The 487,103-nt window shown below is 42.7% G+C and overlaps 8 protein-coding genes, 3 long non-coding RNA genes and 1 pseudogene across 20 annotated transcripts; 5 read left to right on the forward strand and 7 right to left on the reverse strand.

Moving 5' to 3' along the window:
- Positions 1–256: 256 nt before the first annotated feature.
- ELF2 (E74 like ETS transcription factor 2) lies at positions 257–41,188 on the reverse strand. Of its 2 annotated transcripts, XM_081926073.1 has the most exons (9): positions 41,035–41,188; positions 26,669–26,900; positions 25,704–25,869; positions 7,679–7,792; positions 6,624–6,797; positions 6,147–6,236; positions 3,501–3,693; positions 2,696–3,034; positions 257–1,971 (listed from the first exon to the last, which is right to left on the reverse strand). In XM_081926073.1, exons 2-9 carry the CDS (start codon positions 26,741–26,743, stop codon positions 1,344–1,346), a joined length of 1,779 nt encoding a protein of 592 aa, XP_081782199.1. In that variant the 5' UTR covers positions 26,744–26,900; positions 41,035–41,188; the 3' UTR covers positions 257–1,343. The 2 variants fall into 2 exon arrangements, with proteins under 2 accessions (XP_081782199.1, XP_081782200.1); XM_081926074.1 differs by lacking the exons at positions 25,704–25,869; positions 26,669–26,900; positions 41,035–41,188 and adding an exon at positions 16,435–16,579.
- A 218-nt stretch (positions 41,189–41,406) lies between these two features.
- On the forward strand, positions 41,407–44,062 carry LOC309378267. The gene is made up of 2 exons (XR_014171974.1): positions 41,407–42,562; positions 42,733–44,062. It is a non-coding gene; the product is annotated as an uncharacterized lncRNA (long non-coding RNA).
- Positions 44,063–54,313: 10,251 nt separating this feature from the next.
- MGARP (mitochondria localized glutamic acid rich protein) lies at positions 54,314–67,784 on the reverse strand. Its single transcript, XM_081926254.1, has 4 exons — positions 67,380–67,784; positions 65,155–65,258; positions 60,988–61,093; positions 54,314–56,891 (listed from the first exon to the last, which is right to left on the reverse strand). The coding sequence occupies exons 1-4, from the start codon at positions 67,456–67,458 to the stop codon at positions 56,650–56,652; spliced, it is 531 nt and encodes a 176-aa protein (XP_081782380.1). The 5' UTR covers positions 67,459–67,784; the 3' UTR covers positions 54,314–56,649.
- A 1,809-nt stretch (positions 67,785–69,593) lies between these two features.
- Positions 69,594–78,454, reverse strand: NDUFC1 (NADH:ubiquinone oxidoreductase subunit C1). Of its 2 annotated transcripts, none has more exons than XM_081926274.1 (5): positions 78,348–78,454; positions 75,557–75,651; positions 73,045–73,148; positions 72,116–72,200; positions 69,594–70,534 (listed from the first exon to the last, which is right to left on the reverse strand). In XM_081926274.1, the coding sequence occupies exons 1-4, from the start codon at positions 78,437–78,439 to the stop codon at positions 72,135–72,137; spliced, it is 357 nt and encodes a 118-aa protein (XP_081782400.1). In that variant the 5' UTR covers positions 78,440–78,454; the 3' UTR covers positions 69,594–70,534; positions 72,116–72,134. The 2 variants fall into 2 exon arrangements, with proteins under 2 accessions (XP_081782400.1, XP_081782401.1); XM_081926275.1 differs by having other exon boundaries at positions 75,557–75,794.
- Positions 78,455–78,610: 156 nt separating this feature from the next.
- NAA15 (N-alpha-acetyltransferase 15, NatA auxiliary subunit) lies at positions 78,611–112,717 on the forward strand. Its single transcript, XM_081926019.1, has 20 exons — positions 78,611–78,895; positions 86,958–87,042; positions 89,062–89,166; positions 89,658–89,815; positions 91,195–91,329; positions 91,889–92,042; positions 95,257–95,376; positions 97,588–97,683; positions 98,495–98,601; positions 99,818–99,890; positions 100,620–100,789; positions 101,999–102,151; positions 102,992–103,120; positions 103,927–104,140; positions 105,016–105,209; positions 106,257–106,365; positions 107,636–107,734; positions 109,154–109,297; positions 110,896–110,993; positions 111,300–112,717. Exons 1-20 carry the CDS (start codon positions 78,842–78,844, stop codon positions 111,498–111,500), a joined length of 2,598 nt encoding a protein of 865 aa, XP_081782145.1. The 5' UTR covers positions 78,611–78,841; the 3' UTR covers positions 111,501–112,717.
- A 2,243-nt stretch (positions 112,718–114,960) lies between these two features.
- Positions 114,961–120,596, forward strand: RAB33B (RAB33B, member RAS oncogene family). Its single transcript, XM_081926226.1, has 2 exons — positions 114,961–115,419; positions 116,712–120,596. Exons 1-2 carry the CDS (start codon positions 115,174–115,176, stop codon positions 117,150–117,152), a joined length of 687 nt encoding a protein of 228 aa, XP_081782352.1. The 5' UTR covers positions 114,961–115,173; the 3' UTR covers positions 117,153–120,596.
- A 596-nt stretch (positions 120,597–121,192) lies between these two features.
- Positions 121,193–134,305, reverse strand: LOC309378196 (uncharacterized protein). 3 transcript variants are annotated; one of them, XM_081926230.1, is made up of 7 exons: positions 134,208–134,305; positions 130,503–130,754; positions 126,051–126,110; positions 124,103–124,240; positions 123,392–123,538; positions 122,392–122,452; positions 121,193–121,483 (listed from the first exon to the last, which is right to left on the reverse strand). In XM_081926230.1, the coding sequence occupies exons 2-7, from the start codon at positions 130,665–130,667 to the stop codon at positions 121,380–121,382; spliced, it is 675 nt and encodes a 224-aa protein (XP_081782356.1). In that variant the 5' UTR covers positions 130,668–130,754; positions 134,208–134,305; the 3' UTR covers positions 121,193–121,379. The 3 variants fall into 3 exon arrangements, with proteins under 3 accessions (XP_081782356.1, XP_081782354.1, XP_081782355.1); XM_081926228.1 differs by lacking the exon at positions 134,208–134,305 and adding an exon at positions 133,308–133,464; XM_081926229.1 differs by lacking the exon at positions 134,208–134,305 and adding an exon at positions 133,304–133,450.
- A 374-nt stretch (positions 134,306–134,679) lies between these two features.
- LOC309378324 lies at positions 134,680–144,856 on the forward strand. The gene is made up of 2 exons (XR_014172017.1): positions 134,680–137,722; positions 143,264–144,856. It is a non-coding gene; the product is annotated as an uncharacterized lncRNA (long non-coding RNA).
- Positions 144,857–152,705: 7,849 nt separating this feature from the next.
- On the reverse strand, positions 152,706–168,417 carry SETD7 (SET domain containing 7, histone lysine methyltransferase; the record flags this gene model as incomplete). Its single annotated transcript, XM_081926180.1, has 8 exons — positions 168,072–168,417; positions 160,124–160,253; positions 158,497–158,698; positions 156,720–156,909; positions 155,821–155,902; positions 154,992–155,109; positions 154,006–154,163; positions 152,706–152,886 (listed from the first exon to the last, which is right to left on the reverse strand). Exons 1-8 carry the CDS (start codon positions 168,109–168,111, stop codon positions 152,706–152,708), a joined length of 1,101 nt encoding a protein of 366 aa, XP_081782306.1. The 5' UTR covers positions 168,112–168,417.
- A 249-nt stretch (positions 168,418–168,666) lies between these two features.
- Positions 168,667–201,749, forward strand: LOC309378221. Of its 2 annotated transcripts, none has more exons than XR_014171880.1 (4): positions 168,667–168,759; positions 194,122–194,250; positions 198,783–198,833; positions 201,612–201,749. It is a non-coding gene; the product is annotated as an uncharacterized lncRNA (long non-coding RNA). The 2 variants fall into 2 exon arrangements; XR_014171881.1 differs by lacking the exon at positions 168,667–168,759 and adding an exon at positions 168,925–169,085.
- Positions 198,865–478,121, reverse strand: MAML3 (mastermind like transcriptional coactivator 3). 4 transcript variants are annotated; one of them, XM_081925954.1, is made up of 6 exons: positions 444,359–445,044; positions 439,805–439,888; positions 324,377–325,903; positions 210,404–210,640; positions 206,468–206,576; positions 198,865–203,019 (listed from the first exon to the last, which is right to left on the reverse strand). In XM_081925954.1, exons 1-6 carry the CDS (start codon positions 444,395–444,397, stop codon positions 202,028–202,030), a joined length of 2,988 nt encoding a protein of 995 aa, XP_081782080.1. In that variant the 5' UTR covers positions 444,398–445,044; the 3' UTR covers positions 198,865–202,027. The 4 variants fall into 4 exon arrangements, with proteins under 4 accessions (XP_081782080.1, XP_081782079.1, XP_081782081.1 ...); XM_081925953.1 differs by lacking the exons at positions 439,805–439,888; positions 444,359–445,044 and adding an exon at positions 477,407–478,121; XM_081925955.1 differs by lacking the exon at positions 439,805–439,888 and having other exon boundaries at positions 444,359–445,042.
- On the reverse strand, positions 424,091–425,351 carry LOC309377243 (enhancer of rudimentary homolog pseudogene; annotated as a pseudogene). Its single transcript has 2 exons — positions 425,312–425,351; positions 424,091–424,621 (listed from the first exon to the last, which is right to left on the reverse strand). The product of its transcript is annotated as an enhancer of rudimentary homolog pseudogene (transcript).
- Positions 478,122–487,103: the final 8,982 nt, after the last annotated feature.

Genomic DNA, 487,103 nt, shown 5'->3' on the forward strand with positions numbered 1-487,103 from the left:
CACCACCACCACATAATCCCTACTAATATGAAACCAAGCCAGTAAACACATAGGCCACAATTCACATCTCAGAAGCAAGACTGTGGAACCTGTTATCTCTTGCTACATTTTTCATAGCACAATAAGCTAAGCTACTCCACTGCTTGACACTTCTTCAAATTATGAATTTATAGTTTCAGAATAATGGAAGAATGAAACTGCTGTACTGTGTTATCTGCATGAACACCAGAGACTTTTTAAAAAAGAGAGACTAAACTTAAATTTCATGTTTGTATTTCAGTAAAACCTACTTGAATACACTTTGAAACAAGAGTACAACAAAATAGAATATACTTTAAATGTTGAATATACAAACTATTATAGTTCATTCTGAACACTGGTACTTCCCTCTAACTTTTAACTAAAAAAAATGTACAGGCTCTTTTAACTACCTGACAAGAGTTCATGCCAAGCGTGACCTTTCAAGTGACAGAGTAGAAGCTGAAATTGAAATGTATGCACAGATGTCGAGGCTAAGTGGGTGACCCAGGCCTGCGGCAGCAAAAGGCCACCACAATCCTATGGCCACTTTGTCCACAATTAAGAAACTGACAGACTTAACTACCATACAAAATATGTTACATGTAATCCTATAACAATACTGTGCTAGGTATAAGATCTTTAAAAAATTGTTTTAATAAAAAATGCTTTACACAAACAAGCCATTAGCTTATTTCAAGAAAGAGAACTGAAAATCAGTCTAAGGCTTTCGTTTTAAATCTGCTTAAGCTGTATGATACAAAAATCCCTCTAGATCTTCGTCTTCTTTTAGAAGCTTTTTAATCCTCTCCTTTAATTCACATTCTAAAATACCTAGTAGCAGAGTTATTCACATAGCACCAGTTGAATTCTGTGAAGACACAGTAATAATTGCTGGTATGCACATTAGAATGCATCAGATTTGTCATGTAACAGTGAGACTCTTTCCCGCCGCCCTTCCCAGAGACATAAACCAGGAACCCTTCACAGAACCAGCTTAGTGTTCCATGCCTTAGTGTAACTTGATAATGCAGTGAGCCTCGAGCCCCACTCGACCCCTGAATTTTTCCTTATCAGCTTAGCAGTTTCCCACTTTGCAAGAGGCAATTGTGTCAGCGTGAGGATGTGGTTCCATTCCCACTGAAACATGGGACATCAATTCATTTCCAGTAAGCTTCAAACGTATGCATAACTATTAACAATTTTTTAAAATCAGTTTGTTTTGTTAACTTCTTGATTGTGTCCATTTCCCTGCCTCCCTAAATATGTCAGTTTACTTAATTCCACAATGGTCTATGTAATTCGTGTCCATAGCTGCCTTTTCTTCATTTCTCGCATGTTACCATCCCCTCCGTTTTCACAGTTACAGGGAGGGCAATAGCCGATGGCGTACTGACCACAACCACGTGCGTAACCGTCTTGGTTCCATCTGCAGGCTTTTCTTCCTGAACAAGCTGCAGCGTTTTAACCTCCCGCTCCTGCTTCAAAGCCATTGCTTCAGATTTGACCTCTGGACCTTTTATGACTGCGCTAATAACTCTGGGAGAGGTATGGCTACCTGCCTGCTGGGCCGGCATAGATAGTCTCATGACGGGTGTCCCATGGGCTATGGACACAGGAGTAAGTGCTCTCACGGCTAGTGGCGTTCCAACTATGTTAATGCTTCCTGTCCCGGGCAAACCAGTTTTTGTTTGCAACTGGCACTGCGCGAGCTGCGTAGCAGGGATGGTAATTATTTTCGTAGGCTGCATTGTGATTTTCTCTCCATTTTCAGCAGATGCTGGCATCACTGTAGGGATTGTCTGGATTACGACCTTTGGGGTTGCTGCTGTGGTTGGGCTTGTGCTGGTAATCAACGGTGACCCTGCATTTACTGACTGCACTGCAACAGTCGATATTTTCTGTCCCAGAGACGTCATTACGACAGGCACTTGCATGGCCACACGAACAGTTCTGTCAAATAGATGAGGACAAAACATTGCATTAAGATCAAGCAAGCCGCATGGACAAATCTGCTAAATAAACTACTTGCCACAAATCTAGGCCTGTTTACCTATATACAGTGGTACCTTGGGTTAAGTTCTTAATTAGTTCCAGAGGTCCATTCTTAACCTGAAACTGTTCTTAACCTGAAGCACCACTTTAGCTAATGGGGCCTCCTGCTGCCGCTGTGCCGCCGCTGCACGATTTCTGTTCTCATCCTGCAGCAAAGTTCTTAACCTGAAGCACTATTTCTGGGTTAGCGGAATCTGTAACCTGAAGCATATGTAACCTGAAGCATATGTAACCTAAGGTACCACTGTACAAAGAAAAATGTTGTTATACCTATAAATAAGAATTGAAAACTGAAGACTTCCCCAGGCCAAATTTCATGCTTAAAATGTGAGGGCTGCTTGTGTTTCTACTCATTCTACTGCTTGAGATTCACAAGAGAAATACCAAAAAGGTTTGTTTTAAACTGTAGGACTAGACTAGATTAACAGTTCACCTTTAACAGATCCCGTTTCAAACTCCTGTGTTTGAGTAATCTGTATTATGGATGTTGTACTGAGAACATCTGTCTGTCTATATTCAAACTGAGAATGTTTCCAGAAAGACAGGTACAATGTCATTCAATGACACTGTACTAATTCCTCAAGCTTTGGCCTCACCAACAGGCAAATCATGCAGCACTAACCTGGGAGCGGTTGTTGCTGGAACGGTGGTTGTGGAACAAGATGTCATTTCATGCCCAGGTGAGGAGATATTCACCACTCTGGTAATGGGCTTCTCTGCTCTTGTGCAGTTCAACTGAGAAGCGTTTTTTCCTGCACGAGCAGAGGCTGCTGCTTTCAAGAGGCTTTCTGCAGAAAGTGACACTCGCTCCAATGACTTCTCATCGGTGGTGATTGATAAATCTTCATTGCCACATTCACTTTTGTCATCAATTACCACAATGTTTTTGGGCATTTCCTTGAACTGATATACAAGTCTTTGTCCTTCAACTTTTGCCAGAATTCCTCTTTGATAGTAGTATCTGAAGGGGGGGGGGAGTACAAGAAAGGTTTATATGACGTTCATATGAAGCACCTTTTAAGTTTATAACCATCAAGAAACCCTTGTTGGGATGACCAGAGTCTTGTTTTCCCCATCATAAATTACCTATCTTTTTGTAATCAGCTTTGAGGTGGGGATTGTTAAAAAAAACCCTATCAAGCAGTATATATATTTAAAAAATAAATAAATACCCCTACTTATGGGATTATAAAAAGCATGCAAGGTAAAAAACAGAATATTGTTTTAATATTTAATGCTGTTGCCACAAATAATAAAAAACTAGAAACAAACTGGCTTAAAAAGTGAAATGCCATTTTATCAAATAAAATTCTCTAAAAAAAAAAAGGCTGAAGCAAAGTTTCAAATCAGATATAACACAGTGATTTGTTTAAAACAAAAAACTTCAACATTCTTCATCCCCCCACCACCATTTTCTTTCTTTTTACCTCAGAGCCCTTCCCATTGTTTCGTAGTTCATATCAGGCTTGTTTTTGTGTTTTCCCCATAGTTTGGAGACTGCTTTAGAATCTACAAGCTTAAATATGCCCTTCTCCCGCTGAGTCCACTTGATATATCGAGGACAAGTATTTTTGTCCTGAAGAAGGTCTAGAAGGAATTCCCACAAGTAGGTTGTATTTCCTATGATAAAAATATAAGTAACAGGCAATTAATCTCTTTAAAGATCTCTAAAACTGAAGAAGAGCATTATATTCTTACACAACTAGCTATTACATTGGCCTATGGTATGTGAGCACTTGTTTCTGAAACTTGTAGAATGGGTTCAGCCCATATGTAAGGGAGACAGCTGTGGAAGCACAATTAAACTAAATTCTGGTAGAAAAGAAAGCAAAGAGTGGGGTTGGTTGCCAAAAATATCTACATGATGCTAAATCAAGTTCTTTGCAGACACTAATGTCTCTACCCTCCTGTCTGTGGTTTTTGGTACTGGAACTTCTGAGCTTCTGGGCATTTATTTTTTCAATGGGTCTCAAACAAACTCTGTTCCTCCCCCAATAGCCAATCCTAAGGATCTTATCAGGAGTTTTTGGTGATAATGAAGCAGGATTACTGGCAATGGTGTGCTCCTCAAGAACAAACTAATCTGGCTCAGCTCTGAAATGTTTCTTAAAGGATTTTTATTAGAAAGTCTGAAGAATATAGTTTATTTTAAAAACTTTGTGAATGTATTAGAAATCACCATTATATATTTTTTCTGAAATCAATATATAATTCAATCTTCTTCTAATCTAATTTTTTTTAATCTTGTTTTACATCTTCCAACTTTAACTAAGACTCCTAAGCAGCAAGAAGTTGTCAAGGAAAGATGAATATTAACCACCTTGCAGTTCTAGACACTTCTACATACTTACTAGGAAAAATATTTAAAACAACTATACACTTGAATTTTACATAAATTTCTCTTTTAAGTCCCTAAAATATCAGAATTCAGAGTTCCTGTGTAGCTACCGATTATTTTGTGGAAGAGTGTCCCTGTTGAGGTACCAGTGCTCACGCTTTGTACTTTCCAGAAACAATTGAGAACATTTTTGTTCAGACAAGTTTTTCTAGCTGGAAGCAAGTTTCTGCCTTGCATATTAAGTCTGTATTGTTTTTAAATCTAGTTAGTTAGCTGTTTGTGTTTATGGTATAGTTGTAAATCACTTTGAGATACATGTAAATAAGAACATCATCTTTTTACTGGAAGTTCAGTAGGGGGCAATCTACCACTAGAGTCCGTCTCTGAATACACAAGAGTTCTGCTTCCATGAGCTGAACATACTGTGCAAGGTCACCTCAAATAAATTGAGGGCACACACACATATTATATACTTTTACACACACTACTAGGGAGATGGTAGGAAAATGTGATTTCAGAACCACTTCGGTTCAGCTAACAAAGAGAAGTTGTTGTTGAATTTCTGAATGTTCATTCTGGTCCACACTCACTCTTACTCCCTCAAACCTCTCCAGCACAAAGAGGATATTCAAAACATGACAAAATTAACTTCATCTGGGCATTGAGAATCACCAAGTAGCAACTCAAGCAACCTTACAGAGGAAAATAATCAGGCATTAGCTAAAGTGAGCAATGACAAGTCATCAAGTGAGATTGACACACCATCATAGGTCAACACTAATATCGCCTGATAAAATGTTATTCCATCCCTAAAAAGCTTTTTAAAAACAACCACCACCACCTTTGGCCAGTGGCAAGAAAGCTGTAGCCACCCATATGTCACTGAACTCCAATTCTTGGGGTTTGGGGGGGGGTTACTATTATTGATACTAAATTTTTGTATCTTTATTTTAGCTCTCATGATTTATGTGGAAATTGTTCGATTTGGTTGTGTACTTTTCAATGTTTTACTTATTGTTTGCCCTAATGGTCAGGGGTCCCTTTACCTTTACCTACTTATTGTTTATAAGTGCTTTTGTTATGTTTGCAATTATGTAATTTTGAAATGCCTCGAGCGTGGCTTTAACTTTGGGAAGCCAGCATACAAATAAAATGACTGATTGAGATAACTCTCATCAGTCCCAGTCAGCGTGGTCAATGCTCAAAGATGATGGGGTGACTGGACCACAAGTCCTCCCACTTGCACAGCGTCAGGCTTCTGGAATATCACTCTGCCACAACAGAATGGTATCTTATAAGAAAAGTAGTCCTGTGCCTTGCATATCTGAAGAAACTCTCCCAAACTTAAGACAGGACCTGCTGAGAAGTTTTAAGCCACATATTTTCCCTAGGCACAGCTATTCAACCCACTATGACTGAACAGGAACACAAATACTCTGCATGTCTCTGGCTGCAGTGGCAAATCTGAAGTGAGCGGCACACCTTCCAGCATGTTTGAATGAGTGTATGTTCAATTCTTACTAATAGAAGGTACCTAGTGCACCAGAAATCAGCAAATAAACAGTTTCAAGAGCTTGCATGAGACACATCAACACATTTACATTCAAAAGAAAGGTTGCGACCATTCTTAATAGAGCATTAAGGTATTGTTGCTATGTAATCACAAACAATGAAAATATTAATACACAAATAATATAAACAATATAAAATGTTTTTTAAAAAATAACTGAATTACCTTTGCCTTCTCTTGGCTTCTTCTTTATACTCAGGTCTGGAGACGCACTGGAAATGGCTGGTGGCACTTGGGTTTTTGGCTTACGGCCAGCTGCAAAAACAGTTGGAAAGACTGAAATATGCATGGAGAAATGTTTCACAGCTTGAGTCCTCTTACAGCTTAGGTTTTCATTCAAATCTAAATAATGGGCCATTATCTGGTGCTACACTGAGATGCTGGCAACATGTCTCACATATCACAATTTTATCTGATGTTGAGTTAAGCAGAATCTCCTTCACACTTGCATGTTCTAAAAGAATTCCAACAATTAAACTAACATGATAATCATTCCCCTTGTGTAAATGAATTATATGACAATGATCCATCCAGGAACATCATTGTTATTTCTATGGTATAAACCCCCTTCCACAAAATTTCTAAGACTTTTATAGATCTGTTGCGAGGCTGGATGAGATCAATTACGTACTACATATGTACCTTTCTTTTTCTTCATTGGCTCATGGATCTCTGGAGATGTTGGAATAGGAGATGTATCCATTGGTTCAGACTCCTCAGTTGATACCTCCACTACTGTTTCTGTAATGACATCTGGCCTCATAGCAGCATGAATGAACTCTGGAGTTGACACACAAGGTGGGACAAAAACTTCCACTAAGAAAACAAATAAATAAATAAGATTAGGCTTTGGCTTAAATCCAACAAAGAAACTGTCTTATCATTTGAAGAACAAAAACAAACTAGTTTCCCACATGTATCACAATACAGGATAAGATATAATACAGTAAGTAACAGAACTGGAGGGGTTTTTTTCTTTTCTTTTTAGGTATTACCAAACACTTGCTTCCCAGAAATGTTCATTTATAAATTCAACTTTCGAAATGACTGAACCCTGTACTTTTCTACATTGCTTCCATTATACTTTGCATTTGATTTGTAAATTGAGAAAAAGCAAGTAGTTGATTTTCTTTTCAGAATGAAACCCAGTTCATGATTACATGGGTCAGGTCTCAGTCTCAAATAACCATTGTAAAGTACAATTCTTTAATAAGTCACTTCCCATCTTTTTTGAGTTTTGTCATGTGAATATGAAATTATAGATCCACAGAAAATGTTGCAGTATGACAGGCCAGAGGACAATTATAATATTTCCAAATTCAGTTTAAACCTGCCTGTTCAAAATCTCTTCAGTAAATGAAAGAAACCCAAAACACCTGAAAACATGCTATTCCACCATCAACCTCAACAGGTTTTATGGACCGATTGATTAGTCTGGGGGAGGGGACAATTTTAATGCCCTGTCATTCTGTGGAACCAAATTAAATTTACAAATCATCATCATAATAAAACCATGAGTACCAGTTAGCCATACAGTACAAATCACTAAGATAGTTTGGAAGTGACCTACATGACTTTCCTTCCCAGGTCACTTAGTATTGGAAAGTACTCTACCTGGATCAGGCTCAGAGTGGTGGCTGCTTCAAACAGATTTAAGTAATTATTTATACAGAGAAGCACTTTTGTCATTGAAATACCTGGAGTTCTAGCATCTCTTAAGCAGGTTGGAGATTCCATATGAAGCAAGGCCTCTGCTGCTTCAATTGTCTTATCCGAACAGTGCACATTGCTGCCATGTACAGATGCTTCCACTGTGCAAAAAACAACAACAATCCATCACACAAGTAGATTTGGTTCATTGCTTTTTCTTTTCTGGCCTTAAGATTTGTTGAAACCTTACAGTCCTATCAATAGGAGCTTGGGCACAAGTTACAGTTGTGCTTTTCAATCTGGCTAGTAAACCATCTGCATTAAGACTGAATACCTTTGCATTCTCACCAATTCACTTGTGTGTTCGTTCAATTACGGTATTGATAGTCAAAATATTAACAAGAAATCAGTGCTTTGTGAAAGTTAGCCCATAATGGTGAGGAAAGATAAGAATCTGTCCCACTGCCTCAAAAAGGTTTCCAACCCCGGAGTCTTCAATCAGCTGGCATCACTATTAGTTACAGCTTCATCTAACATCAACTCCAGAGAAAGCTTTTTTTTCTTTTCTGTGCAGCCAATTATTAACCCCTATAAGCCACTTATACAGGGGGTCACCAACATTTGAGGACCCTGGACCCATTTGAAAATCTGAAAAATTATCATGGCACACAACTACAAAATGGTTCATAGTGTGATTGCCACCAACCTGGGTGGCTTTAGAAGAGGATTAGACAATGTCATAAAGGATGGGGCTATCAGTGATAGTTCTGATCCAGCACAGCTTTTCTTATGTTCACCTCCTTCCCTTCCTCTGGATGCCTCTTGGCCCTTGTGTGGCTCAGAGGCATTCTAGGGCAAGGAAGGGAAGAGGCTGGAGTGGCTGGAGGTCTGGGCTAGTCCAAAGGAGACTCTGCGCTCTCCTTCCTTGGATGCTTTTAAGCAGAGGTTTGATGGCCATCTGTCATGGATGCTTTAGTTGAGATTCCAGCATTGCGGGGATTTGGATTAGATGACCCTTGGGGTCCCTTCCAACTCTGCAATTCTATGGTTCTATGCTTCTAAGTGCAAAAGAAGCAGGGGGTGAGAACACCGCTACATTGCTATTTTGCATGCTAGTTCTACTTCCCAGCAAAGTCTGGTAAAGTATTATTATTATTATTATTATTATTATTATTATTATTATTATTATTTGTTGTTGTTGTTGTTGTTGTTGTTGTTGTTGTTGTTGCTAAATCTGTATCCCACCTTCCCACTAGCTGGTCCTCCAGGATTGTGCTTCATACATGATATGTTTCTTATTTTTTTCCATAAAGGGCAAGAAAAGAATGATTGTTGACATGAGTTTGGTATTTCTCATTCAAATTGATATTGCAACCTTATAAATTCCGCAATAAAAGAAGTCTTAAAGTGATTGCATAGATGTATGTAATAGGATCTTGCCCGGAAAACACAAGAGGGGGAAATGCTAGATTTTTAAGTAGTGATTGTGATTTTATAAAAAGGCATTTTCTCTTTTCCTCATGAAGATTTTATAAACCAGCAATACGTAGCCACCTGTTGAGTATCATCCACACATATTAAGGTATACACACACACTCTCTCTCTCCAGTTGCTTTTTCCATTTATGGAAATCTACTCAAAGCTAAACCATTCCAGCTCTGCTGCCAGCGTCTAATCTATCTTTAGAATAACTACAGTCACCTATCTGCAGTGCCAGTAAGCTAATGAGGATTCAAACCACGGTTTCTTCACTGGAAGTTCCTGAAGGCTATCCAGTTACTTCTATATTCAAAATTAAATTAGGGAAGAGGAAGAACTTTTTTTAAAAATGCTTCAGTCACCAAGACGCAATTCACACATATGGGTGGCTGCTTGACATTGCAAAAATAGCAGCAACCTTTTTTTCAAAAGAGCTCACCACATGACCCAGCAGCCACTAATAAGGAAAACTGGCTGTGTGAATCAGGCCGTAGCACTACCAACAGGAAAGGCTTGGAAAAACACAAAACAATAATAAAGGGGTTTTTTTGGGGGGGGAATACATGTCTAAGCCATCAGATAAATGCCACAGCCTGACTGTGGCACCTGAAAACGTAACTCCAGCACAGCTATTAAGCTTTCTGGTAGCAAGGGACATGGCACTGCTTGAGTCCCCATCTTTAAAACCGGACGCTTGCAAAGGTTATAAAGTATTTTTGTAAGTACCAGAGTAATTACTAATGAATTACCCTGTGCATCCAGAGCTAATTAGCAAGAAATGGGAAAGCAAAAGATCTCTCAAGTACAGTGCCCTTAGTCCCAGACAAAGACATCCATTAGCCTGTACACTGAAATGCTTCATACAACCTGCCATTTCTGCTGTAGAGTTTGTGAACGAGATACGGCTTTAGGCACATGCTATGGGATACTTCTCAGATACTGCACTAAGAAAGAAGTTAATTGCCATCAAATTTAGCACATGCACAATTCCATTCCCTCCCGCTCCTTTCTAAAGCATCTTCAAGAAGAGAGAACAGGAAGACTTAACATTATAAACCATTCTAAACTAAACAATAGGACAAATTCTCCAATATACACATCCTCAAACTATACTGACCCAGGCAGTTTGAAGCACTGGCAAACAATTTGTGTAAAAATTGAAAATCAGGTGTAGTACACCCAACCACAATAAAAACAGACAAACTGCACCAACAAAGCCAAATTCTGCACACAATCTGGAAACTTGCAGAAATTTATCTGCAGAATCTAACAGAGAGTGAGAAGGGTGACAACATAGACTGGAAGTCGTGGAAAGGGAACATAACACCTTTGTGCTCTTTCTCTTAAAATGGGAGAACTACTCAAAAGCCTATTTCTGGGGTCTAATACTTAAGCAGAATTTCAAGCAAGTTGGGGGGGGGCTTAACTGATGAGCATATCTTCTCCTGATAGCCACCGGCAGCAGCAATTTCCCCCACTCTCCCATCACATCCTCAACAGAAAAAAGTACTGCATCTCTTGGCATGCTTTAGAACAGAAAAATAGTGCCCCCTCCATCAGAGCTCTGGGAAGCAGCAAGTTTCGGACCACTCCCCAAATTGTCCAAAATGACCTACCCATTTTGCTCACTAGGTAGCATTAGGCAAGAACACAAAACCTGAACAATAAACTTCCTTGTTTACAGTTCAGGCTCTCAGCTACTATCTGACCCTCACTCTTATAGATTACACCTTAAAGCAAGGGAGGAGAACCTGTGGCCCTCCATATATTGTTACCAACTCCCAGAATGAGTATTGTAGTCCACCAACAATTGGAGAACCAAAAGTGCTCCACCTTCCTATTAAAAGTTCCCCAGCAATGAAGTAATTATGAACTACTGTACTTGTGAAAAGCTAGTGAATACCTCACCTGGCAAGAACATGTTTTATAGAATTAGTAACAGAGTATCACAACTGAAGCAGACATAGAAGAGCTGTGAGAATATAGACTTGTTTTCTGAAAACAAAGCCTAAGCCCTAAACTGACCCTTCCTGTAGAGAACTTGTTCAGATAATGTTTTATTTTTACTTTTTTTTAAAAGGTGGGTGTTATTCAGAAGGCATCTCCAAAGTCCCAAAAACTTTTTTTTTAAATTAAGTTGATAACTTGCTCTTAGGTTCAACTCAAGTTAAATGTCTTTAAGAAATTATTTTTCCAAATCAGTGCAATGTTTCAAATCTCCAATACTTGTTATTTTAGTTTATTTTAGTTGATTTAGTTGAATGAAGCTCCAGGACTTCATTCAAACATGGAATAAACCACAACTGTTAAGAACAACCTGGTGAGCCGCCACCACCCGGCTTCTCAGTGGTGTCCCTCCTCCTCCAACTGTCACTGGAAGAGATTCTGAAGGACCATTTTGCCCAGAGGGGAGTAAAGAAGCAGCAGTTACAGCTTATTCTAATCTAAACAAACAGTTGTCGTTCCCGTTTTATTGTAACTTTTGTTTAAAAATTGATGCTTGTTGGTGTAATGCTCTTACGTAAACTGCTTTGAAAGACGTACCTGAAAAATGGTATGTAACTACCATAAATAAATAAAAATCCTAAAAAATGCAGTTTTTTGTGCAATTAAATTGCTCGATAGGCCGTGGTCTACTGCTCATCCACCCACCACACCCTGCCTTTGGATCACTCCTGGTACAGTCATCAATCATTCTTGCTGCCAGCCAGTAGTATTATACCATGCTCTCCAATGATAACGTACAAAACACACATCTGCACAGCATCACTGTGATATAATCAAACTGACGTCCATAAATATTCCAAGTGTTCCACCGGTGCCACATACGTCCAGATATGGTGGTAATATTTTTTCATATTTATCTAGAAACATGGTAAGCACTAAAAGCTGGACAAAAACATAATAGAACAGTGGAACATTTGAAAAGGAAAAGCAAGGAGGGATATGCACAGATATTGTTTGCCCAGCTGGACCTGCAGGTGTTATTTCTGACATGATACAAGTATTCAATAGAAAAGCATAGACCTGTAGTTCCTGTCTTATGATAGCTTTTCCACATACAGCAAAAATACTCAAGTTTTTTAAAAAAAATCTACAGCTTTATCTTAAAATTGAGTATGAGCTTATTCTATTAAACTTTTCAGTATTCATAGCATTTTTACTCTTGATTTTGATATCTCAGAGAGTATGCAGCAGTATCACTTTGTTACACTGGCATTCATATCTTCTTGACATGCCAAAGCAACCTTACTTAGTAGAAACTCATTATCATGGATGGAATTCAACTAAGTTTTACTCATGAAGCTCATTAATTTCTATGAGTATCATTCAAGGAAATATTAGTTGAAACATTCCCCAGGGTTACATGCAATGGGAAATACATCTTCTAAATCCACAGCAATTACATAAATCCCCAAATAATCATGGCATCACATCAACTATGGACAATATGTATAGGCAATGTATATAGCAGTAATGTGGATTTTCAAGGGGTGTGTGTGAATTTTCTTATCCAAATTAGGGTCATTTGCATTGCACTGGAAAATTTTCTGCTGCGGGGCTAGGATACCAGGCCTCTACCAGGGCTTCCCATTAGACCTGCAAGGGCATTTCAGCAAAGCCACACCTGCTGTACAGAAGGCACCAGTTACTAGCAAAGGCAGTGCAACAATTATGTCTACAAATGTTCAACCAACTCCTCTTCCTTCTCCTAACCATAACCTGTCAGGTTGGTAAGTATAAAGAGCAGCTACTTCTTCATGACACTTAGCCCCATGCTTCAGCTCCACGGATATTGCATTAGGAACTGGGAGACTTGTTCAAATCCTGCTCCCCAGTAGATGGCACCATTCCCTATTCTGAGCTTTATCATCTGTCCAAAGACAATGTTTCTGTACAATTCACAATTGATCTGCATAGGCTCTTGTTACAGTAGTAACTATTTTGCAATAGGAGGGACTGGAGGCAGGAAGTGACATGGTGGTAACTGAAAACATAAACGGGCATGTGCAGAATGAAGAAACTCTGCTCTATGGGGTGGCTCATGGTCAAGGGTGCTGCATTCAGGGACGCGGGTGGCGCTGTGGGTAAAAGCCTCAGCGCCTAGGGCTTGCCGATCGAAAGGTCGGCGGTTCAAATCCCCGCGGCGGGGTGCGCTCCTGTTGCTCGGTCCCAGCGCCTGCCAACCTAGCAGTTCGAAAGCACCCTCGGGTGCAAGTAGATAAATAGGGACCGCTTACCAGCGGGAAGGTAAACGGCGTTTCCGTGTGCAGCTCTGGCTCGCCAGAGCAGCGATGTCACGCTGGCCACGTGATCCGGAAGTGTCTTCGGACAGCGCTGGCCCCTGGCCTCTTGAGTGAGATGGGCGCAAAACCCCAGAGTCTGGCAAGACTGGCCCGTACGGGCAGGGGTACCTTTACCTTTACCTTTAACACTAGTTCAATTTCTGCTCCTGGGTGCAGCTATAGTCCAAGTCCCTCACTTGAGCTCCAAACCTGTGAACATGTACTCCCAAGTTATAGGTAACCAGCAGACACACCAGATCAAACTGATCGATTCAGTAAGCAGTAGAATTAGAGCCCACATCGGAAAAAAGACACAGCACAAATTCACAAATTCTATACAAATCATTCAACAGCCATAAACTTACTAGGTGGCACAAGAGCATTTGAGTGCAGGCTTGTCCAATTCTTGGCTTTTCCAGGAGCTTGGATTCTGCTATTAAACTACTGCCAGTGTTGTTCTTAACACAAATTTAGTGTGTTCTGGTGTATTTGGGGATAGGCAGCACATAGGTCAGTAATATCTAGTCCATATTACATCATACACCAGATGCATTTTAAGCTGTGAACGAAGTTTAGTGAAATAAAATCTCTTCACTAATATTTATGGCCAGAATTTCAACTTCCTAAGAGCCACACATGTTTATAAAGCAGGTAGAACACAATATCTTCAACTGACTGCTTTAGAAAGCCATATTACTAGGTTATAGAGCCCTGAAGCCACTATTTGGCTGATTATTTCAAATATAGAAAATAAAACCCTACTCCACTCCTGGGTCTTTGTTCCCTAGCTTGCTTCACAACCCCCATCCATAGGCAAGTATCCCTGTACCATTCTATGCAAAGATTCCACCCCCAGGCTACCTTTCTTCAAGAGTTCTCATTCCCTCTATTCCCTGCCTCCTCCTCCTCTCTCTCTCCACCTCCCTCCCTCCCTCTCTCACTTTCCTTCCAAGAGATTGCAGCTCTTTCATTATAACAGCACACAACTCCTTTATATCTAAATCTAGCATAAGATTTCTCCAGTCCAAGTAACCAGTCATTTCCATTGTGGAAGCTACATCATTCTGTACACTGAATTTTCCCCGTTAGTGTTCAAAATATTTATAAATGTTCTGTAACATCATAGTAGAAGTAGCTTATCTGCAGCAAAAAGCAAAGTGAAACAGCAGGCAAGTAACTATATAACTCTCTGTAGTAGCAACTAGGTATGCAGCATGAGGATACACTTGGAAACCAAACCAGGGGGAGGGCATTGAAAAGACCACGTCTACCTTTGATTAAAAAAAATAAAAGTTTACATGTACGGTACCCTCATGCTACAAAGGAACCATAGAAGCAAACAGCAGTGCACAGATATAAACCCCCAGCCAGCCAGAACAGAAAACTACTGCTACTGAACACCAATGTTGTTGGTGTCCTCAACACTAGTATGCACATGAAAAAGGAGACAAGCATATCCGCACTGCCTCACAGAGTCTCCTGACTAAATAAGAGACACAAAAAGTAGCTGAAGGCAGCAAACGAAAAAAATGGCCTGTACCTAAACTTCACTCTTTTTAATCTCATTCCAATGAAATGGATCCATAAAACAATATAGCTAAAAAAGTATTAATAACCACAGCTTTGAGGTTACAGTATTTGGAAGACCATGGTGTTTGAATAATAAATTTTTGTGTTGGGATAACAAAACCTTTACACCCAACATTGAAATTATGACTGATATCTTTATGACACTCCAAATGAAGTTTACCATTAATGTAAAAATGTTTACACTTGTCCTTCGCACAACAGTATGAAATTTTGTGGTGTTATTGCTAGAAGCTCAATTAAAACTTGTGCGAAAAGCAGTGGTTAGTGGAAATGCAGTCACAAAAGCTACTTCGGGGTGCTGCTGAAGCTCTCTCTGTATCATCAACGACGGGTAATTAATTAAGAGGCAAGAACGTTCTGGTCCTAGATGTGCAAAAAAATCCCCGTTACCTGTTATCAGATCCAGGAAGAGCAGTGCTTCCTGCGCAGGACATTTATGAACGCTGTAAACCCCACTGCGACTCTCCTCTGCTCCTCCTCCCCCCTCCGCGCTCACACCAGCCCCGCCCTCGCTTCCGTATTTACAATCCTTCCTCTTCCCTCCAATTCCGTGCTCGCATTGTCAGAGCCAGAAAGCGCTGCCACTCAACCTCTCCCTCGCTGCTACTGGCTTGAAGGAGCCTAGCCCCGCCCATGAAAGACGGTAGCATTCTGATTTCGAACATTCTTGACAGTTGATTGGCCGGCCAGGCCCGTCACTCCCTCCCCCCCACCCCGCGCACAGGGGCTCCTGAGGGAGCTCGGCGCTTCCGCTATGGTGGTTGAGGGGGGGGGGGAGAAAATGAGCTAAATATCCTCGCTGGAGGCGGCACATGCCGTTCGCCCCGGGAACAGCAGCAGCAGTACCGGTGCCCCCGTCTCCCCCCGGCCCCGGCTGCTCCCACACCCTTCCCAGCGCAAAGCAAAGTTTAGAGGGCAAGAAGCGCCTCCCCAAAAAATGAGGACCTTGAGCCCGTCGTGGCTCCTGCACCCGCCAGAGGCACCTCGGCGCAAGGGAACAATTGTTGGGGACCAGGAAGGAAAGGCGCTGCAAGAGGAGCCGCCTCTCCCTGCTCGGGAAGCGCGGCGTGGCTCGCTGCTTGGCGGGAGGACAAGCGCAACAATCGCCACACGCTCTTCCTGGTCCCGGGCTGCAAAAAGAAGCGCGGCGGCGGCGCCGCAACAGCAGCGCCCAAAGCACGCCGCCCGCAACCGCTGCCCGCTCGCCCCGGGCGCAGCGCAGTCATGTTGCTAACGCGCCCAGCACGCCAAGGTGATCACTTCCTGGATTCGCCTCCTCCATTACTCCGGCGCCAGTGCCGCCCCCGGGAAGAGCGAGCGAGCGGCGTGCGCGCCTCCCTCCGCATCACCCGCCCTTCGCTTCTCTCCCCCCCCCCCCACCCCCAGCGCCTCCCTTCTCTTCTACCAAGCACCCCGCTCCCGCCCCGCCATTTCGCGGCGCCGCTTACCGGCGCGGATGAGCAGGTCGAGCTGGTTCGTGGGCCCCTCATGCAGGGAAGTCGCCATGTTTATGCCGCTGGAGCGAGCGGCGGCGGCGGCGGCTTCGCATTGACCCGCAGGGGCTCCCTGGCGCTCGGCCGCGCGCGCGCGCGGGCCCCCGCGGCTGGTCGGCGCGCGCCTGCGTGCGCGCTCCCGCCCGCCCCGAACGCGTTAAGAGCCGAGCCAACCCGACGGGCGCCTCGGCCGGATCTATCTCCGCGCGCTCGTTCCCGCGCCCGGCCAGCCAGCCACGCAAAAGGTTCCGCTCGGCTTCCTTCCTTCCCTCCCTCCCCCCGCGCGTGTAGCGGCAACAACGGCGGCGGCGGCGGCGAAGCAGCAGCAGCAGCGCTTCCTCCTCAAGCGGGGCGCACACGATCCTTCCGCCGCCAGCCTCGCAGACAGGAAGTGCCGGGCGGGCGGGCGCTCGCTCGCTCGCTCTCCCTCTCGCCCTCCTCCCTCTTCTGCTCTCCCATTCTATAGCAGGGACAGGAGTCGGTCGCCGCAGTCACGACGAGATGCCGTTCTTCTTGGGTCGGAGGGATCCTACTTCAGTAGGTCCAGCTGGAGGAAGGCAAAATCTCTCGCCTCTTCCGTTATCTTCCATGCAACTAGGTGTCAGGGATGCCAACAGAAAGGAGGTGCCCGCGGCTCAAGGCAATCGACGCCGCCTCCAGAGCCGCTTTTCCTTCTGCCGCTTCTTCGCCAGCCTCCCGCGCGTCCCCCTCCGGGCTGAACGACGGCCTCTCTCTCTTTCTCCAAGGTGCCGCTTGAGGAATGGAGATAGCGCCCCGTGTTCTCTCCGGTGAGATCAGCAGCCTTGCATTGGTTCCTGCGGAGTCCCGAAAAGGCCGCCTTAAAAGGACTTCTGAAATTAGAGGGCAAAGGCACCCGAAGTCTTTTTGGACAACCCGACCGGATTTGCTTGAAATGCATTCGGTCCTGTCAACGGAGCAACTGCTGCCCGGATCTCAACCATATTGTGTAGTTTTCCTTAAGGTCAAAGTTTATTCATAAGCAGAGCTGCCAAAGAGGAGGAATATCATTTCCGCACCCCCTTCCATTTCAGAGGCCTTGTCAAACTGCCCTTGATGAATCCCACCTTGTCCATTAGGATGCAAGTAATTGTCTTGCAAATGGCAAACTTCTCTGTGATCCAGTTTCAACCAGCAATATGCAGGCAGAAATGGAAGTGATTGGTTATCCCACAATTTATTTTCTTTAAACTATGTTCTTATAAGCATATACTGTACTATAAACAATGTGCCATAAGCACATCACAACCAAATTAGAGGGCAAACTATTATAACTAATAGACATTCTATAAACAAAACCACTTCTCAAAATTCGGCAACAAGTAGAACTCAAGAGCAGATGATAGCTGCGATCCAAATCACATTTATCTGAAAGATACTGAAATCAGTATGACATTTCAGAGGAAACATAGGCTATGAGGTTATATACACACTGCTATTATCAGTACTGCTGCCTGCTTCTATTTATTAGGATTAAATCAGGGGTAAAAAGGTAAAGGTACCCCTGACTGTTAGGTCCAGTCGCAGACTCGGGGGTTGCGCGCTCATCTTGCTCTATAGGTCGAGGGAGCCGCCGTTTGTCCGCAGACAGGATGCAATACCCACAGATCTATACCAACAAAACCTGGGAAGATGCTACATTCCCTTATGGTCCCATTCCATTTGGTTCTACACTTTTAAGTGTTCAATAACAGGCAGAAGGACTGTTGCAGTTAAGCTGCACAAATTTGGTGCTAATGTGGCTTGGTAGAGCTGAGGCCAGAATTGGAGACATGAACTCCAGCTTCCTGAAAATTTTTCAGTCATCAAGATAGAATCCAGTGTCTTTATTTCTTTATTGTTTGCAGCCCTGGACCCATCTGAGAGAAAGGGCAGCATATAGATTTAATAAATAATAAACTAATTCACTTGCATCAGCACACTCAGGTGTGCTATTCACACATAAAGCTAAGCCAAACTATGGTTTAGTGAGAACATGTGCTCTTCCAGGGAGGAAGGAGCAGTTACTTTGTCCTCCCTGGTCCTTGTAACTTAGCACAGCATGACAACTAACCTAGGTTTGGGTTAGTGTGTTGTCAAACCTAGGTTTTGTTACTGAAGAAACCTTGGCTACAGCTCCTGATTAAGGAGACAGGTTAACCACTAGTCTGACTTTGAAGAACACTTTAAGCCAAACCTTGGTTTACCATGGTACAGAAACAAGAAGAGGCAGAGAGAACTGATGCAGCAGTGAGCTCTCCAAGGATCAAGGGTACAAAAATATTTCTGTAATGCTATTTTAAAAATCTTGACTGTGAAGAAACAAAATTGGCATGAAGAGCAAAATTTCCAGATTAAAGGGTTTAAATCACATATTTCACCAGCAGTCCAAAAATTAACTTGAAGGATTCTTTAGAGTAGGATCCTGATACATAAACATAATACAGTAAACTGTCCACTACTACAAGGTTTGATTTGATGTTGCAGATGGCAACCAATTATTTACATCAGCCATAAAATCATTATTATTTTTAAACAGGAAGTTGAAAAATCCAGAGGAAGATATTTGAAATTTGTGTTTATGTAAGTGGCAAACAAATGAAAGTCTGAAGTAGTTATAAAATTAGCTTTCCATAATAGTGGTATAAGTAGTAATCTGAAAAAGAAAGAAGCTTCTTTTAGAATATACAAGTTAACACTTTTTACTAAAAGGGATTAAGGGCTTTTCTAGAGCTATACCACCCCTGATTTAAAAATGCATTATTCATTTATGTAAAATATTACCAAAAAGCTATACATACCAACACTGTTCTGGATCAATTTTATTCCCCCATCATGAGGTAACTAAAAGAGGTGCTCCTGCTTTAGATCTCCATTATTCATGCAGGTCTTCTACCTCCCTGTGGCAATAATATTCATTTAAAAAGGTAAAAATTTGTTTATGCCACAGGGAGGATTTCTGATGCAGTGTGAAAAACACAGAAGAAGAATGGCATCCCAAAAATAAGTCACCACTCCCATCTCAATGTTCTGAAAATATCAAATTGACACCAATTCTGGCACAATTAATGAGAAAGCAGAGAGTTGCATTCCATATGAACTCCTCCCCAAATAGGAAGCCAAATGCTATAATATCCTTAAGACATGTTCCAAGAAGCTGCAAACTACATTTACTTCACTTTAGGAAGAATGTTTCCCTATTCGGATAACAGCAAAAACTGCCATCCCACCACCACTTTCTTCCAGTGGAAGAATTTCATGAGCTGAGTTCAGCTCACATGATCACTGGATCACAGTCACTGAATTCTTTAAGAGAAATATGTACACCCTCTTATTAGTGATGACAACAAAGGAATTTAAAATAACAGTTTGCCCTCAGCACAAAATACTAATAGAATTGGAATTTATATTTATTATGCAACAACTCAAGCATCAAGTGTGCTCATTTACACTCAGACCAACAAATGTTCCAATAATAAGTTCCATGTTCAAATTAAATTAACCAAATAACAGAAGTTAAAAACATGCTTGACTACTTGTCCTGAACTTACGACTTTCTTTGCTAGGACTTGTAAATGAAAGAGGGAGTCAGAGAAGAGGACAGGAGCAATTATATCAATGGCAAAAAAGTAAAGGGCCTAAGTTTTGTATGTCAGAAAAATATTTGCCTTCTGAGCCTCTAAATAAGCTCTACTCACAATTATTTCAAATTATCCAGAAAAGCTTTGAATGCAAAAGAATAAATCAAGACAAATCATAATCAGAAATGAAATAGTAAAAAACCAGTGGTGGAACACTTCAGTTTCACAGGAAAGTTAATAACTAATTTTTAAGGAGACCATACTGGAGTAAAACAGCAGCATGAATCTGATTAATTGCAATTCATCATGAAGTTCATTGCTGAATCAGGACAATGGATTTTTATCACACTAAAAGTGTTAATTGGCATATTATTGTTAGAATGTCTGTGTCAATGTATTATCAATGATACATGCCAATTTTCACCATCTGCTTTCTGCATTTCATTTCCCTCTGTCCTCAATGTTTACAATCCCCTGCATCCAAACCATACCTGTAACTCACAAAAGCGCTTCATTCTTCCCTGATTAAGATTTCCATGAAAGCTTCAACTCATCTTTTAGTCTTAAGGTGCCAGCCTGTTTGTGAACATGATTCTCAGTTCTATGTAAGCCCACAGCTTCAAGTAGGCAGGTATGTTTCACTGCATCAAGCCATTACTTTGATTATGTTCAGTATTCAAAAAGGAAAACACTAATATAATTTTTAAAGATTGTTTCTCAAACCTTAAAAGCAGATTGTGTTTTAATGTCTCACATTTTTTTTACTGTCTATGTTCTAATATGAACATGTCTTTTGGGCGTGTGCTACAGAATACTCCTTTATTGCCCCCAGTGGCACAGTGGATCAGCGCATCTGGCTGTTAACCAGAAGGTTGGTAGTTCAAGCCCACCTAGGTAGGGATGGCTGTGGGCAGGATTCCTGCACTACAGAGGATTGGAATAGATGACCCTTGGGATCCCTTCCAACTCCGTTATTCTATGATTCTATACAATAAAACAGTACGTTCAAATACATTTTTAACTTTTGGAAGAACTTTTATAAACCCACTTAAGGTTCAAACATAATTATTTTTAGAAAGCCTACTATAGAAAAAAAAGAAATCCCAAGCATACCATTTGTACACACCTAGTGGAATGCATTCCTTTGAAAAAGAGCCACCCACTCCATGCCAAATCACAAACTACTTTTGATATTTCCCTCTGAGTTTCATAATAAATTTGCAATACAGCATGCAGAAGTGCTGCTTGAGAAGCTCAAAGGCTCTCTTGGGTGTGCAGTTCTTTAAACGCTGGCCACAGTTATGTCAGAACCTATAACCTTGCTTCATGCAGAAGAAATCTACTCTGAGAAATTGGTGACACCATTTGACCTAAGTGAAGCACAATAGTAGCTACTATAGATAGAAGGAAGTATTTTCCTTCAAGCGTGTTTTTCAGGATTCTTACTAGCTTACCTCAAAGCAGGAACTAAAGTGATGGAACTTTAGGGACGGGAAGAGAGAGATTTTAAAGGCCAACCCTGTTGTATCAGACCAAAGACCTATCTAGTCTAGCATCCTGTTTCCCACACTAGCCAACCAGATACCTATGGGAATGAGACAAGCGCCACAGCCCTTTCCCACTGCTGTTCCCTAATGACTAGTATTCAAAAGTGTGCTGCCTCTGTCTTCCAGTCCAAGGGCACAATCTAGAGTTGTGCATGGCTAGTTCATATAGCCATTTTTCTCTCTACCTCATTTCTAGCAGCATCCTCTCCATACCATATCACAAGCTCCTCTTTATGTCTCGAGAATTTTTGAAATAAGTATGGCATGTTGCATGATGGGACGAGGAGAGTGTTGGCTGGGACCAGGCTTGCTGGCAGGGGTGGATTTAGGGCTGTGTGAGTGGTGCGCACACACCGGGAGCTGAGCCAAGGGGACGCCAGCTCAAATCCTGGTAAGCAAGGCGCTGGACTTTGGGAAGGAGGTGTGAGGCTGTGACTTGATCCTTCTTCTCAAAGCTGGGTGCCTCTTTACCCGCCTTTGTGAGTGGGATTTTGGCCTTGCACAAGACACCATAATACCCAAAGTCCGCCACTGTCACTGGATCTTGAGTAAATTACAAATCTCACCTAATTGTGGAATCTGGAGTATGCCATTTTGGTGAAGATCCACAAGCAATGCTTCTGAATGCCAGATGCTGGAAACCACAGGAGGCAAGAGTGCTCTTCTGCTTGTTTCCTGCTTGCTGGTTTCCCACAAGCATCTGGTTGGCCACTGTGAGAACTGAATGCTGGACCAGATGGGCCATTGGCCTGATCCAGCAAGCAATTCTCGTGTTTTTATTCTATCAAGAGACCATAACTAATCACACGGCTAAGTGAAAGGAATTAAACAGATATTAAATTTTTGGTACTTTGTTGAACTAGAACAAATCCAAATCTTACTAATGGCAATACATTTCCAAGCTAAGCTCAAGGTATTACTGTTAGTTTACAAATCCCTAAACAACCTAGATCCAAGTTACCTGAAAAAGCACCTTGTACCTTACACACCACTCAGATTACAGAAGTCACTTGGAGACTCCTTCCTGACTGTTCCAGTTATCACTAATTAACCTAAACATTTCATTTCTACAAAAAGTTTTAGCATAGTGGCATCAGTACTATAAAACACTGTTCTAATTGAAATCAGACAGGTACCTATATTCTTGATATTTCATTACACCTGCATTTCTTTGGTTAAGCATTTATAAATAATTTGATTCAGTGTTGGTCATTTGTTTTGTATTTTATGATGTTATAAGAATTTTATTGTACATTGTTACACAATTTTTTAAATGCTGGCAATTTATAAATTCACTCATGAATAAATAAATGCAGATTTATTTACTCATTGTACTAAGTCAAAATAGATTTATAAGCCAGCTATACTTTCTATGAGTACACTAGTCTTTTAGCACATTTAAAACAGAAGCATAATATAGAAATAAAGCCACAAATGCCAGTGGAACTTTCGTCTCCATAAAGTATATTTACAGTGCTAAAAATCTATCAGAGAGCAATGAAGATTAAAAATATCTTGTTACAATTTAGTTTATAGTCCTAATAAATTCACTGCCTTGCTTTTAACCAATACATTGCGTTATTAATTTAAGTCTTGCTTACACATTGAAAAGCATAAATGAAGGTGTATTGAAGATACCAAAGGAAACAGCATTTTAGCACTTACTTTATAAAAGTGCAAATCTCCACTCATAGTTAAGAGTTAATATTTGACATTTTCATTTCGTGTCATAAGGGAATGTGAAGTAGTTCCTACCATAGTAACACCAACTAGTTTTCCACTTCCCCTTCCCTTGCCCTCCTCCAAAAGCAGGTTGAACCATATTGACACTGATTAAATGAGAACTGTTGGCTAGATAGCCATTGTTTCCATGTTTCCATTATTAAAAGGGAAACCTCATAATCTTACCCTAAGAGACAAGCTATCTACTGGACTGGTATACAAACTGTAAAGAAAAGCATATCCTAAGCTTATTCAGATTTTATACAGGAAAGATAAGTTAGCACATTTGTGCAATATGCAGAGCAACAAGCCTAAAGCCAGAATATTTTCTACTAAATGTATTATTATTGAATTATTTCAAAGGTATACCGTATTTTTCGTACCATAGGGCGCACCGGACCATAGGGCGCACCCAGGTTTTTTGGGGGGGAAATAAAGGGGAAAAAATTATTTCCCCCCCAGGCGCAGGGCTGGGACGGGGGAAGCTCGAGCTTCCCCCGACCCCAGCCCCCAAACAGGCAAGTCTCCGCAAGCCGTGGGAGCGCTCCCGCTGCTTGCGGAGAGGTCCGCGAAGCCTGGACGCGCTGAGCTCAGCGCGCGCAGGCTTCAGCATGCAGGCAACTCTCCGCAAGCAGCGGGAGCCCAGCGCTGTCCCCGAGTTTGCGGGGCTGGCGACGGGGAGGAGCAGGCTTCTCCCCCCCGCCAGCCTTCTAGCCAAGTCAGGGGACAGCAGGAAGGGCGTGCTGCGCCTCTCCCGCTCTCCCCCGAGTTTGCGGGGCTGGCGACGGGGAGGAGCCAGCTTCTCCCCACCGCCAGCCTTCTAGCCAAGTTGGGAGACAGCGGGAAGAGCGCGCTGCACCTCTCCCGCTGTCCCCCGAGTTTGCGGGGCTGGCGACGGGGAGGAGCAGGCTTCTCCCCCCGCCAGCCTTCTAACCAAGTTGGGGGACAGCGGGATGGCGGCGTTCCGTCTCCCCGCTGTCCCCCGAGCTTGTGGTGCTGGCGGTGGGGCTCTCCTGAAGCCTGGAGAGCGAGAGGGGTCGGTGCGCACTGACCCCTCTCGCTCTCCAGGCTTCAGCGAAAGCCTGCATTCGCACCATAGGACGCACACACATTTCCCCTTCATTTTTGGAGGGGAAAAAGTGCGTCCTATGGTGCGAAAAATACGGTAGTTCCTGAATCAGATTTGGAAATGGCAGTTGATCTACTAATTGCAGCAGAAATGGTAACTGGCAAAGGAGGGAGAGTATAGTACTGCCAAACTCAGATTGCTTTGAAAAAGCTGGAACCCCATCACATTAATGAATATTACATATTCCATTTTGGCTATCATTTGGAATGATACCCTGTATCCATATAATTTACTTGCACTGTAAAATGATATAATAATGATGTTACTTGATTGAGCATATACAGTGGTGCCTCGCAAGACGAAATTAATTCGTTCCGCAAGTCTTTTCGTCTTGCGAGTTTTTCGTCTTGCGAAGCACGGTTTCCCATAGGAATGCATTAAAAATCAATTAATGCGTTCCTATGGAAACCGAACCACCTTCAGACCAGGTCTGGGGACAGTCTGTCCCCCGACCTCTGCTGAAGGCTGGCGGGGGCGAAAGTCTTTGCTTCCCCCCCCCCCCCGCCTGCCTTCCCGGGACAGTCCTGGGGGCTTTTAAAATGCTGGCGGGCAGCAGCGAAGCCTTCGCTGCCGCCCGCCAGCATTTTAAGATCGCCCAGGGACAGCGAAGGACTTTTCCGCTGTCCCTGGGCGATCTTAAAATGCTGGCGGGCGGCAGCGCTGCCGCCCGCCAGCATTTTAAAATCGCCCCGGAACAGCGGAGGAATTCTCAGCTGTCCCGGGGCGATTTAAAAGCCCCCGGAAAGGCAGGCAGGGGGGAGCAAAGACTTTTGCCCCCCGCCCGCCTTGGGAAGAGGTCCAGGACCTCTTCCCAAGGTGGGCGGGGGGCAAAAGTCTTTGCTCCCCCCCGCCTGCCTTCAAAAGCCGTCCGGGGGCTTTTAAATCGCCCCGGACAGTCCCGGGGCGATTTAAAAGCCCCCGGTTAGGCAGGCAGGGGGGGCAAAGATGCAAGCCCATAGGGAAAATTGTCTAGCGAAGCATCGCAAAAACCGAAAAACCCTTTCGTCTTGCGGGTTTTTCGTCTTGCGAGGCATTCGTCTTGCGGGGCACCACTGTGTGTATATATATATATATATATATATATATATATTCCCCTTCAACAGACCTGCCTCCTCCCCATCTCCTTTTCATTAGCTGTTCCCATTAAATGGAAGGGGGAATCATCATGTGCAATTAAAACAGTAGTGATGCATACCAGCTGATTAATGTTTGCATCCTTAGGGAGTGGAAGTAAGAAAAGAGGTTTACCTGTTTTCACAGTTTCTGTCTCGATTTCCTGTTCTTCTGCAACATCTTGAAGAAGGTAAGTTTCATCATCATAAACAAAGATCTGTGCAGCATATCCTTGTTCGACTCTGGCACTTGGTACTGGCTCTACAATCACTGCTGGATATTCAGAGACTGGCTCATTCTCCTGTAGAGCACAGTAAGAGAGTGTGTTGCCATCCTAATCCAAATAATCCCTTCCATTTTCCCTTTACTGACTTGATGTCTTTCATAGAATATTAAATAAAAAGTATGTATTTAAAGGATTACAAATAAATTTAGGTATATCTGTAGGCAGAATGGGGTGGAGAGAGGGATACAATGTAGAGACAGATACAATGTATCAACCACTAAAGCAAAGCTCATCAGAAACACACCATGAGCCACAGTATGCAAACATTGTTGCATTTAATTAACAAGCAGCCTATCATTTCCATGAACTTTGGCACTTACCAAGATATATTATTACAGAAATAACTAGAAATGACATTAAGGGTTTAGTCCAAAGTTGCACAATTTAAAGTCCTATCAGTTTCAATGTGATAAACATGTAGCTCAGATCTGGGCTTTTCATCACTGCTCATTCCTTTACCTTGCCCACGTATTTGAATGTTTTTAACAGATGTGTGTAATTACCAACTTATCTTGGAAGCAAGGTAGGCAAGTTCTTGTTTTTCAAAAACTGCAGCAATTCTCATAGCCCGCATATGGCTTCAGAAACTGTTCTAAATACCAAGTTATTTTAATGAATCTAGCACTTACATTCAAATAAATCCTCTGAGGCACATTCCCCCAAGTCAAAACCTGTAATCTATCTGACACAACAGTTCTCTTTTCTCCCTGAGCATGAACTAGGGCATGATCCTCTCCCATTACATGTTTCATTTGTATCCACAATTAGCATTTACAAAGATCACATGAAGAAAGGTTGTACATCATTTTCTGACCTGGCCTTGAATTTGTACTCCATTGCTGTCAAACTCAAGACCTGAGCCTCCACTGTCAACTGCTGCTGATGTCATGGTGCATTCCCTGGGAAGATTAGAAGGCTAGTAGCAAAATATGTAAATCTTCTCAATGATGTTAACTGGTAACACAGAAAGCTTGAGATACAGGAACTTCGTAAACCGAGTAGAATCTTTGCAAAATCAACCTTCTTCCCTTCTGGTGCCACAAATCCTGCAAGAGGGAGCATAAAAAACATTGGTATATGCAACTATTTTTAATGCTATTGCTTATAGAAATGTGTTACAACTGTACATAAAAATAGGGCATTGGTTGACACTAATATGATCAAATAATACAGCTGTCATTTGTAAAACGTAGCCTTCCCTAATCTGGTGGCCTCCATATGTTTTGGACAAGAAGTCCCATCAGCCACAGCCAGCATGGCCAAAGGTCAGGGATGATGGGAGTTGAACCTGGAGGGCACAAGGATGCGGAAGCCTGCATCTGTTTGCCATCACATGACAGTTCCAAAGTTCATACTTATGTGGAGAACTCATTCCCTTGCAATAAGTTTAACTATACAAGAATTACTTCAATTTTCAGCTACCCTTGTTTAGCTTACGTTTTTCATGCTTTGTTATTATTTCAGGAGCTACATATTCATAAATTGTTGCTTTTATTAAAGTCATACAGTAGCTGCAACCTGACCTACAGACTTTTCAATAAATAAATGCCAAATTATTCATATCCTGTGCACATGAAACCAAGCAATCTTATCTAGCTACTGCTCAGTGTAGAGCGCTGAGCTGGATCTACTACTGATATACTTCATAAGGTTTCCCCTATATTCTTACATATTTTTAAAATACTTTAATACCAACCACACTGTCTTCAATGAAATTCTAGTTACAAAGATTGTCATTTACAAAAGGGAAGGATAAAGGACTCCCAACACAAATCCCCGCCACCCCCATTGCAACTGCGTCAGCAGCAAAGAGAGGCTGTCTCCTCTGTATTAAAAAGGAACAGGGAAAGCAAACCTGGGCTCAGAAAGAGCAGGTGAAATAGGAATTTATTCTGAACCCAATTCTCCTCACCTACTTGCTTCAGGAGCAGAAGCTAGTTGTTTCTTGCTGCTGAAGCAATTAAAGGTGATGACCAAGAGGCTCCCAGGAAGCCTGTTAGCACATCCTTCCCACTGTTGTCCAATCTGACAGTTTACTGTGTTGACTAGAGGAGAAGCATGCTGTGCAAGACAATTTCCTGTCACAGCAGGCCCAGGGCTAGTGTCTGTGCACTACCCTTTACTGCCAGGCATATTCCTTGGTAGCATGCATGAAGTTGTACTGTGGTACCTCAGGTTAAGAACTCAATTCATTCCGGAGGTCTGTTCTTTACCTGAAACTGTTCTTAACCTGAAGTACCACTTTAGCTAATAGGGCCTCCCGCTGCCGCAGCGCTGCTGGCACACGATTTCTGTTCTCATCCGGAAGCAAAGTTCTTAACACGAGGTACTATTTCTGGGTTAGCAGAGTCTGTAACCTGAAGCGTCTGTAACCTGAGGTACCACTGTATATGTACACTCCTTGCTTAAGGGAATTCAGGGTTATAAAACATACTACAATTAGTAAAGACTATCACCTATCCTGCTTCTCCTCCATATGGACACCCTCAATGTCCCCACAGCAGACACCTACTTTACAAAACAAAATAATAATGATGATGATGATGTCTGTGTGGAAACATTATTTTACAACTATGTTTCAGTTGATTAGATAAGTATACAGATTTCACTAATTTTAAGAATACTGTATTATACAATTCCACAAGTATACATTAATCAGAATGAACTATTTCAGTTCAGTTCCCCAACTCCCAAATAACATGTATCTATATTTCTCTTTTCTATCTCACTTTCACATAGTCACTTTCTTCCTATACAATTAAGATCCAGATTTTGAACTTATAGTGTACTGTTGCAATTGTTGATTCCATATCTGACAAATTAATAAAAGCATATAGTTAATGGGGGTGACTGCCCTTCTACAAAATTCAACAACAAGAATTGTATTAAATCTGGATATAATGAATTATTTGGGAAGTCCTCAACATTGCTATATAATGACCAGTTAGTTTACACATCCCAAAATGTTTTCTAGTTTACAAACACATCTTGTGAATAAAGTAGCTCCTCTGTGATACATTTTAGAGGGTATGTATGAGAAGACACATAGTTTGAGAAGCACTGGACTACCTGATGTGGTGGACTGGCATTTCCCCCAACCCCAATATGCCAGGGACTAGTATCATATTTGGTCCCTGAAGTGTCCCATCCAGCCAGGGCGGCAGCGGAGTTGTTGTGGACCAGCAACCAATGCCTCGTGAACCATCACTGGTCCATGGACCACCACTTTGAGTAGCAATGACATAGCCTATTGCTTTGCACAAGTAATCTTGCACAATTCTTTGGTTACTAAACTTTTTTGAAAAAGCACCTTGGGCTCACTACAAATCAGAATGTTGAGATCTTAACTTCAATATTTTTAAACTGAAAATCAAAAGCACTTAAGGAGAACGGCTGAAAGGAGCCTTTTAGCTAAGAGCTGGAAAGAGTGAATTTGGTGTGTATCGTCCCTCACCAGACCAGAAACAAAAAAGCGTAACACCTTGCAAGGTTCTTGTCCTGCTTTGAGATTAGAATGGTACACAAGGAAAGTGACAAGTTGCAAGGATCAGAAGTTGCATGAGAAGTCAAAGGCATTGCTAGGCAAGAGCTAAGACATCGAACCAGCAAGCAACAAGCTCCCTACACCTTCCTTTTAAATAAAGGAATGCCTGCTGCACATCATTTATCGTGGCAAGCAAATGGGCATTCCTCCTCTTGGGCTGGCTAGCTGAGGTTTGTGAACACTGATGCCCCTGTGTTCTACGTGACAGAGATGAGGAAGGTGCCAGCTTGGCACCATATTTATTCCTAGCTCCCTTCCCTGAAGGGGGAGGCACTGGAAGGCGCTTCTCAGCAGCAAAAGCTAAGGAGGTGCATGTCCCAGTGGTAACAGGAGGGACTTCTGAGAGTTTCCATGAGCAACTCTCAAAGTGCAGCTCTCAACCCCCATACCAATTGGGACCCTCTGCTGGATCAGATGTCTCTTGGGATTCAGAATCCATGACCACCACCCTATTTGGACCCTCTCCAGCGTCCTCTAGCTTTCACTCCTCAAGCTCCTCCCACTCTTCAGGGTCAGACCACACTCTCCATCATACCTCCACAAACTCCTGACAAACTCACGACAGCTGTGTACTTCTGGAAGCAATGAAGGGGTTACTGATAAACAACTCTAATGACCAAACATTTAGCATCAAATTTCAATGACAATTTCCTGCATAAGTTTGAATCCTAAGTACAGTGCAGAATTGTGTATGTAAAACTCTGAACAGAAAACTGCCCAGAATTAAACAATAGTGGGATTGACTGAATCTTGCATTTTGTGACAGCCTCTGAGTCACTGCTTTCAAAAGGGTGTGGGGAATGATTTCTGTTTTCCTCTGACGTCACTGTTTACGATCTCCATCCAGAAAATCTCACAGAGATGTGTGTATGCGTGTGTGTACACACACACTCACACACCCTACCTGTAACTCAGGATAAAACTTCATAAAGTCAGTGCTTTTTTTCTAAAAGAAAATGTTTAGGGGTACTCTCATTTTGACTCAAGAAAATCCCCATTTTATAGTTCAAATTTGGAAAAATAAATACAGTAAATGGACAAAAGTCCAAAGATTTACAAAATGTTTAGGGGTATGCGTACCCCTGCGTCGTTGTCCCCCCCTGCAGAAAAAAGCACTGCATAAAGTACATATGAAGTCCACAAAAGTCTTTAAGTTTCTACAAGGCTTTGTTGTCTTGTTTTGTTTGAATAAACCACAATTTAAACTAATTGCAGGTCTATGTAGCAAGTGGTGGTTAGTTTAAACCTGGAAGCTGATAGTTTTGATCTCTTCCTCTGACACATGCTGTAAGGTAGTGGGAGTACAACTTACCGGTAAGTATCTTTGTTCATATCAGCAGGTACCTTCTATGCCAACTTTTAAACACCTGCTGAAAACTTTTCTATTTTGCCAGGAATAGCTTAGTCAGGCAATTAAGGGTACATCCCCAAAAATGGTCTACTGATGCTTGTTGTTTATTTCTTTTTGCTTTTTATTTGCTTTTAACTTTTTATGATGTTAATGTTCGATTTTGTTTTTATACTGTTGTAAACTGCTGTGATATATTTTTACAATACTCCAGTATATAAATATTTTTATAAATAAATAATAACACAACTTTTCCCTCTACTAAAAACATAGTAAGATGGGAGGGGGGAAAAGAGATAAAATTCACACATTTCCTGATATTCCAATAGCTTTCTCACTCTTAAAAAATACATACTACTTTAAAATAGATCAAATTTCCAAACCAACAACAAGCACAACAAAAAACCAGATTACGGTACTTGCTATCTCAGCAACAGAAGTTGACAAAATGCCACACACACAAAAACCAGCAGATAATTTGTTCTCAACAGTTTTGCCATTTGGGTACGTACATATCTTCTTAATCAGGTGTCTAAAGATGACCTATTCTCTGGGAAGTATGTTTGAAGTCAAGAGAGAGATGCTTACAGCTAGCATATGTTCACATTACTGTTTTTTCCACATGCATCTTTTAATGTAAGTCACTTTCCGTTACTTTGAAAGAGAAACAACTAAACATAAAATAAATCTGATAGTATATGTTATAATATATTATAATAATACAGTGCATTCGAACTGCTAGTTTTTGAAGCTGCATTCTCACATTCGCCACAATTTATATCAATCCTGTAGCTTATTAACAAATAATGTTGTTTGATATGTTTTATCTCAAACCAGCTTTAATCCAGCTAGAAAACTGAATGAGAAGCAAGCAGTAATGTGAAATACTCTAGCAGCCATAGCTATCAACGTTTCCCTTTTTTAAAGAGAAATGCCCTTATTCCGGATAGGATTCCTCGCAAGAAAAGGGAAAAGTTGACAGCTATGCTAGCAGCTGTCACACATGCACAAGTGACAGCTTAATGTGAGTTCTGAGGAAGTTGCAACAGCTAGGGAACCCAAATCATCATCCATGTTGGGTGAAAACATATCTGCCCCATCTCTGATGTGACCACCACCACCACCACCATGCAAATGTGGCCTGAAATGTAGTGTGGGGGAAATTACCTCACTGTGTTCTAAGCTCCTAATGTGAACATACAGTAATGTATTTTGAGGTAACCTTTTGGCCCCAGTTTGAGTGTCAATTACTCAGTTTGGTGGCAGCACAAAATGTAGGATTGGCAGCACAAAACTAGCACAAAACTTTGGCATCAGTTTGGAAAGGACCCAAAATTTTGGGGTCACATGTTAATGAAGCTCTAGTTATCTATAGCATGACTGGAGTTGTAAGGCCAGGAAGACTGAAGCAACAAAGGATGATTCTTTGAAGGCATGCTTAACTTTTTAATGGACTGCTTAATAGTTTGCATGGATAATTAGCTGAGGAGATAGTTATGGCTACACTTTATTTGTGCAAAATCTGCTCCTAAAGAGGAAATAGCAATTTTAAAAACATGTGCTTCCAAACGCTACTCAGAAAGAAACTTGGAGAAGGTGGCTTCTATGCTGGAATCTTAGCATGTGATATGCACAGAGTAAGCCCCATTGAACTCAAACTGACTTTTTTTTTAGTATACTTGAATACGATCAGACTATCAGTAGGTAGGTAAAGATCTGAATACAAGAGCCTATTGGATTCCTTAGCCTGAGGGACAACTTCATATACTGCTGGGAAAGCATGCTGTTCCTTTTTCTTCCTCTACAGTTAGTCTCAGTCTTAGCAAGGAAGGATCCCTGCAGCTGGGACTCAGAGTGGTTATTAACCCATATCCTGGATTCTTCTGAAGTGTGACTGAGCGATCGAATTTTGTCAATATATCATACAAGACGTTTTCCTCTCTGCCTTTCCTGAGCAACACCCTCAAAGGGAAAAGAACTGAAGTTATCAAGCTCCATACTGTTTACACTACACAAGATCTGTTGAAGCAGAAGAGATACAAATCAGATGCCTTTTATGGCTTCCGGTTGCCCCAAGTGATGTAAAGCCCAAGGTGAGTCCCTCAAGGTCAGACACAACTGTTCTCTCAGTAAGTGTAATTAGCATTTGTGGGAACAACATCAAATTATTCATGACTAGTTTTTGAAGACTAAATTCCTTTTTGTAACTCGCATAGGCTTGTTTGCATAAGCCATTAAATTCCACTAAGAAATCACACACTCTATAGGGGAAATAGAGTAAAAGTAATATTAACGTTTGCTTGGAAATACAGGCAACTTTTCGTTTATGCATGGGTTGCGTTTAGAAGCACCATGCACATCAGCGGGACACACACAAGTGCCCTTGCTGTGCAGAAAATGGCACACATGTCAGCAGTCACACAAATACTGAATGTGCACAAATAAGGAATTGCCTGTATATAAAAACTAGGCACAGATCAAAAACTCCTGCCAGACTCCAAGGCTGTACCCATGGAAAAATTACAACCCGGAAGTCATCATAGGAAAAGCTACTCCCTCCAAAGACATACTATCACTATCGCCACCTCTGAGTTATCTGGTTTAAATTTCATACTATGTACCCTCCTCCACCTGACCCACTATGCACTGCTTCCAGACATTGATTCTGAACAGACATAGAAACACCTAGGTGTTCAGTGACTAAAACATAGTGTTAGATGTCAGCCTGTTGATGATGCATCATTCCAACACTGCAAATTATCTCACCCAATAGTTTCATATGGATGTCAAACAAAATCAGAACCAACACCAATCCACTTGGGACTGAGCAACAAAATGTCTAGAGGGCTGAGGTAGCATCCCTAGTAACCACATTCTGCATTTAACAGACACAAAAGATTTGAACCACTGGAGAAAAAGACTCATTACCCCATTTAAGAACTGAAGCCATTGCAAAACAGCATAATTAGCAGCATCTGCAACACCAAAAGCTGCTGAGCATTTGACTACTATCAACACTCCTGCATTGCCTCAAGATGAAGATACTCTCCTACTGCAATCACATACACCCAGTGCTTCTCCAGGAAAAGGGAAGCTAGATGCAGACAAGTCTAAAGGTAGTTAAATCACCACTGCATACTTCTATATTTATTATTTTACTTCCTGTGTTTATGAGATGCCTTGTAAATTAAATTATCTAGGCCAGTGGTTCCAAATTGATGGTCCATGTAACCCACCTAGGGGATCTGTGGCACCATTTATATAACAAAAACTACCATAGAAATTTCAAAATTTTCAAAAATATGGGGTCCATGGCTTGGCTTTTTAAAAACAGGGCATCCACAGTACTTAGCTATTTGGGAACCACTTATCTAGACATTATTCATAATAAACATAAACAGTTAAACTGTACTGCTTGAGACACAAACCTACATAGAAAACCAAATACAAATAATGATGACTTCTTGAGAAAGTGACAAACCACTACCTTCTTAAGGACTAATAGCTCACTATCCTGCTCTCTAGGGAGACATTACACAATCTATTGGTTGTTCCTAACTGACTTTAATATCCATGGGAGTCAAGTTATGTGGGGTGGCCTTCACAGTATCAGGCAACCAGTACCCTTAACAGAATTGTTGTATTCAAGTCACAGCATAGAACTAAGAAAGGACAGAGATCATCACTGGCTCACCTTTTGGTAGAGAACATTATTGGCATAGAAGACCCTTCCCTAACCAGAAGAAACCCACTGGATGTGATTCAGGGGATATAATTGTGGCCAAAAAGGTAGATTTCATTGCTGACATCACTCAACTCTTGGGCCTGCAAACAGACTCCACTGCATGCTTCATCAGATTCAGCCAGTCTTTCAACAGCAATGCTCAGGAAGTTTAATTTTACACTACTCCTCACTAAACCAAACAGCCAAGTTGACCCAAGTGGGTCAGTCTCCAATGGTGGACCATCTCCATAAGTCCCCCATCAATCTGAAGATGTGGAAGCCTGTTTTACACAGGAAGACAGTAATCACCAGAACCAATAATGACAATGTGTTGCTATCAATATATGCATAATATTTTAGGTTTAACTTTTCATCTGCATTGGTAGAGGAAGATACTAAAAACAAGACAGGGATGAGAAAAGTTAGAACACACATTTTTCCTTATGGTCCAACTGTGTGAGGCAGCGGGTACAAAGAACACTGAAATATTTTTTCTTTCAGAATGAAGGTATAGCTATTTTCAGAGGGGTGGCTTTGTTACTGTGCTAAAGCAAAAGAATAACAAAGCCATGAGCTTCTGTAGGAGAGAGCCCTTTTTTCATCATTACTGATGATTTATAGTAAAATTTCAAAGAGTCTTGTGGTACCCTAAAGACTAACAAATGTGTGGATTAAAGTCCACTTCATCAGATGCATGTTATACCAGCTTGGAAGGTACATAGCTGTAGGGGGGGCGGAAATAATATAATTACATAAATGCATTATGTGGATGTTCCATTTTTGTTTTTCTCTTTGAAAAAAGAGGGTTTTTTTTCATTTCTGCTCAACAGTCTGAGCCAAAAAAAATGTGACCTTCCTTTTTGTTTACCACAGTAATGAGTGTGTCTATTTGCACATTTTATTTTTTCCTATTTGTCAGCTGGCAAAAGACATGCATTTTTGCTCTGAAGTAACTACCACCATGCTCAACTGAACTTACTCTCATGTAAATGTGCAGAGATTACAGACCAAGCAGGGCTTATTGCTGGATAAATATACATAGGCTTGGGGCTGTTAGGAGGCATCCTTGTGCAGGTCTATTTCAAACACTGGGTATATTTCAAACACTGGGTATATTTGTAACTAGGTGTTCAAATAAAACAAACGTTTTATACATGGAATATTTAAATGATTTTATGTCCCTCTGAAACAACTGGGATTTAAAGGGGCTAAACTGGATTGCACTGTACCACCAAAAAAATTATACTTTATTCCATAAATACAACAAACGAGATATTTCAAGGTAGTATTATGTAGCAACTACTACATAAAATATGAACAATGAATTTCATATCCTTGAAATAAGAAACAGAGGGTTTGATACTACCACATAGAAAGTTTTTTCTACAAAAAACACAAGTTTGTTCACTCATTCAAAATCTCCAGAAATTTCACATCTCTGACAAAGACAATGTAAATGAAATAACAAAGAGTAAATTAAAATTAAGTCCATAGTCCATATACACATCATTATGACTTCTCAAGAATGACCAGCTGACAAACTGGCTACAATTATCATGCAAAAAAACAAAGAAAATGACATTGAGGTTTATATAAAACCAATAGAAATAACATTGCCTCCCCTTGCTTTAGATTCATCTTCCGCAAAAGACAGTTAAGTACAGTAGCTTGTTTTTTGAAGACAGTGGGACTTTAGCTCTTTTGTTAAGTCGAATCATTATTAGCTATATACCGGTACCTTATCTTTGGTAAAAACTTGAAAGCAGCATGTACCCTGCACGTACAAGGTCAAACTTAACCACACAGAAACTTTAAAGACACACACACACAGAGAGAGAGAGAGAGAGAGAGAGAGAGAGAGAGAGAGAGAGTGTACTGCCTGTTGACTATAGATATTTGGATTTGGTTTTATATAAAAAAATTAAGGCCCACTGCAGTCTTCTGTTTTTCATTTCTAAATGCAGGGTATTCAAATTAATAGCTATTGTTTTCATTCCTACAGATGATTGGTGGTTCGGGAATCAAAGGCAGCTTGTACCAGTGGCACCTGTACTGTTGCCTTTTTGTTGTTGTTTAGTTTTTAACAAATATAAGAGTTATCAGACTCCTGTACCACCAACAGCTGCAGAGCAGAGATAATTTCAGCAGTGCAGCATCTCTGATCCCTGCAAGTTACCGTACATCTGCTGGAATCTCCCCCTTCTACACAGCTGTTAAAGTTGCAGGAGCCCTGCTATTCTCATTTGCACCTGATCATCCTAGAGAAAAAGAAAGACATATGCAATAAATAATGTAAACTGGGTCTCATATTACAGGTTGGGATTAAAGGTCGGTCTTGGGTATGCTAAGACTGAAGAATACTGCCACAATGATATACCAATGTAATAAAGATGTATTTCAAGACAATTGCAAAACTGTATGGATATAACACAAGGAGAATTGCATTTCAGTGTCAGACACTGTCTGATTATTACTTTAATATTCAGAAAATTGTACAGTATCTATAGACACACTGCTTGATTTTTTTATTTTAAAAAACCCTCCAAGAGGTTCACAAAAACATTAAATTTGTTTGCAAAAAAAGTTACAAACAAGTATATAAAACATTCAAAAGATGAATTAAAATCAACAATGGCTAAATAGATAAAATGTGTATAATTTCCACATGTCTGATTAGGCTTCCCTAAACAAATATGTTTTAAGCAGGTGCCAAAAAGAGTATAACAAAGGCACCTGATGTCCATAAGCAAAGAGTTCCAAATGTAGGTGCGGTCACACTAAAATATCCAAGTGTGGAACAGGTATTGCATGGCACCTTTAACATTGTCAGTTCTGCATATCATAGTGGTTCAGTGAGCATATATAGAGTAAGGCAACCCTAATAGTAACCCTTGAACTTAGCAACAGGTAACCAGCACAGATTTATATGCTGTCAGGGTCTCACTCCTGTCCACAAAAAATGCTGTAGCACTTTGCACTAACTGCAGATCAAGCACAAGGGAAGCTCCAATAGCCTGCATTGTAGTAATCCAATCCAATCCAACTACTGTGGTCAAGCTCTCCCAGAGTCCAGTTGCACCAGTTGCAACTGGTAAAGGGTGTTTCTAACCACGGAGGCTACCTATGCCTCCAGTGACAAAACTGGATCCAGAAACACCCCCAAACCTTATCTGCTCCCTCAGGAAGAGTGCAACCCTCCAGTCAAGTGTCCAATTTCTCAGCCACAGGAGCCACTCAACCAATACCTCTGCCTTGCTAGGATTCAAGCTCTATTTATTTCCCCTCATCCTTCCCACCACTGCATCCAGGCACCAGTCCAGGGCCCACACAGCCTTTCTTGATTCAGGTGTTATAGAGAAACAGAGATTAGTATTATCAACATACCGATGGTATCTTGGCCAAAAACTCCAAAGACCACTTGCAGCAGGTTCATGCAGACATTAAGCAGTGCTGGAGACAGAATACTGTAGTGTCCTGTGGCACCTCAGAGTGTAACTTTCAAGTGATTGAAAAGCACTCTCCCAGTACGTTGTCCCGAAGGTTGGACCAGAATCACTGTTAATACAGTGTCGCTGCCAACCTCCCCACCCCCCAATTCCCTGCCACAGAGCCAGTCTAGCAGGGTAACCATGGCCAATGGTATCAAAAGCCACAGAGATCAGGAAGCAGAAGAAAGATAGAACTCTTGTCCTACTCTCTGTTTAAGGTCATCATATGTACATGCACACCAGTTGTGTACATGCTACTACCAGTTGTGGTTGGGATGAAAAAGTTATCATTTTAGCTGGTATCTACGGAAGCAAGAGTGGGGTTCTTTTCCCTGTGGGCAAACTTGCATGGGTGGGGGTGGGGAATGGGTAGCATAACAGATGCAACCCTTACACTAAGCTGCATTCAAGCTGCACAAAAGTCAGTGGTTTCTATGAACTTTTCTCTCCAACCCCGTCTAAACAAGTACGGTAAGCTTCCTCGCAGTTCAAGGACACATTCCAATCAAGTAAAGCAATTGGGGAGGTTGAATAGCAGGGCCAGTCAGAGGCATGACCTAGGGAGAGTCCCAAGGACTGGAGAGAGATGGCTCCCCCAGACAGAAGGGTCCCACTCCTGTACCAAAAGCTGGGCTGCATTCAAGTTCCATTGATTTCAATAAGAATTATACCATGACTAAATGCTTTTGTTGGGACCCAAGTGTAAATCTGGATCCAACACTCAATTTATGGTTCATTTCTGCTCAAGGTATACAGATAATGTGCATAATGGTTTGTTTTAACTAATAATATTTTTTTAAAAAAAGAACAGCATATACTGATACAAACACAAGAGCGACAGAAAAAGATGCAAACAAGTGAATCACATGAACAATGACAAGAAAATTGGACTTAAAGTTTCTTTTAAAATTGCTGTAATTGCTTGATAAATCAGCCTCAGCAATACAATTTTATACACATGCTGACACATGATTTTGCAGAATATCCTTTTTTTTAAGTGACAGATGCATTTTCTTCCATCCAAATATTCCAGTAGCACTTGAAAAATTAAAATAGAGATCAATGTCATTGATCTCTATTGTCAACACCACAATTACAACTCTCATGAAATTTAACACTATTTGTATGTCTATATGCTATAGCTGATACTGTACATCTCTTGCACAGCCTGCATGCTGAACTACTAATAATTACTTTGAAATTCAAGTCTCTTGTCATCTTACATCTATTTCAAAAAAATTCTTTCAATCCTTTAAAATATAATTTAAATGTACAATAAGGAGGTCCACTTTCATTATGATTTCTTCGCCTCAATCCTTTACAATTCACTTCAGCAACATGTGGATATGAGCAAGTACTTCCACGAAACAAGTCCCACACAATAATGACAGCTGAAAAGAGTTGCAACCATATGAGGTGCAAATCTCCCACCTCCTTCCAGAAACTATGGACTACAGGTTCCTTTTAGTTACCAGTAGTACTAGGTCGTTTAGAAGAAGTGAGATTTCCCTCTCAGGTCCCATGACCACCACCAGCAACAAAGGCAAGCCATCGCTTCATCGAACTACTCGACTAATAAAGAACCTCTATCAAACAGCTAAGAGAACATGTCAGGACATATTTACAACAGCTCCTCCCTTAAAATACCGTCACGTGCAGAGGTCAGTGCTCCACATCCGTTCTTCGTAGACGTGGAAAATATTTGTAAGCCACGCGGGTACAAGGTTGTTTTTGTTTTGTTTAACGGGGGGGGGGGGAATCTATCTTTCACAGCCACGAAGGAAAGCGCTCTGATAACAGAAGCAGCCTTAACCGACGCTCCACCAAGGATGTGCATATGCAAGTCTTATCCGGGAAAGGGAGGCAACCTCGACACCAGAAACTGAAAGTAAAGGCTTGCGGGGGAGGGCGGAGAGGCCAGCAGAGCCATCCCAACTGACAGGGGACGCGCGGATGGAGCTGCCTCCCTTCCAGGCAGCGGCGGCGACGATGGCCTCGCTTACCCCACACATCCCCTCCCTTCCTAGAACCATCAACAAAGCCGAGCCAGCACGGATGGCGGGGGGTGGGGGGAGGTGGGGAGGGGAGGGGACGACTTTCTAGTACTGTACAGTGTTTTTCAGATACCCTTTTTGCGCTTTGTAGGCAATTCCTTCCGATGTCTCCCCCCAGCACCACCACGACTCATGTATCCCGCAAATATTCAAATGGATTATTTGGGGGGGGGGTGAGGGGAGAGAAGATGACACTGTTTCTGCACTCCAGCCCCAGACAGACCCAAAAAAACCAAAAACCTGACAGACCAGCTTTCCCTTGGTTTAATCGCACATCCCTCAGAGGATTTCCTTTCCCCGTTGCCATTCCCCTCCACTTGCACGCAGCATACACAATTGCACAATCGCTCGGCGAGGAAAGGGAGGGGTCCCGCAAGGACTCCGAGGGGACTTTCCAGGGCCCGTCTATGCCCAGCCTCCCTCCCCTGACCCGGGAAGACTTCCATTTACACACACACACACTTATATAAGCCGATGGAGGGGTGGCACTGACAAGAGCAGGGTCTCCCCCTCCCCCCGCCCCACGCAACTGAAGGGGGTCCCTTCGGGGATTTTCCAGCCTGAGCCCGGCGTCCCTTTGCCCGCCTTGCGCTGTTCGTGCTTCCAGGTCACAAACGTGAAGAGGAGGAAAGACACGGGGGCGAGGACAAGAGACCAATTATCTCCCCTCCCCCCCCCACCAAAAAAACTCCGGTTTTCCCGATGAGGTGGACCCTAATGATGGGGCGGGGGGGGCAGAGAGACCTCCGTCCCTCGACTTCCCATCTACGGGCCCATCCGCTCTTCAAGCGGGGCGGGCGAAGCGACGGGTCTGTGCCCCTCAGCCGCCACCGAGGCCGGGTTTCAGCCCCGGAGCTCCCGCTGCCATTTCTCCGCGGGCCGAAAGAGCTCCGCAACGTCGCCTCCGACGGACAGGAGCGCGTCGGGGACCGAGGAAGAGCCGAGTGACCCCCGGGACTCAGCCCTTCGCTTTCCTACCGCCGCCTCCCCCCCCCCCCGCCAGTGCTTCCCTCCCGCCTTACCTTGTTTATGTGTCAAAGGGAAACGTCACGTCGCCGCCGCCGCTCTCCCCTCTCTCAGGCCGAAACAGCGGCGGGAGGAAAACAGCCGGCAGCAGCGGCGGCGGCAGCAGCAACAGCCAGGAGAAAACCAGCTCGCGAGGAGGCGGAGGGAGAGACGGAGAGGGAGGGCAGCTCGCTCGAAGCAGCAGCAGCAGCAGCCGCCCAACGCCGGGGGAGGAGACACGAGGAGCGGGAGGAGGGACGGAGGGAGGGATCTGCGCCCGAGAGATACAGCCTCGGCTGCCCGCCCTCCTCCTCTCCGGAGCCGCGCGCGAGGGCGGCCCTCGGCCTCCCCTTCTGCACATGCTCGCGCACCTGAGGCGCCTCCGCCGAAGGGGCGTGGGCGCGAGGGGAGCTCGCGCCCGCCCCGTGGCCTGGCTGGCGGCGACCGCCGCTCCTGTTGTTCTTTTCGCCCAGCAGCAGCAGCAGCAAACTGGCCCGGCTTGGTAGGCTTTTATCATCCTTCTCTCTGTCTCGCACAAACTGACTGACTGACTGACTAGCTTGCTGCATCCTGAGGAAATGCAGGTTCCATTTAGGGTGGCCCCCTGTGTGCCCCGTCTAAAATTGCCCAACTGCCCCCCACCCACAAGGCAGCCTTAAGGGAGAAGATGGCTCTGAGGAACCCGCTTGTTTGCAGGGGGGGGGGGGGATTTAGCGCACGCATGCTTGGGATTATTATGTATTGAAATTACATACCGCCTTTCATCCAAAGATGCCAGGGCGGTTTACTGCAATGAGAACACAAAATAACAATAACCAATACGTCTCATTAAACTTGTATGGGACTTAGGTCTGAGTGGGCAGGTTTAGGATCCTACTGCATAGCTGAAATCCATGGGAAACCTCAGGGCTAGGGTCTGGATGCAGTCCTCCAGGACTTTATATTTGTCTAGTTCTGGAGACTTTCTGCAGGAAGCAGCCCGCCCTCAGAGCTTGATCCCTGCCCTCCTTGAGTGCTTTTGCTTGGATGGAATGTGTCCTTAAGTTGTAATGGGTGTATAGAAATATCTGCCTGTTACATGGCTGGGCTGTGAGACCTACTGTTCAAATGTAAGAGTCACATATGTTGGCTCCACCATCTCTTGTCTGGCCCTACCCATAAGTAGGCATCTGATTCCCAGAAAGTTACCCACAAGACCGTGCTTTACCCACCCTCAGGGTAAAAAAAGGCTCTGGTTATATGCTGTTACTTGGAAGTAGCACCATTGGTCCCAGCAGAACACATTTCTGTATAAACATGAATAGGCTTTGGCTGCACAGCTGTGTAGAGAATTTGGACTTTGGGCAGGTACTAGAGGCATTTAACAGTTGCTACTTTCCCTTCGTTTTAATCATAAGTGCTTCATCTGTTTGAGGTCAATATGCTAGTCATCCATTAAGCAGAGGACCTACTCCCAACTGTGTTGGCCATCCACCTGTGGAATGATGCCAAATCCTCGCTGGCATCAGCCTGCAGAAAGCCCCCAAATGGGAGGGCAGTGGCGTAGTGTGGGGGGTGCAGGGGGGGCCAGCCGCACCGGGCGCAACATCTGGGGTTAGAGGGCGCAAATCCATGGGTTAGGGGGCACAAATCCACGGGTTAGGGGGCGCAAATTACTTGCCTTGCCCCGGGTGCTGACAACCCACGCTACGCCACTGTGGGAGGGGGTGGGCAAGGAAGGGCTGAGACAGCCCTGGATCCCAAACTAGCCCCACTATCATCTCCTGATGGCATCAGGCCTGGTGATTTGCCTGTCCCAGCTGGCATGAGCTGTATATTGTAGATGTCCTGACACACTTTAAAGTCCTGCAGTTCCCCAATTGGGGTTTGAATTGCAGTCAGCCCTATGCGGTAACCATTTCCATTGCCTACTGAGGACTGTCTCATACAATTCTACACCTGCCTATTCAGGAATTAAAAAAGAGGCATACTCCTAAGTAAGGGGGTGTATCAGAAAATAAGTCTTGTTGAACTCAGTGGCACATAAGAAGATCACACATCAGTAAAAGTATTTTTATTCATCTATAAAAAGAAGCTTGTTTGAAAAATGATGAGTGACCCATTGTGACTGAGAGATTGGGTGGCCAAGTGAATGAGGATGGGACTCTTGCACGTTCAATAGTTATACAGAAGAGGAAGCTTCAATTGATGAAGTTTGTTACTCAAGCTAAATCTGCTGAAATCCCCTCTTCTGCACAGCTGTTAAAGGGGCAGGAGCCCTGTCTTTAAAGCTCTTAAAGGGGCAGGAGCCCTCTCTCCAGATTGTATCGCATTACAAGATTCAGATCCCAGATCCCGCACTGCAAGTTGCAGCCTTGCTTAGTGCCTAGGCACCTTGAAAGGCGTTTATATGTTCAGGTGCTGTTCCAGGGCAATGACCTTGAAGCTCTGACTACGAGTTCAGTTTCTTCCTGTGCCCTTGCCATCTGCTTTCTGATCTACCCACATCCTATCTACAGAACAATATTTCATCAGTCTCTTTGTTTAAGGATTAGGCCAACTGATAAGGTGTCAAGGACATTGACCTTAAACCAGGAAATCTGCAGAGAATTGGAACCTTTCAGAGATTTGAGTGTCATCTCTGTGTGCAAAATCGTTTTTAAATAGTCTCTTAGGAGGTTTGATGTAGTTGTTAGACGCAGCCTTTCCGAACCTTGTGTCCCCAGATGTTGCTGGACTACAAGACCCATCATCCCTTACCTGGTCCTGATAGCCAGGCACGATGGACGTTGTAGTCCAACAACATCTGGGCACCTAAAGATGAGAAAGGCTGTATAGTGTGTTGAACTAGGACCAGGGAGACCTCACTTTATGTAAAAACTATCTCTCAGCCTACAGCACCTCACAAAATTGTTGTGAAGATAAAACAAATGGGCCAAACTATGCCATTCCTGCTACATATCAAACAGCTGCCATCTCTGTTATCTGTTTGATAATATCTGTTACCCTGTTGAAGGCCTTTCTTTTCTAGCGAGACCTTTAAGTAGAGATTTCTTTCCCAGTCTGTATTTGTGTTGGACTTGTTTTTAATTCGCTTTCATTATTGATGTTTTCATTATTAAATTGCTTTGAGGTGTTTTATGGGGAGCAGTTCATAAATACTAGAAATAATAATGATGATTATAACACACTGCCTTCAACTCCTTGGAGGAAAGATAAGATATATATTTAGTAAATAATTAAGTTCCCATTGCAGTTGAGATTACTGTTTCCACCCCCCCCCCCCGAAATAGTACCTAAACTCAAGACAGTCATTTCCCCCCCACTACCTCTCTCCTATGCTTCTTACAGCAGGTTGATTTGCAGACAATGGTACTTATCATTATAGCAGGAAAAGAATTATTTGCTGGAACTGGAGATATAGTTGATTTTAGACAGACAACATCCTGATCATCACATACCGTAGTTATCTAGTAGACTTCTCTCAGTCTGGTTGACTCTGATTATGCAAGACTTCCTAGATCCCAGCCTCAGGCGTGAAATCAAAGGCCCTTTGTTACATTTTCCGCACCTGACTTTCTCTGTCATGTCATCAACACACCTCTTTGCTTGCCAGAGTCCAGATGACAAGATGAGGGTTACAGATGTTCTGTGTATCAGTTACTAACCTGGTGGGAATTATTGCCGGGGTGATCACTTCCAAAAGAAGGCTCTTGTGCCTTTAATGGTTGTGCAGAGTTCATAGAAAATTTTGGCAAAGGCAACTTGTCTTGCAAGGTCGAAAAGCTACACTGCAGTCCCTTGTCTGTACAGCTGTTAAAAGAGACAGGAACCCTTTTCCGTTTTGCTCCCAGTCTATCCTCAGAGGGGGAGAGATTCACTTCTTTTCATCATGTTATCCCTGTTTTCCCTCATTCTTCAGTACGAGATTCATTGTTGATGTACAGGTAATCCTAAAACTTCCTAATTCAGATTACTTTGGCAATTCTCAGGAGGAATTGGCAGGGAAAGAGCTGCATAGTTATGTGATGCTGCTATATAAAGTGCCTTTCATTTAATTGGGAACATGCAACCTTTTGTTAGTTTTTAGCCTTATTTGTTTAAGGTAAAAGGAAAAGAAAACTGAACAAGGAAGAGCTGAGCTGTGTTTCATGGGGTATGTATGTTAGGATAGGGATGGGGAATCTGTGGCTGTCCAGATTATCGTGGACTCTAATTCCCATCATCGCTAACTATTGGTCATGCTGACTAGGGCAGATGGGAGCTGGAGTACAAGGAGATATCTGGATATGGACTTCCACAAACAATACATGTTGTGATGTGGGTTATGGGTTTGTTTTAAATATGCAGAACTTTTCTATGAACAAAATGATCTAAGCACCAAGGAATAATGAGCTGTTCATCATAACAGTTCTACAAAGATTTTTCCTTATTTGTAAACTATAGGAATTCAACACTTCACAAGGCATATGAGGTTTAATCTCGTTAAACAAACACTTTTTATATCTATGACAAGTGGAAACAGCATTAGAAACTGAGATATGAAAGCTAGGAGCTAAATGGCACCTTAAACCTAGGTTATGGCGCAACAACAGAATGTCTAGGCATGATTTTTTTAATAGAAAGAATACAAAGCTGAAAATGAATGAACTTCAGCTAAAATATTATGTTCATTTTTCACATGGTCTAGTCTTTCCCCTGCCTTCCCCCCTAATATTCTTAAGAGGGCCTCTTCTCCAGTCTTCAGAGAGTAGCTGGAAGTGGGGAGGCAGAAAAAGATCCTTCTTTCCTTCCACGCTGCAGTTTTAATTTGAAATCTTAGGCGCATTACTGCACCCAGAGCTCAGAAACTGCTCGCGCTAATGAAATTCCTTGTCGCAAAATGTGCAAAGAACAATGGGAGTTTCGAACACTTGAGTGGAAAAGTTTACAACTGTGGTGATTTGTGCCTGGGGGGACATCAGAACACTTATTATCCAGGTGTTGGATTATTATCTGAATTGTAAATGGGTTTTTGAAGGTAAAGTTGCCCCCGTTTGGACTCTTGCCCAATAAAACAGAACAAAATTATGACCAACCAGTTACGCTGCACATCATTCCAGTTCACTGTTCGGAAGAACTGTGCTTCCTTTAAAATATATTTAATAAAGCCACTATTTTCCATTGAAAGAAAAGTACATTAAGTGATCCCGTATATGTTGTTCTTTAATGTTAGATCTGTTGCTAGTTGTATGTTTGTTTGTTTTAGTTCAAGAGCTTCCAGCAACCTTACAGATTTTGACTTAGTGCCCTCTTCTGTTTGACACATGTCACTACACTCAAAGCAACTGGCTGCCAGTTAGTCACCAAGCCAATTTTTAGTTTCTGCTACTTACATACAAAACTCTAGATAAAAGGCACAATGATCAGCTAACAGAATCCAGTTCAGATTATTGGTTTGCGAGGCTTTTTTTCTGGTGGCAAGGGATGTAGCTCAGTGGTAGAATATCTGCCTGCATGCAGAAGGTCTCTGTTTCAATCCTTGGCACTCCCAGAAAAGACTGGAAGAGAATCCTGGCTGAGCTGATTCAGTATAAGGCAGCTGTATATGCTCCTTTACTGGTTTGGAATGTCCCCCCTGCTGAAATAGGAAAAGCCCCATCATGGTTGCCATTCTTCCAGCTTCTGAAGTTACTCCTGTTTAAGTAAGCATTCCCCTGAGGTAAGCTTCTGCTTTTATTTTAAAGGTATGTTTTTTATTTATTGTTTTATTATATGTTTTAATGCCCAGTGGATTTGTGTTTTAATTATGTAATAATTTTACAGTTGTTAACCGCTGAAGAAGCCATTTTGACACATAAGCGGTATATAAATTATTAAAAAATAGTGCACTTGGTCAATCGTCTAAAACATTGCAACAGAATGCTTCAGAAACGTCTGTACTGGGTCCCAAGGTTGAACTCTGAAGGCATCTGAGGCTACTACCTTGCTGAAATGAAGCAGGTCTGGATCTAATCGGTGTTTGGATGGGAGATTTCCTGGGAACCACATGAATGTCACCTTAGGTCCCATACAGAAGAAAAGTGAGTGAGACAGAAAACTAAGGGAATAAATAAAGCAAGTAGGAAGAAATGTGTATGCTGTGTTATAGGGGGAAAGAGGTATAAAAAAACATATAACTAGAAACCAGAAATGGAAATTTTGACTCTTTTGAGTGCTCTACAGCATCAACACCATAAAGCCCTTCAGTTCCTAGACTGCACCTTCACACTCACAGCATACCATTGAAGTACATTTGAAGCACATTCTTTCCCTCAAAGAATTCTGGGTACCATGGTTTGCTATGAATTGCTGGGAATTGTAAGTCTGTGAATCCACTGTAGTGCCCACAATTCTTTGAGGATGTGTTACAGATCACACAGCCTGGTTTCCTCTCTTCCTGTCCTCTTCACTCCCTGGTCTGTATGTTCCTGCCTCCCCATGCTCTTCACAGCCCTTTCTTCTCTTAGGCCTTGTGTAAGTTTCCCCTTCCCAAGTATAACCGTTCAACCAGTGAGCGGAGAGTGAATTTGCAGAGGTGTGGAATCCAATCTGTTGGGTAAATATATCAACCTAATTTGAAGTGATCTCGCTCCTTTAGTTGTGTATGTATGTTTTTAAAAGAGTGTTTCTTTAGTAGAAAACTACCTTCTTAATGCCAATACAGTGGTACCTCTAGATACGAACGGGATCCGTTCCGGAGCCCCTTTCGCATCTAGAAGCAAATGTAACTAGCGATGGCACGTCTGTAACGTCATTTTGAGCGTATGTGCAAGCGGCGAAACCCGGAAGTAACGCGCTCCATTACTTCTGGGTTGCCACAGAGCGCAACTCGAACGCAATCAACTCGAAGCATATTCAACCCAAGGTATGACTGTACAGTGGTACCTCGGGTTACATACGCTTCAGGTTACAGACTCCGCTAACCCAGAAATAGTACGTCTGGTTAAGAATTTCGCTCCAGGATGAGAACAGAAATCGTGCTCCGGCGACGCGGCAGCAGCAGGAGGCCCCATTAGCTAAAGTGGTGCTTCAGGTTAAGAACAGTTTCAGGTTAAGAACAGACCTCCAGAACGAATTAAGTACTTAACCCAAGGTACCACTGTACAGGCTTTACTTCAAGCTAGTTCAGATTCTGGGGGGGGAATAAGATTTGAGATATCTCTCTTCAGCACATTCTGAACCTTAACAATGTGTTCATGGTCCTGAATAAGGCCATAATCCCAATGGCAATTAATGAAAAAAAGGCTTACTCCGTCCGAAAGGTGAAACTATATGGATGTTAACAGCTTGATGCAAACTGACAATAGTACGTAGTTCTGAACTGAAGTAATAATCTACACAAATCATGTTTGCCACTAGTGCCAAGGTCGGTATACTCCTCTACTGGAATTTTTATCAGCGATTTCCAAAAGAAATTAACGCTTCATTTAATATATGAATTGTTAAATTGTTCACTGATGAATCTTTGTGATTATTACAAGGATACAAAATTCTACTGCCTACTTAAAGCTGTTATTCATGGAAATCACAGTACCTTTGCTTTGTGATACAACCACACAGATCCAAGGCATAGAGGCACCTCCAGTCCATCAGGAAACCACCCTTCATATTCATGAATAGCATTTTAAAGATCCCAGATGCACTACTGGGTTGTACAAAACAGGGATCTGAAGCACAAATTCTTTCAGACCATCTCCAAAAATCATGACATGACAGATGCGAACACAACATCGGAATAACATTAAGTGTGTTGGCCAACATGCACTGTCAAACTAATAAAGAACCAGGAAAATGAGATATGTCAGCAAAACACTGATAAAGACGACAGTGGGCTAGCTGCAGTATGATCACATTATTCTGTTCTGAGTTAGTAACAGGTTATCTACAGGATATTACATTTGAAAGCAAAAGGAAATAGTAAATTGCCATGAATGTGCCCTAAGGGAGGTACTGTAATCTTTCCAAGAGTGTATTCCTTGTAGACTGAACATTATATATTCCTTTTAAAGCCTAGCTATGTTTTGATAAATGGCTCTGCTATAGGTAACCAGAGCAAAAACTGTCATTCTCAGCACCTTTACTTAAAAATCAATTATGTTAAAGCCAATAGGACTTACTGCAGAGATCTTTTCTGCATTCAAGAAAACACTTGGTCAGAATAATCTTGCCTCTATTGAGAGATCTGCTTTTACTGTCTTATATTGGAACAAGGCATGTAGTTGTATCAGGGAGGAAAAGATAATTTCCCAGTAAATTATAATGTGCCATCCTATTCACAAGAAATATTTGTAATTACAGTGGTACCTCAGGTCACATATGCTTCAGGTTACAGACTCTGCTAACCTAGAAATATTACCTCAGGTTAAGAACTTTGCTTCAGGATGAGAACAGAAATTGTGCTCCGGTGGCAGCAGGAGGCCCCATTAGCTAAAGTGGTGCTTCAGGTTAAGTACAGTTTCAGGTTAAGAACGGATCCAGAACGAATTAAGTACTTAACCTGAGGTACCACTATACTGTTGTGAGGTCATAATGGAGGCATGTTCAGCATCAGCCCATAGGCCCCTCCCTGCTTATTTGCAGTCCTTTGTAGGAATTCCAAATGACTATTTGTGGTGGTCCTTTCCAGTCTTTCAGGCCCATGTTAAGCCCAATCAATAGTGGGAGTGAAGACAGGAAAATGCCCATATTGTGTTCCTCTTCTCCCTGGATCCAGAGTAGTATGGTGGAACAAGCATCCATTTTTCAAGCCTGTTACAGCCAATCAATCACTGCTTACTCAAGGCCAAACTAGGCAAGATATAGAACACAGGGATGCTCTCTCACCTTTTTTTTTGTTTGTTTGTTTATTTTTATTAAAATGCAGTCACTGAATAGGGGCTTGGACACACAGCAACAAGGATCTGGGTAGAATGATAGGACAAATGCCATGGCTGAGAAGTAGAACCAGTTTGTGTACATATTACTGTACTGAAATGCAGCAAGGTTGTTCCTTATCTCAATTGGGATCAAAGCTGTTTTGGGGAAAATGGCATCCAAACACAGTATTCCATAAGAAACAAGAGGATAGATGTGGATTGTGGCTAATGGGTGCATACCACTTACAAAACTAGCAGTAGGAGCACACTGGATGGAATAAATGGGAGTGTGTACACATCCTTTACTTTCTTCATAAAAAAATTAATTCTTTGTACTGTCTTTCTCTTCTTATGCTACCTCCTCTGCTTTCTCTTATTGTCTCATTCCAACACTGACATTGGGCTCAAATGCCGAGGCAAATAATGGGTGGTGGAGCCTAACCAGGCTGCATCTCAAGTACACTTACTGGGGAGTAAGCCACATTGCGTTAAGTGGGACTTCCTTTTGATTAAAGTATTATTAGTATTGCATTGCATTATAAACATAATATGTAGGACTGTATAGTGTCTCCCCTGCTCATATAATGGGATAGAGCAAAAATATGTAAAAACGAGAGGGCTGTGAGCCTTCTTGCAAGTTCTAAAGATTCCAGTTGCGCCATGGCTCATGACCTGTCAAATCAGTCTGGATCATGGACCAGTTGAAGCATGAAATGGGAGGTAGAGAGACAAGCAACTGTTGGAAGAGGGTCAGTGAATGGCAAGAGAAATCAGACTTTTTCAGCAGAGCAACCCTGCAACAGGGTTTTAGATGCAGTGGCCAGACTACAACAAAACAACGTCTGAAGGAAAGAGTCCTCTTTTCACACCACCCCAGTCACTCTCAGATATGTTCCAGCAACTAACTTGGTTATATGTCTTTCATTCTGACTCAGTTACAGCATACTATTGTAAAAGTTTGCTCAAAAGTAATTTCCAAGTCCATAGTTATTCCCATGCACTGGGTGGCTTACCCAGACTTGCCTCCCACCAGCATGAAAAGGGTATTTGGGGGGACAGGTCATTGAAAATTCTTATGAAGAACAGCATGGGAATAATAAATATTTATTTTTTATGCTTATGTTAGAAATAGGTTGTTGCATTTACGTGAGGAAGAACTTGTTCCCCAGAAACATGTACAATGAACTATTTACACTGCCTAAGTCTCTTGAACTGTGTTAAGAAAACAAAGTAATCTCTGTGAATGAGACTTGTTTAGTTCTCTATGAACTTCATCTTTCATTTAATGAACTATTCTATTAGCTAACCCAGCCATCAAGACATTGTTCGCTCTAATGCAGAATGTCACATTCAAATACTTCTGAAGATACTTCTTTCTAAAAACTATGGAGCTAAAAGAATAGCAGATGGCTAGCATAACACAACTTGGAATTTGCCTGGAGCTGTGGACCAGCATGATCAAAAGCTGGAGTCCACTGCAATTTAATTCATCTCTTAAATTGTGCATGTTAAATCAGTGGTACTGAGTAACGCACAGTAATTTTAACATATAAGCACACAAGCTGTTGCATTGCCATTGTCAAGTATGACATTTAGGGTCTTGCTTGTATTTAAAAGACTATTTTCAAATTTGAACTTTCTGCATAGTTTACATTATTTTAATAAAGTCATATTCAAGGGAATAATATTTCCATATGTTGCCAGGGGCGGAAAGCTGTGACTAGTGGCATACAATGTCTAAAGTTATTCAAGATCAGCACCAACAGAGCCCTCCATGTCTACTTAGAAGTGTGACTGAATTAAATTAAGCTTACTCACAGGTAGGGGTGTATGGGGTTTTAGGGGAGGGGTAGTACCTCTGGTGAGGGACATGTCATGCTCCTTCTGGGGTGGTTTCTCCAGCTTTGGTCCCTACCCTGCACTCAGCTCTCACCTGTGGCTCCTAAAAGCTATCAGCATGTGACAGTAGCCACACCCCAAGAAATGGCTTCGACTGGCCAGTTAAACCAGGTGAGAGTAGCCAATGGATCTCAAACACTCAGTGAGTTAGGAACTTCCTATGCATGCAAAGACAGGTTCCAGCAGATTGAGCGGATGAGACCAATAGGAGGTCCAATGGTCAAGTAGGGTTTCTGCATGTGCTGTGAGGGAAGTGAAGGGCAGATGGGGCTCATCAACTTGGGAAGGTAGCCCATCTAAGAGAAGGAAAGCTCTGATCCAAAACCTGCTGCCTTGTGGGACATCTTCAGGAGAAGAAAAAGGCTAAGGAGTAAACCCTACAGGAAGCCAAAGTGGAGTCCCTAACATGGTTGGATGACGCCTTGTATGCCTCCTTCAGGCAACTCCTGCAGTCAAGCTGGTTCCGAACCTATTGCTCTGCTTTCCTTTGGATCGCATCAGTGAGGCCTGAGGAGCTGGATCCTGAGAACCCATTACCTTCAAGATGTTGAGGGATTCCAACTTCCATCAGCCCCAGCCAGTATGTCTAAATATCACCACAGTCCAACATAATCTGGACAGTGCCGTTGCACTCTGCTTGTGGATTTCCCATGGGCATCTGGTTGACTACTTTGAGAAGAGGATGCTGGACTAGATAGATCCAACAGGCTCTTACATTCTTAATAGAGAGCCACAGGTTCTTGACTTCATCTTTAAAACTCCTATAAACCATGTTGGATTTTATTATAAACAAGTCCCCCTGCAAATACACACACAGACACAAATTCTCAGGTCAATATTTCCAACGTAACTCTTAATCTACAGGTTTCAGTATCTATTCAGTTAAGATCTGCAGAAGAGCCTCTTCTCTGGGTGCCCCCACCTTCAAAAGTGAGGCATGTAGCAACTGGAGATACCTCATTTGTTAAGCAAGGAAGGTCCCTACTTTGGAGGGTTGTCTTGTGGATTTTTTAATTGTGAGAATTGATTTGGGAACTGTGAAGTTCAAAAATGGCATATCAATAATTAGAGAAGGAAGGGTTGGTATGGGACAGTTGGAGCACGTGTGTACAAGACGTCTGTAGTTTTATTTCCTTATGACAAAAAGCCGTAATATTTATCTTCAGTAGATTGTTAGTTAACTTTAACATCCATGGCACACGTTTATTTAAAATGCCACAGTTATGACTAAAACTAAAACCCACTGAATGCTCTGACAAATGGTATTTTAAAACTAATAGCAGGACCTTTGTACTGTCAACAGTTGTGTTGCAAAGCATAGCCGCTCTGCCTGCATTTGACATTGAGCCCTACTCTGCAAATAATCTGAAGAAAGTAGAAGTGCCAAAGTCTAAAATACATAGTAACTAATTGATGTTTGGGATTAGCAAAAGACATTTCTGTCCATTACAATTAAGTCTGAGTGGGGATAAAAGTTCAGTTTGCGAAATCCTTTTAAATATCTCAATTAAAGACATGAATCTTCGAGTAAATGGCAATATCAATGCATGCATTTTTCTTTTACTATATTAATGGAAGCGAATTATTAATGCTCCATGAACATTTAAATGTGAGTTAAAAGAAAAAAGGAAGAGCAAACAATTAGCAAAGGCATATGGGCTGCTTATCAGTCATTACCAAAATGAAATAAGATAACCTTAATTCTCAAGGCAAATGTAGCATGAAAGAAACAATAGCATCTCTGGTGCATTAGACTAACTTAAGAAGGATGCATGTTAAACACATTTAAATTAAGTGTTGCTCTAGAATTCTGAACTGGTTGCTTTTTCTCTGCCTTTGTGTGCCATCCTCCATTTGCAATGGAATCCTACAAAACTGCCTGCTTATATTAAATAGAATGTACCATGGCAGGCTCTAAGGTTTTGTTGTCATCTCCACATACCCCATACACATTACACACAGGCAAACATTGAAAACGGGACTTAATACGAAACTTTGACTAGTTTCTGGACCAAATTCACTAACACTGTTGAGCTCAACAAATCGGGACCACAAATCACAGCTCAAGGTTGGCTTGTGAATCTTGGGGTACTTTCGTTGCAGTTTGCTGTTAGTCAAACTTGATAATAGCTTCAATTATAAAAACTCAACTATTATAAAAAAAAAACTTTCTGAGTGGCAGGATGTCACATGAGTCCAACAGATGCCCAGTTCTGACAACCTCTGATGCTAGACTTGGGTCAGAACCATGTTTGTAGCAGAGGTATCTGCAATTTCTATACTATTCAACAGGCAAGCCAATTTCAAACTGAAAGCGGTTAGCCTATTAAAGCTGTGTCGAAGACTGCAATAGATACTGCAAAGTTTCCTCGGGTACCCATATGCATACATTTACAGAACTGACCCTTTCACTGTGTGACACCATACTAAATATTATCCTGTTACAAAAATAGTTCATTTTTAGCAGATACTGGTATCTGTAGAAACATAATAAACATAATTCAAGGAAGCACTACAGGTTTCACAAGAATGCAAACAAAAATTGTAAAACAAAATCCTTTATTAAGAGGTAGGCAAGACACCGATTTCAGCATTCTGTTTCCCTGTATCATTATTCCATGTGAAAATGACCATAATTAGGAATTCAAATCTTCAATTCTGTTAATACAAAATATTTCAGTGCAATACTACATTACAACTGTGCTTACTAATTGTTGTTCCAACTATATGTGTGGGGAAAGGTGCTTCCACCTCAAAAGTTGAAGTGATGTAAGGAAAATTTGAGAACCCCTTTATTTTGCAGCTGAAATAAAGCAGCTATATTTCTATCTGATCTCCTAATGTTCTTAAATGAATTTAGCAGTTCCATTTGGAGATACAATAATGGAAATCACCCATGTTAAAAAACAAAATTAACTTAAGTTTATTGTGCCAACTTGAGTACTTTTACACATTAAAACTGGAATTTCTCCAACTCTGCTTGTGGTTTTCATTTGTATTGCTTATATTTAATTGTACTGCATCTCATTATATCAGTGTTTTTATCCCATTCTCTTCAGCATCAGAAATAGCAGTGTGTGCACATTATGCACACAGAGCTATTTCTGGGAAGCCAAATTGGCATTCTCATGAAGCCAGGGGAAAGCCGCAATACAGTAGCAGACAATTATTTCCATCTATAAGGTCTGGAGTTCAGTTGGCTTGCCCCGTTCACAGCATTTCAAGCTTCAGGGCTGTGGAAAACTTGACATCCCAGTTAGTTATTGATAAACAAAACTAAGCTAGCTAGATAAATATAATGCAGTTATTTACATAAAACAGATATTGCAAGAATGTAAAAAGTCCCAAACAGACTTGGAAGTTTGGTTGGGAATTTCTACCGCAGGAAGGTTGTGGGGTTGTTGTTTTTTTAATAAAAAATTGTAATTTATGTATTGCATTTATATCCCACCCTTTTCTCCAAGGCGCTCTAGGTGGCATACATGGTTCTCCCCCTCCCCATTTAATCCCCCGAACAACAACCTTGTGAAGTAGGTTAGGCTGGGAGACAGTAGCTGGCCCAAGGTCACCCAGTGTGCTTCATAGCCAAGTGGGGATTTAAATCCTTCTCTAAGTTCCACCCATTCTAATTCTTTCTGCGGTCTCCCAAGCCAATTTCCATACCCTTCCAGAGGACCCCTAAAAACTTCCAAAACAGATTTTGGGAAGGTACAGAATGCTTTGGGTCTTTGCAAAAATCACCTCCCCACCCCCTTCCCTCTGGCAAGAGTGACTTGTCCAAATAAGGCTTGCTTCTATAAATCATTTAAGATCAGGTCTTTTTAACTGCAACATCACCAGCAATGACAAAAGTGAACTCACATTACAAATTACTTAATGATGGATACAAATCAGATGACTAAGGGGTGTGTTGGTACTATAGAGCCCTTCCTAATAAAGGCCTATGTTTTATTCATCTAGTTTTTACCAGTTTAATGCTGAAGGCATTATCTGTGATTAAGAGAATGCTGAACAGTGTCAGGTTCTACTGTTCACTACATAAGACAAAGAGTTGCAAGGAAATATATTTCCATGGCCAGCAATGAAACAGAGCCTAGAATGCATTAATGTTACTCACTTCCTGGATCGCAGCCATCAAAATTATTTTGGAATGGTCTTATTTGGTCATTGTTTTTAGGGCTAATCAGAAATCACATTCTCATTCTTTGCATAATGAAGTCTGAAAAGCACTCAAAATTATAGGTGGTATTCTCTGCTTGTCTCTACTCAGAGTAGAAACATTGATGTTAATGGACATGTTTAACTTGGGTTCATTCGTTTCAAAGTATCTACCCTGAGTGAGAGAAGCATTGAATACAACCCTCCAAATAATGGATGGTTTTGGAAACACGCCAAAAATAATAATAATATTGTTTTTTTAAAAAAAAATATTCAGAAAGGCAATGGATTTGGCAGCAGAAGAAAACCACACAAGATTTTGCAATAGTAAATATATTTCTAATGGGCCAAAATGCCTCTCTACACATCTTACAGCTTGTGCATTTAGGAGAGAAAGAGCACACTGAACTGCACTCAATTCTATTTATAACACACTCTCTAGGCATGTTCAGCTATTTCTTCTGGACAAAATCAGGAGCCTTCTACCACAACTGGCAAATTAGGGCTCCTTCTTCCAGAAATATTTTGCAACAAACTACCTAAAATAAGTTGTATGAATTAAACTTGGAAACTGCAGCTGAAATCATATCTCATTTATATTAAAATTCAATTAAGGTTTTAAAATACAAGTTTATTCTGTGTGGAATACTATGTTAACGCGAGCAAAGCAGTGCTTCCTGTGATACAAGGTAAAATGCCTACAGATTTCCATTTGTAATGTTAACCTTGCGTTTGGGCTGCCTCTGAGCTGGAAGGAGCATCTTGCTCTTCTTGCACACCAGAGGATGCCTCTTCAACAGGCGATTCGTCTTCTCTCTGTGCTTCTGCAGATTCAGTGTGCTTTTCATTTTGCACTTCCGATTCACCAGTAGTTACTGCTGCAGTCTCTTCTTCAACTGCATCCTTTACTTCCTCGCTTGCATCAGCAGTTTCGTTTGCTTCTGTTTCATCGTTTTCTAAGGCTTCATTTAACATAACAGAGAAATCATGAAGCACAAACATGCAATGTGAAACAGGTTAGCCTGTTACCTTGTTAATATGTGGAAAGAATATATAGCATGAAGCAAAGGATTACTATGAAGTACATAACAAAACAAACAGAAACATGCTACGATAACAGAGAATTATTTATAAATGTACAGCAGTTAAAGACTGCAGCCATCGGGAGGGAAATGGCAAGGATGCCATTGAAAAGAGGCTCAGTTCATGTTCATATTATATGTTTAATATATGAATGATATTATTAAAGCCAACCTTAATAGGCTGCTATGTTTAGAAGCTGCTGTGGAGCATAGCATCATGCTATAGAGCTGCAAATTAAGAAACAGCAAAAACAAATCTGCTCAGGCCACAGGTCAAACTATACTATCACCTGGATGAAAGAGCAGTTTGTGTATGCAGGAACAGTATTGTCATACTTGAAGTTCCTGAAATGCAATAAATTCTCTGTCCTTTTCACCTGGAGGAAACGGCTCTGCACATTCCTTCTACTGAAGTAGATCACGAGCCAACCACTTTGAGGGTTTTTTGTTTTTTTACAAGCAAGCAGTATAGAAATAAGAAATAAATTGTACGTTTGATGTGACTGTTTAAACTGCTGCAAAGGTCAAAAATACCAAAATGCAGGAATAAGACAAGTGCTATTTGTGAGCCCAGCTTTCCCCCGTTCATGAACTGCGATTCCATTATTATCCGTCTTTTTGCAATAAATGCTGAAGTCCACTGAAACAGAAATGCACACCCCAGCCTAGAAACCCAAGGACATGTTTTCAAACAGGGATTGTAACATTCTAGGTAAGAAGGCGTGGAAATGAAGATGTAATTGAACAGGCACCAGCACCACACAGATGAGAACAGTGACCCACAAGCTTTGTTAGCTGACAGCAGCCCAACTGGCAAACAAAGCTGAGGAGAAATTAACAGACAGTGACATGCAAAGATAGGTATGTGAACAAAGGGAGAGAGACACGGTCAGGTTTAATAATGATTGGCTACAAAGAACATAATTAATTATTTGATGTGATCAAAACATCCAAATATTATCTAAGTTTGTACTGAGAAGTAGGTATTTCGTTTAACTTTGATAGTAACATGAATAGGGACAATTATTTTAAGTTTTTTGTTTATGTCACATCATTCTCTTATGTATTGGTACAACAGTGTGTCTTTAAGACTTGAATAAATTGACTTTTAAACAGATCCAGCTCCTCTTTTTCCTGCTAAAACAGAGACCATACTACCCAACTGTGTCGCTCTATGGGATATAACAAATTTCTAGAAAACTAACCTGTTCACACAAAACACAGATTGACAAGCAAGATAAGTGTTCAGGACCCTTTATTGGACAGTCAATTACAAGTGTATTAATTCAAAACAGCCAGTGTCTTAAGAGTGCCAAGTTATCTTCTATAGGATGTATTTAAGTTGTGTTTTATCTTGGCCTTGAAAAGATATAATTATTGGGGAGTATTCTCACAAAAATGGAGTTCTATAAGAGATGGTTTTCTCAAGTTTGGCTGCGAGGTATACAACGATGGACTGTCCTTAAAAAAATTAATTCCTCGGTTTTGGAAAGATTTCCTTTGTATTTTATTCTGAAAGTGTAAAAGCAGAGGAACAATTAGAAAGATTTAAATACAACCTTTCTAGTGAAAGAAAGATTAATACAGAAAAGGAGATCAGAAACAAGATTAAGAGAAGGAAACAGAAATTGGAACAAGAAATTGCATGAACACACTCAGAAAATTGCAAAAACTGGAACGTTAGCATACACTATAAACACCATTTTGGAATTTTGCAGGTTATTTCTATTAACATTTCCCTATTCAGTTCAATGTCAAAGAGCTGGTTCATGACAAAAAATCATGGGTTTGCCTTTGAGTGCACACCTAACAAGAAGCTTCGGCATGCAGTATTTTTTCTGTGGTACCCATGTTTGTCACATACATTTTACAATTTTGAGTGTACACTTAACACATTATAGGTGTACAGCTGAAAATATATTACGTGTGAAGTAGCCTAAAGTCTTCTGCTGAGAGGTTAGAGGTTTTGTCTATTTTTTTAGTAAAGTATAGAACAAGTTATGGGTTTTCCAAATCATAGGTGAATTTGAAAGGCATCGCAATATTTAAAAACTTGAGGGAAATATAATACTTGCTTTTCTGAATGTTTCATTTGTTAAGATAATTTAAGCATACAATTTAGATGGAGGTAAGGTCATTTATGAAAGGCAATAAAGGGCCAGGGAAGGAGGAATATCAAATACCCTGCATTCTTCTCATGAGAAGGCACATGAAAAGAAGGCAGAAAGACAGGAAGAGAGGAAAAATAGCATGTAACATATGAATTAATGGTTTTCAAAACCCAAACGTATTATTCAATATAAATGTTAAAAGGGGGGCGGGAGAAAAACCAGGTCAGGTAAATGCAATTTGATTGCATTCATTGCGTCCAGGTAGGGAAAAGAAGAGCAGCTACATGTGTTGGGTGAGATCCAACAGTGCACATTTTTCAGAGAACAGAAGCAGTTGGGGGAACAGGTACTCCCTGGAGGGTTTTAGGGGACCCTTCAGAAAAGATTTGAGGTTCACAGGGGGCTGGAGAGAGGAGGAAAGGAAAAAGAAGCGTGCTCATGTAACAGTGGATAGTGCCCAGGTATTCTGAGGATGTGTTCAGTGGCTGAGCTGATAGCTATTTGTCATGTCTAGCCCTGTAACTGCAATCTTAGGCATCAATCCTTTGCGTACTTCCCTGGGAATAAGTCTCACTATACACACAAAAAACTTATTTCTGAATAAATATGCACAGTAGCAAACTGTTTAGAATTTAACTGTGTTGGAAGTACTATTGCATTAACTTACTAGGCAATCCTATACATGCCTACTTTAAAAAACATCCTATGTAGAGCTTACTCTCAGGAAACTGGGTATAGGGTCACAGCCTTCTAAACATTCCTTCATCCCTAAGATGAAACAGCTTCCATCAAAGAAACAGATCCTAACTCACGGACTATTCAGTGAGATTAATTAATAGAATTTCACATTTCTATATACTCAGCAGCACTATCTTAATGATCATTCAGTATGAACTGTATGAGTGAAAACATGTTGGTTCATTCCTGAGTTAAGCCACAGTTCAAACTGAGTTCCCTCTAGATACCTTCTTAGTTATTTCATACTGAAATATTTTCATTTATTTAAAATATTAAGCAAATTATAGACATAAAAATGGTCATTTCAGGAAGCAATTTGGCAGTGCTCATTTAGTTTTAATAAGCAGTACTAGAGAACAATTCCCTGGGTTTTGTGAATAGAATTTCCCCCATCAATGACTTAGCTGAGCACTATATTCAGAGTTTTCTGAAATTCCTGAGCCATCAATCTGCTGACTGACTGGAATTATGATGTCAAACAAAACCACTTTTGTAATTTTAGTTATATGAGTTCTGTAATTAGTTATCTTTCACTAAACGTTCAACCTTCAGCGCTTTATATTTTTTCTCTGTGATGCTTAATGAAATCTTTTAAAAAAACAAAAACCAATCCCAGACTATGTGTTACATGAACTGAATCACTTTCAGGAATGTCTTTGTATTTTAGTTGCAACAAAATGATCAAAAGTATCTGAGCAAACTAACAATCATGGGTGTAGCCAAGTGGGGCAGCTGCCCCCCCATCATGTAAATCAATAAAAATACTTAACTAACTCAAGTTCTTGGGCCCCCAACATAAAGTCTGCCCCCCTAACATAAATCCTGGTTTGGCCCATGGTAACAGTAGCAATGTATGCATACGTAGCATATAAACCTTGCAACCAATAATATTCTAGGACCTAGGAGCCATTAAATCAGAACCATTGTAGTCCTGTCAAAAATAATTAAATTAAACAGAACTCTGATACATAGCCATGTAAAGTCTAACGTAAAGTTCAACAGATTAGCAGCTTCTATATTTCCACCCCCCTACTCTTGTCTTTGCTGTTTTAAAAAAACAAAACAAAATGCCCTTAAGACAATTAACATTGAAGTATCATTTGTAAATGCATAAATTCTCAACTTACACTGAGGAGGCCACGGTTTTGGCTTCCATTCTGCTACAGTTCTTTGCTGCATATCAGTGATACGTTCGTTGTATCTGGATTTGTCAGAAGTAACCGTTCTGTAGGCCTAAAAATAATAATTGCACTTATCTCCATATGCCAAGACTGTGTTCTTTGCTTTTCCTATTAATTTTTATAGTTAGCAAAAATAATACATATCATCAAGGGGAAAAATGAACCAAATCCCACATAATCTGTAGCTCCACCCACTTCCACTTCTTGTAGTGTCAGAACATGGGATACAAAAAAACAAACCAATAATCCATACAAAACTGTTCACATAAAGTTCAGGTTGGAAAAAAACAATTGTGACATCATTGACCAAGGGACAAGTGGGGGAAATGACTAAATAGCATTCCAGATTATAATGTGGAGGTGGACTTTCTTTGTACTTATAAATATAATAAAGTTGCACCAATCAATGAAGAATGTGTCTTTCTTATATTCCATGTAAGACTCTCAGCTTTTACTAACTCTTCCATAAATGCAATAAATGCAAAACAAAAACACTGCGCTATAAATAATCCACCATGTCACCTTTGAGATCTTTCTAGTGCGTACTTCAAGGCTAGTTTCTAAAGGGCCTCTTAGGCACATGGAAACACTGTTCTGCGTATATTTAGTTTTGGCATGAATGGGCAGTCTCCAAATAACTCATACTCTAATTTGCTGCTCTCTACTAGATAAAGTGTCCTTTTTCTTTTTTCTTTTTTTACTAGTTGGCTTCTTGCACTGCGTTAAAGTCACTTTCCAAGGTTTCCCAAATTCCAGGATTTGCTTTTCGGCCAACATGATATTGGGGGGGTTGAGTAAAATGTATAAAGATCACAGTGAGTATTTTTATATATAGGCTAGCCTTTTTAATGAAGAGGGTCAGATTAAACATTAACGATCAAACGTAAATGCTTATAGCCAAAAGCCACTGCAAACCAGGAATAAAATAAGAACAAACACGGATCATAAAGATTAATAAAACATATAAACTCTGTCACCAAAATACAGTATATGAATATATGTATACAAATACAGGAATGTTAATAAATTTCCTTTAATAGGTTAAAATGAGAGATAAAAAAATATAAATTAAACTGTAACACCCTATTCTAGCTTTATAAAAATTATATTGAAGTATTTAAGGTTTGATTAAAACCCTCTTCAGAATATTAAAATCAGATGAAATGGTCTATTAATTAGAGTCAGATTCAAAGTTCTGTTAAGAGCGACAACACATTGACCTGGCTTGCATATCACGCTAAGCCAAGCCATGGCTTAGCAAAAATGTATAAGCTCTCAGGCAGCAGCTGCTTGTTTTGCTGCTGCTCTCAGCTAAGTGATGGTTTCGTATGTTATATGAACCTGGGGCCTCTTGGGCACCTGGGGCGGCGCGCCCAGGAGCGGGGTGAACTGCCCATGGGGGTGGGATGGGGGGCACAGTGCCCATAGGCAGGGATGGGATGGGCAGCACACATAGGGACAGGACGGGGCGCGTGGCACCCATAGAGAAGGGACTGGGCACGTGGCGCCCATAGGAACAGGGGGGGTGCCGCGGGGCCTCAGCTGGGGGGGAGGCAGTGGGCAGACGGCGTGGAGTCTGCGGGCGCCAGAGACCCCACGGTGAGTGCTGCCTGCCATTTTGTCACCCCCCCCCTCAGTGGCGACACCCGAGGTGCATTTACCGCACCCCCTGGCTACACCCCTGAACCTGGGCTCATGAGTTAGCTTTGCTGGACAAACCATGAACTAGTAGACAATCCTTGCTTTCAGTTCATGGTTAATCTAGAGACAGCTAACCCATGGGCCTGAGCTCATGGCATACTAAACTGAGTCTAACTCCTTTTGTCTCTGAGTTTTATTGGTGTAACTCAGAAGATAAGCCATTTTTGGCTTACAACAAGTGCAGCACAACAGCAGAATGATGGGCGAGGATCTCCTCCCCGAAAGTTTGCACATTTGCACTAAGCCGTGGTTACTACATTAAAGGTAAGGTTAAGGCAATGTAAGACTGTTGTTTGTATTTTATGTTTGCTTAAACAGGTATAAATGCTATAGTATAACCTTACAAAAAGTTTAATGGCATATCTTCTACTATTTATTTAGCCAATGTTTGCGATAACATTTTGACGCCTAGTGTTATTTTTGTAATAAAACTTATGATAGCAATAAACAATAGTTAAACAAGCACTGCTTTTCAAACATATATTACTTAGAATTAAGCTCTATTGATATCATTTCCAAGTTCTGAAAATCAAAGCCGAAATGTGTAGCAACTAATGAATATTAGACAAAGAAAACTGAATGCTCAATTCAGCTGGTTAATCTCATAGGTACTAGTTAGAAGAGATGAATAACATATTTACTGTGTGTGTGTGTGTGTGTAAATATTAAAATATTGCATTCCTGAGTGGTGGGAAATAGTACAAAGCTCATTTCCTTTAGTTGGAAGAATGTTTTGGTGTCCATTTACTACATTTACATATTGAGAAGGTAGAACAGGTAGGATCAGTCAATAGGAACAATCAGTCTAAGCATCAAACTATACATGACAATGAGTTCATGCAGCCTTTTCTCCATGATTTTTTATGTAGGTTTGTTTTGTTACACAATCCATAGCTATGGATGATACAATCTTAAGTTAAATAGCTGCATGGGACTGGGGAGCATAACTATCCCCAGCATCAACACACATACTTGAGACTGCAGGCTCTTTGAATTCATCATATTGATCAAACAAACTTTACAGTTGTTATTATTATTTCTAATGCCCATCTTTGACACGAAGACTATACTAGAACTGCCACCATAGGCGCCGACTCCATGGGGCCTGAGGGGGCCCGAGCCCCCTCAAAAATTTGTTTGGGGGGGCTCCGCCCCCCCAATAATTTAAGAAAATTATTAGTTATATTATGCTTTGTAAAATCACAAAATTATGTTGGTATTTTTTATTTTCCTTGTTTGACGATAGTTACCTTTTAAAATACATTCAGTAATGAGTTAAAACAAAGCCACTCCCGATCTAGAGAGGGGGTGGGGTTGCGGGCTCTCGACCCATCAACAATCTCCAACAATCTCGCGGGGCTGGCGTCGCGGGGATTCCCCCTAGCTCATTAATATTCACCGCCCACGGCGGCAGCCAATCGGCTGCCGCAAAGGGCGGGCCCTCACAGGTTCACTTAAGGTCGGGACAGCCCGGGGGCTCGCCCCTTTCGTTCCCCCAGCAGCAGCGGTTTGGAGGTCTTGGGCCCCCCAATATTTTTTATAAGTCGGTATGGGCCCCCGCCCCCCCAATATTTTTTATAAGTCGGCGCCCCTGACTGCCACTGACATTTGCTTCCAATTTCCAAGAAAACCTTTATTGGAAAACTATCCTAAAACTCATCTATTGCTATGTATAATCACCTTGACATTTAGGATATGTCTAATATTAACTTTAAGTTGTCATCATTGAAGTAAGAAGGATTTACTTCTAGTAAATGTGCATAGCCTTGGCCTGTAGTTCTAGTATTTTCTTCCTGGGTAAATCTAGTTTTGCAGTCTGCTTTGACAGGAAAATGTGCATTAATATTACTGCATTATAGCAATAAGCAGAAACAAGTCACCCAACCCCAGTAAAGACTCCAGCTTTAGTGGTTTATCATCAAAAAGTTATTTTGGAATGGAGCACTCTCACAATCATTACTTATTTTTCCCCTTAAAATTTAGACATAAATTTAGTCCATAAAATAAGAGGTGAGAGACTTGTTGCCTCTCCCCATTTGTTGTTGAACTCCAGTTCCCATCAATTCCAGCCATCATGGTCAGTGATCAGGTATGATGGGAGTTATAGTTCAGCAATATCTGGAAGGCTGTAAATTCCCACCTCTGCTGTAAAATGTTGGATTAAACACTTGACTTTTGCAACACAACCCATTGCACGTCTACCCAAATCCCATTAGTTCAATGGGGATTATTTCTAGGTAAGCAGGTATGTATAGGATTTTGGTCTCAAAATCAGCAGCTTGCTACCAGAAAAACATTGTAAGCAAAGTTCCAACTTAAATTTTGGTTTGACTACATTATCATTTCTCTATCCTGTTGAGAAGATTGAGAGTTTTTGGACAGTGTAAACAGATGTGTAAAGAAAGCACTCACTAAGAAACCTCCTGCTGCAGCAGCACCAGCAACGAGCAGATAATAAATAAAGTTCTCCCCAGAAGATCCAGGAACGCTTCCAGATGACATCTGGCGGAAAGGTGCTTCAAAAACAAAAGCTATAATATTAGTGATAATACTAAAACACAAAACAAAACAGTAAGCTCAATATGCTGTAATTGAGATAATCTAGACCTTCTAGAGATCTTTTAAAAGAAATGTATCAGCTACAAATCTCATCATGTAAGATAAAGACAGGATCAGTAGTTCTTTTGATCATACAAATCTACTGTTGCACTTAGCATTTTCATAAGTTATTGGTAATAGATCAAACCGACCTATTAACAGGAGAAGCAGTTGTTAACGCTGTCCAGAGCCTTTCTTAATCCTACCTGGAGACACTGAGGTCTTCAGCATGCAAAACATGTACTCTATCACTGAGCTAGTCTTTTCCCATAACAACAACATGATGCCCTTTCACATGAGAAGGTGAATCCCAGGAAAAGATTCTGCACCTGATGAATGGCACAGAGTAACCAGGTAATACAAAGTGGAAATATAATTTTAAGACATTCTTAATGTGGACTTGAATATGCTGACCAGAATGAAGTTTAAGCCAGGTGTTCATTTGTTTTTGGAATGGGGCATGATAAATCAGTTGGTTAGAGCACGGTGCTGAGAACACCAAGGTTGCAGGTTTGATCCCCGTATGGGATAGCTGCATATTCCTGTGCCGCAGAGCGTTGAACTAGATGATCCTCAGGTTCTCTTCCAACTCTACAATTCTATGATTATGCAAATGTTTTAAAAAGGATAGACATGGATTTTTCTCCCTTGCTCCAAAGAGTTTCTCTAGTCTAACCATCATGTCTTGAAATTAATAATGTAAGATACCTGAGGGCCTCATCACACAGTCCCTACCGCAATGCCCCATATAAGCACTCCTGTAGCGTTTTTTCAATCAATAAATGGTGCAGATGTAAACTACATTGTTTTGGGAGAATTGTGGCATCTTCTTTCAAGACAGAACTTCTGCTATTGCATTCCTACATTACACAAGTCACACTATTATATAACTAGGAAAAATGCACAGTCATGTGGAATATGGCCATACACTCCTATTTGATGTCAGTAATGGGGCTACAACCTTCCCCTATCCCACTGCCCAGGCCATTTCTTAACATGTGTATAGCATTTTAAGTATATGCTTGTCAAACCTAATAACAAACAAACAATGGAAGCACCAATCTGACTCTTGCCAATTTACAAAACTTTCAGGGAAGAAATCATAGTGCTTGGACAAAATATCCTCAAACACAGTCATCTGTCCCACTGACACCCTCGGTATTAAAGAGCAGTGTGGCTACCTCACCTGCAGCACCGCTAATCCGAATCCATCCCCTGAGGGCAAAACAGACTACTAGACATAGATATGGGCTAGTATAACCAGTGTACAGTGCTTAACTAGCAGGATCCATCTTTCTAACCTAGAAAGGCCCAGATCGATCCTCGCGGATAAGGACGTACACTGTGCAGCTAGAGGACGGATTATTTTATGAGCAGAATCAGCAAGTTCTCGCCAGTCTGTGCTACCTCAGCCACATTCACATGCCCAATAAGAAGGGAAATCACCAGCCCTTTATTAAATTTTTTTCGGACTCTCCCTCCCCAACACCCTGCGCCGTTTTCTCTCCCTTTAGCCTGAATTTCTGTCAGCTGCTTACACACTGGCCAGGGGTGGGGGGAGTGATTCTGGTTGTCATCTTTTCCCCTCCGGTAAACAGTCCCACCCTGTTCTCCACTAGTCAAAATAACTTCGGAGGGGAAACAGTAAAACACAAGAGGCTCTGGTGGCTTTCTTTTCCCCCCACCCCGGGCTTAAGATGCATCTGCTGCTCCGCCGCCGCCGCCAGGAAGAGCCTCCTGGGTCTCGCCGGCGCCGAGGGGCTGGGCGAACGCGAAGCGGCTCTCCTGCGCGCCAGGAGCCGCGTCCTCCCGGCTCCCCTCCATTGCCTCAGCGCCGTGACCTTCGCGTCTCCTTTCCCAGGCAGCCAACGCAAACACCGGCGCCCTCAACCTCTGCGCGCCCTCCTCGCCCAGCAGAGCCACGCGGCTCCTCACCAGCCCCCGCTCCTCGCCTCGGCGTGCTTCGGGGGGGCTTTTTCGACGGCGCAGCCACGCGCGCGACCCCTCCGCCCCTTTCCCCCCCCCAAAAAAAACCTCACCGTGTCCGCGGACGAAGGGGGCAGCCCCTTGCGTGAGGCGGCGGACCAGAGGGCGCCACGCGAAGCTGCAGAGGTGCATGGTGGTGGTGGCGGCAGCAGCGCAGAGTGGGCTGCCGCGCAAGGGTTCGCCTCGTCGCCTGGAGAGCTTCTCCTGTTCGGGCAAGAGTGACAGGCGGAGACGCGGGAGAGACGGGGAAGAGCGAGGCGGCGACGAAAGGCGAGACTTCGTCCAATCCAAGCGCCGCGGCTCCGCCCTGCCTGCGTGCGTGCGTGCGCTCAGCTTGCCCTGCGGCTCTCTTCAAAGCGGTAGCCTTTTCGTGCCGGCCTGGCCCCCAGGGCGGTGGGGACCTGCGAGGGGGCGGGAGTCTTCCCCGCTGCCCCCTCACCTTCAGCGGAACAGCCTCGACTAGGACGACGAGAAGCGCCTGCAGAACTGGGGAAGTGGGAGGTGCTGGAATGTGTCTGCAGCAGGAGGCTTTTGCCCAACGGAACGCACACATGCATGCAAACCGCGCCCCAGGACGCCAGTGGCTTGACAGTATTTACAGAATTGGAGCTTAGCTGTGTTTTGTATGTAACCTGGGGGGCATTTAAGACGGATGGGTAAGTGCGGTTTCCCACGCCCACCCCCAAACTGGCTGGAAAATGGGGCTCTTTCTGCCTGAACAAAGGTGCAGCCCCAGAATTCCTTCCCCTTTCCTTATTACAAGGAAGTAGCTGCAGGCGCTCACACACCAATATTGGCACCTCAATAAACTGGCAAGACAGGCCAGTGCTGTTTAGCTAGGATCATGGTAATATAGGTTAATTTGAGGCAGGACCCAGCTCTAACCCACTTGCAAAGCTGAGTGTTGTAAAGGATTAATAAACGGTGTCTCCGAGCACCATGTTTTCGTTGCCCCCGAATGACCAATTAGAGCTGCTCCCCCATCTTGGCATTACAAGGGTGGGCCAAGCTAATATACCACTTTTCTTGTCACTAAAAATAGGGGGAAGCTTGCAACCTTGCTGCAAAGTCCTCTGTGTGACCAGAGTACCTCTGTTGTTTTTAAAATGGCAATGGCTTATAACAGAATTTCATAGTAAATGAGATTCTTTGTCTCAGGGTCATGGATTCAAGCCCCAGGGTTGGGCAAAATATCCCTGCATTGCAGTGGCTTGGATGAGATGATACTATGAAATGCCCCTTATTTGCATGGCCTTAAATTCCAAGCCAACTTTCCCAGGTACACGTGTCTGCCTGCAGCAGCTTTCCTGGACCCCTTCCCCCACTGAAAATAGGCTTGAATGTGTTCTGTTGTTGCCAGTCAGTAGAATGGTGAGTGTAGAACCCACAACCATTTATCCAGTTTCCAGATGAGCTATAAAAGAAACACATTTCACATAATGACATTTTTCATTTAGTTGGCTTTCGTTCCCTCCACTTCTTCAGAGGCTAGTTGTTTTATCTATGTTTTCAGTGGTTCTTATTTTTATCTAAGTGGCCTCAAGTCCCATCAGGGGAAAAAATTGGAGTATAAATAAATTATTTATTTATTATTATTTATAATAATTCTCTTACTTTAATATATGAAAGCATCTCTTATTTATGATTTTTTCACACTCAAAAATATAGAATTTGAACTGTCATACTACAAGAAGTAGGAAATGGGAAGAGAACAAAAAACATTGCAAAAAATTCTGCTAAATGCCTGTAAAATAACATGTGCCTATAAACCTTCTAGGAAACCTTCAAATGAATCAAAATAGATTCTTAAAAGTATTGAGTGCTTGCATTAAGTTGCCATCCTATGTATGGTAATCTGGGCCTCAATTAACTGAGGATTTAATTTTGCATAAACATGCATAAGATTGTTTTGCATAGCTTCTACAGGATGGCATGACATGTACAAGAAGCCACACACAATGCTGCAGATTAATGAATATAAATGAAGTTACGACTGAATAATGTGACTAAGGCTGCAATCTTATGGTCTCTGGGGAGGTTCTGGTGGACACAGAATGCTGTGGATCCCCCGTCTGCTAGAACTGACATGCCTTCAGAACAGAGGGAGTGGGAAAGTATTCCTACCCTAGAGCTGGAATACTTATTTTCTCTCCCCTTGGGATCAATGGGAAGCAAAATATTTTTAAAAATAACCTAACAAAGGACAAATAAAGAAAAGGAAGCATCACATTAGGAAGGGCTGTTAAATAAATTTGGAAATACACAAGTGAAATCTAGCCAATTTATTTTAAATTACAAGGCCAGTTTGCCTTGCAGTCTTTGAAAATATAGTAGTGTGTCACAGCCAATTATCTTCAGCTTGAAAAGAAGAGGCGCAGAAATGTGCTGTAGGTGAATCAACCTTGAAATATAACTTAATTCAAGAATCCACTCTAATTCTAGAAACAACTCTTGAGAATATGAAAGAGTAGTGTGGATGATCCATAAGGGAAATGAATCATACACTTGCTGTGAAAGTATTACATGTTGAGGAAATATTTAGGAATACCATCATAAGATTCTTATACATTTTTTAAAGAGGAACAGAGGAGTCCCACTGCGGTTGACAAGAAATGAACAGGGAAACTGTTAAATAATGCAAAGCTGAAGAGTTGAACCAAATTCCAATATATCCCATATATTCTCCTTATGCTCTTTATTACTGCACTGTTACTCAAAGTAAACAATGTAAACACAGCAGCAGCATCTTCTCATATGATCTGCAATTAAGCCATAGCTACAGTGGCAGTAGCCTCAAAGTTTTGATAGTAAATAAATAATAATTAGAGTTGCTGTTAATGAACAAAAATGCTGAGAAGAAATACAAATGCTAATATGCGCACGTGAAGTCAGTAAATCATGTTGCAATCCTACACACCTGTGAGACAGAGTCCTACTGAGTTCAACATAGAAGACTGCACTGACATACGTTATTTTTCTATACAAAATAGGGTCAGAAACTTTTTTTCTGATGGGATATATTTTATTTAGAAGCAACCATGTGAAGCATAGAGATTTCAACCACCTTCCATGCTTTCTTTGCTTTATTTCAGGAAAATTAGAATTAGTTTGGAGTTAATCCAACAACCAATGGGTTATCTACTAACACAAAAATATCCTTGTAGACTATGCATTGGCTGTAACAGTTTCTATGGAGACCATCTTCAACCTAGAAAAGAGAGGAGGTAATTAAGCCATACTATGTACAGGTGCAGTCTTTACATGGCCCACAGGGTATTTTCAAAGTCAGGAAACATGACAGTCTTATGGATTTTGATGCAAAATTAACAATGGGGAAAGTGATTGCCTAACCCCGCCTGAGTACTCTTTGTACTCTTGGTCTGTCTCTTTTGTCACAGAAAACTAATAACTAAGTGCCTAATGTGACTAAGTGACTGATGATAGTTAATCAGATAAACAGTATTTTAATCAATAATTAGTCTGTTAAATAATCACAAGCTGCTAAAGTAGAATGTGATTACTCCAGTTTAAAAGCCAGGAACATACTAATAGGGAAACAATGGACAAAATACCAGGATTAATGAGTTTGCTATAGAAACAGTGTAATGCTGAACTGAGCAGCATGCTATGCCTCCATCCATTCCATGCTGTCAGCAGAGTACTGCGCAGGGACTGTGTAATGTGAATGTCCAGTAGGCAATCTTTAATGAAAATAGCAGTGTGTTTGAGAATTTGCAGAATGCAAACTGTATCACAAAATCAATCATTTGCATCTCTCAAAGGTGCAGCAATCATCATAGCTGTCCTGCTTTCCGCTCTTTAGTGGGAGATGACAGAAGACAAGGCAAAGAATACATATTTACACATCTATATTTAGCAGCTGCATGGCTGCTAATAATACAATGAAGAAGAGACTCACTTTCTGTCTTCTACTGTCCTGTTATTTAAAACAATGGGGAACAGGAGCTCTGAGCAACAATTGAGAATATAATGTAGCCTACATTTGGATATAATGATACACAATTACTTTTTATTGTAAGAATGAGCACAGATGAGCCTCAGGCTCATGTGTTCTCCCACAGGCACAGTTGGCAAAATCTAGCTTCGACTTATAATTTTGACTAATCATAGGTTAGAAAATCCTGAAACATGGTTAATCTTAACTCTGGTTAATTGAATCAAGCCAGGTTCATACCCCATGGTTTAAAACTGGTCTGCTTCAACTAACCACAATTTGCCATGGTTTAGACATATCACTAAGTGTGATTAACCAAAATCAGAAGTGAAAGCTTCCAAACTCCTCCATCTCATATGACAAAGAAGGGTGAAAGGAAGAGTAGAGGAGCCTGAGGCTTCCCTAGGTTCATTTTCATAATTATAAACCATTAGCATGGTTTACCATTATGTTGGAATGCAGTCATTATATTTTACTGTAAGGACAAAGTCTTGGATGTGGAACTGAAGAGTGCAGGGCAGATGGGAAAGTCAGCCATTAGTTGGCACCATAAGAAGTAACTTGGACAGATCACTTAACTTAAAAACAGCAACACAATAAGCAGACCAAGGCACTTATTTTGAAATATAGCAGAAATGTAATACTTTTAAAGAAACAAGTCAACTAGGACATTAAAAAACTGAAGAAAACAGCAAGAGTATTAATGACAAAACTGCAACATTTGTGATCTCTGCTGTTCATTACAGGCAACAATCTTACAAGTTGGATTATTATATAAACAAGAGCAACCACATCCAGAAAAAAGTGAGGTTTATGGCTTTATTCAAATCTCACCATAATTTCAGCACCTCCATTATGAACCTCTCTCTGCTTTTCGCCTTTCATATTCTGCTTGATGTTCATTATGCTGCTTTAGGAGCTAAAAAATAAATACACATGGTTTAAGAGCATGAGACACACAGAGTCAAAATGATTATTTTAGGGTGGACAGGCATTAAGTGATCAGGGTTAAGGGCTGATCTGAAACCATTTGGTTAATTATACATTCAAAATTAAATATTTATTATTGCAGGGGTAGGCAACCTTTTTCAGCTGGAAGAATACATTCCTTTGTGGGGAACCTTCTGGAGGCTGAGTGGGAACAGAGTGGGTCTAAATTTTAGTTTCCAATTTGTAAAGCTGTAGTAAGAACAGTTTACTCATTCTTATACTTTGAAATGCTGCTAAATAATGTATTTCCACTCATATAAACACTTAGTGGTCTAATTTGCACATCATAAAGCTAAACCACACTTTATTAAACTATGGCTTATGATTACTGTGCAAACCTTGCCCAGGTTTAACTATAGTTTGCCAAGAAAACAAGATCTGAAGACATGATTTATTGGTTTATAACTCTCATCTTGTTTTAATTATGGCTTGAGATTTCAGCATTATGGTTTGCCTAGCCACTCACCAAACAAGAATAGCTGGAAAACAAACCAAACTTTAGAAGAAAAAAGTAATGGCTTGACTGATCATTCATGGAACAACTTGTGGTTAACTTGTGATTTGTTAAACAAACAATGACTTGGTATATGTGCAAACCAAGCCAATCAACAATGTGCCTTGAATGTGGAACTGTAATTTTTCAAATGATTAGTAATTAGTGGACCCAAACTAAGCATAACGTATTATCACATTTCCTTTATTGACAAAAGTAACTAACTAAGGAAGAGTTACTTTGAAAACACTGCCAATCACATCCACAGTGTAATTCTTACCAGCACCCATATTGCTACTGAGGCACCAAAAGTCAGGCCAACTTTAATCCAGTTCGGTCTGCTTATATCATCAGGCTGTGCTCTGAACGCAGAACGAGATGGTTCTGAAATAAAGGAGTTTAGAAACATGTTAGTTCTGAGACAAAATTTTGGAGGAGAGAGCGGGCAGTTTACTTATGAAAAGGGGCTTTCACTGCATTCTGTTGCAATAATTCTTCAGTCAGTCATTGATCACCTTGACATATAAGAACAATGGCAGAAACTGTACAAATTGGAAATGTTCATTCCATATGCTGAATTGACACAGCAGTTACTATATGAATTTATATTTGTAAAGAATAGCACAGCAATGTGGTAATATTTTGTGTTAAAGGAAAGAATACATAACAGGGTTTTTAGAATGGATTTTGTCTAATGGGGATGGAACAGATAATAGGAAAGGGTTCTTTTAGCAATATCAGGGCAAACGAAAGAGACAGTATTAAGCGCTGATATTTAAATATTCTGTATTTCAGGAGACAACTCTAGTTGTTCCCTAATGTCTCTGTTTCAGTCAATATAGACCAAGTCACTGTTCTTTTTGACTCCTTCGTTGTGGCTTGCTTGCGAAAATTATTTTTCATTCTAACCTAGGCTATGTTTTCAAAACCAATCTACTGCTATTCTTACAGTTTGAGTACAGTGGTACCTCGGGTTACATACGCTTCAGGTTACAGACTCTGTTAACTCAGAAATAGTACCTCGGGTTAAGAACTTTGCTTCAGGATGAGAACAGAAATCCTGCTCTGGCGGCACGGCGGCAGCAGGAGGCCCCATTAGCTAAAGTGGTGCTTCAGGTTAAGAACAGTTTCAGGTTAAGAACAGACCTCTGGAACGAATTAAGTACTTAACCCGAGGTACCACTGTATTATGCTACTTTGTTCCCACTTAATTCACCCAAACCCTGAAAAGATTTTTTTAAAAGCTTTAAGTTCTTTTATAGACAAAGCACCAATACGTGCTTTCTTTCACTTCTTATCTCCACACAAATCATAATCTAGAGGAAAAGTAAACATGGCAAGGAAGAAGAATCCATGGAGAGGATTAGGGAAGATGAGAGTAAAAATGGTCCATGGTATTTGGGAGCAGGTGCAGGGAAGATGTGACTAAGATAGTTTATTGTATTTTTAAATGGCTGTCTAATTATCAGAGAAGAGAGGCAAAGAACTGAGTTCATTTTGATACGAAGAAATAGCACATGCAAATGCAACACACAAGAACTGCTTTTTAGCATCAGACCATCTAGCCCAGCCTTCTCCAACCTGGTGCTTTCCAGCTGTTTTGGACAACACTCCCAACAGCCTCTGCTACTGCTGTATCATTAGTTACTTCAGGGATCAGAAGATTTCAGACAGGTCAGATACACTTTCTTTGTTTACTGGAACCCAAATACAGCCAGAAACAAATGATGTATCTATAGAGTTACAAAAGAGTGCCACTTGAGCACATTACGAGGTTAGGAATTTGTTTTCAGTAAGTGAACTAAACTGAGCTAAGAGTCCTTTCACACAGAAGTCTGCTCCTGGTTAGCTGCCTTAATTTTAGCCGCCTAGTTTAGATGCAAAAAGTGTTTTGCTATTACTATTTTTAAGACAGTTGACAGGTAGAAAGCCTTGTCAAATACTGCAGGTCCCCCAGACATCTACCAGTAGATACCAATCTACCCACTCTGCCCTATGCCGACTCTCTAGGACCATGGTTCCCAAAGTGGGGCACATGCCCCACAGAGAGGCATTTTGATTTTTAAGGGGGGGGCAATTCGAGAATGGGTTATAAACACTTAATGGCCTTTTAGGCTTCCTTCACGTGAATAGGAGTTCGTTTTTTGAATAAGAAAAATTATATTGGGGGGATCAGGATTTTAGAGATGCTTAGATGGGGCATGGCCAAAAAAAAAAAAAAAGTGGGAACCACTGCTCTAGGATCTCTGACATATATCTTTTTCAGTTCTACTCTTCAAATGAGACTTTCCGGAGTCAGAAAAAAGAGTACTGTAAAATGAAACAATGCGTGCATTGAACCAGCTACTAAAGAAATAACATACAAGCTTCTTACAAGGAGCTTTTAAGAAACGGAAAATTGGGCAGGGTGTGAAAGTTTACGGAAGGAAAAGGGTAACTGATGTCCATTCTGCTCATCCACAGCAGCCCCACAACCCTTCTCATTCCCGCATAGCGATATCGCCGATGACGCAAGGCGATGCTAGCCCGCCGCTATGGGGCGCCGCTAGCAGTTTGGGCACGAAAGGCCCAGGCCATCCAAACTCACAGCAAAGAATGGAGAGTGGGAAACAGATGGGGCAGGAAAAACCAGCAGACCCTGAAGGTTACACGTAGGAGACTCGGATGAAGCGTTCCCACGTTCATTCAACGAGGGTGCTACTGAGGAAGGGCAGGTGGGGAAATAGCTCATTCCTCTGTCCCGCCCATGTTAGGAAAAGAGAGGGAGGTCCACTGGGGCCCCCGTGACTCACCTCGGATTGGGTTTCCTGATAACCGCAAAAACCTCCGCGCAACCTGCAAGGGCGCCGCCATGTTGTTTTGCTTCCTCCTCCTCCACGTAGGTTCCCTGAGCGACAGTGCGAACACGCCAATCAAACAGCGCCAGGGGCGGGGCTTCTTAACTGATCCGGAAGGAGAGGACTCAGGCAGGGAGGGCGCCCCCTCCTGGTCACATGGCCGTAGGTAGTGGCTGCTTCAGAACGCTCTCCCCTATACAGTATTAAGCCAGACGCTGGCTCAGCAGCTACGAAACTGCCTTTACATCAATCAGTCATGAGAGTTGTGAGGAGATAGTAGAGCATAAAACAAAAACTCCGTGGTTTTGTGTTTCCGTGACTTTAGAACACACACTGCGGAAGCAGCATGCTCACGTTAGAATTTTCATAAATAAAAGTAGATATTATTCTGCCTTTATCATGGCATTTCTTATGTAGGATATTGTAATTAACAGCAGGAAGGCTGTACCAATCGGCCACTTGTGAGAATTTCGACAGAAGCAAAATTGTACAATAGGTTATGAACTTTAATAGGTGATTGTTTCAGAACAAGTGATGTAGACTATGCAGACAAGTAGTCCATATCTCAAATATACAATACTTCCACTGAAACCCGCTAAAGATGAATGTTTCTGTCAGAAGTTTTGGAAAGTACTGCAACTGACATGAGGGTACTCAACAGCCCACTTTCAGTATTACTGTCTTAGATCTTACTGTTGTGCTTCATACCTTAAGAGTGTAATCCATACAGGTCTACTTAGAAGTGTTATGTTCCATTGAGTTCAATGGGACTTACTCTCAGGTAAGCACGTACAGGATTGCAGTCTGAGACAGTCCAATTGCCTGGAGTGCTATTGCTATTTATGCTGTATTATGCACACTTGCCTGGAAATAAGCCCCCATTGAACTCAGTGGGAACTCTGACTGAACATGCACAGGGTTGCGCTGCAAGGCTACATGCAATTATATGCACATTTATCCTTGGAAAAAGCCCCACAATAGCACTTACATTGAATAACATTGGCCACACTTAATTTCTAATTAAACAGCAAAGATGGAAAAGCCATTTGTCAGCGTTACATGCAAAGTTTCATGTCTATGAAAAGGCAGTTCCTTGCAATCTGAAAATTGTCTGTCATCCTCAGACCAATTTACTGTTTCTTAATAATTGCAATAATGTGCCAAAGGCTAATGAGACATTGCCACTGTTGCAGGAAGGCAATATCACAAACTGGTTCTTCCAGTGTGTTGAGTTTAACATTGCAAGAGGTCCATCAAGAAGCGTGTGCAGGTGTGGAAACAGAACTTGGCTCTTGCAGGGATGACAAAAGAGGAAGTAAGCAGACAGAGGTGAGAAAGAAAAGAAGTGTACAGCAACACATAATTAAGTTACGGAATTCACTGCCACAGGATGTGAAGATGGCTTCAAAAGGGGATTAAACATCAAACGGCTTTTAACATTGATAGCTACACAAAATCTTCAAGTCTTTATACCTCTAAGGGTCTACAGCTATGGACCTTCCTTGTATTTAGCAACTTGGGACAACTTTTCTCCAGGATGCAGAACTCATTACTATATTTTCAAAAAATATAAGAGGAGGAGGAATCTGAGGATCTCCAGATGTTGCTGAACTACAATACCCATTACCTCTGACCACTAGTGGGCGGAGTTGGAGTCCGGTAACATCTGAAGGGCCACTGATACATCATCCTTGATTATAATGTCTTAAATAATATTCTAGAAGTGTTTACAGTAGAAGTACAGTTCCTTGTGTTCAAAGCTTTTGATGTACCATAAGTTTTCAGGACTTCCCAGAAGCATCTGGGCTGGCTACTGGTGGAAACAGGGCAGTGGGCTCTATGGGACTTTGTTCTCCTTGTGTTAAGCATAATTTAATCCTAACATTAAGCTTGCCATTGTGGTTTTCATTTGTGTAGCATATCCTGGATGAACATGAAAACTGGCACTTAGTGCAGAAACAAATATAATTATATAGAGTATAGATCATGAATGATATTTATTTCATAGAATCATAGAACCATAGAGTTGTAGAAACAGAAGGGATCCCGAGGGCCATCTAGTCCAACTCAGGAATCTCAATCATAGTGCGATGATGTCAACAACATTACAACCCTTGTGACTATTTTGATTTTAATGGGCTGATACAAAAAGCCAAGTTACAAGGCACAGCTTTTTGGATACAATATTTCCAAACCACTTCCAAACGTACTTAAAGTTGACACAAACAAAATAAATGTACAGTACAGTTGTTTATAAGAATAAATGTAGTCTTTTGTTTATAAAGAAACCCCCTTGGGTTACAAGCACCACCATGTAACCACCAAAGTAAAACAAGTGATAAAAGTTTAGATGACTATACAATTACTGCCACTGTGGATTTTTGGACTAATACTATGCCAGCAGGTACAGTATTCGGATTTCTGTAGTGGTGCCCAGAAATCTGCCTCGCGCCACTCTAGAGACCATTCCCTTCGCCCCTGTTGAACAATTCACTACTACCCATGTCTATGGAGAAGCTCATGGGGGACGTACTCTGACAGTAAGTTCTGCCGAGTTCTCAGCTAAGTGGCTGCAGGACACCAGCCCCGGGGTGCTGCGCTCTTGCGCTCACCTACCTGCTGAGCTGCACGCGACTGGCAAGCTTAGTAAGCATCCCGCTCACGCGCCCGCACCCCCCCCCCAGCCCGCGCAGGCGCACTCCTCCAACAGTTCCCAGCGGGAGAGTGCTCTCATTTCTCAACTTACCTTGTAGGGGCTATTAAGCCTACATAGAGAAAAGAGGGCGAAGACGTGAGGCAGAGGAGGAGGTGGTGGCGGCGGACGGGGTCGTGGCGCATGCGCGCGGGGCTCGGTGACCCGGCTGGGGAAGCCCTCGGCGGCGGCCATTTTGGCGGCGCCTCCTCTCTCCGGCCTGTTCAGTTAACCACGTGAACCGCCCGCCGCCTCGGGCTCGCTGCGGGGCCAGGGGTAAAGTGGGCGCGGGCACGGCGGCTGCGGAGGCCGCTTGGGGAGGAAGCGCCAGGAGGAGGAGGAGCAGCAGCAGCAACAGGCGACGGCGGTGCTGCTGCTGCTGGTAGCCGCGGCGGCCTGGCGGGCAGTCCCTCCCGGGAGGTGGCGGCGGCGGCGGCGGAAGCAGCGGCAGCAGCGCTCAAGCCTCGGCAGGAGGAGGGAGCTGGTTCACCGGCCCGGTAGCAGCAAGAAGGGCGGCGGTGGTGGTGGCGGCAGCAGCGGCGGAGACGATGCCGTCCGTGAGCCTCCCGCCGAAGGAGAACGCGCTGTTCAAGCGCATCTTGGTGAGTCGGGGTGGGGGGGACAGGCGGAGAAAGGCCGCCCTGCTCCTTCCCTCACGGGCTTGGGAGACGGCGGCGGCGCCTCGCTCGCTGCCCCTCGGAAGCGGGCCCCGGCGGCGTTGCCCCAGGCCGCCTGCCTGCCCGCCTCTGGCTCGGCCCCCTTGCAAGAGGCCGGGCCCCGGTGCCCCCCGCGCCGGGCGCCGCTGACAGGTGCCCCCTGGAGCTCGAGGGATTCCTCGTTCCAGAGCCGCCCGTGGAACGCGCCGGGCATCCCCCGCTCCAGGCGCGGCCGGGAAGAGATTCTTGCCTGGCGGGGGCTGGGGGGCGGCGGGGTCGGGGGTCTCGTGCGCCAGCAGGGTGTCCTAAAAATAGCATTGGGCGCCGTGGTGGGTGGGGGAGGAAAGGCGCGCGGCTGGGAAGGGGCCTTTATCCAGAGGATTTGCGGGGAAGCTGGAAAGGCAGCGTTTATCATTTAAGTTGGGGAGAGTTTCTCCAACTTGGGACGCGTGCTAAGGTTTTGTTCTGCCCTTGCCCTCCTGAGCGCGCGGTGCTTCTGAAAAGTGATCCGCGCAGCGTCTCTCGGCGATCGACTTCAGATTCCCGGGAACTGCACGCTCCTTTAAGAGGGTTGAGAATAGACCGGTGACGAACAGGGAGGGAGCAGCAGCTCGTGCGCGCCCTGCTAGTTCATGCCTCCTAATGTAGAATAGGCTTAGGGGACTCAGTTGTGCCACACTCCACTGAAAATAATCCTATGTGTTTGTGTACTTTAAAAAGTGCAGAGTTAGAATGTGCATGCAACGAAGTAGTAGTAGGCAGAAACAATCCTACTAAGGGCTACTTTGAAGTAAGTCTCATTGTATTCATTTAAGGATACATAGGATGCTAAGCCAAGTTGTCATAATAATGTAGTAACATACTACAATTCTAAAATAAAATAAAGCTGATTTGTATAGTTCTTTTAGTCTGTTTAATCCTTTTATTAAATCAGTAAGTAAAGGGGGGGATACCTCCACCAATCTTTTACAGATCAGTTACTTTACAGTGCAATACTAATGTCTGTTCAGATATAAATTCTATTAAATTCATTGGGGCTTACTCCAAGGCAAGTGAGATTAGGATTATACTCTTAATTGAAACAACTGGTGAAGTGGGCAACTGAAAACATTGTTTATTAAGAAACTGTAGTTAAGGGTGCCCTACATTTTATCTATTAAAACTTGGAAGCAAATGGATTTCTTTCTTGAGAATGTTAATCAATGTGTTGGTTGGTTATCTGGTATGCTTTGCATTCATAAATTATTTGATTGTCTATTAATAATACCCTTACAAACGTGTTTCTGTGGAACAATCTGTGCTCAAGAAACAACTTAGGAAAAAGAAATATTGAATTGTTCCAAAGTAGTTATAAGGCCTTGATATTAAAATAATAATTGTAAATAATACAAGGTGCAATCTAGCCATTGATTAAAGTGTTTTAAGTCCCATTGACTAGGGCAGAATACAGTTGAACATGTGCTAGATTGTGTCCAGAGTATTGTAGTGTTCAAATTCTGTGGTTGCTGAGCCTGCGGACTTGCATGAGTAGCACACTATAGCCTCACTGAAAGTAATTGGGCTACAATTATATTATGGACAACATGAAAACTGATAAGGAAAAGGTTTGTGTTATCTATGTGATCTCATAAGTTATGCAGGTGAAAACTTTTATGGAATACCTCTGGTTGCGAATGGGATCCGTTCCGGAGCCCCGCTCGCAACATGAGCAGAATGCAATGCGCGTCTGCATGGGTCGTGATTCGCCGCTTCTGCACCTGTGTGTGACGTCATTTTGAGCGTCTACGCATGTGTGAGTGACGAAATCCAGAAGGAACCCTTTCCAGTACTTCTGGATCACTGCAGGATGCAACCTGAAAAGACGTATCCTGAACCAAAAGTAACAAGAGCTATGACAGTACTTAATATGTTATACGTATACAAAGTAGCAATTTTATTTATTTGTTTTTATCCTACTCTTCTCTGAATTGTTTAGAGTGGCTTAGTTTGAGTGCTTCCAGTGGTTTCTTTTCAGATCCGCACCTGCTTAATTTCAGTAATGAGGTCAAGTACTCCTGAAGTGTAGAACCTAGACATTACCATGACTAACATGGGGCTTTGAGCCATAGTAAAGCATGGAGTGATTATTGCTTCATTGTTGCAATTGGACGCATGCTTTTGGAACAACCAGTTCAGCATAAGATGAGGAATTTAATTCAATGTTCCTTGCTTGCCCCAGCTTGCTTGTGTACATTTTAACACTGTTATGCAAATGAACAGGTCTGTAAAATGCTTTTATCAAGCACATTTAAGGGACTCACCCAGATTAGTTGTTATCCTCAGAAAGTGCTAAACTTGTCTAGTTTCTTATGCTGAGGTTTTCAGATGCATGGCAAATCAAATAAGTGCAGCTATGCAGCTACATCTTTAGAACAGTTGCCACCATTCCAGTTTACAGCCAGCTAATGCCAGTTGCTTTTTCCCATCTAGATTACTGAACCTGTAGCTTTGCTTTCTAGGACTTTCTTTTATCAGTGCAATGTGTAGTTAACAACTGGGATGAAAATGCATGTGTGCTCAGCTTCAAGAAACTGATGTTAGCCAATCCAAGTGGTCTGCTAGAAAGTGGAGCATGCTGTGCTTATGGGATGTGTGGCATAGTATGCTTACCCCACCTCCAAACCTTTGGCATACCTAAATATGATCAGCACACACCCCATAGCATGTATGCTTGGTATGTGTAATCTTTACCACTTCATATTTTCATAAGGTAAGCACTGCATATTTCACATGCATGCGTGTTGAGATGCACTTGCTATTGCCACGAGTAGGCATTAAAGCAAAGGTAAAGTGGTTTAGCGGGGCCCACTGCAGATTACTAATGAAGGTTTAAATGGGTTTTGAAAAGTATGCAGGCTATTTACAAAATAAAAAGGGCCGTGTTAGCTTTGGAAATTTTATACATGTCCCCATTTGCGTGTCACAGTAAGCCATAGTTAGAAATAAACTATGACTTACTGTAAATGTGCAGTGTGTTTAAACAAGTTTCTTAAATTGCACCTGCCCAACTCTGCCTTTTGCCAGTTGGGGGGAAGGAAGGCATAGCACTACTTCTGTTTCTCAAAACACTCCATGAGAAGAAGCCATGGTTTGGTCTTGGCTTCCTTTGGTAGTTTATTTGAGGAAAAATAAATCACAAGCTCTTGTTTGCACATAAACCTAAAACAGAGCTGTGGTTTATTGCCTTTCAGCTCAGCAAAGGGAGGAGTGAGGCATATGCCAATGGCTCATTCACAGTAAACCAAAGTTTGTTTCAGACTGTGGCTTACCATGATGTGTGAACCAGGCCAATGGTAGAAACATAAGGCAGGTGGGTGACCTTTAATAGGAAAGGCAAATATCCCCGGAGTGTCCTCATAATTTTCTTTTGGTAGGCATATTTTCAATTTTTTAAATCTTAAATGAAAACTCTGGTATTTGGGGTCTCTCTAAACTTACCTGCTTGAATGGTGATAAGTTAATTAGATACTAACTATTCATTTCCCATAGATAAGTAAGGATTATATAGGAATTTCACCTTTGGGTCATCTGTCGTTTAAGAAGCCTTATTGCTTTTAGAGCTGTGTATCATACCATTTATGTATCATTAATTAAACCAAGGCTCAAATCTCAGTTATAATTCCTTGCCATCAGATATCACTTCTAAAGTAGTATAAGACCAGTTAGCATCCTCTGGAGAATTTCCAGTGTAAGAAGAGGCTGTGTGGGCATTGGTAGGGTTGCCTTACACATTCAGAAGCTGAAGAGGCTGTTCTGCTGCTTACAAACTGATTAATAATCTTTAGCAACTTCCGTCTGCCTCCCTAGAGGAGGTGGAAGACTCCTGCTTTCTTTCTGCTCTGTTTCCACAAACCATAGTTGAGATTAGCTTTGGTTAAGAGATAAACTAAACTGTGGTTAGTCTAAAGCAGAAGCTTCTAATATCCTTGAAGCTGTTCTGAAGAAAGGGTGGTGGATATGATTTTAAGGTTTCATTGTTAAACTGAACTGTGATTTAGCATTACATGTGAACTTGGCCAATGAAAACTTATTGTGATTGGAAAACTTTGGAAAGAATGATTGAGACATTTGGCCTTCAGAATACAGTATCTCTCTTTTCAGTTTTTCTCTAAAAACTTTGTCATCAAGATACAAAACTACACAAATAAACTCCTGCATAGCTTTCCACTGAATTTGCATAAATCCTTTATCGGTGTCACTGTGGATGCATGATTATATGCCTACTGCAAGAAACGTATTGTGTGTCACTATAGATCATGAATTTGCCAATAGGTTCATGGTTAGCATTCTCTATAACTGATCATCTGCATTAACTTTTCATTTTTATTGCAAGGAATTATATCTGTACTTTATTACTTGTTTATCCTGTACCCCTTACGCCAGTAGTCTTCGGTTTTTCAGACCCAACATGCAACATATGTTCTGCTTCTCATTTTTCTGATAGATGTCCATCTTTCTCTTGGATTTTCTCCTTCTTTTCTTGTTCTCCCCACTTCTCCATGCTCCCCGTTCTCTTCTTTCTCCTTCTGAGAAAATAGCATGCAAAACAAAAAAGGTTGTAGTGCTGCAACTGGTACAACCCATTTCAACTTGGATGTAACCAAATCCTCAAGCCACCAGTTGGTAGATTAATGCTTTAAATAAGTTTAGATTAGCTAGAATCAAACTGGTAAGCAACCAGTATAGTGAGCCTATGCACTGTGGAATTTTGCACTAATTACTAAGTAAACTTTGAATGTCTTGTTTTCAAATATTGCCTGTAGCATCCTTCCTTTCATAATAGCGCTGATAACTTAAACAATTTAGCAGAAATAAGCTACAGTCACTTGGTCAGTGCATGAAAAAATGTAGAATTTAAAACATGCTTCCCAGTGCATATATGTAAAAGGGAGTGTGGCACAGTGTTGTGTGATGTAGTGGTTAGAGTGTAAAACTATGACACTACCTTGAGCTCCTTGGAGGAAAGGTGAAATACGGTAAAAATGCAATAATTAAATAAATTAAAATGTTTACTCGCATTCAGAGGTAACAATAACCATAGGGAGAATCGGCACTATTTGTATATTTAGTAGTTTGTTTATTTGCAGAATGGTTTTGAACCCTGGAGTTAGAAGTAAAATGCCCTACATACAATATATATATATATATATATATATGTATGAGCTAGCCATAGACTATGCTGCATAAACCTGGTTGTGCAACATTGTGCTAGTACATTAAATGCCTGGTGGTCTGAATGACTTTTGGAGTTAATTATTGAATTGAAGGGCTATTTATATATATGGAGAGCAAATTAAGTTGATGACCACAGTTATCACTAGCTCAAATAAAGGTGACTGTTCCCTTCTCAGTGTTCATATTGCTCCTTGGTATATCTGAAGTGAGTTAAAAAGACAGTAGTCTCAATGTGGTTGTTATCTTGTGTAGACATTTGGAAACATGGGGCTGTTTTTCCAGCTCAGCATGACACTTTAGGACACACCCTGGAGAGTCACTGATAGAATCTGTAGGATAGCTCCCTATTCAACAGAGTAATGAAGCATCTTAACTAGATTCAAGTTATTGCTGTTTTGGCAAAGCAAGATCAGTCATAGGCAAGACATTAAATGTTTATGGATATAATTATTATATAGGTCAAACTTCAATAGGAGTGAAAGTACATGGAATTCAGCCACAGAGTATGTGTATATGCAACCTAAACTGCAGGTTTGGCTTCAGCTGCAGCATCAGTTCACTATTGCGTTGATAATAGCCCAGATGACTTGCGCTGCTGCAGCCAGAAGTTCTTAATAAGGATGCAGAGAGGTGGTTCAAAGGGTACTCTCTTGGGAAAGTGACCTTCTGAATTCTGATTGTGTAAACAAGTTTATAGCTAAGCTACAGGAGCAGCTAATGGGCTGTTCTTAATTTAGCAATGTGAAGAATAAATGACCTCCCCCAGCAATAAATTCCTTATTAATGACAGCTTATTAGAGAGATGATGCTCCATGGGGTGTTATTTCTTTTTCTTTTTCTGCCCTTATATCTAAAAAGACAAAATTGAGTATGGGAGAAAAATCACAACACACCATTCCCCAAATTTCAAAGGCAGCTTGTGATGGAAGAAACCTATTGTGTCAAACTGTTGAGCATTGAGCACTGTAGATCTTTTATACATTAATTCTAATTAAATTTTATAATACATAGACAATAATGTTCCTTTTGGGCTGAACAACTATTGATAGTGCCACAGATGGACTTCGATTGATTCAGAAAATGTGGAGCTTCAGAATGATTTTGAAATTACTTATGGGTCTCTTAATCTAGTCAGAAATGTATGTTAACGAACATACTTTCCCAAGCATGTGTATGTAGAATAACCTAAGTTCTTTAGTAGCATCCTCCCCAAGAGTAAATTAGTTTTGAGGGTTGTTGTTTAAAAAAAGAAAGTTGGTTCTTAAGATAAGTTAGTTAACATTCAATATGGCTGCATACTACTTAGCATGCAGCATTTATGGCTGTTTTATCACTCTTATGTGGACAGTTTTATTTTTACTGTGAAACTTATACAATTGGGATGAGCCATAACTCAGGTCTTGTGCTTTGCCATATATAAGTCCCAGTTTTCCCCATGCCATCTCCAGAGACTGGCTGAGTTCACACTTTAAACCATAATTTGATGTGATGTGAATTTCAGGCTCACTTGCTTCTACCCTACCCTCCTGTTATATAGCTGGGAGGATAAGCTCAGAAGCTTCATTTCTGCGGAAATGCTGTTTGTCATTCCACCTGAACTGACAAACTGTTGTTAATAGTAACAATGCTTTGTCTGAAACACACTAACTTCAAACTCTGATTTTCTGTGATGTACAAATGTGGCCAAAGAATCTTGAGTACCTGACACTTTGGACTGACATGGGCTCTTCAATTAAATGTTGCTGTGCTGGATGCACTGACCAGTGGTCTCGCTTAAAATGAGATGGCTTCTTATCTGTAAATCAACAGATAGAAATTTTAAATGCGAAAATACATGATTTCTTTGCATAATTTGCATTTCAATAGCAATAGGGAATTTATTTCAACAAGAAATGATTTTTCACTTGACTATATTGTGAACAATGAACAAAAATTTGTATGGAAGGGGTTAAAACTTGCAAAAAGTTGGGGGCCAGGAGGGCAATTAACAACATGAAGTTAGGATTCTGGCGGTGACTCATTCCCGCCCCCCACATTCCCAGGTTTCTGATTTGGACTTTAAATGGTGAACACTAATGCTCTAGAAGATACTTTGCTTATTTTGATTCTCCTTAGTTTTTAGAAAAATGAAATCTTCAATCACATTCTGCGATGAAAGCAAAACTTGTGATGTAACTGTCAATAACTTTATGATATACTACCTGTGTAATAAATCATTGGGCTTTTAACAGTGAATTGCAATGGGGCAAGTCATTTTCAGGAATAGACTAGGAATAACTTTCTTCTTACTAATATCTATTTATCATTTTGCTGAAGTGTTTGGAAGAATCATGTTCTTTACTCCTGAAATTTGTTTCTCCCAACCTTTAATTGTATACAGAACACAATAAGAGCAGAAATACTTGTGCTAGAAACTGTTAACACATGCGACTAATGGGATCCCTCATGTTTAAACCTGCCACCCACGTATCCCTTCAACACTAAGTTATAGCCAACAAAATATTTGCATGAGTGAACAATTTTAGCTCACACAAAGCCACTTCCCTCCCTCTCCTGTCCCTGTGAACACCCCCAAATCTGGTTTTCTCAACCCACTCCCCAAGAGCAAATTGGCTGGATGTAGCGGTGCACAGGGGATGGAGGGGAACTTCTGCCGCGTGAGCAAAAATTGCTCTGCTCATGTAATGACTTGGTTGGATTCATTCTTGCTTAACATGGTTAAGGGTTTATGAGTGTAGCTTATTTCTATCACATTTGTTACAGTTGCTTTGGATTTATTTTTTTGTCTTTACAGAGGTGTTATGAACATAAACAGTACAGAAATGGTTTGAAATTTTGCAAACAAATTCTTTCCAATCCAAAGTTTGCAGAACATGGAGGTGAGTCTTCAGACTTCTACATAAACAAGTACTGGTTCTGAACATGTTAAGTTTTAAAATTGGCTTATATTTATAGTTTGCCTCATCCTTATGGTTTGGATTGGGTAGCAATATATGTTTACAATTCAATTTGAATTATGAAATTGAATTTTAAAAAAACTTCAGCCTCATTCCAGTCATGAAAACAAAGCCTAAATCGAAAGACCTTTTGAAAAATGGCCAAAATGATTTTGGCAAGTATACAAAGGTCTGTAATTGAAGGGCAATTATTCTCCTGTGTATCCACATTCATGATATGTTGGAACATTTCTTAGACTTGTAAACTGCTAAGAAAAACTGAAAGTGGTAGTAGATGTGATGGTGACAGAACTGCCTTGAAACAGCATTCGGCACTGAAATACAGAAAGTGGAGTGGGTGATTGCATATGGAGAAGAGACAGGCCCTGAACCCTTCTTCAGTCTTGCCTACATCCCCACAATCCCTTCTCCCTGGCTGCTACTCTAACCGAACTCATTTCTGTTTTCAAGGCTTGTGGGGTTGGGGAGGGTGACTTTGGGAAGAGGCGGTATGCTAAGGTAGAACATCCTACTTTCCTAGCTTAGAGGAACATAGGAAGCTGCCTTATACTGAGTCAGAGACCATTAGTCCATTATGCTCAGTATTGTCAACACTGACTGGTAGTGGCTTTCCAGTAGTTTGGGCAGGGGTCTCTTCTGGCCCTAACTGAAGATTCCAGGGATTGAACCTGAGGCCTTCTGCATGCAACAGGTCATGGTGTACCACTGTGCTTAAAGCCCTTCTGGCTTGAGATTGCCCCACACAATCTTTGTGTGTGTTTGAACACACACAAAGCCAGGAGGGAGGCAGAAGAAACAAAAAGAATGCAGAAATTATCAGTGCCAGCTTGGAATGTTTATTGTAGCGCAACGAGGTTTGGAATAAGTTCCTTCTTCAGGAGTTATCTTAAACTTATTGAATCAGCTTATACAGATGCTGTTGCCTATCTGGCACTACCTGAAGGATGAGTCCTCTCCCCCACTCCCCATCCCTAATGTCAGTTCCATGATACAAATTGACCCTTTGCCCCAAGTTGTTATTAGCTGCAGAGAAGAAAATGGGCACTAACTAATTAAGCACAGCAGGTTTAGGGATGGAGGGAATTGTATTGGGAATCTATGCCAAGGAGCACTAACTTTATTTATTAACTGAATTTACCATCTCATGAAATAAGTTCTCTTGGTGGCTTACAAAACAGATACAACAATTAAAATGCAGTATAGAACAATAAAAGCAATTTAAAATTAAAAGCACAATTAAAATACAGATTTAAAAACCTGTGGGTGATATCCAGAGTCGCACAAATAGACTCTGATCAGGCATAGGAATTCTCCTTTCTCTATTACCCACTGTTTTCCCAACATCTGCTCTAGATAGTCTCCCAACCTTTCAAAGCCGACTTTGGGGTGTGTGGTTCTGCCTGCGGATGGACACTTTGTTGTTTTCATCCTAAAAAGATTGGACCGTAAATAATTTTATCCCATTCTTCTCTTCCACACAAAACATGCCCCATCCCATATCCCACTGCTTTTAATAAAAGAAAGGTATGGCACGACATCCAGTCACAGATCTTTTGCGGAGAGATAAATTGGTCCTGAGATCCTGCACATTTGAAACAATTAAGATCCACTGAAACCTGCCAGTCATAGCACATACAGTTACCCTTCTGGGAATCTACTACAATTAAATGTTCAATCGGTAAGGAATTATTTGTTTGAACAAAAATTAAGGGCATCTTCCAACAGAAAAGGGATTTGCTCTTAAAGTTGCAGAAGCACTTCTGTGTAATAGGCATATCCCTGCTTTCAGATTTATAGAAATGCTGCTTGGAATTTAAAACAAAATCTACTGATAGAAGTCTCTGCTACCAGTTTCTCTGTTCATAAAACTTCAAAATATGTATTACTATTACTATGGCTTGGCACAGCTGGTAATGATTTTTTTTTTCTTTTTCTTTTTAGAAACCCTGGCTATGAAAGGACTAACGCTAAACTGCCTAGGTAAAAAAGAAGAGGCATATGAATTGGTGCGAAGGGGCCTACGAAATGACTTGAAGAGTCATGTCTGTATCCTTTTCAACGTGCACATTAGATCGGCAGACAAAGAAAATGATAAGCAATAAAAAATAAATAGAAAACATATATAAACTAGAACATAAAATGTAGCCTCTCCCTTTGTATTATGTACCTTCTAAAAGGCATTTCTTGAAACTTTTTGAACAGTTATATTACAGCCTTTGGAGCAACCATCCTAGCTTTTATTCTGTAATGTACCTTACTAATTCTATTTACAGACCAGATTCAAGTGAGTGCCTGAACAGCATAGTCTTAGAAATATTTGGGCCGCATAATTAACTGTATTTAAGTGCTGACTTCTAATACTCCGAGGAGCTTTACACATATTTCATTGTAAGTATTATGCTAGTTTGTATTGGTATACTAGTTATAGGTTTCTCTAGCTGAGGGGGGAAAGGCATTTACAGACGTGGAAATAGTTGAATGAGTTGTTTCTCATTTTCAATTGTTGCAAAACGGATGACCTTAACTGAGGTTTCCAGGTTGGCATGTCTATGGCCTCCTCCAGCGATCAGACAAGAAATATGATGAAGCCATCAAATGTTATAGAAATGCACTGAAATGGGATAAGGACAATCTCCAAATTTTGAGGGACCTTTCTCTGCTACAAATTCAAATGAGGGATCTTGAAGGCTACAGGGTAAGTCAAGAACAAGCCTCAGGAAGGTTTTACAAGCGCAGTAACTCTAAATAGTTCATAAACTATGAAAAGTATGAGAGAGCAAAACCCTTTTGCCTTGTTTTCTACCCTAATAATTTGGTAGGGATTTTGTTGTCGTTTAGTCGTTTCTGACTCTTCGTGATCCCGTGGACCAAAGTATGTGGTACGGATTTAGTTGAGAACAAAATGATTTCATCTAGTGCTTTCTTAAGTGCTTAGAATAATGCACATTTCTGCCTGCTGACTTGTAGAAGAACTAGGTTCAGATGATCAAAGACAGAATCATAAAATTGTAGAGTTGGAAGATATACAGAGGGTCATTCCATGCAATGCAGGAATGTCAGCTGCAGCATCCATGACAGATGGCCATCTAACTTCTGCTTTAAAAAACCATCCAAAGTAGGAGAGTTTACCACCTCTTGTGGGAGTCTGTTCCACTGTCAGAAAGTTCTTCCTGATGTTTAGTCGGAATCTCCTTTCTTGTAACTTGAAGCCATTGGTTCATGTCCTACCCTCCAGAGCAGGAGAAAACAAGCTTGCTCCATCTTCATGTGGCAGCCCTTTAGATATTTGAAGATGACTATCACATTTCCCCTCAGTCTTCTCTTACCCAGGCTAAACATATCCAACTTTGTCAACCATTCCTCATAAGGCTTGGTTTCTAGACCCTGGATCATCTTTGTTGCCCTCCTCTGCACACGTTCCAGCTTCTCAATATCCTTCTGAAATTGTGTCAGCCAGAACTGGGCACAGTACTCCAGCTATGGTCTGGCCAAGGCAGAATAGAGTAATACTATTACATCTCTTGATCTGGAAGATCAAGATAGGTACACTGGTTCTGCAGAAGGAATTGTCCACCTTTTCCCTTTATAATGCAATCCTAAAATGTGATGGCCTTATTTTGTCTGCATTGTTTTTATTTCTAAAATGGTTTCTGAGTTACATTTCTGTGTCGTAGTTCAACAGCTGTTCTTCCTAGTGTCTTAGAAACCTGAGATATTAGTGAAGTTGTCAAGTATTAGTATTTTGTACAAGTTGCAATTAACTCATCTCATTGCTGAGTTCCACACAGATTTAGTCATTATTATCCTTAGCTGTGTTGATGCCATAGTTGATAGTGCTCAGGATTTACTACCAAAAATATACTAGTTCTATCATCAGCACCGTTCAGGTCTGGAATAGTCACATTGATCAAACTGTTTTTCACAGGTTCTGTACGAAATGTATATAAAGGTTTTTATATGTTGAAACCTTAAATTTTGAACTCTTGTCATTGATTTATTGATTAATACTTTTGATTTAGTTCTGAATCCAGAAGGCTGGAATGTGAAAGCTACCATTTTATTACATTTATGCAGGAAACTAGATATCAGTTACTTCAACTTAGACCTGCACAGCGAGCATCATGGATTGGCTATGCGATTGCTTATCATCTTCTGGAAGACTATGAAATGGCAGCAAAGATTTTGGAGGAATTTAGGAAGACTCAACAGGTATCATTAAAAAAAACAAACCAAGTTTGTATATAGCTAAAATAATCAGAATCGAAAATGAAGAATAAAATATAATATTTTGTGTGTCTAAGGGCTAGGTAAAAACATTTACCTATCAGACTCTCCCTATGGAGCTGATGGTTGATGTCATCTATCATCCAAAAGTAGAAAACATGCATGGATTGAGTATTCCCATCCTCCCATAAGTGATTGTGTCTTTCAGAACTACCAATGCCAACCATCTTTAGTAAAAGGCGAAAGATTTATACGATCTGAGGTGAAACCAGAGTTTACCAATGCCAACCATGTGTTTGGCTGGTACATGTGCTATCTTGATTCAGCAAAGGACAATGTTTGGGAGATTGAAGAGCCACATACAGGTGGCATTACCAGTTCAAAATCTCCCTCTTTTTTCCTGTACATATATGGGTCACATCTGACAATCCAGATGGTCAGCCCTTTTTCCTCATACAGGTCACCCTGATCAGTTTATGTGGGGTTTTGGTTGCAATGCTAACATTAAAAGGATGAATACTGAAGTGTTTTCTTACCTATGCAGACATCTCCTGATAAAGTAGACTACGAGTATAGTGAGCTACTCTTGTATCAAAATCAAGTCCTCCGGGAAGCAGGACTATACAAGGAAGCTTTGGACCATCTTAGTACCTATGAAAAGCAAATCTGTGACAAATTAGCAGTTGAAGAAACTAAAGGTAAATGAGCCAATAGGATTCTCTTGTTTCTAAGCCTGTTCTCAACGAGAAATATTAAATGAATACGAAATAAGTTGCCTTACAATTACTACATAATTGGCAAGTTCAAAGCGTGCTATATATTAATTTGGTACTGCTATATATTTTTCTACATGTTAAATTAATAATAGAGTTGATTCTTTTAAAGGCTGTCAACAATCTGGTAAGTGGGTGTGACTTTGTATTGTAACCAGGAAGCAAGAAAAATTGGAGGCTAGCTGGCCTTAAGTCTGAACTTAATTGAATATATTATACATTAATTTCCTTGAAACCTAAACAATGTTTTTTCTGGGTATTCTTGGAATAAATTGTTTCACTTATGTTGTGTGTGGCTGGAATGCTGTTTGTGTCAAAATAGTGTTGTGCTCCTCAGCACACTTTGAGGCAAGAAAAATACACTGTCTTTGATAAAAGAGTTCCGCTGTCACTGTCATTGGTTCTGGCCCTAGAAAAATGAAATATTTAACTTTCGACAGGCAGAAAAATAATCTATTAGAGTGTGCATTATGTCCATGGCAAATGCTATCTCAGCATACTCTCTAGTATATTTTTCATACAAATACGGATTTGAATAATGTACAATTCTAAAAGTTTAGGAAGAATTCTTAACAGTCTGTGGTAGTGCCCATGGCTAATTCTTCCTAAACTTTCAACATTGTCCACTATTCAAATCCATATTTGAATAGAGATTACTGGCTTGATGGTGGATATATGAAGACACATTCAGCTGAATGCATTTAGAGAAATCTTTACAAAATGCTTTAGTTGTCACAGTGTGATATAAAATTTGTTCCTCGTGTTTTCACAAAAATAGAATAGCAATACGACATAGGGTGGGAATTAATTAACGAGCCCCACCAGTAGAAGCCCACATAAGGACTTCCACTAGCTTAATGGGGCCTCTTCCCCTTCTCACCCCCCATTAGCTCTGGGGAGAGGTTGGCAGAACCCCAGAACATCACCTTGGAGGGACAGGGGTGAAAAGAGAACAGAAATGCTTTCACTGGTGGAATGATTTGCTAACTCTATGTTGAATATCTTCGGTAGAATTCTTGATGAAAGAGCTGAGTCCCAACAACAAAGGGCAGATGTTCTCATACAAGTGCACTTCTTCTCACAGATAACATACACAAACAATAGCTATATTTTGCAGCAGAGGTCATCCTGCAGATAACCATCTTATCAGGAGGTCCATTCCACATGCTATAGCCATTGGGACTTTCAGTGTGGCAGTGCCTGCTCTCCTATTTGCATATCAGACAGGCATCTTATCTGTTTATTTTTTGGTGCCTGCTAAAAACATTGCTCTTTCAACAAGTTTTCTAAAATCTTTATCCCAGCTGGTACCTGTCCTGAATGTGAATTGATTTTCCATATGTGGTGGTGATTTAAACTTTCTATATTTTTTAATGTTTTGCTTTTAACTGGTTTTATATATGTAATGTGTCATTTTATTGTAATATGCTTTGAGATGGCCCAATGGAAATGATTCATAAATGAAATTTAATAATAATTGGCTTAAACCTTAGCAGGACTATATTATACAGTGGTGCCCCGCAAGACGAACGCCTCGCAAGACGAAAAACCCGCTAGACGAAAGGGTTTTCCGTTTTGGAGGCGCTTCGCAAAACGAATTTCCCTATGGGCTTGCTTCGCAAGAAGAAAGCCCATAGGGAAATCTCCAGGGACCTCTTTTAAATGCAAGCGGTGGGGAGCAAAGCCTTTTCCCCCCCTCCGGCCTTCAGAAGAGGTCCAGGAAGACCGGCGGGGGCGAAAGGCTTTGCTCCCCACCGCCAGCATTTTAAAAGCAGTCCGGGATAGCAGGGAAGCGCTTCTCGCTATCCCGGAGGGCTTTTGAAGACAGGCGGGGGGGCAAAAGTCTTTGTCCCCCCTGCCTGCCTTCCCGGGGGTTTTTTAATCGCCCCGGGACTGTCCCAGGGCGATTTAAAAGCCCCCGGACGCCTTTTGAAGGCGGGCGGGGGGCAAAAGTCTTTGCTCCCCCCTGCCTGCCTTCCCGGGAGAGCAGAGAAACGCCAGCATTTTAAGATCGCCCCGGACAGCGGAGAAGTCCTCCGCTGTCCCGGGGGCTTTTAAAATGCTGGGGACGGCAGCGAAGCCTTCGCTGCCGCCCACCAGCATTTTAAGATCGCCCCGGACAGCGGAGAATTCCTCCGCTGTCCCGGGGTTTTTAAAATGCTGGCGGGCGGCAGCAAAGCCTTCGCTGCCGCCCGCCAGCATTTAAAATCGCCCCGGGACAGTGGAGAAGTCTCCGCTGTCCCGGGGGCTTTTAAAATGCTGGGGGACGGCAGCGAAGCGTTCGCTGCCGCCCGCCAGCATTTTAAGATCGCCCCGGGACAGCGGAGAAGTCTCTGCTGTCCCGGGAAGGCAGGCGGGGGGGAAGCAAAGACATTCGCCCCCCGCCAGCCTTCAGAAGAGGTCGGGGGACAGACTGTCCCCGGACCTGGTCTGAAGGCGGTTTCTATAGGAACGCATTAATTGATTTTTAATGCATTCCTATGGGAAACCGTGCTTCGCAAGACAAAAAACTCGCAAGACGAAAAGACTTGCGGAACGAATTAATTTCGTCTTGCGAGGCACCACTGTACATTGTTGCTGTGACTTTCATCTCCTCCAGTCCTCAAAAGTACAGAATTCAGCATCTTCATATTTCTTGGTTAGATTTATTATTTTTTTAAAGCGTATTTCAGGCCCTTCTTACTTTGAATAAAAATTTGGAGCATATTGGTAGTCTGTGTGCCCTTCACACAAAAGTATATTAGGTTACATTGGTGCAAAATACGATAGCAAATATTGGGGGCATGCAGGGGGTGAGGGGGGAAAGGTCTATTCTGTTTGGACAATCAGAAGTCTGTTAGATATTATCCAGCAACTTTGTGAAGACTCTATTTTTATTTTTTTTGTTAGTGACAACTGTTGTATCTTAACAATGCATATGCTCTGTAGTAGCTTCAGACAAGTAAATCCCTTGCCTGTGGCAGTATATAGGCTTTGCTTGATAGAAAAGGGCTCTACACAAGTAGGAAATGTAGCATGTTGAAGGTTAGCTCCATGATACTTAGAAAAACATTGTTTCATTGGCACAATATACCGTATATAGATATGTATATATTAAATACCCTCTCACGGTTGATTTATAACTCTGCATTTTTAACAGGCGAACTTCTGTTACAACTCTGCAGGCTGGAAGAAGCCACTGAGATATATAGAGGATTGCAAGAAAGAAATCCTGAAAACTGGGCTTATTACAAAGGTTTAGAAAAGGCACTCAAACCAGGTAACAATATAGCCTGCACCAAGTTAGGTGCGAACCTGTAAATAACAAAGCCCTTATTTGATTTTTATATGTGATAGGAGCATATATTTTGTCATAATCCTCAGTTACTTTTCATAGCAAGCTGAATTGCGGTGAATTTACTTTCCTTTTGGAAGAAAACGTGTGTATGATGGCTGAGAAGTGCTCTATGTGTAAGCGTACACACAAATTAGTGATGGGAGAGGAATTCATTTTACGTAGGCTATGCTTCAAGAATTGCAGTGTATTTTGAATTTCATTAAAAGTGAGTTAATGTACATTTCTTTCTTTATCCATTTATGTCTCACTTTTCTAAGAAGTTCATAGTAGTATAAAACTGAGGTCAACACAACTTTTTCAACATTGCATATTTGAGTTCTTCAGGTGTGATCAGGTTGGGTCTTGTCTATGTCGATGATGAGGGGGAACACTTGGAACAATTCAGTCTATGCACTATGTGCTGATTGTATTCATAGAATTGTAGAGTTGGAAGGGACTATGAGGGTCATCCAGTCCAACGCCCTGCAATGCAGGAATCTTTTGCCCAGTGTGGGGCTAGAACCCATGACCATGAGATTAAGAGTCTCATGTTTTACCAACTGAGCTATCCCAGACTCAAAATCCAACACTGCATTTTAAGCTCATAGATTTGTCATTCTTTGGAAGGGGGTATTCATATGCTGGTGTGTTTCGAATTTAAGATCTTTTTCTAAAATTTGCAGTAGCAGAGATAGTGGAGGGCAGAGTTACTGGAGCGGATGGTGAACAAGACAGTTCTGCACTTGCTCCCCGTCTTGCCCACCCTCCAATCTTGGTAATCGGGAAGGTTTACCTGCTTTACCCTCAAGCATGCCATTGCTGAATGCCAGCTCAGTCAAGACAAGGAGTCAGTTGTTACTGGCCCCCTTGTGCAAGAATAGATCAATCACGCTTGTGCCACTGAAACCTGGTTGGATGAAGTGGGGTGTAAGTTACTTTTCCCAAATATATTATCCACGTTTCAGGACATGACACCAGTGTACACTTGAGGGACAGCAAGGTTGTTTGAGCCTTAATGATTCTGAGTGTAGTATAAAGGACCCCAAGGCTGATTATTTTCAGAGACTTTAGCATTCACACTGAAGATACATTATTAGGTGGTAGCTCAGGATTTGATGGCCTCCATGACAACTTTGGGCCTCTTCCAGTTGTATTTGGACCAGCACACATAGCAAGACACACACTGGACTAGTTTTCTTCATTGGACTGGAAAAGGGTGATCTGTGGGGTAAGGCCTACCTTTTGTCTGGATCCCTGCCCATCCTGGCTGTTGAACTCTGTCAGAATGGAGCTGTCCATGTGGGCCTTGGAGGTTGTGAATGCCTCATTGAGGGATGCAGTTGTCTCTACTGCCCTTAAAGCGGGACTTGTTGAGAAGCCTAATTTAGATCTTTTGGCGTGAGAGATTATTGTATTCTTCGGCAAGGTGGCAGAGCAAGTGGTGATGGAATAACTCCAGTCGGTGTTGGAAAATCCTATTCAGATCATTTCCAGTCAAACTTCAGACCTGCCTTTGGAACAGAAGCAGCCTTTCCCCATTGGAAATGTAGGGAGAGAGTGTGATCCTATCGGTTCTTCTGTAACTCTTAAGCATCTTTCAATACCATGGGGGGGGGGTCCATGCGTGCAGATGGACGCTGTTTGTGTCAAGGGATGTTATTCCTGAGAATAAGGTGGCACTGTTAATGTACTGCTGATGTACCATTTGTGTCAGAGGAATAACTTGAAGGCAGCACAATCCGCAATCCTTGCAATCCTGGCATGCAAGCCAAAAATTATTTTGGTTTCTTCTTTTCAGTATGCCATCTGTCACTTGTACAATATGTAGTAATGGCTGCCAACATGGACTGCTTTAAAAGGGGGGTTAAGACAAATTCATGTGAGAATTCCCCCCCCCCCCAATACAGTCAGGCAGTGTAGGAACCTGTTTTTTAAATATAGGGAAATTGCAAGAGCGGTTTACAATCCGGCATGTGAAACCTGTGTAAAGGGGGGGAGGGGGAATGGTACTGCTCAAGCACCAGGAGTATGAAAAGGGACACTCTGGATTTTGTCCATGGAAGTTACTCAAGTGAATGTAGTTTCAGTTACGTTTGGAATCATGAAAATTACTGGCCACCTTAAATACCAAATGACATGGTTTTTTTCTTCTAGCCAACATGTTAGAACGGTTCAAGATCTACGAAGAAGCCTGGACTAAGTACCCAAGGGGACTAGTTCCAAGAAGACTGCCATTGAACTTTTTGTCCGGTGAGTTTCATTTTGGCAATTAGGAGAATGAGTTACAAGATTAGAGTGCCTCCTTTTCTTGCTGCATCACCTTGTTATTAGCCACCTAGAAATTGCATCAAAATTTTGCTTTCTTTTAGCCAGCTTTAAACATTAGAAAGCATAGTTCCTAATTCCTGATTACTTTTCATATCCTGTCTCTATACTGCAGCTTTTCCCAACCTGTTGCCCTTTAGCTGTGTTGGATTCTCAACTCCCATTAGCCTGAGCCAGCACTGCCATAAGTCAGGGTGATTTGATCATTTAATTTCTATACCACTTAATATATTTAAAAATATCTCTTAAGCGGTGTACAAAAAGAAGCAACAACATATAACCCAAACAAAATATTACAAAAATACACAGTTACAAAATGTTTACATATAAAAATGTTACATTAATACAGAGTTACCAATATTTAGAAATCAATGCCAGCTCATTTTCCTTCTTACACACCATCCTTCTCGGCCTCTGGGTTCTCACCCAGGGTCTAGCATGATAGGAGTTGTAGTCCAAAACCTCTGGAGCATACCAGGTTGGAGAAGACTGATCTGTTGTTAGAGTCACAGGTGCTTCAATCGGGGCATTGTTGAAGTGATTGGCAGAGTTGTGTTCCGGTTCTCCACCCCATAGAAATGTAGAGACAAAGAGGGAAGTCCATGCACTGCAGGAGATATTAATCTTCACCTTAATTTAGCCTAAGAAAGAGAGTGATTAATGTAGCACTTCATTTGACTTAAACTTTTTTTATTTGCCAGCATACAAAGTAACATTTGTGACATTTTTCTTGTAGGTGAAAAATTTACGGAATGTTTGGATAAATTTCTGAGGATGAATTTCAGCAAAGGCTGCCCACCGGTCTTCAATACTTTGAGATCACTATACAAAGATAAAGAAAAGGTCATTATAACATCTGTGTGCTTTGCTTTTTAATGTTCTCTTAGAAAAGTCCATCAGACACTAATGTTTTCTTATGCTGAACAGGCCTATCTGGAACCTAAAAACTTCTGTAGAGATTCACAATAATGTCCTTTATGAATGTTAATTTTCATAGAACCAGGTTAAGGATGTAAATTTGTTGGGGATGGAAAGACTCTGGGTAAGGCAAGAACAGATACAACAATTTCGTTCCAGGATCCCTACAATATTCATGGGCCAAAATCTCTTTACTGCCAGTGTGTTTGCAGCTTCCCCAGAGGGCCCTGAATGCATTCCCAGTCTGGGATGTAATCAAGCAGTATATGTGTGCATCTGAAATATGAGTACTTGTGAACTGACTGAGCCCCTGTGTATAGGGAAATAGAATATAAGCTATAAAACAGACCTCTTACATGCTGAAACTTAAATGATGATCATGATGGGCTAGTTTCGCAAAGCTATGATACGTGTTTTGTAGGACTAGGTAATTTATTCTTGGATTACAAGTTAGGCTTCTGTTGAGGGTCTGTGGTAAACTACTGATTAATGTCATACCTTGAAAAATGCAGTGTAAAGTAACTGGTGTTAACCTATCGGCTGCAATTAAACCGTGAAGTATTTTCTAGAAATAGGTTCAAGATCTGGAAGCTCCTTTGTCAAATATGGGGCCCTAGTTGTTAGCCTAGTGGCAAGAGAACGATTTAGAAGGATTTAGTCCACTTTGTGGGATGTTTGGCTGCGGCCTAGCCCATCACTTCTTGCGTAGGAAGTAAAGCAACCCTCCTGGAAAAGTAGTTACTGACCAAACTCTTATGTGGACAGAACACTTCATTCTTCCAATTCTGATTTATACTTCTACAGTCATACCTCGAGTTGAAGTAACTTCGGGATAAGTATTTTCGGGTTGCGCGCTGCGGTGACCCGGAAGTAACAGAGTGTGTTACTTCTGGGTTTTGCCGCTTGCGCATGCGCAGACGGTCAAAATGACGTCATGTGCAGAAGCGGCGACCCGTGCGGACGCGGGTTGCGTTCGCTTCTGGATGCGAACAGGGCTCCGGAACGGATTCTGTTCGCATCCAGAGGTACCACTGTATTTATGAAGTAGGACTTTATGGAGATGGGTTTGACTCTGAATTTGCAGTCTGCTGAATTAAACTACTAATAGGTACTTTATTTATTTGTTGTCTTGTGTCTATAGGTGGCAATCATAGAAGAGCTAGTGGTAGGTTATGAAACCTCTCTGAAAAGCTGCAGATTATTTAACCCAAATGGTGAGTGCCACATGTTATATTACTATTCTGTAGCTAGGAATAAGCTCCTAAAGAAAGCGGATGGGGTGGAGAATAGGCATCAAACAATCCATGTAGCCTGGTTTGCACCTGCACCTGCACCTCCCATACCTGTTCCTGCCCATAGTTTCCTCTATCACAGGCTTATCTAGTCTTAGGATCATTTGAACTCAGGGTGTGCCATAGCCGATAGCCTTACATCATATGGGTAGAGCCATGTTTGGGCAGCCAAGCTCATTCTGCTCCATGCTTAAATGGCAGTGGCTTAAATGAAGGGTTGTATCACTCACATATACTCACATTCAGCACCCTTTCTCCATGCGGCCATGATGCAGCTGAGCGGTGGAGCTGCACCTGGTGACTTGGGCCTGCCCTTCATTCCTATGTTAGAGCTGCAGCTTCAACACAGAGTCCTCAGCCCAGCTCACATTAAGATGTGAAGTGTACTTTGTAGAATACCTGGGTACTTTGTAGAACACCTCTAGTTAAGTTATATAACCTGGTATATAAAGGGGAAAATGAGAGTATGAGCATGAAATGGAATAGTTTAAACCATCTGTATCTTAATAAGCTTCACAGACCAGTCCACCCCCTTTCTATATAATATCTTCTCAGCAGTCAGTAGCAAATAGCATGCCATTGGGTTTTTCCTTGTGCAGCTTACTATAAAATGGAAAGGGAAAAAAACCCTGTGAAATTTCCTCCAAATAGATGACGGTAAAGAAGAACCTCCAACGACTTTACTCTGGGTCCAGTACTACTTGGCACAACACTATGACAAAATTGGGCAGCCATCCATAGCTCTGGAATATATAAATGCTGCAATAGAAAGCACACCCACCTTGATAGAACTCTTCCTTGTGAAAGCTAAAATCTATAAGGTAACTCTTTTTATTATTGCAGCAGGCTTTTGCCATGTAGCACTACCCTTCTTGATTCTTTTTCTTCCTTGTATTTGGAGAAGGAACAGATGATTTGGCTGTTGGTCAGGGCTCATAAGAGCATAAAGAACCCTGCTGGATCAGCCCCAAAGCCTCTCTAGTCCAGCTTTTTGTTTCCCAACCTGATGCCTCTGGGAAGCCCACAAGCTGGACATTTGGGCAAAATTCCTCTCCTGATACTGTTTCTCAGCACTTGAAAATCAGGGGCATGTTACCTCTGCTCCTGGAGGTAGTATATAATCATCATAGCAGTGTCTGGCACAGAACTTCAGTATCTGGGTTGTTGTTGTTGTTTTCTTTTTTAAAAATCCAATCTCTGCTACCATCCATACAGCTGTTGCTAGCACCAGTTGTTCTACTCATCATGGTTGTAGAGAAGAACTTGGAAATGTGCCTGACAGGGATTGCAAGTCAGAAGAGAACTTGGCTGCTCTTTGTTATAGAGTGGGACTTCAGTGTATCATACAGCATGCTATCTATTACTTTTTTGCTCTATTGGCCAATGATACCTGGTCTCCTGGTACTTAAGCCATGCATTCAGATACCAATTTTAGAGGATCTGGATGCATTTCCCAAAAAAGAAAAAAAAGAAGGATAACTGGTTACTAAATAAGAAAGGATGGCTTAGATGATCTAGACCAGGGTTCCCCAAACTTGGGTCTCCAGTTGTTGTTGACTACAATTCCCATCATCCCTGACCACTGGTCCTGCTAGCTAGGGATGGTGAGAGTTGTAGTCCAAAAATAGCTGGAGACCAAAGTTTGGGAAGCCCTGATCTCAACCAAGGGTAGCCAGTGTGGTGCCCTCCAGATATTTTAGAATACAACTGCTGTCGGATGATAATGGTTGTGCATGATAATGGTTGAAGTCCAGAGCATCTGGAGGACACCATGTTGGCTAACCCTGATTTAAGTTATAATCCTATGCACAGTTACTTGGGAGTAAACTCCCTAGAGCATTTTGACCTTTGTTTCAGAGTAAACATAATTGTATTGTTAGGGTTGGGAATGGTTTTCGGCCTGTTTTAATGAGGAGCAGTACCGAGTATATTACTTGCACCTTTCTTACTTTTATCTTTTCATTGAGTTGAATCTGGCAAACTGCAGTTTACTGCATTTATCCAGCTTACTTTTGTCTTGTCTTTTCAAGCATGCTGGAAACATAAAAGAAGCTGCAAGATGGATGGATGAGGCTCAAGCTCTGGACACAGCGGACAGGTTTATTAACTCCAAATGTGCAAAGTACATGTTGAAAGCCAACTTGATAAAAGAAGCAGAAGAAATGTGTTCCAAATTTACAAGGGTTTGTTTGGCTTACTGTACTTTTTAGCTTACTGTGCTCTTTGTAGGCCATTGCTTTGAACAGCCCTGCATATTCAGTTACAGATAGATAGCCGTGTTGGTCTGCCATAGTCAAAACAAAAAAAATTCTTTCCAGTAGCACCTTAAAGACCAACTAAGTTAGTTCTTGGTATGAGCTTTCGTGTGCATGCACACTTCTTCAGATACCTGACCCTGCATATTCAGTTATTAAAAAGAGTTTTAGGGGTTACTTGGATGCCAAAGCATGGGATAAAAGTATGTAAGTAAATCAGTGTCTGAATTGGGGGTAACTAGCCCCTCCAGGTGGTTCAGACTGCAACTCCCATCAGCCCAAGTTATCATGGCCAACAGTCAAGGCTGATGGGAGTTGTAGTTCACAGCATCCAGAGGTCACCACAGTTGACTACTCCTGGCCTGAAGGAAATTGTTATTGTCATTAAAGTAAAGCATTTCAGTTTCTAAATGAGGTTTTCCCTTTTATAAACGTTGACTTTCCTACCTGTCCCCCAGTCACAGCAACAAAGCAGTTCAGCGTGTACTAGAATGCCACTTTTGACCTTCTTGCACATTCAAATTTTTGAAATTCACATTTGGACACAATATTGATGTGTTGTTTCTTGTCTGTTGCACTTGACTACAATGTTGGCCATACTATGTAAGCATGTTTTTCTTGCTGTAAGAAAGACGAAAACGTTTTTTAGAAATACCTTTCAGAGTCAAAATATTGCATATCCTTTTTAGTTAACTGTATATTTATAAGCTGAATATTTGTAGCAGCTTGCCTTGTATTTATTTATTTTTTCTAATTTTTCCTTTCTAGGAAGGGACTTCAGCAGTGGAAAACTTGAATGAAATGCAGTGCATGTGGTTCCAGACAGAATGTGCCCAAGCTTATAAAGCAATGAATAAATTTGGAGAAGCACTTAAAAAATGCCATGAAATTGAGAGAGTATGTACCTGATGACCAATTTAATATTTCTTAGTGGTCCATTCTCGGGATTCAAGTATGACGAAGCTCTTAAGTGTATTGTTCTGAACCTCAAGAGTATCTAAACATGGGCTGTGCTTTATCTCTCATTATACTGCTTAAGGCCATAATTTATAATGCATTCAATTCAGACATAACACCAAAATATAGTTTGATGATGGAGAAGAATCTGTGGGACCGTACGTTCCATTTCCCTATTCCCCTGTCACATTCAGGTTTCCTTCCCCATGTTTTTGGTTTCGCTAACCCGAGCTTACCATGACATTTGAATTAGCAAAGTACGGTTACCACAGTTTGCAGACCCACTTCAAACCTTCTTTGGAATCAAAGACATCATTTAGATAGCATGAAAAACTACAGAAAAGAGGAGGGAGAGCACATGAGCCTATAGGAAATACTCCTCATTTGCCAAACTGTTTTTTGGAATTGCCTCTGATTTAACACTAGTTTTTGAAATACGTTCCAATGTAAGACTGCTGTATGCAGTGCTTGCATAATGCCGTATCTAATTTGGCCTTCAGAGTCGCAGAGGTTCAGTCCTGGCTTGCTATGAGAGAGCCTTTTGAACTAGAGATACCAGGGACTGAATCATGACTTTCTGTCTGGGTTGTGCATGATTTATCACTGAATTATGGCCTCTTTATGCTAAATTTTGGGTTCTGCTCAATTGTGTTATCAGTGATTCTGTTTATAGTTCTGAAGTTTAGTTTTGGAACTTTTCTCATTGTACTTCCCCATGCTTACTAAATAACATGATATTTTGTTAGCATTTTGTAGAAATCACAGATGACCAATTTGACTTCCACACATACTGTATGAGGAAAATCACGCTTCGATCATATGTGGACTTGTTGAAGCTAGAAGATGTACTTCGACAGCACCCATTTTATTTTAAGGCAGCAAGAATTGCCATAGAAATATACTTGAAGCTTCATGATAACCCTCTGACAGATGAGAACAAAGAGCATGAGGCTGACACAGGTAGAAGTTGCTTCTAGTATTTTATGGCTCATTTCTCATGCAATGTTAAACCGCACTTTAAAATAAACTATGGTTTAACACACTCAAGCTCCTTGCTCCTTCCCTGCTCCTCACTGTGCCATGTGGGAAAGGAAACAAGCCAGAATCTGGCCGGTCGTAATGATTGTGGTTTGTTTGGAGGAACAGAGATTGGCCTTTGCTCATGGTTTGTTGGAGAGAAACAAACCATGAGACCAAGTTTGCACATCACAAAGCAGTCTTGTTTCCCAGCTTGTTTCCTCCACAGAGCAGCATAGCCAGGAGCAAATGAGGAGTTTCTAAACAAATGAGGAGATTCTAAACTATGCTTTTGTATATTGTCCTTTTGTGTCATTTCCATTGCCATGAGACACAAAATTGGTGGGGGGAGTTGTGATGCTGTAAAAGGTGCATGCTGTGCTATGCTTGCTTGTTTTTTTGTATTTTTTTAATAAAAAAACCAGGTCAAAAATTTAAATATATAGCTTACAGTTTAAGGAGTTGCAGTGTTATATATTGGCCATCCAATAACTTTTTTTAAACATCCTAACTATACATTCACATGGACTTCATGTTCTGAAAATGTACAAATTAAGGGTTCTGCATATTCTCTTGATCTTCTGGGATAAGTTACAAAATGTATATTGTGGCAATCCAAGTAGTTCTGGGTGAAGCTGCATTATAGATAAGCCACTATGCCTTTTCTAATGGAAGTCATCCAGGTTTGGGCCATGATTTGGAATTTTAGAAGACTTGTTTAAAAAATGGTATTAATAACCTGAGCTGCAAGAATCTAGGGTTTGTTATTTTTAAGGAATCGTTCTATTCATAATCAACAAAGTATTTTTTCTGTACAGCAAATATGTCAGATAAGGAGCTAAAGAAGCTACGTAATAAGCAGAGGAGGGCTCAGAAAAAGGCTCAGTTGGAGGAGGAGAAAAAGAACGCTGAAAAAGAGAAGCAGCAACGAAACCAGAAAAAGAAGAAAGATGACGACGATGAGGAAATTGGAGGACCAAAGGAAGAGCTTATTCCTGAAAAACTAGCAAAGGTATTGAAACATGGGAATGTAAATTGTGTTTGAGCAACCATTTACACAGAACTATTTGAAGAGACTCCCACACAAAAGCATATCACTCTAAAAGTGACTCTTGCATGCTGACTCAATCACAAGTAGCAGCTTCTGTCAGGGCATTTTCACAGTTGTTTTGTTGCACTGAAGAATGAAACCAGAAACAGCTGAATCATTTGTGCTTCTTCAAGTGCTTTGAATATGAACTGCTTCTTGGGGCAGATGAGATTCTCTATTTTTTAAATACAGCATTATTTTCTTTCTTTTTTTAAAAAAGCAGTTTGTATTTGAAGTACTGGAGGAAGTGCTTTGACAAAACCCAAATCACTTTATTCAGGCCCTTCAACTGCATTAGGGAGTTCCCAAAGGGAACTGATGTTGGGACTTTGGCTGTGCATGGTGCGCTCCAAGCAGCAGGACTTCAAAGCATCTTGCAAAGGGTATTGCAGACAGCAGCTGTCAGCTGATTGGTGTTGTCTGTAAACTCCTTTTTGGCTCAGCTTCAACTTTACCTGCCTCATATATAGCATCATGTAAGTGGGCATGCCTCTGTGAAGATGAGTTTGAGGGCCAAATGTTGTGGTTTATCAGCATTTGAATTGGGTCCATATAAGAACACATACACCTGTTTTATCTGGGATGTATGAATGAAGGCCTTATATATTGTAAGGAACCCAGTATAGAGATAATGCACATTTGCTCCACCTGTGTAGCCCAGGCCTTAGTGACAGGGATATCTAGTACCAGGAGGCCAGATTTTGCTTAAAACCACAAGATTTGTGTGCAATGCTTTACTTTTGCCTGTAGAAATGAATAGCAGCCATTTACAAGGGATATGGACTGTATTTGTGGCCAGGAGTAAATCTGCTCCTTTCCTCTACTGACATTGGGCACTAAGAATGAAGTTCTAGTTTCTTCATTGGTGTTTGTCAGGAAAAGCAGTGTTTCTGTCTGACAAGTGTTCTTCTGAAAATTCCTCTTGCAACTTTTTCCTGTTTTGTCACCAAAAAAAATATGCATGTTTAGGTTGAAGCTCCTTTGGAGGAAGCTATTAAGTTTTTAACTCCGTTGAAGAACTTGGTGAAGAACAAAATAGAAACCCATCTTTTTGCCTTTGAAATTTACTTCAGGAAAGGTAAGTGGAAGGTAGAATGAAGTGGAAACACACCAGTGTACAAAAGCAAGAGTCATGCAGATGTTAGAAGGAGCAGGAGTCAAGTCTTCCTGTTTTCTTCCATACCAGACTGGGCCTTCAGATGGAGTGTTCAGACACCTTCCCCACTTGGGTATCAGTTGTAATGAGTTGCCGTTATTTTCTTAGGAGTTCTTTTTATAAACAAAGAATCCTCTTGTAAGTTGAGAACCCTGCACAAAAGGAAACCATGTTTCAGAAGATTACAGATTTTTTCTCTTGCAGAATTGTTTTATGCATTGTTTGTGATTGCCAAGAGCTTGAGGACTCCATTGGCCCTAAGGTGGTCTATATCAACAAATTTTGATTGTCAGAACTGACAGTCTGGAAGAAATGTTGACGTCCGGTATTTAGATTACATTTTGAAAAAAATCTAACTCTCTCACTGCTTGGCATTTGGTATGCAAGCTAAAAGGCATTGCTGCCTCTTGTAGTATGTCAGGTTTATGAGAAAAAAATAGTAATCTTTATAAAGCCAATAACTTTCCAGTATTAGCCATATAAATAAAAAAAAGAATTTCCTAAACATACCGTATCATAGTTAAACTATTTCACGAAGCTAAGTCTTGATCCAAAGGCCCTGTACACATGGGGACACCCAGCCAGATGAGTGGGGTATTATTATTATTAATAATAATAATAATAATAATAATAATAATAATGCAGTCATAATAATAATGGAGCGTTTCCCCCCCTACATAGCTTTCCAGTCCAGCAGCTTGTCACAGTCACTAAACAAATGCCTTTGGGAAGCCTCCAAGCAGGATCTAAGTGCAACAGCACTATCTGTGTTATCAGACACTGTTTATAATGGTTCCCCAACTTCTAGGAGAAGCCTTTAGAAGGCAGGACTGCTGTGCTAGAAAAGCTTCAGCTCACTAGCAGAAATGTTTTCCATTTGCACGAGAGGCTCTTTAGGTCCAAGCCAGCTTATTTGGTTTCATAGTTCCCAGAACTCACTGCATTTAAGTTGAATAAAACTTCTTAAATTGGTATATAGGTTGCATGACCACAACATACCCCTCTGCTGAAAATGTAGAACCTATAAACATAATGACCTTCATCTCATTTATTCTAAGCATTATAATTTCAAATGTAATTATCTTGATCATAACATCTAAAGTATAATGAGCCTTTCTGTTGTATTTATTTTCTGAGTCTAATTCCCTAGTACATTAGAACATCTTGTGCTAATTTATTTTGTCTCCTGCAGAAAAATTCCTCCTTATGCTGCAGTCTGTGAAGAGAGCATTTGCTATTGACCCTAGTCATCCATGGCTCCATGAGTGTATGATTCACCTCTTCAGCAGTGGTATGAACCTAGCAATCATAATTCCAGACGCTATTATAATCATACCTTATACCTGATAAAGACTCTGAGCAGTTTACTCAAATACAAACAGCAAAATTGATTACATTTTCTGATTTGTTTTGATATTTCTTTAAAAGGAGTGCATGGATCTGTCCAGTTTCTCTCTCTCCTCCCTCAGTTTATCTTTCAGTTACTGCATAATACTTGCAAGTTTAAAATGCCTGGTTCAGTATGCTACCTTTTATCATTATGGGCCTCTTCAGAGAAGGGAGGAAATTGCACAATACTAGGGTGTTGTTGTTTTTTTAGAATCAATATGTTGACGAAATACATGAGCAGTAAAGAAAAGAATGGCTGGGATTGGGGTGGGGCAGTGTTCTTGGAGATAGACAAAATGCAGGAAAGCTCTGCCCACAACTCTGTTTGGTTTCTCATTGTAAAGCAGGGCTTATCTACTTCCAAGTAATTATCAAATTTCACCCTGGAGAACCAAAACTTGTCAGAATAAACAGCACTGAACTAGACAGACCATTTCTGTCACTCAGTATAAAGTACAGTGGTACCTTGGTTTAAGAACAGCTTAGTTTATGAACAACTTGGATTAAGAACGCTGCAAACCCAGAAGTAGGTGTTTTGGTTTGCGAACTTTGCCTTGGAAGCAGAACATGTTTCGCTTCCTGTTTAGTGTGTTCCATTTGTAAATTGAGTCCCCCGCTGCTATGGGAAAGCGCGCCTTGGTTTAAGAACCTTTGTTTTAACAACGGACTTCTGGAACGGATTAAGTTTCCGAGCACAATTCAAAGTGTTGGTTCTGACCTTTAAATCCCTAAAGGCCTCAGTATACCTGAAGGAGCATCTCCACCCCCATCGTTCAGCCCGGACACTGAGATCCAGCACCGAGGGCCTTCTGGCAGTTCCCTTATTGCGAGAAGTGAGGTTACAGGGAACCAAACAGAGAGCCTTCTCGGTAGTGGTGCCTGCCATGTGGAACGCCCTCCCTTCAGATGTGAAGGAAATAAGCAGTTAGCTTCTTTTTAAAAGACATCTGAAGGCAGCCCTGTTTAGGGAAATTTTTAATATTTAATGCTGTATTGTTTTAGCCGCCCAGAGTGGCTGGGGAAACTCAGCCAGATGGGTGGGGTATTAATACTACTACTACTAATAATAATAATAATTAGTTCATAAACCAAGGTACCACTGTAGTTCATGAGTTTAAATGATTGATTTTTAAAAAAATAAAATAAAGCAAGCATATTGAATTAAGTGTCTCCCATTCTGCTATAAATTCAAAACTACTATTCACTTAACTCTGACAGGCCCATCTTGGGGCTTTAATAGAAGAAGCAACTACAATCTTTAATAAGTGTATTAAAGCATAACGTATTCTGCAGCAGTTAACTGTGTTTTCTAACATTACAGTTTCTGAAAGCAAAGATCTACCAGAAACAGTTAGAACAGTGTTGAATCAAGAAATGAATCGGCTTTTTGGTGCAACTAATCCAAAGAACTTCAATGAAACTTTCCTTAAACAGAACTATGATTCACTACCACACAGATTATCTGGTATGTAATTTGTTGCATATTCCAAGTTTATCTTGTCAGTTTTTAATTTTGCTGCCTAGTAATGTACCACTCTTGGTCCTACATGTGAGATCTTGTCTACCTACCATACCAATTGCATTCATGCCAGTTTATGGCAAGACGGCTTTCATCAATCCAGAAACATTAGAATGTATTTCTTTCAAAAGTCAAGAGTCAGGATACTAGAGAAAAGGTACATGTTCAGTTTTATGTGAGGGATCAAATGTTTGAATGCTCTCTCATATTAAAAATAAACATCCCTGTGCAAATTTTTTCTTTTTAATCAAGTTTAGTGACTTGAAACCCAGTATTACACTGCTGCTTATTTCCATCTTAGAGCTGGGATGTCTTGACTGTTCCATTGCATAACAGATATACAGACTCATAATATTATAATTCTAGTGTTTCAGATTTTTTGAACTAATTCTTCATAATGAGGTGGTTGAGCAAAGGAGGTGGCATAAACAAATGACTTTCACAGTTGCTGTCACAGGTTCAGCAAAAGTAGCACAAAGACGAGCTAGACCTTAAAGTAATGCAATTAAAATCCTACCTTTAGCAGTTAAGCATAACTAGTTAATGAGAGGAGTGTTTTGTAGTAGGCAGTTATCAAAGTAATGGGATATTGGTATTATGATACTAGTTTTAGTAAGATAAGTTATATAGTCTTACCCAGTAGCAGGTTGATGATTCTTTCATAACATATGTAAAGGAGGCTTTGAAAGCATTGTACATGGTAGATTCTTAGACTGTGTAATGGTAACAGTTTACCATTTTTTTAAAAGGCTGCCTGAATCTTTTCTATTACTTGACATTAAGCCCTGGGTAGCAATCTGTGTTTGATGTTATTGCAGTTAGTCCCATTTATAAATTTTCCAAACAACAATAAGGCAAAATTAGCAACTTTGCTTTTGTTTCTTTGATTAGGTTATCTCTTACTGTCAAGTAAGAAATTGCAGTTAAAATGTAACCTTTTTAGGTTGTGATCTCTCAGTGCTGCATGCACATTTCCATATTTACAAATAGAGGCTTGGATCCTGAATTTCTCTAAACGGACAAATCCAGTTGGTGGAAATGCACCCCAGCCCATGGTGTCCCTTGTGCTACGAAGACTTCGTGCAAAGTTAGGACCTAGAAAACTGTCATATACTTTTGGTCCATTTAAGCAGTTGCTATGCCATTGAGTTAAAACCCTTCACCTTCGGGATCCTCCAGAACTTCTGCCACTTCAGTCAGTGGGAGCTCCTGCTCAATTGAAAGCCATTCCATTCATAGAACACTTTAGAGACAAGTAATAGGGTTTATAGAGCAAAGTGGAGGGAGAGTTAGTAAGCACTTCATTTCCCATTCCATACACCAGACCAGGGTATAAGATTCCTATCTTGATCCTAAACTCATTGGCTTTGCTGCAATTACCCACATACTCAGGCCTTATTCTACCCAAAGGGCACATCAAGTTTACAAAATGGAAATGCCCACTTGCAAAAAACAGATTGGCCGCATCTGAAAGTAACTTTAAGAGATCACAGCCTTTTTGTTTCAGTTTTATGATTAACTGAATGACTTCCCCTCTCTCCTAGCTGCCAAAATGGTGTATTATTTGGATTCTACTAGCCAGAAAAGAGCTGTGGAGCTGGCAACTTGCCTTGATGAATCCCTCACAAACAGAAATCTTCAGGTAAATATGTCTGATATACAGAATGATTTATTATCTTAGCATCAGATGTACCTTTTCCAAATGATACAACAAACCCTTGGTTAAAAGAGCTCTGCAGTTAGTGGAACTTGTAATATTTAATAAAATCTCTAGGGAGCAGAAAAAGCATCCTTTTCATAGTATTCTAATGTAAGGTAAGAAACATGTAAATATTAAACATTCAAGCAAGAAAATAATCTTTTAAAATAATGAAAACAGAACTAGCAGTAATGTGAATTGATACACAGGATCTGTTAAAAGGATTAACATTGTGTTTTCACATTTTAGACTTGTATCGAGGTATTGGAAGCATTGAATGATGGTAGCCTTGGAGACTGTAAAGAAGCAGCTGAAATGTACAGAGCAAATTGTCATAAGCTTTTCCCTTATGCTTTGGCTTTTATGCCCCCTGGATATGAAGAGGATATGAAGATCACAATTAATGGAGATATATCTGCAGAAACTGAAGAACTGGCCAATGAAATATGAACTTTTTTAAAGGAGTGGAATGATTTTGGACCGTATCTGGTGTATAATATTTTTGTCACGCACCTGCTGAATTGTTCTAACCTACACAGAATGGAAGGAGTAAAAATGGTTGCCTTCAAAGTTTTACTTTTTTTATCCTGCTGACGAGTATATAATATAAAGTAACGTATTACTGGATATAGGTGGCTCAGTTAAAAGAAAAACTAAGCACTGCTAAAATTGAAAAGTATCCTTTATCTACATACCCCATTTTAAACTAATTTATATGGAATCTGAAGGCTTAACACCCACTGGAGCAGGTGTGTGGCAGAAATATTACTTTAAATTTGTCTTGTTGAGATGACTATCTCAGACAGCAAAAATGCTGTTTTAGCACTGGATCCTTTTCACTGAGCACAAAGAGTTGTTGGGGCTTTAACATCTGACTGATTTTGATACAGAGATGATTCTACCCTTTGGAAGTATGCAATGTGAATCACTATTTGCAGACAAACCTGCAATACATATATAATGCTGTTGTAGAGACTGGGACTTAAAATATGAAGCAAAATAACGAAACATAAGGTGTTCAATTAGCTTGTTGTGTCTCCGAAATTCACTGCACGTGATCAGTTTGGTGTTCTTGCACCACAGTTTTTAAATGAAGGAACCAGTTAGAACATACTTTGTTTTTATTAAAATTTGAAAAGAAATCAACACTGCTGTTCAGGAGATGAGCATGATGACAGCATCATTTGGCTGTACATGTTAAAACTGTAATGCAAGAACCAAATGAAATTATGCACTGTGATGTGGCACCAACTCATTAAAAAGACAGCATGTATTTTTCACGTACAGTGAAAATATAAATGAACATAACTATGGCTTGAAAATTCAAAGAGGGGAACTCCTGACTTCCAATTTGTGACTGATCGAGAGACTAATTGTTTAAAACCTCAGCAGGCCTTGTTCATGTTATGCAGAAAAAAGTGCTGCAGTTTAGATACCTCTGGAACTTTTCCACAGTGTCACAGGTTTGTAATACTTGAAGCCCTACATTTCTAAGAATATATTTCTTGCTCAGTTGTTTCAGGCAAGCCCATGACTTTGTAACTTTTAACGGGCCCGAGATTTTTTTTCAATAACAGACAAGCTTCTTATTCCTGCAGTTACAGATGTAATTTCCTTTGTCAAACATAAGGTACCAAATATAATGCAATAAAATGTTTTGAAAAAGAGCTGTGTGGCTATAGAATTTGCAAACTGCTGTCGGAAGAGATGTAGTGTAACATGAATTACTTATAATAGCTTTTTGTTAGTGTTGGTGAAATCCCACAATGCATAATGCAGCAGTGCTTGGAGACACTATTTCCCCTTCCTGCCCCTCTTCTCCAATAAAGCTAACCCACAATGGCTGCTGTTGTGAACAGTAATTTGCAACTTGGCAGTAATGATTCCGTTCCTAGAGTTAATAGTAAATATCTGCAAAATACAACATCTTTATGAAGACTACAAATTTAAATGAGAACTTTTATAAGCTATGAAGTTTGGGATAAGAAATCTAAGGCACAGTGTAGAAAATGGTAAAAATAATTTGCAGTCTGAGAAACCTGACAGTTGACACTTCATGGTTTTCACTGTTGTACATCTCTTTAGAGAGATCATTACTCTTTCTGTGATAAGAAAAAAATGTTAAAGGAAAGTATTGACTTGTAATTCATCCAGAGCCTTGCCCTTTGGCATATATACATCTCTGAACAAAAGAAGTTTGTCATAACTTTGTGTTAACTGTACTACAATATTTTCATGGACTAATATTTCCAAGAAAATAATTTTGCTGTCTACTACTGAGACACTCTGCTACATTACATTCAAACCATGAGCTGAATATCATGCCTAGTCTGCAAATATTCAGTGTTACCTATCTGGAAACCTTAGTATCCTATGTGCTTGTTTTTCTTCCCCTTAACTTAGCCACTTTATTATCCAGCAACCCTTCAGGAAATACTTGCTGTAGTCATGATATTCCATGGAAACTACTCTAGAATTATCCCTATTGTCTTTCAGGATGCCACATTATTTCTAAAGTGCTCTGCTAAGTGGAGATGGGCTTGGGTTAATAATTTACGCCTTTGTATTTCCTCTTCCAGTGATAGTTGGTCAACTAAAACTCTCTTAATGCTGAGATCCTACAACATAGATCACTCATTTGTGGCTTTTGTTTTTAGCAAGGATAGTATGTTTCATTATAGTTACAACTGTGTGATCTTTCAGTGACATAAATTCTGGAGGTAGGTATATAGTGGGCATCATATACACATAAAAAGTCACAGTAATCTGGTCATTACTATTTAAGCAGCATGCATGCACACCTTTTGTAGTGGGTCATTAAAAAATGATCAGTGCAACCTATAGGAAGGCAAAACCAAGGCAGCCCAGAGGCATAATAATCATATGCTGGTCGACTTGGAAACGTATTTCACTGATTTTGGTGGTACTTGCTCTGTTGTAAGCAAGTATAGGGTTGTGTTAGGTTTTTTAAAATATATTGTCCACTTAAGCAGGCAGAGGAGCTGAGCAAGGGGTGGTGCTCCATTGCACTTTGCACCCCCTGAGAAGCAAAATTAATTATGCAAAACAAGTGAAGATGGACAAAGTTGCTGGGTTTTTAGAAAAAGGAATATGAGGAGCTTGGAGGAGGGTTTCTGCTGAAAAGCACTGGCTCCAGCAGGAAAGTAGAGAACAATATGTAAATAGAAGCTACTGCTGAAAGGCTCATGTATTGCCCAGGATAGCTGATCTTTGCCATGAGCTGAAACTACAGGTAAAAAATAAGACAATGTTCCTGCATCTTTTCTAACTGTAGAAGGGCGATTCAGCAGTTCGACCTGAAGTTTCCTTTTTGGCAGCTTCCTACCAGTACCGAAATTCACTCTTCTATCTACCCAGCTGTTTAAAGGCGCAAGAGCGTGGTCTACTTTTTCACCCTTTTCCATCAGTTGTGGGAGCAACAGATCTTGGCTAGGAAGAGCCCTGTTGGTCCAGTGCCCAGCCGGAAGCTGATGTTCATGGCTTTCCCCACAGCTAATGCCAGAGGCGCTGCAAGTTTTAAAGCTTGGGGGGGGGATTGGCTTTTCTGGGAACTTTCTGCCCATCAGTCTCGCCGGGTGACTCCCGCTTGTATATCTGGGGACGAGAGAAAGAGACAGCCAGGGGTGTGAAGCGCTCTTGTACTGAGGAGACTGGCACGAGCTTAGCGCTGGCCAACAATCACAGCCAGATGGCCACTGCCGCCCCCAACCCGCCATTTAAAGCCGCGGCCATAACATCCCACTTCTCGCGAGCTTTCGTGTTCCCGTCGTCCCTGTTTTCCCCCGCTGAGGCGACCGGAAACGCCCCTTTCCACGGCCTTGCCTTTCTTCGCCTATCAGGCCCGGCCTATGCCGCGAAAGGGGCGGAGCTGTTCCTCCTACGTGGCTTAACACGCGTGAAGCGGCAGCCGCCGCCCTCAGGTGCGGAAGCGAAGCGGCTTGTCAGGGAGGGGGGAAATGGGCACGCGCGAGCGAGCGACGGGGGCGCGCGGGCCTTTTTCGTCTCTCCGCCGCGACGCGAATCCCTCCGCCAGGTTGGGCCTGAGCGACTAAGCCGCGAGTGACTCGGAGCAGCGGAAGGCGCCTTCGCGGGCCCGGAGGCGATGGCGGCGGCGGCCGAGGTGGAGTCGTCGCTGGAGCTGAGCCTGTCGAGCAGCTACGCGGGGCCGGGGACGTTGCCCCCCGCGCGCTCCCGCATCTTCAAGATCATCGTCATCGGGGACTCGAACGTGGGCAAAACGTGCCTCACTTTCCGCTTTTGCGCGGGCCGCTTCCCGGAGCGCACCGAGGCCACCATCGGGGTGGATTTCCGAGAACGCGCCGTCGACATCGACGGGGAGCGCATCAAGGTGCGGAAAGCCGAAGTCGCCTCCTCGGGCTGCTTTTCCTCTGCCAGGCTCAGAGGCTGTTCTGCCGGCTGCCTTGCAGCTGGCGCGTAGTAGATGCAAAGGGGCAGGGAGTCCAGGGCTGCTGCTGCTGCTCCTTTAACAGGTGTGTGCAGAAAAGGCAGGTGCTTTGCCTCGGCAAGCGACGTCTGCTGAGATTTCCTCTGCTGCAATACTGTTATAGGTGCAGGTGGTGAAAGATGTCTGCATTGCCACGGGTTGGACTAGATGACCCTCGTGGTCCTTTCCGACTCTATGGTCTATGACCTTTTACAACAGGCCATCTGGCAGGACAGGAGTGGGCAACTCTAGTCCTGTTGCTCATCCATGCTGTGTGGAGCTGACACACGGCCAAAAATATGGAGGTCATTTGTTATTCTTGTATCTCAGCTGCTTCCCCTGAATCAAGATTTGTGTTTGCAACAATCTGAGTAAGGTAACTTGAGGAAGCCCCCCCTGAGCTTCATCGCTGAGCCCTATAGTTGCACCTGTAAACATTCTGTTAGTTGCACCTCTGAGCCCCTTGGTCTAACTAACTGTTGTTCATGTGCTGAGTGCTGAACATGTATTAACATCACTCAGTTTTGAAGATGTGCTCATATTTAGTCAAACCTGTGGCCTATTGCATCTCTTTATCGCAGTGTTTAAATAAGCTCACAAAAGTTTGCAAACACATAACGCTAGTTTGCTAGGGCCTTGCAGAATTCTCCATCCCACCTCTAGCAACATGTGGTTTCTATGCTGGGTGCAGAGAGGTAGAGCTTCCATGCAACCAGCTGCATGGAATTCCTGGTTACCAGCTACTGCTTAAATAGAAAGTTGTGTCATCCTTATACATGTACAGTATGTTAAGCAATGACACCTCTGCTTTTTAATTGAAATGTAAGCATGCTGATTTTTAAATCACATAGATCCTAATTAAACTTAATTCTCATCTCACAATGTGAATTTCTTGGCAAGCTCTTAATTCCTGCAATACCTTCATCTACAGTAAAAGACACACAATTACTAATATTTAGTATAACTGTTTTTGAAAAGCTGATGTATAAAAAGGTGTTTGCAGGAAGCTTCACAGCAAAAGTTTTCATTTATGTTTTGTTGCTGAGATATAAAACCACTGACCTCAAAGACCCTCATGAACAGAAATCATAGCAATATAAAAGTACTGTTGAGTTAAAGTTGAAATTATGCCTTTCCACCAGCATGAGTGAAATCATTTTTTTTTCTTGTTTCTCTCCCCTTCTTGGTACATCTAGATTCAGCTCTGGGATACAGCAGGGCAGGAGCGATTCAGGAAGAGCATGGTACAGCACTATTACAGGAATGTACATGCAGTCGTTTTTGTATATGATATGACAAATATTGCCAGTTTCCATAGTTTGCCACTGTGGATCGAGGAATGCAAACAACACTTGCTCACCAATGATATACCCCGGATTTTGGTTGGAAATAAATGTGATCTGAGAAGTGCAATTCAGGTCCCTACGGACATGGCTCAGAAATTTGCTGACACTCATAGCATGCCACTGTTTGAAACATCTGCTAAAAACCCTAATGACAATGATCATGTGGAAGCCATATTTATGACCCTGGCTCATAAGCTCAAGAGTCACAAGCCACTCATGCTTAGTCAGCTACCCGATAACACAATTCACCTAGAACCTGCAGTAAAACCTGCCATGCCATGTTGGTGTTAGCTCACAGTATTTTTGTAGTCATCACTTTGGTCTGTTTGCCAGTGCTTTGAGAGTATGGTGTTGGTAATGTTCCAGTTTAGTAGAAATTACATTGAATCTGCTGGGCACTTTATTGTATGTCCTCACATCTGGATGTGTGCCACTCTTTGCACTTTGTTAACTGTATCATCTAAATTACTGAAGATTTATGGAAGTTAGATTTGTGAAGCTTGACTCTGGTCCCATTGAAGTAGCTTAGTTCTGAGATCTTTTCTCCACTAAAATAGAAATGTGTAGGTTAGGTCAAATCACTGATGCCTTTAGCATTCAATTTGAGCAGATCACGGTTCTATAGAAACCCAAAGAGTAGTATGACTTGATAATTTTAAGTGAATTACTTTTAGATAATGTTGTAAATTGATTTGTGAATTGTACTTCTATCATATGTCTTAATCATGCAATGGAATGAAGACTCGACTTGAGCACAAGTGTTAAGTCACCTCTTGCCTTCATCTCATTACTTTACCTAAACTCTAGGTTAGTTAATTATGAAAGCAAGTGAAGCTCTACGGAGTTTACTTTCTGTGTAAAGTTATGTTTGATGGCCCTCATAGTTTTGTATTCTTTATATGAGACAGAAATGACATTGGAAAAATATCCAGGGTTATCTTTTGCACAATAAAATGAAATCATGTGAATCTCATGGAACATTGGAAATTGCATTGAAAACTGAAGCTGTAGTGGATTGTTTATTTCTGATGTAACCACAAGAGATCAGAAAGTATCCACTCAATTGTGGCATTGCTCTGGAGGCGAATCCATCAATAGGAACGCCAGATCTTGTAGTTCAGATTCTCCCTAAATACTGGTAACTTTTTAAAAAGCTCTAACAAAATTCTAAAAATGTATCATTTATATTCATAACATTATGATGTAACTTAAGGTGTATTGTTTGACTTTCATTATTAGCAGTGGTTATAACCTACACAACATACAAAATGCCAAAACGTGAGAGTTGATTGGGGTGTTTTTACTACCCCAATGGAATACTATGAAGCAAATGGCCAAGGTAAAAGTCTTAGGAATGCATGGTTTATCCTACTAAAAACAAACAGTGAAATCAAATGTAGACTGCAAATAATATAGGGAAAATCATATGCTATTTTGTGTGGTTGACTCACTATGTTTTGCTTTTGAAATAGCATAAAGTAGGAGCAACTGAACTTCAGAATCTACAATTTGTAAAAAAAATAACTACTTGTGTGCCTTAGCTATGAACATATGGAAGGGGCGGTCTATATCATCTCATAGTATCAAAAATAAATACATAAAATATGAATGAAAGTGGCTGTTTTCCATAAGTAGTATTAGCAGCTTGTTTTTAGTAACAGTTAAGAGGTATCTTCAAATCTATTTGCAGCACAGAGTGTCTATCTCTAAAGTGTTTAGAGCTGAACTTACAAGATTTCTTGCTTGATGATTTTGCGTAGACATTTCTGCTATAACAACTGCCCTCCACCTCTGGGCAGCTCAAGCTAAAGGTGTAAGGGATAGGTGGGCTTTCCTGTGTTCATTGTGTAACATGCACTACTGGCACAAGCCTTCCAGTACTGAGTAATTGGCAAGTGGAGAAATCCTGGTGCCTTTCTTCATCTCCTTGCACAAATATAGCTCCAGCCTTGTATATCTATTGTTGCTAATTAGGACCATCACCCATTAAAGAAAGGAATTTGAGCTTTTATTGACTAATAAAATATTAAAGCTGCAAATATTGAGGAAGGGATAAAACAGTTCTGTAGAAAATGGCATACATTATTTGTGTGAATGACAGATAATGGGGATTGATTTTAATTACATTTAATCTTTGTACTCTTGCTCTTCCCTCCACTTGGAAAGCTCAAGTTGCTAACAGTAACATGTTATTAGAATTCTGCTAGCAGTGGCTGCTACCTGGTGTTTTTTAAGTATTAAAAACAAATATTTTACAAATCAATCAATGTTAATCAACTAGGACAGCAGGAGACAACATGGTGCCCTCTAGATGTTGTGGATTACAACTGCCATCATTCCCAGTCAGCTTGACCAGTGAACAGGGATGGTGGTACTTGTAGTCCGAAACATTTGGAGGCTACCACAATGGCTGTTTCGGAAGTAAGCATTACAAACCTTAGTATGAGTGAACCTTGTGTAGGAGTTAATCTTAACTCTGTTGTTCAGTACCATATTGTAACCTTTTTGATCCTCATTCTTCATTTATTTCACATGTGTCCTACATTTCACATTTTGTGGTAGCTTACGCATAACTTTTGGTTACATAAAAAGGGAAAGCAATGAAATTCAAGATACCGTTACATATTATTCTAAGAGAATGGAGTATCAGTATTATAGGCTAACACTTAAAGAACAATTTACTTAATATTCCAAATCCAATTTGCTTGTATCTACTGTGTGCTGCTTATTAAATGTCTTACTAAGTTTTAACCTTTACTGTAATGTTATTGAAGGCAGACATATTAGTACAATTACTGTAATTGTAATTGCCAAATACTAGGTGCTATTCTGTTGTACATTAACATAGTGAAGTATATAACACTAGCTTTTATGTTTAGGAAAATCTATTGATTGCACCTTAATCAGTAAAATGCAAGGAACACAATCCACTTGCATTGTGGGCCAAATGTGTGAGAGGATTGTGTCCAAGTTTATATAGGATTATTATTATTTTGCTTATAACCAGAAGTGACAGGGTTTTTCTTGTTTAGTTCTTCTACAACACTTGAAAAAGGGAAGTTCTTTTTACTCTGTCTTGTGTCTTTACTTTTGGTTTACGCACTTTCTAGAAACCATTTATTTAATACGAAGACTCTTCAGTGATTTTTAATGAAAAAATGTACATAAAAGTATATTTCTAAAATATTTCTCAAATATAGTTTACACTCCTCTTTAGAGGACTCACCTGTTTACTTCATTTTCTTAATCCATTTAAGTAAAAGATAGCTTTTAATGTAATTATGATGTGTGCATTAAATCATATCCTAAAGAAAGTAAAAAATATAAACCAGGGTTCTATAATCAGAAGGAAGAGGGTGTTGAAGAATAAATCATGTGGACACAACATATAGGACAACATCCCTGTATTTCTCCCAGGATAGGTCTGGTAACTAATGTTGGATTTCACCCATAAATACTGATGAAATGGTTATTTTGAAACTGTTTAAACTGCTATAGTATGGTATAGAATTGTTCTATCTTATTATTGCAAAATAACATTGAGCATTGTCATCTTATCAGCACCGGTTACGTTGATAGTATCTTAAACAGAGTGTTGTCAATCCAAAATGCTTCCCCATTTAATAATGCTTTACCTACAAAATGTCAATTGTTCTTTCTAAAAGCAAAAGGAAAGATTTATTTAAATTACCACAAGTACGTGCCACTGTCTTTAATAAATGCTAGCAAGTAAAATTCTGCTTTTGTCTCATTTTTCCCCACTGTAATTGCCTGTCAGTTAGAAACATTCACATTGTTATGAGTGTTGTGAAGCTTCCATGTCCTGAAAGATTCTTTGCTTGCCTCAGGCAGCTACACCTATGGCTATTTAAAAAGTGTTTTATTTCTGGAGTTATATGTGTATTTGTCTTTAAAAAATGAATCTGTGGAAGAGAACCAATGGGCAAGATGGGATATGTTCAAATTGATTTCTTTAGTTTAGGCCAGATGGAGCATATGATATGAAAGCTGATGCCTCTTTAATGAAATACTAATTCCATACAAAACACAATCCATAAATTCTAACAGGGGGCATTGGTGAAATCATTGGAGTAGAGTGCATTGGCTAATATTCACAGTATTTAGCTGCCCACTCTTTGCTTTCTGTGCTAGCAGTGAAACCAGTTACCACACGGAATCTTATGATTTCTGCACACCATTCTCATTTGAACAAGCAAATTTGCATTTGGAAGACTCATTTGCCCATGACAATTTTTCTGGTTCAAAGGATGCTTGCTATTATTGAAGATTCTGTTGCACAGCAGGAGTCAAATAAACACCATGGGGCGAAATTAAAATTTATGAAAATAGAATTAAGTTTATTAACTGTACAGAAAATAGGTCACCAGTCTTGAAATTCTGAGGATCTCTTCAGAGTGGTCAGTCATTTCTTAACTTTTAAGAATTGTACAAACGTCTCAGTAACGTTCTTAAGTTATAAAGAGCTTTTAAAAAACCTTATTCTCCTAGAATTTATATTTAAGTCATCCTGATATACGGAGGTGGTTTGGGCACATCATCATCAGCTTCCATATCTAAATCTGAAAGTTTTACAGGAGAATTAAAAATTGTATCCACTTGACCTAGAATAGAAAACACACACAGTGAGCATATGTAGCTGCAGAAAGCAAACTTTGCCTTGATTACATGTGCTAGTTACATGCAGACTAGACCAGTGTTTCCCAACCTTGTGCCTCCAGATGTTTTTGGCCTACAACTCCCATCATCCCTAGCTAGCAAGACCAGTGGTCAGGGATGATGGGAATTGTAGTTCAAAAACAGCTGGAGGCCCAAGGTTGGGAAACACTGGACTAGACTATTGTAATACACTGGTTGTACATGGGGCTGCCTTTGAAAATGGTTTAGAAACTTGCACTGGTGCAGAAGGTAGCTGCCCAGATTCTTGCAGGGATCAGGCATTGGAAACACCTAATACCCGTATTTTACCAATTGCATTATCTGCCAATTCGTTTCTGGGCCCCATTTAAAGGACTGGTTTTGACACTTAACCTAGCCCTAGACAATGTAGGGCTTTGTTTGAAGGACAGCCTACTCTCTCAGAAATCTGCCCAGGACGGAACATTGGCTTCAGAGGCCTGGCCTATCTATTATTGTGGGCACCAATGAGACATATTTTTCTGTCTTCCTCCCAAAGAATATTACCAGGGCTTTATTATCTTTTAATTTTTTCTGTTCTACCCCACTATTGATTAAAAGAGCTATGTTGGGTTTTACAGTTCAAAATTAATAAGAACAAATTAAACTAAAACCAGCAGTAAAGTAATGTGCTGGATTTTATTTTTAACCACTACTGCCTAGTTTTTGTAATTGTAGTTAGATTGCTTTTATGGAAATGGCTTTTAATTATTACGATGATTTTAAATAATATTTATATAGCCCAAATGTCTTCCTTACATATTCATTATTTGACTTACATATTTAGTAAATCCGAAATTAATTTTCAAGTAAAACAGTGAGAACACCTACATACCAGATGGAATGCAAACTAATTCCGCAATTTGTAGCTGGTCTTCATTAGATTCTAGCCGTTCCTAAGAATGAAAGCATGAGATTGCTAAATAGGTTCACCTGAGAATAGTACTGATCTTAGAATGTGCAGTCTTCGAGACAAACACGGTTTCATTTTGTAATTTGGTTACCAAAAGTAATTGCAATGGTATAATAATGAACAAGACTAAAAATAAAAAGTTCTGCAGTTCAAGAAAAAGAAGCTATTCATCATATAATGCCCAAGACAGTTTACTGTATTTTCCTTTACAAAAGTATTTCTTAATTTTTTTGCAGCTACCATCATCATAATTAAGATATTTATTTCAAACCATTTACATTTAATAAACCTGATAACAAGCTGAACAAACATATCTAAGAGATGCATAAATATGGCAGTTATCAAAAAATGAGAGGTCATCCTTAGAAGTGGTATATGCTACATAATTGGCAAATCTTAAACACAATGGGTGGTATTCACTCAGGGTACACTGACTGAAATTAATGGAACTTACTTAGTCAAGCTCATTAATTTCAAAGGATCTACTCTGAATTAAACTTAGCTGAATACCACCCATAGAACTTTGAACCTAGTAAAAAACATTTCATGCACACACCTGTCAAGAAAAACATGCAGAAGGGGCAGTTATATACAATTTATACCCCACTCTTTAGGAAGTGCACAGAAGCTTATATAAGGATGGCAGTTATTTACCATCAAAGCACTGATGAGGTTCATAGCTGTTTAGTGTATACAGTGCTATAATATGAGGTGTCCACAAATCATTTTTTTCCAAATGACAATTCAAAAAATTAGTTTTGTGTGCATTTTGGGCTTAACTAGTTGAAGGGGGGCGGGTTAAGGAAATACGGCAATGTCATATCAAACTGTCCAAAAATGTTTTTACAGAATCCCAAAAGGCTTTCCTTCCCAGTACAAGACAAGTAAACCCACCATTTTTAATGGCAATGTTGCTACTTACAAGTCCAGTGACACTGTCATAGCATGAACAACATGGAAGACTTCGGCAACTCAAATAAGCAATAATCAGCACAATAAAAGCGCTGAAAAGCGATGCAATCAGTAGTGTGATGTTGGCTCCTTCTACAAGTTTACCAAGCACAAATGCCTGCAACACAGAAAATGAGCACACACACCCTTTATCCAACCTTAGGAGTGGTGTGGGTATTGTTTTTTAAAACACCTGGAAATTCTCTTTTTTATATTTTAATTATTTTACATGAAAAGGAATGACAAGTGAAAACCAACAATAAATAGTAACTGATAAATAGTTGAGGAATATATGATTTATACATATATACAAACTGATGGTGTCAATTAATATCCTCAAATTGCATGTATAAAATTAAAGTAATATATAAAAGGCAGGCCAAACCCTGATCTGCCCCCAGTGCCTGTGGGAGGCATCCTTTACTATGGAACTCCCAACAATACCTGCCATAAAAGGCATTTCAGGACCAAGAAGGGGGCAGTTGAGCAATCCAATGATTTTGCCTCTGCTGTGCCAGCCTGGACCTTGTTCAGTAAAGAAACACACAGAGAGATTTTCCTGCACCATCTTCTGCCCTAACTGATGTGAGTGACAGGCCTTTGGGTGTGCTAGTTACTCTGTTGCTCCTAAAGTGTGTGCAATGTATTCAAAAGGGCAGGAACTGGATAGTTTGATACTTACAACGGCTGGGTGATGATAAGAGGACACATCGTCAAACCCTTCATATTTTTCACCATACTCTAATGTTATAGATGTATAGATGATTACAAGTAGAGTGACGAAGCAGGAAAATACAGAAGCAATTATCATTGCATTCACCTGTACAAAAGGTATGGGGATAGAGAAGACCAGAGTTAAATTTGGGCTTCAAGTCAAAGGATGAAAAATAGTTCCCCGTATGCCTCTTATGCAATCTTTGTACACTACAGTAATTTATTTTCCAGAGTCTTTGGGGGAACATGCATTCACAATACAATTTCCGAAATGTGGGTATGAATCAGTGAAAATCAAACCTTTCCTTTCCTAATTAAATACTGTAAATGGAAATCAACATACTTAACTGTGTTATATTTCATCCTGTGTTTTTAGGGAGTGTGTGCAGGTGTTTGCTGTTTTAAGCCCATTTCCACACATGCCTTTCTTGGAAGCCAGATCCATTTAAATGTATGAGACTTTCTTAGAAGCAATAAAGCGGCCAGAAAGAATACATTTGAACAAAAAGTACTGAGCAAAGATACCTGTGGATTTGGGCAACCAACAGAAGGGATGTTACCAAGGCAGCCAAGAAACCAGATAGGTAGAAACCATTCAGATTTTCTAGGAAAGCAGCATAGTGTATCAAAATAAGTTAAGTGGGGAATGTTGTGCTGCATTCATTAGAAAGAGATTGGCTGACCCGGCTGCTGGTCTGTTCTGGTCCGCTTCTGAGTGAGCAAAGGACCCCTCCAGGAATCACACAAAATCACACAATTTGACATTACCATCTAGTCTAGATTTGAGAAGGTGATGGTGACCAGTTGCAGCAGAAAAAAGATGGTCAGCTGCTGTGTTTTTCCAGCAGGTTTTAGGCTTAACTAAGACCCATTTCTACTTCAGCCATTACACTCATCACCCAAGGTCAGTTAATGCTCATGTATGGATGATGTGCATGGATCTTTTAAACAACCATGTCTGGGAACTCCAATTATGGGTGTTTAAAAACATGCCCCCAAACAACCATTGTGCTTGCTATGTAAAGGGTATTGAAGGCCAAAGGTGGAAAAGGTAGTTAGGAATTTTATTCCCTCCCCTTTAACATAAATAAAAATTTTACATATGTATAGATAAAAGTTGTGCCGTGTATTCTAAAACATGCATATTCTTACCTTTCAACTGTAATGTGTTACTGCAATCCAGCCATTTGGAGCAACACAGAGAGAATGATTGATGAATTTAGAGACAGACTGAAGAAATTTTGAACTGCTGTTGAAGTGGTCCTCCTTGAGACCTTTAATCTGTTGTGGATTTTAAACTCTAAACCCCAAAATCTTACATGTATGATCACTTTAATTGTAGCCTATGATGTATAGCTCCAAACACTTCAGGGCAGAGATTGGAGTTTGTTGTTGCTTTTTGTTGGCATCCATCTGTCTCGGACAATGGAGTGTGCCTTCGGGGGGTGAAATCAAACCACCGTGCAGCACCAAAGTGACCTCCCAGGGGTGCAAGCCTGGGCAGTGTGTATGGGGGTCCTGGGCTACCCATATGATAAGAACCTCCATCTCGGCCTTGTTGACGTGGTCCCAAAGGAAAGTAGAGCAATATGTTTGGCACCAGCTTGGCTGCAGGAGTTGCTGGAAGGAGGCATACAATGCCATCCAACCATCTTAGGGACTTCACTCCAGATTTTTGTAGGGTTTACTCTTTAGCCTTTTCTTTTCCCAAATATACCCTGCAAGGCAGCGGACATTTAGGATCAGAGTTTTTCTTCTCCTAGATGGGCTACCTTCCCACGTTGACGAGCCCCATCTGCCCCTCAGACGTGAAGTAAAAGTTATGTAAATAAAAGGTGTATGTATTTATTACTTATAGAAAGCCGGCTGTATGATTTGTCCCCATCCACTTTAAACAAAATACAATAGAAACATACCAAAACAGGATTCTTTCTCAGTGAAGAAAACAAAGCCATAATTCCAGGAATAGCCATAAACTACAAAACAAAAGGTAAAGGGGATTAAGTTGGGGTGGAATACCCAACTTTAGCATATAAAAAGAAGTGAAAAAACATTAACTTCAGGAAGATGAAAACAAACTAGATTTTTTATTTTATAGTTTAAACTGATTATTACTTGTTACATCCTTGTAAACCATTTATATATGATTGTAGTTAAGCAGTGTATAAATATAAATACACTGGTTGGCAAGTGGTTTCTAAGACACCAGCTCCCGATCAACAACCAGCAGATCTATGAAGCACAAAGGCTGAACGTGGTTTATTCCATAATAAGTAAACATCTTTCCTTTAGGCACGATTTCAGAGAAGGTCATTTTGACACCAGAGGGGGAACGTAATTGTTCAGCTGGCTGTTAAACGTGGGCTCAAGATTCTTGGTCAATTTCACCAGATGCTTTTTCTTATACAGGTGAAAATGTGATTGACACATGAGGATAGTAATGTAATCGACGGCTATCAGATCACTAGGCAAGGGCAAGGAGTTGGGTATGTGAAACACTCGAAGTGTAAATCATACATTCACCCATTGCATTTCTAACATTAGCTTGGGACCCAAGAAAAGAAAAAGTAAAAAAAAAATTCTTACAGCAAAGTGATTGTACCGTAGTAAAATGCTTCCACTAAATTATTCAAAGTCACTACTAACAGTCCCAACTGCTTCTTGCTTGTAGCATCACCACCACAGCTCCCATGTACCACCCCCAAATAGTGTTTGTAATTACTACAATCAGCTAGTAGAATCAGAACAGTTCAGCTTCTGCAGTGCAATTTTCTCCCAGAAATCATTCACTTTTCTCAGTCCTATTCTCTCCTGAAGTAAAGTAGGGGTCCTACAAGTATCATCTGTGAGAGTTCAGAACTTAACTGGTTAAGTTGTTCTGAGTGTGCGTCACATTCCGACGTCAGTTTTAGAAGCTGAGGAGGAGCTTGTTTCCTGTACGTTCAGTTCTCTCTGTGTGTCTGAGAGAGAGAGACATGTTTGCAATGGCTGCCAGCAGTGATGGACTTTGTTGCTGAAATGTTTCAATAAAGAGCTGTAAATAGACGGAGCTGTCTGTGTATGCTTGCTTGAAGGAAGTAAGACTGCTTTACACCGCTGTGTGCACTACTCTGCTAAAGCCGTGGCTGAGAAGACAGCAGAGTTGCGCAGCTAGAAGGAAGCGGCTGGACGCCGGAAGGCCACGGTTCATCGATCAAGCTTGGCAGATCGATATCGCACAGGTTATGGAGGGGCAGAATGATCTTTTCATTCTTAAAACGTCTCTTGGGGGTGAGGAGAAGGCTGAGAAAGCACAAGCGTTGCGTGCTACAGTTCCCAATCAGCGTACTATAATTCCCGCTCATGCCACATGTGCATGCGTATGGCATCAGAGAACAATTCATGGGTCGGTAGAGGACTTGCAGACTCTGCCTGAGGTTGCCAAGGGGTGTAGAATTAAAAATTGTGGAAGTGCCATTAATTGTGACACTTGCAGACAGGCAAAGGTAAGAGGGTGCAGTTACCCAAAGGTGGAAAGGGTAACCACTAAACCCTTTGAGCTGGTACACATAGATTTGTTCAGTCCTGTTGAGGAAAAGAGTCTGGGAGGAGCCAGGTTTCTGCTAACGGTTCAAGACAGTTTTTCGCAGAATTCCTGGAGTTTTGGTCTCAAATCCAAGGAGGATGCAGCACAGCTGATCAGGAGCTGGATTGAGGAGGTAGAACAGAGGTTCTCCACCAGGGTGAGAGCAGTCACTAGTGACAGAAATGCTAGGTACACTGGTTCTGCTTTGCAGAAGTTCTTTCACAAGAAAGGGATACGTCACACAGTTACAGATCCCCAGCAAAGGGGGGGGGTGGCAGAGCTGAGGAGTGAAGCTCTGGTTCAGGTTGCACAGGTGATGCTAACAGAAGCTAGGTTACCTCCAAAGTTTTGGCTGGAGGCAATTAGGTGTGTGTGTTTCACCTGGAATCGTGTCTACAACTCACTGGTAGGTGACACACCGTACTCTCTGTTGAATGGCAGAAAACCCCAGGTTCACTTTCTGCGCAAGTTTGGTTCATCTGCGGTTGTCCCTGTGCCTAAGGCTTTGCAAGGGCCAGATGGAGCCAAGTTCCAGAAAATGATCTTCTGTGGGTATGAGCCAGAGGCTTGTGCATGGCAGTTTGCTTACCCATCAGGTGATCAGAGTAAGGTGCTGATCAGTAAACACGCTGAGTTCTTTGAGCAGGATGAGAGGCCAAAGATTGTTGTCCAGCGTGATCTTCTCTCAGAATGTCTCTCTGATCCAGAGGACAGTTCTGATGAGGAGGAAGGAGGGGCTGAGGCTGCTGATGACGACCAGGTCACTGACCAGGGTCAAGAGCAGGATGGAGCATCTCCACAAGTTGCTAAGAGAGTGCCCAAAAGTGAGCCTAGTTCTCCTGTGAGTGTGATGGAAAGGATTCGAAGACGCTTTAAGTCAGAGGGGGAATCCCGTGATGCAGAGGACACACCTGCTGCTGATCAAAGTGAGTCAGGGGAAACTCCTGAGTTTGTACCCAGGCGGTCCAGTCGCACAACAAAGGGTATTCCACCTGAGAGGTACCAGGCCACAGGTGCATGGGTAAGTTTCGCACAGTGCGATTCTGAGAGTTGTGAGGTGGTTCCACAGTTGCCTGACAGGGACGCCAAGAGAGGGCGCAAGGCATTGGGGAAGGGATTGATCTCACAGAGTTTTGCTGAGGATGTTCCACAGGTGCAGTCGGAATCCAACGCAAGAGGGGGTGTGAGAGTTCAGAACTTAACTGGTTAAGTTGTTCTGAGTGTGCGTCACATTCCGACGTCAGTTTTAGAAGCTGAGGAGGAGCTTGTTTCCTGTACGTTCAGTTCTCTCTGTGTGTCTGAGAGAGAGAGACATGTTTGCAATGGCTGCCAGCAGTGATGGACTTTGTTGCTGAAATGTTTCAATAAAGAGCTGTAAATAGACGGAGCTGTCTGTGTATGCTTGCTTGAAGGAAGTAAGACTGCTTTACACCGCTGTGTGCACTACTCTGCTAAAGCCGTGGCTGAGAAGACAGCAGAGTTGCGCAGCTAGAAGGAAGCGGCTGGACGCCGGAAGGCCACGGTTCATCGATCAAGCTTGGCAGATCGATATCGCACATCATCCACTCTCCCAATTAGCCCCACCCACTAAAAACACCAGCTTCACCTATGGATGCCCCCTTCTTTAAACTTTACTAGATAAATGATATCTCCATGTTCAAAAGCAATATATTTCTGAATATCAAATGTGGAAAACAAACATGTCGCCCTCATAAGTTCCTGCAGGCAACAATGTAAGACAGGGCCTTCTTGTTAGCAGCCCCACAATTATGGAATTTCTTCTAACTCACAATTTGAGTTTTCAACCCCAGGTGAAAAATCACTTATTTGTCCAGAGTTTTGGAGGCATCTACCGTACTACACTGTTGATTTGGATTTCTCTTGGTTTTAATGTAACCTGCTTAGGGATTGCCTTGGCATTGAAGAACAGGTAAAAGTAGTTTAAATACATAAACAGAAAAAACTTCCCATTGGCATTTGACTGGCCGCAGCTGGACATGGAGCGCTGGAGAAGATGGAGATAAGCAACTAGCCTAAGACCACAAGCCATATGAAGTGCAAACACCATAAATCAATTCCCCCTTCCAGTTAATTTACCTCCAAAAAACATTAAATTCTCCTATGTTTCCCAAGAGAAATAAAAGTCCTCATTCCTCTCTCACCCAGACTAGTCCAGAGCATTCCTTCTGTGAACCTGATCCTCAGCTCCCCCACTTCCAAATTAAGGAGATGCAAGTCAGAAATCAAAGGCAGCTGCAGTCACACTTGCCCTCTAGGCTAGGCTTCCTCAACCTCAGCCTTCCAGGTGTTTTTTGCCTACAACTCCCATGATCCCTAACTAGCAGGACCAGTGGTCGGGGATGATGGGACTTGTAGTCTCAAAACATCTGAAGCTTGCTCTAGGCTCTTACCACAAACTAGGCCAGCACTCAGGGACGGCCCAAGGTGTTTCAGCACCTGAGACGAAATGCCCTGCTGTCACCCCTGCAATGGGGGAAGGACTCTTTAAGGGCTTCTTCTCAGCAACAGGGGTCTCCCAGCAGCTGGGCAAAGCCCCACCACACTGTCCAGCAGAGCAGGGAGATCTGCTGGCTTGTGGAATATAGAACCACAAGTTCTCTAGAACAGTGAACAAATTCCCTGTATTATACCAAATTGTACAACCCTCCCTGCTGTACTTCCGACATCTACTGAATACTTCTTTTTATTGCAGCAGGCATTTCAATTGAAGTTTGATTTTATAGCTTTATAGTTTATACATTGTTAATAAAAAGGGGTGGGGGGTAGAATTTATATAGCTTACCACTCCAGCCCAGATGGGTATCCTAGATTTGCTCAGTGCCGAGTCCCTTCTGAAAGCACCATCGATTAATCCACCGATGATACAAACTGTAGCACAAGCTATCTGGAGGAGCCCCAACAGAACCATACTTTTCTGATTGAAGATGAAATATCTGTAGCGATCCATTTCAGCTAATCCACCAATTGCCACGTCTGTTCAAACTGGGAAGAAGCACGGAGGGTGTTCAAGAGAATGCTGCCCTTGTGGCTTTTCCTGAACAGAAGATGCAAGAAAACTCATAAGCACTTCAACAAGCATCATCTGACAAATTGTTCACATGCCATTCCATTAATAGTATGGACAATCTTCCAATATCCAGACACATTAAGCTTCGGATTCTCTGCATATGGAGAGCGCTGGACAACTTTATCCAGTAAATATGTATTTAGAAAACAAAACAAAAAAAAACTTAAATGGGCTGGGATGGTGGCATTTTTTTAAAAAACAAAGACATATTTATATCTTTAGGAGATCCCTATATTTGATATCACTATAGAAAACATGGAACTTTCAGGTTTAAAATATACTGATGCAAATTTCAAATCGTTCATTTGTGCCCATGTTTCCAAATAACAAAAGACACAAGCAAACAAAATTCCAAATAATACAGATTTCTTCCTTATCTTCACACTTCCATTATATGCAATAGATATCACCAGGAAAATACATTAGAGCTTTCAAAAATGAGAGAATCTGCAGACACAAGACTGTCAAGAAGAAATAGTTCTGTGCTTGCTGTGTGTTTGAGCCTTCCACCAGAGTTTTGTTCTAGAGAATGGCTGGAAACAGATTTGCAGCTGAAAGGTCAGAGAGCACTGTGAGTTGGCTGAAGAATCTTGAAGTACAGACTCTCTTGGGAGATTTGGTGTAAGATAATGGATAATGCTATGAAAGAGCACCTGTTTGCCTTCATTTCTGCTTTGCTTTTCGCTTGTAAATAAGCTAAATATTATGAGGACACCCTCCAGAGCTCTTCTGTCCCAACAAACCCAGACACTGTAGCCATATCTTTGATACTTTTTTGTGGGATAACCAATCTCATATAACCGACATGCTTAAGTCTAATTAATGCATGGAGGGCTTAGCTCACCTTAGAAGCGACTAGGTAATCAAACTTTTGTTTCCCTGCAGTCTACTTGAGAAACTCACTATGTGAAGAGCTTGTGCTGGTCTCGCTCAGCCGCATGGCTCTTTCAAGACACTCATATTCACATATTAATAATTTAGGAACTTTCACCACTGCAACTAAGCCAGGTTTTACTGCCTGTGCAACCTTTTCTAAATGCTGTATGGAAAAGCACATGAATCTGACCTTTGGAGAGTTTGTAAGTAAACCATTTTAACTTACCAAACATGTGGTAGTTTTCTATGCTAGGAGAAGAGGGGCGTTTTAGAACTCCCAATCGCCTATTTTAAAGGTTTAACAGTCTATATTTCCACGTTTTACTTAGCAGCATATTTTGTTATTTTAAATCTGCTGGGGTTCTCTCACCAAAGAGTATCTGCCCTAAACTTTATCTTGGCATCCAGCAATTCTCCATTCACATATATGTATTTTTTCCTTGCACCAACACTTCTCACCACACAGCAGTGGTGCAGTTAGATAAAGTCTTGTCCCAAGGGCACCACTGCCACTCTGGGAAGTGCAGTGCCATTATCAATTTTGAGGAATAGTCATTGATCTAAGGAAAGTAAAGCAGCTGTACTTCTCTTCCTGCTCCCGCCCCATACAAGTGAGCTACTGGCAATGGAAATATCTCTGTTAGTCTGTTGCAGGAAACACAAGAGCCTTCTGGCACCTTGAGTATTACCTAATTGACCAAGAAGTCCAATTTCCCCACATGTGGCTTGAATTGAAATAATGGGCTTTTATTCTTCTTCAAGTGTCAATTAAAGCAAACATTATAGCACAACTAACTTGTCATAAGGACTACTTTGTATCTAACCATTTTATATACTGTATGTTTCCAGCATTAATCTTGTCATAGTGTGTATTTTTTGCCATTTCATTTCCCATTTAACCTGTCTTACAGTTTTCCCTCCTCCACCATACACGTATATAAAAATTATACCTATTCCTGCCAATTTAGGAGAACATGCATCTGATGAAGTGGACTCAGGTCTGCAAAAGCTTGGACCATAATATATCCATTAGTCTCCAAGTTGCCACAAGACTGTTGTTTTGGCACTGGCATGTGAAACTTGCCACGAGAAAGGGCAGCTCCAAGCTCCACACTCGAAGGATGAATTGTGTGTTGCATAATAGGAGGCACTGTTATTGCTGATCTCTCTTACAGAAGTCCCCACCACCACTATCGAAAGCTAAGTTTGTGAGCAATCCTTCTATTTTTTTTTTTTTTTGTTTTTAAAGTGATTAGATATTTCAGAGTCTACAGCCGCAGAGTTATTTGTTATGGAACATGGGAAGTGGAATACTCTAAGAGTTCTGTGTGTGATTGCAAAAGGAGGGGGGAAAGTCAGTGGACTTTAAACACTTCATGCAGGAGAAGCAGATGAGAAGAGGGAAGGAGCAGTTCAATTTCAGGTGCACAGGAAGGGCAATTTATCAAAGCGGAATTCAACTCGTTTGCTCTCTTTGGAAAGTACCTGGCTGCCTAACCTCAGCTCGCTCGCTCACTCCCTCGGGCAATGAAGAGGAAGTTGGAGAAAGAGGAGACTTGAGCAGTTTGCACCTCAGGGCAACCACAGAGGAAGGAAAGCAAAACATACGCAATCCCAGAGTAGAAGAGAAAGGCACTTACTTACCTCAGCCAGCTTTACCTCTTCCTCTTTATGAGAGACCCCTAGACAGGTGCGCTGGGGTGGGGATGAGTCACCCAGGGGCTGGCTCTGCCTTGAAAGCCCCATGCAGCTCTCACTGCAGCCTGCCCCACCCCTCTGTTGTTTCAACCAGCCCAACCCTCTGCAGGTGACAACCTTCCTTGTTGCCTCCCCGCTGCATGCTTTAACTCCTCATGTGCCGCCCTGTGGAAGTACTGGCTCCTCAAACAACCTAGGTTGATGGAGGGCACTTGGGAAGTTCCCCAAAGATGGCTTTTAACCGCTGTGTGTGTGTGTGTGTGCGTGCGTGCACGCGCGTTGTGTTAAGCAGGGCTTACCCTGCTGGATAGTAAATTCTTATATTCTTACAATTTTGTGTCAGTTTATATAGACCTAGGTTACCATAGCCACACCCTTTTGCTTCATATTTCAGACTCATCTCTAACTATTGAAGATAAATGAAAGTGAGATGGGATGGATTAATAATAATAATAATAATTTATTAATACCCCACCCATCTGGCTGGGTTTCCCCAGCCACTCTGGGCAGCTTCCAACAAAATATTAAAATACTGTAATGCATCAAACATTAAAAGCTTCCCTAAACAGGGCTGCCTTCAGATGTCTTCTAAAAGTCTGGTAGTTGTTGTTCTCTTTGACATCTAGTGGGAGGGCGTTCCACAGGGCGGGCGCCACTACCGTGAAGGCCCTCTGCCTGGTTCCCTGTAACTTGGCCTCTCGCAGTGAGGGAACCACCAGAAGGCCCTCGGCACTGGACCTCAGTGTCCGGGTAGAATGATGGGGGTGGAGATGCTCCTTCAAATATACTGTATGGTCCATATAAGTATAATTGGTAAAGAGAGAAGAGCCTGTTTATCTCTGTTACCTGAGAGATTTCTTCAGTAAACAGTTACGTTACTCATGTGCATGCCTTATGGGTTAAGATGAACCAGGAGAGAGGTTTGCTTAACTGTTTCTGTCTCAGTCAATTTGTCTGTTCAAAATCAACCAGAAATAACCAAGTGCTATTTTGCATGGATTTAAATGAAAGGGTGGGCTGGGGGGAGGGTAGGAGAGAGATTATAATGGCCACTCACCCTTCTCAGGTGGGTGGCGGTTGCAGACCTTTGCCCCACCCACCATCCCCAGCAACAGAAGCCCACTTGTGGCTGGCTATTAAGGAATGCTCTGGCCACCAGAAAGTCAAGATAAAATGGGCCAATTAGAGGCCCTGCTAGAGAGGCAAAATAACACAATTGTGTACTTCTGCCCTTATGGCCAAACACAGAAAAAAAAAACCTACGAAAACCCCCCAAAAGGGCAAAAACCAACCATGCTGGCCCATTAAGAAGATCTCCAAAATCCATGAGTCAAAAAGGAGCAGCTTATTTGCAACTGCCTTATTTGCAACTAAGTGACTTCACATCAATGGCAATGTTTGTTCTGGTGCATTGAATAAGGATGCTAGTTCAGTATTTAAATATTAAAGACTACTTTTAAAGGAGAAAAAATGGTTCAGAGGCAAATAGCTTCATTCATGTAATGCTTTATTTTCATAACGCAGTTTAAAGCAAGTACATTTTTTGCACCAGAAACATTATCCCTACTTCCTTGTACATGCATTCATCATATTCATAAAAAACCTCATTCATAACACAGAAAGTGCAACTTTCATTCATGTAAACTTTTCTTTACAGTTATCCATAGCTTTAGAAGTCATTTGTAAAATCTATGGATGTCAATAAGGCTCATCGTTCTAGTAACTTATTTTATGTCATCAAGTACTCAGTACGGCATACATGTTAAAATAGTACGGAATTGCCTGTCAATTATATGCAGGTCTCTTACCACACCACAAAATGTGGTCTCATCTGAGGAGTAAAGAGCTACCACACCAGGCCACATAGAAACATCTGGATCCATAGTTTCAAATAAACCAGGAGTGTTTCTTTTTGCAAGAAGCTTAAAGTGAGTAGCAGCTATTTTGAAAACAACATTTAGTTATAATACAATACAAAAATTTCACACATCATACAGGAATATAGAGAGAATAATTTTTGAAACACATTTCATAAAGCAAAACAGATCCTAATTGAAAACTGTGAGAAGGTAGTCCTCTTTTGCAGGACTGTAGAAATTAATGTTCTATTGCAGGTGTGGATCCATCTTGGAAAATGCATATTTCAATATGACAGCTATGCCAAAATAGCAGCTCTCTCATTTCTGTATATAAATATCTATATATCATATATGGGAATTTCTGTAGCTGAGGTCAATATATTAGTATGGAAACGTTAAATGCACAACAATAAACAGAAGTGGATCTACATATTGTACTGTAATGTGTACTATTTCAATATAAAGAAGCTACACACTAGCAGAGTTTATATGCACCACTAAGCTGTAATTTGTTTAGCTTAATTGTACTTTGTACCTCTAAACACACCCCAGTCAATAAACCTGAATATGAAATCATGGTTTAGCAAATCTCATCTTGTGCTGACTGATTTTACATGACATCAAAACCCACTATCCTGGTTTAATTATGGTTTGTTTTGGCACATCACCCCAAACACTTGCCTTGCCACAAAAGCACAAGGCAAGGTCAGCACCAGCAGCCAGCTTCTCATCAGCAAGACACAGCTGGATCTGTTGAACAAACCATGGTTAAAATAGACAATGGCTTAACATTATGTGCAAGAACAACCTAAGTTACCGTTGGCTTCAGTTTACTAAAATGGAAATTTAAAAACTGACAGAGAACAGAGTAATCCAAACCCCCAATCTGTCCTTGCACCTAGCCCTGCCCCACCAGCCTCTATCAGTGGGGGACATTTGCCATAGACAGTAAGGAGTGCTCTAGTGTGCCTGTCCAAGTGGTTGGCAGGCAGTAACTACCTTGAGTGTTATTGCTGTTGACAGTAGACAGAACTCCCCCAAATGGGATGTCTCTGGCAGGGCTGGGCCAGCATAGGATCTGCTGGCTCTGGCCTGGACCCTTCTGCCTTCATATGATGGTGACAGGCCCAGTCCAGGTATCTTCAGCGCAACATGGGAGCAAAAGGGCATTTTTCTCCCTCCTCCCTCCCCACCATACCTTTTCAACTTTTCAGTTCAAGTGCTGTTAAAGGCGGCATTGGCTGCACTGCTGCATCAAGCCCTGACTAGTGGGGCAGGATCGCACCCTAAATCATTTAAAGCTGTAACTGGTTGGCAGGTGGGTGTGGTTTTTGAAAATGGCCTCACAGGACAAACCTGGCCTGTTGGCATGAACTTTCCTACCCCTGCTGTAACAGAACTAGGCAAGCAAAGGCACTGAAGCACTTAAAAGTTCAATTCTAGTTACGACATACTGTACAGAAATACAGCAGGTGCTCTTTTAATATATACATTGAAGAGTTCAAGAATTCTACATTATGAAATATTCACCAGGTGTTAGGCTTGTGTTTACAAGACAGAAAACAGTATCAAATTCAGTCATTTCCTTTGCAGTTTTCATATTTCAGTCTGGATTGCTTGCAATAGGTTTTCATTGTGCGTTTTTTTCCCTGGCAAGCACAGTTCAACAGCTTGAGACATGGGTCTCATTTCTAAAAATTGTGACTTCAGCCCTGATAATAGGTATCAAATATTACCCCTATTCACTAGCAGAGAGAAGACGCAGACTGCAGCTATGTCCTTGCCTCCAAATAAGGCCATCTCATTAGCAGGTCAGCATGCAGTGATTAAAACATCCTCCCAAATGGAAGAATTTGGGAGTAAACATCTGGATAAATAGTGCTGCCTCATCCACAAAATGACTTGCAGATTATAAAACAAACTGTACTGCAAACTGAAACCTTGTTGGTACTAAAGTTATGTGAATGCCTTATCAATGTCCATACTTTTTCCATAAGAATTTTCTTTCTACTGACAACTGTAACACCAATCACATCTTACAAGTGCATGGGATCTTCTTAGAGCATCACATGTATCCCTTCTGATGACTTCAATAATAGTGTGTTACAGCTATAGGACAGCTACATTGGCATTCACTGTACATATAGCAAAATGTTTAAACCGTTTGCTACTAATGTCCCTCAGCTAAAGAACTCTTGCTGCTGAATTTGCCTGCTCTTTCATCACCTATGCAAGTTGCTCCACAGCGAAGGCTGTGCATTCTTGCTACCTGAACACCACCGTCCACAGTAGTTATTACCTGAACATGTACAACACAATATACATTCCAAGTAGCTGAAATAACTCCTCTTTGTGGAAGTCCTCAAATTCTGCAAGTTCTTTGGCACAACAAACTGGAAGGACCAACATGCTAAGTTCAGCACCAATTTGCTCCTTTTGCAGCTAAGTAAACCCTTTTGTCTAGATAAAAAAATTGTTAAACTGAACAATTTAAACTGAAATGTGGATTTAAATTGTTAAACTGAACTGTGGATTTTTTTTTAGGTGAGTGTGGCTGTGATGGGACGATGAGCTGCTTGTGCGTAAAATGCAAGTCCCTCAGAGTTTGATCAGGTTTTCAAACCTCTGCCTGTGACGGAGCCCCTCCAGCATGGCTGCGTCAATCACTAGTAGTATCCGAAAGTGGCTGCTTTCGGAAACGTTTCCAACATAAAAGCTCCTTAACGGAAACACGTCGTCTGGCCTCTCGGCGTGACAGTTTCCGTCGAGGTGTGGGTGTCCCTATAGGAGGTCCTGAGACCTCCCCACTGGTTTCGCTTGAAGCGTCTCTGAGCCATCCCTCCGACTCACTTTCCCTTGGAGTTCTTGCTCGCCCTCTACTGGTTCCCTCTTCCGCTGCTACTGCTCTCTCAACCTCAGGGAGCCTTTGCACCTGCGGCGCTTTAGATGTCAGTTCCCTGACATCCACCTCCCCTCCAGGGCCCCCTTCACCCCCTCCCGTCTCCTCTCCTACTGGCGGTGAGGAGGTAAAACCCCTGAAAGAACCTCCCTCATCTTCCGACGTCGCGAACACTTCCTTCCACTTGTTGCTGTTCCTACTCTCTAGGTACTCTTCGTCATCAGAGTCCACTCCATCTTCCAACTCCGACTCCGCGAACCCTTCCATTTCCTCTTCCTCATCGGTGGTGCCGAAATACTCCCTCCTAAACCTTGCTATAGGCTGAGGTTTCCTCGGGAACCTTTGGTGGAACGTTTCTGTTAAAACCTCGTCATTGACTTCCTCTGCACTTACCCAGGTGTTTTCTGACTCCGGTTCCCCTTCCCACGCCACCAAATACTCCACCTGATTACCCTTCCACCTGGAATCGAGGATTTCCGCTACATGGTTGCGGCGTTCCCTCTCTTCCAAGGCTGGTCCCCTGACGTGCTCCCCTTCACGTCCCCCCCTGTATGGTGACAGTAACGACCTGTGGAACACTGGGTGCAATTTCATGTGGTTGGGTAATCGGAGTTTGAAAGCTACCGGGTTGACCTGCTGAATCACCTCAAAGGGTCCCAATCTTCTGGGCCTCAGTTTCTTACAACCCCCTTTGAACGGCAACCCTTGGGTTGACAACCACACTTGATCCCCCACCCTTATGGTTTCACCTTCCCTTCTGTTCTTGTCTGCCTGCTTCTTATATTGTGCCTTGGCCCTTTCTAAGTTGAGCTGGAGCTGCTGATGGATGGCTTCCATCTCTTCTACAAAATGTTCAGCCGCTGGAACGCTCCATCTCTCCCCTCCTTCCCCTGGAAATGCCCTGGGATGACACCCGTAATTAGCCAAAAAGGGACTCATCCCTGTGGACACATTCTCCGCATTATTGTAGGCAAATTCTGCCAACGCCAACTTTTCGACCCAATCGTTCTCTCTGTCATTGACATAACACCTAAGATATTGTTGAAGAATGCCATTTGCCCTTTCCGCCTGCCCGTTGGTTTCAGGGTGCCGGGCAGTTGAAAAATTAACTTCCACTTGTAGCAAGCTCATGAGCTTCCTCCAGAACCTGGAAGTAAATTGTTTGCCTCGATCTGAGATCACCCTCGAGGGAGCCCCGTGCAACCTAAATATATGTTCCACAAACAACTTCGCCGTTTCTTCCGCTGTGACTGCATGTGAGCATGCTACAAAATGGCACATCTTAGTTAACAGGTCTACTACTACCATGATGGCTGTTTTCCCCTTGGACCTTGGCAGATCCGTCATAAAATCTATTGATATCGCTTCCCAAGGCCGTTCTGGTGTGGGTAAAGGTTCTAATAACCCTGCCGGCGCCCTTCTTTCCCCTTTGGCTCGCTGACATTGGTCACACCCTCTTACATACTCCCTTACATCTTCCCTCACCTTAGGCCACCAAAATTCCCTGGTAACCAACCACATGGTTTTGTGTTGCCCAAAATGTCCCGCCGTGGGGCTATCATGCAACTGCTTGAGTACTCTCCCCCTCAATTCACCTTCGGGTATATACAGTGCCCCTTTGTAATACAATGCCCCATTTCTTTCCTCAAAACCTCCGGGGCTCTCGCCCTCCCCCCTGAGACCTCTGAGCTTATCCTGGGCATATTCATCATTTTCCGTTTCCTCCACCAGTTCCCGTTGCCCCACCAGCGCCGCCCCACACACCCAGCGGTCCTCCGGGATGACATGTCTCTCTTCGATCACCTCCTCCCCTTCCCAATATTCTGGTTTGCGTGAGAGCGCATCCGCCCTGACGTTTTCTGGGCCTGGCACATAACAAATCTCAAAGTTAAATTTGGAGAATTCCTGTGCCCATCTCACTTGTCGTTGGTTGAGCACTCGAGCTGTTCTCCAATACTCTAAATTTTTGTGGTCGGTGCACACTTGCACCTTGTGTTGTGCCCCAATTAATAAATGTCTCCACCTCCGGAATGCTTCGTGAATGGCAAGTAGTTCCCTGTCATACACCGTGTAATTCCTCTCGGACTTATTCAGTTTCCGCGAGAAGAATGCACACGGTCTCCACTCCGACGCACTCCTCCCCGGTTGAAGAAGGACCGCCCCTATAGCCCGGTCGGATGCATCTGTTTCCACTCTCATGGGTTTTTGTAAATCCACATGCAGAAGTTGTTCTTCCGAGGCGAAAGCCCTTTTCAGTTCTTCAAAGGCTCGATCCGCCTCCACCGTCCAAACAAATTTCTTCTTGCTGCTGAGGCAGTCGGTGATGGGCGCCGTCAAGTGGGCAAAGTTCTTGATGAACTTCCGATAAAAGTTCCCAAACCCCAAGAATCTTTGCACGTCCTTCTTGGTCTTCGGTGTCTTCCATTCCAGTACCGCTTGAACCTTGCCTGGATCCATGGCCAATCCCTTGTCTGACAAGCGGTACCCCAGGAATTCCACCTCCTTGGTATGAAACTGGCACTTCTCCAGTTTCACCCACAGCTGGTTGGCTTGCAGCCTGCCCAACACTTCTCGAACGTCCCTCACATGCTGTTCCTCATCTTCCGAATACACCAACACGTCGTCTAAAAAGGCCACACAGTTCTTGTAGAGCAAAGGTCCCAGAACGTGGTTTATAAAAGCTTGAAAACAGGCGGAGCCCCCTTGTAGACCGAAGGGCATAACGAGGTATTCAAAGGCTCCCAAAGGGGTAAACATGGTGGTCTTCCATTCATCTCCCTTCCTTATGCGTATCAGATTGTACGCCCCCCGCAGGTCCAGTTTTGTAAAAATCTTTCCCTTCCTTACTCTGGTCAAAATGTCATCAATTCGGGGCATAGGGAAAGCCAGGGGCTCCGACACTGCATTGAGGGCCCTGAAATCACACACCAGTCTCGGTTTGTCTGTGTTCTTTTTGTCCACAAAGAACACTGGGCTGCCCCCCACCGCTCGGGACTCTCTGATGAAACCTCGCTTCAAGTTTTTGTCAATGAACTCCCTCAGCTCCTGCATCTCCCTGTCTGACATGGCGTACAGCTTGCCTACTGGGAGTTGGGCCCCTGGGAGTAGGTTGATTTGACAGTCAAAGGGTCTATGCGGTGGCAGTTTGTCTGCTTCCCTTTCGCTGAATACGTTGCTCAGATCTGCGTATTGCGGGGGCACCTTCCCTTTGCCCATCACTTCCATCCCCGCTAGGGTGACTCTGTCTCCTCCCGAGACCTTCCCCTCCTTGCAGTGTTCTAGGCAATGCGCTGACCCAAAGGAGACCACCCTCTGATGCCAGCCCACTAGCGGATCGTGTAGCGCCAGCCAGCTCATCCCCAAAATGATGGGCGCTCCTCCCAGGATGGCCACATTAAACGCTATCTGTTCGGTGTGCCTTGCCACTCTCATTATCATCGGGACAGTCTGTTGGCTAACTTCTCCCCCCAACAGCTCTCTGCCGTCAATCGTAGTCACCTGCAAGGGGTTACTTAAAGGGATGGTCTGTATCTGGTGCTCAGCTGCAAACTCCTTACTCATGAAATTACAGGAGCTGCCTGAATCCAAAAGCGCCTTGACCTTTAGTGGGTGTCCGTTTGGCAGTTCTAGTAACACCTCTATCACTAAAGCAGGTCTGGGAGGTTCTGGCATGGGCACTTTCATTGCTCTTTGGCCTGGCTGCTGTGCCCCGACGGTGGCAGCCAGGCGTTGGCTTTTACTTGCTCCTTGCTTTCCTCTTCCTTTCCCCCAACAGCTCCTGCCATCCCTTGCCATTCCTTTCTTTGTGGGCAGACTCTGGCAAAGTGCCCTGGCTGTTGGCAGAGATAACATCTCTTGGCGCTCTTTCCCTCCTTCTTCCGCCCTTCACTGGGATTTGAAACTGCGCGCGCCCGCGCTGTTCCAACTTCCATCGGCTCTGCCGGCGGGAAAGATGGCTCTGGAATGTCTGGAATGCGGAACTCCCTCCAACGGTCTCCTTTCCCTTCCCGCCTTTCCAAAGCCCTCGCCTCCTGGCGCGCTCCTATGGCCAGCGCAGATTTGGTTAATTGGTCCATAGACTCCGCCCTGGGCCCCCGGGAAAGCTCATCTTTGACGGTTGAAGAAAGCCCCTCTTCGAAAAGCATTTGGATGGGCTCCGCCGATAGGTCCCACCCCAATTTATGAATCAGCATAGTAAATTCAGTCCAGTACTCACGGACAGATCTGCTTCCTTGCTGGCAAGCCATTAACTGCCTTCGCACCACCCCCTGCTCAATATCGCTGGAAAACATCAGGTCCATGGCACGAAAAAACTTCCTCGTGTCCTTTAAGATCTCATTATTCGCTGCCATCAGGGGTCTAACCCAATCTTTCGCCCCGGATTCGAGATGGCCAATCACATACGCCACTCGCGATTCCTCGTCGGGGAAGTCATCAAACTGCAAGTTTAGAGCGTATTGCATCTCTGTTCTAAAGGCATGATAGTTCCTGGGATCCCCCCCGAATTTCTGCACCAATCCTGGTACCTTTCTGGCGAGCGGGGTGGTTTTCTCCTTTCCCTTTTCTGCATCCTGAGCCCTCCTCTCCTCAAGCCTCGCCGTTTGCAGCGCCAACTGGATCTCCAACGCTCTGTACCTTTCTTCCAGGCTTGGACCCCCTCCAGCTGCTCCTGCACCCCCGGTTCCGGCTGGGTTGCTCATGATGCTTCTCTCTGCACAAGCTGGCTTTCGGTGACTTTCGGATTGCTGTGATGGGACGATGAGCTGCTTGTGCGTAAAATGCAAGTCCCTCAGAGTTTGATCAGGTTTTCAAACCTCTGCCTGTGACGGAGCCCCTCCAGCATGGCTGCGTCAATCACTAGTAGTATCCGAAAGTGGCTGCTTTCGGAAACGTTTCCAACATAAAAGCTCCTTAACGGAAACACGTCGTCTGGCCTCTCGGCGTGACAGTTTCCGTCGAGGTGTGGGTGTCCCTATAGGAGGTCCTGAGACCTCCCCACTGGTTTCGCTTGAAGCGTCTCTGAGCCATCCCTCCGACTCACTTTCCCTTGGAGTTCTTGCTCGCCCTCTACTGGTTCCCTCTTCCGCTGCTACTGCTCTCTCAACCTCAGGGAGCCTTTGCACCTGCGGCGCTTTAGATGTCAGTTCCCTGACAGTGGCGTTGACTCTCATGAGAGTTTGCCAAAATTGATTGCTGCTCATTAACTTCCTTTTGTGTCCAAGTTCCTTTAACTTGTTCCTTCCAGCTTACCGTTTTACTTCAATGCATATTTGTGCTCCAGACTTCTTTGAAGAATTTCCCCCACTCCACCATGATTTTTGCAAGTTTTGCCAATAAATGTCTCAAGATGGCACATCAGCATTTTCAAATTCTGAGCTATAATATAACCCAAATTATAAGATGTATTATTAGCATTATTTGTAAGGAAGCACAAACTGCCATCATTTGGATCCTGACATAGGATATACAATCATAATATATGGGAATCTACTACTGAAGTGTTAGCAAAAATATCTAAATCACCCCATAACTTTGACATTAAAAACTCACTTTTATGGGAAGAATGAACATACATTTTAACAACAAGAAGAATCTATAGTCTGGTGTCTGCACAGCATTTGAATACCCATAAAACACTGGGAAACTGTAACAAAACTGTCATTCAACATTTAACCCTATGGCAGCTAACATTGCTAATATTCCAGAGAAATCTCCTGTTCATATACAGGGAGTACAAAGTCGAAAATCCCTTTAAAACTAGGTTCTGAAACTTACATACTTCTGTCCCTGCATTAAGATTGCATTGAATTTGTACAGAAAAATCTCAAATTCCAAGCCATATGACTGACTTCCAGCAAGACATATCTCAAGAGAACAAACTAAAATCATGTAATACCACCAAGGAAATATACAATGGCCTATTACAAGCTTCCCCAAATGTTTTCCACTATAATGGCTGTGCTGGCTGAGGCAGATTTATTTTTTTAACAAAATTTATACACCACTTACCCAAATAAAATTTCTAAGCGATTTATGAAGAGCAATTAAAAAGTAACTATTAGAAAGAAACATTAGAAACAAATTGAAATTAATGGAAGTTTTATTCCAAAACAACTAAAAGGCACCAAGCTGAGAAGGCTGGCTTATTAAAATGAGCAATTACCTTTTTAATAGTCATAATCATACAAATTACAAACACTGGAAAAGTTAAAGATTTTATCTAAGTTACTGTGTATAATAGTGATTATCACTACCCACATATTCTATACTTGATCCCAGTTTTCCAAATAGCTTCCAAAAGAAATGGGAATCATTTTAGGGTTCTCATAATTATTCAGTAATGACTTTTTATTGGTTCCTGTTTCTGAGGCACGGTAAATCCCCACCTTCTTACTCCTAATGTGGTCTATCTAAGTCTTCATCACACTTGAGTCCCCAGATTATTGGTCTACAGCTTCCATATCACTTACCATTGGCTAAGCTGCCTGGGTATGATGGGAGCTGTTGCCCAATAGCATCCAAGGACTGACCGTTGAAGAACTCTGGTCTGTATAAGTTGTTTCTTATGACAATTTCCAGAATAAATTAATTTGGTGTCTTTTGCATTATGTTCCTTGGAGGATTATGTAATCAACAAGTATATTAAACACCAGTAATAAAATATGTTAAAACTGCTCACAAATGAACCTCATGAACCTCAAAATCAAAAGCCAATATACTTTCTCATATGCAATACTGTTTTGAATCAAAACAGAAGAAAAGACTAGGAGGTTTGCAAGTCTGCCATCTTAGAATCCATGCATTTTCCAAAATGGCTGCATACCTGAAGCCGGCTATAACACTGTCTACAATCCTGCAGAAGTTGACCTTTTTATTTGCCTTCTCTTTGCCTTCTGGCACCCCAACAAATATTGTTTCACTTATTGTTGACATTGGATGTTAAATAATAGGAAGCAGAGTTTATAAGAGTCAGGGGTGTCTCTTATATGTTAATGTTAATAAATGTTAATAAAGTATACGAACATTTGATGATAAAAATGCAAAAGCTTTATATATGTTCCTTATCACCCTGATGCCTCCTTTATTGTAAGATAAATTCTGCTTAAATTTAAATGTATTTTAAAATGTTCCATCTGCTTGTTTAAACTTCTACACTGTGCTTTTTAAAAAATAAAGTTACTAGTGTAAGTCTTCACTGCCATAAAAATAATGTGCATACAGCTATTATATATATACTTGTACAGTTAAAAAACAACACAAAAACACAAAAAACAAACCCAACTTCCTGCACATGATTTTATCGCTTGGATATTTCATTGCTTTTAAACTGATAATATCACAGCCCACCCACACCTCCGCATAGCAGTTTTAAAAATTACTGTATGCTCATTTTGGTTTTTGATTAAAAATTATAATGCTGCAGAAATTCTAATGTTCAAAATCTTTAATTTATGCAAGCATCCTCTTCAGATAGTAAGTTAGCTTTTCCAAACAACAGTACTATTGCTTTTAACATACCTAGGGCCAATTTACCATGGACATAAAGATTAAAATATTATTGCACAATTCTACCTTCCTGGTGATAATGACACCCAGTTTTCAATGCTCTACTGCAAGTGGCTTGAGCACATTTTAGTTTTTGGGAGGAGGGGGAGAAAGTTTGCAAAGAAGCATGTAATACTATAATCAGTAAAAGGGGAAAACTTAGTTATTAACCCATTACCAAAGACTGATTTCACCAGATCAGTGACAGGCAATGAAGAATGCACAGACTAAGTTTAGCTTGCCTGGGTATTTCCATTAAAGACTACTTTCCCATCTTATTCGTAATAATCAACACTTTGTACAGTTGCCATATGGTACTAGCTTGGGACCGGGTGACCGAAGACGAAGTTGGCAAAACATGGACTTTGTACCTAGCTATATGTGCAATAAAAATATAAGAATGTTGTCGCACTGCAGTTTGATTGGTTACAGCCAGGGGCCACTGCAAACCACAGCACGATAGCCATTGCAGCTGCATCAGAGGGTGAGAGGGAGGGAAGCAGAAGTGGAAGCAGGCCAACCAGCAGATGGGCTAGCAGGTGGCAAGGCTAGGGGGGCAGGAAACAGGCTTCTTTCTCACGCTTCCCACAGCAGACTGGAAGCAGTGAAGGGGACAAAGAAGTGCCTTTCTCTCCTCCCCGCTGCCAGCCAATGGAGGGAGGTTGTTGAGGGAAGTGAGTGAGTGGTCCAGGTGAGTTGGGGTGTTTTGGCAAGTTGTGATTTGGGGAAGGTCTAGGGGGAAGCAGTGGGTGGCTTTGGTGAGAAGCATAGGAGCCAACTCAATTATTTACTGCACACTGCCATTCAAATGGTGTGCGTGCACCATGTCATGTGATTGATTACGTGGGGCAGAAGAGGAGTTTGGATTTGATATCCCGCTTTATCATACCCGAAGGAGTCTCAAAGCGGTTAACATTCTCCTTTCCCTTCCTCCCCCACAACAAACACTCTGTGAGGTGAGTGGGGCTGAGAGACTTCAGAAAAGTGTGACTAGCCCAAGGTCACCCAGCAGCTGCATGTGGAGGAGCAGAGACGCGAATCCGGTTCACCAGATTACGAGTCTACCGCTCTTAACCACACCACCACACTGGCAAGGCTTATGTGGGCCTCCCAATATTTTATTCAAGTTGACACCCCTGGTGAGGGGGTTTGATGGGGATGTAGGTGGGTTTGGTGAACAAAGCAAGCTTGGCTGCAGTCCCTAGCTGTCTACGTAAGAACGTAAACAGAGAGTTGCTCTGTTCCAACATCCTGTTCTCATAGTGGCCAATCAGATGCCTTTGAGATCACATACATGGGAAGAAGCACGTTGCCTCTGACAGGAAAGGCAGAACACAGCCATTGTGACTAGCAGCCGTTGATAGCCTTATCCTTCATGAATTTGTCTAATCCTCTTTTAATGCCATAGAAGTTAATGGCCACCTCTACATCTTGTGCGAGGCAATTCCATAGTTTAACTATATGCTCTGTGAAGAAGTCCTGTCTGTATTGAATCTTCAAAGTTCCAGCTTCATTGGAAGGCCCCTGGTTCTAGGATTACAAGAAATAAAAACTCCCTATCCACTTTCTCTAAGCCATGCATAATCTAATACACCTCTGCTTTGCTCTTCCCCGTTATTGGCCTGTTCTCTAAACTAAAAAAAGCCCCAAAGGGTGTAATCTTTCCTCAGAGGGGAGGTTCCCTTTTTTGAAACCTCTTCCACCTCTACAGTGTTCCTTTTCAGGCAACACAGCCAGAAATGTACACGGTATTTCAAGTGTGTTCACACCACAAATATGTAGAACAGCATTATGATATTAGCAGTTTTATTTTAACTCCTTTCTCTTATTATCCCTACCATGGAACTCACTTTCCCCCCACAGCTGCTGTCCACTGGATCACTACTGTTACTGAGCTATCAGCTTTGACCCCAAAGTCTTGTTCCTGGTTAGTTCACTGCCAGGTAGGAATACTTCTAAACTAGATTAAGTTCAGAAGCCTCTGTGTCAGGAGACAAAAGCAGAAGATAATCATGGTTATTGGGAAGCAAAGATGATGTTTCCATCTTGTACGTTAATAATATGTTTGAAACGGACAACAGCAGCCGTTAAAAAATGATTATTGGTGCTTGCTACAGGACTTTTTATGGGTATAACAAAATATTCTGTACTCTAAGATCCTAAAATAGACACACACACTATTCCATTAGGAGCAGTAGGAACTATCTTCTGAATGCAGTAGATGGTGTGCATAGAAATTTATTGGTAGAAGTCACAGGAGATACCAAGTCACAGTCTGTAAAGCAAAGGGTAGAGTTCACTCAAGTGCTCTCTTCCCCCAATCAATATGTGAAAAATAATTTAAAAACCTATAGCAGCTGCTACCCTCAAGCACACATAAGGACATAAGTTATCAAGTGACTGTGAGAAAAATGACCATGTTTAACTTCGTTCATGTGAAGCATCACAACATTTAGATTACCGGTAATTCTATGCCCACTCACTTTGAACTGACTTTCCTCAACATGCAGGTAGCTCCCTGTACATATTACATACACAATTTCTGATCACTTGCAGGAGAAAAGTCTGCAGGCAAGAAGAAGATGATTGTGTTCTATATTGAAACCCAGTAAGTTGCCTTGGACTTGGTTTTCCAAACCTAGTTCTAGCATATTTTCTCAGTTTTACTTCTGTAGGCTAACTTAAAGGTAAAGGTACCCCTGCCTGTACGGGCCAGTCGTGTCCGACTCTAGGGTTGTGCGCCCATCTCACTTAAGAGGCCAGGGGCTAGCGCTGTCCGCAGACACTTCCGGGTCACGTGGCCAGCGTGACAAGCTGCATCTGGCGAGCCAGCACAGCACACAGAAACGGCGTTTACCTTCCCGCTAGTAAGCGGTCCCTATTTATCTACTTGCACCCGGGGGTGCTTTCGAACTGCTAGGTGGGCAGGCGCTGGGACTGAACGACGGGAGCGCACCCCGCCGCGGGGATTCGAACCGCCGACCTGACGATCGGCAAGTCCTAGGCGCTGAGGTTTTACACGCAGCGCCACCCGCGTCCCTCGTAGGCTAACTTCCCACCCCCTAATTCATAAGGTTGATAGAATATGATGCACTTACAAGACAGTAGTTGATATTTCTCTCCCTCTGTTTTAAAAAAGTGAAGAACATGATTCATTGCAGGGGTCTAACAGATGCCCCTCCCAATCCACAACCCTGGACGTTCTGTGCTACCTTTTTGCAATTTGGTGCATTCACAAAAACAGTCCACCCAGAAACAAACACACACACATGCACTTTGCTGGCTACATTTTTCTCCTGTGCAGCAGCAGCAGCAGCAGCCGCCTCACCATTGTGATTGGCAAAGGCACAAGGCAGGATTCTTTGAGGGCAGGAGGTCTGAAAAATGATAAACTAGCCATCTCCCCCCCTGCTCCTTGCTCCGTTTACTGCAAAACACAAACAATGAAGATAAAAATGGATGCTACCATTTTCTTCAACAGTTATTGTAAGTACAAGTCAGTATATGTGCAAGAATCTATTTTTTGTGATTGGATATTGACAAATACCATCAAACTTCACACCTCCAACATACACAACTATAGTCTAGTTTGGCCACTGTTAAGAGAACACAATGCTGGATGAGACAGCAAAGCAATTCTTATTAGAAAGTCACCACAACTACAGGAAGATCAGCAAAACAAACAACTTCCGTGTGTCCTGTTTTGGAAAAGTATTGTGCCAATTCCAATACAACAGAGTAAGAATCCAAGCCACATGAAGCTCCAGAGAGTAAACACTTGTCTTGCTCTTCAAATTTAAAAAGGCAAGCATTAATTCAAATAATTATTTTTGTCCTTTCTTTTGTCCTTTCTCTAAGTGCTATTATTGCCAATATTGTCAAACCATGTGTTTTGTGGGGTGGGTTTTCCCTAGAAGTAACATTAATAAATTCGTCATTTTTCTGAATGCAAAGTCAGACTGCGCACAAACCACAGAAAGGGCAAGACATCTCTGATTAGGATTCTCATATGTATGCATCAATGTATGACTAAGCCTTGCATTAAGACAAAAGGTTAAAGCCAGCGGAGAAGGAAGCTGAACAACAGTTGTCAAGTATCCAAAAGGCTGCCATAAAGCAGAAAAATAACAATTTCACACAAAAATATGTGGGGTTCAACTTGCCGCAGAGCAGTTTCAGCTTGACTTATCAGCCAATCTTTCCTATTTCTCAAAACAGGCAATGGAGCTGGCAAGACAGCTGCAGAATTTACTTCCCTATATGGGTTTTTAAATGCAATGATGAGTATTAGTCAAATGTGGTTTATGTCTACAGAGTCACATTGATTCAACAAGTATCAGCAGAGTTTTCCAAGGTACTGTAACTCTTTTCACAACTTTGTTGCTGCTTTTTAAAATGAAACGTGAACCAAATGGAGCTTTCCAGAATTATCCCCATCCCTCACCTTAAGAGACCATGCAGATTCTTTAGCAGAGCTTTCAACAAACTGGTAACCTCAGATGTTGTTGGACCACAACTCCCTTCAGCCCCAGCCAGTTTGGCTAATGGTCAGAAATGATGGAAGTTACATTCAAAACCATCTGAAGAGCACAGGGCTGGGAAAGGCTGTTCTAGCTCAATATTCACATCTCCTAGAAAGGAACTCTCTCTTTACCAGTAAGAAAGTGCTCGGCTTAAGTGTTAGCACTTCGCATGAACAGCAAACTGCTTCTGAAGAAGAATTAAAATAAAAATCACAAGCAATACCAAAAATCATGAAGTGAAAATTAGCCAGAGCACATCCCTATCTAAATAGACCACAGAGTGCATTGTAGTCATGCAGAGTTCAGGAGCACATAACAGAAAACATTTCTTCACTACTAGAATAGTAAATCAGTAAGAATATCCAGTAGGAATCTTTCTAGCATTTCTGCATCTTAACAGACAGCATATGCACTGTGCTCCTAAGCATGTTTATTCAGAAGCGAGTGAGCTCAATGGGGCTCTCTCAAAGTAGTATTTCAAAAGAAACTCCATGCAGGCAAACTCAGGAAGGATATTACAAGTAGACCACGCTTCCTCTCAGATGGAGTAATTTCACTGAAACAATACCCAAATAGTGGTCTATCAACTTGAATAGTATTTCTCTACTAACAGCAATTAGTGTTGTGCTTAAGTGCTTGTGCATTTGCAAAACAGGCTTTTCCTCTTCTGTTTGCACCAATTTGTAGAAGCAGCATTATAACATTTCAGCCTTTTTTCAGTTCACTTCTATAAGTGAGGATCAGTTCAGCCTCAAAAAGCCCAGCTGAGCCAATCAAACCTCATCTGTGTTAGCTATTTGCTATAATTGAGGGAGCTAAAAAATACATTCTATAGAGTAAAAAGCTGGGAGTGCCACCAAAGCTTCCATTCACTGCTCTTTTGCTATGAAATCGCATAAACTGCTTTTGATTTACTCATTTAGAAAACAAATCTAAAAAACAGTCAAACTTAGTAAATTGCCCAAAACATTTTGGAGGAAACCATCCTTGGTTAGTTTGGGAAGGAAAAACTTACTAGACCCTCTGAGAAAGGTTTCTACCAATGTGCAATTTACTATTTTATTTTATAGATTTCATTGCAATTTTGAGGCTTGCCTTTTCTTCTCTTGTATTTGGTGCTTCCTGTTCCTTTTTCCCTCTCTCTATAAGAGGATGTTCAGTGTGCAAGTAACAAACATACACAAGGGAATTTTCCCATAGGAGAAACTAAAAGTGTAATCCAATATATGTCTACTCAAAAGTAAGCTGTACAACAAGGATTACTCCCAGATAAATAGCCACAAGACTGCAGCCTGAGAGCCATTTCCCCCCATAGGATTATGTGCACATTTTTCTAGTTACAAGCATTTTTAAGCAAGTGATCCACTAACACTGCAGATACTGATAAATCTGTTTTAAAAGGTAAGTGTCAGTACTGCAGCTGACCTGCAGAGCCTTGAAAGCTCTTTTCTTTCATTATAATATTGTGTCACCGATCACAGTTAAATGCTAGTTAAGAACTATAAAATGTATTTATTTTCTAATTTCCAAAAAGCTATTTGACATGACATGTTCTACAGCAGAAATTGGAGTTTTTGCTATTAACCTTTAAATTACTCGTTTTCTTCCAGTTATTTGTTTACCTATGTATCAAAATAAATCTACCCTGATGGATTCCCACCCAACCATTTAGAGACAGGAAAGGGGGTGAAAAAGAAAAGGAAAAAAGTTTAGCAAGCAAAAAAACCTCATGGTACAACCTTGATTCACTTATTTTTATGCTGATTATAATCATCAGCATATCTTTATAAATTACTCTTTCACATTTCAACTTTATATTTAAAAAAGTCATCTAGAAATTACCCAGGTGCAAACATCATAATTAAAATCATACTAGCTCTGGTTTTCATAGGCACATTTCTTAAAACAGTTTGTCCGCAGAGCCATAAAAACCCACATTGCTGTTTAAACCTCTGTGCAGTCTCCTAAAAGTGTTTGTCTTTTAGCGAAATGACAGTGTTAAGAGAGAGGGAATCTACAAAGGACAGCCTTCTGTGCACCAAAGATAGAAATTGTTCTAAAGCAATATTCTCAAAGGTTTTTTGAGAGCAAAAATTATGCTCCTTTTCTAGAATATTAAAAACAGCACAGTTCTATTACCATCACAAAATGGCATGTGTACAAAATGCAGCTGCACAATAACTACTAGGTATTTTTTGGGGGGGGAGGGGAGGACTCCAAACACCCTATTCCCCCCCCCTTCCTAGAATTTGGCAACTTTGCATATGATACAGAATGGTTGCCAAATAATCACACTGCTTTGTATGGCATATTGAATAGTTTTTTACAACACTAGCTAAGTTTTTAAAAAATGCTTGAACTTAAAGGTTAAAACTTGTTATTAGGGAAAATAAACCCTCTCTGGCACGGAGTGAAGGGTTGCAGGACAGCCATAGACAAACCCTGGCTGTCCTGGTTTTCAGTATCAGTATCAAGGGTACTGCATAGATCCATTGTGAGGAGGGAAACTGTACGTTTGTCACTTCTTCTGAGTAGCCTGGAAGGCTTTCAGTTCCACCTGATACCAGCCTGGAGCTTCCGGCCCATTTTGTCCAATGGGATTGTGGTCGTATCCATAAGCCACTGTTAATTCTTCATCCTTCTCAACAGCCCTAATAGTGCGGATACATTTAATCAACCCAAAACGAGGATGAACAAACCTAGAAAGGAAGGAAGCATACACAGTCAGAAAAAGGAAACTCAGCAAGCCCAAACAATGTATTCATTTTCTTGAAAGCTTTACATATATCCTGTGTGTTTTTTAGATATAGGTGATGCAGCACTACCAGAGAACACTATAGGAGTCACGCTGACCACTTTTTTTCTGCAGTAAAATATTCATATCATAAAACTTTCATTGGCATCACATACAACATCCAAAACAAATCAATAGAGAATTGCCACTTCCCCAGTGGCACAAAACATTTGCTAAAAGAAAGGAGGCAGAGCAGTCTATTGTCACATCTCTTGGTCTCCAGGGAGATCAGACGTCTGCAGTGTATTTCAACGACAAAAAACCAAATAGAGATATTTAGCCAGCAGCAAAATATTGTTAAATAGCAACAACAAAAGTTTTGGAAAAAGTTAGGCAGTCCGTCCACTGTGGATAACACAGGAGAGTGGATGGGACTAAGAACAGAGGGCAGCGGAAACAGCTCTCTTGACTCATAGTAGGGCCACTGCTGAACGCAGAGGCAAAACTATGAAGATACACCTCAGCATCTTCAACAAAAGATCCTGCCACCTACCTCCGAGCAAAATGTTTGTGGCTCATGCAGGATTTTCCACTTAGATAAGGGGTGCCTAACCTTTTCTGAACAGAGGGTTGTATTCACCTATTATCAACCCTTGGGAGTCACATGTTAACGTGGGCACGAACAAAGCACACAACTGGGCACAGTTAATGAGTCTGCCTTCCAAAAGGGTCTCCCAAAAGCAATTCTACACCATTTAAAATAATTTATCTTCATTCATTAAATTCGGTTAAAAACCATTTAATTAAAAAAAATGGTAGGGTTTTTTTAGGAGGAGGGCCCCAAAAAATCTTCAGGAGTGGGTGGTCAGGGCTAGCCACCCCTGACTCAGAGCATGATGCATAAGTGCCATTTTCCAGGAATGCTTCCCTTGCTTTCAACTGTATTTTTCATCAGTTTTTCCCACCTGCTTGATATAGTGCTGTGGTTGCAGTGATCCTTTGATATCATTTGCTATCGCATTGGCAGATACAGTTCTGACACCTGAAAAGCAGCACCTTCATAAAGCACAAGTTTAATACTTACGAGTCATAGACACTATTTGGTGTGAAAGAATGATTTGCCTTGTGCCCCAATGAGGCACAGTATTTGGCTGCGTGGTTGTAGGGTTCCGGTACATCTATGACTGTTTCATCATCAAGGGATATTGTGTTTCCATTCAGAGCCCAGTCCCTGCCATCCACCTAAAACAGACATTGTTGCAGTGTCAACTTTGTGTTTTTGTCAGACTGAAGATACAATGCAGATTTTTCTTGTGTTATATGCTTTAAAGGAGAGAGACCAGTGGTATTCAATTACGCTTGCAAGTACAGTCATACCTCAGGTTAAAGACGCTTCGGGTTAAATCTTTTCAGGTTGCATCCTACAGCAACCCAGAAGTACCAGAAAGCGTTACTTCTGGGTTTCGCCACTTGCACAGACGCGCAAAATGACGTCATGTGCATACGCAGAAGCTGTGAATTGCGACCTGCGCGTGCGCAAATGCAGGTTGCGTCCCTTTCAGGTTGCGAATGGGCCTCTGGAACGGATCCTGTTCGCAACCAGAGGTACCACTGTACTCTATTAGGAAACAAATTTAAGAGAAGGAAAGCATGCCACTCCAATAGTCCTGACCATAGTAAGTTGCCTTAACTTCTTGCCCTTTCTGCTTCATTACCTCTACACAATAAAAATGAGTTTTACAGCAGACTTGTGGCATACCTACTGAAATCTGTAATCGAGTAAACAAAATCATTCTTAATTTTCTAAGGCTTGCTGGACTGATATTAAAGAAACTGAGAAGCAAGATACACTTTTAACAAGACAATTCTCTGTAGAGAACCTTTGGATGTTCAAATACTTGTGAGATCCCATAATGACTACAGGATCCTTGACCATGCATCATATGACACTTTTTTTACCTAATCCTGATGAATACTGAAGATTTTTGAAATAACAAGGTGAACAAGCAACAAAAATGTTTCCAAAAAGTGTTTCAGAAGTAGCAATGAAAAGTTCTCACTTCACTTTACCTCCTGGTGTGTAATTCGTACGCCATTGTAAAAGGACATAACTGTGCCAGCCTCAGCAGATACTTTAGTAAATAACCCTTCTCCTGCGCTGGAAATGAGAGATGCATCTACATATACCCTGATGAAAGGAAAGAGTAAAAAGAAGGTACAGTGTCATTATTACTACTCTGTAATACACTAATATTTTTAGAAAACTATTTTATTAGTTTATGTAAATTTAAGATAATTAATTTTGGGCCATGGGAAGAAATACTAGCACAGGTGTCAAATGTGACAAAGCCTCTGTGTTTAGAAAAATGGAAAAGTGTATCAGCGCTTTGTCCAACAAAATGCAGAGTCCCATCAAGTTTCTGTCCCTGCCAAATCCTGATTATGTATATTGAAGATCATCTTCTGAACAGCCAAAGAAAAGTACTGCAATGTTTTTTGAGGCGGGGGGTGGGTGGAGAAACAGTTATTTGTAGCCACTGAGAGATATATTAAACAAAGAAATACTTTAGTACAGTATCACAGTTTTTCACTACTGTACTTAAAAATTCATTTAAAAATCACTTTTAGAAGAAATATAAAAGTTTCCTCCTAATAGTTACAGATTTTTCATACCAATTCATGTTTTTAGGAAAACATTTAAATTCAATTAAGCTCATGCAAGATAACCATCAAATTAATGAGCTAATATGATGTCATTTGCACACAAGTAATTCTGTTTGCAATTCAAAGGAATAAAGTGTTGCTGAATGCTGTCTTAAAATGCAAAGCAGAACAACTAAATTGTTTCTTTGCAAATATTTAAGAAAGGAGGCAAAACGATACACATAAATTATTCTACCTCTCCGATTCATAAGGATCAGGAAGAAGTGCATTTGTAGAAATGCAAGATGAAGTAGATTTATCAAAACTGTATACTGGGCCTAAAAACAAAGCAAAACAAAACAAAAAAAGTACACAAATTAACGGACAATCAAGATGAAGATGCAGGTCTCTCTCTTATTAAAGTGTTATGCATTCAACACACCATAAGGAAATTAAGTTTTTAAAACAAGACAGCAAAGATATTGTATTTAGGTCTGTCTACTATATAATAAAACAGTGCTCTGCATAATTTTTTTTCACCATTTTCATTTCTCCTCAAAACTGCAAGCAGTATTCAGTCACCTTTGTAACAAATATGAGTTCAGGTTTATACATGCTAGAAATAACGTTTCCCAACAGTGCTTTAACATTATATTTCCCCCCTGAAAATGTAAAGCCAAGTTAAAAATGCATGCACCCCACATCAACGATGTGTGGTCAGTGCATATTATCACCAACACTTTTCCTTAACAAAATCAAAAGCAGCAGCAATTGATATAGACCTGGGACCCAATTTCATTACCTTTTACCAAAGGAAGTGGAAAGTAAAATGTGTCTCAACTGATATATGGTATTTATACTTTGCATACCAGGTCCAAATTCAAAATGTAATGTGAAGCAACCCTAAACTACCATCCCTTATATTTCTTCTGGCTCGGAGTGTACAACCCGCTCCAATCCATTTTGTCAACACACCATGGCAGCTCTAATTTTAGTAATTCTATCTTGCAGAGTGGAGGGCATTGGCACAAGAACAAAATTGGAGCAATGTGAAAAAAGAAAAAACTGAAAGCATTGTTTGCTCAAAGTTATCTTCAAAATGGTGTGTGGAAGCCATGCTACACAACACCATTTTGCACATCAAGGAGAACTTACTGCCTGGCAGCACTTCAAATTGTGGCTTCCCCTCTTCTACGGATACAAGAGTTGCCAGCTTTGCTTCCAACATTTCACCATCTATGAAGTGTCCATAATAGGCCATCTTCCCATCAGGGTACACATAGGCTATCTTCTCGCCAGTCATCTCTCCCTCTTCATTAACTTCTCCAACCAGATGACCACCATCCTGAATGAGAAGCATTAATATTGGTACAATAAATGCCGCACCTTTTTAAGAGGGAAATGTTTATGTGTGCACACACATTTTTGAAACCTTTCAATAGCAACACAGATATTGCACTGCATCCAACTAACTTTTTCTCAGAGAAGACCCATTGAAATTAATGGACCAAAGCTAATCATGTCAATGAGTCTACTCCGGGTGTAATTTAGATGGATACCACCCAAAAGTAACAATATTTTTGTTTCATAGGTACCAGCTGCAGCTTAGGTTCTTTACACCTCACTTCCTGCTGCCTCTTATCTTTTGCTACCCTGTACAGATCTCAGTGAGTTGTGTTTATTCCAGCAATCCAGTTCTGCTATAACAAAGCCCTGTATAAATCCAGGGTATTTCTACAAAAAAGGGGGTGAGGACTCTTCCAAACAAATTGCAGCCAAATTAACCATAAACCAAATGTTCAGTAAAATAACTGAACAGTATTCTTCAATCCATAAACAGATAGATGGATGGATGGATGGATGGATGGATGGATGGATGGATGGATAGATAGATGATAGATAGATAGATAGATAGATAGATGATAGATAGATAGATAACTTGCAGAGGAAATGTTTTTTTGGGGTTTTGTGAACCAAAGATAAAAATCCTAAGAGCCTTGTTGGAGATCCATTACAGCTTCATCTCCAAGATTGTGACAGCCTGTTCACTATTTTATTGAAAAGCACAGAACAGACACTTCTCTAAACAGGTTCTTTGCATCTCTAGTCATGTCTAGTAAGTTATATATATATTTTTAACTTCCCAAGATTATCCAGTTAAATGCTGATATTTATAAACACACATTTTACACAGAAGTCACCTTGACCTCCCTCCTTTGGGGGGCTGGGGGCTGGGGAGGACAGCAAAATTATAGATGTTTAAAAGCACACTGAATCCTTTTTTCTGGCTTCCGAGTTCAGAACATTTTGTTACAGCAGACTGATGTCTAAAGCATGTACATAGTTACTATTCAGTATTTATTTAGGCAAAGTGTCACTAGCTTGAGTGGCCTGAATAGAGCTATTCATTTGTGAAAGCCAGAAGCAACCCTGCTATAATGGTTCTAAATTAAAGACAGTAGAGAACTATGTTCAGCAAAGTATTTATGAAGAAAAGCACCTCTCTTAGAATGGAAAGTAAAACCCACAAAGCCCCCCACAGGTTTGACTTAAATCTTTTAAAAGATGCACATGGCTGAGAAAGGCACATGGTGTGTTTTACTCTCATGTACACAGTTTGCACACAGCAGCAACTTGTGGAAGCCAAATGTATCTTACCATGCTGCACCAGCATCCAAATTATGAGAAGCCACAACCACCACAAGTGTGAAAAGGATTGCTAGGATTCTGGCAGGCTGACAAATCACAACCCTTTGCTCTCCTTTGCAGGTGGAAGTTATGCAGCCCAGCTGCCTCTCTCAGCAACGCAACAGGATTTGTCTTCCCCATTTGTCAGATATCACTTCATCCCCTACTTGGCTGCCACACCTCCCCATTTAGGTTTATAACTCATTTCCCACCTTGCGTATTTGAAAATGTCCAACGTACTTACAGGGTAGTATATCCAACAAATCCCACATCGAATATTATCTTTGTATTGCCCTTTGAATATCAGTCGCCCATCAGCATCATATTCCTGGGCTGGCCCATTTAGTTCTCCATCTACGTAAGTGCCATGAAGAGCCCCTCCATCTTCATATGTATATACACCCTGGCCTTGCAGAGCATCATCCACATAATAGCCTTCTAATGTGCTGGTAACGAGAAAAGGGTAGGGCACAGGGATCAAGAGTATCTAGGTTATTTTGCAAAATGTTCTCAAAGTAAAAATGTCTCATTACCTTAAGGACACTCTCCCCACAATGCAGAACTGCTTGGGCTTCAACATCAGCCTCAGCCACTTTGCCTTCTGTACCATCATCTCAGGTAAGTGAACAACAGGACCTTCTTGGTAGTGGCCCAGTGACTCTAGCATTCTGTACCCATGGAGATCTGTCAGGCTTCCTCTCTAGTTCATTTTCATCACAAGTTGAAAACATTTCTTTTCTGGGCAGCCTTTAACATCTCGAGTTTTACTGTCACTGGCTTTATATACTTGCAGATCACTGCTCATAATCTCTTTATGGAAGTGTTTAAAATGTGTGTTGCCTTTTAATTTGATTTTTAAAAAATGTTTTACAGGAGGCTAAACCCCTGCTTGCTCTGCTTACCAACCCACCTGCCATTCCCCCCACATTAACACTTTAGCGCTTCCCCCTTCCCACCCCATGCAACTATTAAGCTTGATTTTCCCTCTCCCCAACCCCCTTTCTGATACCACTTCTCTCTTCTATAGTGCAATCCCACTTTGTCCCCCTGCTTTCACCTTCACCTCCATGCTTATGCCTCCCCCACCTTTTGTGCAACCTCCCTTGCACACAACCCCCCCATAACCTCATATTATACATCTCCCATACATTGTATTGCTAAGTGCCCTTTTTAGCTTCTGCCCAATTATGAAGTCACTGTCCCCTGCATTCTTCAGACTCTTTCATGTCAGTTTTCATATTCAACCCCATTCCGATGCCACCTGCTTCCTCCTTTCTTGCACCCCCATTTTCACCATCACTCCCTTTCTACCTCCATCGCCTCCTTACTTTTCTGAACTGTCCCTTGCACACGGATTACCCCCATTTCCAGATTTCATCCTCTCTCCTGTTTACAGTCTCCCTTGTGTGCACACCCCATGCTATTACTGTATGTTTAAGGTGACTAGAACCTTAAGAGCAAGCCTGTCAGTTATCTTGCTCAGTGAGAGAAGGTTACATCCGTTGATGGATGTTGTACATATAATTACTATACTGGACATGGAGCTTTGTGTTGAAGACAACACATGGTACCAGGAGTGAAATACATTGCGGGAAGCTACTATGGAATGTTTCAGGGCTCTAATGAGGCAGCTGAGGAATGGAAGAGGGAGAAGTTTAGAACAGCTTTTTTCCCTCCCTTTCAGTGTCTCTCCCTTCTTGCTCTACTCAAACAGCATTAGCAGAGTGAACTGCAAAGGTAAGGTATGGTAGGAGACGTATTAACTTTGTCTTATTTTCACAATCATAGTCTGGGGGGGGGGAAACAAAGTTATAAAAATATTTGAAGTATTAAGCAAACAAACAAAAAGCTATACCCAAAGGAATGCCTACCTTCCATCAAAGAAGAAGAACTTTCCACGGCCATTCTTCTCTCCATGCACAAAGTTTCCCTCAAATCTGTCTGTGGAGGAGTATGTGACCGTACAGAACCCGTGCGGCATCCCATCATCATCGAGTGCACCTAATAAAAATTGAAAAGAGGCCAGTGAGACCAAGATAATGATACTGCAAGAGTTCATTCAGATGTACCTTCATGTGGATTGGATGTGGGGTTTTCTGCTTTAGCACAAGCTCCGACTCCTAACTCAGCCTCTGTTCCTCTACTGCTGCACAATCCTGGCTCAGACATCAGCATGGATTACTGCCCTTACCCTCCATGCTTTGGCCAAACTACTCACTTTTAAGAAACCTTGTTTTCAGATAGCCAGCATATTTATTAACTTAATTGTTTCTTTGTCCTTCCCCTTCTTAACTTAAAACACTATTCTGGATGTGGGGGCTGAAGAAGAGTTGTGCAATTGTCCTAAGAACTAGCCAGCCAGTGTTCTGCGTAGCTGGGAAGCTTCAAGAACTTATTCACACACCGACACACCAAGTACAGTACAATAGAACCATGTCAAATTCACAAAACAAAATACATGAAGAATGTACATATACAGAAACATAATGCAGTATAAAAATAAGTAAGATCAGAGTGCTACAAAGTAGTATAATGCAAAATTCCAAACACCACGATGCATATACAATCATTTGTCCAAGTTCACTCACCTTCATTTCACACAAAATTCACTACCTCAAACATTACCATGTATACAAAAACCACTCATACCCAACAATATCACAACTCACATACAAAGGGTCACTGCCAAGCATATATATAAAATACACTCCTAATGTCTGAAGCACTCATGAACTCATGCCCCACTCCCATGGGACAATCTAATTCTCTTCTCCCACCTCTCACCTGAGAAGGGTCCAGATCTATACCAGAGCAGGTTTTCACCCTGAAGGGTATAGAATCATAACACATGTCTTCTGTTTTGATTTTATATTTGTTGTATCATTGAAAACAAACAAATAAATATTTAAAGAATAACATGTGTGGTACTGCACAACCTCAACATCTGATAAAGAACCATCAGCACTGGTAGCATCACCCTCACACTCAAGGTGCCCCTTAACGTCACCATCACCTCATAGAACCATAGAATTCTAGAGCTGGAAGGGACCCTGAGGATCATCTAGTCCAACGCTCTACAATGCAACTGTCCCATATGGGGATCGAATCTGCAATCTTGGCATTATCAGCACCATGCTCTAACCCACTGAGCTAAGCCACTAGTCCCCAAATTGTTGCAGCCAGCCAGATGCTAGGCTCTCTTCCTCTGCACCAGCAACTTGGCCTGGTTATAGGTGATGAGTCAACTCCCATCATTATTTAGCGTCAGCTATAACTCAGAGTCATGCCTGACATAGCTTCCTTGACTACAGGAAATTCCATAGCCTGTATGGGCCATGCCATCAGTCTGCAGCAGAAGGAAGGGATGTAGGGCTGCTCTGTCGCCCTGGTGAGGGGCCAAATCCATTGCATCTCCCTTCTCTCATCTGGCAACAGCTGTTTCGTGAAGCCGTAGCAGGAGACTCCATCAGTTCTGCTTAGAGACCTGCTGTCATCCTTTGCACTAGCAAATGCACTACAGTGAGGAGAACTACAGCTAGTTTTGCTAAGGAGCTGCTGCAGTGTTTATTAGTTGTCCTTCCCTGGTGCACAGCTTGGTCATACAAAACCAGAAACCCTAACCCCAACCTGCAGCACCACAAAACTTGGGATACATGTGTTTTGATCCACATATAACCTATATGCTTCTCATACTTGAGACAACTGTTCCCTCATGAAATGGTTAACGTTCTTGAGGAGAAGAAATAAGAACCAATTAAGCTTCAAGCATTTTTACATGCGTTCAAATATCTGTCTTCACAGTTTGTGACAGACAGCAAAAGCACAGGCTGTTTTAGAAGACTCTTACAGGGACTCCAGTACTGGTACTTGGCTGATCTGTAGGAATGGGTCGCACAAGCCATCCAAGAAAGCATAAATTGTGTAACTGTCAGTCCTCAGGCAAAGCTCACTTGTAACTTTATATCAGTCTGCAGTGGCTGAACCGAACTTGACATTTGTTCCACACAGTCTCGTTCAGACCACTGAATTATTTTTCCATTTTGCTTTTTAGCAGGCTTGGAATCAGCCTCTTAGGCTGTGCACACATTATCGTTTACTCTGGAACCACTGTGATCTGACCACTGGTGTCTGAACCCATGTGCAGATGGCCACAATCAGTCTCCATCCTATAGTTTATTGAGAAATACTGCTGTATGCTTTATTAATGCTGCAGCTAAGCTGGTGTGTACATCTGAGAAGGAAGATTGCACAGCAAAAGTGGCCATGGCATGGGAGCAAGAAGGGAGAGAGATTGAGAGGGAGGAAAGGAGTGATTCAAAACTTTTAAGTTAATGTGTATATAGCCTTAGTTAAGGAGCAAATTCGAAACCTTGATCAGATTTTGCTTAAAGCCTCTGGAACTCAAGATCATAACAAATACAAGATAGCAACAAGCAGGGTGGGTGAGAACGAAGGGGCCTGCAGGCAATCAAATGACACTTCCATGTCAAGGTGTAGAGATTGACGCAAGCTGCACTGATAAACTAGGAATGAGTGAGCCCAAACAGCCATGTCTGTCATTCTGCTGTTTTAATCTCATCTCTGCAAATAATGATACTCACTGTTGAACTATACACACACCAGAATGTATTTCCTACCCGAGAAGGAAATAACTGAATTCTGTGTTTGCAGCAAGAGGAAAGTGTGGTGAATTGAACATTCAGAAACAACATTATTATTTTCTTCTTATTACAGCCAATGAAAGTCAGTTAATTATGTTTGTTCTCAAAACACACACACACTCCTAAAGTCTTCTGCAGTAGCAGAAGAATCAGAGTACTTAGGACACACTTTGTCATTAATTACACTAGTGTAATGTCCTAAAACCTGTTGCACACCAGCACTACTGCAATGCCATGCCACCACCATAGGCAGATATACTGCTATTCATGTTTAAGGCTGGGGCTCTACAATAGCTCAAAATGGTTTTGAATCATTAGCAATTAAGAAGCTCACTTACACACATAAATACATATATAAATTCTCACAAATGGAAGCTTCCCTTTCCCAGCTTAAAACTGCAGCTGCAAAAAAAGAGTGTTTTGAGAGGTGAAATGATGGGGTAGGGTGGGTGGAATAGCAATCTTTAAGAGCTGGATAGGGTCATAGAAAAACAAATTTCTGATATGGGCAACTTAGGGCCACTTGATTTCTGAACTAAAAAGACACAACTGATTTTAAGAGTCTTGGTGATGTGACAAAGGCATCATTTCCCATGACTTGCATAATTATTTTATTTTGGCCTACTATTTAGATTTTTTAAAAATGAACAGAGATTGCATAAGTGTCTATTATACCACTTTTTGGGGGGTGGGGTGGGGGTGGGGAGCCTGAATCCAGCTTGAATAAGCCAACACTGCATTGACTTGCAGACATAGATATTGTGTGTTTGGGGTAGGGGGATGCACAGGCATGCACACATTTGAAATAATTTATTCTTCTGCCCCACCTGTTGTAAGGCCAGTATCAGGCTTCTCACCAGGACAATTTCAATACACCCAACTGCCCATCAACCCTTCCATATTTCCAACTCTGCTGTCACTTCTGCAGTTTTGTTGCACTTCTGAATCAAACCCTGTTGACTAATAAAGCTCTCCTGGCAAGAATAGGAGTCAAAGGGGAGCTGCCAGGGTCCAAACCAAATGGAAATATTAAGGATTCCCAATTTAGTCAATGACCCCAAGGTTCAGATCTACACTACAGAAAGAATGCTCAAAACATATATATATTATGACATATTTTATAGGGGACGCAGGTGGCGCTGTGGGTTAAAGCCTCAGCACCTAGGACTTGCCAATCGAAAGGTCGGCGGTTTGAATCCCTGCGGCGGGGTGCGCTCCCGCTGCTCGGTCCCAGCGCCTGCCAACCTAGCAGTTCGAAAGCACCTCCGGGTGCAAGTAGATAAATAGGGACCGCTTACCAGCGGGAAGGTAAACGGCGTTTCCGTGTGCAGCTCTGGCTCGCCAGAGCAGCGATGTCACACTGGCCATGTGACCCGGAAGTGTCTCCGGACAGCGCTGGCCCCTGGCCTCTTAAGTGAGATGGGCGCACAACCCCAGAGTCTGTCAAGACTGGCCCGTACGGGCAGGGGTACCTTTACCTTTACCTATTTTATATGTAAGTTGTTGAAGCAAGCTACATATTACTATAATACTTGAAATTACAAAATTCCTGTTAGGGAGAAATAATTAAAAAGCCAACTGAAATGTCATCATACTCATAAAAGTATTGTCCTAATAGGGCTTTAGGGATTTTTCTAATGGGCCAATATGGTTACGGTACCTTTACTTTCGGTATTCATGTGTAAGCGCTTGAAACACACATAATTAAATATTTACAAAAGACAACATCTTTCCACAGCTCCAATCACTATGTTTTTAGATTACCAGCACTCAATACAATATCTCACAATTTCTATCCTAAAGTTTGCCACAAGGATCTGGAGTGGAAAAAAAATTTCAAATTGGTAAATATTATAAATCAAAATTGAGTTTCAGCTTCAGTGTTGCTAATTTTGCTTTCTGGCCCCTATTTCTTCTACCAAATCCCTCCTATAGGCAGGACCTCTGCCTTAGCTTGCACAGTTGACTGTAACCCAAGTACAATTGTTCAAGCAGCTCTGTTCTGCTTTTATTTGTTAGAGAACAATAGAGCGCATTTTTACAGCGTTTATTTTTTTCATAGGAAAAAAAATGCTTCAAAATACAGCTGCAGTCCCACCCACAAACTGTGCACAGGCAACCCCCACATAGGTTTCAATGGAATTTACACATAACTAGGGGCAGAATTCAATAATGAATTGAGTTACTCCTTGGAATTTAAGTGATCATTTAAATGTAGTCAACATAGGAATTAAGTCAGCGGCAGCCAAGCATACTTCACGCTGGACTAAAGAGAAAATCTCTGGCCGCCAACACCATTATAATTTCCAAATTTAATAGTGCCAGGTTTACAACATAGCTGCTCATTTGCATGCCACAAATGAAGCAGCCCATACAATACACTGCATTGATTCTACATGCCACACTAGAACTACATGGATCCTTTCAGGACCAAAATCTATGGACACAACACAATATAGCATCTAGATCAAGGGAAGTAATAGTGCCACTGTATTCTGCTCTGGTCAGACCTCACCTGGAGTACTGTGTCCAGTTCTGGGCACCACAGTTCAAGAAGGACACTGACAAACTGGAACGTGTCCAGAGGAGGGCAACCAAAATGGTCAAAGGCCTGGAAACGATGCCTTATGAGGAACGGCTAAGGGAGCTGCGCATGTTTAGCCTGGAGAAGAGGAGGTTAAGGGGTGATATGATAGCCATGTTCAAATATATAAAAGGATGTCACATAGAGGAGGCAGAAAGGTTGTTTTCTGCTGCTCCAGAGAAGCGGACACGGAGCAATGGATCCAAACTACAAGAAAGAAGATTCCACCTAAACATTAGGAAGAACTTCCTGACAGTAAGAGCTGTTCGACAGTGGAATTTGCTGCCAAAGAAGTGTGATGGAGTCTCCTTCTTTGGAGGTTTTTAAGCAGAGGCTTGACAACCATATGTCAGGAGTGCTCTGATGGTGTTTCCTGCTTGGCAGGGGGTTGGACTTGATGGCCCTTGTGGTCTCTTCCAACTCTATGATTCTATGATTCTACAATACTATTTCCAGTGTTCAAAGACGAATATACAAAGTTGAAAAACTATGCCACTGTCCAGAAAGATTAAAGGGAAAAAAACCCCGAACATCTATCTACCCTTTCTAACAATTTCCAAGGGATACACATTTTAATATTTTCCATGGATGTGGATCTATAATATTATTGAATGGCCCAAAAGCAGGAAATTAAGAAACCAGGGCACTAAAGCTAGTCAAGCTTTGCCATTTTAGCCATGCATCTTTTCACATTTCATAAAGCCCCAGATCAATAAATCAAGCAATGATAGCATCATGAAAAGGCTCAACTTTCATTAAGCCTTTGTGGTTGCTGAAAACATTTTTGACAATGCAAATTGTAATTACATTGCTAGAATGCATTATAGGTGGGCCTGACTTTGAAAGACAGTTTCAGCTGGTGCAGAAAATGCTGCTAGATTATTAATAGGAACCAAACATATATAACATTGGTTCTGGCATGACTGCACTGGCTTCTGGGCTGAATTCAAGGCTCAGGACCTTGCAGAACATATCTACCCATATGAGTCTGTCTGGAGGCCTTTCTGCAAGTGTCCCCTTGCAGGAATACAGAAACTGTTAGAGGGTCTTCTCAGTAGTGACTCCCCTGTTTATGCAATGCTCTCCCTAGGAAGGCCCACTTGGAACTAAAATGGTCATATTATCAGAGACAGGCAAAAACTATTATTTACTCCCAGGCATTTTATTGTTGATGTTTTCTCATCTCCTGCAGGGGTGGGGTTGTTTTTCACCCAGTGTGTTGTTTTTAATATTATAGTGGTAAAAAGGTAAAGGTAAAGGTACCCCTGCCCGTACGGGCCAGTCTTGACAGATTCTGGGGTTGTGCGCCCATCTCACTCAAGAGGCCAGGGGCCAGCGCTGTCCGGAGACACTTCCGGGTCACGTGGCCAGCGTGACAAAGCTGCATCTGGCGAGCCAGAGCCGCACACGGAACGCCGTTTACCTTCCCGCTGGTAAGCGGTCCCTATTTATCTACTTGCACCCAGAGGTGCTTTTGAACTGCTAGGTTGGCAGGCGCTGGGACCGAGCTGCGGGAGCGCACCCCGCCGCAGGGATTCGAACCGCCGACCTTTCGATCGGCAAGTCCTAGGCGCTGAGGCTTTAACCCACAGCGCCACCTGCGTCCCATTATAGTGGTACAAGTGGCTGAATATCTTAACTTTTTAGATACTTATGTGTCTTTAGAGTAGGCTTGGATTTTATTGCATGTACGTTTCTGTATCCTTTTGTTGCATGGATGCAAGTGGCCTTAAGACCCTTGTGGTGAAACACAATTAATGAATGATTAAAATTATTATCCTTAGAACAGAGAAAGATTGTGCAAGCATTCACATATTTTCAACACTCGGTCAAATTGTGGAAAGACCCCCACTGGCCCCTCAATCACACATTTACCTAGGAGTGGGGAACCTGTAGCCTTCCAAATGTTGAACTACAACTCCCATCATTCCTGTGGGCTGCTGCTTAGGGGAGCTGTTGCCCCACAACATCTGGAAGACCACAGGTCTCCTCCCCATCTCAGAATAAAGAGTCCCAGTGATTCTAATCAAACTTGGTAACAACATGAAGACCTGACATGCTCTCTCCGCACCTATCACGCATCTCCTGGAGGAAGAGGAAGAGCACAAGCGCTTGCAGACCGGGATGGGGCAGCTATTTCTGTCTGAGCTTATTTGGGAGGGCAGCTCGCTCCGCGCTTCTTCGCGCGATTGGCTTCCCTCAAAGCTGCAGCCGAGGCCGAGCCACGCGCCTCCGGCCAACTTCCCAGCTCCGGGCTCGCGGCAGCCTGCCTCGCGCGCTTGCTCTCCTCCTCCCGAGGTCTCCCCGCTCCCTCGTGTCCCACGAAGGAGAACAGCAACCAGCCCGCCAAGCCACCGCAACAAAAGCGGGAGAAAGGCGGCGGCGAGAAAGGCACCATATTTGCCCCCACGAAAGGCGGCGGCGGCGGAAAGGGCTCCTCGGAACCGTCACGACGCGGAGATGCGCGAAGCCCCGGCGCAAAAAGGCGCCTCGGAGACCCCCGTCCCTGCTCCCCCTCGCCCCCGCCCCGAGACGCTGTGCCCGCCTCCCCTCAGGCCTAAGGGACGCAGTTACCCTCGACGGTCTCTTCCAGCGTCTCCTCGTCACTGTCCATGGCTCAGCGCGGAGAGACGACTTCCTTGGCTCGGCTGGCCCTGCTCGGGAGCGCGCCCGCCGCGCTCTCGTCTGCGTCCCGGCACTCGGCCGAAGAGGGCGGCGGGCTGCCGCTGTGTCCCCCCGAGAGCCCACGAAGGCGAGCGAGGGGCCGCCACCCCGCAGCAGAGTGCCTGCGTCGCCGCCCGCTTGCTCGTCTCCCCACGCTCGGCGCTCGGCGCTTTGTTATAGAGCAGCTGATCCGCTGACATCACCCTGGGCTGGGGCTGCTCCCTGACTGACAGCTCCCCGCGCAGCCCCAAAAGCAGGGCCCGCCGCCGGCGCAGCAGCTGGGGGAACAGGCGAGGCGGGCGCCCGACGCAGCCGGCCCTCCGCGGCAGCGCGCGCAACCAAACGCTCGCGGAGCACGAGGGTCCAGTCTCGCCGCCGCTGCTTAGAGTCTCCCTGGTATCCACGCGCGGGAAGGAAACTCGGGGCGGGAAAGAAGGGCTTCACTAAGGACTAGGTTGCGCCACGCAGCGCAGCGTGCGCGGAAAGGCGTGCGCACACTCCAGCTGCAGAAACACGCCGGAGAGGAGCCGGAAGGAAGCGCCTCATGGGCCGAGGCGCCCATTCTTAGAGCCGCTTTCCTGGGACTAAGCCCCACTGGGTAAGCACTCAGTGGTGTTGTCTTCTGAGTATTTTATTTTATCAAATTTGCATACCGCCTTTCTTCAGCTGGTCTCAGGGCGGTTCACAACACAAAAACACCACATGGTAAAATACATGATAAAAAAAGAACACACACCCCCACACCCCCACACACCCCCAGCATGTCTAGGATTGCACGGTAACTGGCGAAGCAAACGAGCGAATTTGGAGGTATATAAATCAATAGCCACGTAGATTCAACCTTGAAGTGAGAAAGAAGTAATAAACTGGAGCCCGGTTTTCATAGGGTGCTTCTGAATGGAGCCTTGTATCGCAAGCATAAAGGTCAGATCTGCACATTCATTATACTATATAAGGCTGTTCATTATATTGTATAAACTGATGGAAGTACATTTATGATGTATCTGGTACCAGTGTCACTGGGTCTGTCTGTCTCTCTCTCTCTGTGTATAAACACACACACACACACATATATAAACACAAGCTAGGATATAAACATACCAAGAAACAAAATATTGAATGCGATTTGTTTGCATGTCCCCCTTCTTGGAGGTCTTCAAGCACAGGCCAGACTAGGTGTCCTCTAAAAAAAATAACTGGCCAACTACATGAGAAGCTTCTGGCTTTTCACGTTGTTTCTGGCTGCGAGCAAAAGGTCTTTAAAGATGTCTTTCTAGGTCATTCCAGCTCTCCTCCTAGCACAGTACTTTGTCTCTTATTGTGGCAAACATTTGATGTTACAGAGGAAATGTATAGCCATTGGATCAATGTGTACAGCAAAATCAGTTCATATCTACTTAGAATAAATCCAACTGTGCTCTAGTTAAGTGTGTATAAGATCGTAATCTGAAAGGTTACTTTTCCATTCTCCAGCACTTTGAACCTGAGGTTTTGCACACTTGAACCCAATGCTCTAGTCTAGTCATTGCCCATTGGGTAAGGAGAAGCAATTTGATAGGAAACTGAGGTTTGGACCAAAGTCATTAACCAAACAAAAGCATGTTTATCTGGGTTTTAAACAATACACAACAAAATATGTTCATGAACCACCACCACCCCCTTCCCCTTCTATACTGTTGCAAATAGTTTCTATTTTTTAACTGAAGTATACTCATTCATCTGTTTAGTTACACTTTATCCAGCAGCCAATATATGACACATGCTTTAAGGAGAATCCCTCTCCTGTGCCAGTTAGAAATATTACTTCACTTTCCCTTAAGTGGTGCTTTTCCTGGTAGACCTAGTTCCCATCAAAAATAAAACTGAGCAGCAAAGTTGAAGAAGAGCTTAAGCTTCCTAGCTTTATCTGTCCTTGTACAATGCACCATTGTACCATTGTTGTCAACTACCACAGGATAGGAAGGGCACTTCAGTTCCTAAAAGCAGATATATTCATTACCTACCTCGTTTCTGGGAATTAACATGAGCCACATAAAGGCTGCTGAGAAACACCTCTGTGGCTTACAGCATGTTTATACATCTTCCTGATAACCATCCATTCCCACACTTTTCAGTGCTTTTCCTTTTCACTTTCCAAATTGCAAAAAGTCTCATTCTTTTTTAAAGCTACTTTGTTGCACTCAGACTGGGGTGGGGAACCTCCAACCCACAGGCTGGTTTGGGCCTTACATGGGTCCCAGTTTGTCCCACAAGGCCATTTCCTGCAAACTACATATACCTTTTCCATACCTAAAGTCATTTATGATGTATGGTGTGGACACAACTGGCATGCAACCAACCCCAGCAGAAAGCAGAGCAGAAGTCACTGCCTGTCAGCTAATGAGCAGTGACTTTGCAACTGCTGGATCAGCTGAGCAACCAAGTTCCCCATGGGAAACTCAATTGCACAGCTGATCCTTGCAGGAAAACAGCTTTGCCTGCCCTTGGGCTCAGCACTTCCCAAGCTGCTGTTCCCAAGTGTCCAAAAGCCAGTTGGGCCTTTCACAGGTGGGTGGGACAACCCACTTGTCAGTCATCAGCTGGGTTGTCCACCCACCTGTCAAAGGTGCCTTGGGGGGTGGGGTGAGGACAGGTGAGGCCAAAAGGTGCCCCACCTCTGCTCTGGGGCAACAGGCCATTTTAATTCACTTTAGTTATGCAGACCTACATTTATGGTATGTGCTTGAATCCCTTCCATAAAGTAGTGACAGTCTGGAGACTGCCTGTGTGGCAGCGGCTCAATGCAGAGATTTGTTATGTCCATTGGTCCTACTGTGTGCGGAGAGTTTTCTTGCCAACTTTGTGCAGAACTGCAAAGTAGACTTTCCACATGGGGAATTTCCCAATTTGGATGATTTATCAGTACCCTAATCATTGCTTTTCTGCTTTAGGCTAGAAGTGAAAAAGAAGCTCCAATTGCAGATTTCTAAGGGCAGTTGCATTCCTCACAGCTTCAGAGAAGGGGGGTGTGTGATTTGCAGTGAGACCATTGTGTGTGAAAAAAGCGTTAAATACCCCCTCACTGTACTGTGGATAATGATTGCCCAAGCTGCAGGGAGGGGCGGCGGGGAGGGAGAAAGATATACAGGCAATACATTTTGGGAAGGGAAGGGTAGAAGTAGTAGAGTTTACTAGTCCTAGAAAGGAGAGATTATAGAGAAGGAAATGGCTAGAGCACAATAGTGGTTGAGCAATTTATACAGATGATGGATTATCTACACCTGGGAAAATTACACAGCTGTTCCATTAGGTTTTTCAAAAAAAGCTATGGAGAAGATTGGAAGCAGGATGGGGAAGAAGAGGGAGACATTTTGTTTATTAACTCTCTTCATGTAAGCATAACTACTTCCTCTACAGATATTATACTCATGGGTTAGAGGGCTTTCTCTGCTGATTGCAACTTTGCCAACTCCTGGTTAGAATCCTAAATCTCTGGGCCAGATAGTCTTCATTTCCAGCACACTCTGGAGCAGCTGCCTCTCTGGGATGGGTAAGTGATTCTTTTAGAGGTTGAGGCTGTGGAAAGTAGGTTAGAGCATGGTGCCGATAATGCCAGGGTTGCAGGTTTGATCCCCATTTGGGACAGCTACATATTCCTGCTTTGCAGGGGGGTTGGACTAGATGATCCCCAGGGCCTCTTCCATCTCTACAATTACATAATTCTATGAAAGGGGGAACAAAATTTATTTTGGCTTCTCTTCCAGGCATATTCCTCCCTCTAGGTCTAAGCTCCAGTACAGAGGTTTCAAGAGCAGCACAGAGATGTTTGCAAAAGAGCTTTCAAACAGGCTTACCCTAAGCTTTGGCTGTGTGTGCACCTGTTACCCTCAGGAGAAGTGGTCACACAGCCAGTGCTGAATAAAACCCTGCCCCGGCTATCAGCTAACATCACCCCCCATGACATTGGCTGAGTGGCAGGTGGGTGTGGTGGGTTTTTTTTAAGGCATTACAGACCTGTCCAGCCAAGATTGTTTCACAGGCTGGTGGTGTCCAACCCGTGCAGTACAGAATACATCTGCTGTGAAGATTATATGGGTGAAATGGGAAAAGGCAAGAGATTTAGAAATGAGGTGAAGTGTAGGGCATAGAGGAGAGGCGAGTCAGAAGGCAAAAGAGAGATGGACAAACTTCTCCCACCATAACAATGAGTTGGCAGGTGCTATTTCTTCATAATACTATGGAGAAATGGCACCTGCCAATGCAGTGAATTTGGAGAGAAAAGGAACATGGGAGATAACTGGTACAGATGAATAGAGAGTGATGGCAAACTCAGTGTGCCGAAAGCACAGTTTAAGCTCCCACCCTAGCAGCAGACTGTGAGACTTCCCAGGAGCTCACCAGAGCCCATTTACTAGGCTTCTTTTATTCTCATGCTCTATGTCTGGAAAGAAAGTCATAATAGAAAAGCATCCCTATAAACAATGGCAGCAATGGGTTAGGACCTTTATATACGCCTCTTCTCTTCCCTTACTTTTCATACTTTGCCAATGCTAAGTTACCTTAAACCTTTAAATAGTTTTAAAAGAGAATGTGTAGCCACCCTGGAAAAGTGGTGATGGCACAGACATTGTCCTAGGCCACCTTTCCCAAAATGAGAATGAGGAGGCAGAGAGGGAGGTGGAGGTTTGCTGCCATTGTGTTAGCAGTAGCATAGCACTGGGTTAGAGGGTGGGGAGAGCTGAGGTGTAAGGAAACCAAGTGGAGTCCAGGAAATGCTAAATTGCTGCCCTACTTTAGAGAAACTATTGCATCAGTTTCTCTAACAGGTGGGCTAGTATTGCCTACATTGAAATAGTACCTGTTGTTTGTGCTCCTGTATCCACAACCTGAACCTTCTGTTGCAGTTTCCGTCTTTAAAGAATGTGGCCATTATCTCAGTTCCTAGCAAGTACTTTTAAAAGCCAAACCAATTAATTTTGAAGTCCTGGCAGTTGCTGGGACCCCATTCCTTTTGAAATTAATTAAACTCCTCTTTTAGCAGCTGCAGGTCATTTCTAATTCTGCTGCTTCTTTTTGATCAGCCCCTGTTTGTAATAATCCAGTCTATCTCGCAGTCTTTGTCTAAATAACCTCACACTTGAGAGAAAAATCTAGATCCCAGTCTGGGCTTTGAGCAGCTATGCTCAGCTGCTCAATGGGGGGCATCTGGCAAATTGATGAGTGTGGCTCAGCCACTTCAGTGTGTCATCCATCAAACATTCCTGGAAAAACTGTGACCAGCTACAATGGCTGTTTATGGGCAGAGAGTCACTTCTGAGAGATGAACTCTCATTGCTGCTTGGGGAGTTAATAAGCCTCCAACATTCCCATCACACTGATTAACTGCTCACTTTGGGGAGTGGACAGGTCCTTCCATGATGGAAGTTTAGGCGGAAGGTAAGGAAGGTGGTAAGATTTGAGATGGGCTTATCTCCGTTCCTCTTAGTGCTCAGGAAGATTCAGAATTTCAGTTGCATTTCAGGGTAAAGAGAACCACAAAAACCCTCTAAGAGATTCGGGTTGCAACCATGTACCCTCTTACTGGGAAAAAGCCCTACTGAACCCCATTGAGTAGACATGTCCATGATTGCACTGTCAGTTACATTTGACTCTTGGTGCAACATTCACTCTGGTGTGGCCAGATGTAACAAAGGACTGGATTATCCAACCATTAATTCCTATGGTAACAAACCAACTGTACTTTGCCAACTCTTTAGTATTGCAGAAGCCTTTCTTTCCTGCCTGCTTGCTCCCCATAGGCATCTGACGGGGCATTGTGAGGACAGGATACTGGACTGGATGAGTCTGGTCTGATTCAGCAGGGCTCTTCTTATGTTCAGATCTGGCAGGCTAAGCTTGTCCTGCAGACATGACTTTTTAGACATCTTTTTATTACTATTATTACAATTGGATTCATTGATTCAGAGTGTCTTCCTCAAAATCCCATTGAGTATAACCCTAGTCTCATGACAATATATTTTATATAAGTTAGTTTCAGAGGTGCCTTTTGGTTCAAAGTTAGCCAGTGTGCTTCTTGGCCAAACATGGGTTTGGATTCGAACCATGTCCATGTCTGTACAGTCCCTTCAGTGCATTGCTTGACCTGCTATGCTAATTAGAACTATGATAGACCCACAGTGAAGTTAAATATTGCATGTTCCTCCAAGAGGACTCATAAAATCCAGTGAATTTAATAAAATCTTTAAAAAGGAAATTATAAAATAAAAAAGCATTTGATTTAACAGAATAGTTAAACCATTTGCAGGTTAACACAAACGGAAGAAGCATGGGAATTCCAAGTTAAGGCATGTTTGCACCATATATACAGTAAACATGTTCTACACTATATATTTTTTGTATATTGTGCTATTCTACAACTTGTATGCATATTGCTATTTATTGTATTGATTATTATATTTCATTGATACTGCCCTGGTTTGTATGCCACAATGAACCAAAGTTCTTTAATACAAGAATCATAGAATTGTAGAGCAGGAAGGGATTCCAACCCCCTGAAATGCAGGAATCTCAATTAAAGCATCCAAACATAGATCTATAAAGAGAAAATATATTTGACATGTGAGCATAACATTTGATACCATATTGCCTGAAAAGAATTCTTTCGGTGCTTGGACATATTGAGGGGGATGCTACTTTGATGTGAAAGCTGTTTGACTTCAGGTTGTTGGGGGGCAAAGTTCACAAACGGTTTTTGTGTACTGTATTTAGAAAGAAATCAGCATGGGAGCATCATGCTTGAAAGTACCCTACAGAAAGGAAGGTTGGCACTGTGCACAGTACTAGGAGTGCCAGGACAGTCTTCTCTTGTTAGGGTTATAGGACTTATTTCAGGGTGCAAAACCCACAAAACATTGGGGGCAGTTTTCAGAAATGCTTTGAGTCTCCATGAATCCAAAGAATAACCACTGCCAACTGTGTGCTATAACTAGATGTTTTAACACATGCTGATCCAAGGCATGTGGCATAGAATGAGGAGAAAGGGAGTATAAGTTCTGAGGAGGCTGATTTGATTGTAGATCTCATGATTTGCTAGGCTTGTGACTAAAATGGAAGGAATTATAAACAACTACAGTGGTACCTCGGTTTAAGAACAGTCCGGTTTAAGAATGATTTGGTTTACAAACTCCACAAAACCAAAATAGTGTCTTGGTTTGAGTACTTTACCTCGGTCTAAGAATGGAATCCAAATGGTAGAAGGGCACCAGCGGCGGGAGGCCTCATTAGGGAAAGCGTGCCTCGGTTTAAGAACGGTTTTGGTTTAAGAACAGACTTCCAGAAAGGATTAAGTTCGTAAACCAAGGTACCACTGTATTGCAAACAATAGAACATCTCAATAAATACTATCAGCTTTACAGGAAGCATGAAAGAGTTGAAGTTTCTTACTGGAACTATAAAGAGGAATTAAAAGTATGTGCCATGGTTTGTTTTTTAATGACAGAATTGTACTATGAGACCTAAGGAAAGAAATACCTAAGTACATAAGTTGTTTGGGAACTGAGCTATGTAAAAGAAGAGCTGGGAAAGCTGTTTATTGACCAGGCATTTGTGCTAAACAAGATACAGTCATGTACCAGATGTCATAACTTCAGGGATAAGAAAATCAATTATGTACAAAGTAATGTTCTGTAAAGAGGGAGAGATGAAATAATAGCAGGAACCATTTCTTGATCGGGTGCAAGGAGCAGAAGCAGTTCTGGACATTGTTTATTCTAACTAGACACATTTTGTTTGAAGAAATTGTGCAGTGTGAAATAAGTTTTTGTGTAATTGGGATATGTGGTTTAATAAGCAGCCAGGCTGTTTCTTAAAAAGAGGCAAACAGCATTCAGACAAACTGAAGCACAGTCAGATACAGTATAATGGTAAGATTAAGTTTGTGCCCTGGACAGTGTTGTAAATAATGCATTAATTCCTTATTACAGGCAATAACCACACAGTTTTGAGCAGTTATTTTGTGATGATCCTCCATTAAACCCTAGTATACCATAGCAGGAAATATAAACAGAACCTTGACTGTATTTTACAAGGACCATAATCATTCTGGGCAAATCCTAGTCACCACAGTTATAATGGGGTGGGGTGGGTGGTGGCTTAGCAACTTCTCAGTTATACTTTTGGGGGAGAGGGCATATTGGTGTCTAACTATGGGGACAGAAAATATTCTTGACCCTAAAGAATTATAGGGAGGGGGGCCCTATTAGTTCTTCTGTGTTTTTCTTAGTTCTTCTGTGTTTTCCCTTAGTTCCTCTGTGCTTTTCTTTATAAATTTCCCCAATTTCAACTTTCTATTGCTATTTTTCTTTCCCCCTCTCCTTTCCTGTTCTCTTTTGGTTGTAAAAAGGTTTTGGGGCGCAGAGGAGGAGTCATGCACAGGTAGCTTCCATAGTGGGGGGGGGGGGAGAGCTGAGAATATATCCTGGTTCTGGGGAACACCTGCAGAGAATGGAATTCTTAGAGCAGCAGCTCTTTTGAATAATAAAAGTTGCACGTTCACTAAAGTGTGTTCCACACTTCGGGCTCTTGTGGCATCACTTTTTAAAGTTTTCAGCTGTAAATACTATGATTTCCTTTCCCCAATCCTTAAACAATGATGTGTGATGGCTCCACCTAGTGGCAGCAACTACAGAATAGCTTCCCATATCACTTGAGCCATTCTTGCCATGATGATGCTCTTAATTGCTCTTTAAGCAGTCTCATTTAAGGGATGTTTCACATTGCACAATTTACTTTATATAAATCAGCCTCCATTTAGAATAAAAACCCAGCTCACTCAAAATAATTCAGGCGTGATCAAATGTTTTGTGGCTTGGTTTGGTTTTTTACCAGGAGACACTGATAAACAGCTGAGATAAATTTATGTACTAACTTTAAATTTATATCCCACCTACCTTCCATCACAGAACCCACATAACAGAAAAGTGATTGGAAGAATGTTGAAAGGCACAGGAATGTGATGGAATTTTGGATGGAGTTAGAGTGAATGACTGTGGAGAATCATAGTTGAAGAGTGGCCAGAGAATGAGAATGAGATGTGAGGTTGTTGGCATCTGTCGAGAGACAATGGAGTGCACCTCTAGGGGTGAAAAATGGCTGCATTTTCAGCACTGAAGTGACCTCCCCAGTGTGCAGTCCTGGGCAGTGTGTCTGGGGGTCCTGGGCTGCCCTGACAACAAGATCCCCTTCTTAGCCCCACTGAAGTGGTAGGAAGGAAATCAGAGCAATATGTTTGGCACCAGCTTGGCTGTAGGGATTGCCTACATCTAACCATCTTAGGGACTCCACTCTGGATTTCTGTTTATTCCTTAGTCTTCTCTCGAAGTTCCCCCACAAGGCAGTGGAAGTTTAGGATCAGAGTGTTCCTTCTCTTAGGTAGGCTACCGTCCCAAATTGACAAGCCCCAGCTGCTCCTCACTTCCCTCTACATCCGCCATAGCATGTCTTCGCTCACTGAGGCTACCCTCACTTGGTTTAACTGGCAAGTTGAAGCCTTTTCCTGGGGTGTGGCCACTGTTGCATGCTGACATCTTCTAGGAGCCACAGGTGAGAGCTGAGTGTAGGAGAGGGAATGAAAACATGGCTAGGGGGCATATCTGGAATTTTGAGAAACTCCTGTGGATTCCAGTCACAAAACAGCAGCTGTTAGGGTGTGGAATTACACAATATGGGTGCTGTGGAGAGCATGGGATAATGGCTGCCACAGTTGAAAGAGCAGAACAAGAGACAGGACCACAAAATGGTGGGGGTATATCCCCCTGCATCAGCTGCCCATCAGTGGGGGACAGCCACCTACATTATTCACTGCCACACTCACTGAGAAAAGATCTTCGTACCCCTCATCTGTTCAGAATAGATGGGAGGCTGGGTGTCCAATTGTGGCATGAAGTGAACAGTGGGCAGGGTATGTGATTAAGAGGCTGAGCTGAACCAGTGCAAACAGGAACTGAGCAGGAAGAGCTAAAAGTCTCCTGTCCATTGAAATTTTAGGGGATGTTTACTGAGACCTTTAGCAGGTGTCACAGGAGCTGCAGGAGGGCACACTGAGGCCCATGCATGTCACATTAGTGAACTCTGCATTAGGATAGTGGAACTCTTTATTTTAGTAATCAATATAAATTGATTACTTGTTCTGAGTGTTACATTCCCTCAACAAATGTATGTTTATGTTTTAACTGTGTTCTGGTATGGGTAGCTTCTAGGGCCAGTATATCTCACCTCCCATGTCTTGTGTGGATGTATTCACGCAAGCATGTAGAGGGAGAGTCCTACTGCTCTCTGGAGCTCAGTAGGTGGCGGCAGCAATACATTGAGAAGTTTTTCCCTTAGTGGCGCGGTTTCTGTCTCTTTGCCAGATCTGAAAGGCCTTCCTTTTCTTGTCAATAATGAATTCAGTCTCACTGTCATTCTCATCAAACCAGTCCTGGTGTTTCTTTTAGGGGTGAGCAGAGGGGATCCTAAATACGACTGCTCAGTCATGGATACAGCTGCTGAGCTGCTGAGCTGCTCAACTGCCTCATTCCTTGAGTCAGAACAACTGACTCTGTATCCACCGCCCATGTGCCGGTTAATGACTAGGGGCTTCCAGATTTCATGGTCCTGCCCCCATTACCATTTGCCGATCGCTGTGAGACTTTTGGGGGTTTGGGATGGGTTTTTGGAAGATGCCTGTGCGTGAATTTGTTTTATGTGTGTAGATCAGTACACACTGACCAATGCAGAGTCTTCGCAGAAAGGCTCTCTTCCAATGGCATGAGTATCACAACAACCAGTAGATTTTTATCTGCTGCAGCCTTCATTCACCTTCACAACCATTGTAACATGCCACTTGTTATCTTCCTCCTGTTCTGCCATTGAGGACTTCTTAGATCATTCCTTCTCTAGCTCCTCCCCTTTGACCTTACCACCTTGGGTGACCCTGCTGGGAGTCGGAGACTCCCAACGGCTTTGCTCACAAGGGTCATAGGAATGTACAAGCCCACCCACAATGATGAGGTGCTGATCCAGCGAGTGAGATCCTGATAACAAGGAGTGCCTGGCACAATATTATTGAAATAGTCTCAATGCTGTAGCATGTGGCACTTTTGAGGGTTAGAAAAATGAAAACAAAAGCAAGAGCCAAATTGGGCTAACCTGATTTTTTAAATCAGGGGAGTTGAATGGGAGGCAGTGGAAATACCATATTTTTCGCCCTATAGGATGCACTTTTCCCCTCCAAAAATGAAGGGGAAATGTGTGTGTGTCCTATGGGGCGAATGCAGGCTTTTGCTGAAGCCTGGAGAGCAAGAGGGGTCGTGTGCACCAACCCCTCTTGCTCTCCAGGCTTCAGGAAGCTATCCGGAAGCCTTGGGAGCCCGCGGGAGTTCCCACCGGGCTCCCAAGGCTTGCGGACAGCAGCCTGCAGCTCGAAACTCGGGGAGCGCAGCGGAGCGTGCCCCGGGCTTTGGGCAGCTCTCCGCAAGTCTTGGGAGCCCGGCGCGACCTCCCGCCAGGCTCCCTAGGCTTGCAGATAGTACCCTGCATCTCGAAGCCTGGGGCGCGCTGAGTAGCGCGCCCCGGGCTTCGGGCAGATATCTGCAAGCCTGGGGAGACCGACGGGAAGTCGCGCCGGTCTCCCCAGGCTTGTGGATAGTGGTCTGTTCTGGGGGCTGGGTTTGGGGGAAGCTCGGGATTCCCCTGCCCCAGCCCCGCGCCTGGAGGGAAAAATAATTTTTTCCCTTTATTTCCCCCCCAAAAAACTAGGTGTGCCCTATGGGGCGAAAAATACGGTGCATTTTACAGGCCACAGTTAACATGGATAGCAGGGAACAGCTCAGGGACTTCCTGTCAGAGGCTGATAATCTCACCTTAACTATTTACAGAGCTCCACATGAGGTAGATGATGCACTGCTAATGACAGAAAAAGTTTCACGTGCCTAAAAATAAATGCCACACGAGGGTGTTACTTGCTTCATTCTTGTCTTTGAATCTGCATGAACAAAACACACAGAGAAACTTTTGGAATGGGGCTACAGGGAAGTATTTCTGAAGTCTGAATATCTTTTCCCTTTCATGCTCTGGCAATTATATCCCTCCAGAAACTATTTCTTCACACATCAGGGAAAGAAATGAATTTAGTTCACAAGGGGGCACAGCCAATTAAGGTAGAACATCTAGGGTAGGTTCACTGTGATTAATTATAATGTGTAAAGACATAAAATTATGCAAGTCCTGCACTCTTGATTTTTATGCTGTGCCATGCTACAATGAAAGACTGGCTAAGATGCTTGAAAATTAATACAGAGCAAAATGAAGTAGTAATGGTGTATCAAAGTGACTTTAAGGGCATATATCACTGATAGTGCATAATATCCACCCTCTATGTGCTCCTCAGCTGTGGGTTGTACCATTGGGCTATAGAAGTAGCTTATTTATTTTCAATTTGAGGACAGGTTCCAACTTTTGTGTCTTCTTTGGGCCTGGCAGCTGTCTGTCATATTTAGAAGTCATTTCCCAATACAGCTTTTGCTTTCCTTATGCTCATATTATAGTAGAGAGAGAAAAAGATCTATATTCCACTGCAATAGGTCTTACAGGAAAAAGCAAGGGGTGAGAAGGTGAAAAATGGCTTTGTCATGTATAATGAGATAAGAATCCAATGTCTTTGTTCAGACCAGGTCTTTCCATGGTTTTAAGTTTGGTGATAAGTTGCAATTCAGCAGCTTCAGAACAAAGACATTGGATTGCAGTCGTTAAGAGTCGTCAACAGGCTCATCACAGCTATCTGCCAATCACCCATTCCCACCACCCTTCTGAGTAATACCCCTCCCCACCTTCTCACTATATAGAAGGGTCTGGAAACTTCTGTTTCAGTGTATCTGAAGAAGTGTGCATGCACACGAAAGCTCATACCAAGAACTAACTTAGTTGGTCTTTAAGGTGCTACTGGAAGGAATTTTTTTTTGTTTTGACTATGGCAGACCAACCTATCTGTAACCTTCACACAGAGTAAGAACATATAGGATTTCATCTAAAGGCCATAAACCAAAGACATTTAGTGTGGGTAATCCCTGCTGAACTAAACTGGTCTTGCTTAAAAGGAGATGGTTGGTGGAGAAGGACAGAGGAAAACAGCCTGCAAATTCCACTAGAGGGCCTAGCAGATACATGTACTTCTAAATTGCCTTTTGCTTCGCCACTGTTTGCTCTTAAATAGCATGGGAGTAGGAAGCAAAGGGAAATAGCTTATTGTAATTCAATATTATTGCTGACCTTTCATATGTTATTGTAAATACTTGGTTTTTTTTAAAAAAATCTTTAGGAAAAAAGGAAAAAAGAACCCAACTGAATGAAATATATAAATTATATATTGAAGCCAATAATGTTTTGCCAGACAAACAGAGCGGCAGGAAGACAAAATAATAATCACAGTCAGAACTGACCCTCTCATCAGACAGAGTGAGACAACCATTTCAGGCATCAGGTGTTGGGGGGCAGAGGTGGCAGCCCCCCCATCCCCAACCACCCTCTATTTCTCCTCAGCCATTTCCTTCTGCAGGGGGACAGGGATCTTTGTCCCACAAGGTCTGCCCTGTGCCCACCTGAACTACTAGCTTGCTGCCCTCGGAAGTAATGGGGGATGCCACCTTGTTGTTGTGCTGAAGTGAAATTCAGCTGTCAGTCATGTCAACTCCTGTACATGGAATTTGGAGGGCACCATCTTGTCCTTCACCCCAGACAAGGAAATGCATCCTTTGGCTTTGCCCACTGTATAATTAAAATAATAATTTTAAAGAGAAGGGAACGAAATTAGCATTAATGAGCAGTCTTTCCAAGAAAAAATAACTCTGGAGAGGGTACTAGGACAGTTCTTTATTATGAAAGATGTGCAGCTTAAAGTTTTCAATTATGTTTGAGGGAACTGAATGGAGAGAAGCTCTGTTTCTGAAGCTGAGTTTGTACTGGAAATGGGATGGACTAGATTCTTTAATTTTGTTGTCAATATATAACTGAACATGCACACCATTCAGCGTAGTTGCAATAATACGGAAGAAATAAATATTGGGAAATGTGACCAGTTCCAGTATAGTTGGTATATAAAACATATCTATGACCATAGCTAAAATAAAGGAAATAAATTGAATAAACTATATATTAAAAAAGATTTCCCATGTATCAAGGTTTAGACTGTAAGCTCCTCGGAACAGGGACATTGTCTTCTTGCACTCTATAAAGCACCATGCATGCAGGTAGTAGAGAAAAGCAGGAATTTATTTCTTACTAAAAGTGTCCAAGCTCTGGGAACAGCTTCTGGAACACTGATAGAACAAACAAGGTTGGACAGAAGGAAGTTGGACTTATTCCACTGTGAAATGGTGTGAACAAGGCAGAAGCACCAGCTTTGGCTAACAATTGGGGGGGGGGCATTGTCATGTCACACACGATGCCATGCGTATCACATGTCTGTGATGTCATACGTGTGTGACAGCACACACGTGATGCATGTCGTGCGTGCATCATTGGGAGGAGACTGAGCACCTAGCCCAGCACCTTGCAGCACCAATGGCCGTGGCTCCTCCTCTCTCACGCTCAGGAGGAGCCTGCCACTGATGCCGTACCACGTCTGGCTTGGTGTTTGGCTGAGCCCCCTGCTAAACAATATTGAGGGGCTGGAAGAAACCTCAGCCCATAGGAGTTGGTGCGTATGCAACAAGGGGATATTTGAAGGTGGGGAGGAGAATGGTAGGCAGGAAGAAGAAGGCTTAACCTTTTTTCTGCCCAGCACTTTACCACTGAAACTGGGTTCCAGATGTTTGCATTATAAAGCGGCTGAGAGGGAGAAGCAAAACCAGTAGTCCATAAATAGTTTTTGCTTGTTTGTTTGTTATATGTAGGTATCTCTTCAGTTTCCAGGATGGCTTACAATTCACAGGTGGGAGCTTGTGGCCCTCGGGATGTTGTTGGACTCCCAATTCCCATCAGTCACAGCCACCATAACCAAAGGTCAGAGATGATGGGAGTTTAAATCCTGCAACATTGGATGGCAGAAGGGCCCTACCTCCACCCCTGCTTTAGCTAAATGGATGGCCAAGGGCATCCTGACTTTATATTCCAGGCAAAGTTGACTAAAGATCTTGATTAGAATTTTAAGTTATGAGAACTAATGTTGAGAGCTGGGAAATCAATAGCTTAAATTGTACCTGATCCCCACAAGTAGGGAGAGTGCTGTTCAGATCATGCCCTGCTTTCCTCCCTGATTGCAGGCTTCCCATAGTCAACTTGCTTGGCCAGTGTGAAAAAAGGATGATGGACCTTTGGTTTGACTTAGCAGGGCTCTTTTTATGATGCTCTTATATACTCAGTTTCAGCTTTCCTATGAAACATATGGGTAATAGCACTACAGGCCTGTTGTAAAGATTATTGAGATAACGTACCTGAAGCAATTAATGCACTCGGTATAAATTATAAGCGTTCTTATTCCTGAGCATACTCCTTTTGCAATGCAATATTGTACATTTTTACTCAGAAATAGCCCCCCCCCCCCGATATTCCAAGGTGAGAGAGAACATAGGATTGCAGCCTCGGAGATCTTTCTTGATTATCCAGTACATTTCACATTAAATGCATAGTTGCATGGAATCTGAACATTTATCATTGCCGAAGTAGTTCTCTTTTAGAGGTAGTGCCTCTTTCTAGCATCAAAACTGCAATTAATCCTCTGTCATTTGGAAAATGAGATTCATTGCTGCTACATGCGCTGTGAATATGGCTGCAGGAGCATTGCAGACATCTAACAGATGGTGCCTGGGAGATCACCTGCAGTGAGCGACACAACTCATCTATGCCAATGACATCTTGTGAATTTTAAAAAACGCACATCCCACCTGTGATACTACAGCACCTTGGACTATACAGCCAGTGCCTTTTTTTAAACAGCTATGATTCCAGCTATTATGTCCTAGGAGTTGCCTCACCACTTCAGGGAACTATGTGAAGTGTGGGTGGGCTCCCATGAGGCAAGAACTTTTATTGAACTATATAACTGGGAAACGGGCAAAGCAAATGCTTATATACATTCCTGAAAGCCTGGGCCACTCCCACTCCCAACGTGATTGGCTGCCTAAACTTCCAAGCTGCAAATCATGACTCAGAGTTCCAGGGCCAATGGCAGAGGCCCAAATCCTGAAATGTTCTGTGATTGGACACCATGTATCAAATACAGGAGCTCAGAATCCTTAGTCCAGACTCAAGCTCAGGCAAATACAGATCACTGAATACATAATACCATGATTCTATGGTTCTGTAGAATTATAGCAGTTGTGGAGGTGGAAGGGACCATGAGGATCATCTAGTCCAATTCCCTGCAATACAGGAATCTTTTGCCCAACATGGGGCTTGAACCCACGAACCTGAGTCAGTTGGTCTTTTCCCCCAATGCTTTTGCTGTCGGTTTGCCCTGTCCCATGCAAAGACACCACTTGGACTCTCATCCAACCTCACTTATAAATATAAAAGATAGAGGACGGGGAGATTTGCAAATACAGTGGTAGCTCGGGTTACAGACGTTTCAGATTACAGGTGCTTCAGGTTACAGACTCTGCTAACCCAGAAATGGTACCTTGGATTAAGAACTTTGCTTCAGGATGAGAACAGAAATCGCATGGCGGCAGAGCAGCGGCAGCGGGAGGCCCCATTAGCTAAAGTGGTACCTCAGGTTAAGAACAGTTTCAGGTTAAGAATGGACCTCCAGAACGAATTAAGTTCTTGACCTGAGGTACCACTGTGGCAGCATGATTCTCTCCTGGAGCAAAGCTGTTTGCTCACTCCAAAGAGTGATATATTATACAACTTAATGATGGTTCAAAATTTTCGGGTTTAACAACATGCATATGATAATGTGTTTTAAAGATTTTATTAATACAAAAATTGGTTCTATACAATAGTAAAACAACAACAACAGGAAGAGTGGGTTTTTCCATGGTTGTACCCTGATTATCAGGCAGCAGTAGTTGAGTATTTGTCATTTTTCCAGTGCTGTTTAAGACCTCAATGTGCTACATTGCCAAGTGGGTTTGTTGCGCAAGAGCACCAAATCAGCTTTAATTGCATGATCTCAAATTGCCAGTATACAATTGAATTCCACCCACAAAATAGTGACAGTCTAGAAGTACCCAACATCTGTGATTTTTTTCCTGATAATCTGGGAAAGAACTTGCAGAAAAGTGATATGTAAAGGCACGGTTGTCTTAAGCATATGCAACGCCGGGGTGCAAAGATCCACCCGGCACCCCCCCCCCAGTTGCCCAGTCCTAGGCACAAAGGAGGGCGGAACCAGCCGGCCGCATCAGCATCTTGCTGGCTCGGTCACCCCCAAACTCACTGTAGCAGAATAGCCCACTGCGGCGCTCCGACTGATGGGTGGGCTCTTCCCCGGACTCAACTCTTGAGCCTCAGACTCTCGGCCTGGTGCCCCTGAGAGCCTGCTGCCTGGGTGCCCCACACCCCTAGTGCCTATGGGTAAGACGGCCGCCTTGTGTAAAGGTGGACTTCCTTTTCTTTAGCTTGTGGAGTTATTTTTTTAAAAGAGGAGAAAACAGGGGAAAGAGTTTGCAGGGGTGGCACTCATTGAAAAACTGGCTTCTTCTTCTTCTTCTTCTTCTTCTTCTCCTCCTCCTCCTCCTTCTTTCAACTTATACACCGCCCTATACCCGAAGGACTCAGGGCGGTTCACAACAAGACCACAACATATAGAATCAAACCAAAAGCAGTAACCCAATAACCCCCACCCCCAAAAACCATATTCTAAAAGCAGAATACTTACATCCTTTCTGATTTTTTAAAATTATTGTTAGCATGCATATTGCTTTCTCTCAGTTGTGGAGAGGCAAGCAGGCTTGTTGGCTGCATCTTTGAAATGAAACAAGTTCAGAACCTTGTTTCTCACCTCAGAAGACAAAGCATCCATTTGCTTAGCTTCGGAGTGTGAAAACACAGGTCAAAATGTCTCATTGTTTAACTGCAAAGTGGTGCACATGTCAATCTTCAGAAGGCAAAAGGCCTAGAAGATCTGCTTCTTTGAAACAGGAAAGGTGGCAACAACGTGGTGGACAAACCTTTCTATAGGACTAATAATATGCAGACACCAAGAGGAGCAATTGCCATTGTGATATTGTTTTCCTTGCTTGTGCTTACATCAGCAAGGCATTGCAATAGGCAAATGACTCATCAGAGAAGTGAGAAATAGGTTGCTAGGCAACCCAGCAGCCTGGATGGGAGGCCGGCTCCTATGTCATGAAACTGACATGTCATGAAACTGACATGCTTGATGGTTCTCTAGATTTTAAAAATACAATAATTTTATGAGGCAGCAAAGGCTGGAAGGATAAGCATCCCTCACAGAGATGGAAGATGTCTGAGGACAGTGGGAGATAGTGTACAAAGGAAGATTTGTGTAGAAGGGATGTGTACTGATTAGAGAACAGAGTGGTTAACTAGAGAAGAAATATGACAGGACAGAAAAAGGGAAGCAATGCACAATGGAAAGATGTAAATGAAATTAAAAGATTGGTGAAAATCCTAGGATTAATAGTTTAAAATTGGTAATAAGAAGGCTGTGCATTGTGCTGAGGAACAATCTACTCTGAGTTCACAGGCTGGAAAGAAAATATTAAGAGGAAACATTAACAAGTACTATTCAAACTATAGGAAGTCACTTACTTGTTAGTTTTTAAGTACCTTTGAGTATAGGAGATGTGTTTCTGTGACTGTCCCTCATGATCCCTTCCAACTCTCTTCTTCTTTGGCGATCACTTGTAGCCGAATAAGATTATCTTCTATGAACACGGTCTTAACAGTGAGTCCGTAACTAACTGGAGGCCAATTCTGGATCCACACGTTCTTCCACAGTGGGGACATAGGTTTCCAGATGGGAATTGGTTATGGTGAGAGTTGCCAAATGTACTTTCCTCTTAGCTCATTTCTCCCTTTCGTCCTGAGTTCAAGCGTCTTCATAGTCCATGACACCTTTGATAAAGGCTGTTCCCCAATTGGAGCATTCATAGGCCAGTGTTTCCCAGTTGTCGGTGTTTATGCTACATTTTTTCCAATATGATTCTATGAACAACACACTTCTATATAATACTTATTTACTGACGCTCATCATGAGGGCAGAACAATCACCCAAATGTATTGTTATATCAGCATGGTTTTCATCATGATTCTATAACGCTGGAGGTCTTGGCAGTGATGTTTGTTCTTCTCTTGTGCCAGTCAGTTGTACTGACCAACAGTCTGATTTTATCAGGCAGCTTCCTATGTTCCTAGTTGTTCACCATGGAGAAGCAGAACCCATTGACTAGTGTATCTTGGCAGAGACAAGCAGGAACCTGAGTGTGTCATAACATCGTCCTTAAAATATTTGCATATTTAAATAGAGGAGATAAGTAGACTAGCTGACCCAGAAGTCGATGTTAAGCATCTCCCTCAGCAAAATATTTCTAAAACATGTGAGTACATAGACCATACAATGAGTAACCTTAAAAATGAAGGCACGCCACTCTTTCCTCCATCAGTTTTCTCCTTTCCCTTTGGACGTTTTCTTTATTCCAGCTGCTGCAACAAACTTACACAGATAACTCTATCTGGAAGTTGTCCTACATTTGAGGGTCTTTGGAAGTAAGGTTCTTAAGGCAGACTACAGAAATTACCTTATCCAAAACTCCACACTTCTTTTTTATGCTACAGAGGCAAACCCTTCCAGCTTTGTCAGAATAACACCCTCAAAAGCGATTACTTGATTCAACAGAGTTTATATTTAAATCTCTTTTGGCTGTACTTGCCCAGCCCAGCCATCTGCTCTCTTGTTGCAAGAGTTTAGCACCCTGCTGAGATTTGCCTCCTCAGTGAGGTCAGCAAAGAGTTACTATAGCTTGGCTGGGATGGAGGAGAAAGAAAGCATGCCAGTGGGCAGAGCCAAAAAAACAATGAACGGTAGAGTCAGTGAATGCTCTGAAATTCCTGATTTTAGCATATCCCTGAGCAAATTATTGTTGGCACCGAAAGGTGGCATCAATAATACAGTGGAACCTCTACTTACAACCATAATCTGTTCCGGAGGTCCAGTCATAACTAGAAACGTACATAAGTAGAGGCGCACTTTCCATAGAAAGTAATGGAAAAGTGAATTGATCCGTTCTAGACGATGAAAAACACCCCCTAAAACAGGAATTTAACACGGATTTTACTGTCTAACGAGACCATAGATCCATAAAATGAAGGCAATAATCAATGTACTGTACTATAAAATAAATAAGACAGTATTGTAGATGAAAAAAATAAGCTTTTCCCCCCCTTACGTGCACTGAGGGTGGGTGGGCTTACCTGGCTACAAGCTGGGGATGTGGCAAGGGTCAGTGAAGAGCTGATTCACTTTGGCCAGGTCACTTTTTTTCTTGCCAGGCCAGGTTCTTCTCTGGATTTCCTGAGGTTAGTTCCTCGGCGGGGTTTGGGACTGCAGTGTGCCCTGGTGTGCCTCTTGCAGGCGGCACCTCTTCCACATATTTGAGGGTGGGATGGGGGCCTTCCCCCTGGCAGTGGAGGCCCCAGCGCTGCCCCGCAGCTGGCCGGCTGAGCTCTGGGCTGCTGGCAAGACCTCGGTTCGTATCTAGAGGGAAGTTCATAAGTTGAAGCAGCTACTGAAGGTCGTAACTGGAATCGTACATGAGTAGAGCCATACATAAGTAGAGGTTCCACTGTACTCCATTCTTCTGATAGGTCCAAGCATCTTTCCTTACGGTAGCATAGTTGTTTATTGCGTGGGACACAGGTGAGCAGCTGAGACTCCAGTCTTCTCTCTCTGGCCCTTGGGACTCTTCTCCAGGCTATGCTTCCTCCAGAAGCAATACCTCCTTTCCATAGGCCAAGCCCTTCATTGGCTGTGCTCCACTCCCTCCTCAAACACTTTCAGCTGGCTTGAGTGTGTCCTTAAATTGTCATAACACCTCTTTCTTGCCTGGATGAGAGGCAGCAGTGTGTGTGAGAGTGTAAGTGTGACTGTAGAAACCTCTAATTTTTGCATGGTTGGAATGCAAACTGCTGGGTGAAAGGAAAAAGTCACCTCACCCGCTTTTTGTCTCTGGGCCTGCTCATCTCTTTCACGTGGATCCTGGAAAGCCACCCATGAGGGAATGTGGACCTCAAGCTGAAAAAGGTTCCACAGCCCTTGTGCAGATTCTAGATGTCTTCCATCAAGACAGTGCTTTTGTTTTTGGGATATTGCATGGTCCTGCCACTAACTGCACATTTGTTGCAGGGAAAATGCCATTCCTATACCCACATGTGTTCTTTGTTACGTTTTTTTTATTTTTAAGGAGCACAACCATGCAATGGGCTTGAGTTGCTGCTGGGGGAAATTCCACAGAACCAGAAACAATCTCTTTCAGTTACAACCATTTTGTAATGTGAACTTTGCAGTTTTTGTTGTTGTTTTTTTAAGTAGCATGATTAGCTTTCTCTTTACTCAAAATGACATCTGTGCAAAGAGGACAGCTTCCCTTTTAGTAGGAGAGCTAATTACTCTAATTATGCACATTTAAAGCGCATGACTTCCCCAAAGAATCCTGGGAACTGTAGCATGTTAACGATGGTGGGAATTGTAGCTCAGTGAGGGGGAAACTACAGTTCCCAGCGTTCTTTGAGGGGGCAGTCACGTGCCTTAAATGTGCATTGAATGTGCTTGAAATGGAGGGTATGGATCTCCCCAGTGTTGCAGAGCCTAGGAGCTGATATATTGTCGCTGAAAGTCTTACCTAGAGACAGCTTTGCCTATTAGGGCTCATATATATTTCATTGCATAGCTCTCATATTAGGTTTTGGGAGCACTTTAAGAATGGCTGATCATTTGTTCAACTTTTTCCTTAGGCACATTGTTAGGTTGCGAAGAAAATGTTTGTGTACAGATGTAATATTTATTAGTTCAAAAACCAAAAGAGTGCTGAGAGAAAAATCATAAGGGTGATGGGAGAAGAGATAATAATATGAAAATCTGCCTCCTTGGAATGCACTGGCACTATTTAACAAAAGGGAGACTTTCCAAGAGCAGTTATAACTTCTCTGTCCGCTGTGCAAAAAGAATGTGGCTTATACATCTGGGTGAGGTGACTTTGTTTTTCAATAGTGGGACACTTTGGTTGTGTTACTGGAAACAGGCAGGTTGCTTTTATTGCTTAGTTTATGGAGGAGATCACAGCACATTCCCAAAACTGTGTGTTAAGATAGGTCTTATCCCAAGCATGCTTACTAGGGAGTAAACCGGATGGAGGTTTTCTCAGTACAACTGCTTACTTGAATGTCTAACCTGACCAAAGCTCACTAAACAAACGAAAAGAATCGTACCTGCACATTTTGCCCCATATTTCAGGTTATACAAAGGCTAGAAATGTACATCCAGGATAGCCTGGGTGATTTTCATTTATTTTTGGATTAATAAGTGCTCTATGCAGAAAAGGTCACAAAAAGAAGGTTCAACATCTCCGGGGGGGGGGGGTGGTACCTGTGATAACTCTAAGGTTTCCTTGCAACTGCTGTTCAGCAGGTATACTGTAGCGGTTGGTATACTGAGCTGTGAACTGGGAAGTTCCTATTTTGATTATTGCCTTACTCATCAATTCAGTTGGCAAGCCACTTTCCAATCCACAATATGATTGTACTGGCCCACCATAAAGGGAGGCTGTTAGCATTACTTGAAGTACGTCAAACACTCTAAAGTGCAGTATAAATGTTAAGCGTCGCCACTATCAGCATCTAGTTACCTTGGGTTAATGGTCTGAGGAGAAATTGGATTCAGTGTACATTTAAAGGTGATTCTATCAAATTCTCACTTTACAAAGCAATATGCAAACTGAAGCACAGCTATCATTTGAAATTTGCACCCATCTGAGTTTTGCAATGCAGTTCTCCAACCAAACAATGTTTACAAAAATGCATATGTTAAGGGGAAAGTGTGCATAAAAATGAAGATGTTAGTGCACTAACATTAAAAAATGCTCTTTAGTAGCCGAAATTGCATAGCAAAAATGTATATGCTAGTTTAAACTATGTACAAAATTTGCATACTAGGAGAAATTTACTTTGCTGCAGAATTTTCATGATGATTTCATATATCAGAGTGCTACGAAATGTGAAGGACTGAATTTAAGATTGAAAAATGAGAAATTGAGAGAACCGAAATTGACAGATCCTTCCATCGTTCTCTTGGGTCTGCTGCTGGCCCCAATGTGGTGAAACACTCTTGTCACAAGAGTCTAGGGCCCTGCAGGATTTGACATCTTTCTGCAGGGCCTGCAAGATGGAACTGTTCTGCCTGGCCTTCGGCTTAGACTCATCTGAAGAAGTATGCATGTACACGAAAGCTCTTACCAGTAAGAAACTTAGTTGGTCTCTATATGGGATTTGGTATATAAATTTTCCCTTGGCTTTTTTGCTGGCCCATGTAGGACCAGCGTGCATAGCTGGCTCAGGTGAATATCTGATGTTTCCTCCCTTTATGGTCTTGATTTATGGGCTACTACTAAAATGAGGCTGCATTTTAAGCTGTATTTTAAGCCATATTTTAATTAACTTTGTTTGTTGTTGTTGGTTTTCTCCCCCCCTTATGTTTTATTGTAATTCATATTTGGTGTTAGCCGTGCTGAGCCCGGCCCAGGCCAGGGAGGGTGGGGTATAAATATTTATTTATTTATTTATTTGCCAACAGTGTCGTGAGTGACACTATGTTGCGGGTAATTTAAATGGCAGACTTGCAGCTGCCTATTCCAGACTGGATGTCTGTCACTGCTTGCTGCCACTACTACTAGCAGGTAATTTGCAAGACAGCCACTTCCAGGGTGCATGGGAGACTCCGAGGTGGTTCTAAGTACTTTTAACATACTACCAGCTGCCTGGAAATGTCCAAAACTTCCCAAGCACTATCCAGAAAATAGCTCTGTCATTAGAGCATGAGACTATTGATCTCAGGGTCGTGGGTTTGAGCCCCACCTTGGGCAAAAAGATTCGTGAATAGCAGGACTACATGGCCCTTGGGCTCCCTTCCAACTCTTCAATTCTGTGATTCCATTTTGTACTTCATTCTTGAAGGTATCATGCATACTGATGGGGCTGGCTATCGTTTATCTAATAGTAAAGAAAACGCTTCATGTTCAGCTTGATTTCATTAACTTAGCTGTTGGTCTGGTCTCTGTCAATTTTAAGCAAACTTTGTTCAAGCAATTTAAATGAAATAATTGAAAATCAATTTCACATAGAGATGTGCCATTGTGTGAATCTGGATTCCTCCGGTTGTTTCGCCATGTTTGTTTTAATAATACAACATCTTTTGGGCAAACACCTTAAATAATTGTGTGTGGGGGTTTTCTTTAGGCAAATCAGGAAAACCCTGTCTTCCTCAAACTTTTTGTACTATACTAAACTTGTCAGAACAGTATTCGAAGCCTCCAGCGCTGGTTCAGCTGGTTCCAATGAGTTTATTGTGGCACATTCAGTTGGAGGATCATAGGCTTTTAAATGTGTTTGAGACTACTCTTGGCCCATGATCTGCTTATTTGGCTGCTCCCACAAGACACATAGCTACAAAGCACCTATACTATCCTTCCCCACTCAGCATATGTGCTGGGAATGAGCAGTTGGGCAATGTGACCTCTGGAACACCTAGCAATAGACACTATAGTAGGACGGTGCAGCAAGACAAGCTGCTAGCCTACCAGAACCATCTGCGTGCATTACAAGAAGGGATTAAACCAAGCAGAAAAAGCTGGGAGAAGAAAGAAACAAATCACAGCAGTAGGTGGATTTTCAGCAAGTGAGCTCAGCTAAGGAAATGGGCTTTTAAAAAATACATTCTGAACAAAAGCCCCAGGGGAGCTGGAAGGACCAGTGAATGACCATGGACCATCTCTTCCCCACCCCGCAGATGCCATGACCATTTATGGCTGTCATCAGGTAGAAACTGTTGGTTTGCAGCAGTGAGCAGGCATTTAATATGTCCCCTGATTTCTGGTGTTTCCCCTCCTAAAACTGTCCATTTACAAGGGTGTAAATGGACAAGAGTCATTGCCCCATCTGTGTTTTCTTCTGTTGCATGTTAACACCTTACCATGTGGCGACAGCTGCCATGTGGAGCAATGAAAAGTGGCATTTGCATCAGAGCTGTAATATTTCCACCAGCCCAAAGAATTATTATTAGCCCATTCATTCAGTTCAGACTTGTCAGGCAGTAGAGGCGGGAGTGTACATTTTAGGGTGCTGCCACATGGAACTGAGGAGATGACGTGATAGCTCAATTGAACAATAGTAGCTTGCCTATAGAAGGCTGCTGGGATCCTAAAGAGCTGCTCTCAGATTAATGGCAGTGGGTAGATGGACCAATGCCTGACTCTATATAAGGCAACTTCCTGCAGTTGCGAATTCCTTTTGCCTATTGGTTCATAGCTGTTATCAAACCTTTCCTCATGTGAAGGCCTATTGAGGGCGAAAGTCTCCACCTGCTTGTTTGTAACTAATTATCAGTATCCAGAACTGGCACACCAAACTTTGGGACCTTTCAAAGTCCACTGCTTTTCTCAGTGCAGAACTTTAATTTTCTTTTAGCACAGAGGGCATGTGAATCTGGTCATCCCCTGGCCTTCACTTTATTTATAGCTCCCTTTGCCTTACTCACAGGAAGGCTAAGAATGAAGTACATGACCAGGCCACCAACTGTCTGTGGGTCTCCAGAACGTCCACTAAGGTCATTAAAATGCAAAACATAGCTCAGGCGGCTTCTCTGTAACTTCCATGCTTGCAAATAAAGCTATTATTATAGCCAGAATTTGTTCAGTCACTTTTTACAGGGCATCTTCATGATGTCAGGAGTAATACATCTTTACCCATTCTCCCATTTCTGCTTGTTTTTCAGAGCTCAGGTTTTAAAACAAAACACAGTGGAACAACGGCACAATATTTCCATGTGTGAATGACCCATCACAAAGCTGTGAGCCTGACCATAGGCAGAAGCCATCTTCTGGAGGTGCTCTCACTTTCAAAGGTTAGTCTGATGCAAATGGCGAGAGGGCATTTTTGGTTGTGGCCTATAGAACATCCTCCCCAGAAAAGACCAGCTGGTGCTCATGGCTGTGTATTTGAAGAGCCAGGCAAAAAGACTTTATTTGCTCAGACCTATCCAATATCTCTTGAATTAGTTTGTAATGTTCTGTTGTGTTCTGCTGTTTTAATCATATTTACTGAATGGTTGCAGTGGTTTTAGTGTTTTATTTTGGTTGCCTTCATTATTGTGAACAGCCCTGGTAAAAGTGAAGGAAGGGCAGATTATAAATTTCTGAAAGAATAAATAAGTGCCCAGCTTGCTTTCCTTAATACTTCTCCTGTAGACAAAACTAATCAGCATTTTACCTTGTCTTCCAAATGGCTTTGTGCATAGCTGGGTTATTTCAACCAAAGTAGTCATAACATTTTTTTTTAAACCTTCTTTTAAATAGCTGTCCCTGTATTTTTTATTTAAATAGGCCCATGGAGAACAATTTTAATTTTGTTCAGTATATATTCCCTGGCTACTTTCTGTTATATGTTTTAACCTGAACTGTTTCAAAGATTGTTTTTGGATTGCTGTAAAAATAAGTTGTTTGTTGCTGTAAGTTGTCTACTGGATCTATCGGCAGCAAAAGTGGGTGAAAACAACCGAATGAAAATAATGAATTGATCTGTTTAAGGTAAATGACAAAGAACACACACAACACGGTAGCCGTGTCGGTCTGACTCAGTCAAAATAAATTAAAAATTAAAAATTGTCCAGTAGCACCTTACAGACCAACTAAGTTTGTTCTGGGTATGAGCTTTGTGTGCATTCACACTTCTTCAGATACACTGAAACAGTGGGGTTTTTCTCAGAAGGGTAGTAGGAGATAGGTGATTGACTCAATGGGTATGGTAAACCTGTTGAAGACTGTTAATGACTGCAATTAGTCCTACAGGAAAAATCAAGGGATAGTATGCAAATGACCAAAATGGCAACAGCTGTTCAGCAGTAGAGCAGACTGCCTTGGCAGGTGGGTGGTAGACAGCCATCTACCAGTCAGGGGGTTGGACTATATACCGGTAACTTGTAAGATCCCTCACAATTCATGGTTTCAGTATTATCGCCACTGAATCTTTCTCTCTAGTGCAGGCATAGGCAAACTTGGCCCTCCAGATGTTTTGGGACTACAACTCCCATCACCCCTAGCTAACAGGACCAGTGGCCAGGGATGATGGTAGCTGTAGTCCCAAAACATCTGGAGCAGTGGTTCTCAACCTGTGGGTCCCCAGATGTTGTTGGGCTACAACTCCCATCATCCCTGAGCTCTGGCCTTGCTAGCTAGGGGTGATGGGAGTTGTAGTTCAACAACATCTGGGGACTCACAGGTTGAGAAAGGCTGATCTGGAGGACTGAGTTTGCCTATGCCTGCTCTAGTGTGTTGTACTCAGTTGGGTGAGGCCTCCTGCTTTTCCTGGTGGTCTCCTAGGCTGAGTGCTAATCTATCTGGTTAAAGCTCTAGAATTGGCATTTGCCGGAAGGCAGAACTGGCAACGTAAGGTTAGACTGGTATTTTGGTGGACTCATTACAAAATAGCTTTTTACATCAGTCATGTGCAACCTGTACTCCAGAGAACTCTGAAGTTCCTCAGGAGCTGATCAGGAGTCCCTCAGCAAGATATTAATTAATGGTAGGTAATGTCTCTCTGAAAGTCAGCTTGCCAACATATGCAAGAAGGGAAATCTAACACTATCAGATGAAAGGAAAACTATTTATGAAACACAATTCTCAAGTGACTTTTTTCTGTAGCTGCCATATTTATTTTGCCTGCTTGTGAGACATGCAATCCTTTTCTCCTCCTTTCATGACTAACTTTTAGGTCAATTGTTTTTTTATTTGAATTGGAACGTTTTTATATTCTTGATAGGTGCTGCTTGGATTGCAAATTGTTGGTTAGTCGAAACAAACTTTGTAAACTGATCTAAAGATTATTCCTATGTGTAAATAAATTATATGCGTCTCTTGGGCATCAGATGAATGAGCTATGTGGATCAAATTACAAGCAGGCAAATTTCTTCACTAGCTTTCCCTTGCAATGCAAAATGTACAACATTCCTGAGGTTTTTTGTCTTGTTTTTTTAAAAAAACTTTCATCCATGCAGCAAGAGGCTATTTGAAATGCATATACACTATGTTTTAAGATAGCATAAATACATTTCACTGGCTTCTGAAATGTATATGGTACTAAATAAATAAATAAATAATCCAGAAACCAGGGAGACAAAATATAGAATATTTTGATTACTTTATGCTACATGTACAAGGCATTTGCTTTGACTAATATCTTCCAATTTGGCTAATATTTCTGGATTAGTGATTGTTCTTTTGATTGTTCAGTGGCGTTTAAAGCACTGGATCCCTGGGTTATTTGAAATCCCAGGAAGAAAATTTAGGGAGTAAGGCAGTGACCATGCTTTTCTTGACAGTGAGTCATAGAATTGTAGTGTTGGAAGGGAACTCCAAGGGTCATCTAGTCCAACCCCCTGCAATGCAGGAATCACAGATAAAGAATCACACACAGCCAGCCAGCCATACGTCAACTTCTTGGTTATTGTGTGGAAAATTTCATAAATGTACCTCTTGAAAAGTTTCTCCAAATGTCAATTAGTTTATAATTAGCTGAAAATGTCAAAATGCTTTATGTAATAATGGTCAATTCTCATTGCTTTGAACTGAGCAGACACTAGATATTCCACTCAAGCTTTTTGGGCTACATTTATGAAACTCCCCCATTTAAATGTCATTTTCCTTCAACATTAAGCTGATTATCAGCTGGTGAAACAGCACCAGCCATGTAGTTGCTCGGAATGAGAGAACTAATATCTTTGTTAGAAAAAAAATGGGAAGGAGAAGAAAAGCAGGCCTGTGCAATTAATCACATGTCAATAAATGTTCAATACAAAAATCAAGGCCTGATTTTGTGAACTATTGAGCAGTCTGAACTCCCATTGAACTTGCAGACTGTAAAATTCCATCAAGCTAGATGAATAAAATGAAACTATCTATACCACACACCGTTGGCTAATTTTGCTGTTGCGCTGCTGACTGCTTTAAGATATGTGGTTTTAAAATATATATGTAGCAAGTTCTGCAAATATTTTTATGTCTCAGTCAGATCAGCCTTTCCTAGAGATTTTTGTGTGAAATAAAATTGTGTAAGGAAGAAGCAGAAATAGCAATGACACAGTACTTCTGCACTTTCGAGTAAAAGTATGGAGCACTTCAGCTGTAGTTGGACTACAAATCCCATAATCCCTTACCATTAGCCATGCTGTCTGGGGCTCATGGGAATTGTAGTGCAACAACAGCTGGAGGGCACCATGCTGGCTATCTCTGACAGAAGACTTGATTTATTATAGGAAGACACTTGTTATGAACTCCTTACATTGTGAAGTAACTGTCACTGCTGTTAATATTTGAGCAAGCTTACTTATGTTATTAGGGACGTGGGTGGTGCTGTGGGTTAAACCACAGAGCCTAGGACTTGCCGATCAGAAGGTCGGCGGTTCGAATCCCTGTGACAGGGTGAGCTCCCGTTGCTCAGTCCCTGCTCCTGCCAACCTAGCAGCTCGAAAGTACGTCAAAGTGCAAGTAGATAAATAGGTACCGCTCTGGCGGGAAGGTAAACAGTGTTTCCGTGTGTTGCTCTGGCTCGCCAGAAGCGGCTTAGTCTTGCTGGCTCCCTCGGCCAATAAAGTGAGATGAGCGCTGCAACCCCAGAGTTGGTCACGACTGGACCTAATGGTCAGGGGTCCCTTTACCTTTACCTTATGTTATTGACTTCTTACCACATCAGGTTAAATGCTTCAAAAATGGAAGCCAAGCTGTGAGTTTGTACGAGGCTATGATCAAAAGTGATTCTATGGAACATATTCAAATACATTCCCATCTAGGGACTGCACCTTCTTTCCCCTTCTTAGCCGGCATGGGATGAAGTCTGGTTTGAAAGCTCCACCACATCTTTCTCTCTCTAAATGGGAAGCAGCCCTCTACGGAGTCAGACCATTGGTTCAGCTAGTAGTTCTCCAGGGCTTCAGACAGCACTCTCTTCCAGTTCTACCTGGAGATGCTGGGGATTGAAACTATGACCTTCTGCATACAAACCTGCCAATCAGGCGCTTCCCTAAGGTGTAAAGCTTATGCAAGGAAGCAGCTCTGGGAAAAGAACAGGGACAAACCAGTTGCAATAAAAAGCAATGCTGTTGCTGCATGGCATCAGCCTGATCGGTCACCCCATATAAATTGGGGTGCCTATAAACAAGCAATTACCTGTGTGTGTTTTGAGAAGGGTACAGGCTCAGTGAAGGATAGTATCATGGGCCTTCTCTTTAAGTCTGAATTGGGTCTTACAAAGTGTGTGTTTTGCAAGCAAAAGATCCTAGCTTCATTCCCTGGTTTCACCAGGCAGGAAAGACTCATGCTAGATGGACAGATGATCTGCATTGGTATAAAGCTGTTTCTTGTTTATTCTATGTTTTTTGTACAGGAGCAACGTCACCACCTTTTTGCGTCCCTCAAACTGAGTCAACCAAATCAGGTAAGAGAGAAACTCCTAAAAATTAAACTGATTCAGATAACAATCTTTTATTATTATTTTCTTTAAAATTGGTATGTTATTAGTTCCTTTCTACATTTTTTCCAGAGCTCTGTACAGTTCTTAAAAGGAAATAAGCAATGTTCAATGTACAAAGTAAAAAACAGTAAACTAGAAAAATCTGGATAAAATGGAGCAAGTTGCTGGCAAGGATACAGTACAAATTAGTAATTAGACATCTGAAGTGCAATACCACTGCAGTGAGGATGAGTTAAAGAATGAAATAAAAATACTCTATTTTAAACAAACATTATATATATATTTATATTTATATAATATTTATTTATATGTATATATTTTACAGATTAGACCCAGTGATATCTGCAGGATTGTAAAAACATATTTACAAATAATTCTTTTTTAAACATTTCATATACATCAGCACCATAGTAAAAAAACAAAACAAAACCCAAGATATTAAAGTTTGACTTTTTATTACTTGGTCCCAGTTCAAAATATTTGGAGAAAGCTTTTCAAAGATAATGGATTTTGAGGCCTCATCAAACACTAGTTCCTGTACTTTTCTGATGAAGATGAATGTTAAATTTCTTTACTCATTAGATTTTGTGCGGTTCAAAACTCCAACTTCTTAGTCTTCTTGTTGTCACCCTTTCCAGCAAAGAGTGACACTGCCCCAGAGGAGTGATGAAGACAGATACTTGGTTCCTATCTTATGCTTTTGCATGCCTATTCAGGTTTAAAAGAAGGTGGTTGTATCTCGCACCTCTTCAGCTGATTTCTGTAACCCACAGAACCGTTTTCTTGGTCTTCCAGTCCTCAGCGCTAGCTGATATGATACCTAATTACGCTCAGAGTATTTGTGGACTAAAATCTTCTTGGGATCCTCAGGCCACAATTCTGCACTGGTGCTAAGATGAGTCCTGACTTGGCACATTGTGCACCGAGAACATGGCAAACCACTTCTCTGTTAGCAAGCTTTGCCACATGCCAAGTCCACTGATGTGCAAGCTCATTGGTCAACCTTCATGTTAGCACAAGCAGGAAGTTGCATGAAGTGGTTCTTTTAGCTCACGACATCCAACTTTCAAAGGTGTCAACAATATGTCTCCCACTAATTCCAGTGAGTTAGATGATGAGACAGTATGTGGGAGTTTCAAAATCATGTCACAAACCAGATAAAATAAATGAGGGCCTAAGTACACCTTATATGTAAATATGTGTAATTGAATCGTGATTCTCCCCCTTCCCCATTTTCCAGGAAAGTTAGCTTCTGGAGGTGGTGGTTTTAAGTGAAGTGTGGGTTGTGATTGAACCCTTCTCTGCTTGCTTCTTCTCCACTTTAAAACCATCCCTCCGAGCTGCTTCTGTCCTACGGAGTTCCAAATGTGTGTTTGCTCTTGCTCTTGCTCCTACTCTTCACCCCATCCCACCCTCTATTTTAAATAATAATAATAATTTATTACTTATACTCCGCCCATCTGGCGGGCCTCCCCAGCCACTCTGGGCAGCTCCCAACAGAATATTAAAAACATGGTAACACATTGAAAACTTCCCTAAACAGGGCTGCCTTCAGGTGTCTTCTAAAAGTCAGATAGTTGTTTATTTCCTTGACATCTGATGGGAGGCCATTCCACTACCAAAACTGGAGTATGCTAAAGAACATGGGGCAAACAGTGGCTGGGGAAAGGGTCAAGTATTCCATCTCTCTGCTGTTTCTCCACTAAAAAAAAATGCTCCCTCTGAATTTGGATTTCCCAGGGATAGGGGAAATACGGAATGCACCACTGGAGTTTGGTTACACATTTGCATGTAATGTATAATCAGGCCCGAAAAAGTGACATGTGTTTAATACCAAACCTGTATCTAAAACACAGGCAAATGGTATCATATTCAACTCCCACCAACATAAATGACTCCACTTTTTTGCAGGTCAGTTCCAGCCACACAAAACTGTGGCTTAGACAGTTCCATTTGAAGATTGACCTTTGCAATGTCGTAACTTTATGTACAACTACTTCCAGCAATTACCTGAATGGAAGACCCTTCCTTTCTTATTCTGTCACCAACTAGTTTAGGCATCATAAAGAGCTTGGTGTTATCATGTTCATAGTAGGAAGGTTGACAAAGAGGACCAGCCGTTAGAGAACGTTAAGCATAAACTTGCTTCCAACCTGTCAAAAGACATGTTGACATTGCTCCTAAATAATTTCTATGTAAGACCACCATTACTAGCCCCTCTCCCTTAACTCCCAAAGACATCTGCCTGTGCAACCCAACCCCTCACAGGTAACACCTATTCATCTTGAATTTTCAGGAAAAGAACAAGCTGGACACCACTGTTTGCAAGTTCTTAATACATATAACCTCTCCCTTTTTAATGCCTGCTTTCTTTTGTGTCTGTGTCTTTGGTAGCTGCTATCTCAGTGAGCAATATAAGTACTGCAGCCTTTGTGTGTCCTACAACTCTGTTTTTCCCCCCATCCTTAAAAAGTGACTAAAGAGTCACTTGGTTATAGAGGAAACAGGAAACACAGGAATGGCAAACTATGTAGATGGGGACTTTCTCTGCACCCAAAGGAGACTTGATAGCACATTGAATGGACCCTTTCATCTGCGGCCATGTCTAGTCATAACCATAACCAAGCAGCCTCTGCTTGACTCCTGATCAAATCAGACACATAACTACATGAAGAAACTTGTCATTTGCTTAAACCCAGAGTTTAGCACCTGTACTGATCCCGGCCTCTCTTTCTCTTTCAGGTGCCCCTTCCTTTGTCTCGGCGCCTGTCTCTGCAATGTCCTGACACTGCAGCAGTTCCAGTAGAACCGTGGTGGAAAGTTTATTGTTATGGGGCAGCCAGTGCTTGCCATGTGGAGACTACCAATCTTCTTCCATAGCCCATGGGCAGCAAGTAGCAATTTTTGGAGCCCCCTACCTCTCTCGTTGTCTTATTCCCACCTGCAGCAGGCGGACTATGGGGTGGAGACTGCTGTGAGGACACCAGCAAGGCCTTTTGTTCAATGCTTTACATTCCATCCATGCCTTCCACAATCAGCCACAGATCAGCTTGCTTTGCACTGCTTTAAAAACAAAACAAAGAAACAAGGATGGACAACATCCTGCTTTCCTTTTTTCTGACCCCACAAAGGTTTGTAACTATACATATCCCCATGTGCTACGGATTTCCAAACAGCTCATCAAGTTCTTGCATCCACTCATCTCCTGGCCCACCTTTAATGATGGAATCTACAAGGTCTGTGCTGTCTGCTATACTTGGAAAGGAACCGCCAGCTCCTTCATTGCTGTAACTATAAGATATGTCCTGAGTGGGATTCCTCTCATAGATCTGACCTTGGCTGCTCTGAGCAAAGCTACCCCCTGGTATCTGTTGTGCAGGGGACTGGTTAAAACCAGCCATGGTGGGAACTGCTTGGCTTATTGTAGGCATAACCATTGGTCTAGCTTGGTTGTTGGTTCCTTGTTGTCCAGGGAGTGGTTGCAACATTTGCCTTCCCATCGCTGGATTCAGGGTCCGTACTGTTCCACTTGTGTCCATGACAGACTGACTAATGCCTTGTGGGAAGTGTTGCTTAGGCAACCTTGGCTGAGCAGATTGCATCGGGTAAGCTGCACCATTATTGAAAGGTCCAATTTCACCGCTAGTCCTTCCAGGGATACCTTGCAAGCCTCGTGCCTGCCAGTTCTGTGCTCCTTGCGGGACAGGCCCCATCATGTTTTGAAGTCTGGGAGCTTGTGGTCTGGGTAGAACCTGGCCCACAGGTCCTTTCATCTGCTGGTGTTGTTGAGATATGGCAGAGTTCACCAACATGTTTGGACCAAAGCTACTGACCATGCCAACCCCTTGTGTCGAGGTGGGCTGCCTCGGCCCCTGACTTGGGTTGTGTGCCAGGCTCATGCTACTTTGGTTTGGGTGCTGCAACATTTGGCTCATTCCTGTGTTCATATTGTACATTCCTGGCTGGCCGGCTGCTGGGCTGCTGTAGGGAGCCATCCCCATCTCGGATTGGCCAGCTGCGGCAGACATTGCGCCAGTGTTTTGTGAGGCTCCCATGGTCATCATGCTGGTGTTCTGGGACATCATTCGGGAAGTCCTCATGCTCTGAAGAGCTGCCTGGTTTCTCACTGCCGCTATATCCTGTGGGGAACCTGAAGCAGAAGAAGGAAAAATATTAAAAAGTGAGCTTTGGCAATAATATTTTATTGGACGTTCGGGCGCAAAGGGATCTGGGCCCCTAGGAGGTGGCTCCTATGCTAGGCACTGGGGAACAAAACAGGAGATGACTATTGTGCTCATACGCTTCCTGTGAGCTTCCCATAAGCCTTTGGTTGACTGCTGTGGAAATCAGGATGCTGGACTAGGAAGGCCTTTTGGTCTGATCCAGGAAGGCTCTTCTTGAGTTGTCTTGCAATGCTAGTATTACCGTATTTTTCGCACCATAGGACGCACCGGACAATAGGACGCACCTTGTTTTAGAGGGGGGAGAACAAGGAAAAAAAATTCTTCTGCTCTCTGCCCAGCGCCCCTTCAGTGAAGTGGCAGGAGGCGCTGCGCAGAGAGTGGGAGAATTTTCCCCCTCTTGTTTTCCCGCTCTAAAACAAGGTGCCGTTTAAGGTGCGTTCAGGCGACTACCTTGGAAGCCTGGAGAGCGAGAGGGGTCGGTGCGCACCGACCCCTCTCGCTCTCCAGGCTTCAGGTTCCTTTCGACCTGCTCTTTGGGGCTGGCGGGGGAAGCCCACCACCAGCCCCAAAGAGCAGGTCAGGGAGCAGCGGCCATAGGCGCGCGTCACCTCTCGAGCCGGGAGAGGGTCGCGGGGGGCTTCTTTAGCCCAGCGCGTGCTCTCCCGGCTGGAGAGGTGACGCTCGGCAATGGAGGCTCCTGCCATAGGCGTGCGTCACCTTTCCAGCCAGGAGAGGGTCGCGGGGGGCTAAAGCAGCTGGAGACGCAGGGCTGGGGCAGGGGAAGCCCGAGCTTCCCCCTCCCCCAGAACGGGACCCAGAGCCATGCCGAAGCTGCGCGCAGCTTTGGCATCGCTCTGGGAGCTTGCGGGGCTGGGGGAGGAGGAAGCCCTCCGCCAGCCTCCAAACCATGTCGGGAGACAGTGGGAGGGCGCGCTGCGCCTCTCCCGCTGTCTCCCGAGTTTGCGGGGCTGGCAACGGGGAGGAGCAGGCTTCTCCCCCCGCCAGCCTTCTAGCCAAGTCGGGGGGCAGCGGGAAGGGCACGCTGCACCTCTCCCGCTGTCTCCCGAGTTTGCGGGGCTGGCGACGGGGAGGAGCAGGCTTCTCCCCCCGCCAGCCTTCTAACCAAGTCGGGGGACAGCGGGATGGCGGCGTTCCGCCTCCCCGCTGTCCCCCGAGCTTGTGGGGCTGGTGGTGGGGCTCTCCTGCAGCCTGGACAGTGAGAGGGGTCGGTGCGCACCGACCCCTCTCGCTCTCCAGCTTCAGCGAAAGCCTGCATTCGCACCATAGGACGCACAAACATTTCCCCATCATATTTTTGGAGGGGAAAAAGTGCGTCCTATAGTACAAAAAATACGGTATCTCCAGATATGGGTCTGATTGCAATTAGCACCCAACCTGGCAGTGAAACCTCAATGCCGTACACAGTTACCAAGGAGTAATTCCCACTGAAGCCAATGGGAAGTACGTCTGAGTAGACATGTAAAGGATTGTGCTGTCAATGGTAGTGCAAGAGGTGTCAGTGAGGTCCATAATAATGCAAGCATTAGTTAGAAATCTATTTAGCCATTTAGAATTGCAAACAAACAAACAATAGCCTGACCATTAGTTGTCTGAGGCACTCTTTCAAATATTTCCATTATCTTTCAAAACTAAAGCCATGAAAATAGAAATGTCAGGCGCAGAGAGGCTAATCAATTTTTTTATAGCTTAGGAGGCATAAGTGAATGGATTTTCTATAGTGTTGTTACTGATTATGTCTATGGAAAGAAGAAAAATTTAGAACAGAGACGGTGTATTAACAAATCAATACTGTAAGCACATTTTGCTCCACCTTTGGACCAATGACGGGAAGCCAGAAAATCCTTTGCCTGTTAAATTCTACACCCTGGCAGATACACCCAAACTAGGTGTCTTCCTGTTGACGAGGGATGTAGAGGGAGGAGTGGATGGAAAGGATTATTGATTTCTGGAAAGCAAATATGCTCCGGTGTTTATCATCTTTATTTAAAAATAATTAGAGGAATTTTGATTATGCCCAGAGTTCATTGTGGCACCAGCTCAATACAATGCTGAGTACACACTGCTGACAAGAGCATAGCTCTCACCTCAGTAAAAAGATAGATGAAATCACTGTGAAAGAATAATATTTCTGTGAAGCGTTACCTGACTGTTAAAAAAACCCAGGAACCAAGTATATCTCAGTGTCTTCCTTTCTTTCATTGACAATATGAAGCACATCCCCCAGTTTAATATAATACAAAATAACAAATCACCATTTTAACCACCAGGAGAGTGTTTTGTTTTACAGACCATGTATTTAGATTTCTCTCTTAAGGCTACACCAAGAAAAAAAAAGTACCAATGAAACTCACAAAATATGGTGATAATGAAATAACGTTAATGGCATTTAAAGAAGCTCTGTAAAAATCTAAGAAATATTGTAAGAAAGAAAAACAGGTGTGGAAGGGTGTGCTAAAAGGCAATAGCAAATTTAGGAAATGTGTAATCAAAAAGTTTAATTCAGACGATTGTCAGAGAGGCTGAAGGAAGTCCAAAAATGAGAAAATTTGTTAAAGTTGTAATGTGGTATGATATGTATTTGTCTTGATGAAAATTAATAAAACATTATTAAAAAAAAGAAACTCACAAAATATGAAAAAAGTCCTCCTCTCCATCTCCCCCCCCCCCTCAACACAATATTTATGTGTTTTGAGCAGACAGGGCTCTTCACTGGACAACATTCTAAGATTAAATTTAAAAGATGAAAACAATGAGGATTCAACTGTTTGTAGCTCCTTAAGATTATCTTTATCAATAGAATTTTGTGTACACAGGATGAAAAACCCATGAAAATTAATGGGATGCTCAACACATGGAGGTTTGAGAGGGGAAGCACAGGGCCAGCAAGCATAAGGCCACAAGAAAAGCCAACTGGATCAGGCCAATGACCCATGTAGTCCAGCACAGCGCCCAACCAGATGCCTGTGGAAACCCACAAGCAGGATCAAAGCACCAGAGCACTCTCCTTGCCTGTGGCTTCCAGCAATACTTATTGTATTCAGAAGCATTACCGCCTACAACCATGGGGCAGAACATAGCCATGGTTGCTAGCAGCCATTAATAGCTTCCTCCTCCATGAATTTGCCTCAATTCTCTTTCAAAGTCATCTATGTTGGTGGTTATCAATGCATCACAGCTTTACATAGCAACGGGACAGACTCTGACGAATAGAAGATGTGATGCCCTTACGTAGAGTTTCGGTCTCTGACAATCTCCTCTTGGGTTGCCTGCTCTTGCCTGCCACGTTAATAACTCTGTGTCAATTAGCAGTACAGTAAATAGAATGCCAGTGCTCATATCTAGCTATGCGTTAGCAGGCAGCTTGTGCTCCCTGAATGCCTGTTGGGCTCTCACCTTGGAACTGATTGACCTGCTGCACAGGGTAGGGGTTCCTCTGCTGTTGCTGGAGGTGCTGCCGAGGCAGATGTGACTGCTGTTGCTGCTGTTGCTGCTGCTGCAAATGCTAGAGAGAGGAGCAAGAAGAAGAAAAAGAGGTTGGTGAGCCTGCTGCCCGGCTGATTGTTACGACAGCAGTCGGCAAGGCAAGCAGCGGAACTGGCGCTTTTCCAGCAAGGTGTTCTTGAACGACAAGTGCTGCGTCGAAGTGGCAGGCAAAGTGAGCAGCGGCCCCGTGCAGATCAAGAGCCCTCCGCACACAGCGTTGCTCAGACTCCAGGCATTGACTGCCTCTCCACAGCAGCTCTCTGCTCTTCACTTGCTGAGAACTTTTCGTACTTCTGCAAGACTCGGAAAAGGAGAGGAGAGGAGGGAATGCTCCTAGCTGAGAATCGTGAACCAAACTCTGGGACCATCTAGTATTTCTGGATCTAAGTTAGTTAAGCCTGCCGGGCTGGTTCTTATGAGCTGGGGAAGCCCAGTTGCTGCTGCCTGATGGTGTGGGGAGAAGAATGCAACCATCAAAACAACCGTGAGTATGGTTTAAACTTTCTCCTTTGGCTTCTTTTCATGGAGGTTCAGTAAGTTAAGAATGGGAGGACCAGGTGAGGTAAATCACACCGTCCATTCATCTTCTAGTCCTGGGGTGGGGAACCTCTGACCCTCCAGATGATGCTGGTCTTCAACCCCCACCAGCCCTGACCACTGGTGAAGCTGGCAGAGGCTCATGGGAGCAGGATTGCAACAACTTCCAGAAGGACACAGGTTCCCCACGCAGCTGGGATATGTGGCTCTGTCCATTTTACCTCACCCAGTTCTTCCATTCCTAGCTTACTGAACCATCGTGAGAAGAAGCCATGGGGGAAAGCGGAAGCCACACCAATCCCATTACAACCTCTCCTCCTCTGTGAATATGTTCCATTAGACTTCTCTCGATAAGATGGACAGGTTCAAGCACTGTCACATCCTTATTTAATGAATAAGAATGATTACATGGTGGGGGCAGGGGAGATAGGAAGGATGCTACCCTGAGTGCTGGAAAGAAGACCTCCTCTCTGCTGCAAGGCCCATTTCCACCTGGCCTAGGGGTTGGGGCCCAGACTCCCCTTTAACAGCTAGAAGAAGCTCCTGGGACATTGCTGGAGCCGCTCTTGGGTGGGGGCAACTGACTAAAATGTTTTAAACGATTGTTCTAATTTTGGTTCCTCTGTTTCGTTTTTGTCAGGTTGGTATAAACTGTTTATTATTATTGGTGTTGTTGTTATTATTCGTTTCTATTGATTTACTGGTTTGTTTGTTGCTTGTATAGGATATTTTGTTTTTTAATGTTTGATGTTTTCTTGTGTTTTTATAAATGTTGTAAGCTGCCCAGAGTGGCTGGGGAAACCCAGTCAGACAGGTGGGATATAATTTTTTAAAAAAATTAATTTATTATTATCTTGCAAGAAACAAACATGCTGGATTCAAGACTCAATCCCTGCAGACCATCGACTAAAAGTCAGAACTACTGGAATGATCCAAATCTTGGCCCAAGCAAAAGCAAAGGCTGACAGAACTGCTGCTGCAGCCACAGCTCATATCTGCCAGGGCAAGCAAATTACCGTGCTAGTCTGGAGCTGATGCCATGAAGTAGCGGCATTGAAGGTGGCTCAGGTTCAAGTGGATCCTGGGCCATCCCCACAACACCTCATTTTGGGGCTTTTTTCTGGGCTTCTGCCAGTGGAGATTCTACTTCTGCCTGTCCTTCAGTGGCCAAAACAGAGAGTTGAACAGCAGTGGAGCGATGCAGGCATCACTCCATGGCCAGAAACCTGGGAGGAAGGACAAAAGCAGGGGGTTGGATTGCAGCCTAAGTGCCAGCAGCTGAATGTATGGATTTATTCATTCATTTCTCACTTCCTTAATAGGTTGTGCACTCTCCTGCTGTACAACAGCGGCTTAGGAGTACAGATAGAAGCAGATTTTGTTGCTGTTGCTTGATTACAAAAAAAATGCAGGCAGTGCAGCAGTGACTAGCTCTCAAATCCTTGCTGTGAGGCTGTTCTCCACCTATTACTGCGAATGAGGCATCAGGCTACTGAAAAATCATTCACAGTGCCTAAAGATGCACTTGTGGCATACTTCAGGGATTTGTGTGGAAACCAGGCCCTGATGCGCACTTGATAATACGCCTGAGCTCAGCAGGTGTATAGAGTGGCTTCTTAACAAATGCTGCCTTACTTGTGCAGGGAGTTACATCAGTCACCACTGCACCCGGCACATGAAACATCACTTTGCAGTTCTGTGGGATTTTACTAACTAGCCATATGGCAATTTGATCAGTTAATTAATTAAACGTAGCGCAGAAGATCCCCCAGAATTGCAAGACCAGTGTTTGATGTATTAGCATGCAGTAAACAGAAACAGATGAAAAGCAAATGCTTTTCCACAGGCTTCTTTTTCACTAAGACGCTTTCACTTAATACAAACTTGAGTGGAAAAAGGATCCCGTTCCCCCCAAAACACTTGTTGATTCTGGGAGGCTTTTTTCACCTTCACCTAGCCAATAGCACAGTTTGCTTACATCTGTGATCAGGATTTGTTTTTATTTAAGTTTAGGTTCTTACATTAGGAGAGTGGCTTGGTTGCTGCCGTTTCTTAATTTCTCTGTGCATGATGCTTAGGGTGTTCTAACAATGGGCGAATGGAGAAGCACAGGACACATTTTGGTGCTTTAAGCGGAACAGCAAATGCCTCCCTCAGCCAAGATGCAGAATACTCAAGGCTGGCTAAGTAATTTTGGCACCCGAGGCAGAAAAATCCCCCCAAGCACCTCTCCCTGGGAGTAAAAGTGCAATAATTATAAATCAACGACTAACCATTTGTGTTCTTTTATGACATCCCAAATCAGCTGCCAGAGGCAGCTGCTTCACTCTCCTTAATGGTAGGGCTGACACATGGGAATCAGCACACCAGCATTAAAAATGAATTGGGAGAACACAGGAATGATACAGGCTATAGAAAGAATACTGGTGTGGTTCTTCCTTTCTCTTAGATCCAATGAGATCCTAACTTTTACTTTGTGGAGACATGTCATAGATGAAGTGACAACCATGCTGTTCCCATAAGCGAAGAATGATTTCCCATGATTGAATCAAACACCTTAGAGAAACAGCAGAAAATTATTTTCTAGGTAGCCATAAAATAAGGAAGAGGAATGGAGATTCCTTAGAGGCATACATTCTGTTTTTCTCTGTAACATGCCATTAAAGGACCAAAGCAATTGCCTTCTGTCCCAATTACACCAGTAATTAGCATTATCGTTTATATTGCACCTTAAAGTGTTTAGCAATCCTTATCTTGTTTATCCTCACAATAGCCTTGTGATGGAGATGGAGAGAAAATGGAGAGAGCAAACTAAGAATCAAATGACTCTTCCAGAGCTGCCAGAGAGAGAACGAATCAGTGGTCCACAGAGGGAAGTGAGTTCTTCTCTAGATCTGCCTCTCTAAGTCTGTTGCCCTGCAGATGTTTTGGAGTAGAAGGGCTGTAGCTGATGGGAGCTGTAGTTCAAAACATCTGGATGACACCATGTAAGAAAAGGCTGGAGCTCAGAGCAATACACAAGTTATTGCACTATTGTGGCAGTCAGTCCCTTGCCTCATAATTGACACATGCATGACAAATGAAAGCCTAGATTACGGAAGCTGCAGGGTGCTTGTATGAACCTTATGGATTGCACTGTTTGGTTACAATTGTTGTTGGAAAGACCCAGTTGTGTCTCTGTTCCAGGTCTGGGAATGGTCACTTACTGGTCCTGTTAGCTAGGGATCATGGGAGTTGTAGCCCCAAAACATCTGGAGGGCCGAATTTGCCTATGCCTGACTTAAGGTATGGAGCAAAAGGGTGCAGTACCTGTTCTGCCAAGATCTGCTGCTGTTGCCGCTGCTCTCGTAGAAACTGCTGCTTCTGCTGTTCCATCATGTGGAGCTGGGCCCTTTGCTCAATCAGCATCTGCTTCATAAGGGCAGCCTGAGGCTGTCCACCCAAGAAACTGGCATTGACCGAACTTGTGCCCACGTTACTGGATCCTGGTGGCACCGAGGACTGCATGGGACCTGTGGACCGAGACAGTCCCACTGCGTGCTGGTCCTGGACAAGGAAACAAACAAAAGCCATGTGAGGAATCATTGGGTATGTGATTAGGCTTATCTTCATTTATTCTCAGTATTTATATCCCACCCCTCCATTACATGCAATGGAACATCAAGGTGCCTTACAAACATCACAATTTAGAAACAAAGCAAGATTTTAAAGGGGGGGGGGAGAGAGAACCAGCTGATTATTTATTTTGCAAAGACACAGGTCATTACCAATCAGACGCACCAGAATGAATTAAAATTTCCACGTAGCATCTAAAGGCCACCAGGGAGGGAACCAACTGAGTTTCTAGAGACGAGGGCTTCCAGAGTCTGGGTACCACTACAGAGTAGGCCTTCTCCCACAAATGCCAGCATGGAACAAGGCCTTCTTTAATGAGCTGAAGAAAAGTCCAGCAGGATCATTGGGGGAAGGTATCCCAGTCCCAAACCATTCATGGTTTTAAAGGTAATAACCTGAATTTTGAATCCGAGTCAGAAACGGGCCAGGAACCAGTCAGTGAAGCTACTAGAAGAATTGAATCACACAACCCAACAAATCAGCCCCAGTGGAAGCGTTTTGCACCAGCTAAAGTTTCTCAGCACAGTATGTGGGGTGTTGCAAATTGCAGGAGGAGGTCTCCGCGCCTGTCTAGATGTTACACTTGCTGCAGGGATCGGAATCCCTATGGTGAGTTTTCCACCACCTGCTGCATTGTTTAGAACAAGTCACCACATGAATATTGTGAGTTTTTCTGCTTTTGAACTATATCAGTGGTGTTTCCTGGCAGGAGGGAGAGACTTGTGGTATGATGCCCAACCCACATAGTAAGCTGTTTCCAGTGAGGGTTTGGGAAAACAGTCAAGAAGTTGACGTTTGCTATGGCAAAGGCAGGAATGGCTGAATCTGTCAATTTTGACTTTCTCTTACTTTCTCTTTTTTTTCTAGAGTTCAGGCCTGCACATTTCTGCATCAGTTTATTTAATGACTGATTGATTTTAAATTCACCAGCATTTTAGTACAAATTTATTCCCATATACACACTTCTGCCAAGCCATTTCTCCGAATACAATGCATTTTTGGATGGCATTTCATGAATATATGCATTTTCATGTACACTTCCCCGCAATACACACATTCTTTTACATATTATTTGGTTGGAGAGCAGCATCAGAGAATTCAGGCAAGTGTGAATTCTGAAAGATAGCTGCATTTCATTCTGTGTATTGTTTCAGGAAGTGTGAATTAGGGAATTTCACATTAAAAGCACCAATCGACCTTCATTTCTCCTCCATTCCTCAGTGACTGCAAATATGTATAGAGCAGTTTGCAGTTTACAGAGAAATAAAGTTCAAGGAGAGGCATGGTCCAAAAGTACAGGAGGTGGGAGAGGAGGAGGGAAGTGGATGATCAAGGAACTGTTGGGTGCAGAAGCCTAAATCCAGTTTTACTCTCTCTCTCTCTTTTGCAAGCATTGGGTGCACAGAATGCCACTTTATTGTATTCCTTCTGACACTGTATGGTATGCAATCAGATCAAGTCTAACAGTAACCCTGGCAGGCTATTAACTCATATCTGAGGAAGTATATAAGAGGTAAAAGATATATGAGGAATGGTACAGAGATCTGGGGACAAAAACCAGGACCCCTCAAGCCAAGCTCAGTCATTCAAAGCAACGTGAGTTACGGATTCAGCAAAAAGCAAGGAACAAAAGTAGTAATTAGGGCTTACATTTTCTTGCTGGTGAGGCAACTGAACAGGGTCAGGTGGCCCCAGTTCCTCTGCACGATGCTAACCCATGCAACCTCATTATAACTTCCAGGCAAAGTGAGGTGGATGAAAAGAGATTCAGCACCTGGAGTCCAATGCCAGGGAGTCAGGTTTGAGTGCAGGGCACCACCATGATACTTTTCAGGTTAAAGAGGAGGTAGTAACATCCTTTCATTGCTGCTCGTTGCCCATTAACATGCTTTTATACCCCCATGCGCCCGCACGATCAGGAAGATTAAGAGGAGATCAGTTAAAAGTGGGCTATTTTTTAACTTTAATCCAAATAGGAGTGAATGTAAGAGGAGAGCAAGGTGGTGCGAATTATACTGCAAATTAAAGGACACCTCCCCCCACACCACGTTCCTGCCTGTTTGCCTGCGATGCTGCTGGTCCCTTTGAAGGCCTTGGCCAGAGGACTTAAGAGAGGAGGCCTGGAAAGGATCTCATTAGCAGTTCCGTCAACACAGCGCTGATCGCCTTTCTCTTCCCAGTGTAACCAATGGCGATTGTTATGCAGGAGAGATGCACCAGGAACATCCCCAGGAGGTTAGAACTTAATTATGAGCAGCCCTGAAGAGGGAAATTTCGACAGATGGATATGCATTTTTTTGGGGGGGGGGAACCAACCACTTTCTGTTACTTCCCATCCTCTCTGTTTTTGCCCTGCGAGATCCAAGTGAAAACTTGAGAACCAACTGTTGCAGCTATTAAGGTCCTGAGCAGCCGTGAAATCTACCAAAGCTTGTAGTGGAGGTCTTTACAAAATGCACGGGATATCGGGGTACATCTAACCCCTCCTCCTAAATCCATCCACGTCCTAACACCCCAGGCAGGTGTGTGAGAATCACTTAGCTGCAGTTCCTCCCGAACACCAGCAGGTGGCGTCCCAAGCCTGGTCCTCCACAGCTCTGTCAACCAGGGTTGGTGACTGATTGCTGCCCTGGGCTCTTGCTCTCCTCTCCCTCTCCCTCCCCCCTCCTTCCCCACCCTCCCCCATGCTTGCAGATGGCTTAATCATGACTACTGTTCCCTCCTCCTCCTCCTCCTCCTCCTCTCCCCATCCCCCTCAGTACTTCTGCGATAATGCTGCTAACGCAGAGCTAGGCAGTCAAGTGTTACAGCACAGAGCAGGTAGCCTGGCAACTGAGAGTATAATACCGAACAGATGGTGTTCGTACACATGATGGACATCACACACGGCAGCCTGAGACAATCCAGGAATTCCCTGGTGGTTTGAGGCCCTCTTTATGGAAAGAGCGGGGGGGGGGGGGGAACGGGACACACAAAACAAAACACAAGCCTGTTGGCTGCTTTGGGGATATTTCCTACCCTCTCCCACCCAACCTGACACTGAACCACTAAACTGATTTCTTGTTACTCCTGTTTTGCTAACAGCACTAAAGGGACAGCAGTCTGGTAGTGTGCGAGGGGGACGGACGGAGGGTTAAGCTTCGCGTAGCCTGAATTAATCAGGCATTACGCTGGGCCTGAGCAAGGACAGGGTTTCTTGACAAAGGAGCCACCCTTGCTTCTGCTCACAGCCGGCGGGCGCGCTCTCCTCGGTGAAGAGACTGTCTGGGTCAGGGACGTCCCTGCAGCTGGAAGCTATGCAGGAGGTACAACAGGTAGACTCCTGTGAAGCACACAAAGGGGCATTTGTAGGCTGTGCCCAGGTGGGAGCCCAGGTTATGCATTTACAGTGTTCTGGGTGTGAAGAAAGAGCAGCCACACGGGAACACCTGGGAGATGGGAAGAAAAGGAGCGCCAGTCTCAAATCCTGCCCCTCATCCTCTTTTTCCAAAACAAAGAAGCAAACATATCTCCCTCTCCCACTGGTGAGAGCTGCAGGCACACACTGCAGTGCACTGCTCAGCCTCCAAATTCAATGCAATGCTGAGGGGGCTCCTGACACTTCTTCCAGGGAGCATGCTGCTCTTTACTAATGAGCTCAGGAAGCGGAGACATACCCAGGCTGTCAAATTTCCAAACACTGAACAATGCATAATCTGTGTCTGTGACGGGGCTGGGGAGAGAGAGAGAGCGCAGCAGAAGCTCCAGGAAGAGAGAGGGCGTTTTTTCTTTCTTTCTTCCTCCCTCCGAGGAGCAAGGTGGAAGGAAAGGAAGGGCTGCAAAATGCCATCACAATAGGTTTCTCAGAGAAAGCAAAGCCACCCATGCAAACGTCCCCTCGAGAAAGGTGAGCCAGAGTCTGACTGAATAAACAGTGGAATTATTTAACCTTTCAGAGTGCTCTGTTGCCGTCGTCTCGCCATTCCCCCTTTCCCCCAGCGCTATTCCCCAGACCTGCCCCTCCACTGCAGACAATGATTTATCGGGGAGGAAATAGGATTTCCAGTGCTAAGGTCAGAGCTGGCCGTCAGACGTTACCTTGCTCTCACTGCAAGAAAAACCTTGGGCAAGCTTCCAGAGTTCCTGCAAAGCCAGCCTAGGGATCAGCCAGAGTGATACGTGGCAGCACTGCACACCTCAACGTATCTCAAAGAATACCTTGTCCTGCAGGGGACTCTCAGATTTCATTGCCTTTAATAACCTGCTTGTAGCTGCTATACTTCTGGAGAAGAATGGAAGGGCCTCTCCAGACTGGCGTGTGTTTGTTTTTGCAGCTGTATTCTGATCATATATAACTTCATGAACACAAATCATAATGAATGCTCAGTAAAAAGGATGTCCCTAAACCACATAGGCACACTTCTAAATCAGGAGTCATCAGGGGACCCCAGCAGTCTCCTGATCAGAGTTCTCCACTGTCTTAGGTGTCAAATGAAGCGGTGGATGTCAGAGGTCTGAGTTCAAATCCCAGATTTGCTGTGCTCATGCACATGCGCAAATGCCTACATTGCAGATTCATGTAATCTGCGCACAAAGAAACAACAAGCCAACTATCAGACCAAACACAGAATCGCATGGCTTTTGCAGTTACCTTTTGTGCCCTGTTGAATGGTGAAGAGTGGAAGACAAGTAGGGAGAGGGAGGAGGGGGAAGCAAGGAACAGTATCAGAACAGATCAGACTGGGCTGCGCACAGCAACAGCCACGACAGCTCATTTCTGTGCTCACACATAATTTTTATCATAATAAATTTTAGTTGGAACATTTGCTCCTCTTCAGAGCAGTACAGGCTGAGCTGTGCAAATTGCCATCTCATGTGACGCTTGCAAAGATGTTTCAGTGCAGAAGCTCTGTTGTGTGCTGCGGGCTAAGCCAAATTCAGCTCAGCGTTGACCTGTGGGTAAACTCAAGAGTATAGACAAGCCCTCCATTGCATTGCATCGCGGATTTACTCTGCAGAATCCAGTAAAGGGAAGGCACACTCCTGCACAGAGGCCTTTACAATCTCCAGATGGGAGCCACATCGCACAAAGTTCTGGGTGGAAGTAGGTGGCAGCTTTCAAGAGAGGAATGCTTAGGGCTCAACTTACAGTTTGACAGCCAAGCAATGGCCAGCTGCCTAGGAAAGGGCAAACCATAAAGCACACAGTTATAAAACAGACACATGGCTTACTAAGGCTCCTGGAAACATCCTTGCACATTGCCTTGTAGTGGTTGCATGAAGGTTGGCATGGAAATAGTTTCAGAAAATATAAATAAAATCAGATTCTGAGTCGCTCTGACCTTGGTCACGATAACACAGTCACAAAGGTCCTACAAATATTTGTTGGTCTGCTTTCTCCCACATTGGTCTCCCTGCAACTATAGAGATGGCCGTCCCACCACAGAAAGGCCTGCCTGGTCTTCATGTTCCTATTATGTTTATATAAGACATTCATCTACCACTTAATCGTCAGCATTTCCAAGAAGTGTACATGAAATAAACTACACAGAATCAAACAATAAAAATAATCACAAAACCAAACAAAAGCCCCTTACACTTGACCTGAAAATGCCTGCTGGAATAAGGAAGTTCCACAGGTTTGGGCCCACAGAACTGAATGACTGACTTCTGGCAGTTGCAAGCCTTGCCTCTGAGCCATTAGGGGACCACCAACAGAGTCTCCCCTAAGGATCTGGGTGATCAGGCAGAGATATAAGAGATCCCTTGGTTTCTAATATATCCTTCAGCTAGATGACAGACAAAAACATTCTGGTTTCCCCGGACTTGGAAACTGTTAATGTTCGCATTCAAAACAATACTGACTCCACTGTCTGTTGCAACGGAGTGCTCCTATTTTGTTGTGTTGGTTTGCATGCTTCAGTTTACCATTTTCTACATTTTAATTTCACTTTTATTGTTTCTCACTATTTTGTTTTCTCCACTCTGGGAACATAAACGTATGCTGAAGGTGTAGAATGAAAATTATGCAAATAAATACACACCCACCCCCTCCTCATGTTGCATCTGGTAGAAATCACACAGCCCAGTAGGATGTGTTCAGAAGATGCTTGGAAGTACACCTCACAGTTTAAAGAGCAAATGAAGAAAAAGTGCTCTGAAAGGGAACCCAAATCTATGTTCCCCAGTCTTAAGTAATTCTAGTTGTTGCCCAGGAATAATAGTGACAGTTAGGGAGTAATATGGATACCTAGAAAAGCACAGCTGCTAGAGACACTCAAACTGTCAGAGCATGCAAAGAATATTAAGGGAGGAAGCCCACCAAAGATCAAAGAGAGGTCTTGAAAAAGCAGAAACCTGCCTTGTAAGCTCTTTGCTGTCATGAACGGGGAGAGTTCGCATCACCCATGCTGGCATCTTTACAAAAGGTTATAAACTGAGACTATTTAAACGCTAGAGGGAACACGCTCAGAGTCTCCTTTTGAAACCAGCTCAGGTGTCAGGGATGGAGCTGTCTCGTGACAGGTTGTTTTGCCTTGTCTTGAAAATTAATTTCTGCTCTTAGCTGTGGCATCTCCAGCATTGCACTTCCCTGAGCTCCTTTTCACCTTCTCCTCAGTTTCAAAGGGGGGAGAATTTAATCTTTTTCAACGTAGCGTCTGAGCATCCCCACACTGCAGAATTCCTGTGTGTGCCTTATAAATCTCAGCAGCACCCTGAGATGGAGAGCAAATGTATGTGAAGCAGAAGGAAGGGATGTGGAAGGGGGTGGGGGAGAGGGAAGAATCAGGGAAGAGGAGAAGAAATGGCAGCTGACTTACAACCTTTCTGCACAGCCAGATAAAGCTGCACCTGGTTTTGTGGGTGGGAGACTTTCTACTGGCTCAGAGAGGAGACAGATAGCAGTAGTAGGGCTGTTGCTGGGGTGTGTGTGTGTGCGAGAGGTATCAGCCTCCCATGTCTCCTTCTGCTACAGCTGGAAAACAGCAGCATGTTGGAGGAGCCAGGAAGTTTGGCTCCCTGCACATGAAGAGCAAGAACTTCCCCACATCTTTAGCTGCTGGTGGTGGTTGCTTTTGCAGTTGGGGGCGGGGGCGGGAAGAGCCTATTTATGTGAAGGCCACTGTTGTTGATGGGCCAGCCCAGTGAAGGAGTGTGGTGAGGGCACCCTCTCTGGGCGATTAGTTGTGGGCAAGTTGGTGGGGGGAGAGATATGAGAGTTAACCCGGCTTCCCAGGGGGAGCACTAAGGGGCTGCATTTGCGGTGAGAGGATGAATGCAGCACATGAATGCATATTCAGTGTGACTGGCAGGTCCTTCCTGATTTTTGCTATTGTTTTGTTTGATTTGTTGCTCCGTCGTATCCTTTGTGTTGATATGCATAACCATGTCTACTCAGAAGTAAGTCGTAGAACTGAAGTGTGGTAAGGGACCTCCAAGGGCCATCTAGCTCAACCCCCTTGTAATCCAGGAATCACAGCTAAGGAATCCCACACAGACAGCCATCCTTACTCTGCTTAAAAGCCTTCAATGAAGTCCAGGCACTGTAAACTGAGCCTGAGTGTTTAAGCTAGCTTTCCTCAACCTGGTGCACATCTGTGCTGACAGGAGTTGCCGTCCTAAACGGCTGGAAAGTTCCAAGCTGAGAAAGGCTGCATTGATGGACAAGTGCTGCTGTCCACTCACCGTGACTCCAGGTTCTGTCCTCTCACGGGCATTTGGGTTTTACTTCGCGCCTCCTTCCTCCCACCACCAGCAGCTAAAGATGTGCCAAACAAGGTGAAACTGAGAAGAGGGATGACTCCTATGGAATGCAGTGAGCTTGCTCCCAGGTAAGGAGAATTGCAAACAGACTGATTACTACATTTATACTTTGCCTTTTCATCCAAGGGGCTCAAGGGGCCATATGTGGTTCAATTACCCCCTACTTTATCCTCACAACAAAGGAGGTGGAAAGGAAAACTTGCAAATTCATGCCTTTCCCCTGCTTTTAAAAGAAATGGTTTTGCTCAGAGTAGACCCATTGAAATTAATGAACCTTCCTAAGTTAGATCCATTAATTTCTGTAGGTCTGCTCCACGTAAGGCTCAGTTAAATACCACCTACTGGTATTTAGCATAGAAGCTAAGAGACCACACTCTGAACAAGAAACTCATTTTGCTGCTTGCAGCTTAAAAAGAAGAATAGGGGATATCATAAACAACTGACTTATGCTGTGAATTCACTAGGTGGTCTTAAGCAAGCCCGTCTCAGCCTCGTGCCTGTCTCCCATCTGCCACACGAGAAAAAAAATCCTATTGATGTACCATATAGTGTTGTTGTAACAAAGATAATGTATGTGACGCGCAGTGAACTTTGAAACATACCATATAAATGGTACATCCTTGCTTTGTGCAGATAATCCTTGGAGCTCTCCTTGCTGCTGCAGAGATCAATGACACTTCAGAGGTAGGTTTTAATCTGAACTTCGTATTTTTAAATGTGCCCTCCCCTTCCCTGGTGCTTCTGTTTCCTTCTTGTGCCGCGGTTTTAAAACAACTGACTGGCTGCCCTCAAAAGAGCAGGGGAACTGTGAGGGATGTGTCACCTGCACAGTGGAGCAAAGCAGCTGTTCCAGATTCCAGGCGGCCTGATTTGGTCAAACACAGCCTGCTAATGATCTCTTAGCTGCTTTATGAATTGAGCCCTTATACCCACGCGCCTGCTCTCTCCCTTTCTCTGTGCTGCCTTCTCTTCCCTTGCTTCAGGGAGAAGTGGGGGGGGGGGAGGGAAGCATCAGCTGTCTCTGGCAGAGCTTGCCTGCAAAGGCTTTCTCCTGCCACCCCAAATTCCCCACCCACTCCCCTCTTGCTGGCCCAATGAAGCCATCAAGCTAAAGATTGCATAACTGATGAACAGGCCTATCTTGTGTTATACTGGGAGATGGGCCAACTGCCTCCATTTATAGACAAAAGTGCCATCAGTCAGCCAAATGAAACCCTTTGCGGCAGCTACTACGAAGGAGGAAGAAAAAGAGATGGGGGAGCCAGATCGGGGGACGTGCTGTGTTGTGACGTCACCAGGAGCTTCCTTCCACCACTCCCACCAGTCTCCCCAGTGCACAAATGCCTTCCACAGAAGAAACTTGAAACCAGACTAAACATAGTTCGCAAAGCCACTTCTTCTTCTGCCTGCCCCTCAATTCCCCCTCCCCCTCCCTGTGCCTTGAACTTCACTTAAGTCACACAGTCCTCTATCATATTATATCATCAATCAAGCTAATGCTAATCAGATCAATAAGAATATATTCTCTCCAGTGCTTTCCTTTCCTTGCTCGTAGAACTCTAAAGATTTAAAATAAATCAATCCGGCCAATGCTAGACCAAGAAAAAGTAATGCTTAAAGCACCCACCCACACCCTGCAGCAAGCTTAAATACCAGCACAATGCACACTTCGTACAGGGTTCACTTATGGCTGATTCACACCTGCATGTTCATCAACTATTGTGTCATCATCGGCTGACAAGTCAGATTGGAAGATGTGAGCTCCTGTTTAAAATGATTCGTATTCCCCAGTACATATGAACATACATGTCTACTGTAGCATTATTAAACATGGTGAGCATGTATATACGAACTTGCCCAAAGTCATGTCCAGATATAGGAATGTGTTTTTATTTTTTAAACAAACCTTAGAAGAAGACAATCATGTTGTGGACTGGGTGAACTCCCATAAAAGGATCTGGTATTTACATAACATTTCCAATAGGCAGTTGGACTGAGGTCTGGCAAGCAGATAGTACTGGATGGGCAAAGAGGAACGCTGGCAACTATGCCAGGAACAGCCTGGTTGTTAAAAAGCAAGTGGGAAAGATGGGCATTTGCTGCTTTTACTGTTGCTCACCCTAGTTTCTGGCCGTGAAACCATTAGCATTCCTGCCTGGCCTTGCAAACCCCGCTCAGAGTTAAAATTAATCCTAAGCATAGCAGTACCAACTGCTCGACTATTGCAAGATGCTGCCTTTAGCGATGTACAGGCAATGGCTATTCTGAGACCAGGAGAAAGCACTGTGGAGCTGCCACACTGCACACAATCACTTTCCGCAAGTTGTGGTAGTGCTTCAAAATGCACTTTGCATTATGCTATACTCTGGGTCTCAGAAATGTGACAACAATTGCTGCCTTGGACAATACATATGTATGTATTGGGAAAGCTTCATACCATGCTCTTTCACCCAAAGACTCTTACCGTAACTAAAAGAACAATAAAAAAACCAATTCAAACAACAAGTTAAAACAGGACAGCATTAAGTAAATTAAAAAACAGTGACACATCAGGCTTATAATCCATGAAATCAATGCAATATAACAGGGCTGTGCAAATAAAAATGCATTACCTGGTGCTGAGAAAACATTAAAGTTGGTTCCAGGTGAGCTGCTCTGGGGACATTCCAGAAATTGGGCACCATCACAGAAAAAGCCTTATGTACCTTTCGGTCTGAGTGTTGAAGGCAGCAATTGCATAGTGGCCATGGAATATCTCCATTTTCAAGTTGGGAGCAGTTTCGAAGGTGTTTTGTTTGTTAAAATATATATTTTAGTACCTTGAAAGGACATGTGCTTATCCACATCAAGGCACACACACACATGCGCGCGCGTATACACACACACACACACACACACACACAGACAATTTAAAATCCCTTAGAAACTTGATTACTTCAGAAATCAAGTCAAGTAAATGCCGCCATTCCATTCACCTGCATGAAACTAGGAAATGTAGCTGTGTGGAGAAATGAGGAATGAGGAGTAAACAGGCATCTCCATCCCATCCCTCTGAAGCAAAGCTTCTCCTTTCCTCCAGTTCGTTTGGGTAGTGGTCAAGTTACGAATGCTGGATCAGGACTGGGCCGCCCTGGTGGGAGGAAGGAGACTCCCATTGCTCCATAGAAATAATTATCTATACTCCAGCCAAGGACTGAGACAGCTACTGGAGCACAGGAACCAAGGATTATCATGTGCTAAGAGGCTGCTGATTCCAAATGACTGGAGTTTTCGAAAACAAGGTGTTTGGTGCTGATCTGTTCTTGATGACCAAAATGATGGTGAGGTACAGAAATGTATAACTTCTCCACTGCTTTAACCTCCCTTTCCACCAGTTTATGCACCCAACAGAATTAAGTGGTAAGGTTCTTTTTCACTTGTATCACTTCAAATTGAAGGTATAGAATCATAGAATTGTCGAGTTGGAAGAGACCCTGAGAATCATCTAGTCCAAGCCCCTGCAATGCAGGAATATACAGCTGCCCCATACGAGGATCGAACCTGCAACCTTGGTGATATCAGCACCACTCTCTAGCCAACTGAGCTATCCAGGCCCGTCGGGGACCATTTCACCATCCTGTGATAAAATCTTCCATGATATTTGCCTCTTCATTATTCATACTTGCCAATTGGCTTGTTTCATTAAACAGGATCTTGCCCTGCCACTACATACTTTTTAAGAAGCCATGGACCATAAACCAGATACTGCAGTAAGGGAGATATTGGAATAAGAATGACCCGCTCTAGCCCTGTATACTATATGCAGCTACAAATGAGCACAGATCTGTTATGATGTTATTACTATAACAGAAGGAATAGTTTCTAATGTATGTGTTTAAGCAAAATATTCCTAATATTTCCACATTCTGCACTACTAAAGAACCATCTGCTCCAACTGTGCCTCTGCTTTCTCCCGAAAACATCCCTACTAATTGGTTTCTAATGTTGGCACCCATTTCTTGCTACAGGGACCCATAAAACAGGCTCCTCTCTGGTTGTTTTTCCATTCACTCAGCATAGTGAATTATAATTCCTTTCTTGCCTTCTTTAATAAAAAGGGGAGACCAAATTCAGGGACAGTGGATTCACTACTTTGCAGTGCTGAGAGCACTGCTCAGTGTCAGTCACTTCATCTATTTGCTCTGTCTTTCAGTGCAAGGGAAGAGCTTTAAATCTGCCATGCTCTCATTCTCTGGGCCCCTGGTTACCATGGTCTTGCCATGCAGCATCTCAGGGAACACAATTCTTCTGCCATTTGACATGGGACCACTGCATGCAGCCCATTTGTTTGCTTTAACCTCCCTTTCCCTATGGATACTTTTATATTCATCTTGTGCTCGAATTCTGCTGGACTAGGATGCTGGACTAGGTGGGCCATTGGCCTGATCTAGTGGGGTCCTCTTTAAGTTCTTACATTCTGTTCAGAACTGCTGCTGCACATATTGGATATGTACCAACAGTTACATAAGTGCAAAATAGTTATAAGCATCTGTTTATATTGGCAGCACATCCCACCAACATCAGATGCCAGCACAAATGGTTAGGGTCTTAAGAGCTCGGTCTCAACAAGTGCAGTCTCTACAGCAGGGGTCAGCAACCTTTTCCAGTCATGAGCCGGTCCACCATCCCTCAGACCATGTGGGCGGCCGGACTATATCTTTTTTTGGGGGAATGAACGAATTCCTATGCCCCACAAATAGCCCAGAGATGCATTTTAAATAAAAGCACACACTCTACTCATGTAAAAACACCAGGCAGTCTCCACAAATAACCCAGAGACGCATTTTAAATAAAAGGACACATTCTACTCATGTAAAACACGCTGATTCCCAGACCGTCCGTGGGACAGATTGAGAAGGCGATTGGGCCGCATCCGGCCCATGGGCCTTAGGTTGCCTACCCCTTCTCTACAGGGTAAAACTGACCAGAGTCAGGCTGAGATTACACATACATGCTCATCCCATGACAACTTCCTTAAAAAGCAAGGTTTGGTAGCGCCCCCCCTCCAGTGGGCTCTGTCTAACAGCAATGGGCATCTCTAGCAGGTTTACCTGGTGATGGTGGTTGTCGTGGTGGGAAGCCATTTTAATTTCACACAATGCCCCGGAACAATGCTGCATCTGAGGTGTATGTGTGTAATTAAAATGGCAGGTCCTTGCAGACCCAGTGACCCACAAATGGGACTTAGGCCCAGCATGTGGTAGGTACTGCCAGGGTGCTGGTGTGCTTGCAGCTGAGTGCTGATGCCATTCCTGAATTCACTTGCACATGTATGGGTGAAAGAGCCACCGCAGATCAAAGCTCCGCACAGAGCTTTCATGTCAGCTGACGCCATATAAAAAACACACACTTTTCAATGGAAGGCTGCTGGCATATCTGGCTATGAGTCATTAAGTGAGAAGTCACTAAGAGCATGATCCAGCCAAAGATAAGTATATTAAGGTTTCATTGATTTCAGTGGGAGAGATTTAGGCACATGCTTAAGTTTCCCATTGAAAATCAATGTGGGGCTTAAAACCTTGGCTGGATTGCACCCCCCAGGGACAAGAGATCCAGTTATCTACATGCATGTGTGAATCAGCCCTTAGACAGCACTTTCTCACTGTAATGAACTAATGCAAGAGGGGAAACCCACAGGTTCCAACTAGCATCTCTGAGCCTATTTACATAGATTAACTTTATGGTGGATTGATTTAAATCACCAAGAAAAAAGGTTGATTTAAGTTTCCAGCTCTGTAGTAACTATTTGCAATTAAATACTTTTCTTTAGTGCCTAGCAGCATAATCCAAATCTTGGACCTGTAGTTCACATGCCTTTGGCAGTACAGGATTTCTACCTGTTTGGGGTAACAACTGAAAACTTAATTATTTCTATTTTGCTTTATTTCATATTTCAATTAAGTTCTACTAAGAGTATGGACCCACTGAAATTAGTGGACATGGCTAAGTTTCGGTCCATTTCAATGGGCCTACTCTGAGTAAAACTTAGTGCAAATCTATTCAGGCCTGGGGGCACACTGGGAAATGTAAGAAACTGTTAGGGACACCTCAAAATACCCATTTTACAGAATAAAATCTGTAAAAATATCTACCCCCCCCCAAAAAAAATCTCCCTCAATTTCCTCCCTCACCATCCTCAGATTATCTTGCCCCAAACAAACCATGAGCTGTAAACAAGATTTGCCCTTGGCTTACCACCTGTGATTTGTTTGAGGGAGACAAGCCATGAGACTTGGTTTGCATGTAACGCTAAGGCTAACCATGGTTAGCTCCAGGAAGCATGGCAGCAGCAGGAATGGAGGGTGGGCAGCAAAGTGGCTGCAATTTTCATTCTATGTACCTGCAGGCTAGCTTGCTCATGCATTGCTAGGGTTTGGTTTTTCTGCTCATCTCCCTGGAGATCCTAGGGATTCAACCTGGGACCTTCTGCATGCAAAGCATGTGGTCTACCAAAGCGGCAGGGAGCTTTTATTGCACACACACACGGTGGGAAAGCTCTGGACTTTACAGCAGAGCAGCAGAATGAAAAACCCAGCAACGCCTACTTCAAAAAAAAAACCCAGAACATTGTGGAGAGCAGAGATCGCCAGCCCTGGAGAGTTGACAAATAAAAGAGGAGGATGGGAATAAACTGAAGGCAGTCAAAAGGTTTTAAAAACAAACTCATTAGGAAACAGACAGTAGGAGGGCAAAGGTACAATTAGAAAAAAAAATAAAGCTCTGGAAACAGAAGTTCACAGTATTTTCAGCAAGTAGCACACAAGTCTGAACTAGGGCAAAGTTCAAGTAAGACATGACTGAGCTTCTTGGTTGGAGATTTGTATTAGTGATGCTCCTGCCACAGCTAACAAGACTTTTGCTTTCTATGGGACCTGACCCAGGGAAACGATCATCACCCACCACCCCATGGAATTCACTGGGCGTTTGACAGCATTCAGTAGTTTGCATTAACATGACATTTGTTCCAGAGCATGGATGAAATATTTAAGGGCTTGCCATAGTCCAGTTGTACGAATATTGCCATGAACACTCATTTATTGTTCACTGATGACACGAAAGCTCATACCAATAACAAACTTAGCTGGTCTCTAAGGCGCTACTGGAAGGATTTTTTAAAAAAAATTTTTGACAACCAGAGTGTTTTAGATACTTAAATATACATCTCTGATTTATGGATTTCAACCCTGGGGAACTGTTACCTTAATCTAGTTTGTCCTAAAAAGTTAAATTACAAGACACAAACAGTTTCCTAGTCTTTCATAAACTAGGCTGAAAGGGGCCACATATATATGGATTCTGCGGTGATGACATCACAGAATGTAAAATACTGCATCTGATGTGGAAAACATTTTAGCTCCCTCTCTTTCAAGAGACATCTAATCACCATGGATGCAGAGAAAAAGGGGCATTTTTCTTTCTGTTGTAACAAACAGAGCAAGTCTGAATAAGGATAGCTTCCGGGGTGGGGGCCTGATTATGGGGCTGCCTGCCACTTATCTGATTCCCCAGCCCACCTGACTCCTCATGTGCCAGTGCTGATGTGGAAAGTATCAGGAACCCCTTGGAACAAACTATGAATTAAACATGCAGAAGCTTACTATAATAAAATCCTGCCTGGATCATGCTACACTGAACTGCAGTAGCAGAGAGGTCGTCTCAAGTGTGAATACTTCCCCTATGCCAGAAAACCTGCACATGAACATCTATCATATGACAGAGATGGGCTTTAGCTTAGCCTCATTTCTGATGTGCTTCCTTGCCATTCACAGGTAGTTTTGTCCTGGCTCCCACTCGTGAACATGGCACTCAGCTCAGTTATTGCCAAAGGCTTTAGTCCAAAAGTCACTACAATGCTCAACCATAGATCAGGCTACAGAAAACACAGTTCAGAAGTTTGTCGCAGAGTTCTAAGGTACATGGCTAAGCATAGCTAAGATGCTATCCCAACATGTGACACGCCCCCTGAGCTCCCCTTCCAAAAGCAGGTGGTGGTGGGGCATTTGCACAGTTGTCATCCCTAGCCATGTTACTGGGCAAGCAGGCTGGGTCTGCTCACACTGGCACAGTCACCGCCATGTCCTTGCCAGTGGAGGTGGAGACGACATGGCTGGTGAAGTGCATGATCCCCGGGATGGAGAGAGCTTCACTGATGGGAAGCCACTGCATTGGGGGCATCTAGTGACACTGAGGCAGGACTGTATCCAGGCAACCCTGGGCTCAGCATCCAGATCAGTGCCCACTAGACCCCAGGTTCCAACTCCATCCTCTCATCCCAATCGTCCTCCTCCCTCAGACCAGCCCTACCCGGAAGTCTCCATGGAGGACTCCATGACAATATTTTAATGTGAAGGCATTCGAGCATGCCATATCTCAGGGGTCTGAGGTGGTACAGTCTGAGAAAAGCTGTACCAGATTTTTAGGGAAGAGCAGAAGCTCCGTGATACAACATCTGCTTTGGATGCAAGAAGGTACTGTGTTCAAACTCCAGGTAGGACTGGCTGGGAGAAAATCCTGTCTGAATGTTGGAGAGCCACTGCCAGCCAGTGCAGACAGTACTGAGCTAGATGGGACAATGGTTTGACTCAGTACTGCATAAAGAGGTTCCCACGATCCTATTTCTACAAGTTCTTATTTGATGAGGCTGTCTAGATAGCTGTCTGCAAGAGCTCCTTACCCCACTAGCCACCTTTCCCATGTCACTGTCTTTTCCTTGCCTTAATGCAAATCTCATACTGCACATACCAGCCTCACCATGGATTTTTGTCAACAGGCTGAGTGATACTCAGAATGCATTTATGCATAAGGCAATATATCTCTGTTATTCACAGATGAAACTCCAGTGAGTGGTTATATTATGTACCTTTTGAAATATGGCATTTCATGGCAAAAGTCCTTTTTAAAATAAAATAAAAATCTACATGTACCACTCGAAACATCTTTGTATCTAAGCTCTGTGTTCCTTTGCAGAAAATGTCAACAACAATAACAAGAGAGGAGGCTTTAAGTCAATATGAAGGGGGATATGTAGCTGAGAAGTATCTTTGAATGTGCAAGCATGGATCCTTGCTATTCATGGAGTTGTTTACCATGGTTTAATTTCAAATATTAAAGCTGGTCACACACAGAAATCAGAATTGTGTAGCATAACAAGTAACTAGTCCTCCTTGCAGATCATCTTCAGAGAAACACTATTAATGATAGCAAGAAATATTTTATTCCAGGTAGCTGTCAAGGAAAGAGAGAATCTGCCCATCTGAGAAATCTGGGCAGCCATCATCATGTCAGTGGAAGAGAAAAGACTTGACAAAGAGGGCACATTTTTGTGGAGCAATTTGCATGAACAAAATTCGCCATTGTACATGCAGTTCACAAACCAGCAGCAGCAGCGTTAATTGGCAGAGTTGCCACTCACTTGTGGCACTTACTTTGAGCTCTCACTAACATGAATGACTAATATTGAAGAGGCTTCAGATGTTCTGGAATTATTTTTAAAGGGCTTGGGTTCCCCCACCTCCTTCCATATCATTTCATTATCTTTACACCTTAAATGGCCTTCCATGAAAAATGGAAAGCCTCAGAAGAGTTCAGGTTAACGCTATTAGTAGAATAGAAAGCAGGAATGCTTTCGTTAATACAGGGAGAAAATGGATAGCTCTGCAATGACAGCCAATATGATTGTGCCCTGCAGTGCCAATTGGGTGCCAAAACCTACTTTGATAATATAACAATGAATTGCATGCAGACAAGTACACTTTTACAATCCCTGTTACCAATATGACGTTGGTCTTTGCGTGTATCTCAGTTGCTGACACATTTGATCGACTCTGGCTGTCTCCTTCCTGGAATGTATTAGAAGCACTTTAACTTAACGTAGGAAAGATTCCATATCCATCATTCTTCACCCGCAGAGAAAATCACACGTCTTCCATATTACTTCTCCTTAAAACACTCAGGCTACAGCTGTTGTTCTTCCTCTGGAGGGCCATTTGGCTAATCTTTTGGAAATGCCATGGGTTCTCCTCACGTCAAGCTTTGGAATGGGAATACAGTTGAAGCAATTTAACTAGATCTTTGTTTCTGCATTTGTGCAAGAGCTACAACTCACCCCATCCTGGATTCACTTGTTGCTAGCTATTTTTTGTTACCTTTTTACTTTCCCTTCCTCCAAAGAGCTCCAGGTAGTATATATGGTTCTTCCCAGTGCTCCCCCCCCCCAAAAAAAACATGTTTAGGGGTACTCTCATTTTCCTACTCATATTGAAATACTGCCCCTCAATGAGGTCAAACTTAGATTCACAAAATGTTCAGGGGTATGAGTCCCCCCCCCCCAGAAGAAAGGCACTGGTTCTCCCCACTGCCACATTTCATCCTCACAACAAACCCGTGGGGAAGGTTAGGCTGAGAGACAGAGACTGCTTCAAGGCCGCTCACCAGGCTTCATGGCTGAGGGGATTGAAAACTGGGTCTCCCCAGTCTTAGTCAGACATTTGAATACCCATAATTAAAGGAGTATGCATGCTTTAATACATGCTATGAGAGAAAGACAATTTCTATATCCATGGGGCCTCCTTTATCGTTATTATTTTTGTTACTGTCATTGTCACCATCATTGTCACCAAACAGCAGTTGTTGCGAGTAGTCAGCTTTATTAAGTTGGTGTAATCTAAGAGTAAATTTCTGAGATATAGAGCAAATACGCTCAGGCATAAATATCTACATTTATATATTGCATGCAAAATCTGTAAAAGTCATAGGGTTTAAAATGAGATATCTCTATTTCTTAAAACTCAAAATGGGTTGCTTTTTTGAAAGGCCGCTAGGGACTAGATAAAATTGTACTTGGGGCCACACCCACCCAGTGGGCCTCCGGTTGCCCATGTACAATAATATTCAGTTGCTTGTATGCCAAATTTCTAAATAAGCCGTCTCCAGAGGCAACTTATTGAAAGCACATTGCACAGCTTGCAGAATGCACATTGATGGCATATTGGGAGCCACACCTAACCAAAGCATGAGCAATATTAAAACTATATTTGCATTACAGTTGTACCATAGCTTTAACATATATCAGTATTTAATAGGCAGGTAGGTGGGGGGACTTTTTAAAAAACCAACCACCCTTTGGAGTGGTGCTTTTCAAAAAGCTGCTGGTCCATGTCAAATGGCAAACCACTTTTGAAACTGTGGTGACTTGCCTAGGCATGTACATACAGTGGACCAGCCACGTATGTGAGGGTTTGGTTCTGGAGGTCCGGGCAACAAAAGTAAAATGGCCCCAAAGTCAGGAAACCCCAGAACTGCTCCCTACTGCAAGGCAGAGAGCTGCTTAACAGGGGCTTCCCAGAGCTCAGTAAGTGAGGCACTGGGCTTGGGGAAGGAGACATGAGGGCTCCGGCAGTGTCCTAGAGCCTTGACAGCTCCTTCCCAAAGCAAGAAAAAACCACTAGCTGTCTCTCTCTCTCTCTCTCTCTCTCTCTCTCTCTCTCTCTCTCTCTCTCTCTCTCTCTGTGTGTGTGTGTGTGTAAGAAATAAATAAATGGAGAGCAGAGAATGGTGGATTCCCCCTGCTCTCCATTAATTAATTTATTTCCCATCCACTCACGCCAAGGTTGTGATCATATAAGGAAAGCAAGTGCAAGTTGCAGGCCTACAGTACAATTTGACCAATATTTGATTTCCTCCCATTACATATGAGGACATGATCCCAGGGACACCCTGCTCCCCAAAATGTGGGCTGTTACCAGGATCATCACCCTCTGAACCGACACTAGGAATCAAAATAATGTTGGATGTTAAGAGTTCAGCTGTAGTGAAGAGAGATTACTTTCTCTATCAAAATAAACAAAATTTCCTGATGAATACCACTTTTATTTTTTAAAAAAGGGAAAGCTTGATTTGCACTGTAAAAAAACGAACAAAAAGAAGTCATGTTGATGCTGTCCTTGTTTACTTGTACTGTTACACTAAGAGGGTATATTTAGCTACAGTGCGCTTTGCAGGCCTGCATCTTGCAGCTCAACAGGAAATCTCTGGAGTCAAAGCTAAAGATATCACGGCATGCTCTGAAATTTATGACCGGCTGTAAAGAGTGGGGCTGTAGTGGTCAGAATGCTGGAGCAGGCTCCCTTTCAAAGGAGAGAGGAGGCCAGGCTGAACTCTCCACTGTTCTGAGCTTGTGGCAGGCAAGGGGCACTTGACCAATCAAAAAATAGTAATTGTGGAAAAGCTGCTCTGTTGCTAAAAGGCCTTGAAGTGAGATGCAGACAACCACAAACACCAACCCCCGCAAGGGATGAAGTTCAAGGACTGAAGACAAGGCTCTATTCTGCAAGGTCTCTGACGTGTTTGAGGGCAGGTTTTCTTGACTAGGTGCAGTCTGGCTGCTTTGGACTACAATTTCCACCAACCTTAGCCAGTAGGGTAAATGGTCAGGCATGTTAGGGGTATCCAAAAATATATGGAGAACACTAAGTTAGCAAAAGCTGTCATAGGGTAAGGCAAGAGTGGGACATGGGTAAGCATTGCCAGCTGAGCTGTCTTCGTTTAGCCTTAGGAGTCATTCCTTCCGTTGTGTCATTTATTTTCCCCATTTTCCCAATTCCGACATGAGGCAGCCCTCTTCAGAACACATTATCACACACATTGGCACACCCTTGAACACTCTGAAGCCAAAATCTGGGATGCCACCTTCCCAGATGCCATCTTACTGGCAGTGGTGTTGAAATGGGGGTGCCATGTCTGTGGGGGTGTGACAAGAAGGCACCCCATGGGGGCTCATCGCGCCACCACAGTCGCATGTGGAGGATCCTCCGTTTGCGGCTGCAAATGTGAGCAGAGGATCCTGACACTGTACATACGGTGCTGGAGCGGCAGCACCAGCAAACCGCTATGTACAGCGCATGTGCGGCATCGCTACGTACGGCACATGCGTCATACGTAGCAACACCCTGTCCCGGGTGTCACAACATCTTCGTTTGCCTCTGCTTCCTGGTTGTTGTTGTTGTTTTGCGAGAGCATGGCTGCTAGTTTGGTTGATGTGATTTTACACCATGGTCTCCCACCCCCAAGCACTTTTTCTGGGCACTGTGCCCAAAAACACATGTTTTGAAGCACTGTGTGAGATCGTGGCTCTGAAAAATCACTTTTTTTGGGGGGGGGAATCAGACCATGAAATTGTGCGAAATCACGCCAACCAAGATGTCCACCATTCTCTCATGATAAAAAATGGGATGTCACAGTTTTTCCAGGACACTTTGGGGCATGGGTCACATGCCTCATAAGCAACCAAGAAGAAGCAAAAGTAGGCAAAAACATTAATCAGGAGCTGCGGCAGCTGCTCAGTGCAGGAAAGGAGGAATGAAGGAAGCTTTCCCTCTCTTTCAGGTGAAGTTGGAACTCCAATTTTCTCCTCTTGAAAAAAATGATAAGGCTATGGGAGGCTTCTACAAATACATGAAGGGACATGTTGCACCACAGACCTCTCTGACTTACTGCAATGACAGGGGAGAGATATTTTGAATTTCTGCAATATCACTGTGGTGGTTGGAGCTGCACCAGGATAATGAAAACAGAGCAAAATGAATAGCTATTAGATTTGGTCAGTAGGCTTGTGTCTTAATCCTGCTGCAAAACTGCTTCAAACATTATATTTTTTTTTAATGAATAGATGCCAAACATTTCACATAAACCTGTGACGTGCGCATGCATCTAATACATGCCTCCATTGTACAGGTTTCTTAAGGGAAACACCCTGCTGGAAGATGTGTTTGCTGTGCTGCCTAATGTGCGAAGTGATTCCTATGGTGCATGGCCATCAGTTTAAGGATCAATACCCAAGAGCAGACCACAACTTATTAATAGAAACATTACCTAAGATTACTAATAATAAAACCACATAAAATGTAATGTCCATTGATTTGCTTGGTGTGGTACAGCAGGGCCTCAAACTTAGGTTCAACTTGCTTACATGATCACAGCCTTGTGTACTTTGTCAGAAAATAAATAAATAAATAACGAGAAAGGGGGTAGGAGAGGTTTTTTTTAAGGGGGGGGGAGAGAGCGTAAATCACCAGAAGGGGCCTGCTGTCACAAAAGCCCCCCAGAGCCCTCCCCACAACCCTCCCAGAGTCTGTAAAGCAAGGTATATAGCTTTAAGAGCTCTTTCTGTCCTGTGTTTTCCTGCCACAGAAAGTTTTTAAGTCCTCTGCCTTGCTCACTGGGTTCTGGAAGGCCTTGCGAGGCTCTCGAGATCTCGCTCACTGAGAATGCTGGTGTTAGACAAGTAGGGATGGTCACACAAAGTGGAGAGAAGGGGGTGCTTCTAGGGGTCTTCCTGACTTTGCCTTTGCGCACAGACCCCCAGAATGTTAGCCTCCGCCTATAGTACTGAAAGTTTAAAAAAACACACATTTGAGCAAACCCTACCTCAGCAACACTTTACATTGCAGGATTTCCAGGTTTCAAAATATTCAGAACAGGCTTCTTCAGAATGGGACTCTCCTTAGTCTTTATGCATGTCCAGTTCAGTAATCTAAACATTTATTATTATCACACCTCAAGTTTTCTATTAAATAAACCAAAAACAAAGCCATTACCCATAGGCTTATAATCTAAAAGGCACAATAAAAAGGGGGAAAGTGAATATGGGGTGAAGGGAGGTAAATCCAAACACTAATAAGTGCATGTTTGCATGTTTACTCAGAAGTGAGTCTTAATATTTTCAATAGGGATCACTCCTAGGAAAGCATGCCTAGAATTGCAACCCAAGTAGCAATGCCCATTGAACTTAAAGGGGTTACTGCTAAGTAACATGCATAAGATTCCTCAATAATTCATAAAATGGGGTTTATAGGAACCTGCACAGTCATTTACACAAGCTGCCCTGGAAAGCCTAAGCAAAATGACCAATTGTAGCACACAGCAATGTAGTTTCAAGACTGCCCATCAGACGCTAGCCCTACATGTCTTTTTCAGTCTTCACACTACACTAACTTTTTCACTGAGACCATGCAAGTACAGTATGTTCAGAATTCTGATTTGCTGTTATTAGCTTCCTACCACCAGAGATTATAACTGTATATCCTACAATGACCTGCAGGTTTGCCCTTGCAAGCCAACTTCTCTTCTGCTCATTTTGGCAGCATCGAAGGTCACAGAATGTCCCTTATTTTGTGGTTCACTAAGGGCAGACTTGAGGGTTTAGGGATATTTTATGCTTTGTTTTGCTTCTTAATAAAATAAACTTCAAATATTTATTCTCCCTTCTTCAAAGAGAGTACAGGATGTTCAGTTAATAATGGCTTAAGGCATGCGAAGGCTTTCTGGTTGCACATTACCAAGGAAATCTAAACTGAAATTCTGTTAGAATAGAGATTCCAAATCTCCATGATTTTACTTGGTGAAACCTTGTACAGAGATCTATAAAGGTGTGTGTCTAAAGCTGAGACTTCTCACTGTGACAGTTATAGAGCTGGGTGGTATCAGAAGAAACTAACAGGAAACAAAGTCAACAATGCCTAATAATAAAATCATCTTCAACCTAGATAGATAACTTGGAGAAGATAACTTGGAAAAGAATAGCAACAATATTTAGCATTCAAATAACTCTTTTGAGTTCTTAAAGTACACAATGACAGAAATCCTTGGCATTTTCCCCAACCAGATGCCCTCCAGATGTTTTGACACCAATGCCCATCAGGCCCTGGACAACACATCCAATGATTATGAATGATGGGAACTGTAGTGCAGGGAGGGGAATCTCAGGTCCTTGATGTGGCCATCCAGACCTCTCTGTCCAGACCCCTTGAGACTCTCCCCAGAGCACACCCAGTCCCCAACCACACACACCGGAGCTTGCTCTGTACCCTCCTTGAGTGCTTTTTGCCTAGGTGGAATATGTCCTTGCACTATGAAAATGCTTCTTGCTTGCCTGGATGGGAAAGACGGATGTGTCAGTATGTGTAGAAACAAGCCTATGGTACAAAGGTAAAATAAACATTCATTGCTCTACTCGCTTTTGCTTCTGGCCCTGGCCACCACTGGCATGTGGCCCCTGAAAAGCTGCCTAAAAGAGACTTGATTTTTCTGAGGCAGCGCAATAAGTCAATTACCGAAGAGATTTGAACTTCTGGCTTTGTTCTGGACAATGTAACAGTACCATGACATACAGCCTAAAAAGAGCCTTGGTCAGGCATAGCAGTGCAGCAAACAGAAGTGCAAGATATTCAGCAAAATAATGTGTTTCTATCCCACCTGAAAGACCTATATGGGGAAGAGCGGTAGCTCAGTGGTGGAGAATCTTCTCTGCATGCAGAAGGTTGCAGGTTCAATCTTCGACATCTCCAGGTAGGGCCAGTGGTGGAGGAACCCTCTCCGGCACCTGGGGCGGGACGCTGAGTGGCAGGGCAAACCGCCCAGCGGCGCACACGCGGCAGCCCATACGGTCGTTGTGCGAGCAGCAGCCCGTACGAACACGACGCAATCAGTGCTCATACTGTGTGCACACCCTTGGCTGCTCTACAGCTTGAAGGGCAGCGGGCCATCTTGTCACCCCCCTTGAATGGTGCATGGGGTGGACTTCCCCCTCCACCCTCCTTCGTACGCCCCTGGGTAGGGCTAGGAGAGACCTCTCCCTGAAAACCTGGAGAGCTGCTGCCTGTCAGTGTAAGCAATATTGAGTCAGATGGACCAGGGATCTGATTCAGTATAAGGCAGTTTCCTATACTCACCCACAAAAGAGAAAACCAGGTCATTTTCCTAGGAAGCTTGGAAATGTGGTATTCTGGCCTCACAATGACCATAAAATCTGCATATTTTTGATTCTGAGGCAGCCTTTGTTTACTTTCAGAGTTCATGCATGGCAAAGCAACAGAGCAGCAGAAAGGGATCTTGCATGGCTGTTGGGAGCTGACAGCTGTATGTTTGCTCTCTGACAATCTGTTTCTCTTTCATCAGGTGTAATTTGAGTGCTACACACCAACGGGCACATTCAGCTCCTTTCAGTACAGATGGCTTTGCGGTGCCACACTGTAGTTCATTCACTGCCACAAGATTGAAGAAGCACAATTCACCCTCTGCTGCCCGAACACAGATGACTGTATCCTCTTTCAAACTGAGCTGTGAACTCTGGGTGATGTTACAGACTTCCATCTGGCTGCAATTGGACTCTGGGGCTCTTATGGCGCACCCCCCCCCCAAATTCCCAGCATGTATTTTATGTTTACAACTGAGAAATTTTCAGAAATTTTGGACAGCACCCTCTCCCAAGCACTGGAAAGCCACACGGATAATTCACCGGGTACGGGAAGCTTTGTGAAGGTATTTCATTCTTAATCATACCCTCCCCATTTCTCTGGCTACTTGGAAGTCATCGCTTATAGGTACAAACAAAGAAGGATTTCATCAATGTATCTCTTCTTTCCTCCACTCATCACCAGGTTTTTAATCAAGTTAAGATGCAATTGATCCATTCTTCCCCCATCCATCCCCTCAGAAAATGTTCTCTCCTCCCCACCAAAATTATTAAAATAATCAATTCGCACACAGAGAACTGGTCATTAAAATTCAGCTTTGAAACAGTGCCAGGTCCTTCACTCAGCCTTCTCCAACACCAAGGATTCACACAGGAAGAAGGTGGTTTGCCACCCAATCCAGGGGCCTAAACTGACAGCAGCAGCAGCAGCTGTAGCCATTGCCTCCAGTGGCTTCATAAGCTGCATGTACTGACTGTTGCAGGAGAGATGTTGAGGGTGCGAATGTGAAATAGGGGAATGGGTGTTACAGTTTGGAAATGGGAAGCTGTGCTTAGGGCAGCCCAATCAGCTTGTGAACAAATTAATAAACAGCCTATAGATTTCATAACTAGGTTGCCAACCCATCTGGGTGAAGCCACCATGGGGGAGGGGGAATCCCTTTACCTGCTTATTTGACCAGAAAACGACTGGTCAAAGCTGATCTTGTTACATGGAAAGGAGCAGTTACTGAATGTGTGAGCCAGTTTGGTCCTCATGTAATATTTTTTGTACATGTAGGAACTAAGTAAAATGTGTGAGAGCAAAAGGGTAATGAGCTGCTTTTTCCATCCCTCTCCTTTCCCAATGCCCAGAGCCTTCCTTTTGGGACGGGATTCCATCTTCCTTTTATGTCAGGTCCGGCCCTTCCATTAGGCAGATAGAGACAGCTGCCTCGGGCAGCCGATGCTTGGGGTCAGGGAGCAGCAGCAAGGTATTGAAAGCAAAGCTGGGTATGCCTTGCATCCTGCTCTGCACCCCGGGCTGGTTAAAGTACGCCAGCTAATGGTCACACCTTGCAGGCATGATTCTTTTGGAATTCACAGAGGCCAGCCCTGCAGTACTGAGCAAGCTGATGAAACGGTTTAGCATTTGGTGTTAATGAAAAAAGAGAACAAACTGAACTTGGTATTTACAAAGCTGGGAGCATCTCTGACCTGGACATTATGAAACCGAAGGCCCACTCATTTCATTAGCCATGTTTGTTCTCACCCTTAACCGTCGGTTATAATGTTTTAGTACTTTAAATAAATATGAGTGTGTCAGGCGGCAAATCCTACAGGGCTGTCAGGCCAAGGATACTGAAGAGCTTCGCAGACAAAACGATGGCACACAAAAAAAGTAACAGCATTTATTTACAGAGAAAATCGCATGCTGTTTTGATTGCATCCTTGCTTGTAGGGGGACTTGCTCCCTTTCTCCCCCCGTGAATGGGTGGAAGATTCATTATTTTAGGAAATTGATTTAAAGAGAATTGGATGAATGGCCCTTGATAATAGTATTAACTGGTAGCAAACAACCACCAATAACTGTATCAGTTGTACAGAATTAAAATTCGTCATAAAATTAACCCTACCATTAAAAAAAAATCTCCATATTTATTCTCCCCCACCCCAAATTTCCTACCCAGTGCTATTTTTGGCCTTCTCACGCCTTTCTCATCGCTATGGCTGTTCCTACAAGCAGGATGGTGGGAGGTGAATGTTCAGGGTGACAGGGCATGCAGTTCTTCCATCTGTTTTGGACACCAGTTGTTACTAGAGCCTATTTATAGTTTCCTCTGCCTCCTCCGGCTGCTTATAATTTGGGTAGGCAGAAGCAGGCAGTGTCCATCCTGTTCTCATTCGATCATTTGACCTATTCAGATCCCCCCTACAGATCTTTATCTGCACTGCTGCGGTTATTCTTCTACCCATTTCTATCTACATAAATTGGGTTGGAGATCAAAACTCAAAAACTGCCAAAATATTGAGGCATTCCTGTCTCTCTCTGTCTGACTCCTCCTCCTCCTCTGCAGAGCATCAAATTTGTGTTCCGGAACAGGTCATCTGCTGACAAGTGACTTTTCTTGGGCTACTTTTCAATAAGCTGGAAAGGTTACCTTCAAATTCAGTCAGAGCAACCCATGCTTCACATCATGATAGAACATAATGACGAATCATTGAATCATTAAATAAGCACCCACCCAAACCCCTATTTTATACATACATATAAATCAGTTTCCCAAAAGCATAATTATCTGGATACGAGTGGATCAGATGACATCTAAATAAGCAACAGCATAAATAATCAACAGCATGGAATGATACACTGAAAAATAATGGGCTCCTTGTTTACAGTGTCCCAAATCTGGCTTTATAAAAGAATTTCAAATGGACAACTTTGAGATCAAGATTTGAAAGAAAAATAATTGAGCTTAGCAGCCACTGGAAAAGGTGCTTATATTTCAAGCAGCAATGTTGAGGGAGTTTACCAAAAATGTCAAAAGTGTTCTCCCCCCTCCCCCCCTTTTTAAAAAAGAGATGAAGTAGGGTTTGAAAGGCACATTTTGTGAATGTGGTTTAAAGTGGAGAGGCACATTCCATCTATGATTTTGCCTCCTTTTAAAAATGGCTGCGGAGAGGCTTATATATGCTGGGCACTCAATTTTTAAAAGGAAAAGACTCATTAACTTATATTAAAAGGCCTCTTTAGTTAATACAGAAACAGCAAATAAGTGGCTGTCCTTATTCTCTGTATCCCCAGCGCAAAGATGTTTAATCTTTTTCAGTAATTGTTGTGGGGAGGGAGACTTCTCAGCTGGACCCCATCTTCCCTATGCACCCTGGTCAAATCTCAGGTACCGTACTTGAAGCTACTGGAGGTCACTGTTTTCATTATTTTTCATTTAGAAATGTATGTCCTACCTTTCTTTGTATAGATAAAAGGTGGCTATCAATAAAATGAAACATGAGAAACATTGTAAGCCGTAAACGAGGCTGCGACAGCCCAAATAAAGAGTAATAAAAAGTAGGGTAACCACAATCAGGCGTCCTGGAACATCTGGCTAAAATAAAAATGCCTTATGCACCTTGCTACAGGCTGGTTTTAACCAATGCTTTTTTATCGCTTGATGACTACAACATCTCACCATCACTTGCATGCAGTAATACATCACATGTGCACTTCCATATCAGCTCAAACACAATGCTTTCTCAGTGGGGATGGTTCACATATTCAGCTGTTGGGTGCTGAACAAATGAATGGTGTATGTGTGAACCTACAAAAGAAGAGTGTAGGGAGACTCAACAGTAAGTATATTTTCAAACCTTACTGCTAGCTATTGCAGCAAAAAAACCCTTTCTTACATATTGTATTCACCTGCCTCATGGAATGAAACTTTCTTAGGATTCCCCTTCAGTCTTTCCTGCCATGCATGTTTTTGACACTAGACATATAAAAAATCTGCTAGGACTACATTCAGCTATGCCAGAACGTAGGCCTGGAACTAGATGTGTTCTCCCACCAAGGATCCCCAAGCTCATTTACTAGTGGTGGAACTAGAGTAGTTCTCTCCAATGTGGACCAATGTGGAACTACTAGAGTAGTTCTCTCCAGACAGTGCTTGAAACTCCCATTGTTCTAGGCGCATTTTGTGACAGTTTCTGAGCTCTGGGCACAGTACTGCGCCTAAGATTTCAGATTAAAACTGCAGAGTAGAAGGAAAGGAGGATCTTTTTCTGCCTCCCCACTTCCAGCTACTTTCTGAAGACTGGAGAAGAGGCCCTCTTAAGAATAATATTCTTAAGGGGTGGACAGGGGGCCATGTAAAACATTAACATAATATTCTAGCTGCAGTTCATTCATTTTCAGCTTTGTTATTAAAAAATAGTGCCTTGTTGCGCCCATAACCTAGGTTTAAGGTGCCATTTAGGTCCTAGCTTTAATATTTCAGTTTCTAACACTGACTCCAGATACTCTGAACCACAACTCTCATCAGCCTCAGCCAGCAGGGCCAATGGTCAAGGATGATGGGAGCCATACTCCAAAACATCTGGAAGGAGCAGATTGGGGAAGGTTGAGCTAGAGGACGGGAAAGCTGGAGCAGCTTGTCAAGTGCAGCATGTTCAGAAGACCAGGCTCCTAGTTTGTTAAAAAATCCAATCTGCCCAAATCCAGAAACTTCATACTGCTTGCTAATTATAGGGGATGGATTTGCACAAGCCTGTACCATGCTGTGTTTAAAGAAGACTTTGAGGCCCAAGCATACACAGACCAAAGGAACCCACTACGCTAAATCCCAAGAGGTTCCCAATTAAAATCTCAAAGTCCCTGACAGATTTATGGCAGCCAGCATGAGGACCCCAGTGGATACTGGCAGCAGCAGAGCAGTAAGGGCAGGGCAATGGCAGCGAGTGGGAAGAAAGAGAAAGAAGCAGAAGTTGTGTAGGCCACCCATGACAAAACCGTGCTTAAAATATAATATGAGGGAGGTCTCTAAGCCTTAACCTTAGCATTGTGTGGGTCCATGGCGTAAGGCAAACTAAAATACACACTGCCCTTTGCTGACATGCAAATGCTTTCCTTGAGAATATGGTTATTGCCAGACAGATGCTGAGCTTCTTTGGTCTCATCCTATTGCTCAGTTCTCTAAATTAGTATGACTCCTGCCTATGGAGTCAAGCCTTAATTGTTGCCAAACATTCAGAGACAAGAAAGGAGCCTATGGTTCATCGTTCATACAAATATTGTTGCTGAGTTGTGAATTGTGAGGCCCATCATCAAACTCCACAAAAGACACGTGGCAGTTTCTTCCAGTGCAGGCTGTTTGTTTAAACTTTCAATTTCCATACTCAAAGCTCAAGGGTGAGAGAGCATAATTTAAATATAGTCACAATTAGAGTTGGAGATAATAGATTTCCCATTGCGATACCCTTCATTGTGCTTCAGCTTGAACTGGCTTTGCAAAAGTTGTGCTAATAATAATAATAATAGTAACAACAACAACAACAAACAACAACAACAGCAGCGGCAGCAGCAGCTTTCATTGAAATTTATAACCTACCCTCATTTTACTTCCTTCCATAATTACTATATTTCAGAAGGAAAACAGCAACCCAAGACAGAGAATCCTTAATTTGTTTCATTCACATATGAAAACTATTGTTGACCCCCTGCCACCTGCAAGTTTCCTGGCTAATGGATAGGCACAGAGTCCTTTCAAGCAGCAATGAGGAGGACCCTGTGGACTTCAACTCCCATCAGCCCCAGCCAGTATGACCAGTGGTGGGAGTTTGATGGGAAGTGTAGTCCAGCAACATCTGTAGGACTACATATTCACCACCCCAACTTAAAATACATTAAATAGACTGGGTAGGGGGGAAAGCACCAAAAAAGAATAACTTTCCACACTGCAAAGATAATAAAGGTTATAGGTGGAATTCAAAGCAGCACTAAGTGGGTTGGGCATGTGGGCAGCTAGGTCTGCTCATGAAACAAGATTTTATCCAACTCTCTTCCCTCTGTGCTCCCCCAAACCTGCTCTGGGTTTCCTCCCAACTCTCCAGAGCAGGTTTAGGGGGTGCAGGTGAAGTGTGGGAATAGGGGAGGAGTCCCATTGCATGAGTGGACCTTGTTCTGTGCACGCAACAAAGTAGCTCGATTCTACTCAAGAAATAATGAAATGCTCAAGTATTCAAGTATTTATATACTTTTTAATTAATTTGCTTCTATTAATTGTAAAACCTGAACGGCTCAGTCTTATGGGCTGCCGCACAAAAACAAGAAGGCCACTCAGTGTCCCAATAACTTATCCGCAACCATTGACACTGGCAAGAAATCTGGACAGGTTACTGCTACCCAGATGGCAACTGGTATATCACCAGATGTAGAACAAGAGGGTTGTGCAAAGCACAATAATGGTGAGAGGAGCATGGTGAGGGGTGGGAAAGAAAGAGAAATGGCTCATGCCTTATTCTAAAGACATTCCATCCTGTGAAGCAGTACCAGCCAATATTTTTGATATATAGTAGCAGATTGTGAAGGAATCGCAAGCACAGTAGGACAGGTCTGGACCACATACTCCACAGAGGACACTGCTGAAGCCACATCTGCACAAACCAGCTCCCCCCAATATGGTCCCTTCCAGATATTTTGGACTGTAACCAGTGGCGGAGGAAGGGGGTGTGGCCCGCCCCAGGTGCCATCACTGTGTGTGTGTGACAAAATGGGTTGTGTTTCTTTGTGTTTTTTTAAAATGGGCTTACAAAACCTTTCAAGAGTGGCGTGGTGGCTTAGGTGCCTGCAGGTTCCGCGCTGCCTGAAATGGCAGCGTGGGACTTGTGTCTGCCTCCTGCCTCTCCCTCAGCCACCCTACAGCTGAGGTGGAGGCGGTAGAGAGGCTCCAAGCATCGGAGAGGCTTGTCTCGCCCTCATGGGTGGCTCGCCCCGCCCCCACGGGCATGGATTCCCCTGCCCCTAGCTGCAGGACGTGCCCCCGCACCAGGCATCTGAGCAGCTAGCTACATCACTGACTACAACTTCAATGAGTCCCCATCAGCATTGCCAATAGTTAGGGAGAATGGGAGCTGGGGGGCAACAAGTTGGTGTAGTCTATCAGTCAGTCTTAGAGCTACTACAGTTGCACATTTCTTAAAGATTGAGGTGCTATTGCTATAGGCCTTGGACACCCAAAGTCAGAGCCGCAATCAACAGAGCATTGTGAAATCAACTATTTGTGGCTTAAAAAAACCAAACCCAAACCCTTGGAAACTTGCAACTATTCCCTTGCAAGTGACAAAAAAAAAGTGTCTTAACTTGTACTCGATTAAAATGTAAGAGGAGAAAAATACATGTTTTGTTTTGTTTTGTTTTGTATGCTGCATTATTTAAGGTTTAATAAGATAAAAGGGGAAGTAAGACTTCAACATGGGAACTCCTTAAGATATACTTGCATACATTCCATATTCTTCCCCTCCTCTCTGTCCTGTTTGGCAGTGAAGTTGTTTTCCCCGTGGTTTTGAACAGCCACTGTGAAACTGACAAAGACCTTCACAATGGTTTTAACAAAAAATGGCGAGAAGATGAATAAGTCTTCAGTGGAAAATGTCAGAGGATATGACACATGGATAAGTAAAACCTCTACCTCTCTGCCCCCACCCCCCAATCATTGTGTTTCTTGGAAATGCTCTTTAACTTTTTGCACTGCACTTTACCTTTTTTTAAATTAATTGATTGTTTTGTGTTTTTAACAGTTTGGAAGAGAAGAGGGGAAACTATATTACAGGCACTTATTTTGACAATCAGATTGCTTGCCTTTTATAACGTAATGTCAATAGCAAATGAATTTTCACATATGTCAGAAATTAATTGATGTATTACAGTGGTACCTCGGGTTACAGACACTTCAGGTTACAGACGCTTCAGGTTACAGACTCCGCTAACCAAGAAATAGTACCTCGGGTTAAGAACTTTGCTTCAGGATGAGAACATAAATTGTGCTCCAGCGGTGCAGCGGCAGTGGGAGGCCCCATTAGCTAAAGTGGTACCTCAGGTTAAGAACAGTTTCAGGTGAAGAACGGACCTCCAGAACGATTTAAGTTCTTAACCCAAGGTACCACTGTAATAGGGAAAGGACAATGAAAAACGGAAGCAAAATAAGGAGATTTAGCATTTTAAAGCAGGCTATTTTATCTCTGCTAAGATGAGAAGGAACACTGATCAATTCACTAGAGAGTATTAAAAAATTACTATTTTAGTAAAGGAGGAAAGTACGGTATTTTGTATTTCACAATTCAGCTTGAAGACACACATTGTCATCTGTATACCGGTAGGTCAAAAAGGAGCATACAGGTAACTAAGATATTTGCAGGTTACCTTGATCTGATGAGTATTTTTTCCCCAGTAAACTGTGAATTTATACTAAACCCTGCAAAACTATTGCTAAGTGGAATACATGATCCAGGATAATCGAAATATGATTACACCCACCATAGACAGCAATAGGAAACAATTTTTTTGGCATCTCTACTAACAGGGATTGGCATCTTCTGCAGACAGGGGTTTGGCATGCAGTGGGCTGAGGTACCAATCTGGTAAGATTTATAAGAAGATTCTCCCATGTTCAAACATTGAAATGGATAATTTCCCCAAATGGCAGAGTGTTGCTGTGAACTCAGCTGGACTCACAAAGCTTTCTCCCATGCAAATATGGAATTTTAAATTGCTTTTAAAAAAGTTCTCAAGATCACTGTAAATGTCAGAAAGTACATGCCAGTAATTCCTGGAACTCAGTCAACCCACTGACCTGTTTAAGCAAGGAAAAGATGTGATAGGGATCAAGGCAAGAGCAAAGTGTTATCTCTGTATGGAATCTGGGATGTGTGTGATGGGTCTTGTTCCTTCTGAATATTAAGAGCACACACTGGTTGCAGAAGTGCAATGTACCCTAACAGTTAGGAACATAGGAGTAGAGGAAGCTGCCATATGCAGAGTCAGACCAATGGTCTATCTAATTCAGTAATTCAACGGTTATTGAGGCAACATATTTTAATTTTTATTATGAAAAGTACTTTAAAAACTGCTGTTGGCAAGTACCATCTTAAAAGAGGCATCGGCCCAGTCTCTCTCCTACAAAGAGAATGCCTCTTATCTTCTAAGGCAACCATATAAAAGAGAGAGCCTGCTTTTTTGCTTCAAGACAAGCATTTTAACTCAATGTATCTTGGCCTACAATATGTACTTATGAGCACATTTTCCTCATACGTAAATATAACCAATTAATAAATCAACTAGCTAAAACCCCACAAGATTAATTGATTAAGATTTCTTTAATTGGGTGGCAGTTCAAATTATTCTTATTCTTATTATTGGGTGGAACCCAACTGATATCCTTGAATGAACAGGGAGGCTTTTGAACCCAGCTTCTGCTAAAGGAAGAAGGGAGAACATTTTCACTGGTTCATCCTCCCTGCAGCCCATGCTTTTCTGAAGGATCCTCAACTCTCTGGAACCTGTTTTTTGGTGTGCCCTGGGGTGGGGGTGAGGGCAAATCAGCAAAGATCACTGTCCCTCCTCTTCCGTTAGCAGAAGCATCCCCGCTGGATCAAAAGCTCGTTTGTGAGTTCAAAGGCACTAAATTGGATCCCACCCATTATTATGGTTAGCAACAACATTATGTAACAACACTAAAGGCATTTTATAGGGTAATACAAACAACAGAATAACACAGTAACAATGCCCAGGGATCTTAAATTTATCAGATGTGCATTTTGGAGTGGGTGTAACAGGAGGGAAAGGAGGGTCACAGAGAGGAAGAGGAAAACAAGAATGAGAAAGGAGGGGATAACAAGGAGCTAGTGTCAGCTCCTGTATATGCACTTTTAAGTTGGTGATAAAAACTAAGGGGTTATGGAAGTGGTGGAGAACCTCCGGCTCTCCACAGCCAACTCTCATTAGCCCCACCCAGAATGGCCAATGGTCAGGACTGAGTCTAATAACATCTGGAGGGCCACAAGTTCCCAATAATTGACTTATGCAGGGCAAATTATCCCCCCAACCCCAAAAATGTTTTAAATATTTTGTTCGGAACCTCCCAGAGTGGAGGGGGCAACCCAGTCAGACAGGTGTCATAACCACCACCACCACCACAATTCTGTAAGTTTAACACTCTCTACTGGTATAACCAGTAAATTGCCACCTACCCCAAAATCGTAACAGTCAGGCTGATGACAGGTAACTCCTGGCCCCCTGACCAGATGTCTGTATGTATGCTTTCCCATTTCATCCTAACATGCAGAGTGACTCCTTAGGAGGCTTTGCATTATTTATACAGTAGGTTGTTTTCAGTCTAAACAGCATATCAAGGGGACTAGTGACTGTATTCCTTCTTTTCCGCTTGGGTAGAGGAAACTACATCATCTCTTCCTCGTGGGAATTAATTTGCATTAATTCCCACATGTAAACCTTCCTAGTACAGTAGCTGGAAATGGAAAGACACAATATATGATTTCTGCAAAGCCCCAATAAGGAAATATGCAGTTGCTATGCAGAGGGAATAGAAAATGCTTTGCCAGAAACAGCCGCTATCCATCTGGGTACCTAACCTTAAAAATGGGCTACCTCTCTTTCTTCCCCAGAATCAGGCTTGTAATCTTTCCCTAGATGCATATATGTTCTGAACCACCACAGTGCACACTATCCCCTTCCCCGGCTTTCCCTGATCACGCAAACGTATGCCTGTCCCCTAAAATATGCAGTTTGGAAAGGTGCTGGGTGAGATTCCTCTGTTAGAAATCCCAAGCCACCACCCTCAGAGAACTCCCATTCCCAGGGTTTTCTGCAAAGAGGGAATGCCAGTTGAAATCAGTAGTGTGAATATATCCCCCCCCCCCTTCAAAAATTTCTGGCAGATTGTTTTTAGCAGTGCTTTTCCAATTTCCACTGTCTAAAGCTGTCCAATAAAAGACGTTGCAAGAGTTGCTGGCAGCATTCCAAGCCATCCTGACAGGTCACAAGACACACAGAGTGAGAATTAGGATTGGGCCCTTCAGACCTCTCAGAGGCAGCTGCCCACAGCATTCAGCATTAGCCAGGAGGTTGAGCAGAGGCTCTTACTACCTCCTTCTCTGCCAGTGCAATTTACTTCCACTTACTAAGAATACTTCATCCCTTGACCTTTAACAAATTCCATTGGTGAGCTAGGCTCGTGACTTCCTTTGAATGAAATCATGCTCAAGTCTGAGTCCAAAGCAGTGACAGAAGGAAGTCAAGCTGAGGGTGTTAGTGAAGACGAATCAATATTCCTATCATTGTTCTCTTGTTCGCCTACCTACCCATGATAAGTTAGAAACAATCAGCAACTGGCATCTTCAAATTGCTGCCTTGGTGTGTTCTTATATATTGATCCATGTGTTTTAGGCCAAAATGTATTCATCTCTATTCTTCTTATCTTAATTACCTATAACTCTCTGTCTACAGTGCTTTCAGAGCTTGACAGTTCTTTCATGAAACACACATGACTTTCAGTGTTCACTCTGTGACAGCAGAACAACTTTGTTCTCTCATTGACTAATACAGATTTCAGTTCACTGTTGAATTCAGTGTCCTCTCTTCCCACAGACTTTAGCTGCCCTCTTTTGTGATAACAATGCCTTAGTTTTGTTGGTGGATGGTCTCTACCACAAAGCAATAGAAAGAGCAAAACTCTCCTTGCTATGAGCAGCACACAGTGTGATTCAGAGCACTGGAAACAAATGCAGAATAATGCAAGATTAATAGAGAAGCTGCAAACTTCTCAACTTGCTCTGGATTAATGAGGCATATCAGTGTGGTCACCTCTAACTGTTTATTGAGCATTTGCCCTGATTTGTTTGTGCAAAGTTCACGGGGAGGTTAGACACCAGTAGGTATTTACGGAGCATTCATTTTGATTTGAAGTTGTAAGACGTGTCAAGTAAGTGCTTATCCCATACTTTCCAGTACTTTCCCACATCCCTATCCCTAACACAAAATGTCCAGTTTTGGTGGGGGGAAGTGGGTTTGTTGTGCAAGAGCACCAAATAAACTTTAGCCACACTACCTGAATCTGTTGGTATGAAATTTCAGTGAATTTCACTAAAAATTGTGACACAGATGCCCTTTGCAAAATGCTCTCAAGCTTGACCATAGTCCTTTTCAGAACTGAATACCCCATGGAAGTTGAAAAAACAAAACAAAAAAACAAAGTCTCAACACATCTAAGTATTAATTCTGTTGAATTCTAGTGGTAGAATCTGACAAAGTCATACCCAGTGGTAGACCTACTGAAATCAATAAGCACAACTTAGTTGGATACTGCCCTAACAGTTAACAAGCAGTGCAGTGGCAACATTTAGTGTCCAGCGTTATCAGTAAAGGCAGCAGAATGATGGGTCTGGAGAGTCCTCCCACAGGTTGTCTTGAAAAGGTCATTCAGTCTATTCCATTGGATTAAGGCAGGCCTGATTAAATCAAGACCACCCTTGATAGATGCCTGCCCAAATTATTTTGGAAAGCTCCATTCACTTTCCCTCTACTTTGTTTTCTGGTTCACAATCCCAAGAAGAAGATGCTGTAGGGGCAGAATATTGGGTGCCTTGCAGCTCTACCCTCAAAGTGCATTTTAGCAAACTGCTTTGCAAGCTGTGGTTTTCCCAGAGTTGCAAGTACTGTACTTCATCTAGGCTTGGCAGAATAGGGCAGTTGGCAAAAATGCTGCCAGTATCCACAAAATTCCATGTGTTTGCGATGAATGGGCATGCCACAGGGTTCAACAACCTCTTACTCCCCTCCCAGATCACAATGCAAGAACATCAACATGAAATTTGCCTTTAGCGGATAGAGGAGGAGCATGGTGGAATGTGACTTACACCCAGGACCGAAGCTGCATTAGGCACTTTTCCAGTTTTCCTCTGACCTAAACTATATGGACACAGTCCAAGGAACAACAGCAATCTCAATATATGTGCTTATCATGTTCATTCACACACTTGTGCCCTTTGGATAATGACCTTTTTCAGCCACCAAGGAACACCCATAGTATACTACTTGTTCATCATTATTGCTTTGGCATCTCAAGGGCCAAATCTGGCCTTTGAGTTATTAGGATCTGCTGGCTTTAGAGTGAACAGATGCAAAGGAAGGCAGGGGTTCTGTCCTTTTACAACAGCTGCACAGAAGAGGGAATTTCAGCAAGTAGATTATCTTTCCCAGTATAACAGGTGGTACCTACTGAAATCTGCTCTTTCCCACAACTATTAAAGGTAGAGGCATGGCCTAGGGTTGCTCAACCACGTGCCTGCTTAGCATTATCTGATTTTGCTTGTCTCTCCTTCACCCATGACACCTTCTGCAGCAGAGTGAAGGAGGGAATGGAGACGGAACATGGGGCATGGCATCTCCACAGCATCTGCTTAATCCGAGACAACAGAAGGAAGAACAGAGTTATTGCTAAGCATCCTAAGTTTTTCATTCCATAATAGTGCATAATGAGTGTAGATGAATTGCTCTGTGGTACCTCTAAAGATCATACCAGGCCAGATCCATAAAGGAAGAAATGGGGGGTAAGAACTGGTCTGCCACCTATAACTGGTTCAATTTTCCCAGATTTAAAATATGCAAGATGATCCACATCTTGCACCACATGAACTGCAATATTTCTGATCTTTAATTTCGTTGAATGACAAGCGAATCTTAAAACATTTGGAATCAGCCAGCACACACATAACAATGGCGATGCTTCTGCCAACACAGCACCTGCAGAAGCCCACCCAGTACATCTACCTTTCATTGCCTGTGAACATAAGGGAGAAATGACAGCTTGAAGCAAGGAGATGTTGTGAAGAACCTACATGACCCTTCAAATAAATCTCTGGATTCCTGTTTGATCCAATCAATTCTGCTCTCCCAGTGTCAGCTAGTAACGGACATATCTGTCAATACCACAAGTACTGCAGTCACAGGGGCATGCTGCCTTCACAGCTGGAAACTGAGCTCAACGACTGCTTAGAGTTAAGTAAAGGATAACCCTGGATTATGCATTTCACATGGTTAGGGTTAAACTAGGGTCAAGAGCTGGATTAATACCACTATGGTTTTCCAGAAGAGGCTCAGAGCTCAGTCATGTTGCCATTACTGATCTTTGTCAGCACCATTTACTAAAGCATTTCCCCTCAACCTGCTATAAAAAAGAGGCGCATCTTAGTTAACAATTTTAATTGGCTCCATTTTGTCAGAGGCTTGTTGCAAACTCATCTGAGTATTATTCTTGCTCGCATTTGAAAGCGTGATAAAGTGGCATTTGAGTAATATGCTTGTTACAGGAGAACGGCCATCATGCTGGATGACATCCATTGGTGCCCTTTGCACTGCTGGAGAATGGTGTCTGAACAGAAACTAGGCAATGAACCAGTTGGGTAATCAAAAAAGTCTTTCCCTTTCAGCTGATACTTAGAAGGTTTCGCTTTGCTACTTCACTTTCCTTGCAAAATCTGCTAGAGTAATTACCATATTTTTCGTCCCATAGGACGCTTCGTCCCATAGGACACACCTAGTTTTTTTTGGGGGGGGGGGGGAATAAAGGAAAAAAAAATTCGGGGAAACCAAACCAGGTCGGGGAACAGTGGTATGGCGGCGCTCCGCCTCCCCGCTGTCCCCTGAGCTTGTGGGGCTGGCGCTGGGAAGAAGTGCGCTTCTCCTCAGCGCCAGCCTCCAAACCAGGTCGGGGAACAGTGGGATGGTGGCGCTGCGCCTCCCTGCTGTCCCCCGAGCTTGTGGGGCTGGCCGATGTCTGCCCGAAGCGCATGGCGCTCTGATTCAGCGCACCCCACGCTCCGTGCAGCAGGCTGCTATTCGCAGCCTAGGGAGCCCTGCGGGAACTCCCGTGGTCTCCCCAGGCTTGCTGATAGCTTCCTGAAGCCTGGAGAGCAAGAGGGGTCGGTGCGCACTGACCCCTCTCGCTCTCCAAGCTTCAGCGAAAGCCTGTATTCGCCCCATAGGACGCACACAGATTTCCCCTTCATTTTTGGAGGGGAAAAAGTGTGTCCTATAGGGCGAAAAATACGGTAATGCTCAGATGGGACTATGGATGTCCTGGGTTAAAATAAAATAAAAAATATTGTGCCAACGAAAGCTGAATTCTGTGACATTTATAAATTATGCAAAGTAAGAAAATTTGCATATATCTGTTTGATTTGCATCATTTAATCTGGCCTGCCACTCATTTGAATGAAAAAAGGGTTATTCACGTCACCAGAACTACCTCCTGACCACCTTGGCTAGGGAATCTCACCTTGGCTAGGCCTTGAGATTTTATTATAGGCATTGCAAATTTAAATCTAGCTCTGCAGCCAGGAGCTTGCATCCTCCACAGTTATACTCCAAAATCTTAACTGAATTGGTTAGGGATAAAGCATTTCCAATCCTCCCATACAATGGAATGAGTCTCATGGTTGCAATCCTAATTTGGAGGGTTCATGCAAACCACCACAAATTACATCTTAATCAAACCAGGAAGTAAGTCATTAAATCAAGCACTCACAGGGTGGGGGATAGTCAAAGCACAAAGTTTGGAGAATCAGAAAAATCATGTCTGAACAATCTGTTAGGACACTCCCAGACTGCCATTATTTTGGGGGCAGGGTGGGGAGGGGCATGGCAGGGTGTCAACCACATACCAACAAATTCAGATTGGGAGATTAAAGTTCATTTGGAGCTCTTGGGCAATAAACCCATTCTGTGCCTCCAATTGCACTATCTGCCATAAAGCAAGTGAAGGGGGAATGCACTGGGAGGTGTGGAGTAAAATTTACTTGACACAACAACACTTAACCCCCCCTTACAAATAAATCAGAATGAATGTTTAATAAATAGCTGATATCTTCACATCTCCCCTCAAACAAACAGGATGAATGTTCAGAAGACAGGTTGCCTACAAGCAAGCTTAGTGTTTAGAAAAGTTTATTAACTTTTTTTAAAATACTCAGAAGTATGCAGAATAATCTACAACTGGATTTTTGCAGAGACATCTTAAAAAAAAAAATAAACAGCAAAAATGAACACCAGTAACAATCCTAAGAAAACCCAAAATGTAACACCAGATATCTTCAATCTCTTTTCTCTGCTCCCTAATGCACTACTCCATCACCTCTTCTATATTATTCTAAAGAAGTCAGCCACTTACTGGTTTGCTGCTACTCTCCACCCAAGTTGCTGAGGGATTGTACCAACAAGGGGGACAAGGTATCAACCAGAGCTCTCCATGGTGTCAATCTCTGCTCAAAACAAAGGATCTCTCTTGCTACCTCCCTGAGCAAGCATTAGAGTGTGAAGGAGACTCCACTGGTTCCATCTGGGAATTGCAAACTTCGCCTCAGTTGTTCTGCTAGTATCTGGAACTCCTTACACAGAGAAGTTTGATTCTTTTCTAAAAATAAAGAAATCTCACAACTATATTTCAAAAGCGAACTTCTTATTATCCCTGGAGATGAGAAGTAAACAAGTGGCAAAAAAAACCCCCTTGGGGTCAGATTGGATCACTCTATAAACATGCTGACCCAGTGTGCTGCAGCTTCAAACAAGGCAAATTCCATGTTAGGGATCATTAGAAAGAAACTGACAAAGAACTGCCAGCATCACAATGTCTTAAAAAAAAAATGTGGTGCGACCATGTGATGGGACGATGAGCTGCTTGTGCGTAAAATGCAAGTCCCTCAGAGTTTGCTCAGGTTTTCAAACCTCTGCCTGTGACGGAGCCCCTCCAGCATGGCTGCGTCAATCACTAGTAGAATCCGAAAGTGGCTGCTTTCGGAAACGTTTCCAACATAAAAGCTCCTTAACGGAAACACGTCGTCTGGCCTCTCGGCGTGACAGTTTCCGTCGAGGTGTGGGTGTCCCTATAGGAGGTCCTGAGACCTCCCCACTGGTTTCGCTTGAAGCGTCTCTGAGCCATCCCTCCGACTCACTTTCCCTTGGAGTTCTTGCTCGCCCTCTACTGGTTCCCTCTTCCGCTGCTACTGCTCTCTCAACCTCAGGGAGCCTTTGCACCTGCGGCGCTTTAGATGTCAGTTCCCTGACATCCACCTCCCCTCCAGGGCCCCCTTCACCCCCTCCCGTCTCCTCTCCTACTGGCGGTGAGGAGGTAAAACCCCTGAAAGAACCTCCCTCATCTTCCGACGTCGCGAACACTTCCTTCCACTTGTTGCTGTTCCTACTCTCTAGGTACTCTTCGTCATCAGAGTCCACTCCATCTTCCAACTCCGACTCCGCGAACCCTTCCATTTCCTCTTCCTCATCGGTGGTGCCGAAATACTCCCTCCTAAACCTTGCTATAGGCTGAGGTTTCCTCGGGAACCTTTGGTGGAACGTTTCTGTTAAAACCTCGTCATTGACTTCCTCTGCACTTACCCAGGTGTTTTCTGACTCCGGTTCCCCTTCCCACGCCACCAAATACTCCACCTGATTACCCTTCCACCTGGAATCGAGGATTTCCGCTACATGGTTGCGGCGTTCCCTCTCTTCCAAGGCTGGTCCCCTGACGTGCTCCCCTTCACGTCCCCCCCTGTATGGTGACAGTAACGACCTGTGGAACACTGGGTGCAATTTCATGTGGTTGGGTAATCGGAGTTTGAAAGCTACCGGGTTGACCTGCTGAATCACCTCAAAGGGTCCCAATCTTCTGGGCCTCAGTTTCTTACAACCCCCTTTGAACGGCAACCCTTGGGTTGACAACCACACTTGATCCCCCACCCTTATGGTTTCACCTTCCCTTCTGTTCTTGTCTGCCTGCTTCTTATATTGTGCCTTGGCCCTTTCTAAGTTGAGCTGGAGCTGCTGATGGATGGCTTCCATCTCTTCTACAAAATGTTCAGCCGCTGGAACGCTCCATCTCTCCCCTCCTTCCCCTGGAAATGCCCTGGGGTGACACCCGTAATTAGCCAAAAAGGGACTCATCCCTGTGGACACATTCTCCGCATTATTGTAGGCAAATTCTGCCAACGCCAACTTTCCGACCCAATCGTTCTCTCTGTCATTGACATAACACCTAAGATATTGTTGAAGAATGCCATTTGCCCTTTCCGCCTGCCCGTTGGTTTCAGGGTGCCGGGCAGTTGAAAAATTAACTTCCACGTGTAGCAAGCTCATGAGCTTCCTCCAGAACCTGGAAGTAAATTGTTTGCCTCGATCTGAGATCACCCTCGAGGGAGCCCCGTGCAACCTAAAGATGTGCTCCACAAACAACTTCGCCGTTTCTTCCGCTGTGACTGCATGTGAGCATGCTACAAAATGGCACATCTTAGTTAACAGGTCTACTACTACCATGATGGCTGTTTTCCCCTTGGACCTTGGCAGATCCGTCATAAAATCTATTGATATCGCTTCCCAAGGCCGTTCTGGTGTGGGTAAAGGTTCTAATAACCCTGCCGGCGCCCTTCTTTCCCCTTTGGCTCGCTGACATTGGTCACACCCTCTTACATACTCCCTTACATCTTCCCTCACCTTAGGCCACCAAAATTCCCTGGTAACCAACCACATGGTTTTGTGTTGCCCAAAATGTCCCGCCGTGGGGCTATCATGCAACTGCTTGAGTACTCTCCCCCTCAATTCACCTTCGGGTATATACAGTGCCCCTTTGTAATACAATGCCCCATTTCTTTCCTCAAAACCTCCGGGGCTCTCGCCCTCCCCCCTGAGACCTCTGAGCTTATCCTGGGCATATTCATCATTTTCCGTTTCCTCCACCAGTTCCCGTTGCCCCACCAGCGCCGCCCCACACACCCAGCGGTCCTCCGGGATGACATGTCTCTCTTCGATCACCTCCTCCCCTTCCCAATATTCTGGTTTGCGTGAGAGCGCATCCGCCCTGACGTTTTCTGGGCCTGGCACATAACAAATCTCAAAGTTAAATTTGGAGAATTCCTGAGCCCATCTCACTTGTCGTTGGTTGAGCACTCGAGCTGTTCTCCAATACTCTAAATTTTTGTGGTCGGTGCACACTTGCACCTTGTGTTGTGCCCCAATTAATAAATGTCTCCACCTCCGGAATGCTTCGTGAATGGCAAGTAGTTCCCTGTCATACACCGTGTAATTCCTCTCGGACTTATTCAGTTTCCGCGAGAAGAATGCACACGGTCTCCACTCCGACGCACTCCTCCCCGGTTGAAAAAGGACCGCCCCTATAGCCCGGTCGGATGCATCTGTTTCCACTCTCATGGGTTTTTGTAAATCCACATGCAGAAGTTGTTCTTCCGAGGCGAAAGCCCTTTTCAGTTCTTCAAAGGCTCGATCCGCCTCCACCGTCCAAACAAATTTCTTCTTGCTGCTGAGGCAGTCGGTGATGGGCGCCGTCAAGTGGGCAAAGTTCTTGATGAACTTCCGATAAAAGTTCCCAAACCCCAAGAATCTTTGCACGTCCTTCTTGGTCTTCGGTGTCTTCCATTCCAGTACCGCTTGAACCTTGCCTGGATCCATGGCCAATCCCTTGTCTGACAAGCGGTACCCCAGGAATTCCACCTCCTTGGTATGAAACTGGCACTTCTCCAGTTTCACCCACAGCTGGTTGGCTTGCAGCCTGCCCAACACTTCTCGAACGTCCCTCACATGCTGTTCCTCATCTTCCGAATACACCAACACGTCGTCTAAAAAGGCCACACAGTTCTTGTAGAGCAAAGGTCCCAGAACGTGGTTTATAAAAGCTTGAAAACAGGCGGAGCCCCCTTGTAGACCGAAGGGCATAACGAGGTATTCAAAGGCTCCCAAAGGGGTAAACATGGTGGTCTTCCATTCATCTCCCTTCCTTATGCGTATCAGATTGTACGCCCCCCGCAGGTCCAGTTTTGTAAAAATCTTTCCCTTCCTTACTCTGGTCAAAATGTCGTCAATTCGGGGCATAGGGAAAGCCAGGGGCTCCGACACTGCATTGAGGGCCCTGAAGTCACACACCAGTCTCGGTTTGTCTGTGTTCTTTTTGTCCACAAAAAACACTGGGCTGCCCCCCACCGCTCGGGACTCTCTGATGAAACCTCGCTTCAAGTTTTTGTCAATGAACTCCCTCAGCTCCTGCATCTCCCTGTCTGACATGGCGTACAGCTTGCCTACTGGGAGTTGGGCCCCTGGGAGTAGGTTGATTTGACAGTCAAAGGGTCTATGCGGTGGCAGTTTGTCTGCTTCCCTTTCGCTGAATACGTTGCTCAGATCTGCGTATTGCGGGGGCACCTTCCCTTTGCCCATCACTTCCATCCCCGCTAGGGTGACTCTGTCTCCTCCCGAGACCTTCCCCTCCTTGCAGTGTTCTAGGCAATGCGCTGACCCAAAGGAGACCACCCTCTGATGCCAGCCCACTAGCGGATCGTGTAGCGCCAGCCAGCTCATCCCCAAAATGATGGGCGCTCCTCCCAGGATGGCCACATTAAACGCTATCTGTTCGGTGTGCCTTGCCACTCTCATTATCATCGGGACAGTCTGTTGGCTAACTTCTCCCCCCAACAGCTCTCTGCCGTCAATCGTAGTCACCTGCAAGGGGTTACTTAAAGGGATGGTCTGTATCTGGTGCTCAGCTGCAAACTCCTTACTCATGAAATTACAGGAGCTGCCTGAATCCAAAAGCGCCTTGACCTTTAGTGGGTGTCCGTTTGGCAGTTCTAGTAACACCTCTATCACTAAAGCAGGTCTGGGAGGTTCTGGCATGGGCACTTTCATTGCTCTTTGGCCTGGCTGCTGTGCCCCGACGGTGGCAGCCAGGCGTTGGCTTTTACTTGCTCCTTGCTTTCCTCTTCCTTTCCCCCAACAGCTCCTGCCATCCCTTGCCATTCCTTTCTTTGTGGGCAGACTCTGGCAAAGTGCCCTGGCTGTTGGCAGAGATAACATCTCTTGGCGCTCTTTCCCTCCTTCTTCCGCCCTTCACTGGGATTTGAAACTGCGCGCGCCCGCGCTGTTCCAACTTCCATCGGCTCTGCCGGCGGGAAAGATGGCTCTGGAATGTCTGGAATGCGGAACTCCCTCCAACGGTCTCCTTTCCCTTCCCGCCTTTCCAAAGCCCTCGCCTCCTGGCGCGCTCCTATGGCCAGCGCAGATTTGGTTAATTGGTCCATAGACTCCGCCCTGGGCCCCCGGGAAAGCTCATCTTTGACGGTTGAAGAAAGCCCCTCTTCGAAAAGCATTTGGATGGGCTCCGCCGATAGGTCCCACCCCAATTTATGAATCAGCATAGTAAATTCAGTCCAGTACTCACGGACAGATCTGCTTCCTTGCTGGCAAGCCATTAACTGCCTTCGCACCACCCCCTGCTCAATATCGCTGGAAAACATCAGGTCCATGGCACGAAAAAACTTCCTCGTGTCCTTTAAGATCTCATTATTCGCTGCCATCAGGGGTCTAACCCAATCTTTCGCCCCGGATTCGAGATGGCCAATCACATACGCCACTCGCGATTCCTCGTCGGGGAAGTCATCAAACTGCAAGTTTAGAGCGTATTGCATCTCTGTTCTAAAGGCATGATAGTTCCTGGGATCCCCCCCGAATTTCTGCACCAATCCTGGTACCTTTCTGGCGAGCGGGGTGGTTTTCTCCTTTCCCTTTTCTGCATCCTGAGCCCTCCTCTCCTCAAGCCTCGCCGTTTGCAGCGCCAACTGGATCTCCAACGCTCTGTACCTTTCTTCCAGGCTTGGACCCCCTCCAGCTGCTCCTGCACCCCCGGTTCCAGCTGGGTTGCTCATGATGCTTCTCTCTGCACAAGCTGGCTTTCGGTGACTTTCGGATTGCTGTGATGGGACGATGAGCTGCTTGTGCGTAAAATGCAAGTCCCTCAGAGTTTGCTCAGGTTTTCAAACCTCTGCCTGTGACGGAGCCCCTCCAGCATGGCTGCGTCAATCACTAGTAGAATCCGAAAGTGGCTGCTTTCGGAAACGTTTCCAACATAAAAGCTCCTTAACGGAAACACGTCGTCTGGCCTCTCGGCGTGACAGTTTCCGTCGAGGTGTGGGTGTCCCTATAGGAGGTCCTGAGACCTCCCCACTGGTTTCGCTTGAAGCGTCTCTGAGCCATCCCTCCGACTCACTTTCCCTTGGAGTTCTTGCTCGCCCTCTACTGGTTCCCTCTTCCGCTGCTACTGCTCTCTCAACCTCAGGGAGCCTTTGCACCTGCGGCGCTTTAGATGTCAGTTCCCTGACAGACCATGCTTGAACCCTGTGCACATTTCTGGTTGTCTCAACTCTAAAAGGCCATGGTATGGGGAAAGACAATATGGAGAACTTTTTATTCCCCTCTCATAATATTATAACTTGGGGATGTCTAATAAAACTGAACAGTGAGAGATTCAGGAGGGCAAGGGGGGAACTATCTGCTTTCTCCATGCATAATTTTATAACCCACCCCTGATTTATATCCTGGGGTCAACAGACCTTAGCCAGCCTGGGAAGCCAGCCAAAACATGTGCTCAACTCCTGCCCACTCCTGCAGAGGGAAGGGGCAGGGTCCTCTGGCATTATGCTGAGCTCAAGGCCCAATGTTACTGGGGTGGGCATGGCAGAGGGTAAACCCCTGACCACCTCCACAGGAAAGCAGAGGCATGGGAGCCCATCCCCGTTGCACTAAGCCTCAACCATTCAGAAATCATCAAGAAGTTTCTTAAGTTTCTAATGCTGCATTCAGACATGGGTGTATATTTGAAGGGGGAAATGGTGCAAGCAGATTTGCACACTATCTGAGACAGAGGGAGAGGAGCTTGTGCAAAGAATTAATGCAGCTGCAATTGCATGGCTTTTTTTCTGGTGGGACGCAGAGGTACGCATACCCCTAAACATTTTGTGAATCTAAGTTTGGCCTCATTGGGGGGCAGTATTTCAATATGAGTAGGAAAATGAGAGTACCCCTAAACATTTCTTAAGAAAAAAATGTATGTATGTATGCATGCATGCATGTATGTATGTATGTAAAAAAGCAAATGCTTCCACCTCATTAAAATGTATGAACTTCTCTGTGCTGAATTCCTGCACTGTTCCAGTAAAACCTCGTTTGTTGCGTTAAAAAGGAAGGAAGCAATACGAGCATGCGCACAGACACAGGCCTTAAATATAAATAGGTTTCAATATGTTGAACAGTCACAATGGATTTAGAATCACTATGGTAGGCAGATGGGTCAGTTTTCTACTTTCTGCCCACTCTCTCAGTACAGGGTGAATTCATTGCTGGTTTGGATCTTTGTGCATGGACCTTGATGTACAGGCCAGAGATGCTAAACACATGGGCTTCATTCACCATTTTGTACCCACTTGAAGTCTTTTTGAAAATGTTCCCATGGGTACAAACAAATAGGGACATTTTATCTGAATGAATCTGCTTGCCCAAAGCAAGATGGATCGCCACCAAATAAAGACAGGCAGGGGCTATTTCATGAGAAGAAGGGTGTGAAAAGAGGTCGTACTGAACTTTTACAATTCCTATCCTAGCTCTTTCTCCTCAAGCGTTTCCCCTCAGATTGCTTTTTACCAAAATGGGATCTGCTGGGGTGTGTGTGTTTAAAAGCTCAGGGGAAGGTTGGGGGTGGGATACTAGTACAGGCATTAAGGTAAAAGGTAAAGGTAAAGGACCCCTGGATGGTTAAGTCCAGTCAAAGGCAACTATGGGGTTGAAGCACTCACCTCGCTTTCAGGCTGAGGGAGCCGGTGTTTGTCCACAGACAGCTTTCTGGGTCATGTGGCCAGCATGACTAAACCGCTTCTGGCACAATGGGACACCGTGACGGAAACCAGAGCGCAAGGAAACAGTTTACCTTCCCATCGCGGTGGTACCTATTTATCACATCCCTAGTACAGGAAGTATTGCCCTTCTTGTCCGCCACTTCCCCCCTTTAAAGCACCCCTGGCTCATATTCCCTTAACACCAGTTCTGCATGACCTATGTTCTAACATGGGTTATGGTTGAAACTCTTATACACTGATACATTGCAGAGATGTGAAGTCTTTGGCTTGGACCCTCAGTTGATCCTTCACTCACTCACTCACTCACTCACTCACTCACTCAAAGATGGGTCAGTTTTCTACTTTCTGCCCTCTCTCTCCTACAACTGCCCACCACTCGATATTTCCCATACCATTCCCAAGGGCCACCCAGTTTCCAGGAACAGATTTTGGGGTAGGGTGGGGTAACATGAGTCCGCAAATGGAGGAGGCAGCGGCAGGAAAGGCATCTCCCATGAAAGTGTCCCACTCACTGAAAGAAAGGCTGGACCCAAGCCATTGTTTTTAATGCAAGAACTTGTGCAGTCCTGCACAGAAGTGAATTCCAGGCCATCCTAGCTTCCACTGAAGCATTATCTTAAACTATTCATGTTTTGCACAACTATTCAGAAGTGCTAGAGTAATGCCAATGTGTTCCCCGAAAGTCTAGAAGCAGCCATTCTGAGAAAGTGTGTGTGTGTGTGTGTGTGTAAAAATATCACCCACCGCCTTCACTGGCCACTGCAAAAGGAAAGTAAAGAGGAGTTTTGCTCTTACTGGCTGGTGACTCGTAGTCTGATGCTGCTTTGGTTGGAATCCTGTTATTTTATTATCACCATATTTACAACTACCCAGGGAAAGCGCTATCACAGCTTTGTAGCTTTCACAAGCAGCTGTCCTACTGTGCCCCTGCAGCCAGCAAGCCAACGCCAACCCTAAGTGCTAGGCTTTTTACAGCAATTCCACATCTAACCTGAGAGATATGGAGCATGTTGAGTCATGCATTGAGCTAAAGAGATATTAGCTAATTGAAACGGTACCACCTGAGCTCTGAGTGGTAGCCATTACAATTGCTCTCGGCTCTCCCCTCTCCCTTTCTCCCTCATCTGTCTGTTCCATCTTTGGCTCTTTTTTGTTGTTGTTGCTCTCGGCTCCTCCCAAATCCATATATTTTGCCTCTTTTCACGCCAAAAAAGCACTGTCTGGTTTCTAACAGTTCCTGAACGATTAAAACCGAACCAACAACAAAGCAAAGGTGTCATGAAGACCTATTATTTGTGCCTTGCGTGGTGCTCTTTCCTTTGGTTCACAGCCCCTCCTCTATGCAGGTATCTCCCCCCTCTCCTTCCTCACAGTCGAATAAGGGGGCTAATGACCTCCACCAGCTGAGCTACCTGAAGTGGTGCACAGCCAGAAAGGGTTATTTCTCTCTCTCTTTCTCTCTCTCTCTCTCTCCCCTCCCCACCCTCTGCCTAAGAAGCAGTTTTCTCTCACAGAGCAATTACCACGAATGATTTATGTGACCAGTCAAGAAGGCCTGGCAAGGTTCTTATTTCATCTATGAAAGAAAGAAAGGAAGGAAGAAGAAGGGAGGAAAAAGGAACTCTGCTGGAATTTTATCAGGGAGCTCAGATTAAATTGACAGCTGCCTTTGGTTTTGTTCTTGGAAGACCTTCTCTTTTGGAGGTATGCAGTCTGTTTGGAAATGGGAAAAGAACAAGGAGTTTACTTCTTTTAAAATGAAAACACCCCTTTCCAAAAGAGAGAGAGAAATCTATCCTTCTTCCTTGACTTTTTTCCCCACACACGTTTTAAGGGGAGCTGTTTTTTAAAAAGCCGACAACTGAGAATGATCCTGGAGCCCATCAGCCCGAAAGAACATTTTCTTTCACTCGACTGGAGCCACCAAGGCAACAGCTTTGACTCTCTGGTACCAGTAGTGTCGGTTAAGGGCCGGGGGAAGGAGAATGATGCAGCCTCTGTCTGGGCGAGAGAACAATCCCTGAATTCAGTTTGAAAACGCAACTTCAGACCACCACACAAGGAGAGAGGCAGACAGACTCCGCCACAGAGACAAACAGGAGCAGGAACGCAGAGAGACAGATAGGCTGAACACACACAGCCTCGCTTTGAGGCACTCAAAACCCTGCCTACAGAGATACACAAAGGCAGAAACGGCTAGGCAGAAATCCAAACACAGAGAGGGATAGAGAGAAGTCAGCGTTGTTGTACTAGCCCGAAATGTGCCAACAGGCTTCTCACACACACACACACACAGCCAAAACCTACTTCCAACCTTCCTTACACACACACACACACACACACACACACACACACACGGAAAAGGAATCCAAAGCACCATTTATACAGCCAGACACTACAGGTGCTATGCCACCTTTGAGACTTCTTCTGCACTGGGGGCAGGTTTATGCCCTCTAATTTTGATTTTCTTTGGCAACATATGGCGGGTTACAGAATTTCCCAGATTGATCCTACTAGAAATTTATAAATCACTACTGAAGAAAAATATAATGCCACTGCTATTCGCCCACCATTAGTGGTCTTTAATTATGCAGCAGTGGCGTAAGCAAGTACCCATTTCTAAAGGATTTGTCTTTTTACTCAGAACTAGGTGTGTGTGTGTGTAAGGGGGTGTCATTCAGTTTGCATTTTCATATGAACCTACTTAATTTGCACTTCCTCAACCGATAGGGCAAATGAAACACAAATTACCCTTCAATACACAAACTTCTCCAAAGTTTTCCAATCAAGAAGTGTGCTTAAAAAAAATAAGCACATATTAGTGAAAACAATATACAAAGCTACAATATGCAAAGGTACCTCAGGTTAAGTACTTAATTCGTTCCGGAGGTCCGTTCTTAACCTGAAACTGTTCTTCACCTGAAGCACCACTTTAGCTAGTGGGGCCTCCCGCTGCCACTGCCACGCGATTTCTGTTCTCATCCTGAAGCAAAGTTCTTAACCCGAGGTAATATTTCTGGGTTAGCGGAGTCTGTAACCTGAAGCATCTGTAACCTGAAGTGTCTGTAACCCGAAACAGATTGTTATTAAATGGATGGTTAGAACAACTCTCATCCTTTGGGAGGGGGCTGTGTTACATTTGTGATCCCCTTCCCCCCTTTCTAATCCTTAAAAAGGAGCCAAGATGTAAGGCCCAGAAAGTGTGAGTCATACAGCAGGAAAATCAGTTGGGGGAGGAGGAGGAGATCTAGATAAAAATAGAGAGACATGTTGATTGCATTGTTACTGCTTCAATTAAACTCAGACGCACCAGCTTGATGAGTCATCAGCAATGACAAGGGGGCACTGAAAACAAGAGACTGAAACGTATAACCAGTTGCCAACCCCATTAAATCGAGAGACAGAGGGGGAAGCCAGCAGTAAACTCCCAAGTCAGTAGGCTACAGTCAGATGAGGAAAAGTCAGAGATCTGATGTGATCCCAGAGCCCATGTTTTCAAACAAGGGGAAACAAAGGGGGTGGGGAGAGCAAAGGGTAAGGATGGCACTGAAAGACCTACTGCCTTTCTTTAAGAACAAACATTTTGAGAACCATTGATAAATCACCGATAATGCTTAACACACCAAATGGAATTAAAGGGAATCTAATCATAACCTGTTAAAGAGGTGAAAAGGACAATTAATGAAATCAATGGAGGTTGTGAGTGCACGGCTGGCTTCAGTGTAATGCACCTCTAAGGCCTGAAGGAGAAAGTCCAAGCACAAAGAACAGTTTGCAAGAAACTGGGGTATGAACTACAAATCTGTATTTGGAATTATATAGACTGCAAAGGCCCATGGATTTTTATATTCTTAAAAAGGCAAAAAGTAGCAAGCGAGGAAGTGCAGTTTAAACATCCAGGTGAATATTCCAAAGAATACATTTTGCTGGCACATAACTAAGCATGAAAAACAGAGGCTCAGGTAAGTCTTACCCACAGCAAAATTTGCCAGGTCTCCAAATTCACCAGAGAGTAAAGAAAACCCTGAGGAAGGCAGCATAATCTGCAACCAGAATAACAGATTGAGGCTGCACTGCAGTCCACAAGATTGGTTCTCTTGATATATGGTAGCAGCTTTGTAACAAGATTTAACATAAATAAAAACCTATTTTGTAGGGTACCGCATCTTGAGTCTCAAAGCCCTCCAGCCAGCCCACAAAAACAAACAGCAGAAACCAAAGGATGCTCAGGGTTTAGACCAGCAGAAGAGTAAATAGGTTATTGGACACAATGACTCATAAACAACAACAAACACGAGTGGTGAAGTATTCGGGAGAAAATCATCTTACAAGCAGACTATGGAGTCTGCTCATTCCATCAAAACCATTGTACAATGTCTGTAGATGGAGAAACGCTGACTGGAATAATGTATGTTTCAAGCCCCCTATAGATACACTAGCAGCACAGAGACTTCTACAATTGCAGCAGCATATATTTCAGCTCAGGAATAATTTCTGAATAGGTGTGGCTGGACCTATTAATCATTTCCTGGGGACAGTTGGAGACATTACATAGAAGAGGGGCTGTAGCTTAATGGCAGAGCCCACCCTTGATGTGAAAGAAGGTCACAGGATCAAACTTTGGCATTTTCTGAGGGGAAGTACCACTTTCCGTCGAAAGATTTTGGAAAGCTGCCAGCTAATACTGAGATGGACCAATAGTGACCTGCTTATAAGGCGACTTCCTGTGAAGCAAGGCTCTGGTTGTGAGTGTATACTGTGAGTGTATACTAGTGAGTACAAGTGTACATAATTTGAGTTGTGAAGCTGCACTCACCACATCTGGTTCAAAAGCACATTTTTTCTTTCCAGGGCTGAGCTTGGAGGAAAACAGTTCTGCAAGTTTGCAGCAGAAGTGGGCTGTGCACAGTATTGTTTGGATGCAACCAGTGTAGTCACAGGAAACACCTCTTCTCCTCTCTAGAGAAGGTTTTCAACCATGTTAAGATTGTGTTCTGGTTGGTTTTTTATATGAAGGGCTAATACACAGCACTGCCCCAAAGGAGGAAAGCAAGAAAAGACTGCTTCTCTTCCTCCTTGTTCTTGTCACCACTGCTCACTTGTTTGGAGACAGCAGCAACATGAAGGGGAAACAGTAGGGGGCTCTCAGTAAGGGGCCCCTGCGCAGGACAATGCCGGACACCAGAATTAGCAGCAATGCAGTTTAAGTGTTTCATATAAATATAAAGCAAGAAGAACAATTTATGAGATGTATGAATGCTTAAAGGTAAAGGGACCCCTGACCATTAGGTCCAGTCGTGGCTGACTCTGGGGTTGCGGCGCTCATCTTGTTTTATTGGCCGAGGGAGCTGGCGTACAGCTTCCAGGTCATGTGGCCAGCATGACAAAGCCGCTTCTGGCGAACCAGAGCAGCGCACGGAAACACCATTTACCTTCCCGCTGGAGTGGTACCTATTTATCTACTTGCACTTTGACATGTTTTTGAACTGCTACGTTGGCAGGAGCAGGGACCGAGCAACGGGAGCTCACCCCGTCGTGGGGATTCGAACCGCCGACCTTCTGATCGGCAAGTCCTAGTCTCTGTGGTTTAACCCAGAGAAGCAACCTAAAAGGATGTTTAGCCAGGAATTATAAAGGTCACGCCTTGCCATTTAAACCAAGGATGGGGAACTTGTGGCCCTCCAGGTGTTGTTGAACTACAACTCCCAGCATCCCTGGACCGTTGGCTATCAGGTTAGAATTGATGGGGCCTGGATACTGACAACATCTGCAGGGCCACAGTTTTCCCCCTCTTGATTTTAACTTTGCTTGCAGGCGTACCAAGATACCACTCCTTTAGTGGGTGAAATTCTGTACAACCCTTGGGACACAGTAATCATTACCTTAGATTTGAAGTTGTTAGGAAAGGAAAAAGACTTGGCAAAGGATGAGAGCAAATGAACTTTGAAAGTCCTCAGACTCACTGTTTGCACATACACGGTTCTGTATCCAAGATTCACAGTCTTTCTGGTAGCTATTCAACAAAACATTTACTCTGCCAATTGGGACTGCATTCATTAAACCTATGTTTAGTTTGTAAGTATCAGAGCAGGCTGTTCAAATAAATAACCTACCAAATTGTTTCCCTTCCCCCTTTTATTGCTATCTTTTGCTATTTATGATGATGTGAGACTCATTCACACTGCAAGGGTGGGAAGATGCTGTGCCACCTGTCAGGAAGAATATTTGGGAAGAGGTCCATATCCTTTGGCCCACTGCATGAGGATCATGCCATATATGGTATAGCGAGGTAATTTAAGTTATTTTGCAGCATTTGCTATGATTCCCAGCCACAATACATTTAAAGCAGTACTGTATAGTGTGGCACATCCTCTTACCTGTGGTGGGAACATAGATCCAGGCACTCATTAAAGAGCCTGTTTCCTTAGAGCAGGGAGGACTAGCAATTTGCCAGTGTACAACAGTACAAAGATCTGTACAGCAGCAAGTTTGTAGCAACAATGACCTATCTCCTAAAAACCCAAGCCAAACAGTGAATACAAAACTGATTCATAGTATGTAAGTATCTTAGCAACAAGCCAGGTAAACTGCCTTTGGACCCAACTCTCTGTAAGAAGGTGTGATTTCCCTGCTCATTCTGTGTGACTTTAGGACAAATGGTTCCGAGTGCAAGCCCACTCAACATTAATTAAGATATTGGGTCCATCATGTTCAAGAGTAAAGAGCTGTCCACTCTGCTTAGCAAACCCCCCCCCCCCCAGTTTATGATGCTACAATCTAGGGCAAGGAGTGAGAGAGAAATAACCTATCATAGCAAATGAAAGTTGCAGGACATCCCTACACAGGCATATGTGTTTTACCTAAACGTCAAGTACAGTATAGTTTCTCATGATATGCTCAGCTTGCTTATGGATCCTGAATAACAGGGCCTACTTGCCACTAGTACCTCTTTGGGACATTATACTCTACAAATCCAGGTTCAGACATAATGGATTATGATTATAAATGAGCTTCAGAGCTCTCTCCACACTCCATGGGCTAATTTGCTCCCTTGGATCATGGTTTCCATAAACCTTTACTTCCGTCCAGAACTGAACCATGGTTTCCAATTTAAAATTTGGAGACATGCTATATTTTCCTACTTTGGATATCAGGGCAGATTATGGCCTGCTCAGATGAGAAAAGGAAGTTGGAATTGCGGTGCATGAGGGCAAGAGAGGAGCAGGAAGCTTGCATGCCCAAACCTCATTCATGACAAAGTATTGGCTATTGTCTTTGTAGTGTGTGCCATTTCAGTCCCAAGTATGACATTCACTTCTCTCTTTTGATGTAACCACAAATTATGTAAACATGCTGGAAGCCACAACCAATCTGACAACTTTGCTAAGGGTGTATGCCATTGTATTCCATGTAAAGTCTGAAAATTACAGCACATTGGAAAGGAGATTTTGGGTGAACATATGAATGTGCTAATTCGTGTTTCTTCAGGTACAATGAAATATAAATTTAGACTTCATATTTAACATCACATAAATTTCCTTGCTGAGTTATGTATGATAATAGAGCTGGCTTACTACCATGTCACATTATGAATTCCTTGCCTTCTTAACGAGCCAGTTCGCACATCACCTTTCTGGGCTGTTTATCTGCACTCTGCTAGGCAACAGACCATGGCTACAGATCATGGTTTGTTGGGAGTAGAACAAATAATGACCCCTGGTTTGGATGTCATGCTAATTCAGGGATTATGGCTTGCTCCTTCCGCATGCTAGCTGGGAGGTGCAAAAGAGAAAGGTATAGTAATGGAGGAAACCATTAACTATGGTTTACCGTGACATGAATGGGGCTACTGTAAAACAAGCAGAATAACTGGAGGGTATCAGAATGCTGAAGGTTGTATGAATGAAGTGAGACACCCCCATTCCAGTCCTCAGTCAGCCCTGTAGGGGTCATCTAATCAAGAACACCCCAATTAGTGAAAGGTGGCCAAGAAGGCATCCCAGAGAAGCCTCTATCCCCAACAGGTACTTCAACATCATTAGCAGTTCACTTTCTTAAACCTTCCGGCAGGCCCCTAGGCTTATCCCCTCATGCAAAGCATCTCAGCCCTCCCCCTTTGTGTCTGCTCATCAAATTAATGAAGCACATCTAGAGTGAAAGGTCTTGGAGTAGAAGAGAGCAGCTTAACAGTGATTCGACACAATCCCCTTTCCTGCCTCTGCCTCCTCCTTCTCTTTGTTATAATATAAAGAAAGCACAACTTCCTCTCTCAAATGAGGTGGGGGAAGGGTAATAAGAGGAAGCCTAGTTATTCCCTGCAGAAGGAGATGTCTGTTTACGTTCTCTGACAGATTATTTGCATATTAAAAATGCCTGGCTCCTTTGCGGCCAAGGATTTACCAGTGCCACATTTCCAACAGAGCACAGACTATCAACTCTCAACTTCAGGTAGCTTTGACCTTCCTCTTTCAATGCTCCTTTCAGGTCAATGGAGCATGCTTGGAACCCAACCACATGCCCCCCCCCATACCCACACATGCAGAGAGATTCTCAAAGGTCTTTGGTGGGGGTGAGTGCAATCTGTGCTGAAAGGGACGGGTGCCTCTTGTACAGACTGCTTTGACAAAATATAGAAATGGCAATGAAGCCCCGTTAGGGATTTTCCATTCACTGATATCCAGAGAGGCAATTTCGACTTTTCAGAAGAAACACATAAACATCTCTTATCACATCACTGACCTAAATATAGACAATTACTTCAAGCCAAGGAGAGACTGGAGGAAAAGTCATACTCCTCAATCTCCAAATGCGGTGGAGCTGCTCAAGCAGAGTGTGGCAAAGAGAGGCAATAGATAACCAGTCATGTGAATGGAGAAAGAGAAATTCACGTTCTAGAATGATTGTTTCTCATGGGCCATTACTCTCCTCCCCCAAAAATAAAATAAATCTATTCTCATTTGCACTAGGAGTCCTGTTCCTAGGTGAAATTAAAATGTTAAATCTGACAAAGTGTATCCTTAATTCGTATCTGCCACTCCTGGTACAGATTCAGTGCAGGAGTCATATGGAAAATATGGGGTTGGAATCCACCCCACTGCATAATTTGCTCAGAGGTTGGCCTGCAATTTTGTCCTCATTTATTGTTGCAGAAACTGTATTAAATAATGTCTCAAAAATTCAGCAACTTACAAGTTTTCTTTCTATGAATAAAAAGCACATGGGACAAAAAAAACCCCAAATAAACCAACTGAATTTGATGTGCCTCTTTTTAACCCCAGGGAATGTTAACTTGTGGGGGGGAATCTCCTATGTGGTTCTTCAGTAATAAAGTGCTCTCCTTGAGACAATGCTCATGGCTTTGTTTGGGACAAGTGGGGTGCAGATGCTATGCTAGCTTCTAAGCAGTCAAGTCACTGCTTACTGAGTTGGAAAGAGGGAGGTGGTGGGATGAGGTGGGTGTGGTGCAAATGCAATGGCAGAAACACCAGATTGGCTCTGCTGGTGCGTTTGCACTGTGCCAGCCTCCCTGCCACCTCTCCTTCCCAGTTAGTAACAACAATCTGCCTGCTAGGAAGTTCTCATGGCAATTCTGCCTCACCCAGCAAGCCATTTGTGATTGGAAGTTAGCTTGGGACGACAGAAAAATATCTGATAATACATCTACTTCTACTTTTTTAGTTTTCTTGGCTGATTTAGGGTGGAATTCAGCACTAAAGGTGAACGAAGTCCATTCACGCAATGCGTCTTCCTCCCTTCTTCACCCACATACTCCTTAAGCCTGTTCTGAATCCACCATCCCCAATCCTCCAGAGCAGATTTAGGGGGGAACAGAAGGAGAGAAAGTCCCATTGCATGAGCAGACCTCATTCTGCGCATACAACTTACATAACACCAGCACAAAGGAACATACAAAATGTGCACATCTCGCCTATTATCTAACACAGGAGGGACATAATGATCCCTTGAGATTGACTTTCTATGTCCAGTTGTGATAGAAATCAGAACTTTTGTAATGTTTATTTGATACCCCTATAACTAGGCTTTCCTCCAAGAAACTTAGAGCACCATTTTGACCTTGCAGCAACCTTATGATGTTGGAGTGCCAACTTGGCCTCACGACTGTGGGTGCCCGGGGCCTGGGGCCGTGGGTGCCATGTGTGTTGAAATGTGTAGGTGCCCGGCCCCTTCATGGTGAATTTTGTGGGTGCTTGGGTACCCAGGGCCCCAGGGAGTTGGCACCTATGTTATGACGTATGCTTGATTTGGAGAGAGTGATTTGCCCAAGAGCAGCCAATGCTTTTCATAGCAGAGCAGAGATCTATACCTTGGTTTTCTGCATCCAATCCCAAAATGTACACCACTGCACCACTCTCCTTCTAACAGTAGTGCTGAAGGGAGCATTTTGGCAGATTTAGCTAGTCATGTCACAGTAAATCACCTGCATAAGTTTCCTCTTCCGGAGAATTATTCAAAACTATCAACATTGTACCTGGTGTTGCTCAGGAATGCTAAGAAACTGTTTCTGAAAGTTCTTTTATTCTAAGCTGTCCTCTTCATTGAAGGCTGAATGTTACTTTCTCCCACTCCCAGGACATCATTCAGGAAAATATAGGGAAGGGCTGTAGGTCAGTGGTTGAACACCTGCTTTGCAGCAGAAATCTCCAGGTAGTGCTGGGGAAAGACTGCTGGCCTGAGACCATGGACAGTCACAGCCAGTACAGAGCTAGGTGAACCCGTTGTCTGACTTGGTGTCATGTTCCCAATGAGATGTGAGCTCACACATTCCTTCCACCTTCCTATTGCTGCTGAGAGACATGAAGAATCAAACATGCAATTATTTGAACATGGGGTCTGCCTAGCCTCAGGAAAATAATATCTGAAGAGGCTCCAAGAATGAGCATCTTTAGCTATTTGTCCTGCTTGGGGAATTAAAAATCTTGCTACTTTTCTTTCTGTAAATTAGTGCACAGAAGTCTGTAGAATTTGGGGGAGGAAAGAGTTGCTATTAGGGCCGTCCAACAAAGGGTTGATGCAATGTTTGAAGGAGAGAGGTGAAAGCACACTAGGAAACACGATCCCAAGAATAGTGGCCAATCATGGCTCCTGGGTGACTGTTTCTCATTTTCTTGCATACCTGTCTATCCCCTTCAAATAATTGCAGAAAAGACACAATTTGCAGACCTGGTGGCAGAGAAAAGGTCTGTCGTTTCTGAAACATGTGAAGTGGCCCATGCTGCATATTTCCAGAACACAATGGACAGAAACTTCTTTTCTTGAAATAAGTTGTCTAGATATACTTGGTCCATCATAAAAATTGTCCATTGTACTGTCTTCCACAATGTCATGTAATTGCTTGCTGTTAAGGGAACAACAAGCCACTGCTGAATTAATGTGCCAGAGAACACTTACTAAAATACAAATTCCCTTGTGTTTCCTAACACAAGGACCAATCCTGGGGTTTTCTTCGCAACAATGTTTTATTGGCTGCTCTAACAAAAGAAGGCAACTTGTATCAAACAGAGGTGAATTGTTTCATTAGCACCTGTTTGCGAATTCTAGGATTTTGGCAAGACAGTTGTTCCTTCGAAAAAGCAGGGAATGCAATATTGCAGGCAGCCTGCATAATAACATTTAACTGAGGTGTTAAAAATGAAGAGCATTAAAATATGTTTGTTTTTAAGGAGACAACAGAAAACAACCACATAAATTACTTTCAAATCTCAGCTGCGCGTTAATCTGAAATTGTCCCAAGGAACTGACTTGTCATGTTTATATTCTGCCTCTCTCTATACAGATTGGACCCAAGTGTGCTACCATCTCGTATAAAAATTCATAACTTTAAACAAAGAACAGTAAAATAGTACATAATATGAACTTGTACTAACTAACACCCTTTGTTACTCAGAATAAGTTTTCACAAACCTCCTAAAACTGCTCAAAGATCAAGGCTAGTGGGTGGGGCTGCCTCCTGAGGAAGTTCCTCCCTCCTGAGGGAAGAGGCTCCACAGCAGAGGTGCTACCACAAAAAAGATCCTGCTCTCTGCTAATGTGCAAGGTCTCACTAGACTATCTGTGGGACAGGACACATTCTGGCTTTGCATATGCATGGCCCAAACTGTTAATGTTTTAGGATTGGGAAAGACTTTGGAAAGATGGTTTAAAATTCACTGCATGCACAGTTATAAAAGAAAATGTTATGAAAATGATGTACCGATGGTATGTAACACCTGTGAAGTTAGCAAAAATGTATAAGTAACAAATGTTGGAAATGTAAAGAAAAAGAAGGTACCCTTTTTCATATGTGGTGGGAATATAAGGTAAAATGCTTTTGGGAAATGATTTATAATGAATTGGAGAAAATGTTGAAATATACATTTGTTAAGAAACCAGAAGCATTTTTACTAGGCATTACAGGTAATGAGATAAATAAGAAAGAAAAGAAGTTATTTTTATATGCAGTGACAGCAGCAAGAATATTGATGGCCCAGAAATGGAAACAGGAGGAATTACCTACGATTATGCAGAACTGGACAGAATGACAGGAAGGATCCGGAATCAACGAGATCAAAGATTTACAGAAGATTGGGAAAAGTTTATCCAATATATGCAAAAACTGAGTGATAATAAAATTACGTTTGTAAGCTTTAAGGAAGCTCTGTGAGGGGAAAGGGTTAAAAGGGCAGAAATGTGTAAAAAGTAACAATAGGAAGGAATGGCAGACAAATTGAGGGAAGTAAAAAAAAGAGAAGTAAGATGTAATTAAGATGTATGGAATGTATAAATTTGTTTTTGTATTTGAAAACTAATAAAAATTTTATATATATATATATGCAGGTTATATATATATGCAGGTTTTGGTGTCCTCGGGTGTCTTCCCGTGTAAAAGTTGGGGTGTCTAGGCGACGTTTCGACGAGGTCTCACTCGTCATCTTCAGGCTGGTGCTTTCGGCTTCTTGTTACTGGAACAGAGCAGGATCTCAGTGTTTGAGTTCCTATAAATACTGTTGAGGGGGTGTGGTGTATAGCCTCCAATGTTCTGGGCAGAGAGGAAGTTCCCAGGCTAGTGTGCCTTTTCTTCTTTTGTTCCTTAATTACTTGAGGGATATCTTGAGTGATTTCTTGAGTGATATCACTCAAGATATCCCTCAAGTAATTAAGGAACAAAAGAAGAAAAGGCACACTAGCCTGGGAACTTCCTCTCTGCCCAGAACATTGGAGGCTATACACCACACCCCCTCAACAGTATTTATAGGAACTCAAACACTGAGATCCTGCTCTGTTCCAGTAACAAGAAGCCGAAAGCACCAGCCTGAAGATGACGAGTGAGACCTCGTCGAAACGTCGCCTAGACACCCCAACTTTTACACGGGAAGACACCCGAGGACACCAAAACCTGCATTCCTGTACCCGTGAAAATCTACGAAAGCATATATATATATATATATATATATATATATATATATATATATATATATATATATATATATAAACTGTTAATGTTTTAAAGCAGGGGTAGGTTCAGATGTGGCTCTTCAGGCCTCTCTCGTTGGCCCTTGAAACTTTCCCTCCACCAGCACTTCTCCATGCCCACCTCCTTGCATTTTTGCCTGGCTGGAATGTGTCCTTGAACTGTGACGTGCCTCTTGCTTGCCTGGTTACAGAATGGCGAGCTGTTTGTGGTGTATATGTTGCCTCTAACTTTTGTATGGTGGGTATGTAATCTATTGTACAAAGCTAGGAGTCAAATACATTGCTCTGACCACTTTTGCCTCTGGTCCCTATCCACCACTGGCACGTGGCCCCTGAAAGCTTGCCTATAAGGCAACGTGGCCCTCAGGTAGAAAAAGGTTCCCCATCTCTGCTTTAAAATAAGCACCTTAAGGTGGGCCTGAAAATCATTTGTAACTAGTGAAGACCTTTCAAAACTAGAGTGATATGATCTGTGTGACCAGCCCCTGAACGTATTGAGCCAGTTGACATTTGGACAACATTGCAGTAGAAACTAGCACCTGTGCAAACTTTATGGGTAAAAGGGGAGAACTGGGCTGAGAAGTGAATGGTTTTGAATTCAGTCTTCTTAGCAACCACTTAAACTTAAGAGAGTGCCTGAGCACTGGGTTACATTCTGTCGTACACACGACAATTGGTTCCTCATTGATAACTGTTGTACATAACTCCAACCTGCTTATAATCCTTGTCACTTCTTTTCTCCCACTTTCCTCTTTTCCCTTCTTCACATGTTGGACTACAACTCCCATCATCCCTGAACTCTGGCTAGCTAGGGGTGATGGGAGTTGTAGTTCAACAATATCTGGGGAACCACAGGTTGAGAAAGGCTGGCTTAAAGGATGCTTAAGAGATATGGAGCAAAAATATATGTATTTGGAACTATCACCTGCCTGTACCCCATTGCTTAAAAAAACCCAGTTTATACCATCTTGAGAATGACTGGACTAGAACACAAACAGGAATGGAAAACATTACTAAATACCGTGGTTGAACACTGCATTTAGCTCCTTGGAGAAAGGAATACTAACGCAAGAAATAAATAATGATGCTGGGTTCAAGGATCTACAGATTTGCTACCCTCTGCTGTCAAGGAACTCTGGCAGAACACAGCAGCGCCAGATCTCCACCTGGTCTAGCTCCATTTAGGTTCTAGAAGTGTCCATATATAGTCACTCCACTTTGGGTGGTTTTTTAATAATTTTTTATTTGCAAATTTAACAAGAAGAAATAAAAGAAAAAGATTATTTAAAAAGAAAAACAGAATATAATAAAAAAGGAAATAAGAATATTTCCCACTTCCATAGGGAAGTGATTACAAAAAAAGAAAAGAATTGAGGCAACATACCTCTAGAAGTAGAATATCACACTGAATATGCCCTTAGAGTGAACCCAGCAAGGCTTTTCCTGATGAAACGCTGCTTGTAGACTTCACGAGCTCCATAATGACCCTCCCATACAATGAAACTTTCTAGTGATTCAGATGGATAGCAAATTTATAAAGGATGCAAGATGGGGCTGCCATGCCATGTTCAAAATGTGTACTTACCACCTTCCCCCCTCCCCTGGTTTGGTGGTTTCTATTTTCTTTAGAGAGAAATAAACTGGAACCCAAAATAATAGGAAGCAGACAAAAACAATGGAGTGTAGGAATGTGCACACCGCAAAATGCTCAGACCCCTAGAGACATTTTGAACAGCTCCAGACCATTCCACAAGGGGAAATGAAGCAAACAATAGGTGGTTTTCATATTGGACCCTCACAGGTGATTCTAAAAATCACTATTTGAATTTCCTATATGGACCAGGGTGGCGATGAAGCTTCCAGCACGGAAAGCTTGTAAGGCTAAGCCTTCTATTGACATGACATGTGAAAATTGTATGAGTAAATGTGTAGTGAAGCACCTTGAACCTTTTAAATATACATAAGGAGGATCTGGAAGAATTTCAAAATATGTTTTGCTATTGACCAGCATTTCAAGACGCACACAGGGACGTAGGACAGTTTCATCCCATTTCTTTTCATTCTTTCATTTCTTTTTGTTTCTGATTTGTTTCAATTAGTTTTATTTATTTCTTCACCTTTTTCCATACATGCCCTGCTCTTCAACCAGGCTAATGATTGGAAATCATTTAAATCACTTTAAAATGCAGCAGAACATTCACAACAGTGGCAGCTGTTAAAACCACTTAAAACCTAGGACACTAGGGCTGTGTGCATACTTATACATTTAAAACACCCCTCCTCCTGCAAGAATCCTGGAAATCATAGCTTGTTAATGGTGCTGGGAACTGTAGCTCATATGGGGCAAACTACAATCCCATTATGTATGGTGTGTATACAGCCTCCAGTAAAAGGGATATATCTGAACTTATAAAAGGCTTTGGCACCTGGTACCAAAAAGATTACAAAGTTGGCACCAGGCAAGCTACTCTTGGGAGGGCCTTCCAAATAGTGTAATCAAAAGAGGCCTATCTAAGGTCACCCCTTGCTTTACTAGTGTGCAGTGACTTGAAGCGGGGCCTCTGAAGATCATCTCAGAGTCTGAACAGGTTCATATGAGAACAAACAGTCCTTGCTATGCATGAGTTTTGAGTTATGTACCAGCTCTAAAAGTTAAGACAAGGACTCTGAATTGTGCCCAGAAATGGGCTAAAAAGCTGTTTCAAGACTAGCAGAGACAGAAATATGTCTGAATTCACCTTAGGAAAGAGATGAATGGAGGACTCTATACTTGATTTCCTTGCCCCTCTCAAAAACTACAAAATGTTTTCTCTGTACAAAACAAACACAAAGTTCACTGTAATGACAGGTTACTGAAAATGCAATTATTAATAGTTAAAGGGATTGCTTCTGCTTTCTTTATTCAAGAATGAAACTCACATGTAAAACATCAGTAATCGTATACAAACACACACACACACACACACACACACACACACACACACACTTGTGCTCCTCTACTTGCTATATTGCAGAAGTATAGAAAGAAGACGGTAGTGACAGAGTAGAAGTCAAACAAGATATGACAGCACCATCATTCATGTATCTGCCCCATCTACATATAAAATGGGACTGGGCTCAATACCAGTCCATGTGAAGCAGAAATAGAGAAATGTACTAGGAGCAATGGGGAGAGGAAGGAAGAAGATCCAGTGGCTTCTCCCACGTGTTTCTTTTGCTATTAAATGAACACCTCTCCAACACCTCTTTAGATGCCAGACTTCTGAAAAGAAGCATGAGATTGTCCTGTTCCCTCTAGTTTTCCCCTCAAAGGCATCCCTAGCACCTCCTTGGGTAAGTCCCTCCAGTAGCAATCAAAGTGCCCAGAATGTGATTTGTTGCACATGAGATAAAGCCAGATGTTTGGTCTCAGAGAAAGAAAAGGGATAAATAGGATACCTTTAACTCACCCAATTCATGTTCGTGGAAGTGTATTGAATATTTGATTTTTAATACAACATTCATTGGGCAGAAAGGGATGGGGAAATACTAACTCTAAGATAAAAATTATTTATTTATACAAAGATTGGGTCCCATCACAACAATCTACCAATAAACTGTAAAATCTGACAGGTTTCAAGGGCAAAGTTGTGAAGAATCTCTGGGTTGTACCCTGCTTCATGCCTAGCATTCTGCCCAGGACTTACCCCAGTATCTGAGCTTTACTCCTCCCTAAGAAAACCGTATCTGTATGAACCTGTCTCCTAATAAATCTCTCCAGAGGATTCAGGGGACGGCCATGCCCCTTGGACCTTATCACCATTTTGCGCAAACACATAACAGGGAAAGGGACTTTTATCTGCCATTACAGTCGTACCTTGGTTTTCGTACAGCTTAGTTCTCGAACATTTTGACTCCTGAACGCCGCAAACCCGGAAGTGACTGTTCCAGTTTGCAAACTATTTTTGGAAGCCGAACGTCTGACGGTGCTTCTGCGGCTTCCAATTGGCTGTAGGAGCTTCTTGCAGCCAATCAGAAGCCGTGCTTTGGTTTCTGAATATTTTAAAAGCTGAAAGGACTTCCGGAATGGATTCTGTTTGACTTTCAAGGTACGACTGTACTACACTTTCTCTCCTAATATCTTTCTGAGGGACCCCAAGTCGGCATTAATTAATCCACATCATAGAGCTGGAATCTCTTACAATCCTATTTACCAAAATAGCCTCAGTTTTCTGGCCTATGGCCCTAGTAAATGATTAATTTTTTATCTTTTGTGATGCCTTTAAAACATTTTTCTTTTTACAGGCGATGCCCATTGTCCGTGATGGCTGAGGTTGATGGGAGTTGAAGGCCAAAATATCTGAAGAGCACCAGGCAGGGGATGGCTAAGGTGCAGCTCTTAGCATCAGGGCTTTGGGAATTATATCTTCAAAGTTGGAGAGTTTATGTATGTTCTCTGTGTAAATGTGCTTGCATTGACATTAAAGTGCAATGCAGTGCACAGCCAGCTATTCCTCACACCAGTGATTAAAGACCATTGTGTGTTTCTAGCATATTTAGAATTTAAAAAAGCAACCCAAACCTTCATCTTTAAAACAGTTCAGGCCAGACTAACGCAGAGTAAATGGTTATAGGAGGCAGAGTAGAGCTCCCCAGCAATGCACGGTGTGCATGTGACCTCGGGCAATGACACTAGGCACGAGAACAGCACTGTTCCAGGCATGTTCATATTGTGATCTGTGAGATCCTGAACAATGCATTGTATACGGTAACAAAAATGTTCCTCTTGCAACGTGCCAAAGAATGACTTCTCTTAATCTTAGGACAATTAAGAGACACTGCTATCCCCACCTGAAACTTAACCACACACACACACACACACACACACACACACACACACACACACCTTCACAGAAAGGCCTACGGATATAGTGGTACAACAGGTGGCATTTGAGTTTGGATAATGAAGCAATCTTCATGCTCTAGCTTCTGGACAGAGCTGGGCCCTCAGCCACAAGTCTGCTCTGTATTGATAGAAGACATTTTCCCGGTGAAAATCTTCAGAGCTGTCAGTTTTGCTCCCTGTATTGTTTGGTGACATTGAGAAGTCCCTCTTCTGTCTTATACACAGATATTTCAGGAATTAAGGACTTGGAAGCTAGGGATAGGTTGGATGCAAACATGGAGTTTTCCTACATGACAACCTCTGTGTGAGCCTGGGAAGAGGAGGAAGAACTAAAGAAGCAAACAGAGAGGAAGAAAGACTGCTCTGGCCAGGAGAATCCCACCACATATGTCAAATCACTAGAAAGACGCAATATTTGTAGAGACTTATACATAAGAATATAATAAAATCCTGCTGGATCAGGCCAAGGGCCCATCAAGTCCAGCATCCTGTTCTCATAGTAGCCAGCCAGATTCTGGTGGCCTTCTCCCTTCCTGTGGTTTCCAGCACTGCTGTCTCTGATCATAGAGGAAGACTAGCCATCACAGCTAGCAGCCATCAATAGCTCTCTCCTCCATGAATTTGCCTAACCCTCTTTGAAAGCCATCTAGGTTGGTGGCCATCACTGTCTTGCTGTGGGAGCAAGTTTTGTATTTTAACTACTAACACTCCCTCTAGTTTCTGTGATTTCCAATTGTTCTAAGCTACAGTGCTCTCAAAACTATAAGGATCAGACTCGACATATATGAACCATCCCACAAATAGGTTTCTCCTGGATCATACCTATTTGTCTGCATGTTGTTCGACAGAGTTCCAGTTCAAGCGTAAATACTAATTTGGCAGCAGAACAGGAATATAGCTGTTTTATTTTTCAGTTTCAAAATATTTGTCCAGACACCGTAACAGTCATTTATGATTTTACTCTCATATTAAGCGAGCACCAAGTGCTACTTGAAACTGCAAATTATCTTATAAAGGGTAGGTGTCGTCTTCTTCATGCTTTGAATGACTCCACCGGGTAAATGCTGGCTAGCGCTCTCCTATCATCAGTAGCCTTGCAGCGGGGAGGGGACAGAGAAAAGAGGGGGAAACATAACAGCAGCCACTTCATGTGAGAGTTAAGCCCTTGGCTGCGAAACAGAGAGAAGGGAGAGGCAAAGAGAGGGGGCTGGGAGGAATAGCTTCAAGCAGTCGGCAGGTCACACACACAGAGTGTGCAACAGCAAACTCAGTTTACAAAGAGACATCTGTTCCATTACTTCGATGCATTGTGGCTAATTACATCCTGGCCCATCTGTGAAATGACAGCCACTTATTCTCCAGTGAACCGTAAAATCTGTACATGTTCAATTTGGGGAGTGGGGAGCCAGAAGAGCATAGGGTAGCAGGGGAACTGGGGGGGAAGAGAAAGGGAAGGGGGAAAGCAAAGAGAGGGGCTCCAAGAAAACATCTGATGCTTCTCCTACCAGTTCAGTGCCAAAGAATCAGCAGCTGGTAAAAGAAAGAGAGCCACCTCTATGCAGAAAAGCCCTGACAAAGGACTGCCATTTTGAAGCAGGTCTCCAGTGTCAGCTTTAGCCTGAGACTTTTTGTTCTGTGCATCTTGAAATAGACACCAGCAGAACCTATGCCAAACATGCATTGATCTGCAGTAAGAGTCCTGCTGCTGTTTTCGTTTTGGCTTTAACCCCGCTCATTTTCAGTTGATTTAAGAGCAGTTAGCTTGCCTCCATGGACCTCTTTAGTGGGAGGAAAACACAGATAAGGAAGTTCACATGCACAGATTTTCCTCTCCCAAATTCTATTTTGTATTCCTTGTTTGAATCACAATTTACAGAGTTGGGTGCTCAATAATTCATACGAACTAGGAGTATACCTACTCTGCATATTTTTGCCCAGCCTGATTCACAACATCTGATCAGTGCACACAAGTCTTGGGGTTACTCTGTTAACTTACCCACTGATACCCAGGACTATTTACAAAAGACATGGGGAACACTGGGGGAGGATGTGTGCCACAATACAGAACGTTTTCCAAAGCCCTGTGAAACACGATGCCTCATTTCTTTGTTGGTATGCCTTCCTGCATTTCCAATACAGCAGAAAAGTGCTGAAGCAGCACTCTGGTGAGATGATGTTTATTTTTGAACCACTTAAAATGTACTAAGTGCTGCATGGTGGTCAAAAATAACTATCCCTTTCAAAAGGCTCAAAAGTCGAAGATCAGAAAGCAGAAAGGAGAGAGGAAAAGGGAAATCTGAATAATATGGACCCATCTTCCCACTCTCCAGATGGACCACAATGCCCATCAACCAAGATGACACAGCCAATCATCAGGGATAAAGGGAGCTGCAGTCCAGCAGCATCTGCAGAGCAACAGGTTGAGGAAGGCTGGGCTGGGCGATATTAGTTTGGTAAGACGCTTCCTAGGAGCGCTATAGAACAACAAAACAAAAAGCTCTTGATTTGGGGCTTTTTGACAACAATAACAGCATGCAATTGTCGTCAGGTCTCTTAAGCAATGCCTGCAATAAAGCACATGTGCAGACATTGTTTTCTGTTCTACTTCTGTGGCCACACTGTGTGGCAAGCAGCTAATCAGTGCACTATGGGAAATCTTTCTTAGTTCTCCCCTGAATTACGGTCTTCAAGAAGCTGAGATGCTTGAGCACCCAAAATTATATTATGTGTTTTCATGTTGCTTTGTTGCTGGTATAACAGAATATACCAGCAATGAGCCCAATAGCTACTTAGGATTTGGATGCTTCCACACTAAATGCTCAGTGTGGAATTGCCATGCTTTGCTCGCTCACTTTTAGCGAGGCATCCACATTACACCATCATCCAGTTGCCATTGCACTTTTCCATGTGGTTCTTTGCCTTTTCTCAGATTGCTGTAAATCCAACCCTTTTGAAAAACGAGCACAATCTCCACTGATGTAGATGCCTTTAGCATTACCCCTCCACCTATTTAAAAGCAGGGGGTGGAGGCGATTGGGCATGGGCAGCGATGTAGCATAAAAGCAAACCTAGCACAGCTCAGCACACATTTGCTTAACTTTGGCAGTGGATGCTAGTTCATTACACAATTTATTTATTAATTGACTCTTTAATCAGTAGTATTTTTGTACACTGAAATATAGGTATACCACCATAATGTTAATTTTTTTTATTTAAAAAATCCTTTTCAGTCACTACCATTAGCCATGCTGTCCAAACTACAGTGGTTTTTAAAGGTTTTTTAATATTTAAAAAAAGCATTCAAGTAGTTGCTGTTCTATTCTTTAAGAAGAAAAAAGTCAAATTTTGTGAACTCCCAAGAACACAGGAAGTTGCCTTATACTTGTCTATCTTGCTCAGTACTGTATTCTCCATTCTGGCTGGCTGGCAGCAGGCCTCCCAGGGCTTCAGGAGGAAGTCTTTCCTATCAGATAGCACTATCAGATCCTTTTAAATGGAAGACACTGGTGCCTGAAGCTCGGGCTTTCCACAGGCAAAACATGTGCTCTATCACTACACTACAGACCCTCATTTTGATGATAAAAAGTAAGCAAATTTTAAAAAGTGACAATTTCAGAGCACACACCATCGTGGACATTACAGCTTAAAGGCTATTATGTAACCACAGGTCTTAATTGCTAGGAGGGGGGGAAATGCCAGAAGATTTGCTGTCAGCTACTGGCACACATATTTCATAACAGCAGCATTGGCAAAGGTTTGCATAGCCCCTGTGTCCTCAAATGCCACCCAAAACAGCCTTAGTGGCTTCTTGGAAGCAGGGAGCTTGCCAACAAGTCTTACAGCATTCTTGAAAACAAGACTCGAGGGTACACGGCTGTGCTCTGCTGGTTGCATATGCTAGCTACAAGCTGAAACCATAACTAGCAACATGCTTTTTTTGGGGGGGGAAGGGGGACAGAAAGGGGTGAAGAGGAATTTAGAAGCCAGTTGCAGCAAAGTCACTGAGCAAGGCAATACTGCTAGCACTACCAAATGGTGCTCCAGCCCAAGCAAGTATCCTATTGCCTTACAATTGCAGTTCATGATAATAAAAAAAGCCAGAACCTCAGCATACAGAATGCAATTCAGTGGAACATCAGTACCACAAAAGCTCCAAAGTCTCACTAGTCAGCTGATCCCTTGCAGCCTTGCTCACTCCATGATTTGCTGCTACCAACAACTTAAGTAAATGGGTCGATGAGAAGCACATAAATGATGACTGGGAGATTTCAAAGTGGATAATATCAAATATCTGATGGAGCAATTGGGTGAACTCTTAACTCAGCTCATAGTCCTATTAACAGTCCTCTAAGCCCAATATTTTACTTGCAATCTTTACATTGCACAGACCACTGTTAAAGCAAGCAGCTTTCAGTTCTTCCATCCCCACCTCAAACAGGCCTGATGTCACCCACTTGCCAGAGAACACCATTTTCTCACCATCCTTTTTGACTCTAGGAGTGCTTCCAGATACTAGCTTAATACTCCAAATGTGTGTTGAGATATCAAAATATCAATAAAACATAACAAAATGAATTTCAACTGGGTCAAATGTTGGGTTCTACATGTAGGTAGGAAGAACCAGCTGCAGAAATATAAGATGGGGGACATCTAGCTTGCTAGTAGTACATGTGAAAAGAATCTAGGGGCAGTGGCGGAGGAACAGGGATGCGGGGGGGGGAGCGCACTGCCCCCGGAGACACGATCCCAGTGGGGTGCTATCACGGCTCCCCCCCCCCGCGCTGGGTGCAACACTCCCGCAGGTGCCATGCCACACCCCCAGGACGTGCGCCAGCCCTGCCCCATCTGCTCTCTGTTCCACTGCCGGAGCTTGAAGCTCCGCCACTATCTAGAGGGCTTAGTAGACCACAAGCTTAACATGAGTCAACAGTGTGATGCAGCAGCAAAAAAGGGCTAATGCTATTCTACGCTGCATCAACAGAGGTCTTGTGTCCTGGTCCAGGGAAGTAATAGCTTTGTTCTGTCTTGGCCAGGCCACACCTGGAGCACTGTGTCCCTACAATTTTAAAAGGTTATTTACAAGCTGGAGATGACCAATATGATCAAGGGTCTGGAAACCAAGCCTTGGGAGGAATGGTTGAGGGAATTGGGAATGTTTAGCCTGGCAAAGAGGAGACTGAGATGTCCATTTTCAAATACCTAAAGGGCTGCCCCATGGAACATGGTGCACTAGGGCATGCCATTTTAGGGGGTGATTGCTTACCTCATGTTTTTAGTTTGCAATTCAGTGCTGGCCCGTTTCTTAAGTTGCTTTTTTCTATACAGGGATTCATCTGTGTGTACGTATTTTGGCCAGCTCCAGTTAGTGTGCCAATAATGGAAATATCACTCACATTATCGCGGATCTAGTATAATATACATGCTCATTCGTCCACACAAAAAATATTTCCCAGAGTGAAATGCAACGTGACCAACTCTCAGTTCAAATGCTGAAGTGGTTCTGTGAAGGAGGCTGCTCACACTTTACATCAAGCTATTGTTCCTTAGAAGCCAAGGATATTAGCAGCTCCATTTTCTAGGAACCACTGGGCTGAATTTACTGAGGCCTTCAGTAAGCACGCTGGTCCCTTAATATCAGCCCTCCCAACTGGCTGCAATTAGCAGAGCTTGCTCTGGAAAAGCCAAATTAATTAGCTGGCATAGAGAGCTAATCGCCTGTCCACCCATACAAAAGAGATGATCCTTACTGGAGGAAGGGTCGGTGGCAGAGATCACTCTGGAGACAGTCTCTGTGTGCTCTAAGTGCCAGCCTATGAATAAATCTGTCATCAAATCCCTGCCCTGCAACATTAGGAAACACAAATACTCAAATATGCATGTATACTCAAATATATAAACTTTCTCCTTGCCAAATACCAGGTTTGAAATAGATCATTCTCTGCCATTGTTCCCGTTAACTCCTCCATGGCCAAAAACTAACCTTGCTCTGCTGGAGAGTGCATTTTGTTGTTCCCACAGTACATTATTTGTTGAAATAAATATGGAAATAAGGCTGAGCAAGACAGCCAGACTGAAATAAATTCATCACTCACAGGCTCTCAAGGGAAGAAAACTGTGCATTTCCCCCCCTAAATGATTATTTCTAAAGCACTGAAGGAATGGCTATATCACTAATGAGGCCAGGGCTCCATGACTGCTGATTATAAATGACCTAAAAAGAGACAGAGAGGGATGGGGGGAGGGGGGAGGTGTATGTGTATGGATAACAAGGGGAAGGAGAAGAACCAATTGTTCACCCTCATGATCTAGTAAGATCCTGCCCGATTCCTTAGCAGGATGAGGGTGATTGTGGTTCATCGCAAACGCTGAGCAGTACCAAAGGATAGAGAGCAAGCACTGCCTTAGAAAGGGATAAAAACAAACCATCACACACAAACATTTGTAGTACAGGCAACTCCCCACTTGTGCACATTCGAGCCACGCACAACCACGGACTCGCATGCAGTTTCTGATACCAGAAGGGGGTGGGGCAAGGCAGGGTGGGCTTACACACATCCCGCTGACGCATGTGGTGCCTCGGAATGCAACCCCTCACAGAAATGGGGAGTTGCCTGTACTCATCTCCAAAATTGACTCACTTTAGGAATTGCCTTGCAATATATATATAGGAAGATCCATTCAATGGGATGGGCATTGAAAGCTGTTTAAGATGCCACTGAAATCAACTGGAGTGGGGGAGGAAAAGGGGTTGGAGGCGAGGCGGAGGTCACCTCACTTATTCATAAGAACCTCCATGTAGCTTCCTTCACTCACAAATTCCCATGGAAACAGAAATCCACTGCAAATTACTAAACCCTCCTTGTAAAAATAATTCACCACATTCTCTGTTTACTCCAAGCTGCACTGCACAGATCTGTTTACTTGCAAAGCAGAATTTCTACTTGAACAGGACAGGAAAAAATGGGAACAAGCAAGCAACTGGGAGCCGTAAGTGTGATAGGAGACTAGCAAACAGCGGTTAAGAGAACAAACAGAAACTTTGTCAGAGCAGGACATCTACCACCAATGCAGGATTCTCAGCGTCAATGCAAACTGATTTAAGCATCACTTGTGAACGGTGGCCTTTGTTCCCCCAAGGAGCTTCCCGTCACAGTTAACTAAGGCTGGAGCTGCACCCAACATCAAAAGTGTGTTTGCTGCCAAGAGTGGCAACTCTGCATGTAATTATAATCTCTGTAACATTTGGAACAAATTAGTCTTGCTCTGATGTCAAAGCATTGGATATTTCCCTACACTCATCTTATCAATAGTCACCAATGGGTGGGGATTGGGTAGGGCTGGCAACTGAAATAGACAAAACTATGACATTGCATCACATGTTAAGCTGCCCTATGCATTATATAGGTGGAGAGATGTTAAAAATGGTTGTTTTTTCCCAGTGGCAGCCTCAAGGAATCTGCTAGGTCCCAAAATCACCACACACTACAGAAGGTTTGACATTAAAAAGCAATGCAACAAGAACAAAAAGCTTCAGTGTTGAGATAGTGACATTATAATTCACAATTCAGTACAAGTGGGGACCTTCAACAAACACAGTGTAGAGTGGTGCTGTCTATGGCTGGAGCCCTGCCCTCTTCCAGGATACTCCATTCATCCTTGTTTTCTGCCTCCACTTTCAGCAGTTAAACAGAATTCTGTGGCCACTGGGCTTGCTCACTTCCCACTGGGATGTTTTCAGTCAGGCTCTCCCCTGATACTTTTCCTGCTGTGAGAAGGAGTAAAAAGGTGTGCCTCGAACTCAGTTGTAAATTCCAGAGTTGGGCTGTTGTAAATTCCAGCGTGGGTTCGGCTGCAGGGGAGCCAGGTCAACAAGATAAGGAAGTAGAAAGAGTCTCTAAATAAGGTTAGGTTTAGAGAGTGTAGAATGGATGATGTATTAGTACCATGTCTTTGATGATTAGACAGATTGTAAGCCAAGCTTCGAATGAAGGGCGGCAGCAATAGGGATAAATACACTTGCCCGTCCATTGTTCGGGGCTCTTCGTACCACCCTGGGACGGGGAGCCCGCCTTTGCAAACGCGTTATAATAAAAGGGAAGTAATAGACCTTATCTCGGTGTCTCCTTGTCTCATTGTAAGTCCACGTAAGTAACTTCTCACAATTTTTGGCGCCCAACGTGGGGCTCTCGACGACCTGCTCGGCGGGGGCTGGGGAACGGATCAGCCGGCACTCCGATTTTCGGAGAGATCTGTTGCTCAGGGCCCGCGGTGACAGGTTCCGGGAGCTGGAAGGACGGAGAACCGACTTAAGATATTCTGAAAGACTGGTGGTCTGGGACCGCCGCAGTCGGGGACTGCCTCGCCCTGCAGGGACGCCTGCCAGTTTACCAGCCACCGAGAAGGAGGCACTAGACTGAAGGGGGTGAGTATCTTGGTAATATATCCCTGGGAAGGGGAATATTGGGTGTTGTTGGTGTGTGGTCTCTGTATGAAAGAGAGGTTCCAAACGGACGCGTGAGTGTGGACCGGGGGGCCTGGGACCCCGGCGGGAGGATTAGCTTGCGGTTCCGTTCTCCCGCGAGGGAAACGGCCAGGCGATTCCGCGTGATTGTGTGAGTGAACGAAAAAGAGACATAATAGAGTATGGGAAAGAGTCAGAGTACATGTAAAAGGGGCCCCAGTAATGGGACCAAAGACCCCATAGATCCAAATAGTCCTTTGGGACAGGTTTTGTTGGCTTGGGATGATAAGGCAATTAGACCCAGATAGAGTAAAAGGGATCATGGAACTACGACCACCTAAAGATAAAACTGATGTAAGAAGAATGTTAGGATTATTGGGATATTGCAGATTGTGGATAGATCAGTATTCAAAGTTGACTCAGTTTTTGAATAGGAAACTGACAGGAAAACAAGAGGAGGTGCAATGGGACGAGGAAGATAAGGCCAGGTGGGAAGAAATTAAGAAAACTTTAATAACTAGTCCGGCTCTGGCCCTGCCAAATCTACAGCAGCCGTTCCACTTGTATGTGACAGCGGCTGCTCAGACGGCAGTAGGAGTCCTGGCTCAGAAAAGAGGGGGGCGATATCAGCCAGTAGCTTATCTAAGCGCAACCTTAGAACCAGTGGTTAGAGGATGGCCGGCGTGCATTCAAGCGGTGGCTGCAGCGGCCGAATTAGTATTGGAAAGCAGGAAATTGACCTTTGGGGGAGCACTGATAGTGCACAGCCCTCATCAGATAGGCGCAGTACTGACAGGTGCTGCACCCACCTGGATGACGGACAGGCGCCTAGTGCAATATGAAGGGATACTCAGAACTGGAAATGATATAACCATAGGGACAGATAGAAATTTGAATCCAGCGGAATTCCTAAGAGGGGAGCGGCAAGAATGGGAACTAGAGGAGCATGATTGCCTTAAAGATATAGAATTAATGGCCAAAGTTAGGGAAGATCTAAGCGAGGTACCTCTAACGGAAGGGGAAAGATGGTTCGTAGATGGATCTAGTTATGTGAGGGAAGGAAAAAGAAGGTCGGGATACGCAGTGGTCAAGGAAGACGGGGAGACGATAGAGAGTGGGGCCCTCCCTAGCACGTGGTCAGCCCAGAAATGTGAAGTAATGGCGCTAACCCGAGCCCTGGAATTGGCAACCGGGTTAGATGTGACAATCTGGACTGACTCAAGATATGCATGGGGAGTGGTGCATACTTTCGGTCGGACCTGGAGAGAAAGGGGCTTCATAAAGGCGGATGGGAAACAAATTGAACACGTTGCTTTACTCGAGCGGCTACTAGAATCCCTGATGGGACCTCGGAAGATAGGCATTGTGCACATCCTCGCCCACACCAAAGGATACAGTTCGGAGGAACAGGGAAATGCATGGGCTGATCTCCGAGCGCGAGAAGCGGCGGAGGGGGAACCAAGGAAGGAAATATTTAAACAATGTGTCCTGCAAGTACCTGTGATTGACCCGCAGGATGTAAAAGATTTAGTGTTCACTCAAAAGGAGAAAGAATAGATGGAAAAGGAGGGATGGGAAAGAAAAGGAGAAAGTTGGGAGACTCCGGAAAAGCAAATGGTCCTTCCAAAATCAACTATGTTAAATATATTGGAGAAAATACATGAAGGAAGTCATTTAGGCACGGAGGGAATGGTGAATTTGGTGAAGTCAGTGTATTGGAGTAGAGACATGTGGCCGATGGCGCACGCCATCGCATGGAAGTGTCTGATATGTCAAAAGGTTAACAAAGCCCGGGCAAGGAAAACTGAAAGGGGTGGGCGGCCTCTAGCGGTATGGCCCTTCCAGAGAGTACAAGTAGATTTTACCGAACTGCCAGAAAGGGGGGGGCAGAAGTATTTGTTGATATTTAAAGATCATTTGACAGGTTGGATTGAGGCCTTCCCTAGCCGTAGGGCCACAGCTCAGGTGGTTAGCAAAGCCATTCTGGAACACATTCTTCCTCGGTATGGAATAATAGAAGTCATAGACTCTGATAGGGGAACTCATTTCACCAAAAAAGCAATGCAGGAGGTACTGTGGGGATTATGTGGAGTTTCCACACGTCCTGGCACCCTGAGAGCAGCGGAAAGGTGGAACGAGCGAATGGGGAAATAAAAAAACATTTGACTAAGTTATATCTTGAAAATGGGCTGCCTTGGACGAAAAATCTCCCTTTGGCACTATTAAGGATGAGGGTAGCTCCCCGAAAAGACACTGGTCTGTCCCCTTTTGAGATGATGATGGGTCACCCATATTTGGTAGTATTAGGAAACCCTCAAATCGAGTTCAGGGATCAGTTTATCAGGAAATATTTGCAGTCACTGTCCCAGTCTCTGTTATCTTTCCACAGACAAGGCATACTAGCACAGCGGCCCCCGCTCCTGGAGCAACAGCACACCTTTCAGCCCGGAGACCTGGTCCTGATAAAGGCTTGGCGGACGGAGAAACTCAGCCCGAGTTGGGAAGGCCCATACCAGGTCCTGCTCACAACCGAATCAGCAGTACGGACCAGAGAGCATGGATGGACCCATTACCACCGGGTGAAAAGAGCTCCACCTGAAAATTGGACAGCAGTGACTAGTCCAAATAATCCGCTGAAAGTTACGCTTACCAAATCAGGAACCGGGATCCAGAAGGGCGCACCTAGACTGTGATGTGTTTGTTTTGTACCTGTGTGTGTTTTTTTTTCGAGTGCTGTTGCTGTCAACATTGCGAAGGGTGTGTGCAGTGTGTGCATTGTACTGAAAGGTGCAGCATCATCTTTATAGAGGACGTTATACTCCAATATTGTGAAGTGAAATTAGGAGGGGAGGTAACGTGCCAATTAGCAGAAACCCCAACGGTGAGGCAAGCTTTAATCTATTTGAACCCCACACATGAAAGGTAACTGGCAAGTATTAGGAATAGTATTAATAGGATGGGCCACTTCATGGGCAACCCAATCGGAACCCCAGTGCACCGAGTGCATCCAGACAACCCGAACAGGCAATAAAATCACACAGACCCTAATGTATTATAATATAGCGCCAGAATGTGTTCAACAGTTAGATCCTTGTGTTCACAACCAAACTCAATATTATAGATGTAGGGTAAAAGGAAACAAGACGGAATGCTATGAACCCCTGGCGGTGGGACCCATAACTTCCAGTATATATGTTTACGGATATAAGGGCGGAACCGCTAATCAAGCTGGTGAGGGGAGAAGTATGTTTTCCTTGGCCCAAAACCGACAGGGTTATATAGCACATAATACAACAAGGGGAGAGGGCAGGATTATGGTCTGTTTTGATGCTTGTATCGCAATAGATAAAGGACAGGGCCCAAATGGAGGGGCAGGGGTCTGGTGTGGAAATCGTGGATGGGAACAATCATATTTACAGGAAAGAAAGTACCTTTTCCAGAGAATAAAAGGAAGCAACGTGGGGGCTGGGGCCGGGGTATATAATTATTGGTACTCAGAGGGAGTTAATAAACAGCCCACCTATAGAGGCCCTGAGGGAATAAATCTCACTAGGGGAGCTGCCTCCACCGACTGCTCCACAGGAAAATGCAACCCAGTATGTCTATGGGCGAGCGAGAGACCTTCTACTTCGCCTAAATTTGTGCACATAGGTATAGGCATTGATGGGACTGGAAAAGATCCTTATGGATATCTCATCATACAAATACACACAACTAAGGTAACAAGACAACCCATATCAGTATTCGAAGATTTTGAGGAAGAAGTACAGCATTTAAATACCCTTCCCCTACCCCCTAAAGCCCATAATATGTTCCTGAGTTTAGCTGAGACTATAGCCAAGGAATTAACGGTGAAAAATTGTTTTGTATGTGGAGGAACAAATGGGGGATCAGTGGCCATGGGTGGCTCATGAAGTAAACTATACGGAGGTATATAAAACACAAAACAATTACACTTATAAGCATTTGGGTAACGAGGTATGGCAAATCTCTAATCACCTAGTTGGGACAGAATGCTTCACCAGGAACACCAGCCGAATAAATGGAACGCATGTGGGGACACTCCCTTGTATAGGACAATGGGAGGACAAACAGTGGTGGAGTCAAGGGAATAATAATAAAACTTGGCCCTCTCCCCTCGGAAATATTACCAATATGAGCTTTCTCCTAGACCCGGAGAACAGAATGCTAGAATGGACAACCCCCGATGGGTTTTACTGGGCTTGTGAGAGCTATGCTTACAATAGGTTACCTTTAAATTGGGTCGGCTCATGTGTATTGGCAACCTTAAGGATATGTTCGGTTCATGGTTCCCTAAATTACCTGGTCTGCAGGCCATAGTGGCCCTAATTGGGTTAATTGCGGCAGGATGCGTACTACTTCCATGCGTTCTGCCAATCTTTGTTAGAACCATCAATAATTCTTTGTCCCTCCTAGCGGAACGGAAGGTATCCACTTATTTCATGAAGATGCAATATGCCTCAGTACCCACATCCGATGAGGAAGCAGAAATAACAGCCCAAGAATTATTATGTGAGTTCGAGACAAGATACAAAAAGAGGGGGGATTGTGAGAAGGAGTAAAAAGGTGTGCCTCGAACTCAGTTGTAAATTCCAGAGTTGGGCTGTTGTAAATTCCAGCGTGGGTTCGGCTGCAGGGGAGCCAGGTCAACAAGATAAGGAAGTAGAAAGAGTCTCTAAATAAGGTTAGGTTTAGAGAGTGTAGAATGGATGATGTATTAGTACCATGTCTTTGATGATTAGACAGATTGTAAGCCAAGCTTCGAATGAAGGGCGGCAGCAATAGGGATAAATACACTTGCCCGTCCATTGTTCGGGGCTCTTCATACCACCCTGGGACGGGGAGCCCGCCTTTGCAAACGCGTTATAATAAAAGGGAAGTAATAGACCTTATCTCGGTGTCTCCTTGTCTCATTGTAAGTCCACGTAAGTAACTTTAACTTCTCACACTGCCTAAAGACTTCTGTTTTGTACAAAGTTCCCCCAAGCTGACTGACACCTCCTTTTTGTGCATGAATGGTGCTGTTCTGAGTAGAAAAGGACCAACACTTGGAACATCATGATTGCTATTAGTATACAGAAGTGGGATCTGCAAAAAAAATATTGCTCTGGTTCTGTATTTCAACCAGCAAGCCATGTCTTTCTTCAAAATATTCCATTCCGTTCACCAACCCATGTAGTATTCTGTTCCTCCTCCGCCAGACTGCATTCTATAGCGCTGAACATGCTCATTGGTCTGCTTTCTGGAATGTTTCCCTACTTACATTTCCCCTCTAAATATTTTGTCCTAATTCTGCAAATTTTGGGGCTTCCCCATACCTTGCTTTTGTGCATGCAGGATACTGTTTTGGCTACATAACCAATGGCACTCACCACTAAACATCAGAAATGGAGTGAACAATACCAATGTGCTTGTAACAGCAAGAGGTTTGGTGAGGGTGGGGGTCTCCATTAGACAACAAACACAAGGCCATTCAATTATGATGAAGATGCAGTCATGAAATTTTTATTATTTTGTGTTTTATGTATTTATTTTTAAGAATGTTTATACGCCTCCATTCTGGTTCTAAAATTAAAACTACCCTATGCATCTAACAGTGTAAAACAAAAATAAAATAAACCTAAAGTTTAAAACACATAACAGCAGATATGCAACCAAATACTTTTTTAAAAAAAGGGAATCAGAACAATGGCCTGATGAAATTAAAAACAAAACAAAACATTTCCAAAAGCCAAATAGCCAAGCAAATCTTCTGGGCCGGAGAGTTCTAAAATTTGGATGCTGCGATTGAGAAGCAGCCCCACCAGTCATGCCTCAGATGGGGTGGAACAGGAGTTGTCAACCTGGTCCCTACCACCCACTAGTGGGCGTTTCGGGATTCTAGGTGGATGGTAGAGGGTTCTACGGCACAAGCTGAATCCCATCGAGCACTGGTGGGCTTGATTTTACCATCAAGAAAGATGCATTAGTGGGCGGTAGGTACAAAAAGGTTGACTATGCCTGGGATGGAACATGCAAGAGGACCTCGTCTGCTGACTTTAGTGGATGGATGCAATTATATGAGAGGAGACATCCTTTCAAGTGTCTTGGTCCCAAGCCATTTATGGCTTTAAAGGTAATAGTCAGTTTAAATGATATAAAAAAGGAATCACATACTCCCTAACCTGGAACTGGTCAAAATCCTTGTTGCAGTGTTTTGCATTAGATTTTCAATTAAATATGGATTTTCAATTTGAACCTCTCAATTTCATGTGCTTTAAAGGGGGTGGGGTATGAGCGTAGGCTTGCACAGAAACAGACAAAGGCTCTGTGACATATTTTAGATGGATTACAGTCATGCATCAGCGCAAGTGGTTCCCTAATGCTCATTGAAGACTGTCCCCTCTCTCTGCCCTATTGAATCTAGCCATATCCTCTCTAAACAACCTCGTGGGATTCCGAAAAGGCAGTTTCTTGTCTGTCAAACCTGCTCCACTTGTCATCTGATTTATGGTTACAGAATGGTAAACAAAAAGACCTAAGGCTCAGTGACAGGGTTCTTAATTCAGCGCATGTTGCATTTCAGTTTATTGTATGCTCAATTTCAGTTAATCAGATCAGCTGCTAACAAAAATGGTAGCTGTAATCTCAGTTATGGGTTCTGGATTATATCTGCCAAATCATTAGAGAGGCGATTGCCGGTGAATTTGTATCCTTCACAATCTCCTACTAGGACCAGTTAAACAGTGGTAGTGATATCCACAGATATTCATGGGGAACACTGAATTAATTAAAGGAGTAATTAAAAAAACCAACACAGACAAAATGGGAGACAGGGTCTCTTGCTTTAATAAAAATATTAATATATTTCTAGGAAAGATTGCATAGAGTTAAAAGAGTGGTAAATTTTTGATAGAGACAAATTACCCACAATGAAGACATAATTTATTATCCATCATTACATGACAGTTTTAAAAATCAACCGCAGAAAATCTATTTGTAGTACTGCGTTTCAAAATAATTGCTAGAGGAGAATGGAAATTTCTCCTTCACTCTATTTGAAGGGGGGGGGGAAAGCACTTTCATTTTTTAAGAAAATGTCCAAATAGCTGCATTTTTTTATCTACTATACAAGAAATATACTCCTGATTTAGTTAAGCCTTGCCAAAAGATGCAGTTTTGTTATTTTATTTTTAATACTCCGACCAATTGATGGTCTTTGGAGCAAGTTATATTCAGCCAACATTTCTGACAGTGATGTAATTTGGACACAATCCTGCCAAATCAAACTGTGTTTTTTTAAAAAAAATATTTATGATTGTTAAACCCAGGAAAACATTGTGCCGTGTCCTATAGCCACTACCACACCTTTAGGACTGTTCATGCTTCTCTGTAATTATGCTATATAAATGGTACCTCTGAACAATATCGAAGTTGGTGTTGAAGGTTATTATCTCAGCCTTGATTGTTTTGGGAAGCAACTGGTGCCCCAATTCAGCAAGCATTACCAAGACATAGAAGCAGGCACATGATCAGACCTGAATGCACACCTGAATTTGTAATGACAATGTGCAACTGGACATGAAGCATCCAATTTATCCCAGCTTGCTCTGCGGCATCAGGACGTGCATTCACATCCGCCTCGCAATACAGATAGGAATGTGCATTGCCATCGTCACTCCTTTGGGCTAAGAATCATGTGTGAATGATTCTGACTGGATCAGGGCTTGGAAATCTACTTCCAAAACAGCCAAGGCAGAAAAGGAAGGTGTGGGAATGTGCTGTTATTGCCACACTGCTCACACACACACAAACATATCAGGGAAGGAAAACAGAAGGGAAAATAAGATTATTATTATTATTTTTAAATCAGCCAATATATCTGAGTTGGGTTTTCTTTTTCCTTTAGCAATTGCCATTCTCCGGCGCTACGGTGAAATGGAAATGTTACAGCGAGCTAACTAGGTATCAAAAGCACCTTGGTGACTCATTCTGACACCCTGGTCTGTCTCAATAGCTTTTCAGGGGGACAGAGATATAAAAGACGTGTGGCCGGGGTAGAGGCAGGGTGGGGGCTGTGAGGGAACGAGAGGTTGAAATTGGTGCACTCAGCTATGTCAATTCCCCTCCTCCTAGCTTAGAGCAGTGAGCATAAAGACCAGATGCTCTATCGGTATCATTTCTGAAGTACTCTAATGAATCTGACCCCAGGCTGCAGCTTTAAAAGAGTGCAGTGGCGTGTCAATGTAAACAGCTAAAACTAGTGTCGTGTCAAGTGGTAACAAGGCCACTGCCATTTTTACAAGCACTGTGCACTTAGCAGATAAAAGAGAGCAACCTATCACTGCTCTTCCACAAGCCTCCACTTATCAACAACAAGAAACAATGCCTTGCAAGATCACTGTTACTTGGTCCCCGTAATAGAATTCTTACAGGCTGCCTTCATAATATTCATAACCACCAACATATGGGATTTCATAGCTCTAAAAAAAGCACCGGTATTATTATTATTCTGTAGAAACTGCTAATAACTTTATGCATTAAAAATAAAATTAATGGTATTTGTGCAGTGTTAAATGGGAGAGCTAACAGTGAGCAAAGTCTTCTTTTGGGGGGCAGTGGAAGCCCTCAATAAGTAGGCTTTATTTGTCCAATGCCAAGCAGATGCTTGCCATCTCTGTCAGGCATCTCAGTAGCACTGCAAACATGCAAGCAGAGAAAGGTATCAAACTGCATTGTTTAAGGTACCTGTTCAAAAAAACAAAACAGAAAGGGCAAATTGTCCATTTCCTTAGAGAATTCTGCACACACACACCAATGTACATTTACTCCCCCCCCCATCCTCAGAACTGTAGTTTACCCCTCACAGAACTATGACTCCCAATACCCTTAACAAACTACAGTCCCAAGGATACTTGGGGGTGTGTGCTTTCAATTTATGGTGTGTACACAGCCCCTGTGTCATGTGACATGTAAAACTGGATGCTTAGCTGCCACTGCTGCTGCTGCTTCTTTTTTGGCAGGGTAATTGCTTAACTGTCAATTTGTTTCACTACCGCTTCATCTCATAGGGGACCCTTAAAAAAACACCACAGCCCACCTTCCACATACTAAATTAGCACTCAAAATGGCAAACACAATTCAAAATATAATAAAACAAATGTATAGCGTCAAAACGTAAGAAAAAGAACTGAGATTGAGAGTAATAAGATAGCATTGGGGATGCAGGAGAAGAGAACACTCCAGAGGGGTGGCCTTGGCAGGTCCTACAGAAAGCCAAGGTTAATCTGTCAAAAGCCCTCTTAAGGCCACTTTGGGATCAAAGTAGTAATCTATAAGCATGTCCTTATCAGGATACAATAGAACAGGCGAGGAATCCCCCTGTAGCTGCTACTTCTGCAGCTCTCTGCACTCTTGGGTGGTTATCGAAGCACAAAACTGGAAAGTCTTGACTTGGCCTGGAAAACACTGGCAATGTCCCCCCAAGATGACAATGGGAAACTAGCCGGGTTCTCTGCATGGTCTGCATCAAACCTTAGTTGCTGCTGTCAGCTGTGTAAATGGTTGGGGGCCTGTAAGAGTCATGCTTTTGGTACCTGGGTCTTGAAACACCACATCCTGTCCCTTACAAATGATGTGGACTCAGGATCTGCACACAAGTGATTTGAAAATCCTCATCTTACTTGTAATTTTGTATAGTTAAAAGGAATTGCACTGGCAGAAACAATTATGAAACAACAGGAAAATCCATTTTTAAACAAATTTAGGCATCGAAATTCAGAACCTGGTATCATAATAGAAAATTCAGATAAACAACTACCTGACATTTAGAAGACATCTGAAGGCAGCCCTGTTTAGGGAAGTTTTTAATGTGTGACATTTTAATGTATTTTTAATCTTTGTTGGAAGCCACCCAGAGTGGTTGGGAAAACCCAGCCAGATGGGCAGGGTACGAATAATAAATTATTATTATTATTATTATTATTATTATTATTATTATTATTATTATTTATTCTTTCAATGTATAAATGCACTAAATGCAAGAAAATTTGGAAGTTCATGAAAAGAAATATCTTTCTGGACCCCTTAGGTTTCAGTGGCTGAGGACTTGTGTTTGGTGCAACTTTGGATGTTCAGATAAGTGGGGAAAATATGTAATGCAAGTGAGCTCACACTTCCTGTTTTTGTGATTCTGTATAGGGCTTTGGACATGGCTGGGAGCTGCATATGTTTTTTCAGCATCTGGATTTCACTCATTTCCCTATGGACAAGATGCTCCAGTCTGCACTTTGGGTGTTACACAGAAACATCAAAACAGGAAGTGCAAGCTCATTCATGCTTCCTGTTTCACCTGTTTGTCAAACATCCAAAGCCATTTATGAGGTTCCATCACTGTCATCACAGCCGCAGAGCGTCAAAGCACAGTGTTATACAGATGTATAATTAATACAGTAAGCCTCTCCTTTATTAAAAACACACCAGTTTCCAATATTTCCAAGGCAGCTACACAATGGAGGAATAAACCCTCCCCCTCCCCCAGTCTGCTTAGTATGGACACTCTGGGGCATGTTCACCTCATCAAGTAACTCCCATTAGCTTTAATAACAATTACATGCATGCATAAAGAGCTGCATATACTCCTTGTTAAGCATCTCTGAGTGACACTTCCACTGATACAAAAGGGCAGGTTAGCCTATTTGGAGCCATTATTGGCCTATTTGGTTAAAAATTCATGTGCAAAAGGTGTGTCCAATTAGACACACAGATGACACCTTCTGTTATCATAACAGCAACCATCCAGAAATGGCTCTACACACAAAAAGAAAGAACTAATAATTAATAGTTCACATTGTAAAATAATCCTAAATGTGATGTGGTAATTTCATACTGCACTTTGAAACATTTGTTAGTCTTTTATAACACTATGCACTGCATAAGCTACCAACCCAACTATATTTTAATCTGTTGAACCCCATCCATTACTTGCTCTTACCATAACTTTTAGCCTCAGCTGATAACTACTTTTCCAGGATGGCAATGATGACATGTCCCACCAAAACAGTCACTGCCTTCTCTCTCTCCTCCCAGAAAGGCCCACTATTGTTTATTATTGACCTCTAAGATTTCAGCTTCTCAGCAGGGAGTTTTGCTTTCTCGATTGAAATGTTCACATCTACCAGTATCCATTCCACCAGGCTATGGAAGAGATGGGGCTTCAAGGCTGGAGAATGACAACTTTTGTCGCCTCCACTCCTTGAACACATCCCAGGTAACACTTACAAGAACCCTGTAACTAAGTAGCAGTGCAAATTGGCTCTTTAATCCTGTTTTTCATATTGTAAACCGAAAGGAAGAAATTGTCTTATTTTAGATATTTGTAAACCACACTGGGGAGCCTTTTTTTTTTGCAGCGAAAGAGTAAAATATATATGCTTTAAATAAATAAAACATAAATATAGAAAGAGCTTTGTTGGATCAGATTGAGGCTTCAAATTTTCCAGCATTCTGTTCCTAGAAGAGGCGAGCCAGCTGCCTCTGAGAAGCTCAAAAGCAGGAGAAGATGGCCACAGCCATCCTCATTTGTCTCCTGCAACCAGTATTCAGAGGTTCCTGCAGAATGTGTTCAAAGGAATGTGTGAGTGCAGACTTAAACTGGGGAGGGAGAGTGAACACCTACACACCAGCCTTGGCTCCAAATGCTCCAGCCCCTGCTCCACCACCAACCTCCACACATTGAATGAGGATGTCTGAAGGGGGCTCATAAGTGCATTCAGCTGTACATGCTTGCAAGCGTCCTCATAACAAGAAACCTTGATAATGCAGGCTTCCCAATTGTAGGGTCCACCCACGAGGCAAGGTGAGAAGACTGCTTTGGGCAGCAGCATCCACAGAAGCAGTAGATCCAGCTTCCAAGGAATGCATTGCCTCCTCCTCCTGCTGCTGCTGCAGCTACTGCTGTCACAGTGGTGGTTGATGACTGTGACATGCTCCTTGGAAGCTGGCTGTGTCGCTTCCTTGGCAGCCCCCCTGACAAGGCCACCTCTACAGTGCCCACTTAAATACGATACAATACAATAATCTTTATTGTCATTGTCCCATACAGAACAACGAAATTGAAAAAATCTACATCAGACATTCAGAAACCAACAAGTCTGCTATCCCAGCTATCCCAGCCTAGTTAACCCCCTAAAAACTCTGATACCCCATAATTAAATACATTATACTCCTACAGAGACTACCTTACACTCCATTTAAAACCAAAATCGCATTTGGATAGAAACTGTTTCTCAGGTGGCTAGTCCTAGTCTTTATAACCCTGTACCTTCTTCCAGAGGGACACAGGTGGCGCTGTGGGTTAAAGCCTCAGCACCTAGGACTTGCTGATTGAAAGGTCGGCGGTTCGAATCCCTGCTGCGGGGTGCGCTCCCGCTGCTCGGTCCCAGCGCCTGCCAACCTAGCAGTTCGAAAGCACCTCCGGGTGCAAGTAGATAAATAGGGACCGCTTACCAGCGGGAAGGTAAACGGCGTTTCCGTGTGCAGCTCTGGCTCGCCAGAGCAGCGATGTCACACTGGCCATGTGACCCGGAAGTGTCTCCGGACAGCGCTGGCCCCTGGCCTCTTAAGTGAGATGGGCGCACAACCCCAGAGTCTGTCAAGACTGGCCCGTACGGGCAGGGGTACCTTTACCTTTACCTTTACCTTCTTCCAGAAGGCAGAAGCTGAAAGAGATCATTTCCGGTGTGCGTACTATCCTGCAATATCTCTGCAGCTTTCTTATGACACCTGGAAGTACTGCTGGTTTCTCCCCCCCCCCCACACACAAAATAAATGGTGGTAGCTGCCCTCAGAGGTCTCTTGGACTCTATACCCACCTAGGGTGATTCGGACCGGGCCCCTTTTCCTTCTGTGATCGCCTTTGATTTCCACTGCCACCATCGGGTAAGTTTTAATTGATTCCCCCCTTGTTCCTGATATAGACCTTCTTCCCCAGCAGGGAGATGCCATTTTGTTGTTTGCCTCAGGTGTCAAAGTGTCCTGCGCGGGGACCTGAAACAGACACATTTTAAAGCGTCCACCAGATTGTCCCACTCAGTGCAGTGAGCCTGAGGGTAGTCTGGGTGCATATCTGGTCCTCACATGTTCTTCTGAACACATGAATAGAGCTTGCCTCTGAACATCATTACATACCAAATTCTCAAGAACTACATTTGGTTTTTAAATAACAATTAAGTGGAGGACTAGGATCTAGGATTTTAATTTTGTGCATATAATGGGAATTCTGCTTTTAAAACCATTCTCCAATGTCACGATATAGTTTGAAGGCATCCAGATTTGAGGTTTCAGAACAGGTCTGTCCTTCAATGAAATATACCAGGAAAGATGGAAATCACAGGAAGAGTCATGACATCTAATCTTATTTCCTCTTCAGCCATTAATCATGCACAATTTCCAACAGCCATTTAGGAAGGTGAAATGCTGAAATGATCTCTGCAGAGACAGAGGAATATGATTCTTTGTTCCTGGTGCTATGGCAATGGTTGGAAAAATGCTGAAATTATAAGCTTTCTGATGCTTGCATCAGGAGCGAAATAAATTCCTTAGTAGGTATTATTGTATTATGTTTTAAATGCTTTTCTCTGCATAGGTATTAATATCCGTGTTGGATAAAATAATACACAAAGTACTCTTAAGGAAGGGGCATGTTTACGAACTAGGCAAGTCCAGGGTGAAACACCAGGTGCTCATAGCAATACAAAGAGATAATCGGGCCTCCTTTTCAAAGTGACAAAATTATTTGTGTGGAAGAAGAGAAGAAGAGAAGAGAAGAGGAGTTTGGATTTGATATCCCGCTTTATCACTACCCAAAGGAGTCTCAAAGTGGCTAACATTTTCCTTTCCCTTCCTCCCCCACAACAAACACTCTGTGAGGTGAGTGGGGCTGAGAGACTTCAGAGAAGTATGACTAGCCCAAGGTCACCCAGCAGCTGCATGTGGAGGAGCCCTCTAGACTTCCTTTTAATTGTGTGACCATGATGGTTTGTGCTAACAATGGTATCAGGGTGGTTATAAGCAATTCCACTTTTAATGCTGTTTGTGCCTGCAAATATTTTGAAGCAGACTTATTGCTTTGTTTACAATCAGTGTAGGTCTCATAGCTTCCTGTTGAAATCCTGTAACTTTTCATGTGACATATGTTCAAGGATGTGTGTCCCATTTTTGTTGTTTACGGTGCAGGAGTGTCCCTCCAGATAGCAACAATGTGGTGATACTGGGGAAGCAATGTAGAGCATCTAATAGAGGAATTATGTGTGGACAGTCTGGTATAAATCCACCACTGACAAACTATTATACAGGGTGAGTCCTTTAAAAGAGGCCCCGTGGGTACAGAGTACACATGTTCCATGGGGTCTCTTTTAAAAGACTCACCCTGTAGCATCCATGACAAGTTGCAGAATACAACTTTAGGTACCTTCAAACAGGACAGGATGCTTTTTGCATTCCCACATGTAGAACATAAAATTGACTGCATATTTTGACTGCAAAATCACTCTGTAGAAGAAAGCATGGGTTGTAGCTCCATCAAACTCCATCGTTCCGAGGACGTTAACAGAAGAAATACCTAGAGAGCAGTTAAGTTCCTTTCCTTATTCAAATCAACTTGCATAGGCCCCTTGTCTTCCTCCCCACTTTAGACTCATTTATCAGAGCACTGTAAATCCAAGAGGCATGGGTACCTTGGATCAACTCCTTTGCAGAGTTACTGACTTCATGATAGGGCAGGAACAGCTTTATCTGCTGAACACTTGAACACTTGAGAAGATCTGAACATCAGTTTTCTCTGGAAGTACCAGTCATTCAACTTCTCTTTATTCTCTACACCACTCTTTTGCAACAGTGGGTTATTGGAAGTTTTGGACCACTGCTACCATTTTCCCAGAACACGCACTAAGCTGGCTGGGGATGATGTAAGTTGTAATCCCACAATATATATGGGGACTCAAGGTTCAGGAATTCTGCTCTACACTGAATGTTTACAATCCTTCAAGAACTGGAGATGTCACAAAATAGGGTGAATTGCACGTTTGCTGTAGAGATAAGAGCCTATATAGAACCAGGTTTGTTATGTGGTCGTGTGGGATTCTGTTAAGTTTCCCCAGTGTTCTAGCCCTCTTGACTATAGATGAGTTTAGGAATCTTGTTGCTATCTAGGTGGTGCATCCAGTGAAATATTCAGATGGGCACACACAAACAGCTTTAAGTATCCTATGTTAAATTGCTCTAATGTTTCAGCTCTAGAGAGAAGGATGCAGATTGAAAATTCTGAGTGAGAAGTCCTTTGAAATGGATACAACTCTCCCATCTCTTTCTCCTTGGCCAGCCACATTCCTCACCCTCATTCTTTTAAAAGGTGGACACATTCTTGAAAAGGTCAGGAGGACAAATTTGTTTGCTCTTTCCATGCAAAGTGTGTGTTCTGCCACAGATACAAGGGGCAGCCATAGATCAGTAGCAGAGCACATTCTTTGCACATGGAAGGTGCCAGATCCAATTCTCAGTATCTTCCTTTAAAGCCTGTGGCTCCCCCCAGATGTTGTTGAACTACAACTCCATGATCCCTGTTGCCCATGCTGGCTGGGTATGATGAGAGTTGGGGAGTCCACCAAGATCTGGAGGCCCACAATCTCTCCATCCCTGGTTTAAAAGATATTGAATAACAGGCCTGTGAAAGACCTCTGTGTGGAGAAGACAATACTGGACAGGGTGGATCATTGGCCTGTTTCAGTGTAAGGCTCCTCCATATGCTTTTCAGTTCTTTCATGGGTGCTTCAAGTCCCGCCATGTTACAACAATGCCCTGCCCATTGTTGGGCAGTCCTTTAAGAAAAATCACAGTTGATTATACTCAAGAGACCCCCTTGACAACTCTCTATAAATTTTCTCTTAAAAGCTGTCCAGATATATTTGGTTAGAGAAAATGACAGTGGAAAGGGTATGCCTCTGCCTCTTCCAGTTAGTTCTTCAAACAGGGAACTTTAAAAAAAAAACACCTAAGAAATGAGCAAAAGCCAGCTTTCATACTGCCAAGTTCTGAACAGTTAACTTGCTATTTAAAAATTCACTTCTTGAAAGCCTGGTGATGCGTATTAATGGGCTGGCATAGATGGAAAAGTGACAGATATTAATTCATGCAGGCATTCCAACAGCTGCTGAAGCTGCAGTTCAGTTTTTTGAAAACTGAACTGCAAAAAGGGAGTAGCTATTTGCGAGATCTTATTATGGGTGGATCGATCTGTTCAGTCTCGCATCATCAAAGTGGTTTCACGGACTTGGTTAAAGCTGTTCCTAGTTTAGATAAACTGGGACATATTTTTTACTGTGAATCCTGTTAGCTTGTATTGGCTTCTCCTCCTCATTTTCTGGGGTTTGGATTTCTGCACAGGTTAATATAAACATGATAGAAGCAGTTAGCATCTATTGACCTTGCAAACTCACTGCTAATAACCATATTTGATTACTGGATGATATTTGTGGAATGATGGCTATGGGATAGGTCAAAGGAACCATAACTCTCTATTGAAGGATGTGAAAGGATTTGCCAGCAGATTTTACTAGGTGGGCTGGAAACCTTTGCTGGACTTTGTGCAGGACCATTCTGTGTGATTTAAAGCAGTATTCTGCAGCCTTTTAACTTCCATGAGGAACCTTTTCACATGCAAAAGTGGGAAATAGTCCTTCAGGTGGGGGCAGAACCACCATATCATCATTCCTCCCAACCCATAGATGTGATCCAGCAAGATACCATGACTGAATATATCAAAAGCTGTTGAGAAATCAAGAAGTATCAGCAAGAATACAACCCCTCTATCCTTTTCTCGACAGAAGTCATCCATCAATGAAACCAATACCATTTCAGTGCCCAAACCGGACCTGAACCTGGACTGAAATAGTTCTACACTGGGGTAGCCTATGTGGGGGCCCTCCAGATGTTGTAGGACTACAACTCCCATCAGTCCGAGCCAGCAGGTGCAATGGTCAGGGATGATGGGAATTGTAGTCCAGTAGCATGGGGGTGTATCAAATTGGCTATCCTTTGTCCAGATAAATTGCTTCCCCCAAGCTGCCCAGCCACAAATCTAGGAGAAGACAGAAAGCCATTCCTGCTGCAAGAGAGAGGAATTTAATTCTGACCGTTAACGTATCTGGGCAATATTGCTTAGGGGAACAAACACACATCAGAGTTTAAGAGGCAGGAGAAGCACATGGCACTGGTGGATTGCAAACATGGTTAAGGAATCCTGCCTAGACAGGAAATAGAGCATTTTCAAAATTGATGCCAAAGAACCATATTTGAATTTGTAAATCAAATCAAAGAGACACATTGATTGGAGCACACATCTAGTTTAAAAATGACCCACTTTTTATACCACATTGACAATATTTAGAAGAGATATATTGCAGACTGAAAGACATTTTGACCTTCACTTATGAAAATGCCCTTAAAGCACTTTCCTGCAATATGATTCTATAATTCTATTCTCTGCCTTACAAAGGTTTGTAAAAGTAATTTAAAACTGGAAGCAGAAATATGCCTTAGTCTAAAGTGAATTTACTAGTAAGATTCAAAACCATGTGTTGACTTTGCAGCCTGATCCTGTATGTGGATTTTATCTGCCACCATGCAATTATAGGTTTTGACATGACACCATGCTGTATTTTGTAAGTGAGGAAGCGATCTCTCTTTCCAGCGCACTGGACATATAACACCACTCACTGCAAAGAATAGAATAATAGAACTGTAGAGTTGGAAGGGGTCCCGATGGTCATCTAGTCCAACCCCATGCAGTGCAGGAAGAAAAGAATGTGGGGTTGTGAAGCTGCTTCTGACACCTGGACCTATAAATGACTGACTGGGCCAATAAATGACCACAAGCGACAAGGAATTCCATGCAGGTTGGTAAGTATTTTTTGATGGCAAACTTCTGTGGGCTACTGGAGTCCATTGTTATTCAGTAAACTGATCTGCAGAAAAGGATAAACACTTTATGCAGTAGTACTTATTGTGATGTCTGTACGAATTCCAGGGTTGTAGCCCAGGAAAAACTCTCGCTCCTGCTCCTACAAGCCACTGCCTCGTGCTTCTCTCTGTCTCATAGGATTGCATGTTCAAGCCCCACTTGATCTAAGAGAACATTCCTTCTATCCATTATCTCTATGATTATAACACATTTGCGAATGCTGCAAGGACACCGTGACCTTTTCCAAACCTCACAGAATACAAATACAAGGGGAGACAATCAGCCACATCAATGGGTGATTAGATGTCCAACTCCCATATGGTTAGAATGGAAATTCAGAGTCTTTTGTCTATTTCTTTTGTAAACATTCAGGCCTGGAAAATGTATACAGACACAGTGTATCAGCAGGTGGCCTGGGTCGGAGGAGTCCAGCTCAGATTTACTGTACTGTCTTTGCCCAAGATATAATGGAGACAAATATATGGAAGGACTCAAAAGAGATTGCTGATAAAAGAATGGAGCTGAAAAAGGGGGGAAAGAATAAGATTCCAGTCACACAAAAATGTAAGCGGCTATTCATCACTGTTGTAAATGAATTGTACACCAAACTGGAATATATTTCATAAAGCAACAAAAAAAGTGATGCTTTGGTAGAACAGCCTTCTCTGAATGTTTTGTTCATTTGCTTACTTTGAAAGAGGCTGCAGACGGCTCAGATCTTAGCTGTTTGATCCGTTTTTCTCCAAGCATGTGTGCTTAGTAAATTACATATTGTAAGCAACCCCAGGGTGCACAGTCCCATCCTAGTTAATACGTTTTTTTGCATTTTGACGGGGAGCTCAACAGCATGAAATAATCCAAAAGAAGCCCCCAATTGCTAAGTTTTTAAGCCATTAGTTGCTGATGATTTTCAACAAATACAGCACTTCTGTCCTGCTTAATGATTGAATTTTAAATATTAATGATGGATGGATGGCTTTGTGTGCAGAGATGACAACATCTACTGCTGCTTCTCGCTAAGGCACTGCTAAAAATGCGAGAGGAATTGGGAAAATGGGGCTATTTACTGGTTTAAAGCATGTTAATCAACTTTGAAATGATCATGGCCTTTCATGTATCTAGAATACCATAAAGCATCTCAGATCATAGAAAAAGGCAAGTGAGCGTGGTGGGGATTTGTCCATAATGCACAAAGCAATTATTTTAGATCAAACCCACTGTTTCGCTTGCAGAATGCAAGCATTACAAATAAATGAGAACAGCCCACATTAAAATAAGCCACATTTTGTGCAAAATTACCAGGAAACTCTGCGTGAGGCCTCCTGAAATGGACAAGCTAAGCAAGAGGCCTGGTATGATATAGCAGCCAAGATCCTGAGGATCAAAATACAGTACATGTTACAGGTTTATTTTTTTAAAAAAAGAGCTTTCTCCTTCTTCTAATTCTCATATCTAAGCAGCCGGCCCTTGGGAATGGTGCCAGTCTACTCCTCTATGCAAAAGAGCTCCCAGAACAGCCACCCTCCCCACCACCCTCATGTTTGAGGTTCCTCAAAAGGGGCTCTATGCACACATGATGTACAACCATAGAGGTCCTCCACTTAAGAGGGAATCTACACTGGAAGGTAAGGGAGAAACAGATATTCAAAGTGTCACCAGTTTCTCCTCTTCCCTCCTGTCCCATGCAGTGTCTTCTCTCTGTTCTCTTTGTAGAACCATGATTGAGTGTGCTGGTGGTGGAAAGGTGCACCCAGCAACAAGCATCAGTGGCAGGATTATTGGTGGCCCCATGACTCCTCTCACATGGCCTTTCAATGTGTGGGTGTGACTGTACCCCCTACGCCAAGGAGAGCCAATGTTCTTACTTCCAGATTTGTCAACTACAACTCCCACTGGCTGGGGCTGATGAGCGCTGTAGTCCATAACATGTGGAGGACACCAGGTTGGCTGTTGCTGCCCTAAACATATCTTCCACTAATGAATAAGCAACCATCAAGCTTTATTTGGGGCATCTTGGTGTATCCTGAGGAAACTTTGCACAGGCATATTTTGTTTTGTGTGTTGCAGGAAACAGGTGAAGGGGGTCAGTGTCTCTGCTTTTAAGTACCACGTCCATATACTAAACCAGTGAAAAGTATGAGCTTTTTGTTAGTGCTGTAAATGGTGTGTGTGTGTCCCCACTTCCAAGAAAGTAAATAAGTCCAAAATAGGCATGCAAAGACTAACCGTGGCCTAAGTGCCCAAGTCTTTATGGCAATGAACAAGATAATAAAACCATCTCTATGCGAAACATGCTATAAAGCTATTAATGATTATGCTCCCACATATCGTGCCAAGGGACTTATTGACAGCAGCACTCACTGCTTTGAAAAAGGTGAATATAATGATCTAGCTGGAGCCAAGATGACACTGGTGCTTCCTGAGAAACGGGTAGGGAGATTAGGGCTATCTTCACATTAGGAAGACAGGCTGACCATGGTTTGAGGATGTGTCAGGGCTCTGTCAAGTGTGTGGCAGAGGCGGGGCCAGAGGATTGTCCCAGGAGAAGGGGCCAGCACCACTGTCTCCTAGAACCAGAAGAGGCCTGAAGAGCAGTGGTGGCTTCTGTGTAGGAGAAGCCTCAGGTTGCATGCATGCACTCCATCAGATGCATGCACATAAGCTGGGGTGTGGGTGTGTGGGTGTCATGATCCCACTGTTGCTGTAACTTTTCTGTGGGCATGGACTTGGGAACAGCTGCCTAGAAGCGTGTGTGCATGTGTATCTGGGGCATTGTAGGAGTTTTTGTGAGTGTGTGCTTTTGACAATAAAGAATTGCTATCAGACATGCACCTTCTTTGGCTGGGGGATGCTCAGGACAGGATGACTGACATAACTCTGTGTTTAAAGCTAAGGAGGTCCAGGGCTGCCTAATACCTAGACAAGAAACCATCTTGGATCTCCTGGTAGGAAAAGTGGGATATTAATGTAACTAACATATTTATAAAATAAAATAAAAAATTCTGTGAATAAAAACAACCTTACCTAGCATCGGGAGAAAATTCCAATTCCCAGCAACTGCCCACTGAAGGTATGTGTGGCTGGAAGCTTGCCACTGAATTCATTGTTCAAAGCAACCATATAAATGTTGGAGCAAAGAAATGAGTGATTTCCTAAATGCACGGAATGCATGGAAGTTTGATGTGCTGATGTGCTTTAGAGGCTGCGATAAAGACTGGATTCAATGCAACCGTGTACATATTGCTTTCTGGTGTCTGTTAAAAGTGGAAATGAAAAACTTTATGGAACTCTACAGTGTCTGATATGCAATGAAGGCAGTAAGGAGTACAAGAATACAGAGCAGTGTCTGGTTTTTGAGGCAGTATTTTGCATGTGGTCTCACTCAGTCTTAAAGGGGCTTTGAGACATGACACTGATCTCCTATGCCATGGTCATTAAAAGTACCATTGCCACTATATCCCTACATGAACAATTACTTGAGTTTAGCAAAGACTTAACACACTTTGAAGCCTGTATTGTTCTCACTGAGACAGACACTTTAAGAGGCAAACACATTCACGGTCACAGCAAGTCCTAAACAGCTCTTATAGGAGAGGTGCTGTCAGCATTCAGCCCTGCCCAGACCTCAAATCTGACTTTTCCTCAAGGCAGGAGCAAGGGCTGCTGCTAGAGACATTGAAGAGCTGTTGGACCTGGATGTGCCTGACCCAGGTCAGCATCCCTGGGTTTGCTTGTAGATCCCGCTTCAACTCCTGCAGGGTCACAGGAGCAGAGGAGATGGCTGAGCCTGGCAGGAGCTGCTGCGGAAGTGCTGTGTGAGCGACATGTGAAGCTACTTGAGTGGAGGGGGACCTGTCCACATCAGGGCAAGGCTAAGAGTCAGGAAGGAAGCCGCCATCTTCCATATAAGCTCCCAGTCCAAGTTGCTTCAATGCTGATGCAGCAGCGCTCTTCCAGTTGCCAAGTTCCAGCCTTCCTGACCCAGAGAAATGGACAGATGCACAGCTACAAGCATGATATGGGAATGTTGGGGGTGCGTTGCCAGGATTGTTATGGTAAATTAAAAGCAAAGCACGGGGCAAAGCAGAGACAAAACCATGACATCAGAGAAACTGGGTTGGATTCAGACTTCCATTCAGCAGAGTGTTAGTAGGAAGCAGGAGAGGAGGCAATTTCCCCATATTATTAACCCCGTAACCTCTGAAAAGCTGCTATGGTGGGTTGGGGAGCCCTCTGGAGCAGTGTGGGATGTGGTGCTGGGGGTTGTAGGGGAAAGGGAAATCAGCCAAAACCTCCTGCTTGTCCCCTTCCTCCAATGGGGAGCATCTGCTAGGTCCCAGTTCTCTCCAGAAACAGAAGGAGCCCCTCTGTTTGCAGAGGAGCAAGTCTGGATCCAATCCACTGCAAATGACACGGCAAAAGAAGCCAAAGCAAACAGGTAATGCAAATACCTGTGACATTAAACACCCAAGCAACCACTATAGAGATCTGCCGGGCTGTCAATTGGGAAGAAGCAGAGGTTTAAACAATATGCTAACACCATATTTTTGAATAATCAAAAATAAGAACCCCGTGCAGAGGTTTCATCTGTATATAGGTGGGAGTGGGAGACAGAAGACAGATGGTCACACCTGCTTGCCCCTATCCATTTGAGATTCTGTCTGCACATGTGCTTGTCCATATGTCCATAGGCTCTGACACTGAAATATGCACCCTGCAAAAATGCAGAGTACAGATCACCTGCACTGTTGGGATTTCAAATGTGCATAAGCTGGTGCAATCCCCCCCACATATGTGTATGCAAAATAAATATTTGCACAGGAATACTGTCTGCTGTGGTCCATTGGGATTTGATTGGACTTCTATCACCCAGATGTATAAGAAAATATTCTGGTTGCAGCAGCATACAGACACCCGGGCTGGGGGGAGACTAGCAGTGCTTTTGTTTCCGGAGGAAAAGAGCAGAGAGCCCTTCCTCTCTTTTCATAGGCTGTGTTCTTTTAGCAGTATATCTTGACAATCTAGCCTTGGGTGACTGTGTTCCTCCTTGTCTCCCTCTCTGCACTCACCACTGGGGCTGTGTTGTGGCTCTTCTTGAGCCTTTTCATGGCTTCATTAGCATCAAAATCATACGCTGACAATGCATCTGCCAGGCAGGCCCTTTCTAGCCAAAACAACCTCTCTCAAGCTGTGACTGCATCTGCAGGTGACACCTGTGTCCCTTTTGAAAGCAACCTTGGGGGGAATAAATCCAACCCTTTATGTAATCATAGCAATCTTTTTTTAAAAGGTGAAGGATTTAGTGTTTATCTAAATACCAGGAAATGTAATCCCTATACTCTCCGGAGTTAGTAGTTGAGATCGCACAATGGACACTCTTGAAGTGCCGCAACAGGATGCCAGCCAAAAGAAGGGCTTCTCTAAAATAAAAATAAAGCAAGAGCTCACAGCCACTTTGCTCCTCCATGATTCTTTTTGCTCCTGAGCTAAGCCAGGGTTCAGCTAAGTATTCCCCCCCCCCTCAAATGAGGACTCATGTTTTTTGGCAACACCTCTTTGGTTAGTAAGGAGAGAGCTGAGCCATGAGTTCAGGAAAACACTAAGCCAGGGTTTCCCAAACTTGGGTCTCTAGCTGTTTTTGGACTACAGTTCCCATCATCCCAGACCTCTGGCTCTACTAGCTAGGGATGATGGGAGTTGTAGTCCAAAAACAGCTGGAGATCAAAGTTTGGGAAGCCCAGCACTAAGCCAAGCCTTGGCTTAGCTCTGTGAAGTGTGGCAGTAAAAAGGAATGGAAAGGAGCAGAGTGGTGCAAAGTCCTCTCTGACAGTCTGCATGTTTGCACCATCTCTTTAAGCCAGGGGTGGGGAATCAGTGGCCCCCTAGATATTGCTGAGATCCAACTACTACCAGCCCCAGCCAACATGGACAGTAGTCAGGGATGGCACAGGTTATAGTATCTGGAAGGGCAGAGGCTCCCCATCCACTGAGCTATAGCCCTTCCCCCTTTGAGGCTCACAATAGCCCGGCTGGATGAGGTGCACAGGCAGAGAGTGGCCAATGAGCTTCACAGCTGAGAAGAGATCTGACCAGCATTTCCCACATCCAGTCACTGCTGCCTCTCAGATAAAAGCAGCACACTGTGCAAGAGAAGGCATTGGCGGATTGCGAGAAGCACGCGCAGGCATGGCTTTCCTGTCTGTGAAAGCTTGATGGACACATTCTAATTCAATCCCCAGAAGAGTTACAAAATGAAATGGGACACATAAACCATTAAAAGTATTTTAAGGCATTTGAAAGCTTTCTTTACTTTTCTGCCTGAAGGGTTAGATAGTGTAGAGTAGGAAATACTCTGAGTTTTAGCTTGAAATCCAAGCACACTCCTCAGAAGTTTAAAAAAAAAAGCAGTGGAACTTACTTACAAAAAAGTATGTTTAGAGGAAAAACTAAGGAGTATATGTAGGAGAGAGTGTTTTTAGACTGAGTATCAGTTGCTGGAAAGTGCAGAAGGGGAGGCAGCTCTTGTGCTCAGATCGTCTTGCAGGTTTCCCACAGCCAGATATGGTTGACCATTGTGAGAACAAGATGCTCTACTAGATGGGCATCTGGCCTGATCCAGCAGGCTCTATTTATGTTCTTATGGCTGCTGCCATCATGCATACAAAACAGCAACATGCATACGAAGTGGGGGTGGCTTGCAAGAGTACAACCCATCTTGACAGAGAGGAAGAGAAATCTGTGAAGGCAAAGAAGTCCCATAAGAATGGCTTGGAATATCGATAAACTGAGATGGCAAAAACCTGACAAACAGGTGGTAGGAGAAATAAAACAGAGTACCTGAAAAGAGAGGAGTGAGGAGGAGGAGGATACACATAGAGATAAGGGTACAGAAAAAATAATATTGTTGTTTGGGTAGGTCATTTCCTGGGTCTCACTGCGAAGGTATTTTAAAATGTCTCCAGGGGTGAAAGAGACTGTTGCCCATAAACATCATTGAAGATATCCAAGATTTAAATGTAGCCGGAATTGGCCACCCGGGTGCATGCATGCACACACACACACACATGCAGAGGCAACAGCGGAGAAAAGAGGTCCTGTTCTTCCTAACTCATTTCTTATTTTAGTGCTAACACAAACACCAAATCAAATAGAGTCCATTCTTCCTAGATTTATAGTGGACCCTAGGGTTATGTTACCTTCGGGTAACGTAACATTCGGGTTGCGAATGCGGCAAACCCAGAAGTGTATACTTCCGGGTTTTGCCATGCTTCGCACATGCGCAGAAGCGCTCTATCATGCCACGCACGAGAGCAGAAGCGGTGCCTCATGTTGCAGACTTTTTGGGGTACATAAGGACCCTCCAGAACAAATTAAGTTCGTATCCAGAGGGTCCACTGCATTCAGAAAAGTATACAGTGGTATCTCGGGTTACGAACTTAATTCGTTCTGGAAGTCCGTTCTTAACCCGAAACTGTTCTTAACCTGAGGCGCGCTTTTGCTAATGGGCCCTCCCACTAGTGGGCCACTACCGCACGTTTTCTGTTCTCATCCTGGGGCAAAGTTCGCAACCTGAGGTACTACTTCCGGGTTAGCGGAGTTTAACTGGAAGTGTTTGTAACCCAAAGCATTTGTAACCTGAGGTACCACTGTATACCACCCTGTCACAAAGCATCAGGGTGGTGTATGGCAACATAAAAACATTTAAAAGCAATACAATATTGCATGTTGTAGGGCTGTGCTGAAAGAACATAAAGTTGTAGCAGCCCTGCAATGTAGTCCATTATTAATAATGCAGGTCGTAGGTGGGACTGAAAGTGGTTTGGACCCCTTCCTCATATCTTTTAGGTTACAGAAATCTATTTAAATTGCCTCCTCAGTGCAAACAGCCAAGTCAGTTGCACACAGAAGCCTCGTGTCATATTGACTTGCATGCAAACTGGTTGCAATTTTTAAAAGTTCCAAATTTATTTATTTGTTTTTTTTAAATGCATATGAGGAATGACCCAAAAGAGAATAGGGACTCCTGCTTTTGAGCATTACTTTTGTTTTTTCAACCCTCTCAGCTACAGACCTAGGTAACCCATTAGGGATATACGGTAGCATTTTGTTGCAGAACTTGCTACATTTCAGAAATGCATGCTTAAAGTAGTCTTAAGGCAGTGCTTGAATAGGCTACAGAATGCTCCTGCACTAAGAGGTCTAGTATTGAGTCTTATTTATTTTATCCACTCAGAAATTCATAGCTAAACCCTCCTTTTGTCATAGTAGAGCATCCTTGTGTTATTTCATTGAACGCTACCAAAGGAAGCAATCCACAAGGGGATATGTGATAGCTTCATTGTATCTGCTTCAGAGAGAAAAGTATGATCAACCAGAACTAACATCTTACCGAAAGAATAATAATACAAAAGCCAGCTAAGAGGCATGTATGTGGTGCCGATCAGTGTGTCTCCTCAGTCCTGCTAAATTCAGTGGGGTTTGCTCCCAGGTTAGTGGGGTGAGAATTGCAGCTTTAAGAGTCCTCAGCACACTTAACATACATTAACACTGCAATCCTTGGAGAAATCCTGTAGGTACGGTAGAGCACAGAAGTTAACTGGCCAGTATGGAAGTTCACACAGGAAAGTGTATTTTGGTGAGGAAGCCATTATACATTGAATTTCCTTTTTCTGCACGACATTTAAAACAAGGAATGCTTCTAATCCAGAAAGGATTGCTCAAAAAAGCGTTTTAGGAAATAGCTGTTGCATCAGGTAGTCCTCCAAACCATCACCAATACATTCAGCAGACTTCATATTTTTTTTTGCTGGAACCCTGAGGTCCATCAATCAGACCAAACTAGTGGCTCAGCTGGGTGAGCATACAGTAAGAATTAAGGAGAGGGGCTCCTCTGAGCACAAGCTGAGAAATAAGGGGTGGATGTTTGTGGGTATGTCTCCAAGCATGGGAACAGATTGATAATGGGGTAGGAAAGCTGAAAATAATGCTAATATATTTCACACCTGGCAACCAATGTGCCCCTTTGGTTTCAGACAGTACATGGGTAGAAGAGTCCAAAAAGCCTGGGACACAAATTATCATGGCCCTCTAGTGACTAAGGTAGCTCATTAACCAGAAGTAATGTATTTAGCATTAACTCTGGAAGTGTGTACTTGATTCTGACCAAACTAAGTCTCCTAGGAGGTTTTTGCTATACAAACAAACAAAGAAACAAACAAACAAACAAACAAACAAACACAGAGACATCACATTTGTGAGGGAAGACATGCATGTAGAAAACCAAAGAATAATATAAAGAAATAATGGAGCAGAAGAAGACTGGGGAAAAACAGGGAATAAGAAAGGGAGAAGCAAGGGTACAATAAATTAAATATTGACTTATGGTTGTTACAGCAGTAAAAAGTTGCCCCTTGAGGAAAAATAGTTAATTTGATAGAACATATAGCTATAATTCTCAGAAGAATATCCAACAGTCTCAGGAACTTAAAAAAACCCAACTCCAGGCAAAGCTAAATATAAAAAATTAATTATGAAGGCAAATTCCTTCAAGGAAGTTTTTCTTTATGCCCGTAGGCAATATAATGTCACCAAAAAAAAGGAAGTTTGACTTTTTGGTTTCTTGTCTTTTAAAATAAAACCAAATTCCTTCCAATCTTTCCAAAATGGAACGAGAAAAAATAAAATCAATTTACATTCCTTAAAACGAAACTAAAAAAAATGAAAGTGTGGATGAGCCCTTGCTTAGCAAGCAAGTAATACAAGTGAAGAGACTTAGCTCTGAGTAAACCTGCACCTCTGAGTAAACCTGCAGCTCATCTCTAATTTCAATCTGGATTGAACAAAGCTCATCAAGCAGCTACATGGACTGACCACAGAAGAGATCACACAGCCAGGGAGTCATGACATGGGGCAAGGTTTCCAGTTGCCAACACTGAATGACTTGCTAGCTGACAACAAAGAGTGTAAATTCTTCAGCACACTGAAGGAGTTTTCCAGGTTTTAGCTGCATTTCCAAAAATACAGGAGACTTGGAAGTCTGGGAGACACAGTTCCTCAAGAATTGCAGGGCTGGATGCATTCCATCACAGACTATGCCTCATGCTAAACAGAATTCCTCCCTTACACAGTGATCATGCATGCTGATGGCTTAATATTCAGGGCCAGCACATCTCGCAAACATTACTAGACATTACTGTGGGGCTAGGACTGCTGTCAGCTGCAGATGGAAACAAGTCCAAGTGTTAATTTCAATTAAATGAAATCACTGTCTTTTTGAAGAACTGATTATGAATGGGGATGCTGCACTCAGCACAACAAAGCACAAAGCTATAACAGGAATATGGCAAAACCGCAAAACACATTGGATTTTGTCAGGGATTGCATATCAAGCTCTAAAACTTGGGCAACTCATCTAAGAAAACCCCTCCGTAATTATAGAAAATAGACACAGATGCCAGTGCCTGAAATGAGAGTTAACAGGGTTAAACATGTGTTCGTGTTTGTGCTGGTACTGCTGTTCTTGGTCCACAGATGCTAGAAATGGAATGTGGAAGGTGAGACTTAAGGTGGCAGCGCAGATGCATTTGGAAACAAAGTATGCTTGTATTCAATGCATCTTGCATGTAACATAAACACAAATGGCAAAGAGTTTCCAAGTTTCATGCATCAGAATCTAATACCACTTGATGGCTTTAATCTGTGAAATTATGTGGTAACTCTCCCCATATGAACCAACCCGTACCCTGAACTCAGCCCCTTCTTCATGGCAACACAAGGGTGGACCTTTCCTGAAGTGGTTCCCCATTTGTGGAATGCTCTCCTCAGGGAGGCTCACCTAGCACATTCATTATATATCTTTAGGTGCAAGGTAAAAACTTTTCTCAGTTAAAAGCCTGAAGGCCTGGTTACAATCTGTTGACTTTTAAAAGTGGGTGGGTTGTTTTTAATGTTTCTCTTTCGTTTTAATGCATCCACATTATTGTCTATCTGACCATCTGTTTGTTTGTAAGTTGCTTTAGGTTGCCCTGTGCAGGATAAAGTGACTAACAAATTCTAACAACAAAAACAGTGATGTCCCTAAGACAGTTGGGTCCACTTACTTCTGGCAACTCCTGCAGCCAAGCTGATGCCAAACAAATTGCTCTGCTTTCCGCATAAGTGAGGCCAAGACAGGGATCTCATCTGGGCAGCCCAGGACCTGCATACAGACTGCCCAGGCCTGTACCCCGGGGAGGACACTTTGGTGCTGCTAATGCATGGTTGGACTTCACCTCCAGAGGCCAACTCCATTGTCTCTCAAGACAGATGGATGCCAACAATAGTTTCAACTTATACCTGTGTCCAGTGTTGTCATATATATGTCGTTTTCTTTTTTTGCTCACCAGGGTTGTAGGAAATGGATCTAAAACTGGGCAAGACTGATGGTCAAACTACATGTTACACTGCAACCATGTGTAATGTTTGTTCAAAGGTCCTTTTACCACTGCAACCAACCATTAGGAAATTAGGAAGGAGAGGGCACCTTGCAGTTGAAAAGGGGCAGGGTGAAGTGGGTGTGTAACTTTTCCTCTCCAATTGCTCTCCCCCTGAACACCTCTCCACAATTGCTTTTACCCAGTGCCATTTTTCTAGAAAAAGAGGTGCTAGAACTGACCATGAATTTCTCCCTTGTTCTCTTATAATGGCAATGGGGACCACCCGAGAGGTGTCAGAACTCAGTTCCCGTGGGTTCCTGCTGAAAAGAAGCCCTGCTTTTACCTCCACTGGTATTCTAGATCTAGATCTGACCTCTCAAACACATCTGGAAGAACACAGGAAGGAGAAGATTTTATTGGAAATGCACCTGGCAAGAGAAGGCTAAGCATGTTCTCATCAGAAAACACCAGCAAACTATTTTTGCAATTTTCCCAGTGGAAATATGGCAAATTATTTCCTTAGTGTCTTCAGCAGAAGGCAGCAGTGAGCAACTCAGTGATTTATTTGCCTTTGTCTTTCAGGACCAGTTCACAAACTCACCCAACTGGAGTTCCTGTCAATGAGGTGGAGAAGTGTGCTAACAGCCCTAGCACTGCATACAGAAGGTAGTATTTCCTTAATCCTTCCGGCATTTAGCAAAGGTGGTACTTTTACAGCAGGCCTTTGGGGGGCCTTATGACTGTTCTCGGTAACTATTTTATGGCTGCTGAAACTTGATTGCTGCTAGTTCACTGTGGATTTTATCTTGCTGTTACTTTATTTTTGTTTAAAATTTATATTGGAGTTTAATGGACCTGTGCTTGCTGCTTTGTGGATTTTCAGGTGGAAAGCAAGTTAAAAGCAAGTTAAAATAACATGTGATGCACACATGCATACATATCTAGTCCTGATGCACACAATACAATTTAGACAAGAATGGGAGTTCATACATATTGAGACTAAGTGCCTAATGCCCACATCACAACTACTTTAAATGCCCAGTGACAGAAAGGATTCTTTCTTCCACTCCATAGGAATAATTCCCAGCTGCGTAGTGAACCAACCCTTTCCTCTTTTACTTCCCAACTAGTAAAAAAAAAAAAAAAAAGGTAGGCAATTCAAAAACCAGCTAGCATTTAAGGGTATTTTATCTTAGCGCATGCATTTCTAAGTGCTTTTGTCCTAAAATGTGTTTTCTCTTTCTTTTTGTGCATTTTGGTATATGTTTTCAGCTGAGATTCTATTGCAAAGTTTGGATAAGTGTGAACTTGGAAGGATAATTTTCTTTCTGATCTGTGTATTAGCTCAGGTACAAATTGGGTCAATTTGCTTAAAAATATGGACCAAATTAAACTGGCTTTCCTCTCTAGGTCCAACAACATCTGGAGGGCCACAAATCCGCCAGCCCTGCTGCAAGGACTGTTCTTCAGTCTGTTCACCAATGTGCCTCTTCCTCCATGTTTCTCCAAAGTTGGCTATCCACATTTAGCATGGAAGCTCTGGTCAGACAAGTCTGGTCACAGTGAGACAAGCCTGAGAAGCTTGCAAATGGGAAAGGAATCCACAGAATCTTGCATTCAACAAGAAACCCTTCCAATTTGGCAGGCTGGCAGTAGAGAGGAACTTGGAACTATACACAAGGATGTCTTGTTATGCACTTCTGTTTATTTATTTGCTTATATGCATTTATAGCCAGCCATTCGTTCATGCTGTCCAAACCCAGGACTGTGGTCTCCTCCTTAACCATCATCTGCAGCCAAGAACAAACCTTGGTTACAGACAGTGATTAAGGATGAAAGAGCTTAACCACAATCCTGGGTTCAGATGACATGCTAAGCTGCTGCGCTGCACTGAGCTAAAAGGACCAGGGAGGCTACAGTGTCCTCCCTAGGCATTAGCACATTTGTTACATGAGAATAAGACCAATGTGTAAGGAGCACAGAGGTACAGAATCATTGGCACCTGACGGATCAGTTCCAAAGTCATCACCAAAAAGAGCAACAAACAACAACCTAGTTCCATAAGCTCACTGAAGTAGGCCATGCCAACATGAATGTCAGATTCATTACAAGAGCAGTTTGAGGACCAACAGAAAGAAGGATGCACTGACAACCGCCATGCAGAAAACTGAAGCTAACAATAAGACATCTCAAAAGGCAGTGTATGTAACAAGCTGACTGATGTGAGTAACGTGAGGCATTTCATGCATGTGAAAACATCACTAGGCATACAAGCAGCACGGTCACCTTGCAGATCAAGTTCATCTGGAGGCATATATATATATATATACTTATTCCTCTGCCTGCCAAAAAGTTATGGGAAGTTGGGTGTTCTTCTGTATAGGTCTGAACCTTCTGTGAATTATACTAGAAAATCTTGATGACTGGGAAAGAATCTGGTTGTAGATCAAACATAGGAGTCACAGTGGGTGATACAGCCTACACACATAATGTCTAGTATACATGAACTCAGATTGCATTGTCAATGATCAAATTTCCTCCAGGTTATTGACTCTGCATGCAGCTAACATTCAAACATTATAGCTTCAAAATGACATCCAAGAATGTCAGAAATGGGACTGGCATGCTGCATGGGCAGGGAGGGTACGTGACCCGTTGCTGCCCCCCTTTAAAAAAAAATTGTAACACAACGAAACAATTGCTCGTGATACCAGATCTCAAGGTCATCCAAAGGAATTGTTTAGCAACATGTTAAGGATAGAGAAAAGGAAATACCTATTCACACAATGCCTAATTAATTGATGGAGTTCACTGCAACAGGATATGATTAAGTTGGACGACTTTTTAAAAAGTCTGGAATCATAGTAAACCAACTGAAATTTTAATAACTATATATTTGAGGTCGTGTTTTCAGAACGGTAGAGAAAAGAATTTCTCTCCCAGTCCTGGGAATAAAATTAATGCACTTGTCAGTTGGAAATAAGAGAAAATATCTGTGTGTAAGTCCCCATTTCGTGTCCAAATATGCAGAACAAAGACACTAAATCAGCTACAAATATTTGAGATGTAGAACAAAAACACTATAAAAACAGAATCTCAAGGGGATTCTTGTTATTTCTCCTACTCTCTCACATACCTCTAATTTCAAACAAGGCAGCTGCATTTTCTGTAGTCTTTATAGTGGCAGCATCCTCGTAGCCACATGGGGGTAGATTCATGGTTTTATTATATTTCTCTTCACCCATAGAGAATTCTATTTTGCTCCTGCCTCTCTTCTTCTCATACTCACCGACTCCTGACAGCATTCTCTATTCCAAATGTTTGATTTTCTCTTAGGCACACAAGATCTCTTCCACTGCACCCATTTTTCTTCCACAGTTACACGTTTATATTGAAGAAATCAAACATTTTACCATTTTCTCTCTTTCTCAAAAAGAGACACGCTTAATGATTTCTAAGCAGACATCTTTCTTGTAGTTATTTTAGGATTAAAAAAGAACCTAACATATGGTGTCACAGAAAACCCATTGGTATTTATCGCCAGCAACTTTGCCACTCACAAATCAGGCTGCCCAGAAATGTAAATACTCTGCCTGTGTGAACAAGGTTTCTCTTATACAAATCTCTTACAACAGCTTCACTTTTTCAGCAGTGTCCTATGTCTCAAGGTCATCCAGAGCCCCACTAACACAGCAGTCATAACGTGTGACACTACTTTGGATTTGTGGGCTTGGGCACCGGAAGAAACCGAGTACAGTGGTACCTCGGGTTACAAACACCCTAAGTTACAAACACTTTGGGTTACAGACTCCACTAACCCGGAAGTAGTACCTTGGGTTAAGAACTTTGCTTCAGGATGAGAACAGAAATTGAGGTGCGGCGGCAGCAGGAGGCCCCATTAGCTAAAGTGATACCTCAGGTTAAGAATGGTTTCAGGTTAATAACGGACCTCTGGAACGTAGGTAACCAGAGGTACCACTGTACCATGCGCCTTCTACACCCCTGCCCCAGAGTATGCATATCCACCAGTGGTCCTGATTTTATAAGTGTGCTCAGAAACCAGCAGTTCTCTCCCCCTGCTGTGTCAGAAGCCGCTTGCACAATTGCACTGAATCCTCTGGCCTGTCACCTAATGCCCTTGCTTAGCAGTCCAGCTCCGAATTTTCTATACAAAAATATACAAACCAACTAGGACTGGTTTGGACAGAATTTTCACATTGTTCCCTAGCTGGCCTGCTCCATCTCTTTTATTGTTAAACCTCATTTTACCATTAGGCCCTAGATTTGCTTTACTGCACCCATCCACCATGTTGCTCCCCTTCTGCTTCTTCAGATGAAACTAAAACTCACAATCCTGGAACCCTGTGACTTCTCAGTGGTGCCTGTATGCTCTCCTTCTCCCCTCCCCAACTTCTTTTTGACACATCACAACAAATCCAATAGGTTGCCTATCACTACAGTAATGCCACTGCACATACTAGTAGGGGGAAGGAGGGAGTGAAAAACTCTGACCTTACAGTTCCAGAGGAGGGATGTCTGTATATGTTTGCTGCTAAAATACTGTGGGCCAAATCTCAACTGGAATAATAATAATAATAATAATAATAATAATAATAATAATAATAATAATAATTTATTTATACCCCACCCTTCTGGCTGGGCCTCCCCAGCCACTCTGGGCGGCTTCCATAAAAACCAAAAACTTCCCTGAACAGGGCTGCCTTAAGATGTCTTCTGAATGTCAGGTAGTTGTTTATTGTTAAACAAAATGGGACTTGGTTGTTTTGGGGGACATACCCCTCTAAGCCGGGTATGTCCAAAGTCCGTTCTGGGTGCCTAATGCGGCCTGCCAGTCGGTTTAATCCGGCCCCTGTGGCAGTTTATTTCCTCAACAACTTCAATCCTAAAAATTAGTTCTTCAACAACTTCAATCCTAAAAAAAAGGTGCCTAACTTTGGTTGGCCCTTAGGTCGTCCCTCACAGCCCTTCACATCATCAAATCTAGCCCTCTTTGAAAAAAGTTTGGACACCACTGCCCTAAGCCAAAGGGAGCAGAGAAAATGGAGGTAGAGACTGTGCACATCTCTATGTCCAGCACGTGACAGGAAAAGGGAGATCTTGATGGATATACACTCCACTTCCACACCCTTTTGCAGCTCATGTGTAAGACAGCAGGAAATCTCCATCACCTTTACTCAAGAAGATGCACACCAATGATCCAAAACTGTTAATTACCGAGAGGTATATAGTCACAGAAGTTAATGCCTATGGTGTGGCTGCAGTGCAATGCTAATAGTAAAGACTTTGTTAAGGGACCATTCATAACACAAGGAGTGCATAGACACAGCAGCAAAGCTTGGTCACATGCATGAGTCAATATACACAGAGCTCTTTAAGAGCATTGATGGTCTTGTGTACACCAACCAGGACTTGCTTTCAACGGTGCCCCCTGATACCCAGCACCTCTGCTGAAAAAAACACAGGCACAGGAACTGTCTAGTGTTCATTATAACACAACTGGGATTAGCATAAAACACTGCACTTGAAGCATTAGAGTCTGTATTTTCTATGGATTATGTTCTTTACAGCACTGGTGGCAGAGGTTTGGCAATGCAAATAATACTTATTGCAGGCTTTCAGCTGAGAAATGAGTCATGACCACTGCACTCCAGAGAAACAATATTCAGTAGGAGATTAGACAACTTCTACCACCTTTTGTGCATGCAGGAATAATGCACCCTTTTTCTTTTTTTTTAGTTTCTCTCACTAGACCACCAATTTAACACCCTGCCAACTGTCGAATTACTCCTATTCACAGTGAGCTAAATGGGTTTCTCTCCAGCCATACACACCTTTCTTTTCTTTTAGTATAATTAATGAAGCTCATCAAAGCCGAGAAAACAAGCCAGAGTACCAGCTACTCACTGACATGTTAACATGAAGGTTGTGTGCTACTGATCTCTCTGCAGGGTGTTCATGTCGCTAACATGGCATGCAAAACAGTGCCAAGCGCCATAGGCGGCAGGAGGAGCACACATTAAGATGTTCTGATACGCTACATCTGATAAGATGGGCCTGGAACTCTAGCATGCCCCATATAAGATTGCTAATATCTGCCTGGTATATGATCACAGCATTGTTTCTGGGGCTTTACTTCATTCTGGCTCATTCATTTTTTAAAAATCCCATTACTCTGACAATAGTCATAGTTGCATTGGAGTATGTCCCTTTAGGTATGCCCACTAAGGATTCTCTCTCTCATTCCCTCCCTCGTGCTCTCTCTCTCTCTCCTCCCACTTTAGTATCATATATGTGTAGGGCACAACAAGGAATCAGAGAATGAAGGTTTCAATAATGCACACAGTGTGGAGTCTTGCACATTTCTTTGTGGACTGTGAGCCCTGCACAATACCACAGAAAGCAGCGCAGGCTGTGTTGTTGGTAGGAACAATTATGCAATTTTCAATCAGCCAAACGACGAGCAACAGGTTTTTGACACATAAAGAGAGGCTCCCTTCCTTCCCTGCAAACAACTGCACAGCTAAGCAACTATTGATTCTAGATCAGGCGTAGTGCTAAAGAATGAACTCTCTTGCATTGCTCTGTAGCAGCCCTTCTTGGACTACAACTCCTGGCTGTGCTGGCTGGGGCTAATGGGAGCTGCTGTCCCCCCAAAAAATCTGGAGGGCACCAGTTTGGGGAAGGCTTCTCTATAGGAATAATGGCCTCTGTGTAGCTTTTAATCTGGCAGCTCTAAACTACATACAGCAAAAAGTTTATTGTGAGAGTACAGGTTAGAAGAAATGTACAGTAAAGCACAATAAAAGATATTAACCATGCAGTGATATGCCCCCATTTTGGAGACAGTTTCAAAAAGAAGAAAGGAGGGTATTTTTTCCTCTTTTCCTATTATTGTTTCTATAAAGGACAGAATAAAAGTAAGGTAAGAGATTCTAGCCATCCTTGATTCTCTTTGTTTCCTGATGTAGGGAGAAGAGGACAGAAAGTGCTTTGTGACTTTAGCTCTATGTTATCAGCAGATCTTTTCCCATCATTGTGAGGAACAATTATTCCTGACTGCATAGGGAGGTCAATCAACAAACATTTTTCAGGAAAACAGTAAGAGAAAGAAGGGGAAATACATTCCAGATGGAAGGCTACTGTTTTACCTTTCCCACCTAAGCCAATCTTTTCTCTTGTGTGCCTCTAAATTGGCCCACTGGGACTGGAAAGATCTTTCAATATGGAAACATTAGGGTTCTATTTCTGCTCAGGTCATTTGAAGGTGAGCTAAATGAGATATTGGGGCAGAGGGTTATGAGGTACAAGCTTTCTTGAGCTTGTATCAACATTTTACCTTGAAATCAAGGGTTGTTTTTTAAATATAATCTTTTAACTTGTCAGGAACACGAAGCTTGCCCTGTTTGACCATACTCCGAAAAAGAAAAAAGTTTTTAAGTCAGGGTGGGGAATATCAGTCCCAGGGACCTAATGTGCCCCCCTCCGAGCTCTGTATCTGCCCCTCAGGACTCTCCTTCCTCCCTTGGCCACGCCCTTCACCAGGCCTGCTCTGAGCACTCCCCAAGTGCTTTTGCCTGGCTGGAATGTGTCCTTGATCTGTGCTTGTGCTCCTTGCTTGCTTGGCTGAAGAATGAAAAGAGGAGTGTGGTGGGTATACACACTTCTGTGTGGTTGGAATGTGGCCTAGTGTACAAAGGTAGAAGTCACATCCATTGCTCCGCCCACTCTTCTCCATCCCTGCCCACTGCCGGCATACAGCCCCTGTAACATTGCTATCAGGCTGAAAAAAAGGTTCTCTACCCACAGAGATGATTGGAAGATTTGGGGCAGACAAAAGAAAATGCTCCAAATCTTCAGCACAGAGTTAAACTATGGAATTTTCTTCCACAATATGCATTAATGGCCACCAACTTGGATGACTTTAAAAGAGGATTTGGCAAAAACCATGGGGGATAAGGCTATCAGCTATGGCTATGCTCTGTGTCCACTGCCAGAAGCACCAATGTGCATCTGAATGCTAGCTGCTGAGGATCACAAGCGAGAAGAGTGCTACTGCCCTTGGGTGCCGCTTGTGGGCTTCCCATAGTCATAGGGCTGGACACTTTGAGAACTGGATGCTGATGTTGGCGGGCCATTGGTCTGATCAAACTGCACCCCTCTTATGTTCTTATTTTGCAGATGATACTACAATATTCTACAACAAAGCAAATAACTACAATGTCGGGGCAGGTGCTTCTTCACTTTCACAACTGTGGTCTCTAAGGTGATGGACCGCACTATGAACAATGACGTGGAAGAGGACTTGTACATGGATGAGGACAGGAGCACAATCCACCTTGTACAGGCAGCAACTAGTGGCTTTTCTTTTGGAATCTGCCATGAGCAGAGGATAGTGGTTGTCCTTTATTGGCAAATAAGGTGGACAGGTAAAGGAGATGACAAGAGCTCCTGCTTTTAATAGTTGTGGAGAGAGGAAATTTCAGCAGGTGCAGCTTGTAGCTCAAGCTAAATATTAATCCAAATATTAAAGTTGCACGAGCCATTCGCCCTTTTTCATTTGGCCACACTACTGGCACCTAGTAAACACATGCCATTGCACATCATTGCCATATGGATATATGAATTGCCAGCCTTTGCCTCACAGCTTACTCAGGAAAATTATTTACTATTCTGATATTGTAAAAGTGGTTTGTGCTAGCATTAACAAGAGGCCATCCGTTAGCAAGTCCATAGCAACTTTTCACTCCTGAGAGATCACTCATATCCTTAGAACCCTCTTTCCCTCCAAAGCAAAGGCAAACTAGTCAAACATGACTCACCCCACAACTACAAGGAAATGCCACACTGATCGACCAACTAATGATCAGTGTGGCATTTTCCTGCTCTTTAAGATGTAGCAGCCATTTTGTTCTATGCCACAGCACATGACACCCATTTTATCTTATACCGTTTCACCTCAGCAGCCATTTTGTGTCACGCTATACATCCATGGCAGCCATGTTTATGGCTGGCGCCCACAGCACACTCTCAAATTCCAAAAGTATCTACTGACCCTTGACTTAAGCACACACACTCCCTCTTGGATTTTGCAACAAAGTAATGAATTAAGTCATTAAAAGAGCGTTATCTGCTCACACTTACCTGACCAAGGGAGGGAAGTGTTCCATAAGCCATCGTCTGGTTCATCATTCCTTTCTGCTTCATGATAAGCATGCGTTTCTGCTCCTCACTCAAGTGTGTCATTTGAGCCTGCATCTGTGGTTGTTGGGGCTGCTGCTGCTGCTGCTGCATGTATGGCATCATGGGATTCTTGCTGGGATTGGCCATTGGTGGAGTCATTCTTTGACTCAAGTCAGCATTGAAATGAGTCAGAGGTTTAGTGTTGCCATAAGAAAGCATATTGGTTTGTTTGCTCAAGGAGTTTGTACCCAGATTATTTGGCTGCTGACTGATCATATTCATGTGGTTTTGAGGGAGGTAGTTATTCATCGTAGTCTTTTGTGGGTTGCTTGCCGTAGGAGGCACTACAGGATTTTGGTTGTTAAAGGCTTGGGGATATATCATTGGGCTATTTGGTTTGTCTGTACTGAAGGGTCCTCCATAAGGACTAGATGGAGGCCCCACTGGGGACCAGCTAGATGCTTGATTTGGATGTTGCTGCTGCTGCTGCTGTTGCTTTTGCTGCATGAGCTTAGCTCGTTGTTGCTGCTGTGCTGCCATCTGTTTAAGCTGTTCAGCTGGAGATAAGTCAGTGCTGGGCACAGCCACTTGGCCAGGCCCCGGGGCAGCTGTTGTCACTGTTGTTGGATTGATGAGATAACCATTACCCGGTCTTGACTGAGTTTGGCTTGGGGTATGTGCTTGGTTAGGAGTCTGGGGTGACTGAACCACACAATTTGCTGGTGAGCTGTCAGAGAGTGGAGCTGGGGGCGCACTAGAGACAGAAGGTATGCTAGATGCTGTAGGGACATTTGAAAATGGAGGACCTGAAGAAGAAGGCCTTACCTGGGGAGACCCAAGAGGAACATGGGCAAATGGAGAGTGCGATGGGTCACTTTTAACACTCGCACTCTCTTGAATCTCAGTGGCTGGTCTGGGAAATTCAGGCTCCTTTTTCTCTTCAAAGTCTTCATTGAACAAATCTTGTATGTCATCCTCTGGAACAGTGTTAGCCAGCTCATCTATTAACTCCTGCCACTCTTGATCATTCAGGTTAATGTCTGAAAAAAGTTTATTCTGATTTGAAAGTGATGTGTCAGAATTGTCCATGCAGCTAGGATCATCCAAGGGCTCTTGTTTTAGCTCCTTGCTGCTGCTGTTGTTGCTGTTGTTGTGCAGGATGTTAAAACTATCCTCAAGCTCTGTGCATCCATTGATTGGGAGTTTTATCTCTGGAAGTCCACCATTTTTACCCAGGTCATCCAGACCACCAGCATGAGTTCCACTGTTCTGCAGGGGCAGTGATGGTTTTATGTCAAGCTGGTGAAGAGGGGAAATAGAAGGCAAAGGCAAATTATTGGGCAAGCTGTTGATTCCCTCAATCCCAGGTACATCCTTCCGTATCCGCTTGCTGGTTGGGGAGAAGCTACTGTCACAGGCTCCATTCTGCTGTTCGCCATTGAGGGGTGAGCGTGCTCCTTCCAACTTTCTCTTCACCGTCTCTTGAAGCTTGAAGAAACAGAAGAAAATCATTAATTAGACTCTTGCACACACTTCTGCCCTTCATAAACAACAACAACAAAACCAATCTATGCAATAAACTATACTCACAGAAAATTTATTATAATTCATAACCTGTATACTTTCTCTCTGTGCCTCATTGGCACACAACACTCCCCCATCAAGTGCTGAGTGATACAGCCATTGTTCACCATGGGGTACACAATTAATATTCTTCTTGTTTCTGGCCAAAGAACCATTTTCAAAGTTCATACTGTTCCAAAAGGAGGGAAAAATCTGTATCACTAGAGATGTTAATGGGGCAAAAGAAATGTAGTGTATGCAATGGAAAACAAAAACAGCTCTTTCATACATCTTGCTTCAGTCATCAGTTCTGGAGATGTCTGTTTCATGGTGCTCACAGAGTCCTCCCTGTTCTACAGACCTACTTCAATACTTAAGCTACAGGTGGAGCCTGCAAGGTTTCAGCATTATAGAATTCTCGGCATTTGCACCTGCGTAGCATGCTGGATAGATGTTCTGTCGGTGATAAAGAGCCACGTGGGAGAAAAAAAGGAGCAAACAGGGCAAAAGGGTATAGCAATTGGGGGTAGGGGGCACACAAAGTGTATTTCTACACCCTCCTTGAGTGATTTTGCTTGACTGGAATTGTCTCCCTGAACTGCAGTAGTGTTTCCTACTTTCAGTGATGGAGAAAGGTGTGTATAGAAACCTCTGAATTGTGCATGGATTGAATGCAGCCTATTACATAAAGGTAAGAGTTGCATTTGTCCCCCCCCCCCCAATTTTTACATTTGGCCACACCCATCACTGGTAGGCAGCTCAAGAACCTTTTCCATGAGAGAATATTAGGCCCTTCAGCTGCAAAGGTTCCCCATCCCGGACTCTATTATCAGTGATGCTAACATAAATTCTCAGTTTTGATAACTGACATGTGTATGGACTGCTACTGCCTTCCAGTGGATTCTTATATTTATAATCTAGCGGTTGTATTGAACATTGCAGCTCTGCTGGTACAACAGACTTCCATGCATGCAATGGACCTCCCCTGTCCTTTTCAGCCTCCAAAGGAGGTTTTTTTTTCATTCAAAGTTTTTGATATTTCTACTATAAACTAATTCCTCTCCCCATTTCCCAGTTACAGAGTTACAGAAGGAAGGGGGGGAAGGGGATTTTTAAAATAACTTAAAAAACCAAACACAGTGTAGATGGGTGGGCGGCACAAAAGAAAGGGATCTGCTTTCTGCACAAAGTTCTAAGAAATTCTGCCAGATGTTCTGAAATGCACCATCCTTTCCTCTTTTTATGTAAAGCATTTGTCATGAGCTAGGCTTGCCATACATCAGGAAAATTCCTGAAACATCCTGGTTTTGGGGTGTAAAAATGGCGTCAGGGGGATTTTTGCCAAAGGCGGCTAACATAATATTTAAATAATAAAAATTAATAATATACCATGAATTTGGCTCAGCTTTCCTTTACCCACCTCGTTTTCTACAGCAACACATACCAGCCTTTATATACTTGGTGGCAAAACAAAGGCAGGCCTCATCTCAATCACCCTCTTGGAAGTGGCACCCAATAAATGTCCTGTATTTGCAGAACCCAATCGGTTCTGCAAATCCCACTTCTCAGCTTGCAGCCATTTTGAAATAAGGACCTACATTTTGCCTTCCTTCCCTTGCCTGGGGTAGATAAGGAAGTTTATTGCCACTGTTGCCTTAATTGTGAGATACCACTATCTCAACTCACTGGTTTTCCTGCACTGTTTAGTGTCATTCTACTGAGAGTTACATTCACAAGACAAGGCTCAGGCACCACTTCAATCCCACTTAAGCCCTTTTACTACCACTAAAGTGATGGCACTGGGATGAAAAACAACTCTTCTAATGTGGGAGGAAGATGCTTCAAAAAGCCTGTCACTTCAGTCTGTCTTCTTAACTCTCTTTAAACACATTGGACAACGTTTTAAGACAAAGCTGGAGAAATGACTTGCAGCTTCAGTCTCTTCCAAATAAGTTTCATGCCTCAGATACTGCTGGCTACTTGTTCTACAAAGCATGTTCATACACTCCAGTAATAAAATTCTTCTGTTTCTCTGTGAGGAAAAGTGGATTCTATCTGATCTGCTTCCCTTTTCTCCTGCTCTTTTGATGTGCTGAGCTTGGCTACTGCCCTTCCCTTTCCTGTTTCTATATTTTTGTGCCTGTTGCTTTTCCTTACAAGGGAGTATTATAATCCTTTAGCAATGAGATATGTTAATGGTGATAGTTTGGTGCTTTTCAACGCCTTACCAAAAATGAGGTGGTAGAGTGACATGGAAGAATGATGGACGGTACCACTTCAGACTGCAGGTAAAATACTTTTTTGAAAAATGTGCTTAAACAAACACTTGCCTCTAGTAAAATAAAATAAGAAGTTTAACCTACCCAGCTCCCTGCTGTACTGATCTGATAGCTCTTTTTCTTTCCTTTTACATGGGGGAACATTCAAAAATATGACTCTCCCACTTGCAGTCCGAAGTGGCACAGCTCCAAATTATGTTGCTCCACTTTGCTACCACAAACTACTCTTGGATCTGGCAATGTCCAATTGCCTTTTATATTTAGTTTTGCAATTTATGTAACAGGTTGCTATGCAAAATCAATAAACAAAATTAAGCAAACATTCCTTAGCCTGAGGTATTTGGCCCTGTATGCCTACACTGCTTCCATAGGGAAATAACTGTCATTCCCTCCTTCCCTGGCGTTTTTCTCAAATCAGCAACTTCTTCCTGTGGACAAAGTATGCATTCCTAACACCAGAAACCCTTTTTACTACATGCATACTTTACATCAGTTAGGATATGTACAAATAGCGGAGCATCGTCAAAGGTAATTCAGCAAGCAATCGAGACAGTTGCTTGCTGCACTGAATAGCCAGCCTCCTTACAGGTAAAGAGGTGCAGCCGACAACCCCAGTTCAAATCTAGCTTGGGACAGTTGCGTGAAATGAAATGCAGGTGGAATGAGGTTAACGGAGTTGCTGCTTTCTTCCCAAGGGAGTGACACATCCTTCAGGCATGGGTTACATTTATTGTTTCTTCCCCTGTCAAATGGATGGTGCATAATGAAGTCTGATGCTCTTGTGTGCTTCCCACACTCCTCTGTAGACCCTCGACTCAGTAACCTAGCAGCCTGCCTGCCACTTAAAACCTAAATATCCCCTGAGCACTTGAGCATTGAAAATGAATTGGGGGATATGATCACTTCTCATCTGAACAAGTGGGTGTGATGTCAAGGATTAAACTGTGGCCAATTACATTACCACACTTTAAGGAAATAAGATGACCAGGCTGCTGATCTCAAAGGTCTCCAATAAATTCCCCAAAACTCCCACTACAGCTTCACTGCATGTCCCTTTACCATATGTGACCCATCAGGTCTTCTTAACTGGTCCTTCTTCAAGCTGGTCCTGCTCCATGCCCTCCTTGGATGCTTTTGCCTGGCTGGAATGTGCCCTTGCGCTCTGATAACACTGCTTGCTTTCCTCAGCAGAGGTGTGTGTGTGTGTGTGGCTTTGGCATGGCTGGAATATAACCTACTGTATAAAGGTAAGAATCCATCTCTTCTTTACAAGTGCCTTTGGCCTCTAGCCTACAGCCCCTGCCCCCTAAAGCAGGGGTCGGCAAGGTTTACCTCGCCTGGGCTGGTTCACTCCAGTGGAGATCCCTCCGTGGGCTGGATCGTGCGTGCCTGCAATTTCCAGTGTCCACACAGACACGATTTCCGGCACCGTGGAAATGAATCCTCGTGCCACGCTGTACCAGTTTAGCACAGCACACAGGGACTCACCGAGTGGGCAGCTCAGTTTGGGGTTGGCTCATGGTCCGGTTAAATGACCCCCATGAGCCGCTTGTGGCCCATGGACCTTAGGTTGCCAACCCCTACCCTAAAGGCTATCCATCACAGAATCTGGCCAATGGGCTGGAAAAGGTTCCCCAACCTTTCTTTACATTGTGGACACTCCTCAACTGAAAACAACTACGACTCCAAATGCAGCTTCATACTACAGAATCTGTAGTTGTTGAGCTTTTTTCAGGGGGAGGACCTTCTCTTCTACGCCCACTTTACCCCACTGCTGCAAGGAAATATCAGCTGCCACCTTACGCAACCAACCTCTGCCCAATTGCTGGGCCACCTACCACCTCTGTCATGCAGCCCCAAGCAGCATGCTAGGGAATGGCACCACAACACTAAAAAGGTGCCAGAACACACCAAAGAGGTGCCAGAACTCAGTTCCGGTGAGTTCTGACTGAAGAAAGCCCTACCGCACTCCCACGAAACTGTTGAACATAAATGTGTGTGAGGTGGGTGGGTGTATTTCCCCCTCCCTGAAATGAACCAGTGGCTCCATTTGTGTGTCATGGTAAACCACAGCTAATGGTTTACCATAAAAACACAGTTTGGCTTTCACTTTGCTCCTTAGTGCAAGCAGGAACAACACACAATCCCTGGCTTTGTGCTACATCTAAACCAGGGATCTGAAGCCAAGGTTTCTTCTTTGCTTCCCAACTGTGATTTCTTTGGAGTGAAACAAAGCACGTCCCTCAGTCTGGACATAACACTAAGCCAATGTTGTGACTAGTTGCTCCCATTCACGCTAGGGGAGGAGTGGAACAGGTACAATTTCCGCGTTCACAGTAAACTATTCAAACTATGGTTTACCATGACATATAAATATAGACAAATTCTTGCTTGTGCATGTCATCCGAAGCTGGATATGTTACATGTGGAAATAACTGGCATCCATTGTTCCCTATGAGGTGGAGTGCCCTGGAATAGCATTACAAAAAAAGGGGGGGGAGTATTTTTGCTCCCAAAGCAGTAGACTTGGGTGGACATGAGTGAGTATTGGGTTATTTATAAGCCATTTATAAAAGGAGGAACCCGGTCCTGGGCTAGGAGACCACCAAACTTTATGGGGCTATTTATTAATAGTCTAAAAAGTATATCTACATATTACAACACACATACACACCCACACGTGGACTAGCTCATCTTGGAATTTTCAGCAGGACTATAGTGGCCACACCATAGAGTATCCACTACATAAACAAGGGAGCACTTAAGGCTGTCGACAGAGCTTTCATCTGCTGCAAAAAGCTGCTCCACTTCATCCCACTAGCAGCAAGTCATTTTTCAGAAGAAATTAGACCAAGGTGCTGTTGTTATAGCAACAGTCAGAGCCACTTACACAGCTCCCTCCCCCCCCCCCCCGATCTCATTCTGACTTCAGTGGGCAGCTATTTCAATTATGTATAGGGAGTGACCAGGGCTGCTGCTGTTTAGCGCTTTTATTGCTCCTTCAAAACAAGCTCAGAGGCTGAATCCTCTTTCGGCTTCACATCTGACCATAAAAGTCAAACAGACTTCATAGCATTTTGTGCCATTTCCGCCCACTCTAAGCTCAGTGGTCAGCAAGACCATAGACAGGGAGGCTCCAATTGTTATCACAGAGACTTTAATCTACTGGGCATATAATGGGCATGCTTCCACCAACTTTGCTGTCTTTAAACCACTTCAGGTTCTTCCAGCCAAAAAAAATCGCAAACAAGTGCTGACGGGGGACCAATAACACAACAGAACATCCATTACTTCACAGTACCAAGGAGCCCATGAATCTGCAGAACTGGAGCTCCCAGGAATCTTCTATAATGGGATTTTTGGTTTGACAACCTGGACAAGGGCAGAAATAATCGAGTGCACCGATTGGCATTGTATGTGGTGGTGGTAAAAAGGTGCATAGGATTGATCACCGGTGTGCCTGTATCTTATACGTGAATAAACACATCCATAAATGCTTCCACCAAGACACAGGTTTGAAGAAAGAACAAAGGGTGCTACATTCTTCATCATCCCTTGATTCAAATCTCTATTAAAATTGATGTTTCTTATTCTCTGTGTCATTTCAGTTGAGCTACGCTGTCATTTGTGCTCAAATGAACTTACATTCCTGCAGCGATGATTGAGTATTAGGATCACAGAATTGTGAGTCTGGAATGTGTATTGAGGTCAAATACTTCAACCTCTTCACAGGGGAAATATCCTCCATCTAACACACTCCAAAGAGATTAGCAGGCAGCGTCCAGATTATATTGCTCCACAATCAGAAATAAGGAGCAAGGAAGGTGTCTGGACTTTGGGTTGTCTTAACTAACTCCACATTTCACGTAGTCAATGAAACGCGATTTGTCCTTAACAAAGGATGAGAAATGCACTGCCGAATGTCAGATTACTGGGCCAGCTTTTGACTTTTCTCAGTCATAATCACATGAATGTGTGATAAAGGGGAAGGGGATGAACTACCCAATTCATATGCTAAATGTTTCTTATGTCATATTTTAAAAATGCTTCAGCAAAGCAGAAATTGGCTGCATAAACCTACCTCAAAAAAACCCACAATGTTCCTTAGAATCCATGCCTACAATTGGAAGCAAAAAGCAAGTGACCACAAGGGTAGTAAATTATTTCAGATATTTATGTGCCACCTTTTAGGACAAAGCCCTCTCTAGAGTTTACCAAAATAAGATTTACAACCACAATAAGTCGCAATGAACAAAGTGTGACAAACACATCAATGAAATCCTTTTAAAGTCAGAATAAAATCATTCAGAAATGGCTTCACAAAGTCTTCAAGGTTTGCATGAAGATTTCCCAAGAGGGAGATTGGTAGAGTTTTCACAAAAGAGGGTTCCAAAGATATGGGGTCACCAGTGAAAAGTCCTTCTCCATGGTATCTGCCCATCTTATTTCTGCTTGTAGTGGGCCACAGAGTAATCCCCCTGAAGTCAATAGCAGGTCTTGGGTGGGTTCATTTTGGTGAACGCAGTCCTTCAAATAATTTGGTCCCAGACCATTTAGGGTTTTTTAAGTAAACGCCAGCACTTTGAACTGAGCCTGGAAATGAACTGATAACCAAAGAAGCTGATAAAATTTGTGCTATATTTACCGACCCTCTGGCCCTATTAGTAGATGCATTTTTACCAGCTGTAGCTTTCAAAGGATCTTTAAAATGTAGCCCCATGTATATTGTAGCATAAAGTTAAAAGTACCAAACATACTTAGCATTACATTAGCATCCATACAAGTGGGAGCTCCACATAATGTTGCACCATGGATGCTCCCTGCCCTCTTCCAGAACGCTCCATTTTACCTCTCCATTTTACCCCTCTGTTCCTCAAGTGCTTTTGTATGGCTAGAACATCCTTGAACTGAAATAATGCCTCTTGCTTGCCTGGATGAAGGCATGTAGTGCTTGGGGTGCAGAAAGCTATCACTTTTGCATGGTTGAAATGTTGCAGCTGAGACTTATGATATGGGTGTGAATTCTGTGGACAATATTTGACTATATATGTGTCAGCATCCCATAACAGTGCTTTCCATCAGTGTTTTCCATCAGTATTAAAGGGTAGTATTTTCATTTCTTCATTTTTGGTCTACTTAACATGCAGGAAAGCAGCAAACATTAATGTAAACACACAAAATAATAGGTTCTGAAGCAGAGACCAAGAATACAGAGTCCCTTGGGAATGTTTGCAGCAATTACAGGCACAGGTCTAATTAATTTTTTCAATACTAAATTATCTGCAAACTCAACTGGACCCCAGTGTAATGATTATGTCAGGGAAGAAATTTTGTCATTGGTCTCAGAGAGCTCTGCCCACTTCCTGTCTTTGACTTCAGACTGAAATGCTGCCTTGCTTTTTATTTACACTCAGTTTCCATAGTCACATCACTTAAAGAAGCAATTTCCCTGCTCATCCTATTAAAATATACTTCTGTTCATAGAGGTGTCTTTATTATGGATGCCCAAAGTTTATATCTAGAATATTTAGATAGTGATTATTTCACAAAAATAGATGGGGACTTGGCAGTTTATGATCCTCTCTACAATTCCTTGGCAGTAAATTCCATTTACAATAACAATACTTACTTTTAACTAAATGGGTTTCAAGATTACAAGGTAAACTTTGCATACGTTGAACAGCTGCTGGATTTACATATATGCCGCATAATTAAGTGGCTCTTTATTTATGTGAGAGCTCAAGCTGTACATGGACTTCACTTTACCCTGTGTGAAGACTTGCCCCTGTACTTCATATGAATGTATGGGACTCCCAAGATACTCCTAGAAGCAGGGGTATAGAGTCTCCTATCACTGCCCAGGGCAGCCCACCTATGCTACGCCATTGCCTAGAAGATATTTAGGGGTTGCAGGGGAAGGTTAGGTGGAGAACATTGCATTGTGCAGGCAGAAATCCTTGCGCTGACAAAATGTTCACATAACGCTACATTGGATTCAACCTGGTATCTCCCTGAGTATCATATTTTTCACACCTAAAAAATGTTACGCAGCAACATTGAGGGAACACATGCAGATCGTACACCAAAAAGCAGCAAAAAGGGGCAGGAAGGTCTGCTTATTGACTGGGGAATTGACCATAGAGGCCCTTAGAAAGATGCTAACAGCTAACATGCTGGCCACTGTGGAAGTGAACAGCAGCAGTTGGTAGGGCGAGGTCAGCGTGGTGCATAACACAGGCAGCGCCAATCCACTGCTCTTGCTGGTGCAATTGCACCATGCAGACCTTACTATCTCCTCACTCCTCCCCCTCTACATCCTGGCTTGCAAGAGTGACACAAGTGACCAGAGGTCAGGTGAATGCCACTGCCTACAGCAATGGAAAATGTATTGTTGTTTAAACAAACCCCCAAAACTGGATTGGTTGAAGGGAACCTAAAACCCTCCATGTTGTAGGATTACAACAACCATCAACTCTGAATGTTGGCCATACTCTTTGGAGCTGCTGGGAGTTGGAATCCAACAACATCTGAAGATTAACCACTGCTGCCCTGAACTCTCGTGCATTTGAAGCTTCAAGGTATCTCCTTATAATTAATGACTCTAAGAATACCCCTGCTTACCTACAGCATGCATGTCTCCAAATTATACCAGTGACTAATACACATCTGGCTTGTCTGCACTTCATATTAAAACTACTGCATCTGATATTTACTTTGAGAAGAAAGTATTTTAAAACTGAAGCAAATGGATAAAAATGGACATAAAAGAGCCTTTAGGTTTATTACTAGTTGCTATCATAAATGACACCCTCTTTTTATTTCTTTTATTGATTTAAAACATTGGTTACAGGTGATCCCAGTGCAGGGTGCAAAATTTAAAGCAAAACAATTGAATAAAGCACAGTTAAGAATACACATCAACCCATTTGGACCACCTGGAGAATTTGCGCAATAATATCCCTCATTTATAGAAGCTAGTTCTATATCCAGTACTCTGTACATATTCAGGAGGCTAATGAAGTTTTACATCCCATCCCATAACAGCCTTGTGCTTTTTGACAATCTTAAGAGTGTTTTTTATTTTTTTGTTTTTATTTTGCTTAAAAAGAGCAAAACAATAACAAGCCCACAATGGTGTTTTCTATAACTAGATCTTCACTGGGTAAACAAGATCCAAGGCAAAGTCACTGTGAGAGTTCAGCAGCTTACCACTAAAAGCGCCTAAAAGTACAGAGCTTTGTATGTTGTTTTCAGGTGTGTTGCGGAAATGTACCGCAGCACATCCACAAAGTGGGCTCCTGTTAATCCTTACTCTCATTAATGGACTTTCATTTGTATCTTTTCATCCTGTTGTGGTAAAAAAATAAAAATACATACTGCTCGGAATAGGTTTTGTCTGTCCAGAGACAAAAGATTTTAGGATTATATTTATGTTGGCAATTAGGTCTTTTTCACTCAAAAACTTTTGTCCTTGCTGCATGCAACAGCCACGTTACTCCCCTCTCCCACATCACATCTTGACCACTATCTAAATTAGCTTCTTCAGGGTTTGGAAGCACCTCAAAACACCTGTGTAAACTGAAAATCTACCTGCAGAAGTACACCCACGTTCCCAAGGTAGAAGCCCTACATTAGCTTTCCATATTCTCTCATGTCATAAAGGAGAGCAGCAGTGAGTCTCACCCCTTTCCCAGGTCACAGTTCCCACTGCCCTTCATGATTTGGAGCACAAATTGTAGTACAACTGGATGGTGCCAAGTTGGTGATGGCTGCTGTAACCCCATTGGAGGGCAATGGGGACTGCAACACAGAGGCAGAGCTGGTATGTTCTTCATCACCATGTGTGGCCTTTGGAATGCCTGAAGCAGGCATAGGCAAACTCCGGCCCTCCAGATGTTTGGGACTACAACTCCCATCATCCCTAGCTAACAGGACCAGTGGTCAGGGATGATGGGAATTGTAGTCCCAAACATCTGGAGGGCCAGAGTTTGCCTATGCTTGGCCTAAACAGAGCTAGAGCCAGAGCTAGAGTTCTATACAACTGCCACAAGCACCTATTGGCTAGGATCTTTGGCCCAAACACGTACTGCTTTGGAAAAGCTTTGAAATAAATTTTTGAAGACATGTACTTTAGTATGTTTGGTACACAGAAGTGCATCACTTGTTGGCAAGTTAGTTTCTCTCTTTCCTCTTTACCTTTGAAGGAGGGAAACACGCTTCGTCATCGCAAACCAGAGTTATCTTTGTCTACTACTGTAAGGGACAGTGATTAATAGTAAATCAGTCTGTTCACAGTAGCAAAGACATGTGCTCTTCTCAAAAGCTTCCTTTCTTACAGAGATGGCCAGTCATATGGAGACAAACACTACAATTCCCTGTGCACAGGTGGCAATTCCATGCATTTAAGAGCCCCCTTCCATGAGTGGTCTTCAGATCATGGCTTGAGTAATGTTTTGATTGAATAACTGCAAAGGAGCTGCATCTCTGCAGAACTAAGTAATGCCTGAGCAGGGTTTAAGACTGTAATTATGACCACAGCATCTGCCATTCCGGAAATCTTTCTTATTTTCTTTCAGGGCTAAAGAAGAAAAGAATGAATGGTGTAATACCCGAGCTTTGGTTGGTGGATTTAGGGGCAAAGTATGTTTTTATCATTGATTTTCCATTGCTATTGTGAACGCCTTCATGTTTCTGCCTTCTGTGCAGTGTGCAGCTTAGTTTACTTTCTTGAATAATCTGTAACAATTTGCTCTACAGAGAGGTCTTACCAGTGAGCACCTGCTCTCTGCTTTTGGAAACTCTCTATAGCATAAGTGGATCTGTGGATAATTCTGCCGGCAACTGAGGAATGGACTTGACGGTCTGCTAAGTTCATGTCTTCTATGCGAGGTGGGGAAAATACTTTGTCCTTAGATCCATTTTTAAAACCGGAGGTTTGCTCCCCTCATGGAAAAGACACTTTACATATACCCAAAAGAAGCTCTGCCATTAGTGCCAGATTTTGTTGGAAAAAAGAAAAAAAGATACCAATTCTAGTCTCTTTCATCCAAGACAGCCACAGGTGTCACTTGGTTGCCAAATGCCTGCCTGAGGCTCTTCTGACTTTTGCTTCGTTAAGACATGGGCAGCAGACTTCATAGAGCTTTTGCAGCACATACATAGGTTTGGTTCCCTCCTCCCCAACTTCTTGTATTGTTTTTAAGTTTTAAGGTTATCATATCATTACTGAGGGCTCATCCACATTTACATTTCTCCCACTGCTTCCTCCAGGGGAAACCTGCTCCTTACCTTGAAATTGGAGGAAATGTCAATTGGGTTTTTCACAGATTGACATTTGTTCCAATGCAGCTGTAAAGAGTGGATTTTCCTGAGGAAGTGAAACAGAAAACCACTCGAACCTGTTTCTAGAAAGCACAGGACAAGTGGAAAACCAGCCGGATCCATGCTTTTTCTATGCACAAGACAAGTGAAGTGGGGACAAGCCTTGAATTTGCTGCTGTTGCTCTGAGGATGATTTCAATGTTTTGTAAATATGTTTTTTTTAAAATGATGTAAGCCACTTTGTGGAAAGTCTTACACCCTTGCACTTTACCAGAATCCAGAGACGGCTTTCAAAAATTCCACAGTATTTGATTTATGAGATTCCTCCAATGGAGGCCTGAAAACACTCCAAAGTGCTAATTTGTTTCAGCAGTAGCTAGCATTCATGGAAAGGGAATCAAGCCCATAAGACTACTACTGAAATTAGGACAATGAGAGCAGCATCTGCAGTTGCTAACATTGAAACTATTGTGACTGTTGAATGCAAACAACTTATTTTGTGCTACAAAGGCCACTGGCTGCTTGGTCTTCCAAGTGCCGTTTTAGAGCAAGCCCCAGTGAAGCAAATAAGCTGACAAAGCATGTCGAGGATCACAGCCGACAGGCTTTGAAAGAGATGGGGATGCCAAGAGGAAGGGCTTATATTTGACATTTTTTCCTGAGGGTATAACAGAAGCTGTGTGCTCCGAGGAGGATAGCTTCAAGAACATGGACCAGAAGGTCAAACTACACCACAGGGGGGGAAAAGGCATAAACACAGGAGTGGAAGAGACAAGCATATGGAACATCTCATCTGGTATACTGCCACACCACACAACAATAGATCTGGGTCTAGGTATTCCATATGTACAAAAAAAAAACACCAACAACTGGAGGGAAAGGACAGCATGACTGCACGATCATCAAATATATACCGTAATAGCTTAAATCTCAAGATCATAGAATCGGTTCCTTTAAGGTGGAAGGTTATGAGCCACAGTTCTAAATTTCTTACAGTGCCTCCCTTTATCCCTCATTTTATCATCACAACAACACTGTGAAGTTGGTTAGATCAGAAATAACAAGTTGGCCAAGGTCGTAACTTTTTATTATGGGAGAGGTCTCCCTGCAACTCTGGGAAAGTGGCCTGTTTTGCCTTTAGAGCAGCAATTTTAAGGATAAAAGTTTGTGGGGATGAGAAGTTACATTATTTCAGAGAGCAAAATCTTATCTGACTGCCTGGTTTAAATTATTACTTTAACTGTGTAACATTTTATGCATTTTAGTTTGTTTTGTAATAGCTTTAGCTGCACAAATAAATAATATTTGTATTTGTGTGGCACAGCAGGTCACTACTCCTCATTCTTTTCACATATACATGCTTCTGTTCTCCCATGATTCCCCCATGAAAACAGCAGGGATGGTATACCACCCCAAATTTCAGCATTTTATACCCACAGTTAAGGTTATGGGGTCCGCAAAGGCATTTTTTTCTGGAATCAAAAATCGCAGAAAGGAGCACTAAGCATGCACTATATTCCATCAGTTTTCTGAAGTGGCTTCTACATTGTATGGAAGCTCAAACATAATGTGGAAATTAACAGTTAGGGAAACATGTGAATGTAGCCCCAGATAGCACTATTGCACACCTATAAACCACAGAACATTGCATTTACTGGTTTGCAGAAGGAGCGAAGCAGAATGTCGTCCCTTTCTTATTCAGTATTGTACTGGCTTTGCAGTATATTCAGAGAATCCAAATTATACAATTGATGTGGCACCACAAGTTGACAAACTTCTAACGCAGGAACCTGGAGCCCTGAATACGGAGCCAAGTTAGCATTGCTAATGTAAATTTTAATTTTTCTCATTCAAACATTTGACCTCTTTCCACTAGCATCAAGGATGCACACCTCTTATCAACTATTGCAAAGTCTAATATCCTTACTTTTCTTTAGAACAAAAGCTAAAAACACATTTTGCTGACAAAGGGAAATGCAAAAGAAATGTTAATAAAAACACTACCCTAGCAGAATTTCCATAACCTAGAAAAATGAGTTTGCCCACTGGAGGGCTCTAATATTGTTTCAACTACCATAGAAACACATCAAAATGTTGAAACTGAAATTATTTCAATGTATGGGAATAGAGCATTCAAATATGTACAATATACCAAACTCCATGGATATGCATACATTTAATGGAGGTCAGAAGTAATCTAACTGTGTTTTGCACTTCTAATACAAAAGAATGGTTTCTCTCTTTCTTCCAGTTCTTATGAATAACTTAATTAAGCATCCACCTGTTAACTTTTCTTTTGCACATTATCATAGAATGTTCACACCAGTGTAACAGAAACTAAAATAAATTATTTGTAATATTTATGCAGCAATACACAATTTTAACTTTGGGCTTAGGTCTGCTGTTTCATTTTTCAGAAGTGCCGGGTGTTCATGAACCTGGTGGCCCATCTCGGTTTATATGGCTGACAGAGTTGCTCAAGACTGGCTTGTGAACCACATGGCTAGACTTCCCCCTGAAATGAGCACATGCAGGAAAATACCTGCCTTTCCCCAGGACACTTTCCTAAATCCCTAAAGAATACAATACACTCACAAATAAAACCAGCACTACCTTTAGATCACAAAATGGGCTCCTCAATCAAACTTGTATGTGAATAATCATAACCACAGCATTCCATTCCAGGCACATGAAACCAGTCGCAAGGCCTAAATTCAGGAATACAGTATAGGAAGCTGCCTTATACCCAGTGCGGTCCATTTATCCATTCAGCTCAATATTGTCTACATCAGTGTTTCCCAAACTTGAGTCTCCAGCTGTTTTGGACTACAGTTCCCATCATCACTGACCACTGGTCTTGCTAGCTAGGGACGATAGGAGCTATAAACCAAAAACAGCTGGAAACCCAAGTTTGGGAAACACTGGTCTACACTGACTGGCCGTGGCTCTCCAGGGTTTCAGACAGGGATCTGTGTGGAGATGATGCTAGGGATCTTTTGCATCCAAAGCAAATGCTCAGCCACAGAGCTAAGGCCCTTTCCCCTGTTCATGCAACTTCTTCCTTAACAGCCACCTTGAGAAGGGAGGGTGGACTAAGCGAGTAAACACTTCAACCCGCACCCCTTGACATGGTCTGTCCACAAGTTTTGTTGTTGCTCCAGCATTTTCTGAGGGAGACAGAGGTACAGCTCCCAGAAGCTTCCAGGGTGGCTTATTCCAAACAGCATATCACATCAGGATACAATTATTCAAATAACTCCTGTGCCTTAAGGCTTCACAGGAAACACTTTCCTCTCCCAGTACCATGCAATTGCTGTCCCCAAATCCTGCCACTGGTGCCTCAATAACAGCATGAAATGTAACCTAGGGCAAAGTAACACCTTGTCTGGGAGAAAAGGCCTGTTTCATCCTCCATTTGCCAGGACAGGGAGTGGACTGGGGTGAAACGAGTGGGATACAAGTTCACAAATTTGTGAAAGAAGGATCTTAACATGTCAGGACTTTGCTGCAGGAAAATGCCCTTGCCTGTTCGTTTTTCAGAGTGTCACATGAGCGTTCATGCAGTTGAGTGGATAAGTGTCGATTCCTTTACAATACAGAGTGTGCTGATTATTTTCAATAGAACCATGTAAAGATATTTTAAACCGTTCCAGAAACTGCACCAGGCATGATGCAGCAGAGTGGAATTCACACTTCTCTGAACTTTGCAATGCAGTTCCTCAGTAGATCCTGGAGCTTCAGATGGTGCCTTCCATTGGCTCAACGGGTGGGCCTAAACCATGGGTCAGCAAACTTTTTCAGCAGGGGGCTGGTCCACTGTCCCTCAGACCTTGTGGGGGGGGCGGACTATATATTTTTTGGGGGGTGAACGAATTCCTATGCCCCACAAATAACCCAGAGATGCATTTTAAATAAAAGGACACATTCTACTCATGTAAAACATGCTGATTCCTGGACCATCCAAGGGCCAGATTTATCAGGCGACTGGGCCAGATCTGGCCCCCGGGCCTTAGTTTGCCTACCCCTGGTCTAAACCTTCTGACCACCTCCCCCAGGGCAAAGGGCCATCCTGTCTGCCCAGATCAAACTTGCCTCTTGTTACCTTTCAACTACCTTTCAAGCCTGACCTTTCCCCACTTTTCTTCCAAAAGGCAGCCAAGGAGGGAGAATCTGGAAGGGACAGGATGGCTCTTGCTCCTGGGTGAGGTGGTCTGAATGTTTAGACCTTGCCTGTTGAGCAAGTGGGAGGTGCCATCCCGAGCTGCAATATGGCCTCCAGCAAGCGCTAAGAATAGGAATTCATGGTAAGTGTTTCCACTTGTTCTATAACCAAAAAATGCATATTTTAGTGAAAAAGGCATTCTATTAGGGAAAATTGCCTGCAAAAACATGAACATTAGTCAAAACTGCATACAAAAATAGGGAACTAAAATGCTAATGAATTTTCATGAGGATTTTAAAAAATAAGAATTTGCAAGTTGCTGCAGAAATCATAAAAGCATAGAATTGTAAGTTGGATAAATAAGGAAGTGGGAGAACCATCCATAATTTCAACAGTTCTGAAGTTATCATTGGCCATATATACCCTTTACTAAATGCAATGCAGCTTACTTTAAGAATACACAAAATGTGAAATCTCCCTTACGTTCGGTATCTGGCATTCTCATACATTAAAATAAATTTCACTTGTGTATATGGCCTTAAACTGCCTTCCTATTTTTTTCAGGACTGGGGGAAGGGGAGAGGAAGAGAAATCTTGGTATGAAATCATTTCACAACAAACCAAATTTTATAACCTTCCTGAAAGATTAAAGGAAATTTATTAGAAAGTTGGACGTGCTAGTTGGTGCTGCTTTGAGAAACCCAACATGACATTCTTCAAGGTTTTCCTTTTAATTTAAAGTACTATATCAGGCTGATATAGGAAACATTATGGCCTTTTGGCTTCTTGCCTGAGCAAATAATTATTTCTGCTGCTTAGGAAAAACACCTCCTCTCGCTCCACTTGGTAGCAAAGGGAGATATCAAGGATCTCACTTAAAAACATCCAGGCTGCTCTTTTGGAGCCCTTCATCCAGTACATGCTAACACCGTTCTGCTGGGAGATTGCTATTCTAACATAATGAGATATTAATGAGCTTTGCACATGTTCCAACCCGCAACAGCCTCCCCCCCCTCTTTCCCACAAAACTAGAGATTCTCGTCCTGTTTTTTTCTGACACTGCAGTTGTGCTTCTCTCCCCTTTCTCTCCCCATCCCCGTTCTCCGCCCTCCCTGCCTCCCAGCACTGCTGCACAGTTTGCCTTAAGCTGCCAGCACTAAACAGCACCAAATGGGCTGGCACCGTCTTGTTTCCTGGCCTAATGGATGCTTGTTTAAACACTGGGGCTGTTTGCATTGCTGCAGCTCACTGCATGTTAAACACAGTCCTCTGAAACCCTACGCCAATCCAATAAAGGTATCAGCAGTACAGCGTGGGGAGGCAATTACTATAAGGTCCCAAGCGAGCCTTCTAAGCTCTAGGAAGGAAAATTTGATCGAACAACTAAAAGGAAAATCTGATTCGGCTCAGCATCACGTGGAAGACGCAAGGCTTAACTGCAGCCAGGTCTGTGGAGGGCAGAGAGAAATCAATGGAAGAGCTAGTGAGAGCAAATGCACATTGTTAAGAGGGGCTTTAAGCATTTGCCTGTTAGAAATGCCATCTGCTGCATATACCAAGAGATCGGCTCCCTTCTCTCTCTTCCCTTTGAAATCCTAAAAGATGCGGAGGCTTTTATTTTTTAAAATTTTATACCGTGCAGCTTCCCCTGCAGGCCTCTCATCAATCTTTAAAACAATTCTCTTCTGATAAAGGTCCCTTTTCCAGTGCAATATCATTGTAATATCAAAGGGGTGAGGTAAAGAGATGAAAACCAGAATGACAAAGGACTCGTTATAGATATAGATATATATATCTATATCTCCACCGGCCTATTTTTCAAAGACTCTCCCCTAATGATAGTCAATATTTGAAGGAATCAGCTCTCCACCTTTGCAGGGCCAGAAATCCAGGAAGGGGGAGAAAAAGCTGCATATCAATTCGTTTCAGCTGAGAAACAAAGACATTTCCAATGCGGGAGGGGGGACCCCACTTCCTCTGTTTGAAATAGATAATGGAAAAGTGCGGAAACTGTTGCTTCTTAGTTCCGACTTACTTTAACAGCTTCTAAACCAGGGCTTGCTCCAAAGGGCACCTTTGCTGACGAGATGGAAAGTTTCCCCAAGTGCCTGTCATGGATACATTCATTATGAAGGATTTAGGAGCATAAGACATGCCACACAGAACCAAACCAACAGTCCATCTAATTTGATTTCCTGCCTCCAGCAATAGATCCCTCCACCAATACTGGCAAGGAAAAGGCAAAATCCCCTCGCCTGCTTCAAATGCAGCCAGCTGGGTTTTACTGTGTTGGTTGATTTCTGCTTTCAAACTGCAGTAGTGATTCGTGGATGTGCCTCATCTGGCAATGGCAGTTCATTTTCGCCCTGGGAAATTGGCAGGCCTTTGTGCTGACCAGCAGCAGCTTGGCTAGCGGGTTCAAACTTTGACTCAAACCAAGTGAAGTACCTCTCACAGCATCGTAAATCCAGTGTGATCCAGAGCAGAGGATGATGCCAAGCAACTATTGAACTCAAGCATGGGGCAGCTTTCTGGAATGCAGAAAGCAGCCCTTTCTGAAAATATTGCTAAGAAGTGCATATATTTTCAGGAGTCTGAATCCTTGGTAAAGTAACAGGAAAAAGCCTGCCTGAAAGTCATACCTAACTTCACATCTTAGGCTCACTCAACTTCTAAAGTTTAGAACTTAAAATAGAGGATTAAAATAATATACAATGCAACATGATGTTCTTGGGATGCTACTGCTGCAAAGGAGATGGAGAAGCAGCTGAGATGTATTGGAGAGCGAACAGAGAGAAAATGTATCTGTGTCCCACAAGCAAAGTATACGAACAGAGAGAAAATGTATCTGTGTCCCACAAGCAAAGTATACAGCAGATGGGACAGAAAAAACTTCTGCTTAAGTACTAACAAGAGGAGAAAGACAAGAAAACAAAATGAAATATCAATGTCAGATCAAAGCAAAGGCCTGGAACACAGAGGCCCAACTCTGCAAGGGGTTAGATTTTCCAACACAGATTTGCTTGTCCATCCATGCTGATGAAAGTGTGCTGAATTTCCCCCCCACACACACACACATCATGCATTCTAATATAAAGGCTGGGGAAATAGGGGACTTATTAAGCATTAACACATTAACCACTCAATGCATTGGTGATCTGTAGCAGTAATCCTTGGCAGGCAACTCTGATTAGGGAAGGTGCTCCCTTGAGCTACAGTCTCATGGCCGGAGTAATTTCTTAAGGAATAGCTCATCTTCCCTGCTTTTCCTTCATGATTCTCACTGTGTAACCTGTGTACATGGGAAATACACATTTTCCTATTTTACAACATGTATACATCATGAAACATGCACATGAACAGGTGTAATTCCCAAGGAATAAAAGTATCATATGGATGTTTGAAGTCAAGTAAGGTGGATGATATTCTCCCACCTATTTAATTTTGCTGACAGGGTACTTTTTGAGCAGAAAGTAATACAGTAAATTAGCCTTACTCCTTTGCCTGTGAAAAGGTATGGATAATGAAAGGAAATCATGAGACGTTCCTGATAGGTATTAGCTTTCTGATCTGCATTCACTGCATGTGTTCGTGTGTGTTTAACGTCTGTTTGCCAAGTTGGGTTATGCAAAAGTCATGCCAAAGGCATTAAAAAGAAGTTGGGAAACATTGCTTGTCTTGCCACTTTTACAGGTGTGTATAACACACCAGCATGTGGGTGAGACAAGCACATACATTGTTAAAAGAGTATGAGACATTTGGAAATACATAAATGGCCTGACTTCCACCGAAACTGCCCTTGGCAGACCCACCTCTGTTAATGCAGGTCTGTTCTAATCATGTATAAGATATGTGTGGCAGGGCAGAAGGAGAGTATCCAAGTTAAAAGTGCAAAGTGGGTGTGCTCATGGTGATTCTTGAATCTTCCTCCCTTTCATAGCTTAATGCCTTTGAAGTCTGTCGTGCAAGTTAAAAAAATATTCAGACCCAGCCAGGTTACAAGAAGAGAGACGAGCCCAGCTGGGAGAACATCACCTTGAAGACTACACTGAACAAAGAAATGCCCCTCTTACTTTTTAAATTTGCCCCCCGTCCAACCTCACACGTAATATGTGATTGGGCAGACTTCTGTTTGAAGAAATGTGTCTGCTGCTATCATACCTGGTTTGGCTCTAAATAGTTTCTCATTTGCTACTATGTTGAAAACCTGATTTGTGGTTGTATGTGTTTATGTCTACATGAAGCACTATGAAGGCTTTAACAGGGTTCCTGCACCATTAATTAAAATTTCCTGTTGAAAGGGCTAGCCCATTTTACTGCTTCCATTGGAAAGAAGCACATCTACATCTAACCATGTCACTTCTGTCAGAGCCTGTCCGGAAAGAGTACAAACACTAGGAAGAAAACTTTGTCCTATCAATGCTCTAATTAGAAGTTAGGAAAAACATAGGCTCAAAAAGATGAGGCACTGAGTTTCAGTGGTCGGCTTTAAAGAAGAGGAGATGCTAGGAGAAAACACCCTCTTGTCTCCTGGGCTGCCTCTTTATGACACAGTGGGACAGCTAGTCAGCAAACGCTCAAGGCCAAGGAAGAAAAAATGTGGACACTCCTTTCATTGAAGCAAGAGATTGGAGTATTATAAGCTAGGACACAAAACCAGAGCCCTAAAGACTCAGCATGTGGACTCCAGCAACTTCTATTCATCATTTCAGGTTTCCTCCAATTTTGCAGATGCTTTGAATTCAGTGGGTTCTTTCCTTCTCTTTCCCTCCCTCCCTCCCTCCCTCCCTCCCTCCCTCCCTCCCTCCCTCCCTCCCTCCCTCCCTCTCTTTCCCTCCCTCCCACACATTATGAGACATATGCACAAATACATGAGTCTCCTGCGAGGCTGGGGCTGTGCCAAGTAAGGAAGGCCCCGGAGCAGCAACGTGTGGGCTTTTTGCCATGCTATTCTGATGGTTGAGACTGTCATGATCCCATCAGGACAGCCCATGCCTGCTAAATATTTGCCTAATCCAACATGGCCACTGATACTTAGGGTCTTATAATAATAAATATTATTATAACAGGCAGCTCTTGACACTCAGTGCTATTCAGCTTCCTGAGGTCAGCCTCAGATTTTGTTTGAAAACAAGGAGTTCAGGCATGTGTGTTGTAGGATGCTCAGAGAGAGAGAGAGAGAGAGAAATGGATCACCCGAGTCCCTTTCCCCACAGAGGCTTACAATTCCTGTCCCTGCTGGAAATACTTTTGCAAGAAAGCAAACAAACATTGGGTTCCCACAGCTCCTTCTCACAGAAAGACAGCACATCACTCACTGATCCTTCTGCTCCCTGTTCTTTCTCCAGAGATTCATATGTTCCTCAAGTAGTAGTGGACACTTCAGTAATATCTTTTTTTCTCCTTGTCATCCAAACACTCTTATAACATTACACAGCCAAATAGCAAATAAAGTAAAAATGGACTAGGCAGAGGGAGAATAACCCTTCAGAACAAAACTGAAGAACCACTTTCTGAAATAAGAATCAGAGAAATCAGAGAACTGAATGACATATTGTAGTCTACTCCCAACCACTATACTCAACCAAAGAGGGGAAAGTTCATTTCATAAAAAAAGGAAATAGTTGTCAGTTGAAATTCTACACGTCAAAAAAGGAACTAAGTCCACTTCACATTCGCCCCTTCACAGAACAAACCAGTTCAGTCCATGGTTCAATTCAAGTTCATCCAAATGTTCCCCAACAATTCCACCCATCCCCCAAGAATTTGGAACATTGTTATTATTCATATGTTTGATTTATTAACCACCTTCAAAACCACCATCTCAAAGCAACTTCTATATAAGATCATTAAAAACACAAAAATGACCAATACACTTAAAACAAGACAAAAAAACCTAACCAATAGACATTCATGGTAAAGACTCATTTATCCAGCTGGGAAAGCCTGTCAGAACAAAAGTGTCTTTAGGTGTTTCCAGAATATTCAGGCCATAGCTGTCAACCTTCCCTTTTTTTGCGGGAAATTCCCATATTCCAGCGTCGTTTCCTGCTGCTTCCCACTGCTATCCCGGATTGTAGACTGTCCTCGGAACAGGTGAGGCTGCTGATCCCTTATTTTTTGAGGCTACTGACAACTTATTTTCAAATCTGAAAGTTGACAGCTATGATTCAGACAGAAGGCACCTGTCTTATTTTGATAGGAGTAGCTGCACTAAAAGGGGGTGTCTTCACACATTACAAAATGCCACATGTCATGGCTGTATTCCATGTGTGCCTAAAAGGTGCAACACTGTCAGATGCTGGTGGTGGTTGCTCGTGAGTAACCATGCATGACCCTGACCTGTCTTTTACAGGTTTTATTGTGTAAACTATTTACAGTGCAGATCCACAAAATTCATGTCCGTCTTAGTCACTTGCAGAATCCGGGAGTGGCCCCTTCCGGCTTCTCCCCCAACACAGGAACTTCGGCACCCCAAGCCGCCTCCTCCCCTCATTGCATTTCACCCCTCTGCTCAAGCTGGGTGACGGACATGACGTGCGTCCCTCCTGGCCAGCCTGGCGAAGTGAGGCGCTGGGTCTCTCAGCAGCATCCTCAAGCCCTTTCCTCGCTTGGCTGGCCCCTTCCCTCTCTTCTCCACTGGGGGTGTGGCTTTTCCCACCACTGGACAAGGAGCTGCCCCTCAGGAGTTTCGGAGGCTCTCTGTATCCCAACGGGCCCCTGCCTCCTTGCCCTGTTCCGATGGCAGTCTCCTGACAAACACTTTCCCCCCTCTTTTTAAATGTAACATATAAGGTCTCCACAACACAAGTATAAACAGTGTGCATTTAGTAGGTTGGTATGTGGCCACAAGCATTGTGACGTGTGAAGCAGCTCTGATTTCAAACTTCAGAGAACATCTCTCAAGACACACTTTTCAGCATCAACCATCTGATGTATAAGAGAGCTACCATTATGCAACTGAACCAATGCTTAGAGAAGCATCTCTTGGCTTTGCTAAGTACTTAAGGCCCAAGGCTATACATTAATGTGAACATCTGTTTGATTTTCATTATTAATCATCCGTTTTCACTTATGTCCATCCTCCTTAGCAAGCCATTGCCCTTCCCTACACAGCACATCTCTATTCACAGCCATATGAACCAAAGCAAATCAAGCCCTTTTCTCCAAACAAAGCCCTATGAATACTCAGGAGTTTATTAGCAATGACTCCAAGCAAAGGAATGCTTTAACAAAGCAAATGCACAGAAGGAAGCAACCGTGCCACGTTCACTGGAAGGAAAATGTTTTGCCCCTTATTAATGCCATCTTGCTTTATTTGCACCAAGAGGAGGGAAACTTTTCCAGCCCAGGGGCCAGATTCCCTCAGGGGCAACCTCCCAAGGACCACATATCACAGCAATGGACAGAGCCAGAGGCAAAAGTGGGTGAAACGATGTATAGGACTCTTATCTCTGTAGGTCATATTCCAGCCACACACAACCAAAGGTTTCTACATCCAGTCAAGAAAGCAGCAGCATCACAACCCAATGTCTTATTTTTGCCAGGCAAACACACTCTAGGAGGCCACAGAGAATTGGTGAAGGGACAGCTCCAAGGGCCAGAGGGCTGCATTTTCCCCTGGGCCTGAGGTTCCAGACTCCTGACGTACACCAAGGAAGGCCTTCTGTATTCCTGGGCAGGGTGGGGGACCACTCTATCTTTGTGAGATAGGCCAAAGGTTTATTTTACCACTCAAACCACATTCAGAGCATTTGAACTCAGGTCTAGCTGGGGTAATACCAGGCAGATGCAGGATATGTGCATGTTATTATGTTAAAAGGGCAGCATGTGGAACATGTGCCAGAGATACCTGGAATCAACCATGACCTACAGTAAACTGTAAGTACAGACGCGGCCTTTAGATAGTGGGCCAGAATGATAAAGCACGTGAAGACATGCTTTTACTCAAGAACTAGTTTTCTAAGCTTGTCCAAAGCAAATGTGCTTTTGACAACATGCCAATGCTTTAGCATAAAGTAAAATCCAATATTTAACACAGGTGAATAGCTTCATGTTAAGCTCACATACTCTTCATTGTACAGTAGAGGGTGGATCAAATCATTTTGAGCCACATTTGTTAGCTACATCTTATCAAAGGTATATTAATTCCAAGATGCATGTACATGTATATATCTATATCTATATCCTACTACCTTTAAAATCATTTTTCATGTCCAGGTGGCTTAGAATCTGCACTTCTTTTTTGTCACCTATTCCCAGGCTCCATGCAAGCAAAATACGTGCAGCTGAAACATAAATTCTGTTTCAAAATATGGTCCGTAACCAGAAAACAGAAAACAAATATTTTAAATAGGAGCAGTCCAAGAATATACTAGAATACTCTACTAAAACAATGTTCACCCCCCCCCACAGCCCCCAGCAAGCTAAGATGGCCACTTTATTATTAGTATTATTGCATTACAGATTTTAGCCGTTCTTAATAGCCCATGTGTCAGGCCATGGCCTCCTCTGCATTTAAAACACATTATGAATTATTGTTTGCAGCTCAAATTTTATTCTGCAGGGACTGTGGCAAATGCCACTTATGCAGCTCTTCTGCCCATAAGGTAAACAGCCTGGATAAGATCGCTGCACCATGCTAATGGCAGTAATCTTCCAATCCCATAGGGCCAGTTTAAATGGTTTACCTTAGACATGTGAATTTATGTTGTTCTATTATGAGAACTTTGGGGGGGAAGAGGGGAGTTTTCACCAGGTGACAGACTGCCCTACCACATAATATATCATTAAAAAGGAAAACATCTGGCTGCTTTTTTATGCCAATAACCAGGAAAATTAGTGAGAGAATAAGTTTAAAATATATACTGTGGGAAGTAGTATTGCTCCTATTTTGACATCCTACCTAATTTTCAATTGTCCTTGACTAACATAAGCTCACGCTGAATTTTGTCATTCATGTGTGTGCGCGTGGTTTAAGAAAAAATAAAATGATATAATTTTGATTTAGTTGGATTGCTCTTTAAGGCATTGACTCTCCTATGGATATCACAATAATAAGCTGCAGTAAGCCCCCAGGCTTGCATGTCCACAGTTTCTCCTGCATAGCCAAGAGGAAAACTTCAGAAGCTTATACTTTTGCTTCTATTTCCAGGTGATTAGCATCATGAAGCTGCTTATGAAGTCTGCCTATGTAAGCTAACCATGTTTAGTGCAAACTATGGGCAGCCCTGTTGAGTGTGCAAGCGGACCAGGGCTTCTTCATGGCTCTGTCTCAGTTCTGGAACTGTCTCCCTACAAATGCGAGGAGGGTCTTGACCTGGATGGGCTTCTGACAAATGGTGAAGGCTTCCTTACTCTCCCAAGCTTGCAGAGGCCACATTTAGTTCAACTTAACTTTCTTCTACTGTCTAGCCCTCCTGTTAGATTGTTATGATTCCATTGCTCATTTAATTGGACTTTAATCAGTTTCAGTAATTCCCATTGGAATGTATGGTTTTGACACAAACCACTCTTTGATATAAACTGTATTTTTTTAAAAAAAAATGAAAAGCAGTATACAATAATACAAAATAAATGAATAAACAAATCATGCACACCCCTCAGTTTGGACAAAAGGCAAAGCAGAAAACCACAGTTTATATAACTGAAAGTAACTTTTCTGCCATGCTCTTTGAGACTGTGTGTGGGGAGGAGACGGGAGGGGAAATGCATGCAAACCTGAGGCTCACAGTAGTTCATGCGCATCACAATAAACATGTCTGTTTATCAGTAAAGGTAAAAAAAAGAAAAAAGGTAAAGGACCCCTGGACGGTTAAGTCCAGTCAAAGGTAACTATGGGGTGGCGGCACTCATCTCACTTTTATCAGTAACACCCTTCCACCTTTCATGTGTCCCTTGAAAGGAAAACATTTGCTAAAGATACACACATGCACACATTTAACAACAATATAGCATTTATACAGAGCTGCCTTTACTAAGATGTGTGTTGGAGAGGAGGAATGTAAGAAACAAATACAGGCTGCCATTGGTAAAGAGAACATGAATCACTCCCTAAATGTGACTAGATTCCCTGTTCTTGATGGTGCCCATATTAACATAAAGCAGGGCTTAGCAACCTTTTTCAGCCGTGGGCCGGTCCACCGTCCCTGTGGGGGGCTGGACTATATTTTGGAAAAAGAAATGAACTAATTCCTATTCCTGACAAATAACCCAGAGATGCATTTTAAATAAAAGCACACATTCTACTCATGTAAAAACACGCTGATTCTGGGACTGTCCGCGGGCCGGATTGAGAAGGCGATTGGGCCGGATCTGACCCCCGGGCCTTAGTTTGCCTACCCCTGCCCTAGTGCCTCAGTCCAGAAAAGCCTGTATGACTTAAAATGATAGTTGTGGCCAAACCACAGGGGGAGCCAAAGCAGAGCAGACTTACAGCTAGCTAATCTTCCTCACATTCAAGGAGGCTTCCTCCGAAAGGCTTGTGACTAAAATTCAGGGTAGATAACAGAAGTTATCAGAGCACTACAGCCAGAGAACTAAATTTCAAACTAGCACTTTAAACCAACATTACCAGTTTACACACACAATGTTTATTTCAGTGAGCGGAAGGCTGGGAGAAGACTGTAAAACCACAAGGCTGCTATCATTGGCCCTTGAAGGAATCCTTTTTCAAATTGCACAAAATCCATGTGTGTCGGAGCTTTGCTGCTGTTACAAAACCATCGCAAAAATAGCAGCCAAATTCTGCTAGAGAGACAGAGAGAGAGAGAGAGAGAGAGAGAGAGAGAGAGAGAGAGAGAGAGAACCTTTACAAAAGCAAAGTTTATAGCATGCTATAATTAAGCTCACATCCTGATAGAGGGAGCATGAAGTTTTATTCTAAATATAGCAGAAGTCCTCTTTATTGCACAAGTCTCCCCTCCTCCCTCTTTTAAAGTGAAATGTAAAAAATGAGTCACTGATATTGTCAGTGGCCTCCTTACCATTTAGATTTACAAAACAAATCAAGAAAAAAACCTAACTAAAACAGAAGGCTTTTGTTTCCTCTCTTTTCTTTTTAGCAAAGTGTTACTTTGAGTTTTTTAAAGGGACGGGCAGATAAAGCAGCAGTGCTCAGTGGATCAAACCCCATACTGTATATAAATAGCTGAAAATAAATAAATAAGACTAAATAATAATAAATGTTATCCAAGGCAGACAAGTAATCTTGTGCTATAATACTGACACTTTTAGCAACTGTTTTGTTTGCTGCAATATACTTTCTATGTGGATGCTCAGATGTTCACCATTAATACAGGAAAAATCTTCCATGTGGATTTCCTAAGACTGAAACTTGTCAAAGGGATGAGCTGCTCTGTGATGATCTGGAAACATTTTCTAGAAAGGTGGCTATTGCTAATGCACTAGTGGGCTCAAAGCACAGAAAATGGAAGTGACAAAAGAGTGCAGTAAGGACATGGAGCCTGTTATTGCTGCAAAGTTCTTGTGAACCACAAGCGTGGGCCCTGCAAGAAGACGCTTGCTGCACTGAGAAAGGCATGGAGCAATGCCTAGCTGGTTGCATTCAACTCACTGCTGACAGTAGCAACACTTGCAAAATGTACTAAAGCACGAAGACAACCTTTGGACCAACAGTCAGGAAAAACTGCACGGCTGTAAACTTTGACGGGAGAGATCATCACAGACCACAGCAAGCAGATGGCGTGATAGGGCAGGACAGAATCCCAACAGAGGTGCTAAAAGCCAGCTTCAATTCCCCTCTCATGACACACCTCCATGGCTTTCTCTTGCCGTGTTGAAAAAAGGATCTGTGCCACAAGACATGCGTCTCCCCAGCATTGTGACCCTCAAAGAACAAAGACGACTGCTATGATTGTAACAACTGCCACGGAATCTCCATGCTGTGGGGAAAGCCTCTGCCCATGAAGGTCTCAACAGATTACAGTCACTCACTGACAGGGTCTATCCCGCCCCTGAGCTTTAGAACTCAAGAGGTCAACAGTCAGCATGATTTTCTCACTGCACCAGTTACAGAAGAAATGTCAAGAGCATAGACACCCCTTGTACATTGTCTTCGTAAACCGGATGAAGATCTTTGACCTTCTCAGCCAAAAAGGACTCTTTACACTGCCCAGCCAGACAGAGTGCCCACCTAAGCTCCACAAGATGATTGTGTCCTTCCATGAGAACATGCACTGTGTTGTCCATCCTTGGATGCCTTCCCTAGAAAGAGTGGTGTGAAACAGGGCTGAGTTCTTGCCCCAACTCTCTTTGGCATATTTGTCTCCATGTTGCTCTCCTAAGCCTTTAGTTCAACTGTATTAAACAAACAAACAAACAAACAAACAAATAAATAAATAAATAATAAACTGCCCATCTGACTGGATTACCTCAGCCACTCTGGGTGGCTTTCAACAAAACGTTAAAACACGAAAGATCATGTGCACTTCCGTTTAAGGAACAGCAGAGGTCTGTTCAACCTGGCCTATCTTCACACACAAAAGCACAGTGGGCTCTTATAAATTCCAAAATATAAGGTTCCAGTCAAATGAGAGATCACATTGCGCCAAGTATTCTAGAACAATCTTGTTTCTATGGAGAAAGGCAGAGTAATTCATGAAGTGAGGCTACTGTGCTACCTGAACAAAAGGCAAGTCTCAACTGGCATAAGTATTGTGTCATCTTCACTAGATTCTAATTTGTGGCTGAGTTAAGTTCAAAGTGTTGGTGTGGGGCTTTAAAGCCCCAAATGGCCTAGGATTAGGCCACAAGGTTTTTGTGGCTTGGGCAGATTCGGCGGTCCCTGCACGGTGCATGGGAGCCGACTGAGCAGGTGGTGGGGGTCCCCGAGAGGGTGGCGGGGGTCCATGGGCTGGTTAAACAACCCCATGGGCCTTAGATTGCTGACCCCTGGATTAGGGTCATAGCAACCCCATATATTTAAAGCACTCTTATAACACTTTAACAGCCATAGCTTACCCCCAAAGAATCCTGGGAACTGTAGCTTGTTAACGATGCTGAGAGTTGATAGGAGACCCCTCACAACACCCTTAAACTATCAGACCACTGCACTATTCTGGGTCAAAATTAAAGTATCCCAGATTTTATATAGCTTCACCCAAATTTATTTGGGAGTGGCAAAATCAGCAGAAAACAATAAACACTATTCATTCATTTTTTTCCTCCAGTCCCACCCACCCCCCCTTTGGAAACAGTAACCCAGCCAGGAAAGCAACAGCCATATTTTAGAAGGCATCTCAAAACTGTCAATTTCAACTCTGCGATAGTGGCATGCATAGCATAAGGTCCAAGGCATGGCATAAAACAATTCACAAACCACTTTTATGAAGGTTGCTGGTTCTTGTACTGCTGAGAAGGCCAGATTCCATTAAAGTAGGCTTCTAGGCCTCATGACTGCTGTGAAATACTTTTCTTTTTCTTTCTGAAACATCAATAGCAAAATACTGAATCATAGAATCATAGAATTCTTGAGTTGGGCGGGACCTTGAGGATCCTCAGTCTAATCCAACCCCCCGCAGTGCTGCAATATGCAGCTGTCCCATACAGGGATGGAACCTGCAACCTTGGTGTTATCAGTACCAGGTTCTAACCAACTAAGCTAACCAGGCTCTAGTGTAATAAGAATAAAATAAATAAAACAACCCATCATTTTTAGTCCATTCATCAACATACCTAGCAAATCAAATACTTCACGTTTGAAGGTTATAGTTTTAATATATGAATGATGCATGCTCTGCCCAATGCCTGCAGTGTGACTATATTAGCCACATGTTACTAATGTATTCATACTATCTGTAGCCTTCTTGTTCGTAACATATTCCGATTTGGCTGTCAATCACAACAGAAATATAAAGAAGAAAGATATATGTACGGGTAATTCAAGAGGCTCAAAATGTATCTTGCTCCTCTGCCCTCCAGTTTCTTAGATTCCAATTAACACTTCTAGTAAAGAAAAGCAAACTAGATACTTCTGTATTATGCTGTCAACGCCACTCCCCACCTAGTATTTTCCAGAAGTCTTCACAAAAAAGCTGGGATAGCATGAATATGTCACAATGAGAAAGTTTACCATTTCTCTCCCCGCCCCCGCCCCCAGGCAATATTCTTTGTGGTTTCTCCAGTACTGTGAATGCATACCTCTGGTGTTTACCATCAGCAATTTTCAACATGCTGACATGGCTAAAAGTGACCACAGAGCCGACGCAAGCAAGCTAGAAGGAGAAACACAAGCGGAAACACTATGATCTTTCGACTCAAACTTTGCACTTTTTCGACAGGAACTTAACAAGGTGGCCTGGTTATCATGGGAGAGGATTCGATTAGTGCAACTTGGAGTAGACTCTCTCTCTCTCTCTCTCTCTCTCTCTCTCTCTCTCTCTCTCTCTCTCTTTTCTCGCCTTCTTTTTCATTAACCGACAGAGCTTTGTTCCTGATGTTGCTATTTTTGTGGCTGACGCATGCAAAGCTGTTGGAGGAGGGAGCCATTCCCACTACAAAGGTTAAATTTCTTTCCCTGCTGTTGGGGCTCGCAGAAGGGATTTCTTCTCCTTTCCCAACAATCTACCTTCTCATGCTTTAGACCAGGTGGTTCATCCTGGCACTGTCCTGTTCCTCCCCCCAAATTGTTTTAAAACAGTATCTTAAAGTCACCTGAAAACTGCTTGTAAACAGAAAGAGCAATTAAGGCTGCAATCCTATATCCACTTACTCCCCAGCAAGCCCTTCCGAAATCAGCGAGACCTTGTTTTAAATAGACATATATAGGCTTGCTTAGAATATTTCAGAAATATTGATCAGATATCATTATTTTCTGATTTGTACTTTAAATGTATAGAGCTGGATGATTTTTATAAATCCTATTCCTTCAACAAAAGTCCCCCCCTCTAAATGTAACTAGTAATTTAAGTATTAAAAGTTTGTGCAAGGCATATGAGAAAGAAATCCATAACCAACTCCTTTTGGTTTGTGTTGTTCAAAGACTCTAAAGTTTCAAATACTCAAAAGGCAGTCATTATCATTTACTAAAGCATACAGTACAAGAGAAAGTCCATTTTATAAAATGGAAAGTGTTAGCCTTTTGCCTTGTTTTCATTATCAGTTTACATACATGAGGAATTTGGAACCTGAGACCAGAAGTGTAGTAGTCTGGGGTTGAGAGTGGTTGAGGACCCATTACTGTACTATTTCTGCAGGAGGGGCCCAACAGGGCCCTGTCTCCAGTATCCCAGAGCCCCACAATCAGCATGGAAAGAGAGTTCCTTAGCCACTGAAAGGAAGTATTCTCACCCTTCGCGCTGACTGAAACCAATCAGAATGAAAGGAGAGGAGTCAGCCACTGAGGATCGGCTCCTAGGGTCACTCTGGAAAAGCAGGAATACCACCCAGGAGAAGCTGCTCTGTATGTTCCAAAGCTAAACATTTAGGAAGCACAAGTCACTTCAGTTTCAAGAGAATGGTGTGCAAGTTCTGCTACGTACAATAGAACTACAAGGAAAGCACAACTTAAGCAACACTGAAAAAGATACGGGAGCACTCCAAATCATTTGCCCATGTGTATGCACAGAAAATAGTAAATCTAGCTGAAAGGCAAAACATGAACATCTGCAGTGATGGATACATTACATCTATTATTATTATTATTATTATTATTATTATTATTATTATTATTATTATTATTATTATTATGCTATTGTATAATCACATAAAAGTGTGTCTTCTTAGAAGGGTGTGTGGCTGTGGGCATCATAAAGGGACCCTGCAACTTCTGGATTTGCCACTACATTACTATGATACCCGTCATCCTTGACCACTGGCTCACGCTGGCTGGGGCTGGTGGGAGTTGGAGCCCAACAACATATGAGCGTGACATGTTCCCCATTACTCATATATGTCCCCCCCCACACACACACAGATGGCCATGCATCTTCCATCTTCTACCAGGAGGAGCCACAAGAGACAGTAGCCCTTTCCTCTGAGGGGCTCTGCTATCCTGATTGTCAGATTTCTTGTATGTAAAATTTACTGCAACCTATCCCAAGAGCTCAGTTAAACGTCTCCAAATGAATGTGCTGCTTTATTCTGAGAACAGATCCTATTATGTCAAGGGCACATGACTAGGGTTACCAGATGTCCCCGTTTCCCAGGGACAGTCCCCAGGTATACGATTAAGTCCCCAAACAAATTCCATCCCCGGAATGTCCCCGGATTTCATCTAATGTCCCTGGGAAATACAGCAGCGGCAGTCTCAGCAGCCTGGAGCAGTTGGCTCTGGCTGGCTTCAGGAGCTGCTTGGAAGCCCCCATATGATGGTGGGGCAGGGGCTCTAAGATGCAGCTTCCGGGCTGCCTCCACCTTCCTTGACCCCAGCAACTAAGCTGTGAAGGGAGGCTTCATGCTGCCTATTGGAGCAGCTTCCCAACTCCTACTTGCGTGCAAGCAGGAGCAGGTGGGGATATCTCAGCTGTGAATAGAGGCTTCACGCTGCCTATCAGAGCTTGTGTGCAAGCAGGAGGGGGCAGGGATCTCTCAGTTAGGCAATGGGAAGCCTCCCTTCCCAGCTGAGGGATCCTTGCCCCCTCCTGCTTGCACGCAAGTAGGAGTTGGGATGGGGATGCTCCTCAGCAGAGACCCTTGGGACCTTCAAGGCTGATGCATTTATTGAGGCATGGGCATCTGTAGGCAACAGTGCCCAAATGCAGGCATAAGACACCCAACTCCTTTCTAGAACCAGATTCACCTGTATTAATACAGCATGCTTTGCTGCATGATCCTATGCATATTTATGCAGAAGTAATTCACACCAATTTAGATGGGATTTATTCCCAAGTAAGTGGTAATAGCAATGCAACCATATTTTTCGCTATAGTTGCCAGGGTTTAGGAGCGCAAAGCAGATTGCCAACAAAATAACCCCAATATGCTTCCCAACAGATAAAAACAGTTACCGGCAATATCCAAATACCACCAGCCAAATTTAAAAACAAGCATGAATAGCAGGATTATACGTCCTGATAGATTTGCTATAAGAGAAACATGTTTTGCAGGCTTCTGAAATTATACAACAAGGCTGCCTGCCTAATATTAATAGGCAGGTGCTGTCACACTGAAACTCTGACTCCTCTCAAATGTTTGTTTTACAGTTTAACAATCACTGCTTTACAATGCACGCTTCAGGGTATGATTGTATGTTGGCTGCATGCTGCACTTAAAACTATCACCCATGTTATCTTTGCAGGGAGGTGAACTTCATATGGCTCCTAATGATGCTTCAGTTGGGGCTGGGCTATTTGGCTCTCACATTATGGTGATGATATTTATTAGCATAGAAATGAGGATCTGGCTAATTCCCTACTCTGAAAACTATGTTAATAGGTCATCCCAAGACGTTTTACTACTAGAGCAGAATACTGCACCATTACACACACACACACACACACACACACACACACACACACGGTCCCTTGCTTTTCTCTGCATGGTAGAGACCTCTTTATCAGAACTCCACAATAAACACTGGTGTGTGTATATTCTCTCACTATGGTGTGGGGCATCTAAGTTGCAATAGTGATTGTGAATACAGCTGAGGGTTGGATATGCAGTACTGGTGGATAGAAACCACTGCATAATTGGCAGTAGATTTTTATGTGGTGAAGCGCCCTGAAATCTACAGGTATAGGATGGTATACAAATTTAATAAACAATATATTATTTATTTATTCATATTTAGATTTATATGGACAGCTTATGAATATATATACATATTTAAAGCTCCGTAAACTCCATAAAAGCAGCATCCAATAAACAGATCAGCAAAGGTTAAAATGACTAGGAGTGACTCTCTAGGGTCTTAGGCAAAGAATCTTTCCCTGCTATCTCACTGTAGATGCCCATGACTGAATCTGAGACCTTCTGCGCACAAAGCATGCCTACTGCTACTGAGGTTGTAATATTGGCGAAATGGTGGAAATGAACTGATAGTAGGCACAACAAACACGTTTCCCTTCGTCCGGGAGAAATCTAGCAGGGAAACAAGCTAACATTCAGCCAAGCGTTGTTGGAGCCAGTGTGGTGTAGTGGTTAAGAGCGGTGGACTCGTAATCTGATGAACTGGGTTTGCATCTCCGCTCCTCCACATGCAGCTGCTGGGTGACCTTGGGCTAGTCACATTTCTCTCAGCCTCACTCACCTCACAGAGTGTTTGTTGTGAGGGAGGAAGGAAAAGGAGATTGTTAGCCGCTTTGAGACTCCTTAGAGTAGTGATAAAGCGGGATATCAAATCCAAACTCTTCTTCTTATTATTATTATCCAGAGACCATTTAGCACTTCTACCCAGGCCCTTATAAGCTTTGGCCAAGGGATCACCTCAATCCTTATTTTGCACCACAACTTCTGAAATCAGTCCTGGACACCCTCTTAATAAAATCTTTGGGGGGCCAAACTGGAATATCTTGCTGCCAGTCGCTAGCATAGCTCCAGAGCTCTCGCCCCTGAACCAATGCTGCATCTCCCAGCATACTCCATGCTTGATAGTTTGTGAGAGGCTGAAAATAGTAACCTCTTTTCAGAGACAATGATAATCCAGTGCTTATTAGTGGAGCTTCTAGTAGTCATACAACTTCACAAATTTCAAAGGTACACAATCTCTGGTGTTTCATCAAGTAGGTAAGGTGTGTTGTTGCTTTTCACAACTACACTTTAAATTCCCCCCAAATTTAAGACAAATAAGGGCAATGCAATAATGATAGAGTCACGAAATATAATGATTTGCATCTCTGTGAGTGGCACAGAAAATCATTAATTAGGCATTCAGAGTGTAAGTATATATGTATAAATTAGCATCTATTCATCATTGAAACTGCAATAGATTTTTCATAACGGAATATTAACTATGTGAAGAGATTACTAAGGTTTCTGGATGAAGGCATCAGGCAACTGCAACACAAAAGTAATGGGAAATTTAAAAATGTAAATACTGAAATGTCATACCTAAGTGGCTGTCATAACACCATAGTTTAATACCATTTGCCACAGCCTTGCTTGCTGGAAGAGGTTGCTCCTTTTCTCTCTCTTTTGTATCTCCTGATAAGCATAAGAAATATCAGACATTCATGCCTCCTCGTTAAGGAGCAGAACAAATCACAATTAGTATTTTAACTTGATACTCAGTCTCTCAGGCCTTTACGTGCTTGTCTGAAAGCAAGGCAGATCTGGAAAGTGGCTGGAGAGAGGGGAATTCAAAGAGACCGCTGGGCTGCAAACCAGAATGAGTACCGTGCGGCATGTTTTTATTTATTTATTTAGCCCTAGAAATCCAATCTTGATAATTCAACTGTCACATTGCAACTGCATCAGGTACACAGAGGACAGAACAATCTATCAATTGCAGGAGAAGACAGAATGGGACAGATCAATGTTGTGTTGAAAAGCAACTCATAGAGTGGCCAATTTCAAGAGCGTAAAAAAGATCTTCACAAGAAAATAAGGCAAGCTGGAGACTAATCAAATCCTAGTTACTCCTTCAGTAATCAAAAGTTTCAAGAATAACTGAGAACTATACTTGACTCTTGGTCCTTCCTAATTAATAACATACAGGCAGATGCCCACATTTGGTAACCTAATCTATTCACAATGGAGACAACGGGGATGTGGATTTATTCTGCTTTCACTCACACGCTGTCACCGATATCAAGGAACAGAGGAAATACACGGGTTACTTTTTGTCTAGGATGCTCTAGTTAGGAACATCTGGACAGAATCTCACACTTTGCCTAAAACCAAACCAGGGCCACATGGGATCTCTCACCATAAGATCCCACAGTGCACAAGTAATAAAATAATCCCATGAGGATTGGCAGAGTCAGTCAGCTTCCACACATGCTAAGTGCATGGAGAAATGAGCTGTAGAGAAAATGCAGTGCAAACAGTCGAACTGTCCTTATGGACTGACTGCCTGTGCATTAGGAGATACTAAGGTGTGGCTAATCTACCCATAAATATCCCAGGTATTACCTCAGAGCATTGTTAGCCATCAACCAACCTTCTAATGCCACTGTATGGCTTATCAATCTGGTCCAAAAAGTATTTAACCCCAATTTTATACATATATGTATGTATGTACAGTCATACCTCTGGTTGAAGTAGCCTCGGGATAAGTATTTTTGGGTTGCACACTGTGGCAACCTGGAAGTAACGGAGCACGTTATTTCCGGGTTTTGCCGCTCGCACATGCACAGACAGTCAAAATGACGTCACACACATGCGCAGAAGCGGCAAATCGCGACACGTGCAGACGCGCGTTGCGTTCGCTTCTGGATGCAAACGGGGCTCTGGAACAGATACCGTTCGTATCCAGAGGTACCACTGTAAAAACATGTTACTTAAAATGACCCTGTGTGGCTATTTCTCCCCAAAAATTCCTGTGCTGAAGAGCAAAATAATTAACATTTTGTGCAAATCATTGTCTTTCTTTAAAGTTGGATAATTGGATAAAGTTGGCCTCTATGTTCTGACATGTTTCATATTTCATAAGCATTCAGTAGTAGCAGAACTTTTTGTTCTTCAGCTGGCCAATTTTATATTATATGTTTAACTGCAAGAGTTGCTGGACTTTTTTGTTGCATACATTTGGGCATTTGAGGTTTTAAAAAGAAGTCTCTGTGAATTGGGCATTTACCGTATGAACAACCCACACCTAACACCAGCATAGATAATGGCTTGCCCTGGGTGCATTCTGATGCGAACTTGCCTTTCCTGAGAAAATATAATAAGGAATAGAAATAGTTATGTTTAAAATAAGGGCAGCTTAACCTTGTGTACGGAATGAGCAGGACTCTTCAAAGACTGTGCCACTGAAGGCTAAGAAAAAATAAAGATTTATGGAAATGTACAAAACATGTGAAGAATAATAGCTCCCTTGTTGGGACAGAAATCAGCAACAGGAATGTTGAAATAATGTGATCAACAAAACAGAGCTGGCAATTTCAGCGATTGTTAGCATATATCAGCTTTACATAGAAAAATACCAATATTTATTCCAGACATAGGGACAGAATCTAGCTGCTGCTAACGCTCAGGGAGCAAACAACCATGCTTGTCCAGCAGTTGTGTGTCTGTTCATGCACCAAAAGTGGTTGCATGTGTGTGCAGCATGAACCTGAAGGTATAATTACTCTAAAATGCAGCATTTTAGTGATGAACCCTGAAAAGGCACCTGCTGGCTGCAGAGCTGATGGCCCAGAAGCTCCTGCCTGGTTTGTCACTCCTTCTACTCCTGTGGCTCTGTGCTAATGGGAGGGAAAGGTAGCTTGAGAGGCAGCTAGGAACCCAGGTAACCAATGTGGAGACATCCAGTCCTGGGTCAGGAATCTCTGGATATGGTGGTGCTGCGGTGGAGGTCTTCTCCCTGTGTTCCTCTTCCTCCTCTGAGACAGCAGGCCACAGGTCTGAGTAGAGCTGGACACGGAGATGTATCTGAAGTATTTCCCACCACCGGCTACCTGCTCTTTTTAACTAGAGATGTCAAGGGTTGAACTTGTGCCTTCTGCATGCAACGCACAAGTTGAGCTATGGTCCCTCCTGTGAGCTTATGATGGTCAGGAACTACAGTGAAGGAGGAGTGGATCCTCTTGCCATTTAGGGCTCATCCACCTTTAAAGTGCCATGTCCAAGTATTTCCCCCGCCCCCAGCGCTTTCACCATGAAAACTCGCTCTTTAGTGCTTTATATGAACAAACGGCAATTCAGGTTTTCCATGGATTGCTTGGACAACCACAGAAATGTGCTAGAAATGTGGCATGAAAGGGAGTCTGGATGAGCCCTTAGCAAAAGCAGGCATATTTCCCCCACAGATCTCACTCAGCATGCTTATGCCATGGCAGCTAGAGCTGTGGATGTGATTTTGCTGCAAGTCTCATGGATTTCAATGGAGCTCACTTCCAAAAAACATGTGCTTGGATGAACCTGCGATATAATAAAGTGTGAGAAGGCACCATTCTGTAGTATCATTGTCGAGATTTAATGAGCAAGGTTAATTGGGAACTGATACGCCCCAACAGGAGAAAAGCTTTGTGAAAGTTCTTCAAGGGTATATTTTTTTTTATTTGAGGAAAGGTAATTATAATATAAAAGAATCGCACAAGGAGGATGTTCTTTAAATTCCTATAGTGGTGGGGGGAGTGCATCTGAATGAGCTGCTGCATCTATCCTGAGTGGATGGGAGAGAAAGAGAACAGGAGGCCAAGGGGATTGTGTCACAAGAATATGCTCTATGTCTTCTGTAGCTGGTAATGGCTTGATCAAATAGCCATTAAACCCCTGAGAAAAAATGCCTTCAAAGATGAAATGAGGTTCTTTGATAGAAGCTTTGATCAGGATGGAGAGAGTTTAGATATTCAAGGACAAATCCTGCTTTTCAGCAGTGGTGTAAGGAACATAATACCAAGTCTGCCTGGAGAAAAGCAATAGTGGTTTGGTGGGGGGGCAGTTGTTTCTCAAAGGCATTTGAATCTGGACACAAGTGCATGCCAGTGCTTCCCCATATTATTATTGTATTTGAAGTTGGTGTGCACACACTCCTCCATGCTATTTACTACCCTGTGAGGTAGTTTAGGCTGAGAGATAGTGACTAGCCCAAAGTCACCCAGTGAGCTTCATGGCCCAATGGGGATCTGAACCCCGCTCTCCCAGGCCTGGTGCAACACTCTTACCACTACACCAAACAAATATTTTGCATTGGGGTTACCTAATGGAAACAAGGTTGCCCCACAAGATTGTCGGTTATGCTTTCTGACAACCATCCTCCTCTTTAGAACCACATTTAATTTTCAGTAATTCTGGTGAGACAGCCAACGTTTTTTGTTCCAAGTTGTAATTATGCCTAATCCTCTTCCATTTTGTTTCATGGGGGACTAATGGGAGCTGAAATTGTGCAACCAAATATGTAAAATCAAGTGGAAGACACAAATCTCACCCTTGTGATTAGTAGGGGTGGGCAATGCTAACAGGACTAAGGTAAGGGTCCTGGCGTTGAGATTTGCTGATCTTAAAAATATCCCTGAATATTGCTTGGCCTAGAGAAGGTTGCTTTGATGAGAAAAGCTTCAAGGCCCAGCCGGCTATCACAAGTCCTCCTTTGTGAGCTTCAGAACTTCTTCTGAACTGTTCCAACCACAGAAAAAGGAGTTACACAACCTGGTCTTAATTGAAATATTCGGTGCCTGCTGATATGTTCAAACACATCCACCAGATCTTGATTATTCAGTGGCAATTAAAGCTATTAAGTCAGCAGACAGACAGCAGGTTATTTCATTGTGATTTGACAACGCCAGCCGTCTTGCTCTCCCCTTCTATATGACAGCACTATAATTAGCGGTAATCAAATATGATTTGGACTAGGTGTTGCACGCCTGCTTTCTTAGCCAGAAAGGTATCCTGCCGGTTGCATAATCTGGAAACGCACAATTCTCTGGACAGAGAAGTAGCACAATGAAAACATGAAGACTCAGGGGGAGGGGGAGGCTGAGGTTTTTTCCCTTCCTCGCTGTGAGTTTACCAGGCAGGTTGCATCTTGCCTGTTAGACGATTCAGAATTAACCATAAGTTTAATTTCGGTAAGTTATATTTAAGGAAAAACAATTAAGTTAAATTACAAAAGTCTGATCAAATAATATTGTGAAATGTGCTAATAAGTATAATTATTCTCTGCACAGATATTCTCCGCTTGAGAAGCGCCTGTAACCTCCATTAACATTAATGGGAGCTCTGCTCATGCATCAGGCGCAGACTAGAACCTAATAGGGCATTACAGCTTCAAAGTGCTGTACAAACATTAACTAATTACTTCTCATAACCATATTGGATGGTAGGCGAGGAAGGATTAATAAAACTTGATTCCAGGTGGTATTGGAAATGTACTCTTCAAGAAAACCAGGGATTCACTGTGCTACCACTACAGCCAGAGCGAGGTGTACTTTACAGGGTGAAAGTGAAAAACATCAAGGCAAGTTGAATGAAAATAATGGTGTTCCTGCCCTGGCTAATGGAACATTTCATGTCCCAAAGCAGAGATTTCTGACATTCTGAATGTTTAAGGCTAAATCCAGCATAGGCTCATAGCTTAGTGGTAGACTACCTCCTTTGCATGCAGGACGTCTCAGTTTCAAATCCCAGCATCTCCAGGTATATGGTGGTGGAGGTGTTTTTTGGGGTTGTTAGTGGTTAAGTTACTCAAATGTCTCCGAGCAACTTGGATTAAAAACATCAACACAGATTCATAATACTTTTTTTTGTTAAAAGGGCAGGGTTGGAAAAGATTCCAGTCTGAAATCCTGGACAGTTGCTACCAGTCAGTGTAGACAGTACTAAGCTAAATGGACCAGGGACCTGACTCAGTGTAAGACAGTATCCTGTTTCAGCAGAAACTTCACAGTCCAACTCCAACCCAATGTATTCTGAGAAATAAGCTCAAGATTTCTGCCTCTCTCTCTCTCTCTCTCTCTCTCTCTCTCTCTCTCTCTCTGTGTGTGTGTGTGTGTGTTGACCAGAACCGTATTCAAAAGTTAGAGCACAACATTTTCAAATGAAAACTAGACATCAACTGTAGCAAGCAGTATTAGGAAATAGCAGATTCATAACCTTCTGATGCTAGTGACAAAATAATTCACTGGCATCCAGTCTGTTTCTATATGCAATTTGAAATGCAATTATCACCTTTAAAATCGTAAATGACTTGGGTAGAATACACTTGTGTATTTGGATGATTATAGTGTTGCTATTGTTCATAACAATGTTTACTTGGAAGTAATAATCAATATTTTTAAGATCCCCGTGACATGTGAGTGCAATTTTTATTCCCTATTATTATGCATGCATGTTAATGCCCAAAAACCTGTGTGTTAAATGTAATTTATACATAGTGGTGTTAACTTAATGCTATTTGTCTGAAATATTCAGGATATATTATGTCCTCCTTCTGGCAAAGATTTCTTCAAGTTCAAGATGTCTTAACACATTAAAGAGTATTAGAAAAGCATTTCAATTAGTTGGCAACCTGATCTTTTTAGAGACGTACCTTATTGTCTCACGCCCAAATTTTTTTTTCTTCCCCCTCCAATCATCCTAATACTTCAGTCTTAGAGCAGGCAGACAACACATTTGTGAAAACAGAACAGCCTGAACTCAAATCAAGAGTGAAATTAAATGCTGGCAACCTTAACTGCCAAGGTTTGCTAAGGTGGCAACCTCAGGGAAGGATTGAAAATGTCATCATTTATGATGTTCAAGTAGCCAACATACTCCATTCTAAGCACTTGTTTACCACAGCAAGTTTCATGATCAAATTACCTATTATAGCAGGCTCTGATCGCTTGGTGTGAGGGATGAATTCAGACAACAGTTTTCTCCCCACCAAGAAGCATTGATTTTGGCAGTAGTGAAAATGAAGGTGGCACTAGATTGCCTACAGGGGTCCAGTGAATGGAGGGCTTTGTAGCAATCAAGCATGCAGGGAGGAAACCTGCACTAATTCACCTTGTCAAAAAGTAGGCAGCCTTTACAAAAGTTGACCCAAGTTTGTCCTAGATCTCCTTTTCCCATCACTTTTACAGAAATTCAACATAACTACTTAAATACCATTAAGAACAATAATCAAAATACAAGCTGTTAAATGGACAAGAATACAGCAAGACAACCTGTGGACCATGTCATCTGTTTTTTAAAAAACCTGATGAGAAACACACAAAATGCATCTGAAGGAAAATGTGTAGCTTTCAAGCTGGTACTTGCCCACTCTACCTTTTGTAAATATTATGTGATAATGTGACAAGCAAAGACTTCAAATCTGGGAGCAAGTGTCTTTTGATTGTGCTGCACTAATACTGTGGTATTTCAGTTGACCTGTAAGACATAACGATCAACTTAAAGCAGTCCACTGGTAGTAGTAAAAATTCCTGTTCGTTTTCTAATGGAAATAATTCCTGTCCTTTTTCTAGTGACGATGGGAATTTGTCTGTTTCAGGTTAGGATGTTTTGGAGGAGAGACAGCTAAAACTAAAACAGTGGTTCTTTTAACATTCACAAACCAAAGCTAATTTGATTCACGGAAGACTTCTGCAATGTTGCAAAGGGTTTGTCTGAAGAGTTTCCTGCAGACTGAGAAGGCTACTATTGTGTTTTTTGTCACCATAAAGGCTAAGCAGTAATTAGCACAAACATGCTTAAGTGATTCATCCCATCACTATTTCTGCATCCAGGCTAGTTGTGCATAATTTAATACAAAACTACTCTTATTTCAACCTAAATAAATGGAAGATCACTAAGAGGCAGCATTTCCATGCCTGCATGTTTCCCTGAACAAAACCACCTAACTTCCACCTACCCTCACAATATTGCATCAAGGAATTAGAACTGCTGGAAGTATTTGAACTGTAGAAGCTCATCTCAGCAGGTACTGTATGTAGAGTCTTTCCATCTTCCAGCACAAGGCCTTTCAAAATTAGCCTGAATGAGACTTCCAGTCCCCAACAAACAGAGCCCCCTAAGAAAGTTGCATTGGCTGCCATCACTCAATTGTGGCAAAGGGCCAGCTACAAGAACACACACATATTGGCACATGTCTTCTTTTCAGATGCCCAATGGAATGCCACCTGGGAAGCAAAAAAAAAGACCCTCTTGCAACCGTAGGAAATATGTCTACTCACTACTCTTACTTAATCCAAATAGGGGGGTTGCCTCTATTATACTGTCTGTTTGGTCCAGGCATTATGAAAAAAGTGAGCTGAGAGCATAGGAGCCAACTCCTAGGGGCTGAGGGGCTGCCCCCAAAGCTGATAAGCATTGCCATTCAGATGGTGTGCATGCATCACATCATATGATCAATTATAAGTTGTGCAGCTTAACCCCCCCCAATATTTTATTCAAGTTGGCACCCCTGGCTGAGAGGAAATAGAGACTAACAACTACCCTTGGCTCTAGCTATGTCTGCTTGTGCACCTACAAAATCTTGTCCCTGGCACATTTCTCTGAATAGTGCTAAATTAATGCAATATGCAACTTTCATCACTCCCTCATTCCTATTCTTTCCAAGGATGCTATGGAGATGAATTGAAAAAAGTACAAGGCAACAGAAAGCAAAAATGTATTCATGTACGATTCTTAGCATATCCCATCAGGAAAAATGCCTAGGTGTTAGTAACTGAGAACTGAAATTGGGAGACGAACTTGGAGATCTAAGGCTGCATTAAAGAAGAGGGTGGATCTAAAATATTGTTTATAATTTGCAATATTTACAAATGATCAGGTTTTAAAATACTGGTAAATACTCTCATAATTGAGCCCAGTACTGCTCATATCAAAAAATATACTTCTGAATGAAAAGCCAGGGTAATTTCCTCTATCAGAGATTATGCTATGGAGTCATAAAATTGCATAGGGTATTGTGGGAGTGTGCATGCATGTGCGTGCACAAACAGGTTTTCATATCCATATCCATAGTGTTGCAAACACACTGCTCCACAAGCAACTTTGCAGCTTATTTCAAGAACTGGAGATGCATGCAGATAAGTGTTTTAAAAAAGGAAATTCCTGCAAATGTTGAACAAAGCTGTTCAGAATAGAACTGTTCTTCAGTTAAAAGAGTTGATTATGAATTGATTTATAGAACAAAAATGGTTTTAAAAGTTTAATTGATCCTCAGGATTTTTCAAGGAAAAGAAGTTTGAGAACTGTTGCCACAGAGCAACATGTCATCCTATCTGTGATTTGGCTTGTTCTGTTTTGACCACTGGCACTGTTATGATTCAGACTTCTTATTTTGAGTTTTGAGGGAGTAAAGTATCAGGTTCTCAGGTGTTTTCTAGCAATCAGGATCAATCTGTTGGAATACATCTGTACCAAGCTTCCACTTTCTATCTACTGTGGAAGTACCTTAACAGTTTTGATATCAGTGTGTCAACTGGGAACTAAGCAGAGATAAAACAGAGATACAAATACAAATATTAACATCAAATTCCTTGGTGATTATGAAGGAGACGGAAGTAAACCAGTAATGCTAAAATGCTGCTATAGAAACAAAAGTATTCAAATTCCAAGAGAAAATTCATAGAACACCCTGGAGATGTGAAAGATGGATACTGCCGAAAGATGTTTTGCTCTTCCTTGAAATGAGAGAATATTGCAATGGCGGGGCTTCCACTAGCTAGAAAACATGGGGCTTGGTTCCAGTATATTATTTAACTGTAACACAAATTCTCAGGGCCAGCCCAAGGGATTTTGGCATCTGAGGTGAACCACAAAATGGTGTGCACTCCCCCACCAGGGAAGAAGGGGTGAGTGAAGAGCCAAATCAACCTTACTCGGGAGCTGAAGTGGGAATCAAAGGCTGCTGTGGGGGGGGGGGGAGAGCCTGTTCTAAATCATGCTGGGCAGGTGCAGAACCCAGGACACCTGAGGGGGCAGCACCTGCCATTTCCTACCTAACGGTCAGAGAGCAGCATTATACCTTCTACAGTGGTACCTCGGATTACATACGCCTCAGGTTACATATGCTTTAGGTTACAGACTCTGCTAACGCAGAAATATTACCTTGGGTTAAGAACTTTGCTTTAGGATGAGAACAGAAATCGTGCTCCGGCGGCGTGGCAGCAGTGGGAGGCCCCATTAGCTAAAGTGGTGCTTCAGGTTAAGAACAGTTTCAGGTTAAGAACGGACCTCCGGAACAAATTAAGTACTTAACCCGAGGTACCACTGTATTCACCAAGAAGCCATTGTAGATGTGGCATGGCGGAGGGAGGGGGGCTGTTGAGGAGATGGCAGATGTGGCACCAAAGATGCGCCCGACAATGCTGTGAATATTGCCCATTTGAATCCTGCTGCCTGAGGCAGTCACCTCACCTTGCCTCATGGGAGGGCCAGCCCCATGAAAATTAGAGGTAATTTTGCTCTGAAAATGTGCTTAGGGAATGGGGAGGTAAGAAAAGAGAAGGGAGAGTGTCGTAAGAAACAGGATTTCTATTCCAGGGAAATCATGCACTTACAAACAGCTTTCCTTCCCCCACCACCTTAGTTAACTTAGCCAGCATAGTGCCATTAAGGCCAGTTAGCAGATATTTAGCAGTCACCACACCTGCTTATTACAGTACACTGAATGTGAGTCAGAGCTGGAAAACTTACAGCTCAAAGGGTAGGAGGTGGAGCAGTGTGTGAAATACGTCTGGCAAAGTAATGTGATCAGCCTGAGCAATGCCGCCTGCATTAAGACATTGCTAGTATCTTTTTGTCATTAATATCAGCTAAAACAATAAACCAAAGGACAAACAATGGCTTCTCCACCTCCCGTGTCCTCTTCCACAAATTATAGTAATTGATTTAGTCAAAGCAGGGGTAGAAAGTTGGGATAGATTACTTTCAATACAGCTTAGCAAAATTGTGCTCACCCACTCAATAAGTATATTCCACCACCAGCACAACTGCCACCCATGGATGATCAGAGCTGTATCTCACCCACCCCCACAACCCACAATGATTCCAATGATTCAGATGCTTTTGTTAAAATGAGCAGGGCAATAGGAGAACATAGGAAGGTGCCTTATAATGAATCAGGCAATTGGTCCATCTAGCTTAATGCTGTCTGCACTGAATAACATTATCTCTTCAGGGTTTCCCAGCCCTACCTGGAGATGTCAGGATTGAACCCATGACTTTCTATGTGCAAAGCATGTTCTCAACCACTCAGCTTCCCCTAATTTAGTGCTTGATATGATACATTTGGCTACAAATCACTTGTCCCTCGGACAAGTCACTTCCCAACCCTGCAAACAAAAGTATTAATTTTTGCAACAACTTTGCAAAACAGGGAAGAATACAAAATGAAATCATCCTCTGGTCACTTCTGAAAGAACACAAGTGAAGGAAGCCAAGCTTTTATGCCTATTTTCCACAACATGAATTAACATCACCATCTTTGGGCAAAGGAAGCCTCAAAGTAACTAGAAATGTGTCTGAGAGGACACACCTTCTTGATATATTGCATTAGCCTAGCAACAAGAGCACAAGAACAAAATAATTCTGGGTGCCCATCAAGCTGTGTTGGTAAATATGTGTGTTACTAAGGCAAAGCTGCTCCATCACTTTTGCCTTTGGTTGTGACCTACAAAACAAATGAAAGAAGGCAAGAAGAAGGCCTGACCATTTTTCTCTATACTATAGGCAAGAATTTCAGACAACTCTCAACTGCAAGCAACACCATATTCACTGCTGAATCTGTGGCAGAGTGGAGGGTGGTCTGCATATAGGATGGAGCTGCATTTCCTTGATAGGCCTACTGTAGGAGGACTACTGAAGAGGGAATGCTGTTTGTTTGGTTGACTTTCAGTTGTCCTTGAAACAAGCATTTAGGTGCTGATTAAGTACTTTCCTACCTGCCTGCTATATCTTACCCCATCTTATTATTTTGTTTGCATAACAATCTTATCATGGGAGGATTCTTGTATGCATGTTTTGTGGTTGGGAGCACTGTGTTAGGCAATGAAGATATGTCAGCCTACCATCAATTAAATGACTTTTCCCAGAAGTAGTTATCCAAACTTGGATTTTACAGTCCAGGAATTCTCCAGAGAGGGCCTTTTTGGAGATAGTGGCCTAATTATGGAACACCATCCCCAAGGAAGGTCACCTGGCACCCACATTTAAAAACTTTCAGTACCAATAGAATACATTTTTATGCACGTTGGGTTTTTTTTTGCCCTTGGAATGGATTATTTCTGCTGGGTTTTAACTGCTGCTATGCTGGTTGTAGTGGTTTTAAACCAGTCAAATGGTTTTAAACACTTTGATTCTTTTAAATTAATGGTTTAATTGTATATTGACCTCTACAGGAACTGTCCAGAGAACTGTGGTGATTGGGTGGTCAGCAAATGTTCTACATTTAAAAAATAGTTTGGGTTGTGATTGTTGTTTTTGGTCTTTCCCAAATATGGTTATAGTCCAACCAACTTGTGTCTGCCTTGTGCCCTCTCTTCAGCTGCCTTTTCCTACACAAACGTCTTTTTTGTTTTTACAGGGGCCAATCAGCTTTAACTGACCAGCACCTGGATCGTAAAATGTCTCTGAAGGAGTGGGGGGGGGGGGACGACTGAGGAGAAAAGGCAAAACAAGATGAAGTCAGAAAGCAACCCAAAACCAGAGGGACTTTTTGTTGGGAGACTGGTGGGGGAAGGGAAGAGACCATTCAAAACAGTGGTGTCTCCATGGCAATATTGTCGGGAGCTAAAGAATGCACACTAGGCCAAAGCCTCTCTTTGGCGCAGAATCCACAAAGTGCATCTCCCAATAAACAGTACAAAGAAGAGGAGGGGAGAAGGCGAGCCCAGAGAGCTGCTGAAAAGAGGCTGAGCTGGAGACCCGGGAGCTGAGTCAGCCGCAGACAGCAGGCTCTGAGCTCTTTAGCTGAGTAAATGAGAGGCTGCGGGAGGGTTCTCCCTGGGCCCTGGCGTGATTGATTCCGCTAATGACAGGGCTTTGTGACTTTTCACTAGCTAGTAATAGCTGCCTGAATGGGCAGAGGAAGGAGCTTGCTGCGCGAATAAATGAGTAATGATCTGCAAAGCCCTCTCCCCTTCCCCTCCCCCTGCTTGATGCAGGACAATGCCAGCTCTGGTCTCCCTCTGCTCAAGACTCTTTTTACACATCCATGCCATCATGATGAGTGGGAAGAAGAAGAAGAAGAAGAAGAAGAAGAAGAAGAAGAAGAAGAAGAAGAAGAAGAAGAAGAAGAAGAAGAAGAAAAAGCTGCCTGTTTAAAGACAGCCCTTTCCTGCAGGAATATACCTGCTCCCTCTGGTATCCATTAACCTGCTCAGTGCAAGAGAAGCACAACTGATAGAGGCCTCAGTTGGCTTTCAGTGACCCTTTCCAGGCATGGAGAATTTTGCCAAGCTTGGCAACCAATAAGTCTTTAGGTTTCTTGACTTTTTCTGCAGTCCAGAGTTGGGTGGATTGTTTTAATGGTCCTTCTAACTATGTGGCGTCCACTTTTTATTTTATGTATATGCTTTGTGTCCTTAAAAGATTTGTGTGCTTTTGTGCTTACAAAGCACACAATATGCTCTTCCATAAATTAATAACAATAAGCAAACAAACCTCTATATTTCTTGCTAGATGTACTTTTGGAAGTTGATCTGTAATAGTAAAGCTCTCCATATATACCGTTAGTGGCTGCAACTAAATGCCAGCTTCCCTAAACAGTGGATCTTATACCAGCACCTGTTAGCATAAACAGAAAATAAATGGCACTCTGCCATGTGCTGCTGATGTGCTAAAGTTGCATATGATTGGACCACCACATAGGGAGAGTTCAAATGCAATTCTCTTTGTCACTGGATCATCACCAGCACTGGTAATGGCTTTTTGGTGGCAACCAAAGATTGGTGTATATTTAAGGTCATTCAGTCCCACCACTACTCTCTGAAAGAAACCTCCATGATTCCTATTTTAAAGGTGGGAACTGAGGCCAAGGGGGAAACTGACTTGTCATCAGTTACTCAGTGTATTTAAATTATTTGAATTTAATCAGAAAATCTTGTTAGTCCACAAATCTCTTGGGAATATATCAAACTCTCACATTGCAAGGGTACACAGGTTATCAAATTCTGATGGGTATGAATTCAATTCTTTTCAGAGCAAAGCTTTGGAAATATTGTCTACAAAAGATAAGCATTAGTTGATAAAGATAGTAGGGTTGTAGAGAAGAAATGGGGGACCTGCAGCTCTCCAGACACTGCTGACCACAACTTCCATCATTCTTGACCATTTGAAGGACCACAAATTGCTCATTCCTGCTCTAGAGATTAGGTTGGTGATTGTTAAATACTAAATTTCTAAGATGTTATATGAAACTGAGAAAAACTATTTCAAATAATAATGATGATAAGACATTTTTATACCATCCTTTCTCAAAATTGTTTTCAGGGTAGGTTATAGTGTTTAAAAAGCATACAAATACACAAAACTACAAAACTCAGAACCTGTAATGAAGCTACTTTAACAAATTTTTGTTCCATTTGTTTCCAATGGCAAGCGCTAGAGAGAAATAATACCAAAAAACAACCTTACAAATTTGTAAATTAGAAAGGGTCAATCCACCATGCCCAACTGATTTCTATAAAGTGCCACCCCTAATAAAAACACTGAGTAATGACTACCACTTGGTTCTTCTTGTTTACAAATATAAATAAATAAGGATTAGAACAGAAAAAGAAATTATGGTAAATACTGTTATCTGGATGCTAGCTATTTGTGTTAGTCACTCAAAAATTCTTTGTAGACCACTGCTGCAGGTCTTTGTAGCAAAAATGGGGAGAGTAACTGAGGTTTCCCCCCTTAAGTTATTCAAATTAAATATAGATTCCCAAGTGCCTACAACGTTTGTTTATTGGATAAACTTTATCCCAAGGGAATTAAAAGGGAAACTGCAATGTCTGCTAAATATAGGCTAGTAAACTGATGTTAATTACCTCAGATTTGGAGTAATTGGCCTTATAGCCAGATATTGATCCCAAACTGTCAAGCTTGTTCATGAGCAGTATAGTATAGCAGAAAGAAAATTCTCATGACATACAAGACCAAGATCCATGTGAATACCAAGCTTGTGCCCAGTGTCAATACTATAAAAATCCTTAATAACAAGGTTGCTCTCAAGGGAAATGGTTGAACTGAGACAGTCTTACCTTGTGATCTTATAGAGATCATACAGGCAAGGTAGCAAATTAGAAACGATAGTAGCAGTTATGCAGCTTGCTGCGACAAAAAAAATAGGTCCAAATCCTATACATATAAATAAATACACACACACTTTTATGTACCACCATTCTATGCAGTCAAAGGCTTTTTCTAGAGCTACCAAACCTATAGTTGATGTTTCAAGACCTTGACCATGTGGATTAGATTACAGTGTCTGTTAGTCATCACCCAGGCTTAAAACTGGAGTTACTGACAATATACCTGCAAATTGTAACACTCTGTTGCTAGGCTAATATGGAGAAGACTCTGGGAGGTAGAAGAAATCAATGTACCTTTTTAGAGGGCAAACACCTGATTGGGTGTGGAAATCCCAAATTAAAAATGAATACTGGTGTGAAGTTGTCTCCACACCCCTTCAGTCTCGGGACACTTTCAGTTAAAAAGAAATTATATCACTGAAATGACATTTATACTGAACCAAAAAGTATATGGAAAGAACTGAGTGCACTCTCACATTTAACTCTCCTTCCTGCATTGCTATGTGGGCTTCAAAGCCAAAACTCTACAGATTTTTTCAAACTTAGATCTTATTCTATTCTCCAAGCTTGAATAACCTTAACATACCTAAGATTTTGCAGGCGCCTAGCATATTGATCATAATAAAGCTGCATGGGATACCACAATGGTTCTGGAATCCTGCATAGGATATGTGATGCATGAGCCATGGCACTGGGACACTGGCAAGTACATATGACTGAGAACAGCTTCACAATTTATGGGACAGGCAGAACATATCCACATCTTTAAAGTATCCATGTACGCATTAAGGTACCTGGTCTAATCAATAAAACCCCATTTAGTTTACTGTGGTTTTCCTCTCACAGATCTGAAATTCCCAGCACCCTTAAACTACAGTTCCCAGGATTATTTGGGGGAAGTCATGTGCTTCCTGCAAAACGTGATCCACCTGTAGAGGAACTAGCAAGCCACTCCAGCATTCCTGCCAAGAAAACTCCATGGACAAAGACAACAGGCATATAAAAGTTATGACTCTGGAAGATGAACCTCTCAGGTCAGAAGGCATCCAACATGCTACTGAGGAAGAGCAGAGGACAAGTACAAGTAGATTCAGAGCTGATGAAGCCGTTGGGCCAAAGCCCAAAGGTAGCTCAGTTGTGGATATGCCTGGAAGCGAAAGGAAAGTCCAATGCTGTAAAGAAAAATATTGCATAGGAACCTGGAATGTAAGAACCATGAACCTGGGTAAGTTGGATGTAGTAAAAAATGAGATGGCAAGAATAAATATTGACATCCTGGGCATCAGTGAACTAAAATGGATGGGAATGGGCAAATTCAGTTTGGATGACCATCATACCTACTACTGCAGGCAAGAATCCCGTAAAAGAAATGGAGTGGCCCTCATAGTCAACAAAAGAGTGGCAAAAGCTGTACTGGGATGCAATCTCAAAAATGACAGAATGATCTCGATACGAATCCAAGGCAGACCTTTTAACATCACAGTAATCCAAGTATACACCAACTACTGGTGCTGAAGAAACTGAAATTGACCAGTTCTATGAAGACTTACAACACCTTCTAGAAATGACACCAAAGAAGGATGTTCTTCTCATAGGGGATTGGAATGCTAAAGTAGGGAGTCAAGAGATAAAAGGAACAACTGGCAAGTTTGGCCTTGGAGTCCAAAATGAAGCAGGGCAAAAAGGCTAATAGAGTTCTGTCAAGAGAACAAGCTGGTCATCACAAACACTCTTTGCCAACAACACAAGAGACGACTCTACACATGGACATCACCAGATGGGCAGCATCGAAATCAGATTGATTATATTCTCTGCAGCCAAAGATGGAGAAGCTCTATACAGTCAGCAAAAACAAGACCTGGAGCTGACTGTGGCTCAGATTATCAGTTTCTTATAGCAAAATTCAAGCTTAAACTGAAGAAAGTAGGAAAAACCACTGGGCCAGTAAGATACAATCTGAATCAAATCCCTTATGAATACACAGTGGAAGTGAGGAACAGGTTTAAGGATTTAGATTTGGTGGAATTTAGATTTCAGGAGTGCCTGAAGAACTATGGATGGAGGCTCATAACATTATACAGGAGGCAGCAACGAAAACCATCCCAATGAAAAGGAAATGCAAGAAAGCAAAGTGGCTGTCCAACAAGGCCTTACAAATGGTGGGGGAGAGAAGCCAAGCAAAATGCGAGGGAGATAGTGAAAGACACAGGAGATTGAATGTAGATTTAGTCTACATCCCCATCTCAAAGAAGGGCAGTGCCAAAGAATGCTCCAACTACCGCACAATTGCACTCATTTCACACACTAGCAAGGTTATGCTTAAAATTCTACAAGGCAGGCTTAAGCAGTATGTGGACTGAGAACTCCCAAAAGTGCAAGCTGGATTTCAAAGGGGCAGAGGAACCAGAGACTAAATTTCAAACGTGTGCTGGATTAAACACAAAGTGGCCATTTGCGATCTGCCTAGTGAGATTAAATACCAACTAGCTGAAAGATAAAGAGAACAATAATATGCAACCTCGCTAAACTGTGTGCCACTTTCTGTAAGCTCACCCTAACTACTTTGCTATGCAAAATAATCAATAGCTAGTAATGATACTGACCAAATGCACGTAATATTTCTGCCAGAGATTTGCAGCATGTATCAGAAGGATGATGGGCCTTCCCAGCTTGCTGCAATAAGCCACAACACTACTCTCTCTGTGTGTAAATGCTCAGTGCCAAATTGGAAAAAGTGCTGGATCCCAGTAGTATGCTGGAAAATAATGTGGGGTCTTTTTAAATAAGTTGACCTCCTCAAGCTTCAGAGTATAGTACAACGACCCCATGCTGCCATTGAATATTGGCAGCATTGTCATGAGTCCTCATTCTACTTATGTAAAATTCAGAGTTAGGAAGAGGGAAGCTAGTGTCTACAGCACCAAGGACACCAATCAGGGCCCTCACTTCCATAAAAGACATTGGGAGTGTAAGTAAAACAAAGAAATCCAATCCAATCAGATGATAAACAAAGCTATTTCACAGAAGCCGTACATCAGGTTTGAGGAACATTTAGCCCTCCAGATGTTGTTGAACTCAACTCATATTAGCCCTAGCAAGCATGGCCAATGAATGGCCTTACTAAATAGTCTCCACAGAGACATAATAATTTGGGCAGTGGAATTACTGACCTTGTTTCACCATTGTGTGGAAGTCTAAACTTACTGATACAGAATCAAGGCATGATTATAATGTCTAGAGTTGAACATGGTCTTCAGTTGGCACTTTGATCTCTTACATAAGTGCAAACTTCTAAAATTATGTTTTTAAAAAATCAAGGAAAGCAATTAGCCTACACTTGAAGACTGAAAACAGAACACTGGAAGCTACTTTTCCTACAAAATTAAGTGATAGCATATGCGCTGAGCAACTTGCTGTGCTTCCCAAGGGAGCTCTTCCCCATATGTTAGCTGGTTCTTTAGAGAACATGCTCAAAACACTGCTTGCTTCCAGAGAAACTTGTCACTGCTGCTACCTTACAATTTGCTTTTGTTTTTCTTAGCTGCTCAAATTCTTGGGCTGTTTTGAGGCAAAGAATGATAACTATAGTGATTTATCTTTTTTAGTTGCGAAACTCTTAAATAAAGTGCAACATGGCTGTTATTTTCATCACCCGCCTTCCCTTTTCTGCCTACTCCATAATGCCCATCCACCAAACAACAGGCAAGTCCAGAAATCTGATTAGCTGCTATAAACAGACATTCAAGCTCAGAGCTGCAGATTTAGTTATAGAAACAATAGAAGTGTTAACTCACAGTGGCATGCAACTGATTAACAAAGCCTTAGCTAAAGTTTTCAGCTAGATATGGAGACAGAATTTACAGTTGCAAAAATATGTCGCTAGTTATTTCATGCTTATTAGCCATTTGTTTACATGGAAACTTTTCAAAATTTTGACTCACTGATTAGGATAAAATGTTCACCTACTGGAAATGTAAGGCTGCCAATTTAGAAAAGCCAAAGGACATAGTCCCTGGAATCCATCAAATGTAATTCTTAATAGTCTGAAAGCTTTTGAAATTGCATTAATTTAGTTACCATAATATTTTATACCTCGTCCGGCCCAGCCTTACCTTGTCTTTGCAATTTCCTGGTATTCCATGGAGAATAATTGTGGCCAAAAGTAAATTTTGACAAAGGAAAAGCTTTAGGTTTTTGCTTGTTGAGTTCTGTAAAAGTTTGTGGAATTGGATCTTTAGCTGTGAGCCCAGATACCAATGGTGTTTAAAGCCCCTTGTATATGATAATGTATTTTCATTTCATTCATGTTACCTTGAATGCTCTTACGGGTGGATAATGCAAAAACAGTCAAGATGTTTATAACAGTTCTTGTTTATCGTACATTGCAAAATGAAACAGAAACATTTTTAAAAGACCCCTGTATATATATATTTATATTATGATCCTGACATTCATACTTGTTTCTTAGTTACAACTTAAACCACAACCACTGTGGTTTTGGACCCCAAAGAAACTCAACTCCAGTTTGTTTTTAAAAGCACAATTCTAATAATATGTTCAAATAGCAATAAGTTTTTAGCTTCACTTATTTTCAAGCTATTTTATTCAGTGCTTTAGTCATAACTACCATTTAAAATTATTATAATTGAAAGAGATTAGGTAGCAATTTGTTTCACTCACTTTACTCTTTTGTTAGCGTGTATCCCTGAAAGAACAATGATAAGAAAATAAAAATTGAAGGACTACAAATTGCCTTTTAAAGGTTTATCTAGATATCACACTGAATATGAACACAACCATTAGAAGCATCTCTTGCGCAAGTTGCCAGGCTTAATATTAAAAGAAGATCTCCTAGCCCTTAAATGTGCTTCTATAAACTCATCTCCTGACCATGCAAAGTGTTAAGAAAATGCCTTCAAGCTTGCACAGAAGCTTCCCATTGCCAATGAGTAACCGCAAATCACCCATCTGCCTGTAGGGGGAATATCTATGTACCAGGACACAACTGATGCCTTTGAGGCAAACATCAGTCCCCATACTAGCACACATCACTGAAATCAATGGGAGTTTTGCAAAACCCATTACCGTTTTAAGCAGGAAAACTCCAAGAAATCAGTGTAAGTTGCTGCCAGTTGGCCAAAAGTACCCTAGCAACTAGTTAATTACAGCAAGAAATTTCAGGGGCAACAACCTACTTCCTCTTTTCTTGATTGTTAATCCACTATGGCAGGGATATCCAACAGGTTGATTGGGATCGACCAGGAGGTTTAGGTAGATCGCTGGCTCCTCCATCCAGCCCCAGCCACTCATCCCACCCTCCAAATCGCTATCATTAGTGATCTCTTGGTGAGCTTATTTTTCTATTTATTTGATCTTAACCCCTTAATTAACTGATATTTCTACTCTAAAAAAAGTTCAAGCACTTTGACCTGAACCCTCTCCCCCAAAATGGGTAGAACACTGCCAGATTTTAATCATGCAAGTAGATCACAGTCTATTGGAAGTTGGCCGTCCCTGCACTATGGGAACTAAAGCTCTGTAAGAGGAATAGGGGCATCCTACCAACTCTCAACACCCTTGTCAGACCACAGTTCCCAGGACCGTGGAAGTGGTATTAAGAGTGTTTTAAAAGCAAGGTGCAGTTGTGCACTTGCTCTCTCTTTCCTAACGCCACAACTTTCCTGAACCATAAGGTGCAATGGAGGGCTCGTGGGAGTGGTTGGATGCACGGATACCAAAGAAGAACATCAAAAACCTTAGAACAGCCAGCTCTAGTGCTTTATTTATGAAGGTGTAGACTTACAGCACAGCAGCCTGCCAGGTCTCCTTGCCTTTGCAGACATGGGACGAACACCGCAGGAAGGAGATGGCTTGTCTGCTTCCAAGCAAATGTGCATATATTGTTTATACACAAAGTAGCATATGACATTTCACCTGACTAGATGAGGGCATAGGTGGCAAATACCCAAACTTTACAGATAGCTCCCCTTTCTGGGCTCAGAGCCCAGCACCCCAAGCCCACAGATAAGAAGAACATCAAAGCAAACCAATTAGCTTATATCAAAGCAAGTGAATATAAACATATATAAGATCATTGCTACAACGTTACCAATTAATTGCGGGGTTATCTTGACTACCAAGATGGTGTTAGCAAAGCTTCCGGAATAGTTCACCTTGGGTTCAACACCTAGGGTCTTTCTTTCTTTCTCCCCCACTTCCCACCCTCCTCATCCTCTTTCAATGGGCATACAAATATGGGGAAGGGAAAGAATATATCAGATAGCTCTGGGGGCAACATGAAATCAGGCCATGGGCAGCACATGGCCCCCAAGGCCACAGATGGTTCCACACCTGCTTGACCATTTTCCGATTCCCCTCGCCCAAACCATATTCCTTCTGCAGCCTTCTGCTTTTGTGGCAGGGGATGTCAATGTCCTTTGTTAATAATTCCTCTGGAAAGGAGGTCCTTGGCAAGCTGAGTTCTGAATACAGTGGTAGCTCAGGTTAAGTACTTAATTCATTCCAGAGGTCCATTCTTAACCTGAAACTGTTCTTAACCTGAAGCACCACTTTAGCTAATGGGGCCTCCTGCTGCCACCGCGCCGCTGGAGCACGATTTCTGTTCTCATCCTGAAGCAAAGTTCTTAACCCGAGGTACTATTTCTGGTTTAGCGGAGTCTGTAACCTGAAGCGTCTGTAACCTGAAGCGTAGGTAACCCGAGATACCACTGTATATCTTGCGAGTGCCCAGTTCAAACTTAAGTAACATAGAGCTGACTGTTTTGAAATGCTTGAGAATGGATTGAAAACAAATGAGTTTTGAAAGTTTGGGGGACTCTGCATGGTATCCCAAATCTAAAAATAGTACCTCGACACTAAATCAAAGAAAGGCAAGGGAAATATTAATTAGTAGTGCATCTACAACCCTCTTCAGGCATTCAGTTTGACCATATGAAGGAACAAACATAAATGCTGCATGTGTGGGGCACACTCCTCTGCCAGCGCATGATCCATGTTCATACGAAGGCCTTACTGCAGTTCCCTTCAGAATGATGTTGATCATGCATTAACTAAGAAGTGTGCTTGGCCTGTGCAATATCAGAAGGTGGAGGAACCTGCCCCACACATTTGCCCCTTTGTGCATTCAAACTGAATGCCTAAATGCAGCTAATGACTTGCTACAAATGCAACACAATTCTATCCATGGAAGTAAATTCCACTCATTTCAACTACACTTATTCCAAGTAAGCATGCGTAGGACTGCAGCCTTAGCCACACAGTAATAACTGGCATACTCAAGATATAGAGATTTCAGTCCCTCTAGCATGCCATAAAAATGTGGTGTTCTTCTTCTTCACTATTTAATGTTCAGGATTCTGCATTCAGGCAACCAGCTCTCACTACACTTTGCCTTTGGAAATAGAATGGGAGCACAGAGGCAGACAATCTGTCCCAAACAGGAAATGCCTCAGTGTTCTCTAGGCAAAAGGCATGTGGCAGGAGAAATGGCAAGCTCTAAGAATATCCATCACTTCCTTTGCGTGGGCAGTGACAGAAGTCAGCACAGGAAGTTGGTTGGCTATAGGACAAATAACAAGATGAAGCAGGTGAAGCATCTATCTGCCTAAATTTCAAAACTGAGTTAAGTGCATCCCTTCTGATATGTTACATTAAAATAGACAGAACTTTGACTCCCAACAGTCACTAGTGCATATGAATATTTTTGAACTCTTTGCAAGTGTTGGATTTTCCATTATCAGAACTGTTATCAGAGAATGCAAGCAAGTAAGCAGCAGAGACAGCGGCTGTTCCTCCTCCTCAATTATAGCAGCTCCGTGGTGGACCCTCCTGAAACGCTGTGTGCTTAGGCTTCAGCAGCTGGCCCAGAATATTGGTCTCTAACCAGAGGGGTCCTAAAATTGTGGCTTGCTGTAAAACAAAACAATTTACAGTCACATATTGTGAATGTTTTTGTCCATGGAGTTTTGTCCAGTGAGAGCTGGACCATAAAGAAGGCTGATCGCCGAAGAATTGATGCTTTTGAATTATGGTGCTGGAGGTGACTCTTGAGAGTCCCATGGACTGCAAGAAGATCAAACCGATCCATTCTTAAGGAAATCAGCCCTGAGTGCTCACTGGAAGGACAGAGGAGCACACCACTGGTGAGTTGTAGCCTTCACCACACAATGCCATTGCAACATTTATGGTCTTCAGCTCCATAAAGATATATGGGGAAAAACACGGGCCAGCAGCATCCATAGGTCTGCCTGTAATAGAGTGTTTGGGTCTCAGACTTCCATCCTGATCCTAAACGTATTTACTAAGCAGTCTCATGACTTCAACAGGACTCAGTTCTACATATGCCTGCTTAGGTCTGCAGCATTGTACCTTTGCTCAGGCTCTTGTGGGCTGCACAGTATTTAAAATAATTTCACAATTGTTCCAATGTTTCTGAAGATATATTTACATACAAGATTTCTGTAGATAAAATTTTGCACCCTGCAGTGTAGTTTCTCATAGCTCAGTGTTGAGCAAATGACAAAAAACAAGTCACTTCAGTGGCATCTGTTGTCTGGCATCTGTTGTCATTTAACGAATTTTGGAAACCTTAACTTTCTGCCTACCACCTACGACACACACACACTCTTGTGCATTTAGATACCACAAACCTGTGTGTTTCGCAGCATGCCATACAAATTTAGCTTCCATATGTTCAGAGTTCCCAAGCACACTATAATCTACCAAGAGCTACACCAGTAGCAGCAAAGCCAGCATTCTACCAACCAAAATCAAAAGTATTCAGGTATAAATTTTAGATAAACATCAATAAGGAGCGCACACTGTAAGCTAATAGTTATGCTGTATGTTAGATCTGGATGGCTCAACTTTTCATATCTAGAGTGATGCAAGACTACTTCAACACAGAACTCATGGGCAGCACACTGCCTTGTTGTGCAGGTGGGGGCAAGGGGAAGGCACTGGGTTTTGGGAAGGAAGTGCAAGGCTCTAGCAAGGTCCTAAACCCCTCCCACCTCCTTCCCAAAGCCTAGCCCCTCACTTACCCAGTTCTGGGAAGGCAGCTCAAAGGAAGGGCATCAAATGTTTTTGAGGACCACCATAAAAGGCCTTGAGGGCTGCACCTCGGGCCATGCATTGGACTACACTGTGTAAGATATCACAAGAGCATATAACCTCTCTCAACAGTCCTTGGGTTCATCAGCAGAGCCCTACACTGATTTTTGCTCACTATGGTAATCAAAGCAAGCTCAGTTTCATTTAGGTCTATGCTCCAAGATGAAAATAAGAAATGAATCAAGGACACTCTAGATATGAAATGGGTTCCTGTTTGAATACTTACAAATAGACTGAATAAGATTCATTGACAAAACGCGTGTAGAGCCCCAGTTCTGGTGATTTCTTTTCTCTAATCCCCTGGTGAGTGTATACATACACTGCATGCTACTAAACCCAGGTCACTTTAGAAAGATGAAGAAAGCCCCCCACCCAAAAGAAGAAGAACTCTTTATTGCACTGGCTGCTTGTTCCTGGCGTTCCTCTAGATAAGACCACCTGCCTGTCCTTCCAGCCATCCTCTACTCTGCTTTCATCTGTGTTGAAAGGAAACTAGCAAGACACACCTGTTCTGTGCCTGGGGGGAAGCACCCAGGCAGCTTTGCATTTTGACAGAGCCTCTTCCTATATCAATTCTCTCTACCTTTGCAAGAGAAGAATCCTGCCACAGCTTGAGAAGCCTGAGACACCACACCAATTTTAGAGTAACTTTTCTACCGGCTTTGAAGTTCCATATAATTATGCAGACATGTGACAATCATGTAGCAGTCACATCGCACTTCTGGTTTTATCATAGGTCCCCAATTGTTCTGATGTCTACATCCCACATGGCAAATTCACTCCAAATATGGTGGTTGCCAGCTTCACTAGTCAACAAAGATCTCACCAACAAGAAGAGAGATTTCACCAACCAGAAAAGCTGGAAGACTAACAGTACAAGCCTAACTATGTCTACTCAGGAGCAAGTTTTGTTAAATTCTGTGGGACTTGCTCCTAGCTAAGTAGGATTAGATTTGCATAATCACAGGTGTATGATTATGGGTGGGTCCAGCCCCACCGACTACTGGAATGCAGCCCCCTGCATCTTTCTTAATTTAGGGTGGAATCTACATACATATAAAAAACGCTGTGAAAATGCTTTTTTAAATAAATGTTTTGAAAAATACAGTATATTGAATTTGCCACCTAGTGTCACATTTGTAAATTGCACTTTACAACACATTTAAAACATTTTATTTGCAGCTGTATAGATGAGTCGCAGCCAGGTGGGTGGGGTATAAATAATAATTTTATATTATTAATTATTATTAGTATTATTATTAGCTCCCAGCCCAAAAATATTATTCACTATTGATTTATAAAATTTGCAGATGGCTTATCTATTTCTATAACATCTTACAACAACAAAAAAATCCAAAAAATAAAAATAAAACAAGTCATCTCAATTGAAATCACAGTAACAAAATTTGTTAAAATTAACTAAAATACAAAGAACATTGGTGAAGACATAAAACCAGCAGCTTCATTGCCCTGAAGTGCAAGGTTTTCATCTGGTGTCAGAATACCAATAATGTGGGTGCCAAATTTCAGGGAAATGGGAGTTTCAGAGCTGGTGCTCCCTCACATAAAAAGCCCACCTACACATTCTCATGAAACAAATTGTCCTCATCAGAGGAACATACAGGAGAGCCTCTCTGAACAATCTCAGCTCAGGGGCAGAGAGACGCCTCTTTGGAGACAGACCCTTTTGCAATACTTGTGCATATTATCTAAAAAGGAGGAGTAGGAAGGGGTATATTTGTTTTCCTTTAGCACAACTGGTGGTTTTTCAATATGCAAATGAGTGCAATCTAATCAATTGGTTAATCAGTTCATTGACAAGACCATGTGATTCACAAGCTAAAGTTTCTTTAATCAGATTCCTTTTAATCAGGTGACAATGATGGGAAAAAGGTTGTTTCACAATATTCTCTAGGTAGTCAGGCACATGTTAAAAGGCAAAGGAGAAAGAAGATGGTGACCTTCATTAAAACCCTAAGAAAACATGGTTAGGATGTAAACAGAGGTGCAATGCAAAGGATTTTACTTCCAACCAAAGTTGCCACCTTTTTCTTTTTACATGTCAAAAATGCACAAGAGACATGCATTCTCTGCCTTGGGCACTGGGCCACCAACACATATGCTTGTTTGCTGAAATTCAGTCCTTAGCTATTCTCCCCACCTGGGCATTTGAACCTGGGAGCCCATGCACCCAGTTTGAAAATCACACCCCAGACTGCAATCCAGGTACCACGATGAGAAGAGGTCCCAGGTTCAAAGCCCCAGACCATTTCTGTCTAGGTGGGGAAAACTAGCCGTACCATTTGTGGAGGGAAACAGCTCAATGGAAGAAGGCATGCTTTGCAACCAGAACTTTCCAGGTTCAATCCCTGTCATCTCCAGGAAGAAGGATCAAAGGGCAAGAGATACAACTGATCTCTCTCTTCCAAGAATCTAGGGAGCCATTTCTAGCCAGAGCAGACAATAGTCTAGCCTAGATAGAAAAATAGCCTGGGCTGTCACACAGTAGCTTCTTATGGCTTATGCACAGGTGCAAAGATGTAGCTTATGGCCAGTGTGTATAATCACTGCCTTGATATTTGACAGGAGTTGGCGGTATATAAATACTTTTATAAAAAAATAAAAATAAACCATGAGCTTTCTTTTCATCTCCCATCTAACCTGTATCAGTTCAACAGGAAAGTAAAAGCAAGTCTTTCCGTTTTCAGATATAGCTTTGTTTATCCATCATTTCCCCCCTAATTTCTTCCCATATTGCTAGGTGATTTCAAGACACTTAACCCAGTTCCACACACCCCGGCCCTCCACACACACCCCCTCAAGACTTTGCTTACAGCAGGCAGAATGTGCATTTGCCTGGCAGAATGACATAAATATCCAACCAACCAGCAAATAAACACTGGCACACTCCTAGCTACAATTTCCCCATGCATAGCTTTTGAACAAACAAAGCAAGAGCTGGCCACAAGACAAAGGAAGAATTTGTTCTATTCAGTGAATTTTCTGCTCTGTAATATGGAAGCTGATAGGAAGCAACCGGCTTTTCACTTCAGCGTCTTGTTCTTCCCCCCGCCCCCATTATGATTATCATTATTGTTTTACTGGATCCTTGTCCAGCAAAATGTAATGCCTGCTCCCAGGTGCTTCTTTGCTGACTGTGATTAATGAGCACAACCCCAGAGCCAGCAAAAAATAAAAATAAAAACATTAAAAAGCAGTACACTCTTCTTAGCAGAAAACAGAAACAAAGCAAAACTTCTTCAAATGGGCAAAAGCAGCTTGTAACATTGTGATCACAGGAGTTCTCAGCAGGTTCCAAGATCCACCAAAGCTACTGGACATCTGGCACCATATGCAGAGCAAACCTGGGTTTGCCAAGCATACGCTCAACAGGAAACTTTGGTCAGAGGTGCAAGTCTAGCTATAAAGCTCTCCCTGGTAGAACAGCAGACATCAGTACCAACTTCCCAGCAGTGATGGAAGTGTGTAGCAAAACCACCCACCATTTTAGATTTCCCAGGGTGGCCTGATATAGCATTGTGGGAAATTCAATATGGCAGTGCCTCACAGCTGCCCAATGCAAAGGTGGAAAGCAGAACCAGGGGAATGAGCAGATGAGCAAATTGACTCTTCATCCAGCATACGCCCCAGCACCCATGGGCTCAAAAGATACTGGATGCCAAAACTGAACTTACAGCCTGGGTCTCCAGTGAGCTTACCTCATCTGCATGGCACATTTTCATTGCAGTCACTTGTTGCATTTGTACTTTAATATGCTACGTGCAAACCAGCCACTACTCAAAATTGGAAGCATCTCCACTTAGCACTTCAATTCCCCACAAATATACTGGCTCAGTAATGTTGAGAGTTCTTCCCTTCAAATGCAACAATCAGACATGGAATTGCACACCCTAAAAATTCCAATTGGGGCCAGTTGTTCTATATTTGGGGTTGTCCCGCACTGTTCAGATTGACAAAAATGTCTCTCACCAAACATAAACGAACTGTGGAAAAGACTATGAATTGAAAGAGGAGACAATAGATGTACCGTTCCCTGTTTATCAGGCTTGAAAATGAAGGCGGTCTGTGTGCCCTCCAAATATTATGGAGATCTATCCTGGGATATTGTCCAAGGTCTGATTTCTGCAGCCCTGCTTAAGAATGTTTCAAGAACTCCAATCAATACAACAAACAGTGTCAGAGTTATTTAGCTGGCATGTGAAACTTCTACACGAACACACCCTTTAATTAAAAAGTTTAAATAATGTTGAAAATCACAGACCTCATGTGTGCTCTTACATTCCCCTTAGGGCAAGGAAGATTTTTTAAAAGGAAGCAAGGCACATTACTTTGTTGCTAGGTTATAGAACATCTCACATAAAACATCCAAATGATGCAGCAAGATAAAATCTGGCATGCAACAAACTTGCTGATCTTAACATCTATATCTTGGCTTCTTCAACAATAGGGATGATTGATATCTGCTTTTTACCAATAGTGTAACTAACTTCTTGTCATTTGTGCATGGGGTCTGAATATGACTGGGGGAAAGGAGATGTGAACCCATTGCCTCCTTTAACTCTTATCTCATGGGCCTGAACTGTCTCCAGCTGTCTCCTGCCTGCCAAGTGCGCTCAACACCCAAGGCATGGAGCAATTTGAAAGGGAGAGGAAGGTGATAGATTGTATTTCTTTGTACATTTTCCCCACCCAAAAAAGGTGCATAATTGGGATAGGAGCACCATCAGTGTTTATTGTTTTGAACCCTCAATGAACTGAAAAGGATTAACTGATAAGAATTGCAATGAGAATGGCACTCAGTCTCAGCCAAAAGGAGTCCCCCATATTAGACCACACCCACCCAATATGGCCAGCATTTGAGCATCCCAATGTATGTACTCATTTAATAAGAGTCTACAGCCACAAGGTAGCCAACTAGGCCAAATGACAAACCAGTACTTTTGACTCCAACAATGTTATACTTGGTGCAGGTTCAACTGTATCATGCATCAAAGTTCAACCAATGGTATATTAAAACAGGACCTATTTCAAAGCCCAACCCTCGCCTAACTTAAGAAATGTTAAGCTCCATCCTGGGAATTGATGCGCATGTATGTCATGATTCTTAACTAGGCTGTCATGACTTTTTAGTGTCAGAGCTGAAGTTCCATAGAAAAGCTGTGGCAGAATCTTTCCATAGCTGTAGTATGACTCCTGGCTGTATTGACCTATATAGCATCTGATACGGATGCAGGAAGGGGAGAGGGTGCTGGGCCATTTGAACCAAAAATGTGGAATTATTTATAGCTTGTTTTCATTATTATTTTCCAAGACAGTACAAAATGCATTAGAAATACATCACTTGCTGTTATTCTTTCCACCAAAATCAAACAAATGGCTTTCCTGCACTCACTGACCTCTATGAAGGGGGTCAGGATATTAAAATGTAAATATTGATAATGACAGGGTAATATTTGTAATTGCAAGGATTCAACCCTTTGGTTTGGCAGCAGCTACTCTTTGGAACTCCCTGCCCATTTTTATTAGGCAGGCACTCTTGCTTTAATGTTTCTGGCTCTTGTTCAATTTTCGTTCGAGCAAGCCTACCCAGACATGCAATTTTTAACATGCATTTTTATTGCATATACTTATTTTAAAACTGCTGGCGTTATTTATATTTTGATGCGAACATGTTTTTCATGTTTGCTTTCATCTGTGTTTTTTAATGTATATTTTAGATTATTCTGTGTAAACCCCTTGGAGGCTCTTGTCATCAATTAAGCAGTATATAAAATGTGTGTAATAAATTGTAATTAAAGTTCAAAATCTGTACATCTCATTACTCAAAAAAATCACTTCTGTCTTTGGCAGGGCTGCATTCTAGAATTGTCAAAAGATTCCAACAGGCATCACTACATCAATTTATCTTTTCAAAAACAGGAAGAGTGAAATGAATGAGAAATTGATTTTTAAAATAAAATAAAGATTGATACACAGAACAGCATCCATGGTGGTAGAGTGGAAGTGAGCTTAAATCTCTTTCACCATTGTAAGTTGCTAATTTATATCCACCACAATAATTTTGTTTAATTTAATGCCATAACATCTGGAAAGGCTGCTCATCGCTTTGGTCAAAATGAGCACCAGCTTTGCATGGCAGGAGTTCTCATGTTGAAACCACCAGTACATCTCTAGGCTAAAAGATCTCTGGTTTCTAGGCTCAGAACAGACCTTTGCCTGAGATTTCAGTGGGCCATTTGCAGCTGCACCAGACCCTAATGAGCCCAGTGGAGAAATGGCCTAAGTCTGCTAGCTTCCCCCAACCTGGTGACCTCCAAATGTTTTGGACCATCAGCTCCCATTATTCCTGACCACTGGTCATGCTGGCTTGCCTGAGGCTGATAGGACTTGAATTCCAAAGCCTCTGGAGGGCATCGGGTAGTCTAAGCCAAATTATATGTACTACAGTAAAAATCCCAAGGCAAGATTAATTTTATGGTGGTACCCTGACCACGGGGTCACAAAGAGTCGGACATGACTAAATGACTAAACAACAACAACCCTGACTAAATGCTGATATTGTGGCTTCTAAGTTTGTCCACAACTGTTCTCTGCCATCTACCGTTGTATATAAGGCCTCAAGGTAATGATGCATTTCCAAACCTTAAATTCTAGTTACTCCTGCCTGTTTGTTTGTTTGTTTGTTTCAAACCCTGCCCCCCCTTCCACCAGAGCACTTGCAAATTGCTGGCAGTCTCAGTTGACCACTTAATTAAAAAAACCTATTCTACAAATCAAAGCTTATTAAAATAGAAGGCTTTCTTCTCTTTTAGCACTGGCATCATTCTGTAAATCAGTGCCACATTATGAAAATCACAGGCTGTTGGATAGGCTTTAAAGAAAGGTACTTTTAAGTGATCCTTTCTTGGGTGGGGGGAGGGTTAGTAGACTGCTCCTGTGCCATATTATGAAATCACAGGCCTTCGACTAGGGTCTTGATAGCCTGATTACCAATCTGGTCCTGGACAAAACAGCTTTGATCTCCATTGTGAGGTGGGAAAATACAACCGTGGATATTTTTTACTGTTCTGCAACCTTGGTGGGAACCATTTGAATGGAGCTAGCAAACCACCAGTGGTCTAAGGACTAGAACCTCTGATTTAAGAAGTTTCCATGTAGGAGAGGTTTTTCATTTGCTTGTTGGTTAACTTTAGCACATCAGTGCATTTGGATGTAGGTAAGAACAAGGACTGCCTTGTTTATTCAGTGTTAAGTATTAACAGGGCCCACACCATTTCATCCACAACAGGATTTTATCTTGCAAGAAGTGTGTACATGAGTGGTCTTGTGCTAACAAAGGCTCTGCATTTGGAAAAAAAGAAACTCACTGAAGTTTGGTTATCTTTAAAAAAACATGTGTTCCAGGTTGTTGTTTTTAAAAGGCCACATTTCGAAACAAAGTATTACTGTCTATGCACAGAAAATTCAGCCATTGCAAGATGTCTATGTAAAATATAGGTGAAAGTATTTTCTTTTACACAGATGACTACCAGATTTGTCATAAATAAAGGCTTTTTGATAAGCAAATGAAACCATCCTCTCTTTGGGATCCATTCTTTGGTGTGTATTTTTCCTCCAGTTTCTTATATAGCATAGAAATGTAAATTTTGTTATCTCTAGATGTAGAGAGAGAAAGCTGCCGAAAGTTTATTAGAGTGCATTGCCCGGATTTTAAGCAAACCATATCTTATACACACAGTAATGAGTTTTGTTTTAACTGCTTTTGTCAATTCAATTTCAGTGTCCAGTAAAGCAATTACCAGCTATTCCAACAGAATGAGAAAGCATAACATGACACAGTAAGAATCTTTGTCATTATGTTTTAGAAAGGCTTGCTCTTAAAACCAGGTGATTGAAAACAAGTGTGGCTGCATATCTGAGGATACAACTGAATATCCTGACTGCTACATATCTGAGGATAGGACTGAGGGCAGGAGCAGCTATAAGGTTTTGCATTTAAGAAGATGCACTCATCTCACTCTGCAGTTTATAAATTTGCCCCAAACTGAAATCTCATGTGTGTTAACACCAAAACACTTCATTAATAAATCAGTTTAATTGCTTCAAAATGCAACTGACAAAAGGTGCCCCCAATTAATCAGTAACATATTTTAATAATAATAATTATTTTAAAATAAGTACTTATACTAACAACTGAAAATCACAAGTGCTGTATTAGCATTTCCTCTTGTGTGAGAGTGAAAGAGAAACATCTCTTCTTAGATAAAGCCCATGATGCATGCATCATCTTAAAAATACAGAGAACCTACAAATCCGTTGTTTTCAGCAATATGCTAATTTATGCAAATATATTTATTAACACACTGGTTGATTGATCAGCTAAAACTTGTATGAGTAATTGACTAAGATTTCTTTAATCATATGGCAGCCCCCTGCCTTTTTTTTAAAAGCTACATTTTATTCAACTTTTCATAATTGAGATTGTTGGATTTGAAACTTTTATGGGGGGGGGAATGTTTTTAACTCTCATGGTTGCAGAGAAGGGTTTGACAATACCTTGGCATTAGCTGTCAAAAGCTCAGAATATGGGGCAAAAGAAAGGGGGGGAGCATATAGCTGTCATCACTGCTCTAAAGAAGGCCATGCATTCTGCTGCCTTGCCATACAAGACGGTGGCAGAAAGAGTGTGCAGAGGGAGGAATGGCTGTATGTGGCACATGGAAAGAGCTGCAAAAACTTGAGGGCAATGTGCACAGCTGCAGAAGACTCCATGGCACTGACCTGAGTCATCAGGTCACCTTAGTCACTGCAATTACTGTAGGTAGGATGCCACTTTAGTGCTTGTGGTCACAACACCTAAACCTAAATAATACTGCTAGCTCAGTATTCCTGCTACTTGTTCTTGACAGCACTTGCAAGGCTTACAGTGCCCATGCCAGAAGAGCAAGCATAAATCAGAAATATAGGAGAGCCGCACAGTATCTTAGCAGACAGTTACAGATACAGTGGTGTTTGGGCAAAGGGGTTGGACAGTGAAACTAAAACATGTACCAAAAGGAACTGTAAATTGGAAGAGGAAGAGCACCCATTATTAGATTAGTTATCCTAAACCATTTACAAACACTGCATCTATCTATCACTTCAGTTATGTTTGTAAACAAGACTGGAAGCAAGATACCCATAATTATGACCGAAATGTTTTTGGTTTTTGGTATTTTTATTTTTTTAACATTAGCCAAGCAATTGTGTGCATTTAGCTTTGTGAAATGCAATAAGCAACCTGGCAATTTATTATTTTCTGTAAATTGAAGACAGATTAATCAATCTAGCTACTTTCTTTTGTCACCGATTGCATTTTTAACCCAGAATCTCTGTTTATTTTGATAACACAAAATGATACAAGGCCCTGAATTAATTTCTGTCTGCTCACTTGTAATATCCAATCTTCGACAATAGTCAGGTTAAGGGAAGAAAAGCACAGCTAAAATCTTAAAGAATGCCTCTGATTCCTGATTGTTAGTTTATTTTTATATTTTTATATATTTATATTTATATTCTATTTCTGTTCAAAGTGGTCAATCACTACATCAGAAAAGTATATGAATCCTTTATCAAATCAGTAAGAATCATAATTTTAAAATGTAGAAAACTAGCACAACAACACATTCGTAAGTAACACCAATATATTGGCTAAAAGATCCAGTTCCTTAGTCATCAGAAGTCAAAGGCCAATTGAAACAGATGGGTCTTAAACACCTGCTAAATACCAGAAGACCCTGGTGGCTACTCCCAGGAAGAGTGTACAAAAACACAGATATTGTTACAGAAGGTGCCCTATCTCCTTTGCAAACAATAAAACAAAATAAAATGCTAGAATCATAATAGCTAGTATCGCAGGAAAGGCAACAGTCCTGAACCAGATGTACTTAGAAACAAATCTTAAAATCAATGCCTTACCTCTGAGTAAACATCGCTAAGGCCAGGTTGCAAACAGACACTTGCCTGAAGTGTCAACACTTTTAAATATTCTGACACAGTGTATGAAACTGCAGCGATCACTCTGCTTCCTGTGCCCTTCAGTACCAGTTCCCCTAATCTACACCGTCCCATCCCACACAGATTTGAATACACTCGGCATTTCTCAAAACAGGGGTAGGTAACCAATTACTATCCAGTTGTTGCTGGACTACAATTCCCATCGTCCCTAACAAATAGCATGCTGGCTGGGCTGATGGAAGTTGTAGTTCAATTGGCATCGGAAGGATAAGTTCCACACCCTTGCTTTACACCCCTATGTGCATATCTGCCAACTGCATATGATGAAGTAGGCGATAGTCTACAGAAACCAATGCCGCAAGATGCAACACCACCTGGTACTTGTAGACTTCTGATTTCATCCCACTGCATTTGGGCTAAAGAAGCTACATGGTGAGAGGCACATTGGCTTCTGCTAAGCTCAATTTTTTGGTGCATTTAAAGCTGTTAACACCATATTTGCATTACGAACGTGAAAGCCCTTTAGAACTTGAATGGAGAACCTCAGGCCTGGAGCCTGAATACAGCCCTCCAGGCCACGCTGTCTGGTCCTTTGGATGCTTTTCAGATCATAGAATTGTAGAGTTGAAAGGTACCCGGAGGATCTAGCCCAGGGGTGCCCAAACTTTTTCCAAAGTTGGCCAGATTTGATGAAGTGAACATACGTGAGGGCCAACCAAAGTTGTTGAGCTTTTTTAAGGATTAAGGATTTTACCCCAGGACATATACTGCCGGATTAAATCTTAAATTGACCGGCAGTCCGGATTAGGCCCCCGGAACAACACTTTGGACATGCCTGATCTACTCCAACCCCCTGCAGGAATATGCAGCTTTTCCTATGTGGGGATTGAACCTGCAACCTGGGCGTTATCAGCACCACACTCTAACCAACTGAGCTATCCAGGCTCTCTTCCCTTTCCCTGGCTCTGCTCCACACCCTTCTCAAGTGGAAAATGTCCTTGAACAATGAAACTGTTGTTTGCTGGCCTGGATGGAGGATGGAGAGGCTTTGAGCCCTCTGACTTTTGAAGAGCCACGTCCACTACTCCACTCACTTTTGCCTCTGGCCCTGCCCAACCTTTGCAACCACTGGAAGGTTGTGCAGAAGTGTATGGAGCCCTCTGATTGAAAAAGTTTCCCTGTACCTGTTTTGGAAGAAGCTAGAGAGACAACAATGCTGGGCGAGGCAATTAAGTTAACTAGATGGGGATTTTTTTGTAGATACATAATTATTACAAGTTAACATCCATATGGTGTAGCAAAATTTGTCGAGTATCCTGCAGAATTTTTGGGGGGGTGCGTGTGTGAAAAAATTAATAAAATAGTTACAGGATAGAATTTTAGCATTGTACCCACAGTTTCCATCCCAGCAAAATTATGATACTGCAGATAATATCTTTTAATAAAATGGCCTCTGCAAAAGACAGGCCATGACTGGGGAATGCAAGGAAAATGTTTTCATTAAAATGATAATGGAACTGTGAAGTTTAGCACCGTACATTTTCCCACTGAAGTAGAAAGGCAAAAGCCTTGGTGCAGCTCCCTTCACAACAACCTCTGAGAAACAGGGCAATTATCGGGAAATGAACTGAACTGAACTTAGAAGCACAAAACAAAGCCTAATTGTGCAAAGGGATGCGACCTGCTACTTTTCTTTGTACCAATGTAATGATATGACAATTTGGTGCTCTTGGTACCACAAGCTTTATACACTACTGTGGTCTGCTCTGAACTCTGGGAAAACAACAAAGCCCTAAAACTTAGGCTCCATCTGCACTATACATTTAAAGCAGTATCATGCCACTTTAAACAGTCATGGCTTCTGCCAAAGAACCCTGGAAACTGTAGTTTCTTAAGGGTGCTGAGAGTTCCTGGGAGACCCTATCCCCCTTACAGAGATACAATTCCCAGAGTGGTTTAACAACCAATCCCTCATCACAAGGAATTGTAGCTCTTTGAGGAGAATAAGGGGGTAAATGATATTTGAGAGAGGAGGAAGAGAAAATGCTCTTGTTGTTTTCCCACAGGTTTCCCTTCTAGTGAGTATATTTGTGTTTAGAGCAGGTGTTGTGAGTCTTTGGCCTTCCAGATGTCGCTGAACTACAGCTTCCATCATCCACAACCATTGGCCATTCTTGCTGGGACTGATGGGAGTTGCAGTTCAGCAATTTCCAGAGGACCAAAAGTGTCCCCACATCTAGTTTAGGCAGGGCTGGATTTAGGTTTGATGAGGCCCTAAACTACTGACGGTAATGGGGCCCTTTATATGTCCAGCTGTCCTTTGTCAACAACAAATTGTCGCTGTTTTTTGTGTTGAATATATGCTATATGGTAATTTATGGACCTAATAGGTATCTAAAGCCATTTGCCACTGTTGCTGTATGTAGGTTTATTTTTTATCTTATATTTTGGAAATGTACATCCAGTTGTTTTCTTCCTTTAAAATTTTTTGGGGCCCCCAAGAGAGTGGGGCCCTAAGCTATAGCTTGTTTAGCTTGTATGTAAATCCAGCACTAAGTTTAGGGGAAATGTAATGTGGCATGCAGCAATTGGGGGGGGGCAGATGTCAGGTGCTAGACCCTGGCTTCAGGTTTTGGGAGACCTTTGGGCAAGATGCTTTAGGTGCCCCCACCCCCAGTGGGTCCTCCTAATCCCACCTGATATCACCACCCATTCATTTACTCTCTCCACTAGAGCCCCCTTTCACACCATTGCCCCCAAGGACAGAACACAAGACAAGGCTCCTGCTCCTTCTCCTTACTCCTGTTCCTGAAAGCCTGCTCAGAGAAGGCAGATGAACAAGCAGCAACAGGAAGGACAAGATGCCTCCTTACTTCCTCAGTGGCAACAACAGGGGCTATAGAAGTCAGGGACTTGTGTGATGCTACTTCTTCCTATCAGTATTCATAGCAAGGTCACAACTCAGACACTGGGAATCCCTGAGCCTTGTCCATTTATAGGCCTATTATCACCACCAATAAGACATTCAGAATTGTCGGTTTCAACCCCCTGCCGATATCTAAGCTTGCCTAGGGCTGCATGCAGATAGGCAGAATTGGAAAGTCTTCCATTTATTTTACTTACAGTTTTATGAATGCACACTAACTAAAAAAATCTTGCAGCTGACTGATTTTGCAATATGCAAGTGTTGTGACAAGCAAACCACACCCAGACAAGCTAGCCAGGCAAGAAAGCTGGGATTAAGATAATTTGTGCCATACGGGTTGTGCTGCCCACTGTCTGGCACAATTCAACAGTTTACTGGGAGAGCCATAGTTGAAGTTGGAAGGTATGAACCCTTCAAAATACTGTCTCTACTTGGGGGGGGGGTGATTTGCAACCATTATTCTGGATGTGCTTGACATGATTGCATCTGTATTTGTCTTTATGGGGCATTTCAGGTTTTCTTCCTAAATCTGGTCTCTAATTTTCAAACACCCATTTCGACTACAACTTCCATCATCCCTGACCAATGTGTGACTGGGGCTGATGGAAATTGTAGTCCAAAACATCTATAGGGCATCAGGTTGCAGGGAGCGGATACACTAGCTACAAACAAACCCTCACAGAATAATGTATAAAACATTGTTTAAAAATTACCACATATAGAATCTTAATAGTGTCATCCACTACAATCTGGGTAGCAGTGTTTTTTAGGGAGACCGGAATATTTAGGATCTGCTCCACCTAGTGAGATTCAGGCAATGCCAGGCTATGTTTTTCAGACAATTCTCTCACAGCTTAGCAAAATCTCAGCTGGCACTGGCACTGGATATAATTTGATAAGGATCCTTTGTCTCTGCCTGCAGTCTCCGGGTATATAGCACACTTTGCTGTGATAATTGGTTTGGCTGTCCATTCCACCCATCAGGTGATAGAAAACTATCAATCAGGCTAAATGCAATGTGAGAGAAGTCTCTTTAGCCAATTAGCTGGTAATGAGAACATTAGCCACAATATCTTCAGCAGAGGGCACCTTAGCAATTGTTCTATCTAGGTGATTAATAGTGATCATATGATACTACAGGAATTTTATGCTGTTATATTAAAAAAAAATCCAAAAAGAATTATCCACTTCACACTCTTAAATATTTTAAAAGCCACTGACGATCTTATGTTTGTCCCTGCTTATTTCTGTGTCTTGGAGATTAGTACTCTTTGTACCAAAACAGCATTCCAATTATATTAGAATTTTCCTAGATGAGAGAAGTTACATAATATCAACTCATGTCCCATAATTTTTAGGAATTATGTGATTTTTCTAAGAAAAGCAATGGTAGTAGAGGCCAAATCAGTAACACAAAAACAGAGGCAACATTGCTATTTGAATGCAACCACACAGAGGCAGCTTCATGTGCCAAGCTATTTATGTAAAGTGGCTCCGTGCATAATTTTTCACCCAGCAAATAATGCAGTGCTTGGAATGAAATAGTTTGGTTTACCAAAGTTCACTGAATTAGTACAACAATCTCTGAATTACACCTGAAAGTAAGTCCCCATAGTTGCCGACTGAGCTGAATGTGCATTAAGTTCATTTTGGGGTTGCGTTGTTGTTGTTGTTGTTTTTACTCTTTGGACACTTCAGGCCTTTAGGCTTAAAGATCATAATTGTTGGGGAAATCGTAGACTCACAGAACAGTAGAGCTGAAAGGGACCCAAAGGGCCATATATTCCCATACCCTGCACTACAGGAATGTCAGCTTCAGCTGCCTAAAGCCTGGAGGGTCCAGGCAGCTGGCATGAACAGCACTGGGCAATTCACATTCCACCGTGGTGTGTGTTTTGATATTTTATTACTCTTAAGTATATTCTGTACTTGTAATGTTCTGAATGCTGAAAACAAAATTCTGAGGATCATTTGGATGAACTGGAATTAACTGCGAACTTCAACGTGAACCAAACTAGTTTTGCAAATGAATGAATGTGAAGTGGAATTAGTTTATTTCTGGAAATGTTGAACTTGAACTAAATGAGCTTTCTGAGCTGTAACATTATCCCAAGAGAAAACAAAAAAATGAGTGCATAAGTGTGTCAATGTGAGGAAAAATCAACAGAAACATGAAAGGAATCATTTCCCCACACTGAAACACTTGTCACTTGAACCTGCCTCCATGCCAGCCAGCCAGCCTTGTATGTATTTAACAACTCACCTGGTAACTATTGGTTGCCAGGAATTCTGTGCAGGTTAGTGAACAGGCTGGTAGAAGAGAGACCAATTGCTCCTCTCTCCTCTACCAGCCTCCTTGACTTCTATCTAGTTCATAAGGAAGTTAAGTCTCTTCTTCCACAACCATCACAGAAACATGGTGGGCTTGTGTTGTGGAAACAGATTGCTCCATCCTTTTCCACCAGCCCACTTCTTAGATAGCAATTTATTTATTACTAAGCTCTTAACAGGCCTGCATTTTCATGGTGGCTGCAAAGGTGGTGGCAAGTATGGGAATGCAGGCCAGTGGACTTTTGTGTGTGTTGGGGCTGTGGCTTTTCACAGCAGAAAATGCCTCTTGCCTTGCACACATATTTAACAAGCAAGCAGGCACCACTGATTTAGTCCCAGGTAATTTCTGCTGAGGGACACGGGTGGCGCTGTGGGTTAAACCACAGAGCCCAGGACTTGCCGATCAGAAGGTCGGTGGTTCGAATCCCCATCTCTGTGTGCTATGTTATTGGGACGCAGGTGGCGCTGTGGGTTAAAGCCTCAGCGCCTAGGACTTGCCGATCGAAAGGTCAGCGGTTTGAATCCCTGCGGCGGGGTGCGCTCCCGCTGCTCGGTCCCAGCGCCTGCCAACCTAGCAGTTCGAAAGCACCTCCGGGTGCAAGTAGATAAATAGGGACCGCTTACCAGCGGGAAGGTAAACGGCGTTTCCGTGTGCGGCTCTGGCTTGCCAGAGCAGCGATGTCACGCTGGCCACGTGACCCGGAAGTGTCTCCGGACAGCGCTGGCCCCTGGCCTCTTAAGTGAGATGGGCGCACAACCCCAGAGTCTGTCAAGACTGGCCCATACGGGCAGGGGTACCTTTACCTTTACCTTAATTTCTGCTGTATTCATGGGGACTTACACCTGAGTAAATATGCTTTGAATTGGGTTGTGAAGTGCCTTGCTTCTACCCAAAGTCAATGTCATATTCCTGAGTGCAATTTTAGCCTCCGAAAACTGAACCCTAAATGCTATGAAGCATGACAGCTTGGAGCTTCTTACTGTCCTGTGCTTGGTTACATTTTGCCTCCCACAACAGGTCTGTGTGGGTGTTATGTGCATGTTTATAAGCAACATGCAGGATTTAGCAGTACAGATCACAGAAGTGCAATTTCAGAACAGGAAATGCAAAGTAGATAATTGCCAGAGTGATTGATACAAAGAATATTTTACTGCCTTAACTTTACCATTTTTGTACTTTTAGGGTAAAATGTATCACGCGCACACACACAAAACTTCAGGTGCTATCAGGAGCTTTCAATTGAATGTGTCAGGGACTCTGCTGGCATACCTGCCATCCTACTACCCATTCGTCTCCCTGCCTGACCTGGTCTCAGGTGTGGTGTTTATGCTTAGGCAATAAAGCAACAGGCCCTGCCAGCAATTCATTTTTCTGTGTGGCAAGGATCTTCTCTGGCTGCAAGAGTGAAGCTCTCAACAGCTCTCAACTGCAAGTGCATGGAGAGGGGTGAGGGTCAGGTAGCCACTTCAAGTGCAATCTGGGCATCTCTGCCTATAGGGAATGCGAAGACGGGGGAGTTTCTTTCCTTCTTGGGATTCCAGACAGACAGAGGGAGGCCAGCTATAATATGCACTGATGCACTCTGTATGTCCCCACTCACCACTAATTACAGAGGTGTAATTAGTAATAATATAGTAACTCCAAGTGTTCGTGACAAAACTGATTCTGCCATGGGTCAGCATGCCCTGTCTACTGCTGAATGGACCTTAGAGAGGAAAGGCAGAGAAGTGTGGAGGGCTCAGCTTTCTTCACCTGCAAGTCCCTTCTGCAGTAAACAAATCGGACCATCCCGTCGTATACTGTGACCAGCTGAATAAACAAACATGGCTGCCACAATTACAGAGTTGCACAAGGCCTCATCTGAACCAGGAATGTCTCTTAGGAGATATCCAAGCTTCCTGAAGCATCTTGTGCTCCCTGAAATAGGGTGCTTTACCTGAAATTCAGATGAGCACCATTTTAGCCTTAGTTTGGAATTCCTATCATTTCCCTGTAACACCTTAAGATACCTTAATTGAATTACATACGGTCCAATTTTCTTAATACAGAGACAGGCTCTGAGTGATGTGTGCTAGAGGAGAGAGGTGAGGCAAAAGAGATTAGTGAGTGGAGTGATGATTGGAAGTGGCAGGGTAATCAATAGGCCCCGGTTCAGAGGGTGAACTGACAAAATTCAGCTGCACTCTGAATGCTATACATTCACTGGCATAAAGTCTCCAAGTGAGATTGGGATGTAGGAGGAATGCTACCAAGTCAGATGATTAAAACCCATTTTTCTTCTCTAACTGTCCTTTAAAAATATTATTCCATTTCTCCACCCCACCTCTTATTCAGCCCCTCTTATATTTGAAACATGCAATGAATTTCAGATGAAATGTATTAAAAAGCGCTTAGATGCCATGGCGATAGGCACATTATAAATACCATAGAATAGAGGAGATGAGATAGACAGATTTAAGCACACAGTGAATTCCACATGAAAGATATTAAAATAAAGCTAAAAGGTAAAAAAAAAAAAATCCATTTATAGGACTATTCTGCAATATACTCAGCCCTTCAGTTAAAGGCATTGGTTCCAGAGAGATCAGTGCAAGCTCCTGCCAGTGGCTTCAACTTAACATCTCTGGACAGCTTCTGCAGTCACTCCCCACACAACATTTCTCGTGCATTTGCTGGAGTCTAGCAAAGAAAAGCAGTGGCTCAAAGATCCGAATGTTAACGGGAAAGTTTCATATTATTTAATGCAAGGGGGAAAGCTCATAGTCTTTGAAAGCAAACAGGAAATTTTCTCTCTCTCATATCTCTCACCCACTGGTATTAATATGAGAGGCAGACGTGCCACTATCATCATGGTAGCAAATGTTGAGGGTGACATCAGGTTGGGAAAGTTTCATCGGGGGCAGGGGGCAGAAATGGGCGGGTATGACATATACTGGTAGACATATACTAGATTTAAATATACAATTGATTCCTCTAGTAATAATTGGTGGAAAGGAGCTAGTCGAGCACCTGCATAGTACTAAGTATTTGACATACAGCCCAGAAATCCTTTGTTTAGTTATGTGCTCGCTGGAAAGGTTCAGCAGGTCGGTTTCTTTCTCTCTGTTTGGGCCTTGTTCCTCATTTGTAACAATGAGACCCACCAGACAGCAGGAGCTAAGTATATGGCACTGACTCTCTGGCAAGTGTGTTTAGGACTGCAGGTGGGCAAAACAATCCTAGCAAGAGGGTGCAGAAGGTGAAGAGTACATCACTTATGTTGTGACATGTGGTCTGTGGCTTGGCTTGCTTTCTTGCAATATATGCACTGTACTTGGTGGTGCCCTGCTTTTTGACTGTGACACAGCTGTAATCTGGGTTGTATTGGGTCAGTGATGGCCTGGCATCATGGGTGCATAGCATTGCTTGGTGGCAGGCAGCTTGCAAACACATGCAACAGGGGAACACATCAGATTGGTAGTGTTTTCTGTGGTCTCCTGTGCGCTCTAGATGCACCAGGCTCTACCACTTGGCCTGCCAGGTTCCACTGGCACAAACATTTTGCCTTGGGGGGATGGGCAGACCCTGCTTTTTTGGAAACATAAGATGGCCAACAGGTGTAGTGTTGCAACATCTGCCGCACAGAACAATATTACTAAAAATGTTACAGTTCTCTACTCGGCTCTTTTTTTACAACAGGAGAAAACACAATGGTGATATCGTGCTGCGCTATTTTTTTGTTTACCAACACAAGACCAGTTTGCTCGAAAAGGACAACGTGTGAAACATCTAAACATGGTGACATGAAAGAGTCTATGTTGCCCAAACTGCAGGTTGAATCTGTTGAGGTCCAGAGAAACATTTATTAAGTGATCATGCATGACCTTTCATGAAGTCATCATGTCATGTTGACCAGCTGCTCAAATTTCAGAGTTCAATGCTGAAGTCCACCCCTCCTTTTGTTTTTGGAATACAGTGGTACCGCGGGATGTGAACGGGATCCGTTCCGGAGCCCCATTCGCATCCTGAATAGAACGTAAGACGCGTCTGCACGTGGGCGGGTCACGTTTCGCCGCTTCCGTGCATGCCATCATTTTGACCGTCTGTGCATGCCCGAGCGGCAAAACCTGGAAGTAACGCACTCCGTTACTTCTGGATTGCCACGGAGCACAACCCAAAAATACTTATCCTGAAGCATATTTATCCCGAGGTATGACTGTACTAGAAACTTGTGTGGTTGTTGTTTTTCTCCCACAGTAGCACAAATGAACACTGTGGCAAGTGAGTGAGGAAATGCAGGTGAAGGCTTGACACTCTGCTCTCCTGACTCTCTCTTTTTTCCTGTTTCTTATGTGCAAGTACGGTAGGTTGTTTCTGCTGGATTGACCTAAACAGAAATAGATTCAAAACAGTATCACTATATGGATTTTATACCAAAGGATTGTACCATATAGTACATTTTTTCATATATGAAATCAACACTGCACGCCCATGTGTGGTGCATGATATATCTTGTTTGAGCTCTTAAATGTTATAGCTATTAACTATAGTGTAGCCATGTTATCTTTATATATTTGAGTGAAAAGCTGAAGAAGTTGCAAATTGAGCTTCAGAGACCTGATTATCTTTTGTTTTCTAAACGTGAGCTGTTTAGTTTCTAAATCCTGTCTGTATGTATTGGTGTGTGACTATTGTTTGTACATTGCATTTAATAAGGGGAAGAGAAAGTGGAAATAATACTATTCTTTTACTAGAAGGGGCATGGATCTAGTGTGAATTCCAGAAGTATGAACTCAAGTCATAATATTTAACTTATGTGATTGGTATAGTTTTCTGGAATCACCATAAGGTGGTATTTTAAGATTTCAGAGATTTATATACTACTTTGTGTGACATATACATAAGACCTCTGGATAGAAATTCAACTTTTGCAGCTAAGACATCAAGGGGAACATCTGATTGTAAGAAGTGGACAGAACTGTCCTCTTTGTTTTGCTGGTGAGGAGACTGTCAAGGGAACATGACAAGGTGCTATGTTTTGGAAGGTAAGATTTATTTTTGTTCATAGAAAGGCTGAAGTTTAAAGGCCTTCGTTGCCTTATTTTATCTCTGTTTCTATTTATTAATCTCTACGTGGTGTTAAAAAGAACATTTATAGGAATATGAAGCTTGGAACACCTGCCAAAGAGTTCTAATATAGCCCACACATGAGCAGCTTTTTACTGTGTGTTAGTGCCACACTTTATAAAGCAGCATTTGATTTTTACATTACACACTGCAATGAAAAGTTTACCAAACCTTATTTTTAACTACCTCATAACCCCGGCTGTTTCTAGACATGTTGCAGTGAGATAGCTAATTCTTACGCCCTGAAAAAAAGAAAATTCCGTACATATTTTTGTAATTCATGAATTGTGGTGCTGACATTTACCCTTCACAATGAAAGGTGTGTGGGGAGGGGATATGAATAATCAAGAACATACACATGCACTAAATATATACGCTGGGGGTGGATAGTGGCTTGGAAATGCAGGGAACACATCAAGCGCTTATCTCAAGTGCTTATCTGGTCAAGAAGGGTCCCTAAACCCAGCTTATAACAATGGCAAAGCAAAGAAACAATATGACAGTCTTAATCAGAACATTGAATTTAGAGCACATGGGAGAAGTAATGTACTCCTCTCTCTATTCTGTACATGCAAAGCAGCAGTATATCTACCCCTCTTCACATGGGAAAATGCTGTCTATTTCCAAAGAATCAATGGCTATTAGGAGTTCCCGCACCCATCTTCTCTCTCCTGCCTAACCAACCTCCCTCAAAAAGGATGGGGGTGGGGGAGAGAACAGACAGCTCCTCTTTCTTCAGCTTTTAACAGCTTTGGGAGGTCAGGATGCTATTGGTTCAGCTTTGTGTGCGATATGGAGCTGTTCACTTAGCAACAGCAAGCAGAAGAAGCAGACAGCCACACCACCTGGTTCAGTGAGCGTCTGAGTGGTTTAAAAGATTTGCTCTTCTACCGCACAGAAACAACTCGGCTCCGAGAAGCATTCAGCATCTCCTGGGGCATCAGGGAGGGATGTGGTGCCCAGCACCTTGAGTTAACATGCCCAGAGAAAGGAGCCTTGACACAGCACAATTCACTGTTAATAACAGGAGGCCTTAAAGCTGACGGAAAGAAACTTGGTAGAGCACATTTTAACATAGGATGCAAAAGCACAATCTCTTGGCCCAAAAAGAGAAAATCAAGAGGAACAGATGTATTAAGAGAAAAAGATGTGGACAAAATTATTACTAACGGTTTTCATAAACGATTACCCACTAGCAGTTTGTTTCAATGTTCCTTGTCCAAAGCAGCTTCTCTCCAGGAAACAACATGGAAAGTTCATCAGACTTCAAATTCTACATTACAAGCCATATCTCTTATCACATTATATTTTAGTCCCTTGTTTTCTGGATTGTTTTGTTTTATCAGAGAAAGGCGGACTCTGAAATGCACTAGGAAAAAATAACCCGATCACAAAGAGATTCTCTCATCTAAACCTAACTTTCAAAATGACACCATCATCCTCATCTACACATCAGTTCTCATAAACAAATAATCTCTTTACCTAACAGTTAACCCCACACAGTCCAATACATGGGGTGACTTAGAATCTGTTTGCACCTGCTGTTCTTCAACATGGTGCAGCTCATCATGATCCTCTTCCTTGTGAAAAAAGGCACTAACTTTTCCAAAATATTCCTTCAGATGTCTATACAGGTGTAGCGGAAATGTACACCCTCATCCTTTATGTTAAATCTTTTTTTTTTTTTTAAGTGACAGGAGGCAGCATTTTAGGAAGAGAGATTATATATGGACAACAAAACAAAACAACAAAGAAGTTGAACAAGGACACACTTGTAGTCTGGTCCAGACCTACCCTACACTAGTCTTTGTCAGCGGACTGGCAGAAGCCCCCTTATCATGAGCAGTCCCAGTGACTGGCTACCTAAGGGATGCCTTTTATAAACCGTGTTAACATGGATACTTGAAGGGCCCCTTCTAGTATCCAGGTCCTAACCTGCCAAGGGCTTTAAATTAGGGACAGTGACACTCCAGATGTTGTTAGAGAAAGGGTCGTAGCTCATCAGCAGAGAACCTGCTTTTTATGCAGAAGGGTTCAATCCCCAGCATGGCTGAAAGAGGGCCCTGCCTGAAATTATTGAGAGTCGCTGCAAGTCAACGTAGATAACATGGTGCTAGATGGAACAATGGTCTGCCTCAATATAAGGCAGCTTTCTATCACCCTATGCTAGATTCCCATCAGCCTTAACCAGCATGGTCAATGGGCAGGGATGATGGGACTTGTGATCCAGGAACATCTGAAGGACCACAAGTTCCCCATGTTTGCCTTAAAGGCTAAACAAACCAGTACCCCAGGCTATTTCTGGTTCAGCTTATACTATACATGTAAGCAATTGCTCATGTAAGCAGTAAGTCCTCTTTATCAACTCTCATTTGACCACAATTAAATATATTGATGATATCATGCTACAGGTGTTTCTACCATTTTCAGTATGTTTGCTAAACCAAGAAGACTCTACTTGGCTATTAGTAACCTGGAAGTCCTCCTCCACCCACTCCAAGTAAGAATCCACCAATAGTGTGTTATTTTATCCTTTTAACCCTCCTTGAGAAAGTATTTTGTTAGATTTTCATCACATTCAAAAATACAATAGACATACTATGAAGGAGAGGAAACAGCACTTCCTCAGATAAATCATATGCAATTATATATTCGGTAGGAAAAGTAAACCCTGTAATTTTCTAAAGACAGAGAGATGTGGTGCTTGCTGAAACTCTTTTATTGAGGCTCAGCAGTGCCTTCCACAATAGGCACAGTGTTTGAATTATAAGAAACCTGTAAAGACTTCCTCCAAGGGTTAACCCACTTAGGAGGCCACACTTACATGGAGCCAAAGCCATGTGGTCTGTAGTATGAGGGAGCTCAAGAAGTAAGTGTGTGGTTTGTGGTAGCTCAGAAAATGTGGAGACAAGTATGCAATAACCACTTGGCCTGAACAAGAGGTCTCCACCTGCACCCATTCTTCCTTTCCAGAGAGGACCTTGCCCCACCTCTCACTTGACAGGATCCAAGGAGTGTGAGACAATAGCATCTTATAGCAAATACCATAAAGGACAATGTGTGATGCATGTATGACAAGCATCCGCCTGGTCCTTGGCTTAGTCCATGGCATCTCCAGGTAAGGCTGGAGATGTGGAAGTACTTCTGCCAAAACCTTGGAGAACCACTGCCAGTCAGTGTAAACAACAGTGAGCTAGATGGACCAATGGTCTGATTCAGAATGAAGCAGCTCCCTATGTTCCTATGAACAGTGCGGCCAGCTGGCTAGTTTTAGCATCAGCTAGACTAGTTGGAGTCTTGCCTTCATTTAGAAGCCGGCAGTCATTGCTACCCAATGGAGAAACGTTAAATTTGGATAAGCAATTCCAGCCCATCTCTCTGCAAAAGAAGAGCTGGCAAGTGAAGATAAAGTAATGACTCAGGAAAATTGAGAGTTCTCCTCTTCTTTTATCTTTAAGTCAAGGCAAGACAACATTGTATTCTGCTCACCAAGGTCTTTTCCCAGAAAGAAAAGCTTCTTTTAAAAAGCCAGCCTGTAAATGAGCTGCCTTGTGGAAGCAGCCTGGCCAGGCGTCCATGACGCTTCTGGCCAAGCTGCAAAACGCTTCCAGTGCTCTGGCAAGCAAGATACCTGGCAGCACACAGACTGCTGCTCTGCAAAAACCCCATTCCCACATTTTTCAAGTAGGTAAGAAATAGCAGGAATTCTTTTGAAGCAGCAAGAGACCCCCACTGTTTCTTCTCTGTATCTTGCACAAATGAGATATGACCCTGAGTCTCTCCCAAGCCTCCTGTGCGTAACAGAGGATGCAAGTGAGCAGGCTGGTGATGACCACAAATGATGGCTGACTAGGAACATAAGCCAGCATTCATGGATCCCGCAGCATGGAGATGTTGTGGATGATCACAGGCTGCATGCCTTGCACCCCGCTATGCCTGCATAAGTTATTGTCTTGGATATACGTATGAGGGTGCCAAAATAGCATTTTTTTAAAAGAAAAAAGAAAAAGGTGAATTCCTATAACCAAATAATGCCTTTTGCCCTTCGATGTGACACCTAGCTCACAGGTTTTAAAAAACAAAGCTTCACAAAGTGTTGAATTGGAAATTATCCTGGGACATTTTCTTGCATTATCTGAAACACTGTACAGTACATTCACGAGAAACAAAAATGTAACCTTTTTATTGGTGGCACCATTTGGCAGGCACAGAGGCAGTTGTTTCCCAAGTGGGACGAGATTGCGTTAAGCTATCAAGAAGAAAAGTAGAAGGTAACGTTGCCAGCTTTAAGAGAGAGAGAGAGAAAAGACATATATATTTCACCTTGGTTCTCTCCCATCCCTGAAGCTATGTATCTTTGGTTTTTTACTTCAACAACAACCGGGCAACACATCTAGCAGCAGGATGTTGTACTAAAAACAAGATAAGTCTCTGCTTTTTTCCCTGCCGTTCTTTACAGATGACAGCTCAGTACATGCCCCTGCAATGTTAGTAATATGACACTCCCATCTGCATGAGCTCAACAAGCCAACCAGCCCCGGGCTACATCTTTTTCTGCAGCAGCACAATTTCACACCCTTGCTCAGAAGCTCCAAAGAAAAGGAGCTAAGTGGATCCTCCCATCATAAATAATCAGAGTTCTAAGCAACTGCTGCTCCTTCTCAGTACATACAGCTTGGATTAAAAAAAAAACAAGAAATCATGGTAAAAAAGCAGCCACGTGTTTTTCCCTACCTTTAAAATGGGGTTCTTTTTGGCACCAATCCACAAAGCAATCATCTGCTATCAGGCATATATTTGTAAACAAAACACCGTAATGCAACTTTGTCATTTTACAGTTTGTCAGAAATAAAATAGCTTGCTATGCACTCCTATTTGGAAAAAGGAACAACTGATGAGTAACTATTTGGGAAAACTGAAGCAGAGATGTGTTTTGCTTAGTACTAAAAGAGCTGCAAAGTAAAAAGTTACAAGGTTGATTCAAAACCTTCCTGTTGAAAGGTGCCCCACCCATTAATCCACCAGCAGATCTTTGAAACTATAGTATTTTAAATACAGTTCAAATACTGCAAATGGCAAGCTGCATTTTAAAGGGGCAATTCTAGCCTTTGAGTGAGAGAAGAGGAACTGGGTATCATTGCTAACGACACTGGACTGGAGGTAGTGCAAAAGTATCACTTAGAAGAACATGTATTCTTAGCATATGGTACTGGGGGGGGGGGAGGATTGGGATGTAATTATATGGACACTTACCTGGAAGCAAGATCCCATTGAACACAGTGGGATTTACTTCAGAGTAAGCATGCATAGGCATGTGCTGTAAGAATCACTATTGCAATCTATTAAAAGCTGCTAGAAAGCATTTGGTGTAATAGCTGTTTCATGTCACACCAGTGGTAACAGAACAGAAGCTGAGAAAGCGTGACTGCTAGTGTCAAGCGGGCGGGAAACACAGAGAACCCAAATGCTTCAGTTTCTTTTTTAAAGCTTCAACAGCATGATCGTGCTTATCACCTTGGCAATAGAATCCCACAAGGTAGAAGAAGAATGGCAAAAGGCTCCAGGAGTGGCAGAGTGAATCCAGTCCTGCAGATAGGCCCATTAAGACACACCAGTTGGAAGTTATCAAATCAGATCAACACAATTGTGGAATGCCATTCAAGGCTTTATAAATCAGCATGAAGAGATTACAGCTGATGCCCTCCTAAACAAATAATATTGAGACTTCACCTGTTCCACGCAGATTCTTACAGCTTTATGTTTTCTTGAATTTGCTCATGCACAAAAAATGGAAAGGAAATAATAATAATAAAAAACCAGCATAGCACCCAAGAACAGTGACTCAAGATCTGTTGCGTATTGTTTGGAGAACTGTTTAATGGAAAAGCTGAAGGCTGCCTCTTAAGTGTCCAGGCTTTTGCTCTCCCTTAGTGGACTTTGCAGGTTGCAGACCGCTATGTGGCCTTCCTTTCTCACAGTTACATTGAACTGTTTGGCTCTGGACCTAGGACAGGAACAAGCACTGCCAGCTGGGCCATCTGTCTCGTATTGCTTAGCTGCACCTTCAGGACTCAAACAATATTTTCAGGCAGCTCATGATGACAAAGGCTGAGAACTCCTGTGAGTGAGTTCTGATAGCATCTGCCATAATGTTATCCTTCTCTATAAACAAAGTTATGTTAGCACATAACTTTAAAGCAGCACATGCATATACACAGGTATATGTGTGTAATCTCTAGTGCACAAACAAAACAATCAGAATGGTGTGTTGGCTAGAACTGGAGGTTTCAGTGTGGAAGGAACAGAGGTAAGGTACTTTTACAAACCACTATTCCCAACCTAAATTACTTTACAGAGGTGTTGTAAGGCTGTCCTAGACACTGCTCTGAGCTTTATGGAATACAAATATAATAAGAAAATAAGTAACTGGAAGATAAATGCATACTCACATACTGTATATCTGCATGCCTCCATGTCTTTTAATTAAGAGAAGGGCAAGGCAAAACCACCCTTCCAATGATTTCACAGCCCTCTTTGTTGGGCACAAAAAGGAAATTCCACTTTTGGTTACTTGAAGGTTTTGTAAACAGTGGCTAATATGTCTAGAAATGGGGTGGCAGGGGGGGAAGCACAGAACTATGGAATTACCTACATCAACTGATCAGCTGCAATAGCAGATGCAGTTCATTTTGTCCCTCAGTATGCATTCAAGCACGGACTGCATGCACCATCGGCCACTCTACAGCTGGGGGGAGGCAGGGGCCATCTTGTCACACACACCCCAGAGTGGCACCTGGGGCTGCCCGCCCCTTCCGCCCCCCACTTTGTACGCCCCTGCCCAGGAGTTGCAGTTCATGGCCAAAGTCCAATATGTTCTAGAGTGCAGTGACTGACTATTTAAAACTCTAAGGCATTATGGAACAGGCAGATGCACAAGCTACAGACCTCAAATAAGCTGCCACTGTTAATGTTCCAGGCAAAAGCAGCCATTAAATAGCCTCCAATCTCAGGATGATTCAAATTATTTTCCTGCAGCCATATCTGATAGTCTATTTTTGCCTTATGCCATTTATCTAATGATAATGTGGGGGAAAGCAATTCTTATGTTAATGCATGATTCGGGGAGTCTGAATCCTCTTAACAAGATGCAGCAACCAAGCCAGACATGTCCCAAGGAATGTCTTTGCTTGGTCCTTTACACTTCACTTGAAATCAGGATACGGCACTGAGACTTGGCAAGATGTAGAAAGAATAAGCTTCCAGTGTGATTGCTGCATGGAAGAGCCCAGAAGCATTGTAGCTTGACGTTATTTATCCAACCTGACTTGCTATGAAAATGCAGCTGAATCAAGCAGTTGACATAAAGGACACTGTTATTTATAATAACCTGTGTAGAAGAAAGTTAGTAAGAAAATCAAACAAGACTTAAGGGGAGAATATAATGTCGTGTGAGCAAAAGCAGGGCCACTGAATGATAAAGCTTTAAAGGGTGACGTATGAAACCTGCCCCATGTAACAGATCCCTTCAGCAGCATGTAAGTGAATCATTAGAGATACCCATCTGAATGCACTAATCACTGAGGGTCAAGAAACAAAGACAGCTTAACCACAAATCTGAGATGATGAAGGAAAAGAAGTGAGAACCAGGAAGAAAATTTGAACCAGGAGCAAGAGGGCAATAAATGACCAAAATTAAAAGAAGATTGATGGCGTCACAAGAAACCGTAATGTATTCTCAAGAATTATGGCGAACTATGTGCCAAATGGAACAATTTAAGGAACAGAGAGACATAACTGAAGTGCTACTGTCGTGCCTCGAAAGTCAAAATTTATGGGCAGCCCAAACATCAGGGAAAGATGCTCTGGCTATTATAAATCACTGCCTCTGGGCCAGCAAAGAATTGTGGATTTCAGTGAACTAAGACATGCTTAGGGTTACACCCTGAGCAAGAGCGAGCCAGTGCGATTCCACTGATGAAGCTTTACTGACTTTTTATACTTGAGCTTTAGTATTGACACACAAAATACATTTTGCATCACTTAGTAAAGACGCATGCTTCTATGATCTCAAAGAAAATGGGAGCCACAAGGACTCCACAGAAGGACTTAATAAACTTGTTGTATTCAAGGCAGGTTGAACAGAACAAACATAATCCAAAATAATGAATGAGTCCTAGTAAAATGTATTTTTTGTAGGATAGCCCACTGATACCTCTATGCACACAAAGAAGGTGTTGACATCTCAATATGTATGTAACAAAAGTCTGTAAACCAGGCTCAACCAGGTCTTGATTGTGCAAGGTTCTATTAGCAACTTGGTCACTGAAAAAAATATTCACACCTGTTTGAGAACTTTGTGCTTTCTAACCCAAAAAGGCTGAACACTTGAGAGCTGAATATTTCACATATTTTGCAGAGGCAAACCCAGTTTAGACACTAACAGCACAATCCTGTGCATGCCTACTCAGTAGTAAATCCCACTGGGTAATGAGGCCTACTCTCAGGTAAATAGTATTGAAAGGCTTACCTGGCAGAAAGTCCCATTGAACAAAGTGTGGCTTACTCCTAAGTAGACATGCCCAGGATTGTCTACTATAATCAGGAAGATACAATCAGGGCTCACTGATCATACCCCTATGATAAACTTTTTTCACAAAATCATGTTTGATATATTAATATTTTGTATTTTTAAGTACACACTATATTAAAGCAACCCAGGTGGACATCTAAAAATGTAGTTCAAAGAGAATGGGGCAGAGTGCAGACACTATCTGTAGAGAAGGAGAGATGATGTCATCTGTACTTGTTGCTTGCAGGGTGAGGGGCTTTTAAGTTTATTGTGATTACCTGCTCAAATTCAAAAAGTGTGGAGACAGAGGAAGAAAAAGTCAAGCCGGAAACTCAGCATAGGACAATGCATGTCTGGTTATCTTATCTATACAAATCAAGGAGAGCAAGCAGAGATTCCAGCTTAACAACAAGGCTTGGGGAAAATGAGAGTAGAGCTCTTTCAGTCTGGAACCATTTTTGCAGACGCAATTATAACATTTAACAGCAAGTACAAAAAAAGACATAGAAATAAAATAATCTCTAGAGGGAAACAAGAAAGTGAGGAAAACAAACAAATAAACAAATCCCATATTTGCTTTTCCAGACCCTACCAGCAGAGTTTTCAGTAACTCAGCTTGGGAAAAACTGCATCTGAGAAAACAAAAAAAATTTTTCCTTCCAGTAGCACCTTAAAGACCAACTAAGTTAGTTCTTGGTATGAGCTTTCGTGTGCATGCACACTTCTTCAGATACCACCTTAAAGACCAACTAAGTTAGTTCTTGGTATGAGCTTTCGTGTGCATGCACACTTCTTCAGATACCTTGGTATCTGAAGAAGTGTGCATGCACACGAAAGCTCATACCAAGAACTAACTTACCGTATTTTTCGTCCTATAGGACGCACCGGCCCATAGGACGCACCTCTTTTTTGGGGTGGGGAATGAATAAAATAATTATTTCCCCCCTCCAGCCGCGGTTGCCGCCCCAAGCCTTGCACACGCCTGCCCGAAGCACGGGGCACCCTCCGGAGGGCTCCCTGTGCTTCGGGCAACAGGCTGCCGCCCCAAGCCTCGCGCGCCTGGCGGGAGCTCCTGCCGGGCGCGCAAGGCTTGCAGACACTCGCCCGAAGCACGGGGAGCCCTCCGGAGGGCTCCCTGTGCTTCGGGCAACAGGCTGCCGCCCCAAGCCTCGCGCGCCTGGCGGGAGCTCCTGCCGGGCACGCAAGGCTTGCAGACACTCGCCCGAAGCACGGGGAGCCCTCCGGAGAGCTCCCTATGCTTCGGGCAACAGGCTGCCGCCCCAAGCCTTGCGCGCTCGGCGGGAGCTCCTGCCGGGCGCGCAAGGCTTGCGGACAGCTTCCTGAAGCCTGGAGAGCAAGAGGGGTCGGTGCGCACCGATGCCTTCTTGCTCTCCAGGCTTCAGCGAAAGCCTGCATTCGCCCCATAGGACGCACACACATTTCCCCTTCATTTTTGGAGGGGAAAAAGTGCGTCCTATGGGGCGAAAAATACGGTAGTTGGTCTTTAAGGTGCTACTGGAAGGAAAAAAAAATTTTGTTTTGACTATGGCAGACCAACACGGCTACCTATCTGTAACTGCATCTGAGAAGTATGACACTTCCACAAAGCAGTTTACTCTGGACTGTCTGCAAAACATCCATGCATGAACAGTACTGTTCATGCATGGAAGTTTTGCAGAGAGTCCACCTGCTGTCCTTTTCACAATGTCATCCCCTATTACTCTCTCATTTAATATGGAGTTACTGTTTTCACAGAAAGTCTGTTAAATAGAAAATAAGCCCAGGCACCCACCCATACAACCCACAGAGGCTGCGTACAAGCATAACTTTAAAGCACATTCGAATCACATCCCCCCCCCCAAGAATTCTGGACACTGTAGTTTTCTAACGGTTGCTAGGAATTGCAACTCTGAGGGGGAAACTACAATGCCCAGAATTCATTGAGGGTAAAAATGTGCTTCAAATAGGTGCAGTGTGTACACAGCTCCACCCCACACACTCATGCACAGGCAGATGCATACACACAATTACACACACCAGAGAAAGAAAAGAATATGACATCACTGTAACTACTACCTTTGCAGTTCAGATTTGACTATCTTTACATGAAAGTTAAGTCCCAAATAAACACATTTAGGCCACCAGCTTTGTGGAGGGGGGCACGGTTGGAGAGGAAGAATGTATTTATGGGGATGATTATGGGGGCATCAGAGCTTGTTTGGGGCCGGAGATGGGAGTCCAATTAGTTATAAATTTGAACAAAAAAGCATCTGGTCCCTGGTGGGGCCCCCACAACCAGCTTAACCCTTCAAGGCCTGGCAAGTGTACCTGTCTGACCTCTCCACTCTGCACAGGGGTGTGTGTGGCTGTTTTCAGTGTGTTTTCTAGAAACAAGAAAATAAAATGTTGGTACTCATATCTTGATAAAAGTGCCATGAGTGAAAGTACACAATGACTGCCATTGGCAGGAAAGAAAGAAAGAAAGAAAGAAAGAAAGAAAGAAAGAAAGAAAGAAAGAAAGAAAGAAATGACAGGAGTCCCTTCTGGTGAATCCCACTCGCCATCATGAGAAACTCCCACACTTCAAAATTTACCCCAGCACCAATGAAAGAAGTAATGTGAGCATTGCCCCCCCCCAATGTCCTGTAGGAATCCAGTTCAACCGTGTCAGGCTATCACTTCAAAATAGTTTTCAGTATCATGTTTATCTTTTGAATTATGTAAGCATTCATTCTGCACTGTGCTTGTTTCTGGGCAATACCTCTCTCGACCTGCTCTGACTGTAATACTTCTATAGAGTATATAGGGCTTGTTACTGAATATTATTGATACTGGATATAGTTTGATTGTACTGTTTAATTAAAAAACTGATTCCCTTTCTAGAATGTGATTTCCCCCCCCCCACCTCTTGTTCACAAAGGTAAGCTTTCAATAACTCACCTTTGAACTGAAGAATGAGGGCAGCCTACATAGGAGTCACTTGCACAATTAAAAGCAAAGATTGCTGATGCAAATGCATTGTGTTCTAAGTAAGATGCTATTCAGCACAAGGCTCAAGGTCTTCCATTTACAGTAGTAAGTGTTTATTTAGAAGGCGATATTTTATTTTATTTATTTATTTTATTATTTGCTTCACACTTCTGGAACTTAGTATCTGGCCAATTTCCCATCACTGTCATTCTCCAACCATTTGTTTATCCTTGATCCATCACATGGAGATTACAGAACTCAACTGCCTTAGGTCCCTCTTGTCTATTAAAATGTGCAGTCTACAAATGCTGTTTTTTAAATAAACATATATATATTTATATTTGTTATTTATTTGATTTATATATTGCCTTTCATCTAAAGATCCCAGGGCAGCTTGCAAGAGATAAATTAAAGATTTTTAAAGGATCTTAAATCCAGCACAGAAACTGGAATCCCAATGTTATTCACCAATCAAATTCTTTATCGAAACAATTATTTCACTTGCCATTCCTTTTCTGCTTAACAAAACATATTTGGGTGGTGGTCTGACTCAATAATGTGTTCTTTAGTTCTGTTTTAAAAAAAAAGTGGTATCAAGTGTTTTGGAATTATCATTTTTATTTATTTTTTAGCTTGCAGTTTTTAAGTTCTGAATTTTGTACTATTTTTGATGTGTTTGTTTTGATTGTAAAGGGATAAATCAGGAAGAAAAGAGGTAGATGCAAGGAAGGGGGCAAATGACAGATGTGATTAAATGAAGTTCTGCACATGATAGAACCCTCAGCTGAGGGTCAAGAGGACTAAAGGTTTAAAATGTGTGTTTAGAATCACAGAGTTGGAAGGGACCCCGAAGGTCATTCAGTCCAACCCCCTGCAATGCAGGAATCTTTTGCCCAATGTGGGGCTTGAACGCACAACCCAGAGATTAAGGGACTCGTGCTCTACTGACCGAGCTATCCCAAAAGGATAAGAAAGAAAGAAAGAAAGAAAGAAAGGAAGGAAGGAAGGAAGGAAGGAAGGAAGGAAGGAAGGAAGGAAGGAAGGAAGGTGGATCTATCATCATAAAATGTGTTCTGCAGTCACATTCTATCCACAAGGAGCAGCAAGAGAGAATGGTTTGCACTGAATTCTAAACCTTGGATAAACTTTTCCAGTCCAATTTAACTCTTACTCAAAACACCCATTTTTGAAAATGCTAACAAATAAATGGATGCCATGATATATACTTGTAGCAGATGCAAAGTTATGCATAACTATTTTTGTTTGCATTCTGCACTGCAGACAGGAGTCAAAAACTGTAACGACTTCTATAGCAAAGTTACACCAACATAAAACTGGGAACAGCACGCAGGTCTTGAATATGTACATCCACAGATAGATTTATAGTTAAGCATTTATAAGTACCTTGCCAGTTGACAATTATATACAAACATGCCTTCATATGCATACATTTATAAAGAAGATTTATCTGTTTATATAGCCACCGAACTGGGGATGCAATCAGAGAACTGTAAATAGTCTTTGCCAAGCCGGAGATGATCAACACACACAGGAACTGTTAACTCCTCTGAATGTGATGATTGTGAACTTTAAGCCCCCTGGCATCCGAGATGCCTTTTGTCTGAATTACTAGCACAGCTCTGCCTTACCTAGCCATGCTGCAGTCTCAACCATACTTCGGGAGTTTTGTTTGGGTTAATAACATCTGGAGCATTGCTCTATCAGAACGCCTCACATACCATCGGTGACTGATCAAAGGCTACCATCAGACCCATATAAATCTCAAGAGAACAAGGTTCCTACTTCAACAAATTCTTCACCCTTTTGCATACAGTCGTACCTCCGCTTACATATCCCTTTGGTTATGTAAGCTTCGGGATACGTAAGCGGCAAACCGGGAAGTATATTTCCAGGATTTTGACACACATGCATGCACAGAAGCGGTCTCTCCGGTTGCAAAAACATCGGGATCCGGCCAGACCTCCAGAACGGATCCTGTCCACAACCGGAGGTACCACTGTATTTTGTGTTACAATAGATTGAAAAGCTACAAAACTAAGGCAAAGGGTTTAACAAAGGGGCTTGGTGCAAGCAAACCTTGGAGCATTTGTGCCTGCGTAAGAGGTCCAGTTCTCTTATGTTTACTTATTGCAAGAGAGCCTGTGCAGGAGAGATCCAATTGAACGCTGAAATTTTAATAAAGCAAAGGAAAGCAACACCCCCTCTTGTTAAACAGCACCAAGTGACACAACCTGGTTCCCCTTGCATAATTTAGAGCACAATATTTAGCTCTGGAAAATTCAATCACTGGACTGACTGGTGACACTTAGAGGGCCTAAAAAACAACCAGGGAACCTTGGAAAAAAGATCAGAAATGTTTGCAAAATGCAAACAGAAACACCATCTCTGTTTTCTCTCCCTGGTTTGAGCCAAGAAAGGGAGAAAACACAGATATGAGGATCTTGGGCTAGGCTGGGAATGCGAGGTAGACCTTGAGAAGCTGGAAGGGAGCCATGTGACTCCTGCAGCAAAATACTGCTGTGAAAGTGATAGGGAAGTGTGGGTTCCCCCGCAACAGGAGTGCTATCTTGAGTCTACACAATAGTTCAGTTGTCAAAACGGTGCAGATGTTGCAGAGAAACACTGTGTATCAAGGCTTTTTCAAAGACTTTCCAAGGTAGCTTCCAGTTAAAAACAATAGCAATATGCCACTGCAAAAGTATTATGGACAAGAGGCATATGTCTCTCCCCTTCCAACATCCCCTGTACTGTTTTGTCTGAGGGCAAAAAGCACACAAGCAAGGCCCCTCTGCAGTTAAAAGCACAGGACTTGGCTTACACTGGCTGGATACCTGCACAATTGAGAGCGAGAGACTCGTGCGCCTCTTCCGCAACACTCACTGTCTTATCTATGTAAGATTTATTACATGTCCTTCACTACAAGGTTCCAGGGCAGGTTATACCAATATAATAAGATACATGCAGGTCCCATTTTCAAAATGCTGCTTGTGCGAAAATTCACTTATCTTAACATAGTACCCAAACCTCAATATACACACTGCAGATTCTGAAGAACTTACATTTGCCTACTTCCTTACTTCTTTATGCTTTGCTGGTTGGTGGTGGCCATTTGGGGGCAGAAACCATGCAGGGAGAGAGATCAGACAAATCAGGTTGTTGTTTTTTGCAGGTTGGCTGCAGCCATTTCAGGAAGAAACTATGGAGGAAGTGGGAGGAGATTGGACAAAACACATTCTCATAGGAAATAATGGAAATTGTCAGCTTCTTATGCGACCACTTGCCTAATGAACGAATTCCAGAGAATGCATCGTGTTCAAAAAGTGGACCTGCATGTTCAGGTATAAAAACAAGTAAAATTGTTCCAAACTAAACAGAACAGAGTGAAACAAAAGAAGTTGGGTCCCACAAAATACCTTAGCTGTTAAGTCACGGTAAAGAGTTGCATCTTCAGCATACAGTGGAAGCTATACAACCAAGATACTAGATACACCTGTGTTAGAAGGAAGCTCCACAACTTAGGGGCCACCACAGAGAAAGCCCTTCTCTGGGCCACCATACCCTGCACAGCCAAGGATAGTGGAATTACCAAGAGGCTCACTCTGCCAACCTGAGAGGGTTGGAGTGTCACCTCAACTAAGCACATGAACAAGTTAGGTGGTGGAGTCGCTTACGCAAGTCACCCTTCACACATGACATAATGGGAACAACAGATGGCTGTTGTTTGGAGGACAAAGACTGTAAATCTATACAGCAGCATGTACAAAGTGCTAAATAACAATGCTACAGGTTTATGTGGCACAACAGTAATCAAGTCATTAAAGACAATTGTATGTTGGCCTGTCATTCAGAGTAAAAAGCTTTTGGCATGTAGTTCTTGAATTCTCCCTCCCCCCACCCCTTGTGTCCTCTCATTGGAGAAATGTCACTCTCAGATCTCGGTTACAAGAATGCATCTGTTTCCTTTAAAAGAAGGAAATGGAAAGAAACAAGAAAAAAAAACAAAAACAGAATAGATCTCAATTCCTCAAATAGCTAGAAAGCCCACAATTGCACCTGCATTTTTCCATAAAAAAATTTAACTGTAAAAATTGCACTGTTTTCCCCTCTTAAAAACCCCGGCTATAGTATTTAAAAACAACTACAGCAAAGCAGCTCTCATATGCCAATCCCTTGCATTCAAAATGTCTTTTCTAAGTGATTATGTGCAGCAAAGCCATCCATATTTCTGCTAGAACAAAATAAAAAATCTGCATGACCTGCCAGTTAGGCCAATTGGTGACAAGGTGTCTGGTTTTTAAATCCAAAGCTATTTTGACATTGTCAGAGCTTCCAAGACAACAGAGAAAGTCCCACAGTTCAGTGAGTTAACCTGATCAAAGGCACACACCCCACCAAGCACTGCTAAAGTCAGCGCAACCTCTTTTCATTTCAGTAGGGCCCATGTCAGTACTCTGTGCAGCCCAAATTGGAAGGTATGGGTGTTGCACAACTATGATACTTCATGGAGTGTACCCTCCAGGCGCTATTTCAAGCACAAGCCAAATTAGATGTTTTAGTTAGCACAGAAGTCATGATTGTGCAGAAAGATTACCCTGCTTTGGCATGCCCTGCTTGGCCGGCGAAGTATTTTTCACCAAGAGCAAGCTAACACGTGGGCAACTTAATGCTAATCAGGGCTTCAGCTATTGCAATACAAACCTACAAGCCTCTGCTCTGAAACATACTAGAGAAGCATGTTATGGAAGGCAATGGAGACAGCTCTACATACGTACATGTGTGTGTGTGTGTGTGTGTGTGTGGTGCGTGCGTGCATTCACCCACTTGCCTTCTTGAGACCCTTAAACTAACTTCTACAGCTTGCTCCCACTTAATCCCATCTTCACCCAACAAAGTCTCTAATACAGTGCTCTTATGCAACCATAGGACCATTTCTCCAATGAAGCAGCACCAACGGCAGCTTCCTTTAAATAGGTAAGGAAGAGATGAAATGAGGCAACTACCATCCAGCACTGTAATAATAGAATTAAGTGCATTCTTTTCCCCAGGAAGTCTGCACTCAGGCCTACACTCTGTTACCAATGCAGGGCCAAACTGAAGACCTAGCTCTTAAGGACAGTGCTGACAGCACTTGCTACCTAAAATATCTAGGCTAGTCCAAGGGAAAATTACACATTTAAAGTGGTACAACATCTTTAGTTCGCATTTTTATATGCTAACTTTTCAATGCATGGCAGACTCTACCCTGGGATTAGAGTAACCTAACCAAGTTGGCAGATCCCACTCTAAGCCCTGTTCATGTAACAATAAACATGTCAGAACCAGCTAAGAACTTGAGCTAAGGCAATGTAAGCCATTTTCCATATTTCCTAATGTCTGGATCTTTCTTGGTTCATTTTCAGCATCTTCTCAAGAGGGAGGGATATATAGAATAATGGGAAGCGAGACACAGGACAAGATGACGGAAATACCACCTAAAGATTTCCAGGGAGATGTATACTGAAGCTTAGGAGCTGCTCCAAAATCTTATCCTGAGACAGATGGCTTGGAGTGTCATAGACAAGTGCCAGAAGAGGGAGGAGTTTCTAATTCAATTAATGAAAATAAGAAGAAAATGATCCAATGATATCTTAACTTAGGAATGAAAGAGGATTTCCCATAAGAGGCACATTCGTGAATGCAAGAGAGCCCCCAAGGCGCCATAATGATGAGCTAGTGAAGCAAAGCACCACAGTAGTAACCTCAGATTGGAGGAAAGGGTTTCATTCTTCTATGGTCATGTAAACAGCATGCTATTAAGCAAGGCAGTGACTACCAGCAAAACGTAGCAGGACATCTCTACAAAGCATGAGAGAGAATCAACAGTTGTGGAGAAGCAAATGAGAAGCTTTGTTACAATTAAGGTCCTTGCTGCTCACAGTCATGATGGTTTAGATGCCAGCGCCAGCCCTGCCATTAGGCAGAGTGGGGCAGCTGCCTCAGACAGGAAATGCTGGCAGTAGGGAGTAGGGGTGAGGTGTTCAGAGGACAGAGCCGTGTGTGCCACATGGCCTGCCCTAAGCCATTTAAATGAGCCTTCTGCCATTCAGTGTGATGGAGGACGCTGCCCTATTGCCAGCACTGAAGTAAGATTCAGTTGCTATTTTGCTTGGCTCCTTTATAAAGCAATTGGGAGGGGGAGTCAACTTGTATTTCATAAAACGTCTGATAAAAACCAACCCCTTCTCAATAATGCAGTTCCAACTGTGTAAGTGACACAAAAAGTCAGAATGTGGGTGGGCAGGGACAGGCAAGGAAACAGTGCAAAATGGAGTAACTTGTTAATAAGCACAAGAGTCATATTTCCACATTCGAAAGTGTTGTGTTGATGGAACCTTGCCCATCATCTGACAATTAGGATATACTGGTATGTAACCTTATGTCAGACTACTGGTCCAGCTAAGCCCAAGTACCATGTACACCAGGGATTCCCAGTCTGCTACCCTCCAGTTATTGCTAGACTGTAATTCCCATTACCTGATCATAGGCCAGTAGTAGTTCAACAACTTCTGGAAGGCACCACATAGGCTGCCCTTAGACTACAACTTTGCTGACAGGAGTGGTAATCCAAAAGGGCACCAAGTTGGAGGAGGACTACTTTGGTATATCAGCATCTCTCCAGGGTTTCAGGAAAGGAGCCCTTCTATGCCCATGATCCAGAGTCCTTTAATTGCAGGTGCCAGAAACAGAACCTGGCATTTATTTGCATGCAATCTTTGACAAACCTTCTCTATTGTTCAAAGCTGTGGATATTATGCATCCATAATTTTATTATGATGTTTAACAGCACACACGTATATCACTACATTTTTGTCGCCAAATGAGGACTTCTGAATATGATTTTTTATTTGTCTCAGTCTTTCCTTGTAATGCAGTGCAGGAAGCAATATATGCATATTTTCAAAATGTTACTTAACAGTAGCACAGAAAGCAAAGCACTTAAGCTTCACATTTAAAAAGAAAACCCTGATGTTTAAAAGTGGACTGTCATCAGGGCACTTAACACTGACCTTCCTGTGTCCACACCTACCACACTCACTGTTTTCAAGAGATCACTTATCCAAGCTACTGTTCACTGTAGCAATCTGGACTTTTGGGAGAGTATTCAAGCATCAACCTAATGCAATCCTCCTGAGGGTGTGTGTGTGTGTGTGTGAAATAAAACTTCATATCTACAAATAAACTACTCATTTTCACTTTTTTTAATCTAAAGAGTATTTATTTTATTCTTCATTGCCTCCAAGAAATAGCACTGGGGGGAAACCCAGAGAGGGCTACATACAGCGACTGTGGTAAAGCAGAAGTGAATACCGTGAATGAGGAACAAAAGTAGAACTGTCTAAGGTCCCCAGATGTTGTTGGACTACAACTCCCATCATCCCTGAGCTCTGGCCTTGCTACCTAGGGATGGGAGTTGTAGTCCAACAATATCTGGGGACCCACAGGTTGAGAAAGGCTGGTCTAAGCAAAGACAATTAAACTAAAATACCAGCAGAAAGCATATCTTTACTTCTCTGAGTTTTAAACTGAGAAAGCCCCTTGGAATTCTAACAGATTTTGTCTCAAATACAGACTAACAAGAATGAACAGGAAGACTACAATACAACAACTTTCACACACACCTTCCCTCAAAACCCCCTTAAACCATGGTGTCTTATTTGCTTGCTTGCTGAGCTTGCCTATGGAGAGGGACATAAGGTACCGTATTTTCCTTTATCCAGTCTTTATTGTATGTCTGGTATGTCTGAGTATCAGCACAATAAACAAGACAGCTGAGGTGAGCCAAGTCATCAATGAAATCAAATTACTGGCTAATATCATATGTAATAATTAAAGGCTTGTTAGGATTCATTCTCTTCAGGTGCTCTTCATATATTTTACAGGCACCTTCCATGCATTCATTCATAGACTCATAATCAGCCTAAGTCCTGCCTTCTGGTTGCTTGGTTGTTGAACAAGCAAAATTGTGTGAGACACGGCGACTCGTTCCGTTCAGCTCAGGAACGAAGCACAAAACTCAACGACTTTTCTAACACAATGCACCACGACCATCAGAAAGCATTACTATAAACGACTCATTTTAAAGCAATGCTAGTTGAAACTGAAGTATGTTGATTCTCTGACCTCACTGCACAAGTTTGTTATGAGGTTTAAAGCACCACAGAAGAACCTGTAATCACACAGCATTTCTTGTCCTCACTCAGGGTTTCTCCTGCTACAAGCACCTAGGGTAGAACAACTTGAAGTCAAACAAGAGGATGATGGGCAAAACCAAACACCTGATGAAGTACTTTCATCAGGCCCTCTGACTGGACCACTTGAGCATCCTTATGTATATCAACTTGACAATCACTTCCTAATTCTTCTGATTAAGAGGGCTTTTTTAAAAAATCATCACTCATATAGCATTTTTAATGTGCTACGGGCTTTAGCATCCTTGTTTCATTCATCCCACAACCACAGTGGGAGAAGAATGTTGCTCATTAAGCAAGGGAACCAGCTAGAGAGGGCAGAATGGGCTTCAGCCCTCTCAATATTTCGAGACAGAGTGTTGAGACCCCACCCAGTATTGAGGGAACTCCCATCCCCTGCTGCCCCTGGGCAAACACCAGCACACCAGGCAGAAGGCTTGGAGAGCAATGTTCACCCTCCGCACCCCATGCCACGATCACCTGAGCGTCTCGGAAGGTGTCCGTGCATCCTGGCAGGCATGGCCCGATAGGGAGTGGGGCGCTGCACGTGTGATGCCATGCACGCACGATAGCCCCCCCGGTGTTGGGCCCAACTCTGTGTGCCTGCCAGTAAGTCAATGTCAGAGGTGCAATTTGGATTCAGCTTTCCCAGGTGCATGTCCATCTGTCCACTTGTGGTTTCAAGGCAGCAACAACAACAACAATCTGTAGGGCAATGTATCTTTCCCCAAAGCCTTCCACCCTATAAATCCAGTTTGCTCTTCAGGACTAAATATAGATGGTGGTGACATCAGCAAAACAAGATGGCACCTTAACCTGTTGCTCTTTAACATTTGGAAATATGGCACATTGTTGATGTCTAAACACAACACAGCACTTGAATTTCTACTGCCCCAGATAATTTGCAATGTGTAAGGCACTTTCCAGCTTCCTCACTTATTTCAGTGGAGAAGTTGCACAGCTCTAGGAACGCAAAGCTGCAACACAAAAGCTCCACAGAAGTGGAGCTCTGTTTCACTGCAAATGTGTTTATAACTGTAGTTTAAGTCAAATATATGTCCATTAAGACTCTAGATGTACAATGTATCTATGAATTACCTATTTCATTCCCTTCAGTTAACACAATTGTTTCTCCTTCATTGTTTTTTGTTGTCCTACCTTTGCCATGTAATTGGAAAGGAATAATAGTATTACAGGTCACCCCAACGTCTGCTGAGTGGGAACAAGATTCCAGGGCCATGCCAGCTGGTGGGGTCCCCCCTGTGTAGGCAGGCAGGGGGCTCAGCTTAGGCCCACATGGCTCTGGTGGGGTCGTTCTAGCGTCAGTGGCTAGGCTGTCACCCCACCCCCCACCTAGCACATGGCTGCCCCAGGCACCAGCAACTCATGCTATGCAACTGGTAGAACATTATATCCCAATAGTGTCTTCTGTTGCTCTCCTCATAGCTTCAGCCCGCTTGAGTCCAGTCTCTCAGTGCTGCCTCTCCCAACCAGCCCCACATTATGTCCTGCCCCTCCCTTCTTCTCAAAAACCCTTGCTCCAAAAGAAACTCAAGCCTGGTGTAAAAGGGCATCTTTTTTCCTGTGGTGACATCATGCCCCTCTGTAACCCTGGCAACTTTCCCCTCCCAACTCTGCTATTGTCTTTTGCTAACTAACACACAGCTAGGGGAGGAACTCCACCCTGCTCCTTGTCTGACATTGAATGTGCCACCTTTTCTCAGCCGTCTTTGTTCTTTCATGGCACCTGTCAGCTGATCTCTTGAACAGGAGAACAGGCTCAGCCTGTATTCTTACACTGCGCATGTTCCCTTAATACTCCAATACTCCCTTAATACTCCAGATATTAATTACATCCTACCATTTGCTAAATCAAGAATTTTGAGGCATCTGGGCCCTCTCTCATACATTCATAACAATAATTTCATCTTCCTGGGGGCTCATATCAAAGTAACTGCAGTAGCAGACACTAGGGTCACTATAAAAAGTCTTTATTTTCATACGCAACCTTTTCAGGATTCCTTGACTCTATCCACCTGATAGTGACAGAGTACACATGACTCTGTATTTTATTTATTTAGGCAGAAATTGCATTTTCATTTCCCTTCCTTTCAATCTTTTAATTAAATCTTTCAGGAAACAAAAACAAAAAGTTGTGGATGTCTGCATTTCCACCCTCGAACGAGCATCTTAGGTTCCAGGACACAGAGTGCATTGCACATTCTGATCAGGCCACTTCCATTGTACTTAGGAGTGGGGAGTTTAAAATTCATGAATGTTGCAAGGGCACGGACAGCGCGTCCACATTGTACAGCCTTTAACATGTGCGGAACTCTGTGATCATAGCAGCATGTGAGGTGGCAGTTTAATGATCTGCAGCTATAGCATTTATTCAAAGCTTTATGGGGGAGGCATAATTATGTAATAAAAACACTAGTATTCTCCCCCTTCCAAACGAATAATATATTCTGCTGCAATGGGACTTTTTAGGACTGCCAGTGGCTAACCCCCTTAGCATTATGCTTGCTGTCAACTTCCTTCAGCAGGAGAAAGCCACAGATCACACCTCCTGTGCAAGCTGTTTAACCTGTGTGTGCGTTCACCTTTAATACTGATTTTATTTTTGATATACAAGTTTTCTGATATACCAGATTTCCACAAAAGAGGCCCACACAGGCCCACACACGTGTGATTCCAGTCCAAGAAGCCTGTGGTCAGTAGCATTTGTGCACGGAGACTGTTTTGAAGATACTGCAGCAGGTAGATAAAGGAGCAAGCCCCCTACCATCAAAATAAATAAATATTTAATTATAATCATAGTACATATCATGCACAACCTCAATTAAAGTACACGTGTACTTAGCTTTAACGCCATAGATCCAGCTAGTACAAGACTGAAGGAGGGAGTTAAATGGGTCTGCCCAGGGCAGTTCAATGTTTAGCACAGCAATTATGTTAACTTGGGAAAATTTTGTGAAATCGGGATATTTATGGGAAGGATGTGCAGGGGAAAATAAAATGCTGGGAGAAGGTAATGCAACAGACAGCGGACAAAAATGGGGAAAACGTTTCATGTTAAGAAATAGAAAATTAGAAAACTGAAGCTTGTGAATGTCCCCCACCCCCACCCTGCGCCACTCTGGCCGCATGCTTTAAGGTTGCATGGAGCCAAAGGAATGTATCTCTAGGAAGACAAGGAGGAAAACTGGATAGAACAAGTTTTGGGCAGTGTTGCAGCTTGTGAAGGGTGGGGAGCAGCAGTTTCAGTTACAAATTCAAGCAGCAGCAGCAGCAAACCCATTGCCTTTACTCTGTGTGGCAAAAAGGCTCAGTGTGGAGGAGTTAACTATAAGCTGAGGGCTACTGAGGAAACCACAACAGCAAGCAATATTTTTAGTTTCTCAGCAGATGCACTGAAGGATTGTGCATTCATGTTTACGCGGAACAGGATAACTTGCCAAACTTTTGGCATGGCCAAAAGAAGCTGACATGGAAGGCAGATCAAGCTAAAACCTGAAGCGCACATTAATTGCAGTAACTGCTGAAACTGCAGCTGGTGGAATTTCTACATTCCTTGTAGGCTCTTAAGCAATTGTATGACTATAAGCCTCCTGGAATTAACTCACGTGGTGCATTAAAATAAATCTCCAATGGATTTTTGGAAAGGACGGAAAACACTACCTCCTCTGATCTCATCTGTCTACAAACCCAACACTCCATCTCGAGCACAACAGCACTGAGATTGAGGCTATAGCATCTGTAGAATGACAGTGACCCATTCCCAATGTCATGTTCTAATCCATTTGGAACATCTTGCAGGCTCAACAGATCTAATCCTGTGTTTCTAGTTCTATGAAACCAAGTTTGCTGTGATGTCAGAACTGGGCTAACTATAGTTAGCACTAACCTCTAAATCATAATTTAAAGCAGGTCTACAAAGCATGCTTTGAAAGCTAGTGCTAACCATTACCTGATTCTTGACGGCACAGCATGTAGAACTGGATGGGGGGGGACTGTATATAAGAGGGAAGGTATTAGCTAACTGTTTGCTTCCAACAAAGCATTGGTAGCCAAACTAAGGCCCAGGGGCCGGATCCGGCCCAATCGCCTTCTAAATCTGGCCCGTGGACAGTCCGTGAATCAGCATGTTTTTACATGAGTAGAATGTGTCCTTTTATTTAAAATGCATCTCTGGATTATTTGTGGGGCATATGAATTCATTCATTCCCCCCCGAATATAGTCCAGCCCCCCACAAGGTCTGAGGGACAGTGGACCAGCCCCCTGCTGAAAGAGTTTGCTGACCTCTGCAACAGAGCCTCTGAACTGAGTCTACAGCCAGGGCAGGGCTGATAATTTCCTCTATGACCAGAAGAGGTAGGGCCTGAACATAAACTTGACAAAAACAGAGAAAGCAAAAGCGAAAGCCAAGTTTTGCAAAGGGTAATATTTATGTAAAACAACATAGTTTGTTCTCATGGCTTCTGTGAATCAAGTTACCCCATTATACTGTTAGTTAAGACAGGAATTTAACATCTAGAGTTATTTCCATTATAGTTCTCCGAGCTGCTAAGAACTGGACTGGACAATTTATCCAAACATATAATTTGGACACCAGTATACAGTGAAAGAGGGAGAGAGATAGAGAAGCAGTTGCCTTCTTTTCCTTATACTATTTGACAGTGTGTGTCAAGCTATTGTTACACCACTTCAGCTGTCCTGTGTATATTCCTTACTAATGGGTTTAACAGCTAAGGAACCAGTCCTTCTGCTAATATAAATACAGGGCTATGTCTTAAAGTCTATCACTTTTATGTCGATTAGTATCTAACTTTTTATAAATGACTTGGCAACTATTTATTATGAGCAGTCGCTAAACATGCTTTTCGGCATGTAAGGTGCTTTAAGACATATACTAAAGCATCCTCATCACTCAAGTCTACTTGACTCAAGGTGGGTGTGCAAACATGCCATCTATGCCAACCTTCCCAAACCTGGTGCTCTCCAGGAAGTTTTGGACTACAACATCCATCAATCTCAGCCAAACAACTCTAGTCCAAAACATCTGTACAATGCCAGGTTGAGAAAAGCTGATCAATGGACTCACTAGTTTCCAGGGCAGTAAGAGGCAACATGGTTACACAGTGACTAAATTGATGCTTGACAGGAAGTTTCCAGAGTAGGTTCTGCTTTCAATAACACTGGCTTATCTCTAAAATAATATCCAGCAGTACCAGGGGGTAAATTTAAAATTAGTGATGAAAAGGTCTTAGTACCACTGCTTCCTTCAGGTGACTTCATGCACCATTTTCACAATGCACATCAAAATATGAAATGTCATAAGAAAGCAACACCACTTTGAAATATAGTATGAGTGAAGAGGCATATAAATGCTTCAAATGCCCCCCTGGGGGGACATTTAGTTCTGTCCAGTCCCAACATACATATGATGTTGAATTTTCAGTTAATTTTCCTTGTTTCATCCCAAATCAAAGGCTGAAATATCTGACAAAGCTTATCCCCAGCCCCCCCCAAAATCTGCTTCAGCTTTCTGTTATCTTAACCTATCAACTTATCTTAACCTATCAATTTAACTATTCCATCAAATCCTAAACACATTACATTGAAGTAACTCTAATTGATTTTAGTGAAATACCCACTTTGGAAATGTCTTTAAGTCTGCAGCCTATAAAGGTAAAGGTAAAGGTAAAGGGACCCCTGACCATTATGTCCAGTCATGGACGACTCTGGAGTTCTGGCGCTCATCTTGTTTTACTGGCCGAGGGTCAGCTTCTGGGTCATGCGGCCAGCATGACTAAGCCACTTCTGGTGAAACCAGAGCAGCTCATGGAAACACCGTTTACCTTCCCGGCGGAGTGGTACCTATTTACCTACTTGCACTTTGATGTGCAACCTAGCAAGAACTGCTAGGTTGGCAGGAGCAGGGACCAAGTAATGGGAGCTCACCTCATCATGGGGATTCGAACCACTGACCTTCTGATCAGCAAGCCCTAGGTTCTGTGGTTTAACCCACAGCGCCACCCCCGTCCCTGCAGCCTAGACCCATTCCTAATTTCAGTGCTTTTCAGAATACTTTTAGCCAACACTTGGAAACATGTTTATGTGCTTCTATACAATGAACTTTAACTATTGGGAAGACTCCAGATTCTCCAGGGTGAAAGAAGTAACTGAACACACACAGACACACACACATACACACACACGAAACCTACAAATCTAAACACTGACTTCATAATATTGAGGGATTCAGCCAAGAAGCTCCTTTTCCAAGGGCAAAACTGCAGCTTTGAAATACAGTGCACACAATACCACACTTCCCTACTTATCCCATTCTGTGTAAGTTAAAAACAAATCAACTGCCTTTAAAGGTAGGCAGATGTGGCACTGGGAGGAGAGGGAGATGAGGAAAGGTGAGTATGTCAATAATTGTTCTGTCTGGAAATGGTTAAGTATTATTATTATTATTATTATTATTATTATTATTATTATGCAAACTCGAAGTCAAGGCACCACTTCATGAAACCCAAACACGGAGGTACAGAAGCTAGAGCAGGAAGAATCTATGAACTCCCCGCTCCCCGACTTGATAACTGAAGTGTATCATCACTGAATGTTCTTCTGTAATGGAGCCAATATATGGCTACTTCCATTTCCCACACCCAAGCAGGCTTCTGTCTGCAAAAGAACTGAACATTCCACTCCAAACATTCCTCCAGATCAAGTAAAAGGTAAAGGTACCCCTGCCCGTACGGGCCAGTCTTGACAGACTCTGGGGTTGTGCGCCCATCTCACTCAAGAGGCCAGGGGCCAGCGCTGTCCGGAGACACTTCCGGGTCACATGGCCAGTGTGACATCGCTGCTCTGACGAGCCAGAGCCGCACACGGAAACGCCGTTTACCTTCCCGCTGGTAAGCGGTCCCTATTTATCTACTTGCACCCGGAGGTGCTTTCGAACTGCTAGGTTGGCAGGCGCTGGGACCGAGCAGCGGGAGCGCACCCCGCAGCAGGGATTCGAACCACCAACCTTTCGATCAGCAAGTCCTAGGCGCTGAGGCTTTAACCCACAGCGCCACCTGTGTCCCATCCTCCAGATCAAACATCACCATTAAATGTGAAAAGTGAGATCAATGGCAATGGTGCAAGCCCAGCTAAGTTACACAATTTCTTTTGTTTTTTAAAGACACGGTGTAACTGTCTAACACAATTTGCTGGATGAAGATGCAAAACAAAATGGAAAGCTACAGAATATACTGATTTCTTGGGTTGCATTGGCCAGGTCCACACATCACAGCAAGACATACATTATGTCTTACTGTGCATGAGCAAAATCTTGCCTGCTTCAATCTTCCCCAATTGTACAGGGAGGAACTGCTGGTTACACAGAGAGTCTTAACCATACCTAGACAGTAGGCTATGCAGTGAAATTATTATTGACTATTATGCTGTAAATGTTTATGTGCATGGCCATCTAAACCTATTTCCAAAACATTCTGTGCTATTCAGAGAATCCAGATCTGACTGAGAAATGGTATACAGACAGAAAGCGAGTCTATAAAATATTTTTGTAGAGCATTAGGATTTGCTGAAGACCCAAATGTCAATGTGGTTCACCAATTTCCTTTGGTCCTTTAAGATGTGGCTTCATTTTAGAAGAGTATTTTTAATGTTTACAGGGTTATTTCATTTTGGGGGTAATGTTTTCCCTTCCTCCTTTTAATAGACAATGCAGACAGGAGAGATCAACTATCCCGGCTTGTATTTAAGCGGTAGCCTGGTAGCCACACGGGAAAGGAAGCTGCATAAGAACATCCTGTTCTCAGTGGCCAGACAGAGGCCAGGAGGCGAGTGGAACAGCACCTCTCTCCATTGGCAATTCCCAGAAACTGGTATTCAAAGCGTACGGATTTCAACAATGGAGGCAGAACGCAGCCATCATGCAGGTGGCTGCATTAAATTCCATGTAGGCAATTGAAGTGATTGGCAGAAGAGGGATGCAGTACTCAGCCCCACCTCTGTGCCCAGCAGACTTTCAGAACAGACTGAATTCCCACCTCTCTTCTGCCAAACTCCAGCATACTTGTTTGACTGCATTCATTTATATTGCAGGCTAGTGACTTTTGTGAGCTCATTTACAAAAAGGTGCACTTATTTATATTATTATTATTATTATTAATATCCAGATTTGGTTAAATTGTGTAAAATGGTTGCCTATTTATTTCCTGAGCCAAATTCAGTGTTAGGGACTTGCTTCTACAGATCGAGATAGCTTAGGAGTCAAATACTCAAAGGAACTTCACCTCTCCCTTTACCAGCCTGACCATGACTTGAAATTTTCTAAGGGAGTTGACACTTTTCCACATCTTATTGTTAGGGAAAGTGCATTATGTGGTGGTACAAGAGAAGGCCTTCTTGGTGGCGGTGCCCTCCCATTAGCAGTATGCCAGGTGCTGACATTGCTATCACTTTGGCACCTGGTCAAGACTTGTCTATTGGTGCAGGTGTTTTAAGAGCTTTACTCTTTGACCAGCTCTGCTGCAGTGTGTTTTGTTTTTAGCAGATTCTATTCTGATTGTTTTATTGTTATGTTTATATCATGTACTGCACACCCTGCTCTGGGATCTATATAAATGAAGGGCAGGCCATAAATATTTTAAGGAACAACATAAATAAAATATTGTTGTGGCTTTTGACTAAACCTCTCCCCCCACCCCTGCCCCAATCCACTGTAGCAATGAATCCCACAGATCAAGCAGCCTCTCCCCTCAAATTTTATATATAAACATTTTTCCCTTTCAGGTTACTGGATCAACTAGATAAACTTCTTCTTGTCTCAGTGCAAGTGCTATGAATTATCACGCCCTAATGTTTTGTTTTATGCTGCACCCAATCAATTTTCTGACTGCTCCGTTCCACACAGCAATTCTAGCCCTCTAATCCTGCCGACTCCTAAAAGGCTCTTCTTCCTGAACTTCACGGCCACTGTGGCGTTAAATGCACAGCCAGAATCTGGGTCTACCTTTCCTCCCCAAAGGCTAGCGTTTAATAATTAATACAATGGCCTCCGATTCCACATTCTGAATTGAACATATGGGAAGCCTCATTCAGACCTCCTCACAAGTTTTAATTTTCCTCAGCATAAAGTATTCCCTGTGCATACAGAGCTCCCAAATAAGAACAGCCATTGTTTATTTGTTTGTTTAAAACATTTTACCTTGCTCTTTTGCCAAGAAAGGCTCCTGGAGTGGATTACAATATCCGTAATAAGGCAGCCTTTTCGTTCATGACACAAAAGGGAAAAAGGATGGCGATAGGGGAGACACACCAGCTCGAAGTTACAGTTTCAAAACCCTTCTCTCCAACATCCAGAGCATGCAAACATGCAGTTGTCTCCTACATTCTGAAACCGTCTTTGCATCAGCATAAAAATTACCGGTTTTATTTCCTGAAGCATCCATCGAGTTGGGTGCTTTACTCAGTTTACAAATAAGAGCAAATCTTTATGGCATCACTGTCACCACTAAGCAGTGATTTAGCAGTGCCAGAGAGTGCTAAATAGGTGGTGACTAAACAAAATAAAAAAAAAAATTCTTCCAGTAGAGACCAACTAAGTTTGTTACTGGTAGGGAGGGAGGCAGGGAGACTAACAGTAGGGGGAGCCAAAGTCAATGACAGGCCTAGCCAACTAATTCTGCTTTTGTTGCCATACTTTTTCATATGGAGTTCAACATGGGCATCGCTCAGGTTACATTCACACCATACTTTCTAAGCGCTATTATTCTCCTAAACAGTAATGGCTTCCCCCAGAGAATTCTGGGAGCTCTCGTTAGTTAAGGCACTGGAAGATGGTAGGGCACCTCTATTCCGCTTCCAGAGCTACAATTTGATGGGTGGTTTAACAATCCCTCTTCTGGGAATTGAAGCTCTGTAAGAAGAACAGAGGTCTTCTACCAACTCTCAACACTCTTAAACTACAGCTCCCAGAAATCTTTGGGGGGAAACCACAACTATTTGAAGTGGCATCATACTACTTTAAATGTATGAATGCAGTCTTAGATTAAAGAGGAGGAAGCCGACAGTCAGTGCCACCCCATGAACTGATAGTAAGTTAGTAAGCCTTAGTTTGCCTACCCCTGGGCTAGAAGAACATGGACTGGGCTCTGTGCATATTGTGGAGATGATAAGAGAGCTTGCCATTGGGGCAGACAAGCCCCAATGTGGGCAAGAGTTCAGGGAATGTTGGGAAGGGAGTGTGTGTAATCTTCAGGCCCCCAGGAAATTGCAGAGAAGCAGAGTATTGCTTTATTAAAATAACTTTAGAAACAAGTACTCAGAGCAGGGGTTCAGTTCAAGGGTCTTGTTCCCTTGTAAGTAAAATTCCAGTGGGGCACATGCCTATGGTAGGCATGGATGCTCTTACTGGGTTTTTTTAAAAGCTCCCAGGACTCTTTTTGGTTAAAGAGTGGGGTAGAAGTACTTTTAAAGCAAACACACACATCCTGCTGCAGGCCCCAACACAGATGGAATGGCCAGGGGTGGGGAAAATGGGGCCACGCCTGCAATCTGCATCGCCCAAAACTGTTCATTTAAAACTCCACTGCAAGATTCCATTTTAACTTGCTACTGCCAGTGTTCCTTCAGCTGAACAGTCATTCAAAACATACAGCCTTAGGGAGATGTCTAATGTTACTCATTACATCCACTGAAACCAAGAAAATCCGCTGCTTTCAGTGGGCCTACTCCAAATATGACTTAATTGGACGTCACCTTTAGTTTCTGTGTTAATTACCAACTTTCTCCATCTACTTCCCTTCTGCCCACCCAGAAGCACTGCAATGTGTTTTAAAGACATGAAAATACCTAATAATAAAAAAAGAAAAATATGATAAACAAGTATAAGACTTAGGAATAAAACAAGGGAAAGCAAAAGCCTCTTTCCCAACCCTACTTCATGCTAAAGCTGAACCAGAGGAGAAACTATGTGAGCCACGTTAACCAAATAATTAAAAAAAAGCCCTCCAATTAAAGTGTTACAGTTCCTTTAAATCCCAGAACAAACGGTGCTGCTGCTCATGATCCTTGAGGATGCAGCGCAATAATTGTCACTTAGCCACTTAACTCCCTGCTGCATGGCTCAGTCACTCATTGTGGTTTATCTCTCAGCCAATTACTGCTGTCATTTGCATTTCAATGTGTACCATCAGGAGCCAGGGCAGAGGCAACAGCAGAACAGGAAATGGAAGCGCAGCAACTGGTTATTTGGGTTTGATTCAGACAACAATTTTGTGATTGGGGGACAGAGGTTTGCTCTCTAGAAATGAATTTGCCTTTGTTGTGCCTCCAGATTCCTTTCAGGCAGTCTCTGGGGTTGAGGGACAAAACGGCAGACAAATTTGTGGCGGAATGAAGCAATACAGGTTACGTTTAGCTGTAAACCTGCTGAAGCCAATGGAAAAAATCATCTAAGGCTACAAATCCAAGGCACATTTTCATGGTAGTAAAACCCACTGAACTCAGTGGGATTTACTTCCAAGTAGGCATGCATACGATTGCCCTGGAAGACTGAAGTAGTTGAAAACTGTTCTCAAATAAAAATAAAATGATGGACTGCATATTCACATTACATTATGCTCATATCTTCCTTACAATGAGCTCACGGTAGTGTACAAGACAATATCGTGTCTCAACAACCCCATGAAATATGTTGGGCTGAGAGGGAGTGACCTGCTATGGTCACTCAATGAATTTCATGGCCAAGTGTCTCCTCTGCCCAAGTCAAAAAAACTTCTACACAGGCTCATGTTTATTTATTTCATAAAATTTATACAGTATGCTGCTTGATTATAGGAAACCCCACATACTTGGGGAGCAATTTATAATAGGACAGTGCTTTCATTCCTCTTTGTGTATTGTCATTCAACATTTAAATTGACTCCCACCATACATGAATATAGTATAAATAGCCCATTTTTTTAAGTTACATGAGCCCATTTCTCTTTTTATTTAAGTAATTTAAATGTAAGATTTTGTTTGCTTTGTACTTCTAATTGTGCAAGCTGAAATTCACACTAGCCCACTAGGCACAAATATAACCTGGAACACTGCTCTTAAAGTTTCTGCATTCACAAGGTAGCACACAGCTAAAATTTACTGCCAAATTCCAGACATCTCTGTAAACAGCCCAGATGATTCACAATATTTAGTGTTTAGGGACCAGATTCTTCTTTTACCTAGTTGACAGAAGGAACATTAATCTTCTCCTGCATCTATCAGCAAGCTCACAATGACATTCCATCACGATGTGGTCTAGCAGCAGCAAACCAAAGGGAAGGGAGGCACCCACCTATACTAGTGGCATTTCGATGTATTTTTCTGTTACAAAAAACAAACAAATTGGCTATCCAATTTCTGCAGTCAACATGAACCAGATGCTATACAGAACCATCCAATTTAATGGTATCGGGTCCATTTCTTTGACTCGGTTCATTAATGATAGGACAATTCATTCGGAGATACAGGTATTATTAAGCACAAGTGGAATATTTGCAAAACACTGATGAAGAGCAAAATAAAATGCTACCCTTCGCTACAGAAAATACGACTGGAAACTGGTCTTGCATCAGCTTAATGCAATCGCAGAAAAGTGTTACGCTCAACTGACTGTGCAGATACAAAATCCAACAAAAAAATATAAAAGAAAAATCTGACAGAAAAACGTGGATGACTACAGTTCCCTTCCTTGTGCCACATCCACTTGTTCTAAATAAGAAAGAAAGAAAGGGAGCTGTCTTGTTCTAGGTCACACAATTTGTCCACCTAAGCTCAGTGGGTAGAGCGTGAGACTCTGAATCTCAGGGTTGTGGTTTCAAGTCCCATGTTGGGCAAAAGATTCCTACACTATGGGGGAGCTGGACTAGATAACCCTTGCGGTCCCTTCCAACTGTGACTGACAGCAGCTCCCCGGGCATTAGGGAGTGTCGCACATCACTTGTTACCTGGACATTTTAAACTGGAAATACCAGGGATTGAACCTGCATGCAAATTATTATTCCACTGAGGGATCCCACCCAATTAACCCTGACACCATAACACAAAGTGTCCAGAAATAATAACGCCTAAAAAAACAAGCAGGTCGTGTGTGAAAATCGCTTAACGGAAGGCCAATACAAAATAGCAATCTTTTCCTGCAGCTTTTTATTAAGATTGGAAAACATAGATTCAAACCATCAGCTCCCCTCCCCCTGCAACCAAGTATATTGTTTTAGAGAGTCATGAAGACCCAGGCAAAACTCTGGCTTGCCCACAGGCGAAGTTACAAAGTCACTCAGTCACATCTCTCCAGACCACCCTGTTTCTATTTTAGTCCTACCTCTTAGAGAGTGTCACAGTTAACAGGAAAAAAGGTCATGTGCAAATCTTGTTCAAGCATAGAATCTATGAATTCATGGTCCTAGACTCCCGTCCCAAGGTAACATACCCAATGGGCTGTTCCACCAGGAATACCAAAAGCAGAAATAGAAGCTTTTTACTTTTTTAAAAGATATAATATAAAGAGCCCTACTGGATCACTCCAAAGGCCAATTTAGTCCAGCATCCCATAGCTCACAGTGGGCAGCCAGATGTCTATGGGAAGCCCACAACGATGGCTTTGCTCAAAAATCCTAGAACTGTATTGTGAACCTGCTTAAGTTTCTAATGGTCTTCAAAGACAGCCCCACATACAGGGCGTTGCAGTAACACAGTCTTGACATGACCACAGTCAGATCCACCTTCGCTAAAAAAACAGGCACAGCTGACTCACCAGCCCAAACTGGGTAAAAGCACTCCTGGCCACCAGTTGTTGCTGATCCCCCCCACCTTTTCCAAAATCTGGGCCCAGCAAGCAGCTGGTTCTCAAGTCCAGAATCTAACAACAGAGTGCACTGCCATCGCTGGCACTGTCTGCAAAAAGCAGGCTGCCTCCATCAGGCAGAAGGGAAATGCCGAGTGCTTGAGGTGTAAGAATAGGTGAACCTGCTTCTACAAGTTATGTATGTGCACATCTAATTGCTTCTCTCTCTGAGTAGCATGTTTGTCTGTGGTAGGGCGTGAGAGGGTAGAGCAGTGCAAACACTAGAAAATTATTACTTGCTTTCAGGCCTAGTACTATTCAAAAATAGCAATATTCAGGGCGCTTTCCATTAGAAATGTCTCCAAGACCCACAGCTCTCTAGCCTGGACTTTACCATGCTGCCCTGACTATTCCAGCTGAAGGAGAATGGCAACATCTAGCAATTGTTAGCTACAGCCGCTTCCATAGTATTTGCAACTACAAATTACTAATGCTTCCAAGTAGGACACAGAGCCTGTGTATCCAGATCGGCCGGTCTCTCTAAAAGATACACACCAAAAACCTGAAAAACAAACTTCCCAATTTCACTTCTAACCTGACCTCAGCTACTCTGAAATGCACAGCTAGATGAGGCAGAAACGTGACCTACTAAGTGAGGAGTACAAAGAAAAAAGACCTAAGCAGCTTGAACAAGAGCCTGGAATGAAGATGGGAGGGAAAAAGAATGCAGGAATCATGCTAGGTGAATTTGCTGACCTTCAGAGGTTATGACAGTAACAGAGTGACATAACATGGGCTGCAGCCAAAAACAGCACAGGCAGCCTTGAGAATACTCCAAGCAATCATGCTGCTTTTGTTAATACACCTCAGTCCAAACTGGTCACACCGCTTCGCTTCCCCCAGAACACAAAGCAGAGCAGAGGCAGCACAAAGGGCACCATACCAAGCTAGCTTCTGTTTAAGCATATAGAACACGTCACAGACACACTTACGGGCATGATTCATACATGAATATGCCAGAATAACCACTGTGGATTTAGGTCTATAAGGCTAAACTGGGGTGCTGGGTTCCTAATGCAACAAAACAGAAAATGGCAGCAAGAAAATGGCCTGCCACGTAACTCACGGGCTTAATCACCTGGAGCTGTTCACTCTGCTGGTGGCTGTTTTGTGGGGCACATGTACCACTTCCTCTTGATTGTGCAGGTTGCTGTGGTGGGTGGGAGATAAAATGGTGGGTGGATTGTCCTACTTTGTAGGGAGTACAATTAGTTCAGTAGTGTGTTTAGGTATGGGAAATGAAGGTTTAAATGCCCCACTTGGTCATGACACTTAATGGTTGTCCTGAGGCAAATCACCACAGCCAATCTTACAGAACTGTTGTGAGGATAAAGGAAAACAAGAAAGCTCTTTCACAGAAAGGATACTAAGAAGAATTTCTAAAAATGGCCATTCTTGCCCTCTCAATGCCCCCTCAAGAAATGAGAGGGTTGCCAACCCATGGCACCCACGGTTGCTTACAGTGAAACTCCCAGGCAGTGGGCCCGGACTCTTTCTTTTAAAAAAAAAAAGAATGAAGGTTCAAGGTATGTCTCTAAGAAGAAAAGGAGTTTGGATTTGATATCCCACTTTATCACTACCCTAAGGAGTCTCAAAGCGGCTAACATTCTCCTTTCCCTTCCTCCCCCACAACAAACACTCTGTGAGGTGAGTGGGGCTGAGAGACTTCAGAGAAGTGTGACTAGCCCAAGGTCACCCAGCAGCTGCATGTGGAGGAGCGGAGACCCAAATCTGGTTCCCCAGATTGCAAGACTACCGCTCTTAACCACTACACCACACTGGCTCTAGCATTCCTGAAAGAAAATTATGAAGCAAAGTGTGCAGGTTCTGATCTAAGTGATTTCTGTGAAATGAGTCAACTTAGCTACTCCCACCTGTCAGTGTTTTCAGCCAATGAGTGATTGATAAATGTTGTTTAGACACCAAGCTACAGGAATCACTGTGGTCCCAATGGGATATAAATGCAATAAATAAGCTTCCCACTTAGCTGCTTAAGAAAGCTGGAGGGGCCAGCCAAGTGGAGATGTCAGTCACCATCCTGGCATCTAGGAATCTCCACATGGTCGCAACTGGACCCACAATAGTCACAAAACTCGTGTGATGTCTGGCTCGTTTCTAGCCCTGTCTGAAGCCTGCCACACATACCCTCTTCCTCGACTCAACAGAATAGAGATAAGAGGGGCAATTGTGTGAGCCCCCTACAATATGATAGATAGGATAATATTTTATATTCACAAAGTATGGTTGTGGAACAGGCAAGTACAAGTTTGCAGTCTGCACAGCTGTCTTCACTATCTCCCAGTCAGCTTGGAGTATTGTATCATTGTTTTGTTTCATGCTGAATGTTGTTTTGCTGAATGATCACTGGCTCGTGGGATCTAAGCCCTGCTCTTACCTAGGAATGTCATGCTGATAATGAAGAGCAGTATGCCAAAGGATACAGTCACAAGGAGGCATCTTTGGCAGAGGAAAGACTGCAAGAGTAGTGCCTTTCATACAAAATGAACTGAAGCTGGCAAGATCACAATGAACTCTGCTCTGCCTCAGAGACCATGAAATAAGTAGATGTTAGCAATGGAGTTCAGCTGAACATACAAGAGGTGACCAAATTAAATATATATGGCCTTAAAACTAGAAACCTGGGAATTTGCATCCAGTGGATCAACTCGATCTGGCAATTATGCACAAAGAGGGGGCTTGTCAGGTGGAAAGTGTCAATAAGCCATTTTATCACAGATGCAACCCAGCTAACCTGCACTATGGGGAGCATACACTAAGCATAGTGAAGGGCTTGGAACTTTTTATAGATATTTGGTTAAAATGTGTTGCTACAGACATCTTCCCCAATCTGGAGCCCTCATATGTTGTTGGACTATTTTTAGGAAATAAAAAATAATTTCTCAAGCTGAAGAGAGATACAAGTATTTCACTGACCCAGAACCTGCACTATTCTCGCTACAGCAGTGGTGGAAAGCCTGTGGCCCTCAACATATTGTTGTGCCTACTCCCACCAGCCCCAGGCAGCATGGCCAACAGTCAAGGATGAGTTGCAGTCTAACCCCCGTGTTAGAGAAATAGTATGTGTGTGTTATAAAACCTCAGGGTCGTCTGCCAATATTGAAGTGTTGCATCAATGGGAAAGAAACTGCTTTTTTGTTTAATGGAATTCTCTCACCAAGGCTATCGAGAGAAGAATTCTGATAAACTCCTGTGACGCTATATTTTAAGTTTTGGAAACAGAACTTGCTCCCTCAACAAGTCAATTCATTTTATGTTACATTTGGTAATTGGGAGCAAATAAGTGTCTCATATGATATAGTGACTAAAGACCTGCATCCAAAAATCTAACTGGCTATTAAAACCAATGTGAAAAATTCAATGACTTACCATCCAATATTTGGGGAATCTACTAACCCTTTACGCTCCCTGACTCACAATTTTCCACTCACCTTGCTCCTCCAATGTCTTCTCTCTCAACCCAGTAAAGTTGAGCTGAATTTTTTCAGAATACTTTCATCTAAGATTTTTCTTTCTCTCATTGCTTACCCCTCTCCCCAAAAAACAATCTATTTGCAGAACTTTCTCTCGGGGGCATTGTGGAGAATGCAAAATGGCGTCCAGGCTGCTAACAGTTACTGCCACCACCATTTGCGGTGGCAGCAAAATAACAAAACTTTAGGAAAAAATAAACTGCGCTACTAGCACTGCTAGTTCCACATCCTGAGAAACTAGATGAAATGTTCTGCTGCCCACAAACAGGATGGACAGTTACAAGAGGCTATTTGCATACAGCTGTAACCTTTAAGCCTTTCCGAGGTTCTCTCCTTCCAGCCTTCACTATCCCTCTGTAACCCAGAGCTAACAGGCAATCAGTTATTAACATGCTACAGTGGTACCTCAGGTTAAGAACTTTATTTGTTCTGGAGGTCCGTTCTTAACCTGAGGTACCACTTTAGCTAATGGGGCCTCCAGCTGCCGTCACACCACCACTGCACGATTTCTGTTCTCATCCTGAAGCAAAGTTCTTAACCCGAGGTACTATTTCTGGGTTAGCGGAGTCTGTAGCCTGAAGCGTCTGTAACCCAAGGTACAACTGTATATACAAAAGTTCTACATACGCTTTGTTCCTATAAAGCGCCATGCATGGATAAAGTGTCAAGTATAGATACGGAAAACTTATTTTAAAAATAAATAAATTACATGGTGATAAACCTTACAATTAAATATTTGTAAACAAGCTAGAAAGAGGAAAGTAAGGAAATATGGAGAGAGCATCCACAGTCATGTACTTGAATCAATTTCTAGTGTGGCAGGAAACCACTCACATGCAAATACAGACAACTCTTCCAAGGGAGACATGCATCCTGACGGTAGGCGGCTTTACTGTAACAGGAAGCCTCCCCCTTCCCATTATGCACTATTGGATTGTCTGAGGCAGACACTAACAGCAGCTTTTGCTCTCCTGCAAGGAGCTACAGGCTGCCAATTACAGGAACACAATATGTACAGTTGATGCAATGAAAAAAAATTGGAGGACGCATCAACCTCTGGCAACAACACAAATATTTTCATTCAAATGATTGAAAAGAACCAAGACCTCACCCAAAATAATAAAAGCACGCAAGGAAGGCCCCCCCCCTCCAAGCCTAAGATACAGCTTTTAAACAAAATAATTCCAATATTGGCTTTTTAAAATGGCTTGTTCTCAATTGTGCTGCAACTGCATCTGTCATTACAAAAGCTCTTTACCAGTGTTAATGTTTAACTGAATGTTTACCAATTAATTAGCACTTATAAGCTAACATTTTGTACTAAAAAAAAAAGCAGAGGGCAGTGCAAATTTAGCTCCTTTCCTTTCCATTCTTTGTAGCTATTTTGTTTTTATGGGTAAAAATGTTTATGAGACACAGACCACCTTATACTTTCCTAGCAGCCTACAAACACAGAATAGGTCCTACCTGACAAAGCACTACAAGAGAAAACTAACAAAAGGCTAAGCTGGAAGCGTGATCTGCAGACGGTAGAGGCCGACCCCAGCAACGCAAATGCACAAAACTGTAGAGGTCTGTGATTATGCTGTGAACTGCAACCTTGGCTGGGAAGCTGTATCACTTTGAAATATGTTATTGGTATTGTCCATCTCCTCCCCCCACCCCACTCTGCATGAGCACAGATGGTCAAACCTTACAGCTAACCCTGTGCCATGGATAATGAGGTAATAACTTTGCTCAGGCAACAGCCCCTCTGGTTCCTACAGCCATTAACATCCAAAGAGCATCGATCTGCCACATGCCAGAAACAGAATGTGTCTTCACCAGCTAAACCATCCTGTGGTAAGAAAATGGTTCTAAGAGCTGAATAACTGTGCCATTTTAACTGCTTAGAAGCTGAGCATATAGATCGCTGCATCACAATGGCACAAGCCGTCTTACCTTTGAAATACAAAAAGCACAAATATATGCACCGAAACTCAAGCATGAGAATCACAGTCTACAAATGCAACAAAGAGTATTCCCATTGCCAATTTGCCTCACAGGGGGTACTTGAAAACAAAACCAGAAAACATCACACTTGAAAAGAGCCAAGACAGAAACAAGAAGAAAATGAACCCCCGGCCTACCTGGCAGCAAGTCAGTATGTCAAATCCAAAGTCTAACATTTGAGAGTCAGTCCACACAAGCAAAGGCCAAAGGTCAGGAAATGCAGTCCAGGATCACTCAAAGTAGCCAAGTCTGAAGTCCACCAGTCAGAATACAGTCCAGAGTCAAACCCAAAGGACAGCCCTTTAGAAGTCTAGGAACATAGATGCCAATGTCCCTCAACACAGGCAGTTGAGCAGACACAGCACCTCAGCTCTGCTTTCTTTCTGTACTCTGCATTCTGATTGCAGCATCTGGGCTTGACGAGGTATATGACCCTCACCTGCTCCAAGCCTACTCCAGCTGAGGAATCACACCCTTCCTCCCAGAGCCAACGAGTCCCACCTGGCTAGCCAGGAAGCTGGCCTGTGGGCCCTTACCTAATACAGTTCCACTCCCACCATTTGCTATACCTCAGAGCCTGCTGTGTTGGGTCCTGCTGCTCTGGTTTCTTTGCACTGACCTTCATCCCCCTTGCCATCCTCTATCACCCTGCAAGTACTTCCTTCCCCACACCCTGCTTGACCCAGTGTGTCCCAGTCTCAGCAACATCCCTCCCCAGGATTCTCTTCCTCCTCCCAGTCATCCTGCCAGTTCTTGGCAGATGGTTGGAAGGCAAGGAACCAAGAGGCCCCAGGGTGATGTGAGAATAGGCTAAGGAAATCATGAGAGGAGGCCAGAGAAAAAGCAGGTGACGGCTCTTTCCCTGCTTCTGTGAAGTCACAGAACGTTCCAGGGAAGAAGCCTGACACAGAACCCAGACCACAAAAGGAGCACTGTGAACTCTCTGTTTGCAGAATACTCTCATCTTGTGGTACTAAACATCAGTCGGCACAGGATGTCAGGGCAGAACTCCAGGACCCTCTCCGCGGAAAGAGCAGGTGTGTGGGGGTGTCCCTAAACACAGCGGGGCTGGCTTACCACATGTTGACGCAATTGAAGTAATGTGCAACATCTAAAGAGGGGTCTGCCTTAAGACCAGTGAGTGCAGACTAAATTTATCTAATTGCACCACTGACTAAATTTAAGGGGACAGGGAGTAACTTGAAAGCAAGCAAGTGTAAACCACTAGTGAGATGTGCATTTGTAGAAAGATGAAGGGCTGAGTTTAAAGAATACCCTTCTGCACATTTCTTTTGGCACGCTTCCAGAAGCAATTCTGCAATTACCACTTCTTCCCAATCAGTTGATGGGAGAACAGGAACAATTTCCTGAGCTCCCTAAAAATGCAGTGCAAGGCATGATGAGAACAGACCTTCCCAAACTGGACAGTTTAACTTGGCTAAGGAAATGCTCATTTTAGCTTTGATGGTTAAGCAGAGGTGGCTTTCCTTCTTCTTCAGAGCCTATTAGACCCACCAGAAAAGGGTATTCAGGGTGGGGGTGGCCAAAGGGTATATACCCAGGGAGGGTCAGTCTAACAGTATAATATGTTTTCTACACTAGGCTACAGTTATGGTTACATATTTCTATCTATCATTGTTTTTATAAATTGTAATAGTTCACAAAACGTCAGGGTTGAAATAAGTGAACCAAGAAGCCACAATTTTAGCAAAATTATAGAAGTCTATACCAAATCATTTAGTGAAAATCTCAGAAATGCAAGATGGAGATGGAACACTTATGAAGACTAAAGCTACCTAATATTCTCATTATGAACCTTTGTCAAGAAAAGTAAAACTGTTAGCAGGTCCACAAGCACAACTTAGGGTTCATTAGAAGATCTTAAGAGGCAAGTTAGTCATCCTTACCACAAAGGGTACATAAAGATTGGTCTATAGGTAGACTCTTTGCCACCAAATTTGATAGTTAACCTATACAGTGGTACCTTGGGTTGCATACGCTTCAGGTTACATATGCTTCAGGTTACAGACTCCGCTAACCCAGAAATAGTACCTTAGGTTAAGAACTTTGCTTCAGGATGAGAACAGAAATCGTGCTCCGGCAGCGCGGCAGCACCGGGAGGCCCCATTAGCTAAAGTGGTGCTTCAGGTTAAGAACTGTTTCAGGTTAAGAACAGACCTCCGGAACGAATTAAGTACTTAACCCGAGGTACCACTGTATTAGCTATTGTGAGAATCAGGGGGTGGTATTTGTGGGGAAACATGAAGGCCAGTTGTGCAATGAAGGGTGTAAGCAGGCTGTCCTAGCTTCCCACTTCCATTGCAGTATTTACGTAGGAGAACTAGGGCAGGATAAAACAAAAATTACAGTTCAAGTGGAAGTTTCATGTCCTTGGTCTAACGACAGGCAGATCAAAGGAAGAGAACAGAATGAATCCAAATTATGGTTTAAGGTTCAAAAGGAGAACCCAAAGGGGTACCAGCCTGAAACAAAAACTAAGGAGCAGTCACAATGCCTCCAGTACCAAACAATAGGGAAACAGTGGAATATGAAGGAACTGATCACACTTTCACTGTCCGAAACACCCACCTCAGTATTTCAAAATTATAGACTGGTTGAGGAGGTCTTCTATGTATTTTGGAAAGTTCCCTGTTCTCTATGCGTTTGGACATCTCTAAAAACACTGTAACTAAATTTTGCATGATGTTCCCTGAGATAAAGGAAGTTTCATCTGTGTTTGGATATGATTTGACACCATTTTGAATCAAGATGGCAGACTTAACCTTTCAAAACTGCACTTTTTTGGTTTCTTGGAATTCCCAAGCAACACAGGACATAAGGCTGCTAGTAAGCTATAAGGGTGCCTTAAATGAGTAGTACTGCATTATTTTATAATAAGTTGAGTCCATGATCACTGATCTGTGTAAGCTGCTTCACACAACTAGCACAGCATGATGAGCATAACTCTGAGAGCTACCAGCGGAAGAATGGACCTTCCAGGCAAATGTTTGATAACAAAACATTACCCTTTAGCTGACTGAACTGGTAAGGATGAGTAATGGCAAAATGCTGTGCTTGGACTGGGTGTGTGTGAAAGGGGTAGTTTCTACTCAGCCGCTGTCTCTCTTGCTCAGATAAGTAAACTAAAATGGGGATTACAACCATTTACCTCAAGACTGTTGTGAGGAGGAATGTTATAATTGCTGTACAACACTTTGTAGGCTAAAAAGTGCCTTTATAAGATTACTGCTAATGAGTAACTAAAAGTATTGCTTTTAAGAAACATTTAAGAATCATAACTGAGGTTATGCACCTAGTACGAGTCTCTGAAATTTACTTTTAATCATCTATATTCAACCTGGTTCCCTCCCAAACCCTGCCAGTTACGTCTTAGCAGGGTCTCCATGCCCAGGTCTACCTACAACCATCTAGTGTTCATCAGAACTATATTTTAAAAAACTGCTGTGAACCTTTGAGGGTGGGTGAATTGATAGTGCTGGCAGCTGGAATGTATTTTCCTATGTTGCCTTCCATATAAATGTATCATCCAAACTTTTAGAAAGGGTCTAATAATTACACATATACATGATGCATATATTTGGTAGTGTCTTATACCCACTTTTTAAAAGCCATTTCTGCCCTTATGAAGAAAGATCTCTCTTAAGAACTTACATCTCTCTCTTACACACACACACACACACACACACACACACACACACACACACACTTTTCTTAAGAGAGGCTAGCTTTCTTCCACCTGATCCGACAAACACTGCTGGCAATCCCCCCCTCCCCTCAATGCCTCTAACATATTTTCACTTAGCACCAGTTTGATGTATAAGATCTGACAGCCAGGCAGTTATAGGCCACCTGCATCACTGTCGCCATGACAACAGTGAAAGACAATCCATGATCCCATGCCCTGGTCACACGTTTCAATACAGCTTATCTGTCCAAAGCCACTGAGTCTAATGGAAGAGAGTAATTACAATCTTCCACTCATTGTCAAAATTCTCGCCATATAATTCTCTTCAAAATTATTTTATTCCTCTCATACGGCTGCTTTACACACACACAACCCTAAAAGAAATCCTCAGTGGGAGTGGTAAGGGATGGGGGAGGAGGAAGGAAAGGGAAAGTGGCAACTATAAATTGAAGCAGAATATTAGCGAACTGTCCCTTTACTGTGGTAAAGAACTGGAGCTGAAACAGAAAATGGTACTAGCCACCAGAAAGGATCAATCATGTTTTCACTTACCTACTCCTGTTCACACACCAACCCTTTGTACTATTTTGATTTCAAAAGAAAAGGGATTCCTGGTGAACTTCCTGCCGTTACAAACTGAGCAGTCACAATCCCAGAAGGCAAAGCAACAGTGAGTAAACAGGCTGGTCTGTCCAAACACTCTGACAATTAGCAAAGGGGTCCAGAATCTGAGTGCCTGCGATTCTGCTGTGAGCCATGAAATCTCATTTTGAAGAATTATTCATTTCTAAGGTGGCTCCTGTGTGTTACAATAAAGCTCTTGAATGTGGAAGACCCAGATTCAGATCCCTACTCAGCCATGAAACTCATTGGGCAGCCTTAGGCCAGCCACCGGGCTGGTTCCAATGTTGCACCAAATCATGGCTGGATGCCACATAAATGAATAAGCTGCAAGGACCCTCACCCTCACACTTTGCACTCCTCACTGCATGCTGTGAAATTCCCTCTTCTTTCTTGATTTGAGGAAAAACATAGTTTGTCATTTTATCCACGCCAACACACTACGGGTTATGCTCACCAGAATGCAAACCAGAATTAACCTGTATTTGCTTCTGATTTCCAGTTATGTTTTGCCTCAAACCAAGAAGGAAGGTGAGGGGGAAATGATGGTGTGTAAGGAGAAGGATCCTTCACGCACAACCAAACAATGGTTTGGCATTACTATTGAACTAGTCTGCTATTCCTAAACTGGCTCACAGAGCTGCTGGGAAGGAAACATCAAAATAGAATACACTATCACTGACACAGAACTTTAACAGAATCTTGGGTACAGAGCAGGATTTTCCCATCCTATCACAATGTCACCAATTCACCCTCACTACTTACATATAAGTTAAGTGTTTCCACTGAGCAGCGCTGGCCAACCCATGAGGCGGACTGAAACAGCCATCTTGGGTGGCAGAACCTCAAGGGGCAGTGTCCTCTGGGTACCCCATATGCCTCTGCCGCCATTACTGGGGTTGTGTGGCAGCTTCCCATGCAACCTTGGAAAGCAAGGCTGGGGGGGCAGGGGGAGGCAATTTCCCATTTTACCTCAGCCAGCAAAACGGGATGGGCCACACCTGCCACTGAGACAAAGGTAATGGCCTCCAATCAACAAGACTAGGGGCCTTAATGCACCAATCTAAAGCCTCCTATTGAGTATTGGATCATCTACCGGTATATCAGGCACGTCCAACAGGTAGATCATGATCTACCGGTAGATCACTGAACGTCTGTGGTAGATCACTGGTTCCCCCCAAAGCAGCTCTACAACTTTGTCTCCCCTAAAAAAAGCTCAACATTTTTGCCCTGCACCCCCCAAAAATGGGACTTTCCTCCTCCCTAAAGAAAGCTCAACAACTTTGACCTGAACACCAAAAAAACAGGGCTTTCCTAAAAAAACTCAACTTTGACCTGAACCCCAATCACTGCCAGTTTTTAAGTCTGTGAGGAGATCACAGTCTCTTGGGAGCTGGCCACCCCTGATCTATATTATTATTTGTCACAGGAATAAAATATATCTAGATCACAGTAAAAAGGCTAGGCATAGCTGTTCCCTCCCAATGGTGTTCTGGTTGATTTGCTTCCTCACGTGTAGCTGAATAGCTACCATTCAGTCTTATGGAGAAAAGCACAGTTTTGGGCCTGGGGATACAATTGTGGTGTGAGCACCTCCAACCCCTGATCTAGAAGGCCCAGGCTCCCCTGGTGGACCCTCTGGGGAAAGATGCAAATGCATTTCTGTGCCTGGGATCCCTGCAATATATGGACCTTCTTATCTCCTTGTCTCACCCTATAAATAAATTTCAGAAACTTCACTAGTAGGGGAACTGGAGTGCATTGTGAGAAAATGTTTATGTGGATAAGATGTTTGGACAGGGAGAAGGAACAGCTCACTGACATTTTACCTGGCAAACCCTCTCAATAGTAATAATAATTTATTTATATGCTGCCCATCTGTCTGGGTTGCCCCAGTCTCAAGCAACACCCATGTTTATAGAGAATAAAACAAAAACAATTGTGCACTTAGATACATTAGGCACCCGCACACAAGGTTCTCTTTCAATCCCAATTAATTGTTAAGTTGGGCTATGTTGTGATGTGTGACTCGTGCCCAATACCTTAATGCATCAGAAACAAAGGTCCACCTGAGGCCTCAATCAGCATAAGCGAGAAGCGATTGCTCTGCTGTTGACAGTATTACTTCCCCCTTCCCTCCTCCTGCGCCAAACAGCACAACATCATTTATCTGTCAAAATTCCCATGCCCAAATTCCTTCATCCACAGTGAGCTACGTGACTCGAATCCATAAAACGTCTCCTTTACATGCGATGTAAAAGGAGTGCAGGAATGAGAGAACATTTTCTCTGAAAACATTTTACAGGTAGCGAAGTAACCTCAGGACGCAAAGGTCCTTATTTCTGCAGCGTGGAGTTTATTATATTGTAATCTATCATATAGGAAAGATTATATAATGACAACCACCACGCTGCCGAATTATTAGATTTGCAAATATTTGCAATATAACAACAAAAGCCTTCATTAGGGTTCAGCCCCATTGACTCAGTAATGCTGCAAGCATTCGCAAGGGAATAAGGGACAACATAGCTAACTGGAAGTGGTGGGTAGGCAGACAAAATGAGCTAAATGAGAATTTGACAAGGACATCACATTCTGATGAACTATGGAAGAAGATTTATGGCAAGGACTTGCTCATGCAAAATGATATGCCAGGCTTGCAGATAATGTACCCGTGTGGCGTGAGATGAACTGAACTGTGGCTCTGGAAACCATTCAACTGGAGGTTTGCATGATCAAGCCGTTAACCCACAGGGCTTACTTGGGTAAGAGACACCCTAGATCAGGGCGGCCCAACACATAGTCCAAGGACCACATGTGGCCCTAAGGCCATTTTTGGTGGCCCTCAGCAACATTTGATTCCACCGCTGCCACCACCACCCCACAGCCCTCGTACTGCCTTCCTAAAGCCAAGTAAGCAAGGCGCTGGGCTTTGGAAAGGAGGCATGAGGGCTCTGACAGGGTCATAGAGGCCTAGAGGGCTCCTTCCCAAGCCTAGTTAGCACTTTTCCAGCTTTGGGAAGAAGATATGAGGGCTCTAGGACTATGCCACAGCCTAGCACCTCCTTCCCAAAGCCCAGTGACTCACTTATTCAGCTTTGGGAAGACAGCATGACGGCTGCAGGGAGCATCACATTTTTGGCCTTACTCTCCCTGCATGACATGGTAGTGTGTGGCCCACGGGTTCCATGCCGACGTACTATTGCAGCACACTTGAGATGAAAAGTTGGAGCGCCCTGCCCTGGGTAATCAGGAGCCCTTCTTACATAGTACAGTTTGAGACAGAACATAAAACACTGCAAGCATATCACCTGAGTGTAGCCTGAGCTAAGGAGTCTAGATGGGCCTAGAACCCTCTGGTTCATTAAAAAAAAAGGACAGTTTAACATCTCAGGTCTAAACACTCTTCTGTGCAAGTAAACTCAATGTGGGCCCATATATACATTTTTTAGTTGCTGGTACAGTTCTCCCCATCTCAGTTCTCCCCATTGTGAAGCCCCATTCCATGTGGTTATATCTTCAATCCCAGAGGGGCAATTTTTGCTAATAATGAATTCTAAATGACTATGAGATGTGTGTCTTGCTGTTCTTGCCTCACCTGGTGTCATAAGTCTATGATCTTTAGGGGAAAAGATTGGGGATTCAGAGTGGGAGATGGAATTGCCGTCAGGGCAACTGAACCAGAGACTCTGATGCAAGGGCAGCCCATTGTGTCAGAGCCTCTCTGGCCTTTCTGGTTGTGTTGCCCTTCTCTGACCTTGAAGACTCCAGCACAGAAACCCTATAGATTCACAGTCTCTTTGGCTTCATTGGAGTCAGTCAACAACTGCTAACATAGACTGGACCCCTTTAAATTAAGAACTCCTCACATAGAAAACAGAGCTAGCTACTGAGAGAGAGCTGCAGCTCCTATTCATGGTAGTCTGATGATGGCTGCTGCTGAAACAACATTCCAGGTCCGCTCTTCTGGGGTGAGACCTAGCGAGGTTTCTGTGTCCTCTCATCCTTCAGAGTCTTGGAGGACTACGTGTAGCAAACTCTGGAGGCATGCAGGAAGATGGATGGGTTTTGGTTAACAGAAGGGAAACCAGAAGACTCAATGCACAAATTTATTTCCATTGTGTAAGAAGACAAACATTACTGGATGTCATTGGGGTCTCCAGCCTAAGCCCTACATGGAGCTGTCCAGGGTGACACTGAAACGTTGTCTTGCCTTGTCTCCATACTGCTGAGGCCATTGCTCAAAACATATACAGTGGTACCTCTGGTTACATACTTAATTCATTCCAGAGGTCTGTTCTTAAAAATGGGGCCTCCCACTGCCGCTGTGCCGCCACCACCACACGATTTCTGTTCTCATCCTGAGGTAAAGTTCTTAACCTGAGGTATTACTTCCGGGTTAGTGAATTCTGTAACCGGAAGTGTTTGTAACCCGAAGTATCACTGTACCTTGTTCCTCCTAAAATCTGAGATATCCAAAAACATGCTGAGCAAAGAATTGGGTTTGATGCTCCGTGTAGCTTCTTGTTTCAACTCATGGCTAGCAAGAGCATGATAAATTATGCAAAATCAAGGAATATATGTGCATGTTTTAATTTTGAGGTAACCCAAAAGCAATTTGGTTCCCCTTTCTGTCCCATTATGTGCTGCGTTTTTTGTTTTAGATTGTCTTCCTGAAGGCGGGGACTGCCTTGTTTAAAGTGACTGTATGTTAGCCACTCTGGGAGCTTTTATGGCTGAAGATAGGGGTGCAAATGCTCTAAATAAATAAATTTCAATGGAATGTAGTCCAATCCACACATTTAGAAAAACCAGGAGGCATGGCTTTCCAAGGAGTGTAGTTTTCAGAATGCAGAGGAAGGACTGAATATATTGCCATGTTAAAAAAAACATACTCCAGCTTCTGGTAAGTGGAATGCAGGTCAGTGGAGGCCAAACAGAAGTCTTCTCCAAAGTGCTACTTTCTTTGCACAGAGAAGTTTTGTGGTTTTGTGTGTGTTTATTAGGGAGGGTATTCAAACATGTAGCACAAATTAATCAAGTATTACAAGGGCTGTACAAGAGAGTTTTCCTGTGTGGCAGACCAGCTCTTAATTACAAGTATCGCAGATAAGCAACAGGTGAAGAAAGAAAGCAAAGCCCTATTCATAAACTAGTTAGCCAAAGAACAAAGGTAAATTCATCCACTGGGAAATACAGCATTTGTAATAATTTGATCTTCCAAAATGTTTTTAAAAGTAGAATGCTAGCCTCGTTAAGCTACTGCAAATTAAACATAATTTTCTTGTGTACATGGCAAATGCCTATAAAAAAACATAATCTGTGAAACACACCTTAGTTTTCATTATTCATCTTGTTTATAACACTGAAATTACAGGGATGGAAATGAAATGGTTCTAATTTAAGTTATTCACTTCAGGAGATGGGCTAGCCTGTCACCAATAACTCACTAACAAAGCATGCAATATACTTGCTCTATCCAAATTCATTTGCATGTGATGAGGTGAGTGAAGGGGAGACATGAGAGAGGGGTCTAGATTATGCCTGGTGTGGAGAAAGTGGACAGGTGTCATTTTCTCTCCATCTCACTTAACACTTGAACTCAGGACCAGTGGTCAGGGATAATGGGAGTTGTAGTCCAACAACAGCCAGAGACCCAAGTTTGAGAAACACTGTATTAAACAATTATCCTCACTGTAAATAGTCCCTGTTCAACATATGAGAGGTATACCAACATATCTGAGCCAGTGTTAGAAATTAGTCGGGTACCAGATGCATTTTACTACTCGCATGGGTCCAATTGCAACCATGTGGAGACCTCTGGATGCCAGTTTGGTGAATGACATCTCCATCTGGCTGGCCCGCCTTTTTCTCAGTTAATCCCCACAACCTCTCCCAGGTCCTAGTCCCATATCCTAACTGCTACACCACATTGGCTTCCTAGAGTACTTCTGCTATGGGGCAACTCTATAAATTAAGGAAGTAAATAAATACAGTATGGGGAAAGCAAAATGTCACTTGGAGAAGGATCTGAAATATTTTCCTTGAAGTTTCAATTTGTTTTATCCTGGATTGTAATGTGTTAATGTGCTGTAAACCACTTTGAGATTTTTTCTTTATAATATAAAGCAATATAGAAAAGAAATGAATAAAAATAATAATAAGTCCCACTGCAAAAAAGGCACCTAGTCATTCCATTGTGGTGACCGTAAGCCAGGTTTAATGTGCCTTTTGTCAATTAGCTTATACAGTGGTACCTCTGGTTACGTACTTAATTCGTTCCGGAGGTCCGTTCTTAACTTGAAACTGTTCTTAACCTGAGGTACCACTTTAGCTAATGGGCCTCCCGCTGCTGCTGCCTTGCCACCACCGCACAATTTCTGTTCTCATCCTGAAGCAAAGTTCTTAACCCGAGGTACTATTTCTGGGTTAGCGGAGTCTGTAACCTGAAGCGTATGTAACCCGAGGTACCACTCTACTGTATATTGCTCATTCCACATGCCTACATTTCAAATTGCTAGCTCATAATATTTCTCTGCAAGAACTGTATTAGAGCAAACAGCCAAACAGATCAGATAGGCTTTACGTTTAGTTAGGGAAGGGCACATATGTTCATGATTCTGCACTCTGGTTTACTGTCTAAAGGTCAGCTGGAAAGGAACAACTGGAGAAGGAATTCTGGCAGCAGTAACACTAACTTCTGATGTCAGAACACAGAGCTTAGTCACATGGTAGAGGAAAGAGTAAATAAGGAAAACAAGGGTCATTAGTTATAGCTGGCATTGTAAAAATAGCACTTCTGGAAGCCACTGCTCAACCATCTCCAGAGTTAACTCGTCCACACATCTTTTAAGAATATGTAAAGAAAACACAAAAATCAACAACTAGAGTTGTGAGCAACCTAGGAAACAGCTGTAATGTGTTCTGCAGTGAGATAACTGTAAAGAACAATGAAGGAAAGCAGTAAGCCGTTTGTTACTGCTGTGCCAATTAGGTGAAATTTCATGGGGAAAACAGAAAGCAACAGCAGAAGAATCCAAAAGTACTTCTTAAAAACAAACAAAATATTTTATTAATGCAGGATGCCTTGCTTTGGAATAAAAGGTGGTGGTTGTTTTGAATCCAGTTTCAATCCACAAAAAAGGATTACACCATTACAATTTCATTTTTCTTTAGATGTGTACAATGTAAGTGATCACTGACCTACAGTAAATGGTGTTGTTGGGTTGTTGTTTATAAGCTCTTTTGAGACAATATACATGGTGATACGATCAAACTGTCCTAACTGCACTACTGAAGCTGCAAAATGTACAGAACAGACAGAAAACCCAGTCTGTTTTAGCCTGCTCATATGGGACTTGGTGTCTTAGAAACAGTTATTTTTAAAACAGCAACATAGTATTTCATTTCAGGGAACTTAACCATTAAGGATCCACCAAAAACTTTTCTTATGAAAAGACACATAAAAAGAGGCATGGTGATATTCCCCCCCCCCCTCTTCCTTTTTAAAGCAGTAAGGAGGAGACTTTGCCAATTGCAAAAGCAGAAGTGTGTGCCCTTTGGCTGCTGTTTACAGATAGTGTGTTCGCCTCCAAGCCTCAGATACTGTGACTCATAACTTTAAATCAAAATGCGGTCTCCCTGCAGAACAAGCAAGAAAACCCATTCACTGCCAGTACACTCTACAAAAGGAGAAGCACTATGTTCTTCCTGAAGCGCTACTTGTGCCCTCCTATCAGCCAAGAATCAATTTGTTTCTAAGTAGTTCAGAAAAGAGGCAAAAAGATTAACTGAACCATTTATTGGCTCTAACTGTAGGGTGAGATATCCTTACTCTAGAGTCCTTGAACATTTCCACTGACTTTTTGGCCCTTCGTTTGAAGTGAAAATGGAATTTAGTACAATGAAGTATATCCGAATTAGCATACAGTGAGCTAGCTACATTCCAAAATACCATTTTTTAAAAAATTCTGATCAAAATTCCTACAACAAAGGGATTTTTTTTAGCACCAACTAAGAAACAAAATGTAGCAGCTCTGATATATAATTATTGCTTTAAAAAAACTGCAAATTGTATTCAGATTTTTTCACATTGAAACCTCAATTCTTGATTAGCTATGTAGAAGAAATGCCTACATCACAGAGCTGCTAATGAATAATGAGCTTATTAAATTACAAGCTGTTATATAAATAACTCATTTTTTAAAAAGTTCTTCCGTGCAAGGTGAACTCTCGTACTAATGGACAAACAAACCAAATATTTTACCAATCCCCACCTGCTTCCTTCAAACCCAAAACACCACACCCCCTTCCCAAGCATGTATTTAACTATTTCTAGTCAGTTCGAATAATTTGTTTAAAGTTATGGGCCTCTTCTTGATTCTAATAAGTAGGCAATTCTTTATGGTAAAGGAGGTGGCATTACTCCATCATTCCCACTGTCACCATATTACCCATCACGAGAGAGTGCATTGCTATGAACTGTGCCCATAGACAGTAATAATAAAGCATGTTATCACACTCCTTCAAAATCAGGACAGAGGACATTTCCCCCAAATGTACAGTAATTCTTCCTTACAGATTCTAGACATAGAGAGCCCGGCTGTCCAGAGAGGAATGAGAGCACCATTAGTGGTGCAAGAGAGACCTTGGTACTGTTTAAAAAAGAAAGAAAAGGGATCTGAAGCAAGTCAAACTGCTTCTCAGCCTTCAAGGAAGGTGTGATGTGCCAAGGCATTAATGAAAAGGAGCAGGCTCTTTCAAAGTCACTGTTCTTGGACAAAAATGGATTTGTAATAGAGAAAATTGTTGAGTGGTCGTGGAACAGGGCCTCACTCAAGGTTATCACTTCTCCAGGCTGAAATGATGCTGCATCCCATCACAGATACGGTACCTGCCTCCACAGCTCTAACAACATATTGCATTTGTATTTGTTCAGTTCTTCAGACATGCAAGAAAAAAGATTCTTGAAATTACCATGTAGTGTTAGTACTGCGGAATATTTTTTTATCTTGTCACCACAGTTTATTATATCTTCCATTCACAACATTCTCCAGTGTCATACCTAAGTAGGAGTGGCTGTAATAGCAGCTTAGTTGTGTGAAGATTTAAACATGCACATTCATTTCATGCACAAAAATGGTCCCTCTGAAGCCAGCTACATCTGGAATGCATACAGCTGGCCTCTCATGACCTGAATCAGACTGTTTCATTCATGAATAACTTAAGTCTACTCACAGTCTAAAAATGTATGCACTTGTTTCATACTTTCTAAGTTGCAGTTATATGAAAAGGGTCCCCTTAGTAAAACCCACATACTGCCCCTAACCCCAGGCAATAATGAATGACTATCCCCATTTGTTAACTTTCAGCAAGCAGGTGTTTAACTTTCTCTTGGTGGGCGGGGGGGGGGGGACGAGGGTAATTTGCCTGACATAAAAAAGAAACTTGCTGGCAATATTGCACACTCACTACATTATTCCACTAAAGTTAACACATGCCAAAACTGTAATCAGCAAGATTTAGCAGACATATTACACTGTGGGGGGAAAAGTTCCAAAATGTACATAGGTGATGCAGGGAAAATCCACAAAACCGAATGTGCAGGGATCTATTTCCAGCTTTCATTGATTTCCTGCCATATCCATGCAGATTTGTAATTCCACATATTGTTTCCATAGTCTTCCTCATATATATCCCCCGGGGGGGGGGGTGATGGTAAGTTATTTTAGAACCAGGGCAGCTTCAGTTCCTTGAAAGCAAAACAGTGTTCTAGATTCCTTAAATAGTAAGGAAATCTTATGCAAGTTTCTTGGAAATGGTGATGCATCATTGTTTTGTAGACATCACATATTTATTTCTAAAAATATAACACATTTCACCTCCCAGGCAAAGGACTATACCAAACTTAATTGCTGAAAAGAAACAGTCTGGGTGAAACCCCACTATAAAAATTCATATTCAAAGTTTAGTTTAGCTTCTTTCATGTGCAAGAAGCATGGTGGAATCGACACTGAAAACAAATTAGCTAACTTCTGTGCTGATGTTGAAGAAGTAATATGATAGGACTGCTTGCTGTTTAATGCCTGTTTTTAATCTGATAATCCCCACCCCCAACCCTTCATCTCGGTGGGGTGGAACCTCTTTCCTGTCTTGGGAGTCATCTGCTGGGCAGGGGGCTAAAGTAAGTGTGGTGGTTCCAGAGTCAAAAGTGGGTGGAGTGCACCCCATTCTCCTTCTCTTCCCCCTGCCCTGTCCCAAGGAGGTTGCTGGGAAAGGGACAGAACGCATTTGCCAGGTCTCAACTGATCAATTGCAGATGACTTTTATTTCCTCCTGCTTTGATCCATCCATTTCACCACCACCCCTCTCCATTTTCCCACTCCTGCCCTTCTCTCTTCCTTCCTTCTCTCTTGCTTCCCTTACCTGCCCTTCATCATAAGGTCCCAGGACAGGTTACAACAATATAAAAATGCAGTATTAAAGCCAGTTAAGACAATTTACATGAGCATGGGCCTTAAAAGGGTATCAGGTGTCAAAGGCCAGGGTACTGAGGCTAGTCTTCAGCAAACAATGAAAGCTATGCAAGGAAATCATCACACACACCTCTGTGAGGAGGGAACCACACACCCTAGGGACTGTCACAGAGAATGCCCTCTCCCGAACCACTCCACATTGCCTTCCCAAGTGCTTTTTCTCCCAATGGACTATTATAAGTGGGGAAATGTGGGGGGGAAACCACACAACAACAACTCTATACTGGACACTGGAGAACAGCAGCCATGTGTAGGGAAAAGGTAAGGCACCCCCCCCCCACTGCTCCTCGGATACCAACCACCACTTCAGAAGTGGCTTTAGTCATCTAAGTGGGTGCTGATCTACTGTTAACTAAGCATGAACCTTGGCTTCAAGGTCTTCACTCTGAATGCCTCCCATTTCCTTCTCTGTGGCAATATCAGGGTATGTGGCATGCGGCCAAACAACTAATCCGGGAATCGAGGCTTGCTCATTAGGTTTTGCAGGCCTCTGACCGAACGTAACATAATGTTCCGAGGTTATGCAATAGAAAGCAGCAAATCACACAGCAGTTGAATGAATAATGCTAATGAAAACTTCTGTTAAATATTATGGTGAGGGGGAGAATCTGTCCTGCTGCCTTTCCCCGTTCTGCCTTCCATTTAGATCTCTAGCAATACGGTAGACACTAGTTTTGTCCAAGTGAAAAACAACCCAATTCTACTGAGGTACAAACTAGTGTATAGATTTCAAATTGAACTGACAATATTTTAACACCTTCAGAGTGCTATGAAGAGATAGGTTCGGATCATATCTGAGAGTGCTTCCAAGTTGTTGTTTCTCAAAAAGTCAGGCTTGCCAGTTATTCCTTGTTGATTTCATGGTATTCCTCTCCCCCTCTACTTTTGTACTGATATCACTAAAGGTTGTACCAAACTTTTGCTGTTTTGTTGTCATGTTCACAAAGCACCCTCATAACTCTTAATTCCGTGGGGGCATTTATCTGAACAAGTAGTTAGCAAATTTTCTTATACTAAACAGAAAAAGTACATTTGTTCGATAGCAATTATCTTCAGGCTGAGATTGTATTTTTATATAATAAATAACAAGGAGGAGGAATGTTTTTTGTAAGGATGAACACACTAAATGAATCATGAGTACCTGTCAGGCAGGTTGTATAAGTAAGGTGGAAGAAGACTAGGGAACTTTAATAAATAAGCACCCTTTTAGGCCTGCATCTGTTCTGCTGTTCTCAGTAAGTGAGTGCATGTGTGTGCGTATGGGCCTGCAGGAGAGATCAAAGTGAGAGCTCCAATGAAAGAGAGAGAGAAATAATCCTTAGTGCAGATGAATGATAGCATATTAGACAATATATGCCCATGAACGAGTAACTAAGATATCAGAATATGCTCAAGACAATAACACAAAGTATATGAAACCTCAAATAACACTGCCATTGTCATTGTTATTTACTCTGGGGGGAAAATGGTGGTCATACAATACTTTCTATTTCAAGTTGCAGAAATTGCCTAATGGGGCCTAGATGCAAAACAGTAGTAGGAAAGTATTGTGTGAGCTTATCCTTGGAAGGTCAAGGCACAGACATTTGTTTTATTATTTGATAGTCATGTTTAAGGATCCTTCTACTGCACACCTTTAATTGGATCTACATTTCACTACCAGCTGGTTTTCATAATCAGCCACTGTAACATAGTCATTAAATCAGGACGGCACAAGACATTTCGGCACTTGAGGTGAAACACAAAATTGCACCCCCTCCTCCCCACAAGGGAAGAAAGGGTGATCTATATCAGGAACAAGGATGGAATAAAGATCTACATTGGGATCTGCTGCCCCTGTGGATCATTATGCCTGAGGTGGTTACCTCACCTCACCCTGCCCTTGGAGGGCCAGCCACAAAATGCAATCAACCATCTCTTAGCCTAACCTCCCTCACAGTACTATGAAAATTAAATGCAGTGGAAGGAGAACCATGTCTGTCATCTTGAGTTTCTAGGAGGAAAGGTGGGATAGAAATGTAATAATAAAGGACACTATTAGCCTGACAAGTTTAGGTTGACAGTCCCAGAAAAAAACCCAATCCCTGAACATCTGAAAACATTAATGCATGTTGAGAATCATATCATTATTCTATATACTAATTGCCGCAATATTTGCTGGCATATGTCTGAAAAATTGGGGGAGGCAAGTATCTCTCTCTCTCTCTCTCTCTCTCTCTCTCCCTCTCTCTCTCTCTCTCTCTCTCTCTCTCCCTCTCCACAAAATTCAGCTGGAATTGTCATCATTCACAAGTCATTGTCAAGATCCTGGAGAAAAAATCCCTTTCCTTGAGCACCCCACTCTGAGATACAAGGGACACCATGGCGTAATTCATATATAACAACATTCCAGAGTTGTTATATTGTTATAACAGCAGGCAAGTGCAACCCTCAAGCTTGCACACTTGCACATAAGGAGAAGGAATTAGACGTGTTAGCTTCTAGTATACGACAAGCCACTGTTTGCCAGACTTGATGGAAAGGGCAAACTATGATTTACCACAAATTAGAAGGGCAGGCTTCCAATCTCTTCTCCTGGCACATGAAAAACACAGCACACTGAGACTCACCAAGGCTCTAAGGAGAACAAAGTTTGCCAGTAAATCTGAACTAAGTCAATGTAACACAAAAATAATCTTTCCCCATTGACATCTATATGCTTTGATCAAGCCATATTGTGTGATTACTGAATAAATATATGTGTGTGTATTTCTGTGGAACTGAACTACTGTATGTTCATTTCCAATTCTCATTCCCTAGGGAAACCTAACCCAATCCAGTCCTACAATAGCTGCACCATCCGCTTCCAAAATTCTGAGTAGCCTTTTTACAGTTTAAAGCATCCATAAAAGGCCATGATGTTTGAATTGCATTTGCCATTTTACTGCCCATTTACTCAGTTTGGAGATATCATTCGCCACTCTTCACAATCCCTTTTTGTTTTAATGATGCTGAACTATTTAGTATCTTCAGCAAACTTGGCCACCTTAACAGTTCTGATCGACAAGAGAACATCTCCTCTTACCCCATGACTGCTAAGCTTTCTCAGGAGTCTTTGGTGAAGTAACTGGTCAAAAGCTTTTTGAAAGTCTTGAGTACCCTTTGTGCACTGGACCATCTATATGCTTGTTGACACTCTCAAAGAGCTCTAGCCAACCCAATGCCTAGTGATATTCAGTTGAAGGGCGGTATACAAATTTAATAAATAATGATAATTTTGACTTGTGATTATAAACAAATATTATTTGATGCTAGAACCGGTCGAACAAGTTCTGCAGTTTGTGATGTTAGATGCAATGAAAATGAAAGAACATATATACAAGAGTTGCTAGGAATAACATAACAACACAGGAAACCTAATGAGCACAATAGTAATAGAAAAGCGCAAGAAACTGGAAGGTGAAATGGATTTGAAATTTAAAGCAGCTAGACAAACCATGTAACAGAAAACTCAATCAATCGTTTCATTTGCATGCCGCCTTTCCAAAGTTAAAACCATGCTCAAGGTGGCTTACAGCATCTAAAAATTATATAACCACAAACAAAGCAAAAGTAGTGATAAACAATATTAAAAAGTACACAATCAAACTGAAAAATTGCCACATAAATCATAAGATCCAAAATATAGATACAGTGGTACCTCGGGTTAAGTACTTAATTTGTTCCAGAAGTCCGTTCTTAACCTGAAACTGTTCTTAACCTGAAGCACCACTTTAGCTAATGGGGCCTCCTGCCGCTGCCGCGCCGCCAGAGCACGATTTCTGTTCTCATCCTGAAGCAAAGTTCTTAACCTGAGGTACTATTTCTGGGTTAGCGGAGTCTGTAACCTGAAGTGTATGTAACCTGAGGTACCACTGTACAAAGATGCTGTTAACAGCCCCCCTAAACAATACCCCAGTCCAAGATTCTGTTCAGCAGTCTCAGCTGTTGTAGCTGGAGTCAGTCAGAGCCCCCCCTCCCAGGCCAGCTGGAAAAAGGCCTAAAAGGCAGGGTACAGGTCTCCAAGGACTCCCAGTCAAAACCATGCTAATCATCCTAACCAATCCACAGAAGAGAGCTATTTGCAGTCCATCTACATTTCCTACCTGGATTTACTTATTACTTTACCGAGAACCTTGCTGAACTGCTGGACCACACTAGACGGTTCCCTGCTATTAAAATGGCTCTCCTGACAGCACTTTCCCTCCCAGTTACAACATGCTGAACTGAACAATCCTTCAGCACTTTGCACAGGCATGGCTAAATTCAACAATGCATGAAAAGCAATTGTCTGGCTTGTTTGTTGAACATCCAGAGAGCAATGCTGAGGACCCATCCCAAGGAGAAATTTATAGAAGTAGTTATTGACTGTTTTGGCCCAGAGCCTCAGAGTCTCCCATTTTTGTTTCAGTAGCGATCCACTTTGTAGTATATTTTCCTTCATGTTACGTGTGGACAGGAATTAACAAGAACAACAAAAGCCTGGCTACTTTCAGATCTTATATCTGGCACTCATCACAGCCAAGGGAGATTCTGTGTAAAAGGTGAAAAATTCAGCCTTAGGGGTTTTTAATTTGTTTTTCAGAGTCTTATTGTTGTTCAATGGACAAATTATAGCTCTATGTCTTTCTGGTGCCTTACTCTGTTATTGTTCAATGGACAAATAGAGCAATCTGTTAGAACTTAGTTCAGAAATATATAATCCCATACACTATAGTAAATCACTATTGTTTCTTGTTGCTGCTCTTCAGCACCATGTAATAGTGTGTGGGGTTCAGAGGTAAGTCAAATACCTGTACTTAAAAGTCATGGATCTCTCTGCCCGTCCCCCGAATTATTTCTGCAGACACCCAAGCCTCCTGTTGATTAGATATAGCTACGTCACTCTCTTTTGCCTTCTAAGCATAAAACTAACTAGGCCCACTGCTGGCTCTTCATTCCCCTCTCTGTTTTTACTGCCAACTCCAACCACTGGTTTTTCATCAAAATTGGCCAAATCTGCATCTTCTGCTAAACTGTTCATGCCCTAGTTATTTTTTCCTTGGACCACTGCCACTCTGACCTTCCTTCCTGTTCTCTCTCACCTCTTCAGTTAACTCAGAATATTCCTGCTAAAATAATCTCTCTTTCTCAACACATCGCCCTTCTCTGCCTCTACGTTGGTCCCCAGTTGCCTTTTACAATGACTTTAGCCTCATCCTTGTATCTAGTTTTTCCTTCATCCCATCCTCCTTTTCTCTGCATATTCCATGCTGTGCTCTTCCTGGCTGCAGGCAAAAACCTACCTTCTTTCAGAAGCATAAATGCTGCTGTAAGTACTTCCAATGAAGACTCCATAGCTACCATAATTCTAGCCTCTTATAAAACCAATCAGGAATCCAAGAGTGTTGCTTCAGCACAGTGCTTCTCACTATCAAGCACCACCAAAGGATACCTTAGCACCAAAGGCTACAATCTTCTGCACAATTAGCCAGAAAGAAGCCCAACTGGTTACTTCTGAGTAAATATGTATTGCATCTGATTCAAAGGCAACAGCCCTATGCACAGTGACCTGAAAGTAAGAGCCACAAAACTCAGGATCAAGAGTATAGAATCATAAACTGTATAGTTGGAAGGGACCCTGGGGGCCACCGAGTTCATCTACCTGACCTGTTAGTTCAAATTTATATTTGCTGTAATAATGTAACTAAACAGTGAGGTTCAATTTTGGCAACAAATGAGGAATAGTGCAGAGGTTTCCCCCTATTTGGGGCTTAACTCCAACAGACTCCCTCCCAGAACACTTTGCTTTCACCTAGCTGGGCTTATTTCTGGTACTGAAAGGTGATATCAGGGCCCAGCTGTGGAAAAGTAAGACAGACAGAAAGAGGGATTCCCTTGCAAGCCTTTGCAGTTAAATCAGCACCCACCCCATGTTTCTACATATATTCACCAGATGTGAGGCGGAACTCACGGATAACCACATCCCCCTTGACTCTCAGCGGGAGTTACTTCTGAGTAAGCAGGCATATGATGAGGCTGTCAGTATAAGATGTCAAGGATACAGTTACAGGAAAAGTCTTTTAGAATTTGACAAATTACAAACCAGTACAGAAGAGCAGAATTGTAATAGGCCATCACATGGGCATGGCTTAACAACATTAAATAATTTTTAAGATGGTTTCCAATACTGAAGCGCATTTGCCAAATATCTAAGATGCATTCAGCAGGTTAAAAATTATACACTCAACACAGTAGGAAGTGAGAAAGCAGATTAGCTAAGAATGGGAATGAGTAGATGTTTCTTGGAACTAGTCTGATGATGAGCAAAGGAACATTTTGGAGGAATTGCAAGTTTTCCATCAATAACTTTTAAACAAACCTAACTAGCACAGTATTAAAACACTTCTAGTTATGTAACAGAGAAATTAAAACTGGCTTTCACAATGACTAGGCTGGAAAATGGATAAAACTTAATAAAGAAATGCATGTCTTTATTGTACAATTCTTATTGTGTTTCCTAAATTCATTATTCGCTGCTATAGCCAAATGAAGAAAATGTTTAGTGATGTTATTATTAATAAACAAATCAAAGATTTAGCAAAATCAACTATACATCCCCTATCAAGTGCTCATACCCAAACCTCACAAAACTGGGATTAAATGGTTATAAATTTCTCTGAGGTAGGCTATTCTATAATGGGATTTTGAAATTTTACCTGTGGTTATTTTTGGGAGGGAAGGGTCTTTAATAAGATGGACCATTGGCCTCGCTTCAGTTCAGACAAAAGCTCACACACAAGGACTTGAGAACTAGCCTCTTTGAACACATGGGAATTTACTTCCAAGTAGACATGCAGTTTCTGCTGTCAAGTGACTTCCAGTTCAATCCTATGCATTATTTCTGTCTCCACCTTACAAACAAGATGTGTCAAAGCGATGCATTGCATAGTAAATATGACAATAGAAAATGACAAACATCTGATGATGTTTATTCCAAAATCAAACTGTTTGACTGTCAGTGGAACATATACGTTGAAAAATGTGTTCTTCATGCTGCTAAAGGTGGGTGTGAGCACAAACTAAACGGAAAGGTGAGAAATCAGATTCCCTCTGGAAGCTGGAGAAAGTTTCCCACCCCCCTCTCCAAATTACCATTCCTGGCGGAGATCTTGTAAATTGAAGGAAAGTATGGAATGACTCACAGTTGCACATCACTTTGGGTTGCCCTGACAAATTTAATGAATAAATATTAAATTACAATAAATGAAGCTGCCCCCAGGAAAAGCAAATCCATCACCATATGCCTAGACTCCTTTGGGCTGTTGGAAGCCTTAGGTACATCCAGTTAGACCAAGGATTGACATCTGGAATGGCACAGATTCCCATCCTTAATTTAGAAGATTACGCTTGCCAAAATGGACTGAGGATGCATGGATTGTGCAGGTCCCTGGGTGTGGAAATGAGGCTGTACTGACTTTCCCTGAGAGAGCATCAACTTTTAAGTTTGAGGTGTATGCCTTTGAGGAAAAGTCTACAGTGGTACCTCGGGTTACATACGCTTCAGGTTACATACGCTTCAGGTTACAGACTCCGCTAACCCAGAAATAGAGCTTCAGGTTAAGAACTTTGCTTCAGGATGAGAACAGAAATTGTGCAGTGGCGGCATGGTGGCAGCGGGAGGCCCCATTAGCTAAAGTGGTGCGTCAGTTTAAGAACAGTTTCAGGTTAAGAACGGACCTCCGGAACAAATTAAGTACTAAACCCGAGGCACCACTGTATTTATAAAAAGATGATCAGCTGTTCAGTAAAGCACACATTATGGAGTACAGCATACATTGAGAAACACGAAGTGTAGAAGGACAGTTTAGGCCTCCACAGATTAAACAAACAAACAAAATACAGCTCAGTAAAGGCAACTTATTGTTCTCTCTATTGAGGATTAGGAAAAGAGGAATCAGACACGTGGGGCTGCAGTGTTCTCTGAAGACAGAGCACCACCAGCACCTCACATTTCCCCCAGCACTTGTCAGTCAGTACAACAATTGGGGAGGTCTGTATTCATCACAGATCACGTTTCACTGATTGGAAGGAGGACACAGTTCTCATTATGAAGTCTCACAAACTGGATTCAAAGACACCGCAAAAAGCTTCACACCTATCCTGGCAACTTCCTTCTCTTCTTTAGGGAGCTCCCTTACATGCTGTTGAAAAACCACAATTCGCTCTTAATCTTTCTACAAATCGTAACTATATTGCTGGTGAAACCCTTTCTCTATAAGCACATTGTTGATGAAACTCTCTCCCTTATTTAAAATGGCTGTAAATAGAGGCTTCCGGAGGCGGCGCAAAACGGCAATGGCGGTCCTCTTTACTCAGTGAAGAGGGGCTCCGCGAAAAAGGGTCTTCCGCTACGGCGAAGCGGAGACCCATCCAGATAAACCGCAGGCAGAGCGAGCCTGTGGCCGTGGGACTCGGCGGGTGCCAGAAGCCCCCCCAGAAGCGAGGAAGGGACCTCGTAAGAGGCTCCGGATCGTGAACGGGGGAGCGGCGCTGTGAGTTCATCGCTCTTTTCGCGGAAGTGAAGCCGCGCTGCTGTTGCTGATGAGCGCCGACCTTTCTTCTTGAAAAACATCGAGATTGGCTGCAATCTACCCGTGAGTAAGGGGTACCAAAGAACTGATTAAGGATTAACTTAAATTTGTCTATTTCGGCTGAAAACGGGAGGCGAGTAACAGGAAGTCCGCCTTCCGGTCCTGCTAATCGGAGCAAAGCAAAGAACCCGATGCGGGCTGAAGCGTTAAAAAGAGACTTTGAAAGAAGTAAGAAGGGGCATTAATAGACTGTGTGTTTCTAGAAATTGAAAAAGAGTGAAGAAATAAATGTTTTGGTTCAGTGTGCTAGAGAATCTTCCTCCTATTGTGAAGAGATGTGGAATTGAAGGGGATAACCGAGTTATTGGACTGCCAGTGTTGCAAATGAGTACTGTCAGGCTGCTGAAACTTTTCTCTTAACATAAACTGTTGCATTGATGGATACACTATCGCTTTAATACTGTCATCGAAACCTCTCTGTTACCTTGTGGCACTAATTTGAAACAGAACTCTCTGAAATCCTCCTTTCTGAACTTGGGGATTTCAGTTGAAACAGGAGCTTTGATGGTGGAAAAGAAACTTTCTTTCCTTTGAAAACCCCCCCTAGTGGATTTGCGGAGGCATAGTGGCCTGGGAACTGTATCTTATTGGGATTTTTTGTGGTTTAATTGTTTATACTCTGGACTTGCCTTTCTCATGGATTGAAAGACTATTTGACCTTGAACAGCAGCTGGGGAATGAGTGGCCCAGCGAAAACAAGAGCAGCTAAAGCTAAGGAAGCTTTAGCTGAGGAAGCTAAAGAAAAGAAAAAAGACAAGAGAGCTGGGCAGCTGGTCCAAACAACCTTGATTCATCATCGTAGATCCTCGGTGCCAACTGTGTTGACGGCGCAGGAGGAGGAAGTTGAAACGCCTGCTACAGAAGAAATGGCAGCTGGAGGAACTGATCCAGTCTTGAAACAAATTTTGGAACAATTGGCACTTTTGAATAAGAAGGTGGACGATCAGTCATCTAAAATTGATAGAGCTACATCTACTATCAGCAAGTTAACAGATCAGGTTTCGCAGCACACTCAGGCTATTGAGAAACTGCAAGGAGCTACGGCGGAGAACTACAAATTAGCTGCGGAAGCCAATCAAAAAGCTGAGCAAGCGTGCAAGAAGGTGGAAGAGATCAAAGGGGAAGTAAGACCTCTGAGAAGACAGGTAGGAGAACAGCAAGCCTACCTGTCAATGGTGGAACTGAAAAGTAAGGAATGTAATCTTAGGCTGAGGGCTGTCCCAGAGTTGGAACAGGGCAACCTAGAGAAATTCTTGACGGAGCTGTTTTCTAAATTTTGGGGGGTTGAAGAAGATAAAGACTTCAAGATTGTGACGGCCTTCAGACTGGGAAGATCGGTTAAAAAAGATAAGTCCAGAGACTGTTTGGTTTGTTTGAGAACAAGAGAGGAAAGAGACAAGATATTAGGCCAACACTTTAAAAAATCCCTGGAAGTCGAAGGCAAAAGGGCAGAAATTTATAGAGACATTCCTAAATATTTGCTGGACCTTAGAGCCACATACACAGACTTGGCCAAACTGTTAAGATACAACGCAATCCCTTACAGGTGGGAATTTCCTCAAGGTCTGTCATTCACCTATAAAGGAAAGAAGGTAAGAATTAAAACGCCAGAAGACCACCAGAAGTTCCTACACGACAACGAGGAGGACCTCCAAAAGAGAGCCGCAGATTCTTGGCCTCCACCACCGGGATTACCACCAGGATCCATACCATCTGGAGGCGGCCCGGCACCACAGCTTCCGGAAAAGGACGACAAATTAGATACCCAACTGTGATACCTAAGAAGTAGACCGGGATGTCTCTACAGCTTCTTAGTTGGAATATAAATGGCGGGAATTCTCCAGAAAAACGCAGAAAAGTATTTCATATTTTGAAAAAAGAACAATTGGACATTATTTGCCTGCAAGAAACACATGTGACAAGACTCCATAGAAAAGTGCTAATCAATAAAAGGTTAGGCCAAGAATTTATTTCATCGGATAAAGTTAAGAAAAGAGGAGTGGTGATTTATGCAAAGGAGAACTTGTCCCCAAAATTTGTATTTAAAGACGAACAGGGCAGAATTTTGGCAATTGAAATCCAGACACAAGGAGAAAAGTTTTTAATTCTAGGAATCTACGCCCCAAATGATGGAAAATCGGAATTTTTTAAGAAGCTGCACGAGATTATGCTGGACTATTTGGACTATAACAACATTATCATGTTGGGAGATATGAACGGTGTCGCCTCAGTGAATATGGATAAGTCACAAAGTGCTAATATAACGAAAGATGGCAGACTTCCAAAAACCTTTTTTGAAATGACTGACAATTTGGATTTGATCGACATATGGAGGATCAAGAACCCTCTAGGGAAAGAAGGAACTTTCTTTTCTGAGGCCCATATGACATGGACGCGAATCGACCAAATATGGATAACTAGAGGGCTGGCACCTAAGACCAGAAAAGTGGAAATCTGCCCAAAAACCTGCTCCGACCACAACGCCTTGAGAATGGAATTGAGACTAAATACAACCGGATCGTTCAGATGGAGAATGAATGACGCCTTGTTAAGAGATCAGGAGATTGTTAAGAAGGCCCAAAAAGTTTTAAAGGACTATTTCGAAATAAATTTAAAGACAAATGTGGAAAAAAGAATAATTTGGGACGCAAGCAAAGCAGTGATAAGAGGGTTTCTAATACAACAGAACACGATTAAAAAAAGACTCTGGAATGAAAAGAAGGAGAAGATCTTGGAGAAAATAAGAGAAGGAGAGAGAAAACTGAGATCCAGGCCTAAATCAAAGGAAGTATTGAGAGAAGTGAAGTTTTTCCAGGCACAATATTCGAAACTGATAAATCAAGAGGTGGAATGGAAAATTAAACAAATGAAACAAAGATCCTTTGAATCTGCAAACAAATGTGGAAAATTGTTAGCCTGGCAGCTGAAAAAGAGACAAAAACTTAACACAGTTACAAATCTAGAGATTGAAGGGAGAATGGTTCAGAAACCCGATGAAATTAGAAGGTCCTTTCAGAGATATTTCAAAGAACTCTATTCTCAAAGGCCACAAAAAAGCTCAGAGGTGGACCAATTTGTTATAACTAATGGATTACAAAAAATACCTCAGGAAATTAGAGCAACCCTGAACTGTAATATTACAACACAAGAAATTGAATGCGCCATTCAGAACCTCCAACTGGGCAAATCTCCGGGACCTGATGGGCTTACTTCCAAATATTATAGGGTACTGAAGGACTCATTGACACAACCATTGCTGGAGGTTTGCAACCAGATTATGGAGGGGAGGAAGGCACCGGAAACGTGGAAAGAAGCCTTCATCACGTTGATCCCAAAACTAGAATCTGAAAAAACTCAACTTAAAAACTACCGTCCTATCTCACTCCTAAATGTGGATTACAAAATTTTCGCAGACATTTTGGCAAGTAGGTTTAAGAAAGTCTTAAATGAAGTGATTCATAAGGACCAAGCAGGCTTTCTCCCTGGTAGGCATTTATTTGACAACACAAGAAACATCATTGACATTTTGGAGTTTTTACAGATTAATTTAAACACAAGAGCGGTGTTGATTTTTATTGATGCGGAAAAGGCCTTTGACAACATTTCTTGGCTGTTTATGAAGAAAAATTTGGAAAGGATGGGAGTAGGGCGGGGGTTTGAAAATGGAATAGAAGCAATTTATTCAGAACAAAAAGCCAAATTGATAGTAAACAACGTGGTGACAGAGGAGTTTAAAATTGAAAAAGGGACACGACAGGGGTGCCCTCTATCTCCTCTGTTGTTTATTTCAGTCCTGGAGGTGTTATTGAACATGATTAGAAATGACCGGTTGACACAGGGAATTGTGGTCGGAGAGAAACAATATAAACTGAAAGCTTTCGCAGACGACTTGGTATTAACATTACAGGAGCCAGCCTCTAGTACTAAAAGAGCGTTAGAATTAATTTCTGATTTTGGTCGGGTGGCGGGATTTAAGCTGAATAAACAAAAAACTAAAGTTTTAGCAAAAAACTTGACAACTATTGAAATAGAGGAGTTCAGAAAAGAAACAGAACTAAATGTGGTTAAAAAAGTAAAGTACCTAGGGGTGCACTTGACCTCCAAAAATTTGAATTTATTTAAGGACAACTATGAGAAATGTTGGTCAGAGATAAAAAGAGATCTGGAAACATGGTCAAGATTAAAACTTTCCTTGCTGGGCAGAATAGCTGCTATAAAGATGAATGTATTGCCGAAAATGCTATTTTTGTTTCAGTCCCTCCAGATCGTGGATAAGGTGGAATGTTTTGGAAAATGGCAGAGGGATTTATCTAAATTTGTCTGGCAGGGCAAAAAGCCCCGAATAAAGTTCAAAATACTAACAGATGCGAAAGAAAGAGGGGGGTTTGCCCTGCCGGACTTGAGGTTATATTACGAAGCTGCAGCCCTCTGCTGGTTGAAGGATTGGATCCTATTGGAGAACACCGACGTCCTTGACCTGGAGGGATTTGATAATGCTTTTGGGTGGCATGCATATTTGTGGTATGACAAGGTTAAAGTTCATAAATTGTTCAAAAACCATATTGTCAGAAGGGCAATTTTCATGGTCTGGTCAAAATATAAAGACTTATTGGAGAGTAAAACTCCGAGGTGGCTCTCACCGATGGAGGCCAAAGCACGTAAAAGACTCAATATGGAGGCCCACTGGCCTAAATATTGGGAAATAATTGAAAAAATTGGAGATAAATGGAGGTTACAGAGTATGGAAAAGTTAAAAAACAAGGTGCGAGATTGGTTGCATTATGCTCAAATCCAGGAAGTTTTTAAAGCAGACAAAAAAGTGGGTTTTCAGGAGGAAAAATCGAAACTAGAAACAGAGTTGCTTGAGCCAAAATCTAAGCTAATTTCGAGAATGTATAACTTGCTGCTTAAATGGAACACACAGGATGAGATTGTCAAATCCTCTATGATAAAGTGGGCACAGGACTTGGGGCATAACATTATGTTTGAAGACTGGGAAAGGTTATGGAACACCGGAATGAAATTCACGGCATGTACTGCCTTGAAGGAAAACATTATGAAAATGATATACCGGTGGTACATGACCCCAGTCAAGCTTGCAAAGATATATCACCTGTCCGATAATAAATGTTGGAAATGTAAGGAAGAGGAAGGGACATTTTTACACCTCTGGTGGACCTGCCCGAAAGTGAAGGCCTTCTGGGAAATGATATATAATGAACTAAAAAAGGTGCTGAGATTCACCTTACCTAAGAAACCGGAGGCCTTCCTTCTGGGCATGGTAGACCAGAGGATGGTCAAGAAAGATAGAACTTTCTTTATGTACGCTACTACAGCAGCGAGGATTCTGTTGGCAAAGCACTGGAAGACACAAAATCTACCCACATTGGAAGAATGGCAGACGCAGCTGATGGACTATATGGAGTTGGCTGAAATGACTGGCAGAATTCGAGACTCGGGAGAAGAAGAAACGGAGGAAGTTTGGAAAAATTTTAAGGACTATTTGAAAAAGCATTATAAGTTGTATGAATGTTAAAAAATGCTCCTTTCTAGGAAGGTATAGCTTCAGTATCGGCAAATTTTTGAATTGATAAATAAGACACTATAAGACAGAAGTGAGGTAACGAAATATTTTTATTGTGTGGAAATTAAAAATTAATGCAACTGTATTGAAATGTTTACATCAGATAACACGATAAAATGGAAGATATATTGTTATGTATAAAACAAGTCAACAAATTGCTGAGGTTTTGGTTACACAGGGAATGCAGTGCTCGGGAGATGGGGGAAGTCCATTGGATTCATGGAAGTATGTATTTGAAAGTGGAAATTTGTTTATTAAAAACCTAATAAAATATTTATAAAAAATATTTATAAAAAAAATAAAATGGCTGTAAATAACACTGCATTCTAATTTTTTAAACAGCAAAGCACACACTGATCTGGCATGCTCCAATGATAGTGGAAGCCGAATGCAAATATCCCTAGCTGTGGATTTCATACTAGAAGTAATTTTAACCAAGAGAGTTTCAAAGATACTCACTGCAATCCTATCCATGTATATTCAAACACAAGACCCAGTGAGTCCAATAGATACTACTTCCAAGTGTGTATGTATAGGACTGCAGATTTAAACAAGACATTAATTTTTATTTTAAAAGGATGTGCTATAAGTTAATATTTCCTGGATTTTGCAACTTACCTGTAACTGCAACAAATCCAAAACTTTTTTTAAAAAGGTATTTTGGACCCCAAAAGCAAAGCAAGGTTTATTAACTGTCAAGTGAAGAATATGATCGAATTATTATATCGAGGGAAATCAGTGGTTTCTTATCAAAACAGATGTTACAACATCCACTTTATTGTTATTACTGGTGGGAAAGAAGCCATTCCAGGGGGGAAATCTAGACCTGTCCAGCACATCAAAAAACAAACCACCCTCTTCTGCCCATGGCAAAGAGATTCTCCAACTACAAGCCTTTCCCAAATCCCATCTGCAAGCTAGAGACAGAGAAGGAAACTATTGTTTCACTAGTGAGTCAGTACCGCAGCTCAAAAGCGGGGAGGGGGGTGGAATGCGAAGAAGGCTTTTGTTTGTTTGCTTGCATGAACTCCCTGCCCAAGTCCTCCGAGTGCGCCACTGTGTCGCAAGCGCAAGCTCCATTAGGGAGCAAAGAGCGTGAAACAGCTTGAGGACTGAACCCAAATCCTATTAGAGGGCCGGGAAGGGCCAAGCAGACGGGCAGCCGAACAGCGCCTCGTCGGCTTCCTGTTTGCGAGTCAGGTGCCTCCCTTTGTGCTTTGCTCTGACTCGTCTGTCTCTCGGCTTTCTCCCTGCCAGTGTGTGTGTGCGCGCGTCCGCAGACCGGCTCGCGCTCCAGGTCGGGCGGGAGGAAGGCGGCGGCGGCAGCGTGGGGGGGGGGCGGTTATTCCTGTGTGGTGAGGCTGAGCGCTTTATCTGCCTATCTCAACCCCCTCCTCCTCCTCCCGGCTGCACTGGAGAAATGCCCCGCTGTCTCCAACAAGGGGCGTTCCCTCTCCGGCTGCCTTTTCCCTGGAAAAGCAGGGAGGCAGCAGCAGCTTCCTTCTCCAACCCCCCACCCTCGGAGGGAGGGAGGGGGGAGTGGTGGTTTCTCCACGCCTGAGGAGGAAGGCGGCACGCCGCGCAGCAGCGTTCGCTTCCAGGAGGGCGCACTTTGGGCCGCGTTTACGCTCTTCCCCGCCCCCCACGGCTGAGCGCTCGATAGAGCAGACAAAGCGCCGCGGCAGGCGGGGGGGGTGGGGGGGAGGAGAAGGTGTAGCGGACTCCGCCTGCGGGTCGCGGCTGAGCCGGCCTTCCACGCGCCGGTGGGAGGGGCCGAGGCGGTGAAGAGTCCCACATCAATAAATGGTCCTTCTCTCGACAGGGGAGGAGCCGGCGGCGGCGGCGGCTGTCTCCCGCAAAGTCCGCGCCCGTTCCTTTCTCTCCCTCCGCCCCGCCAGCCTCCGCCTCCTGCGCCGCACCACTCGCCCCAGCTCCTCCTGGGCTGCCACTGCGGCTGACCCCGCCGTCAGTCCGCGCCCTCCAAGCCTCCCACCCAACTTCCAGCCGGGGGAGGGGAGGGCGGCTTTGTCAGGCAGACGCCAGCTGGTGGGGTGGCTTGCCGAAAAGCTGGGCGGCGGGGAGGTTCCGGCTCGCTCCTAGCTTAGGGCGGCCATAGGGCAGCAGGAAGGCAAAGGGACCTTGCAGCTGCTTCTCTCCAGCTCAGCTACAGCAGCAGACCTTTATTAAAAACTGAACCTTGCGAGCGGTTGCCTAAATCTAAGCTCCACGTCTTACTTGGGCAAACATTCGCCGCGCGACCTTGTTCATGTTTACTCCAAAGTAGGCAATCACTTTTTTAAAAGGGGGGAGTCACAACTCAGTCCGTGTGCTTCAATCCGAAGCGCGTTTACCTGGGAGTAAGTCCCACTGAGTGCAGTTGGACTTATTTTTGAACACACCTGCGTAAAATCGTTCCTGTTTGAGGCTGGGGATTAAGAGGGAGCTTCCTTTTAATATACATACTGTATACATATTTCAAATGAACACCGTATTTTAGTAATTGGTTGACTAGGGCGCAGTAGAGCCTCAACCCTGGTTTAGGAGAGCTGCTGCAACAGAATAAGCAAACAAATTCGAAAGAGCGACAACAGCCCAAGTAAAATAATAATAATAAAGAAAGGAATGCCCTCGCCCTGCCCTCCAGCTGCCCCTGAGACCATCTGCCTGGATTTCGGCAAGCAGCTCCCATCGACACAATCACTGCGCCACCAAAGGCAGAATATTTCACAGCTCTCCATAAACTCGATTAGCTTTACTCGGCTACACCTACTGGAAACCAGGCACGCTGGAAGCAGGGACTGACAACAGATCTGTTAAAACACAAAAAAACAACCCTGACCGCTTCTCCGCTCCCTTCACTAAAGCTGTCGGAGGGTAGTCGGGAAGCTAGAATGGGTGTGGAAAGGGATTTCCTAATCGATTTGATCAGAGCAGCTCCCGGCAGACGATCCTTCCCGGACGGTTTTCAAGGGGAGGGGCGGTTTTAATAGGGACACGTACTGACTATTTTGTTTTAAGACAAGATCGGTGACCCGGCGAGTTCTTGTTTAATTTCTTTTAACCATCTGGGTGAGTGTGAAACGCCACTTCCTACTAGTAGTTCTTACGCCACCGGCAGGTTAGCTCCCGCCCCTTTGCTGTTCTCTTCTAAGCCTCTTAAAAGGCCAAGGAAACTTTAGAATTACGAAAAGGAAAGGAAGAAAAAAAGGCAAGAAAGAAATGCAGCCCAGGCGGCCGCTGAGTGGCTGGGGCGAGTTTGAAGAGACTTGATTGGTCCGCTGCACGCCGCGCACACTCACGCGCCGCCGCCAGCCGAGGAGGAACCTGCCCAACTTTTCCTCCCGAGGGCTGTCACTCCCGCTCCGCAAAGCCAGCCCACAAAGCTCCCCCTCCGCTGGATTTAAAGAGGCAGCGAGCATCCTCGCAGACACGCACCCACGCTGGCCAGAGAGATATACACGCGCAGGCACACGCACGTGCTTTCCCCCTGGTCTTCCCGGCGCTCCTCCACAACTGCCTACACAACAAGGGGGACCCTCCAAGCGCGTCGGCTCTCCCGTGCGCGTTTTTACGCCGCTCTTCCAATGGCACGTGAAACAGCCAAATGCACAATTCATTTGTTTCATTGTTTTGCGCCGTGATCGATGCAATGATACCTGTGAGCGGCTGGGGGAAGTGGGGTGGGTGTGTGAGAGTGTGTGACGCCGGCAGGTGAAGAATCATTACCTGAGTGATTGATCCAAGTGGCAAGCGAGAGACAGACAGAGAGAGACAGAGAGCGAGCGAGTGGATGCGCGCGGCTTAGCCACCCCCACCAATGCAGAGGCTTCGACAACTCCTCTTCAAATAGTCCATTTTGCTTCCTGGATTCCCATATTAGTTATAGGACCAAAGTTTCCTCTCTCCGCCCATTCCCTGGCTTCAGCCAAGCATCCCTCGCTTTCTCTCGCTCTTTCTCTCTCTTCCCCCAGCCTCCTCCCCAACCTCCTACATCCGCTCCGGCGAGAAGGGAGAACTCCAAATGAGAAAGCGCCAGCCCACAAGTGCTCCGCAGCCGCCCTCCAGCCCCCTCTCGCCCGCCCCCTTACCATGATCAGCGTGTGGTTCCTCTGCTCGGCCGTGGCACACTCGGCATCTTGTTGCTGCTTGCTGCTCGGGTGCTGCTGCTGCTTGCTGCCGCCGCCGCCGCCTCCGGCCCCCGATTTCTTGGCCCTTTGCTCCAGGGTCCTCTGGTAGAGGCTCACCGTGTCCCTTCGCTCCAGCTCCAGCTGCTCGGCCTGGGCTTGCTGGTACCTGTTCTCGCAGTTGACGTGGTGCCTCCTGCAGCCCTCGATGCGCTGCCTCAGCCTCTCCACCACGGTGCTGTGCTTGGGAACGCCGCTGCTCCCGTTAGTGCCGCCGCCGCCGCCGCCGCTATGAGTAGCGCTGTTACCGGGAGGAGGGCCGTGGGGAGCGTTGTTCACGCCGATCCCGGCCCCGCCGAGGCTGCTGCTCAGGTTATTGTTGAGGCAAAGGCTGCCGCCGTTCGCGGCAGCGGCGGGGGTTGCAAAATCCCCCATCCTCTTCTCCGCGCACACTATTTTGGAAGAACTTTTCCCCCCTTTGAGAAGCGGGCGCCACACGCCAGGCACAAACAGGGGGGTCCTCCGGGGGAAGATACTCTTTAACGGACCATGGGGGAAGGAGGCAGCAGATCCCCAGCGAAATGTTTTGGGGTTGTTTGGTTTAAAACAAAATACCCCCAAAAAATTTTTAAAGCCTCTCTCCCTTCCTTGTCGATCCTTTCCGGCAGGAAGAAAGCTTCCCCCGCCCGCCCCCCACAAAAAAGAAAGAAATTGCCTAAAGAAAATGTTAAAAGCCGAGACCCAGGAGGCGGTGCTGCGAGGTTATCGCCAGACACAATCAACAAACACAGGAGGAATCCCAACAAACTGATCGGTAGCTTGTTCGGTGGCAAACTCCGGGGAGTGAAGATCAGATCAGTCCACCTTTGAAATAATCCATCATTTCCAAAACAAATCCCAGACCGAAAACCTCCTTGGTCTCCCCCATGTATGAAAACGGAGGGAGAGAGAGACACGCACCCACATGCGTGCAAAACAGGCAGGAATCTCTCTCCACGCTCCACACTTCTACACACACACAACACACACTCGCACAAGACACCTACGGACATACACACCGGGCAGACAACGCGCACACAGGCACCCCAACATCGCACCCCGCGCCACCGGGCGGCAGGCAGCGCCGCTTTCTTAATTGTGTTTTCTCTCTCCCGGGGAGTAGGGGGAAAGGAAAAAAAAGTTTGGGTGTTTATTCCGCACCGTGTTCTCAAAAGTACTTTGGCTGCTCAGTTGTATTTTTCAACAGGAACCTAAAAGGGAAAAGGAAAAAGGAAAAAACACAGCAAAAGCAAATCCTCCAGCTGGGGGGGAAGTCAACACGTGAACAATCCGGGGCGATCTGCAAAAGTAGCTCGCTGAAGTATTTGCAGAACGTACGCCGAGCTGCTACACACGCAGACTGCTCTGCTCTGCTCTGCTTGCTGCTTCTCCTCCTGCCACCATCACAATGATCAAGTGCTGTCCTCCTCCACCTCCTCCTCCTCCTCCATGCCAGCGGAGTGATACCAGGACAAGAGCGCTCAATAAACAGAGCAGCAGCAGCAGCAGCAGCCGCCGCTCCAGCTCCTCCAGGCCGTGAGGCAGACCCGGGGACAAGGTGCAAAATCCGGCCCGGACCTTTCGCCAGCAGGAACGGACACGGCGATTCCCCGCCTAATTCCCCCTCCGGCTCCTAGCCACGCTGCTTGTTACCTTGGGCGGAAAATCAGGGACTGCCAGGACCGAGCGAGAGCGATCCGAGGGGGAAGCTGGAGAGGCAGGCAGTCAACTTTTGACCTGGTCGCGTGGTGCGTGTGTGTGTGTGTGTGTGTGTGTAATACGCCTGCCCTGTGTGTCCGGTTTCCTTTTTCGGCGCGAGCTGAAGCTCTGTATCATGCTGGCCTAAATTGTTACATATTGCATGGTATAGAACCTGTGCATGATGATGATGACCACAGCAAGGGAACGGCAGCTTCCTAACTCTCCTTGCCTGACGTTTACCACGTGGAAAAGTCAAGGGGAAGAAAAGAGGCTGGTGTTAGAATTAACCCTGATACGCCTCCCTCTACCCTCAATTCAAATATCCGAGGGGTGGTTTTTTTTTGGGGGGGGGGAATGCGGGAGAAGCACAGTCCTTGACTCACTCACTGGAGAGTAAATCTCATTAATTTGTTTCCGACTAAACTTATTTACAAGTTGAATTTAAAACAATCCCAGCCCTGGATAGAATGTAGGTGCCGGACACAGTATCGTCTACTGAGTTACACGAACCTGCTATTATTGTTACATCGATAGGCATACTATATATATACCATTTCTGGCCACAGAACACTTTTGTGAGGTAGGTTAAGTTTACCTATCGCAGTGCTACAATTCCCAGCACCCTTAACCAACTATAGTTCCCATGGTTCTTTGCAAGGGGAGGTGCGTGTTAAATGAATAGCGTGGACACAGCCATAGAGTGACAAGCCCAAGGTACTTTACTGCCTTGTAACGCCTTTAAAAAGGGAGAGAGGAAGAGTGAGATCCATCCATTATGCAAGGGAACCTACAATCTAAATCAGAGCAAAGAGGGAATTAAAGTGCTTCCTTATCTCTCAAGAACAACTACAGGTAACAAACACAGTGCATGAAGTTGGGTGGTGTTTGACTGTTCACTGGTTGGACCGCTAATTAAAAGTAGTTAAAAACTGGTACACTGTTCGCTTTCTCTACTTGGAACTGACTGAAGAAGTACCCGGTGCTGCACAGCTCTTTAGGAGGCAAAACACAAAATATGTCTCTCATTCACCTTTTCCACTCTTATTGGTTACTTAAAAGACTGCAAAATGAGAATGATTCAAATAAGGGCTGATGGGCAGCATCCAAAAACAGGCCAGAACTTTCTATTTTTAACAAGAAAACAATGTGAGGCTCAACATTTTTTCCAAGAGAATAGAGGGTATTTCCATGCAGAGCTGCTGAGAATTGCCATGATGAAAATAACTGAAGAAGCAGGGTATTTAGCCCATCTCATAGGTAGACACATTCAAATGCAACATGATAACATTGCACTCAATAGTAGTTGCAATCCAGGGGAGCGTTTCAGGTGCCTTAAGGCTGTCATCTTAAACAGGCACTAGGGAAATATTCTTACTGAAACTCTGTGGCACTTACTTATGAGTAGACATGCTTTGGCTCCAGCACACCATCTGCTGAACCCTGTGGCGATCAAAAACTGTATGTTAGTACAGAGTAAGATGTACAAATATATTTTTTCTGTTGCCTAATAATCCAAATCGTATTGATTAATTATAATATCTATATCCCACCTTTCTTTAAAAAAATATTAGGCTGCTAACAATAATTATTTGTATGTGTATGCATGCACATTAGGAAATACAATAACAACTGAAAACCACATGCAAAAACACAGCTTAGGGAATGCATTCCAACTGTAGGGTTAGCCAGTCCCCAAAAGTCCTTCTAAACACACTTGTTTTCAACACAGTAAAAACTAGACAGTGATGTAAGCCAAACAGGCCTCCCTAGGCTAGAAGTGAGCCACCAATGAAAAGGCCGTGCCTCATATTCATTGTTGGGGGGGTATGGTATGGAGCAAGACTTAAAATATTGATCTGAGTGCGCTGGGTGAGAGAATACTTAGTGGATCCCTATGTGGCATGGTGGTTAGAGGATCAAACTAGGCCTAGGGAAACCAAAGTGCAAATCCCTCCAAATGTCTCTCTTGGTTGTTGTGAGAATTAAATGGGGCAAAACATGTATGACATCCTCAGCTCCTGGGAAGACAGAGAGGAAATAAATGTGGAAGGAAAGTCTCTTCCGTTTTCAACTGCATGGCTAAAACAATGCTCCAAAACCATTTTAAAATGAACAACGTAGATTCATTTAGTGTTGAAGAACAAAAGCCCCAAATCCAGAATGTAGCTGAAAGTGAATATTATTTTGTTCTCATGTGATCCAATTTTTGAATCGGTTTTAGTCATTTCCATGTCTAGAACTACCGACAGACAAAACACAAGCTTTGAAACCCCCGTCTCATGCTTGGAAAAGACTTGACCTTCTTTAGCAATTATTTAAAAAGTATTAATTTTCCTCCATATTATTTCCCACAGAAACTGCACTTTGAAATACAGAATAATTCTTTAAAAAGAGACTAAAGACTGTTGTGATTTACCCCAGCCAGCAGCGACTACTTTCCTGTATTAGGTCACAAACCTAACCCCAATCCATTCTGCTGGAGTCGGTTCAGAATCAGTGGACAGTCTCTGGCCTCTGCCACTGCTGAAGTCTCTGCTGCAGCCAGAGAAAGTTCTTTGCTGGCAATCCTGCCACTGGCAGAGGGGGCTCCCAATGAGGCATGGTGTGGTGGGTGAGAGCTGGGCTGGTCAAGGATCCACTGGTTCACCTTCCAGAGCGGGGTCCCATTGAGTCACAATGGGAATAACACCTTTTGATCGTTCGGTAGTTGGGCTCATTTTAGACACATGTTCCAACTGGAAGGGCAGCCTGTGGATTCCCAGTGCCAGTTTTGGATGAAAAATATGCATACACTGCACTTTATGGCCAGATTAAGTATTATTAGTAGTGCATTTGGTGTAGTTGCTTTTGACATTACAGTGGTACCTCGGGTTAAGTACTTAATTCATTCTGGAGGTCTGTTCTTAACCTGAAACTGTTCTTAACCTGAAGACCACTTTAGCTAATGAGGCCTCCTGCTGCCACCACGCCGCCAGAGCATGATTTCTGTTCTCATCCTGAAGCAAAGTTCTTAACCCGAGGTACTATTTATGGGTTAGCGGAGTCTGTAACCTGAAGCGTATGTAACCCGATATACCACTGTATATCTATCTATTGGGGGAGAGGGAAATAGACCACTTAGGAAGACCATGGGGCCATATTTCATTTTATTTAACTGAGTCGGGTGATTTCATATTTTGTTTGTTTATTGTCTGTATTAGCTACATAAAATACTTTCATAATACCAAGGTTGTTTAGTTTGTGTTATTTGGAAATTCAGGTCCCAGCTTGTTCCTAATCACCCCAAGCATATTCATATATGCAGTGTTTTCTAAAAAAAAAAAAAAAGTTTAGGGGTACTCTGATTTTCCTACTCATATTGAAATACTGCCCCTCAATGAGGCCAAACTTAGATTCACAAAATGTTTAGGGGTATGCATACCCCTCCATCGCCCCCAGAAAGAAAGCACTACATATATGGATTTAACCACCACACTCACACTTTCTGCCTTAGTCTTTTTGCTCCCTGGTCAGATTGCTCTGCGCATCAAACTGACCGTTATTATATACAATTGGGGCCTGCAACAAAACAATGCAGTATGAAGTCCTTCTGTTCAGGTTTCCAGTCAACCAGTCATATCCTTTTCCAAGATATGCCATTCTACTCTTCCTCTTCCCTTGGTTTTCCATCCCACCCCCTGCCCCACACCAGTCAATCAGGAGTCCAAACCTACCTGTCTTCATTGGGCTAGGTCCCCCACCTCCCTGTGTGTTTCAGTGCTTTTGAAAACTTCGGGGTTCCTCCAAGATTGCAGGTATCCGCTCTTCTACATAGGTGGTGTCTTTTTGGCTATATAAGGACCCACACTTGGAGAATGAGCTCGCTATTAGTATATAGGATTTCTTTCCTGAGGTTAAGGAATCAGCAGAGTAGCTATATTTCATTCACTTCCTGAGAACAGCAATTCCTGTGTGTCAATTCTGAAACAAGATACAATATTTAAAATGAACCTCTGCCTTGCAGGTCTTTGACAGAACCAGATAGCAACACCACATATTTGCTGTCCAGAGTGCTGGTGGTGTGTAACAACTATATGAAAGCAATAAACAACAAGTGGCAAACTATAAAGGCAAGTAAGCTGGTAACGTCATCTAGAAGACCCTTTATAAATCCTCTACGCCATGTCACATTCAAGATTTTGCCCCTTTGTGGTTTGCCTTTCATTGTCTGCGTCTTATGAGCTGGTGCGGCCACTGTTGTCCGACTTTTAGCGGTATTTTGAAGACAGGGCCCTGCCCAAACAGTTTATGAACCAAGGTGTTCCTGAAAAGATTTATGTGGGTGCTCCACTCTATTCCCTTCCTCTGTAATCCTATTGATTTTAGGACACAAAGGATTTCAGGAGTCAAGTTAAGGCCCACTGTGAATGTTTTTATTGCACAGCTAATTGGATGATGACATTAATTTAATAAGACTTTTAGCAAAATTACAGTTAAGTAGGCCAGAGACCAGGTGTGAATAGGTTTCACTTAGCCTTTGACAAGTATTTTGTGCACTTCAATCGCAGTGCCCCCTAGAGCTGACTAGCTAGTTTGTGGGGGGAAATCTGCAGAAATTAATATTGATTACACACTGACTGTCACAAAGCCTGACAATGTAACAGTGGTTGCTGTAACATGTGGCGACGAAAAGAATACATTCGCTTTACTCAGGGTGTTGCAGCAATTTGCTCCCGGTGTGTAATAGGACATTATTTATTTCCATAATTCAAAGAAAGAAAGAAATACCATTGGAAGGAAAGGGGTTTGAGGCAAGAAATTATTTGTTTTATGCATTCGAATAAGCGTAACTCCAGTGCAAATATGTAATGTTGGTAATTTGTGTGTGTTTTTCTATTTCTGGTTAGTACTGCAGGTCAGAAGCAACATAACATTCTGGGTTATTCATTTTGTTTCAGTCTGTGTGGATGCAATACAGCCTAGTGTCTGTATATAATGAAGTAACATCTATACAATGTTATTGTGAGGAATGGAGATGTGAGAATCACCCATGCTCTTTCCTTTCCTTTCTCTGGCAGGTCTCTAGCCACTAGCTGGCCACCAGCAGAGTCTTCTCATGGTGGCTGCCACATATCTTTTCCTCCTCTGGTGCTTTTGAATGGCTTTAAGTTGTTTTGGTTCAGCACTGTTTTGATATAACAACTTATTTAATTGCTTTTTATTAATATTTACAACTGATCGGTGGTTTTGTTTTGTTTTAAAGCTTTCTTTTTTAGCGTGTGAGCCACCTTGGGTCCTGCCCTGGGGAAAAAGGTGGGACATGAATAGTAAAATGAGTCTGAAATAAGCCATTTTATGAGTGGATTTCTGAGATGTGGCACCACAACTTAAAGTAGGAATGGGAAAACCTTAGATGAATTTGTGCTGTTCCGCAGCTGAATTGTGACACTATCTAGCCATGTCACATGTTTGAGAAGTGTCACTGGTTCACACTACAACTAGTGAAAAACCAAGGTCAGCAGCAATTAAGATATTGTTGTGAGTTTGTGGGGAGTGGGGGAAGTAGGCTGTATGCTGAGACCCTTCTAATCCCTGGATCCAGGAAGTTAAAATATATAGGTGTGAATTCCTTGTGAGGTGATAGCCTAGGTAATTAAAGGAAGTGGATCTGTGCCAGGTGGTAAATGGGTAGGGCCCCCTCCCTTACCTCACTGGTAGTTAGAAAGATGAAGGCCAGAGTGGAGAGTTGAATGGTGTGAGCTAGAAGCTGGAAGCAAGGCAGCTGACCAGGAATGTAGAGTGTCAGAGCTATGCCTGATTTCTGCTAGAATCCAAGATTATGGTTTTGGAAGAAGCAGAATGCTTTAGGGGTGTTGATGCTGTGAACCCCTCCATCATAGCCTCAGGTTGTATATCTATGCAAATAAACTGTATATCACAAAGACACTACAGTCTCCATGTATCCTATTCCAAAGGAAACACTGAGTAGCAGCATGGCATGCAGCAATAACAGCTAAAGCATGGCATCTCTAGTGGTGGTGTAACATGGAAATAACCACCATAGAATGGCAATCAGTGGAGTCCTTCAAGCAACAGCAACAACAACAGCCTACAGAGATTTAAGGCTACAATCAGATACCTACTCACTTGGCTATGTTAGCTCCATGCTGAGTGATCAGCATGCATAGAACGGGATCCTCAGGCCAGAGCCAGGATGACTCCTCTTTTTGATGAAGACCCTGGTCACATGAAGTCCAAGGAATTTATATGGCCTCCTGACTGAGTCACCTCCGGCATTTTCACGGAGCAATTGTCAGGACCGTCTTCAGCAGATAACCCATGGGCAAGGTGAGTGGCTTACCTGTGGCAGCACCTTTATCGGTGGAGGGGCCAAATTAAGAAAATGTATCAATAATTGTAAATGCTGGGATGAGTGGAAAGTAAAGCTGAAAACAAATGGAATAGCATATCAGCATTTTATTGATAAATTAGTTGAGAGACCATGAAATATCCAGGGGGGGGGCAGTCTTCAGCTCTTCCCTTCCTTAGTCATCTCACCCCACCCTCAATACATCACTTCTCTCTCCTGGAAAGTCTGCCTGAATACTGGGTTGGGAAAAGTGATGACACATTCCCGACACATTGTTGCCCACCCTACACCCTGAATCCAGCTGTCTGTCTCATGTTTCTTTGACACACTGGGACATACAAAAAAAAGAAAAGATTTACAGTGTAAGAAACTAGCTATTGCACATATAAATGCTATTGGTTACAGAATATGCATGCATGCATATGAAATACCTACCTATACAGAAAGTCTTCTAAAGCAAAGTTGTTGCAAACACCTAAATGTAGACACTAACACACATTCCAGTTTCATATGTGATATACAATCGGCTTGCTAGTGTTAGCATTTGGAAACTAATGGTGCTAAAGCTGACAGAGCACTAATTACTAGTTATACTAGGTGATTGCCTTTTCAAGGATGTGTTCAGTGAGGTACAGTTTTGAAACATTAGAGAGTACAGGCCAACATTGGAAAAAGACATATGATGTAAAAATAACCACATAAGCTCTCAGTGTGATTGTCATAAATGAAATCTGCCTGATTAAGAAAGTTCTGTTTTAATGCTGAAATGTGAAAAGGGCCAGTCAAGGAAAAGGCATTTAGAGTACTACTAAAAAACACCACCACTCCTCTGACAGCACCTAAGTGTATTTCAGTGACCTCCTCTGAAAAGGAGATAGAGGCGGGGGAACTAATCACCATTTAATCACTTGCATATGAGTTAATTTGTTAGATGTTTGTTGCCAAAGTGGTAAAACAACGTGTGTAAGTCAACGTACAGCTAATGTGGGATGGTATAAAGCTCGCATTTATTAATTGTCCTAAAATACCTTCTAAAGCAGAGATGGGGAACCTGTGGCTCTGTTATTGGACCAAAACTCTCATCATCCCTGACCAATGGTCATGCTGGCTGGGGTTGATGAGAGTTGGAGACCAGCAACATTTGGAGGACCACAGGCTTCCCAACTTTGTTCTAAAATGTTATCAAGTTAGTTTCCAATTCTTAAGTCACATTAAGAAGCCCACCTGAGAGCTGGTAACACAGAGGCCCGTGAGCTAGACATTCCTCAGGTCAAACCTTTCCTCATCTTCAAACTCACTGAGGCTGCAATTCTAATCCTATAGAGGAGGCTCCATTGAACACAGTGGAACTTCCTTCTTAGTAATCGTGGATTGCAGGGCGGCCCCACCATTAGGCAGAGGAAGGTGGCTGCCTCAGGCAGATGAATTTGGGTGGCATAAAAGGACAGCAAATTGTGATTTAATGTTTTATTATTATTACTGCTGCTGCTGCTGCTACTCCTAGGCTGGAGAGAGGTAATTGTGGGATTTTCTGACTCAGGTGCTAAAATAATTTGGTCAGACTTGGTACTA

Source organism: Podarcis melisellensis (assembly GCF_964234715.1).
Source record: "Podarcis melisellensis genome assembly, chromosome: 9".
NCBI classification, from domain to species: Eukaryota; Metazoa; Chordata; class Lepidosauria; order Squamata; family Lacertidae; genus Podarcis; species Podarcis melisellensis.

Coding starts and splice junctions, on each gene's coding strand:
- NAA15 (XM_081926019.1), top strand. CDS start 78,842: ATGCCGTCCGTGAGCCTCCCGCCGAAGGAGAACGCGCTGTTCAAGCGC. Junction 104,141..105,015: donor AGAGCATGAGGCTGACACAG/GTAGAAGTTGCT, acceptor TTTTCTGTACAG/CAAATATGTCAGATAAGGAG. Junction 110,994..111,299: donor TCACAAACAGAAATCTTCAG/GTAAATATGTCT, acceptor TTCACATTTTAG/ACTTGTATCGAGGTATTGGA.
- MGARP (XM_081926254.1), bottom strand. CDS start 67,458: ATGCACCTCTGCAGCTTCGCGTGGCGCCCTCTGGTCCGCCGCCTCACG. Junction 65,259..67,379: donor CCCCTTCGTCCGCGGACACG/GTGAGGTTTTTT, acceptor TTGTTTTTGAAG/CACCTTTCCGCCAGATGTCA. Junction 56,892..60,987: donor AAAACCGTGGCCTCCTCAGT/GTAAGTTGAGAA, acceptor TGTTAAATGAAG/CCTTAGAAAACGATGAAACA.
- ELF2 (XM_081926073.1), bottom strand. CDS start 26,743: ATGACATCAGCAGCAGTTGACAGTGGAGGCTCAGGTCTTGAGTTTGAC. Junction 3,694..6,146: donor GAAGCCAAGAGAAGGCAAAG/GTAATTCAGTTA, acceptor TTTTTATCATAG/GAAATACAACCTACTTGTGG. Junction 3,035..3,500: donor ACAATGGGAAGGGCTCTGAG/GTAAAAAGAAAG, acceptor CCCCCCCTTCAG/ATACTACTATCAAAGAGGAA.
- MAML3 (XM_081925953.1), bottom strand. CDS start 477,877: ATGGGGGATTTTGCAACCCCCGCCGCTGCCGCGAACGGCGGCAGCCTT. Junction 325,904..477,406: donor GGAACCACACGCTGATCATG/GTAAGGGGGCGG, acceptor TGTTTCTTCAAG/CTTCAAGAGACGGTGAAGAG. Junction 203,020..206,467: donor GCAGGTCAATCAGTTCCAAG/GTGAGAGCCCAA, acceptor CTTCTGCTTCAG/GTTCCCCACAGGATATAGCG.
- LOC309378196 (XM_081926230.1), bottom strand. CDS start 130,667: ATGGATCGCTACAGATATTTCATCTTCAATCAGAAAAGTATGGTTCTG. Junction 126,111..130,502: donor TACCCATCTGGGCTGGAGTG/GTAAGCTATATA, acceptor TTTGTTTTGTAG/TTTATGGCTATTCCTGGAAT. Junction 121,484..122,391: donor ATTAGTTTGCATTCCATCTG/GTATGTAGGTGT, acceptor TTTCTATTCTAG/GTCAAGTGGATACAATTTTT.
- NDUFC1 (XM_081926274.1), bottom strand. CDS start 78,439: ATGCGCCACGACCCCGTCCGCCGCCACCACCTCCTCCTCTGCCTCACG. Junction 75,652..78,347: donor GGCTTAATAGCCCCTACAAG/GTAAGTTGAGAA, acceptor ACTGTCGCTCAG/GGAACCTACGTGGAGGAGGA. Junction 73,149..75,556: donor ATCAGGAAACCCAATCCGAG/GTGAGTCACGGG, acceptor CCTTTATTTCAG/AACCATCTCGTTCTGCGTTC.
- RAB33B (XM_081926226.1), top strand. CDS start 115,174: ATGGCGGCGGCGGCCGAGGTGGAGTCGTCGCTGGAGCTGAGCCTGTCG. Junction 115,420..116,711: donor TCGACGGGGAGCGCATCAAG/GTGCGGAAAGCC, acceptor TGGTACATCTAG/ATTCAGCTCTGGGATACAGC.